At 45.0% G+C, this 576716-nt stretch overlaps 3 protein-coding genes and 5 long non-coding RNA genes across 25 annotated transcripts; 3 read left to right on the forward strand and 5 right to left on the reverse strand.

The window, feature by feature from the left end:
• Positions 1-31587: 31587 nt before the first annotated feature.
• On the forward strand, positions 31588-291689 carry EXT1 (exostosin glycosyltransferase 1). Its single transcript, XM_081012617.1, has 11 exons — positions 31588-33847; positions 254329-254422; positions 257225-257332; positions 265875-265994; positions 269931-270063; positions 272972-273090; positions 275403-275498; positions 278977-279066; positions 285860-286020; positions 288523-288694; positions 291145-291689. The coding sequence occupies exons 1-11, from the start codon at positions 32883-32885 to the stop codon at positions 291328-291330; spliced, it is 2244 nt and encodes a 747-aa protein (XP_080868743.1). The 5' UTR covers positions 31588-32882; the 3' UTR covers positions 291331-291689.
• LOC308480969 lies at positions 66230-71487 on the reverse strand. The gene is made up of 3 exons (XR_013988370.1): positions 71363-71487; positions 69658-69727; positions 66230-67484 (listed from the first exon to the last, which is right to left on the reverse strand). It is a non-coding gene; the product is annotated as an uncharacterized lncRNA (long non-coding RNA).
• Positions 266001-302143, reverse strand: LOC308480945. Of its 2 annotated transcripts, XR_013988334.1 has the most exons (4): positions 301665-302143; positions 270763-270957; positions 269843-269912; positions 266001-269755 (listed from the first exon to the last, which is right to left on the reverse strand). It is a non-coding gene; the product is annotated as an uncharacterized lncRNA (long non-coding RNA). The 2 variants fall into 2 exon arrangements; XR_013988335.1 differs by having other exon boundaries at positions 266001-269912.
• Positions 291625-292068, reverse strand: LOC308480989. The gene is made up of 2 exons (XR_013988390.1): positions 291768-292068; positions 291625-291734 (listed from the first exon to the last, which is right to left on the reverse strand). It is a non-coding gene; the product is annotated as an uncharacterized lncRNA (long non-coding RNA).
• A 114261-nt stretch (positions 302144-416404) lies between the features above and the next one.
• MED30 (mediator complex subunit 30) lies at positions 416405-430950 on the reverse strand. Of its 7 annotated transcripts, none has more exons than XM_081012880.1 (5): positions 430788-430950; positions 429995-430176; positions 428707-428865; positions 427842-427952; positions 416405-416967 (listed from the first exon to the last, which is right to left on the reverse strand). In XM_081012880.1, exons 2-5 carry the CDS (start codon positions 430166-430168, stop codon positions 416872-416874), a joined length of 540 nt encoding a protein of 179 aa, XP_080869006.1. In that variant the 5' UTR covers positions 430169-430176; positions 430788-430950; the 3' UTR covers positions 416405-416871. The 7 variants fall into 7 exon arrangements, with proteins under 7 accessions (XP_080869006.1, XP_080869008.1, XP_080869011.1 ...); XM_081012882.1 differs by having other exon boundaries at positions 429995-430173; positions 430788-430949; XM_081012885.1 differs by having other exon boundaries at positions 429995-430173; positions 430766-430949.
• On the reverse strand, positions 422741-425045 carry LOC308480987. The gene is made up of 2 exons (XR_013988388.1): positions 423103-425045; positions 422741-423052 (listed from the first exon to the last, which is right to left on the reverse strand). It is a non-coding gene; the product is annotated as an uncharacterized lncRNA (long non-coding RNA).
• A 10063-nt stretch (positions 430951-441013) lies between the features above and the next one.
• LOC308480970 lies at positions 441014-443126 on the forward strand. The gene is made up of 3 exons (XR_013988371.1): positions 441014-441049; positions 441721-441853; positions 441965-443126. It is a non-coding gene; the product is annotated as an uncharacterized lncRNA (long non-coding RNA).
• Positions 443127-514370: 71244 nt separating this feature from the next.
• On the forward strand, positions 514371-534485 carry SLC30A8 (solute carrier family 30 member 8). 11 transcript variants are annotated; one of them, XM_081012743.1, is made up of 10 exons: positions 514372-518490; positions 519783-519993; positions 520123-520251; positions 522831-523012; positions 525165-525311; positions 527586-527739; positions 529726-529915; positions 531080-531185; positions 532276-532410; positions 534085-534485. In XM_081012743.1, exons 3-10 carry the CDS (start codon positions 520169-520171, stop codon positions 534228-534230), a joined length of 1143 nt encoding a protein of 380 aa, XP_080868869.1. In that variant the 5' UTR covers positions 514372-518490; positions 519783-519993; positions 520123-520168; the 3' UTR covers positions 534231-534485. The 11 variants fall into 11 exon arrangements, with proteins under 11 accessions (XP_080868873.1, XP_080868874.1, XP_080868866.1 ...); XM_081012747.1 differs by having other exon boundaries at positions 514371-518490; positions 519783-520230; XM_081012748.1 differs by lacking the exon at positions 519783-519993 and having other exon boundaries at positions 514371-518490; positions 520123-520230.
• Positions 534486-576716: the final 42231 nt, after the last annotated feature.

The raw sequence follows: 576716 nt of genomic DNA on the forward strand, positions 1-576716 counted from the left end.
CCTTAGGAAATGAGTTGGGACTAGATTTAATCTCTGCAGAGAAGCCAGCTGAGAAGGCAGCAGAGAGGGAGAGAGAAAGTGGGTAAGGCAATCAGTTTATATTCCTGCTAGTTCAGGAATTAATTATGGTATTCCCCTGTTGCTTTTGGTACTGGCTGGAGTCTTGACTCTCCTTTTCAGATCCCATTCTGGACAAAGAAGGAGGCTGATGCTGCTCCCAGCTTTGCAATGCTCAGTTCCTCCAGCAACACCAAATTGAAATATTATTAGGAGTCATCCGGGATGAACTTGAAGAGGAAAATATCTTTTCAGTTTGTGGTTAAGAGTAGGTTCCAAACATCTCTCTAAGTACCTATTATGACAAAACCATCTTATTGCTACCAAAGCTTCCTTTTCAATCGTTTTAAGCACCTTGAAGCGAAGTCAGCTGTTTGGCATCATCAGTCCCCAAATTAATGACTGCCCCCTTTTTTAAAAAAAAAAATGTTTATTTATAGAAATGAAAGAGATCAATACTGTCACCAAAAAAACCTGCGTGTGAGCAGTAAAAAGATGAGCAGGGTGGAGCGAATCCTATTGATTCTACCCAGTGAAATGCTGAAGGGGCTTATGTGTGGCGTTCTGCCTTGTTTATTTGGAGTCAGCGCTTTTTGTGTAGCTTGCTTCCCCTTTGCTAGTCCTCCGTCTGATCCTTTGTTTGTTTGCTTTAGCAAAACAGATGTCTGGACTATTTGCACCGCTGATTCTCAAGCCCTCTTTTCCCCAAAAGCCACAATTTTCTGTTTCTTCCCTTTAGAATGAGATGGCTCTTGAGTTATGAGTTGCCTCTGTTCCAGATCAATCCTGTTCTGTAAGTAGATGAGCTTCCAACCAATGCTTTTTTAAAAGAGAGGGAAAAAAATCCATCTGCAAGAGGAGGACATTTATCACATCCCCCTCCTACCCTAATCTGCCCAGCAGGTCTTTGAGCTCCACTGACCCAGATAAGAGGGTATCCCATGATAGCCTGTGAAGTCAGAAAGTGTTTTGAGCTTCATGAGATAGTGGAAACACATTTCAAGAGAGGTTATTATGAGCGCTCTCTAGCCGGCACTATCATCATACCCTTAAAAAGAGAGAGAGAGAGACACTGTGTTCGTCAGGAGCTCCTGAAAGTAAGATGGTTGCAAATTTTGGGAGGCGGGAACACTGGGAAGGAGTAAGAAGCTGTGTTGATGCTGTTCAATTGTACAGGGGTTTTTCTCCATAATGTAGCTGGACACTATAAATCAGAAAGTTCACATGAAAATATCGATCAGCATCAAAAAGAGAGGTTTGGTGATTTGGGGAACCTAAGAAGAATTCCCCTCCCCCCCAGGTGACCTGTTTGGTCCAGCATCCTCTGTCCTATAGTCACCAACCAAGATGCATTCGACATCCATGCATCCAACTGTTGTTCCCTAGCAACGGGCATTTGGAGGCAAGCTTCTCTGATCCTGGAGGTGCTGTATAGCTAGAATGACATTTAGCCACATCTAACTGTATCCATGAAAGGAGGAGTCACTGTAAATGGTGCGCAAAAGTGTTCAGTCATTAGTTGGGCCCCTGGTCGGCCCATGTGCCAGTATCATCACGATTCAGTTGTGGCCAAACCATAATCCTGAGGAACTGTCCCAGCAAACCCTGGTGCCCCCAGCAATCCTGAGGAATCCACCATTCCTGCAGAGCTCGTTCACATGAGCTTATTGTTCTTATTGCCTATTAGACTCCAGCTTTCATTGTTCACATCTAATTTGCTGGTCTGCAATTTATGTTTGTGAACTTCAGTGCCATGGGTCCGATAGAGAATTTGGAAAAGAAGGATGCCGTGTGTCTTCTGCTCTTTTGGATAGATAATCTATACAGTGGTACCTCGGGTTACATACGCTTCAAGTTACATACGCTTCAGGTTACAGACTCCGCTAACCCAGAAATAGTACCTCGGGTTAAGAACTTTACTTCAGGATGAGAACAGAAATCGTGCAGTGGCGGCAAAGTGGCAGCAAAAGGCCCCATTAGCTAAAGTGGTGCTTCAGGTTAAGAACAGTTTCAGGTTAAGAATGGACCTCCAGAACAAATTAAGCACGTAACCAAGAGGTACCACTGTAAAAGCCCAAGCTAGCATGCCATGCAGAGATAACCACAGCCAGTTTCTAACGTTGGGATTCTATTTACTGTGGAAAGAGTAAGGATTTGTTGAGTTCCCAGGTTTCTCTTGTCAAATTCATTTCATAATCCTATGTTTTCTTGTGCTAAATATGGATGTGTTTTGTTTTCGGATACACATTACAACTGACCCTTATTTTCCCAGGCAATCAGACAGGTTGAACTCAAGTTGTTACAATGGCTTCTTGTTGGAGGATATCTGTGTTACCAGACAGCCACATAAATTAGGGAGTAGAAGCTAGCTGCATTTTGTTTATTTGTTGCTTGCTTGTTTGCCTGAACAGATGGTAACAAAGCCGTTTACAGAACAATCAATTAAGGCTGATCATCAATCAAATAATACGGTGTTTAAAGCAAGCCAACCACAAGTAAACACACAGGGTGGAATTCAGTGTAACATTCAGCCGGGTATGCATGAGCAAAACAAGGTCTGCTGGCACAACAGGAATTTCTCCCTTCTTCTCTCCCTTTCCACCTCCAAATCTGTTTTAGGGGCACCCCAACCCTCCCAATTTAAGGGGCAAGGAATCAAAACTTCAACAGGGAGGGTACCTGTCTGGTCTCACTTGGGAGGGAGTTCCGCAAAACCAGTCCCACATTTCTGTTAACATCATGCCAGTCAGTGTTTTTTCTGTCAGGAAATCCCTCAGTCCTCTTCCTTGACTTAAAATCCCCAGGGTTCCTTGGCCAGAGAGAAAGCTTATTAAACTAGTTTAAGCCTAGGATGAGGGAGAAGATAGCTCCGTTCACATTTTAATGCCAGCCTACCAAAGTCACCCTTTCCTGGACCAATATGCAAAGTGAGACACAGCTATCCTTCAAAATCTGCACTTCTGTGGATTTTGTGATGCAATTCTCCAACCCCCCAAAAAGAAATGCATATATCAGGAAACTTATGTACAGAAAAGTCCACCCGGTTTCGAATCTTCCATTCCTGGGTAAGGTGATTGAGAGAGCGGTTGCTGAACAGCTTGGTAGGTTTCTGGATGAAACATCGGCTCTGGAGCCATTCCAGTCCGGCTTCCGCGCTGGTCATGGGACCGAGACGGCTCTGGTCGCCCTAACAGATGAACTCCGCAGGCAGCTGGATCGAGGCGGGTCGGGGCTGCTGATTCTTCTAGACCTGTCAGCAGCCTTCGACATGGTCGATCACGAACTCCTGGACCACCGCCTTGCCGACGTGGGGATCCAGGGCACAGTCCTTCAATGGCTGCGCTCGTTTCTCTCTGGTCAGGGACAGAGGGTGGCGCTTGGGGGGGAATTGTCATCCCGCCACTCCTTGGTGTGTGGAGTGCCCCAGGGTGCGATACTCTCCCAGATGCTTTTTAACATCTTTTTGCACCCCCTCGCCCAGCTTGTCCGGAGTTTTGGGCTGGGTTGCCATCAGTATGCTGATGACACCCAACTCTATCTGTTGATGGATGGCCATCCTGACTCGGCCCCAGACGCACTGATCAGATGCTTGGAAGCTGTGGCTGGATGGTTACGTGGGAGCCGGTTGAAGTTAAATCCTTCAAAGACAGAGGTCCTCTGGCTGGGACGGAACGATATGGGATTGAGGGGGCAACTCCCATCTCTTGCGGGGTGCAATTAGTGCCAGCACCGTCTGTTAAGAGTTTGGGTGTAATCTTCGATACCTCCCTCTCCATGGAGGCGCAGATTGCAGCTATAACAAAGGCAGCATTTTTTCATCTCCGCCAAGCTAAGCAGTTGGCTCCTTACCTCTCTCGCCCTGACCTAGCCACTGTGATCCACGCGACGGTCACCTTCAGACTGGATTATTGTAACTCGCTCTACGTGGGGCTGCCCTTGAGACTGACCCAGAAACTCCAGCGGGTGCAGAATGCCGCAGCGAGACTCCTTACGGGGTCTTCACTGCGAGATCACATTCATCCGGTGCTATACCAGCTGCACTGGCTCCCGGTGGAGTACAGGATCAGGTTTAAGGTGCTGGTTTTAACCTTCAAAGCCCTATACGGCCTAGGACCCTCGTACCTACGGGACCGCCTCTCCTGGTATGCCCCACAGAGAAACTTACAGTCTTCAAATAAAAACATCTTGAAGGTCCCAGGCCACAGAGAAGTTAGGCTGGCCTCAACTAGAGCCAGGGCTTTCTCGGCTGCGGCTCCAATCTGGTGGAACGCTCTGTCACAAGGGACTAGGGCCCTGCGGGACCTGACATCTTTCCACAAGGCCTGCAAGACAGAGTTGTTCCACCAGGCCTTTGGTCAGGGCGCAGCCTGACTCCCTCCTTTGGCAATCTTTACAAAACTTTAGTTTATGGTTGCCATCAATTTTGATTTTAATTAATTTTTGTAATGTTTTTATAATGTTGCACTATTTTAGTGTTGTTAGCCGCCCTGAGCCCGGCTTTGGCTGGGGAAGGCGGGATATAAATAAAAATTATTATTATTATTATTATTATTATATTGGATGAAATTATGTTTCCCTCCCCCAAAACCAGGGGAAGTTGCTTGTAAAAACATTCATTTTAGGCAAATTTGTTTGCAAAAAAAAAAAATCTATATTAGGAAATATGCATGCAAAGATGGCATACAATTTATTTCCGCAGACTTTTTTTAAAAAAATAAAAATTGCAAGCTGATACAGAAATGGGGCAACTTAACTTGAAATTGGGAAAAAAATGAGAAACTGGGAAAGGGAAATGGGCAGAATTCTCCATCCCTAGGTTAAGCTACATGATATTCTGAGGAGCTGACGTGAATGAAATGTGCAAAGTATCTGAAATAAGGTTGGGATATTACAAAAGTCCAAACCCAGATAGAAATAACGATTTACTTTGTATCTCCAGGGTGACTCCAAGGTACATTTCCGAAATAATTGCATCTTTCACTTTTTGCATGACTTGAGGGCTGTCTGGGAAATGGTAAGCGAAGACCTTTCCAGAAACGATGTAAAATCAGCTGATGAAGACCAGCGTAACTTGAGTGGCTCCTGGAATTAAACCAATATAAGCGTAAAATATGTGAGGCAGACCAAGGACTGTCAGATGGTTAGAAAGGCAGCAGATGTCTTCCAGTCGGGCCCATCGCTATAACTTCGGCAGCTTTCTCTGTGCCTCAATGAATAGAGGCCCATACCATACCTGTACCCTCACCTTCACCCCCAGACCCTTTCACTCCAGACCAACAGGAACTGAGGCAGCTTTGGGGTCTAGCAAGGGGTTCAGAGTTGGCGGAAGAAGATTTTGTGTGGTTGCCAATAGCTTCACTTTTACCCAGGAGGAGTTTTTTGATGATCACTCGTAGCTGAGTAAGAGTGTCTTCCATAAACATGGTTTTAAAAGTGAGTCTGTAAGTGACTGTGGAGGCCAATTCTGGATCCACACGTCCTTCCACAGTGGGGACATAGGTTTACGGATGGGAGTTGATCATGGTGCCTTCCTCTTAGCGCATTTCTCCCTTTCATCCTGAGTTTGAGCGTCTTCAAAGTCCATGACACCTTTGGTAAAGGCTGTTCTCCAATTGGCGCGCTCACAGGCCAGTGATTACCACTTTTCGGTGTTTATACTACATTTTTTAAGATTTGCCTTGAGAGGGTCTTTGAACCTCTTTTGTTGACCACCAGCATTAGGTAAAGGTAAAGGGACCCCTGACCATTAAGTCCAGTCGTGGACGACTCTGGGGTTGCGGCACTCATCTCGCTTTATTGGCCGAGGGAGCCGGCGTTTGTCCGCAGACAGCTTCCGGGTCATGTGGCCAGCATGACTAAGCCACTTCTGGCAAAACCAGAGCAGCGCACAGAAACACCATTTACCTTCCTGTCAGAGCGGTGCCTATTTATCTACTTGCACTTTTATGTGCTTTCGAACTGCTAGGTTGGCAGGAGCAGGGACCAAGCAACGGGAGCTTACCATTTTAAAGTTTGGAATAGAGTAGTTGCTTTGGAAGATGATCATCAGGCATCCGCACAACATGACTAATCCAACAAACTTGATGTTGAAGAATCATTGCTTCAGTACTGGTGATCTTTGCTTCTTCCAGTACACTGGCATTAGTTCGCCAGTCTTCCCAGGTGATGTATAAAATTTTTCAGAGACACTGTTGATGGAATCTTTCAAAGAGTTGGAGATGGTGTTTATAAGTGGTCCATGTTTCGCAAGCATATACTAAGGTTGATAGTACAATAGCTCTGTAAACAAACATTTTGGTTTCCCTGCAAATGTCCTGGTAGTCAACCAGAGAAGGGCCAGGAGTGGATTGGACCCAGCATATGACCAGCAAGCAAGATGAACTGAAAGAAGTTGCATACACACCAAACATTTGAAGCACAAGCCTTCCTCCAAAGAATCCTAGAACTGTAGCTTTATGTCTCACAGAGCTAGAATTCCCAGCAACCTTGAACTACAGTTCTCTGGATTCTTCAGGGGCAGTTGTGTTCCTTAAATGTATGGTGCGGACATGGATAAGACAATATACACTTCCCAGTCTCTTCAGAGCATTGGAACAGGCAACATCGCCCTGTAGGGCAGGGATTTGCCATGTGGCGCCTTCCAGATGGACTCCAACTCCCATCAGCCCCATTCAACTTAGCCTTTGGTCAGGGATGATGGGAGCTGGAGTCCAGTCACATGTGCAGGACCACAGGTTCCACATCCTTGCTGTAGGGCAGTGTTTCTCAACCTGTGGGTCCCCAGATGTTGTTGGACTGCAACTCCCATCATTCCTAGCCAGCTTGAGCAGTGGCCAGGGGTGATGGGAGTTGTAGTCCAACAACATCTGGGGATCCACAGGTTGAGAACCGCTGCTGTAGGGCTTATAGCTTTAGACCAAGATTCACTGAGTTGCAATTCAGGGGTCTAGATCTAGAGATCTGGATCTGGATCCTGATTCTTCTCTTCTCCATCTCAGCACTGGAGAAAAGTAAGAACCTACTGGGTTGCTAGCTGCAGGATAATTAAAGCATAATTCATGAAAAGATGGCAACTGCAATGGGAAATGTCTCAAATAACGTAACATTTGGATAAGCCCTCAGGCTATTCCTACTGGGATCTTAAAAAGCAGCAGCCCAGTGTCTAATTCTATACGCCTTTTCCAGCATTATGGAGGTTAATTTGTAGAGCGGTATTTTTCTCCCCTGCAGACAGGATACTGTGATGTTCAGTGCATTATATGGATATCAGTGTTAATTCTGTGTACATTTGTTAATTATGTTTGTTAATTTCTTCTGTTTTCAAAGGTTCTCATAATTACAGGAAGCCAGGGAGGAGAGGGAGAGGAAGCATCTTTTAATGAAAACAATTTAATTATCACACGAGTCCCTTTCAGCGTGATTTTTGGGAGATTTGGAAATCCGCTTTCTCGTTTTGTATCTTAGGCAGTTTTGCACTCTGCGTTGTTTGACCTCATTTCTGCATGGCAATGTTCTTGAAATATGGAATTTATTTATCTATTTTTTAAAAAAGAAAATTTAAAGTTTTGCCTTTGTTGATACTTTGAAAAACAAACAAACAAACCCAGGCATGGGAGTAGATTTAATAGCTTCAAAGGTGGGGAGAAGTAGCAAGGTTAATGGTGTGCCATACATATGAATGAAAAGTAGTGCTGAGATAAGTCGACTTGAATCCAGTTTTGGCTTAAATTGCAGGGAGACCCACAGGATTCTGTAAATACCTGCTTTTTGGTAATCACTTTTGCTTTGCAGAAGGAACATTACAGAACATTTGCAGAAGGAACTGTGCACTCCATGATTTAGTACAGGGGCCAGTAAAACCTTTTCAGCAGGGGGCCGGTCCACTGTCCCTCAGACCTTGTGGGGGGCCGGACCATGTTTTTTGGGAGGGAAATGAACAAATTCCTATGCCCCACAAATAACCCAGAGATGCATTTTAAATAAAAGGACACATTCTACTCATGTAAAAAACACACTGATTCCCAGACCGTCCGCGGGCCAGATTTAGAAGGCGATTGGGCCAGATCCGGCCCCCGGGCCTTAGTTTGCCTACCCATGGGCTACTTCCCTTCATGGATAACCTTCTGTGGGAGCTATACGTCAGGCAGAGCTGGATGCAAAAATGGGCATATTATTATTAAATATGTACACTATCCTTCATCTGTAGATCTCAGGGTGGTTCATAACATACCGTAGAAATGGATAGGATGCTTACTCCAAGCCATCCTGGTTTCTGGAATGTCCTGTTTTTCCTTAGGATGTCCCTATTTTCATTGGAGAAATTTAGGAGGGTCAGTACAATAGGTTACATTCCAGCCATACAAAACTCAGACGTTTCTATGCACATTACATATCTCTTTGCCTGCCTTCCAAGCAAACCCTTCCAGACCATTTAAATTAAATTTCCCTGGAGAAGGACCAGCAGGGTCCAAACCATGTCAGATCCATAACTGCCTCTTTTCCCTACCCCGTTGCTCCGCCCACTCCCCTCCTCTGGCTCCACCCACAGCTGGAGTGTGGCCCCCTCTGGACAGTTGTCCGTAAGGAACAAAAAAGTTTGCCCATCCCTGATATATAGGTTTTACACCTTCTGTTTTCCAAAGGATGCAGCTACGTTGGCCGTAAATTAGTGAGTTATAGCACCATAAGAGGGAGCGTGCAGCTTGCATTTATATCTGTGGTTTCGTTTTCCTTTCTCAAATGGAGCATGTTCCAGTGCGCATAGTACAGCAATCGGTGGTTTCGGAGCGAAAATACCCTTTTCTGCATATGCTTTGGCAAGCGCCGACAGGCCTGCATTCCAATGCCGTGAGGAGAACAAAGGGTTATTTTTGCCTCCTCGGTTCGGGCGCTGCTCCTTGTCCTCCTCATGTAAAATGAGTCTTGTATAGCTTGTCTGTTGTTCTGGCAATTCGGGGGCAACTCAAGCTTTTGTCAGAAACTCAAGCAATTGTGACTCCAAATTTATAATTCCACCTGGCGATAGCAGCTGCTCATTCTTTTTTTTCCCTTTTTTGTAAAAAAACCCTGCCTCAATGGAATGAATACATATATATACTGTGTTTGCTCAAAGAGCTGTATTCCACCTACCCTCCTCCTCCTTCTCTTCCATACACCACCAGGAAAAAAATTAAGCCATCTTAAACATGTTCATTTAGCTACAGAGCTTCAGCATCTCACTTGCTGCACCAAAACCAGCTTGGGTTAGTTTGCATGCCGGATACAAGGACTCAAGTGGACAGATCCACATGTCAAAGCACATCCATGGCACATTTAAATCACATGACTTTCTCGAAGGATCCTGGGGGCTGCAGTTTGCTATGGGTGCTGGAAATCGTTGCTCTGTAAGGGGGAAACTACAGTTCCCAAGATTCATTGGGGATTGTCACTGGCTCTAAATGGGCGTTGAATATGCTTAAAATGTATAATGTGGCTCTGCCCCCCCCATTTATTCCCAGTTGCATTATGTGGTCCTTCCATTCCTAGCCTCACCCATCCCAGTATGAGGGGAGACAGTCACCCAGGATTAACCCAAAGACTGCGCCTTTACTTTCCGTGATGAATATGCAATGGGGAAGCTTTACTTAAATGTTTGTTTGTCTTTATATTAATATATCTAGGCCACGTTTCCACCTATGCGTCTTCAAAGCAACTGGCAAGATCAAACAAGTGAAAAAATACATAATAAAATAGAATAATGAGCGCCGCACAGCAGGAAAAATGTCTATCAAATATTTTTTAGAAGATTGCATAAGCTTGGGGCTGGGGAGAGAACACACACACACACTTAATCCAACTCAAAAGACGAAATAAAACTCTTAACTGCCCTCTGAGAAGTCCATACTGTGGGGTCTGTAGTGCCATAACCCAGCTGTAGCATGATACTAGGTTTGTTCACAAGTTGCACTGAACACAGGGATGAGCTTTCTGTACACGTGTGCAAGTGTTTTTATGTGAAAGAGTATACGCTTGTTGATTTGATGTGAAATTGCTGTGTTGGGCCATTGATCTCCTACGTTTCCCCAACAACCCTGTGAAGTAGGGTATCATCACTACTGCTCCATTTTACAGATGGGAAAGTGAGGCAGTGGGGAAATGGAGAGCATGCAGCTGAGCAGGAATATAAATATATGCTGTCCACTGACTATGCTGGGTCTCACAGGCAGAGATTTTATGGTGGATTGTAACATGTTCATCCAGTGAATGGGAATAAAATTATAGTTTCCCTATTCCCCTTTGATATGACCTTTGATATGTCATTCTTTCGGTGACTTTCCTTTTTGGGGGTTGTTTTGTTGTTGTTGTTTTGGTCACGAGTTGGTATTTCCACTTCCACTAGACTTGTTGCTTGTGAAAAAAGGAAAGAGGATTTTTTAAAGATTCACGTTCTTCCCCGAATAGCCCCTCCTCATAAATTCACTGAGTATTCATTGCACACTGTTAATGGAGAAATCTGAGGGCTCCCTTGGACAAAAAAGAGGACACCAGCCAGGAATACCAGAGCAAAACAACAGCCAGTAGGCTTGGTCTTTATTGAAGACTGTTGCGACAGGACTCCCACCTGCCACAAGGTGGAACAAGATGGAAGCCCCCGAACAAAAGAGAACCCAAACTTTTATTAGCTGCTAATCCCCAGGTTACATCCCCCAAACTACACCACTAATACATCATGGTTACACCATGAAAGGAGAGGTCTGGTGGCAGTAATCTGAGAATCCTGGACCCTGCCCCATGGTTCCCCTTGCCCTCCATCAAACACCCATCAAGTGTAACAAAATAGATATTTACATTTCCCTGTTTCCCAGCCAGGTTAATCACACCCTTTTCCCTACATCTGGGTTTGTTATTTCTGGAATGGCTACCTGTCTGGCACTCAGGTATCAGGATGCCAGGGATTATCACTCAGGCAGAGGGGCTGCTGAGTAGCTGAGCTCACATGTCTATATGAATTTCTGAAGTTTTCCCAGTGAGCCAGTACACAAATAAAATTATCAGTGAATTGTTACATTTGGTGTTGTGCAGCAGAGGCCCTTTGAATAGATAGGAAGAAACTGTGAAGAAGTGTTTTGTGGGGACAAATCACAAAAGTCACAAAAGTGGTTGTGCTGATTTTGGTAGTGGGTTGCATGTGCATGATATCTGCTGGAGGGGCAACCCCCCCCCCAATACATAAATTCCTGCAACAACACAATGATAGACTGAAAGGCATTGCTTAGCAACTCGAATACATTTTATTGTGGTCTAGTTACTTGCAACGATTGAATGTGACTCAGCACTGCTGGGGGGGTGCGTTGGGATTGAACGGAATTAAGTACACTCGCTTCTAGACATGCTTCCTCAGCAGCTGTCAAGTGCTGAGGTTGTTGGGGGTGTGCACTGCGGAAGCTCAGTCAAGCAGTTAAGCTCACCACAGAAGACAGCCGTTGAGCAGAGTTGTCTTTTACTGGGCCAACACATACATCACACACAGTATTTACAGATGTTACAAGTAGTCTTCTCTCTCTGAGAACCTCTCTGCTGCAAAGTCCTTGCTGTGTTAAAGTTCCAAGCCAAATCCAATTGTTTGCAAAGTCCTGCAAAAACGGGTGGAGTTCTGAGTTCTGAAGTCTGGAACTTCCCCAACTCAAAGGATCTCTTCTTCAAAAACCCTTCAGCTGAATCCACAGCTCCAAAAGATGGCAGGAATTGTTGAAGGCTATCTCCTACCACAACAGGATGCTGCAACCTCAGCCCCTTTGATATGCAAGTTACATGCCAAATCTGCCCAGGAACACAGATAAAGAGAGTCACAAGATGCCTGCAGGTACATGGGGGGGGGGGGGGCGGAATGAATCATCTCTGCTGACTCATGGAGAAGTAACCCATTAACTGCATCCCTTAACACCAAGCCCGTATACCTTGGTTCTCAAACGCCTTGGTACTCAAACAACTTGGAACCCAAACACTGCAAACCCAGAAGTAAGTGATCTGGCTGCGAACTTTTTTCGGAAGCCGAACATGCTCCGTTTTGAGTGCCACACTTCTGTTTTGAGTGTCATGCTGAGGTCTGTCTGTTTTTGCTGTTTATTTTGCATTTTTGTTTTTGCGGCTTTTTTGTTTTGTTTTTGCGACTGTGTGGAACCCAGTTCAGCTACTGATTGATTGATTGATTGTGTGACTGCAGTACATTGTTTATTGCTTTCATTTTATGGATCAATGGTCTCGTTACATAGGAAAATCCATGTTAAATTGCTGTTTTAGGGGTTGTTTTTAAAAGTCTGGAATGGATTAATCCGTTTTGCATTACTTTCTATGGGAAAGCGTGCTTTGGGTTTGGAACGCTTTGGTTTTGGAATGGACTTCCGGAACAGATTAAGTTTGGAAGGGGAAAGAATGACCTATGAAGATTTATTGATAAGAATAGAAAATGGATGGAAATTGAGATCGTATGAAGAACTAAAAGATAGACTTACAGGCTGGCTGCAATATCATCAAATAAATGCGTTATGGAATGAAGATAAAAAGATAGGGATGAATGAAAAAAAATCTAAATACCAGATAGAAATATTAGAAAATAAAACCAAACTCCTATCTAAAATGTACAACTTTTTGTTAGAATGGGATACCAAAGACAAAGAGATAAAAGAGGTAATGGTAAAATGGGCAATGGACTTTGGTTATAACATAGAATACGATAATTGGGTGAAATTATGGAACAAAGGAATGAAATTCACGGCCTGCACCACACTTAGAGAAAACATGGAAAAAATGATGTATAGATGGTACATCACACCGGTGAAATTAGAGAAAATGTATAAAACCGGAAATAAAACCTGCTGGAAATGTAAGACTAAAGAAGGGAGCTTCTATCATATGTGGTGGACCTGTGAAAAAAATCCAAAAAAAAATTGGGAACTTATATATAATGAATTAAAAAAATAAATTTAAATACACTTTCTCTAAAAAACCGGAAGCCCTCCTATTGGGAATAATTGGGGACGAAATTAAAAAAGAAGTTCAGACACTATTCCAATATGCGACAGTAGCAGCCAGGATTTTAATCGCACAAAAATGGAAGAACCCAGATATCCCAACTATTAAAGAATGGCAAATAAAACTATTTGAATATGTTGAACTAGCAAAAATGACACAAAAAATTAGATTCCAAAAAGGTACAAAGTTTATTAGCGATTGGAGTAAATTCATAACATACATTGAAGGAAATTTCAGAAATTTAAAAACCACAGCGGGTATTACATAAATCTTACGATGTGTTCAGCTATAACTATGAAACTGCAGAAAAGGAAGACTTATTAAGAAGCCGGAAATCGGGAGGGAGGGAGGTCAACATGCGTATATAATAGAGATATTAATAAGATGTTGGAATTTTTTGAAAGATTGTAATGGAAATTTAGGCTAGATTATGTTGTGTAATTTAGGTTAGTATTTGTTGTGTACTTGTTGTTTGCTGTTGTTTATGAAGGAAAATGTATATAAAAATAATAATAATAATAAAGTTTGGTACCACTATATAGGTACAGGCCATTCCCCTCTTGCTATGTTGCTGTGTCTCTGGTAAATCCTCTCTCCCGTGAAACACAGCTTCCATCCAGCATGGGACTGTCTTGGTGGCTGCTGCCCATGGGGACTGGCAGGGCAGAGGAGCTACCAATAGGCAGAGCCAACTAATCCCAAGTTTTCAGAAGCATTACCGTCTCCAGCCATTATGGTTGGTCACCATTGAAAGCCAACATGAATGTGTCCATTCATTATTTAAAGCCATCCAAGTTGGTGACCGTCCGTGCGCTATCCAGGAACTTCTAACTATGGATGGGCAACTTCAAGGCCCCGTTTGCTCTCCCTTCTTGTGGTTCTTAAGAGCCAGTGTGGGGTAGTGGTTAAGAGTGGTGGATTTGTAATCTGGTGAACCGGGTTCGCGTCCCCGCTCCTCCACATGCAGCTGCTGGGTGACCTTGGGCTAGTCACACTTCTCTGAAGTCTCTCAGCCTCACTCACCTCACAGAGTGTTTGTTGTGGGGCAGGAAGGGAAAGGAGATTGTTAGCCGCTTTGAGACTAGGGTAGTGATAAAGCAGGATATCAAATCCAAACTCCTCTTCTTCTTCTTCTTCTTCTTCTTCTTCTTCTTCTTCTTCTTCTTCTTCTTCTTCATATTTCAACCAGACTCGGAACGCCAAACAGAGGACTGTTCTCTGTAGAGCAGGACACCCAGCCACCCTGGCAACCTCCTGTGCACTTTGTGAAAAGCTGTATACTGCCAGATAGGCGTGCACGTATGTGCACACTTGCTAGAGAGAGCACATATAATTAAATGCATGTTGCAGACATACGGTGATGAGTTATGGCAGGCGGGAGCTGGGAGTAGCCACACAATGAAACTGGAATATAAAACTGATCTAATTCAGGTTGCAAAGTATTTTTATGTTAGAAGTTTTAAGCCAAACCATGATGGATTTTAGTATTATTTTGGCTTATTTAACGTAAAGAAAGTCTTGATTTCTGGAGGCAGCGACTGCAGCCGGCTTTATGCAAGACCCACTGAGGCCCCTATATTCTGGCTAATATGTCTGAGGGCCGCAGTTAGAAAAAGAGATGATTATAGCACACTCATTAATTCTGCACGGTGCTGCATGAATGCAATAATGTGGCAAAAGCACATAGCAGAGGTGGCTATTGTGCCGTATGAAGGAATCTTATTTTATTTCATTGCTTTTTCGGAAGGATTCCCACCCCCGCCAGCAATCTCCAAGGTTTCAGGACAGGGTGTATCTGAATAGACCTTCTCTAATTGCTCGGTGATTTTGTCCTGGCGGAGGCAAAGGTCAGGTTTCTATTTGATCCATTTCGAATATTGCAAAAGACTTTGATACTGTCAGCCTGGTGTGAGTATTGACACAGTGAGGGGTCAACGGTCGGGCCAGGATATCTGATGTTCAAAAAGGCCTGTCCTTTGCTCTCTGAGAGGCCATAAAGGCAATGCCCAACAATTACATTTCTGCCCTTAGCTATTTGCAGCTTCCTATATAGTTTGGAAAATTCTCTCGCTCCCTTTCTCCCGTGTTTAAAGCAACAGTACATACATACAATCAATTCTAATCCAATAGAGCTACCAACTGAGATGAAGGTCTCCTCTAGGGAAGCGCTGGGGTCCCACTGCTGGCTGGTTTGCTCACTTACAGGAACATCATCACTGCAGACAGGAAGCTGCAGTTTTGCTCCATGCTCGATTCAAGGCAGAGTTGCCGGAAACAGCTGCTTCTGTGGGTCAGCGTCATTTGCCATCTGGAAGCCCCAGCTTCCATCTGCAAGGCTCTCTGCCCTTTCTTTATGGGTGAAAGAGGCTGGAACCTGGACTGTATCATCAGCTGGCAAGGACCAGAAGACACTGCTTTTCTGGCTGGTTTTTGTTTATAGTTAAGGAGCTAAGAAGAGTCTGGCCAAAGGCCCATCGAGTCCAGTATCCTCTTCTCAGTGGCCAAATCAGACGCTGATGGGGAGCTTGCAAACATGATATGGACTCAGCAATGCAGTCCCCACCTGCAACTGGTCTTCAGAGGCATACAGTTAAGGATATATTAGAAACTATTAGAAATTATATTGTCCATCAATAAATAACAATACCAAACAATTCAACTGAACCAATCTAGTTTAACAGCTCAAAGCTAAACAGGAGAGAGAATAATAGGTTGGTATCCATCTGTCTCCAGAGACACTGGAGTGCATCTCCAGGGATGGAATCAAACTGCACTGAAGTGACCTTCCCAGGGCGCAAACCTGGGCAGTGTACATAGAGGTCCTGGGCGGCCCAGACGACAAGACCCTCCTGTCAGCCTTGCTGATATGGTCCAAAGGAAAGCAGAGCAAGATGTTTGGTACCAGCTTGGCTGCAGGAGTTGCTAGAAGAAGGCATGCAAGCTGCCATCCAACTGCCTTAGGGACTCCACTCTGGATTTGTGTAGAGTTTACTCCTGAGGCTTGCCTTCTCCCCAAGATCACCTGCAAGGGACCAGAGGTTTAGGGTCAATGTCTTCCTTCTCCTAAATGGGCTAACTTCCCAGGTGGACGAGCCCCATCTGCCCTTCACTTCCCTCTAGTGTGGGAAGAGCCAGTGTGGTGTAGTGGTTAAGAGTGGTGGACTCGTAATCTGGTGAACCGGGTTCGCTTCCCCGCTCCTCCACATGCAGCTGCTGGGTGACCTTGGGCTAGTCAGACTTCTCTGAAGTCTCTCAGCCCCACTCCCCTCACAGAGTGTTTGTTGTGGGGTTGGAAGGGAAAGGAGAATGTTAGCCTCTTTGAGACTCCTTCAGGTAGTGATAAAGCAGGATATCAAATCCAAACTCCTCTTCTTCTTCTCTACAGCACATGCAGAAACCACCTCTTTGGCTGCAGGACCCACTATTGCTCTTGTCTGCTCAATGCATCAGAGCATGTCTTCACACAGAGAAGAAATCCTTAACTCACTGAGGGTTTGAGACCCATCAGCTACACTCACCTAGCCTAGTTTCATTGGTCATTCCTGGAGTGTGGCCCCTGTCGCATGCTGACAGAGGAAGCGGCGACATTTACAGCACTTTCACCACATCTTAGATGAGGATAATGTCCATTTCAAAAGCATGCTTCATAAAGAAAAATAAACCGTTTCAACTTGTTCCAAAAGAAACCAGCCGTCAAATTTCTTTCCTAACCTATGCAGAGCCTTGCAAGTCATTTGGAAATCATCTCTGACACACTTGCGCAGTCTTAACTAGGCTCACCCTGGATTACTGAGCTACATAGATCAATGGCCTGTTGCAGTCTAAGGCAGCTTCTTGCATTCCTAAAAATGGAGCCAGCCTTGATTATAGATCTGAGAAGCCCCAAAGGCCTTAAATATGACTGGCTGAATTGGTGCCACCCTCCGCTCCCTCGCCCCCCCCCCCACCGGCCACCCGTACCCAAAGATTCATTTCGTCTCCTGTGCAAACTGAGTGCCTGCTCTTACCATGAGGCTAAACACACCAATCTTTAATGTGCAAGGATATTCAAATTAAACCAAGAGAAGAGCCCCAACGAGGAGCTCTGAGTACTTCCCCAAGGAATGCCAGAACACAGAAGTGGAATTTACATGTGTCCTTCACTTCCTATTCACTGGCTTCTACAGAGAGCGCTGTGATCCTCTCTCCCTTCCCCCTCTCTAAAGGACTTCAGAAAATTATTTAACATCTCTCAACAGCACTACCCAAGCCCTCTGGCTGAGCTGACGAATGGAGTACCATCCCGCAAACTGCTGACACCTCTTAACAGCCTTTGCTGTGGACCTGCTTGCTCTGTGAAACGGGAAATCAGGCTTATGAATGGGGATGTGCAGTCCTGCTTAAAGCTTGAGAGTCTGATAATTAGAGGGAGTAAGGTTGCCGCGTGATACGGATGGGACGACATGACAGCTTGGCCTGCTCTTTCGCCTTTAAGTGAAGTTTGGTGTGCTGTCATCAGCTGAAAAATTAGACACCCTATTCCATCAGGGAAAAACCTGCTAAAGCTAGAGGCTGGGAAGGACTCCTGTCTAAAACCCAGGAATCCTTCGGTATGGACAGTACTGAGTTAGATGGACCGACGGTCCAACTCTGCATAAGTCTGAGTTCCTATGAGATTATTATTATTATTATTATTATTATTATTATTATTATTATTATTACCTCGTCCTTCTGGCTGGGTTTCCCCAGCCACTCTGAGCGGCTTTCAACAAAGTATTAAAATACAGTAGTCTGTTAAACATTAAAAACTTCCCTAAGGGGGGCTGCCTTCAGATGTCTTCTAAAAGTTTGGTAGTTGTTCTTCTCTTTGACATCTGGTGGGAGGGCGTTCCATAGGGCGGGTGCCATTACCGAGAAGGCCCTCTGGTAAACAGCTGCCCTGGACACAGAATTGACCTGCACCTCCATGGACACCTGTGAGTCCAGAATGACTCCCAGGCTGCACACCTGGTCCTTCAGGGGCACAGTTACCCCATTCAGGACCAGGGAGTCCTCCACACCTGCCCGCCTCCTGTCCCCCCAAAACAGTACTTCTGTCTTGTCAGGATTCAACCTCAATCTGTTAGCCACCATCTACCCTCCAACCGCCTATGAGTTCATAGAGTTTCAGCTGAACGTTTTATGCAGTTTTAACAGGGCTGGTTTTAACAGCTGCCTGAAATATGTTATTGCGTTGTTTAACGTTGTTCTAATAGAATTTTATTTTTTTGTGAGCCACCCTGGGCTCCCGTTGGGGAGGAAGGGCGAGTTATAAACACGAATGACTGAAGGGGCGCCTATATGTATGCAGAGAATATGCTCTGCCAGAGAACTAAAGGCCTTCTCTAATACCTGATAATAATGGTTTTTAAAAGAAGTTTGAGTGACCCAGACAAGGTCAGATAGAAGGAGGTGTCATTCTGTCAACCTTACTCTTCTTTTGCCTTTTGCAGCAGCCTGGCAGGCAGAAAGCAGGCCGGTGATTGGTTGATATCCAAAACGGTTTCACTGCTATCATTTTTGGATGCCGTGGCACTGTAAAAGGCAGAGTGGCATTGCCAGTCACAAGTTAGCAACTCTACTCACGCTGGGCAGGATTTCAGCATTTTAAATTGACTCACAGGCGTGTAATCACATGTCTTGCCACTGGTACGCAGGAAGGGCGCTGGTTTTCAGGGTCTAATTTAGACCTGGGTGTGAATCTACCAACAGTACTGCTGCGTAAGAAACATCCATCATATTAGAACCCAGTTTTTGCAATTGTGTTTCCCCCCATCAACTTGCCTTGCTAGCAAACCTTGAGTGACGACATGTTCATAGCAATGGCCCTACGCCTGAGCTCTGTTCTGGCACATGTTTTTGAGAATGGGGCTCGGACCTGATCTCACACTATAGGAGAAAGCAGTGCTTTTTTTCTAAAAAAATGTTTAGGGGTACTCTCATTTTGATTCAAAAACCCCCACCATTTTATAGTTCAAATCAGGAAAAATAAATAAAGTAAGTGGACAAAAGTACAAAGATTCACAAAATGTTTAGGGGTATGTGTACCCCTCCGTACTCCCAGCGGGGGGAAAAGCACTGGGAGAGAGTGTCCCTGAACATATGTTAAGTGCCATTCCCCTTTATTTTGTGTAAGATTAAGGAGTGTTGCTGCCTTGAAAGCATTCACTCAAGGACACTTGCTTGTGATGCAGCCTATGTTGTTTTTGGAGAATCCAGCCCAGCCCACAAATCCTCGATGTGTGGAGTAACCATTTTATGCATTGCCCAAAAGGGGGGCAGATTCACATATCATTTTCCTATGGAAATGCACTTCGTTAGATGAGAGTTTACCACAATGAGGAAGGGCCCACACAATCTGCAGCCCAGGTGCAGAGGCAGATTTCATACCATCCAACACTTCTCTGATGAAAATAGGGATGTCCTATTCAATAATAATAATAATAATAATAATAATGTCCCACCCTTCTGACTAGGTTGCCCCAACCACTCTGGGTGGCTTCCAATATATGGAAAAACATAATAAAACGTTAAACATTTTTAAAAAATCCCTATACTGGGCTGCCTTCAGATGTCTTCTATAAGTTGTATAGTTACTTATCTCATTGGCTTGGATGTGTGTGTGTGTCTCAAAACGTCATACCCTCCAACATTTCTCTGATGAAAATAGGGACGTCCTAAAGAAAAGCTGGATCAAATCAGAAACTGGGATGGCTTCTGCAAATCTGGGACTGTCCCTGGAAAACAGGGATATTTTGAGGGTCTGGGATTTAGGGAAGCGTGACTGGTTTGGCCACACTGGACACAGAGCCTGGGGGGGGGGTGCTGCAACTATAATGTAGAATAGAAGGCAAGGGATGCCCAATTTTGGCGTCACACAGGGCACCACTGAAATTTGAGACCCCCAAATCTGCTACTAACTGTAGACGACCAACTTCCAGGCCTCTTTTGCTGTCTGTCTCTTCTGATGATCTTTAAACCAAGCAACAGCCCTTTAAGTAGAGAACTTCCAAAAGAGGAGTGTCCTCTGTAAATAGGGCAGGTAGCTTTAGTGTAGTGCTTGTGGTTTAGGACACCTGGTGTGCTTTTGTGGAGTTGGAAGCAGCTGCTGCTTGTGAGTCATATCCTCACCTTTCTCCTAATTTCCATGTCCCCACCTCCTTCCACTCACCTCGCCCTTTTGCCCTGGGCCTCTCCCTTTCCTAGTCCTCTTGAGCGATGCCTCTGTTCTCTGCCCCAGCCAGCTGCATCCTGCCAAAGGTCCTACAGGTATTTCTGGGCAACCCAGGCAGCAATGTGTATGATCAGACAGCCTTGCATCACTTCCGTTCCCTCCGTAAGACATTCTGCTTAGAGAACAGGGGTCTCCTCCTCAAGGAAGGAGGTAAATGTCTTGCAACTTGTTTGAGCAGGTCTTGAGGGGCAGTGGAAAGATAACAGAGCCACAGCACAGTGGCAGAGATGTTCTGCCTTTGGATGGAGGGCAGAAATGTCTGGGGGCTTGCCTTCACTGATTTGGTCAAAGGCAAGAGAACCTATCACTAGAAGCTGGTTCAACAAGTGAGGGGATCTGCCCATTAAGACCTGACCTTGTGGCTATTGCCTCGCTTTCCCCCCAAAGAAGCAGAGCTTGGTGCTGATGGTGGGTGAGGATTTGAAAGGGCAACAGAGGAGCCAGGAGATACAAAACTGGAATTCTTTGGGGAAATTTAGTGTGCAAAGCTCAGGATATTGTGAAAGATCTTTTGTGGGTGCACACGCTTTCACTTTCCTGTGTTATTTGCACAGGTGTGGATCAAGAACAGGTAAGATTAAGTAATATGTGAATCATTGGCTAATCTGATTGCCATCCATATTTGCATACGGAAAGTGACTTGCGAGGATCGCCTAGAGAAATGTAAATCACAAAAGGACCCAAATCTCTCAGTCCAAATGTTCTTCAGCCATTTACAATGCTGGGAGGGAGGAGGTTTGTTTGTTTAAATAAATAAGGTGTGTGTGTAGGAGAAATCTGGCTGGCAGATCTTCAAAAAGTCTCATCAGACAGTGAATAAGATCAGAATATCACAGAATGACTCAGCCTAATGTAAAGGAGCCCCGAGCCTTAAAGCTTCCTTTAAAAACTCTATAACTTTAAGATCATATATACTAAAGTAGTTCTGATTCAGTTTGCATTGAATTTGGACTGGGTTTGTTTATTTATGTTTATTTGGATTTATTTGTTTATTTGGATAAAGTTAGGATTCCTAACTTTTTTCTTTTAACAGGGCAGACACAGCAGCTGTGCGTGTAACAATATAGCAAGATATTCCAGTAGAGATGGAGAAGTTGCGATCCTTTGGATGCTATTGGACTCCCATCATCCCCTAGTCAGCATGGATAATGGTGAGGAATAACTGGAGCTTTTTTCTCAGAGTTGGCATCTGTCTGTCTCAAAAGACAATGGAGGAGAGTGCACATTTGCTGATGAAGTCAAACCGTTGGAAGTTTACAGCGCCAGCTGTGGCTGTAGAAACCGATACAGGAGAGACATGTTTTGTTGCAGCTGGGGTAAATGAAGGTACCCGATTGTGCTTTTGCAGATGCACCGTGACAGTTCTTCTGCGCTTCTCCCAGCCATTATTCCTCCTCTGGTCATTGCTGTGGATACACGACTTGACTGCCTGTCTCCAGGCACTGTGGTTGTTTGGAAGGGAGTGATGTTGCCAGCCTTTATGTCGCATCTGCAGAAGTCTTTGTAACACAGAGTTGGTCTGCCAACAGGCCTGGTGCCTGAAGCCAGCTCCCCACAGAGCACATCCTTGGGGATCCTGTCATCTTCCATTCTGTGGATATGATCAACCCAGCATAGATGTTTCTGAGACAGGAGTGCAAATATGCTGGGAATGTGGGCTTAGGAGAGCACATCTTTGTTTGAGAATCTGTCTTGCCATGTGATGCCCAAAACCTTCCTTGTGGGAATGTTCAGGGTGGCAGGAGAGGATATATTATTTATGAATATCCTTCCTAACTTGAGCTAGCAAGTTCCTTTCTGTAGCAGAGTTACATTCCCCTTTTATATGCACAGCAGATAGATAGCTGGTTGCAGGCTCGTGTGAACCTCTCACTATTATACAATTCAATCTGTCTCAGATTGAAACTTACGAGCAACGTACAATTCAATCTGTCTCAGATTGAATTGTACGTTCCTTGTAAGTTTCCTTGAATTTCCTTGAAAGAATAAAGACGAGACAATCTTATTCAAAGTCGATAAAAAAGTTTACTCACATCAGTTCACAGTTAGGCAGACTTAGTTATAAATATGTACATGTGGAGCTACCCTACATGGGGGAATAATCCCAGTGCTTCTGCTAGCTGAGAGCTAGCAGAGCAGGCCTACCTATAAGCTGGTCAAACGAAGAAGGAAGTTAAAAAGAGGGGTGTGTGATGCGTGACTCATCCTTTTGTTACCTGGACAGGTTAAGTCACGCCCACCTTCTATCACATGCAGAAGGAAGGATGCTCCAGCCAGGAGGAACAGGAAGTTTTGACTGGCTGGACCAAACATTCCCTCGCATGTCTTCTCTAGCATTACAAGGAATGTTGTACTTGACTGCTTCTCATGGATCACATCCCACATTCCTGACATTCAACAACACGTGGAGGAGCAAAAGTGCCTCTCATCACTGTCCTGCAACACTTATGCCATTTCAGAGCTTGAACAAAAACATTAAAACCTGCAGATGACTGCAAATAAAGTTCCCGTTTACACAGGAACAGACGTTGGAAATAGGATTCAAACAATAGGAAAGAAGGTGCTGCTGTTTCTCAGATATTTTTAGGCTCTGGGCCTGGAGTTGGCAGCACTAATAATAATAGATGGAGGCCCTTTTACCACCTGTGGCATGTAATTATAGCTTTACCTGTCTTATACAAAATGAAAACTTTTCAGTCTTGAAGGTAGCATGATAATACAGTAGTGTCACTGCAACCTGAGGTGTGCACATTCAACTATAATCTCCTACTAGGGTTGCCATGTTTTTACCAGCCTTGCTCATGTGCCTTTAACAGGAGAATCTTGGTGGGCAGGGACCTCAGAGGACATCTAGCTCAGCCTCTCTACTGACACAGGAACTCTGTTGCTACAGCTACTGATGCTGTGGATAGGTAGCCAGCCATTTTCCACTTTAAAATAATAATTAAAAAATGAAGAAAATCCACCACCTTCTGAGGCAATCTGTTCCTCAGCTGTTCATCTTAATGGATAGTCTAAATTCAATTTCTTTTTAATTTGAACCCATTGTTTAGGTCCCACCCTGTGAAACGACTGAAAGCAAATTCACTCCATTATCTTTGCGGCAGACATTCAAATATTTGAAGGTGGTGATCGTATCACCTCTTAGGGGCTTCTCCAGACATCCTTTTTTATAACACTTTTGATTTGTGCCCATTATGTTATTGGGGCGGTCATACGCAATCCCACTTTAATACTGTTTGTACCTGCAAAAGTTTTTTTGGGGGGGGGTCGTGCTTCTTCATTTCCCATTGGCGCATATCCCATAACTTCCTGCTGAAACACTGTTGCTTTTTATACCACAAATGTTTACTTTTGTGCTGCTTACGTTGCACTATAGCCCCTAATGTGGTAGCATTGGGTATGCATCGCATCACAAACCAAAGCAGGATAAATCCACCACCTATGGCTGTGTCGAGACTACGTTGCAAAACACGAGCCGCAATAAAACCCCAGTCTGGAGGGAAGCCTCTGTCTGGCACGAAAAGCTTTCGCTATCATTTTTTCTCCATACCACTGAAATATTTCCCTGCTTGATTTCTGTGTGCCAGGCTGCTGTTAAAAAGTCCAGGAGCAGGGCCAGTTTAGAAAGCTGGCAATCCAAATCCTGCTATAACTCAACCAAGTTTCCCCAATCAAGTACTTCAGTCTGAGCTAAGCAGTGCCACCAGCCAAAGATGGCAGGCAAAGTTTTTGAAATATTAGTGTGAATCAAGAGTTTTTGAATCAGCTTTGGAACATGTGGCATCTGACTGTGTCTCACGCTGCCCCCGCTATAAGGTACATGTTTATGACTTGGCTAATAATAGCGTTGAACAGCTGGAAACAGAAACAATGTCTAGAGCACAAGCGGCCCTGCCTGATGAATGACCGTGTGGTCAGGGTGGTAAATGTTGTTTTTTCCACATTGGGTTCATGGAGTCACCCACTGAAGCCTCATGTGTCAGGGGGTCATATTTTGGGTTGGCATGTGGTTTTGCATATGGCAAAGTTCTGCAGAGCAAATAGAAAACGCCAGATCTAGAGATTCTGCCAGGATACTAATTCTGAATAAAAGTGATGTGCTTTAATTCTTTTAAGCGGGGGCTGCATTGGGTAGACCGCCTCATCCCTTGTCACGTGTTCCCTGAGTTGTGCTTGGCAGAATTCTGTCTGTTTGGGCAGAATTCTCTCTCCCGTCTATTTATTTACTCGTTTTGTTTCTGAAGCGCTCTCCATAAAAACATCCCGAAGCGACTTCACAATAAAAACATCAGCAATAAAAGCATATTTCAAAAACAATTTCAAGTCCAGTGAAGATATGGACTGGAATAAAAAAAAACCCCTCTACTTAAAAGGCTTTTTGGAAAAGGGAAGTCTTCAAGAGTCACTGCAAAGATAATACAGAAGGGGCCTGTCTGATATGTAACAGCAAGGAGTTCCAAAAGTTAGATCCTGATTCTGACACTGGAACAGACCTCCTGATGGTTGCATAGGTCTTCCTGGAAAGAGAAATGGAAGAAGAAGAAGAAGAGTTTGGATTTGATATCCTGCTTTATCAGTACCCGAAGGAGTTTCAAAGCAGCTAACAATCTCCTTTCCCTTCCTCCCCCACAACAAACACTCTGTGAGGTGAGGCTGAGAGACTTCAGAGAAGTGTGACTGGCCCAAGGTCACCCAGCAGCTGCATGTGGAGGAGTGGAGACCTGAACCCAGTTCCCCAGATTACGAGTCCACCGCTCTTAACCACTACACCACACTGGCTGGAGGGGAGGAAGGGAGTTTCACCTGATGATTTTCTGCCTCTAAGGCCCAATAACCCTGCTGGGGGACAAAGCTCACAACTAGAGAAGATTGGGCACTGTGTTTAATTCATGTATGATGAATCTGAGGAGCATCTATCAAGCATGAGTTGTGAGTACGTTCTCAGCCCAATGGGCTCCTCATCCTTTTGCAGGATTCCAGGTAATCCGTGTTTACATCTTGCTGTTACGAAGCAAAACTGAAGCAGGATTTGACCTTGACTCTGCATGCATACCCTGTCATGACATCATCCTATAATGTTTTGTTCTGCACCCAAAGCATCTTCTGTGTAGAAGATACCAGATGTAAAAAAAAAATCACTGTAAGTCATTTATGCCTGTGATTTAAAAGCATGCTTGCAGTGTTTCTCAAACTTCAGTCCCCGACTGTTGTTGGAGTACAACTCCCATCATCCCTAGCTAGCAGGACCAGCGGTCAGGGATGATGGGAGTTGTAGTCTAACAACAGCTAGGGACCCAAGTTTGGTAAGGCTGAGAAACCATGGAGAGCCATTGCCAGATATTGTAAAAAGGTAAAGGGACCCCTGACGATTAGGTCCAGTCGTGGCTGACTCTGGGGTTACGGCGCTCACTTCGCTTTATTGGCTGAGGGAGTCGGTGTACAGCTTCCGGGTCATGTGGCCAGCATGACTAAGCCACTTCTGGCGAACCAGAGCAGCGCACGGAAACGCCGTTTACTTTCCCGCTGGAGAGGTACCTATTTATCTATTTGCACTTTGACGTGCTTTCGAACTGCTAGGTTGGCAGGAGCAGGGACTGAGCAACGGGAGCTCACCCCATTGTGGGGATTCGAACCGCCGACCTTCTGATCAGCAAGTCCTAGGCTCTGTGGTTTAACCCACAGCACCACCCGCATCCTGCCAGATATTGTAGATAATATTAAACTAAATGTACCAATGGTCCGACTTGCTATAAAGCACCTTTCTTTAAGCCTATATAAGGTCCAATGACATCTGGAGACCCCACAGGTTATACATCACCTCACCCAACAACCAACTCTGTTCAAGGAGAAAAGTAGCAGCTGTTTAGTGATGCAAAAGTTTAGGCAGCTACATCTCACTACTGGGGGAAAAAAAGAAAAGAAACACCAATATTTTCCCTTCCCAAGCAATATCCAGTTGTGATCAACCAGCCTAGCTGTAGTGCTAATTTGTAAAAGAGAAGAGACCACTTTAATTTGCTCCAAGCAATAGAATAATTTTGACTGAGCGCCCTCATTCCATAAATTCACATTAGAAAACATGCTTTTGTTTGTCTCTCCGTTTCTCTTTATAGTTAGCAAGAACAGCTCAAGGCAAATGCTATTTTAAGGTGGAATCCCACAGAATGAAGCACTTCACAAGGCAGCCTTAAATCGTTTCTCATATAATTTTTGCATTTTAACCATCACCCCACAGAAGTTTACCCTTGACATATTTGCCATCGCCTCAGTGCCGCTTGGGAACAAAATAAATATCACGGGGTATTGAGACTGCACATGATAGTTGGCTATTGGATTTGGGGTGTGGATCTTGCAGGTTAACAACTACAGATAAACTGAGGCTGCATACGCAATATACTGCGGAAACACCTTGGAAACACATTTCCCCCTCAAAGAATTCTGGGCACTGTAGTCTGTTAAGGGTCACTGGGAATAGTGAGGGGGAAACTACAGTTCCCAGAATTCTCCTAAGGAACAGAACGTGGTTTGAATATCCTTTAAAGATGTGTACAGACTGATTTGGATAGCTAGTAAAGGTAAGGTTGCACACAAAGAATCTTTGCGCCTGGGTCTTTGAGCACCACATTCCATTTGTTCCTGGTAATGAGGCAACAGACTGTTGTTTAGATTTCTGACTCTCACTGCTGATGTTACGAGAGCTGGATGAAGATATATATTCAGGGGCTTTCGATGGCAATTGAAAGTGATTTGTTGAAGGGCAGGGTCGGGGATTGGCAAACAAAACGGGCCTGGGAAGGAATGGGTAGGAGAAGTTGTGGCTGAGTTATCTGCCTGCCACACAGAGAGATTTAAAGGCATATATGGCTGTATAATGGCTTTGAATTTCACAGATCTGTACAACTGTGTGTTCACATTAGTGGCTTAAATGGCAGAGAGGTGACCTCACTCCCACCCACTGCACACTGCTGAGTTCCAGGTTGCATTTCCAGAGTGTTGTTCACATTTATTATTTATTAAATTTGTATATGGCCCTTCATCAGAAGATGGCAAGGCGGTTCACAACATAAAAATACAAATTGAAAACACCAAACAAACAAAGTAACCCTCCCCTCACAAGAACATTTAGAAGGTCATAAAATGTTTAACCAGCCCAAGGCCTGGTAATAGAGAAACATTGGTGCCCGACAGCTAAAATATGTAGTGAAGAAGCCAAGCAAGCCTCCCTGGGCAAAACATTCTGCAAACAGGGAGCCACCACAGAAAAGGTCTTTTCTCATGTTGTCACCTTCTGGACCTTTCGTGGATAGGGCACATGAAGAAGGGCCTTAGATGATGAGCACAGGTTGGTTCCTATGGTGGGAGGTGCTCTTTGAGGTACTGCGGTCCTGAGCTATTTAAGGCTTTATAGTTCAAAACCAGCACTTTTGAGTTGCGCCCAGAAACTAATTGGCAGCCAGTGCAGCCAGGCCAGGGTTGGCAGTATATGCTCACACCTTCTTGCCCTGGCAAGCAACCTAGCACCAGCTGAAGTTTCTGAGCAGTCTTCAGAGGCAGCCCCACATGTAACAACACATTGCAGTAATCTAACCTTGAGGTTACCAGCACATAGGCAACAGAAGTTCGGCTGCTCCTGTCCAGACAAGGGGCACAGCTGGGCCACCAGCCGAAGCTGACGGAAGGCACTCTGCGCCACTGAGGTCATGCATGTGCGACAGCTGTCTCAAATGTGCACACCATTCTTAAGTACAACATGAATGCAGCTTAATTTTTCTAGTTGGATTGAAGATGGTTGGAGAAGAAAAATGCACCCCATCACATTATTGGTCAAGGAACGAAAGGACTGATATGGATTGTGGCTCACGCTCCGTGGATGCGGTTTCAAAAACTAGCAATGGGAGCACATTTGGAGTAAGTGGAGATTTGACCATGCTCTAGCTGTTCCCCGTGTTTTGCTGGCCTTGCTTCCTTCCCTGACATACAGAAATTTGGAAGGTGACACATTCTGTTATCCTTGTGCCTGCAAACACATCACTTCTTCATGCTGAGGTGCTGTGATAAAGGTGGAAGAGCAGGGCCAGGTAACAGAGGTAGTGGCAACTCTGCAGACTGATGTATGTGAAGCAATTTGGATGACCTCTACTCTTCTGTTTTCCAGCTAGCTTGTTATACGTTTCAAGGCAGCTGCATCTTTTTCTTCTCTGTTCCCCGTGTCCGCCAAGTAGAGACCTTGGACGCAGGTGCCTTGAATGTGGCTTGACACAACCATTACTTAATTTGAGTTCAAGATTGCAGGATCATCTGCTGAGACCACCTTCCCTCCAGCGTCAATTTATACCGGTAATAAACACCATTTCCTCTCCCCCCGGGTTCTGTTTCCCCACACACTCCTTATCAGTTCAGTTTATTGGTCAACCAAATGGCAGGGTAGAAGGTTTTTGCATTTTATGGACGTACAAATTAGGGATTTGTACATCAGATATGGACAAATATTACCGGTAATTGCGTTTCGACATAGGACTCCGTGTAAGACATGTATTGGTCTGTTAAACTAAGCGAAGCGAGGCTTTGGATATAATTTGCCCAGGTTTCTACTTGTCAGCCTGTTTGTACTAGATTTATTTTATACATATTTGTAAAATGCACTTTGCCCCCAGGCAGACTGCAGGGCAGTTTCTTCCCAAATAAAATAGCAATAAAATCAATACAGAGTTAAACACAATTGTAGTGAAGGCCAGAAGATTAAAATTCAAAAACTGAGAAACCCTGGGAGGACAAAAAAACGTATTTACATAGTACCAAAATGATAGCAACACAGGTGCCAGGCAGGGGTCTCTGGGGAAGGAATTATGTTCCGTAAATATGGGGCCACCACTGAGAAGATCCTCTCCTTAGGTTAAGCAGATAGTAACTAAGTTAGCAGTGGGATCTGGAAGAGACTCTAAGAAGCTGACCTCACAGCAGAAGGTTGGTATGAAGCAATGAATTTTGCTACATGCCTAGATGCCATGTGATGTGCTAGCTAATTCCATTGAACACTGAAAGCATGGCCTTCAAACACAGCTGTTTCCTATCTCTGCCAGCCCCCAACAGCCTAGTACAATTATTGCTGTATTTTACAAAGTATTGTGCTTCTTGGAATGTATAAACCCCTCTGAGATTTGATTTGGTTAACGGTGGGACTGAACTAAAACTAGTATTTCAGTAACTTTTGTTGGCTTGTTTGCAAGGCTGGTGTGATCCTCATACAAAAAGCCTTCTAACCTATTGGATGGCGATCACAATATTGAATTCCAGAAGCTTTCTGGCTGGTGGTCCTGTAAAAGGTTGAGGTGGTTCTAAATTGATTTTATTACACTGGTGTGAGTCAGTTCTGAGCATGTATAGCTGGTTTTATGGCTTATGTTGCACACACTATGTATTATTAATTAATATTATTAACAAGTTTGTGTTCTGTGATTGTACAGAAGTCACCTTTGGAGGGTAGCGACAGCTTATAAATCTATGTATTATCCACCTATCCTGATGTATCAGAATTGTATCATTTTTGTCTCAGTTTGGACTTTCTGTCCATTAAAATTTCATTCACTTGGGAGCAAATCCAACTGAATTCAGCGGCAGTTCCTTCGGGGTAAACATGCATGGGATCAGGTCTCCACTTTTGCTTTGCAGTTCTGTCAAGTCTCTAGAACTTCCTAGACGGAGCTCATTTGATACTCGCGGGCGAATTTGAGCTTCGGGAGACAACCCTCCAGCCCACAATCGCTTGACAAAACTGCCTTGCAGCTCAATGTGCCAAAAGGCTACGCAAGCTTTGCTGGGATGTACCATATGCTGATACGGGAGTCCGCGCGGTAGAGGGCGCACGTATAAACTTGTCTCCCTATCGAAGAAACGAGGAGCGAACTTGCTCCTTTTTCCTCAATCTCCTCCAAAAGCCAGTTTTTCCTTTATTTTTTTTATCTCGCCCCGCCATGAAGAGGTTCGCTTGGGTTCGACAGATCTGACTCCCTTATTTTAACTGCAGTTGATTCGCTACTTGATCTTTCCAAAAGAACCCAGATTGGATAGCCCGATTGCGTTTTGGGGAGGAGGGAGAAAGAGGTGTCTCTTTAAATAAGCACCAGTGCTATTGAAATATTTGGTGGCAGGGAGTTTAAAGACGAGGGCAAGCGGGATTTACTAACCCCCGTCCCCCGAAAGCGCTCCGGCAGCCCCAACTTGTGCATGCTTACTCAGAAGTAAACCCTCCGAACTCAGTGTGGGTCCGACTCCTAAATCGCTACCCTTAAAATTGCTACCTGGGCCTTCTGCTTAATCTGAGAGCAAACCACACTGGCCACCCAGCGCGATTTCAGCGGCAACCGCTCACCTCGCTGGGAGGAAGCAAGTCCCTCTGAGCACACGGGGGCTTACTCCCGAGTAGACCCGTTTAGCAGGCTTGCACCGTGGCTGTACACAGGTAGCATCGGGCTGCCGGTGCTGACTTAACGGTTCCGTGCACGGTTTTGCTCGGGAGCAAGCGCCGCCAAGGGTTTGATGGCAGGCTTCGGCGCGGCCCTACGAGACACGACCTGCAAGGAAACGCGGGCCAGCAACTCATCCCCGGAGCGCCGCCGTCTCGCAGCAATTGTTTCCAGCTGCTACGCCCTTCTCCCTCCCCCTCCTCTTGCTGACTCGGCTGGGATCTCCGCTGCCCCGAAGGCGAACCGGAGCGCATCTTTCCCTCTTCCCGGGCACTCCCACCCTCAACAATCGCTAAACACGTTGGCGGTGCCCTAGGCAACCGGTTCTTGTTGCTGCCTGCACTGGGGCCGGGGTGGAGTTTTTTGGGGGTGGAGGGTTGTGGGTGCCGAATTCCCAGAGACTTGGATGGGTGTGCGTGAGTGTCCCCCCCTCCATCCACACTTAGGGTCCTCCCTTTAAATCAGTGTCTCTTTCTGATTGCAGGTTTGGAGGAGGGGGGGGGGCAGGCCGTTTCCTCTTGCAGCTGGTATCCCCTCGAGCAAATCACCCCACGCACCCACCAAGCAAGGAAGCCACCGGGCACGCACCTTCCGAGAGGGGTGGGTATAGAAGGGGGGTGGGGGTGGGAAGGAGGAAGAGAAGCTTCCACGGCCATTGGATCTACCGCAAAGCTGTATCCTCCGGCTCGAGGGGGGTTATGAATGGGTGCAGCGGAAGCACCTCCCCCTCCGGACGTGACGCCCAGCCAATCGGCGAGCGGGCTGCGTGGATGGATGAGGTCAGCGCCGTGGTGTCGGGGAATGGAATGTTGCAAGTGTAACATTCAGAACCGGGTAACGTTCGACGGTCGGAACTCCGCGGTCGGCAACGTTCGGAGAGGCGGGGGAGGCGGCGGTCAGCCTCCCTCCCTCCCAGCCAGCCAGCCCCTTTCCCTCCCGGAGGGGGGGGCGCGCGCTCCTGTGCCATCGCCGCTCGCTGAAATGAATGGTTGAGAGGGGCGGGGGCTAGGAGGAGGAGGCGGCCGCGAAGGCAAAGGAAGGAGGAGGAGAAGAAGGAGAAGAAGAAGAAACATCAGCAGCAGCAGAAGAGGCGGCGGCGGCGGGTCTTTTCTCTGGTTGGGGGAGATCGCAGAGCAGCCTGGAAGAGAGACTTCCCTCTCCTCCCTTCTCCTCCTCCCCGCGGAGCCGCTGCAAGGAAAGAAGGCGAGAGAAATGCAGGGATTCGTCAGGTTACGGCGCTCGGGCTGGAAGATGTGAGCCTCGGATGGTGCTACGCCGCGAACCGGAGCCGGCTGCTTGCACAGGCTGCTGGTGATATACCGACTTGCTCGGAGAAAGCCGGGCGGCTCGGGGTGTGTTTGTGTGTGTGTGTCCGTCCGTCCGTCCGTCTGTCTGTCACCTCTCTCTCCACCCCCTCCCCCAGCGCTCCCCTTCCTATTTTGTGTGTTAGGAAAAGACATCCGAGGAATGTTGTGTGTGTGAGTTGAAGTTGCTGCTGCGGCTCGTGCACCTTGGATCATCCGCAAGCACCGGCTCCCTATGTGTGTGTGAGAGAGAGGAAGAGAGAGCGAGAGGGCGGGACAAATTTCTCAATCTTGTAACAGCCGATTTGAGGGCGAAAAGGGGGACCTGGGCTGGGTGGTTTCATTTTCCCGGAGCGGGTGCCTTCTCCCTCTCTCCTCCTTGCAAGAGAATTCCTAGCCCCACGCTCCCTCCTTTCCTCCCCTCCAAAGCCGGGCTGGGCGTGATTATTCTCTGCCTGCCCCTGCTTCTCTCAGTCCCTCTCTCCTTCTCCTTCTCCTTCTCTCTGTCTTCCCCCTTCTCTCTCCCTTTCCCTTCTCTCTCTCCCTTCCCCCCCCTCCCCAATCTCTATTGTGCGAGCCAAAGATGAAAGACCGGAGGGGAGAAAGTTAAAGAAATCGCCCACATGCGCTGCATCAGTCCGAGGCTTTGGGAAAGGAATAAAGAGGAGGTGGGAGAAGAGAGTTTAAAGTCTTTGCAGGCGGGAAGATGGCGGACTCAAGCTGAAAGTGTCGACTGGCAAACTTGGGCGATCTTTGTGTTTATTTACAATCCTCTCGACCCAGATAGGACACATGCAGGCCAAAAAACGCTACTTCATCCTGCTCTCCGCTGGCACTTTCGTCGTCCTGCTGTTCTACTTGGGAGGCTTGCAGTTCAGAGCATCCAGGAGCCAAAGCAGACGGGAGGCTCACAGTAGCAGGAATGGCTTGCAGCACAGTGGCGGCCCCGAGCACTACTGGCCCCGATTCCCGGACGCCCTGCGCCCCTTCGTCCCTTGGGAGCAGCTGGAGAACGAGGAGTACAACATGCACACTTCCCCGCGGCAGAAGCGTGACGCCAACGCCAGCGTCTACAAGGGCAAGAAGTGCCGCATGGAGTCCTGCTTCGACTTTGCCCTCTGCAAGAAGAACGGCTTCAAGGTGTACGTCTACCCTCAGCAGAAAGGGGAGAAGATCGCCGAGAGTTACCAAAACATCCTCGCCGCCATCGAAGGCTCCCGGTTTTATACTTCCGACCCCAGCCAAGCTTGCCTGTTCGTCCTCAGCCTGGATACCTTAGACAGGGACCAGCTGTCCCCCCAGTACGTGCACAACCTGCGGTCCAAGGTCCAGAACCTCCACTTGTGGAACAATGGTAGGAACCACTTAGTTTTTAATTTATATTCCGGCACGTGGCCTGACTACACCGAGGACGTGGGCTTCGACATTGGCCAGGCCATGCTAGCCAAAGCCAGCATCAGCACGGAAAACTTCCGCCCGAAGTTTGACGTCTCTATCCCGCTCTTTTCTAAGGATCACCCGAGGACAGGAGGGGAGAAGGGCTTCCTGAGGTTTAACACCATCCCTCCTCTTAGGAAGTACATGTTGGTGTTCAAGGGGAAAAGGTACCTGACTGGGATAGGGTCCGACACCAGGAATGCCTTATATCATGTCCATAATGGGGAGGATGTTGTCCTCTTGACCACCTGCAAGCACGGCAAAGACTGGCAGAAGCACAAGGACTCACGGTGCGATAGGGACAACGCGGAATATGAAAAGTAAGTGGCCGCTCCTTCTGTCTCTTTCCTTCTTTGCACGTTAAAAGGTGGCAGCTTCTCTGCAACCCCCTTTAAAGTGCCACCTTTCGGGCCTGCTTCTTCAACAGAATTCCCCCATTGGAAACAAGTTAAAAACTACAAGCAGGATAAATGGAAATCTTTTAAAGTGTGAAATGGGAGGCGTGGGCCTACCAGGTTTATTTGCCCCCCTTGAGTTGGGTGGAGGCATTTAAATGACTTGAGAATTGCACCCCCATTAGAAATCAGGATGAAAGCCTATGCATACTTGGGAGATTGTGATCCTGTGTGCGCTTTTAGCCCCGCTAAAAAACGTTGATTTTATTGCAGAGTAAGCATGCATAAGATTGCATCATCGTACATATTTCTGAATTCTCCGGGATTCGCTTCTGAATGTACAAGAAGTGTTCAAGGGGCATCTTCCTGATTTCTTGGGGCTTCCTCCTGAGATAAAAGTGTGCCAGGTCACAGCTTCGTCTTGTAAGCTTCCTTGGTTCAGCTGCAGCTGAAGGTGGAGTGACCTGTGGTGTCCTAGTCAGCTGTGACCCATCCTGGGTAGAAATTGAGCAAAGTTCTTTGTAGCTTAGCTTCCTTATAGTTCTGCTTGCACAAAAGGCTTCTTTCTGCGTAGTGTCGATTTTCTTTTTAACCTTGATGGATAATGCCTAGAACAAAGTTCAGAGAAATCTGATGACTTGCTAAAACGCGTGGGTGTGAACATTTATTTAGATGGCTAGGAGTTTGTTATGCAGCTGCAGAACTGCTTCAGTTAATTTATGTCCTGGATGGATGCTCAGCCTTCACCTTTATTTTTCTTGCACAAAACAGCTGTGAAACCAGGGAACGTTGAGGTGTGTCCAGCTCCAAAACCTTTTGCATATTTCCATGTTGACAGCTGTTTCCAGCGGTGTAAATGTTTCCTGTGGTTTGTTTCCTGTGGTTTTTCTGTTCCATGTCTTTCCCCCCCTCCTACTTTTGATACGTTTAACTCCATGGGATGAATACCAATCAAGATAAGAAATATAAATTGCAGAGTAATATGGGTGGTACCTTCTGTTGGTTCCTCAAGTAGTAGAGCAGATTTACAAGCTTTTGAGTTGTACAGAACCCTTTCTCCAGACCTAGAGAGAGGCTCATTGCAGTTCGTACACTTACCCAGGTGCGTCAATAATAGCAGGTGTAAACTGAGCTACTTCTGCATCCAAGCTCCTATTCCTAGTGTCTCTTCTCCAGTATAACTTGCAAGTTGTGAATGTAACTTTTTGCATGTAGATGCTGTTGAGACAACAGCTTTGCAGAAATGGCCACTGTAGGGTTGTAGTGATAATGAGCTTGTTCGAAACTCATTAGTTAACTTTAAATGCTGACCACCTGACCACGTTTGTGCTTGCAGAGCTGAGATCCCTAAGTAAAAGCAGCTTGATTTCCATGTGAGAAACAAATGCGGAGGCTTACTCCTTTTATTTAGACGTTGGTCCAAAATCAGGTTGTGTCAGGGATGGTCAGGGAGACTCGTAAAATCAGTGATACAAGTTGGAAGACTGCAACCATTGTCAATTTGTAAGTCATAAATGGAAAGGTTTGAAAGCTTGATTAGGACTAGAAGAATGAACATTACTGGCTCCTGCAAGAGGAGCCAAATAAGGAACATCTGTACTGGCAGTGCACCTGATTCCTCCACGAGGGCCAATTCCGTTGGCTGTGTGCATAATGTGCATTTAGAGTTCATGGGAATATCATCCTGGTGATGCCCGCATATTTGCAAACCTTTGCAGCTCGCGCATAACTCAAGATCTTCTTCCTTGCATATTTGGGTGAGTGTGCAGGGTAAATGGGTCTCTTGAAGAAGGTGAGCGATTGAGAGAATGAGGTTTAAGTGCCTGTAGGCTTTCAGGAATTTCTTTGTTTGGAATATGGTCTACCACTCTGATGTTGCCATCTGAGCTTAGTCTAACGCTTCCATTCCTTTAAGTCCTACCGGTTTGGGTATGTTGTTAAGCTCCCTTTGGTTCATTTATGTTTAGAAGCACACTCTGCTTAAAAGGGTTGGCTCTTGGAGGTCTCGGTCCCTTGACTAAGGGATGCCACAAGTCCCAGCAACCGGGAATGTCAGTGCAGGACTTTGTGCTGTCATTTCCCCCGGGAGAAGATGTTAGGGTTCCATTTCCTTGTTTTAGGCACCAAAAAATGCCCAGCTTTGTCTGAGGTAGAGCAGGGTCCTCTGTGGGTTTTTTTAAAGGCAGCCTAGGGATGTTGACTCGCGGTATTTTAGAAAAGGTGGCTGCGATTACTTTTGCAAAATGCCATAAATAACGTTTACTTTGGAAAGGCGGCACCTGTGTGAGCATCTGTTGGCACCCTTAGAAATCACTCCAAGGCACAGATTCAGTGTGGATTTATAGAATTTTGCCATTACTGTGCCGAACACTGTCTCTCGCTCCCCCTTCCCCCCACTATTCAAGTCCCGTCCATGCTTGGCTCTGCACATATAGTTTATGAAATCTGACAAGGCCACATCCTGGGGGAAGCATGACTTTCAGAATCCTGGCGGTATCTCTTTATAAGCACATTATATCTATTCTCATACATGTGATAGTTGTAGGAGATTGTCCTCTGTTAACTCTCTTTACCTTGAGGGGGAGAAAGAGGCGGCTTGCTTCCGAGAGAGAATGTGACAGTTCCAAAGAGTTTCCCGAAATTGCCTCAAAAAATCCTTGCCTTCGATTTCGGCTGGAGAATAAGAGCCTCTGACCCTACAGATGTTCTTGGACCGCAACTCCCAAGGCCATTGGCCATGTCGCCTGGGGGTGTTAGGATTCGGAGTCCAGAAACATCTGTCCTCCTATCCCTTGATCTAAATGTTGAGAGCTTTTTGGAAAGAACACATGAATTCCTGATGTATTAGCCTCTTCATGGCTGGTTTCTTAGGGCTTGCAAACAGCTGCATGGAACCTCTGTGGGCAGAGGCAATGTATACCAGGGGCCAGAGATCATAGAATTGCAGAGCTTGGGTTTTTGAGGGTCATCACTGCTATGCAGGAATATTTTGCCCCATGTGGGGCTCAAACCCAGAGCCCTGAGATTGAGAGTCTCCTGCTCTTACCAACTGAGCTATTCAGCAGGAGAGCCATTACATCTGCCCTAAGATTCCACACAAATCTTGCTGTTGTGCGTGGAGTGCTAAATGATTTGGGCATCCAGTCCAGCAATTCTTAGTTCTTTTTGGCTTGTGCTTTATAAGTTGAAGATGCACCATTCTCTACCTGAGGAATGGGCTACCTTGCCTCAACGCAGTTGGGTGAGGCCACGGTTCCTGTGCCTCCTAGTTTCACCTTGTGTTTGATATTGAATTTGCAGAGGAATTTACCTTTCCTCGTTTTCTGTGATGGACAGGACTGCAGGTACTCTGCAGGTGACCTGTTGGCCTGGCAATATTGATCCTGGCAAGGCAGACACTGAGTGGCTGAACAAGGAAAAGCAAGTGTAAACTTCACAATTAGATTCACTTCTCCTTTTCCCTCCTTAAAAAAAGGGTTATTGTGTTGTGTTAGCAGAGTGAGATTGCAATCCTGGGCATGTCTACTCTGTGCAAGCCCCCTGGGATTAAATGTTTCTTAACTCCCCGGAAAGTGTTTGCAGGATTGTGACTTCAATGAACAATCCTCTGCACCTGGTTTACGCAGAAGGAAATCTCCATTACGTTCCATAGGTCTTCTTCTCTGGTAAATGGGAGTAGGCTTGTACCCTAAGTCTGCAATCTTGATTGTGTCTCCTTGGGGTTAAACTCCACTGAAATTGGACTCTGTGCAGGTAATTGTTTTTTGTTTGTTTTTAATAAACCTGGAAAGGATCAGGCTATAAATTATAATCTTTTGCAAAATCTGTTTAACTAGCAAATTCTGCCGAGAGAACTGTCCAGCACCCCACTTTTTCCCCATGTCTCTTCCGCCATCCCCAAATCTGTCCTAATAAGTCCCCAACATTTTTGCAATATGCTTAGTGAGTGTTTGACATGTTTTGGCTCAGTCTTCCCAAGTTCTATTAAGAAATCCATCTGCAGCACTGAACTAATTAATTTTCATCAAAGTTATGCATCTCAGCAGATAAAGCTGATGCCGACTAAAATGAATTGCATTATCTTGATTAGAATACTCGCAAACGGGATTTAAGGAGCGACTTGCACTCTCTGTGCGTATGTATCTAATATACATTATGTTAATACATATGCCTCTGTATCGCTTCTTTAGGTTTGTTTTTAGTGCCATTAATTCTGAATCATATAAATGCTTGGGTAGCGTGCTTTGTAATATGGGCTTAGGTGTTGTGTCTTGCTTTTTTATTTTTTAGGCTGAAGAGAAGCAAATGGTCTGCTGCTTTTTGAACTGGGAGGGGAAGGAATTGGGTCTGGAAGATGCAGAGTCCTTGGCACATGTCCACTGAGCCCAATTTCCTATGCCAATGGTCCATGAAGCTGCAAGGTGGACTGTCCACTCCGTTTAAAAGAGGAAGAGTGTGTATTACTCTGTATGTGTGTATATTAGTGGTCCATGTCTTCTTTGCCCTGTACACTAGGTGTTTCATGATTGTGTGAACATACAACTTCTCATGGCACCTGTGGAACTGATTCTGCAAAACTCAAAAATGCTTATTCTTGATAATTTGAAAAAGATAAAGGACCCCTGGACGATTAAGTCCAGCCAAAGGCGACTATGGGGTGTGACACTCATCTTGCGATGGTGGTGAGCTCCCATTGCTCTGTCCCAGCTTCTGTCAACCTAGCAGTTTGAAAGCACACCAGCACAAGGAGATAAATAGGTCCTGCTGCGGTGGGAAGGTAAAAGGTGTTTCCATGCACTCTGGTTTCCGTCATTGTGTCCCATTGCGCCAGATGCGGTTTAGTCCTGCTGGCCACATGGCCTGGAAAGCTGTCTGTGGACAAATGCCGGCCCCCTCGGCCTAATGAGTGCTACACCCCATAGTTGTCTTGTTTATTCTTGGATGCCCCCACTGAGTGGAAGTGATTGCTGGCGAGGAAATGGTTTGGCGATGAGGATCCTCTTTCGAATGGAAAAATGTCAGAAAACAGGAGTAATTGAGGGGTCAGGTTCTTAATCGGCAAATCAAAAAGCAATGAAGGGTCGTCAGTTCTTCGGCATGGCAGCTGAAATCAATGGGTGCAGCTGCTTTGGCTGACTAAATACTGTAATATAATGTTTATTAGATATATTACGTTATAAGACGCAATAATGAAAGCATCAAACAACACTTTGTTCTGGATCCTAGTTCGATGCGGTTAATCACTAAAACCATATATTCATAACAGTGAGTAGCAAAACAGAATTTTTTAATTCTTATAGCAAAAGGCTTTGGTTTTGCCTTCATCGGGAGAAAATTGTGCTGTTTCCAAGGTGGCAGGTTTAGAGCTTGCAGATAGAGGGCTCAAAAGGTCTTTAATTGCAGAAGGAAAGTGATGTTGGTACTGTCCTTTAGGTTGAGGCCATGCGGTGTTAATGTGTAAATGTAAAAATCTTCCCCTTTTTTGCTAACATTCTGTTGGCATCTCTAGAGCAATTACTGATTATTATAGTGACCCAGGAGTTTGCTGCAGGTGAAGCAGAGCAGGTTAAAAAGGACCCAGTGTTCCTGAGACCAGACTGATGGCGGAAGAGTGTTGCTAATGTTTAGGCTGAATTGTTTTCACGTGGGAATTCCTTGCACCAGGGTCATTCGCTTGCACATTGAGGGTGGAGCAACACTTGCGACCAGGTACCCTTTGACTCAGATGTTGCTTTCAACTGCATGGGATTCAGCTGCAGAGAACCGGCGTCTTCCTTGCCACTTATGAATTGGGCCGGCAAGTCTATTTTGAGCCAATGCGCTGTTTTAAGATAAATAGCATCAAGCATTTACTTAACTTAATGGATGGGTGTTTGACGGCGAGCTGAAATCTGACTTCCTGAGGGTTTTCTCTGTTCATTATCTGCTTAGCAGCTTTACCAGGAATACCCAAGGAGTTGTCAGTGCAGGTAGGTAGGCAGCCGTCTCTGTAATAATAAGTGATTAATAGCTGCATGTTTATCTATGTAGTTAAAGCAGCATTTTCTGTATTGCTAAACAGACTACTTATTGTCTGCGTGTGTGCATGTTTTGTCCATAGCCCGTAACTGTTTCTATGTGTGGCAATGCAGGAGCTATCAGTTGCATCAGCTGTAGATTACTTCACATCACAAGGATTAATGAGCATAACCTTAAGTTATGTGTTGCCTGCCTATGAATGCATAACGTCTTAGGGAAAAGAAAAACCATTCTCTCAAAAAATAAAGTTATCCTTCCAAGCTAACTGGGGGTAGGGGGGAACCAGATGGTACTTTGCAATCATAGAAGGGCATTGTGATTTAGCGGAGTTGAAGCAATTCTTCCAGTTCCCTTTTTTTTGCCACCTTCAGTTCCTAATGCCCCGCCAAATCAGTTCCAGAGACTTGAGGGTCTATAGCAGGGATAGGAGGTGAGTGGATTTCAGGGGTAAGGGGCAACTGGTCAAAATCACATCCCCTTATCTTCTGACAGTGGGCATCTCTGCTAGATTTGCATCTTTCCATGCGTACAGGGGTGCCAATTAGAACCAGCCTGGTGTGAATGTTAGTTGACTTTAACACATCAGCTCTGTAGTATTGTGTGTCTCTGGGTTCAGTCCCTTGGCTTCCAGCCAAAAGGTTCAGGTGGCAGGAAAGACTGGAGGGATCCTACTGCCAGTCGGAACAAATAATATTGTGATAGCTGGGAAAACCGCCTAACCTGCTATGAGCACGTTTCTACTAAAATTGTAGATAAAACATTTCTTTGCACCAACTGAGGAGTGTGCTAGGTATAGGGTTTCATGGATCTTTATCTGATGAGGAACTTCGTTGCCTCTTGAAAATTTGCATAGGAACATAGGAGGAGCCTGTGTCTATGTAAAACATAGTTTTATAAGGTCCTGATATCAATGTGCCTCTTTGTTGCTGCTATTCCTGGGTGCTGTTCTCTCTTCTCAGTTCGCCAGCAAATTGTTCTTTATTAAGCCTTGCCATTTCCCATAATGTCCAGTAGACCTTACGGTTCAAAGCAGGGTGGGTAGGAATTCCAGTGTGGAGTCATGAAAGCAGGCTTCTCTTGATGGAGGAATTCAAGGCAGAGGATGTGGCTGGCCGAGCAAGATTTGACATGTTTCGTGCGCAGAGAGAGAGAGAGAGGCAGAGAAATACACGGGAAGAAATTCCTGTTTTGCAAAGAGACCTTGATCCAATAAAAGGCTCTACCTGGCTGTGGATAATACGATTCAGGAGAGGAAAAAAATCACATTGAGCGTAAATAGGCTTGTAGCAAGCTGCCCCTCCCACTTTTCTTTTGAACAGGTGAAGATGCCCCTTTCTTTCCTTCCTCCTTCAAAAAGGCATTTTAAAATGGTTGTAAAATAAACCAGGGATAACATACGGAGCAGGCATTTTGGATATTTAATTATATCACGTCTTAACTCCTGTTCACCTCCCCTCATTGTATCTCGCTTGGCTTATAACTCTGATGTTCAGGCAATCTTTTTAGAGACCAAAGTTGCTCTTATTTTTCTGTTGTAGCAATCCCTCTTTGCTTGTTGTATTGATGTATTACGGTATTTTAATATTTTGTTGGAAGCCGCCCAGGGTGGCTGAGGAAGCCCTGCCAGATGGGCGGGGTATAAATAATAAATTATTATTATTATTACTTTTTGAAGCTGTGGAGGTCGTAATGGGAGCTCAGCAGCAGAAGGCCTGCTGTGTCACAATAATTCTTCTAAATGCCACACCTTCTATAGTTTGCCGTGAAATTGGGAAGAACTCTAGAGATTAGGCTCTGACTCACGGTGCTCATCCTTGGAAGCACCTTTCTTCTGGAACTAGTGTGTAATACTTGTAAAAATTGTTGCGTTTTCTTTGGTTGCACCATCATTGCATGTCTTTAGGTGTCGGGCAAAAATAAAAACCGTATTTTTCGCTCTATAGGACGCACCCGACCATAAGGCGCACCTAGTTTTAGAGGGGGAGAACAAGGGGAAGAAAAAATCTCCCCCTCTCTGCGGAGCGCCCCTTCAGCGAAGCGGCAGGAGAAACGGAGCCCCTTCCATTTCTCCTCCCGCTTCGCTGAAGGGGCGCTGCGCAGAGAGGGAAAGCTGCGCAGCGCCTCTCCAGCGAAGCAAAGCCAGGAGAGCAAGAGGGATCGGTGCGCACCGACCCCTCTCGCTCTCCAGGCTTCGCGTTGCTTTCGCTGAAGCCATGGAGCCTGCATTCGCTCCATAGGACGCACACACATTTCCCCTTAATTTTTGGAGGGGAAAAAGTGTGTCTTATAGAGCGAAAAATACGTTAAATCCTCTTTACCCAGGCCTTTGGCTATTAATCAATGGCCTGTTAAATGTGTGTGCACACCTACAGTGTACAGTTTCCAAAAAGGAATGTCTAGTTGAGCCAGGCGGCTCAAAGCTCGTATTTTTCAACATGGCTTTTTGGTTCCTAAAATTCGTTCTGATTGTGCAGATAAAATGCCATGGATAGAATTCTGCCAAATGGGGTGTTAGTGTATGAAAAGAGGCAAGATCCAAGGATCCCCAGGCATCCACCTCCAGATGGTGGAGACATTGGGTGACATCCTGGCGTTTGGGCATCTTTACTTGGACGCAAGTGGCTGATAGCCAGGTGCAAATTTCAGCTGGTTTGGGCAGACGGACTGTTAGTAAGATCGTTTCATCATTAAACTGTCCATTATTATGCTTTGTGTTACTTTTTTTTAATGTTCCTTAAAGATATGTTCTTGAAAGGGACACGGGTGGCGCTGTGGGTTAAACCACAGAGCCTAGGACTTGCCGATCAGAAGGTCGGCGGTTCGAATCCCTGCAGCAGAGTGAGCTCCTGTTGCTCGGTCCCAGCTCCTGCCAACCTAGCATTTCGAAAGCACCTCAAATTGCAAGTAGATAAATAGGTACCGCTCTGGCAGGAAGGTAAACGGCGTTTCCGTGCGCTGCTCTGGTTCGCCAGAAGCGGCTTAGTCATGCTGGCCACATGACCCAGAAGCTGTACATCGGCTCCCTCGGCCAATAAAGCAAGATGAGTGCCGCAACCCCAGAGTCAGTCACGACTGGACCTAATGATCACGGGTCCCTTTACCTTTAAAGATATGTTCTTAATGTTGTACACCGCCCTGGGATCTTTGGATAAAGGCCTGTATATAAATCTAATAAATTAACAAGCAATAAATGTTCTTTCTTGATGGGAAGATGATGCTTTGCACACACCTGCCATTGTTGATACCTAAAATTTCTGTGTGTGTGTGTGCATGAGATTGATCTTGTCAGCTTCTACAGTGCTGTAAAAGCCTCAGGTGACGTATCAACATGCACCTTTTTAAAAAAGTCCTACCTCAGGACTTTTCACTTATTAGAATTTTTAGAGTTTGAAAGGACCTCACAGGCAATCTAGTTGAGTCCTCTTCTGATAGCAGGAAGTCCACTACAACAGCATCCCCCGTAAGTGGGCCATCCAGCTGCTGCTCAAAATCTCTATAAAAAAGAGATTTTGCAGCAGTCCTTCCCAAATCTTGTTTCTTGTTCTTTGAACCCCATTGGTCTGGCCGAGTCTGTTGCAAAGACCACTTTCCCCTCTAAGCTGATAAGAGGAATTGCCGTGCGCGACTGATAAAATCAGTCTTGTAAGGCAGCTAATAATAATCTATGCAGGGCTGAATTCGCTTGTTCAAACAAGTTTCCTTTTCTCTCTTATTCCCCCTCACCCCGCCCCTCTGTCCTTTTGAACAGTATCGGTAACACATAACGGCTTAAAAACTCTTCCATAAGCAAATTTCCTGTTTGTTTACTTGTTTGTCTCATACTTTCTGTTCAATTGAATGGAACAGAATTAGCCCTGATTTGGTTGATTAGCTGGCTATGAAACAAAAGTATTGAGTGTGTTAAGAATGTCAATTGAGCAGGCTTCCAGATTGGATTGTATCTTTCTCTTTTTCTTTTTTCCATTTCCCCTACATAATTGTAACGGGTTATAATTATATGCTTGGATTTGTGCCTTTTGACACAGAGTTCACTAAAAACCGCGATCATATGCAGGTTCCCATTGTATGCTTGCACCCAATTAAAAACCCATTTGAGTTCCTGGAATGTGTATGTGTTGAGCATTGATGTCTGGCGCTGATAACCTTCCCTCTTGCCGGCTGCATAACTTGCCCTGCTTAGAATGAGTCTTCAGTTTCCTCTCCCAGCTCCTCCCATTAAATTGCAGTTGGTCATTGGAATGTGGACACAAATCAATGGCCCACGTTCTTTTTTTGAGATACAATCTAAAGTCATTCAGAAATATTGCGCACGTTTTAGATCAGGAGACTTTTTATTTTGATAGGTGGCTGAGCCTGATGGTCCGTTGCATGCAGATGTTCAGTGCAAGCCTGTTCATGTTTACCTGTAAATAAGCTGCATTGAGTTCTGTGGGGTTTACACAGGTAAGCGTGCATCAGGTTGCGGCTCTCATTCTTGGGCTGCAATCCTAAACAACAGAGGTCTCCTAATATTGTCTCTGCTTACAAACCAGCCTGTAGTTTTGCTCTCCCCATCAACCGGTCCCTGTGTCTTTGAGCTTTAGGGGAGACGAAGGATTTGATCTCACTTGCGCTGGGGTGCTGCGAAAGGTTGGAAACAGGAAAGAGATTTGCTTTCTCCAAACTTTGGTGTGAGTGAGAGAAGGCTTTGCCTGTCCTGCAGAACTTGGGAAGATAAGAAACTTACAGGGATATCTTGCATTTCTTCTAATCTTATCCAAACCAGGGGAACACTCCCTTAGCAAGTGGATTTGTTGCTGCCTGCGTAAATATGCTTGTTAAGCAGTAAATCTTACTGGAAATTACGGGAGGCTTCAAAGTAAACACAAATACTTTCTGGCTGCAGGAATGGAGGTTGGACCGTGTTCTGTCCATGTGGGGGGGGGGTATAGATTTGCTTATCTCCATTCCATGTAATTTAAAGCAACATGCTTGTGACTTCTGAGAATGTCGGTGTGGGGTGTGTTACGATTATTCTCTGCCTGTCTCTTTAAAAAAAAAAGTGGGGCACCAAATATCCCAGATTCAGCGCCAAGGAAACCTGAATTCCAGTACTTTCTGTAAAGTGGAATTGGGCACATAAATCAAGATAAGCTTTTGCTTGATGGAGACAGATGATACCCCAACCTTGTAGAAGTTATGTAGGTCTAAGCCAGGCGCAGGCAAACTTGACCCTCCAGATGTGTTTGGGACTACAACTCCCATCATCCCTAGCTAATAGGAACAGTGGTCATAGATGATGGGAATTGTAGTCCCAAAACATCTGTAGGGCCGAGTTTGCCTATGCCTGGTCTAAGAGAATGCTCTTGTGCCGATGCTAAGTGTGGAGAAGAGGCCAAGCAGGTCACTGCAGCCTCTCTTTAGCGGACTGAGATGGCTCAGTTGGTAGAGCATGAGACTCTTAATCTTAAGGCCATGGGTTCGAGCCCCTTGTGGGGCAGATGATGCCTGCATTGCAGGAGGTTGGACTAGACCATGGGTAGGCAAACTAAGGCCCGGGGGCTGGATCCGGCCCAATCGCCTTCTAAATCCGGCCCGCGGACGGTCTGGGAATCAGCGTGCTTTTAGATGAGTAGAATGTGTCCTTTTATTTAAAATGCATTTCTGGGATATTTGTGGGGCATAGGAATTCGTTCATCCTCCCCCCCAATATAGTCTGGCCCCCAACAAGGTCTGAGAGACAGTGGACCAGCCCCCTGCTGAAAAAGTTTGCTGACCCCTGGACTAGACAATCCCTGTGGGCCCTTCCAGCTCTACAATTCTGTGATTCTGACAAAACTCAATAACATATGATGTCCTCTCACTTGGAATACAAATGACCTTACCTGGGCAATAGGGCATTCAGAAAGATGCAATAAGTGCACCTGGAGGCCTCAGCTCCCACCCCCCACCCAGAGAACGGCTTCTCTTTGGCTTTTGGCTTTTTTAAACAATTTTTTTTTTAACCCACAGATAACTGCATCCACATTTAATAACAGTACCTGACTTACAGGTGCAGCTGAGGAATTTGATGTTTAGCTGTTGCAAAGTGCGCCATCCAAAATTGCACCCGATATCTTCTGCAGGTGCCAAATCGGAGCCTGCCTCTGCAAATCAAACTCATTATTTGCAGATGAAGGAGAGAACAGTTCTGGGTTTTGCAGCAGGGATTTTGCACTTCAGAAGGCAAAAAATGCTTTGCTTTCTTTCCACAGAGGCAGCCCATATGCGATGCTGTTTCTTTGTGTCTTTGTTTTGCCATACAGTGTTATACGGGGTGCTGGTGGATGAGGTCTTAATAATAATAATAATAATAATAATAATAATAATAATAATATCAATTTGCCTAATCCAAGTGGGGAAATATAATTATAGGATTTGTTTTGGGTGGTGCCATTTATTTGGATTCCCCTTAAAAGGGGAATAATGCACTTTCATTTTCAGTTTACTACTTTGGGAATGGCCTGAGTGGGGCAGGGAGATGGTGGCCATCAAAATCCTGTATTCAGAAGAAGAACAATAAGGAGCCTGATAGCATCTGATATGGCAAATAATCGCTGAAAATTAATATAAGCATGTGGATCATAATGAAAGACATGAGGACTCATTATGAGTGTAAGAAAACCTGTTTCTAACTCTTATTAATTGTCAGATTCTCTTAGCCTTTGTGGGAACAAATTAAGTAAAACTCTTGGTGTGCCCACGGTATGAATACTAAAACAACTCTTGTAAGGGAATGGAGGAAGGTTAGCAGAGTGATTAGGGGGATCAGATGGTCTGAGGGATGCTTTTGAGAGGGGGGACTGAAACCCCCTTGGGTCACGTGGGCTGTGATGCTACACTTGCTTACCTAGGAGTAAATCAAGGGCTGTTTTCCATGCAGATATCCGGAGACAAAATAATTTGGCTCTCATCCATGTGTATGCAAACAACCTCCATTGGAAAGTAGTGTTCTGTGTTGGAGACACAGCAAAAAATATATGGTGGCATTTTGACCTATGACAAATGTTCTCGCATGAGGGTAATGGTGTCCACATACCATTGGGCTGCTAATCATGTGCTAAAGGAGTGGGGATGCCCTCTTTCTCTTGGTTGCTTAGGGAGCAGCATGAGCCCAGTCTTGGCTGGGGAGAGCGGGGCATAAATAAAATAAAATATAATAATAATAATAATAATAATAATAATTAATAATAAAAAATATAATTAATACCCTGCCCTCCCCAGCCAAGCCCGGGCTCAGGGTGGCTAACACCAGGTATAAAAACAATTGATTGAAATACAACTTAAAAAACAAGATTAAAATACGACATTAAAATGCAGGCTCATTTCAGTAGAAACTCAAATAAAAAACTTTTTTGTGAATGAAAATGTCAAGTCTTCACCAAGGCTAACTATCCAGACTGGTCCTACGTGGGCCAGAAAAAAGCCATCACAGAAGGAGAAAGGAAAAAAAGAATTATGTGCAGGCCTTTACGATTTCCCCTCTCCTTTTTATTCCTTTACCGGAGGGACCATGAGCCTTGACTCTATGTATCAAGTTGCTTCATCTTGTGATTAGTGGAGAAGATGGGGCTCACACCTGTTCAAGCACCCAAGCAGGAACGCCAAGTCAGTTTGGGTGCTAACGATCCATTGTCACAGGCTCCCGGTGCAGATGTGATGTTGTCTATTCACCTAACCATGATTGGGAATCCTCCGAGGACTGGCCTGTTTTCCCTTCCTCTTCTTCGGCAGGCTGGCATTTCTCTCCCCCCTGCCCCATTTCCAGTTTCCGAGCTAACGTTGGCTTTGCGCTCAAAGTGGCGTTGTGCTTCCCTCAACTATACAGTGGTACCTTGGGTTACAGACGCTTCAGGTTACAGACTCCACTAACCCAGTAATAGTACCTTGGGTTAAGAACTTTGCTTCAGGATGAGAACAGAAATCGTGTGGCGGCAGTGGGAGGCCCCATTAGCTAAAATGGTACCTCAGGTTAAGAACAGTTTCAGGTGAAGAACGGACCTCCAGAACGAACTAAGTTCTTAACCTGAGGTACCACTGTACCGTCGTCTTCTCGCAACAGCTGTGTCCAAGGGGAAGGATGGAGTCCTCTCTCACCCCTTTGAAAGAACTATAGGGAGAGAGGGAAATCGGTCCCTACCTTGGAATATAAATAAGGGTAGAGCGAGCAAGCAAGCAGAATAGAGTACTGGAGAATTCAGCTTCCTGAGAATCTCTGGTTTAATTTTTTATCAGAGTTTCCAGTCTTTTATGGCTGTGAAGATTACGCTTGAAAGTGTGCTGGTTGAATTCTTAGAAGTCAAAGAGAAGTAGGGATTTCCAGTAGTTGGTTGGGAACAGGGCTGCAGTGTCCAGTTCCCCTTCCACTCCTGATTGCAGGACCAGAGTATATTATACATTGTGCAGTAGTAAAAAATAAATGCAGAGCAAATGTATGCAAAGAAAGAAGAATTGTGCACACTTTGGGCTAATGTTCACAGCCTACTAAAACGGCAGGATCCAGCTTTTCTGCGTGCAGAACTTTAAAAAAAGAATAACTCTGCGTACCTGCAGCCCTTTCTTTTCTTAGTAAAGGTAAAGGGACCCCTGACCATTAGGTCCATTCGTGGCCGACTCTGGAGTTGCGGCACTCATCTCACTTTATTGGCCGAGGGAGCCGGCATCCAGCTTCCGGGTCATGTGGCCAGCATGACTAAGCCGCTTCTAGCAAACCAGAGCAGCGCACGGAAACGCCGTTTACCTTCCTGCCGGAGCGGTACCTATTTATCTACTTGCACGTTGTGCTTTCGAACTGCTAGGTGGGCAGGAGCAGGGACTGAACAACAGGAGCTCACCCCGTCGTGGGGATTCGAACCGCCGACCTTCTGATCAGCAAGTCCTAGGCTCTGTGGTTTAACCCACAGCGCCACCCGCATCCCTTTCTTTTCTTAAGGTGTGGTATATATTCATGGTTAAACTGGGTAGCCCTGGATTTCCAAGGGCACACCATTTAGGACCACTCTAGAGATGCTTTGTTGCAAGTGGGTACCTTCTTCCCAGGCATTCCCCCCCTCCCCCCCAATTTTTAATAGGATGCCATTTGGGCTGCTTCCATTTGGGCTGCTTCTCCCTTGTAACTCTGATCTGTTTCCTTTCGAATTTCACTCTCCAAATCTCTCCATCAGGTTGACATTTTACAGCTTTCAGTTGCCTGTCATTTTTCTTTCCGCTTCCTTTCTTTTTTCCCTTCCGTTGCTGTTACAGCATCTCAGTGCCAAGATGGTGGGAGAAAAGAAGGCGTCTGCATTGAGTGTGTGCACAGCACTTTGCACTTTAAACTACTTTTACTGCCTTGCTCTAAGAAGAGATGAAGAGTTTGGATTTGATATCCTGCTTTATCACTACCCGAAGGAGTCTCAAAGTGGCTAACATTCTCCTTTCCCTTCCTCCCCCACAACAAACACTCTGTGAGGTGAGTGGGGCTGAGAGACTTCAGAGAAGTGTGACTAGCCCAAGGTCACCCAGCAGCTGCGTGTGGAGGAGCGGGGAAGCGAACCCAGTTCACCAGATTACAAGTCCACTGCTCTTAACCACTACACCACACGGGCCTATGGGTCCAAGTGGGTTCAAATATATCAGGGTGAGGAGCCTGTAACCCTCCATATCTTGATGGGCTCCAGCTCCCATTAGCCCCAGCTAGCATGGCCAACTGGCAGAAATCATGAAGGTTGTAGTTCGAAACAGCTGGTGAGATGCAGCTTTCTCATCCCTGCAATATAGCCTTGTTTTTCCTGCGGAAATATGAGAGGCCCCATCAGTATTGGCATTCAACCGGCTTAGACAAGCATTCCCCTCGACTTGAATTTTCTGATCTTCTTGTTTTCAATTTATCTTTTTAACTGTTTTCACTGTTATGCCTTTTAATGGGCTTCTTTAATTATTTTATTCACGGATGTTTCCAATGTTTTGATGGAGTTCTTTTATTGCACGTTTTAATTATGTGTCGATATATTGCAACTGATTTCATTCATGTAAATCACTTAGAGGTCATTTGGGAATGTAAGTGGTACATAAATTGATAGGTGATGACGATGACAATAATAATATCACAGAAGCACCATGGGATGGCTTATTTAATTAATTTATTTGAAATGTTTGTGCCCAGTCTTACCTCCATTAAAAAAAAAAAGCTCAAGGGTCGCTAATGGCAAATCAAACCATATAGGAACAATTTAAAAGTATCAATTACAAAAGCGCCAGAATGGCAGCAGGAAAACAAAACTCAACAAAACCGCGCCACCAGCAGCAATAAAAGTTATTAAAAAAAAGCGGGGATAATTAAAACCAATACAATAGAGCAAGCATCTACAAAACAAAAGGCTCATTGGAGAGGAAAGCTTTTATTAGCTTTTGGAAGGTCTCGTGCGCAATGTAGAGAAAGTGGGGCAGAGTCTAATTTTTCTCCTCTTAATACCTAGAACCCAGGTCTGTCTAACAAAGCTGAATACTGGAAGAGAGACAGAAGAAGGTCATTGTGGTGACCACCAACTTAAATGACTTTAAAGGAGAATTGGACCAATACTTGGAGGATGAGGGTAGGTTCTGCCAGCTGTGGGAGGTAGTATTCTGTACCAGCTGCCGGAAATCACAAGTGCTGTTACACGCAGGTCCTTCTTACAGTCTTCTCTGAGAGCAGGATGCTGGACTAGATGGGCTGTTGGCCCTGATCCAGGAGGGCTGCTAATACATTCTTATCACTGGCTAATTTGTAGTAGATCTGCAAGGGTTTCTTCCTCCCCATTGTTTAGCAATGGCAACCACCATATTTGCTTGGTCTGTATGTCATCAGTGCTTCCCCAGCTGTAAATAAGCTACCCTTGTTTTACTGGGGTAGAGTTCCTGGGAGTGGAACTTTGAACTGGAGAAAGGGCGCAGGCATTTTTTTTTAAAAATGGGGTGGTTTTTTTTTTTTTTTACTGATTCTTCTTTCCTCCTGGAACCCCTGTGTTTGGGGAAGCCAAGCCTCTGGAACAATGTGGGAGCTGAGGCAGGAAAAAGGGGGAAGGTGAAGATTGCCTCTCTCATCACATCCTCTTCCAACTTGAGTGTCTGCTGGAGGTCCGAGACCTCAGGGTATAGGGCGGTATATAAATTCAGTAATCATACTATTACAGTCATACCTCATGTTACGTTTGCTTCATGTTACGTCTTTTCAGCTTGCGTCCTGTGGCGACCTGGAAGTACCAGAAAGGGTTACTTCTGGGTTTCGCTGCTCGCGCATGCGCAGAAGCGCTAAATTGCTCCATGCGCACAAGCACCAAATCGCGCCGCGCACCTACGCAGATACGCCGCTTCAGGTTGTGGGCTTTTCAGGTTGCGAACGGGCCTCGGGAACGGATCCCGTTCGCAACCAGAGGTACTACTGTAATAATGTTAGTCTCCTGTTTGTGGAAGGGCCACTTTGGATCCAACGCCATAAAACATAAACAACAAATAATATTTCCTTCTTGATGTGGGACGGCCCACACACCCCTCCTGGTGGTTCACCACTCAGAAGTCTGCATGGCCTTTGTTAGTATGACAACTGGATGGCAGAGTTAGCAGTTGTGGCTGTGGCATTTTCAGACACATGCCCACAACCATCAGGGCTGAAAACATTTTCTTATTAAGTGTCAGTAGGGGAATTCTGAGAGACGGTCCTAATGAGAACTTCTGGCCATGGAACTGAGCTGTGGGCAGTGCATGTTGCCCCCTGCAGCTGAGGATATAGGAAAGAGGGCTGTGGCAGTCTTTTATTGTCCTTACACATGTCTTTGTTTTCTTCCTGGGCCATTAAAAAAAAAGCGGACGGAAGATGAGGTTGATTTTACTTGCGTAAGAATAAGATGTGCCAGACAATAGTCAGGCCAATAAACTTGGTCTGCATCCTCTTCCAGACCAAGGAATCCTTAAAACAAAATGTGCCTTGGTTCTTTTTCCCTCTAAGGTAGTGACATTAGCAGGCTCTGTTGTTCCTTTTCTTTGATCTTTAAGGAAAGTCACGGCTTGCTTAATGTGCTGCACTGATCATTGTGTGCAGTTTGGATTCTGGTCGCATTGCTTTCCTGTCTGTGAACATTTCCCCACCTGATCTTCTAGAGTTAGCCAACTACTGCGAACCTCATTTTTTCTAAAGCCAAGCCATGGACCCCCTACTTTTAAAAACGCTGATATCTCTATGGCAGTTTATAGAATCATAGAATTGGGGAGCTGGAAGGGATCCCAATGGTCATCTGGTCCAATCCCATGCAATGCAGGAATATGCTGCTGTTGTTGTTTTTTTTAATACTTTTTATTAAAGATTTCTTAATTTACAAAAATACGTGCATTGTCTCTTTTTCCAAGTTGTGTATTCTACAGATCAGTTTCATTTGCTGTGAGACGTTAGTGTTGGGAAGAAGGTTGGGGGGGGGGTCGGGTGGCAATGTTTCTGTTCTTCTACTTAGTGTACGTGTGGGGTTTTGTGTTGGCGTCACTTGTGTGGCTTCTCTTCCTATTCGTTTGTTGCATTTCCATGGTGGTGAGAGACGTTGGAGGTGGCCTAGGGTGTAGTTGGTCGGCTGCAGTGAGATTTGTTTGTGTGTGTGAGCGGTGGATTTTTGAGTCAGGTTAGCCATATTGATTCGTATGCTCTCGGCAGATTCTTGTTGGGCTGTGTTTGTGATAAAGGGGAACCATACTGGGGTGAAGGCAACTTCTTCTATTTGTCCCCCTGTCAGTTTCATGGCAAGTTTTTCTTGTAAGGCCGTTTCCCATACTGTTTGGTACCATTGGTCCATGTTTATCCCTGTCAGTTCTCTCCAGGGTCTGGCTAGGATGCTTTTGGCTGCTGAGAGCAGGAGGAATATGCAGTTTTTGATGTGCAAATGGTGCCACCATACCCTCCCACATGTCCCAGCACAAAAACTGGCATGCGCGTCTTCCAAGCTGCACTCCCAGGTGAGTCCCATAGCCCACATGGAATCACGGCACCCAGAAATGTGTGCTTTTGGATGTCGTGATCTTGTGCGTGACATGTGTCCGGCCGCAATCTCACGTGTTTTGAGGCACTTTGAGAGTACCGCCCCCCAAAATGAGATGTCCCAGACATTTGATGAGTTTGTGCTGTGGACCTCCTGGGTGGGTTACTTGGACCCCCTGAGGTCGGCGGACCAACAATTGGGAACTACTGTTCTAGATAACAGAACTTCAGACCCTGGTGGGTTCTGGACCTAGGACTTGTAGAGACCAGCCAGCCAAACATAAGCTGAAGCAGATCATGTGCTCTTAACTGACCTTTTATAAGAGCTTCCAGGTCGGGCTTGTCTTTTGACCTGAGCATCAGTGAGATGATGCTGTTGTTGTTGTTGCTGCTGCTGCTGCTGCAATGAGACTGTCTTCGCTTTCCAACCCCAGCTTGACTTCTGAAGAGACTGGCAGAATTCTTGTTTTCCCTGCGAAATGACCCCCAAATAAACATAAACCCTGTAAACGAACTCGTCCAAGAGCACAGCAGTAATAGGCTTGCAGAACAGCATTAGAGGAGAGGGAATAGTCCGCAGTTACAGTTGGATAAATTTACTTCCTACCTGCTGCTTTCAAACAGTGCTCATTTTTATGCACTCGTCACGTATAGCATTTAATTAAAAGCAGTACTGCTTGAAACAGGAAGCTTCCAGAGATTTCTCTCTCTCTCTCTTTTACTTCACCCCTCTGCTCTTCCAGTGAATAAAGCAAACAGGCATCTGGCATTTGTTTTCTGCTAACACAATCCTCGTCAAAGCAAGATTGGTAAAACATAATTTTCTGTTTTGGAGTGTGTGCATTTTTTATTCCTCCCGTGCAATGAAAGGGTCCAGCTTTTCAGGCTTCCTCCCATTTTCTTCTAAGAAACGCCTTCCTGAAGCACTAGAAAATCAGTAACGAAGATGCGTTTTGCCAATATTTTGATTATATTGATTGATTGTGTGGCTTTGAATAAACATTCACAAACTTTTTATTGATAGTAATCAGCTAAATAGTTTGAGGATCTATACAACTGTGTAACATGCAGAAAACAGCATTTTTAGAGAAATCAAAGAGGGAGGAAAAATGTGGGGGGAATAAGGATGATATGTTTCTGGATAATATGTTTTGTTTTACTTTTGAATTAAAAAAGTTTTTTAAAAAAGATTGATTCTCTCTCTCTCTCTCTCTGTGTGTGTGTGTGTGTGTGTGTGTGAGAGAGAGAGAGAGAGAGAGAGAGAGAGAGAGGGAGGGAGAAAATAAATACGTGCTGGGTATTTAAATAGTTGACACTGAAAAAAAGCGATTTAATTCTCATAGTAGGCCTAGTGTTTGAAATTAGCCAGGCGCATTTTGCACCTGGCTATCAACCACTTGCGACCTAGTGAAGATGCCTGAGCGCCAGGATGGAGCCTGACATCTTCTCACATGCAAATACCGCATCCTGTAAAATTCCATCAGCGATATTTTATCGTCACAATCAGAACCAAAATGCTTTTTCTGTGCAAGCTGAGCAGGAGCAGTCACCATTAAGAAAGAGAGGTCGGGATAGGCCAATATATATGTGGATTGTCCCTGGATCAAGGGACTTTCCTTCTTTAAGTTCTCAAAGTTCTCAGCCTAGCTCAAGGTTGTGATATGAACTAGCCAGACGTTTAACGGAGAATCAATCACAGTCAGTCCATCATGTGAAAAATAGGACCTTAGAGCCATCTTGCCCCTTAAAGGCAACTCGACTTTCTACTTAAACATGGGATGTAAACCGCTTAGAGGTTTCATTGCAATCAAGGGCTGCATATATAAACATTGCAACATAAATAAATAAAAATGATACAAGAGATACTTTTTGCATGGATAATAAGGGTGCTTGCAAAACTTCATCTAGACTCTGTAAAAATATGCGGGTGTCAATCAGTATATCCATTTTGGGGCACACACATTTATGGGAGCAGGCTTAGTTCTTGTGAGCAGCACGGCTTACAAATTCTGTTCGAATTTCACTTTGCATTTGCCCTCGGTATAAACTTGTGGCGTTGTATTCTGCACGGATTTACAGTTGGGATTTTGTTAAAGCACAAGGCTTACTTTCCTTTATCTTTAGCAGCACATAACCATGTGTTTCCTGCTAGGTTTTCGCTATCTGCCAAACGCCTGTACTGTTTATCTGCAAGGTCCTGTTAGTTAGTACCTGCTACGTGTGCTATTAAAATCTTGCATTTTCCTTAATTACCCACCACTCCTTTAAAAAACTTACTCTTCTTTAAACATCTGACCCTACTCCGGTGTCAGATGTTTAAAGCTGTAATCTAAAGCTTCCCTTACAAAATCCACCCGGCCAGAATGCTCAGGTGTGGAGAACAATGCAAGTCTTTGTTGGGCTGGTGATGGGGGAAGAAATGTGTGTCAGAAAATTAACAAATACCTGCCTCTTGTTGCAGCAGAAGTGAAGGGATGGTTTTTTTAAAACAACAACATTCTTTTATAACTTTAGCACAGCATGCTACAGTATTTTTTTTTTAAAAAAATCCAGTTAGCTGTTACATCACAAATACGATCAATTCTCTCTGACCTCTGTCATTAACTTGCCGATGTTGCTTTATTTGTAGGTTGCCAAGATCCATTAGTTTTTCTGATTTATATGTTAATGGAAATAATAATATATTGGTCGTCCAAATGCTGATTTCATTCCCCCTCTGCTCTTGAACAAATATTGTAGTTTGTTGCAGTCTTTCAGGTACCTATTAAAATTAGTATTAGCCAAATGATTTTTGTGGAGTTTGTCTTCTTTTAACAGTTAAAAAGGAAAGAATGCTCTAACAGCCTAATCGATTTATTTTTGTCCTGGATTGGACATATGACTGATCAGGAACTGGCCAATTGATTGCTCCACATATAATTTATTTTAATGATATACCTTGCTGCTCTTCCAGGAATCTAACAGTTGATATATATATATATATATATATATATATATATCAGAATCATAGAGCTGGAAGGGGACCACAAGAGTCATCTAGTCCAACCCCCTGCAAAGCAAAACTATTTTTGCCCAGCACAGAATTCGAACCCATGTATCTGAGATTAAGAGTCTTATGCTCTACCCAACTGTGCTATCCTTCACAATTGTGGATCTCTGTTGGTCTCCCATTTGGCAACTATTCAGTGCAGTTTCCCTATAGTTTTGGCGGGGGGACCATTTCCATGCACCTTCGTAAGGAATATTCTCATGTACGGTTCACTGTTGTATAACAAAATGATTACAAATTGCTGTGCCGCACTGTGGAACTGAAGAACCTTTAAAATAATGAGATGGTTATTAACATTGGCCAGGGTCCAAGATCTTTGACTGTTGCAAAGGTGTGCGCAGATCCAGGAAGGTTTTCATGCCACCCAGTTAAAGACACCATATTGATAATGAGATATAATCAATTAGATTTGCATAGATGTGCCTCGGTTGGATTTTTTCCCCACTCCACCCCCCCCTTTAAAAAGGAATGTGTATATATTGCAGTAGATATCATATTGGAGTTATTTCCATCTGTGTGAGAGCTATGGGTGATCACCTTTTTCCAATATGGTGCTTGTCGTGTTTATATTAAAAAATTACCTGTTTTTTAAAAATGTCCTGCTGAATGCCATTTAGCCAACTAAACATTTTTACCTAATGGCAGTGCAACGGACTCCTTTGGGAGGTCTTGGAGTTTCCTTCCTTCGAGATTTTAAAGCAGAAGTTGGATGGTAATCTGCCATGGATGCTTTAGGTTAGATTCCCGCATTACAAGGGGGTTGGACTAGATGTTGTGTGTCCATTCCAGCTTTACAATTCTATGATTCTCTAACTGTATGCTATTATTTGTGTGAAACAACATAGCCCTTCCGGTTTCTTGTTTTGGTTGTCTTAAATAAAGTGGCCCCTTCCTCTCAGAATTCAATAGCGTATCATGGCGAACCTCTGTGCCGTTCTTATTCTTTTAAGCTTGGTCTCCTTAAGGTTCTCAGAACTTCTGTTTCAGCTTCTTTCTGAACCTAGGCATTGGACAGAGCTGTTACTTTGGAAAGGGAAGAAGAGAAGAGAGTGGCTTCTTTTGCGCATTGATTTCCTGCGTTGTGTTCTTGGGAAGCTGCCAGAATTTGGGCATTTGCTTTGATGTCAGAGGATAAAATGACTATTCAGGTATCAGTTAACCGCAGCCACCGCGAGGGAACCGGAGCTCCTGGTTGTGCTCCAACAACATTTTGTTATGTAGGCGAGTATCATCTGGAATGTAGCATTTCATGTCCGCACTGTGACAGGTTGGCAGAATGCAGAAGGGAATGGAACAGAGAAAAGGGATGCAGTGGAAGGAAGTGGCACAAGATCCTGGGATGTTGATTTGGCTGTTTAAGTATCCTGAGGTGTTTCAGAACCTTAAATGGTGTAGCTGAAATACCTAGTTCTAATTCACCCAGGGCAGGAGATGGCTAACCATAGATGTGCTCTTGGACTCTTAATTCCCGTCAAACCTCATGGCCTAATCTTCAGGACTTTTGAGGTCTGCATTTTAGCAGGATCTAGGATTGTAAACAAAGCATGTCTCATTGGTACCAAGGGGCCTAATGCCTAGATGAGAACCCTCAGCGAAGAATGGGCATGTGGCAATGCGAGAAATCCCCCAGACGTGTTTTGCGACTGACGGGTCCAGTTGCGACCATGTGGAGATCTCTGTCTGACAGGCTCTTGAAGATATCCCACAAGGCAGTGAAAGATTAGGACCAGGGTTTTCCTTCTCTTCTGTGTGCTACCTTCCTCGGTTGATGTGCCCCACCTGAACCCCTAGTTAACTAGCTATATCTTACCCAGACAAATGTTTAACAATGCACTCAAAACAGCCAGGAAATCTGAATGGCACGAGTGCCAAAGACCACATTTTGTTTTTGGATTTTCCTTTAATTTTGCACCTGAGCAGCTTCCCCTCTTCACCTTGCCCTCTGAACCCCACCTCATCCACAATATGGGAAATGTTATTATTGCTTACCTTACATGGGGACGCAGGTGGGTTAAACCACAGAGTCTAGGACTTGCCGATCAGAAGGTTGGCGGTTCGAATCCCCGCGAAGGGGTGAGCTCCCATTGCTCAGTCCCTGCTCCTGCCAACCTAGCAGTTTGAAAGCACGTCAAAGTGCAAGTAGATAAATAGGTACCACTCTGGCGGGAAGGTAAACGGCATTTCCGTGTGTTGCTCTGGTTCGCCAGAAGTGGCTTAGTCATGCTGGCCACATGACCCAGAAGCTGTATGCCGGCTCCCTCGGCCAATAAAGCGAGATGAGCGCCGCAACCCCAGAGTCTGTCACGACTGGACCTAATGGTCAGGGGTCCCTTTACCTTTACCTACATGGTGAGCACTTAAAAGTGCTATAAAACTGCTGTATTTTCTGTTTTTTGCTACCAGTCCCAGGTTTTCTGTATGATCCGTGTGCCGCTTGGTTCAGGCACAGCAATACTTTTGGGGGGTGTTGTTTGCCTTGCTGGAAAGAGCCTTAACGTATCGGACTAGGAAATACTAGGTGAGGTTTTCTCTCTAGCTTTCTAGCTAAACTGTGCATCTTTTCTGTGCCACAAAGAAGGGAGGGGGAGCTGGAAAGCCCAGCTCTGACCCATCAGCTTGTGATTAATGGCAGCTTTGCCAGTAATGAGAGTATTGTTAGTTAGCATCTTGGCATCATGTTATTTCTTTATTTGAACTCATGTCTGTGGCTGTGCATGAAAGCTGTGATGGATATTGACTAGGCTAATCTTGACTGTATGCTTAATCACAGCGAGGCAAGCGGATAGTATTTTGGAGACGGGCTCCAGGGGAAGAGTATAGCGACACGGGTGTAAACTGAGCCCGCGTAATTCTTTGGGGACGCTGCGGAGGATTGTTATTGCATTAGAGTGGGAGGAACTGCCAAGGAAATACTGTTGTACAATTAAATGGGGCTGTTAACAGCATGACTGAGTCAATTCATTAATGACAACAGATTATTCTTGTTCTTGCTTTTTGCTTTGCAGTTCCCCCCTGGGTGAGGATGTGCGAGGAGACAAGCAAGTGGGAAAAGGTTTGATGTGGATTTAGGGAGGAATCCAAGGTCAGCAGTGGGAGATCTTGCATGCAGATGATGGTGGGAATATCTGATGGTACTTAACACCTTCCTTTGTAGTTTTAGGCCTGCACAACCTGTGATCAACCAGGATAAACAAGAGCCAAGGCACCCCACCTGGTGCCTGACAACTCTTGCTAGGTTTGCAGTACCATGCAGTGTGTTTGAGACATACCGTATTTTTTGCTCTATAAGACTCTTTCCCTCCTAAAAAGTAAGGTGAAATGTGTGTGCGTCTTATGGAGCAAATGCAGGCTGCGCAGCTATCCCAGAAGCCAGAACAGCAAGAGGGATCACTGCTTTCGCTGCGCAGCGATCCCTCTTATTGTTCTGGCTTCTGAGATTCAGAATATTTTTTTTCTTGTTTTCCTCCTCCAAAAACTTGGTGCTTCTTATGGTCTGGTGTGTCTTATAGAGCGAAAAATACGGTACATAGCAGTCCAGCGTGCAATGTTTTTCTTGTTGAGTTGTGTGTATGCACTGCTGAAGCCATCACATTGCTTCCCCTCCCTAATTCTCTTGCGTCAAATTTTAGATTGTAAGCTTCCTGTGGGGAGAGAGCTGCCTCTCTTACTTTTTAAGGTACCTTTCCGAGCACAATTCAAAGTGTTGCTGCTGACCTTTAAAGCCCTAAACAGCCTCAGCCCTGTATACCTGAAGGAGCATCTCTACCCAAGTCATTCAGCCCGGACACCGAGGGTCTTCTGGCGGTTCCTTCGCTGCGAGAAGCGAAGTTACAGGGAACCAGGCAGAGGGCCTTCTCGGTGGTGGCACCCACCCTCTGGAACGCCCTCCCACCAGATGTCAAGGAGATGAGTAACTATATAACCTTTAGAAAACATCTGAAGGCAGCGCTGTATAGGGAAGCTTTTTAAGCTTTAATGTTTTATTATGTTTTATATTTGTTGGAAGCCGTCCAGAGTGGTTGGGGTAACCCAGTCAGATGGTGGGGGTACAAATAAAATAAAATAAAATAATTATACTTGACGGTGCTCAATTTCTTATAAATTTTATTCAGGCTGGCTATTGCCAATTTCTTTGGCGCATGTGTGACGGTACCTACAACAGGACAGCCACTGCTCAAGTAGTGGGTTGTATCGTGGGAGAGAGGAACCCTTTCTGCCTGAGGGCCACATTCGCTTCTGGGGGCCACTAGCAAGAGTCACAAGTAGAAGTGACTGAGGACATTGTCAAGCTGTGCTTGGCTTGGGGGGGGTGTCACCAGTTGTGTAGGTGTGTTCTAGTGTGGTCAGATTTCTTTTATCCTGAGAGCTTTTGGAGGTCTTGTAACAAACGGGGAGTTTTCACAGAAGCTGCTGCGGCGTTCAGAAAATCCAATGCAAAGGGCTATTGAAGCTCGTATACAAACACAGTCTCATTGTCTTTCTCCCTTTGTTAAAATTTGCTTTTTGGTGCTCCAGGCTGTTTAGTGCTAGGGAGGAATCGTAAACAAAGCATAAATAAGGCCAATTTTCAAACTGCAGAATTCCATAGCCAGTAGTCCTTTAATTATTACTGCTAATAGCCACCATGAAAACAGTAGTAAATTGCATCAAAGGTTTATTGAGGATATAAAAATGAGTAAACAAAACAGCGTGCCTCAGAGGCTTTTTTTTTGCAGAGTTGAGGCTGAAGCAGAGTTCGAACCCAGTGTGCCGTATTTCAAATAGGTATTAATTGCAAGGTTTCCTCGGAGGCAAATCTGCTTTCCAACAAAAAAAGCCAAGCTCGTCTTTAGATGGAGGTCACGTTGCATGCCTGGGAGAAATGTATCTAGTTTTATTCAGAAAGTTATTTTTTAAAGGAAAATTGCTATATGGAGGAATCGATAGTGTTTGTACAAGGAATAGCAGCTGAGGCTCATAGTTCGCCTCAATTCATACTACATGAAGAAATGCTTTGAAATTTTTTTTTTTAAAAAAGGTCATTTCTCTATATATTTATGATCTAAAATCATAGCAGTATACTCAGTGCCTTCTCTTTTGTATATAGAATTAGGAAAAGGGCTTCCAGAAGACACCTGATAGCCATAGGACATGCATTATTCACATGGAAATATGCAATTCACTCAGAGGAGAGTAAAAGGTAAAGGTAAAGGAGCCCTGGACAGTTAGGTCCAGTCAAAAGCGACTATGGTGTTGCGGCGCTCATCTCGCTTTCAGACCAAGGGAGCTGGCGTTTGTCCACAGACAGCTTTCCAAGTCATGCAACAGGACACCGTGACAGAAACTAGAGTGCACGGAAACGCCTTTTACCTTCCCGCCACAGTGGTACCTATTTATCTACTTGTACTGGCATGCTTTTGAACTGCTAGGTTGACAGGAGCTGGGACAGAGCAATGGGAGCTCACCACTGTAGAGTGGATTCGAACCGCCGACCATTTGATCGTCAAGCCCAAGAGGCTCAGTGGTTTAGACCACAGCGCCACCCACGTCACTGTTTCCAGGCAAGTCCTGGGGAACGGTACCACACTCCTGGCCCCGTCCTTGGTGATGCGCATGCTGGCTGGCTTGCCTCTATAAACACTCACACGTTAGTGTGGCCAACTGCAAAGGAAGGCATCCCTGCAGCGAACTTACTTTCTTCCTTTGGTGATGGCCAAGAGGATGCCGAGAGGTGGGACCAGGCGGCGTGCATGACTTCAGCAAGACATCTCCATTGAAAAGCGTCTCTAGTAACCAGGAGAAGAGCTTTCCCTGCCATCTTGGAGAACAACTGTTGGTCCAAGTAGACAGTCCCGGGACATATGTATTTGCTCAATAGTCTTACACTGTCGTATGATTTGCCGAGGCCCTTCTGGGAGTCTGAAAACAAAGGCAATAACTTTGCAATGGCTTCTAGCTAGCTAGAATTCCAGTTCTGTGGATCACAAGTGGAGAGGGTTGCTCTTCTAAAGTCCTGCTTTTCGTCCTCCCATTGGTCTGATCCAGCAGAATTCCTCTTACGTTCCTCCCCCCACGCCCCCCACGCTGCTACTTCTCCAGCTAATATCTTTTGGGAGGAGGAAGCGAAACACCACAACTTGCTGTCTTTTGGAATTTTTTCTTTTTAACAGAGTAATTTTGCCTTCACTGGTTTGGTTCGTGTAGCATTTATCCATATGTGTCAAGCCTGTTAGCTTAAAACTATTTTGCTAAAACGGTCCCATTTATTGTCATCTTAGCTATTGTTATGCAAATATATATATATATATCTGCTTTTTTACTGTGTGAGGCTTCCCCCCTACCCGCTCCCTGCTTGGTGAGAGCAACAAACTTGCCGCAGGTCAATTTAGGAACAGGTTTTTCGATAACAGCTTTTGTGCGGCACACAAAGCGAATTCACTGAAAAATATATCCTAGGAGACGAGGCAACACCATTTCCCTTTGTTTAAAAAACCTGAAGAGCTGTGGAAGATTGGTGTCCCCCCCCCCCCCCAGTGAGAAGAGCCCAAATCTCTGGTGATGAGGTAGGTTTTGTTTCTGGGTGTGAATAAATCCTTAAGGATGGCACTAAAGTTTGCTGTGTTAAACAATTAACGGTAGTAAAGATGTCGCCATAAAGTGATGCATTCGATTGTGAAAGGGCTTCTAAAATGAATAATTTCCGTATTGAATCTTCGTGTGTAACAAGAAGTTAGGTGGCGGTCTGACCTTTTGAATTTCCTGGGCTCTGAGCATCGAGAGGTTTTCTTAATGGTTTTTGGAAATGCAATTCACCCGAGTATCTTGACACAGACTTCTCATGGCCACAGAGACACAGAGGATTATTCTCAGTACTCTCGTGTTTTGCTTTGCTCAACAGTGTTATGCGTATTTAGAAAAAGTGATACATAAACATTAAGCACTACTGTACTAGCTTTCTGTTAGCGAAGAGAGAAACTGAGAGAAATCTCAACAAATACTACACACACACACACACACACACACACGTGCACCTGGCTCAGATACAGTGAGAAGCAAAGTTCTGCTTTCTCCTCCCTGCTCTTCTCTACATGTGGGGAGAGTTGAAAGTATCTGCTTTCAAACAAACCACCGTTTCCTGGGATGATCAAACTGAGCTGCGATTTGTTTAAACTATGGCTAGTGAAAACAAGCCGGAAACAAACCATGGCATGGTTTATTTTGAAACTACAATTTCAACAAACCACAGTTCCCTATTGTTAGAAAATGTGGGGAACATAGGCTTGTTGAAAAGTAGAAATGGTCTCCTTGTGGAAGCAAAAGAGGAAGGCTAAGCACACCAGCCCAATATTTGTGCTGGTTGTTCATTTACCAGGAAAACAACATTTCCCATTTAGGGTTATGTTCCGTATCAGTTTTCTGTATCTCAGTGACCTAATAAGATGTTTATTTCTGTAGCTTTTCATTGAGTTCATCTTAATTCTTTTGCAGCACAATCCTATGCATAACTATTCAGAAGTAAGTCCAGTGGGATATACAGGTGGGTGTGTAGAGGACATACAGCAACCTTGGTGATTTTTGATGTGCTCAAAAGGGCTGATATTTCAGTGCAGTGTAGACTTAGGGCAAAAATCTATAAGAATTTCTGACATACAGGTTGCATTTGTAATTATTTTCCCCACACTGTTCCTGCTACCAGGGACGCGGGTGGAGCTGTGGTCTAAACCACTGAGCCTCTTGGGCTTGCGGTCGACGGTTCGAATCCCCGTGACAGGGTGAGCTCCCGTTGCTCTGTCCCAGCTCCTGCCAACCTAGCAGTTCAAAAGCACACCAGTGCAAGTAGATAAATGGGTACCGCTACGGTGGGAAGGTAAACGGCGGTTCCTTGCGCTCTGGCACTCATCACGGTGGCTTGTTGTGCCAGAAGATGTTTAGTCATGCTGGCCACATGACCCAGAAAGCTGTCTGTAGACAAACACCGGCTCCCTCGGTTTGAAAAGCAAGATGAGCGCTGCACCCCATAGTCGCTTTTGACTGGACTTCACATCCAGAGGTCCTTACCTCTCTCTTTTTTAACTTTACTAGGTGATTGGCAAGGGCAGCATGCTACAGCAGTATTCCCTGCACTTCCTTGGTGCATTTTTATCGACTGTTCTCCAATCAAAGTTCCGAAGGGAGGACTTTGGATGCTCTGACCTGGCTGGCAAAATACCTCCCTTGCTAGCATGGAACTATTGAGTGACCAGCATGTTTTGTTTGGGGATGGAAAAAATATCAAGTTACTAGTAGCGAGCATCAAGTTTTCAAGTGCCTGGGAAACCAAGCATCTGAGACTTTTCCTTGTCTCATCGTGGCCTGGATTCTTTTGCTTTTGCTGCGATATACTTAAGGGTCCACAAATTTCCTTTTGTGTTCAAAACTAAATGAAACAGACCCTCTCCCACCCTCTTCTGTAGTTCCAGTCTGCTAGAAGAAAAGGAAGAAGACTTCCAGATTTTCCCCAAAAGGTCATGTTTCCAACGTCACTTTTCAAAGTGCGGAAACCAAGTAAACAGTTTGGTGAATTCTAGGTGTAGAACCCTTTCAGGATTTTGTTTGTGAAGGAAAAAAAGGAGCAAGAACTGCAGACAACTCTCTGCGAAAGGCGATGGTAGAACTGCTCAGCTTGCTTGGCTTTTTTTGTGAATTACTTGACCTAGCTCTCTCCACGCTGCTTTGTACAGAGTGTTTAAGACCATCAGGAATACCAGGCGGTGGTGTCTAGCCTTGAAAAGATTCTTGGCTCATTTATAAGCGTGCTGTCTCTGAATGTAAACAGTGTGAAAGGTTGAGCATGCAGAAGGTTATTAGTGCCCCAGGTGAAAATCCATTGGTGACCTCCCTTCTCGGTGCAAAATGAGGTTTAGGAAGGCTATTCGTGTTAACATAAAAAGGCTTTTGTGGCTCCCCCGCTAACGGTTGTTAGCTTTTTCAGAAAATGTTCTTGGAGAAAGCGTTTATTCTCTGCCTTATATTGCTTTTGTTTCATGCAGCCTCCTGAAAATACATTCTGCACGCGAAAGGTCCCAGTGTTCTAGTCCTGGAATCTCCACTTAAAGACCCTCTCTGCTTGAGACTCTATAGAGCAGGGGTCAGCAACCTTTTTCAGCCATGGGCCGGTCCACCGTTCCTCAGACCATGTGGTGGGCCGGAGTATATTTTAGGGGGGAAAATGAATGAATTCCTATGCCCCACAAATAACCCAGAGATGCCTTTTAAATAAAAGTACACATTCTGCTCATGTAAAAACACCAGGCAGGCCCCACAAATAACCCAGAGGTGCATTTTAAATAAATGTACACATTCTACTCATGCAAAAACATGCTGATTCCTGGACCGTCCGTGGGCCAGATTGAGAAGGCAATTGGGCCGCATCCAGCCCACGGGCCTTAGGTTGCTTACCCCTGCTATAGAGCCACTGCCTTTTACAGCAGGCTGGACTAGGCAGGTTGGACCATTAGTCTGAATTGCACATGGAGACAGTGCTACCAGCAGGCTTCTCATAGGTGTCTAGTTGCGCATGTGAGAACAGGATGCAGTAGTAGGTGGGCCTTTGGCCAGACCGAGCAAGGCTCTTTTTCTTACAGTGCACAGATCATCAGGCAGTGGAGAATTTGGCTGCTTGTACTCCCGTGGAAGAGCATATCACGCCATTTTGTTTTTTGAGCTCAGCCATGGTCTTGGCAGTCAGTTTCCAAGCCCAGCCCAGCACTTTTACCCCAAGCCTTAAATGCCCCCCTGGGGGGGGGGGAATTGTATATTTCTCTCTCCACCCTTGGAGATGTTCTGGAGAGGCCATATTGGAGCACCAACTTTTAATCTGATATAGTCAATGAGAGAGTGAGGAGCAGTGGCTTCTTCCCTGTTTATGGAATATAGTATTTGCCTCCCTGCTTCTCTAAGAAGTTTGAGTTGGAAGAAGACTTCTGATGTGCTAATGCACGTCTGCTGAGGATACATAAAGAACTACACCATTTTTAGAAGACATCTGAACACAGCCCTGAACTGGGACATTTTTAATGCGTGATGTTTTTACTATGTTTTTATATGTGCTGTAAGCTGTCCAGAGTGGCTGGGAAAGCCCAGCCTATTATTATTATTCATTAATATTAAGTGTATTATTGTTTAAGTTTTCCAGCTGCTTCTAACTACATATCTAATAGTTTTAGAATGTTATTCATTGAGGTTTTTAAATTATATACATTTTAAAGAACTTTTTTCTATTTTAAAATGCATGCTTTTGGGGTTCGTTTTTTTAGTGGCTAAAAACCGCGGTACTTTTTATGTAATCTATTGTACACTATATACACTATACATTAGTGGCTGATTGTCCTGTTCGTTGCCTGTGCCCTGCCAACCTTCTAAAACACTCATTCAATATCTGCAACTTAAAATCTGCTTGGGAAACTAGAACCAGTGTTCTCTAATTCGGGGAGACCTACGTTCAAATTTCTCAGGAAGCTGCCAAAATGCGGTCCATCTAGTTCAGTATTGTCTACATGGACTGGCAGCAACTGTTTCAGGCATGGACCTCTCTACCAGTCCTTCCCTGGAGATGCTGGGGATCGAACCAGGAACCTTCTGAAGATGAAGCGGATGCTTTGCCACTGAGCTATAGCAGCTCAGCTATGGAACTTGCCGCGTGCCTTAGCTTAACCTGCCCCCGAAAAATAAATTCGGAAAGCTAAATGTGATGCCTGCCTTCCTCTCAGCTCCTTGGAGGAAGGGTGGAATTAAAATGTAATGGGCAACAGCAGAAGGTATCATGTAAGTGAATTAAGACTGACTTTGCCATCCTTCTCCCCGCTCCCCCTTTGTATTAAGATCTCCCCGCCCACTTTTAATATAATCTCAGGAACAGGCTCTTCTGTGGAGATCCCTTGAGATGATTCCCTACATCAGTCTCCTGTTGCATTGCAGCTTAATATAATTTTGCTGCATGACCTTGGGTTTCCAGAGGAAGTTAATTGGCTCTCACTCTTGGCCTCTGCATTCACACCCAACTTTTGTAAAAATTGATAGAACAGGAGGTATACTCTGTTGGTTTTTTGTTTGCTTTTTAACGTGATGGCCTAGAGGAGTAAAAAGATTGATAACTTGGGCAGCGGCTTGCAAACTCAAAAGCCAAAATGTATGTTGTAAAGGAAGCTAGGCATGCAGGTCTGTGTGATATTGGAGATGGGGGGAAAAGTGATTAGCTTGTTACCTTGTGCCCCATAACACCTAAAACCACAGGCCTGCTAGGGTGGTCAGAATTCAGTAGATGCACACTGTGACTTTTAATTGCTTTTGAGTGTGTTGGCGATACTCTGTCTTCCTTATTATTATTATTAGTTATATTTAATTTGGCATGCCGTAGACTTTAGGGGTTCGAGTTAGAATTGAAACCTCTTTTGTGTAGAAGTGCTGATTACAAACCTCATCTTCATTCCCAAGGAGTAGGCAGTTGGAGTTAATAAGAAAGAGAATTCATCTGTGCCACCCTACAGAGAAGAGGAGACAAGGGGTACATTTTTCAAAAAGATATATATATTAAAGTAGCAGTGATTGCAGCCTCACTTTCACCTGCATTATTTTATGCCGATAGGCCTATGCAGTTGTTTAATATGTCCCCTGAGCAGATAGTTGTTTTATTGATTGCTTGGCACGGCTTCTGAATGTTTTCATGTTCCTGTATGCTGCCCTGAACTTTTGTGAGACGGCAGCGTAGAAATACTTTTGTAAATAAATATTTCAAATTCAAAGCTAGGTTCAATCCTTCTCTCCCTGCCCCCCCCCCATGCTTCTGTCAGTACGATTAGAGAGTGAAAGGGGCAATTAATTCACCAAATATGACCTTGTCGAGGCACATGCATTCAGTTCTTCATTGCAGCCCACAACATCTGGAATCGGAAGATTGAGGGAGGGTGTGTTATGCCATTCACTGAGACGTAGAAGGGAAATGCAGCTTAGGGTCTGCTGTTATGATAACTAATTTCTATGGCAGATGAAGTCAGTGTGGCACCCTCCATTATTTGTTGGACTTCTGTAAGCCGTGAAACAGGTGTGGGGAACCTTTGCCCTCCAGATGTTGCTAAACTACAGCTCCATCATCCCTGGCCATTGGCCATGCTTGCCAGAGCTGAGATGTAGTTTGACAGCATCTGGGTGGCCAGAGGTTCCCAATGTTGCCCTAGACAACATTGTCAGTGGGAATGGGAGTTGTTCACCAACATCTGGAGGGGACCACCTTGAGTAGCCCTGTTCTACAGCAATTCTTCCTTCATTGACTGGATTAGAAAGTCTGTAAGTGGTTCAACCTGGTGATCAAGCCTTGTGTCAGGCACCACTCTCACGTGAGGATGTGCTGGGAGCAGAGGGCAGCTGGCTATCCATGGACTAGATCTGGGCTCTTTTCACACACTAGTGCCCCAAATGTAGAATTACATTCTATCTGCACAATTGGAATGAATTTCTGGAACCAAATTGCTTTTTCTATGCAGCCTGAGCAGGAGCAGTCGCCATTAAGAAAAAGGAGGTCAGAATAGGCCAATATCTATGTGGACTGTTCCTGCATCAAATGACTTCTTTAAGTTCTCAGAACTTGAGGTTGCCCTCTGAACGAGCCAGATGTTTAACTGAGAATCAATCCCAGCCAGTCCATTGTTTGAAAAATAAGACTTTAGAGCCGTCTTGTCCCCAAAATGGCCACTAGACATTCAATTTTGGCGAGTGTAACCTTGGTTCAAGGAGCCACTGGCGCCTAGCTTATATTGCTGAGTTTGCATGTCGAGGTCCCCAGGGCCACCCCAATAACTCACACATCACACAGAATTTTTTGTTTAAGATTTTTGGCATAATTTTGGCCACAACTTTATTAAAATGCAAATTTGTGAGTGGTTGCTTAGGCATTGGTTGCGACTATCTGCCCCCACCATAGGGGACAGACTGACATTCCGCACGATGCGAAAGTCAGAATAGGGGAATACACTTGGGGGTATCGACGGAGCAGGGAACCTGCCCTCACCCCAAATGCAACCAGGAGCTCATTGCTATGGCCCGAGCCCCCTTGACAGAGTGGACAAGCAATAGTTAGCCCCCGATTCCTTTAACGGAATCCCTCGCAGCAGCAGCATTAGAGGGGCAGGCACAGCCAATCCATGCCCCTCAACCAACCAAACCATAAACCAATGCCTAACCGCAACCTTACAAGTTGCGACGATTTGCTACGCAGTAGGCAAAAACCAAATGGTCCCAGCCAATCAGCCAGATGGACAAAATTCCTACCGGGCCCCTGCCCCAAGAGCAGACGACCCCATGACAGGCATAGCAAGGTCAAAGCGAACAACCCTATTCTAGGGAGGGAGGGATGGGCAATCCGATGCACGGGCGAAAAGAGGAAGCCCTAGCCTCGTGCAAGGAGTTTTAGCATTTCTGGCTGTCAATCAACAAATGGTAACATTAACTTCTTCCCAACAACAAGGGAAGCCCCAATTGCATCAGTGGCCAACGATCAATTAGCCCGCCCCCAACTTTGGAGTGTCCTGGCGGCCCCCACCGCAACATCTGCTCTCCATGAAGAAGAACACTTTCTAACACTGCCTGGGTCCAGAAGTGCCCATTCAGGTTTCCCAATCTGGCCCCTGCAGCCCTGTCTCTGCTGCATCCCTCACTTACCCTGTTTCACCCCTGAATGTTTCTGCCTGGCTGGACCGTGTCCTTGGCTCTGACCAGGCCTCTTGCTTGTCTGAGTAGAGGATAGAGAGATGTATGTTAGTGTGCGTGCGCAGAAACCAGCCTCTTGTATAGAGGTGACATGTACATTAGTTGCTCTGCCTACTTTTGCTGGCATGTGGCCCCTGGAAGGCTGCCCACAAGAGAACGTGGCCCTCAGACTGGGGGGAAATGCCCCCCCTCCTGAATTAGGCTATGCCAAGGAATGCTTTTGCTGCCAATTTGATTCCCTGCAGCAACACCCAGCGCTGTTCCTTTGTTTACCCTGTGTGGGGTGGAACAGATGGGCATGGAAGCCCACATTTGGAGTCTTCTTTTGGCTTCGCGTAGATTTAATGCAACAGACGGCCACACATTAAGGTCCTTCTGGGAGGGGCGGCGGTGGCAAAGGGGGTGGGGAGAGGACTACCAAACAGCTTCAGTTAGCGTCATCCTTAAAATTGCTCATGACTTCCCCAAAGCACACTGTGACCTCTACCAGCCTCCGTGCATTAACAGAGTTGTTCAGGGCTCTAGGAACACTTTCCCCATTAGCCTACTGTAGTTGCTGGTATGAATATTTAACACAGCAAGCCGTTCTTTTTAAATTTCTCTTTCTCCTTCTCTTCCTTTTCCCTCAACCCCCAGAACCTAGATGCTGATCTAGGGTGAGATATTGTTTAGGGGTGGTCAGTAGTGTGTGTGGGGGGGGGTGTGTCAAGATTTAGTTTTAGAGATCATTATTTTTGCCCCAATTATTAGTTCCTTTTATGAAGCATCAATGAATTGTTTCCTTTCAATGCATACTTGTGAATCTACATAACCTGGCAATGTATACCGTGTCTGGCAATATACATCAATATATTGCAAAATCTGAACTTTCGGTCGAAGTTTTAGGGCTTATTTTAAAGAAATTTGCCAAATTCTACACTTCTGATGTGGGTTGCCATACGTCCCAGGCATTGCAGTGTTTTCCTCCTAGACACTGTTTCCAACAGCCAAATCCCGTCTATGTCTGGGAAATTCTGTACGTATGGCAACCCTAGTTTTACTTACTTTCATGTCTTTATCCTGTAATTTGCTCTGTGAGCCTCCCTGAGATTTTAGGATGAAGGGCAATATAGAAATGTAATGAAATAAATCTATAGATAAATAAAGGTGTTTCCACTAGCCTGTTGTTTATAGGACTCTTTAAATATTGCTAGGTCTTATATCCCTTAGGGAATATCGTGTTCTGAGCAGCCTTGAGTGTGGTTTGCTTCAGAAAGTTGGTGCACAAATGCTAGACTTTTTCACCTGCTGAGCTCTGGGAAAGAAGAGCCATGTTATAAATTAACCATGGCTCAAATCACGATCTGTTAGGTCGGCCTTTGCCAACCTGTTTTGGACTACAACTCCCATCAGCCGCAGCTGGCGCATTCTGGCAGGGGCTGATGGGAGTTGTAGTCCAAAACCCTTGCAAGGCCCTAGGTTTGCCTTTCCCCACTGCCCAGAACCTCTCCTTTTTTTCCTGCTAGGACTGTGAGAAAGTTTGCCTTAAAAAAACCATTCCTCTTTCTCCGCTTTTCATCTCTGGTTTCGCAAAAGGCCTCTACTTTCCAGCCTCCCCTCCCCCATCCTTTCCTCTCCCCCCACCCCACCCCCCGAAAAAAAATTCCCCCTTTGCTACCAAGGGACCAATGAGCGGCATCATTTCTGACAGGATTTGCGTTTGAACTTCACTTGAGCACAATAGATTCCCTGCGACTTTGCCTGAGCTCTGTTTAAATGAATTCCGGACATTTCATGGGTCGCTGGCCTCTTTTTCATCTGCGGGGGGGGGGGGGGGGATGGAATGTCTAGAAGGCAGAATGACTTTTGAGGGCACTAAAAGATTTACCATGTCTGGGGCAACCCCTGAACTTCTCTTTAAAAGGGGGGGGGGGACAAAAAAAACACAATAGGCATCCTATTAGTGGCAATAATAACAAGTGACAAAATTATTATTTTCACCTTTCTGTCGGTAGGTTAGGAGGCTTCTTAAAAGAGCGATACAACAGCAAAAGCTGCTGTAAATCCGCCCTGTGATCCTCGGATGACGGAGATATAAATTTAATAAATAAATAGCTGAAGCTTTCATATGATAATCAAATTATTAAAATGCCAAGCGAATCAGGTGATTTTTGTGGTTGAGTGAAGCAAGGAATAACTAATGCAGCTATGTGGTGTGTGTGCGTGTGCGCTTTAAATAAAACTGCACCTCATAAGTACATCTCAATGAAGCGAATGCAGTCTAATTTCTGCAGTCTTGATTTCCAGTTGCTTTTTTCCTGCTAGCTAGAAACTCGTGACTTCAGCATTGGCAGAAAAGCGATTGTCAAAAGGAGTGTTGGATAATGTATTTGTAACGGATGAAGCGGGCTTTGGAGTTGTGTTTTGTAACCCAGGAATATAGCCAAAGCGGGTGTCCTTCCGATGTTCATTGGACTCCAACTCCCTTCAGCCTCAGTTAGCATGGTCTGTGGTCAAGGGATGCTGGGAGTTGGAGTCCCCACAACATGTGGGAGGGCCCCACATTGGACACCCTTGTTGCAGCCTCCTGGGTTGACTACTGAAGTCAGAGGCCAGATTTAGGTTTGAGGCAAAACACAACCCACCCTGGGCCATGTGCCTTCTGGTGTGTTTGCTCATCTCCTGATGGACTTAACCGGCAGCAGTGGCAAGAATCATCCGCATTCCAAGTAGTGGCAGGCGACCGCCATTTTAACTTCCTACAATGCCCTAGAGATGTTCGGCCGTTGAAATGGCAAAACCAGCTGCTCAATGATGTCTGATGCTGGCCCTACTTTGTGTGGCTCTGTCCTTGGAAGTCTAAAACTAGTGTGGCCTCTCTGCTTTTCCATACAGAGAGTTGGGAGCATAGTGAGCCACAAATCTAGCAGCAGTATGTCTGAAAATCTATGTTGTTGTCGTTTCGTCGTGTCCGACTCTTCGTGACCTCATGGACCAGAGCATGCCAGGTACTCCTGTCTTCCGCTGCCTCCTGCAGTTTGGTCAAACTCATGCTGGTAGCTTCAAGAACACTGTCCAACCATCTCGTCCTCTGTCGTCCCCTTCTCCTTGTGCCCTCCATCTTTCCCAACATCAGGGTCTTTTCCAGGGAGTCTTCTCTTCTCATGAGGTGGCCAAAGTATTGGAGCCTCAGCTTCACGATCTGTCCTTCCAGTGAGCACTCAGGGCTGATTTCCTTCAGAATGGAGAGGTTTGATCTTCTTGCAGTCCATGGGACTCTCAAGAGTCTCCTCCAGCACCATAATTCAAAAGGATCTATTCTTTCGTGATCAGCCTTCTTTATGGCCCAGCTCTCACTTCCATACATCACTATTGGGAAAACCATAGCTTTAACTATACAGACCTTTGTTGGCAAGGCGGTTTACAATCGGCACCTATGTCCTTTATGGTCTGGGGCCTATATTTCAGAAACAGCCTCCTTCTCGCAGATGGGCTACCTTCCCAGGTTGAAGAGCCCAATCACTTCCCTCCCCAACACATGCAGAAACTGCCTACTTGACCATTGAACCCACTATTGGTCTCGCCCACTCAATCTGCCAGAGCCTGTCTTCACATGCAGGGGAAGTCCCTAACTCTCTGAGGGTTTGAGAGACCCACCAGCTACCCTCACCTAGTTTAGCCAACCGTTTAAAGCCTTTCCCAGGATGTGGCTGCTGTCTCGTGCTGACAGCCTTGAGGAGCCACAGGTGGGGACGAAAGGTGAACAAACTACCTCTGAAGGAGCACAATGTGTGCCTCCCCCCCAAAAAATTAAGGAAGATACAGTAGTAAAAAAATAAATGGAAAGACTTAATAATTTTGTGGCCTCATGTGCATTTGAAAAATAAATAGGGATTGCTCGTTGATGTTTGTGTGTGCATTCTAATGGTGGAGGATTGTAGCAAATGAAGAACAGTGTGCTTTACCTGAGCAACAAAAGTGTTCAAAATATCCTTTTTTTTCCTCGCCCAGTCTCTGAGAGGACCAGAAATGCCCCTTAGCTGCTTGTTCCTGCAATTTCATTTGTAATGCTCTGTGTTCCGTAGGTCTGCTAAGCCTGACCGCCACCACCGCTGCTTGCTGCCTTCCATACTATTTTTGGAATGTGTTCGTTCAGGCCAGATGTACAAGATAAAAGGATCTCCCGGGAGATCCTGTGCAGAGCTGACACCCGTAGGCAAATCTGCACAGGATGCTGGGAGCAGAAGGGATGTTCCCAGGAGCTAGAAGCTGCCCACAGTTTGCAGGGAGCAAAGAAGGGAACGAGGCCGTGGCTCAGCTGTACAGCACATGCTTTGGATGCAATAAAGGCTTGGGTTTGATCCCTGGCTTCTTCAAATTAAAAGGATCTCAGGTGGAAGTGCCGCTCAACACCTCCCACCGAAGGCCTTGGAGAACTGCTGGTTACACAATTGATCTGGAGCGATATGTGGCCGTTTCCTATTCGCAGATATATTCAAAGTGCCTTTAAGCAGCGCTGCCTTTCCCACACCATGGGCTCTGTCTTGTCACAGCTGCTTGACTGAAGCATTGTGTGTTAAGTGTATCCCGGAGGGGGGGGAATTAACCACTGAGCAAGGACGCCCACCCGCGTGCCTAACTTGTCTTGATCAAACAGGTATCTGAGATAACCAGTAATTACTCTTGCACTTTCAAAATTTCTCCTTCAGAAATGTCAAAATGTTGCCCCCCCTTTTTTTAAAAAAACAACACATAAAATATACCGAAACATAAAGATTTTGTATGGAGGGACGCGGGTGGCGCTGTGGGTTAAACCACAAAGCCTTGGACTTGCTGATCAGAAGGTCGGCGGTTCGAATCCCTGCGATGGGGTGAGCTCCCGTTGCTCGGTCCCTGCTCCTGCCAACCTAGCAGTTCGAAAGCACGTCAAAGTGCAAGTAGATAAATAGGTACCGCTCCGGCGGGAAGATAAACGGCGTTTCCGTGCACTGCTCTGTTTCGCCAGAAGCGGCTTAGTCATGCTGGCCACATGACCTGGAAGCCAGTAAAGTGAGATGAGCGCCGCAACCCCAGAGTCGGTCACGATTGGACCTAATGGTCAGGGGTCCCTTTACCTTTACCTTACTTGATGGGAATGGGCACACAGCAGATTTCAAAGTGTACACCCAAATATTCCCTCCCCACACACATGCAACTAATGTGGATGGAATCTGTGCCACCTTCCAACGTTCAAAATTAGCGGAATGTGACATTTCATTTGAACAACCTTTATGTAGATTAATTATGACCTGAAGAGGGATCATGGTGCTCAGTGAGAGAGCTAGATAAAGCCCTGTTCAGAGGTTAACTGCTCCAACAAAACTAGGGTTAATGCTAACCATGGTTTCATTATAACCATGGTTTCACGGTTCCCTCATAACCGTGGTTTGTGAGCATGCTTCAAAATTTATAGCTTCAGTTTCTGATTTAATAGGGAGCTGCAGTTAATAATTTCTGTTGGTGCAGGTGTCGTATTAAATTCAAGACACAAAGTGGAGTGGAATCTGCTCCAGAAAGCGAAGGAAGGAGCACACATTCCAACGTTTAGAAAGCATTAGCTCTTTTGCATGTTCATCTCCTTCTAATTTAATCCTGACAATAACCCTGTGAGGTAGGTTAGGCTGGGAGGCAGTGACTGGACCAAGGTCACGCAATGAGCTTTGTGGCTGAGTAGAGATTTGAACCCTGGTCTCCCAGGTCCTAATCCCACTGTCTAACCACTACAGCACTCTGGCAGAGGAGGGAAGCTTGTGTCCATTTTAAGAATCCAACAGGTTGCAGGAGAAGGGATGGAACTGTCAGGCCCTCTTCTTCCAGCCCCCTTTTGTAGGCCAGTGGCTTTTCTGGACATGTTCTATGAGACTTCCCTGAAGGGCTTTGAAGGTCAAAAAGATAACATTGAAATAAATCCCACCTGATTTAGCGGTGCTTGCTTCCAAATAAGTGTGCACTGGGTTGAAGTAAATGAACTTGCTCAGTATCCTTGTGTAGAGAGGCACACCAAACAGAATTCTGTTTCCTGTGTGTAAGATAGCGGTTCTAAAATGTGGTTTCTCTGGGCCACACTTGCAGAAAATTGGCTTGCGCCAATTTTTTTTTTATTATTGATAAAAAATACATTGGAAAACAAAAAGAAACAACTCTCAGCGGTGCTTGATTTATAACATAGAACACAACTACTGTGTAATATGATCATGGGACATCTGAAACAATGCAGCTACATAAGAACAGAAACCATTCTCAGAATATAATTATAAACGAAACTTTTACATATGTACCTTAAGCACGTATACCAGGCATAGGCAAACTAGGCTCTCCAGATGTTTTGGGACTACAGCTCCCATACCCCTGACCACTAGGGATGATGGGAGTTGTAGTCTCAAAACATCTGTAGAGCCGAGTTTGCCTATTCCTGATGTATACAGATCCAGTGAGAGTGTGAGCTTGCTTTTTCCGGGTAATCTTGTTTATATTAGGTCTGATTTGAGACAAACTCTCATCTCCTCTGCAACACAAAGAAGCCTTTCTCTTTTCTGATCTTGCATATTTGTCAGAGTTGAAAATCCCTGTGGAGAAATGTAGAAGAATAGCCAATACTCTTGGAGAGAGGCGTGGGTACTGATTGTGCCACACCCTTTGAGAATCCCTGGTCTAAGCAGATATAATTCCTAAAGTATGGTACATGGGGGTTAATCCATGGTTTTGCACATCCCTCCTAGATTGTCTATAAAAAAGTATCTTTAGTTGCAAACCAGTTGCTTATATCAACTGGCTAGCTTGTTATTATTGTTCTCGTTCAGGAAACGCATGCACTTCAAAATGGGAATCTTGGTTTTAAATCAGCGCTTTAAATTGCCTTGATTTTTAAATTAATCCCTCCCAATCGGTACCTGTCATCCTCATTACAATGCAGTCTGGAGTAATATTGAGTGACACTGCAACATGAATGTGTCAGGGAGCAAACAATGAAGTATGTAATTCTATCTCGCGTTAATTCAGAGTGTCACAGATGGTGTGATGGTTATAGAGCAATCTATAAAAAATGACCCAGGAGGACAGAGAGCGCTGGCACAATGACTTATTCCCCAGTTATTTAGCCCTTTAGGATCTGATACGAAAACAGATAGTCCACTCTGCACGATCTACCTACTGGCAAACCTTGGCTGACTGGCCGAATTCCTTAACCTCAGACATACAAACTTAGATGTGTGTTTTTCTTTTGCAAAGCACTCCTAATATTTATTGCCCTCTCACTCCAGCTTCTTTCTGTGTCTCTGACTTTACTTTTTTGCTCCCACTATCCAGAGTTTCTCTCTCTATTATTCCAGTTCACTGTATGGACAGGGGTGTGTGTGTGTGTGTGTGTGTGTGTGTAAGCCCTCTGCTCCTTAGGAAGAACAGGTTCAAATCCCAACAGAGATAATGTCAGCCCTTCAGATATCCAAGGTAGACTAATTGGACTCAATGATGCTCCCGTCTTTATGCTTCTTGTCAATCTGTAGACAACTCCCATCATGCCCCTGGATTAATGAGCAGAGAGTGAAGGCTGTGGATCGGAGGATGAAGAGCGATGCGTTCTTAGGTTTTGCTTTCGCTAAAGCTTTCATAATAAAACAGGTTGTTTCTGTTGTCCATGCCTCCAGCATACGGCATAAAAATAAGAGGGGCACATTGGACTTGCTGGTATTTTAATGAACTGAATGGCTCGGGGCTTGCATGCTTAAGAGATAGCCTCTCCTCCTGTGAGCTCCTTAGCCAGTTGAGGTCCTCATTCTAGGCTCTGCCCAGTGTGATTGAGCTTTGCAAGGTTATATCATCACTGGGTAGAAGGAGGGCCTTGGAGGACAAGGTTATCCACCGCATATCTAGCAAAACACCCTACTTTCCACAGTAACCAAACATATGCTTCCCTTTCTTCACTTCCAGATAACTCTTATTCTATAGCGCAGGCCATATTTTGCCCATCTGGCCTACAAGGTCTTCCCAACCCAAGCCACAATCACGTCACATTTGACATCAGGTGTTGAGTGTCTGGAGCTTGCACAGCCGATCCCCAAAGGAAGCTGGGTTGAATTCCATGCATCAGTTGATTCCTGCTTGGTCACTTTCCCCCACCCACCTGCCGTCCTCAACCTTGACAGGGTCATCTACCTGCCAATTATCTGATGTCATCATGATGCCAGATAATTGACAAGTAATTGTTCCTTTGGGGTGGGGTGAGATAAAGATCTGGTCTGCTGAACCTGAAAGGTTTCCCACCCCTGCTATAGTGGTATTCAAAGGTATGAGGAAGGTAAACGTAAGGTAAGGTAAAGGACCCCTGGATGTCAAAGGCGACTGGGGTTACCGCGCTCATCTTGCTTTCAGGCCGAGGGAGCGGGCGTTTGTCCACAGACAGCTTTCCGTGTCATGTGGCCAGCATGACTAAACCGCTTCTGGCGCACTGGAACACCGTGACAAAAACCAGAGCGCACGGAAATGCCATTTACCTTCCCGCCGCAGCGGTACCTGTTTATCTACTTGGCCTGGTGTGCTTTTGAACTGCTAGGTTGGCAGGAGCTGGGACAGAGCAATGGGAGCTCACCCCGTTGCAGGGATTCGAACCGCCAACCCAAGAGGCTCAGGGGTTTAGACCACAGCGCTAACCGCGTCCCTATTCAAAGGTATACCGCCTCTTGAACATGGAGGTTCTATGTAGCTAATATATTGGCTAAGAGCCATTGAATTTGCATAGTTCCTTCTTAATGTCATATTAAAATAGTGCATTTATACAGAATGCTTAAAAAATATTTTAAACAGCTTTTTAAAAAACTACTAGTGATACTGGGTTGATGTTGATCTGAACTGGCAAGTCTTCAGGTGCGAAAGCATTAATTTCTTTGCCAAAATAAGTGATCCTCCTTTCCCCTATAGATGCAAATTTGACAGTTAAATATTTAGCACTTGCAATTGACGAGACAGAAGCCCCTAATTACATCAGTTCTTAGTTTTTGAAATTCTTAACCCAGCGATTAGCTAATCCAGCTCATCTGGAATTAAATTCTCTGGACATGTCATTTCATAATTTCAGTATTTTTTCCCTCCCTAATTTTGCAGCTGTGCTTGGACTGATTTTTTGGGGATTTTTTTTTTTTTTAAGGCTGACTTGGACCACATCGACACCACACCTTTAAAGCACTATGACACAGCTTTAAACAGCCATGACTTTCCCCAAAGAATTATGGGAGCTGTAGTTTGTTGGAAGGGTGCCGAGAGTTGCTAGGAGAGCCCTGTTTCCCTCATAGAGCTGTAATTCGCAGAGCTGCCCTTGAAGATTGCCAAACCATTCTGGGAATCTACCAAAAAAGAAAAGAGAACAGTGTGTACATTAAAAAACAACAAAAAACCTATTTATATACAGTTCCCATGCATTGGCAGGATTGTGTGAAAAGAACAGGCAGAGGCTATATTGCTTTCTCCTTACCGAAGGCCTGCCATTGTTCTGCTTCAACATCCTAGTGATTATCAGGTTGGGTTTTTCCTTTTTCCTTTTTAAGTCTTGCCCTGAATGCATCCATGTGCTCAGTCTGCCTTATTGCATGCATGAAGTTTGTGTTTGTGTGTTGTGTATATGTACACACACATACACACCCTTATGTTTTACCACGTGAGATCAAAGCTTTAAAATATATAGGGATAAATCACAACAGCAGGATTAACTGGTGATAATAAAATAACCCTGGCTTTGCTAAGGAATGAGAAACTGTTATTTCTATTTATTCCTTAGCAGATCAAATCAAACTTGTTTGGTTCTAGTTTGGCGGTTCTGCGCTGGAGAGTCTCCCATCCCTTGAAATTTATTTCTAGGGAAAATGCCATTTCCAAAATACAAATGTTATAGTTACTTTCTTTTTTCTTTCTCTCTCCCCGCTTGCCTGCCACTCTTCAGTCGGAGGAGAGGCCACTTCTTTAGACTTGACACCCCTCTGTGAAAATTTGATTGCCATGGCTACCCTGTTTGTTGGTGCCATTCTGCCATTTACTAAACCTGGCTTCGGGTCCCTTTTAGCAGAATAGCTTGGGATCTTACAAGTTTGCTAATGCAGAATGGTGATTGGTGGGGGTTTTTTTGGGGGGGAGGGTGATATATAGCCTGTATCACTTGTGTGCAGCTACAAGTATAAGAGGGGTGTGTTTGTGTTTGTATTCACCCGCACATACGTGGTGTGTATCAACGCACACAGCTTTCCTACGTCTAAGAACAGCGTCGGAGGGCTGTCTGGCCGACATTAAAGAACTTCAAGGTGAAGCTTGCAAATCTTAGCTGACACCCCAGCCTTGATTCTGCCATTTCTGCCAAAAGGCTTAATGGTGGGAGAGAAAGCTGGCGTGTCAGCACTAATTTTCAGCATTAACTGTGAATTTCCTGGCTTTTGTGTGTATCTAAGTCGGGGCTCTTATCTTACCAGTGCCTCTGCCCCCACCAAACACCAGTCTCTCCAAAAGAGCTTTGCAGGACAATAGTCAAGGAATTAACTCCCTGCAGCTTAAGGTGCAAGGCACTAATTTCTTTTTTAATTTTCAAAATAACGACCAGGAGCTATTGGAGTTGATGAGACCCACTGTGTAGAAGTGCTTGTTGTTGTTACAATTTATCTATTGATCTCCTTCCAAACCACCATTTGAGGGTGACTTACACACAAGGTAATTAGGAAAAGTTTAAAAAAACAACAAAAAGGAACAAAAAATTGTAAAAACCCATTTTTCCAGCTGGGAAACCTGTTTGAAGAAAAATGTCTTCAGCGGTTTCTGGAAAATGCAGAGAGTGCGTGTCAGCAGAAATGCTATTTCACTGAACGGGGGCCTTCTGAGATGTTTGGAGGGGCAACTGCACAAAAAAAAAAGCCCTCCTCCGAGTTAACTGTGGAACAGCCTCCTGAGATCTTTGGAACCTGCAGGAGTTTCTCCAGCTGCACAGCAATCCAACCTCTTTCTACCAACCAGTGCCTGGTTTCCTTGTGCTTGTGGATAAACATCCAAAACAAATGACCTGCTAGAGTCCAAATATGACCGTAATGAGATTATGGTTCCATTTTCCTTGATGAAATATATGCATACCCTAATTAGCCATTGATACGCCAGACATTTTTCCAAAATCAATCCTCCCTCCCCACTTTTGGGGATGGGTGGGGACGATCACCTGTATTTCTAAACCCTAATTTCTCTGCACTTTGCTGCACCCCTCCTCAACCACATGAAGCGGTATATTTGTGCTTGCTAGTGTACTATAATGAACAATCATCTTCCATCCCCTCTCTCACCCCCAAATCTTACTTTTTAACTTTTTTTTCAGCCAGGAAATTAAATGCCATAAGTAGGTATGAGCCATATAAAATAAAGGTAAAGATAAAGGACCCCTGGACGGTGAAGTCCAGTCAAAGGCGACTGGGGTTATGGCGCTCATCTCGCTTTCAGGCCGAGGGAGCCAGCGTTTGTCCACAGACAGATTTCCACGTCGTGTGGCCAGCATGACTAAACTGCTTCTGGCACAATGAGACACCGTGATGGAAACCGGAGCACACGGAAACACTGTTTACCTTCCCGCTGCAGCGGTACCTATTTATTTACTTGCACTGGTATGCTTTCGAACTGCTAGGTTGGCAGGAGCTGGGACAGAGCAACGGGAGCTCACCCTGTCGTGGGGATTCGAACCGCCGACCTTCTGATCAGCAAGCCCAAGAGTCTCAGTGGTTTAGACCACAGCGCCACCTGCTCCCCATATAAAATAACTTCTGTAGGAAGGTCTGTATGTGGCCCACATCACAAGTTGCCTGGATGGCTTAAAACCTGCTTTCTGTGGCTTCCATAAACATGCCACAGTAATGTTGGATCGGTGTGACGCCTTCCTCCTTAGTTGCTCTCCAGCAGGGAAGGAGGCTGATGATCAGGTGCGAAGCAAGGACACAGGTTGCCCTGCCTGTTGGAGGCTAAACTAAACACGGTTGCAGGAGACGCGGCAGGGCTTGGATCGGGACCCTGTTGTTGTGGGGAAGCAAAAGCCTAACCCTTTCCTCCTGTGCCACAACACCAAGTCCAGATCACTCTCTCCAAGCGGCTATTAGTTCTGGGTGAGGAAAACCTCCCAGAATCACGTTCAGAGAATGCTTGCTAATATTTTCAGCTCTTGGCTCTTTTCTTTATTGCATGGATTAGAAGCACAGAGCTGTATTTCGGGATATGGCTGCGTTAACCCCGTTGGAATCGGTATGCCTTTGCAATACCATTTGCTGTGAATTGCAGTTGGGGGGGGGTTGCTCTTGCACCCGCTGGCGGACTTCCTATAAGCATCCGACTGGCCACTGTGAGTGCAGGATACTGGACCAGATCATAGAATTGTAGAGTCCGAAGGGACTACGAGGGTCATCTAGCCCAACCCCCATCAAGGCACGAATCTTTTGCCCACATGGGGCTCGAACCCATTACCTCGGGGTTAAGATTCTCATTCTTCTACCGACTGAGCTATCCATCCAGGTCTTTGATCCAGCAGGGCTCAACTTATGTAGGCTTCTAGATTTCCATGGGCAAGGGGTGTTGGGGAAAACCCGTGGACCCAGTCGCTTTCTGTTTGCTGCTTGACTCTCCATGTCGTGGGTGCTGAAATAATAACATTGTCAAAAACTGGGAAGCACAATCCCCTTGTCTAGACTAGTTGCTGGCTGCCGCTCTTGCCATCTGTCCTCGGCTTCAATTAATGCAGAATCCTTGCGCTAAATTCCACCACCCACTTTATGGCTACGATCATCTTCTCTCTGGCCTTGCGTTCTGTGCTTTGGTTCTCTCTTTCCTCCAGATGCATCAGTTCCTTGTTCTCGCAGGGGAGGCGGGGAATCTGCTGGACTGCAACTCCAATCATTCCTGGCGGTTAGCCATGCTGGCTGGTGCTTATGTGATTTGGGAGTTCCCAAAAGCACTGGAGCGCCACAGGTTTCCTGCTTCTTTCCTCACAAGCCTTGCCTTTCCTGCTCTGCACAACCTCATTGCTTATCGGCTCCCATGATGGAGCATCATTCAGCCAGTTTGTAGGAAGGAAGGGAGAGCCAGTGTGGTGTAGTGGTTAAGAGCGGTAGACTCGTAATCTGGTGAACCGGGTTCGCTTCCCCGCTCCTCCACATGCAGCTGCTGGGTGACCTTGGGCCAGTCACACTTCTCTGAAGTCTCCCAGCCCCACTCACCTCACAGAGTGTTTGTTGTGGGGGAGGAAGGGAAAGGAGATTGTTAGCCGCTTTGAGACTCCTTAAGGGTAGTGATAAGGCGGGATATCAAATCCAAACTCCTCCTCTTCTTCTTCAAGCCCAGGGTGAATTGGAGGCATGGCCCAGAATCCCTTGTTCTGCCTTTTTGCTCTCTGGCCCCATCTGTTAGCAGAAGCAGGACCCTTCTGTAAGACTTCTGGATCATGGCCGTGACCCTCTCCCGCTTTAATCAACATTTCTTTTCCTGGAAGTAATTTCATAGGACTGTTTTGCCTTGTCTCCTGCTCTATGAAAATTAGGATCTAGTTTGGGGTGGGAGGAAGGGGGGAAAAAGCTTACAGTATTCTTGGTTACCTTTGAAAGGCAGGAGAGAATTCTTTCCCCCCCCCTCAGTGCTATTTGGCTACTAATACAGGAAGATGGCGCTTTTGAGAGCATGTGTGAATTGCAAATTGAGCTCTCTTGCACGCATGCACAAACGCATAGGTTAGCAATGCCCTTTTGCTTCTGCAGCATGGTTTTCTCTCCTCTGCCCTCATGCCCTGATTTGGGAAGCTCAGACTTTCCCCATGTAATAGCCATCCAGATGTTGAAAGATCAAAGGAGAGTTTGCTTGACCCATATAACAGCATTCCTCTTTTGTGTCTGCATGCAGAGTTCAATTTGCTTAAAGCTTCTTTTGACTTCATGGAGCCCTGCAAAAAGTGCTATAAACCTTTAACACCTTGGGGGGATGGGGGGGGGGAAGAGAGGAAACTGCTAAATGGATTCCCCGCCCCCACCTGCACACCCTTTTCAAAAATAGCCCCACTGTAAACAACTGTTTCCTTTTTTTGTTCTTTTTAAAATTACATTGGAGGTGTCAATCCTTACAAAGTGATGGAAATTCCTGCGTTTTGGAATAACAAAACAAGGAAGTTCTTATGGAAGACGTGGGCCCTCCCTGTATAATTTTAGCATAAATTGGCAGACAAGGAAGTGTTGTCTTTTCCAGCTCTTTTTTTTTGTTTTGTTCGGGGGGGGGGGGGAATTAGTGGCATCTCTCTAAAAACAAATTCATTTAGTTAATTCCCCTAACAGCTAGTTTCTGGGGGTTTTTCCCTGGTAGTTTGTTCCTCTAGATAATTCATTGGCATATGGATGGTCCAGCAGAGTGACCTAATATGTGAAATTTCAACTAACAATTATAAAAAAAATGTTTTCAGAATCTGATAATATGTCATGCGTGACTCCTAAGTGTTAGCTTACAAAATGTATAGATTGTAGAAGACTAAAGATCCCTTGCCAGTGCTGGAATAATGGATTCGAGGATGTTTTAAATGTACTTATGATATGGTTTTGAAGGCTAAGCAATTCTGAACCCTGGTTTATGGAGCAAGTGGAAAGAGTGGTTGGGTTAACCAACTAATATATGGAACCAGAGTTGCAAAGGGATAGTTTGGCCTGCTTATTTCAGAGCCCTTCCTGTGCTTGGTGCTATTTAGACCTATGACTAAAGCATGGGCCCTGGGAAGCAGAGGTGCCACCCCTTCTTTCTCACCAAACCAGATTTTTTAATGAATTTTTGGCTGTGCAAATGCAGCTCCTACAGGTAAGTTTCTCTTCCCGCCCCTTCAAATAAAGTCATCTCTCCCATTGTTTGCGATGTATTGGACAATGACAATAAAGATTATCGTATCGTGTCGTAAACGATTTACATTTATGCAGTTGTCCTTGAATTGCCAGAACCAGAATGTGGATTACTTTAGTGCTAAATTTAGTGGAATCCGCCTTCCCCCACCCTCCCCGGAATACAAGCACAGAGCACTTAAATGCTGCCCATAATTGCTGCCTATAATCTATAGTCTAAATTATGCCGGAAGTGTAACCATGTCCATTTTAAGACTGTGCTCTAGCTGGAGCTGCTGGGTGCCTGGTATAATTAGCCGGGCCGTTTTCCTCCCCTCCGTACTTTGGCTTGCCAGGGGTCTGATGTAACTAAGGTTGGCACGCTATCCTATTACTTGAGTGCCGAGAGAGGCCAAAGGCTGATTCATAGGCTGTCCCCTAGTGCCAGAGCAGCGGCTGCGGTTCTCCAGCTGGTTATTGGCCAAGCAGCTGACTGTTTCTTCTAGGTTAGGAGAAAATAAGAATAATCACAGCAGCAGCAGCAGCAGCAGCAGCAGCAAGACTTAACCAAGCAAACAGCAACAACGAAAAGTCCACATCCCGTGAACACCTGGGGCTGCGCCGGGAGCTTGCCTATGGTCCACCCTCATTTTTGCTGCGATGCTGGTGAGGAGGCAGGCTTTGAGTCAGAATCGCCGGGACGCAGCATGTAAAGAATATATAGCAGAAAACAGCAGGTCAGCCGTGTGGAGAAATAAGAGCAGAAAAGAGAGTATATTTTCAGTAGCAATTTAGTGCATGATTGATCTCCTTGATGCTGTTAGTGGTGTGTTCATAGCTGAGTGAGCCCACCAGCAGCGGCTTGTCTGTACTGTGTGTTTGCGGAAAGACCCGCAAGGATGGAAAGTGAACTCATGAGGGCGTTGGCTCCTGTAAGTAGAATTTCGCTCGCGCCTTAAGGAAGGCAACCCATTGGACCCTATGTGAACACACTTCTGGGCTTTTACTGGACCCCTTTCCAATGAAACAGTTGGTGTGCAAATGACAGGTAAAGCTGATAAAGTAGGTTCATGGACCATGATGTTGGCCCAAACCTTCACTTTATAGTCTTCTCTACATCCCCTTCTTTATACGGCAGGATGAGTCATGGGGAGAAGAAGCTGCGGAAGATGGATGTTGAGATTTGAACTCGCAGCCTTCTGTCTCAGAGCTTGCAAACAGTGCTTGTGGGATGAATTTTCTTTCTGGTTCCAACCATTGCAAACACCTTCGTTCCTGAAGAAGACAGCTTGTTACGGGGTGCTAAAACTCGAAGGCTAACGTTGACATAGCTAACATTGACATAGAAGGCTAACATTGATCCCTTCCGACTCTACAGTTCTGTGATTCTATGGCTGCTAGCTTCCCTTTGTTTTTGCGGCAGATCTGCTTTCTGTCCCATTCCAGACAGAAGTACCCCCCCCTAGAGTTTCACAGCCCTCGGTCTTTCCACCCACTACCGTTCTAGATCCGTTAATTGAATATTTTGGTGGTGCCCGGTCTCTCCTCTGCAGCTTCTTAATATTCCCATCCTTTATTGCTGGCACCCGCTCCTGGAGGAGACTGGGCTTTGTTGCCCAAGACGGTTGCCAGTTGTGCTAAATCACTAGTCAGATGCTGGGTTGCCATTTGAGTCTTGGCGCGGCTGGGGCTTTTATGGTCTCTAGGTGCTTGCTAGGCATAACATTCCTCTTTTAAAAAATAAAATAAAAAGTGAGCTATTCAGGTTTTATTTCCATTTCAGCAGTCCAGGTCTTTGAAAGCAGCTTTGCCAATGAAGCAGGATTGGGCAGGTGGTCTCTTAAACCAAACTTACACCCTTAGGTTTGCTAGGTAGCCACCTCCTCCTAGCCGTTAATTGAATATTAATCTGATAATCTGCTGGATCCTCTGAATGAGTGCCCACTCAACACCAAAAGTTAGCACTGAGGATATTTTGTAGGGTGGTCTTCTTGCCTTTTCTGGGTCAGACAAAAAACTCGCATGCTACTTAGTTTCCCGCCTCTCTCGCATTAGCCACCAACTTTATTGTGGCAGGTGCCGTATAGGCATATTAAGACTCTATAAAAACCATAAAGCACAACACACATGTCTGTCCCTGAATCTAATTATAGACAAGTCCCCGTGACGAAGTTTTTATTTTGAAACAATCTGGAATTTAACATGCAGACTTTGCATAATGTTCTGCATTTCAAATAATAGCAGGGCAGGGATGTTGTCCAAACTTTAATTGTCTAATGCTGAAGTTTTAATTAATAAGGGATAGTGTATTTTAATCAGTAAAGGTTTTTTTTTTAAAAAAAATATCTATTTTTGTAAAGGCTGCTATGATTCTGGTATGTTATTGTATAAGAAATTATAATCCTAGGCAGCTTTCCCCCTACTTCCTTGTCTATCTTAAAAGAGACATTTTTATTGAAAATTGGGAAATAAGCAAATACATTTAAATTTAACTGATTCCCCCCACTCCCCAGTTAATTACTTGTAAAGTAAAGGTACCCATGACCATTAGGTCGAGTTGCGGACGACTGTGGGGTTGTTCTCTCATCTTGCTCTATAGGCCAAGGGAGCCGCCGTTTGTCCGCAAACAGCTTCCAGGTCATGTGGCCAGCATGACTAAGCTGCTTCTGGCAAACCAGAGCAGCGCACGGAAATGCCAGAGCAGTACCTATTTATCTACTTGCACTTTGTTCTTTCAAACTGCTAGGTTGGCAGGAGCTGGGTCCGAGCAATGGGATCTCACCCCATCGCGGGGATTCGAACCACCGACCTTCTGATCGGCAAGCCCAGGAGGCTCTTTGGTTTCGACCACTGCACCACCCGAGTCCCTTGATAACTTGTAATTAAATACAAATATATTTTAGTGGACTGACAGTCCTAAACAGCTAGGCTTATATCATATTGGACTGAATGGATGTGGGGAGGTTATTGGGGTAGTATCAATTTCAATACATTTGAGGGCCAGTTCTGTATGAAATATTCTTGGTTAAAGCAATCTCTCTTTTAGAACTTTTGTTTCTTTTATAAATTAAAAGAAATGGTCCCATGCTGAAAACATCAAATTTCTTTGTAACAAATAGTATGCATTTAATATTTATATATTTACAGACAGATGAAATTAATCTGTCGGTTTCTTTAAAAGATATTTAGCAAGTTTGATAATAAAAGTTTAGCAAAAGTTGTGCAATTGGGCACTATAAAAGGCTCTGGTGCTTTCCAGTTCCTTTTACTTTTAACCCTTTATTTATAGGGACTCTCCCCACCCTAGTGGTCTCTTCCCCCACCCCCTTCAGCAATTTAGCGTAATCCAGCATTCTTTAGAGCTCAGCAAGAATTCCCCAGCCGGCAAGCAAATTGCTGTCAGAAGCTCATTGCTTTTAAGTAGACCAAAAGGGAAATGTGGAAAGCAAATCATTCAGCAAATGTAGCACAAAACTCTTTCCATGGAAGTTATTAGTTCTTGGAAACTTTCTGTAATTATGACATATTCTGGTTTCTTAAATCATTTGGGCCTCCTAAAAGCGGGCTGGGGGTGAGTGGGAAAATCTTGGCGTAGCTTTTATTTTCCGTGAATAAGAAAGCTGTTGTATATTCATGATTTGGGCAGGGAGTTTCCCAGCCCTCTCTCTTTCTTCTTCAAAGAGTTGAATTTTGCAATATCCCAGTTAAGCCCTAGTTTTAAGAAATGGCATATATCCCGATACAGTGGTACCTTGGTTCTCAAACTTAATCCGTTCCGGAAGTCCGTTCCAAAACCAAAGCGTTCCAAAACCAAGGCACACTTTCCCATAGAAAGTCATGCAAAATGGATTAGTCCAGACTTTTAAAACGTTCCAGACTTTTAAAAATAGCCCCTAAAACAGCAATTTTAACATGAATTTTACTATCTAACGAGACCATTCTTCCATAAAATGAAAGCAATAAACAATGTACTGCAGTCACACATCAATCAGTCAATCAATCAGTAGCTGAACTGGGTTCCACACAGTCACAAAAGCAAAACAAAAAGCCACAGAAACAAAAATGCAACATAAATAGCAAAAACAGACAGACCTCAGCATAACACTCAAAATGGAAGTGTGGCACGCAAATCGGAGCACATTCGGTTTCCAAAAAAAGTTTGCAAACTGGAACACTTACTTCCGGGTTTGCAGTGTTTGGGTTCCAAGTTGTTTGAGTACCAAGGTGTTTGACAACCAAGGTACCACTGTATTTAAAAGATGGTTGAACCTTTTCAGGAATCTCAGGGGCTGCTGTAGAAGTTGCTTACTCTATGCCTTGTAAATAAGAGTTGATTGCTTCTTGGGTTCATAGATCAACACCTAAGGTGGCAGTCGTAACCCCATTTAGCTGGGAACAAGCCTCGTTGAGTTCAGGAGAGCTTGCTTCTGCGTAGAGCATGCATTTGAAGCACTACGATGCCACATTGAACCGCCATGGCCTCCCGTGGATAATTCTGGGAACTGTATTTTGTTAAGGGCGCCGATAATTGTTTGGAGGCCCCTATTCCCCTCACACATCCCAGAGTTCTCTGTCAAGAGGGATTGACTATTAAGCCACTCTGAAAATGGTAGCTCCATGAGGGGACTAGGCATCTCCTAACAACTCTCAGCTCCCTTAACAAACTACAACTCCCAGGATTCTTTGCGGGGGGAACCATGACTCTTTAAAGTGGTATTGTAGGCCACATTCACTCCATACATTCAAAACACCATCAGATTCTTTTTTACATCACCTAAAGGAAGTGTTTTATAAGGGTGGCGGGTCCTTCAAAACACCCTCTTTGGTAGAAGCAGCGCCTCAGCTGCTTCGGTAGCACAGTTGAGGTTGCCGGGCATTATACATGCTTGAGACAGCGAGGAAGAGAATCTAATTATTTGGCGTTTTCAAGGCAAAGCACATTCCAGGGTGTCTGCAGCATGTTTTAAGGTATGTCTGCATGTCTCCTAGAGACCACTGAACAGTTAGACAGCCTGCAAGGAAGCTGGAATGTTTGTTTGTTTTTTCCTTGAGGTTTGTATAGCTTGCTAATTAGGTCTCATGGTTTGTGTGAAATGTTACAGAAAAAATTGTTTTTAAAACAAAACGGTGTAGTCTTCTTTTGGTAACAAGGCAATAGGTTTCAAAGGTCCAATATTGCCTTTGTTTTTCCCCTACATTCTTTCATCTCTCTCTTTTTGCCTTTTCTGGCACAATTTCAAACACAAATTGTGCTTTAAAAGTTGCACGAAAACTTTGGAAAGTATGCAATTAGCATTTGGAAATGACACATAGTGACCTGGTTTGTAATGCTGAACCATAGTTTAGTGGATGAAATCTGGGTGTGAGCCTCAAGGTGCTTCCCCATCTGTTCTGCTTTTCTGGCACAACCTACAAGGAGGAAATTGGAAGCATTCTGGTTTAAATTAACCACAGTTTACCTTTACATTAGTTCAGAAACTATGGTTAGTTCAAGCTAGGGTTCACTGGAGCAAACCAGGAAAAGAAACCACAGCTTGGTTTTGGGTTATTTTCAGTAAATCAGTTTTGACCCATAAAGACCAACTTCAGAGAGGGCATGATCTCAAAAGGCACATCCATGCTCATTCATTAAACTATGGTTTAGCATCACACCCAAATCAGAACATCCTCATTATCAAAGTTCCTTCTGTCTATCTGGTCAAAGTTTGTATTTATACCATTGTGGGTTTTTGTGGGGTGTGGGGCAGCCAAATGAAGAAAGTAAAGACATTTTTAGTCCACATTTTTTTAAAAAACCCAGAAGGAGTAAGCAGCTGCGAGGCTTAGCAGCTTGATGCATATGGAATTTACAATCCACTTGTACGGCAGCCTGCAATTTACTGTGTGGAACAGAAAATTGTTTGCTTGTTTCTTGTCCTGGTAAGGCAAGATTTAGATTAAAATGGAACGCAAGTGTGTCATAAACGGCTGAGAAATTATGCCTGTTCAGTTGTGTTGCCTCTTGGTTAACCTTGCTGATCGGAAAATGTGGTGTCTTGTTTCAGATAAGGCTTCTCCTCCCATCCTTCCCCCTCCTTTTCTTTTGAGTGTACCTGTGCTGGATTTTCATGTGAATGACTGGATTGTACTTCATCTTAACAGAATTTCTAGGGGGGAAGCACTGTACCATAAGAAGCAAATATTTCGTTATGCATCAGAAGAAATGTGCAAACGTTGGTTTGCTTTGGTGGTGGTAGAATGCGTTAGAGCTGCGTGGTTAAGAGTATGGCCTATATAAACTACTCCTGTTCAAGATATTAGTTCCTTTGCGAACTTTGTGCAAAGTTTGGGAAAGGAGAATGTTAGCCGCTTTGAGACTCCTTAAAGGGAGTGAAAGGCGGGATATCAAATCCAAACTCTTCTTCTTCTTCTTCTTCTTTGGGTCGGCTCCTCTCAGCCTCCAACTCACGTCTTGTCAGAGGTATAAACATAATGCTGGCCTACCATACAGGACTGTGAAGAAGGAGGAGGAGGAGAGTTTGGACTTGATATCCCGCCTTTCATTCCCCTTAAGGAGTCTCCAAGCGGCTAACATTCTCCTTTTCCTTCCTCCCCCACAACAAACACTCTGTGAGGTGTGTGGGGCTGAGAGACTTCAGAGAAGTGTGACTAGCCCAAGGTCACCTAGCAGCTGCATGTGGAGGAGTGGGGAATCAAACCCAGTTCACCAGATTATGAGTCCACCGCTCTTGACCACTACACCATGCTGGATTTATTGGGGAATTTTCCATGTACCTTTGTTGAGTTTGTGGGCTAAACCTTCCAATAATTCACACCTGACCATCATTTGCAATGCTTGCCACCTGCTCTTGAGCTAACTCTGAAATCTACTGCATGTTCTCATAGAATTGTAATCTAATCCAGCCCCCTGGAATGCAGGAATATTTGGCCCAATGTGGGGCTCGAACCCACAACCTTTAGATTAAGAGTCTCATGCTCTACACTTGAGCTATCCCAGTTAACCTACCCCAGTTAAGCCTTTATTACCTTTAAAAACTTTCTACAGTACAGGCAGATTTTATCCATAGGTAAATGATTTGGACCTGAGTAGCAGCCAACTTTGCTTCTGTGCATTCTTGGAACTTCCTTTTGCCTGTTGTGTCCTCCTATTCTTCTCTCTCTCTCTCTCTCTCTCTCTCTCTCTCTTATGCAATGACCTCACTCACACATAACACTAACCCAAAGGATCCAAATGTGTACATTTCTGAGAGGAGATCGCAGCTGTCCGCTACTTCCTTCTAACCACTCTGGTTGCTGTGCTGAGCTAAACCATGGCTTGGTTTAGGGTTTCATCTGAACCCGGTTTTGTGGCTTGGCAAGTCTCTGGAAAACAGCCATAGTTTGTCCTATCTCTTACAGCTCGTGATTTGTCTGGAGACAAGTTTTGGATGATACACTAAGCCAAACCATGGCTAAGCAACAGAAAAAATGGGAAGTGGTTTCAGCCTCCTCTCCAGAAGCCCACAGATTTGCTTGTCCACCCTTAACCATGGTTTGGTTTAATGTTAGAAGCAAATTGGGATTGCACCTCATGTTATCTCTCCTATGCCAACATTTTAGACTGATGTTGATTTTCTACTACTAATTTTCACACTTTTCCCCGGTAAGATATTTGAGGAATCATAACCATCCAGCTCCCATAGTGCCCCCCAACTTCACCACAGGGACATCTGTGAGGAGAAGCAGTAACATCCTTTTTGAAACAAATAAACTAGTTTTTTCAATTCTTTTGTACATTTAACATTTTTTTTTTAAATGATGCTTGTTGATACAATAATCTCATGCAAACAGCTTTGGATGGTCTCCCTGCAAAGCAGGACACAAATACTCTAAATAAATAAGAAATAAACGGATTTATTTTTTTAAAAGATTCCATAATATACTGAACTAATTCCTTTGTTCATTAAATTTTGTTAAATGCCCCGTCTACCTATGACGACTGTGACGTTTTGCTCTGATGCAGTAGTGTGGATGTTTAGCCCAGACTTGATTATATGGAAATTGGTTGAACAGTCCCATCTGTTTCATGTATAAATCTTTGCCTACAATTGCAGCCACAGAAACAGAGCAATCGTTCAGCCCTCTGAAATGTTTTGGCATGCAAGTGACTTTAGGTATAATCCCGAAGTTCTCCCGGTATACAAACTTTTTGTTTCCTGGCGTGAAAATATCAGTCTTTTGAAACACCTTTTGTGTCAAAAGATGATGGTTTGTTCGCCTGATGTATGGCAGTGATTGTCAGTAACTTTTGAAGCCCATCTAATTTTGGCAGTGAGGCATTCTTTTCTTGTCACATAAGACATACTTGATAAATTTTCATGGTCTGTGGACATGGCTTGGTAATTTTGAAACCTTCGATCCGAGCTGGAATTTCTGAAGAATTATTGAGAGGAGAAAGACATTGCGCTTCCCCCTACTGCTCTGGGTTGACGCTTGCCTGGCACGCTTTCCATCTTTTCTCAAAGCCATCGGGGGAGCCTTTTGGGAGGAGGAAAAACAATTCCGTGCTCTTTACTTTGCTTATTTGAATATTGGCCTGCGCTGAATGGATTTTCGGATAGGCAGGAGTGCATCTATTGAGTTACATCCTCTGAATTGCGTTAAGTGTTGTTTTAGACCACTGCAGTTCATATGAAATGTTTTGAGACCATAATCATGAGGTATTATGTTTAAATATGCATCCTTCATATGGATGCAGGAATTCAAACCATTGTTTTGAGTTCTGGACAAGCAGAATGCAGGGAATTTGGGGTTGATGTACCTCTCTGTTTATTTCTGGCTCTGGAGGGTAACTACAGGCCTCTAGGGCAAGCATAGGACAGGTGTTTAGGAACTGGAAATGTCATGGAAATCCTTCCTTGTGTTTGGAAGGAACAAGATTTCTCCGTGTCTTTTTATCTTGCGTTATGTTATCGCATATCTACTGCTGACGGTTACCATCAGAAGTGATGCACGTTGTACAAGAACTTTAAAATGAGATAGCATCCCAGATCATTAAAAGTTTCACCCTCCACACCAATAAGCAGCAATTTCAGTGTTCCTGGAAAGCACCCATTTTCTAGTAGAAAACTGGGGCTCCTATACCTGCTTGCCTGAGAGTAGTTTCCATTGAATTCAGTGGGACTTCACTCATAATTGTAGGTGGACCATAGAGAACACTTATAGTCACATTCCAATTGCTGTCCAAAGGTAGAGCGAATTTGCAATTAAATCAGGCAGGTGACCTTCGTAGATCTAAGAGGTCTGAATAGGACACACCAAATGATGTTGTCTCTCCAGTCTGCACAGCCAACCTCCATTGTTAGTCTCTTCTTCTGTTGGGTCATTGGAAAAACATTATCCAAAGTCTCTCCTGGCACTCCTGAAAATGATGCTGCCTGCAGTGATTTGTTGAAATCATTAAAGCCTGTATTTAAAGATTACTGGTTGTCCCGGTCTTAATTTGTTAGACCTCTAATGACCGACTCTTTACCCTCAAAGCTAACTGCTTGCAAATCTAATTGAGGAAGGACTTTTTCAGGCCAAAAGGAGGGGTTCCCACCCCCTCCTTTCCTCCACATCAGACATCTTGTGTGCATTGGCTGCCATTAATTAAGGTTGATGAAATGGAAAAGAAAATGCAGACGAAGCTCAACTCCTTATTTTGATGGCTTCAGGTATGGATAGGAACACAGGCATTCCGATACACAGAGTCATACCTCTTGAGGATCAGCCAAACATAGCAATAACTGAAGGAAGCTGGTGGAGGGATAAGACACACAAACTAGGGGGTACAATGAAAGCTTGTGTGTTGTTTTTTGCACACAGCCATGGAGGAGAACCACCTGCCTTCCTAGTCTGGCAAAGAAAACTCAGTGGATCTCGTTTTCCAGATGGAAAAGCGCTGCTGAGAAGATGGAACATATTTCCATGGTTCTGTTCTACCTTCCCTTGGGAACTGCAGGTGTACAGAGTGCCCTTGTGCTCATGTTCTGCATGTGGGTTTCCTGTAGCCATTTGGTTGGCCTCTGTGGTAAGAGGATGCTGGACTAGATGGGCCCATGGTCTGATCCAGCAGGCTCTGCTGAAAAGATGGGAGGCAGAGTCAACCTGTGACTCCTATTCTTTTCACCTACAGGAAGGTTTATGCGAATAAAAGAGGCACAAGCTGTTGCTTTGCACGTGTTGCACTTGGACACGTCGCTCATTTCATCAACACACATTCCATAGGAATAACAGGAAGCTGCTTTACACTGAGTCGGACCACTGGTCCACCCTGCTCCGTATTGCCTACACAGACTGGAAGCAACTCCCCAGGGTTTCAGGCAAAGTTCTATCCTAGCTCTACATTGGAGATGCCAGAAATTGGGATGTTCTGCAATGAAAGGCGGATTCTCCACTGCTAAGCTATGGCCATCCCCCTTATAAAGTGGTACCTCAGGTTACATACGCTTCAGGTTACATACGCTTCAGGTTACATACTCCGCTAACCCAGAAATAGTGCTTCAGGTTAAGAACTTTGCTTCAGGATGAGAACAAAAATCGTGCTCCGGCGGCGCAGCAGGAGGCCCCATTAGCTAAAGTAGTGCTTCAGGTTAAGAACAGTTTCAGGTTAAGAACGGACCTTCGGAATGAATTAAGTACTTAACCCGAGGTATCACTGTATTGTGGTTACTTTATTAAAAAAAAAAAAATCCTAGCAGAACACCAAGATGAGAGAGCAATGCCCTCGTTCACCCTTCCCAGTTTCTTGTGAAAATTTGCTCAGGATGGCTGGTCTCACCACGGGGAAAAAGGATTGGCTGTGCCCCTGAATTTCCATTTCTGGAGTTTTCTGGGAGTTACTGTTTTTGCAGTAGTGGTTCCTACAGATGAAGCACGTTCATCGGTGGTTCCTCCAGTGGAAGCGCCTTCATTGCCCGAGAAGAACGGCAAGGGAAGGTCACTGCTGATTTGAAGGGCCTCCCAAATGATCCTATAAACCAGGCTTTGGTCTCTTTAAGATTCCGCTGCATTGACTGTCTTGCTGCTACAGACACAAACACTTTATTTATTTAGATTGTATTTGTTTTGCTTTCTTTGTGTCCTTGACTCAAGGCCACCAAGAGGCCTGGAGGTGTATCTTCTCATTTCTTCCCCACTCCCCCAAACGGTGAGGTAGGTTAAAGCGAACTAGAAATAACTTGCTCCGAAGGTATTGGTTGCATGCATGCATAGGTGTTAAAAAAAATATGCTTGGCCACGGTGGGAATGAAATGTTAGACCACGATAAGCATTTGGCCTTCTTGGGTTCTTATGACTGTTTCCTAGGAGGACACATCTCTCAAAAGGGAGACTATCAAGTGCAGCAGCTGGGAATCTGTGACTCTCCAGATGTTGCCGGATTTCAACTTCCATCAGCCCCAGCCATCCTGGCCAATGGTCAGGGATGATCATAGAACCATAGAGTTGTAGAGTTGGAAGGGACACAGAGGGTCACCTAATCCAACCCCCCTGCAATGCAGGAATCTCAACTAAAGCATCCATGACAGATGGCCATCCAACCTTTGCTTTAAAATGTCCAGTGAACGAGAGCCCACTACCTCCTGAGGGAGTCCGTTCCACTGTTGAACAGCTCTTCTCCATCAGAAAGTTATTCCTGATGCTTAGTAGGAATCGCTGAAGCCATTGGTTTGGGTCAGGGGTCAGCAACCTTTTTCTGCCGTGGGCCGGTCCACTGTCCCTCAGACCTTGTGGTGGGCCGGACTATATTATTTTTTTTCTGGGGGGGGGGGGGATGAATGGATTCCAATGCGCACAAATAACCCAGAGATGCATTTTAAATAAAAGCACACATTTGTGCAGCTGGCTCTTCCGGTCTTATATTTGTGTCTATTGAAATTTGTTCTGTTAGTTTGGGCCCAAAGGTGGAGTCCAGCAATATCTGGAAGACCACAACTTGCCCACCCCTTATCTACGAAGTGGTAACAATCCGTAAAGCTGTACCTTAAAATATGAACAAAAGCTTTAGTGGGCTGTTAAGAAACCTTGCTTTGGCTTGTGTAGCGATCTTCTGGTCTCCATCAAAATACTACTCCTCTTTTTGGTTGCCATATGTGATGCTGCATTTAAATTCTTTTGGCAGTAGGTAAAATAAATGCCATCTGTGTTCATTTGTTTTTGCTGTAATGACTGCAGTATTTTAACCAGACATTCGCTGAAAGCACCTTAAGGTACTTAGTTTGGGGTTGGTTGCTGACTGTGTAGCTTGGTATGGAGAATCTGAATCAGTGGAGATCTTTGTCTCTGCATCTCCTTTCATAGGGCAATTTGCACCGGAACATTTTCAGTTTGCATCGGGAAATGTTCTGATGCTGTGGAGCAGAAGTAGGGAACCCACTTTGGTCCAGCGGGCAAGATCCAAAACTGGTCACAGTTCAGTGGACTACTATTGACAGTTGACTGAATTTGTGCCTTTGAGAATGCAGCAGGCCTTGTACAGTGGTGCCCCGCAAGATGAATGCCTCACAAGACGGAAAACCCGCTAGACGAAAGGGTTTTCCGTTTTGGAGGTGCTTCGCAAAACGAATTTCCTATGTGCTTGCTTCGCAAGACGAAAATGTCTTGCGAGTTCCTGCGGGGTTTTTTTCCTCCCCCCCCCCTTTTTCCCAAGCCACTAAACTGCTTATCAGCTGATCCTTAAGCCGCTTAACAGCTGATCGCTAAGCCGCTTATCAGCTGATCCGCTAAGCCCGCTAAGCCGCTAATACTGTAGCGCTAATCCGCTAAACCGCTAATGGGCTTGCTTCGCAAGACGAAAAAACCCGCAAGACGAAGAGACTCGCGGAACGGATTCTTTTCGTCTTGCGAGGCACCACTGTATTTAGATTCAGAGCTTCACTTGAGGCTCTATTTGAAAGATCTTGGGTGGAACCAGCCTGCATTTGGTGCAATATTTAAGAGGTTTTGAAAGCGAGCCCCACTTGCGAAGGAAGAACTGGGAGCTTACCATTAAGCTTCTTGATTATTCTTTCCAGCTGTGCCTTAATCTGCCCAATGTTGTAAGAACATCCTTCGTTCCTATGACATCATTAGGAAAATGGCCTTGTGGGTCGAATATTGTTGATGGCCTGAATATTCCCCATGCCCCTCCTATGGAATGATTTGATTTAGCACATTTGGTTTACTTGTATTTAGGAAGCAATGCTAAAAACATGGAAACTGCCAAGCTTGCCTAATACTGGCATCCATTCATTGTTGCTGAAGAACGGATGAAATAGAAAATTTTCATCAGAAAAAGAAACCACTGGCAAAAGAACTTCCATAATAAATAAAGAAATATTTGGGAAAAGTTCCACACCGTGTCACTGTTTGCATGCTATCTGAGAATGGAAAATACAGTGGTACCTCAGGTTACATAGGCTTCAGGTAACAAACGCTTCAGGTTACCGACTCCGCTAACCCAGAAATAGTACCTCAGGTTAAGAACTTTGCTTCAGGATGAGAACAGAAATTGTGCTCCGGCGGCGCGGCAGCACCGGGAGGCCCCATTAGCAAAAGTGGTGCTTCAAGTTAAGTACAGTTTCAGGTTAAGAACGGACTTCTGGAACAAATTAAGTTCTTAACCTGAGGTACCGCTGTATGGGATGCGGGTGGCACTGTGGGTTAAACCACAGAGCCTAGGACTTGCCGACCAGAAGGTCGGTGGTTCGAATCCCTGCAACGGGGTGAGCTCCTGTTGCTCGGCCCTGCTTCTGCCAACCTAGCAGTTCGAAATGACGTCAAAGTGCAGGTAGCTAAATAGGTACCACTCCGGCGGGAAGGTAAACAGCGTTTCTGTGCGCTGCTCTGGTTCGCCAGAAGCGGCTTAGTCATACTGGCCACATGACCCGAAAGCTGTATGCCGGCTCCCTCAGCCAATAAAGCGAGATGAGCGCCACAACCCCAGAGTTGGCCACGACTGGCCCTAATGGTCAGGGGTCCCTTTACATTGTATACTTTATTGCTTCAGTGCAGGGTTGGCCAACAAGATGCCATCCAGATGTTGCTGGACTTCAAGTCCCATTGTCCTTGACCATTAGCTATGCTTATGGTCCAGTTCCAAACATTTAGAGGGAACCATGTTGGCTGCCTCTGGTGTAGTCTAGGTGGCCTTAGGGCAGCCACACACACTCTCAGCTTAACCTATCCCATTGGGTTGTGGAGATGGAGAGAACCATGTAGACCACTCTCTAATGGAAGACGCAATCTGGCAAAATCTGGATGGCCACTCCGGGCCTAGATCCTTCATACTAGTTTCCTGCACTGTTTTAATGTTCATTAGTTAGCTCTCTGCTATACCAGATTTAATAATCATTGTGGGTGATCTGATAGCGACAGTAGTGTCCCAAATGAAGGAAGCCTCTGCGCTAAGATAATCCATTTGGCATTCTATGAAATAGTTTTAGCCGAAACAGCGAAGGATATGAAGGAGACACATTGCTTGGCTGATTGGTTGGTTGGTTTCCCTGGGATTTTGTCCTGTATATAGGTCAAGCCACCTTGTCAAATGTTGACTGACAATTCTGTAAGCAAGGGCTGTTTACCCACTGAAATACATACCTTTTGCCACTGCATTTCTTCAAAGCCATTCTATTTGTTCTGCCTCCAACTTGCCCTAAGGCCATGGTAGAAGGCTTTCCCCTTTCTATAGGAAGCTGTCACCCTGGCCTCTTTGCAGGTCAGTCTGTACTGGGAGACATCAGAGAGATATCTTACTGACAGTTGCATTCCTTTAATTCCTAAAAACAAAAAAAAGTCTGCAAATCCCTGCAGTTCATCACTTAAAATCCTAGCTGATGGAGGTTGTAAAAACCTGCTCTGCATATTTGTTTATCTTATGGCATTCTGGAATTCTAAAGTATTTTGGTCTGTGTTTACGTGCATATTCCGTCTTCATTTAGAGATTGCCTCTCATGCTTGAAAAGCTTCTTTCCAAAGGGTAATGGAAAAGGGGGCAAGCATCCTATATTTTACAGTGTCAGTGTTCGCTACTAATTCAGAATGAAAATAATGTTTAATGACTCGCACTTGCTCAGGGCTGCAGCTGATGGTATGAATTGGTTGGGAGGTAGTAATTTACTACCGCTAAAGAGAAGTGCGGAAGGAAAAGCTTTTTTTGCTGCAATCCCATGCATGCTACTTTGGCGACAAGTCCCATGGAACTCAGTGGGGCTTATTTCTGAGTAAACGTGCACGGGATCCGGCTGTTTCCTTCTCTCACTTAAAAATACAACAACAACAACAATCTTTATTATGGTCCAGAGACCCAACAAAACATTACAAATCAATACAGAGTTCATACAGCCTACCTCCAGGTTAATCAAGCACTTTGTTTCGAATATAGGGCTCGTTTGTTCTTGCAACCACCGATAAAAACTTTGCCACTGCCAACGTTCTAGCTTTTGTCCGGTCTTCCAGTAGGAACCTGACATAGTGAGCCTCTGATTTTCCTGGGAAAGGCACCAGCAAGGGTAGTATCAGTTCAGCCCTGGGTCCCAAGATGGCGTCGTCGTTAGCAGTAGCGTCGACTTGAGCTCCGCATCAGTTGATGCTGTTTTTATTATTTTTATCAGTTTTTATTAGCTTTTTTAAATGCACAAATGGATCTAAACAGGAGGAAACCAAATGCAGCGTTTATTCACTTAAAAATAAATAAACGCTGTGTTTGGTTTCCTCCTGTTTAGATCCATTTGTGCATTTAAAATCTCCCACTGATTGCTTGGGTCCCACAAGCAGACTGTGCGCCAGACTTTTGTGTAATAGCAGCTCCACCATCATTCGTTTTAAAGGGGGTGGGAACTTAGGCAAGAGAAGGAGAAAGGGGAGAGAAAGAGGGGGAAAGATGGACATAGGATTACAGCACGTCTCCTCTACAAAGCTGAAGACAGTTGATATTAATGTTTGCAACAATCCTTTCATGGGAGATTTCTGGTTGATGTTCCCGTTAGCCTTTAATGCACTGGGTCAGTGGAAACAGACAACATGATGCCCTCCAGATGTTGTTGAACTACAACTCCCATCATTTCCAGACAAACACAGCTAGTAGTATATGAATTCCTAGAGGATCCTATTATAAATGGAGCCGCCATGTTGGGATTCGAATTCCATAGTTCTCCAGTACAAAGGCCCACCAGTGTGAATGTTCCCTTTACACCGCCGTGTGAACAACCCAATTTGTCTCTCTCGAATGAGTTTTCCATCCTGTGTTTTCATTTGTGAGTCAGCCTTGGATCACTGTCTCGAGAAGAACCTATCAAAGGCCAATTCATTCCAGAAATGTCTTGTCGGTGGCAGATTTTCTTTTTGTTCCTGTCTGGTTTGTTCCCCTGAGGTTCTGAGAATAGCTTTCAAAGGGAGCTGAAGATCAGAAGCTTTCGGGTTTGGTTTGGTTTGGGTTTTTTACTTTTTTCTTTTAAAAAAAGTGGTTGATCACAACACCCTGGGCTGGAGACCAGATGCTTTGCTGATTCTTATATCAGGATTAGATTCAATTATGGTCCTCACATAGTTGCAGACCCATGTCTTTTAGACTTGATGGGAAGTTGCTCTGAATTGCTGTGTTTTCTGGCTGCTGAATTCACAGAACCCTGCAGTGCATTTGATTGAGCTATATGACTTTACGGTACTTTATGTAAACTGCCTTCCACCTGTGAAACGCAGTATATAAATACTTTAAATAAACACATTAAAATGTGTATATTTTTTCTTTCGACCAAGAATGTATCTTCCATTACTTCATAAAACTGTAATAGTTAGGCACTGAGATGTTAGAAAAGTTACAAATTTTCGGGGTTTTTTTTTAAAAAAATTAAAAGTCCTATATCTTCTGCAAATGGGCAACAACCCAACACCAGCAACCAGGTTCAAGAGCTTGAGGGCAAAGAAACGCTTGCTATGACTGAACTTAAAGAAAAACAGACGAATTAGAGGATTAGAGTTCACCTTTGGTGGACATGCCCAAGGATTAAGACACTTTGGGAGATGATTCATAACGCGATGAAAAAGGTACTTAAATATACCCTTTTGAAGAAACCAGAGGCCTTTCTCCTGGGCATGGTCGGCCAATTGGTGTTAAAGAAGGATAGAACTTTTTTCATGTATGCAACAATAGCAGCAAGAATACTTATTGTGAAGTACTGGAAGACACAAGATTTATCTATTCGGGAAGAATGGCAGATGAAGTTGATGGACTATATGGAATTGGCGGAAACGACTGGCAGAAATCCGAGACCAGGGAGAAGAGTCGGTGGAAGAAGAGTGGGAAAAGTTTAAGACTATTTATAGAAATATTATTAAAATAATGAATGTTAGAAAAATGTTGGAATGAAGTTATATGGCTTTAGTAGAAATGTTATAAGGAATTAAGTATAAATAGATTAATAGAGTTTTCAAGGGAAAAATAAGGTTAGAATATGTTAAGATAATTATAGGATAGAAAACAGAGGAAGATGGAAAGGAATTGCTGAAACAATTAACAGAAGTGGAATACAAAAAGGGAGTTGTGAGGAGGTCGTGGAAATAAGGGAATGAAAGATAAGATATTGAAATTGTTTTGTGTTTTAAATGGTTTGTGTCTTGTTTTGTTAGTGTTATGTCTTTTTTCTTTTTCTTTTTTTTGTTTTGTTGTGTTTAAACGTTTGGAAAATTATTAAATATTATTAAAAAAAAAAAGAAACATGCGATGGGGTAAATGTTTGGAAAGGGGTGGAAAATTTAAAAAAGATGGTCTTGTAACAGTTGTACAGAAAAGTGTATGAGTACACTTCGTTAAATGTGTATGTAACATTATTCCAAAAACGTGGCCGCACAGTTTAGTACAGGACTTAGAGTTTTGGAACTTTGTGGTCATCCCATCTGAAAAAGGATATCTTGAGGTTGAAAAAGGTGATCAAAATGTTCAGGGGGTTGGGACACCTTAAAATAATAATAATAATAATAATAATAATAATAATAATGTAACCCTAAAGTATTTGGGCCTTTTTAATTTAGAAAGAAAGAGGTGGGGGAATCTCTGACCCATCGGCCCAATTAAGGCCGTGATGAAACTTTGGTAAGGTTTCATTGGTAAGGTGCATTGGGATTGCATGCTTGGCTTGCAAAATTTTTAATCCTCTGTGTCCCTTTCCTAGTACAGTGGTACCTCTGGATGCAAACGGGATCCGTTCTGGAGCCCCATTCACATCCTGAAGCGAACATAACCCGCGTCCGTACGTTGCGATTCACCGCTTCCATGCATGCGCGTGACGTCATTTTGAGTGTCTGCGCATGCGCGCATGCAGCTAAACCCAGAAGTAACACGCTCTGTTACTTCCAGGTTGCAGCGGGGCGCAACCCGGAAACGCTCAACCCGAAGCTACTTCAACCCGAGGTATGACTGTACATAAATGTTTTTTTGAGGTGGATTTGGATTCCCATATCTGAATTGTGGAGCTAAAAACACCACCAGCAAGTTTCAGTGTCCAAAGCAAGCAGCGGGGTTATTCTCCATTTTTGGGTCACAGCCATCAGAATTTATGCTTGGGAGATGGTTCTGGTCTTATCAAGTCCGCAATGTTCAGAGTTGGAACAGTTAGAAGAACCATCTCTCTATCTGGAGCAAGATGTTAAAGGATGGTACTCTTGAGTGACAGTTTTGTGTGTGTGTGTGTGTGTGTGTGTATGTATATATATAATTTTCTGGATTCTTATTTTAATGAAAGCTTCCCTCTTTGTGTGTGGGGGTATGCTTTATGGGGAGTTTTTCTTTTTAATGCATTGCTTCAAGTAGGCGTCAGATCTTTGAACATGCTGCATGAAATCCGGGAACCTTTGAAACAAACTCATAAATATTGCCCTACCGCTCGTTGTGGTTGGCTCCTGCAGGATGCGTTGTGCAGTTTATCGCCAAGCAGCAACAGGGAGATATTTAAAGCATGTAGACATTATAACTTAAAACCCTGTAGTAATGTAATTATTCCATCAGTCGCAGCGTCCCAAAATAACCTCGAGCCTTCGGGATGTGAAGATAATGCTCCAGGGCATATGCTGTATTTAAACAAAGAGAGCTCCTTTTAAGCAAAAGGGAGCTGCTGTTGCGCCCGCCTTTCTTCCAAGGCTCTGGCAGCCGAACCTTTTGAAAGAATTTTGTATTTGTTTGATCAGATAACGCCGTGAGATTTCCATGCTGGGCCTTGATACCATAGTGATGTCTTGCTTGCGTGGCGGAAGATAACAAAGAATTCAGAGTTTTCGGCTTTATTCCGAGTTCCTAGATCGTTTTGGTCCTGCAGTTAAATTAGATATGCAGGTTTTTTTTTTGTGTTTTTTTTTAAAAAGCAGAACAAGCAAGCCAGGAATGCAAATAATGTGGCCTCATTATCACAGGCATAGGTTGGAGAAATCAAGCAAACAATGACTCCTATACCTGTCAAGAGGAGCACTTTCATAGGTAAGTTGCCCAAGTGCAAGATTTAGGAGTGCAAAATGATGGATAATATGCACAAACGGGTTTTTCTGCTGTGCTTTTGGTGACCTTTTGGGATTCTGAAGGCATGAGAACCATGTGTGAATAAGGGTCCATGCAGACGTGGTGAATATTGCATTAGCTTTCCGGATTATAATGCTTTTTTTAAAAAACAATATTTTATTTTTTTTCCAACCACCAAAACACAAACAGTGAAACCCCCCAGGCAGCTGATACATTGGGTATACATATTCAATAGTATACATATAGTATACACACTTCTATATACCTTAACACTCCTCCCTCCACAAGGTTTATTTAACTTTTAACATTTTAATTGCCCCAAATTGTTCAAACCTACCCAAATAATTCATTATCTTCTCAAACCAATCCTCCTCTTTCTCACTGACCTTAAACCCTTTCATTCTATATATCTTCACAGTTAGGTATTCTAAAATTATAATATTATCCAGTTTTTCTGCTAGTGCATCTGTCCTGTTTTCTAACATTCCTTTCATACTGCAGTCCCTTACGTGTTACGGAACTGTGACTTTATGACCGACATACCGGCACGTCACGCCAAATTCCATTCACACCAGCGAGTGTGGTCCATACCCTCCAACATTTCCCCCATGAAAATCGGGACATTCTGGGTTCAAATCAGAAACTGGGACGGCTTCTGTAAATCCGGGACTGTTCTGGAAAATAGGGACGCTTGGAGGGTTGGGTGGTGTTAACGCAGCAACGGGCATCATTGGACAACATTGCTACCCAAGCTACCATTTCCGCACATGCATGCTTCTGTTCCCCTAGGGTCCCCCCATGGGAATGGCAGGAGAGAGGTACATGCCCCAGATTTCATCACTTTACTCCTGTGATTCTCAAAGCTAAGGGGGTTGCAACCAGATTTTTTTGCTGGAATCGTGTAACACAGAAACGAGCACCAAAAACCCACTATATTCTTCTCCCCCCCCCCAATTTTTTTTATTGATTTTCCAAAATTTATAAACACACAAACAAACATAAATCCTAACTGTACTTAATCCACTCTTAGTAACAATGTTAAGTGACTTCCTCAAATCCCCCTGGCTGATTTTCAGTAAATATCATTGTAACAGTTTTCCAAAACAAGTTTCTCATAAAATTTACTTAATCACTTAACATCTTTCTTTCTTTTCATCTTTACTTTAAACATATTATTCTATAACACCACATATTTAAATCCTAAGCCTATCTGTTATTTGCAAGTATTTCTATATAAACTATCTTAGCATATTTAACTAAATAGTCTTTGAATTTCATCCATTCCTCCTGGTACTCCTCCTCCTTCTGGTCGTGGACTCTTCTGGTCAGGTCGGCTAGCTCCGAAAAGTCCATCATCTCCTTCTGCCATTCCTCCACTGTTGGCACTTCTTGTGTTTTCCAATTCTTAGCTAATAAAATTCTAGCTGCAGTTGTCGCATACAAAAACAATCTAACATCTTTTTTTGGCAATTCCAAACCTGTTATTCCAAGAAGAAAGGCCTCTGGTTTCTTAATAAATGTATATTTCAACATTTTTTCAATTCATTATAAATCGTCTCCCAGAAGTCTTTCACCTTGGGGCAGGTCCACCACATATGATAAAAGGTACCCTCTTTTTCTTTACATTTCCAGCATAGATTATCACTGTTATGATATATCTTTGCTAATTTTACAGGGGTTAAGTACCATCCAAACACCCACTATATTCTCGAAGTTTTCCCGAAGTGACTTTTCACGTGAAAGCTCAAATCTAAACAGTTAGGGAAACATCAGGGAAATGGGTGGAAAAAAAGTTGTGTGGATGCAGCCTAAGTCAATGAGAAGTGGGAGAGTTAGTATGTATTGGTGGCTGTGCGTCTCCTCAGTCCTGGCTGAGCAATTGTAAGAAGCTGCCTTGTACCGAATCAGACCATTGGTCCATCGAGCTCAGCCTTGTTGGGCTACAGCTCCCATAATCCCAGACCATTGGCCGAGCTGGCTGGGGATGATGGGAATTAGTATAGTCCTGACAATATCTGGGGGTGCAAAGCTGAGAAACGTTGGCTGTCCCATCCTACCCCAACTTGGTGCCTTCCAGATATGGCCATGCCAGAGCCAGTTAGAGGCTACAAGGTTGGGCTCTGCAAGGTTTCAGACAGAGACTTTCCCCAGCCCTAGCTGGAACTGCCGGAGATAGGAAGTGGGACCTTTTCCATGCATAACTCCCACTGAGTAATAGTCTTGGGTTGCGCAAGAGATGGCAGTGCTGTTGCCCGTGTTATGTAATGAAGTTCTCACCGTGGGCCAGCAGGGGGATACTGTAGATAGTTCAGGTCCACATATGCAAATAAGGGATCGAAAGTGACGTTCAGTGATTGGATAGTTACAGAAAATGGTTGCGTTCTAGTGGAGCTCCATATAAGCAGGCTGGCTGAACCCTTCAGTTCAGTTCTGTTCTGGCCTGTGAATAAACAAGAGCTGTTTGAAGAATCGCTGTGTCGTCCGATATGTTCACCCACAACCTAACAGCATATGTTAAGATGCTGGTAGGACTGACTTTCTCAGATTTTTTTTTTTAAGGGAACAAAATCCAGCAACTGTGAGATAAGAGGATTTCTTGAAACAGGTGCTTAATATAGCTGTTATTGGCATATTTATGGAGCCGAATAGTAATCCATAATGAGTTACTTCCCAGTTGTTGTGCCTTTTCGTTGCGAAAACTGAACAGGCTGCTGGGAGCCTTCCCGAAGAGCCTGCTAAAATCCTTGCGCTGCTAACAAAACTAATTTTCTCGTGACTTTTTGCACCGAAGCAATCTGATAAGCGCTAATGCTATAAACCAATGCATAGAAAATCCTTAGGGGAAGCATTTTCCTTGTACGGGCTTCTTTCCTCCAAGCACACACACGCACACACGCCTGGCTGCACAGAACAAAATCCAGATGCCACAAACGCCAGGTGGATGTTTGTATGCACAAGACTGAAGAGCTAAGGCCTGCCTGGAAGTTGTTCCCTAGCTAGCCACACAGAAGGCAAATCCCTTTGACTCCCAGAGTTCAGAGAGATCAATGCATCAACTTTTTAGATCTTGCATGCAAGTAACTTTGAAATATTCTGCGCTGGAGGTGCTTTGAGTGCTGATCTCTTCCGCACCCCACCTGCCTCGGCCTTAAAATCTATTCAAGTTTTTTCTGGACCGCCAAACCTCTATCCTTTCTGCTGCCTAACCCTCCTGAACCCTATTCCTTATTGACTGCGTCAAAAATTTTACCCTGCGTTTGCCCCTGCATTTGCCGCTTTCCATCAGAGGGCGAGAAAATAATTTTATTTTGAAGATTGTTTTTTTAAAAGGGAGATAAGATTTTGGTGAAAACCACCACCACCACCACCAACACCACGCCCATCTGGCTGGGTTTCCCCAGCCACTCTGGGCGGCTCCCAACAGAATTAATGTTAATAATAATTTAAAAAGCGATAAAACACCAGACATTAAAAACTTCCCCTGAATAGGGCTGCCTTCAGATATATTCTAAAAGTCAGATAGTTGTTTATTTCCTTGACATCTGATGGGAGGGTGTTCCACAGGGCAGGTGCCACTACCGAGAAGGCCCTCTGCCTGTAACCTCACTTCTCACAATGAGAGAACCACACCCAAAATCTTGTGGGTGGGGTGCAGAGTTTGTGTATTGCCATCTTGCATACCCTTCAACATTTCTATGGTGAAAATAGGGACATCCTAAGAAAAAAGGGACATTCCGGGATCAAATCAGAAACTCCTGTCAGATGGCTCCTGTCAATCCAGGACTGTCCCTGGAAAATACAGACATGTGGAGGAGAGTCTGATCTTGGCAGTGGCCTGCACCCTTTCCGGGGTTCTCCCTCTCGTTATAGCCCAAGGGAATTACATCATGACGTAATTACACCCCTGGGACTTTTCCACACCAGGAAGTGCAGGCGACCAGCCCAGTAAATGTTCGATGGGAAGAAACGCAGTGCCAACTCCCTCAGCCACCATGCAGCAATAAGGTAGCCTTAAACATCCCAGCTCACCTGCGGCAGAAAATGGAAGCATCCTTTGCAGAGGAAGAATACTTTGTAGGAACTGGGAGACCGATATAAACACACAAACACATACCTTGCCTCCACCTTTCCTTGCATTATCAACTTTTAACCATGACTGTTGCACTGGTGGCAGGTCTACCCAGGTTTCCTCTTAACTAGGCTCTTTAGATCTGCTTCACACCTCCGTTTTGAATTTTGAGATAAGAAAAAAGAGCCACTCCATGGGGTTGTTCTCTCTTTCTTGGTCCCCTGTAGGGTTGTTCTGGTGTGCTGCGTGCCTATTCATAATCTGCGCTTTGAGAGGTAGTAATTATCGAGCAGATGTAGAGTACAGTGGTACTGAGGTTCTTAAGCAGCTTACTGATACAGCAGTTTAGGAAATGTGTACTGGCTGTAGTAACATTATTTCTGGTTGCCTGTCTTAGTTCGTTTTGGATTAATCCGTCTTTCGCTCGGGAGGGAAATGAATCGAGTCAGTCCCTTCGAGAGTTATGTAAAAATCTGTTAACGGTGCTAAATAAATGTGCAGAATTTTATGTGCGCTGCTGAAATTGGAATGTCGGTTTGACACAAATTCTCCCAAACAGAGTGTTGGATGAGCTGGTCCTGTTCTGAAAACGAGGGGCTTGACAACTTTTCATTTAGGTAGGATTCCAGGGTTGAACTGTCCTGTTTTCTTGCATAGAAAGCATATTTACTGTGCCATAACGTGCCCGGATAAATCTGATCTATTGGTGGACATCTTCGTTTATAACGTAAAGTAGCAGGCCACGGCTCTCTTTCTCTCCTGTTCTAGTTGTGTGTAATTAAAATAACAATGGAATCTGCCTTGCATCAGCCATCAGCCATAGCAATAAAACAACAATACGATATACAAAGAATAGAAATAAAAAGTCAGTTATATGAAATACATTTTAGGGTTTTGATCAATAGTCAAATAGTGGATCTTATTCTGATTGCCCCAGCTAAAAACCTTGCAACTTTTGCTGTCACCTGCTCATCTTGATCTGCCAAGAGAAAGGACACTGTGGCAGTGGTTGGACGACCCGGAATGAACAATAAAAGAGGGGTGATAAACTCATTCTTCAAGTCTTTATAAAGAGTGCAAGCCAGAAGGGCATGTGCCACCAATTCGGTACTGCCATCTCCACAGGGACATGAGCGTTTTTCATGTGGAATCTGTTGGTATCGTCCCTCGAGTACAGCCAGGGGCAATACAGTGGTACCTCGGGTTACATACGCTTCAGGTTACAGACTCCACTAACCGAGAAATAGTACCTCGGGTTAAGAACGTTGCTTCAGGATGAGAACAGAAATCATGCTCTGGCGGCACAGTGGCAGCGGGAGGCCCCATTAGCTCAGGTTAAGAGCAGTTTCAGTATAAGAACGGACCTCCAGAACGAATTAAGTACTTAACCCGAGATACCACTGTACATTCAATCTTGCGAGAGTAGGAGCGCGTCTATATTTTAGAATTGCTAGGTTATGCAGATAGGGTGCCAGAGAGTCGAAATGGGAAGGTGGAAATAATGCACTGGGCAAAATAAGTTCACTGCATCTCGCTCAATGCTGTCTATAGTGACTGCCATTGGCTCTCCAGGATTTAGTACAAGGGCATTGCATAGACTTACTTAGGGTACCTGGCATTGAACCTGGAACCTTTGAAGTCTTTTCTACCACTGAACCCACACCATTTCCCCTATTTTGCTTAGCAATTTAATGAACATGGCAGAGGCCGAAGTACGGCAAGCTGGCACAGTGTGCTTGGTTTGCAGCGGTTTATGTCACACTGCTAAGCTGCACAGAGTTTGCTTGCATGGTTTCATGTTGTGCTTCTGTCTGTTCTGCACGGAATTCCTTATCCGTTCATCCATCACCCTCCCAGTCGTGTTTCGGGGGGGGGGGGGAGAGTGTTTAGAATTCGATGTGAAATTGCATTCTGATATGCAATGCTATCATTCTGATATGCAATGCAATCGTACAAGACAAAGGAGGGAAATTATTCGTAAAGAATGGTTGGTATGGTTTTTAAATAAAAGAAGTCTACTCAAGCATTGCAGAGCCACAGATCAGTGGAAGAGCAATATGTTTTGCATGCAGAAGCTCCCAGGTTCAGACCCTCATGTCTCCGGGCAGGGCTGGTCCTTCCTGAGTAGGAGTGGCTAATCTAGAGCCTGAGAATACTTCCCATCCAAGGCAGTTCTGAAGCTAACCACACCATCACCATTGGAACCATTGCGAGATGCTGAATTTCTACGCATTTATACTCAAAGTGGTTCACAGAAGAAAATGCATTCAAAACGTATGCACAAATATACAACATCATGGGGAGAAATAGATAATAATATATAACATTTCATACAAGATAGAAAGTAAACAAGATATTTAAAAAACTAATTTTGTGCGTGTGTGTATAAAATTACATGTGATCTAGTTCAGAAAATGTGATTGTGTACAGAGCAGCAATTTCAAGTCCTAACCCCAAGGGGCAGATGGTGAGAACTAAAAGCCTCTGTTCCTAGACCATCCCAGCAATTACTAATGATTACATCTTAATGATTCTCTTTCTCAAGTTGCACTTTAACCTCCTGCTCCTTGTGCTGATATTGTTTTCCGTGCAATGAGTCTAAGCTTATATGCTCGGTAAGAACTGAACCGCATATCCTGGTTGGCACACGGCTTCCGCTGCAATAGATACAATTCCTGCTCTGGGTTCTAGCCCAGAGAAGCACAGTGAGGACCACCTTCGGCAACCGTCAAGAACTGGACAGGTTGCTTTTTACAGCACACCTCACTGCTCCAAATCTTCATAGAATTGTAGAGCTGGAGGGTCACGCAGTCCAAGCCCCTGCAATGCAGGAATCTTTTGCCCAACGTGGGGCTCAAACCCACAAACCTGAGATTAAGAGTCCCATGCTCTACCAACTGAGCTATCCAATAGGATATTTTTTGGTTGCTAAAAGTCAATGCCTCCAGAGCTCGATAAGTTGCTACAACCCTCTTCAGTGCAGGGTCTGAAGTTTGGTATGTACTGAGCTGTTTCTGATGGGAGAGTCATGTGCAGAAGAACTAGCACATCAGCATATATGTGCTATGCTGACTTATGATAAAGCCAGAGTAATCTTAAGGTTACTACTTGCAGAACAAATAAGCCCTGGAATTTTCAAGATGTCAGCAAAAGTCATTAGGCTATACATTGCCTCTCTGAGTTATATTTTGTTCTACTTTTGACTTGACTGTATTAGGAACAAAGAGCTGTATGCGTGTCTAACAAGCTCCGGATGTTTGAAAGTTCGCTATCTTTACTTTTTGAAAAATTGCCGTATGCCGCTGTCTGTAGACAGCAGACACACCTAAACATTTGTTTATCCTACTTAAATGGCCTTTTGGACCAACGAGAGTGTGTTCCAGATCCATCCACTAACCCCTATCTGTTTTGAGATGATAAAATGCAAGCAAATCGCAACAAAGGATTTTCTTCTCGCCAGCCCAAAATTGACATTTGCTCATGTGTGAAAAACTCGATTTGCTTCTCGCCGAACTTCCTCCTTGCTTTGTAGGAAAGGGCAAGAATCTATCCTGTTTGTTCATTTTCACAGCGCTGCTTGGTTTTCCCATGTCGTGGAAGAAGGGGAAAAAGGCGAGTCTGTTATAGAGTTATTCCTTGGGAGGGAGCAGACGCCATAGCTTAGCACGCTACGTATAGAAAGGTCCAAGTTCAGCCCCTGGAAGCTCCAGGTGATGGGAAAGACAGATTCTGGAGAGAACCACTGGCAAAGTATAGCAGCCGTCCCCAGTTGTTGTTGGACTCAAACTCCCATCAGCCCCAGACAGCATGGCTAGTAGCCAGGAATGATGGGTACTGGAGGCACTGTCTCTTGTCATTTCTACGGAAGACCTTCCTTTTTCAGCAAACCCTTTAAGTAGAGATTCTTCCAGTTTGCTTCTTGTTAGAACTACCTTTAGCAGTTTTTATGTATGGGATTGTTTGCAATGTTTTGATGTATTGGAATGCATAGTATATATATATATATATATATATATATATATATATATATATATGTTTTTAATTCCTTTTTTTTTTACACTTTTCCTTGTTTTAAGGTTGTAATTCATTTTTTGGTCTTTTTAAAATAATTGCATTCTTTTTGTTATTAAAAATCCATGCTTGCGACCTTGCAGTGACAGATGGGTAGGAAACCTGATAAATAGGCCAGGTTAATGTTGCTTTTTATCTTTTTTTAAGGCTATGGAACCCTCTGTAATCATAGATCACACATTCCTTTCCTCTCGGTATGTTTAATTATTGACTCAGTAAATCACATAGCTCAGTCCTGTATTTCCTTATAGGCAGTTGTGACAACTGATCATTTAAAAACTCCCCCCCTTTTTTTCTTCTGTGACCTGTCTGTTACTTGTCAATCTGCTTACTGCCTGTTATTAAAATTCAATAAAGAATATTTGTAAATGAATAAATAGTCCAGCAACATCTGGCTGGAGAAGTTTGGAGCAAATAGTTTGACCTGGTATGAAAGCAGTGTCCTGTGTTAATGAGGTGTGGGATTTGAAATAGGAGGTCTGGTTGTCCTATTGAAAATCTACCTGTTGTTGTTTTTGCAAACCTCCTTCCAAATTTATTGCTGGTTGGGTGGCAGTGCAAAAAAAGTTCTCTGTGCGGCTGGCACACTTGCCACAAACCCATTTTATATTGTCTCCTTTTGCATCTTTCCTAGCCTGGGAACATTCCATAACCCCCCTAAATTTATCCTTGTGGAATCTTGGGAATTCAAACCACTGTTGCTGATTGCGGGCCTGTGGTGGACTGTTTCCTATCAAAGCTACCTTGATGTTTGATTTTTTTCCTGGTCTTCTTTTGTTTTCCAAAGGGGTCATGGCAACCTGTTGCCAAAGGACTTGTTCTATCTTAGCCCTGCTTGCTCTTCAACGATGAGAGAGGGTCTGAATGTAGCTTGCAATCTCCCCCCCCCCCCATGCAAACCTGTTGATTTTTTTTGTTACAGACATCCTGTTGGAATGCCGTTTTCAGGTTGCGAGATCTCAAGGGAACCGCAAGAAACCTTTCTTTAAATGTGGAACAAGTTGTGGCAAAACTTCTTTTAATTTTTTTGGCTTTTGAAGTGCGCTCTGCATAGAAATTTGACCTTTTATTAAAAAGCACGAGCTCCACTGATCTCCATTCTTCTCTCTCTCGCTCTCTTTCCTTAAGAAACTCTCCGCTGTTATTTAAAGTCTCTTCATCTATTAATGTTTTGTTATCATTCACTGATAAGGAACTGAAAGTCTTGCTGCAGCTTTGCTTGTTGCATTAAAGCAATGGAAGCGCCATTGTATAAGGTTCTGTACCTTTTTCCGACTATTGACAGCTCACAAGAGTGTGATATGATTGCCACCCCCTCCTTCCTAGACCTCTTTTAGAAATCAAGTTGTCTGCAGACAATGGATGCTGGGTTGATGGGACTTGTAGTCCAAAACATCTGGAAGGCAACAGATTCCAGGAAACGTTAGTATGGAGGCCAGGGTGTGTTGTATGCCCTTGGGCAAGCTGGGGATGAAGACCGGCATGGCGGTAGAGTGGTTTGGAAGCAGCGTCACCACGGATGATGGGATTTGTAGTCTAGCAACATCTGGAGTGCCGCAGGTTCCCTGTCCCTGCACTAACAGTCTTGGATCTATCACAAATAATGTGCAGATGGGTTCATATCATGGCTGAATAAATTGCTGCAAGTCCTCTATTTATATTACGCCTGTCTATGTGTTCTAGATTCAGGTAGGTAGCCGTGTTGGTCCGCTGCAGTCGAAACATATAAAAAATAAAGTAAAATAAATAATAATTGTCCAGTAGCACATAAAGACCAACTAAGTTTGTTCTTGGTATAAGCTTTCATGTGCATGCACACTTCTTCAGATATCTGGGTAGTATCTGAAGAAGTGTGCATGCACACGAAAGCTTATCATTATCATCATCATCAATCCTTATTACGGTCCAGAGACCCAACAAATCGTTACAAAGCAATGCACAATTCATACAGCCTACCTCCAGGTCAATCAAGCATTTTGTTCAGAATATAGGGATCATTAGTTCTTGCAGCCACCGATAAAAACTTTGCCACTGCTAATGTTCTAACGTTTGTCCGGTCTTCCAATAGGAACCTGACATAGTGAGCCTCTGATTATCCCAGGAAAGGTACCAGCAAGGGTAGTATCAGTTCAGCCCTGGCTTGCTCATATTTTGCACAATGCAACAAAATATGTTTTATGGAATCGATGTCTTGAGCACACGAGCAAAGTCTGTCCTGGTAGGGAACTCCTTTCAACCTGCCATCCAACACTGCAGAAGGAAAGACGTTTAGTCTGGCTTTGGTGAAAAGCCTTCGATAGTTAGGTACTGGCAGGTTTTAATGTAAGATGTTAACTTAAAGACATACCCATATTGTACTCCTACTGCCAGTGGACTACAGACTGCGTGTGATCGAGATCGCAAGTCACTGTGTGCATTATCCCAAGCTTATACCAAGAACAAACTTAGTTGGTCTCTAAGGTGCTACTGGACAATTTTTAAATTTTTAAAATATGTTTTAACTGTATGTTGTCATTCTAAGGGTTTTGCCATGATGAGCAAATAAAGTTGTGCCAGTTTTGGAGCAGCCTCTAAAAAGGGACAAGTGTGCAGTTAATCCTAGTCCTTAGCAAACATTGCAAAGAAGGAAGAGAACAATGTCTTCTCTGCTTGGCCCCTCTACCCATTTCAAATGCTGCTTGTTAGTACTGAATTATACTGTATTCCTGTGCGGCAGATGCGAATGTTAAAGGCTTAAACAAATGGAATACTGTAGTGAGGTCTTGCAAACAACACAGTTAACATTTCAGTCGCAACTGCTTATTGTGGCCACTGAAAGTTACAGTATTTGATGACACCTTCTTCAGCGACGACACCTATCTCTGTAACTGCTGGCATCTACACAACGTTGAAAGCTGCCTTTACCACGACCCCTTGCATAGCCTCATGTTGGTTTTTAAAAATATCTTGTTACTACAACATATTGAACTAAAATTTATGTTGCTAAACTGAGAAACAGATGGGCCTTGGAATGCGATTCAGCATCTGGTCAGGATGCCGGAGTTCTCTGAAGGAGGAAAAAAAATGGCTGCTAACTCACACAACTCTTTTCCTCTTTCTTTGTTGGTGAAACTCCATTTATTCTTCCACTACTCTAAAATGATTGATTCATAACAAAGTACAACTACCCATTCATGTTTGTTAAATGCACATGGATTTCATTCAGAAGAAACAATAAATGATGGTTTATCATCATATGAACCCAGTCAGATATGCAGAGTGTTAATAATAATAATAATAATAATAATAATAATATTTATAATATTTATTATCGTCATCTAAAGTTCATGAGTTTCCCTACTTCCCCTGCCAGTACATCCACAAGGAAGAGATTGGAAGCTTTCACTATATATTTATTATCATTTATTGTTTCAATAATTTATATGCCCCTTAAAAATGGTTTCTAAGTCGTATACAGAAACTGCTTTTTTTAATTAACCGGTTTAGCTTTACCTCTGAACAGTAAACTGGGACCTTAACTATGGTTTATTGAAAAAAGGCAGCTTCATAAACGAAGGTTTGAAGTTAGGGCTTGTTTCAGTCAACCATAGTTCGGGCTAAGCACAGTGTACCTGGGTTTGGACGTAATGCTAAACTGTGGTTGGTTTAAAAGGGAAGCGGAAGCTTCTGATCTCTTTGCAGCCACATGTAAGCCGCCCAGAGTGGCTGGGGAAAGCCAGGCATATGGGTGGGGTGTAAATAAAAGAAGAAGAAGAGGAAGAAGAGGAATTAAACAATGGATGCCTTATAAGCCTGAGGTTCATTCATGTTAATGATAAACCATAGTTTACCATTGCATTTGAATGCAACAACTAATTTTGTGTGTGTGCTAGAAATTCAAAATAATTGGAATTCGTCCCCAGAATGCACTGTGCTGAAGAAACTCCAAGAATAATAAAAAATCGCAAACCAGATGTAAAACCAGCTCTCACCCCAGGTATCCAGATGATAAAAAGCAGTCACAAAGGGGGTTTCAGTGGCAACAAATTAGTATAGAAAATAAATAAAGATACACCCAATCTTTCAGGGGATATATGTATGATTTCAGGAAGGCTCTCCAGTTTTAGGTTGCTTTCGACAGAACTCCTCTATCTAATAAGAGTATCTTAAATTCGCTGGTTTAAGAGTGCACCTTCTCAAAACACTTTGGGATCTGTCTTTTATTCCTATTAAACCGCCTCTGCTCTCACTCTATTGAACACTTGTTGTCATCAAACGAAAAACCTAGAAACTGTAAATCTAAATTGGGTGGAATGAGGAAAAACAAAACGAACTTAGTGTACTTTGGCTGGTATTTGCTGTCATGTATTTCCTACCCCCCCCCCCAAAAAAAATTGTGTGATGGGGTGGGCAGTCATTCCAGAGTTAGAATTAGGAGTTTGATCAAATGGCAGAAACGCAATTCTTGAGGCCAGGTGGAAATACGGTTTCAATTGTAAATCTGATACCGTGTCATTCCTCTCCTGAACCAGAACGAAAAAGGGCTTTGAGTGTAAAAACACTTCAGGAAAACCCCCTCAACTTGCCTTTTATCGGCTTTGAAGGTGATGCAACTCCTTTAGTTCTTTAAAATAAAAAGAAAAGAAAAACAGCAACACCTAACTGAGGTTGAAAGGCATCAGCGTATACTTCTGCCATCTGAAATAATAATAATAATAATAATAATAATAATAATAATAGGACTCGCTGCCCACACCCCCTGCCTCCCCATCAAATGTAAAGTGACATGAGAATGTTACCACAGGGTTCTGCATCTTTTCCCTGTAGGTGTGAAAATCTTCACAAGGGAAGCCACAGTTTGAAACCTCAAACACCAGGAGAATTTATGGTCCGTGGCTTAAAGAGGAGAGAAGTGAATTTACCTTAAAGGCTCTGTCTCTCTATGCTTGGAAACCTTGTTTTTCTCAACCATGAGGTATATCAAAGCCCCATCAGGTTCTGCTAATAAATGGGCTGCTAACATTTACCTGTTAAATGAAGAATGCTCTTGACTTCATTATATATACTGTACATAGATATACCATGAATGACTGTCTGGTTTTTCTGTGGTTTAAAATGGTAAAGTTTAGGTTATGAGTAGCCCTTGCGTCTCTTGCAAATAATATCCGTCTCTGCCTTATTCTTTCTGCGGCTACGTTAGGGGTGAAACAACATATTTATTTTTTTCTCCTCCTCCTGGGCTCATGGCATTCATTAGATCAGAATTGCAAGGTTTGGAGGTGGTGTTTTTAAAAGGCAGTGGCCCAAAGGCCAGCATCATTAGTATTCCTTTGTCTTGACAAGTGATTGCATGCGAGGAAGTAATCGAATGAATCTGGACATCTGCCACGGCTCTCTGCCCATGTGACTTTGCTAGTTGATTGCCCTTTTAAGGAATTAAATCTTCTCCCCATCCCCCCAAAGTGTCCCTTTACCTAGAGTTGTGGACAAATCAGATCTCTCCTCCAAACTAGAACTAAATGATCAGAAAATCATAGTCTTTGCCAAAAGGCCCAAACCTTTCTCATGGTACATCGATGGCCATAAGTTTGAGCAGGTCACCTGCTTCAAATATTTGGGTATAACCCTTCACTCCACGGGAAGCAGAAAAGCCCACGGGGATTATGTTGCAGGGAATGCCCAGAGAAGCATAAATAGGTACCTCACGACTGAAGGCAGACCATATGTACCCGCAGCCCTCAAACTGTTTGAGGCCAAATCCATTGCGCAGCTTGTCTATATATGGTCCCCAATTAGGCCCCCTTGCCAATTGCACACCATTAGAATTGGTACCGTCTAAATTCTTAAGACCAGCCCCACAGGTGCCTAAACACGTCTCCAACGCTACCATACATCTTGAAACTGGATTTGTAAGAATCGAGGCTGGAGTATGGCTCGCCACACTAAATCATTGGCTGAGACTATCCTTTCTCCCGCATGGCCTTGATCCCTTACCTATTAAGAATGATTTCTAAATGACATGGAAACTCTTGTGAGTAAGAAGCTCTGTGATAAAGCAATTGCTGGATTCTTGGGTGGCAGGGTTTTTTGTATTTAATAAAGCCTAAATAAAACGTTACCAAGCTACCATTACTTTGGGTTCCTCTTATCCAACACAAGTGTGTGTGTTTTGTGTGTTTGCGTGCATGTTCAACAAATAGTTAAGGCAAGTGGGGTGTTTTTGAAATGCATCTAAAAATGTATATCAGTTGAAATGAGAAAAGCTATTTTGGTTTGGTCTAGGGTGTGTGTGTGTGTGTGTAAAATGATACTGCATGAAAGTAGTGGCAGAGAGGGGAGAATTTAATCTTCACTCATGTAAATCTCATCTAATGGGACTTCTTTCAATCTGCCAGAGTGGAAGAGAGCCAAAGTAATATTTGTGTGCCAACAGAAAATGCTACTGTGTCCCATGTCCAGATGTGATCATCTTTCTTTCCTTTTCTTTAATTACTGTTCCATTTGCCACACTGGCCCACTGGCATATCCGCCAAAATATTTTTTAAGCCCCCTTCCCTAGTAAAGGGGCTGGAAAATGTTATCCTTCTGGCTCTTCCTCATTTCAAACTTATTTTTTATTTTTAAAATGCTATGTACTGTAAATGGAATTCCAAGGGCCATGATAGCAGCAGACATTGGGAGAGAGAAAATGAAAATTAGCTTGCTTTCCTTGCTTATTAAGGTTTATAGATTTGGGAGCATTTCTTCGCTCAGCTCCTAGTTGAACTGCGGAACTCGCTCCCGCAAGGGGCGGCGATGGCTGGCTGCCAACTTGGATGGCTTTAAAAGAGGATTAGACAAATTTGTGGAGGGTAAAGCTGTATCAGGGATGTGGGTGGCACTGTGGGTTAAACCACAGAGCCTAGGACTTGCCGATCAGAAGGTCGGCGGTTTGAATCTTCACTACGGGGTGAGCTCCCGTTGCTCGGTCCCAGCTCCTGCCAACCTAGCAGTTCGAAAGCACAAAGTGCAAGTAGATAAATAGGGTGAGAAGATAAACGGCGTTTCCGTGTGCTGCTCTGGTTCGCCAGAAGCGGCTTAGTCATGCTGGCCACATGACCCGGAAGCTGTACTCCCTCGGCCAATAAAGCGAGATGAGCGCCGCAACCCCAGACTCGGCCATGACTGGACCTAATGGTCAGGGGTCCCTTTACCTTTACATTATTGTTTTTCTGTGGTATGCATTTTTTGTGTTTTTATATTGTAAACTGCCCTTGGAGGATGAAGGGTGGAATAATAATAATAATAATAGGAAGAAGAAGAAGAAGAAGAAGAAGAAGAAGAAGAAGAAGAAGAAGAAGAAGAAGAAGTCTGTCCTGATTTTCAGATTCTCTGCCAAGGCCTTAGCCAGATAACTTTCCCAGTCCTGGATCTCCTAACTGCATGTGCTAGAGAAGACACCATGTTTTCTATCGTTGAAATATTTCAGTTAAATATGGGGGCTAGGGTAGAAATTGCTTAAATATCCCGGGAAATCCAGATTATTTTTGGAAATTTCCCTGAAAATAGCTTAATAACTTCTCTCTCTTTTTTTGGCAACAACTTTGCTCAACGATTTTTGTGTCCAGATTTTCACTTTTGGAAATATGGCAACCCTATATCAGCTGAAGGCCTTTGATGGAATGGAATAGAAGGTATTTAAAGCTCACTCAAGCAGTGGGGCAAAGCATGAGTCAACAGGAAGGGAGTTCCACAGTTTTGGGGCTATCATACTGCTACTATCACTAGCTAGTAGATCACTGCTACTATCACTGTACCATGAGGCAGAGTGTCTCTGCCATCATGGCCGTTAGGCACTTTGTTTGTCCTGAGTTTCACAAAGTTTTGCAATAAATAAATGTGCACATGGTTTTGCTTTAATGGTTGACTTATTTGCACGCGCCATTAAGACGCGAGCTGCAGAGCATCCTGGGATGTGCGCCTCTCTCTTTTGAAAGAGCACAACAGTGTTAACAGCGAAGGATGCAGTACAACCTTTTCTCTTCTCTCCCGCTGGCTTCTCCATCTATTAGACGAAGCTAATCTTTTTAGAGGCAAAAGCTTATCTGCCTTGCTGGCACGCTGTCCAGTTAGCTAAGAAACTTGTGCTCTGAAATTTTACAGAGCCATGCTTGAATGCAAAACACTATTCCGAGTAATGCTGCCCCAGCTGCTTATTCTTGTATCCCAAGTGTGTACGTATGTGGTGTTGTGTGTGTGTGTGTGTGTGTGTGTGTGTGTGTGTGTGTGTGTGCTGGAGCAGTGCAGAATATGTGCCTGGAACCTATTTGGCCAGAGTTTTCATTTCATTCTGTCTCTCTCTTTAAGTTCAGTAAGTCCATGAACCTCAGCTTCAGTTAGCCATTCAGCTTAGCGCATGCAGACTGGAATCGTTTGCAGGAAGGGGACAAGTCTTCCCAAACGACCACGGAGGTCCCTGCCTTAAGGCTTGTAAGGAAGGGAAGCAGGAATGCACAGTTGGCTTGTGGAAAATTGGGAGAAAGGGGAAGGAGCTTCAGGCTAGAAATCCCAAAGCCTGATTCTTATAAAACTTTCTCTCTCTCTTTTTTTAATTTTAAAAAATGCAGTTTCGGAGGTGGCCACCCAGTATTGGTGCAGCATCCCAAAAACAGCTGCTACAAGTTGTGAACTCTCGCCTTTCTGCTTGGCTACAATTCATTCATTCATTCATTTTCTCTCTCTCTCTCTTTCTTTCTCTTGCACACATGTATAAAACCACACGTTCTTCCCCTGCCTCCACTCTACCTATAGTTCAGGGTTTCCCGAACTTGGGTCTCCAGCTGTTTTTGGACTATAATTCCCATCATCCTTGACCACTGGGGGTCCTGCTGGCTAGGGACGATGGGAGTTGTAGTCCAAAAACAGCTGGAGACCCCAGCTAGGGAAACACTGCTTTAGATCATACAGTGGTACCTCGGGTCAAGTACTTAATTCGTTCCGGAGGTCTGTTCTTAACCTGAAACTGTTCTTAACCTGAAGCACCACTTTAGCTAATGGGGCCTCCCGCTGCCGCTGCAATTTCTGTTCTCATCCTGAAGCAAAGTTCTCAACGCGAGGTAATATTTCTGGGTTAGCGGAGTCTGTAACCTCAAGCGTATGTAACCTGAGGTACCGCTGTACCTGTTTGTTCGTAAAGCGGCATGTAAGGTGCCACTAATAAATCTCTCTACCCGGGCTGGCTGTACCATGAGGCAGAGTGAAGCAACCAGTTCGAGTCACGTACGCAGGAGAGGGAGCTGGTGGCTGAAGCCCATAGTTGTGTCTCCTGAGCCCTTCAGACATATCTTTCTCCCTCTTCTTTTGGAGGGCAGAACTTGGTGCGCTACACGGCCTGTCCTGCTGCCCTTGGGTGTGGGTGGATGAAACTATCCCATCGCGAGTATCAGAATAAGATTCAGCTGCCATCCCTGTTGGCTTCTGTACCTGGAATTTGGATGGGGAAGCCATCTTGCCCTTCAGCTCATGCAGCAAAATGTCTTGGGCAACTGGCTTCAACAACAGAACTTGTTATGGGTGCCTTTCAACTGTTCTTGAAGCACAGATACCACCTTCCTCATCCCCGTTGGGTCTTCTGCCTGCTACTCCCGGATCTCTTCCCCCATCTCTTCAGGATCTGCCCAGCACCTCCATGACAGTTCCTCAGGGCTCATGACACTTGAGGACCACAATCCCATCTGAACAACCTGTCAGGGGCCACCGGACAGCAGTGGGCAGGTCTAAGGCAAGAGCAGTCGAAGCAACAAATGTAATAGTGGGGCAGTTTCTGCACACATTCAGACACACTATCTCTATCTTTTGTCCAGGCAAGCAGGAAAGTAGGGCTGACAGGACTGTGGCAAGGGGAGAGTCCCAAGCGCCGGAGAGACAAGGCTGAATTAGGCCTACACTCCTGAGGTTCCCCATCTCTGTGCTATCGGTATAGACTCAACAAACCCCTGGGCATTTGCCTTGATACTTGTGAATGCTGTTTCTCTCAGGCCAAATGCAAAAAACCCAAAACGCATTCTTTCTCTTTTTTATGAAGCAACATCTGTTTGGAACAGCAAATGCTCCCTTAAAGTGAATCACCGCCACAGGAATAAAAGGGGGGGGGGGGAACTGTACCTGACAAACACAGACTCTAAAAGTTTCTTGGGTGTTGTTGTTTTGCATATGGTGAAATACAGAAAAAAAGAAGAGCTGCTTTTTCGGCTGGGGCATTTTCGGCTGCTTGGCTTGAAATAATATTGCAGTTTTAGCTCACGTGAGCATTTTCATTCCGTAGCCAGTCAAGGCTTTTGGCGGCAGTGTCTACTTCCCAGTAGCAAAAGTTTCTTCTCACCCCAAAGGTGGACTCTTGTTAAACTTGGTTTGATTACTATCAAAGCGGGTCTGTTTGTGAGAGGGTTGAGGAACCTGCGGCCCTCTAGACTCTGTTGGACTCCTATATCAGCGCTAAACCCTATACTTCATGGTCAGAGATGCTGAGAACGAGTCCAGCAATTTCTGGGGAGCCAGTTTTCCCCACACTGGTCTATAAAGTGCTTAAAGCAGCCGGGCTTCGTTTAGATCAGGGTTCCCTAATCTTGGATCTCCAGCTGTTTTTGGACTACAACTCCCATCATCCCTAGCTGGCAGGACCAGTGGTTAGGGTTGATGGGAACTGTAGTCCAAAACAGCTGGTTTAGATTGTTGTCTAAACGGGAGAAAATTTCTCTTGGGGGAAGATCCACATAGGAGCTACTGCTCTTACTCTTTCAGATTCCTCCTTAAGCCCCACCATTTCTACGAAGCCTTTGGCACCACTCCCTTCAGCACTGTCCCCATTGCAGCTCATCTGAATCACGTGCAACCGAAACAAATTTTTAGATCAACAAATTTGGGTGGGACATGGTGGGGCTGCGTCACCCACCGGACCTCTGTCCAATGGCGTCACTGCAGGTCTTTGTGTTGTAGACTGGTTCCCCTGGTACATTTGCACCATGCTGACCTCGCTGCCGCCACCACAACCCTGCCCCTCTCCAACCCAGTATTCTACAGTGATGCTGCTGTTCAGAGGTCAGTTGAGCGTTGCAGTTCCACACTGCTGCCTGCTGCTGCTTTAGATTGTCTTCTGCTGAAGCAAATACCCCTCTGCTCTGTCATGAAGCACCATGCGCAATGATGGCGCTGTAGAAATGATCACAACATGAACAAATTACCCCGATAAGTCCAAACAGGATTCTGCTATGGAAGGAGGTCACTGGTGCGGCATTTAATTATTATTATTATTATTATTTTTAAAAGCCCTGCATCTGTTGACAAGAGCCACTGATGAATTCGAAGCGATTTTTAAAAAAATAAATAATAATACTGTTTTTATTTGTTTTCATGATACAGAAGATAAATTTTGAGAAAACAATTGTTACAACAGTAAACCACAAGTAATGTGTCCTGATAAAATTACAGTCTTTTATCATACCACGTGTAAAAATTTGGAGCAAATTGTGACATCATTTTGTTTTATTTGCCTTTACACCTGGGTATCCTTTTTTAAAAATATATGTATTTCAACGTTTTTAACATTAACAATCAAAACACAATTTCATCCTTCCTCTCCTTTTTGTCGACTTCCCAGCCCAATTTCCATGGAGCTGTTGTTTCTCCCCCTTAGCTGCACCCGATTTTCTATCTATTAAATCATAACCATGATATTATAATCTAATTACTTCTGTTGCTCATAGCTCAAACCCTGCTCATGAGTTCACCATACTATAACAATTCTTTGAGTAATCCGAAAAAGGCACCCATTCTTCCATAAAACATTCATCATTAAATTCTCTTAATTTTGCTGTTACTTTTGCCAGTTCTGCACAGTCTTTTATACACCTGGGTATTCTAATGTCTCTGCCCTAGTTTTGCAACTCCGATTCTCTTCTCTCTGAAAGTTATTTAAGGCTTACGAGTGTTGGGATTATTGCATAGTTCAAAGCAAGTCTTATGGACTTCTTCTTCTTCTTGTCTTTCCTGAGCACATAGGCATATACATCCAATGGTACCCAATATGTTAGAATCACATTTTCCTTATCCTTTGCTTTTTTTGTCTGGAAAATAAGCAGGCACTGAACGAGCTTGTAGAGGAACAGCCTTTTGGCCGAGCATGCTGCATTAACGCATTTGCATTGCAGTGAAAAGATCTCAGTAAGGTGCAGTGTGGTTTTTCCCACCCTTCTCTAAAAGAAAATCTGTCAAGTAGGGGGAAAAAGGCAGAGGGGAATCAGATAATCGCCAAGAATCAAAAGAAAACAACAGTTTTCTGCTGGAACATCAGAATTCATTGGAAGAGCAGGATGTTCCTGTCATAAACTTTAGTAAAACAATTTGCAGTTGATATACCGGGTCTTCAGGTTCATCTTCTCTTACTCCTCCTAGTAACAACGGCATTATTATTATTATTATTATTATTATTATTATTAACAACAAGACAGAGAAAGAGACAGAGATTTTGCAATTTTCAAGAAAGAATTCTGTGTGCATTTTCTCCTCTCCCCCGTGTCCTCCTGATAAGAGGAGAAACAGTTTCCTTGCCAGATAGAATGAATCAGAGACTAAGTAGGATGGTTGGAAGTTCAGGTTTTCCACATTTAACAACTGATTCCTCTGTTCCAGTGGGGAAGCAAGTCAGTTTTGGAATCTTCCCAGTAGCTTATTAGTCATGGTTTCCAGGAGCCAGGGAATATTGCCCAATCTGCTCTCTGTGCCTCCATATGGAGACTTTGCGGGGCATTTTTCCATCTTAGCAACTCGAAGGCCTGGGGATCTCAGCTGCTCTGAAAGATTCAGGAAAGAGGAACAATGCGGCCTGGCTGCTGATTTCAGCTCAGTGCATGTCTCTTGTTATTATGGGAACGAGGAGTGTTTACAACATCTTGTCTGGATGGAAAAGCAGCTATCATAGCATTTTTATGTCTGTTTGGGGGTGGGATGGAAGAGGCCCAAACATATACCAGGTGTGATCGAACCACCTCCCATTTCAATTGTTGGTTCTGGTCAAATGTCAAGAAACATCTTATGATTGGGAAGCAAAGTCTGGGATGCACCATTTTGACATTGCTGCAATGAAATGTTGACCCAAAGCTTAGCTTATTGGTCTTTAAAGTCTCTCGCCCTCCCCCTCCACTCTTTTGAAACTTGCTCCAAACAACCTCTCCATTGCAGCCAATTTATATCTCTGCAAACATTGCATGAAACCTATTTAATTGAAAATGAACACTGAGACACACCTGATGTTCGGCAGTGCTCAGGTTTTGAATCCGGCCCGCCTGAATTTAGCCCCACTTTCGCCCCAGTGAGGGAGGAACACGAAAAAGCCCCGGTTCTGTTTTGCCATATCTGACTTCAGATTAAGTTAGATGCTTTTCAGTCGCTGCCAGATGTATGAGATACTGTAAAATGAGCGTTTCTTTTAGCAAATGAAGACTTGTTGGCTCAAGGGAATGAGGTTGGCTGGAAGGGTTTGTTTGCACTGGGACTTTGCTGAGAGTGCTCTGGTCAATATAAATCATAAACTGATTTAACATGAGAGACCTGTCATCTGTAAGCCAGCAATTTTATTGTTCTGGTGCTAAGCTACATTTTGTAATTTTAAAAAAAAATTACATCTAGTCATCAGGTTTCGATCAGTGTCTGGTATACACGTCTTCCAAGAAAAGTGATGCTTTAAATTATTTTATTCTATGGCGCGTTTTTTGGTTTTTTTTTTGCCAAGGGCATGTGAAATGTCTCAAGCAGATCTATCAGGAAGCAAAGCAGCATTACATAGGAACACAGGAAGCTGCCTTGTACCAAGTCTGCCCCATGGGTCAGTATTGTCTACACAGACTGGCAGCAGCTCTCCAGGGTTTCGATTAGGATTATCTCCCAGCCCTACCTAGAGATGCCGGGAATTGAACCTGGAATCTTCTGCATGCAAGGCAGATGCCCTACTACTGAGCTGTGGTATTCTGTAGTGGACAGTGTTGGACTTGGGTAGGGTAGATCTTAGTTCATATCCATTGCTTACCCAGGCAACTCTCTCTGCATGGCTTTGAACAAGTCACCAATTTCACATTGTATACCTGTATACCCATTGTATACATTTCCTGTATACCTGAAGGAGTGTCTCCACCCCCATCATTCAGCCCAGACACTGAGATCCAGCGCCGAGGGCCTTCTGGCAGTTCCCTCATTGCGAGAAGTGAGGTTACAGGGAACCAGACAGAGGGCCTTTTCAGTAGTGGCGCCCACCCTATGGAACACCCTCCCACCAGATGTCAAGAAAATAAGCAGCTATCCTATTTTTAAAAGACATCTGAAGGCAGCCCTGTTTAGGGAAGTTTTTCATATTTAATGCTGTATTGTTTTTAACACTTGATTGGGAGCCGCCCAGAGTGGCTGGGGAAACTCAGCCAGATGGGCGGGGTATAAATAATAAATTGTTGTTGTTGTTGTTGTTGTTGTTGTTGTTGTTGTTAGGGACAAGTCACACTTAACAGCAAAGTCCATTTCAGCTTCTTCCTACACTACTCTAGTTATGTTTGGATGGAGGAACTGAATGAGCAGAACCTATGATATTTCTTTGTCCCTCATGAATCTCTCACTTCCTCCTTACTGGGCAGTGTCATGAGTCGTACATCACATCAAACCATGGTTTAACCTAAGCTCACATGCTGGTGCACCCTGTTGAGAAGTCCTTGCTGTGCTCTTTCTTTCCTCTCTCCTGCTTTCTGCTCAGAAACAAGCCACAACTTGCCTCGTTGTCATGTCCAAACCATGACAGGTAAGCGAGGTTTGTTCTTGACTTCCTGATGAAGGTTTGCTTGTGGGAAACAGAACCACAAGCCGGGGTTTGGATGTCGCAACAAGCCAAACTCCGTGTCTTGTTCTCAAGCAGCAGGAGTGGGGGAGGAATACAGTGAGATACTTGTTCACTTTAAAACACAGGGGGTTGCACCCAACATTCATCTCATGCAGCAGACTTCTGCTTGCAGGATGGAACTCCCCCCGCCCCCTGCACACACCCAAACCCTGTTTCAGAGGGTTGGGTAACCTTCCAGATCGAATTTTGGAGAGGCACCTGGAGAAGAAGGGAGAAGTCTTGTTGTGTGGGTAGAATTCTGCTCACGTAGCATTGAATGCAGCCTGGTTTAACAACAACAACAGCAACAACAACAACAAAATTTTTATTTATACCCTGGCCAGAGCCAGGCTCAGGGCGGCTAACACCAGTAAAATTACAGTATAAACATAATAGGAAAAGAAAAACCCCAATTTAAAATACAGGCTAAAATGCCATTTAAAATGCAGCCTCATTTTAAAAGTCAAAACCACAAGGGGAGGGAAACATAAGGGTCAGACTGAGTCCAAACCAAAGGCCAGGCAGAACAACTCTGTCCTGCAGGCCCTGCAAAAAGATGTCAAGTCCCGCAGGGCCCTAGTCTCTTGTGACAGAGCGTTCCACCAAGTCAGAGCCAGTACTGAAAAGGCCCTGGCCCTAGTTGAGACCAATCTAACCACCTTGAGACCTGGGACCTCCAAAATGTTGTCATCTGTGGACCTTAAGGTCCTCCACGGGGCATACCAGGAGAAGTGGTCCCATAGGTACTATGGTTTATTAATGAGACAAACAAGCCAAACCATAGTTTACTCAGGAAATCACAATGTCCTTGGGCCAGTCATTGAATCAGATCCCAGTTCCTTGGCTGAAGGAACATAGGTCAATGGTAGAGCACATCCTGGGTTCCTGGAAACTCTGAAACTCTGGAGTGCTTCTGCCAATCTAGACAATGCTGGGCTGGGTTGACCAATGGCTTGACCTTGATTATAAAGCAGATTCATCATAAGTATGGGACCTGGAGGCATAGGATTAAGATGGAAATGTCTCTTTTGATAGAACAGCTAAGAAACTGCAGAGATTGCATTGCATGTGTGCCTGAAATCTTTAGCCTTTCCCGAATGACAGCAAAAGGAGGGTGTGGGGAGTGATGCTTGCAATCTTGGACAATTTCGCTACAGTGGAAAAGAGAGGAGCAATCTAGTCAAGCCAAACTCCTAGATAGATCCAAGGGCTACAAATGTCTGTTCTCATGTCATCAAGCCCACTGCAATCTCCTTGCCATTGCAGCCGACAAGAGAGCCAGTTTAACTTCCTCTCTCTTAAGTGGTTATCTAGCTTCTGCTGATTATCTTGTCATAAGACAAAGGGCCTGCAAGATAGGTGCCTGGGAAATGTCAACAACAGCAGTCCCGCAGGGAATGGGAAGTCAAGGAAAGCTCCTGGCAAAGCCCTGGTGATGCGGGAAGAAGCAATTCCAACAAAGGATTTAAAAATCCTGCAATTGAAGGGGGGGGGGAGGGAAATGTTTAAGAAGTGACATAATCAGGGCTGAATGGAGTCTGGGGTTAGGTTTATCATGTTTATTGCATCCATTTGCCTTAGAAATTTTAAAAAAGAGTTCTGTTAACAAATATTTGTTATCTGCAATTATCTATCATGACTTCACTGAGGCCCTCCGAAGGTCTTCTGCTGGTTCCATCACTGCGAGAAGTGAAGTTACAGGGAACCAGGCGGAGGGCCTTCTTGGTAGTGGCGCCTGCCCTGTGGAACACCCTCCCTTCAGACGTCAATGAGATAAAAGAGCAACACAACTTTTAGAAGACTTCTGAAGGCTATACTGGGAAGTTTTTTTTAAAAAAATGTTTGATGTTTTACTGTGTTTTATATATGCTGTAAGGGGTGGTGCTGTGGGTTAAACCACAGAGCCTAGGACTTGCTGATCAGAAGGTCGGCAGTTCGAATCCCCGCAACAGGGTGAGCTCCCGTTGCTCGGTCCCTGCTCCTGCCAACCTAGCAGTTCGAAAGTACGTCAAAATGCAAGTAGATAAATAGGTACCGCTCCGGCGGGAAGGTAAACGGCGTTTCCGTGCACTGCTCTGGTTCGCCAGAAGCGGCTTAGTCATGCTGGCCACATGACCCGGAAGCTGTACGCCGGCTCCCTCAGCCAATAAAGCGAGATGAGCACCGCAACCCCAGAGTCGGCCACGACTGGACCTAATGGTCAGGGGTCCCTTTAGCTTTTTGTATATGCTGTAAGCCACCCAGAGTGGCTATGGAAACCCAGCCAGATGGACGGGGTATAAATAATAAAATTATTATTATTTATGATTATTTCTGCAGTCTTGCATTGGCCATTCGGTGGCCTGTACAGTATGAAGCAAACATTCTGCACGCTTCTCTGTGTTACTTTACTGTGAGGTCATTCAACCCACTCGTAGCATGTAAACAAGTCTTCGGTAGGAATTCCCCGGAAATAGGATCAACGCTCCTTAGCACAGTTGGGTATGTGTGGCTGCTTTAAATAACTAATTTCAAGAAAGCTATTTGTATGAGTAATGTACAGTGGGCTACGTTTTATTTTTAATGTCTCCTCTCTTGACTTTCAAAGGCCAAGTGTTAAGTTCTGCAGAACACAAGGCTGCCTTAGTAAACAGTTCATAGTAAAATAGCAATTGGGCCAGTTTCTGTTTGGAGAGAGCACCAACCCATTCTGATTTTTTGGTGCAGCTGAACCCTGGCATAGTTGGATGCAAGAATTAATACAGCCGCTTCCTGCTCCTGTTCTAGGGTATTGAGGCTCTTTACAGAATTCTCCCACAATTCACCTTGCATTGTAATTCCTTCCATCAGCAGTTGAAAGTTTATGAATGAAGGAGAAGCTGAATGAAGGTCCTTCTTCTGTGCCTTAGGAGATGTGGGAGCAAGTCGGTGGAGGCCTTCTGTGTTGCTGGTCCTGAGCCCCTTTGAACCATGGATGCTCTTAAAAAATTGTAGCTGATAGAGGTGGCAATTTATACCTTCACCTGTATATTTTAACAGGTATTTTCTGGACAAAATATTAAAGCAATATTGGAGGCAAGGAGAGATTCAAAGAATTTGAAGCACATGAACCCGACTATGGGTCATCCTTTGCTACTTTTAAAAGATTAGGGCAGTCATGAGTGCCCATTCATTCAGCAATTCGAACTGCGTTCAGGTGGGCTGGATATGATGGGGAAGTGGAATTTTCCAAGGCAGACGTGCAAATTCTGTGGGCTGAAAAGTGGTGGGCGAACTTATTCTCCTCACATTGGATAATATAAACATTTTATCTTGAAAAATAACCTTTTGAAGTGAGAAGTGACAACTGGAAGAAGCCCAGAGGCGTGGAACTGAAAAACATTTATTTTAGCGGGGTGCATTTGTGGATTTTAAGATAAATTAGTCATTTCATATTGTGGCGGAGTGTCTGTGCTTCCTCCTCACCTTTTTGGGATGCAAAAAGTGTGTGTGTGCGCGCGCAGTGTTAGAAACAGAGATATGAAAGCTAGGCGCTAAATGGAGCCTTAAACCTAAGTTATGGGCGCAACAATGGAATGTCTAGGTGCACTTTAATTAACAAGAATGCAAAGCTGAAAATGAATGAACTGCAGCTAAAATATCATGTTCATTTTCACATGGTCTAGTCCTTCCCCTCCCCACCCACCCCTATTATTCTTAAGAGGGTCTCTTCTCCAGTCTTTGGAGAGTAGCTGGAAGTGGAGAGGCAGAAGAAGCTCGTCCTTTCCTTCCAATCTGCAGTTTTAATCTGAAATCTTAGGTGCAGTACTGTGCCCAGAGCTCAGAAACTGCTCACGCTAATGTAATCCCTTGTCGCAAAATGAGTCCAGAACAATGGGAGTATCAAACGCTGTATATATGGCCAGCTTGCACCCCAGCGAGGTTGCTTCAGTGCTGCTACCACAGCAATTTGATTTCACTCCCCGGAGGTGCATTCCATTGTCTAATAATAATAATAATAATAATAATAATAATAATAATTTATATCCCACCCTCCCCAGCCAAAGCCGGGCTCAGGGTGGCTAACAACAATAAAATAATACAACATTCTAAAATCATTCCATTATAAAATTAATTCAAGACAGACAAAAGGCCAACAAAAACTATATAATATATACACAAGACATTGTTCATGCAAAATGAGACCACACTTCTTGTACAGACATTATTGCACATCAGTATTGATGCACCCAGCTACCAAATACATGGAACCTTTTCCCTGCAAAGAAGGATTGATGCTTAAACGTCTCCAAGATTTGTAGCTCTGTGAGGGGAATAGGAATCCCCCTAGCAACTCTTTTCAGCATTAACAAACTAAAGTATCCAGGAGTCTTTGAGGCCACGGCTGTTCAAAGTGCAGACAGGGCTTAGGTCTTACTCACAATAGATGCAGTGAAATTGATGAGCGAGTTAGGTCCATTCCTTTCAACAGGTCAGAGTAAAACCTATTCCTGAGAAGAAACTAGGAAGCAAATAAAACAACAACCACCACCACCCCACAGAATTTCAGTATGTATCCCGTTTGAAAAACCTACAGTTGGCATGCGTTCTCTGCACATATATTTCATAACTCATATTTAGTAACTATACTGGGTAGAGTTGAGTGATGTACTCAATACGAAGAGTTTTCTTGACAATTGGATGTCTCAACTTTGTTAGTAAAGCACTGAGTTTGAAAATTCTGAAACTGCCCATCTTTGGGCATTAAAGTATTGGGAGACATTATAAATTGGAAACCTCTAACCTGTCACAGTATACCTGAAGGAGCGTCTCCACCCCCATCGTTCAGCCCTCCCATCAGATGTCAAGGAAATAAACAACTACCTGACTTTTAGAAGACATCTGAAGGCAGCCCTGTTTAGGGAAGTTTCAAATGTTTGAGGTTAATCATGTTTTTAATATTCTATTGGGAGCCACCCAGCGTGGCTGGGGAAACCTAGCCAGATGCGCAGGGTATAAATAAATTATTATTATTATTAGTGGATTGGTGCAAATATTTCTGAAACATTTGCCCCCCAGAAACGATCCACCTGGCTGGGTCATTCTGTTTGGTTGCTAATAGGCACCCAAGTCCCCCTTTGCTCAATGTGAACAAAGCACACCTTGTTTGTCCAATAGTGAAAGGGTTGGTTTGCCCTGGGTTGCCTTCCTCCAACCCCATGTGCTGTAACTTTATATAGTCCTCCCTCCCTCTTCCGCCAGATTGCCTCACCCTCCTGTCCTAAACTCTTTGTCTTCCCTGCTGGGAAGTTTGATGGTGTCCAGCTGTGTAAGCTTTTCATGGGATTCAGCCACTAACTTGCATGACTTCCCTTTTAGGTATAAATCATTGGGGTGGGGTGGAGAGGCATGTGCTTCTTTGATGCCCCGTGGCGCTGCATGGTAGGCTTCCATGGGCTCATGTGCCCCCTTTTCAAGGTCATGAGGACTTGGCAGGCAACTTCATCCCACATAACTTCTAAATATTGCTGGGGCTGGAGAATAATAATAGGCCTTGCAGTGTGTTTAATGTTGTAGCTCCTACCAGCAGTCGAAGATTTCATCCCCAGTGAGGGGATATCTACCCTACAAGCTTAAATTGTTGCTTTCCCTCAGGAATCCCTAGGAATTTTGTATGGGATCAGGAGAGACTATGCACACACCCTAGGAGAGACATTTTAGCACCCTATGCACAACTCGTGTGATTTATTCCGCAGCCTGGGAAGTGTGTTTGAAAAAGCTTCTGTTGTTGGGCCGATATTAGAAATGTTAGATGGCGTTACAATGGAAGGACCCATGATGACCACCAATGGAAGAATGGCTGTTAAAACTAACAGACTTTGCTGAGATGGCAAAATTGACATGTTGAATCAGAGAAAAGTCATTGCTAACATTTGTTAAAGATTGTAAACCCCTCATAGACATTTGCATCAGAAAGAAATAATGATATCTGGATCTGAGGATTGAAGATAATGTTTACTTATAGTAAGTGGCCTTGTTGGGTGTTATATTGGATTGGTTGAAGTGAATATTGTTTGTTTTATAGCATACAGATGAAGAATCTTATTTTCTGAATCTTATTTTTCTCTTTTAACCTCTTTTCTACTTTCTTTCTTCTTTCTTTCTTTCTTTCTTTCTTTCTTTCTTTCTTTCTTTCTTTCTTTCCCCCACCCCTTTTGTGTTTTTACTGTATCTAGATAAAAAGTCTTGGTTTGCTTAAGAAAAGGGGAAAAAGATATTAAGTTTTGTAGTTTTCTCTAGAAACTGTAATAAAATTTATTTTCCTCCTACCCTAATGGAAAACTCAGCTTAGAGTACAAAACAACACTGTGGTTGAGAAAACAGGAAGGTTGTGAAGTGAGGAACCAAGGAAAGCAGAATGAAGACAATGACTTTATTTCATTTGGTATCAACACCATCTGTAAATTTTACTATGTTGTGGGTGAGGAGATGTGGGAAGCACAGCAGTATGGGCTGGGGGTGGCATTTTGGGCTGTGGGAAGGATAATTAATAACAAATGCCAAAAGTTTCCACATAGAATACATTTGCATGTATCATCTCCGCTGTAAATCTCCTTCTGTGTTCTCAAAGAAATACAGTGCTGCATAGATCCAGTACTAGCTCTCCCCATAAATCTTACTGAGGCTGCTCTGGGGTGTGCATTTTATGAAGAAAACATCCTGCTCTTGAAAAAATTATCTCAAGCCTTCCCAAAATTGGGATTCGTTCTCAGCAAGGGTTGACTTTCCTTAGCTGAAGACCACAGATGGACCCCTGACTTTACCAGAGGAAGTGAGGCTTGGATAAAAGTGAGCATTGGTTTCCCTGTTTGGGGGTAAAACATAATACCTTTTCAATACACCTTCCTAACAACAACCATCTAAGTGTAGTATATTGATGTTGCTGTATGGGTGTCTTAGGCTCAGACCGTTGCTTCCATTTTTCTACCTTACCTCTGACAGTCTTCCAGTTGTTCACTAGTGATTGGCTGGAAGTTTAAAATCCAGATACAAAACCTTTATCTCCCTTTAATTTGGAGGGATGAATTTGTTCTCCAGCATGCCCAGTGCTGGGAATGACCTCACACAGTGGTTTCATGTTAAACAGCCTGGGGGATAAAGTCGAACCCTGAGGAACCCCAAATTGAAGGCTCCACGGGGCCAAAGATCACCCATCACCCCCTGGAAACGTCCATCCAAGCAGTATTGGAACCTCCACAAAGCAGTGCTAACCACCCCTAACTCAGACAACAGCTCCAGAAGGATAGAATGGTTGATGGTATCGAAAGCTTCTGAGAGGTTCAGGAGAATTAACAAGGACACATTTCCACTATTTGCCTCCCAACTATGGTCAAAGCAGTTTCTGTGCCAAAATCTGGCCTAAACTCCCAATTCAAATGGATCTAGAAAATCAGTTTCCTCCAAGAGTGCCTGGATCTGGACCTTGCTCAAGAAATGGAAATTGGTAACTGGCCAGTAATTACTTATATTTTCCAAATATAGGAGTGGTTTTGCCATTGCCTCCTTCAAGCTGGAAGGGGCCACCCCAACTCACAAGGAGATATTAATCACCTCCCTGGCCCAGCCAGCTGTTCTCTCCCTGCTAGTTTTTTTATCACCCAGGAGCAGGAAGAGTCCAGAGCGCAAGTGGTCACCCTGATCGATCCAAGCATCTTGTCCACATTCTTGAGCCTTACCAGCTGAAACTCACCCAACACAACAGGACTAGACATTGCTTTGGACACCTCTCGAGATTCATTTGCTATTAACAGCTCTCTGTGTGTACAGAGCCACTGTACAATGAATTGATTAACCTTCCCTTTTAGAAAGAAGAAGTTAGGTACAGAATAGGCTGAGCACCATCGAAACGAAGTTAAGCACTTTTAATTCCCAGTGGTATCAATGGTCGAGTTAAGCCTGTGCTTCGCTCTCATATAGAAACCAGTGGGGGTGTTGAAAGTGGTTGGATTGTGTCCTATACGTCCCATGGATTTTAGTGGGAGAGTTTAGTACAGCCTTAACTCTGTCACTGAAAGGAATGGGATTTGAAAGCACTTAACCTTGCCTAGATTTTACCCATTGTTTTGGCTATACTTTAGCGATAGCAGGTATTAGTGTTAAGTCATCTTTCAGTATGCCCAATGGGGTTCCAGTCCCTTGAAACGGGGACTTTCAGAGGACAGTTCCAAGCATGGCCAGGATGTTGAATAAACACAGTGCCTCTGTTATATTAAGAAAATAGCAAGATAACTCTTGCTGTAGCATCAGGCTCTGCATGGGCCTGCCCTCTCAGCATGGACATTTGTCTATACAGGATCTAATGAGACATTGCTCTGTCTGTTTTGTTTATGAGTTAGGTCAGCGCTTGTAGGGGGGGAGAGAGGAAAAAATAACTCTTGCCCGTAGTGAACGGAATACTTTATTTAGCAACCAGAAAAAGGGCTCTGAAGTGGGAAGGAGAAGCTTGGAGTTGCCCTCCACATTTGTAAAGCTTTCATTCTTTTCTGTTCCTTTCAAAGAAGTCTCTCTTAGGATTGCATGTTCTCTGAAGTCTACAGGTTTTCTTTAATATCCCATATTTTAGGCAGGAGAGTTTTTTTTAGGGCTGGGTGTGGGTCCTAGTTGCTGTTGACTAGTCCATAAAGCCAGTGTGCTTATGGGCCTTATTTGAAAAGCTTTTGGCATGGTATTCCAATTATCATAACCTGCCCTGAAACCTTAAGAGCAAAGGGAGGGTAATTAATAATAAAACAAACAGACAAATAAAAATAGCCTTCATTTAAATGGCTTCTCTCAGTCCCACTGTTGACACTGTACAGTGGCACCTTGGTTCTCAAGCTTAATCCGTTCCGGAAGTCTGTTCCAAAACCAAAGCGTTCCAAAACCAAGGCACGCTTTCCCATAGAAAGTAATGCAAAACTGATTAATCTGTTCCAGACTTTTAAAAACAACCCCTAAAACAGAAATTTAACATGAATTTTATACGAGACCATTGATCCATAAAATGAAAGCAATAAACAATGTACTGCAGTCAATCAATCGGTAGCTGAACTGGGCTCCACACAGCCACAAAAACAGCAAAAACAGACAGACCTCAGCGTAACACTCAAAATGGAAGTGTAGCACTCAAATTGGAGCATGTTCAGCTTCTGAAGAAAGTTCGCAAACCAGAACACTTACTTCTGGGTTTGCAGTGTTTGGGTTCCAAGTTGTTTGGGTATCATGGCGTTTGAGAACCAAGGTACCACTTTATTTGCTTTTGTTCCTCGTCTTGAACTCCGAATTTTGCGCTCTCCACCCTGTTTGGATTACCAGATTGCCTGCCTTATCAGAAAAGAATGACAAGCTATTTCTAGCAATATACAATATAAGTGCTACCATGGATTTTTCCCCCTCCTCAGTTTGCACTGTGTCTACATTGCGATCATGTGACTATATAACTTCAGGAATCCTCAGACTTTGTGATGGGCCACCCCTGGGATGTGATCCTGGCAAAAGGAAGCAATGGTTGAACTGGTCAGAGGTGTAGCTAAGGACAGAGCAGTGGTCAGGCCAATGAGAACCAAGGGCCCAGAGGCAGAGACCTTGAGCACTCATCCTGATTTGCTTGCACCCAGTTTTTGTGGAGTTTTAGACTGCATGCCAGTCTTTACATTTTTTTCCATTTTCAAAACTTCTGATTCAGACATACATGTACATTTAAAATTTCCAAGATGAGGCAAGAAGAAAAGATTTATAATGCCGTAATCCTGCCTTTAAATATTTGCTCAGGCCTTGCAGGTTCTTGGGTATCTTTGGGAAAAGTAGCTATATGCATCTTAGAGGTGTTGTGGGGCTATAAAAAGAGGTAAAGATATTATGCCCTATTCTAGGCCATTTGGGGTTCATTAAAAGGGATATATATGTATATGACCTACCTAAATCCAACCAAGTTTTGATAACGAAACTTCTCTTTCAGATGACAATGGGTAAAATTCCAAATCTTTTGTTTTGTTTTTGTTTTAAAAAAACTTTCAAGTAATCAAATGCACCCTTCTTCCAGACTTGCTCTTTAAATATGTTTTCTCCAAACGTCATATAGAAACATGTGTAATCTTGCCCCAAATTTTGGAAATACAGCACCAAATCTAGAGAAATTTGTTGGTTTGTAAAATATACATTTGCATGGGAAGGATATGACTCTCCTAAAAGAAATTAAATACAGGTACTTCTGATTGTAAAACACAAGGCTTTTAAAAAAGCAAACGTGTTCTTTTTCTGCAGCATTACTATGAATAACCACCAACATATATATTTGGTATTCTCCCAGCTGGTGCCACAGTGGGGCTTATTTAGCTTTCCAGTAGCTTAGCGAATAATGTGTAGTGCCTATTAACTTTCATTTATGAGCTAGCTAAATGAAATGAGCAGCTGCTTATACATTTTGCATTTTATGCACAGAGAGTAACTCCCCCCCCCCGTGTGTGTCTACGTGTGTGTGTGAGGGGGGGGGAGGTTTCGGTTTGTACATCTAGGAAGACATCGTGGCTGCTCATATTAAATAAACAGTAAAGTGGGGACTCATTTATTTGCAATCGCTTGCAGCAATTTATCAGAAGCAGGAGTGATAAAAATAATCAGATGATTAGATTGTGTCTTATTTCACATCAATTCATGAGGGGGTCTTTTTGGTAGTGTTTAGCTTCAGTTTGGTGACAAAGTTAGTTCTGCATGCATGCTTTGTTACGCCTTTATGTATGTAAGTATTGCGTACCCTCCAACATGCCCTGGAGAAAAATTAGGACACGCATCTTTCAGGGTCACGATCCCTCAGGAGTCAGGTGACTTGCGTGAGAGCACAGTGCCAAAAAGTGTGCGTCTTTCAGGGCCATGATCTTCTGAGAGCCAGGTGAGTTGTGTGTGAGCATGGTGCCCCAAAATGCACATCTTTCAGGGCCGCGATCTCATGGGAGCCAGTTGACTCGCGAGAAAGCTTGCCCCTCCCCCCAAAAATGGGATGTCCCACATAAATTGGGACAGTTGAGGGGTATGCTGTTGTTCTTCCAATGTGTCAAAAGTAGGTTTCATTTTTTGCTAATGGTCAGGCGTTCTCTTCGTGGTCAAATGTACCTGTTATGGGGTGGTACCTGAAGACCAGTGTTGAATGTGTCAGGGGTTTCAAATTTGAGCAGAAGGAATCTGCTCTGTTAATTTGCTACAGTTGTCCGTCTTTGAGATGCAAGATTACCTGTTGTGCTTCCTGTTCTGCAGGCCTGCTTGCTTCCACTATGTTGGGCTATGGGAGGGGGCTTTGCAAAGATGCCAGCCCTGAGCTTCCCACTGCATGAGTGCCCCACTTTTTTGCACCTGTATGTTCATTTAAAGGGACATGGGTGGCGCTGTGGGTTAAACCACAGAGCCTAGGACTTGCCGATCAGAAGGTCGGTGGTTCGAATCCCCGCGACGGGGTGAGCTCCCGTTATTTGGTCCCAGCTCCTGCCAACCTAGCAGTTCGAAAGCACATCAAAGCGCAAGTAGATAAATAGGTACCGCTCCGGCGGCAAGGTAAACGGCGTTTCTGTGCGCTGCTCTGGTTCGCCAGAAGCGGCTTAGTCATCCCGGCCACGTGACCTGGAAGCTGTCTGCAGACAAACACCGGCTCCCTCGGTCAATAAAGCGAGATGAGCGCCGCAACCCCAGAGTCGGTCACAACTGGACCTAATGGTCAGGGGTCCCTTTTACCTTTACCTGTGTTCCTTTAAAGAGTCCCCTCCTTGCTTTGACAGGGATATTTACACCCTTGCTTCTTCGTATGAAGTTTCGCTGACAAACAATTGCTTGATATTGTCTATTTTTGTGTTTGTCGACCTTGTGGATCCTAAAGTGCGGCGTCTCGAAAACCGGCAGCTCTTGATCTCCTGGTCTTCTGTATTAATAAACTCCCTCAAGCTATTCTAGACAGGAAGCCAAAAATCATCTGCACCGTTGGGGGTCTCCCCATTACAGCTCAGCTCCTTTTCCTCTAGCGGTGCCCAGAAACTTTGCATCACAGCTTTGCTCCCTCTTCATCATTGGTACATCTGTGTTAACTCATAAGACTCTGGGGGCTGAGAGTGAGTGCGAAGCAGAAATTAACTGAAACGAGTCTGCTTAACCAGAGGCCTACCCCCATCCGCCCCCCCAAACCCTCTTGTATAAATCAGACTGGATTATAGATATTCATACAAACAAACAATGCTTTAGACGCCTTTCTTCCCTGCAGCACTCTTTGATTATATTACTCAGTTCTAGGGAGATGAAAAGAATCTGTTTACTATCAGCTCAAAAGAAAGAGTTGTGGGGGCAGAGCAGCAGAAAATGGCTGCGAGATTGTAAATCTGTTTTATATTGTAGTAGCTCTCCTGGTGCAATATAAAAAATGGCTTAAATATCACGCCCAGGTACAATAGCCTGTCAAGCTACCTTTTCCTCCCATTTACGTTTCTTTTAAATTTGTTTAATCACAGATGGAATAAATAATAAATAATTCTCTTGTCGATGGTGCAAACTCAATTTCGTTTTTTGCACCTTGGTACAGTTGCATAGTTAGAATAATAAATATATAGTATAACTCAGATGGAACTTCAGTGTGTTGGGAGGGTCAACTTGCTGTAATGTTGTTTTGAAAGGATACTTGCAGCCCTTGTGGTTCAGAAAAAAACAACAGCTTGGTTATTAAGGTCTAGTTCTCATGAACATCCCATCAAATTATATCTAACACAATGGTTTTTAATGGAGAGTACTCCCACTGTTGAAGTGTTTGGCAGCTGAGCAAGTTTATATACGCTCAGAAAGGACAAGATTCCCATATTTTACTTTCTCAAGGGGAAGTATCTTGGCTTTATGCTACAGGCATCTGCCCCCAATGGTTTAAACGAAAATTTTGATTTATCGTCATTTTTGTCATAATGTCATTGTTATAATGCCTTTTCCCACTTCGACTATATGCTGATGGGTGTTGTGTTGTTTAAAATCTCCATGGCAGAAATGAAACCTTATCCCTTCGAGGGAGTGGTTGAAGGCTGCCACAGCTGTTATAAATTGAGAAGAGAGCTCGAGTAAATTTCTTCTTTCCTTGGGCCACCGGAGTGCGGACAGTACTTCAGACACCTTGCATTATTTACTGAAGCCCAGTCGGTAACCAGTAAAGTGTATGTGTAATTTTGTTTTGACATTTTAACGCCATACAGTCTGTTATAAAGCAGAGATTTACTCTATGCCTTGTAGGAAACAAATTCCTTATAAAAGTAGACGCAGCAAGCTGGAAGAATTACATCTAATGCATAACTATCCTAGAAAGGACAGTAGTGCTCTTCCATCATTTAAGCTGGAATCTGGTTATAAGCTTTCCCCAAAGAATTTGGAGAAACTTGAGAGAGACACTTTGTTGAAATGGATGCTTTGCCAGCAATCCGTAGTTGTTGGTATTTCCTTGCTATTTTGGCATTTATTTATATTAGTACAATACAGCTACAATTTGGCGGGGAAGGGAATTACATTGTATAATATAGCTGCTGTATTGTATTTCATCCAAATTGGGTCTCTGTATTTGTTGTGTGCACATTTTATGAATAGCCTGGTGTGCATTTTCATCTACAAGAATGTGCTGAGTCTTGTTTCATTTTCCTAAAGAACCGTTGCCCTGTAGAATGAATCCATGGCCATCTTGAAAAGGAGATAGACCAGCTTCTGTACAATCTTGTGTGTGTATCCTCTCCGTAGTGATCTCAGAAGCCATTGTAGGATGTTGCTTAAGGTCTTTCTCAGTGGCATTGCAAAGGGGGTACCTGCATCAGCACCTTGGATGTAGCTTGTTACTACGGTAAATAGGAAAGATGTCTGCTGGATTTCACCCACAACAACATTTCCCCATTCATTCATTCATTCATTCGTAGCTGTATTTCTGTACTGCCATCTCATGTAAAAAAGGACCCACCCACCAACAGTGTCTCAACATCTGGACTGAGCTTCACTTGGTTGACTCCTATCCAGTCCATTAGCGAGGCCAGGCACCAATCCAGCATATTCACTACTGCACACTTTCATGAACTGTAAAGAAGCAGATTTGTGTGTCATCAGCATACTGATTGCAAATGTCTGGATGACCCCATTCAGCTGTTTCATGTAGATACTAGAAAATACAGGCTATAAAATCACACCCTCTGGATCCCCACATTGGCGACTCCATGGAGCTGAACACCATCTTCTGGATCACCACAACCTTCTGGAGCCAACCACCAAAAAGGCCCAAAAATAGGGCAGAGAGGAGGGGCAAGCAAAACCCCTTTAAAACATACAGTAAACCCACAACTTAACACAGGATTGAGCCTAAATGGTGTGGAGTCAAAACACACCGGGTGGAATTACCAGAGTCTTTTCCCCCCATATGCCCATCCCTCCCCGCCCTTTTTGTTATTAAATTTGCTCAACACGAAAGCTGAATTTGCACAAGTTAAATGTGTGCAACTTGCAAGTGTACTGCACGGACTTTTTAATACACTATCTAAGATAGCAACAGATAACCTCAATTGGGTCCAGACTGGCATATTCTAATATTTATGTGCCAAGAAAGTTGTTGATACTTTATGTCTGCTGGGCAGAAGGGTTAAAGTTACTGACACACATTTATATGAGAAAGGGCCTCCAGGATTTTCTTGGGAAGCCTGATTCATCACTTCTCTGCCTGCCTGCCCAGATGAGAAGAAGGATCCCGTGGTCTCCGAGAGACACTGAAGCGTGTTTCTAACTTGGCTTTTCAACCACTATTAGATGAATTGCAACCCTTCAGGGGCGTGGAGAAATGGAGGAACCATTGCAGAAAGTGAAACACTTTTTAAATTTACCAGTGATTGTGGCCTCTGGACTTTCTCTCTCGTGTGCCTTCTTGCAGAGGAAGTCTGTCTTCCTCAATGAAACGAAACATCCAGCAACAGTCTTGCAAAAGGCTCTTAATTAGCCTCCTGCTCGATATTGTTCAATACACAATTAGAATTAGCGTGAAAGTGAAATATGGCTGCGGTGCAGAGGCTTCCCTCCCTTCTCCCTCCTCCCTTTTGCTGCACCTTGCAGTCCGTAAATAATGTTTAGGAACAGGCAAGGAGACTTCCTTGGCAGTTGCCCTTTGCTTCGAGCAAATCCAGCGACTATTTGTTTCTGCTAGGAGGAAAAGTTGAGCCGCTGTAAACTTTTGACAATGTGTTCTTGATAATTTAAAACGAGGGGCGGAGGCGTCTGGGGACCTCGGCTGCTCCAGAGGCTTTCTGCAAGGGCCTTGGGCAAACCATTTAACCCAGTTTCGCCTTTGATGTAAATTGAGAGATACATCACAAGTATCGAGAATATGTTTACGGCCCATAAGCTGCCGTGCTGACGCCACGGTTCCTGCCATAATGGAAAGCTAGCTCTGTCGTGCCGGCGTGGAGATATAGTTGCTGGCATTGAGGTAGATGTCTTGCTTTGTGCCGCGAAAACTTTCCTCTGCCTCTTGCCCATCGCTCTGTCCATGGATTACGGTGGAAGATGATCCATTAGGAGAATGGAGAGCCCTGTCTCCCATGAGTCTGTCCACATCAGGTAGCCCATCTGTGCCTGAATTCCTACATACAACCAGAGCAGGGGATGGCACTGCCTGTCAGTTTTCTCCTCTTGTAGGGGGGCAAAACTGGAATTAGTTGGCTCTGTCTGTCTTTAGCACTGGGGCCACCTCGCAGTGCCCTCCCATTGCTCCCGCTTTCTTTGAAGGTGACTCAGAAACTACAGCTAATTCAGAATGCAGCAACTAGACTGGTGACTATCCCAGTATTAAGGAATATGGAGCATTGCCATTGGCCATTCCTGTATTTGAAATCCAGTTTAATTAATGTCGTCAGATAATGACAATTTGTGTGTGTGTGTCCCCCTCGTGTCTTTTTGAATGCAGGAAAAATGGCTGCACAGCTCTGGAATAAGCTCTTAGGTCCTCCTGACCAGAGAGTCATAAATCAATGTCTCTCTGTGTCCCATGATGGTGACGATTCTTTGCTCAGCCAACTCTTTTCATTCTTATTCCGAAGCTGCAATGTGACACTCTGGGAAATTGTTGCATTATGCAATTTGGGTGTGGATGCAGTGAAAGTTAACAAACATACAGGCTTTGGGGTTTTTAGTTTTATTTTCTAACTCGTCACGGTAGATGCTGCAAGGCCTTATGCATAAGGGCTGGCCCATGCATGTTCAGAGATGCTTCACAACTAAATGAGAGCACTCTGAGTTATGTGAATATTAATTCTATCTGCTGGAGTGAAAGAGAGCTCATAGGTAGGGCATCTGCCTTGCATAAAGAAGGTTCCACGTTCAATCCGCAGCATCGTCAGGTAGGGCTGTCTGAAATCCTGGAGAGCCCCTGCCAATCAGTGTAGCTCAAAGTGATCTAGATGGCCTAATGACCCGATTCAGAATCACGCCCATAACCTGAATGCCTGGAGCATCATACATCTCTCTCATTGGGGCTGTGGCATTCAGAGGCATTATACCTCTGATGGGAAGTAGAACGTAGCCATTGCAGCTAGTCACTATCACCTCCATGATTTTATCCAACCTTCTTTCATAGGCATCCAAGTGGGGGCTGGGTGATATATCAATATCCAGGCATGGCCAAACTTGGTCCTCCAGCTGTTTTGGGACTACAATTCCCATCATCCCTGACCACTGGTCCTGTTAGCTAAGGATGATGGGACTTGTAGTCCCAAAACAGCTGGAGGGCCAAGTTTGGCCATGCCATATTGCGATATCAGTTTCATATTTATTTATTTTTGGCTTTTTGTGTGTCTTTTTTTTAAAAAAAATCATTTTTTATTAGTTTTACAAGTACAAAATACAAATAAACATAAAGTAGTGAAGACTATCTATAAAAATACGTAGATTCTGTGACGCTCGAGACTTCCCCCCCAACCCTTCCTTGGAGTCTTATTTTAAACATCTACAACTGCATATTCATTCCTTCTCCAATTTTTATATTAAACCATATTGTCCATAATATTTTCCCACTACAAGTGAGTTAAAATCCTGCTCTTGTTTTGATCTGCTTACAGTGGTTTCCTAAGTAACTTACCATTTTTTCCCATTCTTTATAAAGTTTTTCCCCTCTGGGTTTCTGAGTTTTCATAATTTTTGACCTGGCAGTATGCCGTGAATCATGATGTGTGCTATGCGCGTGTTGTGTGCTATGCAAAAAACACAATGTGGGGAAAACCGTGAAGCTAGCCAATGCTTCTCCCGATTACTGCAGCCCTTGTTTCACTCTGCCGGCTCAACTCTCCCCTGCCTCATGCAGGGGGCCGCGAGACACAAGAGCAGGCATTCACAAAAATCACCATGTGGGAAAAACCTTGAAGCCATCCTTGAAGCCTCTACATAGCTCCATCCTTATTTTAGACATTGTGATATATCATTATATCGCAATGTTTAGCTGGTGATATGATGTATCACAGTGTTATTGCCCAGCCCTACTTGCAAGTTGGTGACCATTACTGCCTCCTGTGGAAACGCGTTCCGTAGTTTTAACTAAGCGATGGTTGAACAAGTATTTTTATCCGCCTTGAATTGTCTAATGTTCAGCATCATTGGATGCCCATGTTTTAGTGTTATGAGAGAGGGATAAAAAAAAAATATTATCCACTCTGAAGATTGCCACTTAAATTTATAGTCCACCTCGCTTTAAAAAATCATAAAGTGTCCCAGACAAAACGAAAGCAAATTACCACAATGCAAAAGCAGCAACACTACAGCTTTTCTTGTCCTTCTAGAGACACTGGTTGGCCATTGGGCGAGACAGGATTTTGGACTAGATAAGCCTTCAGTCTGACCCAGTGGGACTTTTCTTATGAAGAAATAGGTTATCAGGTTGTAAAGAAAGCGACAACGTGAAGGACAGGGAATGGAAACCATTCATGTGTGCTAATGGGGAAGGGAGAGTCCGTGCGGCTACTGTGATTTTTGCAAGGTGCAGATGCCGTTTTTAGCCTGGAGAAGTGCAAACCTCAAGAGACCGATATTAAAGTTCCTTGCAACTTTTTGATGGTTTGTTTTTGTACTGCATTCATCAGGCATTAGCTGCCTTGTGTCTGCTGGCACGGAGTCGAGGCATTGATTCGGAGAGAGCTCCGAGGGGAGTCTGCTGCCAGCTGAATCCCTAATAACACTTCCGTTGGCAACCAAGTCTCTCCCCCCACCCACCCACCCACCCCGGAGACCATATGAAACGTCCAATTCATTATGTCCGCTCCATTTCTGATGGGAGGTTATGTGTGAAATTGCAGTGAAAGGCGGAGCGTTGGGTGGTTGGGGGTTTCTTTCTGGGTTTTTGTGTGTTTGGCTGAAAAGTTTAGGAAATGAAACACGAGAGGTGAGGAGAAATCTAACCAAAGAGCTCAGCCGCACCGGTGGAATGAGTCCAGGCCAGTTTTTAAGTGTTGTGAGACCATGAGAAAATGGAAACTTAAGGGAACACCTGGGCTTACGTCGAATAAAAATCTATATTAAGTATGCTGTGCCTGAAAGTTGACAAAAGGAAACCTCGTTGGTGGATTAAGAATAAAAAAAAGTCCTTTACTTTAGCTATGATGGAATTCATCTGTTTATTGTTGGGGAAGCTTAACGACATATTCCTGATGTGAAGGATAAATACGGAGTTTTACAAGTTGCCCATGATTACTAATTACTTAAGCTGAATTAATAATGTTGATGGACAGCATGAAAATTCTGTGCAAAGCATCCCAGTGGAGGATAAATCTCAAATTGACCAAGTACACAGTTGATTTGCCAGTTTTCCTTCTCTGCCCACCTCAGGGGGGAAAATATCTCTTGAATAGTTGGGACATTTAAATTTCCTGTAATCAGCCTTTAATGGAGCCTGTGTTTTTGAAAGTTGGAATACAAATAGTATGTTTTCAAGCTGCATGCTGTGAGGGATGATTGGCACATCCTGAGGTACGAAAAAGAGGGTGACTCCATTCCTTTTGGCTCTGGCTGTCCCCTATTTTGGCTCTTGCTCATCACGGATTTAGTGAGCATCAGGTTGGTCAGTTTCTCTATTTAACCTAGGAAGGACATCACCATCTACAGAAGGGATGGGGAACTGTTGCCCTTTAGTTGTTGCTGAGCACACCAGCCCCCATTAGCCCCAGCCAGCATGGCCAGGGGAGTTGTAGTCCAGTGACATTTGGAGAGCCATTGATTTGCCACCCCTGATCTAGAGGACTTGTAGACTCGATGTCTTCATCCTTCCATGGACTCTTTGGCAGAGGGTGAACTCTCATCAGATAGGGCATTCAGATTTTTAGAGAGACATGTGGTATGGATTTCTGGAACCATACTACTTCCGCCTTTAGGACAGGGGTCGCTCAAATTTGTGCATTCACGAGTGTCAAAAGTTCACTGCCTGACACACTGGCTTTTCTGTGTGCTAGACTTTGATTGCTATAGATCAGGCACATCCAACAGGTAGATCGTGATCTACTGGCAGATCACTGGATGTCTGTGGTTGATCACTGGCTCCCCCAAAGAGGCTTGACAGCTGTGGCTTCCCTAAAAAAAGCTCAAAAACTTTGACCTGATCACTGCCAGTTTTTAACTCTGTTAGTAGATCACAGTCTCTTGGGAGTTGGTCACCCCTACAAATATGCATTTCTTCAGGGTTTTTGAAGCGGTGCAGTTCAGAGCAGATTGCACCATTTAATGTTTAAGAATAATTGAATTTGACTCTCTTGGGTGTGTGGGAAAACTGTTGAAATAGAAATAACTGGTTTACTTTTGGGGGCATGGCCAGTTTACTGAGGAGTTTTGTGTCACGTCCCTTTGTAAAAAGTAAGAACTGAGAACACAACGTTTTAAAAACTGTAATCTTTTAAGCTCTATTGAAAGGAACACTGACAAGCCCAAACACATGGGGCAAATGTGACTCAGTAGTGGTCAAAGCCGGTGTGTGACGTGCTGAACGGCTGTTCAAATATTGGGCACACAGATGTTATGTATTAACAAATATGCAAACAGAGCACAATAATGATAATGATCAGCACCACACTTCCTGGTTTTGGAAGTGTCTGATATTTGCAAGACTAATCCAGAATCGGACAAACTACAGACTTCTGTTTCTGGATTCTTGTTGTTTTATATAAAAAGATTAAGTTGCCCCCATGGTAAGAAGCAATAAACAGCTGTCATATATTTCCTTGCAGCCAAAGAATGAATTATGCATATTAGTGCTTTTCGAAAAGAGAATTTCCCCAATAATTTCTAACACTTTTACTGCTTTTCCCTGGGAAATAGTTGTTACTGTTGGGACAATATACTATGTACCTTCCACCTATCTCATATGTTAAAACCAGATTTGTAAAAATCGCTGGAGAGGATATATGACAGCATCTCCATGACCACTGTTCCCTAGCTCAGCACTCACTGTTGTTGAAGCTAAGCCTAGTCGTGCCCTATAATAATGGAATATTTTCCAGGAAAGATATGAAAGCTACTCTGGACTGGTGGAAGTCTATGAGCCAAATTTTTCATGCAGGAATCTTAGAGTGGAAAGCATGTGCTGCCTTGAATTTGAATGTATCCAGCTTGGCTTCCTGTTTTAGGATAAAGCAGAGTTTGGCCACGTGGTGTCCTTGAGATCATTTCGTGCCAACATGGCCAATGGCCAGGAGTGATGGGAGTCCCAACATCTAGAGAACATCAGGTTGCCTGCCTTTGGGATAAAATGAGATCAATGTGCATGGTTATTAAGATCTCCAGTTAAGGTGTCCAGTAGCCTTTGGGTTTCTCTTTTAGGGTCAACATTGGGTAGAGAGAAAGCAGTGAAGTATAGGGGGAGAGTCTGCATCTTCCCATATTATATTTGGTCTGGTGCAACCACAGCAACTCATGTTTCCTTTGAGTGAATATTTGCTAACAGCTGTAACACATTTTTATAAAGACCAGCATAGTGTGCTGTGGTCCATTATAGAGCCTTGAATTTCTCGCTATATAGCCATCCTTACAGATGGGCAAACTCTACTGAAAAACCGAAATGCATATTTCCACGTGGGAGGACTGAAGATTTTTAAACATGTATTTAGCATCATTAGGACAGAACAGAAAATGTGGGGAAATGTTAATTACAGACATTGGAAAAGAGTGGGGGGCGGGGAGCCCCTTGTCCACTGTTCTGCTTTGCAAATAGTGATTTAAATAGAAGAAAAATTAGGAGAGGATAAGGGAGAGCCAGATCTACACAAGCAGCACTGATTAAAATAACGAAGTTCAACGGATAGATTGTGATTGAAATAGAATGAGTGACAAATTGTAAGTTTTTATCCCAAGTATTATTATCTCTCCCCCCCAAAAAAAAATTATTTGAGAACCCCTTAGGATTTGTAGGTTGTTGTTCTATTTCCCTGCCTCTTTGGAGTGTCGCATGTGGTTCAGCTTTTCTTATAATTGTGTGTGTGTGTGTTGTGTGTTGAACTATAATATTTAGATATATTTTCTTTTCATAATGCCCATTTAGTTTAAAATAAGAAAGACTTATGGAATGATTGGCTTAGGGAACCTTGCTCTTTCCATGACTTCTTTGTTCAAATTAAGCTAATCCGGAAAAGCGTGTGTGGAAAAAAGAGAGAGAGAGAAAGCCATGTCTTTTATCTACCCTAAAGCTATCATTAAAATATTGACAGGTACTGCTGTTCACCCCGCTGATCGCAATCACCCCCCTATTACTTTGTGCTCCCGCATCTGTTGCATCTGCTTACAGTCTTGCAATGTTTGGCTCCTTGGAGTAAAGCTTATCAGCCCGTTGCACAAGTCACTCTGATGAAAGTGTCATCATCGCCTTATTAGGTATACACTGTATGTCACGGTGTATATTTTATAAATGTTTGCATAGGTTAATTGCAGGTATTTCCTGAGGTCAAAATACACATATTAGCTTCACTTGCTGGGCTGAGAGTCTCTCTCTCTTTTACCTTCCCCATAAAAGGATCCGGAGTCACAGGGCTGAAAATTACTTAGAACTTAGTGCAGCTTGTCATGATCGAAATTGTTACTATCCGTGTATATATATATTTTTAAAGGGTAGCCGTCACACTCCAGCGTGACCAAGGAACAGAACCCAGGGATAGGGCAGTGCCAGTGAAGGTGGAAGACCAGCTCAATCCTCAGTGGCTGCTATATTAGTTCCATGGGGCAAAGCTGAGTGACTTCTCCAGCCCTTCATTCCAGTTATTTAGGGGGCAGAGGGTTTTCCCCACCATAGTGTTGTCCTTGAATGTCGTCTTCTTCTTCTTCTTCTTCTTCTTCTTCTTCTTCCTCCTCCTCCTCCTCCTCCTCCTCCTCCTCCTCCTCCGTGATCACTCATAGCCGAGTAAGATTGTCTTCCATAAACACGGTTTTAACAGTGAGTCCGTAAGTGACTGTGGAGGCCAATGCTGGATCCACACATCCTTCCACAGTGGGGACATAGGTTTCGGGGTGGGAGTTGATCACGGTGTGGATTTGCCAAGTGTGCCTTCCTCCTAGCACGTTTCTCCCTTGCATCCTGAGTTTGAGTGTCTTCAAAGCCCACAACACCTTTGGTAAAGGCTGTTCTCCAACTGGAGCGCTCGCATCTAAGCGTTTCCCAGTTATCAGTGTTTATACTACATTTTTAAAGATTTGCCTTGAGAGAATCTTTAAACCTCTTTTGTTGACCACCAGCATTACACTTTCCATTTTTAAGTTCGGAATAGAGTAGTTGCTTTGGAAGACGATCATCAGGCATCCGCACAACATGACCAGTCCAACGTAGTTGATGTTGATGAGCATATGACTTTAATTCACCCTGTGAAAAAAATGAAGGGATGAGGGTCCATTCTCCACTCTCCCCCATCCTTGAAACTGAAGACCTCCCTGGTGAATTCAGATACAGTAGTCCAGGCCTTGTGTGATGCTCCCCATTCATTAACAAAGGGGGTGACCCATAGACTGTTTGCTTTCCCCCTCTTTGGAGCAACTTTCTTCTCTATCTCACCAGCATAAACCATAGTTTTGTGTTAACACGTGCACCAGTGAAGCAGGGAGGGAATCATTGGTTTAAAGTAAACTTGCAAGTTGCAATTTCTAGGGAACCTGCTTTGCATTAGTAACTATGGTTTGTTCTGGGTATATATGCAAAGTGATACCGTTGTTAATACTGGGAAGTTAAAAAGGAGAGTTGCTCCAGGGAAGGGAGAGTATGGGAGGCTGTGTAGATGGGCGCACAGCCCACTCCCCATCTTAAGAGGCAAGCTTATGAGATTGACAGTGTGACATCTGCATAGGACCCCTGTTGTCTGTTCATGTGCATTTTCTTATGGGTGTATGCTTTCGCAAGGCAAACACAACGCTTCTTGGTCACAGTGCCTCCAGGCCATTGTCACGGCGTCCGCAGAATTAGTCAGTACCAATGCGCTTAGCATAAGATGTTGCTAATGTGTTCAGCTCCTTCTAGTAGATTGACAGGTCTCTGTCTTTATCCGTGCCAACTCGAAGCATAAGCACAAAGCAAGAACGAGATCTGATCATATGCTTTTAGTTCTGCTCTGCTGTTTCTTGAGCTCCAGTGTCTCGATGCCCATGGATTTCACTGTAGCATTCATTGTGCATCATCTCTTATTACCAGCACAAGGTTTAAATCACATGTCCTGTAATGTTTATTAATGGGAGTCATTTGGTTGGACTATTTCTTCCATAGAAAGATCTTTGTGCTTGCCTAGGGCCAAATAGTTGGTGGATACCACTTTGGGTAGGAAGGAAGTAAGTTTTGGAGGTAGGAAGAATCTTTTCTCTTGTGCAATCCATCTGCAAGCGGAAGTATATTATCTCTCTGGTTTTCCAGGACATGTGATTCAGTCCAACGTAACATCTAAGAACATATCTCCATTTCAACGGAGAACGTTTCACTTGAAAAACAGCTCAGACCTTTCCCGCTGCTCCCCTGACAAAATAGCTCACATTTATTCTGACATTCCATGTTAAATTTTCATCCATTAAGTATGCAAGTTATCTTTTAAAAGCCCAGGTCATGGTGCTAAATGAGCAGATATCTTACTTAGAAGCTCCAGAACTGGCCAGAAGTCACCTTTCTTGGAAAAGGGAGTGAAAACTGAGCCACAGATGAGTGTTGAGTAGAAACCTGGAACTGAGAGGTTTTTATACCACCTTTTCTTCCAAGGAGAGCTCAAGGTGGGTTACGTCTTTTGCCCCCTCCCCATTTTATCCTCACAGCAACCCTGTGAGGGAGCATAGGCTGAGAGATAAGTGACTGGCCAAAGGGTGACCCAGTGATTTTTATGGCTGAGTGAGGAACCCTAGTCTCCCAGGTCCAACACTAACGGTTACACCACAGCGGCGCTATAATGCTAGACCGTACAGTTAGCATTGGAACTATGAGAGAAACGCCGTTTCACTTTTCAAGTATACACAGCCAGTCAGCTCACTGCTTGCATTTAATAACGTGCAAAGTTGACGTACATCTTTCTCTTACCTGAGCACTAACATTCCTTGGGAAAGACACTTGTAGGCTGACCCTGTTGCTGACATGGCGATTTAGCCTTATGTTACCCTTCATCCATCTGCTTCTCAGGGAGCAAAGTCTTTCTAGATGTGGGTAAGCAGCCTCAGGAGGGGGGGAGGGGTCATCTGAAGTTTGCAGCGCTGCTCATTAGCTTCATGAATTAATCCCAGCTAATTAGTGTCACTGCGTATGTGCGGGTAATACAGAGTATAAAATGCATCTAGCGATACACGGACGCACTTGCTGAATCGCTGAACTGCTGCACCTCTCAAAATGCTTGACTAGCCAATCTTGTATTGCTTCCAGAAGTAACTGCGTTTGATTAGCCCCAGAATAAGGGTTCCTCTGCAATCTTGGGCCACATCCGCACACCATACATTTGAAGCACTATTATGCCGCTTTTAACAGATTCAGGTAGGTAGCCATGTTGGTCTGTTGTAGTCATAATAAATAACAAGATGAAGGATTTTTGAAAAAAATTATTAAGAGATAATCCAAAAAGAACTCCCTTAAGAGAATCAAGTCTTAATAATAAATTACAGTGGTACCTCGGGTTACATACGCTTCAGGTTACACACCCTTCAGGTTACAGACTCTGCTAACCCAGAAATAGTGCTTCAGGTTGAGAACAGAAATTGTGCTCTGGCGGCGCGGCGGCAGCAGGAAGCCCCATTAGCTAAAGTGGTCTTCAGGTTAAGAACAGTTTCAGATTAAGAACGGACCTCTGGAACGAATTAAGTACTTAACCAGAGGTACCACTGTAAATGGATAAATGTCCAAAGGATAAATGGATATAAATCTGACATCAGGATTCATCTTGTTATTTACACTATTATGACCGCTTTTAATAGTTCTCCCAAACAGTCCTGGGAACTGCAGTTTAAGGAAGCTGGGCGTTATTGGGGGACCCCCTGTTCCCTTCACGAAGCCACTCTGGGAATGACAATAATAATTTCTGCAACATTCAGCATCTTGATGGGATAAATGTAGTCTCCTGAAAATTAGATACTTAGCTAAACTAAGGCCTTCTCTAGACTGATAAATGATAATTCCTAACCTAGTGCTGTAGCAGCTGGGGCTCAATGTGCTTTCCTTTTTTAAATAAGAGCCATTTCCCTTCCATATATTCAGAAGCATCTGTTATGTCAGCGTTTTGTCTCTCTTTCAGTAAATTCTAATTAGAATTTGGATTGGAAAACTATGCTTTGTCATGGTTTCTGATCTTGCTGCATCGTAGTCGTACAAAAGTTTGAATTGCTCATGGAGGTTCCAGCTTCATATTTTGGAAATTTCATTGGTTTGCTGTTAGTTAAACTATATCCTCTTAACTCTAAGGATTTCAAGGAAATATTGAGACTATGACTCAAATTTGGCAAGACCAAAAGCAAACTGGAAGGCGTCAATAAGAAAGGAAATCTGATGTATTCATGACTTGAAGGCTATGCTTGTAAGGTTGCTTTCAAGCTGGAAAACTTGTGTTTATTTTTGGTGTTTTTCCTTCAGACCACATCAAATCTCAGTGTTTCAGTGCTAACCTTTCTTGCTTGTCTCTGTGTCGGGATAAGAAAAAAGTGTTTTCCAAGCACTCAGAAAATAGGTAGCTTTCTTTCTGAGGACATTCCAATATTCAATCCTTTGAAACTTCTCCTCACCATAAACCACTCTGATTCCCTTCCATTCCCTCAAAACATACCTGGCAGTGACATAATGTAAATCTAGCTGCAGGGCCTCTGTTACATCTTCTCAGTTGCCACGGTAGTTCCAAGTCCATAGGAAATATCGTTTCCACGGCTCCTTCTGGAGCTCCACAGACATCAGGAGCCCGAGGAACTATAATAAAAAAATTCCTTCCAGTAGCTATTTTATTATTATTATTATTTTTGTTTCGACTACGGCAGACCAACATGGCTACCGACCTGTATCCAGAGGAACTACATTAGCCATGAAACCTTGCGCTCGGGATAATGTGATTGCAGAGCAAAGCATGTTGTTGTTGTTGTTGTTGTTGTTGTTGTTGTTGTTGTATGTATTTGTTTATATGATGATGATGATGATGATGATGATTTTATTATTTATATCCCACCTATCTGGCTGGGTTTCCCCAGCCTGTTTCCCTGACAGGGATCCATTTACAGTGGTACCTCTGGTTAAGTACTTAATTCGTTCCAGAGGTCCGTTCTTAACCTGAAACCCTTTATGAGAAATTCCCATGGTTGCAACCACAACCTGCCACTAGTAACTTCCACCCGACAAATTGTTAAGAATGTTTAGCCCTCATTTCCTGAACAGATGCAGACATAGAATCATAGAGTTGGAAGGGACCACGAGAGTCATCTAGTCCAACCCCCAGTGATGCAGGAATCTTTGACCCAACGTGGGGCTCGAACCCATGACCTTGAGAATAAAAGTATCATGCTCTACCGACTGAGCTATTTGCCACTGCTGTTTTTCTGTATGAAATGGGAGGCCTGCTTTTGCAACTCAAAATACAGTGGTACCTTGGGTTAAGAACTTAATTCGTTCTGGAGGTCCGTTCTTAACCTGAAACTGTTCTTAACCTGAGGTACCACTTTAGCTAATGGGGCCTCCCACTGCTGCAGCACGATTTCTGTTCTCATCCTGAAGCAAAGTTCTTAACCCGAGGTACCATTTCTGGGTTAGCAGAGTCTGTAACCTGAAGCGCCTGTAACCTGAGGTACCACTGTAAAAAGGTAAAGGTAAAGGGACCCCTGACCATTAGGTCCAGTCGTGGCCGACTCTGGGGTTGTGGCGCTCATCTGGCTTTATTGGCCGAGGGAGCCGGCGTACAGCTTCCGGGTCATGTGGCCAGCATGACTAAGCCGCTTCTGGCGAACCAGAGCAGCGCACGGAAACGCCGTTTGCCTTCCCGCCAGAGCAGTACCTATTTATTTACTTGCACTTTGGCGTGCTTTCGAACTGCTAGGTTGGCAGGAGCAGGGACCGAGCAACAGGAGCTCACCCCATCACGGGGATTCGAACCGCTGACCTTCTGATGGGCAAGTCCTAGGCTCTGTGGTTTAACCCACAGCGCCACCTGCGTCCCTAGCGCCACCCGCAAAATAGGCTCACAAGTGCCTACCCTGTTTACAGAGCTTATTATGGAAGCCTTATTTTCCTGCCTCCATTGCTGTGGGTTTTAGTGCCGGCTCCCAGGTCCCTAGTATTGCACTGGCATTGGCCCTGAATTTGTTCAGCGAAGCAAAACAGAGGATGTTCTACATTTCTGCAGCAGTGTAATAAGGGACGTAGGCCCTGTGCTTGTTTTCCGCTGTTTACAAAATGGGGCCAGTAACCTTTTTTCTTCCTCGCGGGGGGTGTTTTAGAGAATTAATGAGGTAATGTTGCTGAGGCACTCTGGAGACGCAAAGCACTATGTAGGATCAGCAGTAATTATAAACAGGGCCGCGTTATCCTTTCGGCATCCCGGTTCCCATGACTGTCTGCTCGCTCACACAAAGGTTGTCACTTTAGCAAGATGGCTGCCTCGCTCGTCAGAGATGCTCAGAGATGCCAATTCTAATTAGAGCCGTTAGTTTGAAACGCAAGTTGCTGTTTTCGATGAGCAGCCGATAAGCTTTACAATGTGTCGACGTCCAAATGGCTTGAACATGAACGAAAATAGGGCAGACTTCTCGGTCTTGCAGAATCTCCAGTCCTCTCCCTCTGCAGTAGTTGGCTACATTTGAAACAGAAACCACTCTCAAACAGAGACATTTTAACGTTTATAATAAAATTTGAGCAGTGGGTACCAAGTGGCATCCTCCTCCTCCAATGTTTATTTGTTTGTTTCTCTTTTTTTGGCTTGTCTGGAAGGCCTTTTAAGCTAGTTGATAATGTGCAATTTTCGTTTCTCCTTCCTTTAAAAAAATAAATAAATCGGGAACATTTAAACCTAAAAGTGTGAAAACAATCTGGAATGTTAGTCGTCACATCCTAGCCTGAATAGGTGCAGTAATCTCTGGGAGCTTTCTCTGGGAGGTTGTTTTAAGTCCTGAAATTATGCAGCTTGGAAATGTACCATCTGTGTCAGGAAAAGGATTAGAAAGGAGGGGGGGAGCGATGGGTTTGAAGTGTCCCATGTGCTGAGTTGAATCTCACATTTCTAGCTTTTTTGGCTAGCCAGGAATTGGTTTTAAAAAGAAGCCTCTCCCATAAACAGATGCAGCCTGGTAAACTTGCACTTGGCTGGCTACATGCTCGCAGTGGAGGCCTTGTATTATCCCTGTGCATCCCAGTTGCCGAGAACACGGCTCTTCTTCCCTTGGCAAAGATGATTCTTTTGTTTTGCCTTTGTGGCTGTTTATTCCCTTACCAGCAGCTCTTTCCAGCTCTCTCTTAACATACACCTGTCCCCTATTCTGCTGGAGAGGATTTGGCAGAATGCAACCCTTTTTTCTCACGTAGTTTGGATCTGTAATAAAGATGTCTGTTTTGGCAGCTCGTGGAGCTTCTCTGACAAATACCGTTACTAATTATTACTGTTTTTATGGAGTTTATTTATAGTTTCCGTTCAGTGTTTTGAAACAGGGCTAGGCAGACTTCAGCCTGGTTGAATCTCCTCTCTGTGTGTGTTGTGTTTTTTTTGCTAGAACCCCAATAATTGGTACTAGTAGCTGGAGTCAGGTGCAAGAGTCAATTAGAATTGAAGAATAGAGTGCCTCTGGTGTATTATGAGCTTAGGAATTTGTTTTCAATACCAGAAGTCAACTGAGCCTACAGTTCCTTCTCACAAAAGTCTGCTTTCTTTATTTCAACAGCCTAATTTGTTTTGTTTTCTTGAACAGTTGGTGCCAAAATCACCTAGAGACCAACCTTCTCTCTCTCTCTCTCTCTCTCTCTCTCTCTCTCTCTCTCTCTCTCTCTCCCCCCCCCCCATTTTAAAGCTATTTACACAAATTATCTAGGACCCCATAAATGTTCTGGAGGAACTTGAGAGCTGAATAAGGTATTCCCATATTGTTGATGAGGGATGTAGGCCGAGAGAGTGCTTGCTTAAGACTCTCTGGTGAGTTTGTAGCTTTGGACAATTTCCAGCTCATTTTCTTGGCCATTACGCAAGAGTCCGAACATAATCATCTCGCCTTGGGATTGGCAACCCCTTAACTGGAAAAGGAAAGAAACTCTGAACTATTTATATCCCACCTTTCTTCCAAGGAGCCCGAGGTGGCGTACCTGGTACTCCGCCTCTCCACATCATCTTCACAACGGTCCTGTGAGGTAGGTTAGCTCGAGAAACTGACTGGCCTGAGATCACCCAACAAGTTTCATGACTTGAGTTGGGATTTACCCACTGGTGAACACTGGGTGCTATACCACACTGAGTCTCTTGAGTGTAAGTCAAGAGGAATTGACTATTGATGGCCCGCAAACTGGCCCACAGTATTTCTGGAGGAAGTTGTGGTGATGTTTCCTACCTGGCAGATGACCCACTTGTGGGGGGAGGCTTCTGAGATATGACCCTGCACTTCCAGTCTTCTGTAGAGGGCATGCCATCCCTCCTTGCCCTTTCTTGGCCCCTTGGTTCCTGGGACAAACCTCTCAACTTCTGGTAGAAGTGTTTTGTTGGTTCTCGTTCTACTGTTGGGAACAATCCTCCATATTGGAAATCACTGACTATCATTGTCCTGTTCATAAAGTATATCTGAGTAGTAATGTGCTTGTTCCTGCATAAAACCCCTACAGGAGTAGTAATTAATGCTTCTAGTTTTTGTTGTTATGAGAACAGTTACACAGATCTGTGGGCAAGGGGATACAATGAGAAACAGCTAAATCTGCTGGAATTCGTTGTGATGTTGAAGGGGCAGTTGAAGTTTGCAACACAGAGTTGAGTGGTTGTGAAAACACCTTGGCTAGGCAGACACTGGTGGTGTAAGTGAGTCTTTAATGATATCTCTGGCAGAATGACTGGTAGTCCATTCATGTGCCTCTCTTTATTTTTATTTTTGGATGCACTTACCGCTTCGACTTGCATCTGAAAGAGCAATAGGTGTTTTATGACATCATGGGTTTCCACAGAGACCGAAAGAGAGGGGTGATTTCCTACATTGCCTATCTCAGAATAGCTTTGGGTTTTTCTCTTTTATAAGGGAATCTCTCTTACACAATCCCACATGCCTAGATTGATGTAGCCAGCCACACTTTGTGAACTCCTTGCCTCTTTCTGGAAGAGCTCACTGTAGGATGAATTAAGAAAAGAGGGACTGGAGCAATAAGGCTGCTATAAGACACGAGTGTGGATATGTTATCCTGTGCGGATATTTTTACACTCACATCTTTTGTTCTGGCATACACCACGTCACAGTCACCTGCATCTTGTTGTTGCAGTTCTATGCACCATCCTGTACATTTACATGCTGGAGCAGCAAGCACTGGGGTTGTGCCACATGGCTTCAAAGGAGCCGACAGAACGGTTAATGCCTATAAAGAAAGAGGCACTGAAGAGGTGGAGGCCATAGTTGCTACATTGTCATGACCCCAGTACCAGCAATGACCTGGACACAGAGTTAGAGGCTGCAGGGGCACCAGAATAGGAGCTGGGTCTGGGCTTAGATCTGACTGCAGAAGATAGGAAGACCACTGCACTTGAGAGAGAACTCTCAGACTACCAGGCCTATGGAACCAAAAGTCTGGAACTTCATGGACACCTTCTTCTGAGTCTGAAGAACCAGGTGCCTCCCACCACACACCACCAGTCTTGGGAGTACTAGGACTTCACCAGGAGGAAGGAAGCAGGAGCACCCAGCATCTTTAGACCTGAAGGTTGGCCCTTTAAGGCTCTGAAGTTCTCTGAAGGGGGTTAAACCTAGAGGAGGTATTCTGGAGCCAGGACCCCAAAAGGCCTCAGTGTGCTCCCAACTTTTGTTGGAGCACCTTGCTTGCTTGGAGCTGTCCATGGTCTAGCCTTGCCTCTTGTCATGCTGTTTTCCTCGTGGGTCCAGACACTGGACCAGAACACAGCACACACTATTTGAATGCAGAAGGTCCCCAGGCCTATCTTTGGCATCTCCCTTCAGAAAAAAAGAGGGGGAAAGCCCAAAGGTCTCAGCAGGCCTGGAAAAGATACCTGCCAGAGCCCTTGGAGAGTGGCTTCCAGTCAGAGTAGCCTGCTATTAAGCTAGATGGGGTGGTCAGAATTTAAGGTAGACAATGATCTACTGGTAGGTTATTGGCCAATTTCTAGTGGTGTTGGTTGCGGGGATCCTTCCAAGAATATTGGACCTTGGGTGGATTCTGCTAGGCAGATCTCTCTTCTGCTTTCTGGGTGTTTATGAAAGTTGGCTGTTTCTGGGTCAAAGATCTGAAACTCGCAGAATGTGTTTCACTGTGGTTGCTTATCTACCCAGAGCTCTGTCACAGCTTTCAAGTCAATGAATGCATCTCTGATTCTTAGTAATCAAGCAACAGGATCACCAGTTTTGGCAGTAGCCTGGCATTTGGGAGGAACAGCTACTACTAATAGCTGGTTAAGGGGGATCAGATCACTTTCCTATCTAATCCAGATAGCTTTATCTGAGGGCATTGACTCTGTTAATTATAACGAAACATGCCCAACGGAAGTTGCTGCTAAGCATCTTAAACTGTCAGATGAGTACTTGGGCTTCTGTTGAAATCCCATTTTAGCCTACTGCTGCAAATGCCAGCCCCTTCAAACCAGGCAGTGTTGGTGAAATATACAGAGGCCCTTTCCCTGTTAAGACACCATGTTGAACTTAACTACTAAAGAAATGTACTGTATGGGGAGGCATTTTGTTGTTGCCTGTGGGTAACATGCCAATCCATCTTGCAAACGATGCCCCCATTTTATTGGGTTGTCATTTCCATAAAGAGGTTCCACCAGAAGAATTCCCAGTAAAAACTCCTTGCAGGAAAGAGGGTGAGGGGAATCTTCTTAACAGAGCAGTTCCAAGGGGTTATATGGATATGGCTATATGGATGATATTGCTAAAGAGCATCTCTACAAGGTGTCCACCTCTACAAGATACTACCTACCAGTAGATGCTTCTGCATGTCTCTTCTAGATGTATCTCCCACTTCTAGATGCTTGGAGCAGACGAAGGAGACCTGTTGGTATTATGAGCATCCAAAAATCATCTTTGTGGCTACTGCAGTGCTGAGCTAGAGAAACCTTGCTTTGATCCAGCAAGTCAATTCATTACATAGATTTAATCCATTTTGATGGAGTCCTAAGTAAGGAAGGTGACACATCCCTCCTGTGAAAAGCAAAGGTAGTCCCTGTTGGCTTGTGAGTGAAATCTCAAAATCCACACTTATTGGGCCTATCAGAAGGTTGCAGAATTCGTGTGTAAGCTCAGGTTATCCAAAGCTGTTCATCAGCCAAGATGATAAACAAGACAAAAGGGGTGAGAGGAGGAAGAAAAGATGGGAAGCATTCTTTTGGAATATCATTTCTGTTGTAATGAGATGGCAGAAACATATGTGAATTGACTGCACCAGGTGCCATTGTGCCATCTTAGTTTTGCTCCAGGTCTTTTAAAAATCTGTCAGAGGACTTAATTTCCTTATTGTTTTCACGGGCACAGAACTTTTAAAGTTCCAGTTGCGCTAGAAAGTCATGCTGTCTCCTTCTCTGTAAAGTTCTGTGCCCTTATGCCAAATGGCAGGCTGAGATCCCTTGAAAATCCCAGAGAGAAGCCTGAACAGTTCATTATTACAGACATCTTTTCTCTCTCTCTTTTGGAGCAATGTATGTTGTTGTTTATACCGAAGCAAGCTGAAAAGCAAGGCTGCTCGCTTGTTTGTGGTTTTGGCTTTTGCATACTAGCTCCAAGCGGAATTGCAATATCCTGTCCTGTTTGTGGGATCAAAGAGCATGGCTCTTATTCCAGATTAAATTGCGTCAGAATAAACGCTGCTCTTCGGTTGTATTTTCGCCAGCCCTCGACACAACCAGAATTGCTGTTTTATTTTCAAGGGCTTAAACTGGATGGGTTAACCCAAACACACTAACTTTGTATCCCTGCAGATTGAGTAAATTTACTTTTTAATGGGTTTTTTTTACCACTTTGGCTTTACCCGAAATTTAACCTATACTGCCCACTCTCCTAGTCATTAATTTTGGCATTGCATTAGAATTGCTTCTCAGCCCTTTAAATACTAAAATCCATTCTTTTTGTGTGGTTGGGCAAACCTGTCCATCTATCTTCAGGGGTTACTAATCCACATTAAGGATACATACTTGAGATGGCTTAATGGAGATTATTTTCCCTTTTAGTTACTCCTTTGTACTTGCAACTCTGTTCTTAGAAATGAAGAGAGGGAGCAGCAGAGAAATGTAGCGCTACAGAAAATGTCGTACAAAGGTCTTCTTATCCTCCTTCACCATCCACAATAACATTAGCTATGACCTCGAGGAGCTTTACTCGCTTTTATAAAAAGAGAGAAATGTTCTATGAGGCGTTCCTTCTGTGCCATTTTAATCCTCGGCTAATTAATCGGCATAATCGTGCCCGAGGGATGCAGGGTAGTATGCCATCTCCGAATTAACGCTCCTAAATATCTGGTTGTGTGAGAAGTCATAACAGGGAATGGGGAGGAGCACGGGAACTCTTAAAAACTGATTTGAATAGTGACAAGGGACCCAAAAACAGAGATCCTTATCATTGTTGCCAACGGCGCAGGGGATGTAGGGCGGGCGAAGCCAACTAAACAGTGGTAGGTGCCAGACAGACATCGAATCCTCCTTTCTCTTAGCCTTGCGGGGGAATTCAGGAGGGGAAATAAATGGAACTTGTGTATACCAAAGCTGTGAGATTATTTCACTTTGGGCGGGTGTGTCTATTCCAGCTGAGGTTTTGCAGCCAGCCTGCATCTGACCGATGCGAAATCTTGAAGCTAAAATCCCTAGCAGGAAATCATTGGACACCTGAGAGCACAGAAGGCAAATGGTTCTGTTGGATTTTGCAATAATAGATCATTTGCCCTGCCAACTGTTTCTGGACGGTTTTTGGAAGGGGTTTTCGCAGCTGCACTTTGAAGATCCTTGGGTCCCTGAAAGACAGCAACCTGATGCTATCGAGTTTTTGATAAATTTGATATCTTGTGAATAATATGCACACAGAGTTTGCCAATGCAAGTTTCCACATGTAAATGCAGAGTCGAACAAGGTGTGAAAATATTCCACCACAAATTCCTCTCAGTTCTTCTCTTTTTTGGGGGGGGGGAGTACTGGGTTTTCTTGGGGTGGGGAGCAGGAATTGTGTGTCAGGTACAGTTTGGGAAGCCTGGGCACATGTCAAGTCACTCTGCCCCAATTTTCTGTCTGTAAAATGGGGATGTCATGCTGTCACAGTGCAGTTGCAAGACTGGAAAACATTTTGGCAATTAGAGCTGCTATTTGAGTGGTAATTAACACCACCATCTAGCTAGTCACACCAAAGGGCATTAGCATATTCATAGTCCTCATTAGGTGACGGGCTCAGAATAAATAGGCTTTCTAGATATCTTTTTTCACGAAGCAAAGGAAGATAAAACACTTGAAATAAGTGACACCAGCTCTGTTGAATACAAATGCACAAAGTGCTTAAGACTAACCTTGTACATTTGTATGTCAGATCTGTTTCCCTGTCTGTATCTAGTCTGAAAGTCTAGGTTTTGTAATTTTAGAGAAGAACTATCATTTTGCTTCTCTGGAGTGTGATGGCAATACATTTACAGCATCACACCTCTTTACTCCATAGTGAGTAGCTCAGGAAAACTACCATCCCTGAGATGGTATCCCACCCACTTCTTGTGAATGAAAAATAAGAAAATAAAAGTAAAACCCTCCCGTACCCCCATAAGTGCGTTTTGATAGTGCAGGGATATCTACTCTGATTGTGGGTTTGTCCTCTTTCATTTATATTCATTTATTCTTCTTGTCATTGAGACGCGGGTGGCGCTGTGGGTTAAACCACAGAGCCTAGGAGTTGCCGATCAGAAGGTTGGTGGTTTGAATCCCTGTGACGGGGTGAGCTCCCGTTGCTCGGTCCTTGCTCCTGCCCACCTAGCAGTTCGAAAGCATGCCAAAGTGCAAGTAGATAAATAGGTACCACTCAGGCAGGAAGGTAAACGGTGTTTCCATGTGCTGCTCTGGTTCTCCAGAAGCAGCTTAGTCATGCTGGTCACATGACCCGGAAGCTGTACGCCGGCTCCCTTGGCCAATAAAGCGAGATGAGCGCCGCAACCCCAGAGTCGGTCACGACTGGACCTAATGGTCAGAGGTCCCTTTACCTTTACCTTTATTCTTCTTGTCATTCTTCCTGCAGTTAGGAGCCCAGGGCAGTTAGCAACACCCTTGCAAATAAAATCAACATGAAACAAAAGCACCTTAAAACCCACATTGCAGTAGAATGCAGCATTGCAGGCAGCGATCACTGGGCTCCACTCTGGATATGAACCAACCAAACAAGCAGTAGTCACCTGAACACAGTTTGTGGGGCAAGGTGATCTCCACCAGAAGGAACTTTCACAGCCAGGGTGCTGCCACCGAGAAGGCCCTGCTTTGCATCACTGCCCTATGGAACATGTTCTTCTGGGGAACCAGGAGAAGCTCCTTCCCCACCGAGATCAAGATGTGGGGGAAGACATCCTTCTAAGTGTTTGGGTTCCATCCTGCTCAGTGGTGCACTCATGCTAACACTTCAGATTTGGTCCCAGTAGCTTATGGGCAGCCACTGCAACTCATGATTCCTAAATATATATATGCAGCCGGTGGCATGAAAGCCATTTTTTTCATAGATTGATCCCATGACCATCTAGGCCAGAGGATGTTTTAGGCTGTCTCTGCCAACACCTGGGGCTGAGAAATGACCCCTCCTCCACCCTCTGGCATTTTAAAGGACTCAGCCAGAAGCTCTCTCTTTCCCCCTCTGTTAGTAATGAATTATGAATTGTTTCGATGCCTTTAAAAAAAGAGAGTTTATGCCTCTTTTAAAAAACCATTCTGAAAGGTCTTTTGTAGGGAGAGACTACAATCAACAGATTGGATGTGTTTATATTATTACTCGATGTTATCTCGTGAACCGCTTTGAGCATAGTGCCCACAGGAAAGCGGTGGCGCTCCCTCTGACAGTGGACTCAGATGTTGGTGCCAACAAGATGGTAGCCAAATTGGAGCCAATGTGAAGCGACTGGGAAGTATCAGCATGCTCAAGAAATCTTGGAGGTTTACAGAAGCACAGAAAAAACCACACCCAAAGAGGCAAAAGCAAAACTTTTTTTAAAAAACAAAACAGTCTAATGAACCTGATCCTCCCTTAGAATGTAGAGTGTCAATTGGAGACGAAAAATGGAGCTTGATATGCAGAACAGAAGAGAAAGAAAGGATCTTGTTGGAGGTCATGGTCAGCAAGAATACCCTTAATGCCTTTCAAGGGAGGGAGGATATACTGTAGTGGGTTTTTTTGTTGCAAGTCATATTTGTGCAAAATACAGTGGCTGTGTTTCTGAAAGTACGCATGAACATTGCAACCACAGGTAAAAAAGGCAAAGGACCCCTGGATTGTTAAATCTAGTCAAAGGTGACTATGGGGTTGCGGCGCTCATCTTGCTTTACAGGCCGAGGGAGCCGGCGTTTGTCCACAGACAGCTTTCCGGGTCATGTAGCCAGCATGACTAAACTGCTTCTGGCGCAATGGGATACTGTGACGGAAACCATAGCGCACGGTGATGCCGTTAACCTCCCCGTCGCAGCGGGACCTATTTATCCACTTGCGCTGGTGTGCTAGGTTGGCAGGATCTGGGACAGAGCAACGGGAGCTCACCCTGTCGCGGGGATTCGAACCGCCGACCTTCTGATTGACAAGGCGAAGGGACTCAGTGATTTAGACCACAACACTGCTTGAAGGGAGTATGTCAGTTGGCCGGGAAAGACCCATGTGGCCAACATGGTTGTGATATTGTATCATACTCTCCAAGGGCTATGAGGTCAGGTGGCGGGGGCAGTGGGGCACCCATAAAAGGTGGGAGCTCCACTTGGGCTTCCACCAAATGAGGCGGCTTTCTCACCTTGCTTCATGGGCAGACCAGCCCTGAGGAAGGAGCTCTTAAATTATTATTATTATTATTGTTCAGGGAAGTTTTTAATGTGTGACATTTTAATGTATTTTTAATCTTTGGTGGAAGCTGCCTAGAGTGGCTGGGGAAACCCAGCCAGATGGGTGGGGTACCAATAAATTATTATTATTATTATTAATATTATTATTAATTTATTGTGCCATGAGCTGTAGGGCAGAGACCTCTCTCTCTCTCTCTCTCTCTCTCTCTCTCTCTCTCTCTCTCTCTACCTCAACTTCTCACCCCATCTAGGTTGGAAAGTAGACATTCTCTGAGTCAGCTTTAATCAAGTTTCTTTTAAAAGACCCCCAAAAAACCGTGGCTGTTCCCATGAAGTTGTACCTAGCAGCTCATATTTTTGGCATTTCCTCTTCATGTTCTTTTTTTAAGAGTGGGGAGGGATCTGAGCCTGGCTTTTGTTATGGGAAGAGATGCCGAGTGACTCTTCGAAACTTTAGTCGGATTATGACACGGACTTCCTGCTTGCTGAGTAATCAGTCTGTACGTTGGCTTGTGGTAGATTTTGTCTTTGGGCGAGAGAGAGAGAGGGAGAGGAGGGGAGTGGCTGGCCCTGGTGTGGAAGGAGAGGGAGCAAGAGAAGGGGAACTGTTCGTTTGGATTAGGGCAAGATGGCTGGGAAGTGCTGCAAAGTACGTTGGATCTTCAGGAATTACTGGGGTCGGGAGGGGGGAGAGTTGTTTATAATAATGGGGGAAATTGTTTGACAAGAGCCTACTTTGTGTTGTAGGTTATGGCGTCTGGCTGCGTGCCATTTCATCCGCTTTGCTGCGATTGTGTGCCTTGAAAAACGAGGAGGGGGGGCGCTGTGGGGAAACAAGTCAGTCGAACTTAATAAATCATGGAGATTCACTCGGATCCCGTTTGACTTGACTCTGTGCCAGCTATACATATGCTTATACATCATGCATCTGGGCTCGGAGCTGACGTTTTAATGGTTTGATTAGTTTAGGAAGAATACTTCCATTGTGCGTGCCTGCAATTATATTAAGTACTGCGTGAAGTTGTTACATTATGATGAGCTTACATTACCTTTCTCTGTGTATATACTGCCGTCTATGTCTGTATCCAAGATCCGAGCAGTAATCTGACCCAATCCTCTTAAAGAAGGAGCTGCTAAATTAATAAAGCTGTTAATCACATAGCAGGGAAAGGGGAGGGGGAAAGAAGCGTATGCGTGTGAAAATGCCAAAATGTCTCAAAAACACACACACACACCAAGCCCTCTTGGAGCAATGGGAATTCTTTTTAAAATGTTCAGTTGTCAAAAGTTACACATTCCTCTGCAGAGTTATCTTCCCTAATGCAAAAGCCTGGTTCGCACAAACATACCAGGCTTCATAAATTACAGACCATGGTTTATGAAGTAAAAAAACCAGTGCTGCTTCCATAACCCCTTCTCTGCCCCCATCCCTCTCTGTTACACACCAGCTTTGGCACACCTGAGTTGGATAATAACCAGGAAAACAAACCAGATTGTGGCCCTGAAGCTTATTTCTAGCTTCATAAACCGTGGTCTAGCTCTGCTAAGATCTCACAGCCTGTTTTCTATGCAATACCAAACCACAGTTTAGTGTTACGGGAATTGACTGCAGGCTCTCTCACCTTCTCTCATCCCCTCTGGAGAAGATTGAAAGCTTTCGGTTTCACTTTTGTACTATCCAGAGTTCCTTATTACATTGGAACTTGGGGGTGCTCCGGCTAGTTTAAACTGAAGATGGGGAACCTGTGGCTCTCCAGGTGTCAGGAGCAGGGGAAGCTTCTAACACCGATTCAGACCATTGGTCCATTGAGCTCAGAATTATCGACACCCACTGGCGTCTCTCCCAGCCCTGCATGGATGTGCAGAGGGTTGGACCTGGGATCTTTTGCATGCAAAGCGCCAGAGAAGGAGAGGAGAAGCGGGAGAAAGTGTGAGCCCAAGGCTCATCCCTGCAGCACTAAACCATGGTTAGCTTTTAAAGTGATGGTGCAATGGCTGCAACCCAGATAAATGACTTTAACGCTGCACACATTCAGGGCATAGATGGCCAACCAGTGATGGACATGGAATGAAAAGTATTAGCAGCAAGAGCCTAGGGCACTTTGAGGTACTGTATCAGTGGCTCTATAGTAGACAGGCATCCCTGGGCTTTAGGCAGCAGGCAATGCAGTATCTTCAATCTTCCGTTGTGCTGGATGCTTAATCTCTATTGCATTTACTCTATCTCATTTGCACATACTTGCCTGCCAATGTACAGATAGGGGATTTGCTCAAATATTAATCAACCCTGCTTGATGCTAGAGATTTCTGCAACTGGCAGCTTGCCCTGCGTGCCTCCAGAATTTGCCCCCCACACAAGAAAGGAAGAAAGAAAGAAAGAAAGAAAGAAAGAAAGAAAGAGAAATTGGTCTGTCGAAAATCCTTTCATTTGTTCATGCCCCTCCACCCATTACTTTATGGCACTAGATTGTGGATCCTTTCATTTTAGGCAGGAGAGTCTTACGTTGCATTTGGAAGGAAGTGAAAACGTAGCCATGGTTATATAGCATTGAGATATATCTGATTTTGCTAGGTGCTAATTGAATTTATAAAATCAAGTTTGTATTAGATTTGTCAAAAGCTGTTAAGTGATCTTTTCCTCGTCCTCTCTTCCCCTGACCTCCCCTGCAACACACACTGTATTCCTCATGTGATTTTTGAGTACTAAATGAATCACCTCCCATCCCAAGTATTTGGGGTGAAAGGTGCTGATTTACAAACTCACCACGGGTGGAAACAAACAATTTGCTTTGCTTTCGCCAGAGAGCTGAATGGAAAGCCAAGTGCATACTTAAGCCCTCTCATTGATTGTCATTCAGTGCAGAGAAGATAAAGCCTGTTTCACACAGCTGTTTTGACGTAGATAAATTATGTCACCACAATACACTGATGGGAGTTGTATTCCGAAGCATAGAGAAGGCACTAGGTTGGGGAGGCCTGGCATAATGTTCTGTGTCCCACCTTCCAGTAAGTAAAGGTAAAGGGACCCCTGACCATTAGGTCTAGTCGCGGACAAGTCTGGGGTTTCGGCGCTCATCTCGCTTTATTGGCCAAGGGAGCTGGCATACAGCTTCTGGGTCATGTGGCCAGCATGACGAAGCCACTTCTGGCGAACCAGAGCAGCTCATGGAAACACTGTTTACCCTCCCGCTGGAGTGGTACCTATTTATCTACTTGCACTTTGACGTGCTTTCGAACTGCTAGGTTGGCAGGAGCAGGGACCGAGCAACGGGAGCTCACCCCGCCGTGGGGATTCGAACCACCGACATTCTGATCGGTAAGCCCTAGGCTCTGTGGTTTAAGCCACAGTGCCACCTGCGTCCCTTCCAGTAAGTAGACCCCTGGAAATCATTCCCTTTTTACAGACTGGAAACTTTGGTTGTGAAGTTGTGATTCACTCAAGGCTATCCAGTGAGCTCCAGGAGAACTTTCATTTCTTTGCATTGTAAGTGGTGGTGAAACCACCTGAAGCACAGTTAGCACACGATCCTCTCGCTTCCGCGTTTCTTTTCTTTTCTTCCTTTTTAATAATAACAGTGAGTGAAAAGCTAATGTGCAGTATTCACTGAACTATGGAAATCAGCTGCCCAAACAGGAAGCACCTATTTTTAATGCTCCAAGGGACATGGCTATTTCTGAGCCATGAAATGTTGCCCATCTCAATGCAGTCTGCGGAATGACTCTTTCTGTCCATGTCACCTTCACCTTTCTCAGCTTTTCGACTTGACTGCTTTTATTTATTCCATTTCATAAAAAGATCGCACACACAAAATCACCACCGTACTTGAAATCGTAACAAAAGCTTGAATGCTAAAACAGATTAAAATTAGTTCATCGTTCTAAGCAACTGGGTAGAAGTTTCTATATACCTATATGCCTCTTCTATATACCAGAAGGGAGGAACCGTTTCTGGCCAACCCTCCACAGGCCACTTTGACAGCTGAGTGGGACCACCCACCCGCCAGTCACCTGGCACCATGAGTTGAAGGTGCTTCAACTTCAAGCAGTGCTTACAAAGGAAGAATCTCTGACATGTGCTCCTGGTTGTTCCATTGCAGCTGGGCTTTGAGCTTTCCCTTGACAATGCAAGGAAAGGTAGATGCGGTTTGTCCGAACAGGTCCAAATGGAAGAAGCAGGCCAGAGATTCTCCTACAGTGCACTGCTATGCTCCACCTGTAATGGCTAAAGACACTAAATCAGGGTTTCCCATACTTGAGTCTCCAGCTGGTTTTTTTGGACTACAACTCCCATCATCCCTAGCTAGCAGGACCAGTAGTCAGCGATGATGGGAATTGTAGTCTAAAAAACAGATGGAGACCCAAGTTTGTGAAGCCCTGCTCTAAATTCCCATGCTGCCTTCCCTTGCTCATTATTTTACCCCTCTTGATGACAGGTTTGATTTCCGCTATTGTTGCAGCAATTGAAAATTAATGAAAACGTGTAGCCTGTATTTCCTTTCCAGACTGCAATATAGTTGCAGTAGAAACTCTGCCACGATCATTCTGCTGGTTTTTGTTTTTGTTTAACTTAATTATTTCCCCCCCTGATTGAACACCGTGGCGCTTCATTATCCGAAACATTGGGAAAGGCCTGTCAAGAGGACGAGAATGCTCTGATCACATGGATTTCCAATCCTGTCTAACTGGAAATCAGATGTTGAGATACTGTCTTGATAGCAGACACTTCAGTGATATAGCCTGCTTTTGAAATGCAGATATCCAGCTTCCCTCTCCCTCCTGGGAGACCTGTCAAGAGGATGAAGAGCAAGGCCATTTTCCAGATCTCTGGGTTGTTTATGTGCAACCACCTTAAATTAATAACAACGCTGCCTCTTCCCCTCTTGCAATGATTGCCGCTGGATCCGTCCCCCCTCCCTGTTCTTTCCCATCACACACCCCTTTGCAATTTATGTACCATCTGAAGTGGACTTATAACGCTGAATTGGTGGCACTTGGTGGCACTTACGGGTCAGGCAAATATAATTTAATAATCTTTGGGGAGAAACATCCAAAGACATTTTGTCCATCAGTAAGCGAGAGTACCGGTGCAGTTTTACAATGAATGGTGTCCTAAAGTGGATACAAATAAAAAAATTCAGTAGCACACACACACACACAAACAAACAAACAAACAAACAAACAATCAAACTAACTAAAGAGGGTATTGAGCCACATAGAAATGGAATAATCTCACTCTTCCTTAAAATCCTGCAACGGCGATCCAGTAACCTTGCTTTGTGATGTTGTTAGAAGTATTATTTTTCTTTAATTCCTGCTTAAAAACTGGTTGCCTTGTCTGGTTGTGGCTAAACGTCTACTGGTGGGAAACTCTCTCTCTCTCTCTCTCTCTCTCTCTCTCTCTCTCTCTCTCTCTCCCCCTCCCCCCCCCACATCATTAGGAGTTTTATGCATAACACTAATTAGAATGTTAGGTGTGCAATTTGTTAGTGGGAGATTGCGTGCATTTGAGCGAAGAATGTTAGCTTGGCTGTTTTTAGGTTGAACTGTAGCCTCTGTGTCTTAGAAAAAAGAAGAAGCAAATATTCTGAACTGCTATGTTGTGAGATGGATGAGCCATGCAGGGTAATGTGCAAAACTGAAGCCTCCCCTATCCTTCCGGCGAGTTTGGTACATCCATTAACAAAGAGACCTTGCTACAATGCAGTTGTTTTCAATCACCTTGAGTCTGCGGCCAGTTCAGAAAAAAAGCAAAATCTGGAATGGAATGTCTTTTAAAAGCTCTGTAATTCCTTGTGTTGGTCACCATGAGCCTTGGTGTTTTACCACCACCACCACTCAAAACTGAGCAATAAATCATGCTGTTTTATTAGATGTGTTTAGGTACCTGTTTATTCTTGAAATACATTTTACCGTTTTTACAGTGGCATCAATGAACATAATATATGTAACATAGGAATCTGCCTTATAGTCAGTCAGACATATTGGTCCACGTAGCTTCGTATTACCTGCACTGACTGTCAACAGCACCCCAGGGTTTCAGGAAGGGAACACCCCTAGCTCCTGCTGGACACACTGGGGATTGAACCTGAACTCATGCAACTGAGCTATGGTCAACCTAGCATTCTAGTCCCCAGCTTTTTCGCTGATCCTGCCAACAAAAGTGCTGGATTTTTGCATCTGAAATCGGAATTTACGCTTCCATAAACTTAAGATTAAAGACTGAATGTGAAGTGGACTTTTCAATGGGTTCCAGCCTGTACCTTTTTATGGTCCTATCCCATTTTATCATTGGTATGCTGCCAATCATGTGCTGTCTAATATACTGGGCATAGATTGGATATGATGGTTTCATATAGCATCGTGTGTACCATGGCTAGGTAAGGGAGGAAGGAATTGCCCTAAGATGGAGGGCAGATTAGACAGAGGGAACTTTTGAGGTTTCAGCCTTCCTATCTATTACTCAGCAGTCAGAGAGAGGGTTGTCTGTCAGTTAAGCAGTTAAGGCCCAGTTAGCACCCTTTCAGCAGTCTTCCTTAACTGAGGGTCTTCCAGATGTTTTGGACTACAATTTGCATCAGTTCTAGCCAGTAGTTACACCAGTCTGGGAAGATACAGGCCAGAACAATGGAGAGTGCCCTGTTGGGTAAGACTGCATTGGACTGCATTCACACAGCAATTTATTCCATTTCACCGACATTTCGCTAACGGTTAGTTTCCACATTGCATTTGAGCTTTCCACATGACGTAAAAGCCACTTGCAGAGAACTAATGGAACATGTCTTCCATCAGCCTGGATAGCTTGGATGGTTAGAGCATGTCGCTGATAACACCAAGCTTGCAAGTTTGATCCCCGTACAGGACAGCTGCATTTTCCTGCAACTCTGCAATTCTAGGATTCTGTGATAGGGCATATTTAGCATTCATTTGCATGTTATCTGATTCCAGGGGGCAAAAATAGCCATTTGTAGCCCCCTTAACTCAGAAAATCACATGAGTAAAGTGTCAAGGTTTGTTTGTGGTGATATTCCAGCATATACTTATTTGCATGGGAGATGAGAAGTACAGGTACCACAACCAACCTGGGTTTGCCTGAAAGTGTGGTAAGAGCAGCAATTTCAACCAAAGTGTTTTTCCTGACCGGGCATCTATGGCATTTTAAAAACCTGGCTCTCTGTACAGGACCAACCCCTATTTACGAGATTCAGGGTTTTCCCTCCCTGCATAATGCCGTTCCCCCAATCATTAATCAACGATCTTGATTAAATTTAGAAGAACCAGGCAGTAAAACCAACACAATGAAATTCAATTTGAAAATTGAATTTGAATGAAATTGAATTCAGTGTGAATGCTTGAAGCGGGGGGGGGGGGAGAGAAAAAGACCCCCCCAAAAAACAAGCTAGTAGGAAATGAGGGAGTAGCTGGCAAAGCAGTAGCTGAGCAGCATCTACTTTATAGCTGAAGACAAATCATCTGATGAGCCCTTAAGCATCTGTGTGTGCAAGCTATAAGTCCTTCCCTGTTGTTGCAAGCTGTGTTTAAATATAGGGGCCCTGCTGGCACAGAGAGCAAGCACATAACCATTGCCCAATCTGTAGAGTTCCTTGTTAGAGCCCTGCAGGAACATCCTAGTTGGGGTTAAAGCAAACACTTTCAGCCCCAGAGTGTTCTGATTATGGAACTATATTATTCTGAACTATAGTTCGGAAGGGGACGCAGGTGGCGCTGTGGTCTAAACCACTGAGCCTCTTGGGCTTGCCGATCGGAAGGTCGCAGTTCGAATCCCCGTGATGGGGTGAGCTCCCGTTGCCTGGTCCCAGCTCCTGCCAACCTAGCAGTTCAAAAGCGTGCCAAAAAGTGCAAGTAGATAAATAGGTACCGCTCCGGCGGGAAGGTAAACGGCGTTTCCGTGCGCTGCTCTGGTTTCGCCAGAAACGGCTTAGTCATGCTAGCCACATGACCCGGAAAAACTGCCTGCGGACAAACGTCAGCTCCCTCAGCCAGTAAAGCGAGATGAGTGCTGCAACCCCAGAGTCGTCCACGACTGGACTTAATGGTCAAGGATCCTTTACCTTTTTTATAGTTCAGAAGTATAACACACCGTGGCATTCAAGAGGTCCCAGGCTCATCCCCCAGTGTTCCAAGATAGCGCTTGGAAATAGCCCTGTAAGAATTCCTTGAAAGCCACTGTCCATCATTGTGGCCCTCCAGATGGTGATGGGATATGATATGAAACCAATACCACAATATGTACTTCAAACCCATTTTGGACGATATCAATATATTGCCCAGCCCTAGTCTTATCACACTTGCGAGACTGCGAGGTGGTGGCAACGTTTCCAATGGTTGTTTTTTTTTTAAAAAAAGTATGTCTTTCCCATCAAACATTCCCACCACACCAAGCAGAGAGACATGGAAGGATGAGACATGGAAGAGACATGGCTGGAAGGTGGCAGGAGCAGAGCAGTTGATCACATAGAGATCTAACAGTTAGCCGCCTCTGTGAGAGTTTATTCATAGATGCCTTTCGTTGTTTCATTAACTTGTTTCTGGATTTTCCCATTTTTCAAAAGGCCTCCCCGACCGCACACACACTTTCTTTCATGGAATTGTTAATAGCAATCCCTCGTAACAAATGACAATGCAGTTGTGGTCTTATATTCTACAGTTTAATGCAAATATGGCTCTCCTTTTATAGCCCTATCGGCACAGTTGCCTTTTTAATCACAGTCCAGCATTTCAGCAGCTCAGTTGCATTTTCTGTCTATTCTCATTGTTTGGCCAGCATTGTTTGGTTTCTCTTTCCCCTCTCTCCCTCCCTCCCTCCTTCTCTCTCTGTATCTCTCTCTGAAGCTCAGGAGGTCCAGCTTAAGGCCAGGAAGAGCTACCCAGCACAGTAATTACTGGCAAACCGTTGATTGCCTTTTGTGCTCAGATGATTGGAGAGGATGTTACAAGAAAGGTGTAAACAGATAATTTCCTTTTAGATGGTTAGCTGGTCAAGCAAAGTGGATTCGCTGCCATTTAACATCATTCCAGTTCATTTTGCAGGAGCCACTTCAGCCAAGAAATTGCCTGCTGAGCTGCTGGTCAGAAGCGGCTCCCATTAAAAGACTCGCTCTCCTCCTCCCCGCTAAGTATCATGGAAACAACAAGCCCCTCTTGGCCCTCAATGAAATGAGGCTTCTTTCTACACTTTGCCAAGCACCAGACAAAGGGCTTCATAATGTTGTTGGTGTGGGGGGTGATAGTAGCAGCTTTAAAGAGGGAGTGGGGAGCCAATTGTGGCCTCCCTATCTGGCCCATGGGAGTCTCCCCTAGCCACGCCCCTGTACCAGCCACACCCCCTTTCCCAGGCCACTCCCCCTTTCCCAAGCCACACCCCTCACCAGCCTTGCTGCTCTTTTCTCCTTGATGGGTTTTTGCCTGGCTGAACTTCGCACTGTAATCAACTGAAGGCAGCCAACCAATCTCGGGGGACCCTCCCCAACCTCTCACATTATCAGGGGAAAAACAAATAAGTACATAAACAAAGGACCTGCCTACGTGATGCTGACACAAACCCCCTGCACTGCTGACAGGCAATAGAAGGAAAGAACAATACCCTATCTCTCTCCCTTTCCCCCCAAATGCAAGATGTCTATGACAAAAGTCTCTCTTGCTGAATGTAAACAAACTGTGAAAAAGGCTGTGAATTAAAAGTGGAGACAATAGAGGTACCTTTCCTTTATCTGTTTTGTACCACAAAATACTTAAATAAAAACTAATTAGTGTCCTTGAGTTCTGGAGATGACTTTTGCTCCCCTGGATGAAGTGTGGCGAGAGGGGGACCAGCCTGCGTAGAAACTAGCCTAATATATTGGGATCTTTATTAATCACTCCACCCACCTCTGCTTTTTGCCCTGTCTGCCTGCTATTGGCATGTGGTCCCTGTAAGGATGTTCAGAAAGAAATGTGGTCCTTGCTGTGGAAAAGGAACCCCCGCTTTAAAGTCCATTTCCATGAGAATTTGCAAGAAAAGCATATGATTCAAGAGCATGTTGCTGAAGGCTATCTGGGCAGCTTGGAAAACTCCCAGGGAAACCTCTTCTCCCTGCCAATCAAAACAACGGCCATGCCAGAATTGGGCTGCACTCCTGAGCACAGCTAAGCTGCTTAAATCCCATTTGCTTCAGCGGGATATAAGCAGCCTAGCTATGTGCAGGATTTCACGAATTGTTATCTTCTTTAGCCATGGATGGCGTTCTAGCACTTTTCTTTTCTTTGGGCTTTAAGAGGACCTTTGCATTCAGCAAAATTAAAACAATTGCACACTAAAGAAATTGCGAGCGGAGGTTCCAGAAGGAAACTTTTTAAAATCGGAACCTTTCATGATACTTCCAAGTAGAACAGTGTTTTGCAACTCTTGGATATCTCACTTACGTATAAAGTCGTTGTAAGGATATACATCAGCTTTCAACATCCTGGTGCCTTCAAGATGTAGGCTTAACAGAAGTTCTTGGAGTAGGCAACCAATAATGGCTAGAGGATGTAGCTAGGTCAAATAGCTTCATGTGTGCCAACGGTAAAACCTAATGGGGTTTTGCAGCAGACCTATAACTTTCCTCTTAGGTGGGGGAGCAAGGGCTCAGTGTGGCCCTCAAGTGCGTGTACAAAATCTCGTGATGTTTGTGTCTGCCTTACAAAGGCAAGAGTCCCATATGCTGCTCTGCTTTCGCTATCTCGTCCCACCCACCACTGGAATGCGGCCCCTTGGGATACTGCCTATGACAGAATGTGGCCCTCGGTTCCTCAGCCCTTCCTTAGACCCCATCTTCATTCCTTGTTAGGCATGGGATCTGGGTTGCACCAGCTGCTCTCACCCTGTGCATTCATTGCAATGTGAGAACAGCTTCTGTCAATCTTGTAAATGAGCCTACAGTGCTGATTCTCCTGCAAAACATTTTACTAGCTGGCTGGAGACTGGGGACAGCATGCTCCATTCCTTCTCCAGCAGTCCACTGCATTTCTGTGCTGGATGCAGAGAAGGCTTTGAGCTCTCCGTACCTACAAGTGTGACCGAGGACTCGAATGAAGCCATAGCTCAGCCAGGCAGGCCTGTCTTTTTTCTGAATATGTGGGTCAGTGGCTGTGATCCTGCTCCTCTTCCACACGTTCAGTCAGTAAAGGTATGAATTGGTTGCCGGGTTGACTGTGGGGTCCCTTGGTTGTCCGGTTGACTGTGGAAAGGGTTCCTTGAAGCCAGGGAGTTAGAAAAGCGCAGGTCATTAGGATGTTGATGTACGCACCAAGTTCACCCCATCCCAAAATGCCAGTGGACCCAAGTGTCGGACTGTGCTTTAGGGTTTCTTGGTTTCTGACACCTAGACCCAGTTAATGCAGCTTCACTTGACTAAATTATCATCAAGCAAGCGTTGTGGAAGGGCAATGAGAAATCAATGTGGATGTTTTTCTGTTAGCGCTTCGTTTGTGGCAATTTTCCTTTACATTTCGGGTTCAAGTGGGGAAAGGAAGATAACGATGTCGACTGGCATGAAACCAGCAATACGAACTCTCGTTAGGAAAAGAAAATTGCAGGAGAAGGGCAGGTATCCTTTCTCTGTTCATCTGTTAATTGGAGGTTTTGCCTTAGTCCAGGGATCCCTGGCTAATGAGTGTGTGTTTTCGCATGTGCGAAAGAGAGTTTGCAGAAGCTTTCCTAGACTCTGGAGACTGGTATCAGAATGGCTGTGACCTGCAAATGCACTCTGGATTTTTAAAACACCTTTGGTAGGCGAGAGGAGGGAATGTTCCCAGGGATGAAATTATCGGTCCCTTTACCGCTCGGGTGTCAGGGAAATAAAGCTTTTCTATTACGAGATCACAGTAAATCACGTTGAGAAGGGGGAAGGGAAGGGGAGAAAGTGCAGGGCAAAGTTGCTGTAATTTATGTACGGAAACGTTTTGTGCGGGGATGTGAAATTCAGTCAGCTTCTGTAATACAGGTTCAGTTATAGGAGCGTGACAGGTTTAAATGTTGAAAGAAGGGGGTCTGTTCGGCTGTGAGGCGGGGCAGAAGAAAACACCGGGCTCCTAAATATGTGGTGCTGATCACAAGGGCCAGTTCCTGCATTGCATTCACTTAACACCTAGGGTGTGCTAAGTGTCCTGGTTGTAAGCAAAGTGTACACACACCTACGGATGCTTATGTCTGAGAGGCAATATTGGTTACAGATAGTGATATGAGGTGAGGATATTCTCCGGAAAATATTCTCCAAAAACTGTAAATTCTAGTGTAAGGACCAGTTTTATCACCCACATTTTAAGAAACCTAGTAAATAATAAGTCAAGCTGTGATATTGTCAGTGTAAGTAATGAATAATGTGTTTTTGGGGTGGTTTTTTTGATCCAGTTACATTAATGGGCATTTTGTCATTCACCATTGGCAGTTCTGAAATGTCATCTACAGAAAACTTTTTTTTTTTAGTTTTAAAAATGCTATTCATTTAATTTGATGAACATTTGAATTCGTATGCATTTCAACTATATGTAATAGCCCTTTTTTCCTATTTTGGTGTGACCTTACTCTTAGCAATTCTATACCTTTGGCCATACAGTGTGATTTATTTATTTTTTACAGAAAGTAGCTTTAATGCTTTATGCACTTAAACTACCTAGGCCTATACAATTATGTGTAACAGCATGTGAGGTGGCCTTGATTTAAACAGTTGACGTTTCTGTATTTTTATTTAGTGCCAGTAACTGGTTTCTGCATTTCATACATACACAACATAATTAGAATTCAGATTTGATGGTAAATATACGGTTAGTGGCAGGCTTAGTGATTAACGTGAGTCATTCACATTGAATTCTCAATTTCAAGTTTGGTGCAAAAAAATCAAAGAATGTGAATTCACTGCATTGCCCCGTTGAATAAAAGTATCTGTGCAGTTTTTGTTTGCCATCTGAACATGTTTACCCATGAATAAACATGTATATTAACTAATTATATCATTTTCAATGCATTAAAATGAATATTCTCCTATTTTAAATGAAAATTCTCTAATTTTCTCATTAATCGAGAATATTCTCCAAAATATTATTCTCGAGAATTTAACACCACTAGTTACAGAGCCCTATTCTGTATTGGGTTTCTGTTTTGGAATGGAAGGGGAATCCACAAGCCTTCTCATGCAGTGACTTCCATGACTAAGCTGCAATTGAACAGAGGACCAGATTTGCCCCCCAGGCCTCATACCTTCCACATTGATCTATACATAGAAATTAGCACCTGCTTTTTTATGCAAATATAATATTTTGTCCTTTTTTGTTGGGGGGGTATTGCATTTTCTTTTTTTATGGAGATGTGTGTAAGCTGGCACCTTAAATGAGGCACATAGGACTGGACCTTTGCACATAGCCCCGTGTGGTTCTTTCACTAAGACTCCCCTGTGAATCAACACCACGGTACTTTGTCAGTGTGCGACCTTGCGGGGGCTTTTAAATAATGATGCAATGTTGCTGCCACTTCACTCTCGTTAAAAGCCGAACAAACTGATGCGCTGGGTGAGAAAGTGAAGCTTTATTAAAAAATAATGGCCTGGATTAACTGCTGCCTTGACTGAGTAAACAGCTGTAATGAATGGGGTAATTAATATCTGAATAACTCTCTCTCTTTTTCTTCCTTTTAAAAACAGCAACAAAAATTGTGGGCTCTCTACGGCGCTTGCCTTTTATGCGCGGCAAACCTGCCAGGTCTCTGCATGAACAGGTTCTGCGTAACCTATGGGGGAATTAAGCCATTGTGTCCCTTCTGACAGTGTGGTCTCGCTTTGTGTATTATTTACAAATCGGAAAGCCCTTTTTGGGGAATGTCGCTGTTGAAGAGAAAACCAGCCTTGCTAACAAAGGCCTTCCTTAAATGTTTTTGATGCTTAGATGAATTAGCATAACAATTGGTGGCTGGTGACCAAGGTCCAAGGGGATGTGGAGACACAGCCAATGACAGGCAGAGCCTCCCCCTGATTGGTTGCAAACAAGAAGGCAGGCTGATGGGGATTGGCCAGAGGCAGGCTGTTATTGGTGGGGCGGTACCCCATTCACCCCAGTGGACTGGCCTTCAGTGGGCATAGCTCAGTGACAGCGCAAACGGCTTTATAGTTCTTGGGATCTTCTGGCAAAGTTGAGAAAGATGCCTATTCTAAAACTCTGGGGAAAGCCACTACCATTCATTGTCCTTGAAGCTGTTGTATTTTAATCTTGTTTTTAAGTTGTATTTTAATCAATTGTTTTTATACCTGGTGTTAGCCGCCCTGATCTGGCTAGGCGGCTTCCAACTGAATTTTAAAAACAGTACAGCATCAAACATTAAAAACTTCCCTAAAGAGGGCTGCCTTCAGATGACTTTTAAAAGTAAAATAGTTGTTTATTGCTTTGACATCTGCTGGGAGGGTGTTCCACAGGGCAGGCGCCACTACCGAGAAGGCCCTCTGCCTGGTTCCCTGTAACCTTACTTCTCGCAATGAGGGAACCGCCAGAAGGCCCTCCGCACTGGATCTCAGTGTCCGGGCTGAACGATGGGGGTGGAGACACTCCTTCAGGTACACTGGACCGAGGTCGTTTAGGGCTTTAAAGGTCAGCACCAACACTTTGAATTGTTCTCGGAAACGTACTGGAAGCCAATGTAGGTCTTTCAGGACCGGTGTTATATGGTCTCGGCGGCCACTCCCAGTCACCAGTCTAGCTGCCGCATTCTGGATTAATTGCAGTTTCCGGGTCACCTTCAAAGGTAGCCCCACGTAGAGCACGTTGCAGTAGTCCAAGGGGAGGGCAGGGTATAAATAATTTTTATTTTATTTTATTTTATTTTATTTTATTTTATTTTATTTATTTTATTTTATTTTATTTTATTTTATTTTATTTTATTTTATTTTATTTTATTTTATTTTATTTTATTTTATTTTATTTATTATTATTATTATTATCCAGCTGTGATCTGGATCTGCTTCTAGATCAACACAGAGAGTTTGTAGACTCTCTTTCATTGGAGGTTTCTAAGCAGAGGTTGGATGGCCACCAGTCATGGATGCTTTAGCTGAGATTGTAGTGGGTTGGTCTAGATGACCCCTGAGGACCCTACCAACTCTACAGTCCTATGATTCTATGAAAGGACTTCCAAATGTTTAACAGGAGCGACAACAATGCAACACTCCTCCACCCCACCCTAAATTTGCACTGCTGAAATGAAGATTGCTTGGAATGGATTAGTAACAAATATTAGCAAAGCGTTTCCCAAATTTCTATTCCTGGAGGCCTCCTCTTCTTGTGAACTGAGCAAGGACTCTCATTGTAGGTAACCTCCTCTGCCGAGTTCCAGTGTTTCTTTGGCCTTTGTATGTGCCCAGCACAATGACACAAGAAACAGAGCAATAACAGAATTGTGTGTTCTCCCAAGAAGGCAGGCTGGCAGGAATGAGCTACTTGGAACCCAACGCAGAGCCTGTAATTCACCTATGGGTCAACCATGAATTATTTTCAGGCAAGTGAGCAGGGTGCTGAATGGATGACGCCATTGCTCCTTCTCCAGTCTTCTTGGCCTCCATGATAGAGGAGGGAGATTATTGTGTCTGCTAGAAGGCGTTTGAAAGAAAGAAAGAGAAAGAAAGAAATTTCCCCAGTTTGAAACCTTGGAGCTTTCTCTGTTTCTGTGACTTCTGGCCTTCCAGAACCAGCAGAGAAACACAGCCTGCTTCTCCCTTATCAGACGAGTAAATAAATTTTCAGGCCAGTAGCTTTTATGGGCTTATTTACAAGGCTGCCTAAATTTATGCGTCCTGGCAAATTTGTTCTACTTCTGCCACACAAGTGTGTTTCAGGACCTGGGATAGCTCAGTTGGTAGACCATGAGACTCTCAAACTCGAAGGTCGTGAGTTTGAGCCCCATGTTGGGCAAAAGATTCCTGCATTGCAGGGGGTTGGACTAGATGACCCTCTTGGTCCCTTCCAACTTTATGATTCTATATGGCTGGCTGCTGCTCTTCCTCCCAACCGCAGGTCCTGAGGTTGAATTTAGCTGACAGCACTGTGCCGACAGTTGCTGGAGGTTTGCTGCTGTGTATCAATTTATGGCCGACCATGGCTTCTCCTATGCTGGAGCACTTACTCCTGGGATCAGGCCCCTAATGAGCCTTGCAGCCAAGCAGGAACATGAATGTCAGCTGAGATTTTGTATTAATCCATCTTCCTTATGGCCTCAGTTTGTAGAGGCAGTCAAATATCCTACTGGAATAGCTTAGCACTTAAAAAAACACCCCAAAAACCTCAAATCCCTCCTCCCCAGGAAAAACATCCCTTTGCATCATCCAAACCTCTTCTGTTGACAGAGGGCCGGCTCCTTTTCAACCAGTGCAAACTGCAAGGTTGCTTTAGGAGGAAAGCAGCTTTGTGAAGAGTTTTAGATCGCAACGATGATGAGACCGATTGGGGTGGTGATTAATAATAGTAATATAATATAACTGTCTGGTCCTGGATGAGAGATACTTTCTTTTTTAATAAAAAGAGAGATTGTGCATGCATGTGTGTATAGGGGGAGGGAGAGCACTACATCTTAAGTGCCTTGTGGCAGGTCTCGTTCCCGGGGCTTGGCGCTCTCTAGGCAGGGAGACAGTTGTCAACAAACAGGATATTGCAAATGCTAATCCCCAGTTTTCTGCAGAAGTTATTGCTGAGAACAAAAGGCTCATGAGATTTGCAAGGCAATATCTTTTTACCGGAGCAGCCTCTGTGAATGTGAATCTCTGAAAGTTTGCCAGTCCGCTCCTGAAGAAGAACCCAGTGTCGTTCAGAAGCTTGCATACCACTCCTCAAACAAAAAAAATATTCCTGTGAAGTTTTTTTGGTAGGTCGAATGCCTGGGCCGCCTTCTGATTCCTAGACCCAGCAAATCATCAGTTTCTGGAATGGCCAGTCTTGCCTGGTCTTATTTCATGTGTCTTGTTTCACTTTTGATTTCATTTCACTTTTAATTTGTATATCACCCTTCTATATTATTATACAAAATTACTATGCAGTCATGCCCCGCTGAAGGGGAGCAGTTAAGGGAACAAAGGGAGTGGCTCTGTGCCAGAGGGCAACTGGGTGGGCCTCCTTGTCCCAACAGTGTTTAGAGATGAAAGTGATGGAGAGGGGAAAGTTGCAGGCTGGAGAAGACAAATAGAAAGCCCTGATTTCTATTTGAAGCTATAGGAGAAACCCAAACCCTCTTGGGGTGTTCATGCTGTGACCCCCTCCATTGCAGGTTCAGGTTGTTGTTGTTGTTTAGTCCTTTAGTCGTGTCCGACTCTTCGTGACCCCATGGACCAGAGCACGCCAGGCACTTCTGTCTTCCACTGCCTCCCGCAGTTTGGTCCAACTCATGCTGGTAGCTTCAAGAACACTGTCCAACCATCTCGTCCTTTGTCATCCCCTTCTCCTTGTGCCCTCCATCTTTCCCAACATCAGGGTCTTTTCCAGGGAGTCTTCTCTTCTCATGAGGTGGCCAAAGTATTGGAGCCTCAGCTTCAGGATCTGTCCTTCCAGTGAGCACTCAGGGCTGATTTCCTTCAGAATGGATAGGTTTGATGTTCTTGCAGTCCATGGGACTCTCAGGTTGTATGTATGTGTAAAGAAACCATATATCATAAAGACACCACAGTCTCCGCTGTACCTTCGTGTACCCAAAAGGAAGCACGAACCCTTGGGTAAGCAAGCTCCTGGAACCCCTGCAATCTCAGAAACTGGGGTGGTATGTAACAATAAGAACTTGCCCGTTTTGTGGCTTTTCAGATCCGTTTGCAAAAGCATCCACATACAAATTTGCTGGCGCTCCCAGTTGAGCATTTGCGCAAGGTCATGGTAAAAATTGCTAGGGGTACACTAATGGTTTTTGTTTTTTTGTTTAGAGTGTTTTTAACAGCAAGAACTAATTTCCTGCAAGTAATGAAACAATTATAGTTTAAAGTGGAGGGAGGGAGGGGGAACAAGGAGTCTTGAGCAATTAAACAAGAAGCAGCTTGGCTTTCGAGCGGACTGACACAGAGCAGCAGGACAGTGGCTCCGGGTTCCCCTTCTTTGTTGCAACAGGCTTGGACAACGCTTTTGATCCCTTCCAGGTTGCGCCTGAGTTTCTGTTAGCTTTTCCTGAGATGCATGGAAGATGTGGGTGTTCCCCCCCTCCCACCTTCACCCGTATCTTGAAATAGCGAGACCCACGCAGGAATGCGCCGCAGCAGCAAGCTTGCAAAACTGAATGTGGAAATGTATAACTTTGAAAGCAAAACTATTAGCGGCCGCTTTACATGTGGAGTTCATTTCTCGGAACCTTGGCAGTTGCCTGCCACCAAGTCAGATCTCTGCTCCAAAGCTGCTACAGTCATACCTCATGTTACGTTTGCTTCACGTTGCGGCTTTTCAGGTTACGAACGTGGCAAACCCGAAAGTGTTTACTTCCAGGTTCGCCGCGCACACACACGCAGAAGCGATGTGCGTGCTTTGCGCATGTGCAGAAGCATTCTTTCGCCCACACGCAGTAGTGACACTCTACTTATGGACTTTTTGGGGTGCGAATGGCACCCCAAAACAGATCGCATTCGTAAGTAGAGGTACCACTGTATTGTACAACTGTACGGTCATACCTTGGGTTACAGATGCTTCAGGTTCTGCGTTTTCGGGTTATGGACGCGCTGAAACCCGGAAGTACTGGAACGGGTTACTTCTGGGTTTCGGCACTCGCACATGCGCAGAAGCACAAAATCACACTTTGCACATGCACAGAAGTGCCGAATTGCAACCTGCACATACGCTGACGCAACCTTCGGGTTGCAGACGTGCCTCCCACAAGGAACACGTTCGCAACCCGAGCATCCACTGTACTACAGTTCCTTTCCTAGAGGCCATAGGCAAGCTCCATCTTTTGTCATTTTTGAATGGGATTTAAAGGCTCACCTCTTCCCTGAGTGATGAACACAAACCAAATACAGTGGCACCTCGGGTTACATACGCTTCAGGTTACAGACTCTGCTAACCCAGAAATAGTACCTCTGGTTAAGGACTTTGCTTCAGGATGAGAACAGAAATCGCGTGGCAGCAGCAGGAGGCCCCATTAGCTAAAGTGGTGCTTCAGGTTAAGAACAGTTTCAGGTTAAGAACGGACCTCTGGAATGAATTAAGTTCTTAACCTGAGGTACCACTGTATCAGAAGTCGGGCTGTGATTAGTTTATAGTATGGTTACTTTATGCTGGGTTTTCGTGCTGGCTTGCTTGGGAGCGTTATGACGTACTTGGAAGTTTTAGATTATCTTTTTAAAAGTACAGCTAGGATAGCTCAGTAGGGAAAAGCATGAGACTCTTAATCTCAGGGTCGTGGGGTTCAATTTTGGGCAAAAGATTCCTGCATTGCAGGAGGTGGGATTAGATGAACCTGTGATCCCTTCCAACTCTATGGCTTAGATGTGTTTAGGTTGCATTTTGATCTGTACTTTTTTATATGATGCTTTGTGAAGTTTCTTTTCTTTTCTTCTTAAAGTGAGTAATAAGCTTATTTTCAAAAGCTGAAAAAGAGCAGAAACTTCCAAAATGCTCAGTTTTTTGGGCCCAAAAGCTTCCGATTCAAAGGCCTTCCTATAAAAAGAATGCCCTTGTTAACCACCGAAAATTAGTCAGGAGGTCTCTTGGCAAAATAGTGTCAAAGAGATTGTGCCAGCCCTGTCCAGATGTTCTGAAGGTGTTCATAATTGTGCCAGATGCCTTCTGCACCTATTGTGTGCACCTTATTTTGCTTGATTTATCGTATTTTTCGCTCTATAAGACGCACCAGACCACAAGACGCACCTAATTTTTGGAGGAGGAAAACAAGAAAAAAAATATTCTGAATCTCAGAAGCCAGAACAGCAAGACGGATCGCTGCGCAGTGAAAGCAGCAATCCCTCTTGCTGTTCTGGCTTCTGGGATAGCTGTGCAGCCTGCATTCGCTCCATAAGACGCACACAACATTTCCCCTTACTTTTTAGGAGGGAAAAAGTGAGTCTTATAGAGCAAAAAATACGGTATTTAGTGAAGGGCAAAGACTACATGCAGACTACTGAAGCCCTTTCCCCCTAACTATTGGAAGTTCCCCTTGACTCCCCATCTGGCTTTTGAAATGTCACCCTACAGCAGCTACTGATTTTTCAAAATTACATTTGCAGCCTTAAAGTCTGCGCCCGGAAGTGCACTCCGCAATATTTTGACCCTTTGCGAAGTTAATCCCCCCAAACTGACATCCTTTCTCTTGCAGTAGATTGTACATTGTGTGTGTTGACTTTTTTTCCGTTCCAGTTTTTCTGCATCCAGAACCTGCAAGTCTTTTGTGTTATGTGGGTGAAAGCATCCACGCCACATAGCACGGAGCATATTCTTATTCCAACAGTGTGACTTTAAAATGGCGAAACTATCATTCTAGGGTTGTTTGTTGTTTCTGTTATTGTGAAGGGCCATTAACCCGGGGAATGCCTCTGTATTTAATACAAACACAAGATGCATTAAAAGGCTTTTATTGCTGCTTTGGGCTGCGATACAGCACACAGTTTAGGATTTGTTTTTTAAAACACAAAAGGATGGAGAACGGTATGCAGAGGATCCGGCGGGCTCCGAAGGAAAACGTGGGTCGCTCATTGTCGACAGGAGCACCATCAGAACCTAATTAGGCTCTGGTTGGCTTCTTGCTTCCTGGGGACGGCACTCAGCCACTTTGTGATACCTTTTTGCAAGGGGAGGAGTTAAAAAGGTGGAGCTGAATCTGTTACCTTTGATATCTTAATGCTCTTGAGACTAACACACTGCCACATGGGGTGGTGAGCTTTCCTATTATCCATTCTGATCGAATTTGTGATGATCCTAACAGAGCAAAATTGGTTCAAATCCAGATTGTTGTTGTTCAGTCATTTAGTCGTGTCCGACTCTTCGTGACCCCATGGACCAGAGCACGCCAGGCACTCCTGTCTTCCACCGCCTCCCGCAGTTTAGTCAAACTCATGCTGGTAGCTTCGAGAGCACTGTCCAACCATCTCGTCCTCTGTCGTCCCCTTCTCCTTGTGCCCTCCATCTTTCCCAACATCAGGGTATTTTCCAGGGAGTCTTCTCTTCTCATGAGGTGGCCGAAGTATTGGAGTCTCAGCTTCAGGATCTGTCCTTCCAGTGAGCACTCAGGGCTGATTTCCTTCAGAATGGATAGGTTTGATCTTCTTGCAGTCCATGAGACTCTCCAGAGTCTCCTCCAGCACCATAATTCAAAAGCATCAGTTCTTTGGCGATCAGCCTTCTTTATGGTCCAGCTCTCACTTCCATACATCACTACTGGGAAAACCATAGCTTGAACTATATGGACCTTTGTTGGCAAGGTAATGTCTCTGCTTTTTAAATCCAAATAGTCAGGCCTAATTTCTCTCTCTCTCTCTCTCTCTCTCTCTCTCTCTCTCTCTCTCTCTTTCTTTATTTCTTTCTCTTTTTATTTCTGCAATCGCAAATCTATGCATTCTTTTCATCCACCGCTCTGGCCCGTCTTTCTCACCGCTTCTGAAGAGGAAGCTCAGTTGCAACATTTCCCTTTATGTTGTCACCATGGGTTGTAATAGAAACCTAGAAAGCAGATCAATCCACCCCCTTTTCTTTCTCTCCCCCCTGTGAAATTGGCATTGGCTGGGCTCCATTGCTGCTAAAAGGGGCTTGTTGAGTTCTCTTCCGCCGCAGCAAATGTCATGCTCAGAACTCCCATCTACTCTTTGATGAACAAGACCCCAACTGCCTGAAGATGCCATAATGAGAGAGAAGTCAGAATTCTTTTGTGCTCTAATTAATACAAAATTAACCCCTGGTCATCAAGAGCTCCTATCCCTCCAAGCAGCAATTGTTCACAGGGAGGCAGTTAAATATTTCATGTGTTTCCTTTAGAACGGGTACAGATGAAACGCCAAAAAAATAAGGGCACCAAGGGGTTTTCTGATTTCTAACAGAACTGGAAAGAGTTTAGCGATTCATCTTTTAATTTTAGCAAACGTGGCTCTTCACATTTATTCAGTGCTTTGCCTGTATGCTCAATTGGGAGGGGGGCTTATTCAGTGCATTACACATTTAACATGGATCTTTTCTCATTGAGTATCTTTCCAAGTACTTTATATCTGGGATATCTGTTGGCAATGGACTTGTGCAGACTGAGAGCTGAGAGCCAGTGGTGTGGAGGTTAGAGTGTTGGAGGGGGGCCTTGGGAGACCCAGGTTCAAAACCCCCCAGCAAACAAACAAGCAAACAAACAAACAAACAACCGCCCCACTTGGTCACTTGGGGCTGGTCACTGTCTTGTAGCCAAACCTACCTCACAGGATTGTTGTTGGGAGGGTAAAATGGGGAGGGGAAGAACCATATACATCACCTTGAGCTCCTTGGTTAGAAAGGTGGGATGTAGCAATTAGAATACAGTGGTACCTTAAGAAAATTAAGAAAAATTCCCAAACTTGCAAAACAATAAAATAAATGTTCAAAATGCAGAAGGGCACTAAACCATATCCTGAAATGTTAGAGGTGAGCAATTCTGAAGCCATTTTGACTCTTAAATGCCCCCCCCCCCAATTTCTCGGTAGTACAGGTAAAGGTAAAGGGTCCCCTGTCCATTAGATCCAGTTGTGGCCAACTCTGGGGTTGCAGCGCTCATCTCGCTTTATTGGCCGAGGGAGCTGGCGTACAGCTTCTGGGTCATGTGGGCAGCATGACTATTCTGGTGAACCAGAGCAGTGCACCGAAATGCCGTTTACCTTCCCGCTGGAGCGGTACCTATTTATCTACTTGCACTTTGACGTGCTTTCAAACTGCTAAGTTGGCAGGAGCAGGGACCGAGCAACGGGAGCTCACCCCATTGCAGGGATTCGAACCGCCGACCTTCTGATCGGCAAGTCCTAGGCTCTGTGGTTTAACCCACAGCGTCACCCGCGTCCCATGTTAGCCTTAACTATGTTTTATTATTGATGCCAAATTGAGGAGAGACTTTGTGCTGGAAGCGAGTGGGTGAGCCTGCAGCCAACTCCTGTTCCCATACTTAGGATTTAACACTTCAAGTAGGAAGGAATAACCCAAAGCCACTTCTTTCTGCTAGACATGGCTCTGCGCCCATGTGTTTGTGAACACAGTGTTTACTTTCTTGCTCCCTGACTTTCTCTGGCGAGGTGGCCTTTGCTGAATAGCAGGATATCTGCACACCAGATAACCTGCAGAACGGTATCTGCTTCCCAGGAGAGGAGCAGGAGCAGTGCAAAGAGCGATCTGGTTTGTAAAGTCTTGGATGTGACAAAAGAAAAATTAGTTGCTCCCTTGATGAAAGGAGGTCGGTTGCAGTGGCTTCCGCGTCGAAGCCACCATTCAGCAAAACTTTTGTGTGTGTTTTTGCAACGCCTTCTCCATTAGTGTGTTGTGCATTTCCTGATAAGTTAATTACTCGAACCCTTCATAGATACGATATCTCACAGTTAATAATACAGCGGTATTGACACGCTGCTGTAGACACGAATCCAACACTCTCTGCTCAGCACAATTCCTCCAGCAACAAATGGGGGGAGTAGCTTGGAGCCGTTATCTCAGTCTAAGGAGCTACAGTACAGTGCGATATCTCCTGTTTTGCTAATTGACTCAATGAGTTATCACGCAAAATGGGAAAGAACAGGTGGGGCTGGAGTGTAATAAAGAAGATGCGTGCAATTAAATCAATACTAGGTATGTTAAATCAGAGGTGAGGAGTCTGTGGCTCTGCATCCCCAGTCAATGTGATCAGGTAGGTTGAGAGAAGTAGATCACCAACAGCTGGAGAACCCCAGAGGCCCCATCCCTGATCTGTGCTGTGGATTGTATGAGCTAACATCTCTTCCACTCTCTACTGGCTGTGCAGTTTTTTGGGTCTAGGGCATGCTGAACCAAGTTATCGGGTAGCCATCAAGGAGCAGCTATTTCAGCGAACCTTCAAAAATTTAAATGATCCCAGCAGACCTGCCTGCGCTCGACCAGGCTGACCGCTACTCCTGACAGCATTTAGACTTCTGAGAGTAGCCGGTCTGGTGCTGTGGGAAGCTTGCGAGCAGAGCTGGAAAGGTGGTGTATAAATGCTGAAAGTTAGATAAATTAAACAATCCCCTAGTGTTGTTCCTTGGGGTCTAGCACTTGTCAGTTTAGATCCAGATTTGCTCCCCGGCAAGTAAAAGAGTGCCTTCCATTCATGCAAGGGACCAGGTTCTACAGCAGCCTAGAAGAAAGTGGGGAGATGTATTTTTGCCAGTTCTCCCTTCCCCTTGCAGTTTCCTGTGCTGTTCCAGAGGGGACACCCCCAGGCCTCCAGGAAAACTCTTCAGAGGGATGCAAGGGGAAGGAGGAATCAGCTAAAACTGCCTCTCCACCTCCTTAGTCCAGTGTGACTGGAACTCTGCTCATTAGAAGTCTGGATTCAACAGAATAGCCCTCTGTGTAGGGAGGCCACTGTTAGTTGTCATGGCTATGTGCCTTTATGTACAGCTGTATATTCCTATGCCATAATTTATAGCTATGTAACCTTCCAGAATAACTGGAATTATTGCCATTAACTGCAGAGTTGCTAGCCGTGTGAGCTCGGTATATTAAGTATTTCGCAAGCACACTGGGGTGAGATATATTAAGACTTTTGCTGGTGGACAGGGGCGAAGTTCCTATTTCTCACGATGTGCAGCCTGCAAGTGTTCACGTGTGGCGTGGAAGCAACATTTTCTGCAGAATGCACTGAGTGATCCAAGTTCCATCTCATGGGCTGTGTGCCCTGTCGCTGACCCCGTGATTTGGACATGAGATATTTTAAATAATATATGTTTTACCCATAGGCTTTGAGCAGCAACTCACCTGGTCACCTGCGGTGGGTGGAAAGCTTGCATCCAACTCAACGCTGCATCAACATTCAGTTAGGACAAGGATATCTGCTTGTGCAAGAGAATGTGTCCCCCTCTCTGCCCTGCCTATACACCCTCTAAATCAGTTTTCCCACAACCTTCTGAAGCAGATTTTTGGAGAGAGCAGGATGTACTCAGGGAGGGAGAGAGGAGTCCCATTGCACAAGTGGGAATCATCACATTGATGGGACGCATAATAATAATAATAATAATAATAATAATAATAATAATTTTTATTTATTTATATCCCACTCTCCCCAGCCATAACTGGGCTCAGAGCGGCTAACATCAAAATATAAATACATTAAAACATAAAATTTAGCAATCGACTGAAATACGGCTTAAAATTGGATTAAAATCAAATGAGATCAGAAGGCAACCATCAAATTATGACTGTAGGGGTTGGTCATTATATGAGCCGGTGAGAGGAGTTAGAGAGGCCTCTTATATATAGGGTCTTGTAGAAGGAGAGAGGTCAGACTGGGCCCTGAACAAAGGCCTGGCGAAACAGCTCCGTCTTGCAGGCCCTCAGGAAAGATGTCAAGTCCCACAGAGCCCTGGTCTCTTGCGGCAGGGCGTTCCACCAGACCGGGGCCAGGGACGAAAAGGCCCTGGCTCTGGTCGAGGCCGGTCTAACCTCCTTGAGGCCCGGAACCTCCAAGATATTATTGTTAGCGGACCCACGGGGTATACCAGGAGAGGTGGTCCCGTAGGTACGAGGGTTCCAGGTCGTATAGGGCTTTAAAAGTTAGAACCAGCACCTTAAACCTGACCCTGTACTCCACCGGGAGCCTGTGCAGCTGAGGTAGCACTGCGTGGATATGGTCCCAGGGCGAAGACCCCGTTAGTCTCACTTTGGTACTCAGCACCCGCTGGAGTTTCTGGGTCAGCTTCATAGGCAACCCCGCGTAGAGCAAATTACAATAATCAAGCCTGGAGGTGACCATCGCATGGATCACATTGGCTAGATCAGGGCAAGGAAGGTAAGGGACCAACTGCTTAACACGGCGGAGGTGGAAAAATTAGTTGAACATTACCTGAAATCTCTTAAGTGACCAAGCCAGGAAACTGGCTTTTAATTCTCTCACTTGCTTTTGGGGCAAATTATAGTTTTTATTTTCCTGCCCCTTTGGGGCAGCTGGGGTACTCAAAACATCTGAGGGCTGATATTATTTTGTACAAAAAGTACGAAGTAGCCATACAAGCTGTAAAGAACTCCTCCTGTAATGCAAATGAATTGTTTAGGCTTATCAAAATCCCCTAACTATGGTCCTGTCTGGTTATATAGCTTGTCTCTGCCCCCTTCCTCTTGCATTCTCAAAAGCCTTTCACTCAACTGCTATGAATAACTCCCTCTTGGCAGACTGTGCATTTGTGAGAGTCCCCCAACTCAGCAACAGTTTTTTTTTATTATTATAAAAAAAAAAACATTTCTAAAAAGTCATTTCCGATATTTAGAAATGTGAACGCTGATCACACAATTGTCGACACGAGAGCGCTCTTTTGACATTCTCAGAGAATGTAAATTTAATCATGATAAGTGCTTCCTCCAAATGCTGCTTTTCTTTATAGTGGGAGTTTGTCTATCACAATAGCAGAAATATATTCAAATAGATACCATATAAAAGCAAGTGACCTTTTCTGCAAAATGCATTTTAGGATTGCTCTGAAGGCTTTATTATACATCATCAAAGTTTTTTTCTTTTCTTTGTGTAGGTTAGGGGAAAATAGGCAACAGAGCTGTTTTTGGTCTCTCTGGCAAAACACCTCAGGGCTTGCTTTAGAAATAACGCCCCCCCCCCCCGAAGAAGAAGAAGAAGAAGAAGATACTCTATCTTCAGAACTGATTGTTATCATTATGCTTATCCTGGGACTTTCCAGTTATTCATTTCCCACTCTTAGTGATACAAACCACAAATCTGTAGCTAAGACAGAAGCCACCTATTGTAAGTAAATTATAGTGCAATAGGACTCCCAAGCAACAATCCTTGCTAGCTCTTTGCAGTAACTCCTATGCCATATATATATGCAGCTGGCCAAAGAGAGGCTAAGAAGCTAAGAAGAAAAAAATCATATCCCACCTTTCTTCCATTATACAACTCATAGAAGTGTGTCTTGGGTTCACTTCTCGAATCTGACTGCTTGTAGCTGGAAACATGACAATGACTTTTACATGCTTATGAACAGTGTTAGAAACTCAGATATATAAGCTGGGCACTCAATGGCTCCTTAAACCAAGGTTGCAGTTGCCATTTTTGGGGTAAGATGGCTCTCAAGTTTGTTTTTAAAATGATGGACTGATTGTGATTGATTCCCAGTTAAACATCTGGCTAGTTCAGGTCATAACCTTGAGCTAGGTTGAGAACTTAAAGAAGAAAAGTCCCTTGATCCAGGGACAGTCCACATCTATATTGGCCTATTCCGACCTCTTTTTCTTAATGGCGACTGTTCCTGCTCAGGCTGCATGGAAAAAGGTTCCAGAAATTCATTCCGATTGTGCAGATGAAATATAACTGGTAGAATTCTGCAGGATGCGGTGTTTGTGTGTGAAAACAGTCAATATCCAAGGATCCCCAGGCATGCACCGCCAGATGGTGGAGATGTCAGACGCCATGCAAGTTGGTTGCAAGTGGTCGAAAGCCAGGTGTAAAAGAGGGACTGGCGCATATTGAACACTGCTTATGAATTTACTCTAAGAAAGCATTTGGCTCTTGTATTAACAGAGAGGAATGATTAGGTGTCGATACCCAGATTTCTAGAACTATACGTGGTTGAAAAGATGCCTGTACACTCAAGACAACTTCCTATAATGTGATTTCTCCCACATTTGGACCATTTACCATTTTATTAGACTCTTTGCAAATGAGTGATACTAAGCCAGCTAATGCCAGAACCAAGCTTTTGAGTCAGACAGGGATGCTCTTAGGAGGAGTCTTTCAGAGAAAAGCAAATGCTGATGCTAAGTGCTGAATCTGGTGTTTATCTTGAGTTTAGTGTCCTTCAAAACTAAGGCTCAAAAGAGCCTTATAGGAGCTGCATTCACTGCCTCTGCCTTGCAGAATGCGTAATGTTCCATCAGAGATACCATTAAGTCAGGAGGGAAAAGCATCAACAGTATCTTGCGCCCCTCAAGTGCCCATGCAGGAGGAGGAACCAGGCAGAAAAAAATAGCAAAGGACAGCAGATCTAGAGAGGTGCGGTGCATAGATTATTGAGCTTGAGAGAGCTTGAGAGACTCCTCAATCAGGTGCAAAGCTCACCAAATGATCTTGGCCAGCTCTCCAACTCTACCATCCAAGGCTGGTTGTGCAGATAAAATGGGACAGCCCCATGAACTCTGCCTTAGGAGATGGACAAGACTCCTTAGCAAGGTTCCTGGTGGTTTGCTATGGTTATTCCCTCTTAGGGTGTTCTAGTTTGTAGTGAGAAACTCCTGGGTGAAGGAAGGGATGATGCGATGCTGGTGGCTAATGATGGCAAAGCCTCTGACTGGCTGATTTCCCCTGGATAATGATGTCATGCAGGGGCAGGTAGGTGGAGCAGCGAATCGGAGGAGATGAGAGACTAAGACGTGCAGTGGCTGCTGCTAGTTAGTGGATCCCTAACAAGACTGTCATGTCATGCAATGGGTCAGTGCATCTGGCTGTTACCTAGAAGATTGGTGGTTCGAGCCCACCCAGGCACAACTGTGGGCAGGAAGCTTGCATTGCAAAAATGACCCTTGAGGTCCCTTCCAAAATAATAATAATAATAATAATAATAATAATAATAATAATAATTTATTTATACCCCGCTCATCTGGCTGAGTTTCCCCAGCCACTCTGGGCAGCTCCCAATCAAGTGTTAAAAACAATACAGCATTAAATATTAAAAACTTCCCTAAACAGGGCTGCCTTCAGAATCCTATGATTCTGTGATTATATTAAGACAGGCTTCTTCAACCTCGGCCCTCCAGATGTTTTTGGTCTACAACTCCCATGATCCCTAGCTAGCAGGACCAGTGGTCAGGGATGATGGGAATTGTAGCCTCAAAACATCTGGAGGGCCAAGGTTGAGGAAGCCTGTTTTAAGAGGTGCATCTTCAGCTTACAGTGGAAAATAAATTCCACAATGGAAAGAGAGTAGGGGTGTGTGTGTGACATAGCAAGTTGTTTTATACTAAGCTAGATCATTGGTCCACATGGTTCTTCATTGTCTGATAGCAGTGGCCCTTCTGGATTTTTGGCAGGGGCCTCTTCCCTCCCTGTCTGGAGGTGCCAGGATTTGAACTTGGGACCTTCAACATCCAAGACAGATGCTATACCACTGAGCTACAGCCCTGCAGGGTTGGGGGGACCAAATGGAGCAGGAGGGCAGGGAGAGAACTGGCAGAGGGAGAAAGCAGAATTGCCTTGGCTTGAAGTTCAGCTATTGATTTGAAGGAACCAGCTCCAAACCTTTGGCTGCAGACCCCTAGTTCTCTCGTTTCAATTTCCGTCCAAGACCTGACTTCTAAACTCCTGAACCTCATGGTGTGCAATTATGTGTGTGTGTGTGTGTGAGAGAGAGAGAGAGGGAGGGAGGGAAGCATTTGTATCTGTGTTGAATGTGGTGGTGACTCCCATTTGGCCGAACTGTAGACAGATGCGGACAATGAGAGAGAGAGAGAGGGAGACCAAGCTGTGGTAAATGAGGATGTGATTAGCATTTTCAGCGTGAAACCTTTGGGTCAGCAGGAAAAGAAGAAAAGCAAAGCAGTTTGACACTAGAACAAGAAGAGCTTCTTGCTGCTGAGACTATTTTGGAGACTTTGAAATGCCCCTCTTTTGTTGACAAAGCATGCAAATGTTCTCATTATTTCCTCTAATTTGCATTATTAAAGAAAACCATACTACCCGGGCTGGAAATTTTTCTCCCCCCCCCACCCTCTGTGTAATGTTGAGTAGTGGAAGAGACAATTCTGCTTGCTGACGCTGCAGGCTCAAATTGAGTTAACAGAAACACAGTTCAAAAAGCATCTTATTCTTATTTTATTTGAGATGCTTTAATTACCTCACCACGCTATGCTGTAAGAAGATGGATTCTTATATAAATAGTAGCCCTGTGCTGGCCCTGTTTGCATGCTTGTGTTAAGGGATTCAGATCTAATTAAGCACTAATCCTTTTTTAAAATATATATATATATATCAAGGGAATAAAGGAATGTGGGAAGAAGATTCCACTCCTTGCCGGTCCCGTTTTTTAAACCATAGGGACTTCTAAAACAGAAACCTCATTTGGATTCGGCAGCTTTGTGTCTAAAGGGATAAATATTGCAATATGAAATCCAACCCCATGCGTTATCTGCAGCACAGCCTCATTTATTCGAAGGGACCAAAGAGACTGAAGCCCTCAGCTAATCAGCAGTTTGGTTTATGATTTCCACACCCAAATGATAGAGTTTACGGGCAGAGAATGAAATCCTGAATGTAAGCCAGCAGCCTTTCCCCAAGGTAGTCTCCTCCGGATATTGTGTACTTCAATTCCCATCAGCCCCAGCCAGCATGGCCAGTGGTCTGGGATGATGGGAGTTGTAGTTCAAAGCATCTGAAGGAAGCCATGTTGGAAAGGGCTGGTCTACAGGTAGGGGACAGAATCCCAAAAGCGTTTTTCACAGTACTGTAAATTCAGGAGGCTGAGGATAAAACAGTGATATGTTTGCCCTGGCACCTATTTACTTCTGCATTGTTGGTGTTGACCAAAACTAGTCAAGGTCACTTTGGCCAGGCCTCTGTTGACCCACACCCCAGCAAAGGGCCCACATGATGTGAGTCCCCTGAACCTGGTCCTCCTCTTCAACATTGCAAATGGGTTGTTTGGAGCGGGGCAAAGTTTGGTGGCAGAGCACCTGTTTTTCATGTAGAAGGCTGCATGTTCAGCAACCAGCCCCTTCAGTTAGAGCTGTGAACATCACTTCACCAGAGTGGTGCATGTTCTGGTTATCTCCCATTTGGACTACTGCAATGCACTCTGCGTGGGGCTACCTTTGAAGGTGACCCAGAAATTCCAACTAATCCAGAATACGGCAGCTAGACTGTTGCCTGGGAGCAGCCGCCAGGACCATATAACACCAGTCCTAAAGGATCTTCATTGGCTCCCAGTGCGTTTCCAAGCACAATTCAAAGTGTTGCTGCTGACCTTTAAAGCCCTAAATGGCCTTGGCCCAGTATACCTGAAGGAGCGTTTCCACCCCCCATGGTTCAGCCTGGATACTGAAATCCAGCACTGAGGGCCTTCACTGTGAAAAGTGAGGTTACAGGGAACCAGTCAGAGGGTCTTCTCAGTAGTGGCTCCCACCCTTTGGAACACCCTCCTACCAGATGCCAAGGAGATCAATAACTACACAACTTTCTGAAGGCAGCCCTGTTTAGGGAAATTTTCAATGTGTGATGTTTTGCTGTGGTTTTGTAATTTGCTGGAAAGTGCTCAGAGTGGCTGGGGCAACCCAATCAGATGGGCAGCATAGAAGTAATAAATTGTTTGTATTTATTATTCCACATCTGGAATTCTGTGGCCAATTCTGGGCACCACAGTTTAAGAAGGATGTTGAACATGTGTAGAGGAGGGCAACCAAGATGGTCAAGGGTCTGGAAACTAAGCCTTATGAGGAACGCTTGAAGGAACTGAGTATGTTTAGCCTGGGAAAGAGGCGTCTGAGAGGAGATATGATAGCCGTCTTCAAACATCTGAAGGGCTGTCACATGGATGATGGAGCACACTTGTTTTCTCCAGCTCTTGAGGGTAGGACTCGAGGCAATGGCCTCAAGTTACAAGATAGGAGATTCCAACTAAACATTTGGGAAAACTTTCTGAGAGTAAGAGCAGTTCATCAGTAGAACAAACTCCCACCAGAGATGGTGGACTCTGTAGCATAGGTTGCATGGCCATCTGTCATGGATGCTTTAGCTGAGATTCTTGCATTGCAGGGGGTTGGACTAGATGGCCCTCAATGTCCCTTCCAACTCTATGATTCTGTGATTTGTTGGTTTGTTATTAGAAACCCTGGACAGCCGCTGCCATTTAGCATCAGGCAATATCAGTTGTGTGTCTCAATAGAAGGCCACTTTGTGCGTCCACCTGCCTCTTGCTTTGGCCCAGAGGGGATGAGCAAGCAGACATGAGCTTTGCTTGGCAGGCAAGAAGGGGGAAGCATTACTGAGATCAAGGAGCAACACCAGCACCTGGCAACAAGGGCAGTGAGAGGGATGAATTCTCTGTGGGAAGAGAGCTCTTTGGCTGTGTCTTATCTAGCACCCACCTCACCCAACAGCACAGGAGCTGGCCCTGCTGCGTCTCTTCGAGAGTCAATTTTGCCCAGGGATCATTAGCTGCAGATGACTCACTCTTTCCACAGATGGTAGCCTGCTCAGAACTTGGTTGGTTTTGCTGGGTCTGGAAGAAAACGCCAATTGAAGTCTGGGTGCAAATGATACTTTCCCCCGAGCTGCGAACATCGCTCAGATGTAGGAGAGAGGTTTGTTGCGAAGCAAAAAGAGAGAGGGCACCTTGAAGGGTGTGTGGGAGAGGATAATGCTTCCTCATTAACATACATCCCCAGAAAAAGGTTTGTCTGTACACTGCGCCACTTGGAGCATTGGCATGTGGGACTTTGAAAGCATGCGCTCACTGCTGTCTGTGGGGCAGCTTTCGCAAATTAAAACCAAGGATTAAGGTGAAGCAAGAGGCCTGTTTTTATTTTATTTTTTGCAAAGCGGGTCACTTAGTATCATTGCCTTTTAGAGAAGCATTATTTGGCCTTCCAGTTGTTGCTAGGCTACAATTTGTAGGCCACGGTGGCTGGATCCACATCTGAAGGGCCACAGGTTCCCCAACTTTTTTTTATAATAATTTTTATTTATTTTAACATATAAATTATAAAATGTACCACAAAACTTATCACATATACAATCTTTTTAGACTTCCATCAGCACCTCTGATATTCCACCGTTTTATCCACTTCTTATACATTTCTTAACTTTATATTGCCTTTAAGTCTCTTAACAAATTATCCTTTCCTTTATCTATTTTTGCAATACTTCCAATAATACTCCTCACAGAACTTCTTGTAAACCTACAAACGTCGTCTGGTCTTCACAAATACTTTTCAAATAGACCGTAAATTTACTCCAGTCTTCCGTGAATTTCTGGTCCCGTCGGTTTCGAATTCTTCCTATTAATTTATCAGGTTCCCCAAATCTGTTTTAGAGTATGCTGTGTATATAGAAGCCAAAGGATGTGGCCTTTCTGTTTGCAAGAATCATAGAATTGTAGAGATGGGAGATGCCCCCATCTAGTTCAACCTCCTGCAATGCATGAAACTTTTTGTCCATCGTGGGGTTCAAACCCACAAGATTAAAAGTCTCATGCGCCGACAACGGAGCCATAGAGTTTGGCTTGTTATTGCCGTTATTTTGCGAGCGACTGAGGAATTACAGAGGGCTCTGGTGTCATTCATAATCCCTGTAACCAGCAGTGTCTTAGAGGAGAAGCTAGGGAGAGGAAGGAAAGCAAAGCCCCTCTCCAGTGGTTGCGGAGAACCATAGAGCGGGAAGAAATGAGCCATTAAGGTGCTTGAGGGTGATTAGACTCCGTGCCACAGGAATGTTTGCTGGGGCTTTGGGGCTGGTTTGTGGTCTGGGCTGGGCAAAGGACAGCGAAACCAGAGTTAATTCTGCACGAGGAGGGAAGGAGTGGGTGACCTCACACTGCTCTGCAAGTACAGAGTGAAAGCAAAGGCCTTTTCTCGCGGGTCGCCTCCTGATAAGCCGGATCATATTCATTGTGAAGAGAAGAGGAAAGCATTGGTGATGCCTCCGACAGTGGTAGAGGCTAAGGAAGAGGGAAAGGAGAAAGCCACAGGAAAGAGAAACCGTGGGCTCCGATTTGCGCCTCTGCTTTAATAAGGAGTTTAGCAGCAGGTCAGGAGTGCGGGGAGGGCCTGCGAATGGCTGCTACCCACACTCCGAAAGCCGGCCTGCTTATTTCGTTTCTCGCCACTTGAATTCCATTTGCACTCAGCAATCCTCTGGGAGTTGCCAAGACCTCGCCGGTGCAGCGAGGGAAGCGATCTCTCTCTCTCGTCTCCCGGCGAGGCAGCCAAACGCCACATCAGTTTGTTTTGAGGATTTTGGCTCCTAGCTGAGGCATTTCCTTGTGCCTCGCGTCCCTGCCGAGATGCTGGAACCTTAAGCAGCGCTTCCTGAAGAGAGAGCAAGGGAGAAAAGGAGAGAAAATGGAATTTGAATTTGGAGGAAATCCGAACAGTCCCTAACTGGAGGTGTTAGCTAGGCGTGGACAGGGAGAGAGACACAGTTCTGGCTGAGCTGTCCGGTGCACCAGGCTTCCTCTGATTTGAGGCCCTTATTGTGGCCTGATGATGTGGATCAAATGCTGGACCCCTGGCTTCTGAAAATGCTGTTGGTCAGATTCTTTTGCAGGTTGGGGCTCCTGAGCCAGGCAGTGATTTCCTTAGTCTGTATTAGCAGGGCTCTTGCTTTCCACTTTGGGTGATAGTGCAGCGAGGGAGAATCGCAGTGCGCTGAACCTTCCTGCTGTAGCCTGGTCTTGGTTAGGTTGGCTCAGATAAATAATAATAATAATAATAATAATAATAATTTATTATTTATACCCCGCCCATCTGACTGGGTTTCCCCAGCCACTCTGGGTGGCTTCCAACCGAATATTAAAAACAATACAGCGTCAGACACCAAAAACTTCCCTAAACTTCATCTCGACACATCTGATGTTTCCCTTGGGGGTCAGGTGTGTCCAGACCAGGCCCCACAGTTTAGTGAGGTCTGTACTGGTCTAAGACAGTGCACATTCAAGGTCCTTAAAAAACAACAACTAAAGAATCATGGCAAGAAAAAATGATGGATTATGCAGAACTGGCAAAATTGACACAAGCTACGGGACAAGGATAACTGTGACTTTAAGGATGAATGGGAACCTTTCACAAAGTATTTGAAGACGCAACAAAGCGAACTGGACTCCTTGGCAGGTTTTGAATAAACATCCACAATTTTTTTTTACTGATAATAATTAGCTAAAGAGTTGGAGGATCTGTAACATGCAGAAAATAGCATTATTGGAGAAACCAAAGACTGGAACTGAGGGAAGTCAGGTGGGGTGGGGTGGGGTGGGGTGGGGGGATGGGTTTTGTGGGGGGAGGGGGGAGGAAAAATGGGGGGGAATAAGGATATGTTTTTGGAAAATATGTTTTGTTATAACTTTGAACAAAAAAAATTTAAATTTTTTTTTAAAAAAAAAGTTCAGAAGTGAAAATATAAACCACAAATGTGAATGGCCATCTGTCATGGATGCTTTAGCTGAGATTCCTGCAGTGCAAGGGGTCGGCCCAGATGGCCCTCAGCCTCCTTTTCCAACTCTACAATTCTGTGACATACGTCTGTGAATGATACAAATATACTTCATTACACAATTGACCTTGTCTGAAACTTCCCTTTGCAGAGAACACAGAAGGTCAAACTGGATTCATTGCCCGCAAAATGGGCCTGCTTCTGTTTTTTCTTCTTCCCCGGTGCTTTTTTTTTTTGCTGGAAAGGACTCGTAATACTTCAGGGGAAATTTTACTGTGTTTTTTTTTTGGGGGGGGGGAGTAATCAGTTTAAGTTGACTCATTATTATCTTAAAAATTGTTTCCACGAGCTGACCAGTGCACTCAAGATAGCAGGATTCCAGGAAACGAGATTCTGGAAATGTCCAGCTTTTCTTTCCGTGCCTCTTGTGAGCTCAGCGAGGCATGTGTCAGCCTCCCGAAAGCTGTTTATTTTTTAGAAAAATAAACGGAAAACAATCCTATGCAGAGCAGAATCCAGCGGGGAGAGCCGTGAGGTCAGTGTCTGCCCTTGTCTGGTTCCGAGAAGGTCCCCTTTGCCCTGATGATGTCATAGCGTTGCTACTGGTATTGCATGAAAAGGAAGAGGGTTGTTTTCTTAAGTCAAAGGTTTGCATGTGCTGAAAGCTGTAAGTTGGGTGGACAACCGCCATTCTTCCTGCCAAGTGTGGGCCTTTGGACCACTCTGCTCAACACTCGGGACTCTTCCTCCACACCCTCCCTGCATGCTTTTGCCTGGCTGGCATGTGGCCCCTAGGAAGCAGCTCACAAGGAAATGTGGCCCTCGGACTGAAACAGCTTCCCCACCCATTCTGAAAACACTGGTCCTTTTGTGACTACGTGAAATGGTTTATAGAGTAATCCTCAGGAAAGGGGCAGAAACTTCGCTGTTTAACTTGGTTGATAGGTTTAACTTTAAAGTCGATCCGTTATCTACTTTCTAATTAATTGATTGATTAACTAATGGATTAAATGTAAATGCATTTGCCGAAACCCAATATTTAGGTGCCTGTTTTGCGATAATGGAAGGAAATGTATGAAGGGAGGTATTGAATGTAGAGAACCTGCTCCTCCTAATTAGAAAAGGCAACCATTTAATTCCTTTTCTTTTCTTTTCATCCTCCTTTTACAGCAAAATAGCCCAAGTAAACTAAACTTTTAAGAAGGCTCCTCTCTTAAAATTAGCTCCCATTCATGAACCTCTGGATGTGTGTCAATCAACTCTCATTGTCAGAAAGTTCTTCCTGACGTTTAGTCGGAATCTAACTTGAAGTCATTGGTTTGAGTCAGGCATAGGCAAATTCGGCCCTCCACATGTTTTGAGACTACAGTTCCCATCATCCCTGACCACTGGTCCTGTTAGCTAGGGATGATGGGAATTGTAGTCTCAAAACATCTGGAGGGCCGAATTTGCCTATGCCTGGTTTGAATCCTACCCTCCAGAACAGGAGAAAACAAGCTTGCTCCATCCTCCCATTAAAAATTTGAAGATGGCTCTCAGTCCCCTCTTAGCCAAGCTAAACATACCCAGCTCCTTCAACCGTTCTTCATAAGGCTTGGTTTCCAGACATGATCACCCTCTTCTGCCCACGTTCCAGCTTGTCAATATCCTTCTTAAATTGAGGCACCCAGAAGTCCAGCTGTGGTCTGACCAAGGCAGAATACAGCAATACAATGACTTTTCTTGACTATACTTTTGTTGATGCAGCAAGTCAAATTATTCCAGGGTTCTGATCTAATCTGCAGGCCACTATATTTTCCCATACTTCCTATAGAATATTTTGCCCTTAAGGGATTCTTTTAAAAAGGAAAGGAAAAAAGAAGTTCTTTCCTACATTTATACTGTACCTGCACCCTTATTACGCTATTAATCAATTACTGCTGTTAAGGATCAGAAATAAGTGTCAGATTACAACAGTTTATTTGCCATTCTTACTCTGTGCAAACTCCAGGCTGGTTTAATGATATGCAATGAATTTTTGCAAGGTTCTCTTTGTTGTTGTTGGTTTAAGTGCATGCATTATAGTGGAGTTAAAAGTTGTAATCAAAATGTTTAGGAAAACCCCTACTGACCTTCATAAATAACTCCCTTCTTCAGCATTAGTTGAATGTCTCATTCTAATCTTTATTAGCAGAGCTGACTCACTAATTAGAGGAAGCAACCCAGTTTGGAAATAGCAAAGTAATTATTAAAAACAACAGCAGCAACACATGCTGCAAGGGATAAACATTTTGATGCATACTGGTGTCTGGCTTTCCTTCCTTTTAAAAAATAAAAGCTCTTTTCTACCTTTTTCAGATTACACAAAGTGAGGCGAAATCATACAGTTATAACGTTTCTTTTCCATTTAACTCCACAGGGCTTGATCTAGTCGGTATTTGGGGAGGGGAGGGGAACCATCAACTTTCTGGAGTTGAGCTAATGATCATTGATCGCATTTGTCTTGTGCAATTTGTTTTAATGAGACAGAAAATCTTCCAAGAACTATCTTGTATGCATCAGCTTTGGCTCGCCTATTGATTTAGTTTGCAAAGGATGAGAGGAAGGGAGAAAGAGGGATTGGATAATCTCACCAGATATGCCTTCTTGCTCTTCCTGTTCCAGCAAACGACAAAAGTTGCTTTGCGCTTGCGGGTATCTGTATGGTAGAGTACATGTTTAGCATGCAGAAGACCCCTGTTCCAGACCCTCCAAGTGTCCCTGTTTTCCAGAGTCAGTCCTGGTTTTACAGAAGCCATCCCAGTTTCTGATTTGATCCCTGAATGTCCCGCTTTTTCTCAGGACGTCCCTATTTTCACCAGAGAAATGTTGGGAGTTTCATAAATCCAGTATGACTTTGGTCCACAACTCTTCACCATTGTATCTCAGGGTTTCATGCTACTAAGTTCTGCTTAGAGTAGTCCCATTGAAATAAATGGACCTTAGTTACTCACTCTGATTATTTTCAGTGTGTCTACTCTGAGTATTACTAATGTTGGATGCAACCGTCAGAGTGCTTCTCCAGATCATGGCAAATTACTATTTAACGTTGACTTCCCAATGCATCCATTGAATCCGTTAGACAAGGTGTCCTGCTCAGTCTCCTAAATTCAAATATCTCTGTGCGATAAAAAAACAACCTGGGTTCTTTCCACTCCTGTAACTCCCAGCATAACCATCCTTGTGATGGTCTGGGGGAGATCGACAGATATCCTAATGCTCTTGACCTTTGGGGTTATTCCCAAGATGGCTGTCAAGCTTACTGCGACTCCCTTGTATTGATTCCCTTTCTCTGGGCAGAGATTCTCCCTTGAATTTACCTCAGGGCTTTAACATTCTTAGCCCTGCAAGGAGAGTAATGGCACTGAGGCAGGCTGCATGACGAGGACTGCTTCCTTCAGTGTGAAGTGGCAAGTTGTGTTGATTTCATGCTGTTTTGCTTTCCTGTTTTCTTCTTCTCTCCCCCCTCCCCATTCCCCGTGTTAAAACCTCAAGTTTAATATTTTACAAAATTCAGCTTCTTATTGCAAGTTGGCAAATCACATTTTTCAGTGCAGGCCTTTGTATATATTTCCTTCCTCTTTGATGATTATTGGAAGAGAGAGAGAGAGAGAGAGAGAGAGAGAGAGAGAGAGAGAAGATGAACAAGAGGATTCACGAACGCTGTGCTTGAAGAACATTGAGATTAATAATCTTGGCCTTGATCATGGATAGGCAAACTAAGGCCCGGAGGCCGGATCCGGCCCAATCACCTTCTAAATCCGGCCCGCGGACGGTCTGGGAATCAGTGTGTTTGTACATGAGTAGAATGTGTCCTTTTATTTAAAATGCATAGGAATTCGTTCATTTATTTCCCCCCAAAAAATATAGCCCAGCCCCCCACAAGGTCTGAGGGACAGTGGACCGGCCCCCTGCTGAAAAAGTTTGCTGACCCCTGGCCTTGATTCTATGAAGGGGAGGACATTTCTCTACGTCAGGAGAACTCTGCCAGATTTGGACCCCACACTAAAATTGCTGTTTGCTTCAGAGAATAAGTTAACTTGCTTTATGTGTTATAGTCAGGCTTTTCAAAAAAGCATTCTTAAGACCAGGGATGGGGAGCTCTGGCCATCCAGGTGTTGCTGAACTATGTTTCTGGCCACTGACCATGGGACTCGTCCACCTGGGAAGGTAGCCCATCCAGAAGAAGGAAAACTCTGATCCTAAACCTCTGCTGCCTTGTGGAGTATCTTCAGGAGAAGAAAAGGTTAAGGAGTAAACCCTGCACAAATCCAGAGTGGAGTCCCTAAGGCAGTTGGATGGTGCCTTCTACGCCGTTTCCCTGCAACTCCTGCAGCCAAGCTGGTGCCAAATGTATTGCTCTGTTTTCCTTTGGACCGCATCAGCAAGGCAGAGAAGGTGTGTGGGTGGGGTTGTCATCTGGGCAGTCCAGAACCTCCAGACACGCTTGCTCCCAGGAAAGGTCATTTCGGTCTGCTAATGCAGAAAAAACAGTGGGAGGCAGTAGTTACGAGTTACTGGTCTCTGCAGCCACAGCAGGTGCTGTGATTCTCCAGCAGTTGGCCTTCGCCCCTGGAGGTGCACTCCATTCTCTCTCGAGACAGATGGATGCCAACAATGACCATGCTGGCTGCTGCTGATGGGAACTGGAGTCCAACCACATCTGGAGGGTCACAGCTTCCCCACCCCTGCTTAAGATAAGGTTACCAGTTTACTTCAGTTGATTTTCCAGGATTTTGTCAGGGGACTGATTTGTAAATCTGGGGACTGTCCCCAGGAAACGGGGACATCTGGTAACCTTAACTTAAGAGTATTATTCCTCCACTCCCCACGCAGTTCTAGCAAGAGATGTTCCGTGGCTTCATTTGCAGAGGTCTTATTAAATTTCTTTTAAAAAAAAGAAGTTGACTGATATTTTGATGCCATTGTTTGTGCGTCATTAATTTGAATTTGTAGAGGAGGGAAGCACATTAAAAGCACGACGGGCAAGGTTATAGCAAAACTCTTCTTATTTGCCACTGTAGGCCCTTTTCTACGTGCTCTTTCCTGGAGACTTATTATTAAGAGAGGCTTCTAAGCACCCATTCGTGATTAAGTAAGGATTGCGTCCCTGTGACTAGGCGGTGACACGCTTTTAAAAAAAGTGTTTGTTTTTCCTTATTCCGCGCCACAAAGGCCTAACGAGAATATGTGGGCAGGTTAACATGCTGTGGACTAGTAACTTTTATAGATTACTTTGCAGGACTCTTGTTAACAACGGAATAGTGTAGCCAGCAATATCAAAGGTTTCTTGCTCAGTTTCACAGATTGCTTTGTACTCTTACAACTCCAGAGAGAAGAAAAGTCTACAACAGGGTGGGGTTTTTTAAATAAACGGAGCAGTCAAATACTTCAGTACTTTTGTTAGCAGAAGATTCCGTGTTCAGAACTGTGCTGTTGTGATTTATAGAGTGGCTTATTCAAATGCTGGGAGCTGCCCCGTAATGGCCTTTTCCTCGCACTTGCACGACCCCTTTGGTGGGAACTTGCTACCGTATTTTTCGCTCTATAGGACGCACCGGACCATAGGAGGGCGAGAACAGGGGGAAAAAAAATCTCTCCCTCTGCTCAGCGCCCCTTCAGCGAAGCGGCAGGAGAAACGGAGCCCCTTCCATTTCTCTTCTCGCTTCACTGAAAGGGCACTGCGCAGCTCTCCCTCTCTGCTGAAGCCAGGAGAGTCTTGCTCTCCTGACTTCAGCAAGAGGAACCCGAAGCCAGGAGAGTCTCGCTCTCCAGGCTTCAGCGAAAGCAACGCGAAGCCTCTGGAGCGTGGAAGGAGCGCTCCCTCTGCGCTTCGGAGGCTTTGCGTTGCTATCGCTGAAGCCAAGGAGCCTGCATTCGCTCCATAGGATGCACACACATTTCCCCTTAATTATTGGAGGGGGAAAAGTGCGTCCTATAGAGCGAAAAATATGGTATGTCTTTATCACTTGGATTAAGTGTGTGTGAAGCTGCACGTGCATAAGGGAAATTGCCGGGAAGGAGGAGCCATTCAAAGAGCAGTTAGCTATGGTCCTGGAGTGTGAAACCAGATTTCAAAGCAACTTCTGTGCAGAAGCTCAATGTCTGAAACATATGGTCATTTCTTCAAACAGAGTAGTTTATTAACCTCTGTTCAAGGAAGCAGAAATCTACAGAGATTCTGCTTGAACACTCTCTCTCTCTCTCTCTCTCTCTCTCTCTCTCTCTCTCTCTCTCTCCCCCCACACCACGTTTAATCTTCTCTTGAGCATCCTCCGAAAGGAATGTAGTGCATGCGGATTAAAATGCATTTACGGTGGTGGAAAACCATGGACTCTTGAAGTTCTGGCTTCCTTTCATACCCTGAATGAAGCCGGCTACTTGGAGACATGGTCTCATCGCCGGGGCAGTCCTAAATAGAGAAGGTGAGATGGAAAGGATACTCCTGTCATTTTGGAGCAAGGGGTTAAAAAAAGGCACACAACAGACCTGCCTGCAGAAGAACGAAGGCTCAGCAGAAGGTTTTAACTTTCAGAAGTCATACAGCCGCCCATTGACTGATACTGCAGCTGATCTGAGGTCTCTTAAGGAACATTTAATTACACAAGCAGCATATGTGACTCCCCTCTACCCAGATTCATTTTCCCAGCAAGCGCTGCAGGAAACAAATGTGCTCAACAGTTGCTTAGTTAGAGTAGTCCTACTATTATATTGCTTCTTGGCTGGCTGGGTTTCTGCCCGCTGCTGTGGGTAGCCTGCATAATCCTAGCAGAGCAGAAGTTGGCAGAATGGAAAGGCATGGGCGTCAAGTGTCCATGAAAGACAGCCAGAAGGGCCACCGAGGCACAGCAAATGCAATGGCCGAGCTTTGGCCTTCCTCCTCAAACCCCCACCCCCGTTTTTTGGTGGAACTGCTGACGTCTGGTGTATTCCGTCGTTCCAATAGCTCCAGCTGAGTGCTCGCTGCTCATCTATCTCTGAAACATCTCCAGCCATTAGTGGTGAGAGGCAGCGGCGTTTTGCGCTGACAGTTATTGGTTAACGGGGCGTCCGATAATTGCTCACCTGTCTGCCAGAAATTAAAAGAATGCTGAATGGAGTATGGCCCCCAAAGCGATGTTGATCTGATGATGTCAGCTTTCTATGTTCGAGAAGAGTTTCCACCTTCTTTTCTGCGTTGTGGTTTGGCTGCTGCATTCGTGACCCCCGGAATATGCACCCGTGGTTTACCGTACTTTTCCGTGTATAAGACGAGGGTTTTTTGTTTGAAAATTATGTTGAAAATTGGGGGTCGTCTTATACACGCATAGTGCATAGGGGGGACTTGGGATTGGTTGCTGCCTGAGATTGTCAGTGACTATAGGGCATGTAATTGGAGGCTGCAGCAAGGGCTGGCGTTGATTGGCTGTCCCTGCCGCAATTGGGCAGGCGATTGGTGGTTTCTACCTGTGAGAGGAAAGACGATAGGTGGCTTTCATGATGTGTGCAAGTGGCTGTGTAGGTCAAGCGGGTGAACGATTTTTGGCAATCCCCCCTAAAAAAAAGCTCAACCCCAAAAAGCTCAACAAAACTGGGCAATCCTCTCCCCATTTTCTTAATTTGGAGTCCCCAAAAATAGGGGGCATCTTATACACAGGGACGTGTTGTACATGGAAAAATATGGTATTTTGTCCTCCTGGCTTTTATATCTCAGATACCACTGCCTCAAGCATTCCCTCCAAGCCTGGTATTTTTGATGGTGTGGTTCAATGAAAGCAGAAGTGTTTGTGTGGCTTCTTGCTTCCTGCCACAAAATCACAGCCCCTCTTCAGGATTGCGACACAAATGGAAAGGAAGGGCAGATATTGCTTGATCACCCTACCCTGAGGCAAATATTTGACTCAGCACCCGCAGCTGCTGACCACTTTGTTTCACAAGTTCCGTACTGTTGTTCTTGCAAAGAAAAAATAAATTATTTCAATTCCCTTCATCACGGGCCGTTTGAGCGTGAAATAAATTGTGTCCTCGCTTTGTTTCTTGGGTCTGGTTTTCCTTTTCTTCTGTCTGCATGATAAGTGTGAGAATTCTGGGTTTAACCTGCGTGCATAAAAAGTGCTGGTTTGAAAATAAAACAAGGAGTTGGTGAGTGCATGTGGAATTTTTGAAAAATTAAGGCACCAGTGCAGCAATGTTCTCAGTGTCATGTTAATGAAACAGCGTGTACTGCCTTAATAAGTATTTTGTTTCACACTGAATATATATATATATATATCATTTAATATGTTAAAGTATCCAACCCAAATCAATAATTAGGCAATGTCAACCGAATTTAGAAATATAAGAACCATATCAGGGACCTAATTAAGAGCACAGTTTGTAGGGTTAGGGTAGGATTACATACATATAAATTGCTCAACCCAGAAAGTCAGGAGCACTAGCATTACTTGATGTGCCACAACAGGAACCTTAATACTTCTCTGTATCGGTGGAAGAAGAAATAAAATTAAAGCCTGTGATGTAAAGCACTGTTAGGAGCAGCCTTAATAAATGCATTGCACCAGCTTCATTCAGTACAGAGACACTGGAATTAAGTGGTCTATAAATGTCAGTTTGAATCCCGTTAAGTATACTTTCAAAAACTCATACTAGAAGCTGCAGGCCTCTCACCAGCCTCTTCTGATTAATGATCCCAGTTTTAATGTATTATGGTTGTTGGTTGGCATCTGTCTGCCTTGGGAGACAAGGCAGGAGTGCGCCTTCAGGGGTGAAGTCAAGACACTGGAGAGTTACAGCGCCTGCTGTGGCTGTAGAAGCCGATACAGGGAGACATGTTTTGTTGCTGTTGGGACAGATGGTGGCATCTAGCTGTGCTGCTGCAGATGCACTATGATGGTTCTTCTCTCGGCGCTCCTCCCAGTGGTCATTCCTCCTCTGGTCACTGCTATAGATGCTCAACCTGACTATCCGTCTCCAAAGACCACCCAAAAGCATCCTACATACACCATAGAAATAAGGGGTCTACAACAGTAATTTGAGTGTGTGTCTTGTCTCCTAACTGACAAGATGCCTGATAATGGTCACAGTTTGCATCATCTGGCCAGCCTGGGATATCCCTTTGACATGGTAAATACCTTGGTTTCTGAATCCCTTTTACAACCTTACACCTTCTGATACACAGAAGTTGCTCTACTGACATGTCTACTGGCTTAACTGATACTTACCAGACTGCTTTTGCAGGGAGGGGTAAGCCCCCTACATTCCAAGCAGTTTATCTATTAACAAGTGAAAAGAACTATTTGGGGAAATTATCCATTTCCTTCCTTCTACTGCAGAGAAAGGGACGTGGGTGGCGCTGTGGGTTAAACCACAGAGCCTAGGACTTGCCGATCAGAAGGTCGGCGGTTCGAATCCCCACGACGGAGTGAGCTCCCGTTGCTCAGTCCCAGCTCCTGTCAACCTAGCAGTTCGGAAGCATGTCAAAGTGCAAGTAGATAAATAGGTACCGCTCCGGCGGGAAGGTAAACGGCGTTTCTGTGTGCTGCTCTGGTTTGCCAGAAGCGGTTTAGTCATGCTGGCCACATGACCTGGAGGCTGTACGCCGGCTCCCTCAGCCAATAAAGCGAGATGAGCGCCGCAACCCCAGAGTTGGCCACAACTGGACCTAATGGTCAGGGGTCCCTTTACCTTTACCTTTACTACAGAGAAATATTGGGGGGCATTTAAGAGTCAAAATGGCTTCAGAATTGCTCACCTATAACATTTCAGGATATGGTTTAGTACCCCTGTATGTGCACCCACCCTGTGCATTTTGAACATTTATTTTATTGTTTTGCGATCTTATAATTTGGCAGGGGGTACACGCAATGACCAGTTCTCTGGTAACACCTTATCTTAGAATCATAGAATCATAGAGTTGGAAGAGACCACAAGGGCCATCGAGTCCAACCCCCTGCCAAGCAGGAAACACCATCAGAGCACTCCTGACATATGGTTGTCAAGCCTCTGCTTAAAGACCTCCAAAGAAGGAGACTCCACCACACTCCTTGGCAGAAAATTCCACTGTCGAACAGCTCTTACTGTCAGGAAGTTCTTCCTAATGTTTAGGTGGAATCTTCTTTCTTGTAGTTTGGATCCATTGCTCCATTGGATCCATTATCTTTTGTAAATGGCCGTTTTTGGTGAAGGGTGGGGTGGACAGTTGTCAATAGTTTCGACACTGTGGGTAAAATGTGGACATGGCAAGGCTTTTACGGTGGGCCAAAGCCTTGGTTTATTTTTATTTTTGTGCATTTGCCCTTGTTTTAAAACAAGCGGTGTTGACCAAATACCTTCCCATGCATCCTGGATACTAATAGCATTAGAGCCCTACATCGCCGGCAATTGTAAGTCAGTTTTGTAGTGATTGAGAACCCGATTCATCAATAAGCACCGAGGTTCGGGGTGGCTGAATATTTATCTGGGTTGCCCAGCATGTTGCTAAGAAACACGGAGGCCTTTTGAACGACTAAGTCTGCCCCCCACCTCCATCCCAAAGCTACGTTTTAATTTGCTGCCTTGTGAAAAGTCAAAAAGCTGCAAAGGGAAGGTGTTGTGTTTTTATTTTCGTGGTTGCCCTGATTCTCATATTTATTTGCTCGTCTTAGACTCGGTCACCTGGGCACCGGAAAGCTTTTAAGAAGAGAATTTTGTGTCTGTGCATATGTGCACAGACAGGCACTCCATCAGCCTGCAAGAGAAGAGAGGTTTTCTGAAAACTAATTTGTTTTTGGGCAACTTCGGAATTTAAATCCTCTCCAGGATTCTTGGCAGATAGAAAACTACAGAGGTGGATATGAATACCCTGTCACCTGCCTTTCCCCTCCCAGTACAAGGTTGGGTTTTGACACTATGCTTAGATATATGGCGCTGGACAACCAGATTCTTTCTGGCTGACCCAACCATTAAATCTCGTGGAAATCTTGAGCATGCTGTGACAAGTCTGAAAGCAAAACCCTTTTTCTTTATGCTTTTAGTCGACTAGCCAAACCTTTACGGCACAGTATCTTTTCTGCATCCTCCCCCCGTCTTCTGAAGTGCCCATTAATAACAGGCGCTTTTCAGATTGCTAGCCTAAAAAATGTGCTAAGAGCAGATGCAAGAAGAAGCTAGGGGGTGGGGGTGGGATTGCAACTGCAAGAGAGGGCATTTTGCTGGGGATTTTCATCCTATTGCACTTCTGAGTTTGATACAGGGATTAAGTTATCTTTCCACTGAGGAGGGGCTTCTCAAACTTGGGTTTCCAGTTGTTGTTGGGCTACAGCTCCTGTCATCATCTTGCATGCAAGTGAATTGTTGTAAGAGCAAGCGACAGTCGAGCAATGCAGTTGAGATCGCAGGAAGGGACCTCTAGGGTCATCCATTCCAACCCCCTGGCGAATAGACACTGCGTTGTGGCCGACCGTAACCTTGGTTTAAGGTGCCATTGGGCGCCTATCTTATATATCTCAGTTTCTAGCACTGCTTCTAACTCTGCAATGGCACATGACAAGGGGCAATTTCTGCCCTCTCTTGATGCCCAAGAGATGAGAAATAGGCAATATCTGTGGTTCTTGCACCGCAGAGATGACTCTTGCTGTCCAAATCTACAGTTCTGTGATTGAAGCTGCGCTAATCCTTGGGCTGAAGTTGGTTCTCCATGCATTACTCTCTGCTGTCGCTTTCATCTTCAGTTCTTAAGATGAGGATGTTCAGAAACCTTCCCCCTGTGTGGGCTATTTTCCATTCCATTCCTGACCCCACCCTCAGAGAATCTGGTTTTACTGTACGTGCACTGGAATTAGTCTGATAATGGCCAGAAAGAATTGCAAGCTCCTATGCATGCAGTGTGGATTGGCTAAACCAAGAGGCCCTAATGGCCGGAAATGCCATTTTTATTTATTTATTTGCAAGCAAACCATTATCATTCAGAAGGCAATGAAGTGAGCAGAGGTGAACGAGTCTGCGCTGGGGGTGGGGCGGGGGTGGGTGAAGTCTCTGAATATATCTCGGGAGAGAGGGAGGCATTGATCCGGTTCTTGCAATTTTCTGAATTTCCCCAGACCTTCTGCCGTTTGCTTATTTCTTCTGCTGAATTCTAGGCCTCCCTCAGAGTACTCCGGCAGCTCTCCTAAGAGTGGAAGTAGGATTACCTTCTGTGTCTGCCAGGGCCCACTTAAGATTCCTGCGTTTTTTCACCAACCTCACAGATGCCCCGAACACCTTATTGGCTAAACAAGCCTTTGTATCATTACAAAATAATACTACTTGGCATAAAAACCTACCAGATATCCTATCCAGATACAATCTACCTGAGTTTAATACCCTTAAATTGTGGAGCCCTGATAAAGTTCGGGAATGGATCTTTGAAAAAGACGCCTTTTTGGACTCCACAAAGATAAAAAACTCTGGGTTTTCCTACTGGTTTCCCCGAGTAAAAGCAGTCAAAATCTGTGCCAACTACTTGGTGGAGATCACTGATCCCACCCTTCGGAGAGCTTTCACTATGGCACGGTTTCAAACACTGCCAACTGCATATCTGACCGGTAGATTCACAAGAACCCCAGTAGAACATCGTTTATGCCCTTGCCTTATGAAAATTAAAGAGGATCTTACACATTACCTCCTCTATTGCCCCATCTACTCGGGCTTTAGAGACGCATTGCTGCAAATTATACCCAACTCTATAACCAATCCTGAAGATAGAGTAAAATTTTTGTTAGTTGATGCAAACCCACGTATTACCCATGTGGTAGCGGTTTTTGTGATGAAGGCCATGAAAGCCAGGGAAAGATTTATGGATGACAATGTAAAGACCCCTTCATCGTCTGTTTAACTCGTTGCTTGTTTTCCCTCTCTTTCTATTTTGTGGGATGAAGGTTTTGTTGGCGTAGTATGTAATGAATTTTAATATTTTTTAACTATTGTTGTGTTAATGTTTGTGTACAGGCATGGTCCTCACAATAAACGGATTTGATTTGATTTGATTTATTTCTTCTGCTCCGTCACCATTAGTCTCCTTCTAAGTACCATTACTGTAAAACTTCCCACTGAGAAATTTATACATGAAGCAGGTTCTTTCTTTTTCTTCCTTTTCTTTCCCCCCAATCTCTTTTAAAATAAAATAGCCTAAAAATAGACCTTGTGGGAGCAGTTTTCCACACTAAGAATGAAGCCTTGCAAAAATGTTTTAATGCAGATTTGGGACCTAATTATTTTTTCTCACCCTGCCTTAGCTGTTGGCTTAGCAGTAGTGTGAACAGCTCCCTCTAATAAAGCTCTGCCTCTCTAGCCCTTTTCCTGCTCCCAGAGGTTGTGACTCTAAGAGACCAAGTAACCACCTTCGTTCCTGATCAGTTCCAACTCTTCTCTCACTCTGCAGATAATTGACCATTATTTGGATAACCTGGAAAAGCCCAGTTACTTAAGTCAAACTGGCCACCAATTATTACAATTTGTCATTATCGACATTAGAGGCAAGGTGACAATTCCAAGGATTAAAAATCCAAGAGAGGGTCTCTCCGCCCCCACCCCTCTTTGGAAACGGGTGAATGTGTTGTGGGAGAGAGAGGGAGAGACAAGGAATCTAAAATATGGTATTTCAGAAACACAGCTGTTAGATGAGGAAGTGTGAGGTATATAATTGTCATTTTAGGCATGTAGGTAAGATTATAAAATATGTTTGCGCTATGCAGAGAGAGGAAAATGCCTGGCTCCTATCAAAGTGTATTTGTTTTCGTTTATTATTAAATTTATATCCTTTCCTAAAAAGAGCTCAAAAGGAGCTCATAGTTGTTCAACAACAACAACAACAACAACAACTTAATAATAAGAATAACCCTGTGACATAGTTGAGGCCAAGAGTCAAAGACTGTTCCAAGGTCACCCAGTGAGCTTCATGGCTGAGGGTAGATCTCCCAAGTCCTAGTCCCAATGCTTTAGCCACTGTTCCTCACCACGCAAACTATCAAGTCCTATCATCAGTGAACATCTGAATGTTTGTGTAGAACATTAGGGCAGTACGTTGCTTACCATAGTGGTTTTCTATTTTGTTATGGATCAGGTACACAATAAAATTCAATTTTTTCTCTGAGTAGACCTGCATAGCATTGCACTATAAGACAGAGAGAGAAGGAGAGGGAATGACTAAGTGTGAGTTTTTACCCAAGGGTATTCAGCGGGCTGCCAAGAGAGACAATCTACGTATTTGTTTTAAAATACTCACATGCTACCCTTCCATTGAGAAAAGCCCCCCGGGTGTCCGTGCATCAAAATTACAGCAAGTAAATAACCAGTATCAAGCACTAATAAAACAAAGAAAAATGAGGATGTAGAAGTAGAAAGGATAGCCTGAATACTCAGGTTAGTTCAGAATGCTCCTAGATGAGTCTAGGAGGTGAGGAACCTCTCCACTGGCTCCCTGTTTGCTTCCAAGTTTAGTTCAAAGTGCCGCCATTTAGCTTTCAAAAACCAACATGGCATCTTATGGGCTTCTGTCAGAACAATATTGCATGCAAAGACAGGCTCCAACAGATGGAGCGAACGAAACCCATAGTTGGTCCAGCAGTCAAGAAGGTGGTTTCTGCTGTAGAGGGAAGTGAGGGGCAGGTGGGGCTTGTCAACCTAGGAAGGTAGCCCATCTAGGAGAAGGAAAACTCTCATTCTCCACTACCTTGTGAGATACCTGTGAGAGAAGAAAAGGCTAAGGAGTAAGCCCTACACAAATCTGGAGTGGAGTCCCTAAGATGGATGGATGGTGCCTTGTGGAGAGCCAGTGTGGTGTAGTGGTTAAGAGCGGTAGACTCGTAATTTGGTGAACCCGGTTCGTGTCTCTGCTCCTCCACATGCAGCTGTTGGGTGACCTTGGGCTAGTCACACTTCTCTGAAGTCTCTTAGCCTCACTCGCCTCACAGAGTGTTTGTTGTGGGGGAGGAAGGGAAAGGGGAATGTTAGCCGCTTTGAGACTCCTTCGGGTAGCGATAAAGCGGGATATCAAATCCAAACTCCTCCTCCTCCTCCTCCTCCTCCTCCTCCTCCTCCTCCTCCTCCTCCTCCTTCTCCTCCTTCTTGTACGCCTCCTTCCTGCAACTCCTGCAGCCAAGCTGGTGCCAAACGTACAGTGGTACCTCAGGTTAAGTACTTAATTCATTCCGGAGGTCCGTACTTAACCTGAAACTGTTCTGAACCTGAAGCACCACTTTAGCGAATGGGGCCTCCTGCTGCTGCTGCGCCGCCGGAGCACGATTTCTGTTCTCATCCTGAAGCAAAGTTCTTAACCTGAAACACTATTTCTGGGTTAGCGGAGTTTGTAACCTGAAGCATATGTAACCCGAGGTACCACTGTATTGCTCTGCTTTCCTTTGAACCACATCAGTGAGGCCAAGAGGGGGGCTGGTCTTGCCATCTGGGCAACCCAGGACTTCCTCCAGGCACGCTGCCCAGGCTTGTTCCCCTTGAAACTCACAACGCTCCATTCTCAGAAATGGTGACATTTTTCAAACTTTCTTTTCCCAAATTTTGTGTGTGTGTGTGTTAAAGTAAGAATCTCTTTCTTTTATATAACTTTCCGTAATGCCTTTAAGATGGGTAAAGAAATGAAACAAAGGCTGAGAAGCAAGTTGCTTGATAGGACATTTGCCGACCTCAATCTCTTTGGTTTATCAAAAGGGAGCTCTAAGTGGCGTTCTGATTGCCACATATACTTTCTTGGGAACGCGGCAAAGCTGCCGGGTGACTTCAAGGTCTGTTCTTCCAGCCGTCTGAAAGAGTAAGTGGAAGCTGGAGTTGAAAAAGTGCAGTTGAAGCACAACTTCTAGGAGAGGAGGAAATTAAATGCCTCAAAGTCTTAGCAGAACAAGGGGGCGAGACTTCCTTATCACTCGGACAAGAACTTCAGATTGAATTTGTTCAGATACAAAACGGCCACCTTGGATATAAACTGAGTGACCTCCAAAGGCAGGAGAGCAAATTGAGGTGGCCTTTGGGACATGGAGATTACGAAAACATGGGATACCTGGTAGCATTTAATGTACAAGTGTGGGTCAGATGTGGCCATTCAAAGGCACTGTCAAATGTTCCAAGAGTTATTACACCTCAGTCCGTGGCTGAAGTGTAGTGTGTTCTTATGGAAGATGCTGACACCATCAGGAAGTCCGTTCTGCACAATGTAGGAATTGGGCATCTGCCCGTCGGAGTTTCCTCCCATTAAATACTAGACAGTAGCTGTCTTTTCAGCAACTACTGGAACTAGTTGGTCCAGCTCACCCAGCTCTGGGTGTAAACTGCCTAGGAGACTTTTGTTATAGGGTGGTAAATAAAGATTGAGCATAAGATAAAAGTAAAATAAAAAAGCTATCTGCTTCGGCAAGGCAGAAGCTCTTCCAAGTTTCAAGCAAGATGACTGATTTCATCCCAGCCACTTGAGATCATTGAAGTGGAGATGTCAGGGATTGGATGAATTGTTTGTGGGTTGGTGGGTCTGCTTGTTGGGTGAACCAGGAATTGTTGAGCCTTAATAGATGTATGTGATACGCATTCCTGAATCCTTGGTTTGGGAATTCAGCACTCAACTGGAAGTGAGAGAAGGAGTCACTTTTCTTTGCTTACATCAGTTTGTGGCCCTCAAACTTCACATCCCACATTGCTGTTCTCATAATGACTCCCACCTTAAGTAAGAGAGACTGCAGTTCTTTGCTCAGCCAATTGCCTTTTTAAAACAAAAACAACAACAGTTCCACTATAAAGAAGGCACCCTTCCCGTCAAGATCTGAGGTCTCGCCCACCAGCAGTCCTCAGTAATCTGTGCCTGTTTTACACCTAACCTGCACATCTGTGCTCCGTTCTTCACCAGGATAAAAACCCATCATCTCATTTATTTTACAAACATAAAGGAGAAGGAGAAATTCCATCCCATATGTACGTCAAAGGCAATTTACTGTGCTTGACATTGAGGCAGATGGAGAGGAATGTGTTTTGGGCGGGGGGTTTTTCCTTCTTTTTTAATAGCTTAAGCTGTCACGAATGCAGGAACCCATTTTGATCAGAGTCCTTTTTGAAAGTTTGAAGATCTCAGCAAAATGCTAGTTTTATTTACAATCAATGGCAGATACAGTCGGCGGTTTATTAATACCTAAATCAATACGATGCTGTCTGGTATGTCACATTAATTTAAAGTTGCGACACATAGGCAAGTAAGCAAATCAGGGTGACTTCCAGGAGAAGTTAACTTCACTGTGGTTAAGGTGTGGGGAGGGAAGGAAGGAATCTTCGCTGTGATGGAATAGCACTTAACCACCTGGCCAATGGGTCTCTGGCTCTTCCAGAGCATCACCCAAGGAGCAAGCTCTGAATGCAATAGCCAGGAACAGCATGGTCATATGAAATTGGGCAGAACTTGTAAGTAATTTCCAAAAGTTACTACTGCACCACATTTATTACTAACTCCCTTATTTGCAAGTGACGTGTGTGGCGCTGTGGGTTAAACCACAGAGCCTAGGACTTGCCAAGTTCATCTCTTAAGCTTCTCTGAAGCCATCTAAGCTGTTGAGCACAATCTCATCTTTTGGCATTGAATTACCTCCATAGGGCTCCACATTAGCTGGTGCTGCTGCTCAGTAAACCAGGTGCTACGAAAAGGAATGTGGCTGCTCACTTAAATTAGAGCCCATTTTATAGAAGCATTTATTATCATTCTCTAAAGATGATGCACTTTAGAAGGAGTTTGCCTCTCTTCGATATTTGGAGCATGCTCAGCTTGGAAAGCTAGTGCTTCAAGCCTTTTTTTAATATTTAAAAAATCCTGATGGGCTGACTTTCCACATGCAGGAAGTTTTCAAAAGGGAGAGCATTCAAAGGGTGGAGCTTTCCAACACATGCAAACACAATCTGAAATGGTACAATCTGAGGAAGAATTAAACGAGCTTTTTCTACGTATTTGAATTGTCGCCTTAACCAATCTGGTTAGCCCGATGCTTCAGAATAGTATAACTTTCTTTATCAGGGGGAAAAATTCTCAGCTTGTTATACTTGCATATTTTACTTAAGCTAGATTAACATTTCCTGTCTGGGCATATGAAAGAAACGCTATTTTCGTTTTTGGCTCCATTTACTGTATATCTTAGCATTTTATCTAATCACGTTGTCCGTAATTGTGCATACAGGGAAACGTTTTCTCTGAGCTGGCTCTAATGACACCATATCTTAATCTTGACAGGTTGCAGTCAATTTAGGACCTAACGGAGTCTGAGAACAGTGAGCGTTATCCCTTTCAGTGTGGATTACCTCATGTTTGTGCTAAAACTTGTGTAAAGCTTAGAAAGATGTTTATTCTAAGCCTGTTGTTGGAAGTTGTTTGGACTGCGCTTTCTCTGCACTGGAAGAAATGCTTCAAAATACATAACAAATTTGTGTTCAAACCAGTTGTACCACACTTCAGAACAGCCTCCCACAACCTGGTGTCACTACAAATCTCATCAGCCCCAGCTTGCATGGCCAATAGTCAGGTGTGATGGGAGTTGTGGTCTAAGAACATTAGGAAGGCAACAGGTTGAGGAAGGCAACCATAGAATATATGACCAACTTTATCCTTAGATGGAAGCTTTGTTCATTCAAACAACAATTTGAGGGCTCAGCTGTCTAGGGTGTTTCTCTTCTAATGTGTGTGTTGAGCACAACTGTCTGCAGGGAGCCTCTGTTCAGCTGAACCCTCTAAGATCCTTCTTGCAGACTTGGGAACTTGCTACACAAAAAGCCAGGAGAAGAGGGGGAGCTATGGGGAAGGACATTACTGAGTGTCAGTGTGGACATTACCACAATGGTATGTGCCTCAGTCTACCCAGTGGTAAGGGCAGCCCTGGCAGATAGCAAAAGAATAAGGAAGCAACTCCTGGGTCCTATAACAGGTTCAGCCCACACTTCTGTCTTCTTCTGTGCAAGCACAGCTCTTCCTAAAGGAATAAAAATCACCCTTTATAGCATATAAAGGTAAAGGTAAAGGAACCCTGGAAGGTGAAGTCCAGTCAAAGGCAACTATGGGGTGTGGTGCTCATCTTGCTTCCAGGCCGAGGGAGCTGGCGTTTGTCCACAGACAGCCTTCCAGGTCATATGGCCAGCATGACTAAACTGCTTCTGGCACAACGGGACACCATGAGAGAATCCAGGGCGCACGGAAACGCCATTTACTTTCCTGCTGTAGTGGTATCTGTTTATCTACTTGCACTGGTATGCCTTCAAACAGCTAGGTTGGCAGGAGCTGGGACAGAGCAACGGGAGCTCACTCCGTTGCAGGGATTCGAACCACTGACCTTCCGAACAGCAAGCCCAAGAGGCTCAGTGGTTTAGACCACTGCACCACCCGAGTCCCACTTATGGCATATGTATATTATACCAGTAGTATATATGTGAAAGGTTTGCTTTGATGTCTTTTGCTCTTACATTTGTTGAACACCCGGCGCTCAGTTTGGAGGAAGGGTGGTTCGTAAATAAATAATAAAATAAAATCAATAATAAAATCAATGCTTGTTTTGTTTCCCAGTGGAGCAGAGGCTTCTAGGGTAGTGACAGCACTCAGGCAGTCCCCCCCCCCTCAAAAAAGCGTCTCATAAGAATAAGTAGGCAGCAGCAATCCTTAGCAATTCATAGCCAGCCATCGCTGCTTATTTGGTATAATATATGTATGCTATAAAGGATAATTCTCAGGAAACAAATTTGTGCAGGTTCTGACACTGTATAATACAGTAATGGAGCATTTGGCAATTATGGAAGTTTATTTACTTCTGAGAAAAGACCGTATCGTGTTGTTTCAAAGAGGGGGAAGCCTTCTTGTGGCTGGAACCCTTGTACTGTAAATTACATAATATCTCTAATAGCTGCCAGAATTGTACCCAGCTGTTGTATTTTGCCCCCACACAGCCGCAGAGCTGGATAAAACGTTTTCAGCGCAGCAATTAAGAACAGATCATCAATTCCACCACCACCACCCCAATTCTCTTCAGGTGTTTTTCCCCATTTTGTTTTCAAACCATTCCACCGAAGCATTGTATATTACAACTCCACTTTTCTCCATAAATAATGTTACCTGCCGAGGCAGGGTTAGCAAAGCATCATTTTGTTAGAGCTGCAGATGGCGCGTGCAAATATCGATGCTAGTTCTTTCTGCTGTCTGAATGGGAACCGTGGGGTTGTCTGTCTGTCTGTCTGTGTTCCTTTAAGTGTGTGCATATGTGTATATAAACACACACAGAGAGACACATACAAAATAATGCACATTTTCCTTAATGAGCATTGCCTTAAGAACAGGGTGGTGTACATATTTACATAAAGATTTAGAGAATGGACACAAATTGACTGTGGATCAAATTTAGTCATGTCTATTAATTTCAGTAGGTCTACTCTAACATTGAATCATCAGGCAATGTCAATTAGGTACAGTGGTGCCTTGGTTCTCAAACACTTTGGTACTCAAACAACTTGTAACCCAAACAATGCAAACCCGGAAGTAAGTGTTCCGGTTTGCAAACTTTTTTTCAGAAACCAAATGTGCTCCGTTTTGAGTGTCACACTTCTGTTTTGAGTGTTACACTGCAGTCTGTCTGTTTTTCCTATTTATTTTGTATTTTTGTATTTTTGTAGCACACTGTGTGTGTGTGTGTGTGTGTGTGTGTGTGTGTGTGTGTGTGACTGTGTGGAACCCAGTTCACCTACTGAATGATTGATTGTGTGACTGCAGTCCATTGTTTATTGCTTTTATTTTATGGATCAGTGGTCTCATTAGATAGTAAAATCCATGTTAAATTGTTGTTTTTAAAAATCTAGAATGGATTAATCCATTTTGCATTACTTTCTATGGAAAGCGCACCTTGGTTTTGGAACGCTTTGGTTTTGGAACAGACTTCCGGAATGGATTAAGTTTGAGAACCAAGGTACCACTGTACTTATTTAGTATATTTATATTCCATTCTTCTTCTGTCGTGGAACTCAAGGCAGCATGCATGAGATTTCCAGGCAGTCTCCCATCCAGGCAGTTACTAGGTGTCGACCTGCTTAGCTTCATGTCCCCTCAGACCTTACCCTGCATGCCCTAAGATCCACAAGGTCTGGTAAATATTGCTTTCTCCTCTTGAAGGGTATCTATTGCATGTAAAATGTATGAATCATTGCGAAATCAAGAAACATTGGACACATTTAGTTCATGGATGACTTTAGAATAAAGCATAGTATAGCATTGCAAGCAATCTCTGGCACATCCTCGCTCCCCTTGCTCCTTTGCCTTTCTTGTCCAGATTTAGAAACTTCATTTTTTGGATTGTCAGCATATCCTAGACAGCAAACCTTGGTGTATGATCCTGGTTCGTGGGCAAGCAAGGGTTTGCACAAACCAAAGTTTGCCAGGTTTGGATGAACACCAAACTATGGCTTGCTGCTGAGCAGGAATGGAAGCAAGGCTTTTCACAATTGCAAGGCTGGAGATAGATAGATATATCCGGCAGCTGAATTTTAAAACACTGATCTCCGTCTTTCTTTCGTTTTGCATTTGTGATCTCACTCCCGATGGTAGTGCCTTGGTATCAAATGGATTAACAACCGGTTTACACCAAACATGCGAAAACAAATTAGCAAGAGGCAAATACAAACGCTTCCTTATCCTTAATGAGGAAATGTCTGGTGCTGACTGTAGTACAAAATGTAAGTTTTTATTCCGTTTGAGTAACCCTTTGGTATTTTAATGAAGTCCTGTTCCTCCGTACTGCATATGGCTCGCTGTCGGATAGCTTAACACTAAGAAAATCTGCCTTGAATAAATTAGTATATATTTGCAAATTAATTGGTTAATTAGATTTCAGACATCTCTCGGGGGCAGGGAAGAAACAGATGTGTGTGCAAGCCACACCGATAATTGGGGGGAAAGGAGAGGCTTCCTTGCAGAGCATGTTGCTGGATTCTCTCTTTTTTAATAATAATAAAAAAAGTCTTGCGCAGGGTGCATAGGCTGCGAAAAACAAAAATCTCATTATTACTGGGGAGGGGGGGAAAGCATTAGCATTTCCATGGCATGTTAATTTGTTTTGTTTTTTTAAGGTTGGCCTCCGCCTGACCCCTTTAGCACCATAGTGAGATCTCTTATCACAGGCTGACCATTGGTCCAGCTATTTCAGTATCTCAGTGTTTCCCAATCTTAGGTCCCCAGCCGCTGTTGGACTACAACTCCCATCGTCCCTAGCTAGCAGGGCCCATGGCCCAGGATGATGGGAGTTGTAGTCCAACAGCAGCTGGGGACCCAGATTTGAGAAAACTGATAGCAGTTCCCCAGGGTTTCAGAAAGGGGTGTTTTCTCAGCTCTATCTGGAGATGTTGGGGACAGAAGAGGGAACCTTCTGCATGCAAAGCATCTGCTCTGGCCATTCTCCACAGAGTGGGAATGAAGTGCATTTTTAGAATGGCGTGATTTCAAATAATAATAATAATAATAATAATAATCATAATTTATTATTTGTACCCCGCCCATCTGGCTGGGTTTCCCCAGCCACTCTGGGCGGCTTCCACAGAAACCAAAAATACACCAAAATATCACACATTAAAAACTTCCCTGAACAGGGCTGCCTTAAGATGTCTTCTGAATGTCAGGTAGTTGTTTATCGCTTTGACATCTGATGGGAGGGCGTTCCACAGGGTGGGCACCACTACCAAGAAGGCCCTCTGCCTGGTTCCCTGTAACTTGGCTTCTCGTAGCGAGGGAACCGCCAGACGGCCCTCGGCGCTGGACCTCAGCGTCCGGGCAGAACAATGGACCCCCATTGTGGGTGGAGACGCTCCTTCAGGTATACTGGACCGAGGCCGTTTAGGGCTTTAAAGGTCAGCACCAACACTTTGAATTGTGCTCGGAAACGTACTGGGAGCCAATGTAGGTCTTTCAAGACCGGTGTTATGTGGTCTTGGCGGCCGCCCCCAGTCACCAGTCTAGCTGCCGCATTATGGATTAGTTGTAGTTTCCGGGTCACCTTCAAAGGTAGCCCCATGTAGAGCGCATTGCAGTAGTCCAAGCGGGAGATAACTAGAGCATGCACCACTCTGGCAAGACAGTCCGCAGGCAGGTAGGGTCTCAGCCTGCGTACCAGGTGGAGTTGGTAGACAGCTGCCCTGGATACAGAATTGGCCTGTGCCTCCATGGACAGCTGTGAGTCCAAAATGACTCCCAGACTGCGCACCTGATCCTTCAGGGGCACAGTTACCCCATTCAGGACCAGGGAGTCCTCCACACCAGCCCGCCCCCTGTCCCCCAAAAACAGTACTTCTGTCTTGACAGGATTCAACCTCAATCCATTAGCCGCCATCCATCCTCCAACTGCCTCCAGGCACTCACACAGGACCTTCACCACCTTCACTGGTGAGCAAAGGGTCTCTTTCCTCAGTTATGATTAAAAGTCTTCAAGAAACCATATGGAGTGGATTGCGACTGTGCTTTCCAGATTTTACGGGGCGGGGAAGGGCAGTGACTGAACCAGACAATATTAAGCAGTCGATGAGGAAATAAGCCAACCGCCGTTTGAGGACAGAATGTCTTATTCAATGTAAGGTGCTGGCAGAGTCAGATTCTGTTCTTTGGAACAGCAAATGTAAATTCAGAAACCACATGGTGTGGGCTCCAATCTTGAGAATGTATCGTTTTGCAATCACTTACCCAACTGCCTCAAAGCCAGGGAAGAGAAAGTGATGCACGGGGATATTTCATATTAATTGTTGTTTGCGTTAGGCTGAAAGCACTTGTTGAATAATTGGCGCAGTAATTTGCAAACTAGGAGCTCGTGCTTAAAAGAAGCAGAAATAAAGACTCTCTTCTCCAGTGGAAAAAACAAAAGAGTCAGTGCTGATAGCAGGATCGCAAACTGGGAGAGACCTTTATTAGAGGCCCACACTGGAAATCTATCAAGAGGTGACTGGAGGACTGTAGCCAATCTTCATCTTTATTTTAGCAAGGACCTGAAATTATCAAATGGCCGATTTGTGGCCAATCCGTGCTTCTTCCATCACATCTGTCTTCTGAGATTGTTTCCCTCAAAAGTCAAACCTTTGTGAAGGTAGCAGTTGCAGACTATGTTTGGCTTTGCACATGTGCAATGGAATACACCCAAAGTTTTGTTTTTGTTTGAATAGAGAGAGTGTCTGATGGATGTGCTGTATCGGTTAAGGGTCCTGTTGTTGAAAGAAAAATCTTATGCTACCAGCAGATTTTCCTCTGACTGGACTTCATGAAAGTGAAGAGAAAAGAAAAGCTACCATGAATTAGATTTCCATTTCCCCTACTTTCTCTTATGTCTGATCTTTTATTTAGTGACTGAATGTGCGTTTGTGTCCACGCGCACATACATAATTATTTTAAATCCCATATTTCGGGATGCAAGTCCTCCTGAGTCTATTCACAAGGAGCTTCAAAACACACGAAAGAATTATCAGCAAACAATATAAAAACAAAGCGAGTCACCATAATTCTTTCCGCTTGGCAAGTCTGGGTTAGATGACACTTTGGGGATCAGTTCTGCTAGAACTGCTTTTCTTTGCCTAGCTGTGTCTCTCATAAAAACAGAAGGAACAACATCCTGCCTTCAACGTGGCCAGTCAGAAGACCGAAAGCAGGACCTGAGCATAACAGCTCTCTCCCTACTTGTGATTTCCAGAAACTTGTGTCCTCTCCATCAGCCACACTAGGAAACTACCTTTGGGTGATATAGCAGACTTCACGATCTTACTGCGTTATCCCAGTGGCAAAGAACAGAACCTTACATTATTGTTTTCGTTTGTGAAAATATAGCTGAGGTTCTTGTGACTTTTCAACAACAATAGCACGAGGAGCTTAAATATGTCCGCATGTCTTCTGCAGGCCACGTGAAGTTCTGTTTTAAACAACCCAGGGGTGAGGAACCAGGGACCTTCCAGGCAACCCTGGAGGACAGTGGCCATCACCCCTGACTATTGGTCAGGGTGGTTGAGGCTGATGGGAGTTGAACTCCCAACAACATCTGCAGGGCCCCAGGTTCCCCACCACCAACGTGTGTTTATGTAGCTTCCCACCCAGCCAACATGCTGAAGGTGATCTTTCAGGAAATGAATGAATAATGTCAGGTGCAGGGGCACGGATGGTACCGGCGAGTAAGATTTCATTTCCCAATATTCTAAGGGCAAAAGCAAAGGCTGATGAAGCAGGGCGAGTGAAAAGATGTGGACCTGAGCAAGTGAAGCTGCTAACTATGAAATCTATCGGGCTGGCTTCCATCAGACTGACTGCATTTCCTAATCAGAAGGATCTCCAGACCAAGCTAAAGAAGAATATAGGTCATGGTGCCCCAGTTACACTTTGCCTAGTCACAGGATGATCTGCCTGGAAGTCTGTGTAGCTGGCGGGACATGGAAAGGTCTTGCCAGCTTCCTGGGGCAGGGGGGATGTTATTGGAGTGCCACCTGCAGGCAAATTTGCTCGAGTGCCCAGCTTTTTGCCAGAAGGAGTATCATATACCAGGGGACAGTTTCCTGCTCTCACCGGAACATTGAATTGTTGGTTCATTAGGGTGCCGTGCGATGACCTACTTTTGGGCTATTCAGCCCGAGTCTAGTCTAGAAACCAAGAGCCATAAGAATATGGGCATTGAAGTTGCCCATCAAAGGTTCACACCTGGGCAGCAGGTAGACAGCTCACTTGGTCGCAGTATTCCCCATTGTGGTGAGATGCATTTCTATTTGAATCACAGCAATTTTTTTCTAAATGTGCATCTGTACAAATGCTTTGCAAATCCAAGGGCTCCTTTTGTCCCCTGCCCCTGCCCCATGGCATGTTTCCTCTTCTTTGGTGGTACTTAAGTGGCTACTCTGGTTTTTATCCTGCATTCTAGATAACCCCAGGGTTCCTCAGGAGGTTTCCTCTGAGGTTTCTGAAACTTCCCTGCTGCACAGCTTGCCCAGTCACCTTTAAACTCACTTTGCAATGTTCATCTGCAGGAGAGCGTTGGATTTGTCTTGGTCTCTACTCTCAGTTCAAACAGTAAGCTATCTAGTACCCCATTCAGCAGAATGTCTGCTTTTAGAATGTGCTCTAAGATCTCTGCAACATTTTGATTGGTATTACTTAGCCGATAATGCAACTCTCTATCATTTTTATATGTGCATGCCTTAGTTGTAATTGGGACGCGGGTGGCGCTGTGGGTTAAACCACAGAGCCTAGGACTTGCCGATCAGAAGGTCGGCGGTTCAAATCCCCGCGACGGGGTGAGCTCCCGTTGCTCTGTCCCAGCTCCTGCCAACCTAGCAGTTCGAAAGCACGTCACAGTGCAAGTAGATAAATAGGTACCACTCTGGCGGGAAGGTAACGGTGTTTCCGTGCGTTGCTCTGGTTTGCCAGAAGCGGCTTAGCCATGCTGGCCACATGACCCGGAAGCTGTACGCCGGCTCCCTCGGCCAATAAAGTGAGATGAGCGCCGCAACCCCAGAGTCGGCCACGACTGGACCTAATGGTCAGGGGTCCCTTTACCTTTACCTTTAAGTTGTAATTGACACATATTGTTTGCAGCTTCTATGCTATGCCAAAAGAAGTCCAATCAGTTTCCACCACACAGGCTACTAAATGGGCTGAGTGGTTGAGTGGTTTGAGTCTTGGCTTTTGCATCCAGACCCAACCACCCTCCCGCTATGACCTGCTAGTTCCGTCCTTAGAATGACAAGTGTGTTGACACAAAACATTTTGTTTGCATCTGCTAATTTGTTTGAGTAAAAGCTTGAGCCTTATTGGCCTAAATAGCTTCTAATCACATAATAAGTAACGTAAAAGTTGACTCCCTCCCCCCTTCCTTACTTCTTTAACTTGGTAGGCTCAGTAACCCGCAAATGCTGGAACAATGCAGCCGAAAAAGATCGACATGCCCAGAAGTAAGGATTTGTGTATTCATTAGTGACCTCGACACTTTCAGAAAAACATGGCTTGATTAATATCAGCTTAGGAATTGGGGGATTTAGATTTCAAGAACAAAAAGTGTGTTCAAAGATGGGGAAGAAATGATTTTCAATTTAAATGCAATGTAAGAGCTAATTGCCTTTCTCCTGCTTAAATTAACTTTACCCCTATGCCAGGTCCTGGAGAAATAGGGAATTAACGAGACTGTAGGCACAGCGTAGACCCAAGTAGGTGCCAATGACTTAATGGGAACAGAGACTTTATGTTTATTGCTTTAGTGCTTTAGTCATAGACTACTTTCGACCTACCTATGGGTCTCATGCATAAATTACTCCTCTCTCTACACTTTGGAAAAGCAAATAACAAATCCTGAAATAGCTGAAGTCAGACTGTGAGATTTTTATACGCTCCCTTCCAGTATTCGAAATTTGCCAAGCGCATTTTGCACCTGGCTATTGGCCACTTGCGACCGAGGGAAGATACCCGGGTGCCAGGACAGTGCCTGATGTCTCCACCATCTGGAGGCGCATGCCTGGGGATCCTTGGATCTTGCCTGTTTTCACACGCTAGCAACACATCCAACAGAATCCTATCCCTTATGTTTTATCTGCACAATCAGAATGGATTTCAGGAACCAAAAAGCCATATTGAGACATTCAACTTTCAAGCCATATAACCCTGGTTTAAGAAGCTGTAACCCTGGTTTAATAAACCATTTGTTGCCCGGCTTATATATCTGAGTTTCTAATACTGCTCCCTCCTGTTTGGAGCCATTGTGTGTTAGTTGCGACAGAAGGCGGCTAACTTACGTAAAGTCCCCTCTCATAATAGTAGAACTCTGATGTTGTTTCCATGCGGAAACGCCCCAAAGTTATATCTTAGCACGATGGTGGTGATGAAATTGAATGTTGGAAGATTCAGAACAGGCAGAATAAGGACTTCCTTCATGCAGTGCATAGTTAAACTAGAATCCAAGCCTGCAAGAGGTACCGATGGCCCCCAACTTGGATGGCTTTGAAAGAGGACTAGACAAATGCATGGATGGTGAAGCTATCAGTGGCTGGGAGTCTCAGTTCGAGAGAGGGCTGCTTCAGTCAGGTCCTGCTTGCAGAATTTCCTATAGGTATCTGGTTGGCCCCTGTGAAAACAGAATGCTGGACCAAATGGACCTCAGCCTGACCCAGTAAGGCTTTTATTGTGTTCTTATGTGTATTCCTATGCAGATTGCATGGAGACATTTGCACCTGTGCTCAGATCTGTTCATCTGGTCAGCAGCTGAACATTCGTCTCAGTATGGTTCCCCAGTTCGGTTGCTACCTTCGGGGTGAGCCAGTTCCTTTTCAGTAAAGGCTCTGAGTCGTGGGGTGGGGAGAAACTGTGCCAGGACTTCAGCAGTCACAGAATCATAGGACTGTAGAGTTGGAAATGCAGGAATACAGTGGATGCTCGGGTTGCAAACGTCATCCTTGCGGGATGCACGTTCGCAACCCACAGCGTTCGCAACCCGGGTCTGCGCATGCGTGGGTTGCGATTCGGTGCTTATGCGCAAAGCACGATTTAGCGCTTCTGCACATACGCAACTGCCAAATCCCAGAAGTAACCCGTTCCGGTACTTCCAGGTTTCAGCGGTCCGCAACCAGAAAAAACACAACCTGAAGCGGCTGTAACCCAAGGTATGACTGTATGCAGCTAGGATCCAACTTGCAACCACGCTTCAACCAACTGAGCTATCCAGTCATTTGGCTTCCTTGCCTTGTGCATAACCCCAAATTCAACGCTCTTCTTTCTTCTGACTCCTAGCCTCCTTTGCAAAATCACTGTGAGATTTCTGAAAGTGGGACCCTGTGCTTTCCACGAATATACCTTCCAGGTGTCAGATAAAAGCACGGCCCCCGGTGGCTTCTGCTCTGCATATGCCCCCACAACCTACTCCAGCCCTGCTCCCTTTTGGATTAGAACTCCCAACTCTCCAACCACCAGCATGGCTGTGCTGGCCCTGGCTGATGGGAGTTGTAGTCCACCTGGTTGGGCAAACCTGGCCTACACTGCCACCATGTGGTGACTGTCCAGAAAGCGAGTAGATCTGGAAGGAAAAGGGTTGAGACAAAAGGTTTTGATATGATGAGTTTAGCCAGGTTAATAACAGTAGTGACACTTGGCTTTCGGGGTGTTCAAAGCCCTTTGCGCACATTCACATTTCATTGTTGCAATCCTCACAACGGCCCTGCAAGGAAGGCCAGTGCTACTGTACCCAAATCACAGATGGGAGAGCTGAGGCCAAGAGAGTGACCTAATGGCTGAGTTGAGATTTGAACTGGGGGCAGCCTCCAGAATTCACAGCACCGGCCCTTCGCTTAGTGTGCAGACTGGTCTTGTCAAAAAAGGGTACTACTGAATTCCAGTTTCTTAGTGACTATCATTCCTAGGGGAGTCAGGTATTTGAAGTGGTATTTGTGTGGGTGTAGTGCGGTGTGCCAGTGTGGTGTAGTGGTTAAGAGCGGTGGACTCATAATCTGGTGAACCGGGTTCAATTCCCCGCTCCTCCATGTGCAGCTGCTGGGTGACCTTGGGTCACACTTCTCTGAAGTCTCTCAGCCCCACTCACCTCACAGAGTGTTTGTTCTGGGGGAGGAAGGGAAAGGAGAATGTTAGCCGCTTTGAGACTTCTTCGGGTAGTGATAAAGCGGGATATCAAATCCAAACTCTTCCTCTTCTTCTATGAATTTCCCTTCTCTTTGACCCACGTTGGTCAACAGAGCCATTATCAAGAGATTACTCTCTGGAAATATTATATAGGCAGAGACAAGGACCTGGGGGGGGGGGGGTCCTCTTGTATAGAGGAGTACAAGTGCAACCAGATGATTATTCCATTCCCATGTTTCCCCAGAGTAAATTCAGATATCGGCACTGAGACCTGGCTTCATCCTTTGTTGCCTGAACTTTTGGTAATTTCTCCCACAATTTTTCTGAGCGCCCCTGTTTCTTTCTCTCTCTCTCTCTCTCTCTCTGCCAACAATGACCAAAAATCGACACGTTAAGTCAGATGTTTGCATCGGGTTGAAAAGGGCACAGGGGCCTGGTTCTGCTAAGCAACCGGTCCTTGGAATGAGGCCTGAGTTGCAAAGACAGAGAGGGAAGCTCAGCGCCTGTCTCCGTGGCATTTGCAGCTGTGTGCAAAAGCCGTCCATGCGTTTAAACGAAAAGTGTTTTTTTAAAAAATAAAAGGGTTTTTTCCCCCCTTAAGCGTTAAAGGTTGTGAGCTGAGCAGTTTCCCAGAGAATAGGGATGACACTCATCTGCCATATAGCGTCTCCGCCAGACTGGTGCCAAACGCTTCACTCAGCCACCACTTTCCGAAGTGTTTTGACAGGCGGAAATAGACAGGCCTTGAAGGTGCTGGATCAGGGAGGGTGTTCGTATATACGCCACTTCGGAGGGTTTGCTTTGAATTTACCAGAATGCTCACTGATAAGGAGACAGTGCTGCTCCCCTCTCTCTCCTTCCTCTCCCCCCCCCCCCGCCGATTTTGGGAATGTGTTGGCGAAGTAATTACCCCGTTCCCCGAGAATGCTGTTGAGAAAGGGGAGGCTACCAGAATGTTCCGCGTCTGCTGTCGCTGTCAAGGCGGAAGAAAGAATAGAAGCTAGGAAACAGCAGCGGCGGATGAGAAGATGTGAGGGACAGAGTCACCGCTTCTGCTGAAGTTTAAAAACTAAAACTGCTTGAATTTGACAGCTCAGACAGCAAATTAAGCTTTGTTTGGGCAGCGGGCGGGGTGTGTGTGTGTGTGTGTGTGTGTGTGTGTGTGTGTCCCCTCTATAGGCTTCTGCTAAACTCCTTAGGGACAAATGATGGGTTGATTTGCTTTTGTGTAATAACAAGCAGGGCCCGCAACAAAATGTTGCGGCACGGAGCGTGCTGCTACTTACCAAGCCCTGTTGCGTGATACTCCATTCTGTCTGCCCTCGTCGTCCCCCCCACACACCCCAGAGTGTGTATTCTGTGCCCGCTGAGATGGTTCTGTCCTTACTGGACTATGTGGAGACTCCCCTCCCCCTCCCCCCCCCCATTCAGGTTCATTTTCTATTTATTTATTTTTAACTTAAAAATACTTCTGCAAACCTGAGGTTCCTCCAACACTTGCTAGTGCTTGTGTAGAATCATAGAATTACAGAGCTGGAAAGAATCAAACAGTCCTACTTCCCGCAATGCAGGAATCTTTTGTCCGATGTGGGACTTGAACCCACAACCCTGAGATTAAGTCTTGTGCTCTTCCGACTGAGCTATCTCAGTGTTTGGATAGTGCTGTTCTGGCTACTTAAAGATCCATACCAGGGGGAAATAATTTGCTGCATTATTGCGGGGTTTATATATCTATCTATCTTCATGCATACAATCGCTACAGAGGATGGATGTTATCCAACTAACACAACCCGTCAGCACAGTGATTTCTGCTAGACTTCCATTTAATAACCTTTCTTGTTTTTGTGGCCTAGGACCCACGTACCTATGGGACTGCCTCTCCTGGTATGCCCCACGGAGGACCTTAAGGTCTACAAATGACAACATTTTGGAGGTCCCAGGTCACAAGGTGGTTAGATTGGTCTCAACTAGGGCCAGGGCCTTTTCAGTACTGGCCCCGACTTGGTGGAACACTCTGTCACAAGAGACTAGGGCCGTGCGGGACTTGACATCTTTCCACAGGGCCTGCAAGACAGAGCTGTTCCGCCTGGCCTTTGGTTTGGATTCAGTCTGACCCTTATGTTTCCCTCCCCTTATGGTCTTGATCTATCGGCAACTTTAAAATGAGGCTGCCTGCATTTTAAATTGCATTTTAACCTGTATTTTAAATTGGTTTTTTTCCCCTTCCCTTCCTCTATTATGTTTTTACTGTGATTTTATTGGTGTTAGCTGCTCTGAGCCCAGCTCTGGCTGGGGAGGGTGGAGTATAAAAATTATTATTATTATTATTATTATTATTATTATTATTATTATTACTGCTGAGCAGCAAATGCTGGAAGGGCAAGTCAGTCCCAACGAACCTTCCCCAGGTCTGTACTGTGAGTTTTCCATCAGGCAGCCAAAAGAGATAAATAAAGCATAACAACTCTGTATGTTTCGATTAAAAAAAAGACAACCCAAAGAGATGGTTTGTTGGGTGGAATGGTAACGTGGAACTGCACCACCTGTTGGCCAAATTGTACAACTGCAGGGAAAGGAAGGGCAGGGTCTCTTTTTAAGGGATTCCTGTAGGCTGCCTACCTGGACAGGTGACCAATGAGGGCCTCACCTTGATAGAATGCTTACAAACCACCAGAAAGTTCTCCCGAGACAGGCTGCCTTCCCTGCTTCAAAATTACCGGCGTCTTAAAACAGAGCATCCCTTTGTGCCGGCGAAGTTGTGTAATAAATAATTCTAGGCCAACAGAATTTGTTAGTTTCTCCTAAAGAAACATAATTATTTTTAAATGACAAACTGGACCCTTTGTTGATAAATGTTTCATATCCTGGCTGCTATGCCTGAATAACTTGTGTAAATAATGTATTAGCTCACAAATGGACTTAGCACATTCTAGCAGCGCGGGAAGAATGCTAAAAGGAAAGTGGTTTGATCCTGCGGGGTGCTGGCTCCTTCGCTGCTGGAGGAAGTCAGCGGGCGGGAAGACTGGGGCTGCGTTTCAGCACCTCGCAGCCTGATGCAACAGAGCAAACCAAATATTCTGGATGCAGATGTGGTCAAGCATCAATTAATGCAGATATTTTGTGTACGAGCAAAAAAAAGCTTGTTCAGTGGCCCACGGCTTCCCCTCCAAGATCTGTGGAATTGTTTTCCCAACTCACCACCCCTCAAAAAAAATAAATTAAAAAAATCCAAATTTGTTTTGTACTATAATTAGCACGAACAAAGGACCTCTGATGGTTGGGAAAAGTCCCACCATGCCACCTCATATGAACTTGGTTTTCCTTTCCCACATGTACCAGGACATCTGAGAAAACTTGCCTTTACCACAGACCAGATTTTTTTTGTGGTATGGCATGAACCCAAGACTCAGGATCCATCTCATTTTCTGCATTTGTGTTTGAGGATGGGTGGGATGTTTTTTTCTTGGCTGATGATTGTTGGAGGAAGGTTCCTCTTCTGCCTTTTCCCATTGCATGTGGCTTTGAGTAGTTTGCTACGTGGAAGCACCTCTTTGTGTGCGCCTCCTCTCTGCTTGTGACACAAATATCACATATGGATCACATGGGTGGCTGGGTGTGTGGGTGGCCTGCCCCAGCAGGGGGGTTGCACTGCTATGGTCCTTTGATCCTTCCTGTGATCCCAAGAATAACTCTGCGCTGGTGTTGCCAAATGTAGAGACTGTGTTGCATTTGGACATCTTGTTTTAAAAGAAGTGTAGTATCATCTACGGTAGCCTTCTGGTACCCTGCAGATTTTGTTGGGCTACAATGGAACATTGATCATTCCAATGCTGGTGGAAAATGGGAGACCAGCAACATCTGGAAGGCTGACCTCTGCTGATGAAGGAATGAAGCTGATCAACCGCTTCCAGACATTTCTGAGGCTCGTTTTTATTTCGTTCTTCGTTTCGGTTGACAGCAGAAACTGGCAAAATGGAATATGATTCCATCTAAGAATGACATCTTCCTTGTCCCAACTTAATTCTGGGCTTCTAACAGCTCAGGCTAGCCATGCTTCTGAGTTGGGCTTCTTTGAGCCAGACGTTTCACCCCTAGACGGGACGAGGGTAGTAAGCATCTTTAATCCCATGGATAGTTACATCAAGCATGCAGTATTGTTCTTTCAGATGTGCATAGTTATATGGAAGTCCTGCCCTAAAACCCATCAACGTCTCCAAAAGTGAAGCAAAGTATTAGCAGGTGAGAAATCTCTCCTTTTAATATTAGTCGAAGAGTAATGAGTTTTAGATCCCATGACCCCTCCTGTGGGAAATAAAACTTGATGCATTTGTCAGGTCCGTGATGTGTCTGCACGAAGACATGCGACATAGATTTATCCGAAATAGGGCTTGTCTATTCACTGAAGATGCTCCTGTCCGATGAAATCATTAAAGCATATTTCACTAAGTAGAGCCAAGCTTGACTTTAATGGCTTCTATATCGGAGTATTTTTATGTATAGCATAGCACTGCACGGTGAGCAGCTGAACAGCCATTAGAGGCTGTAAATGTGATTTAGAATACCTTAGTGCCCATCTGCACAATGACATTATAGCCCTGGTGTAGTAGGAGCTAGGCCATCTTCTCCCCTTGTCCCTTTCAACTAGGCTGTCACGGGATAGGAAGGTCCAGTACTTACCCCATCAGTGGTCTCAGAACTGGAAGAAACTCTCACAATGCACATCAAAGATCCCTGTGTGCACAGGTTGTCCAACCTACAGATTGCTTCCATGTTTTTTTAAAAAATGTGACTTCCACATGCCACAGTTGCGGGAACTTGATGGTGTTGACAAAGGGTTGACTCATAATGCCATAGGCTTCTCCAATGTTTAGTGGAGGAGCCACACCAAAATGACACCCATGTCCCTTAGGTTGACTCAAAAGCCATATCCGTAAGTCGCAGAATGGACCTTAGTCACAACTATGACCTATTTCCCCAGGGTGTCTTCTTCCGATGCCTCTGTATGTGTTGATTAAGCCAACAGAGAAACCTTGAGCCGTATGGAACGGCATTGAGAAGGTCCGTAGCTCAGTGGCTGAGCACTTGCCTTGCATCCAGAAGTTCTCAGGTTCAATCCCAGCCAGGACCGTCTTAAGCATATCTGGCGCCATGGTGCAAAGATCCCTCCGGTGCCCCCCCCCCCCGTTTCCCAGAGTTGTTGACCTTTTCCCAAGCCTCTGTGGGGATCTCTCCCTCTCACGGAGGCTTAGGAGGCAAGCTGCATGCCCACCAGCCATATGGTTGATGGGGCACAGCTGGCGGGTGTGCAGGAGGGAAAGGGGAGGCCGCCGGCAAAGCCGCGCAGCTCCCCCACTTGCTGGGGTGCCCCTGAGAGGCTGGCACCCTGGCACAATGCGCCATTAAACCCAATGGGAAAGACGGCTCTGATCCCAGCCATTGTCAGGTTGGCTTCGGAGATGCTCCAGTCTGAAAGCCCGGACTGCTGCTCTCAGTCAGTGCGGGCTACGCTGAACTAACTGGACCAATGGGTCTGACTCTGTATAATGTAACTTCCCATGTTCCATCCATGCTAGCATGACCCCGTGCACTTCCCCCTATAATATCAGACTTATATCATGATCACCTCCTGAAAAATCACAACTAGTTCACAATGAAAGTGATGCAACAATTGCAGAATACATCCAGAATCACATGCCAGTTCTGCCTCCATTTCTTTTCTGGGCAACAAGGCATAGCTAAACCTTCAGCTGTATCATAATCTGGTTTCTTCGTATTCTGGTGCGCTAGATTCTAAGACATGTTCTAGGAGCCTGGCTCTCCATCATGGGCAAGGATTGGTCTTTTCCCCCTCCGCACTTTCAAAATCTATTGTTGAAACTTATTTTGCAGAGCTCCTTTGGCGAATCCAGCTTGGCTGTGTCACGTTCGTTGGCTTTCCTGTGTTCCAAAAGGGCCACGGCGACCAGCGTTTCCATAATTTCTGCCACTTTGCTAACACCTCAGCCTATTTTGCTTGGCTGCATCAAGGGTGCAATGTCTGGCTGAGCCAATGTTAATGAACCAGACTGAATGAAATACTCTTGATGGCTGCCTCTTGGCGCTTGGCACAAAACTCCTTTTTATGTTGGTTTCAAGGTCGTCAGATATCATTATAGCCAAGTATTAAAAATTTCAAAGAAAGGAGGCAGTGTGTTTGATTTATAGAATAATTATCTTGCTTTAGCTGTAACTTGGCTTTGGCAATGGTTCTGCAAGCACTCGAAAATTAAATCCATTTTTTATGGCACTACAAGGTATTATCTCACAGCAAATGATAATTAAACACCTGCGAAATCAATTAGCCCTTTAAGCAGGAGGGGGGGAGAGAGAGTTTTCCAATTATGTTTTTGCACCTTCCAAACTTCCCCCGTCCTGAATTCGGAAAACCAGTGCTTGAGTGGAAAGAAGTTTGAAATTCCTACCAATTGTATAGGGTGTGTGTGTGTGTGTTTTGTGAAAGGCTATCCCTAAATGGCACTGATCCTCAATCCAGACGCGGCCAATTTAATGGCAGTGGCGCCTGTCCAAGTGCGCTGCATTAGAGCTCACTCCTAGACGACCGTCTCTCTTGACACGCAGTTGAGCTGTTGGGTTTCCTGCAAAAGCCGTTACTCACTTTTCTGTTTCGGGTGCCAAGTTTTACTTGACAGCTTATTTAAAAGCCAAGATACCTTAATGGAAAGCAGCCAGCAAGGCGTTCGGTGGAACAGAACCGGGGATTCTCTTTGGGCGCTCTCCCTTTGTCTCCCCGCCTCGCTCTTTCTCTCTTCGGTAGTTCTGAACTATCTGCATTAAGAATTCATATGCTGCAAACTTCCTGAATGGTTAATAGCTGAAACTTAATACGCTGGAAAAAATAAGGAAGAACTCTTGCCGTTTTGCCCTGAAGTATCATGTGTATTTAATTACTTTAGCTGTTGCGACACTTTAACTGATCCAGTTGCTGCATTCGGGATGATAGTATATGCTTTTTTTCCCTACGGAGTGTGCAGATTCAGGAAAGGAGAACTGGAAAGATTTGGGTGCTTGCCACAGCAGCTCCCTCCCCCCCCCCGGCCGTTTTTTGTTTTTGGCTCAGAAAACAGTGGGGAGGGGAGGTAAAACCTTTAGTAGGATGTTTCCTACTGCCACAGCAGGCAGCCGGCTGGCCATGTTAACCTGCTTCACTGCACCCGACAGCCGAATAAGTATGGTGCTTGTGAAATGCATTTTGTCGGACTTGGACTCCTTGCTGGCCTTGGCTTCTCTTTTGAGATATATCTTGGAGGAAAATTAAGGGGTGGCTGTTAGAATTTCCAAGATAACGTCCGAGAGCCTGCTCTAACTTGGTGGCTTTCACACTAAAGCCTAGAGCTACAAGAGCAGCAATTGTGGACAGTGAAATCTTGAACTACAATGAACTACAAATCTTATGATGTCCAAAAGTCTGTTACATAGAAGACAGCAAATTCTGGTCCTCTGGTGCGCAAGAGGAGAGGTCTAGATCAAATGGGATTAAGCTACAGGAGTGTAGATTTGGGTTGGCCAGAAATCTCTTGGTGGTAAGAGCAGTTCAGGAGTAGAACCACTTACCTAGAGACGTGGTGGGCTCGTCATCAGTGGAGATCTCAACCAGAGACTGGACAGCCATTTTTTGGGAATGCTCTAACTTTGGTTTCCTTCCACTGAGCAGGAAATACGTTGGCCTAGACAACCTACAAGACCTCAAACTTTCTGATTGTTCTGCAGCTTGCAGCCCCAGGAGATTGTGAGGCGTGTTCTGGACCCCCGTCCATTCACATAGTGAGACACAATAGGCCACGTCAGCAATCCATGTGAACTGAATGTTCACATTTTGACCAGAAAATCTGTACAATGTTCAAGAGCTCTTGGGCACCCAGTTTGGCGAGGAAGAGGTTTGCTGAAGGTAACCACCAAACTGGTCTTCAGTTTGTGGTAAATCATGATCTGAGTCTTAACCTAACCTATGTGACATTAGGTTGGTCCACATGTCACAGTAAACCATGGTTATTTGCTTACTGTGAGCAAGCAGGTCTTCCCGTTTTGCTCTTCCCCTAGCACAAATGGGGAAGCAACAAGCCACACTAAATCCTTGGGAGGCACAGGAAAAACCTTGACTGCAAATTGCCAGACATAATTTTAATCCAATGGGATGAATAAGGTGGGTACTATCTGATCATTCACAGCAAGCTATTTAACAGGGGCCTGTTGTGATGTGCGGCTGAAGCCATTGCCATAACTATCTATTTCCTGTATAAGTTGAGCGTGCTTCTAAAAGAAAGAGGCAGGTGGATACCATTTTTCAAGAGGGTCCCATGCTTTTTATTTATACAGTCTCCCCCACTATTAACTTTTAGGGGAAAATTTTAAACATCCCATTTTACCTAGGCATTTGATGGCTGAAAGTTCTGTCCCTGGCAACCTTGAAATTATTAGTTGAGAGTATGTAGTTGTATTCGGGAGTTACAAACTTTTACAGAAGGTTGTTCTAAACTGTTTGAGAAGGTTGTTTCTTACAGCTTCTGATTGTATTGCTAGTGATATGTACGTTGCCCTGGACTCCTTTGGAAGAGAACATGAAGTATCAATCTAATAAAGAAGAAGAAGAATAAATGTTATTTATTGCATTTATATCCCACCTTTTGCACATGATTCTCTCTTTCAGACTGAGGCTTAAAAGTAAAGACCACCAGATCTGCAAATTTTGAACTCTACTGACCTCTAGTTCCCAAGGTCATTCATAGATCTTTTGACTAGCTGGCAAGTTGTGGTGTAGAGATCTCAGGTTTGTCTTCTAAAATCTGAAATATCGAGACCATTAATACTGGCAGTCGCAGAACTAGCTAGACGGGTTCACCATCTAGAGTGAAACTCCATGATTTTAGACAGGATCAAGGCTAAAATTAGCAGGGGACTGAGGAATCATGGCCATTATGAATTAAAATGGTTCCCTGGGTAGTTTATAATCTCTTCAGTGTAGCGACGAGGGAGAAGCCTTAAACACTGGGGAGGAATGTAAGTTATGGCTGATTAATTGATGCAGAACCCTTGCTGTTTGCTTCTACGGGTTGGGATAATGACTATTTGGGAATTCAGAGCCGCTGCCTAATCCAAGCAATGATTGACAGGGCTGATACTTTCTCCCCCCCCCCCCAGCAGCGTGTTAGATCGAGAAGTTGAAATTACAGGAATGTTGTGCATTCTGATAATTGCCAGCACAGCACTTTGGTGTTTACACCTGCGTGATGGATGAGGTCGTGTATGTTTTCTCAGCTATGGGTGGTGGGAAGGAGGGATATTTCAATTAAAGTGTGAATAAATTAGAATTGATTACAAATAGGGCCATTTGTTTATACTGCCTAAAAAGGTATTAGCTGAAAGCATGCACCACTTAATCATTATGGAAAGCAGGCTGAAAGCTAATAAAATGTGTGACGGATATTTGTGGAATGACGGCAGGGCGGGGAAGGAGGGCTCTTTGCTCAGACCCCAACAGCAAGAATAAAATGGCTAATAAAAGTACTTGAAGCACTTGGGAATATATGCTCCTGCAGGGTAATGCAGTGGCGTAGCGTGGGTTGTCAGCACCCGGGGCAAGGCAAGTAATTTGCGCCCCCTAACCCGTGGATTTGCGCCCCCTAACCCCCAGATGTTGCACCCGGTGCGGCCGGCCCCCCCTGCACCCCCCACGCTACGCCACTGGGGTAATGTCCACCCAAGACTGCCATTGCAGCTTGACCTGAGGGAGAACAAGACCTTATTCCCCAGTTTTATGGCTTATTCATCGATCTACAGCCCCACATTTGGGAACGAGCTTAGCATAGGAAGTCCCTTTCTGAAAGGAACTAGTTCAAGTTCAGCGTGTCCGAAAAGGAACCAATTCCAGTTCGTGTTTGACCCTTTACGAAACGAAAGAGTTCAGTTCACAGTTCACTTTGAGTTCACCCAAATGTTCCTTGGCACGCACACAAAAATTCAGCGTTCAGAATGTTGCAGGCTGCTGTGCTGAAGGATAAAATATACTTAAGAAGGCTTTTAAAAACCCATCAAAGCACACACACAGTGGAATGTGAATCGGTTAATTAATTTCCCCCTGCAGGTATGATCTTTAAGCTTGAAAGCCCCAAGAGTCTAAAGAATAAATACTCTCTCTCTCTCTCTCTCTCTCTCTCTCTCTCTCTTAAAGATTAACTAGAAATCATTCAAAGTTCCACCCCAAAACTAACTTACGTCAAGTTCATTTCACCCAGCAAGTATGGGAACTACGTTCAGGTGTAGTTCAGAGTTTTTTTATTAATTTGGTGAACTTTGTTAATCTAAACCACTTCATTCCCAAGCACTGGGACAGAGCTTTCCACACAACTGGAAGGATGTACGAAACAAAGGTCTGCTTCCACTGTCTGCCATATGTATGTCCTTAGAATTAGATCAAAAAGGTTATATAGTTGCTCTTTTTTTCCACGAAATGGATCTCTTCACACTAGGAACAACAACATAGCTACCCAAATAATCTGAAGCCAACCAAACAGGTGAGCCACTTGCCCTCATCTTTCAGATCCTTCTCTCAGTGACATTTTGCTTTCCCCTTATTTATTTACCTACTTAATTTATTGGCCTGCCCCATAGCGGAAGAACTCTAGGAAGCCAGGGTGGTGTAGTGGTTAGAGTGTCAGACTAGGACCTAGGAGGCCAGGGTTCAAATCCTCACTCAGGAAGTTCAGTGGGTGACCTTGGGTCAGTCACATCCTCTTAACCTACCTCACCAGGTCGTTGTAGGGAATAACTGAGGAGGGGGGTGAACCATGGACTCCCGGGAGAAAAAGGTGGGATATAAATGCAATAAATAAGCTCTTCTGCTTACTTGGGGGGGGGGGGGAGTAGAGATGTCAGTCATCAACCTTGCATCCAGATATGTCCACATGGTCATCATTGGACCTGCACCAGTCGCAAAATGCACCTGGCGCCTGGCTAATTTCTAACACTGCTTCCACCTCCCATCAGCCCCAGACAGCATTGCCAGTGATCAAGGATGATGGGACCTATAGTCCAACTGTTTGGGGAGAACACCATGTTAGGTTACCCCTGACGTAAATCAGCATACAAGATGCTACTCTGCCCTTGATTCCCCACTGCATAAGACGTGGGGACCTGAGATTCTTACACTTCACACTTTTGCCTAGATCCAGCTAAGAGAGAGCACTTTTTCAGCATAAAAATTACTGGTAATTGGGATATTTCAGAAATTGCACGCCAGTGTTTAGATTTTCAGCTAGATGTAATAAGAGCCGAGGTGGGTGGGAGCATTTGAATCTTTCATGCAACAGACAAAACATCTCTGTCCAAATGGAACCTCTTAGATGCTTGTTATCCCACAATCTGCTACCAGGCTGGCTGTTGATGCATTTTTGCTCTGTTAAGAGGCTGTGATTCAGGTTCCTACAAAGGGACCTTGGTGAAAGGTTGTCGTTTGCATAACCTCTTCACACATTCAAGAAGCTTTTCACAGATGGAAGGGAGGGATGTGTGCCAGACTGATAGCTCGTCCTTCGTGCTGCGTCAAGCTCCTAATATTAAATTTCTGCTCTCGTAGTACTATTATTATTATTATTATTATTATTATTATTATTATTCTCCATTGCTCTGTAAAGTCCCATGTTTAGGAGTAAGTGTTCTTGGGTGCTTTTGCCCTGGTCTGTTGGGGCAAAGGGTGGATAGCTGGTGCTCAAGTGCACAAGTCAAAAGGCAGAGTGGACACCTTTACAATTTATTTCTTCCTCATATGACCTTGTCAGGGCTGTACTATGTGTGGTGGACTGAATTAGGAGCCAGGAACCAGGAGCTGCAAAGTCAAAATCAAAGAGCAGTCAGAATCGGAAAGCTAGACCTGTAGAACAAAAGCCAAAGCTTGGGCCTAGTCATGGGAACACATGGATTTGCCTTCTACTGACCCACATCATTGGTCCATCTAGTTCAGTATTGTCTACACCTATTGGCAGTAGCTCTCCAGGGTGTCTCCCAACCCTCCCTGGAGATATCAGGGATCTGGGACCTTCTGCAAGTAGAGTGGATGCCCTACCAGTGAGCTACCTCCTTTCCCCAGGGCCGGCCCACCCATGAGGCGACAGAATCCCCAGGGATCAGCAAATCCCGATGTAGATCTTTATCCCCTCCCTTGTTCCTGATGTAGATCTTTACTCACCCCTTTTTCCCTGGCAGGAACAGGTGTTCTGTCCCGTGGTTCTCCTCAATGTCTTGACAAAACCTCAGGGAGGCCTCAGTGCTGCGAAAGGGACCCATTTATACTTCTTACTTGATTGGTTCACCAGATGACTCCTGACGGAGACAAGCCGCTACTTGCAGTTCAGTGGTTCACCACACGGGGCAGCGCTTGACTGCAGAAGCGTTACCCATTGGGTTGGTTTGCATGACTCGGTAGGGTAGGTGTCTATGGTTGTTTTCGGTTCCCTCATGCTGCCTCTAATCTACCTGGGCTTTGGGCTCAGCCGGCCCTTCGCCTTTCTTGGAGTCCCAACCTCAACATTCCCATGAACCGGCCCTGCACACAAACACCCACCCACCCCCAGCCCTTCTCCCCATGTAAAATGAATTTATTCTGGTGGAAAACGCACCTTGCAAACTGATTTTGTTTTGTGGTGAGCCTGTGCTCCCAGACTTTAAAGCTGTCTCCCGTTGCAATCCTAAAGCAAACTCGCTAGGGAGTCGCCTCAATGAGCTCAGTGGGTCTCACTGAGTGGGTCAACGCAGCAGGGACTGCACTGCGTGCTTCTTTAATGTTTCTGGCGAGAAGTTCAAAAAAACACTTGGATATTTGCCTGATTAAAGCAAACTCGGATTTTTATTCCCCCCGTTTTATTTTATTTTGCCATAAGGCTTGCTCAATTAGTTTCTTAAGTCCATTGCTGTATAATTTGATTAAAATGTCTCTGGGTAGTCCCCGCCCCTACTTTACCTTCATATCGTGATTGGCCTCAAATTTTCCTTGATCGCCTTCCAAGTCTAATATAATGAACTAATCCATTTCTCTTAAAAGGTTACCAACTGTCTATCTCCTGTCCCTTCAGGGACAGCCCCTAAGTAGGATATTGTTAAAGATATTCAGCTCTTAATAAGATGTGAACGCACGCATGGTGTCAACTCTTTTTTTCCTCTTTTGGAATTCCCAAATTACTCACAATTCATAATTAACCTATAGAAACCGCTGCCAAAATGCTGTGTGAGGTCTGCAAGCACGAGCGGATCTAGATAGAGATGAGGCAGTAGGTATACAGGTGGACCAAACCAGGCCCGTTTTTCCACTTGAAGGAGGTAAAGGAGAGGTGGCCAACTGCCCGTCCTTTAGCTATGCTCTTCTGCTTTCTTGAGGAGGGTCAGCAGCCCAGTGGCAAAGCGCATGCTTGGTGTGCAAGACGTTCCCAGGTTCAGTCTCAGACTTCTCCAGTTAGGACAGGGGACGATTCCTATACAGTGGTACCTCGGGTTACAGACGCTTCAGGTTACAGACACTTCAGGTTACAGACTCCGCTAACCCAGAAATAGTACCTCAGGTTAAGAACTTTGCTTCAGGATGAGAACAGACATCACGCCGCGGAGGCAGCAGGAGACCCCATTAGCTAAAGTGGTACCTCAGATTAAGAACAGTTTCAGGTTAAGAACGGACCTCCAGAACGAATTAAGTTCTTAACCCGAGGTACCACTGTAAACGTGAATTTTACATTGGTACAGTAGGTGTCAAGGAGCTGTCGGGCAAGCTTATAGGCCATCCACAGGGCAGGAAATAACTTGAGACTCATAATGCGATTAGCTGTTATTCACAGAAAGTAATGACACAACTAAGTTCCTCTGGCTCTTCTCATCTAGCTGGAGACGAAACTGACCCCTGCTTTCCCCCTCCAGCCTCTACCTCTGGATGCCTCCCAAGCAGACGGAGACTGTGGTGAGGGGGTGGGCTCCCCCTCTGGGCCTGCCTGGTCGGATGCTCAGCAGGACTCTTCTCTGGCAGGGTGTCACGGGAGGAGGGGACCCAGCAGGACTGGGCCTGTCCTGCTGCTGGGATCCAGGAGCAACCTGTGACTTTGAGTCTGTGCTCACACTGAGACTCTCAGCCTCCATCTCTGTCCTGGAAGGGCATCCTTCTTCTGACTCCCCTTGCTCTAACCTCCTGCTTCTAGCACCTCCCAGCTCATCCCTTCCCCAGTGTCCCATGATCCATGATCTAAGTCTTCTTCTTCGGTGTCATCCCTGGGGGTCTCTTGGGCAAGCGGCGCCCTCCACTCTTCCTTGTCCAGCCAGTCCTTGACGCAAATAGGGACACAGAAGACTGGTTTCTACGTACCCACACAGCTCTCCCTATCCTCAATCCAGGTAACTCAGAAGCATTTTTGGAATTCAGTAACATATCCCAGCCCAAACTGCTCAGTTCATGGGGGCAAATCATAGGCAGTGAGGGCAGTGGCTCAGGAGAGTGTGTGGCCTATGTAGAGTCTTGAGGGCCGGATAGAGAGGTATGGAGCTCCTTCTGCGACCCTCAGTTCCCTATCCCGGTATGGACCGTGCTGAAGGAAGTGGAGCAATAGTGTCACTCACGTTCCTCTGGTGTGGGGTGGAGAGAGACTGTGCTTCTCTTAAGAGTCCTGAGAGAAGAGGAAGGAGCCCTATGCGTTGGGCCTTCTTGGTAGTGATGCCCACCCTGTGGAATGTGTTGGAATTCTGCCTGGGTCAGAGGAATGTGCCACAAGCATAGGCACCGGCAGATATTCCTGTCGACCTCCCCGCGTCTCCCAACCTCTGCTGATAAGCAGGCGAGGTCCGGCGATTCTTCTCAGATGTATGAGAGGAACACACCGTTCTTCCTCTCTCCCCTTTGGTGTCCCCAGGGAGGGGAAAGAAGCAGACAGAAAACTATTTACATCATTTATTTCTGCCTCTTACATCAGTACAGAGAAACATGTCTGCACTCAACAACAGCAAGAAGAAAACTCCTCCCAAGTACATCCAGTACGGGTCATGTGACACACTGAGCTAACATCCGGTGCTCAGTACAGAATGGACTGCCCCTTTGTTCCCATGGCAACAGTCACAAACATCCTGTCTGGCTTTCCAGCCACAAGCAGCTGGCTGAGCTGCTAAAGCCTTTGCTTGCTGCAGCATTGGTGCTTTATGGTAACATACTCCCCCTAAAGTATCAATGTGTGCTGCGAGCAAAGCGTCATCCAGAGAAGAAAACAAACAGTTGTTATATTTATAACATTCCCCTGTTGTTTCAGTTCCACCCTTGGAACTACCCGCCACTGGTTTAACCAATGTACCTCTCTGGTTGTGTGACTTCGCATTACCTCGGTTAACAACTCTCTGTTGTGCCTTTGTCTCTGACTCAGACACAGCTTCAATCTGTCCTTGGTCGTTTACAATAGCAACATATGCAAGGTTAGCAAACTCCTTTGAATACCTCTTGGGTGGTACACCCTTCGTTGCTCTCTCAGACCTACGTATGAGGTTCTGATCCTCTGTGCTCACCGGTTCAACCTCTGGACTCTCTGGAGAACCAGTACTAAGCTTAATCAATGGTTCATCCTCCTCTTCTGAGGGTCTAGTCATTATGTGAGATTTCCTCTCAATGACTGTGACAACTGAGCTGTCTGAGCTATCGCTGTCATCATCAGTACTACTGAACTCAATAAGATCAAACTCATCATCATCATCATCTGAATCGTTTCCTGTGGGAAATGTCTGTACTACCCGCTCTTGCTCTGGAGCACTCTCTAGGAACTTTGTGAGAATCACCTGACCAGATTCAGACAAAATTACTCTGTAGAGACCCTTTTCATAACCCACAAAAATGCCTCTGGCATTCTTTACTCCACCTGGAGCTTCTGTTCTCACATGAGACCCGAAAACCTTAAAGTAGGCAACAGAAGGTTTTCTATTGAACAGCTTCTCAAAAGGAGAACATCCCAACTCTGTTGAGACTTTTCTCAACCACACATGAAGATAGGACGCTAGCGATTCGGCCCAATATTCATGTGGCAAATGTGAACTCAGCAATTGCGCATTCATCCCCTTTTGCAATTCTTTGTTCACTCTCACACAGACCCCCTTGTTCCACGCTTCTTGCGAGACTGCAACTTTGTGGTCTATCCCTTTTCCATCCAGGAACTTCTGAAACTTCTGTAACAGAAAAACTTGCTTCTCATCTGTGAAAAGACAATCAATGTTAGCATCATGCATATTTTTAACCTTGTCACAAAACTCCTGAAACTTTTCTAAAGTTTCTTGCGGTTTCTCCATCATATAAACCCAAGAATAATTAGTGAAACAATCCACACACACAAGGTAAAATCGTGCACCGCCTCTAGATGGTTCTAGAGGACCAATCACATCAGCATACACCCGCTGAAATGCTCTGTTGACCTTCTTGGTGAGCTTCCTGGTGCTCGCACTGGTCACACCTGCAAGAGAGATTCCGTTAGAAACAGAAGAATTACATTTCATGTAATCACTTTGATCAAAAGTCAACAAATACAGTCCATCTTTCTCTTTGGCAGTAAGAAACAGTTCTCCATCTTTGTAGATCTTGCAGCTTTTAGCATCATAGGACAGTTTCAGTCCTTTCTTTGCAATCTGCGACACGCTCAGCAGATTAAATCTCAGTTCTGGAACCAGGTAAACATTGCTTATAGTCAAGTTCAGACTCTCAAGATACACAGTCCCAATTCCAGTCGCTTCCAACTCCTGACCGTTGGCCTGTTTCACAGTGAAGCTTTGCTTCTCCAACGTCGAAAACAGTCCTCTGTGCGGGCACATATGAACCGTGGCGCCCGTGTCAATTATGAACGAGTTCCCAACATCTGGCGTGGTTCCTTTCGCCATCATAGCCTTTGCAGGTTTCACCTGGCACTTGGTACGGCTTTTGCCTGACGCCTGAGGCTTCGTAGAGCTGCTCTTTGCTCCTCTTGACTGGCGCGGCTTCTTACAGTTTCGCTGTAGATGCCCAGTCTGTCCACAATTGTAGCATCGGACAGCACTCAATGCTACACCATGCTCCCCAGTAGCATCAGCAGTGGGGGAATTAGAACTCTGTTCTTCCCTCCCCCTGTCCTTTTCTTCCAGTGCAGCAAGTCTGTCGTGTTCATTCAGGACCACAGCACAAACTCTCTCCGCGGTCAGCTGCGCGGCCGGTAGGGAACCAAGCTGACTGGCAACAACCTTGTAGGTGCGGCTAAGGCTGTTAATCATCATGAAGCAAAACACTTCCTCCTGAAGACGGAAATTGCGTTCCACCATCTGTTGACGCAGAAACTTCATTTCTGTCAGGTGCGCTTGAACATCTCCATCAGGCGCAAGTCTCAGATTGGTCAATTTCTCAAAATACAGCAACGCTGAAGAACCAGCATCTCTCTGATGCGTTGTACGCAGCGTGTCCCATACCTCTTTCGCATTTTCTAAATGCTGAACATGCACCAACTGATCATCTGAGACACACAGAATTATAGCAGTCCTGGCCCTTACATTCTGTGACTCCCAACCTCTGGTTGGTGCTGCAGGGATGGGGTTTTCAATTACATCAAAAAGCCTCTGATTCTGCAGCAGGGCCTTCATCTTTACAGACCAAGATGAATAATTGTCATTGGTTAAGGGAGGTGGGCAAGGCAAAGCTCCTTTCTTGGCATCCATCTTGAAGCCAAGCCTCTTCAGCTTTCCAGCCCACACTCTCAAACAAACTGTAAAATCCAACAGTCGTTTTTTTCCTTTCTCACGCAGGAAACTGCAAATTATTTACGCTCTTTGCACCTGGCAGCTAAACTCAGGCTGCTATCGAAAAGTCCCTTCCAAGAGCTCGTAAACCTTGTAGCCAAAACATTCTCTGGTTTTGTTTCGCTTTCCCAGGCTTACACGCAGAGTCCAGCCCCTTTGCCAGTTATTTTCCAGGACCGTTACCTAGCAACAATGCATTTCAATAGGACTTCTTATCTACCACAAGAATTTGTGGAATGCAGGCTGAGCTTCCAAGCTGCAGGCCTCTTCCTCCGGAGCTTTTGTTTTCTTTGAAACGCAGCTCCGTGAACCAGGGAATTAATCTTCCTGCGTTCACACTTTTAGCCCGAAATGCAGCATACCTTGAACTTTGTTGCTCTGGAAAACACCTCTTCTTTCCATCAGCTGTCTGTGGAGCCTCTGGCATCTTTCAGACGCTTCTCTTCCTCCTTGGAGCAGAGGAGGACAATCCACCAGCCTCTCATGCAGATGTCCAATGAATCGCAACCATCCGAAGGCTGCCACTGTTGGAATTCTGCCTGGGTCAGAGGAATGTGCCACAAGCATAGGCACCGGCAGATATTCCTGTCGACCTCCCCGCGTCTCCCAACCTCTGCTGATAAGCAGGCGAGGTCCGGCGATTCTTCTCAGATGTATGAGAGGAACACACCGTTCTTCCTCTCTCCCCTTTGGTGTCCCCAGGGAGGGGAAAGAAGCAGACAGAAAACTATTTACATCATTTATTTCTGCCTCTTACATCAGTACAGAGAAACATGTCTGCACTCAACAACAGCAAGAAGAAAACTCCTCCCAAGTACATCCAGTACGGGTCATGTGACACACTGAGCTAACATCCGGTGCTCAGTACAGAATGGACTGCCCCTTTGTTCCCATGGCAACAGTCACAAACATCCTGTCTGGCTTTCCAGCCACAAGCAGCTGGCTGAGCTGCTAAAGCCTTTGCTTGCTGCAGCATTGGTGCTTTATGGTAACATAATGCTCACCCATCAGATGTCAAAAAAATAAACAACTATCTAACATTTAGAAGACATCTGAAGGCAGCCCTGTTTAGGGAAGTTTTTAATAACTGATGTTTTAATGTATTTTAAATCTTTTGTTAGAAGCCGCCCAGAGTAGCTAGGGAAACCCAGCCAGATAGGCGGGGTATAAATTATTATTATTATTATTATTATTATTATTATTATTTCAGGAAGCCCCATTATAAAGAGAGACAACCAACCTTTCCTTACCATCCCACTGGTCATTGTGGTTGATTTGGGAACCCCAGTTTGCACCAACGCAGCCAGAGAAAGGGAAACACAACTTCTCCTTTTCTCCAGAGCATGTCACATAGGACAAGAGAAGTGAGACCCGGGAAGAGAGGAAATTGTGTTCCCATCTCTCTAGCATGCCCGATACAAAGGGGGAGCCGGTTACAAGTCAGACTGAACCCTGGGATGTTTTGCGTGCAAGGTGAAAGCTCTACCAATGAGCTATGAAGCCTTCCCCAGCTTGGACCAATAGCAAGTGTAGATATTCCCATCATGCTCTTCTTTGATCATCTCACACGGCTATCCATGTTTGAAGGGTAGAGGTAGGTGGTTAGACTTTCCGTGACTCAGCATTGAAAACCTCAGGTTCTGCATCTCAGTAGCAGACAAGTTTATAGGAGAGGAAAGATGTTCCAGCATAGAAAATTTGCCACATTCACATTTCTTAGCCCGCTTTTTATTTTTTAAGAGTTTGAATTACTTTCTTTCTTGTGTCGTCTCTAAAACTGACATTTTGCAGAGCTTGTAGCTATCCAGAACATTAACTGGATTTTCACATTTTTAGCACATTAATGATGGGAAATATAGGACTGGCATATATTAGCCCTAAAGGGGGAAGCTATTCTAGTACATGTTAAACTTTCCCATCGTGCGACAAACACTGAGGGGAAGAAAAAGGCTGGTGCTTAGAAATGGGGAGATAGCAACTTCGGTTTTTTAACTGTCTCTTCTTAATGTGGCTTTCCTCCCATGAATGGTGCCAAGAAAGCTGTTGAATTGTAAGGTCAATCTGCTGTCCATGCGGAGAAAAAGAAATCGGTGTTGTTAATTATCCTGCTGATATAAGCAGGGTGGGATGTATGCTGTGATTCCTCAGGAACGCAGAATGTGGTACGAAATCTGGGTCCGGTTTCCTGAATAGCTCTGCTTTCTTTCTTCTGTTTTCTGTTTTTATGGCAAGTTTCTGGTCCTTATGGATGTGGAGATATGCTTGAGGAACTTCAGAAACCAGGTGGGTGGCTGCCTAGCTAATTAAGATCTCCAGTGGTTGGAGGCTGAGGTCTGGGGGTCTCTCTTGGCTCATTCCGTGACTAAGCAAACAATTGCTGAAAATGCATAAAGGTTGCAGGGTGTTTGCAAAATAAAAGCAATTTGGCATTCTCCCAGTTTGCATAACCTGTGCAGATTGTGGGATTTGGCTTTACCGTTGTGCTGAATTTGGAATGCCTAGGTGGGTAGATTTAATTTTATTCCAGTGCAGAGTACGTGCTGCCCTGTTTTATAAGCCTGGTGACACAGAATAGCGTCGTGCCTGCAAACGAGAGCTCACAGGCACTTCTGTTCGTCCCTTTCCAGTGTTTTACTGCCAGCTTTTTTTACTAGCCCTTGCTCCTGTGCTTCCAAGTGCAGCCAGATGTGCAGGCATGAGAAGATGGTGATGATACTCACCACATCTGGAAAAGCCTCGCCTGCTGGTTTCTGCAAATTTCAGTGCTGTTGAAAGGAACAGATGCAGCAGCTGGGGTAGCTCAGTCAGCAGAGCATAAGACATTTAATCTCAGGGTCATATGTTTGAGCCCCACCTTGGGCAAAAAAATATCGGGGGGGGGGTATGACCTTTGTGGTCCCTTCCAACTCTACAATGCTGTGATTCTAAGATACGGGCATTTTGGGAGTCAGTTGTCACTTGTTCATAGTAGACTTCCTAGAATTCTCTCCATACACACTGTATATGGATTTGGTTGGCTGGTTGGAATTGGATCAGCTTAACTGCGCATCATTGCAGCTATAGTTTGTCAAATTGTTTTGTGTAAATCTAAGGGAGAAGGTTCAAGAAAAAGTTGGTTTTAAAAGGTGATACAGTGGTACCTCGGGTTAAGTACTTAATTCGTTCTGGAGGTCCGTTCTTAACCTAAAACTGTTCTTAACCTGAAGCACCACTTTAGCAAATGGGGCCTCCTGCTGCCACCGCACCGCCAGAGCACAATTTCTGTTCTCATCCTGAAGCAAATTTCTTAACCTGAAGCAGTATTTCTGGGTTAGCGGAGTCTGTAACCTGAAGTGTATGTAACCTGAAGCATATGTAACCTGAGGTAAAGGTAAAGGGACCCCTGACCATTAGGTCCAGTTGTGACCGACTCAGGGGTTGCAGTGCTCATCTCGCTTTATTGGATAAGGGAGCTGGCGTACAGCTTCCGGATCATGTGGCCAGCATGACTAAGCCGCTTCTGGCAAACCAGAGCAGCGCACGGAAACGCCGTTTACTTTCCCGCCGGAGCGGTACCTATTTATCTACTTGCACTTTGACGTGCTTTCGAACTGCTAGGTTGGCAGGAGCAGGGACTGAGCAACAGGAGCTCACTCCGTCATGGGGATTCGAACTGCCGACCTTCTGATTGGCAAGTCCTAGGCTCTGTGGTTTAACCCACAGCGCAACCCACGTCCCTTGTATCCTGAGGTACCACTGTATAAAAAAGGGAGACAGGGGATGAGATTGCAGGGTTTTATTCTTTTTTAATACAGCCTATCAGTTGCATCTTCTGTAGTTTGGAATTACATTGGGCCGTGGTGGAGGGAATCTTAATCCATTCCAAGTGGCTTTTTCCCATACAACCACGCTTATTCCCATGCAAGTTATACACACTACTTTCAGCAAATGGGACTCTCCTAATGATGGGGTCTGTAATTGAAAATTAGTTTACTGCAGTCTTCACAGCCTCTTGAGACTAAATATAAAAGCAGAAATGTATATGTCCATGTACAGTATAAATGTATCTCTCTCTCTCTCTCTCTCTCTCTCTCTCTCTCTCTCACACACACACACACACAGAGAGAGAGAATATACCTTTAAAACATTCAGTGTCTGCAGCCTATGATTAAATGAGATTATTAACATTGTGAAGTTTTTGTGCAGGATTTTATTGTCAAAGTAAAAAATTGACTATTTTACTATACTATTTGCAGAGTACAGAAATCTCTGTTGAAAAGGAAGGTGCATGTGTGTGTGTTTAAGAGATGTGAGGTGGGGCGGGGGTGGGGGACAAGGAGATATTCAGTCTTGATCCTTTTTGTCTCTGGAACCAGCAGGCTGGCAAGTTGAGAGCCATTTGCAGGTTTGCCAAAAGCACAATTAGCTAATAACTGGCTTGAAACTGTTAGGGATTTGATGTGTGTTTTTGGTAAATGGTTCTGAAATGATTGATGGAATTGGAAAGAAAGCAGTAGGGTCTAGCTAAACCCTTTAATTTTGAGAAACGGGGGTCACCGGTCCTCTGTGTTTAATTGCCAAAATTTCTTCTCCAAACCAGTCTTGCATCACAACACACACACACACACACACACACACACACACACACACATTTAGAATCACTCTTTCTCCCTCCCTAGCCCAGCTAATTTGTCCCCTGCTGGCCCACAGTTACACAATCTGACTCTTTTTAGCCATTTTTCATCCTTTACTGGGTTGATTAAGGTGAGATTGTATTGGTGCCTGGTTGCTCTTGGTTGGCTGTATTGGTTGTCAAGCCTCTTTCTCCAGTGACAATAAATGGATGCCTTCGTGGGGCAGCTTTTGCATCAATATTTCCAGAATGGAAAGCATGAGTGACTTAATGGGGTGCATTAAATCAGTTCATTAATCACATATTCCAAACGTAGATTTATTAAAAAATGATAACAATCCGACATTAATCGGAGCCAATCTTCCTCAGCCCAAGATCGTTCTAGCGACAAAAATTGCAATAGCATCTGTTGAGCTCAGAAATGCATCTCAAGACCGTTTTCCAAACAACAAATGGTTTTTGTTCTGCTGCTTAGTCAAAAGAGATGCTGTATGTTTTTTGTGTTGTTTAATATGAAGACATAATATTAATCCCAGCTTCTCCCAAGGGTAGTTTACAATGTGAAACCAAAAATCCCAAGACGAGAAAAATAGACAATGTTTGCAATGTTTGTCGCGTTTACAAAGAACAGCAAAGCAGGACAAATTCCAAGCCCGGGTTCCCTTTTAGTGAGATGGGTCGTCTATTTCTGACACACGTCACTTTTCCATGTGTTTGGCCTACCCTGTTTCCACAATAATCCGTGATGATTTTAAGTGAATGCCAAAGAATTGCATTCAAATTGATGTACAAACCTAGGAGGTAAAAATGAGGGCCATTCAGTTAAAAATGTGGACCAAACCAAATTCTTCTCCATCTCTGTTTTCTCTCATGTTTTCTCTCCCTGCATTCAGTCTCCCTGTCTCCTTGAACCTCCGTTAAAAGTCGCCCCTATTCTCTGCTTCTCTTACCAGTGACAGAATTGCACTGCAAACCCCACACCCTCCAACATTCCTCAGGTGAAAATAGGGACGTTTCCCACTCCCCCCCCCCAGCCACAACCGACCCTCCTTGACCCCCCATTTTTTGTCTGCCCGTCCTCCATTGCTTTTAAACAGAAATAATCTGTAGGACGGCCAGGGCCGGATTTAGGTTTGATGAGGCGCTAAGCTACTGAAGGTAATGGGGTCCTTTCTGTGTCCAGCTGTCCTTTATCAACAACAAATTGTCTGTGCTGTTTTTTGTGTTGAATATATGCTATATGGTAATTTATGGACCTAATAGGTATCTAAAGCCCTTTCCACATGCAGAATGTAGGCACCCTATATATTGTTGTTGTTGCTGTTTAGTCGTTTAGTCGTGTCCGACTCTTCATGACCCCATGGACCAGAGCATGCCAGGCACTCCTGTCTTCCACTGCCTCCCGCAGTTTGGTCAAACTCATTCTGGTAGCCTTGAGAACACTGTCCAACCATCTCGTCCTCTGTCGTCCTCTTCTCCTTGTGCTCTCAGTCTTTCCCAACATCAGGGTCTTTTCCAGGGAGTCTTCTCTTCTCATGAGGTGGCCAAAGTATTGGAGCCTCAGCTTCAGGATCTGTCCTTCCAGTGAGCACTCAGGGCTGATTTCCTTAAGTATGGATAGGTTTGATCTTCTTGCAGTCCATGGGACTCTCAAGAGTCTCCTCCAGCACCATAATTCAAAAGCATCAATTCTTCGGCGATCAGCCTTCTTTATGGTCCAGCTCTCACTTCCATACATCACTACTGGGAAAACCATAGCTTTAACCATACGGACCTTTGTCAGCAAGGTGATGGCTTTGCTTTTTAAGATGCTGTCTAGGTTTGTCATTGCCTATATATAGAAATGAGCAAACCAATGATATTTTGCAGGCTAGAAAGCGGGGCACCATTGCTTACATCATAGGAACCTACACAACACAAAACACTGTTTCTGTATGTAGGTTTTATTTTATTTGGTTTTTATCTTATATTTTGGAAATGTACACCCAGGTGTTTCTCTTTTCTTTAAGTTTTTTTGGGGGCTCCCAAGAGAGTGGGGCCCTAAGCTATAGCTTGTTTAGCTTATATGTAAATCCAGCACCGAGGACGGGGACTCAGTTCAGCATCACTCAGTTGCTTTCATATTGCCATCTACATTTGTTTTCCTATCTCTTTTTTGCTTTTGTTCCTGTTGTGTCTCCCCTAATGCGATGCCAGCTTTGCAGATGTGAGCTGGTCCGGCGATGAGTCTAACCAGATGTGCCGTACCAGATGTTTACATTTGCATGCACAGTTACTCCCAGGCTCATTGTTAATTTATTATTTTCCCCCTCTCTGTCTCCTGTTAGGTATGATTATCGTGAAATGCTGCACAATGCCACTTTCTGTCTCGTCCCTCGTGGCCGGAGGCTGGGATCCTTCAGGTTCCTGGAGGCCCTGCAGGTAAGATCAACCATTTGACTAGAGACTTAGAGCCGTTTAGCACTCCTGTCAGCTGGAATTCTGTGCTGCGTGATAGCCAGGCAAGAGGAAGGCGGATTGGAGATTTCATTTCCCTAATAGACCATAATCCAGCGTTCCTACTTCAGGAGCAGTCAGCAGCTATTTTGCCCGCACCAAAGCTGGGTTGTCTTAGCCTATAGTTACCAGATTTTTTTCAATGAATCCGGGGACACTTACTTACTTACTTACTTACTTATTTGAAGCTGAGTAGCAACAGGGAGTCAGTAGTGGGGATGGTGAGGCAAAAGACCCTGGGCCCAAGCACACATGCATATTGTATAAAGGTGCAAAGCCCTTCTTTCTCACCCTGTGAAACATAAATGCGCAGTTTTTTAAAAAACTGGGCAACGGCGTGCTGCCTGCCCGTGACTCCCAAGCCTTCCCTGATCTCCTGCCCTCTTCCCCCTTTGTTTTGACAGATCGGGGGAGGCTCAGGAGTCGCGGGCGAGCAGCCATTGCCCAGTTTTTTTAAAAAAACTCTGCGCATTTGTGTTTCGCAGGGTGCAAAAGAACTGCTTTGCACCTTGCCTGGCAGAGAAACCGTGCGCCTTGTGCCCCTCCTGGGCAACAGCCATGTGCCCGCGACTCCTGAGCCTCCCCCAATCTGTGAAAACAAAGGGGAAGGGGGCAGGAGTTCTGTACCACCAGTCGTCCCCGGTTCACCTTTGGCAGTGGTGGCGGCAGCGAGTAGCGAGCAGCTCCTGAAGCCAGCCAGAGCCAACTGCGCTACCAGGCTGCTGCTGCCACGTTTCCCGGGGACGGAGTTGCAAATCTGGGGACATTCCAGGGATGGAATTTGTCCGGGGACAGATTTGTAAATCTGGGGACTGTCCCCGGGAACCGGGGGCGTCTGGTAACCCTAAGAGGGTTTGTTGAACTTGGGGAGTTTGTGCTGGGTGGTGGGGTAGAGAGAATCTATATTCCTGGAGAAACACTGACTTCATCCAACCAGGAAGTTAGGAGGAAATAAATAATACAGCTCATTGTTTTAATTCAGCCGAGACAAAATTGCCTATAAATTCTGCCCGGGTTTTCACATTGCATACTAAGTAAGTTTTAAGTGACGGCATCAATTAGGTTGGATTTTGAACAGGCAGGCGACAGGGAAGCGATCTGCAGGGGAGAGCACGCCCAGGGTTAAAATGGCATGAAAATAACTGTTAAAAAATAAAGGGCATCTCTGCAGCAAAAGGCTGGGGTCGGGAGTGTTCTTCTTTGCCGCGGTGACGTCTGTCCTTGACCCCGCATTGATCCACCAGGATTTCAAAACAGCAGGCACTGGAAACGGTAGGGTCAGTTGTGAATGGCACAGTTGTGAATTGAAAGGAAATGAGCCTGTTACCATGGCACACAAGTGGAGGTGCAGGAGGCCATGCCTTTAAAAGGAAAGATGCCGCGTTTACAAATTTGGATCCCACAAAACAAAACGCCCAAACCATCAAAGGCCAAGATAGAGAGTATGACCGAAGCTGTAAAATGAAGTTGCTGGAAGCAGCCCTGTGGAGAAGGGCTTCAGGAAAGGTCTCTTCCCGGCTGGAATTCCCCCACACTCTGAAGGTGCTGGAGCTACCGAGAGATATAAATAGAATACAATGGAATCCATATATTAAAATCTAAAATTCTAATCACTGATATAACCAAGCTAGGAATTAATAGCCAGCAGGGGCCTGGGTGAACAGGTGAGTTTTAAGGAGGCACCAAAAGCTCATCAGAGTTTAGACCCGCCTTCTTTAGAGGATATGGAATTCCGTAGGCTGGGTGCCACCACAGAGAAGGCCCTCCCCACTGGGTTGCCATGGAATGTGCTTCAACTGGGGTCGGTAAAACCAGGAGAGCCTTTTCTGAGGACCTTGACATGCAGGAAGGTCTTTTGTGGGTGCAGGCCTTCCTCCAGCTATCCAGACCTGAAGTCATTAGGGCATTGTATATCAACAAAAGCACCTTCATCCCTCGTAACCTCTCTCAGTGGGTGGGTGGGTGTATACACACACAAAGAACCTACCCGCATGATGCTGACACAACCCCCTACGCTAACACTGTGTGACAGAATGAGAGAACAACACCCCCATCTCTCTCTCTCCCCTGTCTTTTCCCCCAAGTGCAAGATGTCTATGACAAAGGCGTCTCTCACTATGTGTAAATGAACCGTGAAAAAGGCTCTGTGAATTGAAAGGGGAGGTGCCATGTACTTTTCTGTGTTTTGAAAATCTTTAATATAAAAATCCTATTTTTTATTTTTTTTAAAATAATAAGCACCTTCGTTTTGGCTCAGTAGCCAATTAGTAGCCATGGCAAACCCTCCAGAACCGGTGCAATATGATTGCGATAGGGTGGCCCACGCAGCGACGTAGCTGCCGTGTTCTGCATTTGCTGGACCTTCTGACCCAACAGCGAGCCCACACAGGGGTGTACCAATGGGCCTGTACCAATCTGTGTGTACCCATGCAAGTAGCCAGGCATTAGAGGGAATAAACAAGGCCCACTCCGTTGATAGGCTTCCCACTCTGTCTCTGTGGTCTGAGTATATGAGCCCTCCAATAGTGGACCTGCCAGACCCAAGGTTCAGTGATCCTCAGAATGTGGCGTGACAGTGGTCCCACAACACTTTTCAACATAATTCTCTATTAAAGTCCCATTTCTGCAGAATAGGCTGCAATTTCATTGCCACGGGGCCTTGGAAGGGCCAGCGTGCCTTTGCTGCAATTGTTTCCATTTTCCTGATTTTAATGATTGCCTACGCAGGCTGCCTGTGTTCCTGTGATGCTCAGCAATGGATGGGAGCTGCCATTCTCCGAAGTGATTGATTGGAATCAAGCTGCCGTCATAGGGGATGAGAGATTGTTATTACAGGTAAGGCGGGGGAGGGGAGAGGAGGGAGAAACCGCGGCCTTCGTCAGAGTGGTTGACAGTGGCAGCCATTTCCCACACTTCCAGGAAAGATGTATCCGAAAGGTCATGGCTATAAAAGAGATTTTTATCAGGAGGGATTTGTCTGTGTCATTGTGAATATTAACTCATTTAATAAGGCATCATTCACTTTCTGACATGAAGGTCACTCAGGCCTCCAAATGTCTTGGTTAAAAATGTACGAGCAGCTCATTTCTTTTTTTAGAGAAATGCACACGAGCTTCTGAGTTGCAAAGTGCTTGGAAGGGAAAAGTTTCTTTCAACTTCCAAGATATACATGGTTCTGAACGGTCTCAATGGCTGGTATCTGACTTACCCTCACAAGAGACCAGTTGAAGTCAACAGACTTAAATAGGTGTTTTGAGGTGCAGACGTGTACTTTTCATTCAAAGTACGCATTTATATGTGTGTTTTGATGGTTTAAACATCCAAAGGGTAGATTCTGTTGGGTAGCTAAGTTCCAATCCACACATTAGTCCAAGAGCTGCAGATCAGTACGGGAATTTTCAAAGTTCATATTCCTCAAAACAAGACACCGGACCCTTCCTAGTCTCCTATTCCCCTTTCTCTAGGGGGACAGGAAGTTGGATGCAATAGTATTCCACACTACAAGACATTATTTGGGGGCAGCTCAGAATGGCTTCACGATGGGATATGATGTAGAAACATGGGGAAAGGATAGACATGTCCCTTGGATCTTTTTCGCCTCTTCCATGGGCCAATTATTGCAAACCAGTAGTTTCTTGGGAAGAGAAAGTGAGATCAGCCAAGCTACACAGTCAGGCCAGGCCCACACAAAGATACCATTTTGTATATAAAAATTTTATTTGCTTTTCTGTTACATATTTCACATTTATACAATAACCACCCAAACACTCCCAATAGTCTTGATTTCCCTCCCCCTCCTTCCATGGTGTCTTCAGTTACCCATCTACTCTGCATATGCTAAATATTCCATACCTTCCCCTCTCATCTTATTTTTACCTCACTTTACCTTATACCGCTGAATCTACTCTAATCCTGCTAACGCATTTACCTGCCGACACTGACTTTTAATATACCATATTTAATATACCATAACACTCACTTTTTTCCTCCTAGAAAGTAAGGGGAAATGTCTGTGCGTGTTATGGAGCGAATGCCTGCGGGTGGTGGGGGAGATCTGCTGCAGTCGTGAGCAGAGGATCCATGGTTCCCCTTCCTTCCCTCCTCCGTGGTTACAAAGCATGGAGCCACATGGATCCTCAGGATTTTTGCATTGGGCTACTCCAAACTCACTGTCAGATCACATGTCTGTGGCCACAGCATGAACCACAAAAATCATATATCCACTATTTCGTTTAGAATATTTTTCTCTTGTTTTCCTCCTCTAAAAACTACGTGTGTGTTATGGTCTGGTGCGTGTTATAGAGCGAAAAATACGGTAATCTACAAATATTTTCCAATCTTCTTTGTACGTTCTATCATCTTGATCAGACCTGCTAACGCTGCATATTCCAACATCTTAAGATACCATTCCTCCTTCTCCAGTAATTTGAAATATACCATTCTGTAATGAGTGAGGACATAAGGTGAGCCCTGGGGCTCAAGGCCGTTTTGTTTCCACAGCGGCTTACCAGATACTTGTGGACATCCTGAAAGCAGTGGACCTGCTCCCATTTTGTTGTTGTTGTTGTTCAGTTGTTTATTCATGTCCGACTCTTTGTGACCCCATGGACCAGAGCACACCAGGCACTCCTGTCTTCCATGCCTCCCACAATTTGGTCAAACTCATGTTCATAGCTTTGAGAACACTGTCCAACCATCTCGTCCTCTGTCATCCCCTTCTCCTTCTGCCCTCCATCTTTCCCAACAGGGTCTTTCCTAGGGAGTCTTCTCTTCTCATGAGGTGGCCAAAGTATTGGAGCCTCAGCTTCACGACCTGTCCTTCCAGTGAGCACTCAGGGCTGATTTCCTTCAGAATGGATAGGTTTGATCTTCTTGCAGTCCATGGGACTCTCAAGAGTCTCCTCCAGCACCATAATTCAAAAGTGTCAATTCTTCGGCGATCAGCCTTCTTTATGGTCCAGCTCTCACTTCCATACATCTCTACTGGGAGAACCATGGCTTTAACTATATTCACTAGTATTCAGGGGCATATTGCCTCTGGCTCTTGAGGCAGTGCACAACCATCCTAATCGATCGCCATTAATAGCATGAGGCTCCGTGAATTTATCTAACCTCCCATGAAAGCCATCTGAGTTGGTGACCATTGCTGTTCCTTGCAAGTAGCAGGTTCTGCCCGGTGTGAAGCAGCCCTCTGTTTGGTCTGTCTCGAATCTCCCACCATTCGTCTTAATTGGATGACCCAGTATTGTCAGGGACTGGACCGAAGAGGAGGGGGAGAAGGAGGGTTGGAGATCACCCCCTCCTTCTCCTCTGCTTCCCTCGGAGGAGGACAGGGAATGGTTGAGATTGCCCCCCCCCCACCCTTCTCCAGTAGCTTCCAGAAAAGAGGGAGACAGGATTGAATTACAGCAGAACTCAGAACAGCTTAGTTATGAGGTGTTAGGAGAAGGAGGGGGAGAACAGCCAGCTTGGAAAGCATAGAAGAGCCAAACTTCCCGAGATCTCATCGCCCAATTAGAGTTCAAGAGCAATGGGCTCAAGGACATTTGACTACTGCCCCCCCCCCCCAAAGAGCCAAGAGCTGTTGCTGGGGAGAGAAGGGCAGGAGCTCAGAGTGAGCAATGTCACTATGGAGTAAAGGACAGGATTCTTTGTCTTGCACCACGATGACTGAATAAAACCATAAATACTTTATTGTTTCTTCCTTGCTCTTTGATGCTATGGGGGGGGGGGGGAGAATCCCCCAGGCCTGACAGCAAGAGAGGAAGGGAAAATTCACCCTATTCATTTTCTCCCTGCCGGTCCTGATTTTATGCACCTCTGTCTGCTCTTCCAACGTCAGGGAAACAGAGGCAAATCCCTGCATCTTGATGCATCTGGATGGAAGGAACTGAAACTGGGGTCCTTTCGCATGCAAAGCATAGAATCAAAGACTTGTAAAGCTAGGATCATCAAGTCCAACCCTCTGCAGTGCAGGAATACAGTGGTACCTCAGGTTACATACGCTTCAGGTTACATACGCTTCAGGTTACATACGCTTCAGGTTACATACTCCACTAACCCGGAAACAGTGCTTCAGGTTAAGAACTTTGCTTCAGGATGAGAACAGAAATCGTGCTCCGGCAGCGTGCTAAAGTGGTGCTTCAGGTTAAGAACAGTTTCAGGTTAAGTACGGATCTCCGGAACGAATTAAGTACTTAACCCGAGGTACCACTGTATACAGCTATCCCATATGGGGATCAAACCTGCAACCTTGGTGTTATCCACACTTGAACCAGCTGAGCTATCCAGCAGTCCAGCACAGCTCTATTGCTTGATTATGGCCCCTGCCATGCAACCGAAATATCTAAATCTTGCACATTTTGAAAATCTGCATGACCCAGCTGCAGGATCTGGGCTTTCTGGTTGCAGAAGGCAAAGGGAAGGAAGGATTCCAGGTCTCCCTCTCTTCTCTCCCCCCCTCCACTTGCCTCCCCACATGGGGACATTAATGTTCCAAATCTTTGTCCTGTTCTTGTAATGCAGAATTGATTCTCTTCACAGCTGCTTCCTTACCAAGGCAAGCTACTATGCCATTATTAACAGTGGTTTTTAAAGACCTGGCGCTGAGCCAGAATGTCTGCTCTGGGAAATGTTTTTGTTGTGTTACAGTTTCCCATTTCTCATTTTTAGACTAGCTCGGATGTTTTTATTTACATATTCTCTTCATCCTTGCACCAGCTCCCACTCCAGGGAAGCTTGAACCAGTTAGACGCTCTCTTTCTCTCTCTCTCTCTCTCTCCCCCCCCCCATCCTATCCTCCTTTTTTTAATGCAAAAGTCATTCCCCCTCCCCACCTTCTCTTCCCCATTATTACACAAATGACCTGCTATTAAAACGTCATCCCTTTCTAATAATTCTAGTGTATTTGTGGCAGATCAGCACAGATCCATCATTTCCCACACCCAACTTCTGGGCTAAGAAGATTAATAGCAAATAGCCAAGCACGGTTAAAAATGGGAGCTCTGGTTTCGGCTCCCATCTGTTAGAAGTGAATCAACACACAAAAATATATAGTTTAGAAAATAAGCTTTTCCCCTGCTTTGCAAATATGAATGGCTCGCTCTGTCTAATGGATTTGATGCTTCTTCGTTGCACACACAGGTATATATCAAAAGATTCGGCTGAAAGCACTTGGGCAAAAATAACTTAATGCGATCAATGCAAATTTATACTACAAAAATAGCTGCCTAACAAGTAAAAATGCATGCGCTTAAACATTGCAAAAAACCTGTCTCCAAATGCACGTGGCCATTAAACATTCTACCTGTACATATTGCACAGATATTTTTGTCCTATAACGTTTTAGCCATGAGCAAGGCTGCAAGAACAATTCAAAATACCGGTTTAGTGAAAAAAACAAGTGAAAGTAGGCTGCAATTATAAATGCGCTTACTCATGAGTAACCCTCATTGGATACATGGGACTCGCTTCTGATTGCACAGTTAGGTTTGGGTATTAGGTTATCTGTTGCAATCTGCCTTAGGAAGAGGTTATTTGGAAAGGCAACTGAGCAGTTTTTAAATAATACTCTAGCATCATAGGAAAAATGCACCTTCTGCATAATAACCAGGGTCTCAGCAGTCCTGGTCTGGCTATGAACAGTTGATATATCTGGCTGTTCTCCTCCTCCTGGCTATTTTTGTTTTGGTTTTTGGCATAATTTTGGCCACAACTTTATTGAATTACAGTAAGTGAGTGGTTGCTTAGGCATTGGTTAGCGACTATCGGTTCCCACTTGGAGGTAGGAACAGAACTGACAACCACACCCATGCGGAAGTCAGTAGGGGTAAACAATTTTGGGAAGAGAAAAAGCTGGGCACCAGGCTCTCCCCTCTCCCCAAGGGCTCCCTGGGGTTCTTGCATGGCCCTAGCCCTTTGCCAGGGATACGGACAAAAGCATGGTGAGCCCTTGGATTCCTTTAATGGAATACACTTGCAGCAGCAGCATTGGAGAGGCAGGCACAGCCAACCACATCCCCTCCACCAGCCCAAAAATTAACCAGTGCCTAACTGCAACCTTACAAGTTGTAACGATTTGCTACGAAGTAGGCAAAACCAAATGGCACCAGCCAATCAGCCAAATGGTGAAATTCCTACCAGGCCCCTGCCCCAAAGCAAATGACCCCATGACAGGCATAGCAAGGTCGGTGCAAACAAATCCTAAATAAAGGGAGGGTGGGCGGGTAATCCGATGTGCGCAGTGAAAAGAAGAAGCTTAACGCTGCGCACAGGGACCTATATAGCACCCCCATCAATCAAATAAAATTGCAACAATCAATTTTCCCCAGCAACATTGGAGGTGCCCAATCAAATCCGTGGCCATCCAAACTAACCCGCCCAGCAACAGGGGATGTCATGGTTGCTCCCACCGCAACACGTGCTCTCCATGAAGGAGAACCCACTTTGTAGTTCAACAACCTATCCCATTGTCTTGGGACCTTTTGTTTCACACCTGACATTCATTATGGGCTTAATGTTTTGCTGAAGCAATCTCAGGAAAGTTGGGCATTTCAAACTGAGCTGCTTTTAGTTGAACTTGATGCCAAGTCTATATGAAATCTGTGCTTGACATAAGGAGATCCTTGCCACCAAGCTGTTCCGGCTGCCCCTCCCAAGAGGCTATGCAGAGAACAGATGTATTCTAATTAAGAATATTTTATTGGGAAATGGATTTTCCCCAACCCCCTTGATAAGTGAGAAGGGTGTGCGTGAGTGAGAAAGCATTCGCTGTGTGTAATCTAATATCTAAGAGGAAAATGCAGAGCAGCACAAATCAAAAGCAAACATAGGTGCTTTCCTTGTGCATAATTAGTCCGGAAAGAATATATGAAAAAATATATGAATATTTGAAAGGCTTAGAGGGAATTCAGCCCTCTAATGAGAAAACACTATGCTCCAAACAAAAGGAAGGATTTATTTCTGCACCCCTTTCAGATAAGCTTGTCTAAATAAACAGCAGAAAGTGAAGAACAGAAAAGTACCTGCGTGCATTTATTTTGCTGTGTCCGCGTATATTCCTTGAATGAATCTGCAAGGTGCCTGAAGGCAGTGAGTTGGGCAAACCTCAATCTTGCATGGTCTATTTCTTTCTTTTCCCCCTTGTTTGTTTGTGGAACGCGAATCCCTGTGGTCCAGCAATGAGTGTAAGAATTAGAAAGCAAGAACACACACTTGGGAAGGTATTAAAGCATAACTCAGCTGGGTTAACTGGTCCCAAGTAGGTACTCCTGCTTTTAAGAACACAATCCAGCCTGGCTGGATATAGATCGAAGTCTAGTTAGTCCTGTGTTCTTTGCTTGGATTCTTGGAAACAGAAGGCATTAGGTGGTACCCTGGAAATCTAGTATCAGTGGCCACTAGCCGCAGTGGCTAAGTTCTACCTCCGCTATCAGTGTGACTCTGAATAAGTTGCTATGAGTCATAGGTGGGCAGAGTGTTGCATTCATGTCCATTTGCAAGCTTCCCACAGGTGTCTGGTTGGCCACTGTGAGAGCAGAACATTGGAGAAGATGCCCCATTGGCCTAAATTGACATGCTCATGCTATGATCTAGTTTTTGGCCACGTGTGATCTAGTCCCCATGGGTAGCCAATGTGGTGCTTTCCGGATATTGCTGGACTGTAGCACCCATAGTCCCAGCTGGCAGGGCTGATGAGAGCTGGAGTCCAGGAATATCTGGAGATTAAAGGTAAAGGACCCCTGGACAGTTAAGTCCAGTCAAAGGTGACTATGGGGTGCGGAGCTCATCTTGCTTTTCAGGCTGAGGGAGCCGGCATTTGTCCACAGATAGCTTTCCAGGTCATGTGGCCAGCATGACTAAACCGCTTCTGGTGCAACGGGACACCGTGACGGAAACCAGAGCACATGGAAATGCAGTTCATCTTCCTGCCACAGTGGTACCTATTTTTCTACTTGCACTGGCGCTCTTTCAAACTGCTAAATTGGCAGGAGCTGGGACAGAGCAATGGGAGCTCACCTGTCAGAGAAGTTCCTTCACTTATATCACCCCATTGCGGGGATTCAAACTGCTGACCTTCTGATCGGCAAGCCCAAGAGGCTCAGTGGTTTAGACCACAGTGCCACCTGTGTCCCATATCTGGAGGCCACCATCTTGACAACCCCTAATCTAGTTAAACCACTTTCCCTATGGGTGGCCATGTTGAACTGGGAATGAAGCACAATGAGCTAGTTAATATATTGACAGTACAGGACCATATCTTTTTTATAAACAAAATTTTATTGGTTTTGAAACAAATACAACAACCATTAAACAATTATCTAGCAGTACAACTAATTTTGTTTGTTTTACCCCTTGTCTCTAGACATACACTTAACACAGTCAACATTCAGACATAACGTAACCTCTCCATTGAGAATATTGAGTGGTTGTTATAAGGAGGTCTTGATTTTGGTCATTAACATTAAAGAAAGGGGTCCACGTTTCTTGGAAAGTGTCTCTATTAGTATGTCTTTAATGGTCCTCCTGTGTCTGGTAAGATGCTCAGATATTGCTGTATCCCAGATATTATTTTCCCATATGTCCAGGGGTATTTCATTCTGGTTCTTCCATTTCTGGGCTATCATTAATCGTGCCACAGTCAGTAAGAAGCCTACTGTTCATCGTGGCAGAGCGTGGAGCCTAAGTCTATGTCCAAAGATCGTAGGGCTAAGGCAGGATTTGGAGAAAGTGGCTGGCCTGTAATTGGACCATATCTGAGGGGTCATATCTGTCAGGTCATACGGCCTCTGTTGGGGTTGCTTGTCTAGTCAAGCCAGCTTCCTACTACTGAGAAGAAGGGGGAAATGAGAAAGGAACTGAACCTTTCTGATTTTGAAAGATTATAGGGCACCCACACTGAGGGCACTGGAACCCCAAAATAAGAATAACAACTACAGGGCATTGATGCTAAATTCTCACAACCATTTTAAAGGTGGAGGGAAAGAGTGGCAGCGCGCTGTTAACTTGGTAAAAGAGATCTCCCTGGCAGGGTAAGGTTGCTAACCGATCTTGTTCTGGAAAAGTCTCTGATTTTGCAAACTCTCAGAAGTGTGGGAAGCACAGCCTGTCCAGTCGGAAGTGGGACGGAGAGACAGCAGCACAAACGAGCAGCCTGTATAATTCAATTTCCAATTACTGCTATCACGGCTGCTGCTGTTGTCTGACAGTGTGGATTGTGTGCTTCAAATGGGAGCCAAATGCACTATGCGCTGATCTATAAAACCTAAACTGATTGTGCCGTAAACGGATCATCTGGAAAGGCCCCCAGAAGTGCCTTAATGTTCTCGGGTTGCAATGTTTTCTACACTGCCTGATTTGTTTCAACGTTGTATTACAGATCCCTTCTACAATCAGGTCTATCCATCAGGATAAAATCCTAGCACTTAGACAGCAGACACAGTTCTTGTGGGAGGCTTATTTTTCTTCGGTTGAGAAGATTGTATTGACCACGCTAGAGGTGAGTAACTGTTCTCAGATATTAGTTGAGGCGTTGGCGGTCTCAGTGCCCAGGCTTTGTCTGACCTTGGCTCTTGAGGGGGGAGACAGTGGGTCGCTCGGGAGGGGGTTGTGTGCACATGTGAGGAATGGGGCAGAGGAAAGACCTTCACCGTCTCTATAACTTTTCTCCCCTGAGGAAATAACGTTTCTTTGTTACTGGGCCTGGTGTAAGAAAAAATGACACCATGACAAATGAGAAGCCATTCCACTTCCAGGGAAAAGTTGCCTCGTGCAGACTAGTGGCTTCTTGGAGGCTTTGCGGTGGGTAAATCAGTATTCCTGTCATGCCTGGCGAATGAGGTCTTTTAGGGAACCTTTCTGGATAAATCGCTTTTCTGAAGAAGTAGAATTGCAAAGCCCTCTCTTCTAATGGCAGGCTTTTGTGCCCCCAAGACATTTTGATGGCCTTTTGACTGGTCTGCCTGGGGTGGTGTGGGGTGAGGCGCTTAGTAGGACATAGAGTAGATTCAAGAGGAAGATGACAGAAAACTAACAAGCAACTCTGATGGGAAACGAAACAAGTCTCCCGCATTTTCTAAAGGATTTTTGTAGAGCTGTGGGTGCATGTTACAAACCCTCACACGCACACATTTATCTCTCTCTCTGGGACTAAGATGTGATGTTAAAAGTGATTTAGTATTATCAGCACTAGTAATTTCAATTTCTGTTACTCCACAGCTGATGGGGAATGTTATTATCCTAGTTTGTCACAAACCATGGTTTGCTGTTTTGTCCAAACCCTGCTAACCATGGCTTGCAGAAGCCCCCATCAAACTACGGTTTGGGGCCCCGTTCTTCTAAGCAATTTGGGTTTGGTTCAGACATAATGACAAAGTCTAGGTTGCTGCAAACCAGAAATGGTTTGCACATGCAAGGCAAGGAAGGAGTGCGTGTAAGCCCAAGGCCGCTCACTCATAACACCAAACCATGGTTAATGCTGATCAGATTCCCTCATCAACTATGATTTACAACCACACTTCAAACCATGTTTTCGAGTGCTGGTCTATGAGGGAACCATGGCTGGCACATCTTAACTTTTGATGGTAGTTAGCACTGTCCTGAGGAAAAAAAGAGAGGAGTGCAAACTTTCTCTCCATTTCCAAACCATGGTTTGCAAGGGGCCGTCATTATATCTGCATTTGGCCCTTCTCTAGTGCACACACACACACACCCCTACCCTTAAGTCTCATTCGGTTATGCTAACTCAGTTGCAGCCAACATGGTTCTCTCCAGAGGTTGATGGACTCCAACTCCCATCAGCCTCTGCCAGCATGGCCAGTGAGCAGGGATGGTGGGTGTTGTAGTCCAGTAACTTCTGATGGGCACCTCATTGGCTACCCGTGGACTAGATGAAATGTGAATCTTATCTAATGCAACACACTTTCTTTTGGTGAGAAGTTCCCATGTGCAGCCCATATTGGATTTGCCCCCCCCCCCTTGAATGAGAGTTGACTTGAATTAGCAGAAGTGTGTGTGTGTCCCCAATAAAAGTGGAATTGTGGCAAGCCTACACACTAATGTCAGAAACAGAAAAAACATCTTTTTAGATTTAATTTTCAGCAGGGATTTCTTTAATGCCATTATCTTTTACAAGGCAAAATCCAAAGATGCTATTTAGCAACATGTGCGCACCAATTTTCCCTGTGCTTTTTATTGTTAATGGAGGAGCTGTAAATTTGTTCCCTTTTTGTCCTTTCCTGTATCCTTTCTTACAGATTCCTCCCCCCCCCCCCGCCTCCCCCCCCCCCCCCGGTCTGTTTCAGCTCTGCAGACGGTTAAGTGTTGTTTTCATGGCCAGAAATAGCCATCTGTTAAATTGGGTAAAGCCCTTTTAGGTCAGGACCTTGGCCCGCAAAATAACGGGATCTGTAAGCAGCACAAGCACATCTGAACAAAGGCATTGGAGGCCTGCTTCAAAAACTGAACCTGGCTGAGTTGCAGGGAGGAAAAGCATTGTCCTGAATCTCAACAGTGAAACAGTATTGTGTATGAACAGTGCAGTTTAACTAGAGAAGTGCCGTTTCTGCACTGTCACAAGAAAGCCAAACTTGCCATTCCTGCTGCAGTTTTATTGGTTGTTTCTTCTGAATGGGCAACAGCAAGAATAACAGAGACTGGGAAATGGAAGGGACCCTGAGGGTCATCTAGTCCAACCCCCCTACAATGCAGGAATATGCAGCCGTCCCACATGGGGATTGAGCCCTTCAGCCTTGGCATTATTAGCACCACGCTCAACTGAGCTATCCAGGCATATTTATCTTATTTATTTCTTCCATTTGCATGCCAGCCTTCATCCATAGATCTCAGTTCACAACATAAAATTACAATATTAAAAAAACCCACAGAATAAGAACAGTGGAAAACCAAGAATCCCCCATCCCACAACACGTTTAAAAAGGCATGGGATGTCAATCAGCCAAATGCCTGGTTTAAGAGAAACGTTTTCAGGCCTGGCGTCTAAAAATGCACAATGAAGGTGCCAGGCGAGCCTCCCTGGGGAGAGCATTCTACAAATGAGGGGCCACCACAGAAAAGGCCCCTTCTTGTGTTGCCCCTCTCCGGACCTCGCATGAAGGAGGCACACAAAGAAGGGCCTCATAGGATGAACACAGAGTCTGGGATGGTTCATATGGAGAGGAACGGTCCTTGAGGTATTGCAGCCCTAGGCCGTTTAAAGGTCAAATCCAGCACTTTGAATTGAGGCTGGAAATTAATTGGCAGTCAGTGCATTTGGGTCACTTAGCAGCTCAGACTGTTGGGCCCACCTCATTCAGTATTTCCTACACTAGGAGTGGGGGCTACAGATGTTGTTGGACTCCAATTCCCATCAGCCTCAGGCCAGCATGGGTAACGGTCAAGGATGATGGGTTCTGGAGTCCAAAATTTGGACTTGGTCACAGGTTCTCTACACTGACTAGCAGTTTTCCAGAGTTTCAGACTGTCCCAGTTTTTGTCCCCTGGAGAAGCCGTGGACCAAGCCTAGATCATTCTCCTACATTTGAAGTGTGTGCTCTGTCACTGAGCTGTGAGCACTGGCCCCCTCCTTGTGGAATATCCCTCAGCAGGCAGACCTTATTTTCATTAGACCTTTTGGAATATTCTTGTTTGTTTATTGCAGCTTCACTTAACACTGACCATGCTGGCTGGAATTGATGGAGGTTGTGGGGGTGATACCCAACGTTGGGCCTTGCTTTTATAAGATGGGAGCTGATCTCCTCAGCATCCTGCTCTTTTTGCACCCATACAAAATCAGCTGGTTTTTTTCCATGCTTGCACAGAATTGGAGCAGAACAGAATAAATGTTACTGCACTTTTGGTTTTTCCTTGGGCCGAAGCCACGGGGCTATCATTACATTCTGCTCCATGCAATTTGTGTTTCCGGCACCATATTTTTGTGTGTGTTTGCGTGGGGCGGGGGAGAAGGGGAAGGAGGCGAAGGTAACAGTCATCGTTATTCCAGGAAGGTACCACCCTGTCTAAATCTACCGCCAGACTAATTATCTTATGCAGGACATTGATGGCAAAATTGTAGCATGGATTCATCAGCCTCGCAAGCTGACATGCCATTTTAAAAAGCGAAAATATTTTGACTCCGGCTTGCAGCATCTAATAAGTTCACTCTGTTGCCACGGTTTCTGCGGCGCCTAATGAGGTAGTTTGAATACCATTATGCGAGGCTTCTAACCCGCAGGAATGCGCACGGGTCCAGCATCATCGGGGCTGCTTGGGAGAAAAGAGAAATAGATTAAACAGGAATGCTAAACAACCGGCCTCTTGCTGGCTTTCTGCAGAAAAGCTGATTGCTACCTTCGGCAAGCAACGCCACCTCTCCCGTTTCTCATTCGGACCTTCTTAAGAGTCGCTCCTTTTCCCCTTTCTTTTTCCCTTTTAACAGATTATTCAAGACAGAATATTTAAGCACATATCACGTAACAGCTTAATATGGAACAAGCACCCTGGAGGGTTATTTGTACTGCCACAGTATTCGTCATATCTGGGAGATTTTCCTTACTATTATGCTAATCTAGGTAAGTGATTCTCGGTGGATGACCTTTCCTATACGGAGGCTGGATCTCATGGTGCGTCACAAAGGGGGTATGGGCTTTTCAAAAAACCTGGGTGCAGGGCTGTCTTAAGCATATGTAGCGCTGGGGTACAAAGATCCACCCAGCGTGCGTGCCCCCCCCAGATTGCCCAGTCCCAGGAGCGCAGGAGGGTGGAGCCAGCCGGCCACCTGCCTCAGCGTCTCGCTGGCTCGGTCACCCCAGAACTTGTGGCGCAGAGCCGTCTGCAGCAGAAGAGCCTGCCACAGCGCTCTGAACGACAGGCAGGCTCTTCCCCAGACTCAGCTCTCGGGCGCTGGACTCTTGGCCTGGCGCCCTGAGAGTCCAGCGCCCGGGTGCCCCGCACCCCTAGCGCCTATGGGTAAGACGGCCCTGCATGGGTGCGCAAATCAGAAACCAGCCTTGTGGCACTCCCTCCCCCCCTCTTTCTAGAGTGAGTCTCCCCACATGCCCCCAATTCTTTCCCTTCTCAACATTAACCCCTGTTAGCTTGCCCTCAAACTGGGCCGCTCAAGGGTTGCTGTCAAACACTTGAAGAAGCTAACCGGGGTGTCTGAACTTTCAGTTGGAAGGAACACCTCAGAAGCACAATTTTAGCCCACCCTTCCCCCTGGCAGTCATCATACCACTTCCCCAAGCACCCCCCCCCCAAAAAAAAACAACCTCTGTTACCTTGCAAAAGAGGGAGGGGGTAGTAAATGGCATGGGGTCTTCATTCCAAAGAGAAGACTGGTTCTGTGGCAGAGCAGGCAGTGAGTCCCACTAGCTTCAAGGTCACTTCAAGCACATTTTAAGCTCTTGTCTCTTGAATTCTCCCAGCTCCTTGTGAAGCGATGCAAACCGTATTTCTCTTGTGAACTAGAAAGATCGGAAGGGAAGTTTTGAGGCGCTTCTACGAGCCGTTGTGATGAGAGGATCTGCTGTGCTTTTAAGCTGTAGTGTTTCTATAAATGCCACATGTATTGCAAAGACATGTTTAGCACCAGTGGAGGGAAATCAATCAAGAGGAAGGGAGGAAGGAAGGATATTTTCCTATGTGTCTGACTTCTAATTTACCAGCCATGTTCCCAGCAAAGAGCCATGGTTGTTTCTGTATGAGGCCATTGCGTTGCCAGTTCTGACGCGCAAATTCTGTGGAGTCGCCAATTGGCCAACAAGTGTGGCATCTTACACGCTGCAGAAGGAGTGCTGTGCAGATATGATTATGGTGATAAGGATGGTTAAAATGTGCTCACATCTCCCTCTGCTTGCATCAGCTGACACCTGTCCACCTATATAATGGCCCCCTGATATTTCCACCTCTTGACCTTACTTCATTTCACCACAGGGTTGTTGATCCCTATATCATCAGACACACACACACACACACACACACACACACACACACAGAGTTGTGGTTGGAGCAGAATTTGGATCTCAAGGAAAGCAGTGGGAGAGAATAGCCACACCGGCTTAGTGTGGTGGGGAGGTTGAGCCAAGCATCATAGCTGCCCATGCACAGGTCATGCAAGATGGGTGCTAGAAATCCTTCATGTTGAGGACCTGCTCCCCACGTATCTGTAGAGAGGCTTCCTAGTTTACGAAATCAATGGGCAAACTTTCTAAGCTTATGAAATCCAATCTAATCGTAAGGACTTGCCTTGCAATGTAAGCTGCAGTTACGCACCTGTGTCAGCAGTTCCTAAGTTGACAAGAGAGGCCGATTCAAAAGAAGCCCTCCATGCGTAAAAGCCAACAGGCGGGGGGTCAGCAAACGACTAAAAGGGACTTTCAGTTTATTATTTGTTCATAACTTCAGACTTAATCATTAGCAGTTCAAAGCTGTGCACGTGAAAATTAACCGTTCAGCAATAAAATCATCATAATCGTAAAACCCAACGGAACACTGCCTTCAAAGAAAGTCTTTGTCTGGTGCCTGAATTTGAGCAAGGAGCGTGCCTCTCTAATCTCAGTTGGGAGGGAGTTCCACAGGCTTGGAACATGTGGCTTCTGGCCGTTACAAGACATGCCTATGAGCCATCGGGGACCCCCAACAGAGACTCCTCTAAGGAGTCAAACAGGGAGATAAGGGATTGGGGCCTTGTAACTGATAAGGTCCTTGTAAATTCCCACCAAAGCCTTGCACTTGGCTGGGTAACAAATGGGCAGGCATAGCAGCTATGGGGCAAGTTTGACCCGTGACCCACCAAGCCCAATATTGTCTACTTAGACTGGCAGTGGCTGCCCAAGGTCTCACAAGGACTGGCTTCCCATCTCCTGGTCCTTTTAGCTGGCTGTGCCAAGAGACTGAACCTGAGACTTTCCATGTGCAGAGCCGCTGAGCTGTGGCTCCCCTCCTGCTCATGAAGTGGGACCTTCCGTCCATCAGGCCTCTCTCCAGCTAATCAGCCAACACCAGTCTTCCTCACAGCCCTGGTACCCTCTAGCTATTTTGGGCTACAGCGTCTATCAGGGTCCGCCAATGCAGCCATGTTGGGGAAGCTGGAAGACACTAAGTTGGAGAAGGCTAGGTCTGATCCTCTGGGTGGCCTTAGGCCAGTCACTGGGCTGGCCCACCTCACAGGGTTGTTGTGGGGAATTAAACAAGGAGCCATGCCTTCCACTTTGAGCTTCTTGGATAAGAAAGAAAAGGGGATAGAATTGCAATAGATAAAATCGATAAAAGCCCAGGGCAGGGAGTGAAGCAAATCACTCTTGATCCCTCCAGCCTCCACACGCGAGGGGCGGGGAAGTCAACAAATTTCATTTTGTTTCAGATGACAGCAATTCTTTACTGCTCAGATTGTCGCCCTTTACATAACAATATTGATTTGTCGCCCTTTGCTTAACAACATATATTTATATATATTTTTACTGCTGGCTTCCTTTCCAGGCGTCAAGCCCCCATCCAAATTCACCGCCGTTATCCATGCAGTTACTCCTTTAGTTTCTCAGTCTCAACCTGTGCTGAAACTCCTGGTTGCTGTAGCCAAATCCCAGTACTGTTCCCAGGTAAGAAATTAGGCTTGGCCTCTAGGCGGTCCACCATTGAGCCGTGTCTCTGAGATGACTTCAAAATAAAGGGTACTCTTTGACGTGCCTCTTGCTTAATAGATGTCGATGTGCTTTTCTAATGCAGGGCTTTGGCAAATGCAGCAGAGTTTAATGAGATGTAAATACCGTATTTTTCGCTCTATAGGACACAGTTTTTCGCCCTCCAAAAATGAAGGGGAAATGTGTGTGCGTCCTATGGAGCGAATGCAGGCTTTTGCTGAAGCCTGGAGAGCGAGAGGGGTCGGTGCGCACCGACCCCTCTCGCTCTCCAGGCTTCCGGAAGCTATCTGCAAGCCTTCGGAGCGTGGCGGGAGTTCCCACCGGGCTCCGAAGGCTTGCGGATACCAGCCTGCAGCCCGAAGAGCGCAGTGCCAACTCCCACTGCGTTCCCCGGGCTTCAGGCAGCTATCCGCAAACCTTTGGAGCGCTCCCCCAGCCCACAAGCTCCAGGAGCGTCAGCAAGGCTGCACAACCTTGCCTCCGCTCCCGGACCTGTTCTGGGGGCTGGACTCAGGGGAAGCTCGGGCTTCCCCTGCCCCAGCCTCACGGCTAAAAACGAAGCCGCGCGCAGCCTCTCCCGGCTGGAGAGGTTGTACGTGGCTAAAGAGGAAGCCAAGACAGCAAGCGAGTTAAAAAAAAAATTCTTTATTTCTCCCCCTAAAAACTAGGTGCGCCCTATGGTCCGGTGCGCCCTATGGAGCGAAAAATACACTAGCTTTTATTTTGCGTGAAGATAGCACACTCTCCTGTGCCGAGTCAGACAGTTGGTCCATCTCGCTCTGCCTGCCAGAGCCTGGAGGCCTCCAGAAGTTGCTGCACTGCAATTAGAGCATGAGACGCTTAATCCCAGGGTCGTTGGTTCAAGCCCCGCATTGGGCAAAAGATTCTTGCATTGCATGGGGTCAGACTAGATGATTCCCGGGTCCCCTTCCCACTCTACAGTTCTGTGATTCTAATTACCAGCTCCAGCCAGAAATGCCAGCAGTCAGAGATGATGCCAACGTCTGAGGCTGATCTAGTCAATAACTCTGCTCTGGCTAGCAGTGACTTTCTGGGGACTCAAGACAAGTGTCCTTCTGGTAGCTGAGATCCTATGGAGTTGCCAGGGATTGCTCTGAGCTACTGTCTCTCCACCCTTATTGAAATATCATCCAGGAAGTTTAGATTCAGTGCGAACTGTGACAAAATGGAAAAACATGGTTGTGCAGGAGGCCTCGTTGGAGAGTTGTGGCCAGCAGCACATGTTCCACAAGTCCTTTATTCTCCCAAAGGTATGCTAGTTGGCTTTGCATCCTTGCCTAAGGTCCAGTCCCAGAGGAAATATTTTAGTTTAATTTACTGCCTCCTGAGACATTTATTATCAGGCTAGCAGTCTTCCGTGCTTTAAAACTGAGATGGGGAACCTGTGGCCGAAGAACTACAACTCCCATTATCACTGATCATGGACCAGGGCTGATGGGGTCTAAAGCCCAATTTCTGGAGGGCCACCGGCCAGCTAGTCCAGCTTTAAAATAACAAAATGCAGAATTCTGCGCCCAGGCAATTTAAAATCCAGTGTCAAGGGAAGCTGGATTCTGCAACCTGTTCAAACTCTGCATATTAAGGCACTATTTTCTCTTGAATAACTCTGCAGCTGTTACCATTCTGAATGCGCTGTTTTTGCTATGAAATGCATGGAGGACAGACACCCACCCACGACAAATCTTGCTCAGCCACCTTCCTGTTTATTGAGATTTCACCAAGACTTACTTCCAAGCTTATATTTCCAGTCATAAGTGTTAGAGACCTGCCTTTAAATATACCTGAAAGCAGAGATTCTTGGAAAGCTGAATCTGGAATCAGAGCACACAGGCAACTCTGAAAGCTGAGCCGGGAGCTGGACCCAATCTCCGCCCAGTGCTCACACAGCACGACAGAAGTGGCACAAAACTGCGTATCATACCAGCAGTGTTAAGGCATTAAGAGCCTGCTCTTTATATAATGGAACATTTTGGCCTTTGGCCTCTGCCAAAGTGAGCTGTAAGGATCCTTCCAGATGTGGCAGAAATTGCTGTTCTGATGGCATCTGTCAAAGGGGATGAGTCCCGTCCCCCATTGTCAGGACAGAAAAATGAGTCGTGTACTTTTCTCTCTGGAAAGGAATTGGATTGCACAATTTAATCTTTTTGGGGAAGCTCAGAATTGAACCATGTAACTAAGGAGGACGCTTGAGCTTTGTCTTTGGGCTACACAGGCATTCCGCTCAACGAAGGATGAATTTTCCTTTTCAGATCATTGTCTTATGGAATTGCGATAAACCCCTCCCTGCCAAGCACCGATGGCCTGCCACTGCTGTTCCTGTTATTGTCATTGAAGGAGAAAGCAAGGTAAGTTTGGCCATGCCAAGGTCTCAGTCATGGGGACTAAATAACATTCATTCATTCATTATTTGTTCATTCATGCATGCATATAAAATATATATATATACATCACTATATCCTAAAAGGGGACGCGGGTGGCGTTGTGGGTTAAACCACAAAGCCTAGAACTTGCTGATCAGAAGGTCGGCGGTTCGAATCCCTGCAACGGGGTGAGTTCCCGTTGCTCGGTCCCTGCTCCTGCCAACCTAGCAGTTCGAAAGCACGTCAAAGTGCAAGTAGATAAATAGGTACTGCTCCAGCGGGAAGGTAAACAGTGTTTCCGTGCACTGCTCTGGTTCGCCAGAAGCGGCTTAGTCATGCTGGCCACATGACCTGGAAGCTGTACGCAGGCTCCCTCGGCCAGTAAAGCGAGATGAGCACCCCAACCCCAGAGTCGGCCGCGACTGGACCTAATGGTCAGGGGTCCCTTTACCTTTACTTTACTATATCCTAAAAGTACGTCGGATTACAACAATATTGTCAGGGACTGGACTGAGGAGGAATGGTGGAGGACACCCCCCCCCCCCCCGCTGCACTTCCCAGAGAAGAGGGAGACAGTACAGATTTAGAACAGTGGTTTGCAGAAGGTCATACTTCATAGGCTGCAGAGCGGAGAAACTAGGAAATATTGGGAGAGGAGCAGGAAGAAGAAGCAGCACCAGGGGAGAGACAGCTGACTGGCTCAGTGTCCTTGGAAAGCATGCCAGACCCCCCCCCCTTCCAGGTCCCAGCAAGCATTGAAAGTAGGAGAACAGAAAGCTTAGAGGCCGAAAGCACAGATCAGCCAGTGCAGGGAAGAAGTTTGATAGGAGAGACGGAGGGGGTGGGTCTTTACTCAAGCAACACCATTATCCAAGAGAGACAGAATTTCTATCTCTGTCTCTCTCTCTCTCTCTCTTAATATTGAATAAAAGACTTGGTAAGAACTCTTCTTGTTTATCTACTTCTTGGCTCCCCATCGTGGGAGGAATTGGATTCCCTGCAACCTATAAACACATGAAACCAAACAATAAAACCAAAACAGTTTTAAAACAAGTTAAAAGCAAAAAGAAAGAAAGAAAGAAAGAAAGAAATTAGAAACAAGCATCGCTAGACCATTGTAGGGGGTGGACGGGACTCTTAATTGCCTGCATAGGCCTCATGGAACGGAAAAGTTTTCAGCGAGCTTTGGCACAAAAGCTCCCGCTGAATTTCTAGTGGCAGGGTGTTCCACAGGGCGGTGGTGGTGGTTTTCCCACTTTTTAACATAGGAAGCTGCCTCATACCCAGTCCATTAAAGATGCCAACTGTTGGGAGCAGCCCTTCCACAGGTAGAAGGGTCCAGGTTCCTGGGATTCTCTTTCCATACAACCTGCAGATAAGTTGGTGTGGTTATGTCTGGCTGAAGCTTGGTTTTGTGCTGCTCTCCTCTGCACCAGAGAAAGGGCTGCGCGGCATATTTCCAAACTCTCCACATTTAAAAAAAAATATTTTTTTTGCACAGTGCATTGGACCTTGGAGTCTTCTTTTCCATGCACACACAGAAACATGTCCCCCGCCCCCCTACGAACAGCCTGTGATATAAATGCTAAACTGGAGGAAGGGAAGGAGTCTAATCTTGGTTTGACTGACATGGAATACAGCGTGGAAGGGTTGGGGTTTGGGTTAGGTTTTTATCAGCCAGCTGTCTAGAGCAGAAGGAATTTTCAACTCTGAAGTTTTCCAGGTGCTTTACGGCTGTTTGAAATGTACGGGCCTTGGGTTTACTGTCTCTCCCCCCCCCCCCCCCCGGTAGATTTGACAAGGGAAAAGTCAGTGCATGGCTAAGCTGCCAGGTAACTAGGTTCCTGACTCTAAATAGTGGCCATGTGAGCAGTACCAGGAGATTTGCTGCAGGGCTGAGATAGGAGGCTGCCGCTTGGAGATTGCCCACCTCTTCTGCCATTATTGTTTCCCCTTTTCCTCAGAGAGCCCAAGGGAACAAAATGCCCCCTCAAATTCCAAAGCATGTGTAGGAACTTGCCTTGGAGGCATCTTAGAGACAACAAAGAAATCTCGACGTGCGGTCAACAGTGTGCCGTTCGCACGCTGGCAGGTTGCTCTGCGCTCCAGAATGAAATCCCAAAAAGGGAGGGAGAAAACAAAATGTCTGTGGACTTCAGAATGTACGATTTGAGCCAGGGGCAGGCAACATCTGGCTCCTCCTCCGCACCTGAGATGGTCAGGACTACAATTCCCATCATCCCTGACTCTTGGCCTTGCTGGCTGGGGCTGATGGGAGTTGGAATCCAACATTTGGCGGATGCAAGGTCGCCTGTCCTTGCTTTCTCAACCTGTGGGTCCCCAGATGTTGTTGAACTACAACTCCCATCACCCCTAGCTAGCAAGGCCAGAGTTCAGGGATGATGGGAGTTGTAGTCCAACAACATCTGGGGACCCACAGGTTGAGAACCGCTGCCTAAACCGAGGTTTCTCAAACATGGGTCTCTGGCTGCTTTGGGACTACAACTCCCATCATCCGTAGCTAGCGGGACTGGATGATGGGAATTGTAGTCCGAAAACAGCTGGAGACCCACCTTTGGGAAACCCTGCTCTAAACCAAATTTAGAGCAAGCTTTTTAAGATGTGGGACTGACCCACCTTTAGTCCAAACGTGCATTCAGGGGTTGGCTGCTCAATTTGCCGGCATATATGCGTATGGGTGGTAGGTCAGTTTGTGACCCGCCTTAGGTTTGGTTGAAACCCCCACTTGAGTGACTTTCAGCCAGTCGCTGCCTCCTAGTCAACCTTGCAGGGGTAGTTGTGAGGATACAAGTGGGAAGGGCAACCATAGCCACTGCCTTCAGCTCTTTGTAGCAAATGCATCCATGGCTCTCTCTCTCTCTGCTGCTTCTTTTCATATAGCTACATCATGAATATAAAAATCAAAATAAAATAACATCCTCCTGGCACAGGAATCTGCAGGGATTTTTACAAGGCCTGTACAATTCACCCCGTACCTCAAATTCCTTGCTAGGAACTTGCGTGTCTTATTTTTGAACGAAAGCTGGGAATCAGGGACTTGTGGTTCATGGGAGAGAGAAACTGCACCCCTTCCTTCCCCCCCCCCCCCCACTGCAGACACCTAACACACCTGAGCATTGCACATGACAAAAATCAGGTGGAAGGGAGCAGCCGTGAGCCCCCGCGGTGCTGCCATTTCAAAACAAATTGGTGGATAACGTAGCAGCAGAAACAAGCAACCCGCACGGGAGGAATGCGTAGCGAGCCACCACGAAATTCAATTCTTCTTATCTGACCAGTCATCCTCAAATCTTCCCCAGACCTTTCTGTTCAATGGGGTCATTTCCTCCATTAATGTGATGGCAGAGAGTTAACTCTTCCAATTTGGGTCTGAAAGGGGTGCTGCCCTTGGCAGGGCGAGTCTCATGAGTTGAGCGCTGACCCTCTTTATCCCCCTCCGCAGGTGATGAGCAGCCGCTTCCTGCCCTACGAGAACATTGTCACGGATGCTGTTCTAAGCCTCGATGAGGATACGGTGCTTTCAACCACTGAGGTGAGACCTCTTCCCATCCAAGTCTGCAGCTGGCTTGCTTTCAGCCTCTGCTCTTCGCAGTTTTTGTGCTGGCTGCGTAGGCGAGGATTGCATGATCGGCCGTCTCTGACGTTAGAAATATAGGAAGCTGCCTTTGTACTCACCCAGACCATGGGGGTCCACCTAGTTCAGTGCTGTCTACACTGTCTGGCAGCAGCTGTCCAGGGTTTCAAGCAAAAGCTTTTCCCATGCCTACCTGGAGCCGCCAGAATTTGAACCTGGGACCTTTTTAAAAATAAATTTTATTAAAGGGTTTATTGTGCTATGAGACAGACAAATAAGCAGAGAAAAGTACAATTTGGGGGGAAAGAAAGGGGAGAGAGAGTGTGATGGGGATGTTGTTCTTTCATTCTATGGCCTAGTGGTAGTACAGTGGTACCTCTGGTTGTGAACAGGAACAGGATCCGTTCCAGAGGCCCATTCGCAACATGAAAAGCCCGCAACCTGAAGCGCCGGATCTGCGCTGGTGCATGGTGCGATTTGGCGCTTCTGCGCATGCATGAAGCACGATTTAGTGCTTCTGCGCAGGTGCGAGCAGCGAAACCCGGAAGTAACCCTTTCCGGTACTTCCGGGTTGCCGCGGGACGCAACCTGAAAAAACGTAACATGAAGCAAACATAACATGAGGTATGACTGTACAGTGGTACCTCGGGTTAAGTACTTAATTCGTTCCGGAGGTCCGTACTTAACCTGAAACTGTTCTTAACCTGAAGCACCACTTTAGCCAATGGGGCCTCCTGCTGCTGCCGCGCTGCCAGAGCATGATTTCTGTTCTCATCCTGAAGCAAAGTTTTCAACCTGAAGCACTATTTCTGGGTTAGCGGAGTCTGTAACCTGAAGCATATGTAACCTGAAGCATATGTAACCTGAGATACCACTGTATAGGGATTGTGTCAGTATCACGAGGATAGGTCCTTTACAGAGAGAGAGAGAGATTAGGGCATGGGTCGGTAAACTAGGGCCTGGGGGCCAGATCAGGCCCAATTGCATGCGTTTTTCCCCTCACACGGCAGCGGCAGCAGCAGCGCCTCCTCCCTCCCTCCTCCTGGCTTCTCCCCGCCCTGCCTAGAGGAGGAAGGGGGCTGGGCTTTGTTGGTGCCAGCAGCAGCAGCACTCAAGCAGCCGCCATTTTAAGCAGCTCCTCTCTGGAGCCTTTTGCGTGCCGCTCATCATCCCTCTGCCACCAGCCCCTGCCGCTTGCAAGACACAGGTAAGCAGCCACCGGGGCTTGTGGTGCTCTTGCATCATTATTTCCCCCCCCAAAAAAATATAGTCCGGACCCCCACAAGGTCTGAGGGACAGTGGATCGGCCCCCTGCTGAAAAAGTTTGCTGACCCCTGGATTAGTGGGTCCAGAACTTGGTTGGTTGAGTTCTGCCAGTTGCAGTGGGGACCTTCTTTCCTGAAGGACAGATGCTCTGCCATTGAGCTATGGTCTTGGACTATGCATTACAGTCGTACTTCAGAAGTCGAACAGAATCCGTTCAACTTCCAAAACATTCAGGAACCAAGGCACGGCTTCCGATTGGCTGCAGGAAGCTCCCGCAGCCAATCAGAAGCCATGACGGACGTTCGGGTTCCAAAGAACGTTCACAAACCAGAACACTCACTTCTGGGTTTGTGGCGTTCGGGAGCCAAAACGTTAATCCCGCAAGGCGTTTGACTTCCGAGGTATGACTGTGTCTATTGATCCAGCTCTGTTCAGTCCCAGTGAACACAATTCCATGGAGCTGGTGTGCTGCTTTGCTGCAGTTGCGTCACTCACAGCATCCTGTACTGAACTCTGCTCCTTCCCGTGTCTGTCGGGACGCAGGTTACATTCCACACTAACAGCAAACGCAGTCAGGTTGCAGCATGGCCCGCCAGTGTGGTGTAGTGGTTAAGAGCGGTAGTCACGTAATCTGGGGAACCGGGTTCGCGTCTCCGCTCCTCCACATGCAGCTGCTGGGTGACCTTGGGCCAGTCACACTTCTCTGAAGTCTCTCAGCCCCACTCACCTCACAGAGTGTTTGTTGTGGGGGAGGAAGGGAAAGGAGATTGTTAGCCACTTTGAGACTCCTGAAGGGAAGTGAAAGGCGGGATATCAAATCCAAACTCCTCTTCTTCTTCTTTTTCTTCTTCTTCTTCTTCTTCTTCTTCTTCTTAACACAGGCTTTCAGGCTGGAGTTAACACTTTCCTTTCCTTTTAAAGAACGGCACATTTTCTCATCCCCAGCCTTCTTGCCTCTCCCTCTCTCTCAGAGCAACACCATTGCTTTGTAAAGCAAACGTTTCCACCCAGATGCCTGTGTTTGATTCCTGTGTCTCTGCTTCCCGCATATCAAGAGCTGAGCCCAATCTCTCTTTAAATGAAAGGAGATTCCTTGTACTTGAGAGCTGTTGTGCCCAGAGCAAGATTGTGCTCAAGGAAAAAGACACACACACAGAAAGAGAGAGAGAGACTAAAAGCCCGCTGTAGAAAACCAATTTTTACAACTGGGATGAGTATTGATTTCTAGCACCTCTTCCCGCAAAGAGAAGGAGGAGATGGGCGACCGTTTATATAAGACTGCAATATATCGGAAATACATTATTAATGGCAGCTGTGGAAAAGCTTTGGGTCTTTATTGTCCCTTTCGATTTCAGCACTTTTCTTCTTGTTCTCTGTAGCTCCTTCCCTCTCCCTTAAAGGGACAAATCCCCCCCTGGAATGGTCAGACACTGCTGATTTGGAGCTGTGTGTTGCTGGGCCTTCAACTCCCATCAGCCTCAGTCAGCTTGGTTATTAGCCAAGGATGATGGGATTTGGAGTCCAGCCCTATCTAGGCAGCCACAGGTTCTCCATTTGAGATGAATGCCTTTCTTTCTTCCAGGGTAGTAGAAGTGCGAGTGTTTAGGTGACCCAGTTCACTTTCTCCTGCATATCTGCGTGAAACTAACAAAGCTCCAGCTCCAGGGTCCTTAATTCTGGAGAGGTGCCAGAAGCAACTTCAGTCCAAATTGCTTTTAAAAAACATTGGGTCTAGTAGACCCAATTTGAGCGGCACGACTCAAATTAATTTTTCATTGCATATATTTCAACAATCCCAAAGTTTGAGAGTCAGTAGCACAGACATTATAATGGCGTGGTGATCTGCTGTGGAACAACCCTACTGAAGGAGATTACAGTGGTTACCCAGACCTCGTTGCTGGTTGTGAAGGGGCCCCCATTTGGGGGGAATCCAAAAATGTAGGTTTGCCACTGGACTCCATGAGGCTTATGAGTCTAAATCTCCTTTTAAAGACATTACAGCAATGGCCAATCATCATGTTCTGTATTACATGAGTCTCAAACATGCGGAGTTGTCGTTGATGAAGCCAGATACTTTAATGCAACTTATCCCCACCTGGTGCTGCTCAGGTGTTCTTGGGCTACAAATCCATCATCCCTGACTATGAAGTCCAAAACATCTGAAATGCCGCAGGTTACGAAAGGCTGCTTTTAAATTTCTTGAATTCCGTGCCTGGCACACACAAAAACCCATGAAGGCAAGTAGCCTATTATTGCCCGATTTAACATTTGACAGTAGTCTCCAGTTTGAAACTTGCTTTCAAATTGGAATGATAAAAACCTGGAAGGGGGGGGGGGAGCCCCAAATGGTTTTGTTCTGTTCTTTCATCTTTTACCGTTAATGAAGGTTTTGCCCTTTTCATTCATAATGAAATGAAATATTAAGCCTTTTCATTCCTCTGGGTGAGAGTCCAAAGTTCCATCTCCCATACTGGGAGGGACATGTGTGAGTCTCGTAATTAGAAATCTGTGCGGGCTGACCGAGGGAGGGGGGGAGCAGGTGGAAGAGGCCGGTAGGTGGTAGGTTGTTTTCCCCGCCACCCATGCCAGATAATCTGTATTGCATCCGCTTCGGAGGGAAATGATTAAAGTGAGCTGTGAGGCTCACGTTGATCTTCCGCAATGGGAGTCGACAGTCGTTTTGCACGGCGCCTGGGGGAGCCAGGTGGCATTCAAATCCAACTTCCACGCTAGCATGGGGCAGTCCAGCAAAATCTCAACTACACCCCTAACCCTAATTTAGCCCCAGTGGGATGCTGGAGGCAACACCACAGGGTTACAATTGATGGAAGAAGCTCCAGAACAGACAAGGGAAGGGATTTGGTGTCGCCCTAGAGGCCAAATTTGGCCCGCCAGACCATTTGGAACTCTCCCCAAGGCACCGCCAGTCCACGCCGATCCTTGCTTCCCACTCCAAATGTTTTTAATTCTGGCCGGAGTGTGTCCTTGGACTCTTAATAGTGCCTCTTGCTTTTCTAGATGGTGGCTCAAGTTGCCCCACCCCCTTTTGCCTCTCTCCCCTCCCACCACTGGCGTGGCTTTGCCCAGGGGGACATTGATCCCTCACGGTGAAAAGTGCTTCCCGACCCAGCTAGAAAATGGATACGGAAGCTGTGGGGTTCTGTTTCCAAGCACAATTCAAAGTGTTGGGGCTGACCTTCAAAGCCCTAAACGGCCTCGGCCCAGTATACCTGAAGGAGCATCTCCACTTCCACCGTTCTGCCCGGACACTGAGGTCCAGCTCTGAGGGCCTTCTGGCGGTTCCCTCACTGCGAGAAGTGAGGTGACAGGGAACCAGGCAGAGGGCCTTCTTGGTAGTGGCACCCGCCCTGTGGAATGCCCTCCCATCAGATGTCAAGGAAATAAACAACTCTCTGACTTTTAGAAGACATCTGAAGGCAGCCCTGTTTAGGGAAGTTTTAAATGTTTGATGTTTTATTATGTGTGTTTTTATATTCTGTTGGAAGCTGCCCAGAATGGCTGGGGAGGCCCGGCCAGATGGGCAGGGTATAAGTAATACATTATTATTATTATTATTATTATTATTATTATTATTATTAGTCAGCTGTTAGGGCAATGTGGGGCAGCACCGGAGCCAAAAATGGGTCTTCTGGCTACAATACTTTTCTCCCTTTTTGCCACGCGCTTCGCTACCAGGGGAGGGACAGGTCGCTGTTGCCAGAGGTCTGAACCCATTACTTTTGAAATCATGCCATGGCCCACAGGATGCCCACCCCTGTCCTAGATGGTAGGGAAAATTTGAACACTAGAGGCAGGAGGTTGTGATAGCCCATGACTCGCCCTCAACCTGGATTCATCGTTTAGCATGGGCGCGGCATCCCTTGCCTTTCCCCTCATGGTTTTTAAAGTCTTTTCAAGGAAACAGATGTCAGATTTTAGAGCAGGCAACCGTAAGTTGACCTTTGGCTCCTTGGACAGGATGGTTTGGATGTGATCAGAGCTGCGGCATGAACCTTCTGCCTGAACTGCCTTCCGAATGAAAACACTTAAAAGTTTCGGGACGTGCCTTAAAACGGCATACTTCAGGATGTGTGCCATTCTTCACTTCCCCAAAACAGCTTTCCATTCTAAAGGATCTGATAATAACTGCAGCAAGGAAAGCAAGCCACGCTTACTCCATCTTCTTAAAAGTTTTATATTCTATGTCTGGTCCAAACATAGGCCCTTATTGCTATACCTTAATTTGAAGCATTCATGTTTGTGGTTCAGTGCACTGAATCTCCCATAATCCACCTCTTCAGCAGCAAGGATGCCGTGAGACCCTCATTTCTCATAGGAAGTCGGCCACAGGAGCGCATCATGGTACAGTGGTGCCTCGCAAGATGAAATTAATTCGTTCTGCGAGTTTTTTCGTCTTGCGAATTTTTCGTCTTGCGAAGCACGGTTTCCCATAGGAATGCATTGAAAATCAATTAATGCGTTCCTATGGTCAAAAAAAGTCCAAACAAAGCCAAATTTGGTACAAAAAGAGTTTATTAAGTGCTCTTTAAAGTCACACATACTGTAAAGAGCATTTCAAAAATTGAAGGAACAATAATTTAAGTTTCTAAACATGACAGAAAAGCATTTGAAAATCACCAAAGTGTACTGTACATACATTTTCTAAGACTCTGGGGGACAACTCGAAGAAGGTTCCTCTTCCACTCTTTGCTTCTTGCTGAAGAAGTCGCAACTGCACCTCTTCAAGCAATGCACCCTGGGTATTAACGGTTTTAAGAAAAAGGAAACAAACTTGCAAGACGTTTTTGTCTTGCGAAGCAAGCCCATAGGGAAATTCGTCTTGCGAAGCAACTCAAAAAACCAGAAACTCTTTCGTCTTGCGAGTTTTTCGTCTTGCGAGGCATTCGTCTTGCGGGGCACCACTGTATTTGTAGTCCGACTTTCAGTGTTCACCATCTGCCTTGCTTCCTCTCTGAATCTAACTTAAAGCCGTTTTCAAACCGGGTGGGGGGGGTGAGGATTTCTGGAGCTTACTTTTAGCCGAAAGGAGAGAATAGAATTTTTTTCAGCAGAAGGAAACGAGAACACTTCGCCACCCCCACCCGAGTCCTTCAATGAAAATAGTTTAAAGCGGTGGCTTTCTTGTTCACACCAGTAAACACGCAATTCCCACACGGCACGCAGATCCTCTACCAGTTGCAAACTTTAGCTTTGCACGAGTCATGCCTGCAAAATGTTAATGCGATTCTCTGGAGCTCTAGACTCCTGTTAACAGGAAAACATTAAAATGTGCATAATTACAGGGCAAAATGTCAAGCAGTCAGTTTAATTTACTGATGAATACAGAGAATTAATGTTTTGCAACAGTTCCCAAGATTGCAAATTATGAATTAGTGGGAAAGGTAATATTTTGTTTTGCTGACATTTTTGAGGCTGTTTGATTACCGCTTGCCACATATGTTCTGTTTGCTTTCCTTGCCTGCAGGTGGATTTTGCCTTTACGGTTTGGCAGAGTTTCCCAGAGAGGATCGTGGGCTACCCTGCCCGCAGCCATTTTTGGGACAACACTAAAGAGCGATGGGGCTACACATCCAAATGGACTAATGACTATTCCATGGTATTGACTGGAGCTGCTATCTACCACAAGTAAGAATTGGGAGCATCATATCTGATTGAAACCAGTCTCTGCAAGAGGAGACTTTTTATATATTTTTTAAAAAAGCTTGGGTGCATTCCTGAATTTGCTTGGAGAAACCCTTGTTTCATCAGGGCTTTGGGAGATGTGTTTAAGACAACACATATTAACCTGATTGCCACACATAATGCCAAAATGGGTGGATGAATGGGCACACGTCAGGCGGGTGACAAAGGAGAAGAGAATGTGCAGTCCTACATCCTACTCCTGATTCCAACATTCACCCCAAACCCTCCCAATTTAGTGAAAGGTGAGTAGGTCCTAGTCCTGGGATAGGGGGCATGAGGTGCTGTAGAAGTTGCTGGACTCGAACTCCCATCAGCCCCAGCCAGCAAGGCCAAAGATGGGAGTTGTAGTCCAACGAGATGTGGAGGGCCAGAGTTTTGCCATAACTTCCTTGGCCTTCAAGATGCCTCTTATTGCTGCTACAGCTGCCCTGGCCTTCAAGATCTCCACTAAACGCTGCAACTGGTATCTAAGGATGGATACCTCTGTACATTCTTGTGTGCATCCTACAGTGCCTTGTTTCCCACAATGCACTTCTTCACACCACAAGCACCTACTGGGCCATCGCAAGAAATCAGCCTTGTTTTACCATAAAAATGAGAAGAAATTTGTGGGGTTGGGAGTGGTTTGGGAAGAGTGCCCTCAGAAGACCCATTGAAAATCTGGGAGAGCTGGTTATGGTTGGTGGGGGGGAAATAGCCTTTACACGCTCAAGAGATGCTCTAGTTTGTTCACCTGTGCTATTATTGATAGGTAAAGATTGGGATTTAGGTGGAATCGTGATGTAGCTAGGCCCTGAAAATATTTTCTCATCTCTGTCTCTTCCTTTCCTGTTAGCTAGTTGTTGTTTTTAACAGCATTTCTTGTTAAAACACCAAAGGAGATTCTGGAAGGATTGGAGTTCGAGTTTGTTTCATAGATGACTTTAATTCCCACTTTCAGGGTCCGGTAATTATTGTGTTTTTCTGAATCTCTTTGAAGTTGCTCGTATTATAGAAGCAGCCTAACTGTTCCCTTTCATGGGCTTCAATAGACTTCAAAAGCGCCCCCAAATTCTTCAAAAGGCCTAAGCCAAAACACTCCTTGGCATCAAGGAAGGACAGACATGTCCCCAGCAAGGCAAGGTTTGAGTTGGCTGACCATCAAAGATGCTAAACTAGCCAGCTTTGTAGGGTGCCAGTATGGTCCTTGTGAATCAGAGTTGTTTGGAAATAGTCATCTTTGTTTATTGAGATTGCAAAAGAACAGAGCCACCAAAGGAAGCCTCGTTTTGGTTTTAAACGAGTCGTCATTGTTTTCTGACTTCCCTCGCCTTTGAACAGCCAAGGAAGCCTCCTAGAATCAACCGTTCCTCATGAGGCTTGGTTTCCAGACCCTTGATCATCTTGGTTGCCCTCCTCTGCACACATTCCAGCTTGTCAATATCCTTCTTAAATTGTAGCACCCACAACTGGACACAGGTGTGGTCTGACCAAGGTTCTATTACTTCCCTTGATCTGGACCCTATACTTCTGTTGATGCAGCCTAGAATAGCATTAACTTTTGCTGCTGCTGCATCACACGGTTGACTCAAGCTAAGCTTCTGGTCTACTAAGACCCATAGATCTTTTTCACATGTACCATCTAGATGTCCCCCATTGTACATTTGTACATCTGGTTCTTCCTGCCCAAGTGCAGAACCTCACATTTGTCCCTATTGAAATTCGTATTGTTCCACCTCTCCAATCTGTTCAGGTCATCTTGAATCCCAATTCTGTCTTCTGCGGCATTAGCTACTCCTCCCAGTTTGGTGTCATCTGCAAATTTGATAAGCATCCCCCCCCACCCAATTCCTTCACCCAAGTCATTTATAAAGATGTTGAACAACAATGGGTCCAGGACAACTTCAGGCAAAATCTCATTTTTGGGGGCAGGCACATGGGAGAATAGATTTTAGGGCAGATAGTCAGATTTCCTTAGATTAGGAGTCCACAACTGGTAGCTCATGGTCAAACAAATCTACCACAGATCACCTCTACAAAGTATACTTCATGGTTCCCTGTATATCAAACATCTTTCCACCTCTGCGATTCCTCAAATTGTAGAGGATGGACTATGAACTCTTTGCCCCCAGTATGGGGAGGGATTGTAACTCAGTGGTAGAGCAGGTTGTGGGCAACCAGGAAGTCCAAGGTTCAAGACCTGTCAGCTTCTTCCTGATGACCTGGAGAACCATTGGAAGTCAGAGTGCACAAGCCTAGGCTGAATGTAGCGATACCCTAACCTGGTATAACAAGGCTTTCGTATCCCTATGTCCTGAAAATGTATTGTTGTTCACTGTCCCCTAAAACGCACCATTAAGGATGGATATCCCTCTCCCCAAGTTCAGCGGGGCTTAACTCCAGGTAAGTCTGCAAAGGATGGCCGCATCCAATCCTCACTGACGGGACTCTGTTGGTTTTTTACAGATATTATCACTACCTGTACACTCATTTCTTGCCTGCCAGCCTGAAGAACATGGTGGACCAATTGGCCAACTGCGAGGACATTTTGATGAACTTTTTAGTGTCGGCTGTGACAAAATTGCCACCAATCAAAGTAACACAGAAAAAACAGTATAAGGAAACCATGATGGGACAGGTATGTGTCTAGAGACAGCTCTAACCTTCTTGCAGCTATATACATTCTGCACACACACACGCCTTATATAAGCAAACACTTTTTTTAATAGGTTCAGTTCACACATTCAGAGGAAGCCACCAACATGCTATATCAAGAGGCTTTCTCATCTTCCCCCAGGCCTTTTGCTAATTAAACAATCTATATGTCCTTTTAAGGAAGGGCTTGTTTTTGTTTTGATTTGTTACTATATTGTGTGTTTTTGTAGTTTTATATTGCAAACCACCCTAGGATCCTCGGATGAAAGGTAGCATAAAAATTAGTTATTAATCAGAATAATTCCAAGTTTTATTGTCAGGTTGTCTGCAAACATGTAGCCAGAATATTGCATCTCATCTTGGCTACTTTTTTTAAGTACAGTGGTACCTCAGGTTAAGTACTTAATTCATTCCGGAGGTCCGTACTTAACCTGAAACTGTTCTTAACCTGAAGCACCACTTTAGCTAATGGGGCCTCCTGCTGCTGCTGTGCCGCCGGAGCACAATTTCTGTTCTCATCCTGAAGCAAAGTTCTTAACCTGAAGCACTATTTCTGGGTTAGCAGAGTCTGTAACCTGAAGCGTATGTAACCCGAGGTACCACTGTACAGTCATACCTCAGGTTACAGACACTTCGAGTTGTGCGATTTTGGGTTGCTCACCGCGCTGAACCCGGAACTACTGGAACGGGTTACTTCTGGGTTTCGGCGCATGCGCAGAAGCGCTAAATCGTGCTTTGCGCATGCGCAGAAGCGCTGAATTGTGACCCGCACATGCGCAGACTCATGGGTTGTGAACGCTGTGGGTTGCGAACGTGCCTCCCGCACGGATCATGTTCGCAACCCGAGCGTCCAATGTAATAGCATGATCTGGTAATACAGGATAGCGATGGCTTGGATCATGTGAACACCAAAGAGAGCTGCTTGACATGTTAACGCAATTATCACGTAAATCTATCCTGAAAAGCCATTCTTCCATCAATATGATAGAGGGCATGCATACTTGTCAGTATCGCCAGTAAACTCAAAAAGCCTGAGCAAGTTTCTAGTCCACAAAAAGGCTTACTTAGCACGCCTCTCTACGCATGTGTGCCTCCTTTAGTCTTCTGCAGTTTCTCTTCCTGCTGATAAAGGCCACTTTGCTGCAAGCAGGAGACCATTTACAAGTCTATAATAAAAGTCCTAACACCTTATGGTCTTAAAACCCTGAAAAACGATGTATATAAATATATAGATACATATATATAACAATGAAATCTTTGTGCTGTTCAAAAAATAACTCGAAGCCCTCATAGTCTGAGAGGAGGAATGTTCTCAAACTGTGCTGTGACAGATGTGATATTCTATATTTGAAATGATTCTTTCAAGTGACTTCCCATAAGAAAACAAGAAGATCACTTCATAATTGTTTCTCTGCCGCCCCAAAACGATTCAGCAGCTTGCGTTAACTGTGGGGATGCAATATGTGGTTCTTTCTTGGCATGCAGCCTTTCCTTTTCTGGCTTTTGGGAGCTGCCCACAGATAAGACGTCACGGATCACACACTGATTTTGCCTTTGCTTGGGAGCTGGTAAATTAATTTAGAATTATTTTCATGGGCAGCACTCTTTTTTTAAAAAAGGCATTAGTTTTTAAGACTTACTGGGTCAAAATGCCCTTTGAGTAAACATGTGCCTAGCTACTTCCCTGTGCTCTACTTTACAAGTAACACTAAACCATGGTTTAAGCATGACAAGAATGAGCGCTGCTGCGAGGAGGAGTTTGGGAACATCTGCTTCCATTTTACTTTAACCAGAGTTTTTGCCCCTAAATGGTATGGATAGTGAAATGTTAGTTTAAAGTTGGCTGCTTTCCAGTAACAAAAACTAGCCTAAATTATTAATTAATTAATTAATTACAATGTGAGGTAAAATCAACTGTGCCTCTTTCTAGATGCAGTTTTTATATTTTTATTAGGTTTTTTAACATATCATTTTCAACAATTATAAAACATACTTTTATATCTTATACAATTTTTTTGACTTCCATGAATCACATCTGAAAATTTTCCAATCTTTCCCACTTAATTTACATTTCTTACTTTCACTATTACATTTAAGTATCATAACTGATGTCTCTCTTCTTTATCTTCTTTGCAATATTTCATATATTCCTCCTTACAAAACTTCTTGTAGTCCTACTAGCGTAATTTGTTGATTACAGTTGCTCTTCAAATAGTTCGTATATTTCTTCCAATCTTCTGTGAATCTCTGGTCCCGCAGTTTTTATAAGCACTTACTACTATTATTTTATTTTAATCTGCTGCTCAATTAATTAATTGTGGGGACATCTTTCAAGTCAATTTTAATGGTTTAGTTTTGTGGAGGGTTATGTGAGATCAATTGAACATTGCAGGCCTATCCTTGACTCCCGTTTGTTTGATTTCCCCCGCACAGACCTCCAGGGCTTCTCGGTGGGCCGACCCAGACCACTTTGCTCAGAGGCAGAGCTGCATGAACACTTTTGCCAGCTGGTTTGGCTATATGCCGCTGACCCATTCTCAAATGAGGCTCGACCCCGTACTCTTTAAAGACCAAGTCTCCATCCTGAGGAAGAAATATCGAGACATTGAACGACTTTGAGGAGCCCCGCTGAAAGGGGTTGGGGCAGGGGGCGAGAGAGAGAGAGAGGAGGAGTACCGGACTGTTCGCGTAGCCCAGCACAAACCCACCGCTGACTCACGGAGCCAGACTCTCAACCAAGAACAAAACACAAACCCTCTTGACACGCCAGTGGGAAACGCCAACTCCAAAGGGGGGAAAAAAAGACTCTTTGTGCTGGACTGCTTCAAAACCACCTCACGGGCTGCAGGTCGCTCAAGACTAGGTTGTGTACAGTTTCATTATGGAACATTAAATAATTATTTTTTGAAATGATTGCTATGCAGGTTTAAACTTTTTTAATGATAAAAACCCTATTAAAAACAGAGTTCTTTCTTTAATCAGAATCGTGTTGGTTGTTGTGTTGGAGGTCGACAGGCTTCATCCTTATAAAAAGCTTCCCCACCCCAAGTGTGTACGTGGAAGGGCTGTTTTTGATTTTGTCAGCAATAATAAAATCATGTTGTGGGGCAAGAGCGTTAATGGAAATGGATAAAAACACAACAAGAGCCCTACTGGGTCAGATGAAAAGTTCCATTTATTCTAGGATCCTGCACCCCATCATGGCCACATGGAACGACCACAAGCAGGGCAAGAGGCCGATAGCGATGTGCTCCTCGTGTGTCTGTGGTGCTGGAGGTCAAAAATAGCCACCATATTTAGCCTCTTCAGTGAGATCTCTTGGGGAGAGGTCTTGCACTATGCCAGAGGCAGCCCATTCCACCAACAGTAAGAAAAGCCTGGCAGGAAGTAGGAAATAAGGTATTGTGGTTTAGTCGTGTCCGACTCTTCGTGACCCCATGGACCAGAGCACGCCAGGCACTCCTGTCTTCCACTGCCTCCCGCAGTTTGGTCAGACTCATGTTTGTAGCTTCAAGAACACTGTCCAGCCATCTCGTCCTCTGCCATCCCCTTCTCCTTGTGCCCTCCATCTTTCCCAACATCAGGGTCTTTTCCAGGGAGTCTTCTCTTCTCATGAGGTGGCCAAAGTATTGGAGCCTCAGCTTCAGGATCTGTCCTTCCAGTGAGCACTCAGGGCTGATTTCCTTAAGAATGGGTAGGATGGGATGTTATGGATAAGAAATAAGGTAACTCTAGTAAACAAATGGGTTTCTACTGGAAGTACATCATACGTAATTTTATTTGTATGCCACCTTTCCACAGTTCAAACCATGTTCAAGCCAGCTTAATACTTGGGTGGGTGGGGGGGGAGAGGATAAATAACTGCAACGTAAGAAAAGTAGTCGTACACAATAAAACATTAAAAACACAAAACCAAACTCAACACTTTCCACATAAAGATAAAGATACAAAAAGCCAACAGCAACTACGATCACCCCTGCAACAACAACAAAAACCCAAACCACCCCCAAGTCTGATAGTTTGGTTCAACAGCCTCAGCTTCTGCAGCTGGAGTCAGTCCGGGCCCAACTGTCCCAGAACAGGTGGGAAAAGCCTTCAAGGTGGGGAGCAGGTCTTCCAGGACTCACAGCCAAGTAGCACCTGCTCTTCTTGTTGGGGCTTGTCAGTGGGGTGGGAAGGGGTTGTAGCTCAATGGTCAGCGTGAAACCAACCACCTGTCTCCTTGATCCTTGCCCATCCTGGCTAATAAAAGCAAGCCAGGAAGGGCTGGGCGATGGACTCTGTGGGGTGGTGAATGCTTCCCTCTGTGAGGGAGCATTCCCAGATCCGCTGAAAGAGGCAGTCATTAAACCACTTCTTAAAAAAACATCTTTAGACCCGGCCAGTATGACCAACTATCGCCCAGTCTCAAATCTTCCATTCTTGGGCAAGGTGATTGAGCAGGTGGTTGCTGAACAACTCCAGACACGCTTGGAGGATGTGGACCATTTGGATCCCTTCCAATCGGGATTCACGCCTCACATGGGACTTAAACTGCCTTGGTCACGCTGGTTGATGATCTCAGCGGGCTAGGTGAGAGCCGTTTCCTAGTTCTGCTGGATCTCTCAATGGCCTTTGATACAATCGACCATAACATCCTTCTGGACCGTCTAGAGGGGCTGGGAGCTGGGGGCACAGTAATACATACCGCTCCTTCCTCCTGGGGCATGTTCAGAAAGTGGTGGGGGACGAGTGTTCAGACCCCTGGGCTCTCACTTGTGGGGTGCCTCAGGATCCCGTCTTCTCCCCCATGCTTTTTAATATCTACATGAAGCCGCTGGGAGAGATCATCAGGGGGTTTGGACTGGGTGTCCATCAATATGCAGATGATACCCAGCTCTACCTCTCTTTCAAATCAGAACCAGTGAAGGCGGTGAAGGTCCTGTGTGAGTGCCTGGAGGCGGTTGGAGGGTGGATGGCAGCTAATGGATTGAGGTTGAATCCTGACAAGACAGAAGTACTGTTTTTGGGGGACAGGGGGCGGGCTGGTGTGGAGGACTCCCTGGTCCTGAATGGGGTAACTGTGCCCCTGAAGGATCAGGTGCGCAGCCTGGGAGTCATTTTGGACTCACAGCTGTCCGTGGAGGTGCAGGTCAATTCTGTGTCCAGGGCAGCTGTTTACCAGCTCCATCTGGTATGCAGGCTGAGACCCTACCTGCCCGCGGACTGTCTCGCCATGCTCTAGTTATTTCCCACTTGGACTACTGCAATGTGCCGTACGTGGGGCTATCTTTGAAGGTGACCCAGAAACTACAACTAATCCAGAATGCGGCAGCTAGACTGGTGACTAGGGGTGGTCGCCGAGACCACATAACACCGGGCTTGAAAGACCTGCATTGGCTCCCAGTACGTTTCCGAGCACAATTCAAAGTGTTGGTGTTGACCTTTAAAGCCCTAAACGGCCTCGGCCCTGTATACCTGAAGGAGCGTCTCCACCCCGATCATTCTGCTCAGACGCTGAGGTCCAGCGCCGAGGGCCTTCTGGCGGTTCCCTCATTGTGAGAAGCAATGCTACAAGGAACCAGGCAGAGGGCCTTCTCAGTAGTGGTGCCCGCCCTGTGGAACGCCCTCCCATCAGATGTCAAAGAGATAAACAACTACCTGACATTCAGAAGACATCTTAAGGCAGCCCTGTTCAGGGAAGTTTATAATGTGTGATATTTTGGTGTATTTTTGGTCTTTTGTTGGAAGCCGCCCAGAGTGGCTGGGGAAACTCAGCCAGATGGGCGGGGTACAAATAATAAATTATAGTATTATTATTATTATAGCATCTGCTTTGCATGCAGAACATTGCAGGTTCAACCTCCAACATCTCCAGGGCTAGGGCTAGGCATGCCCTCTATCTTAAATCCTCGACGGCCACTGCCAGTCAGGATACAGGGGACAGTACTGAGCTAGATGGTCTGATAAATGAGGTTGACAAAAAAAAAAGGCTGTGAATATGAAAAACAAAATGGATATTTAAGCTACTCACAGTTTAGGGTTTGGACATAGTGCCTAACTGGTTAATTGGGGGGGGGGAGTAAGCTTTCAGTCTCCTTGGGGCAATCTTGGGGGGCAGAGAGCACACAAGCCAATAAATATAGTTGATAATTATGTATGAATAAGGTAACTCCAACCTATTCCTCAAATAATTATTTCAGTTTCCTCTGCAATCTTCCTATCCTCTGCTCCTTTCACACCTTTGTCATCTAACCGTCTGTTTTCCTGGACTTATTTCCTACTTTGGGACTAGTTTTTTTTAATTTTTAAATGTCCCGTTTTTCTTCGCAATATCTGTCTCTATTTCTCTTGATTTCAACATGTTTGTCAACACTGTTGCTAACATTCCAACTCACAAAGCAACCGCCTGCACATTCTCTCTAAAGATTTAAGCCCCATTAAACGCAGCAGGATTTGCTTCTGAGTAGACTTTCTTAGGGCACTGTTCTGCTGAAGTTTACCTGGAAGTAAGCTCCACTGAAAATGATTTGGCTTCTCTGCGAGTAAAGAAAGGTGCTTAGCATCAGGCCGCAGAATTCTTGAACTGCAACACTTCACTGTGCCCTAAGAGATCTTAGCAGCGATGCAAAATATGCGAGAGCTCGTCAAATTATGGGAGCTGTTTATCTCCGATAGGTGGCTTGGCATAGTCCTTGCCCCCTACAGTGAATAGCTAAAATAATGACTTTGGCTTCCTACATGTGAATACCCTTCACCATTCTTTCTGTTTACAGATAGCTAATTAAATAAAGGACAATAAACGACTTAACTCCAGGATGATTTCAGGATGGTACAGGGCCTTTTCTCCTTTGTAGCACGTTTCCAAGACACATCCGACTGCCTCGGCAAGTATGCGTCTCGCAGACAACCTTGGAAAAGGCTGCCCCAGATTCAGGAATTTGCTCCCAAGCAAATATCCCCATTCTAAAGGCCTCCAGCCGGCAGTGTCCCCATTAGAGGGAAAGACGCTTGCAGCCGTGGGGCATGTTGGCGATCTGGTTGGTTTATGTGGCAGGGCGGATCCGGATTGTATGGAGAGCTCTAGCACGGAGCTTAGAGACCGAGCTGCCCTCCATTCAACACATCCCTCACTCTTGTGTGCTTTGCAGAGCTGTTCAACTTGGGCTGCACACAAAGAAACCCTTTTGTGTAGCTTTGTGCATGTTCGGTTTCAAAGAAAAGTAATTCTCCTTTTTTAATTGTGTGCGGCAATTTTTGCCAGTGGAATGGCTTTCCAACTCACGAGGTTCCCGACGACTAAATACATGGGGTGGGGAATTAGGGCTGTTTCTGCCCCTTTTCATGCCACTTCTGGGTTTGCGGTGATGTACATGTGTGCAGTCGCGTGTGCCTTGAACGCATGTAAATGGGGAGTTGCCTGGAATAGGACTTGTAAAAGAAAGCAATAAAACCCCTTGACTTCCACCTGAAAGTTTGAAGTGCCACTACTCAAACCTAAGACATCATATTCCAAAATAATTGCCACAGAGTCCAGTGAGCTTAGAGCTTGTTTGCCCACTGTGTTATATTTTATGTGTAGATAATTTCCGCACATCTAAGTCCTCTGCTTGAAAGGCTCTTGGGAGCCTGTATTTGAAGGTGTCCTTCCTTTGAAGAACTCTCTGTCCAAGTCTGGATGAAAGGTAAGGATGAGAAACTGGGGTCTTAAGGTGACTATCAGCAGTTAAGCAAGACTGAATGGGCAGAGACCAGCTCATTCGTTTTTCCCAGTATGGTCAGGTGTATTGTACTTTCTATTTATCATAACCATTTCTATATTTGCACCTGGGAATATGAACTAGCAAATGCAAATTTTATGCAAATGAACCATCTCTTCCACCCTCTTTTCGCGATGCATTTCTTCCTTTAGATGTAGGCCATCCTACATCTAAAAGGGGATGCAGGTGGCACTGTGGTCTAAACCACTAAGCCTCTTGGGCTTGCCGATCAGAAGGTTGGCAGTTCGAATCCACACAACGGGGTGAGCTCCTGTTACTCTGGCCCAGCTCCTGCCCACCTAGCAGTTCGAAAGCACGCCAGTGCAAGTAGATAAATAGGTACCACTGCAGCGGGAAGGTAAACTGTGTTTCCATGCATTCTGGTTTCTGTCACGGTGTCTCGTTGCGCCAGAAGTGGTTTAGTCATGCCTGCTACATGACCCAGAAAGCTGTCTGTGGACAAACGCCGACTCCCTCAGCCTGAAAGATGAGCGCCACAACCCCATTGTCGCCTTTGACTGGACTTAACCATCCAGGATTCCTTTACCTTTACCTGACATCTAAGGACCAGCGTTGAATGAAACACCAAGCTTGAATCAATTTCCATGAAGTGAAATGAAGGAGTTACCAGTTGGGGAAGGTCGATGCATTTTTTGTCGTTGAACTCATTTCTAAATGCTCCTTGCATGGATTCAGTTTGAATGCAGTTCATTTCTGAAGGAGGGCTGTTCGCCCGGGAATAGGCAGAAAACGAATGGCAAGTGTCCAAGATCAGGGAGTTACTGGCTTGCCTTGTAAGCATTTGGCAATCTCCTGATAGCGTGTCCATTTCTCATTCCAGTTTTAATATTATCATAATGTCCCCCCACCCTAAAAGTTAATATTTAACTTTTTGTAAAGATTTTATCTTGATGTGTCTAATACAAAGCTGCTGGGAAGGTAGCTATCTACCATGAAGATCATGAAATAATTCTCCCCGCTCTTAACAGTACATGTTTTTTAACTCATAGACCACTCTGGGGTGCTTTTATCATGGAAGTGTGAGGCTAGGATAACCAGCTTTCAAACTGACACCAAATCCACTACCACTTTTATTAAGAAATAGGCAGAAAGGGCTTTCTGGGGATTTATTGCAACAAAACCTACGCACATCTTTTTAGTTACTCAAGCTGACCTCCCAAAACAATGTTAAAACCACCGTCTGTATTACCAACAATAATTACATCCAAGCAGGGAAGAGCTTCTCTGAGTGTGAAACCCTTTGACTAATAATTGAAATGGCAGCAAAGGCATAATGTAAGAAATTAATGGACTTGCCGATCAGAAGGTCGGCGGTTCAAATCCCCACAACGGGGTGAGCTCCCGTTGCTCGGTCCCTGCTCCTGCCAACCTAGCAGCTCGAAAGCACGTCAGAGTGCAAGTAGATAAATAGGTACCGCTCCGGCGGGAAGGTAAACGGCGTTTCTGTGCGCTGCTCTGGTTCGCCAGAAGCGGCTTAGTCATGCTGGCCACATGACCCGGAAGCTGTACGCCGGCTCCCTCGGCCAATAAAGCGAGATGAGTGCCGCAACCCCAGAGTCACCCACGACTGAACCCAATGGTCAGGGGTCCCTTTACCTTAAAGCATTTACAGTTCAAACTGCAGGCAAGCAGGACAGACTTGGCCTGAGGTTCAAAAGAGGACAAAGGCAAAGGCCCTTTTCCCAGATCCCACCCACCTAACTTCTCAAGATGGAGACACCTGGATGGTGGTGAAAGACCTTGACGAAAGGTGTCAACGAATGGGCAGAGGGGCTGAGCTGATTTCATACATGAGAAAGTGGGCCTTTAGATGCCTTGGCCTCAAGTGATGGTTGACTACATCTCCCATTATCTTTGACCCTTAGTCCCTGCTGGCTGTTGCTGATGAGATATGGAGTCCCACAAAACTCCCCACCGTTTTATACATTTCCTTCACTCACGCATACAAGCATATTGCTTGTTAAAGGAATCATGCAAAACCCTTTAAGAGCCATTTTAAAAAGCAACACCCAAACAACCTTGGAATAATGCATCATTCTGTCAAACTGTGCTTATTATTAACTTCTCGTAATTGCTCTTTCCCTTTTTAATTTCAAATAATGCAAAAGTAGGATACAGGGCGAAACAATTTCCCCCTAAGTAAAAGATTCAGGTTAGGAACACAGGAAGCTTGCTTCATAACAAGTCAGATTATTTGTCTCTTTAACCCAGTGTTGTCTAAACTGTCTGGCAGCAACTTTGGGGGGGTTCAGACTAGAGTATTTCCCATGCCTACTTGGCAGTGCCAGGGAGTGAACCAGGGCAAAGAAACCCTCTGTGATGCCCCTGAATTGCTCCAAGGCATAGAGCTATTGCTTGAAGCCAGTGATGGACTCTGAAATTAGACCTTCCTAGGGAAGGGAAGGGGATGCAGGTGGCGCTGTGGGTTAAACCACAAAGCCTAGGACTTGCCGATCAGAAGGTTGGCAGTTTGAATCCCCGCGATGGGGTGAGCTCCTGTTGCTCGGTCCCTGCTCCTGCCAACCTAGCAGTTCGAAAGCACATCCAAGTGCAAGTAGATAAATAGGTACCGCTCCGGCAGGAAGGTAAACGGCGTTTTCGTGCACTGCTCTGGTTTGCCAGAAGCGGCTTAGTTATGCTGGCCACATGACCCAGAAGCTGTACGCTGGCTCCCTCAGCCAGTAAAGTGAGATGAGCGCCGCAACCCCAGAGTCAGTCACAACTGGACCTAATGGTCAGGGGTCCCTTTACCTTTACCTAGGGATGGGCAGAGCACCTCCAGGATGAGTTCCTGACATCTCTACAATAGGACTAGGGAAAAAACCTCCAAGAAACCCTGGAAAAGTCCATGTTTGTGTTGATAATACTGAGGCAGAAGACCAGTGGTCCAAACTGGTATAAGGCTATGTCCCTCTGGCTCCTATGTTCATAGGAGATTAAATTTCACGGTGTTTGAACCATTAGGGAGCAGGGGAGTGAGACTAAAACAGTATCCATATGACACCCCCCCAAAAAAATGTATCTGACCACACATGCCCCTCCCATCCTGGCCAAGCCAAGTTGCCCAGGCTTTGAAATTAGCAACAGATCTGCCATTTTGTTCACACAAGCCCTAGGATTGATCTTGTTATGAGTGCACTTTTGTTGGCCCAGTCACTGCCTGTGAGCCTAACCTACCACACAGGGTTGTTGTGTAGATTAAACAAAGAGGCGGGAGAAACCATGTAGGCCCTCTTGAGCTTCTTGGGAGGGAAAAGAAAGGCAGGATAGGAATGCAATAAATAATAAACAAAACAAAACCTAATTTCAACATACAACTCCAGAAGGTGAAAATATAATTCTAGGAAGACCAACGGCCAACCTGACTCAATATAATAATTTTTTATGTGTTCTATGAAGGAGGAGAACCAGCTTCTTGGCTTTCATGGACAGCTCAGCCATTTTATGTGTTTTCATGTAATCGTAGAATTGCAAAGTTTGAAGAGACCACTAGGTCCCTTCTAGTCCAACGCCCCTGCAGTGCAGGAATCTTTCACCTTACATGGGGCTCAAACCCTTGGCCCCAAGATTAAGAGTCCCATGCTCTACCAACCGAGCTATCCCAGGGATGAGGAATGTGGATTTTGAAGCAGTCTCACGGTACAGCTTTGCTCATTCAGCATCTTAACTCTCCCCTCGCCCCCCCAGATTATAATTGTTATGTCATGCTCTGTATTGTATCTGTCTTCATTTCAGCTCTTTCCCACACTTCCGTAATTCATTAATTAACAGCTGTTGTGTTTATTTTTATGCAGGCAATTAAGATAATACAACACTGAGTTGTTGGGTTTTTTTAAAAAAAAAGCAGCAAAAAAAAAACAGAATCTTGAAATAAATCCATGCCCCTCACACAGACAAACAACACAGGAACTCATTTCTGAAACCTAAACAGCCAGACACAAACACCTGCCGCTGCTGAGGGGATTCTTGATCTCTGCGTGCAGCTCTCCCTTCTAGGCTGTGATCCAGAAATACCGTGAAGGATTATGGGGCATTTTCTCGAGCTGGTCAGAGAGGAGCGTTTCAATTTATGTGGGGCAGTTAGCTGGGCCTGTTTGGGCTTGCCCGTGACTCACATGGTACAGTGGTACAGTCACATTGTTTTAGGCTCCGGGCTTCCTGGTCTTGAGGGGGTGGGGTGAAGAGGCCAGCTAGCTCAGTCGGTAGAGCACAAGGCTCTTAATCTCAAAGGTCATGATTTCGAGCCCCATGTTGGATTCTTCCATCGCAGGGGGTTGGACAAGATGATTCTTGTGGTTCCCTTCCAATTCCATGAGTCTATGACTCATAACTACCATTAATTGGTTGGATTCAGCTAAGGACTCAGCCATACAGCTGCAAATATAATGTTCTAAGTGCATTATGTGACACTAGATGGCGATGGTGAGCTAACAGTAAATTCAATATATATTTTAAAACGTTTTTGTTTTAAAGTATTTTCACAGTGTTTTTTTTACATGTGTGTAGATTCAGCCTAAGTCATCGGGTGAGTGGAATGACTTCTGTTCACGCAAGAAAAACTCCCCTCCCACTTCTCTCCTGGACAACCCTGTAGCACCCATAGATTTTCTCCAGAGGGTTGGGAGAAAGCTCCTGAGTAGATTTGAGGGTATGCAGATGGTGTGCAGAGGGAGAAGATACTCTGTTGTACAAGCAGAAAACTTAAGGCAGCTATATAGATATCACAAGGGTTGTTGGCTGTGCAAATGAACTTCCCCTCCCTCTCTCCTCCCCATGCATCCTGCACGCTCCTAAATCTGTTCTGGAGGTTCTCTCAACCTTCTGGAGCAGATTTGTGGAAAGCTCAGGGGCTGTGCGGGTAAAGGAGAGAGAGGTCCTACTGCAGAAGCGGAAATCCTAGCGCTATGAGATTTATTTAGCTGGATACTGCTTTCGAATACAAATGTTTGCCACTGTTATTATTGCCACAGGAGCGTGATGGTCTGCAATCACACAGTTCAAAGCTGGAGTTAGTTCTTCATAGCAAAAACATGATCTCCACAGATTTGGTCGGTTGCCAGGCCTAATGAGCAGAGCAGCTTGTTCCTGGCGGTCTTACTCCAGGAAAATCAGTTGCTGAGACTGAAAGTCCCCACCTCCTCACAGCTGTCTAAGCCCCCTTCTCTCCATGGCTGCCTGGACCCCCTGGCCTACCTGGCAGACAGACAGTGTGCCCAGACGAAGTTCCAAGTTCAGAGGCCAATTCTCACAAGCAAAGTCCAAAGATCAGGAAACACAGTCTAAATAAGCCAAGGTAGAAGTTCATCAGCCAGGACACAGTCTGGAGTCAATCCCGAAGCAGAAACCCGTGAAGGTCCAAGGAGAATACCAGATGAGCTTCCCCAACATGGCCAGTTTAGCAGACACAATACCTGAGCTCTGCTTTCTTCTTACATTGTGTCTGCTGATTGCAGCATCTGGGCTTGATGTGGCATGTGAGCCTCACCTGCTCTCAGTTTGCCCCACCTGAGGAATCACATGCCTCCTTCCCCACCTGGGCAGCTAGTGAACTAGGCTGCAGGCCCTGGCCTGCCTCTGATTCCTGGAGTGCCCTGCCTGCTGTTCCCTATGTCTCAGGACCCGCCGTGTTTGTGGGGATGGGGGTCTCTCTGGCGAGGGGGTCCCACTGCTAGGCTTCCTGTGATCTGTCCCCTGTCCCCTCATCATCCTCTGTCATCCTGTGAGTACTGTATAGTATATACACAAAGTATCAAATGTGGTGACAGTAATAATAATACAGCAAAACAACAACACCATAAACTGGCTTATAAGTATAAAACCAAATTTACTAGAATAATAGCTAGAATAGAGATAGACTCATAACCATTCAAACAACAAACATACTAAGGTGCCATGTGCAAGACAAAGGCAGGAGATACTGTAAACATGGAGTGGATAAATGTACAACTGTATCTTAACAAGTTACATGTGCAGTAAATGTTATACAGACTGGATAAATGAACCGTTCAACAAGTAGCGTAAGTCCAATCACAGAAAGACAACCCCGTGCTGCCACAACGGCAAGGGTAGCACACTGGAGAATATGAAAAAGTTTTTCAAAGCTGTTTTTCAAAGATTGAACTGGATGAGATGTTCTTCAATGGGTCTTGAGTTGGAAACACAAAGCCGTATGCATGGATCAATCACGGGAAGGCAAATCAAAGCCACCACCCTGGTGAAAATAACGCAAGTGGGCAAAAGGATATATTACAGGTTTCGCTACACACTTCATCAGTCCAAAAAGCCGGTCATACAAAACGGTTTTCTCAGGATAAAGAAAGTATTCACAGGCACACCTGCGAGTACTGCCTAGACAGCTTGCTCCTGTGTGACCTACTCCCAGCTGCACTTCTCACCAGGATCCTCTTCCTCCTCCCCAAAGTCCTGCCAGTTCATGACAATGGCTTTTTCCAAGCAATCGGATACTGCGCCTGCACACAGTCAACCTCTCTCCCACCCATTTCATGCCTCTTCTGGTTCTGGGAGATAAGCGAGGAGGAGTTCATCACAGCAGGAGGGGGAGGTACCCAGGACTTTTCACCAGCCTGACTCATCTCTGCCTCTCTTTATAGTATATAAAGATAAATTATACAGGTTGTTATGGAGAAAATCCATTAAAAGGCAACTGCACCCAAAGGAACTATTGGGGGGGGGGGGAATTGGGGGGAGGGGGCACCATATTACCAAAATCCACCCCTGCTTGAGCCTAGTCAATGTCAACAGCACCTGAAGTGTTAGAATCCTTTCAGTGTTGAATGAACACAGCTGATGGTGAATGAGCATCATTTGCAGTCTGGTACCCTACCAGAGTACAAAAATATTTCCTATTAAGTGGTTCTTAGAGTTTATCACATCCCAGAATAAAGGAAAGGTGAAGCAGCTGTCCTGTCTCGGTAACAACCTTTTAACCAGGTTGTTCTTGAGCCGGGTCAGTGAACTATATTAAATTGCCCGGAATAAATTGGTTTTTGTAATATGCTAATAAATTAAAAATAAATAGATGTGCCATGCCCATTTTTGCCACACAGCGCATTATCATAAGTGACACTGAGAATTCCTTATGGTCTGGGATGCAACGCTTGTGCACATTTGTAAGCGTGGAACGGAAATTGAAAGATGCCCAACTTGAAATGGAAGATGCTTTCTGCCCAATCCATGTTTTCGATTTGAACATTAGCTGATAGCTCAGTCGATAGAACATGAGCCTCTTAATCTCAGGGTTGTGGGTTCGAGCCCCACGTTGGGCAAAACTTTCCTGCATTGCAGAGGGTTGGACTAGATGACCCTCGGGGTCCCTTCCAACTCTGCATTTCTATGAACTGCAGAAATGCGAACGCCAATGGATCGTCTTGAAACTAAGTCCTACTCAGAGTAGACCCACTGAAATGAATGGGAGAAAGCCAGCCACGTGCATTAATTCCACTGGATCGCCTCTGAGCAAGACAGGATACAGTATAACTCAAACATCCAGAGTCAGCTGCAATGTCACTCAGTTTCTATTTATGGTAAATCAGATTTGTTGGGAGTGGGCAGCCAAAGCCCGAGGCCCTGGGGTCAGAAGGAAGCACTGAATCTTCAGATAGGAGGCAGTAAAGGGAAATTATTGCCCTCCTGCCATGCATGGTCATTGAATTCCTGAACCACCACCATCCCTGCCCAGAGGCTTGCATGCTCTGCTCAATCCATGTGTCCGAAAGCCCAGTCTGTGGCAGGGAAGAAGTGGATCCAGCTGCAAATCACTTCAGAGGCTGCATTCCTCTCACCCCAGTGATTATACTGTGCCTCGTCTTTGCTATTATTATTCATTTTTTGTTCTCAAAAAAGCCACTCTTTCCCCTGGCCATTGTGAAACTGCACGGCGAGTCTTAGACGCACTGCCTCCTCCCATTTCTTCACCACAAGCATGGTCGTGTCTATTCTGCTCTGAGGAAAACTTGGGCCACATTCACAGCGCACATCTGAAGCACTACGATGCCATTTCCAACAGTTGTGGCTTCCCCCAAAGAATTCTGGGAGATGCAGTTTGTGGAGGGCGTTGTTAGGAGACCCCTGTTCCCCTCTCAGAGCTCCATTTCCCAGAGTTCCTTGGGAAAAAGGGTTGTTTGTTAAACCTCTCTGGGTATTACAGCTTTGGCGGGGGAACAGGGGTCTCCGAACAATCCTTAATGGATTATATTTCCCAGGATCCTTTAGGGGAAGCTATGACTGTTTGACTCTTGGTGCTTTAGAACGAGTAGTGTGAATGTGGCCTCGGTGGAATAACATCCACAGATCCAAACTCATTTTGAGGCCCTCTTCAGAGATGCCAGAGATATGGGTTACGCAGAGGGATATATAGTAGTAGTAGTAGTAGTAATAATAATAATAATAATAATAATAATAATAATAATTTATTATTTATACCCCGCCCATCTGGCTGGGTTTTCCCAGCCACTCTGGGCAGCTTCCAATACAATATTAAAATACAGTAATGCATCAAACATTAAAAGCTTCCCTAAACAGAGCTGCCTTCCGATGTCGTCTAAAAGTCTGGTAGTTGTTCTTTTTGACATCTGGTGGGAGAGTGTTCCACAGGGTGGGTGCCACTACCGAGAAGGCCCTCTGCCTGGTTCCCTGTAACTTGGCTTCTCGCAGTGATGGAACCGCCAGAAGGCCCTCGGCGCTGGACCTCAGTGTCCGGGCAGAACGATGAGGGTGGAGACACTCCTTCAGATATACTGGACCGAGGCCGTTTAGGGCTTTAAAAGTCAGCACCAACACTTTGAATTGTGCTCGGAAACGTAATGTTTTGTTGAATGGGGGCCTATCATTTCAGCAGGCCTTTTTTTTATGGCTACCAACCAAGCTCCTCCTCCATGCCTGTTGCCTCTTACGATTCTTCTGTCTCTAAGCCAGGAAAATCACTAGCAATATTCCAACTCCTACACGAAGGAGCAATAACCCCCGTGGGGAAAGTGGGTGTGTGGAGTGCCTTGCGCTCTGTCTCTTTCTTCCAACAGCGCATTTTGCTGTAGTCTGTCACCGTCAAAGCCTGAACCAGCCTCCCCTGCACCTGAGGAGGCATCCTCTGCTTTCCAAACATCCTTACAAGCTCATCTCCTTCGGATTATAATAGCTTTATAAGTCAGCCTGCCAAGATGCTTATATTGGCCACCGTGTTTTATTTGTAAAACAAACAGTGTTGGGATTCTAGGCAGGCTGTAAGCAACGGCCTGTGGTGCTCAACCCCTTCCTCTCCACTTGCACAACACCAGATATGTGGGTCTTCCTCTGATCATTCAGCCGTGCTCAGCGGGGAAGGGAAAAGGTTCTGGGCATGCTTGGGGAGGAGGGCTAGCCTGAGAAGTTTTGCTGCCTGAGGTAGAGGTGAAAGAAGGCACTGTTTTCTGTTTTGCCCTGCATTCATCGCATCTAGTGTTGTTTTGATCCTGTGCTATGCATCTCACTGCCTGCTGTAAATTATGGACAGGATTCATGAGTTCAGCCTACACTCAAGTAGGACCCTGGCAGAGACACATCCCCGACTGGCATGTTCTCTCCCTTCTGGTTGATCATTCAGGAGCTTCATAAGCTTTCTTCAGCCTGAACATCACAGCAACCGATGCCAACAGATACCGGCACACTTAGAGATCCGCAGAGTTTGCGCAACTTGCACGTGATGGAACTCAGCATTTTGGCTAATCTACTTTATTTACATATAAACACACACGGAGCACTGCAACATGGCTCCCTCTCTCTCTAGCATCAGACAGCAAAGAGAAAAAGAACAAAGTACAATAGTCCCACTTCAAGGAACACAGTAACACAAACATCCTGTCTCCGTCACTTCCCACTTTGTGGAGTCAAAACATACACCGTCATGTGAAAGACAAAAATCCCATGACTGCAATCACGGAGCAGGAATTCTAACAGGATTCACCTAGCAAACCCCACCAGCAGAAGCTCTGGGTGTCCAGGGTGGTTAAAACAAAACAAAACAAAATATAAAAATTGCAAAGAACCCCCAAAGGACTCTCCAGACTGAGTGAATGGGCTGTCCGATGGCAAATGCAATTCAACATGAGCTATGCAAAGGAGATTCCTGCAAATGTGTACATTTGTCTAAATGTGAATACTGGGAGAAATTTGCTACAAATTGGAAGGTGTCAGGCTCTCCTTCACTGGAGGTTTTTGAACAGAGGTTGGATGGCCATCTGTCTGGCATTATTTAGCTGTGGTTCCTGCAATGCAAAGGGTTGGACTAGATGATCCTTGGGATCCCTTCCCACGCCACAATTCTGTGATTCTATGATTCTAAAATGCTGATTAATTCTCATGAGGGCTTTAAAAAAAAAACCTGATGTGGGAATGGAAGAACTTAGACCTGGAGAAACGAGATACTGAGGGAAACTGAAAGAGACGAATTTGCCTATCTCTAAATTTTCCCCTTGTATGTGGAGCTTCTCTGAAATTATCCAATGATGAGAGACAGGCACACTGCTCCTGCTAAGGAAAGATTTTGGTGAAGTTCACAACCACGTGGTTCAGAGCTTGTACTAATCCAATGTCATTTAACTGAGAAATGTTTCTACTGCTTGGACATTTCTGCAAACCAATTTCCCCTGATGCAATCCATTCTGTATGTTGCTTTCACCGACATATGCCATTTTATGTGCACTGTTTGTTCCAGTATGTGCTTTTTGGTGAACCGATTCAGAGAAGTGCGAATGCTGTGATTCGGTTTTGAATGCTTTCAGAAAGTGTAAGCCTGGTAGGTTCACATTTAAGTGTGAATGGAATTGAAGGCCTCTCTCCTCACACCCCTCCTTCGAAGGTTTCTTGACGGAAGTGGCGCTTCCAAACAGAGCAGAGTTTCGACATCTCTTTTTCTAGAAATCCAGATCTACCGATGGCTCTGGCTCGTGTTAAACCCAGGAGATTGATCAGGCCGAGAGACAGGCACTTGGCCAAGGTCATCCTGCTCGTTTGATGTTGTGGCTGAGCAGGATTTTCTAAGCCAGTGTCTCCCACGAGCAAGCCTAACGGTGCATCTGATCCACCCCACACTGGTTAATTTTTCGCTGTATATAAATGAGTTGTTTGTTTGCTGTGTGCATGTGTTTGTGTGTGTTTTCCTCCCCCTCTGTGCACGGCTCACCGAAAAGGTCACCACATGCGTGACACAACAACAGGATTTCCCCATCGCTTGTGCACCTTTGTTGGCTGTGGAGAGGGAAGCCGTGAGAGAGATTCTGCAATGAAACCGTCCCCGTTCTGAGCCCAGGCCCAGGCTAACTTGAGACCCTGAATACATTTGGATTGCATTATGTGCCCGTTTTGTGCAATTAGTTCTTCTGGTTAGCTGTGGACAGAGGGAAAAAGCTATGCTGGGGACATGAGAGCCCATTGCGCATTGAAACGGTGCTCATACCTTTCCCCCCTCACTGGGGTCTTCTCCAATTTAATTTTTGATGTTTTATTGTGTTGTTAATATTCTGTTGGGAGCCCCCCAGAGTGACTGGGGAAACCCAGCCAGATGGGTGGGGTATAAATAATAAATTATTATTATATGTTATTATTATCACCAGTGGCCACCACAACACCCTAAGCACCACCCTTGTCCCCTTCCAAGGCCCCCTGTTACGCTACTTCCTATTTTATTTTTAAATTGAGTATGTGTGTATGTGTGTGTTTGTTTTGTGGAGGGTTTGTGATGGGCTTTCCCCCTTGTTATGTGATTGCGGGGGCAGTTGTGTGTTATTTTGGATGGAAGTGTTGCCTTTTTTGTTTTTGTTTTATTTTTTGTGGTATGTATAGACTTTGTGGGGGGCGGGATTCTTAGCATCGCCAGACTTTTCCCTGTGAAGTTTGTATTTTTTGGTGATTTTTTCTGCAACAATTTCTTAGATTTCCAAATGTGCCCCTGCTCGCCAAAAAAAAATGCTAATGTTCCAAAAGATTTTCTTTGTGGTAGGGAAGTAGCAGCAAGGAAATCATTACCTGGCTGCAACCCTATTCGCTCCTTCCTAGGGGTAAGGTCCACCAAACTCACTATTTTTGAGCAGACACATATAGGACTGCACTGTACTGTATTGTAGGGAACATGAAAAACTTGAAACAGTAGAACTATGAAACAGCAATCTGCCAGTACCAGCAGGTTAGATCTAGTCCATGGGTAGGCAAACTAAGGCCCGGGGGCCGAATCTGGCCCAATTGCCTTCTAAATCCCGCCCACAGACGGTCCGGGAATCAGTGTGTTTTTACATGAGTGCTTTTATTTAAAATGCATCTCTAGGTTATTTGTGGGGCTTGCCTGGTGTTTTTACATGAGTATAATGTGTACTTTTATTTAAAATGCATCTCTGGGTTATTTGTGGGGCATAGGAATTCGTTCATTCCCCCCCCCCCCAAATATAGTCTGCCCCTCCCACACAAGGTCTGAGGGACAGTGAACTGGCCCCCTGCTGAAAAAGTTTGCTGACCCCTGATTCTAGTTTCTCTGAGGTGGTCAGTATTTATTTATTTTAAACATGAAAGAGTATTCAAAAATAGCATCCACCCCACTGCCACCCAGTTGAATCCTGAAGTGGTACAGTCCAGCCACCATTCAGGACTCTACCACATCTGCAGCATATGCACCTCCTCCAGCCACTGTTTTCTAGAAAGAGACACGACTTTGCTTTGTGCTTCCTTTCCCATTATCATCACAGCATGCCAGCAAGCATGTTGTCCAGCTTAATAGACTCGTCGCCATGTGAGCCCTGAACCAAACTGTATGTTCTTGAAAGAGAGCTAAGTAAGCGCATCTTGAAGAGCACGTGCCAATGCTATGAATTTTTACATGGCCTTGTTTAAACACAGCTCATTCTGGGTGAATTATCGTCATGGGGAAACCTCCCACCATCCCAATTTCTTCTGGATTTCCTGGCATAACGTGCCCTATAATCTGAGCATGTGCCTTCCTAACTTTCATTTTGTATTTTTGTTTAAAACCTTATTTTTAAAAATCTTTGGCTCTGCTGTTACATTTTTCTGCCTGCTTCGTTGTTTTCTTCGATGGATCTCTCGCTTTCCCAAGAGCCTCCTGAGCATCGCTCTCCCTTCAGCCTGAGAAAAGGAGTCACACTGTTTCAATCAAACCAGCCAAAGGAATCAGCAGAACATGCTCAGCACGCCAGAGCCCTAAAGGAGCCATTCATTACGTGTGAGCCTCAGTGGGAGTAGGCAATTGGTGCCTAGCAAGCCCCTTGAAGGGTGCTATCACGTCTGGAGTGAAGTATCGCGCAGTCAACACCGTACAGTGGGAGGCCGCGTTGAGAGGTGGAGACGGTAATGGTAGCATGGACCCCTAGCTTTCTGGAAATAACCTCTAGCACTTTTTAGCATCAGGTGTGTCTGCCCTAATGAGAAGCACAGGGACATAAACAGCTGCCTTATACTGAGTCAGGACTTTGGTCCACCTAGATAGAGCTCAGCAGCATCTACCCTGACCGGAAGTGGCTCTCCAGTGTTTCAGACAGGAAGTCTTTCCTTACCTGGAGATGTGCTGGGGTTCAAACCCATGACCTTTTGCATGCAAAGCAGATGATCTGCTACTGAGCTACAGCCCTTGCCTACTTGGGACTAGATAAATATATCTCATTGTTTTAAATATTTGATATGCGTGTGTGTTTGTTTCATGGACTGGTTGGACGCAGAGGAATGGTGGGACAAACCAGCTGGGGAACCCCCAAGTGAAGAAGATTCAGAGCCCAGGGTGTGGTGGTGGGATGATGGAGAGAGAGAACACTGGGAGAGGAGGTGTTGGAAGCTGAAGAGGTAATCAGGACCTAGGACCCTCATACCTACGGGACCGCCTCTCCCGTATGCCCCACGGAGTACCTTAAGGACCATAAATAGCAACACCCTAGAGGTCCCGGCCCTAAGGAAGTCAGATTAGCCTCAACCAGAGCCAGGGCCTTTTCAACACTGGCTCCGGCCTGGTGGAACTCTCTGTCTCATGAGACCAGGGCCCTGCAGGATCTGATTTCTTTCCGCAAGGCCTGTAAGACAGAGCTGTTCTGCCTGGCCTTTGGCTTGGAATCAACTTGATCCCCTCCCCATCTTTCCTTTTTCCTTTCTCCTTCTGTGATGGAACTCCAATTTGGGGACTTCCCTGGCTTTTTTTCTGGCCCACGTAGGACCAGTCTGGATAGTTGGCCTTGGTGAAGATTTGATGTTTTCATCCCCCCAAAAGTTTTTTATTTGAGTTTCTACTGAAATGAGGCTGAATTTTAATGTTGTATTTTAATTTTGTTTTTAAGTTGTATTTCAATCAATTGTTTTTATACCTGGTGTTAGCCGCCCTGAGCCCGGTCTTGGCTAGGGAGGGCAGGGTATAAATAACTATAGTTATTTATAGGTATAAATATAGACTGGAGCTCTATATAAGCAGGCTGACTGAGCTCTTCAGTTCAGTTCTGTTCTGACCTGTGAATAAACAAGAGCTGTTTGGAGAATCGCTGTGTCGTCTGATATGTTCACCCACAACTTAACAGGCACAGTCTCAGATTGCTTGGGAAAAACTTTGGAAAGGAGGGGACTTAGATGGCTGTGGAGAGGTGAAGACCTTCAGCCTCCACAACTGCTTCATTTGGGCAAGACCTGCCAGAGATGAGTTGCTGTGCTCACTAGGCCTGACACTGCTGGGCAGATCCTGTTTTTGCTAAGAAAGAGTTAACGTCAGCTTGCTCAGTTTGGTTTCCTGCTGGCTCACTCCTGTCAACAAAATCAATGGGACTTAAGCAAGTCAGGGGTAAGCAAAGCCCAACGGAGTTCAATGGATCTGTTCCAAGCATGAATATGTCTGGAGCCATCCCTCTATCTGTGTATGCACTCGGATTCACAAAACATGCCATCGATTTATGGGATTTGCTGCCACAAGTTACGTTGTTGAGCTTGGCTGGGACGGATTTAAAGGGGTATTAGCGACATGCAGGGTTTCACCAATAGCTACTTAGCTTAGGGACTGGGGAGCCAAAATGGCACCTTCCAGCTCCCATACAGAAAGCTCTCTCCATCCAGGCAAACTGAGAGGCACCATAAGTTCAAAGACACGTTCTCAAGGAGGGTGTGGATCAGGATTCACTGGAAGAAGAACATGGCCCAGGGAGAGTCCAGAGGACAAGATAATGAAGACTTCAGGGCTACATTTAGGGCCCTGGGCCTGAGGTTTCCTGCTTCTGGCCTAGAATTTCTATTTCCCACTTTGAGCTCAGTAAACTTGTCAGCTTGTTTTTCTGAGTACTCGGGAGCAAGGATTCAAAAATCGCACAGTAAGCATTTGAATGCTGCAAACTGGCCCCCACAAAATGAAAGGAAGGGGGGGGAAGAATCACTTGTATCGTACTGAATGGAATTTATTGAATTAGTCTGCAGTTCATATCATGGCCAAAGCAAACGAAATCAAATACATTCAAACGCCATATAAAAATGTGCACGACAAAGCTTTATATTAAGCCTCTGTACAGAAACAGTAATTATAGAAGAAACGCATGTCAGACTAAGTTTATAGCTTCAAACTTGGAATCTCCATGACGACAGTTAACTGGAGTGGACTCCAAACATCATTTCCTGAGACTGTCTGGAATTGGAAGCCTTAATAGCAAAAAAAGGAGCGATCTTTAAGGGTTGCATAGCAATTAGCTCCTTGGTTTTTCTTTTTCGTTTCAAAATTCATTTTTGAAAGAACCCTAAATAGTGTTTGCTAACTTTATTCTGACGTTAGAGTTCAGAACTATTCAATAATATAAAATTTTTGCTGCAGCCTTGCAAATATATGGAGTTGGATGCAGACTTAGGACTCAGCTACATTAGCAAAGAAACAATGATTTGAATGCGGTATAAACATGCAGCACCAGGTGGCAGCAGAGAGCAGGAAATTTTTATACGCAATTTTCCATAGGATGTTTGTTTGTTTGTTTGTTTGTTTGTTATAACGATCTAATTTCTGACTTATTTATACTGGGGTTTTTCCTTTGTGTAAATCCATCCCTATACATGCTTACAAGAGAACCACTGAAATCAATGAGGCCTGCTAGTATGGGACTAACTTAAGTCCCATTGAGTCTACACTGCTGATGACTTAGTCTGGATCCAAGCCAATATATTTTGGAGCAGAATTGGAGCGTTTGCCCCTCTATATACTTAAACTGAGCATGACTACGTCTCCATCCACCCTTAAATATGCCTTGGGACTGGTATGTTCCAAAATGTCCCCCGCTGAACTATTGGACACAGCAGCTTTTCAAAACAGAAGCAACTAAAAGCTTTCTGGTGTTCCATTTTTAAAGGAAGTGACCGGTATTTTTCATATCGATACTAAAGTTTTGTACCTGCTAGCCAATGCACCATACTGCAACAGGAAAGAGCAGCTATATTGATTTGTCCTCTTTTTACACCTAGTACTCTGTTTAGAGTTGTTTCAGGTTACATTTTCAAGTGGATTCAAGGCCTGCATTGAGAATCCACAAGGCAGTAACAAATGTCAACCTTTTTGAAACTACAAACTACCCAGAACTGGTGCCAACTGTTTTCCAAGGCAGGAGGCAGAATACTGCAGTAGAACGAATCTTTGGTCTCATCCGCTACAAATGTTCTGTAATGCTTGACATCTCGATATACATCCAGTTTCTTCTAATGTTCTGCAATGCCTGACATCTCAAGAGACTTCATATGCATATCTATAAATGTGTGAAAGTTTCTGAACACATGCACACCCATGTCCATCCATCCATTCTTCATAATGTGAAAGGGCTCAAATGATTTCATCCTGGATCTTTGCTGGAGTGGCCTCGCCTGTTTTCCCACCTGAGGTGAAGCCAGAAGCTGTCTCCCACTTGTCTTGCTGACTCTTGCCGAAGCTTCACTTACTGGGGTCACTTCGCTTTGACTTCTGGGTTCCAACGAGATCTCATGAGAGGACTCTGCACAATCTCATGAGGCTCTTGCAAGATCTCACCGGAAGCTTCCGTAGTCGCTTCTCCTCACGTTTCTGGTGGCAGCAGCGGGAAGGGGCACTCTCATGGAGTGAATCCTGCTACCTGAGGTCAGGGGTGGACTTCACTCTTTCAAATTTCGGTGCGAGATCAAATTTTGATGCCCCCATCTCTCGCCTTCTGTTCTGCTCAGTTCACCAGGTTAGTAGTAGTAGTAGTAGTAACAACAACAACAACAATTTATTATTTATACCCCGCCCATCTGGCTGGGTTTCCCCAGCCACTCTGGGCGGCTTTCAACAGAATATTAAAATACAATAGTCTATTAAACATTAAAACTTCCCTAAACAGGGCTGCCTTCAGATGTCTTCTAAAAGTCTGGTATTTGTTTTTCTCTTTGACATCTGGTGGGAGGGCATTCCACAGGGCGGGTGCCACTACCGAGAAGGCACTCTTCCTGGTTCCCTGTAACTTGGCTTCTCGCAGTGAGGGAACCACCAGAAGGCCCTTGGCACTGGACCTCAGTGTCTGGGCAGAAAGATGGGGGTGGAGACGCACCTTCAGGTATCGACACCCAGTGTGGCAGAACCAGTCGCACTGCCCTAAATCCGCATCTGCTGAGGTGGCTTCCTCAGTCTGCCTCATGGATGGGCCGGCCCTGATCTTCACACCCTGCGTCCAACGAGAGTACAATCTGTGTGCACAAATAGTTGAGCTGTGCGCAATCATGAAATTATTCACATGTAACATTCAACGAGTGTACCTGGGTGCCCTGCAGTACAAACCAACGAGTGTGCAGTCTTTCGCACAAACACTCTGTCCATGCACAGAGACAGCTTGTACCTGTGGTCAGTGTAACGTATGAACAAGCCTCGAGACAAGTGTCCTGCTGGAATCAAGAGTTGGATCGCAGCTCTCCATCCCTCCAGACACAACAGCCTCTTTCACTGGATGCTTTAGCTGAGATTCCTGCATTGCAGCGAGTTGGACTAGATGACCCTTGGGGTCCCTTCGAACTATTCTATGATATTGTCCCACTCACTTTTCTTGCCATGCTGTTTTTGCTGAGCGCTGCGTGCAAGAGCAGCAAAACTTGCTGAGGCCAACTAGCCTTCCAGGTCTCCAAAGTGTTTTGTGCCCACGCTTCAGTGATGGGAATGTGAGTCAATTTCACTGACATTGCTGCTGGCTCACACAGAGCAGAACGGAGGAACATGGAGAGGAAATAAATGACACAAGGGGCTGGGGAGGGAACTGGGGGGGGGTCTCCAATAAGCCCTTTCCTCCTTCTAGAATATGGACAAAACACATGCGGGGGGGGGGGAGTTAGAGAATGTGCAGATTAAATGCAGTTAAATTTTTTTTAAAAGTTTGAGAACGTGGAACAGGGTTGTCAAAAGGGTGAAACGAAAGGACTCTTCCAGGACTTACAAGGCAGGGCTTGAAATTATTCCCTTAGGAATCTGGTTCAGAGCAACTGCTGGTGTTTCAATGTTCTCGCCACTTTTACTACACTTGCACGCTCACACGTTCATTGAAAAGAGACCTTGGGAAGCGTTTTGTTTTAATGGCTCATGCTAAACACTGGCTAGGGACTGTCTTTGGCAGGCCAAGGATACAGCATGTGCCTGGACTGTACACTTCAGGCTGCAGGCGGATGAATTTCAAACGATGGCTGTGTTTTGTCATGTGCAAATTAGGTGCGAGCTGAATCCAATTTCTCCCCCGTTCCTAGTTTGCCCCTGTGGAGCTCTGAAAGGGGAATAGACAGAACTGGAAATACAGTGGTACCTCAGGTTAGGAACTTAATTCATTCTGGAGGTCCATTCTTAACCTGAAACTGTTCTTAACCTGAGGTACCTGAGGCCGCTGCGCCACCGCCATGCAATTTCTGTTCTCATCCTGAAGCAAAGTTCTTAACACGAGGTCCTATTTCTGGGTTAGCGTAGTCTGTAACCTGAAGCGTCTGTACCTGAAGCGTCTGTAACCTGAGGTACCGCTGTAGACAGTAGTTGACTCTGCCTGCCACCTGCTCTGGCGCCACCTAGTGTTTGGCTCCCTTCTTTCTGCCCTACCAGTCTCAATCGGCACCAGCTGACACTGGCTACTAGGCACAGAAGTTGTAGGTCATTTCCACTATCAGAGAGGCAGCATTCCCCTAAATACAAGTTGTGGGGTCCATGCCCTTCAGGCATGCTTCCCTGTGGGGCAACTGCTGGGCCACAGGACAAGACAGGCCTTTGGTCTCATCCAGAAGCAATGTGGCTATGGAAAGGCCATTGAGAGGCAACAGGATGTTCCCTCAGAGCTGCCACCACTCGGGACAAAGGGCCAGCACATCCTTCTCCCTGAGCTTGCCAGTGGCAGCACTGGCAGGGGAAATAAGGCCATTCCGGGATCAAATCAGAAGCCAGGATGGCTTTCATAATTCCAGGACTGTCCCTGGAAAATAGCGACGCTTTGAGGGTATGCGAGCTCTCTTTTGAAACAATTGTGGTTGAGGAAGAAGGTTGGAGAAGTGGCTTAGGGATTTCAGTCTCCCCGTTTCTGACCAGCTTCCCTCTGAAGAGCACCACAGGCAACGATTCGAAAGGATCCGCTCCCGGCCCTCGCGAACCGGCGGAGCTTTGCCGCAGCGGCTCAGATGGCAAAGTGCTCGCCTGGGAAATCTCTGGAACCTGCTTGACGCCCCGCCACAACCTCTCTGTGCGCTGCGTGCTAATAGCTGGCTTGGCACATGGGCCTGTTTGTTTAGGCAGGCGTACGAGGGTCACTAAAAGCTGTGCAGAGGAGCGCGGAGAGATGTCACACTCGACTTCCCAAGCAATTTGCCGGGGGCTCTCTTCTCATTCGGAGAGGCTGAATCAATCTTAAAGGGAGGCTTGGAATGCGACTACATTAAAGCAAATTTCAAATCACATCAAATCCTGCTTTGCCAGGCTTGGGCGGCCTAGCGTGGTCAAACGCTCTGGATTTTTCTTTATCCCTTAATTGGAGGGAGGCGTTGTCATCTGAAGAAAAGTGCTGAGGTGAAAGGAAAAAGCCATCAGGAAGACGTCGGAACATCGCCTCCCTCGCCTTTCAGGCCAATCTGCCAAAATTTGCTAGCGTGCAGTCTCTAAATTGCTCAGGTAGAGTAAACTTGGGGTGGGAAAGGTCCCTGTGGAGGATTTGCACCTGTGGAAGAGGAAAGTGACAGATTCTACAAGGTTCTCGTGATACGCAGGGTATTTCTACGTCACAAGCCTAAACTTATTTAATAGACATTCCATGCGTTCTTCCAGACTGGCGGGGTTGCTTGTTTGTTTTGCAGGTGTATTCTGCCACTCGTCACTGATGCAATAACTGTGCATTTGTGGTGGATTCATATTGCAGCATCTACACATCATTCCATGTTACTAGTTGTTCTGTGACGCTTCCCCAGCATTACTGTATTATTGAAAAATAACTACTTATTATTGAAAAATAACTACCAAACTTTTAGAAGACATCTGAAGGCAGCCCTTTTTAGGGAAGCTTTTAATGTTTAATAGGTTATTGTATTTTAGTGTTTTGTTGGAAGCCGCCCAGAGTGGCTGGGGAAACCCAGCCAGATGGGCGGGGTATAAATAATAAATTATTATTATTATTATTATTATTATTATTATTATTATTATTGCCATCATGAAGGGCACTCTTGCATTATCTTTATGAACTGTACTTTCTTCAGAATACAGCAAGGCAGCATACATCAAATTCTCAATAAGAATAAGAAAGAATTCAATAAATAGTGGCTGGCAAAATGAAATCAACACTGCAAAGACAGATGGTGAGCAAAGACAGTCAGGGTGGTGCAGTGGTTATAGCGTTAAGACAATTCCTGTGTGCCTATAGCACCACAAAAGTGGGGCAGAACCAACCAACAAAATGAGAGCACTGAGATATGAAAAGTCGTGGGATTTCTGTAGGAAGTTACAGAATAGGCACTGATTTGAAACTAGGCAGACGTTCCTCATTGAAACTTTTGCAGGCACAAACAGTATTGAAATCATAGAATCATAGAGATGTAGAGATGGAAGGGACCCCAAGCGTCATCTTAGTGCAACCCACCTGCAATGCAGAAATCTCAACATGCGAGTCCCCCATCCAGTTTGAAACCATACCGCACCCTGCTTAGCTTCGCAGATGAGCTAGCAGTTTTAACTGCCCTGATACCACCCTAAGCACAAAACGTCACGAATACACAGTAAAAAGGCTGGCTAGAGGAAAACCCTTTATCCAGGGTCCTGTGGGAACTACTGTGTACGGGGGCATTTCCAACACAACTGCCAGTATCCCTCATCATACTACAATTCCAGGGATTCTTCAGGACGGGGGAACATAGAAAATGGAACAAAATCCCCATTACTAGCTCTCTCTCTTTTTGAGTAGAAGAAGATGGGTTAATATTAAACACCCAAGGGTGTATGTTTTGGCTCATGAACTGTGGAGATGAAATGTTAGTTCTTTGCACATTACAAAGACAGAGCAAATTATAATGGAAATTACAAGTTAGCTTAAATATGGCGCTGTGCTTCTCCTGGGGCCCAGAAAATGCTCCTATATTTAACTAAGAAGTGATGTTATCAATTATTGATCCCCCTCATGCTTTTAGAAAGTTTTCAGAACTATTACACACAAAGAGAGAGAGGGGGGAAGGGTACAATCTCTTAAAGCATGGGCTTATATTACATTAATATTAGAGGAGGAAGTGAAGAAAAGGGCATTCATGCAGAATAGGTCCCACACACCCCTGATTTTCTGTAAGGAAAGGAAGTTATGGGGAACTGTGGTAGCTGGGAGAGGCGCCGATCAAAAACCCAGGAGAGTCACTTCCAGTCAGTGCAGACAGTCCTGATCTGGATGGACCAATGGTTTGGCTCAATACAGAGCACCTTTCTTTCTATGTTCCTAAATTAACGATGGAGAAAGCAAAACAACAACAACAACAACAACAACTATTATAATAGCATTTAAAGCAAAGACAGAACTGTTGCTGGCGTCCATCTGTCTCGAGAGACAATGGAGTGCACCTCCAGAGGTGAAGTCAAACCGTGGGGGGTGGCTTGTAGGGTGCCATGGGGGTCTGTACTGCAGCATGGTGGCACCAGGGATTGGGGGTGGCAGGGGAGCTTGAGGGATCACGGTGGCTGCTACGCTCCTCTCAGCCTCACTGATGTGGTCCAAAGGGAAGCAGATACATTTGGCACCAGCTTGGCTGCAGGAATTGCCAGAAGGAGGCGTACAAGGCACTATCCAACTGTGCCCTCCGGATTTGTGAAGGGTTTACTCCTTAGCCTTTCCTTCTGATGAACCTCCCAAGGCAGTAGAGGTTCAAGATCAGAGTTTCTGCTTCTCCTAGATAGGCTACCTTCCCAGGTGGATGGCCCTCACCTGTCACCCTTTGCAGCATGGGCAGAAACCGCCTTCTCGACTGTTGGACCCAATATTGGTCTCGTCCGCTCAATCTGCTGGGGCCTAATTAACTAGTATAAATTGCAAGACAAACAATGAAACATTCTCCAGAAGAGATGCATAACATACCAAAGGAAGAAGGAAGGAACAGGTAAAGCGGGCGGTGGAAGGAAATGAAGGCATTGAACCTAGCAAGCATGGCTTGTGGGCAAGATGAAAATTGCAACTGAGCAACATCTGGAGAGCCGTCAGTTCCTCACTCCTGATTTACGGCGTTTCTCGAATGCCATTTGCTGAGTGTGTTAATGCTGCTTCCTTCTCCCTCTGCTCTTACACGACCAGTTGCCACCCTGAAACTCCCTTAATTCAAATTCCTTAGAGAGTACCGGTGGGACTAATTAATTTCCTCTAGATGCCTTTAGCTGTGCAAATCGGGGCAGATGATGATGGTTCTTTGGCTCCCCGGGGAAAAATTAGTGCCAGCATCTTGATGAGGTTATCCACGGCACATCAGCAGGTCAAGAACCTCACTCCATTTGTGGTGTCTCCCTTTGAACCGATGCCTTGCAGTTAAATTAATCACTGCATTGCCGGCTGCTTTTGTTTTATGCGCTGATCCTTACGAGTGTTTTCACCTTCACATCTTCAGTTGGTTCGGAATGTGAAGGGCTGGGGATGGGGAGGAGGAAACTATATTGGTCAGAATGATCATTTGCATGACAAATCTCTCCCTTCGGCCGTTGTAGAATCCTAGAATTATTGAGTTAGGTGGGACCACGTGGCTGATCTAGCGTAACTCCCTGCATTGCAGGAATATTTTTTTGCTCAACGTGGGTCTCGAACCCGCATCCCTTAGATTAAGAATCTCATGCTCTACCGACTGAGCTATCAAGAGGTTGGTAGTTGTTTTACAGGTGTATCCTGTAACATGTCGCCAATGCAATAATAGTGAAATAGTGATGGATTTATACTGGAACATCCACACATCATTCCGCTTTAGTAGTTGTTCTGCGATGTTTACTTAACATTACTGTACTATCGACATCTGAAAGTGTGTCGGAGCCTCCTACGACCGAGCTGTAATGGCTACTCCTCCGGCCATATCTTCGGAACCTTATCCAGGCACTCTTCCAACAGTGATTAATGACCTAAGCCTTTGAATGAGACTTCAGGCACGCTGTCCATTGCGCAGAGTACTCAGACAGCAGCAGAAGGAGCCAGAAATATGTGCTACATTGCTACTTTATTTCTAACTATGCAAGACAGAAAAGAATATGCGTCTGCTCTCTGCGAGAGACAGAAAAGAACAGGACACAGAAACAGGAAACCAGTAACTTCAACATCCGTCTCCCGTCTCCCATGAGACTTCCAACTGTCTGGAATGTCAACAGAGTCTTGTGACTCCAAGAACTGCACAGTGGCATAACAGAAACCTAACAAAGAGAACCCTTGCAGCATTTCTCTAATGAAAATTGGGACGTCCTATATTATTATTATTATTATTATTATTATTATTCACACACACCCATCTGACGGGGTTGTCCCAGCCACTCTGGGCAGCTTCCAACATATATACTGTAAAAACATAATAAATCATTAAACATTTTTTAAAATTCCCTATACAGGGCTGCCTTCAGATGGCTTGGTGGCTGATAACTCCATACCTTCCAGCATTTCTCCAAAGGAAATAGGGCCGTCCCAGTTTCTGATTTGATCCTGGAATGTCCTGCTTTTCCTTCTGACGTCCCTATTTTTGTCGGAGTTTTAAAAAAACATTTCATGCTTTCTTATATTGGAAGCTGCCCAGAGTGGCTGGGGCAGCCCAGTCAAATGGGCAGGGTATATGTTATGTAGTGTAGTTTCACCCTGGGCCAACAGGGGGATACTGTATATAGTTTTCACTCAGGTCTGTAGATAGTTTTCACTCAGGTCCGCGGCAGTTATTTTAGGCGGGAACTCTGGGCTGTTGTGGTTACAATGTTGACAGCCGGCTGCCTATAAATACAGGCCGGCTGAGCTGTTCGCAGTTAGTTCTATTCCAGCTTACCATAATAAAGAGCTACTTGAAGAAATCGCTGTGCCGGCTGCTATGTCAACCCACCACCTAACACTGGCGACGAGGATGGGATTGATGGACATCAGAGCACAGCCAGATGCGGCCAGCCTCTGAACTGAGCTGAATCACTGAGCTGAATCACAGAGCGAAATCACTGAGCGAAATCACTGGGCAGAACCAATTCAGAGCTGACTGTTCTGGCTAGAGCACTGTGTTCCATCCATCGCCCTTCACGCCGGCATCGGAATCATGGCTTCACTTGTGCCTCTACCGCCGTTTGCGCCAGCCTCTGAATCATGGGACTCCTCCCTCGCTCGGTTCGACTGCTACCTCCAAGCCAACGAGCTGACAGAAGTATCACAGGAGCGGAAGCGGGGCCTATTCCTCAGCCTCTGTGGGCCTGAGGTGTTTGAGACGGCCCGAGCGTTGGTTGCGCCTGAAGCAGTCCAGGCAACACCATGGGACACGATCCAAGAGAAGCTCCGCAACCACTACGCACCAAAGCCGTCCAAGATTGCTGCCCGCCATGCGTTCTACCACCGGAACCAGGCAGAGGGGGAGTCAATCAACAACTACACCACCGCCCTGCGACAGGCTGCAATGCACTGTGAGTTCCGAGACTTAGACGATGCCCTGATGGATCGAATCGTCTGCGGGGTCCGGGACATCCATCTGCAACGGCGCCTCCTAGCCAAGCCAGACCTCACGCTACAGAAAGCCATTGAGGAGGCTGTGGCCTCAGAAGCTGCTGAACGCTCCGCCCAGGAGATCCGCAAGTCCAGCAGCCCGCGTCTTGCTAGGGAGCCAGTTCCGGTGCATCATGAAAAGGCCAGCAGTGAGGAGGCATCCTCCAGTGAAGACGATGACGTGCACCAGACAAAGCGGGAGCGCAGGAAGTTCCAACAGAAGTCCAAGGGCCAACCGGAATGTGCTGGCTGCGGAGGCAACCATTCCCGTGCCAAGTGTCGATTCAGAGACGCCATCTGTAGGAAGTGTTCCAGAAGGGGCCACATCGCTAAGGTCTGCCGATCGGCTCCGTCTGACACCCCCCCTTCATCGATTCGCAAGTCCAAGTCTTCACTCCAGTCTGCCAAGGAAAGTTGTTTCGCTCTCACCAACTGCCGCTGCCCGTCTGGAACCACGATTGGCCAAACCGACTCGCCTACGCGACGCAAGCTGAACTTCACGGTGCTCATTGAAGGAGCTCCATGTGACATGGAGATCGACACCGGGTCTGCCCTGTCCATCGTGTCATGGAGCACCATCAAAAGACTGGTACCCAGAGTGTCCAAAAGGCAACTCGACTCTCACCGCGTACACCTGAGAGACTACCAGGGAAACAACATTCCCGTGGTAGGCGTTGGCCGGTTCCGGATCGCCTTCAAGGATTTTTCGGGCCTGCTCCGGTTGGTGGTGGTCGAAGGTCAGCGGCCAAGCCTCCTAGGGCTAGACTGGTTTGATGCCCTCAGCCTGGAAGTCACCGGCATCAACTGCATCTCTAATGCAGAGACTGAGGGTCTGGTCAAAGACTTTGCCGAGGTTTTTGACGGCACCTTGGGCCAATATACAGGTACGCCCATCTCCTTTAGCCTTGATCCACAAGTCGCCCCCATCAAGCTAAAGCCACGCCGGGTTCCCTTTGCTCTCAAGGCTAAGGTGGACGAACAACTGGACAAACTCATCGCCCAAGGAGTTTTGGAGCCGGTTGACCACGCAAAGTGGGAAACCCCCATCGTCACGCCTGTCAAGCCAGATGGGTCGGTGAGAATCTGCGCTGACTACAAGTGCACGATCAACAAGGCACTTCAGCAGCACGCTTATCCGGTTCCTGTTGTCCAACACCTGCTGCATTCCCTGGGTGAGGGTAAGGTCTTCGCTAAGCTGGACCTTGCCCAAGCCTATCAACAACTGCCAGTCGATGATGCCACTGCTGAAGCCCAGACGATCGTCACCCACCGGGGGGCTTTCCGTTGCCGCCGGTTGCAGTTCGGGGTGAGTGTGGCTCCTGGCATCTTCCAAAGCCTTATGGAGCGTCTCCTGCAAGGGCTTCCGGGCGTGGTACCATATTTTGATGACGTCTTGGTGTCTGCAGACTCACACCAGCAGCTGTTCGAGCGCCTCCGTGCCGTGCTGACCAGGTTCCAGGAGGCCGGGCTCAAGGTAAAGAGGGAGAAGTGCCAGATCGCCGTTCCACAGGTAGAGTTCCTGGGCTATCTTATCGATGCCTCCGGTCTTCATCCAACCACATCCAAGATCCGCGCTATCCAGCAGGCCCCCACCCCAAAGAACAAAACGGAGTTGCAGGCATTCCTGGGGCTGCTGAACTTTTATAACATGTTCCTGCCCCACAAAGCCACAGTGGCTGAGCCTCTTCACCGACTCCTTAGCACTAAGACGCCTTGGGCCTGGGGTCATCGGGAGACGGCGGCCTTCAACGCGGTCAAGGCTCTCCTTTCTTCAGACAGTGTGCTGGTACAGTACAGTGAATCCAGGCCGCTGGTCCTTGCCTGCGACGCCTCACCTTTTGGCATCGGTGCTGTCCTTAGTCACCGTTTTCCAGATGGAAGAGAAGCACCGCTCGCCTACTTTTCCAGGACACTATCTCCGACGGAACGGAATTACAGCCAGCTCGACAAGGAGGCATTGGCACTTGTGGCTGGAGTGAAGAGGTTCCATGAATACCTCTATGGCAGGACTTTTGACCTCATCACTGACCACAAGCCACTCCTGGGCCTCCTCGCCGGTGATCGTCCAACTCCACCGGTCCTCTCACCACGCATGCTGCGATGGACTGTTTTCCTGGCTGCCTACCACTACCGGCTCATCCATCGCCCGGGGAAATCGATGGGCCATGCCGACGCCCTCAGCCGTTGCCCTCTTCCAGCATTTGTGGAAGACCCGGCTCCAGCTTCATCGCTCCTTCTGATTGAGGATCTTCCGGCAGCGCCTGTATCGGCTGCCACTGTGGCCTCCGCATCTGCCCAGGATCGCACCATCAGCCGGGTGCTCAACTGGGTGTGGAGGGGGTGGCCACTTTTGCATCGGAGTTCCAGCCCTTCGCAACCAGACAACATGAACTCTCAGCTCATCGTGGCTGCCTGCTGTGGGGAGACCGCGTCGTGATTCCCCAGGGACTCCGTCAGCGCGTCCTGGAGGCTCTGCACGTTGGCCACCCGGGAATTGTCAAAATGAAGGCGTTGGCTCGGTGTTACGTCTGGTGGCCTAATATGGACGATGCCATCACTGCCTGGGTGTCCGCCTGTCAAGCGTGCCAGGAGTCGAGGCCTGCACCACCGGCAGCTAAGGGACACACCTGGGAGACGCCAAAGACACCCTGGTCGAGGGTGCACATCGATCTGGCTGGCCCCTTTCACGGCCGGACCTTTATGGTAGTGGTGGACGCCTATTCCAAATGGCTGGAGGTCGCCCTGATGCCCTCCACCACTACCGAAGCTGTCATCCGGGTGCTGCGAGGCCTGTTTGCAACGCATGGGTGTCCTGATGTCCTTGTCTCTGACAACGGACCGCAGTTCACGTCAGGCACGTTTGAGCGGTATCTTTTGGGACTGGGCATCCGCCATGCCCTAACGGCACCTTTTCATCCATCCAGCAACGGGCAAGCGGAAAGAATGGTGCGCTCGACAAAAGAGGCACTGGCGCGCCTGGACCGGGGAGACTGGCATGAGCGGGTCGCCGAATACTTGTTCGTGCAACACATCACCCCTCATGCGGCCACAGGGAGGAGTCCTGCTGAACTGCTTATGGGCCGCCGTCTCAGGTCACCGCTCGACCGGCTACACCCAGACTTTGCCGTGGCTGAACCCCCAGGCTGTGCCAACGCACCACGGTCATTTGTCCCAGGAAACCAGGTCTTTGCCCGGAACTATGTGGGGGACATCCCTTGGGTGCCAGCCACAGTAGTGGGAGTCACTGGACCTCGCTCGTACCAGGTGGCACTCGAAGACGGACGCTTGTGGCGACGGCACATAGACCAGCTTAGGCGCAGGGTTGGGGACTTGGACACTACCGAGGTGCCCCCAACTGCGCTTGCGGCTCCAGAAGAGACACGTACAGATGGCGAGGCCCCACCTACACCTCCCTCACAAACTGCCAGCGTGGAGCCGAACCAAGCCGTTTCAGAACAGACTCAGACCACTCCACTTGCGGAGGCTCCACCCACAGCAGCGGATCCAGGGGAGTTGGTTCCAACGCCACCTAGGGTCGCACCACAGCCTCAGCGAGAACTGTGTGGCCCTCCGGACTTGGCTACCAGTCCCCGGCGGTCTGGCAGAGTTTCCAAGCGCCCAACTTATTTAAAGGACTATGTTGTTGGACAGGTATCACTGTTGGTCTAAGTATGGGAAATGTAACCGATATGCTTTTGTGCTTAATTGAACCATTACGCGTAGTGCTGTATATAAGGAAACCATTACGATTGTAACTAACGCCTTATCTCGGTGGGGAGGGGTGTTATGTAGTGTAGTTTCACCCTGGGCCAACAGGGGGATACTGTATATAGTTTTCACTCAGGTCTGTAGATAGTTTTCACTCAGGTCCGCGGCAGTTATTTTAGGCGGGAACTCTGGGCTGTTGTGGTTACAATGTTGACAGCCGGCTGCCTATAAATACAGGCCGGCTGAGCTGTTCGCAGTTAGTTCTATTCCAGCTTACCATAATAAAGAGCTACTTGAAGAAATCGCTGTGCCGGCTGCTATGTCAACCCACCACCTAACAGTATAAATAATAAAGATGTTGTTGATGATGAAATAGGACATCCCTATTTTCATTGGAGAAATGTTGGAGGGTATGTGAAGAACAATAAATATAGGTTTCCAGAAAGGTAAAGGGTAAACCCTGGACGGTTAAGACCAGTCAAAGGTGACTACGGGGTTGCGGCTCTCATCTCACTTTCAGGCTGAGGGAGCCGGCGTTGTCCACACACAGCTTTCCAGGGCATGTGGCCAACATGACTAAACTGCTTCTGGTGCAACAGAACACCATGATGGAAGCCAGAGCGCACAGAAACGCCATTTACCTTCCCACCACAGTGGTACCTCTTAATCTACTTGCACTGGTGTGCTTTCGAACTGCCAGGTTGGCAGGAGCTGGGACAGAGCAGCGGGAGCTCACTTCATCACGGGGCACCCGTAGACTTGCAGGTCAAGGTCTTTGGCTTTCTGGGTTGCCCTTGCTTGTGTTTACAAAGCAGGTAGATGTTCGTATGGTTTACTTGTATTTTATGTATTTGATATTGGGGTGAGCATGAAACCTTTTTCTAGGTCATGGAGACTGAGGTCTTAATTTGGGGGTCTGAGACAGTCAGGTTAGCAGAAAGAAGATCACTCCGAGACCAAGTCTGGTGGCCCACAAATGCTTCTGACTACAAAGCAGATCAGTCCCACCTTCACTCGGGCCCCTGGTTCTCATACAAGGGCTATAATGCCATTTCCAGGCTTCTGACAGATAAAGAGGGACTCACTCACTCCTTCATGTAGTGGTGGATTCTCATTCTTGCTCCTGCAGAAAAACTGACTCCTGAAAAATGTACAGCTTTCATCAATAACCCCAGGGTTGGAAGAAATGATTTCACGATAACAGATAGTTCCATTAACTCAATAGAGGGCTTTGCCTTGGAATTAATACGACTAGTCTTCACCGTTTATAGAATAGATTTCCTCTTGAAGCAGAGAATGTTAGCTCATTCATCCTTAAAACAACCCTGCACAGTGGGTAATTATCCCTCTTTTACAGGCAGCGGAAAAGAGATGGAGAAATTAAGTGAGTCAGTCAAGGCCACACAATAAAGAACGATCAGATATTCGGTTAGCAATACTCCTGGTCTAATTGCTCTACCAGGTACCGCACTGACTCGGCTATGAAATAACTGAACAATCACTCTGAAAGGAACCTTAATAGGGAGCACAGTTTAAAACACACACACATATATCAGTGATGGGTCAAATTTCTGCAAAGTGTGGTGCAATGCAAATCCAGTGGTTTCATCTGCAAATCCCCTTCCCATTTCTAAGTTCACCTAAAACAGGCTGACCATATAGGTGACAAGCAATTGATCTGGCTGACATAAAGGCGTAATTTTGCCATAGATAGATAGATAGATAGATAGATGATAGATATAAAGGTAAAGGGACCCCTGACCATTAGGTCCAGTCGTGACCGACTCTGAGGTTGCGGCGCTCATCTCGCTTTATTGGCCGAGGGAGCCGGCGTACAGCTTCCAGGTCATGTGGCCAGCATGACTAAGCCGTTTCTGGCGAACCAGAGCAGCGCATGGAAACGCCGTTTACCTTCCCGCCGGAGCGGTACCTATTTATCTACTTGCACTTTGACGTGCTTTTGAACTGCTAGGTTGGCAGGAGCAGGGACCGAACAACAGGAGCTCACCCCGTCGTGGGGATTCGAACCGCGACCTTCTGATCGGCAAGTCCTAGGCTCTGTGGTTTAACCCACAGCGCCACCCGCGTCCCCAGATAGATAGATAGATTCCACTAAATATTGTCCTGCATTTTCCCTTATCTGCATTATGGATCGTTGAAGCCCATTTTTATGCTGCCAATTTTCTGTGCAATGGAGACTTAATGGGTTCTTTGTAACAACCTGCTTGTTTTCCCAATGTACTAGAGTAGTTATTCTGCCATGGGTGAGCCATGAGCACGTAAGAAGGATTGTTTCTTCAGTCCCTTCTAAAATCCCAACCAGTTCTGTGCATGGTAACATAGAAACATTACCCCACCAAGTCTCTTAGTTCCGGTTCATACATTCCAATGGCCTGATCCTCATTTTGTAGGGAGGAGAAGTGGTTGTGACCCTCCTTCATTTCCTCATGCAACTAAGGTCACTATCACTGAGCATTTATCCTGATTTGCTTGGGCAAAGTTCCCCAAGCATTTCTTAAGATTGTTTGTGGAGAGGTTATACCACGTTGCATCCAGCAATTGTTCTAACTGGCTCCTGTGCATTTAAATGTCTACCTTTCTTGACAACTGGGAAAGGATTGGGGTGTTACCATAAAGCACCAATGCTGCAGCAAGCAAAGGCTCTAGCAGCTCAGCCAGCTGCTTGTGGCTGGAAAGCCAGACAGGATGTTTGTGACTGTTGCCATGGGAACAAAGGGGCAGTCCATTCTGTACTGAGCACCGGATGTTAGCTCAGTGTGTGTGTGTCATATGACCCGTACTGGATGTACTTGGGAGGAGTTTTCTCCTTGCTGTTGTTGAGTGCAGACATGATTCTCTGTACTGATGTAAGAGGCAGAAATAAATGATGTAAATAGTTTTCTGTCTGCTTCTTTCCCCTCCCTGGGGACACCAAAGGGGAGAGAGGAAGAACGGTGTGTTCCTCTCATACATCTGAGAAGAATCGCCGGACCTCGCCTGCTTATCAGCAGAGGTTGGGAGACGCGGGGAGGTCGACAGGAATATCTGCCGGTGCCTGCTTGTGGCACATTCCTCTGACCCAGGCAGAATCCCAACAGTGGTAGCAGAGGATGGTTGCGATTCATCGGACATCTGCATGAGAGGCTGGTGGATTGTCCTCCTCTGCTCCAAGGAGGAAGAGACGCGTCTGAAAGATGCCAGAGGCTCCACTGACAGCTGATGGAAAGAAGAGGTGTTTTCCAAGCAACAAAGTTCAAGGTATGCTGCATTTCGGGCTAAAAGTGTGAACGCAGGAAGATTAATTCCCTGGTTCACGGAGCTGCGTTTCAAAGAAAACAAAAGCTCCGGAGGAAGAGGCCTGCAGCTTGAAGGCTGAAGCCTACATTCCACAAATATTTGTGGTAGATAAGAAGTCCTATTGAAATGCATTGTTGCTAGGTAACGGAAAGTTACTGGCAGAGGGGCTGGACTGTGAGCCTGGGAAAGCGAAACAAAATCAGAGAATGTTTCGGCTACAAGGTTTACGAGCTCTTGGAAGGGACTTTTCAATAGCAGCCTGAGTTTAGCTGCCAGGTGCAAAGAGCGTAAACAATTTGCAGTTTGCTGCGTGAGAAAGAAAAAAACGACTGTTGGATTTTACAGTTTGTTTGACAGCGTGAAAGAGGCTTGGCTTCAAGATGGATGCCAAGAAAGGGGGAGGTTTGCCTTGCCCTCCTTGCTTAACCAATGACAATTATTCATCTTGGTCTGTAAAGATGAAGGCCCTGCTGCAGAATCAGAGGCTTTTTGATGTAATTGAAAACCCCATCCCTGCAGCACCAACCAGAGGTTGGGAGTCACAGAATGTAAGGGCCAGGACTGCTATAATTCTGTGTGTCTCAGATGATCAGTTGGTGCATGTTCAGCATTTAGAAAATGTGAAAGAGGTTTGGGACACGCTGCGTACAACGCATCAGAGAGATGCTGGTTCTTCAGCGTTGCTGTATTTTGAGAAATTGACCAATCTGAGACTTGCGCCTGATGGAGATGTTCAAGCGCACCTGACAGAAATGAAGTTTCTGCGTCAACAGATGGTGGAACGCAATTTTCGTCTTCAGGAGGAAGTGTTTTGCTTCATGATGATAAACAGCCTTAGCCGCACCTACAAGGTTGTTGCCAGTCAGCTTGGTTCCCTACCGGCCGCGCAGCTGACCGCGGAGAGAGTTTGTGCTGTGGTTCTGAATGAACACGACAGACTTGCTGCACTGGAAGAAAAAGACAGGGGGAGGGAAGAACAGAGTTCTAATTCCCCCACTGCTGATGCTACTGGAGAGCATGGTGTGGCATTGAGTGCTGTCCGATGCTACAATTGTGGACAGACTGGGCATCTACAGCGAAACTGTAAGAAGCCGCGCCAGTCAAGAGGAGCGAAGAGCAGCTCTACGAAGCCTCAGGCGTCAGGCAAAAGCCGTACCAAGTGCCAGGTGAAACCTGCAAAGGCTATGATGGCGAAAGGAACCACGCCAGATGTTGGGAACTCGTTCATAATTGACACGGGCGCAACGGTTCACATGTGCCCACACAGAGGACTGTTTTCCACGTTGAAGAAGCAAAGCTTCACTGTGAAACAGGCCAACGGTCAGGAGTTGGAAGCGACTGGAATTGGGACTGTGTATCTTGAGAGTCTGAACTTGACTATAAATGATGTTTACCTGGTTCCAGAACTGAGATTTAATCTGCTGAGCGTGTCGCAGATTGCAAAGAAAGGACTGAAACTGTCCTATGATGCTAAAAGCTGCAAGATCTACAAAGATGGAGAACTGTTTCTTACTGCCAAAGAGAAAGATGGACTGTATTTGTTGACTTTTGATCAAAGTGATTACATGAAATGTAATTCTGATGTTTCTAACGAAATCTCTCTTGCAGGTGTGACCAGTGTGAGCACCAGGAAGGTGACGAAGAAGGTCGACAGAGCATTTCAGCGGGTGTATGCTGATGTGATTGGTCCTCTAGAACCATCTAGAGGCAGTGCAAAATATTACCTTTTGTGTGTGGATTGTTTCACTAATTATTCTTGGGTTTATATGATGGAGAAACCGCAAGAAACTTTAGAAAAGTTTCAGGAGTTTTGTGACAAGGTTAAAAGTATGCATGATGCTAACATTGATTGTCTTTTCACAGATAAGAAGCAAATTTTTCTGTTACAGAAGTTTCAGAAGTTCCTGGATGGAAAAGGGATAGACCACAAAGTGGCAGTCTCGCAAGAAGCGTGGAACAGGGGGGTCTGTGTAAAAGTGAACAAAGAATTGCAAAAGGGGATGAATGCGCAATTGCTGAGTTCACATTTACCACATGAATATTGGGCCGAATCGCTAGCGTCCTATCTTCATGTGTGGTTGAGAAAGGTCTCAACAGAGTTGGGATGTTCTCCTTTTGAGAAGCTGTTCAATAGAAAACCTTCTGTTGCCTATTTTAAGGTTTTCGGGTCTCATGTGAGAACAGAAGCTCCAGGTGGTGTAAAGAATGCCAGAGGCATTTTTGTGGGTTATGAAAAGGGTCTCTACAGAGTAATTTTGTCTGAATCTGGTCAGGTGATTCTCACAAAGTTCCTAGAGAGTGCTCCAAAGCAAGAGCGGGTAGTACAGACATTTCCCACAGGAAACGATGATGATGATGATGATGAGTTTGATCTTATTGAGTTCAGTAGTACTGATGATGACAGCGATAGCTCAGACAGCTCAGTTGTCACAGTCATTGAGAGGAAATCTCACATAATGACTAGACCCTCAGAAGAGGAGGATGAACCATTGATTAAGCTTAGTACTGGTTCTCCAGAGAGTTCAGAGGTTGAAACCAATGAGCACAGAGGATCAGAACCTCTTACGTAGGTCTGAGAGAGCAACGAAGGGTGTACCACCCAAGAGGTATTCAAAGGAGTTTGCTAACCTTGCATATGTTGCTGTTGTAAACGACCAAGGACAGATTGAAGCTGTGTCTGAGTCAGAGACAAAGGCACAACAGAGAGTTGTTAACCGAGGTAATGCGAAGTCACACAACCAGAGAGGTACATTGGTTAAACCAGTGGCGGGTAGTTCCAAGGGTGGAACTGAAACAACAGGGGAATGTTATAAATATAACAACTGTTTGTTTTCTTCTCTGGATGACGCTTTGCTCGCGGCACACATTGATACTTTAGGGGGAGTATGTTACCATAAAGCACCAATGCTGCAGCAAGCAAAGGCTCTAGCAGCTCAGCCAGCTGCTTGTGGCTGGAAAGCCAGACAGGATGTTTGTGACTGTTGCCATGGGAACAAAGGGGCAGTCCATTCTGTACTGAGCACCGGATGTTAGCTCAGTGTGTGTGTGTCATATGACCCGTACTGGATGTACTTGGGAGGAGTTTTCTCCTTGCTGTTGTTGAGTGCAGACATGATTCTCTGTACTGATGTAAGAGGCAGAAATAAATGATGTAAATAGTTTTCTGTCTGCTTCTTTCCCCTCCCTGGGGACACCAAAGGGGAGAGAGGAAGAACGGTGTGTTCCTCTCATACATCTGAGAAGAATCGCCGGACCTCGCCTGCTTATCAGCAGAGGTTGGGAGACGCGGGGAGGTCGACAGGAATATCTGCCGGTGCCTGCTTGTGGCACATTCCTCTGACCCAGGCAGAATTCCAACATGGGGCCCTGTAGGATTGCCTATAGTTTGCTCAGGAAAAAAATACTTAATAATAAGTTAGTTTGTTGTTTTTTAAAATATGATTTACATGTGCTCATGGAGCTCAGAACAGCTGCTCCCCCCCCCCCCCCGTTTTGTATTCTGCTTGAGAGACATAAAATGAGCACACAGCTTATTTGCAGAATAAAACATTGGGGGTACAGAAGAAAACATTGGGGGAAACAGGTTTTACTCAGTCAAGTAGTTTTAAAGATGTTAAGGGCTATCAATGATTTTTTAAAAAAAACGCTTCACAAAGGAGATGAAGGAGAAGCCCACAATGTGGGAAGAGGGAAATGTTCAGGGAATTGCCCAAGTCAATAATCCATTTGATTTTTTTTTAAAAAAAACCACACACACAGACAAACCACCCAAAACAAGGGAGTATCCTATTCATGTATTAAACTTACTAGTCGATTGCTACCCCAAAAGCCCTCCAACAGGGCAATCCTATGGGAAGATCTCCTGCCACAAGCAGCTTAGGATGCAATGAACAGGGCGGAATTTGGTCATCTCTGGTAATATGGCACCCTGTGCAAGGCCAAAATTTGGCACTCCCAAATGGATCATCTCAATTATGGATCTTCTCTATTTTTCACCCCTGCAGCTCAGCGCCCTGTGCAGGGGAGCCACTCACAACCCTCCCCCCTAAAAAATTCAGAGCTGCAGTTACGGTAATCTTCAGCTGAGCAGGTTCACGACTCAGTTGAGCTCAGCTGGCGTTAAGCTCCTAACACTGGTTCTGCTGAAGATTCAGCATAGATTCCTCACCCCAGCTTAGCTAGGGCTCAGCAGGCTGAACCAGAACATAGGCAGTCCAGCAGTGTGGAGGTGCAGGGCCAGAGAGGGTGACTTTAGCTGGATCCTAAGCCTATTCAGCTCGGTCACGTGGCCTGACAACCCAGCCTAGAACACCATTTCAAAGGCTTGTTTTCCCTCTGCCAGGCTTAGAACAGCAGCAATTCTGTGTATTGTTCTGGTTGCCTCACCCAAAAAGGGAAGAGAGAATCTATTCAAGGATCTATTTAAGAAAATAAGAATTTTTAAAGTTGCGTGTCTTTGCTTCTTAATTTCATCCCTTTATATGGTTTTGTATGTATGGAGAATCACAGAATCGTGGAGTTGGAAGGGACCCTGAGTGTCATCTCGTCCAATCCCCTGCAATGCAGGAAACCTGCCTACAGTTGTCTCTGGGTGGGCTCGAACCGCCAACCCTCTGGTTAACAGCCAGATGCACTGACCCATTGCGCCACAGGAGGGCATGTCTTATTTTTGTTGTTGTTGTTTAGTCGTTTAGTCGTGTCCAACTCTTCGTGACCCCATGGACCAGAGCACGCCAGGCACTCCTATCTTCCACTGCCTCCCGCAGTTTAGTCAAACTCATCTTGGTAGCTTCGAGAACACTGTCCAACCATCTTGTCCTCTGTCGTCCCCTTCTCCTTGTGCCCTCCATCTTTCCCAACATCAGGGTCTTTTCCAGGGAGTCTTCTCTTCTCATGAGGTGGCCAAAGTATTGGAGCCTCAGCTTCAGGATCTGTCCTTCCAGTGAGCACTCAGGGCTGATTTCCTTCAGAATGGATAGGTTTGATCTTCTTGCAGTCCATGGGACTCTCAAGAGTCTCCTCCAGCACCATGATTCAAAAGCATCAATTCTTTGGTGATCAGCCTTCAGCTCTCACTTCCATACATCACTACTGGGAAAACCATAGCTTTAACTATACGGACCTTTGTTGGCAAGGTGATGTCTCTGCTTTTTAAGATGCTTTTCTCCCAAGAAGCAGGTGTCTTTTAATTTGGTGATTGCTGTCACCATCTGCAGTGATCATGGAGCCCAAGAAAGTAAAATCTCTCACTGCCTCCATTTCTTCCCCTTCTATTTGCCAGGAGGTGATGGGACCAGTGGCCATGATCTTCGTTTTTTCGATGTTGAGCTTCAGACCATATTTGGCGCTCTCCTCTTTCACCCTCATTAAAAGGTTCTTTAATTCCTCCTCACTTTCTGCTATCACTTATTTTACATTTTTGTAAATATAAAACCCTTTTGTAAACCCTTAATTTGTTGAAGGGTTTCTTACAGTTAAACAGTGCACACATGTTCTTGAATAAACAATAAATAAATAAAATTAATGGGTTTTTTGGCCACCCACTTTTGCTTCTGGCCCCACCCAACGCTGGCCTGTGGTCCCCCAAAGTTGCTTAGAAGGCACTGTGTCCCTCAGGCTGGAAGAGAAGTTTCCTTGCAGCTCTTTCTCTGAGCAGATAGAACTGTGCAAAGGTACATGTCACCCATTATGAAGCCCATTAATGAGGCTGCCTTTGAAAAAGGGAAGAACAGGTAAATTAGCATCTCCAGCTTTACAGGAAGACTGTACTTTGCTCTTCAGTCATTAAATCATTAAAGAGGGGAAGTATTTGACTTGCAAATAAAACATGGCTAATATTCAAATTATAGGAAACCGATCGGATTCAAAAACAGTCAGCCACCCTCTCTGGATTCTGGAGTGCCTTGCGTCCCATAGAATCCTAAAACGTTTCCCCACAACTGTGGGTAGTCTCATTTTTATTCAACTAAGATCGTAATAACGTGCCGTGTAAAGTGAGCGATCTTCCTCTAAAGCGAAGCCTTAGATGTGTCAGAGCTGTGGCCCAGGAGAATTTCAGTAAATATGCCTAGATCATTGATTCATGCAATCCAGATTTGCCCCCCACCCACCACACTTTATTCTGAGAAAGTCAATACTTTTGAAGGATTGGGTGGGTGTGGGGTGTATTTGTACAGTACATTGCTAACGGCAGTTCTCTTTTGGCGAGAATGCGCGACTGTTGGAGCCAGCGAAACATTATAAATATTAAAGGAAAGATTGTCTGTGGCAGAAAAGCAAAAGGAGAGGGACGGATGTATTTGATAACCACATCCCCCATTTATTGGAAGTACATGCCTGTATTTGGACAGGGCTCCTCTTAAACAATGAGCAAGGCACAAGAAAGGTCAACAAACATCATCTTCTATTTGAAAAGAAAGAGTCTCTCTCTCCCCCCTCCCAGTTTGTGAAACTCGCAGGTACTTTGTCAAGTTTTTCATGTGTGGTGTGTATCTGGGGACCAGTTTGTACAGTCAGCAAAGTCAAGCACTAAAGATCCCCCCCCCCAGGCTGTGCTACTTCAGGCTAGACTTCAAGACACCATATTACTTTTTTAGTCCTACCAAATAATATTGAGCGTGTCCACTGATTTGCAGAGCTGTAGCAGAAAGGACTTGACCATAGACACAATATCTCTGAGGGCCCCAAAGGTCTAGACCAGCCTTTCTCAACCTGTGTCCCCCCAGATGTTGTTGAACTACAACTCCCATCACCCTTAGCTAGCAAGGCCAGAGCTCAGGGATGATGGGAGTTGTAGTCCAACAACATCTAGGGACCCACAGGTTGAGAACCACTGGTCTAGACACTCTCCTGTCTTCCATCCTCTATGGTTCTGCACAAGGGGCTGGCACTGCTATTAGGCGGAATGAGGCAATGTCCTTAGGCAGCAGATCTGTTGAGTGGCAGCCGTGGCAGCCCCCAAGACATTCCTCATGATCCATCTGACTATTTCCCTCTGTTGGAGACAGAGGTGCCACAGGCCTCTCATACCTCGCCCCCACCCCAGCCCCGGCTAAACTAGTCTGCTGCCCTCAGGTGTCAGGAATATGCTATTCTGTTTCCAGAGTTGACATAAAAGTCACTTGCCAGTCCCATCTGCATCTGAGCAGGGAATGGGCAGGGAACCTTCTCTTGGCTCTGCCATCATGCACTGAGCTTCCTGCATCTCACGAGCAGGGGCACGGCCGTGTGTATGAGTGTGTTTGTGTGTGTTTGTGTAGCTCTTTTCTGTTCTCACCCATTGTTGTAAAGGAGAATGTTAGCTGCTTTGAGACTCCTTATGGTAGTGATAAAGCGGGATATCAAATCCAAATTCTTCTTCTTCTTCTTCTTCTTCTTCTTCTTCTTCTTCTTCTTCTTCTTCTAACAGCTGAAGTCTAAAGTAATATACTGAAGCAAGATAGCGAGAGCATAGCTTTCTTTCTGGAATAGCTTGAGAACAGCTGGGATGGAGCTCTTTGAGGATAGCTTTTAAACGGAGTAATTTATTCAGCTTTGCAGTGTAAAGCTTAAAAGTCGTTTAAGTTACTATTTAGATAAATTACCGTAATTGGTGTTTGGCTAACGCACTGAGCGTTTCAGAATCTTTAGAAGACTTGGCTTTAATTATTACGAGCTTCTAATTCCTATTAACTAGAATTTAAATAATTATATGCACAAGGGGGGAAAAAGCCCTCAGTGAAAAGGCTACCCTGAAAAAGCTGGACCCTTCTGAGACCCAGGAGGACGTTGAAATTGTAGCGGCCTGTTTTATGTGACGATGATAGAATAAAAAAAGCAAAAATAGCATATGCGACACAGTCTTTTGGGAGAATATCTTTCCGCGTATCTTTAAAAAAAATAAAAAATTGCTTCCACAACAGAACCTTTTAGTGCTGATGAGGCACTGCCTTTCCACAATGAACTAGAAGCAGAATTAAAACAGGGATTCTACACAGACATTCAATATCACCTGCTATTAATTAGCCTTCCCCACGACCAAGATCATTGACTACTCAGATAAATTCCATTCAGCAAAGAACCTTTCCAATGTTAACTGAAAGCTTCCTGCTTGCAGGTTCACAATGGTTCCCCCCCTCTTTGTTTTTTGTTTAACATGCCAACTGCTGCTATTTAAATAAATGACTACACAAACAAACTTTGTTCCCCATTGGAGTGTTTGTATTAAATTACTGTTTCCCCCTCTCTCTCTTTTTTCAAATATATTAAGTTTTTGTCAAAATATTATAAACTATTGATGTAAGCATTCCCTCTCCAACCTGACTAAATATGGGGAAATAATAGGGGGAAACTCATCCTGATTCCCCTTCCCCAGCCATAATGAGCAGAAAAGCAACCAAGCTGGCTGAACCACAAACCTGAAGCTTTTACTCTCAAGGAAAGAAGGTTATCTGAAAGTCCTTGAAAGGAATTTCGTCAGCCATGAGTCTTCCAGCATTCAGCTTCCTTGAATGTCCCAGATGTTATGAGAGCAGGAGAAAAGGATCAGTTGCCATTCTCCCCCTTGTGCCCTTCTGCTATGCCTTGCCCTATACACAGTGCCAGATTTAAGTATAAGCTAAGCAAGCTATAGCTTAGGGCCCCACTCTCTTGGGGCCCCCCAAAAAAATTTAAGGGAAAAAAACTGGATGTACATTTCCAAAATATAAGATAAAAATAAAAATAAAAAACCTACATACAGCAACAGTGTTTTGTTTCGTTTTGTGTAGGCTCCTATGATATAAGTAATGGGCCCCGCCTGCTAGCCTGCTCCCTAAAATATCACTGGTTTGCTCATTTCTATATACAATGGTACCTTGGTTCTCAAACTTAATCTGTTCCGGAAGTCTGTTCCAAAACTAAAACGTTTCAAAACCAAGGCGTGCTTTCCCATAGAAAGCAATGCAAAATGGATTAATCCATTCCAGGCTTTTAAAAACAACCCCTAAAACATTGTATTTCACTATTCATATACTTCTTAATTGCATTTCAGTTCAACAATTACTTTGATGAAATACATATTTTGTTATGTGCAAATGGCTTGAGAGACCTATTAGGTCCATAAATTACCATATAGCATATATTCAACAAAAAACCAAAACCCAGCGACAATTTGTTGTTGACAAAGGACAGCTGAATATATAAAGGGCCCCATTACCTTCAGTAGCTTAGGGCCTCATCAAACCTAAATCCGGCCCTGCCTGTTCAGAGTACATTTCAGTAACCTCCAGGGTACAGAAGAAATCTATACATCCTTTTCCACAGAAGCCTTTGGGGGTTAAAAGAAATTTGCTGGCAGCAGAAGCGGGTTCTTCCTGGCCTTGCCAGGGGCCTGGTGTGCCGATGATGGATGAGTGAGATCTGATTTCCCGGCTCATTCCTCGTGTGCCAGGACAAGCTGAGGCAGGAACACGGCCGAACACTGGTGTCGCTCATCAGATAAGAATCAGACCTACTGTCCTGCCAGTGATGGGGGGGGGGGTGTGTGGAACCCCAAACCCCCAGCATCCCAAGCAGGACGGTTGGCTGCACCTCCAAGCTAACAACAAGACACTGCCTGTGACTGGCAGGGAGCAATCCATCTCGATCCAAGATCAGCACAGACTGACACCAAAGGAGGAGGCTGCACTGCTGTCGTTGGCAGATCCGAAATGCAAAGAGTATTTACCTAACTTTGGTGCCCCCCCCCTCACCTTTCCATCCCTTAGAAGGAGCCGGTTGCACAGGGAGAGAGGTGTTCAGGGTTCTGATGGCGACTAAGGTTTACACAGAATTTGGACTGGTTTGTAGCTGGAGAAAGCTCACGTTCTCCCGCTTTCTCCCTATATGGTTGTTCAAATTATTGGACTTAGGTGAGATGGCAAAGCGACCATGCTCAATCAGAGAAAAATCATCATCAACTAAAGATTGGAAGCTCCTTATAGATTTTTCGCGACAAAGAAATTGATATCTGGGTTTGAAGATTGAAGGAAACATTGGTTTATAGAAAGTGGAATTGTTGGCAGTTATCTTGGAGTGGATGTTTTGAATAATTTTCTATATGTAGCTGACAAAGAATCAGAAGTTCTCTTTTTCTTTTCTTTCCCCCTCCGCCCTCTCTTTCTTCTTTCTTTTCTTTTTCCTTACCCTCCTTTTGGTTTGTGATTTTAATCTGGATTAGTTGTTTATTTTTAAAAAACTTTCAAACTTTAATAAAATTTATTGTGAAAGGGAGAGAGGGAGGGAGCAAGCAGCAGCAGCAGCAGCAGCTCCTCTGAACGAAGGCAGCCCTTATGGCAAGGTCTCCTGGGTGACTGCCTGGCAGTGCCAACGGGGAAAGCCAGAGGGGAAACAAAGGAGATGTGTGCAAACAAATGCACAGGCAAATCCACATCTTCTTCCAATTTCCAGTGGGTGCCTGAACCTCCCTCAAAACTGTGACAGTCTGGAGGCACCAAAGGAAAAAGTGGGGCAGTGTGCCGGATGGCAGAACAGTTGTGTGTGTTCGACAGTGGAGCAGACTCCCTTGAGAGGTGGTGGACTCTCCTTCAATGGAAGTTTGGGTAGCCATACATGATCTAGTTGAGATTCCTGCATTGCAGGGGGTTGGACTAGATGACCCTTGGGGTACCCTACAACTGTACAATTCTATGATTGGGAATTAATTAATTAATTATATCCTGTCCTCCCCAGCCGAAGCCAGGCTCAGAGCGGCTAACAACAATAAAGTAACACAGCATTCTAAAATCAATTCAAAATCAAATTAAATTAATGGCAACCATTGGGCTAGAGTTCTGTGAGGATTACTGAAGGAGGGGGTCAGTCTGTGCCTTGGCCAAAGGCCTGGTGGAACAGCTCTGTCTTGCAGGCCCTGCGGAAAGATGTCAAGTCCCGCAGGGCCCTAGTCTCTTGTGACAGAACATTCCACCAGATCAGGGCCACAGCTGAAAAAGCCCTGGCTCTAGTTGAGGCCAGCCTAACCTCCCTGTGGTCCGGGACCTCCAAGATGTTTTTGTTTGAAGACTGTAAGGTCCTCCATGGGACATACCAGGAGAGGCGGTCCCATAGGTACGAGGAATGTCTCTTTCATGAAGCCCTACCGGTCACTGTAGACAGTTTCGAGCTAGATGGACCAATATTCTTACTCAGTAGAAAGCAGCTCCCTGTATTCCTATTCCTCTCTTGTAGAGGAGGAAAGGCACCCCCCAGTCCAAAGCTCTATGGAGTTTTGCCCGTCTGCAAGGCTGGCAGATGCTGCTGATTTAATTGTTGCCTCCACAATGAGTGTGTGGGCTTAATTGAAAGCCAGGAATTTAGCAGGCACCTACAAACCGTAGCTAGCCCTACAGCAGTCTGCAAAAACACTTCCAGTCTATGCTGGAGCGATGCGTGATGTCAGCTCTGATCCATCCTGGAAAAGACTGTAAGCAAAGGAGGCTGCTGTGGGGAATCAGAAAACAAGCAACTGCGCTAAGATTCTTTCCTGTATCTTCTGAACAAACGTATCCTCCTGTTCCTCGTGGCAGCTGTCTGGTTTCTGCGGCCCTCTTTCCCCTACGTTACGATAAGTCACTATGACAACATGTGCTCTGCGATGGCATTTCTGTACCTAAAATTAATCACAGCAAGGGACACTCCTTACCTAGTCAGAAGTTCCAGGAGAGGAGCTACAACCTGGAAAAAACAGGAAGCACTGTGGAGTTTTGGACAAACCCAAGCTCTTGGGGCATAAGCTTTCATGGGCAATAACTTGCTTTCTCAGAAAAGTATGGCGCAGACTGTTGAATTTTGCTTGGGCAGCAACTTGTGGAATGTGGGAAGATGTCTGTTATGTACTGGGCCAGCAGGGGGATACTGTAGATAGTTATGCAAATGAAGGATCGAAAGTGACGTTCAGTGATTGGATAGTTTTAGAAAATGGCAACAGTTACATTTTTCTGGAGCTCTATATAAGCAGGCTGACTGAGCTCCTCAGTTAGTTCTGTTCTGCCTCTGAATAAAGAAGAGCTGTTTGAAGAATCGCTGTGTCATCTGATATGTTCACCCACAACTTAACACTGGCGACGAAGGTGGGATCGATGGACATCAGAGCACAGCCAGATGCAGCCACCCTCTGAGCAGAGCTGAATCACTGAGCTGAATCACTGAGCAATCACTGAACGTCACTTTCGATCCTTCATTTGCATAACTATCTACAGTATCCCCCTGCTGGCCCAGTACATAGTCCGTGGAAGTTGCCTCTGCACACGTATCTTCTTTGCTGGACACAAATTTAGTGGGCAGGCCTGCTGCAGCCGGCGAACCGCCAAGTCAAAGGCTACCCAGCAGTCAACATATCATGAGCTTCCAGAGTCTTGAAAACTCCCCTGTTACTGCCCGTACGCAGAGATCCAGCAAAGTCGAAGGTTGGCCACAAGAGAAAACTGCACACACAGCTGGAACGTCGCATTCATTCCAGTGATTCCCACAGCTCTGCTCTCCTGTTGCTCCAGGAATTCCCAAGGCCAAACAGCCAAGCCGGTTTCGAAACTGGACATTAGCTCTTCTGTTTATAGCAGTGGAATCTGCAACGACCCTAAGTAAATGCAAATTGCAAATTCTCCATTTTGGACCCCAGGTTGTTATCTGTGTTCAGGTCTTGATAAGTGAAGAAGAAGAAGAAGAAGAAGAAGAGGAGGAGGAGGAGGAGGAGTTTGGATTTGATATCCCGCTTTATCACTACCCTAAGGAGTCTCAAAGCGGCTAACAATCTCCTTTCCCTTCCTCCCCCACAACAAACACTTTGTGAGGTGAGTGGGGCTGAGAGACGTCAAAGAAGTGTGACTAGCCCAAGGTCACCCAGCAGCTGCATGTGGAGGAGAGGGGAAGTGTCAGGGAACTGCCATCAGTGCCAGAGGGAGAGAGCAAAATCCAGAGGGATTCCGGAGAGCGTCCCGGGAGTGGGAGAGGCAGCCCTTCTTCTGGGGAAGAGAATCAGCGTAGCACCAGTGGAGAAGGGGGGCAGATGGGGGAAGTGGCGAGGCGGTCCCATGACTCCTTGCTGGGGACCAGCGGGGAGAATAGAGGTCCTCCGCTGCCTACGCCCTCATTGTGCAGAAGGCTTTCGCGCAGAGAGAGTAGGAGGAGACTAGGCGTCAAAGAGCTTCTTTGCTGGAAGAAGTTTAAGAAACGCCCACTGACGGATTCTGCCAGCGATTGAGACAGCCACGGGTGAGTGGCTGTCCGGACAGGAAAGGTTCACTCAGGCAACCCAGCCAGGTGTTTGCACCAGCTTACGCACGAGCAACCCCTAGAACCACTACAGGAAGCGAACCCGGTTCACCAGATTACGAGACTACCACTCTTAACCACTACACCACACTGGCTCTCAGTATAACGAGAAGTAAAATGAAAAATAAGACCATAAGCAGAGCTGGAAGGGACCCTGGTGAGCATCTAGTCCAACCCCATGCAATGCAGGAATATCAGCTAAGGCATCCATGACAGGTGGCCATCCAACCTCTGCTTAAAAACCTCCAAGGAAGGGGAGTCCATGAACTCCCGAGGGAGTCTGTTCCACTGTTGAACAGTTCTTACTGTCAGAAAGTTCTTCCTGATGTTTAGTCAGAATCTTGTTTCTTGAAGCCATTGATTTGGGTCCTACCCTTCAGAGAAAGAAGAGAAGAAGAGTTTGGATTTGATATCCCGCTTTATCACTACCCGAAGGAGTCTCAAAGCGGCTAACATTCTCCTTTCCCTTCCTCCCCCACAACAAGCACTCTGTGAGGTGAGTGAGGCTGAGAGACTTCAGAGAAGTGTGACTAGCCCAAGGTCACCCAGCAGCTGCATGTGGAGGAGCGGGGAAGCGAACCCAGTTCACCAGATTACGAGTCCACTGCTCTTAACCACTACAACACACTGGCTCCATCATGCATGTGACAGCCTTTGAAATATTTGAAGATGGCTAACATATCCCAGTCTCCTCTTTTCAAGGCTAAACATACCAAACTCCCTCAACTGTTCCTCACAAGGCTTGGTTTCCAGACCCTTGACCATCTTGGTCGCCCTCCTCTGCACACCTTCCAGCTTGTCAACACCCTTCTCAAATTGTGGCGCCCACAACCCGACACTTGGTACTGCTCTTTTCTCTTTCCCTATGGAAGACAATGGGAGCCATTCACTTACATGGGAGAAAGTGAAGGAGTGCAGTCAATGCTGGGGGAAGTACTACTTGTAGCCACCCCCTCCTTGGTAAGCCTGGTTTCTGGTGGAAAGTAGGGGTGGAAAACAACTGCCACTGTGGGAGAGCATGAAGGAGCCCGCTTTGGAGTAAAGAGCATGTGGCTGTCTAATTGCCATAGTTAGAGAACGCAGGCTTCACTCAGGCACAGAAACTGACTCACTTCATGACCCCAGGCAATAGTGCGACCCCCTTGTCTCTTTTTCAGATCGCTTGCATAATTAGTAAAACAGCAGGGCATGGCCCCAAACCTGCAAGAACGAAGGAACAAAACAGCCCCCTCCGCGTTGCTGCTTAATGGATGCAGGTGATTTACACTAATAGAACAGTCCTTCCTCCGATACCGAGCATGTTACATATCTGAAAAAGAATGTGCCACCCATATACACTGGCTGGCGGTAATACGTAGGAGTTCGTTGCCTGTGCCATCGCATTTTACGACTTCAAGCTTCATATTCCGTTTGTGCTTGTTTAATCACTATATCTACCGAGACACCCAGAGGCCTTGGAGAACAGGAGTGTGTGTACACACACACACACACACACTGATCCACCAAGGGTGCTGTTGTCAACTTCCTCTGCACACAGAGTTGCTGGTTGGACTGGAGGAGTGCCTGTCACTGGACACTGGGCAGCCATCAGGGCTGCCTTCAGATGTCTTCTAAAAGTAGATTCCGATAAGATTCTGTGACCCTTGTCCTGGTTGTATGCGTGACTGTAGATACTTGCAGAAATGATGTGGATGGGTATCCCTTGGTTGCGCACCACACCTATTTTGTGCAAGCTGGCACCTAATACTTAACTGGACCAAACAATAAATGTCAGCGCGCTTTCAGAAATGAGAAAAGCTAGTGGTGATTTAAAGTTGTTATTCATGCATTGCTTGGTGGAACTCATATTTTAAAGTCATAAATTACTTAAACACAAAGTCATAAATACTTGGCTTAAACGCCTGTGGAAGAAAATTAATGAGTCCAGAGCAACAGTGTATGAGGCGGCAGAGGCGGAGGGCCCTCTTGTAGGAAAACTTTGAATCGGAAATTAAAGTTTTGCTATGAAGGAGAAGGAGAAGGAGGAGAAGGAGAAGGAAAAGGAGAAGGAGAGGTGATTCACTTCTCCAAGTGGAGATCAGTTATCCTTGAAAAGTTTCATTTCCACAAATTTCTTCAGGCAATGGGAATAAGAGTCCCTCAGTGCTCAGCCCACTGAGTTGAAGAGAGGCAGTTTAATGAGGAGTGTGTGTGTGTGTGTGTGTGTGTGTGTGTGTGTGTGTTGATAGACAGATATGAGAGAGAGAGAGAGAGAGAGAGAGAGAGAGAGAGAGAGAGAGAGAGTACTCTAAGAACTTTGGATATAAGGTCAAATTGGGTTTTATGCTTTTTATATCAATGAGATGTATCAATTAGAAAGACTTCATATTCAGCATAAGTATAGGACTCGGTGGACAGGGCCATAGGAAGGGGGCGGCGGTCCGCAATGGATGTCATCCTGAGGGTGGGTGTGACACCCCCCCCGGTGAATTGCCTCGTCGCCCCCCTGGGCACCAATCACCGCTCCAATCACCCCCCCCGGACACCAATTACCATGCCAATCGCCACCAATGGGCACCAATCACTACGCCAATTGCCCCCAATGGGTGCCAACCACCGCACCGACTGCCCCCCTGGGCGGCTTGCCCTGCCCCCGCCCCGGTGCACGGCGTGTGATCCGGGTGATCAAGCAGCTAGCTCCACCCCTGTCAGTGGAACCAAATAACACACAGACATCTCTCAATGAGGTCTACACTGTTAAACAAGGTTGTGAACAGAACATTGTGATGGTACATGGGTTAGGCTACCTTGACTGTCCATAAATTGAACATGTGTTACACTTGGTCCATGTAGCTCTGTATTGCCTACACTGACTGACAGTGATTGTCCATGATATCAGCCAGGAACCATTCTTTGACGTACCTTGAGATGCCACCTGGGATTGAAGGTTGAACCCTCTGCATGCAAAGTAGATGGTCCACTACTTGGCTACCCTCTGCTGCAGTTTGCACTGAGTGGCAACACATTGCCCATAATTTCAATTGCCCACATTGCCCTCATGCATCAGATCAGTCTTGTTGATGGTGGGTAATTAAAATGGGGCCCAGCACTCAACGAACTCAGGGCGGACGTCAGAGCTAGGCCCTGCCAGTGTCCCATGGCCCTGGAAGCTGCCCCCAGATGTCAGGTGATGACACTAGCTCTGAGAGAGTTGAAATTAAGATGACCTTCTTCTGTGTTCTCAGATAACAGGTTGCATATCATTTTAAAGCTATCTGCAATGAATTGCCTTGAGCTTTAAAAAGCAAAACTGGGTAGCCTCTTTTGACGCACTTCTATTTTCTGCAAGGCCTGAGTCTGATCACGACCTTCAGTTATTTTGCTCTGTGTGCTCGGAAGAGCTTTACACGGAAGGAAAGAAGCTTAAATATTTTATATTTCCTGCAGTCAGACTTTGCTGCCCTCTCAGAAGTGCCTTTAGGACAATTTAACACAGAGCTTATTGCCATCCCTAGGTGATGAAATAATAGAGGGATGAACTGACTGGTGCATTTATCTTTTATCAGTGCAATGGACTATTATGCATGAGAGTCAAGCGGATTGAGGGAGTGATAAGATAGAGGGGAAGAGATAAAAGAAAACAGGATGGAGCTGTTAAGCGCAAGAGCACAGGAAACAGAAGTGCATAACCACTCCCAAATTTGTATAAAGCCCTCTTGGCCTCCATCTTCTGACCTACTCACTTTTCAGAAATGGGAACTGGCATTAGAGAGGGCAAGACTTGTTGTTTAGTCGTTTAGTCGTGTCCGACTCTTCATGACCCCATGGACCAGAGCACGCCAGGCACTCCTGTCTTCCACTGCCTCCTGCAGTTTGGCCAGACTCATGCTGGTAGCCTTGAGAACACTGTCCAACCATCTTGTCCTCTGTCATCCCCTTCTCCTTGTGCCCTCCATCTTTCTCAACATCAGGGTCTTTTCTAGGGAGTCTTCTCTTCTCATGAGGTGGCCAAAATTTTGGTGCCAGGGCCATGCCCACTGCATCACACGCACAGCGCCAGGCACCCACAGTCACAGGGCCAAGCTGGCACTCCTGCTACAGGGTAACTGTCAGCTTTAAGCATGCATTGTTGCCAGTAAATAAAATACAATTTTGAAAAGAGTAAAGTAAAAGCTAGTTTGTTTCTTGTAGTAGTAGTAGTATTAAAAGTTTGTAAGTAGGACTCCCTCTCAGGACAGAAAGAAGGTCCATCCATCAAGGAGTCAACTACCAGTTGACTCACCAGCCATTGGCCACTCCCAACTTGTTGTTGTTGTTTAGTCGTTTAGTTGTGTCCGACTCTTCGGGACCCCATGGACCAGAGCACACCAGGCACTCCTGTCTTCCACCGCCTCCCGCAGTTTGGTCAAGCTCATGTTGGTAGCTTTGAGAACACTGTCCAACCATCTCGTCCTCTGTCGTCCCCTTCTCCTTGTGCCCTCCATCTTTCCCAACATCAGGGTCTTTTCCAGGGAGTCTTCTCTTCTCATGAGGTGGCCAAAGTATTGGAGCCTCAGCTTTAGGATCTGTCCTTCCAGTGAGCACTCAGGGTGATTTCCTTCAGAATGGATAGGTTTGATCTTCTTGCAGTCCATGGGACTCTCAAGAGTCTCCTCCAGCACCATAATTTAAAAGCATCCATTCTTCGGCGATCAGCTTTCTTTATGGTCCAGCTCTCACTTCCATACATCACTACTGGGAAAGCCATGGCTTTAACTATACGGACCTTTGTTGGCAAGGTGATGTCTCTGCTCTGATCTCTACACATGCAAGACTACATGTGTAGAAATTTAGTTCTGTTCACCTCAAAAGGAGAACTCCCCTAATTTTCACTTTCTGAAAGAAGACACAAACCAAAACACGCCCAGCCTTCTAAATTCGCAATTTTCTGAATTTCGCAATGCAGTCCTCCAGCCAATTGATGTGTACAATACTAGGGGAAAGTGTGTGCATCAGTGCATATCATTACTGAGAATTGCATGCAAAAATGCATTATGCTGGGTTTTGCAAAACTGTAAATATTAGGCCAAACTGAGTACAAAAATGTGAGGGGAAATTCTCACTTAGATGCTAACGATGACCTAAAAAAAAAAAAAACCAAACTGAAGAAATTTGGAGGGCAGAACCCCAGACTGAAAGAACAAGAAACTGAGAGAAACTGAAACTGACAGATTCACCCATTCCTAGCTACATGTTATGCATGGTTTACTTAGTCCACTCCCTATCCTGCTGGCATTGCCACCAAAGGTTTTCTTTCAGCAGTAACAGCAGTTGTGTGGGTGGCTTCAGATTTAGCAGACGACCAGCAAAAAGGGAAGGGATGGAAGAAGTTTTATTTCACTCAGTCCTTCCCCAGTTATTTATCTGCATTCGAACCATGCCCTCCCCCCTCTGCTTTTTCCCTTCAGGGCTGGAGAAGGTTGTCAAAAAAATGGTCAGGAAGGAAAGGGTTGAACAGGACCCCATCCCTAACCCTCTGATTATCCTTTCAACATGAAAGGCACCAGTGGCTGTTGTACAGATAAAGTCCAGGTAAGAAGGAAAGAGGAAAATGTGTGGCAGCTGTAAGAAAGGCAAATTCCATGTGAGGGATCCTTAGGGAAGGAATTGAAATTAGGACTGCCGATATCATGCAGCCATTATACAAACCTATGGTGCAACCACATTTGGAATACAGTGTACAGTTCCACTCTCCTGACCTCCAAAACAATTACAGTGGTACCTTGGGTTACAGACACTTCAGGTTACAGACATTTCAGGTTACAGACTCCGCTAACCCAGAAATAGTACCTCAGGTTAAGAACTTTGCTTCAGGATGAGTACAGAAATCGCACACCAGCGGCGCGGTGGCAGCGGGAGGCCCCATTAGCTAAAGTGGTACCTCAGGTTAAGAACAGTTTCAGGTTTAAGAACGGACCTCCAGAGCAAATTAAGTTCTTAACCCGAGGTACCACTGTATTGTAGAGTTGGAAACAGTTCAGAGAAGGAGCCAAGATGATCAAAGGAATAGATCAACTACCCTACGAATAAAGGGTTTGAGCATCTGGGACATTTTAGCTTAGAGGAAAGCTGAGTAAGAGATGATACTATGGAAGTTTATAAAATTACACATGCCATGGAGAAAGTGAAGAGAGAAAGGCTTTTCTCAAGAACTCGTGGACATTCAACGAAGCTCAATGTTGGAAGATTCAGGACAGATAAAAGAAAGTACTTGCTCTCACAGGAGGAAATGCTGCCCACCAACTTGGATGGCTTTAGAAGAGCAGAAGAATCATGGAATCATGGAACTGTAGAGTTGGAAAGGGGCCCTGAGAATCATCGAGTCCAACCCTTCGCAACGGAGGAATACGCAGCTGTCCCATACGAGGATCAAACCTGCAACCTTGGCATTATCAGCACTACAGTCTAACCAGCTGAGCTATCCAGGCTGATGGACAAATTCATGAAATATAAAGCTATCCATGGCCATGAGCCATGAAGGCAATGCTTTGCCTCCGCAGGTGGAGGCAGTAATGCATCTGAATACCAGTTGCCTGGAAACTACAGGAGGGGAGGGTGGTCTTGTGTATGGGGGTGTTTGGCCACTATGAGAACAGGATGCTGGACTTAGATGGAGCCATTGGCCTGATCCAGGAGTCTCTTCTTATGTTCTTCTGGACCTGAAAAAGGTATGAGTTCCTTGAATCCTAAGACAGCGGATCAGATAGTCAAAAGACATTCTGATGCCTGTATGAAAATCCAATGATATTGAAGGATGGGAGATTCAGGTTAGACAAAGGGAAGTACTTCTTCATTCAGCACATTAAGGAGCTTGCTACTTCAAGATGTGGTGATGGCTGTCAACTCGGATGGGTTTTAAAATGATGAATTCACAGACGTTAAGGCTATAAATGACTACTAGCCTTGATGCCTACATGCTGCCTCCAGGATCAGAAATATTGTGAGTCTGAATACAACAGCAGGAGAGGACTATTGACCTGTCTTGCTTGTGGACTTCCAACCAGCATCTGGTTGACCACTGTGGAAAAGAGGATGTTGCACTTGGTAAGCCTTGGGTCTCAACCATTAGGGCTCTCCTTGCATTCAAATTATGTCCTTGTACACAGTAGGATCCAAAATAAACTCATGAACTAAATAATAAGGATATATATATATATATATATATATCCCACGCGGGTGGCACTGTGGGTTAAATCACAGAGCCTAGGACTTGCCGATCAGAAGGTCAGCGGTTTGAATCCCTGCGACAGGGTGAGCTCCCGTTGCTCGGTCCCTGCTCCTGCCAACCTAGCAGTTCGAAAGCACATCAAGTGCAAGTAGATAAATAGGTACCGCTCCGGCGGGAAGGTAAACGGCGTTTCCGTGCGCTGCTCTGGTTCGTCAGAAGTGGCTTAGTCATGCTTGCCACATGATCCGGAAGCTGTACGCCGGCTCCCTCGGCCAATAAAGCGAGATGAGTGCCGCAACCCCAGAGTCGGTCACGACTGGACCTAACAGTCAGGGGTCCCTTTACCTTTACACAGTAGGATCCAAAATAAACTCATGAACTAAATAATAAGTATAAGGATACACACACACACACACACACACACACACACACACACACACAGAGTGATTTGCCAGGCATGGGTACCAGAACATCAGAATTGCACCTCATAAACAAGAACAGTTGGAATATATGATTTTCCAGCCACATACTTCCCTTTGCACTAAGTATTCAGAATCATCTTAAACTGGAACGGAAACTTTCAAGGGAGGCCCATAGCTCAGTGGTAGAACATCTGTTTTGCATACAGAAGATTCCCAGTTCAATCCCTGGCATCTCCAAGTAGGGCTCCTGAAACCCTGGAGAGTCATGGCCAGTCAGTGCGGGAAATTTTGAGCTAGATGGACTATTGGTCTGGCTTGGTCTAAGGCAGGTTCCTTTGCTGTAGCTTGAGTCAACATCCTCAATGAGCTGCCTGCAATGCTGCCGTGATCTCTCCACTTAATTCAGTTCTCATCAGTGTTCACCAGTAATATAAAAAGCTCCACACACTCCATCTACCCACAGAGAAAATTATGTTGGTGTCCTGCTGCCCAATTACTTAGCCTGGCTAAGTCTTCCTGGAGTTTCTTTGCAATCCGCCCTCGGTCTTGTCTAACCTAAATCATTTTGTTTCCATCAGCAGATTTTCGCCACCCTGCGCTTTCACCCCTGGCAGGTTAATAAAGATATCATCATTGCCACAAGCAGCATTATTGGACTCTTTCCCCCCTGGAATGCAAATCGGATGGATATCTCAGGAGGTTCACACTGTAAGCAAAAATTTTAAGTTACCAATATAGACACAGCCCTGATCCCTGGGGCGCCAGGCTATTAGACTCTTTTTATTGCCTTTAAAATTGGCAGCATTTATGAGAATAAAAATGCTCTGTTCTTAAGAGCTGCATTTCTTTAGAAGCTTAAAAAAAATTTTTTTTTAGTACTTAAGATATTTCTAGTTAAGGGTGAAATCTACGAAGCAGTTAAAGCGAAGAGGCACACGGCACTTGTCATGTGAGGGATGTTCTAGCTAAATGCAGATAAAAGTTATTTCAGAAAATTTAGATTTCGGGGCCACAGGGCGGTCAGGAAAATGACAAAGGGGGCCAAGCCAAGAGGTGTGCACTCTCTCTCTCCTGCCCCCTCTCTTTGCCCCCTTGTGTGATGGGGAAAATGCCTGAAGAGGTATTAAATTCGGTGCCTTCCATATTTACAAATTCTAGAGCGGTGGGCATGTTTGTCTGTTACAACAACCACAGAATAAGAGCCTTGTGGCAACTCAAAGTCCATAAAAGCTCATTCAGCAATACATAGGTTAATATTTAAGGACATAGTTAGCATACAGCTGAAGGGGCATCTCAGCCCCAGCTGGAAAAGTGTCGAGACAAGTTAGACAGACATGGGAGGAGAGGGTTAGTAACAACCATTTCATTATTTAATTAAAGCAGCTCAGACTAATAAGGATACAGTAAGGTGGGCCAGGGGCAGAATTTTCATAGAACTTAGGAGGTATATTTTAAGGATAGGAAGTCTGTAGAAACTTAGTGTTCAGTGCTACCTCAGCAAGGAAGCTTGTAGGGGCCACAGTAAACCCTTGTATATTGTTCTATACAACACAGATCTCGCTAGTGAGAGAGTCACTTTCATTTTAGAAAGGGTAGACATAGCCTTCTTTAAAAACACACCCACCCCACAAGCTCCTTTTACCGAGGTTATAAAGGTTAGACTGTTGTCACGTGTTCAAAAGAGACATAGCTGAAAGTGACAGTTGTCAGTGTGGAATCTAGTCTAGTCTATCAAAGCCGCCAAAGTACCACTTAAAACTACAGGGCATAGGTGCCAACTCCCTGGGCCCTGGGTTCCTGAGCACCCACGAAGGGCTTGGGCACCGACAAATTTTGGTGCCAGGGCCATGCCCACTGCATCACACGCACAGCGCCAGGCACCCACAGTCACAGGGCCAAGCTGGCACTCCTGCTACAGGGTAACTGTCAGCTTTAAGCATGCATTGTTGCCAGTAAATAAAATACAATTTTGAAAAGAGTAAAGTAAAAGCTAGTTTGTTTCTTGTAGTAGTAGTAGTATTAAAAGTTTGTAAGTAGGACTCCCTCTCAGGACAGAAAGAAGGTCCATCCATCAAGGAGTCAACTACCAGTTGACTCACCAGCCATTGGCCACTCCCAACTTGTTGTTGTTGTTTAGTCGTTTAGTTGTGTCCGACTCTTCGGGACCCCATGGACCAGAGCACACCAGGCACTCCTGTCTTCCACCGCCTCCCGCAGTTTGGTCAAGCTCATGTTGGTAGCTTTGAGAACACTGTCCAACCATCTCGTCCTCTGTCGTCCCCTTCTCCTTGTGCCCTCCATCTTTCCCAACATCAGGGTCTTTTCCAGGGAGTCTTCTCTTCTCATGAGGTGGCCAAAGTATTGGAGCCTCAGCTTTAGGATCTGTCCTTCCAGTGAGCACTCAGGGTGATTTCCTTCAGAATGGATAGGTTTGATCTTCTTGCAGTCCATGGGACTCTCAAGAGTCTCCTCCAGCACCATAATTTAAAAGCATCCATTCTTCGGCGATCAGCTTTCTTTATGGTCCAGCTCTCACTTCCATACATCACTACTGGGAAAGCCATGGCTTTAACTATACGGACCTTTGTTGGCAAGGTGATGTCTCTGCTCTGATCTCTACACATGCAAGACTACATGTGTAGAAATTTAGTTCTGTTCACCTCAAAAGGAGAACTCCCCTAATTTTCACTTTCTGAAAGAAGACACAAACCAAAACACGCCCAGCCTTCTAAATTCGCAATTTTCTGAATTTCGCAATGCAGTCCTCCAGCCAATTGATGTGTACAATACTAGGGGAAAGTGTGTGCATCAGTGCATATCATTACTGAGAATTGCATGCAAAAATGCATTATGCTGGGTTTTGCAAAACTGTAAATATTAGGCCAAACTGAGTACAAAAATGTGAGGGGAAATTCTCACTTAGATGCTAACGATGACCTAAAAAAAAAAAAAACCAAACTGAAGAAATTTGGAGGGCAGAACCCCAGACTGAAAGAACAAGAAACTGAGAGAAACTGAAACTGACAGATTCACCCATTCCTAGCTACATGTTATGCATGGTTTACTTAGTCCACTCCCTATCCTGCTGGCATTGCCACCAAAGGTTTTCTTTCAGCAGTAACAGCAGTTGTGTGGGTGGCTTCAGATTTAGCAGACGACCAGCAAAAAGGGAAGGGATGGAAGAAGTTTTATTTCACTCAGTCCTTCCCCAGTTATTTATCTGCATTCGAACCATGCCCTCCCCCCTCTGCTTTTTCCCTTCAGGGCTGGAGAAGGTTGTCAAAAAAATGGTCAGGAAGGAAAGGGTTGAACAGGACCCCATCCCTAACCCTCTGATTATCCTTTCAACATGAAAGGCACCAGTGGCTGTTGTACAGATAAAGTCCAGGTAAGAAGGAAAGAGGAAAATGTGTGGCAGCTGTAAGAAAGGCAAATTCCATGTGAGGGATCCTTAGGGAAGGAATTGAAATTAGGACTGCCGATATCATGCAGCCATTATACAAACCTATGGTGCAACCACATTTGGAATACAGTGTACAGTTCCACTCTCCTGACCTCCAAAACAATTACAGTGGTACCTTGGGTTACAGACACTTCAGGTTACAGACATTTCAGGTTACAGACTCCGCTAACCCAGAAATAGTACCTCAGGTTAAGAACTTTGCTTCAGGATGAGTACAGAAATCGCACACCAGCGGCGCGGTGGCAGCGGGAGGCCCCATTAGCTAAAGTGGTATCTCAGGTTAAGAACAGTTTCAGGTTTAAGAACGGACCTCCAGAGCAAATTAAGTTCTTAACCCGAGGTACCACTGTATTGTAGAGTTGGAAACAGTTCAGAGAAGGAGCCAAGATGATCAAAGGAATAGATCAACTACCCTACGAATAAAGGGTTCGAGCATCTGGGACATTTTAGCTTAGAGGAAAGCTGAGTAAGAGATGATACTATGGAAGTTTATAAAATTACACATGCCATGGAGAAAGTGAAGAGAGAAAGGCTTTTCTCAAGAACTCGTGGACATTCAACGAAGCTCAATGTTGGAAGATTCAGGACAGATAAAAGAAAGTACTTGCTCTCACAGGAGGAAATGCTGCCCACCAACTTGGATGGCTTTAGAAGAGCAGAAGAATCATGGAATCATGGAACTGTAGAGTTGGAAAGGGGCCCTGAGAATCATCGAGTCCAACCCTTCGCAACGGAGGAATACGCAGCTGTCCCATACGAGGATCAAACCTGCAACCTTGGCATTATCAGCACTACAGTCTAACCAGCTGAGCTATCCAGGCTGATGGACAAATTCATGAAATATAAAGCTATCCATGGCCATGAGCCATGAAGGCAATGCTTTGCCTCCGCAGGTGGAGGCAGTAATGCATCTGAATACCAGTTGCCTGGAAACTACAGGAGGGGAGGGTGGTCTTGTGTATGGGGGTGTTTGGCCACTATGAGAACAGGATGCTGGACTTAGATGGAGCCATTGGCCTGATCCAGGAGTCTCTTCTTATGTTCTTCTGGACCTGAAAAAGGTATGAGTTCCTTGAATCCTAAGACAGCGGATCAGATAGTCAAAAGACATTCTGATGCCTGTATGAAAATCCAATGATATTGAAGGATGGGAGATTCAGGTTAGACAAAGGGAAGTACTTCTTCATTCAGCACATTAAGGAGCTTGCTACTTCAAGATGTGGTGATGGCTGTCAACTCGGATGGGTTTTAAAATGATGAATTCACAGACGTTAAGGCTATAAATGACTACTAGCCTTGATGCCTACATGCTGCCTCCAGGATCAGAAATATTGTGAGTCTGAATACAACAGCAGGAGAGGACTATTGACCTGTCTTGCTTGTGGACTTCCAACCAGCATCTGGTTGACCACTGTGGAAAAGAGGATGTTGCACTTGGTAAGCCTTGGGTCTCAACCATTAGGGCTCTCCTTGCATTCAAATTATGTCCTTGTACACAGTAGGATCCAAAATAAACTCATGAACTAAATAATAAGGATATATATATATATATATATATATCCCACGCGGGTGGCACTGTGGGTTAAATCACAGAGCCTAGGACTTGCCGATCAGAAGGTCAGCGGTTTGAATCCCTGCGACAGGGTGAGCTCCCGTTGCTCGGTCCCTGCTCCTGCCAACCTAGCAGTTCGAAAGCACATCAAGTGCAAGTAGATAAATAGGTACCGCTCCGGCGGGAAGGTAAACGGCGTTTCCGTGCGCTGCTCTGGTTCGTCAGAAGTGGCTTAGTCATGCTTGCCACATGATCCGGAAGCTGTACGCCGGCTCCCTCGGCCAATAAAGCGAGATGAGTGCCGCAACCCCAGAGTCGGTCACGACTGGACCTAACAGTCAGGGGTCCCTTTACCTTTACACAGTAGGATCCAAAATAAACTCATGAACTAAATAATAAGTATAAGGATACACACACACACACACACACACACACACACACACAGAGTGATTTGCCAGGCATGGGTACCAGAACATCAGAATTGCACCTCATAAACAAGAACAGTTGGAATATATGATTTTCCAGCCACATACTTCCCTTTGCACTAAGTATTCAGAATCATCTTAAACTGGAACGGAAACTTTCAAGGGAGGCCCATAGCTCAGTGGTAGAACATCTGTTTTGCATACAGAAGATTCCCAGTTCAATCCCTGGCATCTCCAAGTAGGGCTCCTGAAACCCTGGAGAGTCATGGCCAGTCAGTGCGGGAAATTTTGAGCTAGATGGACTATTGGTCTGGCTTGGTCTAAGGCAGGTTCCTTTGCTGTAGCTTGAGTCAACATCCTCAATGAGCTGCCTGCAATGCTGCCGTGATCTCTCCACTTAATTCAGTTCTCATCAGTGTTCACCAGTAATATAAAAAGCTCCACACACTCCATCTACCCACAGAGAAAATTATGTTGGTGTCCTGCTGCCCAATTACTTAGCCTGGCTAAGTCTTCCTGGAGTTTCTTTGCAATCCGCCCTCGGTCTTGTCTAACCTAAATCATTTTGTTTCCATCAGCAGATTTTCGCCACCCTGCGCTTTCACCCCTGGCAGGTTAATAAAGATATCATCATTGCCACAAGCAGCATTATTGGACTCTTTCCCCCCTGGAATGCAAATCGGATGGATATCTCAGGAGGTTCACACTGTAAGCAAAAATTTTAAGTTACCAATATAGACACAGCCCTGATCCCTGGGGCGCCAGGCTATTAGACTCTTTTTATTGCCTTTAAAATTGGCAGCATTTATGAGAATAAAAATGCTCTGTTCTTAAGAGCTGCATTTCTTTAGAAGCTTAAAAAAAATTTTTTTTTAGTACTTAAGATATTTCTAGTTAAGGGTGAAATCTACGAAGCAGTTAAAGCGAAGAGGCACACGGCACTTGTCATGTGAGGGATGTTCTAGCTAAATGCAGATAAAAGTTATTTCAGAAAATTTAGATTTCGGGGCCACAGGGCGGTCAGGAAAATGACAAAGGGGGCCAAGCCAAGAGGTGTGCACTCTCTCTCTCCTGCCCCCTCTCTTTGCCCCCTTGTGTGATGGGGAAAATGCCTGAAGAGGTATTAAATTCGGTGCCTTCCATATTTACAAATTCTAGAGCGGTGGGCATGTTTGTCTGTTACAACAACCACAGAATAAGAGCCTTGTGGCAACTCAAAGTCCATAAAAGCTCATTCAGCAATACATAGGTTAATATTTAAGGACATAGTTAGCATACAGCTGAAGGGGCATCTCAGCCCCAGCTGGAAAAGTGTCGAGACAAGTTAGACAGACATGGGAGGAGAGGGTTAGTAACAACCATTTCATTATTTAATTAAAGCAGCTCAGACTAATAAGGATACAGTAAGGTGGGCCAGGGGCAGAATTTTCATAGAACTTAGGAGGTATATTTTAAGGATAGGAAGTCTGTAGAAACTTAGTGTTCAGTGCTACCTCAGCAAGGAAGCTTGTAGGGGCCACAGTAAACCCTTGTATATTGTTCTATACAACACAGATCTCGCTAGTGAGAGAGTCACTTTCATTTTAGAAAGGGTAGACATAGCCTTCTTTAAAAACACACCCACCCCACAAGCTCCTTTTACCGAGGTTATAAAGGTTAGACTGTTGTCACGTGTTCAAAAGAGACATAGCTGAAAGTGACAGTTGTCAGTGTGGAATCTAGTCTAGTCTATCAAAGCCGCCAAAGTACCACTTAAAACTACAGGGCATAGGTGCCAACTCCCTGGGCCCTGGGTTCCTGAGCACCCACGAAGGGCTTGGGCACCGACAAATTTTGGTGCCAGGGCCATGCCCACTGCATCACACGCACAGCGCCAGGCACCCACAGTCACAGGGCCAAGCTGGCACTCCTGCTACAGGGTAACTGTCAGCTTTAAGCATGCATTGTTGCCAGTAAATAAAATACAATTTTGAAAAGAGTAAAGTAAAAGCTAGTTTGTTTCTTGTAGTAGTAGTAGTATTAAAAGTTTGTAAGTAGGACTCCCTCTCAGGACAGAAAGAAGGTCCATCCATCAAGGAGTCAACTACCAGTTGACTCACCAGCCATTGGCCACTCCCAACTTGTTGTTGTTGTTTAGTCGTTTAGTTGTGTCTGACTCTTCGGGACCCCATGGACCAGAGCACACCAGGCACTCCTGTCTTCCACCGCCTCCCGCAGTTTGGTCAAGCTCATGTTGGTAGCTTTGAGAACACTGTCCAACCATCTCGTCCTCTGTCGTCCCCTTCTCCTTGTGCCCTCCATCTTTCCCAACATCAGGGTCTTTTCCAGGGAGTCTTCTCTTCTCATGAGGTGGCCAAAGTATTGGAGCCTCAGCTTTAGGATCTGTCCTTCCAGTGAGCACTCAGGGTGATTTCCTTCAGAATGGATAGGTTTGATCTTCTTGCAGTCCATGGGACTCTCAAGAGTCTCCTCCAGCACCATAATTCAAAAGCATCAATTCTTCGGCGATCAGCCTTCTTTATGGTCCAGCTCTTATCACTACTGGGAAAACCTAGCTGCTGCAGTAGCTAGGAGGAATTAGCCAAGGATATTAACTTAGAGCAATCCAGCAAGGAGAGCCTGCTTCACAAGCTACAGGAAGCCCTAGATGACAAAATGTCAAGGCGAGTTAAGCAAACATGAGAGTTCAGCAGCAAAGTGAGGAGGCCAGAAAAACCAAACTCTTAATAAAGTCATTATATGACAAAACACAGTTATGTAGATAAAATGCTAGCATGAGTACGAGGACTTCTTTGTGTTTTGCACTGTCGATAGCATGTCACCCGGTTGGACATAAGTCATAGGTGCACTCGTAGTGCAAAGAGCTCCTGGCTCTTCCAGCGTAAGTTTGTTCCCTTGAGGCTAAGGTGACAGACCTTGAAAAGCTAAGAGAGTTAGTGAGCATGATAGAAAAAGGCCTTCAGGGACATTATAAGGGTGTCACACTCCCATGATGATAGCTCCCCTGCTCTCAGGGCAAATTTAGGTCTCGGGGAAGGAGAACATCTCTATGAGGAAAAGGGAAACATTTCCTTAGAAGGGGTCGATTCCTTAGGGGACAGACAGCTGTCTTCTCAGGACAAAGATATTTCTCTGGAGTGGAGGGATCATCACAGTGGGCAATTTGATCATTAAGAACATAGATAGTTTGGTGTGTGGTGGGCATACAGAGCCCAGGGTGAATTGCTTGCCTGGTGCAAAAGTTGCAGATGTTGGACATCCCCTCGATAGCCTAGTAGATAGCTCTGGTAGATAGTCAGTCGGCATGAGTAACAGGGGGAAATATAGTCATGGAGTTCTGGAAGCAAAATTCAGGTAGCTAGGTTGGATTCTGAAAGACAGACCCTCCAAGATAGATAGTTTTCTCAGAAATGCTTCTGGTTCCATGCACAGGGCCAACTAGACAGGAGAGGCTTTGTGGTCTCAATATGCCAATGGGACGATGGTGTCAGAAGGAGGAGGGGTAGGATTTGTTAGGCATTGGGGGAATGGTGGGATTGTACACAAGGGATGGGCTCTACTAGAATCAGGACAGAACCAGACAGTTGGCGGTGAAAACAAGGAAGGTGGCAGAACCACTTGTAGAACAGCTTTTCAGCTGATTGAGAGGGAGAAGTTGAAAGGAGCTGAGAAGGGTCTACACAGTGATAAAGATGGTAAGGATGATTAAGATTTAAATGAGGGTGTGCAGAACTAGGCGAGTGCAAGGGCACGGGAGAGCGAGTCTGAGAAGCCGAAGAGTAAGGGCCAAAGACACTTAAAGAGGGAGATTGTATAGAAATATATACATGCTGGTGCTAGAAGCTTCCAAGCCAAGATAGATGAACTCGAGTGCTTGATCTTGGAGGATGGTATTAATAGAGTAGGCGAAATACAGTGGTACCTCAGGTTAAGAACTTAATTTGTTCTGGAGGTCCATTCTTAACCTGAAACTGTTCTTAACCTGAGGTACCACTTTAGCTAATGGGGCCTCTTGCTGCTGCCACACGATTTCTGTTCTCATCCTGAAGCAAAGTTCTTAACCTGAGGTACTATTTCTGGGTTAGCGGAGTCTGTAACCTGAAGCGTCTGTAACCTGAAGCGTCTGTAACCTGAGGTACCACTGTAGAAACCAGGTGCCTTGATCACTTACTAGTTGAGTAAATAACTCTTTCTAACATCTCAAAAAAAGCCAAGTATTGCAAGTGTATGCCTACTAGGGCCCCCTAGTCCTGGCAATGACTTTGGGGTATTTATATTGGAATCCTCTCTTCCTACTGGCTCTGGAAATCTAATTTCTCTATTACCTTCTCTTATGTGTTTTTCTCCCTGAAACAAGTCCATTTCCCTCACTTTGCCCTCAAAATTTTCATTTAATCTCCCCTCAAAAAAAAAACAACAACAAAAAAAACAACTCTTGCCATGTCTCTGACTCCCTTTTTCGAAACTGAACCCTTCGCACTATCCAGGGAAACCCTTTGCTGTTCCTTTTGACCCAAAATCTTGTTCCGTACATCGTTGCCAGATGTGTTCTATTATTTATCTGAACCTGGTGTGCAATCTTTTGTTCTTTGCTACCCTTTCCTTGCTTGCCTTTTCCCCATACGCTTCAGCTCATTCGGCCAAATGTCCTCCCCCAACTCCTCCTCTGGAAAAGGACTTGATGCTTTTTACGGCTTGTGTTCTTAGCCTTGACTACTTTATGTAAAAGCCAAATTTGCTGTAATCCATTTAAACAGGATGGCCTTCCTTTGATTGTTTCAGGGCTGTGGCCTTGTCCTCCCTGCTGCTACCACTTTAAAAGTTACCGTACATTCTTATAACAATATTGCAGTTGCCTAAGGTGTTGATCCTAGCCTAATAGGAATCTTATATAATGCACTTTGATCCTGAGCTGCTGAGCATCTCTAAAGATAATATGCCTCGATCTTGAGCTTAGTAATAGTACTATTATGCTGCCTCAAGACCAAAAGCTGCCCAAAAAAGCAGCACAACAGCAAAATCATCTCAGAATGTAATATGACAATAGCAATCTAAATTAACCATTTGTTTTATAGAATCATCGAGTTGTATTCACCCAAGCTGAAGTGGTGCCCCTTGCTTGGCTCAGCTATGCTGTTGCTATATATTGTCTGTTTTTACATTAAGTTGTCTTCCAGAGAATCATAGAATTATAGAGTTGGAAGGGACCCTGAGGGTCATCTAGCCCAACCCTCCTGCAATGCAGGAATCTCAGCTAAAGCATCCTTGACATAGGGCCATCCAACCTCTGCTTAAAAACCTCCAAGGAACGAGAGTCCACGACCTCCCGAGGGAGTCTGTTCCACTGTCGAAAGAGCTCTTACAGATGCTTTGATAACACTAACATTATAACTTGTTAATGTCAGGAGTTCAGCCTACACTCAAGTAGGACCCTAGCAGAGACACATGCCCAACTGGCATGTTTTCTCCCTCCTGGTCAATCGTTTGGGAGCTTCAAAAGCTTTCTTCTGCCCAAACATCACTGCGACCAATGCCAACCGACAATGGCAGACTTAGCGATCCGCAGAGTCTTCGCAGCTCATGCATGTCAGACCGCAGCAACTCAGCATTTTGGCTAATCTACTTTATTTACATATAAACACACACGGAGCACTGCAACATGGCTCCCTCTCTCTCTAGCATCAGACAGCAAAGAGAAAAAGCAAAGGACAACAGTCCCACTTAACAGAACACAGTAACACAAACATCCTGTCTCCATCACTTCCCCACTCTGTGGAGTTAAAATATATCACGTCATGTGAAAGACAACAATCCTATGACTGCAATCATTGAACAGGAATTCTAACAGTTAAATTCATTATATAATAGGCAACAGCAATCCTTAGCCTCCAGCCCTGTCCAGCCTCCTGATTCTAGCACCTCCCAGCTCGTCCCTTCCCCAGCCTCCTCCCCGTTGTCCCACCACCTAAGTCCTCATCTTCCCTGTCCTCCCGGGCAGGGTCCGAAAGCTCCCACCACTCCTTGTTAATCAGCCATTCCTTGACATTAACTGACTGAAACTTCAAACCGTTGCTGCAAAGGAAGATTCCTTCTTTTCAGCTGCGGCTCGAATTCCTTTTTGATCTTTCCCAGCTCGAACTTTTCCCATGTCTGATGTCATACGATGTCAGGCATAGGAAAGATGGGTGTGGCTCTTCCAAAACTGCCTGTTGGACCAGCCTCAGAGGTTCCTCACCACCATGTTACAGCATGGTAAATTGTTAAGTTCTGGAAATTCATAATTATCTTTTCCAGATGGGGCAGGATTGTGGGTTTTTTTTTGCCTCCGAGCCATACTGAACCCTTGCTTTATTGCCACATCCAGAATGGCCAGTCATTCTGAATAACTACCAGGGCAAGATATCAGAATGATTACACTGACAGCCTTGGCTGTCAGACTCTAAGGTCAGCAGAGACGTCAAGGAAATGCTGGAATAAAATGCTAGTTATCTTTTTAAAATAATTCCCTCGGAGGGCTGGCTGACCTGGACAACCTGTTCACTTTGTGGGACAGAAGCAGCATTGACCAGCTGATTCGTGTTTTCTCTGAGATTTCCAAGCCATTTCAGAGCGATGGGAGACCATTTCAGGTGATTTGTATCTGGAGCAGGACCAGCGCTTGCAAGGAAATGCTGCGTGTGTGATTATTGTTTTGTGTTATTCGCGGGGTTTGTGGAGTGCGAGCATCATATTTTATTCCGAGACGGAAAATCTCAGTGAATAGAGGGAGGAATGTATATTGAGTGCCACTTATTCCCCTCAAAATAGAAAACATCCTGCTTTATTTCTTCATTCTTTTATTCCGCTCCACGCTAGCACAAGGTAAAAATAAGATAAACTGGAACGGTATACAATACCGTTTCCATCAGGAGGCTGTAGAGAGGCCTGGAGAGCCCAGATCTGCTCTGAAATGTGCCTCCACCTCGTATTTTCTTTCCGTCTTGCAAACAATTTCCTTTCCATCATTCCCCGACCCCGCTCTGGTGCTTCTCAGAATGCACCAAAATAATATAAATAATGCATTAATAAATGCAACGGTTCGGACTGAAGCTCCTTTCCTGGAACCGTAATTAAACTGATTACATCCTGTGGCCTGCATTCCAAGCTGCCTCTCTGCTCACTCTCAATAAGCTGTAGCACGTGGAGCAAGCATACAGTCATTGGCAAAGCATTTTGAGGACGAAATCGCTTGCATCCACTGGGATCTTGACTATGCTGTTACAGCAGATGAATCTCAAAGGCTGTCCAGTGGAGGCTGTCTAGCCTTGTTGTGTGGGATGAGTTTCAGTTAGTCAGACTCTAGGACGTGGACAAGGTACTGGGATCAATCAGGGTGATCATTTGTACCATGAGCCTTTGCCCCCTCCTTGGCTCATAAAAACTATCAGGGAGGGGGCAGCTGGCTGGGCCAGAGAGGTGATTAATGCCTCCTTGCAAGAGGGGATGGTCCCTTCCTGCTTGAAAGAGGCAGTGGTAAAACCACTCCTCAAGACACCCTCTTTAGATTCAGAAAATCTAAGTAACTACCAGTCAGTTGCCCATCTCCCCTTCTTGGGCAAGGTTCTTGAGCAAGTGATCACAGATCAGATCCAGGCGCCCTTGGAGGAAACTGATTTTCTAGATCCATTTCAATAAGGGTTTAGGTCTGGTTTTGGCACAGAAACTGCTTTGGTGACCCTGTATGATGGCCTCTGTTGAGAGAGAGAGAGACAGGGGAAATGTGTCCTTTTTAATTCTCCTCAACCTCTCAGTGGCTTTTGATACCATCGACCACGGTATCATCCTGTACGCATTGGGGGTTAAATTCTGTAGTGGGATAGGAAAAGTTGTTTCTATTCAGAACCAAATGAATAGAATTGAATTACCTGATGAGCTATGATTCAGCAGTTTCCCATTGAAGCATCTTTTGGAAATGCCTTTGTCTGAATCGTTCTGATCTCACATGGAAATCAGTAGCAGAGCAATTCATGGGTCCTTTTTTGGGGGGTGGGATAAGAAGTTCTAGGTAGAAGATACTGATTCCGTGCTATTCACGGCAGCACGATTTTGGCTGCCGCAATATGATTCTGATTCACAGCAGCTTAACACACCACCCAGTTAAATCAAAGTACTTTGCCTGCCTGTATTCATATATTGATTTGCACTCCTCAATTCCCTGAGCAGCCTATTCTGGCAGTAGCATTTTACTAGAGACTTGAGGTGTTTTCGAAATATATGTTTAGCGTTCATTCAGAAAGATATCTCTGTCAAACTGGAGTGGGGCCACCAATGTGGGGGCACCCATGGGTGCCAGAGTATAGCACCTGTCAGTATCTCCTATGTCACCCACAAAAGTTCTCACTAAAATTCCCCTCAAAAAGCCACAATGCAAAACAGTCTGTTTGTTTTTCCTGCTCAGTTCCTGTTTGCAGTAGCTTGGCCAACCCCACACTGAACAAGCCCTCTTAAACGTGTGCACATTTCATTGGATCCCAGGTTTGGAGAGGTGCAAAGTTCTTACCTGTGTGTGGTGGTGAGTAATGTCAGTGCCTTTTTTTCCTTCTTCAGTTGATTGGGGAAAGGGGACTTGCCTGAACTATTTTGTAGTCCTGTCGTTTCCCCCCAGAAGTTTCAGCCATTTTGTGTTGTCCCACGTGTGCCAGGGCGGCCATTTTGTGACTGGCACCCACAGCACTCCCTCAACATTCCAGATGAGTGAACTGACCTAAAAATGTTGGTGACCCCTGAACAGGGGGATAAGACAAATGTGCAGACAGGAAATGCTAGTCCTTTAAAGAAGCTTTCGTTCCTCAAAATGAAGCAACTGAAGCTCTTGCTTGCCAGTGGGCGACATTCGAAAGCTGCCAAATTCTTTCTTGTAGCCTCCACTTCAGAATGCAGAGCAGGTCAAACCTCCAGCACCTAGTCATCATGAAATATACTCGGAGTCGAGTGTGAATTTCATGCTCTTTATTCAGCTTGTAGTAGCAATGAATGAAACTTTCCCCAAAATGCCTAGCTATATATACATTATTTACACAATGGCCCCCGTGTGATTGGCTAATTCCAGGCTGCTCCTGCAGGCCAATCAGGTTGCTGATTCACTTCATCCAGGAGCCTGATTGGCTGCTCCTGCAGGCCACTCAGGTTGCTGATTCACTTCCACCTGGAGCTGGGTTGGGTGGCTCCTGCGGACCAATCAGACTGCTGCATTGTGGATCCTATTGGTCTAGGATTCAGCTCAGTACATAACACGTCACCAGCCACAAAAGGCAGCCATTCTGCAAACATTTTCTCTTAGCAAAGGAGATTCAGAAGTCATGATAGAAGGTTGCTTTACATCTCCTGAACACTGGCTATAATATATGAAAACACCTCAGAGATAACTCAATGCCCTATGTGCTTCACCTCTGAAAATATACCATGCCAGTTGTCCCTCCTGCCAATGAAGGTGAGATTGAAGGAATTTGAACAAAGGCATCTCGGAAGGACATTCCAAGGCAAATTAAAATTCATCAAGAAGTTCAAGTCTATTCATTTAGGCCTGAATAGAGACAATCGTTTCCTGCAGCACTACAAATTTAAACACAAAGGAGTAATAAGAAGGAAAAAGTGGAATTCCAGCTGGTTCTAGAGAAGCCTTCCCCCACCTGGCTGCCCTCCAGATGTTTTGGGATCACAGTCCCACCTGGAGGGCACCAGGTTAGCAAAGGCTGCTCTATGGGGCTGTGATCAACAGGAAAGAGCCAGCAATCAAGGCTTAGGGCATATTTATGTCGATGGAATCATCCTTTTTGAATGATAAAGCAGACCAATGATTTATTCCAAAGCCGTTCTCATTTCATAAATATTTCCATGAAAGCTCAGAAAGCTTAATTATATGGCAATTCCCCCCCCCCTCCTCCCTTCCTGGGAGCGGTAGAATTATAACTAGTTTCCCTTTCCCCAGCTCAACAGCCTGGTGATTTCTGATCATGCCTCTAATTGCTCAGAAGTAGCACCCACTCTCCTTTAAATGATTGCTAAATGATTCAGGAATCATATTTATTCAGAGCAATTGTTCCACTGATCTTTGCAAGTAGGAAAAGGCAAAAAAACAGAAACAAAACAAAAAACAGCCCCCCACAAAATACCCCCCCTCTCTCTCACACACACACCATGCATAAATGGGAGAAAACATAATTCATTTTTCAAATGGCTCTTCTAAGTCCGGTTGCAGTTCTTCCTCAAAGAAATTGTGTACCTTCTGTAATTATGTCACTGGGTCATTTTTAATTTTTCTCCAAAGGAAACAGCGCTAATTGACGCTTAGCTGCAGGAGTAGTTAGTCAGAAATAGCAGTTTCCTGGTGGAAGGAGGCTGGTGGAAGAGGCCGATAGTAATTGGAAAAGCTCAGGGGACTCTGCAGCTTAAACTCCTCAGGATAAGAATGGTGCAGCCAATCAATATTTAAGCCCATGTCATGACCTTTCTCTTTCCCGCCTGCAATTTTCACCTGGAGCACAAATGAACCCAGAGACTGCGATATGACCCCCTCTTTCACACTCCCCCTGCTTTCCCTTTTTGCTGGGTCTTCCTCGCAAAGATTGATTGGGGAATTCTTCCCTGAGCGAAAAAAATCATTAAAACTGCTTCACTGACAAGTTTCTTCGTTGAACTCTAAACAACATTATAGATGGACACCCTGGCCCTGAATATTTCTTGTTGACTGAAGGACCGATTCTGCTCCTGGTCATGAGGGTGAAAATCTATGGACGGGACAGAGCAGGGGTTGCCAACATGGCGCCTGTGGGCACAAGGGAGCTCTTGAGGTCTCCACCCGGCGCCCGTTAAGGCCTCAGCCATACCATACAACTATTATGCAACTTTAACAATAGCCTTGGCTTCCCACAAAGAATCCTGAGAACTGTAGAGTGCTGAGAGCTGTTAGGGGACTCGTATTGTCCTCGCAGATTGCTTTAATAGCCAACCCTTCTTGCTAGGAAACTCTGGGACTTGAAGTCCTGCGAGGTGAATAGGGGTCTCCTTGGAAGACTGGCACTCTTCCCCCACCCTTCTCCAGCTGTTTGTGCTTTTCAAGGGCCAGATTAATGCTACCAGAACCATCTTTTATCCCTCTTTATATGCACACAGAACATGCAAGACAGGAGAGCTTTTTGGTGGTAGAACAGATAAGGTAAGTAAAGGATGGTTAATTCCAGTCAAAGGTGACTCTGGGGTTGCGGCACTCATCTTGCTTTCAGGCCAACAGCTTTCAGGGTCATGTGGCCAGCATGACTAAACTGCTTCTGGTGCAATGAGACACCGTGACGGAAACATGAGCACTCGGAAACGCTGTTTACCTTCCCGCCGCAGGGGTGCCTATTTATCTGCTTGCACTGGCATGCTTTTGAACTGCTAGGTTGGCAGGAGCTGGGACAGAGCAACGGGAGCTTACTCCATCATGGGGCACCCGTAGACTTCAGGGTTGAGATCTTTGGCTTTCTGGGTTGCCCTTGCTTGTGTTTACAAAACAGGAGCTCACTGTATCATGGGGATTCAAACCACCGACCTTCTGATTGGCAAGCCCAAGAGACTCAGTGGTTTAGACCGCAGCGGTGGTGGAACAATCAAGAACTTGTCACTCTGGCAGAAAAAAAAAACACAGAGAAAAGAACCCCTTGCAGACATCTTGAATCTCAATTAGGGTTGCCACATTTTGAAGAGCAAAAAGGAGGACACATTTGCCAACTTCTACTTTTAATTATGGATCGCTATGAGCCACAAAAAAGAGGCCATGTCCTGGAAAAAGAGAACATATGGCAACCCTACTTATGATGGAATCCTCTTGGACTATATTTTCCCCAGTTTGTTGTGGAATGGGTGAGTGCAGTGCACCTTTATGTTATTCCGTGAATTAGAGTTTTCCTTTTCTTTCTTTCAAAAATACGGAATGGAGCAACAGTCTGAGTGTGCCAGCTGCCCCACCACGGATATGCTCTGGAGAGAGGGTTATTGTTTCATTTCGTTGTTGTTTTATTCTGGTTCTTGTGCTTTCTTTCTGTATTTTTGTCTTGTGAACCACACCGAGAACTTTGGATGAAGGGTGGTATATACAATTAATGCAAAATAATGGAAAAATAAAAATGTGCACAGCATTGGGGGAGGGGAAATTCACTCTCCTCCTTCATACAAGCGCTGTCTCACTCTAGAGTAAAAGGCATAGAACAGACTGCTTTTGGTTTCTCCTTTCCATATTACAAAGGAAAGCTTAGAGATTAATACTTTAAGAAAAGAAAGCTGAAAATTAACAGGTCCTGGAATATGCATTGAGGGTGGAAGGGGGTAACCTTTCTATCCACCTGGTGGCTTTGATTCTGTATGGAGCCAGTTCCTATAGTGGGGGGTTTTATAGAATGTATAAATAGCTTTATCACTAATTACTAATTGAAAATAGTGTAATCACCAATTACTGCTGCTGCGAAGGGTCATTTTGCATACTTCTAAGCTCTAATTGAATTGTCGCAGGCAATTTGGATTCCATTGACATTTAAACTTACAACCTCTGCATTCCCACCACCCCCACGTTCCTGTCTATTTGTGACAGGAATGAACTCCTGGCGCTCCTTCACAACTCACAGCCGAGAGTCAGTTTGGCATAGGTGGTGGTTAAGATGGTTGGACTAGGACTTGGGACGCCAGGTGAAATATACTCGGAGTCGAGAGTGGATTTTGTTCTCTTTATTCAGCTCATAGTGGTGAGGAGGAATGAATGTTCCCCCAAAATATCTGCTTTATATACATTATTTACACAGTGGGCTGCACGTGATTGGCTAATTCCGGGATTCTCCTGTAGGCCAATCAGGTTGTGGATTCACCTAGAGCTGGATTGGGTGGCTCCTGCGGACCAATCATACTGCTGCATTGTTCTAGGACCAATCAGACTGCTGCATTCTGAATCCTATTGTTCTAGGGCCAATCAGACTGCTGCATTTTGGATCCTATTCAACTCAGTACATAACACCAGGGTTCAAATCTCCACTCAGCCATGAAGTTCACCAGATGACCTTGGCCGAGTCTCTGTCTGTCTGTCTGTCTGTCTCTCTCTCTCTCTCTCTCTCTCTTCCACACAGGGATGTTGTGAGGACAAAATGGGAAGGGAGGGAGAACTCCACATACCACCTTGACCTCCTTCATACTCGACATCTCAGGACAACACTTCGTGCATCTGAAGAAGATGACCATCTTGTGCATCTCAATCCATCCCTTGTCCTTAAGGTGTCGCAGGCCTCTTCAACTGCTTTGCTGTGACAACAGACTAACCCTTTGGAAATGGTTATAAATAGGTTGCTGCTCTAAGCGGCTCGGTTTGCTTTGTGTCGCTCCAATTTGCAAACATTCTTCTGCATGCTAATTTCCCCGCCGAACGCTTTCCCTCTCCGATGTTAAGCCAGGGGCTTCAAGGGCATATTCTCTCCCTCGACAAAGAGTGTGGAACGTATGCAGGGAAGAATCCTTCTAATTGCACACTGAGTTACTGCCAGCATGACCCTGACAACAGTATTACTTCCTGAATACCCAGCCTTGATGAACTATATATTTTTCTCTCATGACAGGTTTATTCCTTTGTTGAAGAATTGTTTAAGAGCTATTTCATTGTATATTGCAAAGGTGTAATTGGGTCGTAGCAGGTTTATTTCTTTAATAGGTTAGGCAATAATTATATGTCACCCTTTTTAGTGCATGGGGTTTTTATTCTTCTTTAACATGCTGATAGCTTTTATCAGGCCGCCCTGTTAACAGCTTGGCTCCGAACACCCACCCTTCTCTCGGCATCTAATGGAGCGAAGGAAAGAGATGTGTATAGGTTTATTCCTTCGTCAAATTACCAAGCTAATATTTAAAAAAGAAGCAGTGCACTGTTATTAAGAATAGATAGCTCAGCCACCACTTGGGGTGGGGGTGGGGAATGAAGGATGGAAAGCCAGAAGGCAAAGAAGCTCTGAGTGCTGAAAGCAATGTTATAATGTCACAGGTTATGCATAGGTACCAGGTAGGGATGAGGGGGGAATTCAATTCACTTCACATTTGAAGGCAAACCTACCTCATCCACACTTTCCGAAGCAATACACAAACCGAAACACAGCCATCGTGAGAGATTCGTGCAGCTCTGAATGTTGCAATGCAGCTCTTGGACCCAGCAATGGGTACAAAACTGCACAAACCTGGGTAAAGTGCAGCTATAAGTGGGTGCATCTGTTGAAACAGCGTACAAAAATGTGTTCTGCTCACAGCAAACGGATGATGTGGCGATGTGGAGAGCTGGACTTCAGACTGGAGAAGTGAGAGGAAGAAATTGACATTTAGCCATTCCTAGTACGAGGTCAGGAGCAGATTTCACTGACAATGACACTTAGCAACAGACAGTTTATCTGAAGGGCACATTCACAGGAAAGGAAGTCTGGGGTGAAGGGCAGTTAGAACTCATCTCCCAAACTGGGGGCGGATAACCCCTGTCCTATGGGAAGTGCAAACCTGTATTATGGGGTTCTTTGGTGGAAGCCGCGACAGTTAAAATGGTACCTTCTGGTATAGATACATCCTTGAGTGCATAGTCAAACTGTGGAACCCACCAGCTTGGATAGCAACATTCAGTTCACTCAAAAGAACCATCCTCAACTGGAGGAGGAAGCTGTGTTAATGATAATGGTTTAATTTCCTGAAATGGGAATGTTTGCCTAGGCTGCATTTGTGTATTTTTAGCAGGGTGTTGTTGTTTTTTGCTTTGGAAGTAGCTGTCTCATGTGATTGGCTGACTGTGAGTTACACAAGAGAGGCATTTGATTCTGTTGTGACTTTTATTCATGTAACTGTCATTTTTAACTTTTTTTCTGTTCTCTCGTCTCCCTCTGTGTGAGGGAGAATGGTTGCTGACAGGTTTCTCTCAATGCTGCTGAGGCCAATGGGGTCTCTCTGGGGTGAAGCAGACAGAGGAAGATCCCTAAATGTTAATAGGGAGAAACTTGTGCTCTCTATAAGGAACAAAGTGAATAAGCATGAGATTGTAGATATGCTCTTCTCAGTTATACATTCATGAAAGAAAAGTTCTTCTGAATATAAAGAGTCTGGACATTTGCATATCATCAAAAATTATTGTTTTATATATACATAACAAGCTCTTTTTGTCATTGTGGCTGATGAAAGTGCAGGTTCCCAGCTAGGAGTGACGGATGTGGCAAAAAGAATTGCAGGTGAGTTTGGTGTGCTTGCATAATGGAGAAGTCAACCCGGGAAGCAATTCTCCTTCCACAATTTTTTTTTTTTTAAATGATATTTATTGAGAATTTTAAAGTTACAAAGAAGAAAGAAAGAAAAGACAAGAGAAGGAGAAAAAGAGAGAAAGAAGTAGATAAACATAACAATTAAACAATACAGATCAATAAAAACCAAAGTAAAAAAAAATAACAAAACACACAATGCATCTAAATCAAAAAACAAAAATAAACACAAAATTAAAAAACAAGTCTAATATTCCCAAATCCTTAACTTTCATTAACTTATTTCAACGACGTCCTCACACCTCCCTTTTTTGTATTCTAGTTGTTAATTATCTCAGCAAATCCTTTCCATCTTTCACAATATTCTGTCATTAAATTCTCCTTCCACTAATGCCCTACAGCTGCAATCAGACACCTACTTACCCTGGAGTAATCCTCATTAAACTCAGTGGGACTTATCTCTGAGTAGACCTATGTAAGAGTGCACTGTGTGATGCTCAAGCTCTCACACGTTCCATGAACACAGATGCACAGCTATCTTGTTTACAATGTGTGTGTTTATAAGGAGTTAATAGACCTGAAACACCAATGACATTTGGCTATTAATCAGCCAAAATATGATGGAGACGTTGCAAAAGAGAAGATCAGTTTAAGAAGACCGATCCATTCATGTTATCATTTATGAAATGTTTTATTCTCAGAAGTAGTAGTAGTATTAGTAATAACAGTATTACTATTACCATTGTAATAATAAGAGCCTTTATGGGTAACCCGGAGTACTCGGCATCGGGCAAAATAAATGCACGCAGTGAGCCACGGCTGAAATGAAAATATCTTGAAATGTCTGAGGGAATTAAAACATTTTAGGCATATAGCACGTTAGCCACATGCTTAAACATTTGCCTTCAGCTGCACAAATGTGCAACCGGTGGAATGTGCTTAGTGAGATACACAGATTATCTCCAACTGCACTAAGCTGCATATGTTCGGGATGGGATTGGGTAGCAAACGTGTCAGATGCTCCAAGAGGCTCCATTCCTCCCCCCTCCCCAGCCCAGTGTAATCCACTTTCACATTCCTCTATCTAGCCAAGCACTATCAGCAGCAGCAAATGAAAAATGCTGCAGCACGATTGCTGACAGGAGAGAGGCCTTGTCTGTATAGGACACCTGTGCTCTGAGATCTGCACTGGTTTTCTGATTTGCTACTGGGCCAAGCGCAAGGCGTTACAAAATCACCTTCCCCTATATATACTCACTTGACCAATTCGATCGGCAGAACTGTTTACAGGTGCATTTGGAAGAAAATGATCTTTGGAACTCCCTGCAGATTGATATCCGGCAGGCACCTTCACTGTACTCTTTTCTGCTCCTTTCTAAAAGCACTTTTGTTATACAAGCCTACCCAGATGTTTAAAAACTGGGTTCAAGTTTCAATCCTAGTTTATTGTTACTTTCGCTTTTCAAAAGTCTTAAATTACTGTTGTCAGTTCTTCTTACTGTTGATTTCGTAAAGCTCTTTAGGGTTTTCTTTTTTAAAAAAATCAAGCTGTCATAGAAGCCAACTCCTAGGAGCCGAGGTCCCTTCACGCCACCTCCCCTAAAATATTTGAGGGGACTGGGGGCCCCAAGTTGATGGGCATTGCCATTCAAATGGTGTGTGCACACCATGTCATGTGATCAGTTCTGTGGGATGGAGCTTACCTGGGCCCCGCAAATATATTTTATTAAAGTTGGCACCTCTGCAATGGTATATAAATTTCATGAAACAATAATAATAAATAATCAGGAGAGATAAAGGAGGTGCTATCAAAGGGGTTGGAATCAGAATCACCTTTGTAGCATTTCGGCCTTTTACTGACATGTGTGGCCTTCCCCAGTTCTTCCCAGTACTTAAAGGTAAAGGGACCCCTGACCGTTAGGTCCAGTCGTGGCCGACTCTGGGGTTGCAGCGCTCATCTCGCTTTATTGGCCGAGGGAGCCGGCGTACAGCTTCCGGGTCATGTGGCCAGCATGACTAAGCCGCTTCTGGTGAACCAGAGCAGCACATGGAAACGCCGTTTACCTTCCCGCCGGAGCGGTACCTATTTATCTACTTGCACTTTGATGTGCTTTCAAACTGCTAGGTTGGCAGGAGCAGGGACCGAGCAACGGGAGCTCACCCCATCACGGGGATTCGAACCGCCGACCTTCTGATCAGCAAGTCCTAGGCTCTATGGTTTAACCCACAGCGCCACCCGCGTCCCTGTACTTATGTGCAAATACCCTTTGCCTTCTCTTTGGGGCAGGTGTTTATTTTTTGCTCCTTCTTTGAGTTCCTACTTGCCCCCTGTTTCTCCCCACGACCTTCAACTTTCACAGCTAAATGCCTTACGACATGTTTTCGTAAGTCAAGTCTTTTCGCACCGGAATCGGAAGAAAGATATTCGTATTGAAAAAGAATTTTCTCCCCTCCTCATTACAAACCACAAGCATAAGAGGAGTTCTGACTGGGGCTGAGATTGAAAGGGGTTTGGGGCACTTTTTTTGGTCTGTCTCAAAGGGCATCTCCTGTTCTTTTTTGCCGAAGGAGGTTAAAGGCATTCACCTGTTCAGAAAGAATTGCTGTATTTTCCCGCCTATAAGACGCCCCCATGTATAAGACAGCCCCTATTTTGGGGGACCCAGATTTAAGAAAATGGGGGGAGATGGCCCAGAGTATAAGACCCCCCCCCCCTAATTTTTGACATTACTTTTTTAGGGGAAAAATCCTAGTCTTATACACAGAAAAATACGGTATTCCGCATAGGCTATGTTACATCTCAGCGATGTTGTCATGTTCACTATGAAGCCCCTGATCAGTTGGGATGCACACAGCGCTTTGTAAACCCCAGTGTTCTGCTGTCTGTTGGGCCTTGCAAAGCACTGTGCATGTCCTGGCGAGGCCTGGCAACCAGCTGATTGTCAAAGCACTGTGCTTGGGATCTGCACATGGTTTTTTCTTTTCTTTTCAGCAGCCTTCGGCCCCATCCATATTTTTACCTGCCCCACACTCAATGTCACAAATGTACTGTGTATAGTAGGTGGGTGTGGCTGGGCCAAAACAGCCTATGAGGCCAAATTGGGAAGCCTGGACTGGTTACCCACTGCTGAGCTAGGATCGCCTATCTGATCAACCCCAAGAGATGCAAAATATAGCTTCAAAATGAAAGTATTTCTACCATTGCACAGAGGCACTGCACAAAACAATTTTGCCCTATAAATAAATAAATAAATAAATTTTTATTTGTATCCCACCCACCCTGACCAAAGCTGGGCTCAGAGTGGCTCGTTGTTGTTGTTTAGTCATTTAGTCGTTTAGTCGTGTCCGACTCTGCGTGACCCCATACACCAGAGCACGCCAGGCACTCCTGTCTTCCACTGCCTCCCGCAGTTTGGTCAAACTCATGTTCGTAGCTTCAAGAACACTGTCCAACCATCTCGACCTCTGTCGTCCCCTTCTCCTTGTGCCCTCCATCTTTCCCAACATGAGGGTCTTTTCCAGGGAGTCTTCTCTTCTCATGAGGTGGCCAAATTATTGGAGCCTCAGCTATTGGCTAACATCATATAAATAAGACAATATGCATAATGCAATATACAATATGCAAATAAAATAGCATTCAACATTCGTTAAAATAATATAGAATAATATGAAATATGAAATCACATCTTTCTCTCTGGGAGGCCTACTTCTATTACTGATCCGCGGGGAATTCCATTCCTAGCAGGAGTTCAGAGCGGTTTTTTCTGGGATACTCCATTTTGCAAAGTCATCTGAGGGGCCTACAGAAAGCTCCAGCTATGCTTTCGGCGTGTTGCAAACAATCCAAATTTGCTTTCCACAACATTAACCTTGGAGGCGACATACGTGAAGGGATTGGTTCGTGACGCAGCACAATGAATCACAGCTAAGCATGCCAATATTTTCCATGCTTTTACAGTCCGCTTGTAGAATCGTGGCGTACGAAACAGCCCCTGCCTCTAGCATTTCCCTCCATCAGGTGTAGAAAGCCCCCGAAACCAACTGTATATATACCCTTTCCCACCGCCAGGATTCTTTTTTTAAAAGCACGCCTACAACTCTCGAGCACGATTTTACTGCAGCTCTGATTCGCCATTACAGAACACTTAGCATGCAACACATGCCAGAGGCGTAAAGCTCTTTAGAATATCACACTCGGATGCCATTTGCTTATTCAGTGAAGAGGATTCTGCTCCTGTACAGATGGTACATGTGCTTCTTGTTCAAATCACAGTGCACTACAACATTGTATGCTGAGGTCTTTAGGAACCGCTCTGGGTTTCTGCTGCAACACTCCTGATTTGAATAAGCAACCATCAGTTCTGCAATGCTGACGGTCATGGATTCTTGACTCTTTTGAAGTGCCTTTAAAAAAAAAAAAAGTAAAGTGAGGAACGATAAAGAATTCTAAGCAAACATTTGTTAAGAGCTCTACACACACACACACACACACACACACACACCCGGCTTTGCTGTCGCAGCAAACTTGTGTTTGATGTAATCTTAGCTGGTCCTCCTTGTTATCTGCAGCTATTTTAGCAGGTAAACATTATTTCCCTGCTGCCATATGGAATCAAACTCACTTATTTTGCTGTCTTTAACTCCCTAAGGAACCCAGATTGCTTGAACTTTTTAAAGGGTTATAGTTCTTTTCCTCTAGTTCAGAACTGAGATTTCCCATTCCCCATTTGGACCGTCACGTCAGTGATGGCTGGTGACTACTAGATAACGGTCACCCCTCCTGTGTAGTTAGCTAAAGGGGGTGCCAACTTGAATAAAATGTTGGGGAGGCCCAGGTAAGCCCTGCCCCATATAACCAATCACATGACATGGTATACATACACATAGGTAAAGGTAAAGGGACCCCTGACCATTAGATCCAGTCGTGGCCAACTCTGGGGTTGCGGCGCTCATCTCGCTTTATTGGCCGAGGGAGCCGGCCGTACAGCTTCCGGGTCATGTGACCAGCATGACTAAGCCGCTTCCGGCAAACCAGAGCACCGCACGGAACACCGTTTACCTTCCCACCGGAGCGGTACCTATTTATGTACTTGCACTTTGAGGTGCTTTTGAACTGCTAGGTTGGCAGGAGCAGGGACCGAACAACGGGAGCTCACCCCGTCACGGGGATTCAAACCGCCAACCTTCTGATTGGCAAGTCCTAGGCTCTGTGGTTTAACCCACAGCGCCACCCACGTCCCATACATACACATACACACACCCATTTGAATGGCAATGCCCTCAACTTTGGGGGACCTGGCCCCCTCAAATATTTTATTGGAAGGGCGAAGGAACCTCAGCCCCTAGGAGTTGGCCCCTATAGAAGGACACTGGAGTGAAGCAGTTTGGAGTGTAGCTAGCAAAGGCGAAACAACTTGGGAACTGGAAGGAAACTTTAGGATGGATCGAGACACATTCAAAAAGCGATTCAGTTAAATGTGTTGGAAACTTCATTAAGGGAAATCCCGTTGGCAAAAGACGGAACTCCACAGCGCCATCTGGTGTCACAGTGTTATAACTCCTATAAAGCGCATTTTCTTTACTAATGTAGCAGAGTCCTCAGTTTTGAGCAGGTGTTGTGGTGGGGACCTCAGGACCTGGAGGCCAAGAGCAGCCTTCCAGGCCTCTCCCTATGGCCACATTCTTGCTGTACAGTATATCCAAAGCAATAGGATGCCCCTTTAAATAGAGATTGCTTCCACAAAGAATTCTGGGATCTGTAGTTTGATTTAAGGTCCTGAGAGTTGTTAGGAGACCACTGTTCCCCTCATGGAGTTACAATACCCACTGTCACCTGAGAAGAGGGATTGATCGTTAAACCACTCTGGGAGCTGTAGTTCTGTGAGGAGAATTACAAACTGAATGATCCCCATGGTTGCACTTCCAATATATGTTGGCCTCAAGCTGTGGTTAGACTACAGTCCCTACCATCCCTGACCATTGGCCATACTGGCTGGGGATGATGGGAGATGTAGTCCAACAATATCTGGAAGCTACCATGTTGGCTAATACAATTCATTATCAGCCCTGCCAGTGTGCCCAAATTTTTTTGAGTTTACTGTCTCTCTCCTCTTCCCTCTCTCCATATATATTCTAGTCAACAAAGACAACTCTAAGCACACAATTTGTTCCAAATATGGTCGATAAGAGTACTTTTGTGTGTGCGTGTGTGCGTGTTTGTTAAAAAAGGGGTTTTGATGTGCTACTTTGGTGATTGCCTATGTAAGATAAAATGTATCCTCAAAGGCTGAGCTGTCAGGGTAATATTCACAAATCACTCACATTGCTGTCACTGGCAGACAGTAAATATTTTAGGCCGTATTGAAAAATAATATTTCTTCATCTCAGATTCTGCACTCTGGCTCCCCATGCGCAGTTCTCAAAATAGCTTGTTGGGATTAATCGAAATGAAGAGGGGCCTTCTGTACCACTATTTTTTTGAAGAAGAAAAGGTCGAGCCATTAAAATAATACAGAACGCTATAACAAGCTTCAAAACACATTTTGCAAGAAAACAATTTTTTGCGAAAATAGCGAAATATCAGCAGGGAGCATTCTAGATAAATTGTTGCTTCCAGTGGGGGGGGGGGGGAGAGAGAGAGAGAGATTCAGTTCCTCAAGATAATATGTAAGATTATCAGATCCTTCCACTCTCTGTGCACTTACAAAGAACTTCAACTTCTGTACACTTCTTACATTCATATTTGTAAGTAGATATGTTAATGCCCTAGGATAGTTTCCCACAGGGCTTTTTTAAAAGCAGGAACTCGCTGGAACTCAGTTCCTGCACCTCTCAGGTGGGCTTCATTGCCATTATAAGAGAACAAGGAAGGCTTTCATGGTGAGTTCCGAAACCTCACTCATTTGCACATCTTTCGTCTATTGTGGTTGGAGGAAAAGGACAAAAACAACTCCCTTCGAAATGATGATTTGTAACGAAATACCTTACTTGCATGATCTAAAGTTAAACACCACGTGAAAGAGCAGAGAATGCTGACAGTTAATTATTAACCCACCTAGGTGCTTAGAGAGCTCTTCATAGCTTTAAGAATGGAATTTTCCAATGTTAAACCCATAGCAATACACATCCAGGGATTTTCCGTTTCGATGTCAACTAAACAATTATACTTAACACTTTTGTTCCACCGTGATCAAAGAACATTAGAAGAGCTCTCAAGAAGGCAAAAAATGTATCTTGTTCAGCATCCTGTTTTCCTGTAGTAAAATGGGTTTTGTAGGGTTCTGAAGTGCAACAGAAGCCTGAACAACCTGTTTGTTAAAGATAACGGTGGGATAAGTGCACTCACCATGCATAATGATGTCTGCTCTGTACCAACTCCAGCTCTGGAAAAAAATATTGGATGACTCCAGCAAATAGGGAAAGGGAGGTAGGTTGTAATCAACCCTAGTTAGAACAGGTTGATAAAATGTGACCAGGATAAATAAACAGAAAATGGCTCTTACTCCTTCTGTGCTACTCAGACAAGACATGTTTTTGCTGGCTGCTTTTGTCTCCTTTGGTCAATTGCAGAATAGGAGGGTTTTATTTCCCCTTCTTGTTGTTAAAAAAGAGGTGAGCAATGCCTGGAAGCTGAAGATTACGAGAGGGGAAGATAATAATATTATGATGTCCAGTGCTTTATTTGTGAGAACAGCCTAATACTGCCCTTGAGATATTGCTCCAGCCAATATGTATTCTTTCTTTTCAAACCCTTAATAGAGTCTGGAGCTGGAAAGTTAAGGTTTCCTGACTGCGCAATTGCAAATGTCCTCTTGGCTGTCAAAATTCACAATGTGTATTTTTCTTCCTCCCCCCAGCTAGACTCCCTTGACCTTTTAGAAAATGTGAAGCATGTTCACAGATCATAAATTTCACCCTGTATTCCACCCCTCCTTTTTTTTTTTTTTTTTTTTACAGTGGAAGTTATTCCATAATTGAGCGGAAATGAATTATTGCACTGGACATGATCCAGCCAAAGTGAAAGACTTTCAAGCACTCTCGATTTGGATAGAAGGGAGTTCAGCTCATGCTTAGCTCTTTGATTCAAAACACCAGGGGGCAAAGGTACATCAGAACATAAGAACAGCCTGCTGGATCATGCCAGCGGCCTATCTAATCCAGGATCCTGGTCTCGGCCAACCAGACGACTGTAGGAAATGCACAAGCAGGACTTGCAGATTCCAGCAACTGGTATTCAGAAGCATAATGCCTCTAAACGTGGAGGCAGAGCCTAGACATCATGGCTAGTAACCATGATAACTAGCCTTATCCTCCATGAAAACACCCAATCTTCTTTTAAAGTTGTCCAAGTTGGTAGCCATCACTGCCTCTAGGACACGTGAGTTTCATAGTTTAACCATGTGCTCTGTGAAGACTCTTTTATCTGTCTTGGATCTCCCAGCATTCAAATACCCTCCAACATTTCTCCAATGAAAAGAGGGATGTCCTATTCAATAATAGGGATGCAGGTGGCGCTGTGGGTTAAACCACAGAGCCTAGGACTTGCCGATCAGAAGGTCGGCGGTTCGAATCCCTGCGACGGGGTGAGCTCCTGTTGCTCGGTCCCTACTCCTGCCAACCTATCAGTTCAAAAGCACGTCAAAAGTGCAAGTAGATAAATAGGTACTGCTCCGGCAGGAAGGTAAACAGCGTTTCCGTGTGCTGCTCTGGTTCGCCAGAAGCGGCTTAGTCATGCTGGCCTCATGACCTGGAAGCTGTACGCCGGCTCCCTCGGCCAAAAAAGCGAGAGGAGCGCCGTAACCCCAGAGTTGGTCATGACTGGACCTAATGGTCAGGGGTCCCTTTACCTTTACCTATTTAATAATAATAGTAATAATAGTAATAATAATAATTATACCCCACCTATCTGACTGCATTGCTCCAGACACTCTGGGCAGCTTCCAACTTATTTTAAAACACAATAAAACATTAAGAAACTTCCCTATAAATAATAATAATAATAATAATAATAATAATAATAATAATAATAATATAATTAAAAATAAGAAAGAAAGAAACTTCCCTATACAGGGCTGCCTTCAGATGTCTTCTAAAGGTTGTACAGTTACTTATCTCCTTGGCTCGTGAGTCGCATGACTCCATACCGTCCAACATTTCTTCAATGAAAATGAGGATGTCCTAAGGAAAAGCAGGGCATTCCGTGATCAAATCAGAAACCAGGATGACTTCTGTAAATCTGGGACTGTCTAGGGACACTTGGAGGGTCTGCATTTTAAGCTTCATTGAATGTCCATGAATTTCATCGCTGTTGTCTGCTTCACCTTGCTTTTTCCAATTCTGCCTCCCAGTAAGCTGCAGCAATCCTGCTGCCAGGAGGTCCCGTAAGTGCCACCACGCCAGGCCACCATCTGTAGCAGGGCTGATGGGTATCCACAACATCTGGAGCAGGTTGGCCACAGCTTCCTCCATCTGTGGCACAGGCAAACAAGCCTTTCCCTAACCCAGCTGAGAGCTGCTGTAAAAAGAGGCAGGCAGGCAGGCAGGCAGGCATTTTACTAATTTGTTTTAAAAACGTCTGGATGCCTGTGTAAGATGCCCCCTCTTTCATTTTTATTTAAGGGTATTTATCATCATTTGTGCTGGAATGTTTTCAGAATCTTTATCCTGACATTAATTGTACAGTTTCAGGGAAATTACTACCACACCAATGGGGACTCATCTCTCATGTAAATGCCTTACTAAGCTTTTAATGATCTTCCTGCTTGATTGATCCCTCCTGGACGTTATCAGACATACCAAGCAGTGCACAGAATAAGCAATGAAAAGTAGGGGGGCCTTAATGAAACCTGCAAGCTCCCCATTAGATCCCCCCAATTTTAGCCAAAAAAACACCCCCATCGCATCATATCATTCAAAGTCTTCTGAAAATGACAGTGGGAAAGGGGGGCAGTACGAAAGGTTGGGGTCCCACTGAACCCTGTACAGCGGTACCTTGGGTTACAGATGCTTCAGGTTACAGACTCTGCTAACCCAGAAATAGTACCTCGGGTTAAGAACTTTGCTTCAGGATGAGAACAGAAATCGTGCGTCGGCGGCATGGCAGCATCAGGAGGCCCCATTAGCTAAAGTGGTGCTTCAAGTTAAGAACAGACCTCCAGAACGAATTAAGTTCTTAACCCAAGGTACCACTGTACTTAAAGTTCTGCTGTTAAGATGGTGTAGGAATCCTCAGGCCTGGGGGCCCAGTGCTCCCCTCCAGTCAGAAACCAGAAGTCATACTGCGGTATGACCCCAACCAAGGGTCTGGGTAAACTGGAATGTCTTAGCCTGGAAGCTGCCTTCTCCTCACTAAAACAACAACAAACAGAAAAACATCCATACACATAGGAAACTAGATGCTGAGAAGAATTCTAGCCTAACCTTCTTTCTGGTAGTTTTAAAACATGCAATTCCTACCCCTGCGCAACCATGATGAAATATTCAAAAATGTATCTCTTCATCTACAGCCTAAATTCATCCAGTCCAGGTTTACTATCTTTGCTGTGCAGTATTTTGAAGACTGAGATACAAATCAGCACTATGAACAAGGCTACAAACTTTGGCTTGGTCAGTAGATTAAACAACTAAAACTTACATTGGTTAATCAACTAAAACTTAGGCAAGTTTGTGCAATGGACCGACAGTTAAGGGCACATTTATTTGTGAAACTATTTTCTCTGTGTGTGCTACTAGCAAAGGATGTAAAATAAAATATTAAAGATGCCCTTTTCGTCCATCAACAAGTCACAGACTTTGCTTATTAAATTGTAAATTATCCCATACTTCCTTCCATACTTCAAAAAGGCACCAATGTATATCTAGCATATTTCAATTCAATCTATGAATTGTTTTTTTAAAAAAGAGATGATTAATCAAGTTAAATGCTTTCATCAGTGGACAGCCCTAGTCAGCAATCAAGGTTTTGTTCAGAGTGTATTAGTGCTGTGACTTTATTTGTGGCTAGTAAGGAAAATTTCCTCTCCACTAAATATGCTATAATATAATATTCCTAATGCAATATTCCTATGCTAAATATTCAGCCGTGATCTTGCATAGAACTGCTGATGTGGATAACTTCAGCAGAACTCAAAACAAATTTATCCTGGCATCATAAAATAAATGGCTCTCACAGCCTGCAGGCACATGCAAGGTTCACCCCCAAAATGGTCCAAAATTAGAATAAAAAGCACACACCATAAAATCCACCATAACTTTAAACCACAGAGGACTATTCTGTGGCCCTCCAATGTTGCTAGACCACAACTCCCATCCCCCCTCACCCTGGACCATGATGGCTGGGGTTGATGGGAGTTGGAGTTCAACAATATCTAGGAAGGCCACTGGTTCTTTGGTTCCAGTTTTAATCTATCAAAATGTAATGCAGAAACTGAGCCTTAGAAAGCAGAGTTCTATGGATGAGCAAAACTCCCACAAGAAAAGTGTTTCTAATCCAGAGCAAAACAAAAACTCTGATTCCCAGCCATTACCACATAAAATATATTCCCAAGAGACACACAATAAGTTAGATGTTACAACAAAAACCGACTTGATACAGAGAGAACATACAACGAATGTTACAGATACCCCCCCCCCAAAAAAGCAGCTATATTTTATTGGGACTTGCCATCACCATGATCAACTTGTCATCTAAATAACAAATGGAGGCAAAATCCATAGGTTTAGCTGCCACCCCAATTTGTGAGTCATTTTTTCAGAAATAAGGATAAACATTACTTTATTAAGCCAAATATCTGTATGACTTTCCTTATTTCTCTTTTTGTTATCCTAAAGGTAAAGGTAAAGGGACCCCTGATCGTTAGGACGACTCTGGGGTTGCGGCGCTCCTCTCGCTTTATTGGCCGAGGGAGCCGGCGTACAGCTTCCGGGTCATGTGGCCAGCATGACTAAGCAGCTTCTGGCGAACCAGAGCAGCACACGGAAACGCCGTTTACCTTCCCGCCGGAGTGGTACCTATTTATCTACTTGAACTTTCACGTGCTTTTGAACTGCTAGGTTGGCAGGAGCAGGGACCGAGCAACAGGAGCTCACCCATCACGGGGATTCGAACCGCCGACCTTCTGATCAGCAAGCCCTAGGCTCTGTGGTTTAGACCACAGCGCCACCCACGTCCTAATTTATATTTATTAGCAGACTGTTATTTTAACTTCATAATAAAGACTTGGGAAATTAAAATAAAATAAAATAAAAGTTTCTTGTCTTGTTGAAACTCTTTTCACTTCCCTTGAAGTCCCTTAAGACGTATTCCCTGGGCAGGAACTGCTGGATTTGCCCTGAATGTCACTCTAGATGTCTTTTGCTTACATAACTCTACAGAGCTTACAGTGAGCACAATGTCAGATGGTCCCTTCTAAGGAAATTGGAGAAGTCAGCAGCTTCTGAAAACCTAAATGATTTTTACTGTCTTTGGGCACTGGGCTAAAGTTTGGTGCTTGTGTAAGGATTAGCACTTGTGAAAGGAGATTCCTCCTTCCTCCCACTGCTTGTCCCCTGAACCATCCCAAAATCTGGCCCAGAGGGTTGGAGGGGAAGACTAAGGAACAAATTTGGGGGACATGCAAGGAGAGGTGGTCGGAGAATGTTTCACCGAGCAGAGAGAAATCTTTGCACTTATGGAGCATTAACAGAGCGCCATGTTGAACGCAGCCACTTATTTCTTTGCCGAATTTAGATACCACCACCACGTTTCCACAGAACCTGTAGGGCAGCTAACAACATAACAACGGCTTGTCTTTCATCATACAAAGTCTGGTACCTCACTTCATTTAAAGATTTTCAGAGACTTTGAGACTAAAGATTTCATTTTGTACTTGTTATGGTTTGAAGGAATTCTATAAAGATTGTCTATTGGTCATCGTGTTGCCTAGACATTGCTGACGTTCTCTTTGCAGCACAGGGGTTTGTTTGGTTAACAACATAACAGTGGCAACCCAGCCAGATGGGCGGGGTATAAATAATAAAATTTAAATTATTTTTTAAATTATGAACAAAGAGGCATATTTTTACAACCAGTAACCACTGGATGTATGTTGCAATACATGCTTATATTACACTAGCCCCCAGGCCTGTATTACATTAGGCCATACTGAAACTAAGCCTAGGTTTGATAACAGTAATAGACTCCCCAAGTGTCCCTGTTTTCCAGGGACAGTCTTAGGTTCACAGAAGCTGTCCCACCTGGTTTCTGATTTGATCCCGGAAAGTCCTGCTTTTCCTTATGACATTCCTATTTTCATTGGAGAAATGTTGGGGGGTATGGAGTTATGTGACCCCCGAGCCAAGGAGATATGTAACTATGCAACCATACAACCTGCTATCTGAAGAGGTATGCATGCACACAAAAGCTTCTACCCAGAACAAACTTAGTTGGTCTCTAAGGTGCTACTAGACATTTTAATTTTTTTAAAAAAATTATTTTGACTGCGTCAGACCAACACGGCTACCTACTAGAATATACAAGCTTTAGAAAACATCTGAAGGCAGCCCTGGAGAGGGAAGATTTTAAATGTTTAATGTTTTATTATGTTTTTATATATGATGGGGCAATGCAGTCAGATGGGTGGGGCAATAATAATAATAATAATTAATAATAATAGACTAGGACATCCCTATTTTCACTGGAGAAAGGTTGAAGGGTATGCAGTAATAACCCCCTTTCCCCCTCCTCCTCCCATTTTCCTTCCTTTCCTCTGTCATCTCGTTGTGCCCAAACTTAAGACTGTAAGTTCTTAAGGAAAGGAACTGCCTTCTTGTACTCTGTAGAAGTGCCTTGTATATCGGGGCCCAGGACATGGTCTGGGGGCACATAAAGAAGACACCATTTTGCTGAAGCTAAACTGGGAACTGTATGTATGTTTCCTTAGGTTCCGAAACAGAAGATACGGGAAGCTGCTGTATATCAAGTCATTGGGTCCCTTTTGGTCATTACAGTGGTACCTCGGGTTACTGACGCTTCAGGTTACAGACTCCGTTAACCCAGAAATAGTACCTCGGGTTAAGAACTTCACTTCAGGATGAGAACAGAAATCGTGCGGGGCAGCGGGGCAGCAGTGAGAGGCCCCATTAGCTAAAGTGGTACCTCAGGTTAAGAACAGTTTCAGGTTAATAATGGACCTCCAGAACGATTTAAGTTCTTAACCCGAGGTACCACTGTATTGTCCACACCATTTGGCAGTGGCTCTCCAGGGGTTCAGGCAAGAGATATTCCCAGCCCTACCTGGCCTGGTTTGACTCAGGAGAAGGCAGCTTCCTGTCATGTTCCTGTCATGGATCCCCTGATGTCACATGCTAGTTGGATCATGAATGGATCCCTTGATGTCACATCAGCGTGTGTAGAAAGAACTGCTTTCTGGAAAACGTAATACAAACAGAAAAGTCCAATGTATTCTCAGCAACATTATGGACCACACTGTATTTTGTTTAACTTGCTGTTAATCTACAGGTTGTATCCTCCCAACGCAATTTGTGTTGTCCAAGCTTACTTTTTTATATATAGAGAGAATAAATCTGTTTCTACACCTTTTAACGGATTGTTCTCACTGTGCACTCATTTAGAAAATGTCCATCTTGCTGAATTATATTTAGTCTTTGGGAGGGGCTGAAGCCCACATATTATGCATACTGAGAAATTTAATCTCTCTCTCTCTCTCTCTCTCTCTCTCTCTCTCTTACACACACACACACACACACACACACACACGTATGGGGGAGAGGAAGTCTCCAATGGAACCTGCTGCATACCCCCCAAGATTCCATTTAGCTCTATATGATATATGGTAAAAATGCAGTAATTTAATTTAGCAGCAGGCTGTAAGAAGATTACCCATGCTAGCAAAATTGTTCCCAAACAGCAATGTTAACAGGATACTGTAAATTATTTTGCATTCAGCTGCCGTGCAGAGTGTCACAGTCGTTTTTCAATATTTAATTAAAATTAAAACTTACAACAACTTAAAATGCAAAGCCTGTCAAGGAAATTAATTGGCCACAAAGACCAGATGTTGAAGATGTTTGGGTGTGGGCTTCATAAACCAACATGACATGGTTCAGTCTATCTCTCAAAGGAACTGATCCGGAAGCGGATTATTCAAACGCTGCTACAAACTTGGGAGGGAGGATGTTTGTGAAGGATCCGCATTTGCTTCAGAAGATGCCTGTGGGTGGAATTGAATGTTGCATTCAGCTTGCTAGATAGAATGATTCCCGCTCTCTCCATGTGCTGGCCTGGGGGTTCTCCCAACCCCCTGAGTCAATTTCAGGGGACATGCAAAGCTGGGGGAAGTCCCATTGTACAAGCAGAAGTCCTTGCACACGTCTTCTACTGTCAGGGCTCTGTAGGTGAATCTCACCCCATGTTTTGTGGCATTTTCAAATGTACTGCCCCTGTTTAGTTTCAGAGAGGCAGTGGCACAAAAAACAGACTAATCAGTTGTGGCTGCACCAACTAATTGATTTACTGTGGCTCAATGTTTAGTTCTCTACGATCCATTTCACTCTGAATACCGTATTTTTCACTCTATAAGACACACCTTTTCCCTCCTAAAAAGTAAGGGGAAATGTATGTGCGTCTTATGGAGTGAATGCAGGCTGCGCAGCTATCCCAGAAGCCAGAACAGCAAGAGGGATCACTGTGCAGCGCTCCCTCTTGCTGTTCTAGCTTCTGGCTTAGCTGCACGAAGCCTCGTCAGGGCAGGGGGAGCCTTCATCCCGCTGCCCTGAGGAGGCTTTGCGCGGCTATGCCAGAAGAGCGAGAGGGACCGCTGTGCAGTGCTCCCTCTTGCTGTTCTAGCTTCTGGCTTAGCCCCTCAGTCCCTTCCCCCACCTCCCGGAAAAGCCCCCAAGAGCCGCGCTCCCTTTAAAGAGCTGCGCGGAGCGTGTGTGCAGCTCTTGGGGGCTTTTCCCCGAGGAGGGAGAAGGGCAACCCGTCAGTGATGGGGAACAGCCTGCAAGTGCCACACACACGCTCCGCGCGGCTTGTGAAAGGGAGTGCTGAGCAGAGCCTGGGATGCATACAGGCTTGGCTCAGCGCTCCCTTTAAAGAATATTTTTTTTTCTTGCATCCCCCCTCTAAAAAATAGGTGCGTCTTATGGAGCGAAAAATATGGTAATCATATTGTCAGAGAGAGAGAGAGAGAGAACATACTGAGTTCAGATTTCCATGAAATGCAAGGGGAAGAATAGACTTGGCAGCAGCGCTCCAAAATTTTAGGCTGGCGACATTCCCAGCCCTTCTTGAAGATCCCAAGAATTGACCCATGGACCTTCAGCACACAAAGTAGATGCTCTACAACTTTCTTCACATGCTCCATCACCACCCCACCAATCATCATTTGCCCTTTTCTGGACTCCCCCCCCCCCCGCGGCTGCACTCTGGTATTGCTGCTTTGCAATGTGAGGGAACAATATTTCGCGAATGACTGAACGTGCCAAAACAGAACGCCTGAAAAGAAAGCCAAGGCTTGAGAACGTCTAACATTTATTTTCTGAAGGGTTGGCCTATTCCCCACCACCACCCCTTGATTTTGTAGCCCAAAAAGTAAAGGGACGCTGTTTCTCAAATTATCTTAAGTGAAAAAGTTTGCAGGATGCAGATCATTGGATAATGTCAAATTACAACTGGTGGAGTAGGTTGCTGAGTTACGCTGGTATTCGAAACTGTTGCCCTTCAAACATAAAGGTCATGAGTAGTAAGGGACGGTAGAGGGTGGACTACCTGGTAGTTTTTACAGGCTAGCCAGGATGCATGCAAAATTCAATTCAGAGCTGAGCTGAAGTTTTGTTACTTTATTTTTAAAAAAAAATGAATTGTGAATATTCAACAATAGAAAACTCTTACTCAAACAGCTAAGGCTATATGCACATTAGTGGCCTAAAACACAGCAAGGTAGCTTTCCCCCAATGTGTGTCATTTTACATTTCCATGCTGTTATACACAACAGAGAGGGGGATGGAATGTCGTCACTCGATTCACATGACCTGTCTAGTTTCTCTGCTCCTGCAACATCCTCGATACCCGCAAACACCTATTCATGAAGCTGTCATCTGCACATACGCTGTCCTCTGTGCATGCACAATGTCTTCCTCAATGTACACACCTCAGCTTAACTGTGAAGAGAACGTGGCTTGAGTTTTCCTTCTGGGCTGAAGCTGCCTTTAGCGGAATACACATAACACAGCAGTGTTGCTCAGGGAACTACAGAACAGCTCTGCATTCTGGGTAATGTTGTGTGTACGTGGATTCAAACACCAGCGGTGGAAGCACACTGCAGCCAGAGTAAATGCCATTATGCACACAGCCTAAGCAAGTCCTTTGAAAATCTGAAGCGCCTCTCTGCTTTGCCTTCATGTCCCGTCCAATAAATGTGCCTCAGACAGAGCTGTGCAAAAGCCCTCAGTGGATGAGTTTCAAGGCACAGTGCAATAAAGTTTCCCGAGCCTTGAAATCAACGGAGCTGTGGAATCTCTGAGTTTTTCTAAGGCCACATTATGTGTTCAATGCAGTCTCATATCACTTTAAACCTGCTGGGACTAGGGACGGACTTTTGTAATCTTTGATAATATGAGGCCAAAATTTGGTGCCCTCAAATGGATCTTCTCAATTATGGATCTTCTCGATTCTGTGCCTTCCCAGCTTTGCACCCTATACAGGGGAACCGCCTGCACCACCCTAAATCCGGTGCTGCTGGGACCGTAGCTTCTTAAGCAGAACTAAAATTCCCAGAGTTCCATGGGAAGAAGGACCAACTGTTAAAACTGCTTGGAGAAGTGTAGCTGTGCCTTGGAGAAGATGATGGTCAATGCTAGGCTGGATGGTCTAATGTAGTACAAGACAGCTTCCTCATGATGCTTGATCACCGACAGCGCGAGACAACTGTTCAGTACTGGCCCGAGGATCTCCAAGGGACCTCCCCAGCTGTACACTTCTCCGAAACCCACCTGGAACGACATGGTAAAGCCACCAGAGCAGAAACAGGTTCAGGGCTTGGCATGAGGACTGTTAAATCGCTTCCTCCTGCACATCTGGCCCCTCTGCTAGATAGCATCACTGCTGAGTAACGCATCTCCCTCCATGTACCTTCTGCTAAATTTAATGATTTATTTAGCAGCTCTCTGCTCGTGAGCTCATGCCAGAACTGTAATAGATTTCTGCATCAGACGGCGTGTACAGCCAGATGTTCACAATTTTCGCTCCTTCGGCAGAGATTTCATGCAAATGAGAGGAAGGAGAATTAGCATAACGGAGTCCATGTTTTTCCCAAAACCAAGAGAAGGAAGAAACGCGCCAATGTCTGCTTTGCTGGGACCAGGTCTCAGGAGAAACGCTTCCTGGTCTGTCCCATGCTGGTTGTAGGGTCTTGGGCAAGGATCTTATGGCAGATTCTAAAAAATGAAATGGCCGGGGGGCGGGGAGACACTTCTTGGTGTGAGCTGGAGAATCAAGAACTGGTACAGCTATAGACATTAAATCAAGGATGGGGAACCTCCTGTTGGGATACTGCCAGGGAGACAAAGTCCATCATGGCCCCACAAGTCGCCTCCGGACGATCCATCGATCTCCCGTAGATACAGTATCAGCAATTAGTGACACAAGCTCCAGAAATAGCCTGCCACATTCCAGAACTGGTGCACGCTCTATCAGCAGATAATGCACAGCGAAAGATGCACACAGGAGAGCATTATTTACAAGTTTATTCAGCGTTGATCAGAACAAAGAAAACATGACTGCCTGCTTCAGTGTCTCAGACATAGAGAGAGAAACGAAAGCAATAGAAAACATAAACTTCCTGTGAACAGGAAATACGCAGACTCTGTGACTCACAAAGCCTGCTCCCTTTTAAGGTGGAACGGAAATATCCTAACACCTCCTACGTTGTTGGACAACTCCCATCATGCTTGACCATTGACTATTCTTGTTAGGGATGGTGAGAGTTGGGAGTCTAACCATGGCCTGGTTCACCCATCCTGCTAAGCCAAACCTACATAGAGTCATTTCAACCTCTCTTGTTAGCCTGAGATCATTCTGAGCCTTAGGTGCCTAACGTTCACCCTGCAACTGCTGGCTACTCAAGTATACTCCTCCTTGGTGATTTCCCCTTCTTCCATTTTTTTATACATACCCTCCTTACCGTATTTTTCACTCCATAAGACACACTTTTTTCTTCCTAAAAAGTGAGGGGAAATGTCTGTGCGTGTTATGGAGCGAATGCGTGGTCCCTGGAGCCGAATTGCCCAGGGGCAAAAAGCAGATTATGCTTTTTTTAAAAAAAAAGAAAAAAAGAGGGAAGTGAGTGTGGAAACAAAGCCACTAATCAGCAAGCGATTGGGGAGGGAGATAAGGGATGCTAGCAATAAAGGAGGCTGCCTGGGAGGGAAGAGGTAAAGACAGCAGACTTGCAAAGGGGGGAAACAGGAAGACTAAATCAATGAGGAGAGAAATTAGAAGAAAAGGAGGAGCAAAAAACCGCTCCAGCTAAGGAAAAGACACTAAGGCAAACAAGAGGGAAGGGAGTGTTGAAAGGAAGCAACTGATCGGTGGGATCGGGAGAGAGATAAGAGACGCTAGCGGAGGCTGCCTGGGAGGGGGGCCCATGGATCCTCAGGATTTTTACATTGGGTCACCCCAAGTTCACCATCAGATCACATAGCATGTCCATGGCTACAGCCTGCACCAAAAAAATCACACATCCACTGTTTCCTGGGGCTGCAATGGTGCAAAAATGTGGTTACAAAGCACAGATCCACATGGATCCTCAGGATTTTTGCATTGGGTCACCCCAAATTCACCATCAGATCACATAGCATGTCCATGGCTACAGCCTGCACCCAAAAAAATCATACATCCACTGTTTCGTTCAGAATATTTTTTCTTGTTTTCCTCCTCTAAAAGCTAGGTGCGTCTTATGGTCAGGTGCGTCTTATGGAGTGAAAAATACGTTAATTCTAAGCTCATGTATAAGCTCCTTATGCAGCCACACTAGTTTCCTTAAATGCCTCCCGCTTTTTTATTTTGTTGGAATTGTCTGCATTTGGGCCTTCTTCAGTTTTTCACCTTTTAGAAGCTCCCATCCATTTTGGATTCCCTTCTCTTTGAGTATTTCTGACCATGGGATCTCACTCAGTAGCTCCTCAAGCTCTTTGAAATTGGCCTTTAATAAGTCCAGATTGCATGTCCGACTACACTCAGCTTTTCCTTGCCTCTGTATCATGAAATCCAGGAGCACACGGTCACTTCTTCCCAAGTTTCTCAGTACTTTCATTTCATTAATCAGTTCCTCCCTGTTGGTGAGGACGAAGTCCAGATGCACCAGTGCTTTTTCTGGAAGAAACAGCTCCTGCCCAGTAAGACCATTCTGTACATTTCAAGTCCTTGGAGTTGTACAGTAGTAAAAGAAAGCACTTTCTACATTCATAAGGCAGCTCTCTCCAGCATTCATAGGTTCTGGGTTGCAAAAATGGTCTAATGAGGGGGGCACCGCTGCCCACTTGGCTGAAGCCCTACAAAACTGTGGAGTCTGCTGCCTTTCTTACTTTATTCTAGACCATTTGACCTCTCCACTCCCTTTTCTTCCAGGGGCTCAATATCTGGCAGATATTTTGCTTTTGAAGAACAGTAAAATCTAATGAAGTCTGAAGGCTCATTTTGGCAGTGATGGTGGGAAGAACCTTAAAGAAGTGGATTTGCCCAACATATAAAATGCCTTTCAGATGAGATAATGTGTTTGTAGAACATTTTGCTTTTCCTAAATGATGGATCAGAGGTGGGCAGGGGGGCAGGCAGCCTTCACAGGGCTAAGCAGGGTGGGTGGGTGGAGAGGTCAAGTCTTTGCTCCTTTATGATGGGAAAATAAACAGTAATTGGTTAAATTCCTTTCTGCTTCTACTGAGTGACCGGACAAAAATCCCCCAAGTGTCTTGCAAGCGCAGACTGATTAATAATAAACAGAATCTGTCACATTAGCAAAAATATATAAACCCCAGCTGCATAGTTTACTCAGCACACGGAAGATGTTGTCAGCATATTAGTAATGATATTTTACAGCTTAAATAACTAAAGGAAAGAGAGAGAGAGAGATTTCCACCCTTTTAGAAAGCTTAGAAACTGGAAGTTAGGTCTTAAGAGGAAACAAAGCAGCCATCTTTCAAGTCCTTCAGTAATACAGTCTATATAAGTAAAAATTATGGGCTGGTTCATGTCTCCTTTTCACTACCAACTTCCAGCACGATTGGGCTTCCATTGGGCAGGGAAGAATCAGAAGTGGGACAAAATAGCACCTGGTTATTCCTTTCTATTGTATTTTTTGTTATAGGCTTGGTGGGGGATCAGTCTAGGTGATACCTGCAGGTCTCTTCCAAACCTGTGGTCCTGTGTATGTAAAGCAACAAATCTTTAAGAAGAAACCTACTGAACTGGTCAAATTTGTTTCTTCGTAAGAAGCTGGCCAGTTAAGTATTGCCATTTATATGTCTAAAGAAGTTGCCCAGTTGCCATAGAGACAAATCGGTGGCCCTTTTCCCACCTCACCTGGCCGGATGCATCATTATCCAAGGAAGGAGATGAATAGGCCAAGAGGAATATGTGTACGTGAGCTTGGCTGATGCTGGAGACACAAAGGCTTGTCTTGCTCTGTGCTAGAATCAAAGCAATGGCTTGGAGATCTCCCTGGGAACCTAATGGGGAGACAAGATTGGCTGGAGTGAGCCCCTCTGTCCTATCCTCAGGTTTAAATATGCATAAATAAAATCATATGTGCTAAAGACCCCACAGTCTCCACTGACCTTCATTTGAAAGGAAACCAAACCCTGAGGTAGCTCAGTTGGTTAGAGTATGGTGGTGATAACGCCAAGGTCACAGGTTTGATCCCCATTTGGGACACTTGCATATTCCTGCACTGCTGTTTTGGGACTACAACTCCCATCACCCCTAACTAACAGGACCAGTGATCAGGGATGATGGGAACTGTAGTCCCAAAACAGCTAGAGGGCCACGTTTGGCCATGCCTGGACTAGAGGATCCTCAAGGTCCCTTCCAACTACACAGTTCTATGATTTGAAATTTGGAACCCCTGGAGTCTCTCGCCGCTCAGGAGATTGGGATGCATGTAGCATTATTTTTATAAGCCTTTCCTTCCACTAACCAGACCTGCCTTTACCATGTCGCAGGGAGAAGTTCCTGCCACCGTGGAAAGTAGGGAGGGAGCAGCAGATTGAGGAGAGGGAAGGAAAACAGCAAGGCACTTAACACTCTCTGCGAGAAGAGCGAGCTCACGTATTAGGGCATGAACACACTAAAACCCTCTGCAGGCAAAGCAGATGCTCTAACCCTCATCCACAACCTTTCTCCCAAACACGGAGGGCAACACCTTGCCTTCTTGCGGAATGACCATTCCAAAATAGACATGTAATGCATATTTTCATAAAGATTACGCTCCACCACTGCCAGGCCTTCGGGGCTGTGATAGCGTAGGAGGGACATTTTGCTCGCAAGCTGCCTATCTCTTTATCTTCCCTCCTGCCCCCTTTGTGGAGTAAATAATGTGTTCGTTGACATCATAGGGTCCGATTGTCAGATGAGAAGGCAGGGCTGGCAACCCGAGGGAAACGAACAAGCTGGCAGCCATCACCCGTGCCTCCTCCTGACACACACGGTGGCCAGCTATTATTGCTGATTTAAATACTGCCTCTTGCAGCTAATAATTAGCAGCCTCCACTCAAAGGCCACCCACCCTCTCCCCCTCTGGCGTGTGGTCAATGCATCCCTGACTCATCGAGAGATGTTCCATGCTTTAGGGGGGGAATTACGTGAAAGATGAAAACAAAACAGAGAGAGAGATTGAAATGTGCCAGATGTCAATACCTACAGACAGGAACAGAGCAGCCCTCTTCTCTTTGCTTACATATTAGGGCAAACATCCCAAATATGCGTGACATGCCAGGAAGCCCCACATTCCCTTCACATTAGCATTCTTCCAGGGGTGGAAACGTGAGATCATCGTCCCTCCCGTACCACCAAATCTGGACACAGTAATAGCAAGGAGGGAGGCAGAAGACTGCATACCTACAAGGCCCCAGAAGCTGACATTGCAATCTTTTTTTCTGTGCCGGGGCAAGACTTCCATAAGAACATAAGCAGAGGCATTTACTGTGGAATGGAGAGAAAGGCTCAGAAGCTGTGTTTGGTCTACAGACCCCAGGTTCCCCACCTGTGGTCTAATAACAAAAACGTGGGAGATATTTATCATTATTTTATTTATTAAATTTGTATACCGCCCTTTACCCGCTGGTATAGACAGGGCCAGATTTAGGTTTGATGACGCCCTAAGCTACTGAAGGTAATGGGGCCCTTTATGGCGCTGTGGGTTAAACCACAAAGCCTAGGACTTGCCAATCGGAAGGTCGGCGGTTCGAATCCCAGTGACGGGGTGAGCTCCTGTTGCTCGGTCCCTGCTCCTGCCAACTAGCCTTATCCTCCATGAAAACACCCAATCTTCTTTTAAAGTTGTCCAAGTTGGTAGCCATCACTGCCTCTAGGACACGTGAGTTTCATAGTTTAACCATGTGCTCTGTGAAGACGTTGCCCTCTTTTATCTGTCTTGGATCTCCCAGCATTCAAATACCCTCCAACATTTCTCCAATGAAAATAGGGATGTCCTATTCAATAATAGGGATGCAGGTGGCGCTGTGGGTTAAACCACAGAGCCTAGGACTTGCCGATCAGAAGGTCGGCGGTTTGAATCCCAGTGACGGGGTGAGCTCCTGTTGCTCGTTCCCTGCTCCTGCCAACCTAGCAGTTCGAAAGCACATCAAGTGCAAGTAGATAAATAGGTACCGCTCCAGTGGGAAGGTAAACGACGTTTCCGTGTGCTGCTCTGGTTCGCCAGAAGCGGCTTAGTCATGCTGGCCACATGACCCGGAAGCTGTACGTCGGCTCCCTTGGCCAGTAAAGTGAGATGAGTGCCACAACCCCAGAGTTGGTCACGACTGGACCTAATGGTCAGGAGTCCCTTTACCTTTACCTATATGTCCAGCTGTCCTTTGTCAACAACAAATTGTCACTGTTTTTTGTGTTGAATATATGGTAATTTATGGACCTAATAGGTATCTAAAGCCATTTGCGCATGTTGCCATGCAACCAGTCCATGCAGAATGTAGGCACCCTATATATAGAAATGAGCAAACCAGCGACATTTTAGGGAGCAGGCTAGCAGGCGGGGCCCATTACTTACATCATAGGAGCCTACATAACACAAAACACTGTTGCTGTAAGTAGGTTTTATTTTATTTGTTTTTTATCTTATATTTTGGAAATGTACATTCAGGTTTTTTTCCTTTAATTTTTTTGGGGGGCCACCAAGAGAGTGGGGCCCTAAGCTATAGCTTGTTTAGCTTATACGTAAATCAGGTGCTGGGTATGGATGATAATCCTGGACGTAAGAGAGTCCAAAATTCCTGTCTTTGGTTTTCTCCTCATCACCATCACTGCAACCACGTTTGCCCTGAGCCCCAATTCTCCTTTTCAATGAGGTTCTCTAAAGCTTGCAACCAGGGGAAGAAAGAAGCAGAGGAGGAAAGACCAGTGAACATATCTCCTTCCGATATCAGATAAAGCACTTGGATTGTTACGAAACTCACACTTTTAAAACTGTGTCCACGTCCAAAAACAGCAGCTACTGGTTTAAGATGAGATGATGTAGCGACGGCCATAAATCAGCGTAAGGAACCCCCAGCGAGGGTACTTCTCCTTGCCCTTTCCCTGCTTGCACAAAAACATCACAGCGCTATGTCGGTGCAGTTCGGAACGAAAACACCTGCGTCTGACATTTTCTTAACAGCAGGCTGTGAGCCCAACAATGCAAAATGTTAATTGAAATTACTGATTCACGTGGCTTTATAACAAGCCTCGTCATTTGAGTGAGGCCCACATGGGGCGGGCATGGGGAACCTCCGGGGTGTGAGTCACATTAGGCCCGGCAAGGGTTCTAGTTTAGACCACTTTCCCCAGGCTGTGCCCACCTGCCCCCTCTGATGCCATATGATGTCCAGTGTGCATGGCAGAGAAAGTGCCTTGAAAGGCGCTTCCAATTGTTCCACAGCAAGCAGGGCTCACTGTCTGCACTGACAGCAATCCCAGCTGGGATCGGATGCACCCAGGAGCTTTTGATAGCAGTCATGTCCTTCCAAAAGCAGGACTTGCCGTCAGGTAGAGACAAGAGCCCCCTATACATGTACTGGTTTTAACATAGGTAATGCTTGAATGGGTGTGTGTGGGGGGGGGTGTATATTATCATCATCATCATCATCATCATCATCATTATTATTATTATGAACCAGGCAGAGTATTGGCACCCTCCCCGTGGAACGCTCTCCCAGCACATGTCAAGGAAATAAATAACTATCTGACTTTTAGAAGACGTCTGAAGGCAGCCCTGTTTAGGGAAGTTTTTAATGTTTGATGTTTTATCGTGTTCTTACTATTCTGCTGGGAGCCGTCCAGAGTGGTTGGGGAAACCCAGCCAGATGGGTGGGGTATAAATATACTACTACTACTACTACTACTACTACTACTAATAATAATAATAATAATTTTATAGCAGGGATGAGGAACCTTTTTTCTCTTGAGAGATTCCCTTGGCTGGTAATATGTCAGGCACCTCATGAACCATCTTGGTTGTGAATCCTGGAAGACCTGCACCCTGCCTTGCAGGCCTTTCCCCACCTGGCCTGGGAAGGTGGGTCCCGGACTGACTCCAGCTACAAAAGCTGAGGGTGACTCTTGGGTCAGTGTATTGTTTAGGAGGTTGGGGGAGGGGGTTGCTGCTGTTACTGATATTAATTTTTTGTATTGCTATTTGTAAATCCTCTTACGATTTAAGTGGAAATTGTCCCACTTGCTTGTATACTTTTCGATGTGTTTTATTTATTGTTCATGACTGCTTTTGCTATATTTGTAATTCTATTATTTTTCCAAGTTGCATGGCACCTTGAGCATGACTTTAACTATGGAAAGGCGACATACAAACAAAATGATGTATGTAATTGTGTATGAAAGCAGGGGGCGGAGCGGCCTTTGTCAACGGTGGGTGGTGCTAAAGCCAAAAGTGTGTGGGGGGGAACCTTGTTTCTTTCTCCCTGCCACATCCTTTCACATTTCCAACTGCTTCCATACCTCCACATGAAATTAGACCAAGATCACATTCAGCCGTAGGTTGCCCACTCTGGTTTTCTAGAAACATAGAAGACTGCCTTATATTTGTTTCATCGAGGAGAAGAAGAAGAAGAGGAGGAGGAGGAGGAGGAGGAGGAGGAGGAGTTTGGATTTGATATCCCGCTTTATCACTACCCGAAGGAGTCTCAAAGCGCCTAACATTCTCCTTTCCCTTCCCTCACAACAAACACTCTGTGAGGTGAGTGAGGCTGAGAGACTTCAGAGAAGTGTGACTGGCCCAAGGTCACTCAGCAGCTGCATGTGGAGGAGCGGGGAAGCAAACCTGGTTCACCAGATTACAAGTCCACCGCTCTTAACCACTACACCACACTGGCTCTCCATTGAGCCCCCACAATCACCTGATCAGATTCATGCAGGCTGTGGAGGGTCTCAAGCAGAGGTCTTATCCATTGCTCACTGCCCATTCATTTCAGGTTCTGTATGGTTCCTCCCTGCAAAGATGGTCACTGTATTTACAACAACCCCTTAAGGCAGGGATATTGCCACAATATATTGTTGGATTCCAAGTGCCATCATCCCAGACCACTGGGCATGCTGGATGTGACTGATAGGAGTTAAGAGCCCACCACCAACATCTAGGGGGGTCTAGCCTTCAGGTGAGGGACAAGGTCGCCTACCAAGCCCTCTGGTTGGCCAGAAATCTGAGTCTAAATCACTGCAGTGCATTCAACCTTTTGTTCATTATTTTGCCACGCTGGCATTGTTAATTTTTAAGAAGACTCAAATTTAGGGCAGCTGCTTATATAAGCATGCCAACCGAGTGACGTCCTTTGCAAAAATAATTTGAGCATCTCAAGGGTATCCCCCACCCCCCCCATCAATTTTCTGCGAAGAACTGGGTGTGTGTTTTGTACTGCATAGTATGAACAGTTCTGGAAATTACACTGTAGTCATAATGACCCCAGAGGCCTCTTCCAGCCGCATGATTCTAAACAGAACCATTGATTGATGGTTCTTTCCAGAACACAGCTAAGACAGAAATGAACATGTCAGCAGTGCTGACCTTCTTACCAGTGCGCGGCGTTCACTGCAGATGGCTATCAGTGTCAAAGAAAAAATTCCTGCAACAACTCTTAACCCTAGCAAATAAAAAGCAATTTTAATCAGAGTACTCCCAACACACTGCTCTTTTGAAAGCCATTCTCTCTCTCTCCCGCTCTGTGTCAAATTTATTTTTCCTCCCCAGCACTGTTGGGGGAAGAGACCAGCTAAACCTATGTACAGGTTGTGCTGCTTGCTCCTATGGCTGAGAATAAAGCAATTTAGAGGTAGGGGGAAGCATGGAAGTTAAGCCTAGCTCTGCAAACACACTAACCCATTTGTAATAGAAAAAATGTACTGTAGTCTTTCACATTCAAGAATTGTTTGCACTCCTCCTAAGCATGCCACTTTCAATCCAGAGTGAATCTAGATCCTCCCATCCCAAAGGATGGGTGTGGTTACTCCACACCCATTTGAAAACTCTTCCCTTGATTGTTGTTGTTGTTTAGTTGTTTAGTCGTGTCCGACTCTTCGTGACCCCATGGACCAGAGCACGCCAGGCACTCCTGTCTTCCACTGCCTCCTGCAGTTTGGTCAAACTCATGCTGGTAGCTTCGAGAACACTGTCCAACCATCTCGTCCTCTGTTGTCCCCTTCTCCTTGTGCCCTCCATCTTTCCCAACATGAGGGTCTTTTCCAGGGAGTCTTCTCTTCTCATGAGGTGGCCAAAGTATTGGAGCCTCAGCTTCAGGATCTGTCCTTCCAGTGAGCACTCAGGGCTGATTTCCTTCAGGATGGAGATGTTTGATCTTCTTGCAGTCCATGGGACTCTCAAGAGTCTCCTCCAGCACCATAATTCAAAAGCATCAATTCTTCGGTGATCAGCCTTCTTTATGGTCCAGCTCTCACTTCCATACATCACTACTGGGAACTTCCCTTGATTAAGTTATCCCTTTTCCTCCCTGCACATGTACCAGGTGAAGAAGGAAACTCTGGTTGCAATTTGGGTACACGTCCACCAACAATGTCCTTGGGCAGGTGTGGATACACACACGGGCACACTGCAGGGGTAATGCAGAATCAATCTGTTTATTTTCAGAATTAAATCAGTTTCCATACCCTCCAACATTTCTCCAATGAAAATAGGGACGTCCCATTCCATAATGATGATTTTACTATTTATACCCCACACATCTTACTGGGTTGCCCCAGCACTCTGGACAGCTTCCAAAATATATAAAAACATAATAAAACAGGAAACATTAAAAAAAAGTACTTCTCTATACAGGTTTGCCTTCAGATGGCTCAGGGGTTGGATAACTCCATACCCTCCATATATTTCTCAAATGAAAATAGGGACATTCTTAAGGAAAAGCAGGACATTCTGGGATCAAATCAGAAACTGGGATGGCTTCTCTAAATCACGGGTGTCGCTGGAAAATAGGGACACTTGGAAGTCTTGGAGGGTCTGAGTTTCTCAAGAAGCACATTTTGGGGGCAAAAGGTATGCAATAGATCGAGACTCTGCATGGACTCCAATATTTCTAGAATAAAATGTTGTGTGTGTATATATAGCAATGACATGGAGCCATGACTTCTCCAGATCATCATTTAGCGTAATATTACACCTATCTAGGGTGTGTGCATCACAATTCCAAAGGAATTCAAGAAGTCTAGAATGGGAGTTGTGAGACTGGCTGGCTCTTGATAATCTCAGCTTTCTTTTCATTTATTTAAAAAACCACCACCACGTTTCTAGGCCTTATCGTTGTGAAGATACGCTGTGAAAGCAGGTGCAACGAATACTGAAGTTCCAGAAAGCCAGAGAGGTGGCTGAATAAGATTTTCATTGGCTCGGGAGGAAGCATCCTTGCCTCTCCCTTGATAAGGAAAAGAACCAAGTGATGCAAATGCATTGTGTGTGTCTGTGTGGAGAATTCAACATTTCTCAGTTCAATTTTTTTTAAAGCACACACTGGTCTGGCTATGCCTAATTCATTTGTAGATAGCAATCAACATGTGTCCCATTCATGGTTTTCATATAGACCCATAAAGGGAATAAAGTAGTCTTTCCTGGATGAAAATCCCAAAGAGTTGGGGCTGCCAGCTTCAAATTAAAAGCGAAGCTCACGCACAAGGAAATCCCCAAACTGTTATGTCTGAAATAAAAGCTCTTCGTTCTGTTTAGGGAATGATAATGTTTGAAGTGCAAGTCAATCCCGCAACATAAGGGAAATCCCTCAACCTGGCATCCTATTAGAAGGACCTGGACTGAAAGCAGTGGGTTTTATGGCAGTTCACGACCAGCCTTTTTGTCACAGGCAAAAAACCACAGATCGCTCTGCTTCCCTTCTTCGGCTCCTAAAGAACGCTGGTACATCTGTTGGCTTGATGCTCATATAAACAGACTGCAAAAAACTGCAGCTAAACTAAAATGAACCCCCGAGGTCTGATCAGCAGCAGATTTACTTCTTGCAGGCACTGCTGTGTTTTTGAAATTGGCGCAGGGGGCTCAGCGTGGCCATTTTATTGATTGGATTTGGAGGGGGGAACAAGTGGGCTCATTCGAGAGACGCCATCATTGAGTTGTGTTCGCAGCTTTGACAGGAGCCAAATATATCCCCACCCCTCTCAACAATTGGGTTATTGGGGAAGAGGAGGCAATGCAAAGGTGAGCTGCTCATCTGGGGGTTTGTGTTTGGAACTGGCAGCCTGAGGAACAAATGACCCGAACACACATTAAAATAATTAAATTCAAATGAAGGTAGCAGCAACTGCTAACAAACTTAAACGGCAGCAGAAAGGTCCTTAACGGCTGTTTCAAATGAAATGACATGCTTGCCGCATGAATGGAATGAGGTAGCTTAGGTGCCACCACCAAGAAGTCCCTGCTGCTGATAGCCATCCAATAATAATACAGTGGTACCTCGGGTTATAGACGCTTCAGGTTACAGACACTTCAGGTTACAGACTCTGCTAACCCAGAAATAGTACCTCAGGTTAAGAACTTTACCTCAGGATGAGAACAGAAATCGCTGGCGCGGCAGCAGCGGGAGGCCCCATGAGCTAAAGTGGTACCTCAGGTTAAGAACTGTTTCAGGTTAAAAACGGACCACCGGAACGAATTAAGTTCTTAACCCGAGGTACCACTGTAATAATAATAATCTAGACCCCACACATCTGGCTGGGTTTCCATACCCTCCAACATTTCTCTGATGAAAATAGGGACATCCTATTCCATAATGATGTTGTTGTTGTCCACCCATCTGACTGGGTTGCCTCAGCCACTCTGGGCGGCTTCCAACATACATAAAAACATTAAACATTTTTTTAAAAACTTCCCTATACAGGGCTGCCTTCAGATGTCTTCTAAAGTTTGCATAGTTACATATCTCCTTGGCTCGTGGGTTGCACAACTCCATAGCCTCCAACATTTCTCCAATGAAATTAGAGATGTCCTATGAAAAAGAGGGATGTTCCGGGATCAAATCGGAAACTGGGACGGCTTCTGTAAATCCAGGACCTTGGAGGGTTTGCCATCCATCAACCTCTATGGGGAGGGGAATCCTAAGCAGGGCTTCACATAAAGCTCTTGGTTAGTGCTCCACCTCAGATACAGGAGAAGAAGAAGAAGAGGAGGAGGAGGAGCAGGAGGAGGAGCAGGAGGAGGAGGAGGAGGAGGAGTTTGCATTTGATATCCCACTTTATCACTACCCAAAGGAGTCTCAAAGCGGCTAACATTCTCCTTTCCCTTCCTCCTCCACAACAAACACTCTATGAGGTGAGTGAGGCTGAGAGACTTCAGAGAAATGTGACTAGCCCAAGGTCACCCAGCAGCTGCATGTGGAAGAGCGGGGACGCGAACCCGGTTCACCAGATTAAGAGTCTACCGCTCTTAACCACTACACCACACTGGCTCTCACAGAAGTGGGTGGCAGGCTCTCAGAGAGGCGAATTCTTTGTTACATTTATATCCCACTGCTTCTCCATGTAGCTCATGACAGCGTACATCAGGTGTTGGGGAACTTCGGCCCTACAGATGTTGCTGAGCTACAGCTCCCGCAGCCAATGGCCAGGGATGATAGGAGTGGTAGCTCACTCGCATCAGGAGAGCCCAAGGTCATCCCCCCCACTGTATATGGTTTCTTCCCCCTCCCTCTTTGGTCCTCATAACAACCCTATAAGGTAGGTTAGGCTAAGACAGAGCGACAGGTCAAGTGAGGCTTCTTGGACAACTGAAGATGTGAATAGGGGTCTTCTCACTGCTAGTCACCCCAGGGCTCTGTTGGGAGGAAAGGGAATATATAAAGGATACCAACATTATCCAGTTCTAAGCCAGACTGAGGCATTTTTTATCCACTCAGGCCTTAGGTCACCTCTTAGTGGAGAAAGATAGGACTTGTCCTTCTTGTGCTATTGGATGAATATTTTAGGCATTTATTATGCATTGATTTAATATTTTCTAGCTCTTGTTTGCATTTCATCTTGATACTTTATTGTCAAAAGCAATAAATGCAAATCATCATCCTGATTCTCTAACCACACTTATCATATAACTGCCTGACTAGTGATAGACTTTATTTTTTTACTGCAGCTTCTGGTAGGGTATTTAATTTAATTAGGGTCATATATATATATATATATATATATATATATATATATGAATAACCCTAATTAAATTATATATATGCCCTGTTATTTTATTTTGCAGCTCTTTCCCTATTGGCAGCCTCGTTAGACAGGAGCATCATCTGGAATTTTGCATGTCATGAACCAATGTGCTTTGAGTAATGATGTGCAAAATTCCAGAGTCTGTTAACAGGGAGTGACTCAGATGACCTGCTTGCCTGCCAGGAATAGGAAACAGGAGTGAGCGCTTTGCATTATATAAGAATAGGAAAAAGCAGCTGCGGCACGCAATGTTAACATACAGTGGCCTTCACTGTTAAAAGAATCTCTTATAAAGCACCCAAATTCCTGCCAGTTGTGGAATAATGTGTCAGGCCCTCAGCACCACCAGGAAGATACCAACAAATTCCTCAGGGACCTCCCTACACATGAATCTGCCTGAGCCCTACACTCAGCACCGGAGATCCGTCCCCATGTGTCTCTTCCAGAGGAGGTGCAAAAGGTGGCAATGACAGAAAAGGCCTTTTCAGTGGTGGCTCCCTCATTATAGAACTTCCTCCTCAGGGAAACTCACCTGGCACCAACATTCCCAGCTTTTAGGCACTGGGCAAGGTTTATCCAGTTTTTATGATCTTAATTTGATCATAAAGGTGTGTGATTCACACCTGGAACTCAGTAAGAAACAATGATTTGAATGTGCTATAAACATGCAACACCAGAAGGCACCAGAGAGCAGGAAATTTTTATACACATTTTTCCATAGGGTTTTGTTGTTGCTATAACGATCTAATTTCTGACTTATTTATAGTGTGATTTTTTTCCTCTGTGTGTAGATCCATCCCTGGTTTGAGTGTTCACCATTTACTGGGGCAGGATTAGTCCCTTTTCTTCTTGATGATGGAAAGTGCATTATTCCGGGTCATGGTTTTAAAACGTTCTGCATTTTAGCGTTGTGAATTTTAACATTCTGCAAGTCGCTTTGAGAAAAGAGGTGAACAGATATAACATGCAACAGCAAAATAGAGTAAATATTAAATTGGAGCATGTCTGGAAGAGGGAAACCATGATGGTAAGGAGTCTGGAAATCAAATCTTACAGGGAATCGTTGAAAGGGCTGGGTCTGTTAGCATGGAGATTAAGAGGAGACATGATAGTGGTGAGGCAGTATCTGAAAGGATCACATGTAGAAAAAGGTAGAGCAGACTTGTTTTCAGGCTTCCCTCCCTCCTTCTCCCCACTCCCCCTAAAACTGCTGTGGGGTTTTCCCTGTTTCTCTGAATCAGATCTGCCGAATATGTTGAGTGCACATGCAGGAAGAAGAAGAGTTTGGACTTGATATCCCTCCTTTCACTCCCTTTTTAAGGAGTCTCAAAGCGGCTAACAATCTCCTTTTCCCTTCCTCGCCCACAACAAACACTCTGTGAGGTGAGTGAGGCTGAGAGACTTCAGAGAAGTATGACTAGCCCAAGGTCACCCAGCAGCTGCATGTGGAGGAACGGGGAAGGTTCACCAGATTGCAAGCCTACCGCTCTTAACCACTACACCACGACACGGGGGGAAAGTCATACTATGCAAAAAGGAACCCTTGCACTGCTTAACGCTACACAGGATACATGCCATTTGTCTTGCCCTCTGGAGCAGCTGAAACAGAGTACTCTCCATCTTTTTCTATACGACAGCCTTTCAGATATTTGATTACCAATCTCCAGTCTCTCCTTACGTTCTGCAATGGGTGGAAAGGTGCAGGGACGAAGGTTTCGGCAACATGTTGTTGGCATCCGTCTGTCTCGGGAGACAATGGAGGAGTGCACCATGGGGACAAGTCAAGCCATGGGAGAGTTACTGCGCCTGCTGTAGCTGTAGAGACCGATATGGGAGAGACATGTTTTGTTGCAGATCAAGGCGTCCAGTTGTGCTGATGGCGTTTCTTCTCTCTGCACTCCTCCCAACCATCATTCCTCCTCTGGCCACTGCTGTGGATACACAACCTGACTGTCTGCCCCCAGGCACTGGGGTCATCTCCAAGGGATTCCCACATGGTAGGGCTGGTGTTGGCAGCCTTTATGTTGCGTCTGCAGACCTCTTTGTAACACACAGTTGGTCTGACAATGGGCCTGGTGCCTGAAGCCAGCTCCCCACAGAGCACGCCCTTTGGGGATCCTGCCATCTTCCATTCTGTGGACATGACCAACCCAGTTCTGTCGCTGAGACAGAAGTGCAAACATGCTGGGAAGGTGGGCTTGGGAGAGCACATCTTTCTTTGAGACTCTGTCCTGCCATGTGATGCCCAAAATCATCCTCCTGACACAGTACATATGGAAGGCATTGAGGCATTGCTCCTGGAGGGTGCAAGTTGCCCACTGTAGGAATAATGGAGATGACGGGAAGTTGAATGCAGGTAAGCTGTGCAGAAGCAACGCTGGCAAGCATGCTCCAAACAGGCCGCCGGCTAGCTCTGTAGAGGCTCCTTTTATTAGCAGAAGTCAACAATTGGAAACAGTAGTGAAACCACCCTGAACATGACGTATTTCCATCTAAGCACATTTCCAGCGTTAGCAAATACACGTGTCAGCAGGTGTTTCCCTAAAATGTTCCCCGATACTTGATTATGTCTGCGTCCCCAGTCATGCTCCAGCCAAGCGTTATGTCTAGTAAACAAATCTGTGAGAGGACAAATGGCCAGGGGGGAGACCCTGTTTTTTAGCCAAGAAGGCAAAGGGTCAGGGAGAGCAGGTGCAACGTTCCTTGACACACTGTTGCATGTCTGGTGCAAGGTTTGCTTTCACAAAGCGGAGCGTTACCTCTGCCCGTGGCTCACTTCCATAAGGCAGCATGCTCAGCATGCAAGCCTGGAGACACTCCCTAACAGGAACACTGTCTGTCATTTAGCTACTGGGCCAGGCTCAATATGTTGGTAAGTAAAAGTAAAGGGACCCCTGACCATTAGGTCCAGTCGTGGCCGACTCTGGGGTTGCAGCGCTCATCTCCCTTTATTGGCCAAGGGAGCCGGCGTACAGCTTCCTGGTCATGTGGCCAGCATGACTAAGCCGCTTCTGGCAAACCAGAGCGGCGCATGGAAACACTGTTTACCTTCCTGCCGGAGTGGTACCTATTTATCTACTTGCACTTTGACGTGCTTTTGAACTGCTAGGTTGGCAGAAGCAGGGACCGAGCAACGGGAGCTCACCCCGTCGCGGGGATTCGAACGGCCAACCTTCTGATCGGCAAGTCCTAGGCTCTGTGGTTTAACCCACAGCGCCACCTGCGATCCCAAGATGTTGGTATCAGTGTACAAAGCCTGGTATACAGCTTGGGAGCAGGATATTTAAAATATTGTCTCACCCCCCTAGATACCCAACTAGTCACTACAGAAGAGAGCATCCAGCAGATAGCATCCTATCAGGAGGCCCATTCTTCACAATATTGGAATCAGTTCTTTAGTGCATCGACACCAGCCCTTTAGAACTGCATCCCATTATACATCAGACAGATGCCTTCCCTATTTTCCTTTCATAGAATCATAGAATTGTAGAGTTGGAAGGGACCCTGAGGGTCATCTAGTCCAACCCTCCGCAATGGAGAAATCTCAACTAAAGCACCCATGACAGAAGGTTGTCCAACCTCTGCTTAAAAAGCTACAATTAAAAAAAACTGATTGCAAACTGTATCAATCAAAAACTGATTAATTCTTTCCCTCTGGGCCAGAGGTTTATGCACCATTTTCCATAGTGCCAAATGTTGTGGCTGCTAGGCATGCAAATAGGACTGAGAGGAGGGTGGGGATTGGTATAATGGCTGCTGATATTGCAAAGACCTTGCTGGCTCACCAAAGAAGAAGAAAACTGTGATAGACTCCCTCATTCCTTGGGTTTTGGCATTTGAGGTCTCTCTCCGACGTGAAAGGTTGAAAACTTCCCCCAGACGCAGTCTATTAGTTTTATTTTCCTCTCCACTTCCCAACAGTTCCTCTCCCACTCCCACACTGGAAAAGAAGTTCGGGAGTGTAAAGCAGACTCAGAAAGGTTTTGAAACATTATTAGAATACATTTGAATATACATCAGAGTTAATATAACATTTGCGTTCTTCATTGACAGATGGGCCCTTTACGCCCCCTTCCTTTTTCCAAACACCACGTTTGTGCCCCTAAGAAAAATCGTTAGGGGATCAATGTTGCTATTTGAAGGATATTTTCCATTCCAGCGGAGAACAGGGAAAATTGGTGTTAGGTGACATCTACTGACTGACGGAAGGTACCACAGCTCTGCTTTCCACAGAAACCCAAAAGCAAGTCTTGTTGTTTTTTTAGAATGCTTTCCCCTTTTCACAGGAATAAACGGATAGCCATCAGCTTGCAGATGAGGAACTATGAGTAAGTGAAGATAACCTGGGTTTTCTTTTTGTGTGCTGGGTACGTCCTTAGTGGACTGGGCTCCAAGACCACACGGTTGCAAACACTTTTGATTTCTTTTTGCTTGTGGTTTCAGGCAGGATGCTATCAGTAACTTCCTAGCAGCAGCACCGTTTCCTAAAGGTTATTCATCTAAAGCAGAAATGGGCAGTCTTTTTTCCACTGAGGGCCACTTTCCCGTGGAAGTAATCTGTCAGGGGCCACGTGTCAGCAATGGGCAAGATCAGAGCCAAAAACAAAGATTCCTGCATTTTTAAAAATGTAAATGCTAAAAAATGCAAAAGCAAATTCAATGTGATGTTTAGTGTTGGTCCTTGGAGGGAATGCCTGTTCTAAGCTGGTACTTGCCGTATGCGGTTTTCATAAGTACTTGCATGAAATTAAAGCGATTCCCCCCCAAAAATGCTAAATCCGGTGCCCTATTCAATGTGGGCATATTCTTAGTCAATCAAAACATTGTAAGCAATCGATTGGCTCGATCGCCTAAGCCATGGGTAGGCAAACTAAGGCCCAGGGGACGGATCCGGCCCAATTACCTTCTAAATCTGGCCCGCGGATGGTCTGGGAATCAGCATGTTTTTACATCAGTAGAATGTGCCCTTTTATTTAAATTGCATCTCTGGGTTATTTGTGGGGCATAGGAATTCGTTCATTTTTCCCCCTTCAAAATATAGTCTGGCCCCCCACAAGGTCTGAGGGACAGTGTACCGGTCCCCTGCTGAAAAAGTTTGCTGACCCCTGGCATTGCAGCCCACTTTTTATTTAATAACATAGTCTAATGGATTTTCTGGGGGGGAAATCTGAGCAGTTGTAATGGCTTAAGCACCCAGCTACGCCAACCCCAATGCCCTGGATTTTGTGGCTGAGGTGAGCATAGATGCCTGCGCGCCATTGTGCACTTGAAGGGAGCTTAAAAGCCTGAAACGGAACTCCATACAATGCCGCCTGACTGCCAAACATTACACCCACAGTATGTTAAGCGAAAAGAAGTGACTAAACACAGCTTTCTCTCTGTTTGGAGGGGTTTGGCAGACTGGCACAAATTGGAAGGCTGTGGTGGGCAGATTTGTTCCAGCTATTTTTTGATTTTATGCAAATAGCAGAATGCAGAATGCCAAACTATCTCCGGCTGTGACTGACAGCGCTGACAGTCCCACATTGCAATGACATCTGGGGAAGTGCGAGAAGAGGGGGGGGGGAGGAAAACCACTCCGTTTCCTTTAATAGAAAATATAAAGGACAATCATGGAAGACGAGATAGTGCTGGTGGGTGCTGAACATGAATAATCTCAACCTATCTGTGCAGCGTCTGCCAAATCGAAAAGACACACACCATGATGTTTCCTACTAATGAGACATTTAGGAACAGAGTTTAACTTCTTCAGTCCAAGAGCCTCCAGATTGCTGGGTGAGAATTCTGGGTATTGTAGTCAACCCAAGATTCCCTGTTTTAGAATTTAGGAGGCTGCCTTACACGGAGTCAGACCCATTGGTCCATGTAGCTCAATATTGTTGGCACTGACCAGCAGGTGCTCCCTAGGGTTTCAGCAAGTAGTCTATCCCCCTACCTGGATTGAGCCTTGGTCCTTCTGCATGGAAAGCAGATGTTCTGAGCTACAACCCTTTTCTCAGTCTCACCCGCATCTCCGTGTGAACCTCTGCCTTTGGCTTGGTGTGTTAGCATCAGATGGGCAACAGTCAACCAACCAACCAACCAACCAACCAACCAACCAACCAAACTGTTGGTACTTAGGCAAAGGCCATGTCATGGACTGGTTGGATTGGAAACTATCTGGTGGGGGGAACCATCTGGAGGACCGTCAAGGGAAGAAGGATACGTCTCCCAAACTGGACCGGATTTAGGCTTGATGAGGCCCTAAGCTAGTGAGGGTAATGGGGCCCTTTATATGTCCAGCTGTCCTTTGTCAACAACAAATTGTTGCTGTTTTTTATTGTTGTTGAATATATGCTATATGGTAATTTATGGACCTAATAGGTCCATACACAAGACAAAACACTGTTGCTGTATGTAGGTTTTATTTTATTTGTTTTTATTTTATATTTTGGAAATGTACATTCAGGTGTGTGTGTTTTTAAATGGGGAGGGGGCAAGAGAGTGGGACCCTAAGCTATAGCGTGTTTAGCTTATACGTAAATCTGGCACTGCTCCCAAAGACAACTCTGCTATAAATACCAAATGGGCACGGGAGAAATTGTCCAGGGTAGAGGAGTTGGGCGGAGATAAATATGATGATGATGATTTCAATTTATACACTGCCCTATACCTGGAGGTCTCAGGGCGGTTCACAAACAAGACCACAACATATAAAATCAAGCCAAAAACAATAACCCAAGAGAAAACACCCCGAAAAGAGCCACATTCTAAAAGGGTGTTGGATGTCAATAAGATCAATCAAAGGCCTCAAGGTTTACAGTGGTACCTCGGGTTAAGAACTTAATTCATTCTGGAGGTCCGTTCTTAACCTGAGGTACCACTTTAGCTAATGGTGCCTCCCGCTGCCGCTGTTCTCATCCTGAAGCAAAGTTCTTAACCTGAGGTACTATTTCTGGATTAGCGGAGTCCGTAACATGAAGCGTCTGTAACCTGAAGAGTCTGTAACCCGAGGTACCACTGTATAATGAAGACGCCAGGCAAACTTCCCTGGGAAGAGCATTCCATAGATGGGGAACCACTGCAGAGAAGGCTCGTTCTCGTGTTGCTACCCTCCAGACATCTTGAGGAGGCAGCGCATGAAGGAGAGCCTTGGAAGATGATCTCAGGGTCCGGGTAAGTCCTTGAGGTATTGCAGTCTTGAGCCGTTTAATAAGTAAGGAACTTAGAAGGAAATGCTTAGGGATGAATGTACATATTTTGGGGACAACTAAAGCCAAAAGCAAAACACAAACATAACCCTGGTGCTGGAATGTGATGAAGTGATAACAGAGGCATCTGCTAGTTAGATTTATGCCTGAGCAGCTTAGGAGGGATTTGATGTGCATTTATTATTTTTGAAACCCATAACGTTCTTATCTCTTCCAACTCATGAACGTATGTGCTGCTGCGGGAACATGTGAGAATGTGCGACATCAATCAGTTTAAGAGCCATATACATTTGCAAAAGAGTCCAGACTTTCCAGACAAGGGAAGGCAAAGATCTCCCTCTTCTAGCAGAAGAACGCTACAAGGCATTATTAGAATCAAGTTTCGGGACCAGATCTCTAGAGGTTCACAGTTGACGTCACTGACTTGACTTCAGGCCCTCGTGCCTTAATTAAAGCATGGCACTTCCACCGTTTTCCTGCTAGGCACGGCCCTCGATGTCACAGAGTCAATGGGCTCAGTGCCAGGAGCATGCCCTGTGCCTGCCAGCAGTGGCAAGGTCAAGACAATTCTTTAGCGCACAAGTGAAAGGCTTTGCAAGCATGGGAGAAGGCATTTCAGGTCTTTTAACATGATCATCATGTATACACTGCAAATGGCCACACATGAATGAAACACTCGCTTGTCCTTGGACATATATATTACAGAAGGGACAAAAGTTCTGGCACTGGTCCAGCACAGCTCAACACAAAAAGTAGCTCTGTTTAGGTGCCGCCATTTCTAAATCGGAACCCCTGTTTGGTTTCCTAGTGATCTGGGCTGCTTTTTGCTCTCTCTCACATGCCTCAGAGGTATTGAGGCAGCTGACACTTCTTCAGTGTAACTTTCTAGCTCTTGTGAAATGCACAGTTGTAATATCTCAACGTAGCATGGCTTTGGAAAGTCCGCACAGAGCAGCATAGCTGAGCTCCTGCGGTTCAGGTCACGCCACTGTTCACTTCTGCTACAGCCCCACGGGCCAGCCGTCTGGGTGGAATTCAAGTCAACAGAGATCCACTGATTGAATGAATGATTTGCCAACACTGGCTCGGCGATATACATTCCTGAGCAAAAGCTCAGAATATCCCCGGTGTACCAGTAAAATGCATGGCTCTGCACCTACTAAGGATGTATAGAGAGCTGGTACCAGAATTTGGGTGATGTGGAAAGGGTTCCAGAAATGACAGGGCCCAGGGAGAAGATAGATAGATAGATAGATAGATAGATAGATAGATAGATAGATAGATGATAGACACTCTCCAAGTGTTCCTGTATCTTCATTTCCCCATCTAGTAAAACCTTCCCACAGGGGCTGTCTGTAGCACAGACCCTCCAAGTCTCCCTATTTTCCAGGGACAGTCACGGATATACAGAAGCTGTCCTGGTTTCTGATTTGATCCCGGAATGTCCGCTTTTCCTTAGAAAAAAAATGTTGTAGGATATGGTAGGACGTCCCTATTTTCACCAGAGAAATGTTGGAGGGTATGGAATAGGACATCCCTATTGTCACTAGAGAAATTTTGAAGGGGACGTCTCTATTTTCATGGGAGAAATGTTGAAGATCGAAAGATACAGATATGGATAGATTGATCGATCTCCCAACTTACTTTCCCCTTCATTCTCTGTTCAGCTCCCAAATATATTTGTTTTTAATATTTTATTTTCAAATTTTATAATCAGAATAATGCATAAATTCAACACTTTCCCAAAAATACAATATAGACTCCCTCCCCCCACCCCTCTCCTGGATTCCAATTTTCTCCCCCATAATTTCTTGCATCTCATTTTATTTCTCCAAACTGTTTTCCCTCTTATTTATCTTAATTTCCGATTGTATAATTACATAAACGTTGTATCAAACCTGCTAACGTTTTAATATATTTACAGTGGTATTTTAGTCTATAAATTTTTTCCATTCCTGCTCAAACTTTTTCTCATCTTGATCTCTGATCTTCACAGTCACTTTGCCATTTCGGCAAAGTCCATCATCTTAGTTATATATTCTTCTTTTGTTGGTACCTTCTTCTCTTTCCATTTCTGGGCAAGCAACATTCTTGTGGCTGTTGTCACATACATAAATAGTCTTTTTAAAGTCCCTTGGAATTCCATCAATGCACCAATTTCTGGTAAACCCACCCAAGTTCCAAATGAGTTAGAAAACACACTCACACACAGTGAAAACCAAAGTCAAACAGAAAGGGGTTAAATCAGTTTGACCCAACCTGAAGGCCTTTAGATGATGTGGACTACAACTCCCATCAGTGAACGTGACTTGTGGCGTGGTGTTCCAGTCCAAAACATATGGAGGACACTAGTTTGGGGAAGACAGGGTTAAATGTTCTCCCTGTTCCTTCTTTCATTATACTTCCTTCCTTTTGTTATACTTGGGGGGGAATCCCAAGTAGAACAGCTCTTGTGAGGGAGCTATAGACTGTAACTAATTGCAATCATCTGCTCTCAAGCACCACCCCACATAACCCAAAGAAACCCTCTACAAGTCCTTAAAGGCCAGAAGCGTTTAAGGGAGTTCTCAAGTTATTTATTAAAATATTGTCTACTATTTATTTATATAAAATACTTGTATACCGCAATTTCATTATTAAACCACCCCATTTGCAACAATAGTAAATACACAATAAATATACAATAAAATCTACATATATATATATATATGAGATCACCAGCTTACAGAAAGTATTTTTAATTGCCTGCATAAGCCTGGCAGCACAAGAAAGTTTTTCAGCCAATTCTTAAAAAGATTAATATAGAAGACGTCTGCTATTGTTATGTTATCACCATGTTTTTAAAACTGCAAACACTTTTGCAGGGCAGGGCTAATGTTTTCTCCCTTGATATTAAAACGCACCAAACTCATTGTTAGGCAAATAATATGTAGGCGTGCCGCAAAAACGAAAAGTGGCAAGAAGCCGTGGTATGAAAGGCAGCCTACTGTCTGTCGAGTCTTCTGCCGTACCATTATTCAGTCCAAAAAGAAAGTAATTTCAAAATCTAGATGCACTAAGTGCTAAAGGCTGGCTGTATGGGGAGGGAAGGGGGAATGAATGGGGACATATTGAGACTGATGGCTTTGTTGTGATGACAGTGAAGTTAATAACACAAGAGACAAGCAGCAAAATCCATTTTAGATTTCAAAATTAAACTGTGCAGCGCTGACAGCATCCTAGTGACCATTACTGGAGCTAATTTTTATCTTGTAATGACTTTGTAGATCTGACTAGACAATGAGGCACGCTACAAAACGCTCCGGAAATGCTGTTAATTACTTTGATTTGTTATTCAGTTCTCATCTCATATTATCTTCAAAGCCAATGATTCAAGGCAGCAGTATTCAACCTTTTGAGACCCAGGGCTGCTTTTGAATCCATGCACACTTTTTATTACATATTTGTCCTGTCGATCTGCTTCTTATTTTCTCTCTGGATGGGAACAGCCCCAGCCCCAGTGCTGGAGAACATACAAGGTGGTGCCAAATCTAATCCCTGGCATTTCCAGCTGAAAGGATCATGTAGTAAATGCACAGGAAGACCCTCTTCCTAAGACCCTGGACAGCGGAGGCCTGTTGGAATAGACAGCAGCAGTGGATGGGCCAACGATAGGATTCCATCCCAATCTTTTCCTTTGCACCTACCATTACTTCTTCTCTGTAAAAACAACATTGAAAACTGCCTGTTTCTGCACTGGGGGAGGTCTGTAGTAGGGCTGGGAGATCTATCATCCAAAACAGGTTTGAAGTCATGGTATCAGTTTCATAATTTTTGACCTGGCAATATATCACAAATCATGATGTGTATGGGTGTGTATGCATGCACTATGCACAAATCACACACAATGCAGGAAAAACCATGAAGCCAGCCAGCACCTCTACAGTGGTACCTTGGTTCCCAAACGGCTTGGCTCCCAAGCAAATTGGCTGCTGAATGCCACAAACCTAGAAGTGTTCCGGTTTGTGAACATTTTTTGGAAGCCGAACATCCAACATGGCTTCCAGTTGAGTGCAGGAAGCTCCTGCAGCCAATTGGAAGCCACACCTGGGTTTTTGAACAGTTTTGGGAGTCGAATGGACTCCCGGAAAGGATTACGTTCGACAGCCAAGGTACCACTGTAGCTAGCTCTATCCTATTTCAGACACTGTGATGTATCAGTATATTGCAATGTTTAGCTGGTGATATCTTGTGATGTTGAAGACCAGTTATTGAGCAGCCCTAGTCTGTACTTCAGTGGTAGAATATCTGCTTTGCCTGCAGAAGATCCCAGGATTCAGTCCCTGGCATCTCAAGGAAAGGCTGGGAAAGATTCTCTCTCTGTGAAACCCTGGAGAGCTGCTGCCAGCCAGTGTAATTAATGCTGAGCTAAATGGACCAATGGTCTCCCTATAGCTTCATACAGTCCGAAATGGCAAAATTTAATGGCGGTTGTACGCATGCTGAGTGGCTGGGGGTGGAAAGCTTGTGAGTGTGGATCTGCCCTTCAGAATTGGCCCCTGAAGCTTCAGGGAAGTGCCAGAAGACACCTGTATGGCTGGGTCCTCAACAGTCCGCTTTAAGGCTCTGTGAGAATTTGAGTCCAGGCCTTTCCACCTTGAATGCTCAGTCCACAAGTCTACATGTATCCCAACAGCAAAGCGGGAGATTAATGCAGCTGGCATACGCAAACGGCACATTCAGAGCAGGAGATCGCTCTGAAGATTATCTCGCACAGCTCTGCACAACTTTATATTTCCTTTCTTCGGCTTCCATGTGTCTGCTTTATAATGTAGAATCACAGCAGTGAAGGAAATTGTTACTGCCTGCGCTATTTAATGGTCTGAAATTCTTTCCACAAAAAGGCACTTTTAGGATCGGTTATAAAAATACAGAAAGGCTTATACTGTATATTGATATAGATGCCGATTCAGAATATACTACTGAGATGTTTACTTTGACTTGAGAATACAAACAAGCCAGAAAAAAAGTCTGGAACCAAAGGATTTCCCAAAAGCAGAAGAAAAGCACTTCTTTTTGTTGTTGTTTCACCCCTGCCCCAAAGTAGCTTAACAAAAATTAAAAAATCGTGGATTTATACATTCATCCCTAATCTAATACACCAATGCATCCAAGTCAATAAATCATGCTAAATGTATCAGTACACTAACTTTGCTCACGAGATCTAGACTCCTGAGCTAAAATTATGAACACTACTCATCAGCATGCAGGCCATACGTTATTTCTTCTGCAAGTCAAGGAGGTACATATATAGGGCTCTCTGTGCACATTTATTCTGCTAACATTTAAAGCACAACTTTGTGAAAATTCACTGTCCTTTGCCTGGCAAGATCTGTGCCTTATGAATAAACAAATGGATCAAATTCTGCTCTCGGTTACGTTACCATAAATCCAAAAAATTGCAGTTGACTGCAGTGGCGCTACTGTTTTATTAACGTCCAGAATTATGCCCTAGGAGATTCTCTTTTTCACATCCCATTATTAAGCAAATGAAACACATAAGAAGTTGCTATCCAGCGTACACTTCCTTGAGAGTAAATCTCACTGAACTCAGTGAGACTTATTTCTGAGTAGGCATGCATGGGAGCAAGCAATAAGTAAGTTATCTAATGGTAATTTTAAAAAGAGCCATCTATTTTCCTCTGCTATTTCACGACTTCCCGGGATGCTTGGGATTGCACAGAATTAACTGTCATTGGGTTTGTTTACAAATTCCCAGAGCGCTCAAAGGCAAGGCATACTAGCTAGACAGCTTGATTTGTATATACTTTAGTTGCAAATAGAAAAGGGGGGAATTTTTTAACACATTTTCTTTTTTTTAAACCTTGGCTGCTAGCTTTCCCCAGTTAAGAGGAGGTATGCCTCAATCCATTAACTGTTTTCTTACGCTTGTGACTGCACCGGCGCAAATCCACGGTTTTCCTGTGTAGGTAGATAAGACCCATCTACAAATGTGTCTAATCTGTGACCTGGTTTATCAGAGACATGATGCCTTAATGAAATCTCTGTTTTCAAAGGATGCGTGCCACTAAGTCAGCCTTCTCCAGCTTTGTGTAGCCAGGTTTTCCTGGACCTCAACTCCCATCATCCCAAGCCAACATGGCCAATGGTCATGGATGGTGGGGGTTGTAGTCCACCAATTTGCAGTGGGTCTTAGCAGATTCCCACCTGTATTGATTTAACTATCTTTAAAAAGGAATCCTTCACACAGTCAATGGAAATATAGGAATGGATGGGGAAAGTATTAGGAATTAAAAAAAAGTATCTAACTGTGAGCAGCAAAGAAGGGATGGAAAAGGAGCACCATGAAAGACGGGTGGAAAGTCAGCTTTGAAATTAGTGTTAAATTTGAATTAATTTGTTAAAAATTTGGAAAACTAATTAAAATTAACTGGCAAAAATAATTAAATAAAAAAGGAAGCCTTCTGTCAAGAATCCAAAAACAAAGACAGACCTGCATCAATCTACGACCCACGCAAGAACAGAAATGGCAAGAGGTATGTAGACTGTGTATTTTCTTGATGAAGTCTCAGTTATTTTTAAATAATAGAGCCTTTTTCTCAAAGTACATTCAGAAACCAAGAGCCTGATACCATCTCAAAACTTACAGATTTATGACGGTATGTGATTTTGAGTGTGCGTCATGCATCTGATAGCATAGACTCCAGCCCATAAAAAGATTAAGCAGCAATAAATCTTGTTTAAATTGAACATGTGACAGCTCCTGGTGTTTTTGTTGCAGTAGACCAACTTGACCACCCATGTGGAATTTGGTACATTCTGAAATCATGAGGGGGAGCCTTTTTCAAGAAAAATGTAGAGCTGCAAAGTTCAAAATCTATTGAGCCATGAAAATAAAACTGGTCTCCTAAAGCAGCTTTTGATATTTTCATCCAGCTTCTCTTAAGAGTTTTGGATCTTTTCAGTCATTAGCATTGCGTTTGTACTACAGATGAACAGGTTGCAGCTGCCTTGGGTTTAATTGCTAAGAAAAGGGAGCAATGAAAAAGGTGTGGTAGCAGTATTTTATTACATTTTTGTACAACAAAACCTAAATTGTGTGGATGGTTTCAGCCGAGAACAAAGACCTATTCTCTTTCTACACGGCTGTTCTTTGGGTTTTACCTTGAAAAAGAGCCCCAGCCATTCAGGGTAAAATAGTGGGTTGCCAAATAATCCACACAAGCTGTCCACCCTGGCCTGAAAAATAAAGCTTAATTTTATACAGAATTCATTCATTTAATAAAAACTCTTTCAGCATTCATAATAAAAATATTAACAAACAGGTTGCAAATATTGTATAGAACACTCATTTTTATACACACTGGCTGTACAGAAGTTTGGGTATTTTGGAAATACTGTGTACTACTGGAGGGGAAAATAGCAGAGGAATAAAGGATTATGTTTTCAGAAAATACTTATTTCCCTGCCCAACAAATAGTATCAGCTGCCATAATGAGAAAGAGAGAAAGCATATTTCAGTTTCTCATTGCCAACATGGCATTTATGTCCCAAATGAGATTCCGTAATTGATCCATAATTTGCTTCAGCTGTTGATTCTTCTGTTTCAGTTTCTGCGGAAAGAAAAAGTTTGTCAACACTGGCGTCTAGTCAGGTTACGTATTCTGAATTTAAATTTGGGGGGGGGGGTGGCAGGGCGTAGGGCAGCACAGAGATCTACTACAGGAAACCCCAAATTTGCCACCGAGGTTGCATTCCAGGTCATCGTGCACATAAGCCCATCCTGCCCCCTTCTAGGTCCAAAAATGGCGGGCGCATGCACAAACACATGCAAAACAGGGGGTGCCTGTACTTAGTGCCAAAGAAGCGTATGGGCAATTGTATATTGAGGAGTTGGTGATCTGACATGGTTACCCTTCCTGCCTCTGTTCCTTCCCTCTCCCTGTCCCTTGTTAAGTTCTATAATAATGCACTTCCTGTCCCTTGTTAAGTTCTATAATAATGCACTTGTTAAGTTCTATAATAATGCACTTGTTAAGTTCTATAATAATGTACTTCTATAATAATGCACTCCCAATTCTGCCCACCAGTGCCTTCACTGATAACACAAGGAACTTGCACCTGCACTTGCCTATTGTTTTAGCTGATAGCCACCAGTTTGTGCAAACCTAGCATATAACTTGGTGTTGCCATGAATTAAAACAGTTGCTCCAAAGCTGTATTTTACATGGCTGTGAAAGGCTTATCAAAGAGCTTTCAGTGTTGCCAAGAGGAGGAATTATTGCTCTGCCTATACATTCATGGTGACTGAACACCAAGTATGTACAGAGGCGTTTGCAATTTCTGTTTCACAGTGTGATGTCACTTAGGCCTTTTGACATAAAGAATTTAATCCTCATTTCCCCCCCTCCTGGAGCCATTTTTTTTTATTCAGCCAGAATCTAATAAAGTTCAACTTTGTTTGGCTGAATAGCATTTTGCCTCCTATGTTAGCACGTGCAATGTGGATTTGCTGTAGAAGATAGGAGCCATGCCAACTCAGGGACATTGCGCATGATGAATGTGCTTCCCGGGGTGCAACTCTTCAGATCTGAGTGCTACATACTGCACGGCTTTGCCTCCAAAATACCTCTCTGGGATTTTCTCTGGACTGTAAAAAAGAACTCTGCACCATGCTGTGACTTTTAAACTTCCAATGCTTTTAATTTTTTTGGAACACTCAACACAGTTCACACAGTGTGGAGAAAACACTTTTGAGCACTGCAGTGCACTCCATAGCTGCTACTGATGCTGCCAAGGCCACACTGGACGCATTTCAAGCATATTCCATATTACAGGTTACACCCAATACCACATGCTTTAAAAAGAAAAAGGAAGCTTCAAGCCCTTTGTGCAAAACTGGCTGGTTCATTATATATATGTCTCTCACAGCTGCTTCTGATTTGCCAAATATACAGAATGTACCCAAAGGAAAATGGCACCTAGCTGAGCTATCATTCTCAAACTGAGCATCAGGGAAGTGGATTAGGAGACACCCCATTGCTTGAGGATCCAAGGACAGGGGATTCTCTGCCTAGGCGGAAAGAGGCGAATGGTTTCATCCCCCAAAGGGAGGACTATATTTAGGTTATTGGGCTAAACAGCTTTGAAGAGCCGCAGTTGAATGGCAGAGCACCTGCCTTGCATGTCAAAGGTCACAGGCTCAATCCCTGTCATCTCCAGGTAGGGCTTGGAATGTCCCATGTCTGGAATCCTGGAGCGCCACTGCCAGTCATTGTAGATAATAATGAGCTATATGGACCAATTGGTCTAAGGCAGCTTCCTATGGCGCTCTGAAGTGTTCCAGACAGCAAGACAGACAGTCCAGTCCCTGGCATCTCTAGCTGAAATGTTGCTGGTAAAACAGGCCTAGGAGAAACCTCTGCCTTAGTCCATGGACTACAAGTCAGTAACAGAAAACACTGGGCTAGGTGACCAAAAAGTCCGATTCAGTATTATCACTATTCCACTGCACGAGAAAGCACAAAACTGTCCTTATTCACAGCACCGGAAGAAGTTCTTTACACTCATGCAACGCTAAATTCTGCAAACCACACATACCAAACGCCTGGCCTGGACTAGAGTCTGGATGGGCATTACAAGTTGTCCCAAACAAACCGCTGAACGCAGTAACCTGATCAGGAACTGCCACAGAACTCAACTCACTTGCACATCCTGAAAGTGCAAAAGAAAAGGGAGCAGAGAAAGGGCAAAAAGGGGAGAATCCGTTTGAAAAAGAGATCCACCATAGCACATGCCCCATTGTTACAGACCAGAGGACTGAAGGGAACCAGCTGCTTTGCACAGTTCGGCTATTTGCTTGTAGCGGTACAAGCACTGCTATAGCAGCAAATCCTTGACAAGGCAGCACTTGCGTCTGGGAAGCAGGCCTCCCTTTGTAAACTGCAAGGGAATGGTGATTGATCACAGGGCAGAATGCTCCCAGCTTCTCATCCAGGCTCTTAACTAAATCATTTTAGTTGGGGATCCTGACCGTTAGTACTTGAAGATTCAGTGGGTATAGTCAATGCCTTGATGAATTAGCAAGTCCTCAAGAACTCCCCTCAAACACAGCTGAAGAGCCTTAAGAGGATGCCATCACGGCCAACACAGGAAAGCAGATGCTGGATCACGCCTTTAGCCTGTCCTCAAATAGTTGGCATTCAAGTCCCTTTGCCTTTCCTGCAGCTCTGCTTTGAATCCTTTTTCTGTTTGTCAGCAGTGACCTTTTGCGCCACTGTCATTCTGTTGACTCGTGAGCAGTCTGTTCTTCACCATCAGCCTCCAGTGTTGTTGCTGCTGAGCCAGCCAGCCATCCCTGAGCCCTTGCACCCCACTTGTACCTCTGCGATAGCATTAAATATAAGTTGTTTTTACTGAGCTTTTAATCTCTGGTTCCTATTTCCAATTTCCAACAGTGTATTAAAGTACTAACTCCCCATCTCACATGAAAGCCTACACCCAGCATTCTACAAATTTCTTTCTCTCTCTCCAACATTATCATTTTCCCTATACCGGAAACTGCAGCTCCATAAGACAAGGCGCTGGATGGAACATCTGCTTACAGAGAGGATGCCTTCACAGCTATGCACCCAAGTTTGTCCTGACTTGGCATCAAATGTTCAAAGGAGTTCTGTGCCTTGATATCTGTTGGAAAGGCTCTTTCTAATCACTAGGCTTAGTTACAATTCAGCTATTGCAACTTGGAATAAAGCCCCTGCAGCAAATTTTTAGAGCAAAGGGGTGAGGGAATATGTGTGCATATGGGAGGCAATAACTCTTGAGTTGTCTTGACAATTTTCCTCCCTTTTAAAGGTGTCCTTGAGAGTAGAACCCTATAAAGGGTTCCATCTTTTCTTCTCCCAACCTTTTGCCTAAAAGGACAAGTGAATCGTTTTGCGCTTGCTGCTTTCATTTTTTTCAGCCATAGGTACAGTAAACACTGAAGGTTTCTATGAAACCACTTGGCTTCTTCATATATCCCATCCTTTTATTAAAGTTGCTGTTAATACCAGCTGTGTCAAATGCCCAACAAGAGTGAATGCAGAATGAATCACTACAATTATTATTAGATTTCATAGAAGAATCATAGAATTGTAGAGTTGGAAGGGACCCTGAGGAACATCGAGTCCAAACCCCTGCAGTGCAGGAATATGCAGCTGTCCCACACGGGGATCCAACCTGCAACCTTGGCGTTATCAGCTAACCAACTGAGCTATCCACTGGATTCATAGTGTAGTTATAGCCTATGCATTTTCTAAGAGCTGGTCTTAACCTGTAAAGCCAGGTCTTGGGGCCCCACAACCTGAAGGAACAACTCTTTCCATGCCTCTTCCTATATGTGCCCCACCAAACAGTAAGGTAATCTAAAAAGGTAAAGGTAAAGGACTCCTGACAGTTAAGTCCAGTTGCAAACGACTCTGGGGTTGCAGCGCTCATCTTGCTTTACTGGCCAAGGGAGCCGATGTTTGTTCACAAACAGTTTTTCCAGGTCATGTGGCCAGCATGACTAAGCCGCTTCTGGCGAAACCAGAGCAGCACACGGAAACGCCGCTTACCTTCCCGCCGGAGCAGTACCTATTTATCTACTTGCACTTTGATGTGCTTTCGAACTGCTAGGTTGGCAGGAGCTGGGACCAAGCAACGGGAGCTCACCCCATCATGGGGATTTGATCGGCAAGCCCCAGGCTCAGTGGTTTAGACCACAGCGCCGCCCACGTCCCTTTTAAGGTAATCTATAACTCTATAGAGCCCATTTTCCAGGTGCCTCCTCCTGCTGAAATTCAGAGAGTGGCAACAAAAGAAGTCTTCTCAGTGGTGGATTCCCACCAGCCTTTGAAATGAGCCCTCCAAGGAAACTCACCTGGCACCCACATGCAAAGGCTTCCCCTACTCCCAGATTCTTCAGCGGTTTCCAGACGTTTAGTATCCATAGTAGTTGTTTTAGTGTTTTGGGGGTTTTAACATCTTCTCCTAGCCAGTGTTTAATATGGCTTATTGGGACTGCTGCTTCCTTAAGGAAAATTCTGTGTGTCTTATTACAGACTTTGTTTAAACTGAGATTTTGTTATTGATGTTTTATTATTTACTTATTAATTTAAATGCTACTTAATGCCCAGATAGGCTTCCAAGCAGTTTACAGGCATAAAAACCAATTGTGAAAGCATTAAAATATAAACACCCATAATTAAAATATGCAAGAAAGCAGTCTCATTAAAACAAAGGAGTCTCAGGTCAACGGATCATGGGAACGACTGGTAGGATGCTTTCTTATGCATGCAATTTTAAAATTCTATTTGTGGTATTGCAAATTTTTGTTTTAACTGTACGCTGCCTAGAAGCATTTTGCATTAGGCAACACTTAAAATAAAATGCTGTTAACAACTACTTACTAATACAAGCATGGAACAACTGTCATTGGTGAACAAATGCCACTGACCTTGTTCTTCCTTATGGGAGGAAGGCTGTCCCACAATAGGGCTGCCAATTGCCCACCCAGAGGTTGTGCATGTAATTTTAAATGCTCCACACCACTGAGAGAGAGGCTAGCTGCTCTGATTCCCTTCCTATACTGCCCTCCTTGCTCATCCTTCTTTCCCTCCTGCTTTTGTCTGGAAAAAACCCACCCCCACAAGCAAGTAGGGAGGAGGATGGATGAGGAACAGGCAGGATCTACCTGCTGTATATCAGAGCATTTAAAGCTAAAAGGACAGTCTTGGGCAAGGACCTAGGAGCCCTATGCAACCGACAATACTTCTGACTGTCACTGTTTACCTCCCAATGGTAGAACCAGGCTGTAAAGAATGTTCCAGCAGACTCCTAAGTTCATAGAAGGACCATCTCAAAAAACACCCTTTTGCCCACCATCTGTCTGCGTGATTCCCAGGTCCCTGGATTGGTCTGGCCTTTGCTTGACTAACACAGTATGTGTTTGAGACTCATGCTTCCAGTTTCAGCAGCTAACTTCCAGGAACCTGTGATAAAGACTGCACCCTCCCAGCCAAAAGTCTGAATATGGTTGCCTGCAGCCTGTACATAAGTCTTCGGATTGCAAGAAATGGCCCAAAGTTCCAGGAACACAGAATCATAGAATTGTAGAGTTGGAAGGGACCCTTCAGGCGATCTAGTCCAACCCCCTGAAATGCAGGAATCTCAACTAAAGCATCCTTGACAAACACAGATCTTCTGTATGTCCAACTGCAGATATTGTTATTCGCCATTTTTAAGAAGCACACATGCCCTTCCTAACGTAGCTGCTTCTCAGCCTCTAGATGTTAAATGAAATAACTATATATAGAAATGAGAATGTCCGTTTCAGAAAACTAACATGACAGGTTAGGCAAGGGACACAATTAGAGCTGCTGGTGACAGCTCAGATTTTGTCACACAGGCAAACATTCAACTACAACGTTCCTATCAAATAGGCTACAATGCCAGAAAATAAGGACTGATGCATTTTTTTCTACACAAGCCAAAATCACAGCTATCTGGAGCAAGGAGATAGTGATGAGCAACAAATTGGTTAAAACAAAAACAACAAAGAAGAGAGTAATTCGTTAAGATTATGGGTGGCATTCAATTAAGTTTTACTGTCAGTAGACCCACTGAAAATTAGTAGGCCTAAGTTGGTCATGTTTATTAACTTATTAATAAATTAAACTTATTAACTGAGACCTCCGGGTATAGGGCAGTATATAAATCCAATAAACAACAACAACTTCAATGGGTCTGTATTCTGTAGGACTAGCAAATACCACCCCAAGGGTTGTATCCAGTGCAAGACTTACTCAGAGTAGATCCATTGGAGTTAATGAGCATAACTACGTTATGTTCATCAATTCCAACGGGCCTACTCCGAGTAGGATGAGCATTAACTGTAAACCTATGGATAGAATTCAATGTTGCATTAAGTGAACTGTTCTGTCTGGCAAGCAGAAATGCTTGTACTGACGGAGCAATCTCCCCTCTTCTCCCTCCCCACATGCTGTTCTGGGGGTTCTTCTGACCACAAGCCAATGGGGGGTGCAGGGGGAGGAGAGCAGGGAAGCTCTAGCTGGGCTTGTTGCTGTCAGTTTGCATTTCTTAGCACAGAAAGTATTGATCTTTCCTATTCTGATTAGTTCAATAGGGTTCTAGAACGTTTCTTCTCTTTGTGAAAGAAGTTTTATTACTATGTGAGACTTTGCGCCTGCCCATTAGGGGAAATAGGAAGCCCAGAGTATTTATTTTTTAGATGTCCCTTTTATGACGAGATACGCAGAGATACCATTGACCCTCAGCTGGAGAGGCTTGCTAACCTTTCAGATAAGTCTAAACTCAATTCTCTCCTCTTAGGCAAAGACCACAAGACAACCTGGATGGTCACCAGAGTCTGAGCGCAGATTTGCAGGCGCAGACCACCCCCTGAAACAAATTAGTTCACTAGGAAAACAGTCGAAGTTGGCCTCCATGGTGGCAGGGCCAATTTGTATGGTAGCCCAAATTTTAGGTCTTTATGTGCATATGCGTTTATCTCAGATTTTAATCTTTAAGCTGGTGTTGTATAAATGTTTTAAATGTATTTTTTATTCTGGTGAAAGCTGTCCCAGTTGTGCTTTCTGGTCTTTGACCGTAATAAAATTATGTACGTATGTACTATGTGAGAGAAACAGGAAGAAGGTTTCTGATGTTTGGGTTATTTCTCTGGGGAGCTGAGTACAGATGGTTTGAACTGTTACTGTTATCTTTCTGCCAAGGTCGCCACTGACTATAATAATAGGGCCAGGAGGAGCCTGGGTTTCACTCACTTTCTCTTCTATCTCTCTTTGTTCTTATATTCTGTTTCTGTATGCTATAGTGTTGTTTAGTCTTATTATAAGTTTGTAAGTTTTATTGTCCCCTTCATGGATCACTGCCTTGCCGTGGCAAAGGGGCTTGAGTAACTCAGAGAAGCTATGAGCTATGCCGTGCTGGGCCACCCAAGATGGACAGGTCATAGTGGAGAGTTTTGACCAAACGTGATCCACCTGGAGCAGGAACCGGCAAGCCACTCCAGTATCCCTGCCAAGAAAACTCCATGGACAAAGGCAACAGGCATATGAAAGTTATGACGCTGGAAGATGAGCCCCTCAGGTCGGAAGGCGTCCAACATGCTACTGAGGAAGAGCGGAGGACAAGTACAAGTAGATTCAGAGCTGATGAAGCGGCTGGGCCAAAGCCAAAAGGACACTCAGTTGCGGATATGCCTGGAAGCGAAAGGAAAGTCCAATGCTGTAAAGAAAAATATTGCATAGGAACCTGGAATGTAAGAACCATGAACCTGGGTAAGTTGGATGTGGTCAAAAATGAGATGGTAAGAATAAATATTGACATCCTGGGCATCAGTGAACTAAAATGGACGGGAATGGGCGAATTCAGTTTGGATGACCATCATATCTACTACTGTGGGCAAGAATCCCGTAAAAGAAATGGAGTGGCCCTCATAGTCAACAAAAGAGTGGCGAAAGCTGTACTGGGATGCAATCTAAAAAATGATAGAATGATCTTGATACGAATCCAAGGCAGACCTTTTAACATCACAGTAATCCAAGTTTATGCACCAACCACTGGTGCTGAAGAAACTGAAATTGAGCAATTCTATGAAGACTTACAACACCTTATAGAAATGACACCAAAGAAGGATGTTCTTCTCATTATAGGGGGTTGAAATGCTAAAGTAGGGAGTCAAGAGATAAAAGGAACAACGGGCAAGTTTGGCCTTGGAGTTCAAAATGAAGCAGGGCAAAGGCTAATAGATTTCTGCCAAGAGAACAAGCTGGTCATCACAAACACTCTTTTCCAACAACACAAGTGACGACTCTACACATGGACATCACCAGATGGGCAGCATCGAAATCAGATTGATTATATTCTCTGCAGCCAAAGATGGAGAAGCTCTATACAGTCAGCAAAAACAAGACCTGGAGCTGACTGTGGCTCAGATCATCAGCTTCTTATAGCAAAATTCAAGCTTAAACTGAAGAAAGTAGGAAAAACCACTGGGCCGGTAAGATACAATCTAAGTCAAATCCCTTATGAATACACAGTGGAAGTGAGGAACAGGTTTAAGGATTTAGATTTGATGGACAGAGTGCCTGAAGAACTATGGATGGAGACTCGTAACATTATACAGGAGGCAGCAACTAAAACCATCCCAACGAAAAGGAAACGCAAGAAAGCAAAGTGGCTGTCCAACGAGGCCTTACAAATAGCGGGGGAGAGAAGGCAAGCAAAATGCGAGGAAGATAGTGAAAGATACAGGAAATTGAATGCAGATTTCCAAAGAATAGCAAGGAGAGACAAGAAGGCCTTCTTAAACGAGCAATGCAAAGAAATAGAGGAAAACAATAGAATGGGAAAAACCAGAGATCTGTTCAAGAAAATTGGAGATATGAAAGGAACATTTCGTACAAAGATTACCATAATAAAAGACAAAAGTGGAAAGGACCTAACAGAAGCAGAAGACATCAAGAAGAGGTGGCAAGAATACACAGAGGAACTATACCAGAATGAAATGGATGTCTCGTATACCCCAGGTAGTGTGGTTGCTGACCTTGAGCCAGACATCCTGGAGAGTGAAGTCAAATGGGCCTTAGAAAGCACTGCTAATAACAAGGCCAGTGGAAGTGATGATATTCCAGCTGAACTATTTAAAATTTTAAAAGATGATGCTGTTAAGGTGCTACACTCAATATGCCAGCAAATTTGGAAAACTCAGCAGTGGCCAGAGGATTGGAGAAGGTCAATCTACATCCCAATCCCAAAGAAAGGCAGTGTCAAAGAATGCTCTAACTACCGCACAATTGCACTCATTTCACACGCTAGCAAGGTTATGCTTAAAATTCTACAAGGCAGGCTTAAGCAGTATGTGGACCGAGAACTCCCAGAAGTGCAAGCTGGATTTCGAAGGGGCAGAGGAACCAGAGACCAAATTGCAAACATGCGCTGGATTATGGAGAAAGCTAGAGAGTTCCAGAAAGACATCTACTTCTGCTTCATTGACTATGCAAAAGCCTTTGACTGTGTCGACCACAGCAAACTATGGCAAGTTCTTAAAGAAATGGGAGTGCCTGATCACCTCATCTGTCCCCTGAGAAATCTCTATGTGGGACAAGAAGCTACAGTTAGAACTGGATATGGAACAACTGATTGGTTCAAAATTGGGAAAGGAGTACGGCAAGGCTGTATATTGTCTCCTGCTTATTTAACTTATATGCAGAATTCATCATGCGAAAGGCTGGGCTGGATGAATCCCAAGCCGGAATTAAGATTGCCGGAAGAAATATCAACAACCTCAGATATGCAGATGATACAACCTTGATGGCAGAAAGTGAAGAGGAATTAAAGAACCTTTTAATGAGGGTGAAAGAGGAGAGCGCAAAATATGGTCTGAAGCTCAACATCAAAAAAACGAAGATCATGGCCACTGGGCCCATCACCTCCTGGCAAATAGAAGGGGAAGAAATGGAGGCAGTGAGAGATTTTACTTTCTTGGGCTCCATGATCACTGCAGATGGTGACAGCAGTCACGAAATTAAAAGACGCCTGCTCCTTGGGAGAAAGGCGATGGCAAACCTAGACAGCATCTTAAAAAGCAGAGACATCACCTTGCCAACAAAGGTGCGTATAGTTAAAGCCATGGTTTTCCCAGTAGTGATGTATGGAAGTGAGAGCTGGACCATAAAGAAGGCTGATCGCCGAAGAATTGATGCTTTTGAATTATGGTGCTGGAGGAGACTCTGGAGAGTCCCATGGACTGCAAGAAGATCAAACACATCCATTCTTAAGGAAATCAGCCCTGAGTGCTCACTGGAAGGACAGATCATGAAGCTGAGGCTCCAATACTTTGGCCACCTCATGAGAAGAGAAGACTCCCTGGAAAAGACCCTGATGTTGGGAAAGATTGAGGGCACAAGGAGAAGGGGACGACAGAGGACGAGATGGTGGGACAGTGTTCTCGAAGCCACAAACATGAGTCTGACCAAACTGCGGGAGGCAGTGGAAGACAGGAGTGCCTGGCGTGCTCTGGTCCATGGGGTCACGAAGAGTCGGACACGACTAAACGACTAAACAACAACAACAAGTTTTATTGTAAGTGCTGCAACTGGATTTTTATGGACTGTGCCAATCCTAAATGTTTTAGATTTGTGACCATTTATGTTCATTTGCCGTCAGTGCCAGTAAAGCTCTGCTGGATGAAGTACAATTGCCTCTGGTCTATTTTTTGAAAACTCTGCTACGTGTTTTAAGTTTTTTCCTCCTCCTGCACTGGCACGACAGTTGTGCTGGCTTTCACTACTACAGGTATTTAATTGAATCTGGCACTATTTCTTTTCCGTGACTCAGAAGTATGTTTAAGGCTGTACAGGCAAACTAGTAAAGAAAGCTTCTGATAGGAACTCTGCTGCATGCAAATCGTATCAACTATTACCTTGTTCACTTCCATGATTTCCCTTCTCTCTTCGCTAGCAAAGAGAAGCTGGCTGGCTGCTCCTCGATCATCATGCTTAGAGCCATCCTCCTCGACATACGGAATGAGTTGCTGCAAATGTTAACAAAGCTGCTGTATAAAACATGCTCTATAAAATATACTGAGAGCTTTTCGTAGAACCACGAATGAAAAACCATGCCCTAAAACTTGTCAGCCAAGATAAATATGAAATTACAGAAACACTAGCTTTTTAAAATCACATTTCTATTATATTTATTTGTCTTTGGACATCTTAAAAGCTGAAGACAGCTACTCTTGTGCAAATGCTTAATACAAATTATTATTTATTAAATTTATATCCCACCCTTCTTTCCAAAGAAGCCTTGGGCAGATAAAAAGAAGAGATCAAACAGCTTTAAAGCACTTTAAAAACAATTCCAATACAGCTGCAGGCTGGGAAAGATCTCAAAAGGGTTAAAAATATGCTCCATGAAACATTTCCCCTCACATCCAAGGGGCATAAGAAGAAAATGAAATTCTAAAATGCACTGGTTCAAGCATGAAACCAGAGAATGTGGTCCACAGAATGGGAAAGATCCAGCGACACACAAGTAGGCATCCACTTTGTTACACAACTTCCTCTTGCCCCCTGCAGCATCTCCTGCTCTGGAGACTGGAGGACCCCCCTGGAACAGGTTTTGGAGACATACTATGGGGTGGGAGTGGGGAAGGTGGGAGAAGAGAAACCAGATGCCCTGTTGCACAACTGTCAAGCAAGCGGTTACAATTGGATCTGTCACCGTGTTTCTGACTTACTGAAATATATACAGCATGATCTAAATATCTGTACGTCTCCTCCACTTACCTCTATTGGAACAGTTTCAAGTCCTGCACAGTTTTCATTGCATTTGTCATAGACCAATCTGAGTTTCCTAAAAAATATTGCGAGCTGACGCAGATGTTCTTGAAGCTTCCCTAATCTGTCTTGATATGTGCCTGTATGATAGGTAACACCATTTGGAAGCTGGAGGGGGAATGAATGAAATCCATGGTTACATTTCATCTACACTGAAAAATCAAAACAATTACAGAGATGCATATTTCTTGCAAACACCTCCCCCAGCCATTAATGCTAACTGCAGTACTTGTTCCAACTAGTTCAATATTGTTTTCATTTATTTAATTTTATCCTCTATGTGAATCAGCTATTTTGTACATAAATTTCATGAGATTTCTGGAACACACAAAGTACAGAACAGAGTTAGCCAGGTACTTCATTCCAGCTCATATTCTCCATAAAACTGTAGAAGTTTTGGTTCTGTTCTAAACTTGTTACAGCAAAGTGAGCCCCACCGAAATGAGTGGAATTTACATCTGTTTTAGTACGCTAAGGATTGAAGGCTTTTGCAAAACCATTTTTAATCAATTATGAGGAAAGAATATTATTCTGCAAGTAAAGAATCTGGTGACAGAAATCTTTCCTAGGATGGTATATAAACAATATCTCATGGAGCAATACATTCCAGGGAATATATTCTGCACTTCTGAAAGAATTTTTTAAAAATGTACTTTCCCAGTATTAGGTATAAATTGGCGTATGCAGTGAAAATATTGAACTGTTTAAAAAAATTCAGAGTAACCAAAGTAGAACAGTACCTGCTATCCTCAAGTTGTACAGAGCTAAAGGAGTGTTGAGTTTATTTAGTAAGCAACACAAGACATTTATTCCATACTGGAATAAAAAAAGTATCCTGCGAAGAATTTGAAGAGAGCTACTGTCGTCATTGCTGCAGGCCAGTTAGTGCCAACTATAACTTTTATCTGCTTGTCTTGTTCTTGTATCTGTATCAATTTGAACCATTCTTTGTACACTTTAAATATTAAAGTGTTTCTATCTTTATATTACAGGTACTTTATATTACAGGTACTTGGCCAACACAGTGCCTCAGAGCCAACCCCTCCCTTTCACGTGCCCAAACTCTTTCCATACAACCTTGCAATTTGCCTGCATTTCCTCCTCTATATTTGACCCCATTCCAAGAGCTGAGAACAGAGAACGCATTCAAGTGGGTGGGGGAAGACACCAGGTGTGTAGATGTGTGTTGTTTGTGAGGAAGAGAGAGAAACGGGTTTCTTCGCCTACTGCTGCCCACCTGCATGTTCCTCAACAGCTGGAAGATCTCCATGGTGCGAAGCACAATGTCCTGAACCGTCTCTTGCCCGATGCGGCACAGGGAAGCTGTGTTCACTTCCCGAGCGGCCTGGGATTGGGGTCCCGAAAACGGCCCGGGAGCCATCCCTGCTCCGGCCAGGGGAGGGGTGGACATGTTTGCTGCTGTGTGGAGGAAGGAGAGGTTAAAAAAACCAAAACGGCCTCGGTCCTGTATACCTGAAGGAGCGTCTCCACCCCCACTGTTCAGCCTGGACACTGAGATCCAGCGCCGAGGGCCTTCTGGTGGTTCCCTCATTGCGAGAAGTGAGGTTACAGGGAACCAGACCGAGGGCCTTCTCAGTAGTGGCACCTGCCCTGTGGAATACCCTCCCTTCAGATGTGAAGGAAATAAGCAGCTATCCTATCTTTAAAAGACATCTGAATGCAGCCCTGTTTAGGGAAGTTTTTAATATTTAATGCTGTATTGTTTTAAACATTTGATTGGGAGCCGCCCAGAGCGGCTGGGAAGACTCAGCCAGATGGATGGGGTATAAATAATAAATTATTATTATATTATTATTATTATTAAAAACCCACAAAAAATACGGAACGTCAAGACATGCATACACGTGTGTGTGCCACAGCCAGCAGGGTTATATTTCTCTGCGCTTTCTCTACGGTTCTGTGGGCCTGGACCTGATTAAAGGATTCGGGACCCTTGGCCCTGAGCGGCAGCAGCCACCAACCCACATTCAGGGGCACCCAGAGGCACCTAGACGAGCCTCTTTCCGTACCGACCAGCCCGGCGTACTCCAGCGCTTTCCGGGCCGGGAGAACCGAGAGAGGCCGCCGCCGCCGCGAGAGGCGAGGAGACGCTTCCTTCCGCTTCAGGTACAGAGCAGCCGGGCACAGAGCGCGCAGCTCAGATTAAAAGCGACGGAAGGGAAAAAAGGGGGAGACGCCTCGCGACGGCGGCGGCACCGTGACACTACTTCCGCTTCCGGGAGGGACGACGTATCCTCCCCTTGGCCGTCCACTGTCCCTCCCGGAAACGGAAGCGGAGGATCTCTCCGCAGAGGGTTGTGTTGGTGGGTCTGGGAGCGTAAAGCAGATGACGTATTATCCCGGGTGGTAGTAAAGCAGCGGGGTATATGCATTAGTGCATGAGTATATACAATAGAATATTAATGGGGAGTCCGGGTGGGGAATAGAAGATAATTTATTTATTATTAATCTATTTATTATTAATTTATTATTAATTAATTTATTAATAATTATTAATAATAAAATAGCGGGGTATTTTAATTAGTATATAAGTATAGGCAATAGTATATTAATACGCAGTGTGGGTGGGGAATAGAAGAGAATTTAGTTATTATTAACTAATAATTATTAATAATAAAGTAGTGGGGTATATTACTTAGTATATAAGTATAGACAACAGTATATTAATAGGCAGTGTGGGTGGGGAGAATTTAGTTATTATGATTAATTATTTAGAGGTGGGGTGTTTTTAATGCATTTCTTTAACACACACCCCAAATTTTAGTTTTAATGTATTTATGTGTTGGCTGGCTGTAACTCGGTTTGGCATGACGAAGCAGCTAACACGTTTAATAGATCGCTGAACGTCACGGTGAGGGAAGCGGTTTAGGTTTGTCGAGGGATATAAGAAAGAATACATCCATAAAGAAGCAGGATAGGATGGAAAGTTGTAAGAAATATCAGCATTCCTAATAAAGAGGCAGGACAGGGGAATGTAAGAAATGTTATTTCTTGCTCATTATTTAGAAGTAGGTGGAATGTTTGTAATGCCTTTCACCCCCGTCCCCAAATTGGTTTTAATGTAGGTTTTAATGTATCTGTGGATGGGGGGAGGGGCTTGGCGGGTCGGCTTGGCTGTCAGTCGCTTTGGCGAAACAAAGGGGGCAAGCAGATAAATGAAATAACGAGGCAACCAGCGCCGGTGGGTAGAGGAATGTGAGGAAGATTATTAGTTAAACTGATGTTAATGAAGTAGGCAGTGGGTCAAGAAATTAAGGAATATTGTATTAATAAAGAGGCAGGCAGTGCGGGTGGGATGGAGACTATAAGAGAGATCGATATTAATGTTAATAATGAGGCAGGCAGGGTGAGCAGATAGGGGAGTATAAGAAAAATCATTATTAAAAATGCCAGCAACAAGATAATAATAATATCTGTAAGTAGGTTCTAGGTTTCCTACCATACTGAAAGCTATGCTGTGTCACCGGGAAACCTTTCGTTTAATTTCAGCCAGCAAGGGAGGGATATTTGCTCTGTAATGCTCAAAGTCATGTTTGTTTATTATTAAACTGTTAATAGACTTCCTAGATTTTGGCCCAGCAGGCAGGCTCTCTTTTAATTTTACTCTGTACAGCACCACAGGTTATTAAGAAAGAATCAAGTGTTATTAAATCCACTGCTTGCCCTTGCCCATCATCTTTCTCCCCACCCCCAGTTGTGTCACCAGTGTCAAGTTTTATCATGTAATATCCTTGGGGCAAGATGGTCCTACATTAAACAAATGTCACTGATAATACTTATTCCCTCACTGGTTTTCATGTCCATGTCAAGCAGTGCCCAATGTCCAATGACTAGGTTTAGACACCATTGGGCTGTTTTGATTTTTATTTGTGGGAGGGTTGACACATTAGTACCCAACTCCAGTAATGTTCAGTGTTGTAATTCTGCCGTTGATAGCTATAAGCAGCTTTCTCTTCCTTAAAAGGTAAAGGTATAAAGAGACCCCTGACCGTCAAGTCCAATCGTGGCTGACTCTGGGGTTGCGGCACTCATCTCGCTTTACTGGCTGAGGGAGCCGGCGTACAGCTTCCGTGTCATGTGGCCAACATGACTAAGTCACTTCTGGCGATCCAGAGCAGTGCACGCAAATGCTGTTTACCTTCCCACCAGAGCGGTACCTATTTATCTACTTGCATTTTGACGTGCTTTTGAACTGCTAGGTTGGCAGGAGCAGGGACCGAGCAATGGGAGCTCACCCCGTTGCGGGGATTCGAACCGCCGACCTTCTGATCAGCAAGCCCTGGGCTCTGTGGTTTAACCCACAGCGCCACCCGTGTCCCATTCTCTTCCTTAGCTCACTTAAAAACAGCTTCTCATCGTGAAGCTGCCCAAACAATGGTTCTTATTTACCCTTCATATCCCTATAAACATTTCTATATGTCTCTCTCCTTCTGTTCCAGCCACTCCATAATTCTCTCCCCCCCACACACACCTGTTTGTTTCATTTTTATTTGCCTAGGGTTTCATTTTTCGAAAATATTTTGGGATTTCTGCTAGCCTTAGGGTCGTCCTGAGTCAGTACCTCTGGCTTGTTCATGGGTGGAACACTTTCAGCTACATAAGCATGGCTCAGATCTATGAGTATATACTGTACAACTGGAGTCTTACAAGAAAGAAAGAAAAGCTTGTGTTCAGGATTCTTGAACATCATTCGGTGGTCCCTTCCTCTTCCCCCATGCACACACACCTGCATCTATCAGTCTGCATGCCCACTGAATGTGCTCAGTCCTTGCCTGTTTGGTGTTTGTTTTTGTTTGGTTATTTTGAGTGGGTGGGATGGACACACTTGTGCCCAGTCCCAGCTACATTAAATTAATTCATTTCTCAATTGAAGCCTATGGGTATCTCTTCTGTCCCTGGGAGCACTTAAAAATAACTTTTCAGTGTGAACCAGGAAGGAAGGCATGGCACACACACATGCATCCAAAGTGAGGCTGGGTTAGGTAGCCATGCCATTTCCAGTTATGTGTCCATTTATTGCTTTGTGTACAGGCTGGCCTATTTGTCCCAGTAGTCCCGAGAAGGGCATTGTTGGCATATGATGGCCACCAACGTGGATGGAGTTAAAAGGGGATTAGACAAATTCATGGAAGATCAGGCTAGTACAGTTTAAGAACAGTCCGGTTTAAGAACGATTTGGTTTACAAACGCCACATAACCGGAAATACAGTGGTACCTCGGGTTAAGAACTTAATTCGTTCTGGAGGTCCGCTTTTAACCTGAAACTGTTATTAACCTGAGGTACCACTTTAGCTAATGAGGCCTCCCGCTGCTGCCGTGCCGCCGCAGCACAATTTCTGTTCTCATCCTGAAGCAAAGTTCTTAACCTGAGGTACTGTTTCTGGGTTAGTGGAGTCTGTAACCTGAAGCATCTGTTACCCGAGGTACCACTGTAGTGTCTGGGTTTGAGAACTTTACCTCAGTCTAAGAACAGAATCTGAACGGTGGAAGGGTACCAGCGGCAGGAAGCTTCATTAGGGAAAGCGCACATCGGTTTAAGAACGGTTTTGGTTTAAGAACGGACTTCCGGAATGGATTAAGCTCGTAAACCGAGGTACCACTGTAGCCATTGTGGTTATCTCCTATCAGCACTGCTGGAGGCTGTTGGAGGCAGTATGCTTGTGAGTTTCAGTTGTTGGGAAATACAGGAGTGGAGAGTGCGGTTGTGCTCTCATCCTCCTTGCAGGGTTCCCAAGGGCAAGTATAGCCACAGTGAGAACAAGGTGGGCCTGATGTAGCAGGGCTATTCTGGTAAGCCTGGTGGTGAATTAGATGGACCTTGGGAAGGATTAAGCAGAGCTCCTTCGTTTTTGCATTCTAGAGCAGGCAGGAAAAACAGTGGTTATACAGCCCTCAGCTGACAACCATACACACACAGGGGGACTTTTGGATGAAAAGAGCAACCAGTTCAAAGAAACTGTGTCAAGGTATTCTGTATACTGATGGGACTCTCTTGAATGACAGTCAAAACAACTACATCCATACGGTGGAAGGGATGGAATCACGCCTGCTTCCTTTCTTGTGCTGAGGCTGATAAGAATCAAAGTTCCCGTTTTTTGTAATTATTATCACACTTAGGACAGTTGTTGTAATGATTCTGACACTGACCGCATGAGACGGCAGATGGGGGCATTTATACACCAATGCTTTGCTATTTTATTTTTTGTATATAAAAAACGACAACAACTATGCAGCGTTTCAAGATCAAAGAACAGGGCTGGAGTGGCGTTGCTGTGTTAAAACTGACGGCACGTACATTCTTCTGTATGCAGTGTGTAATGCTTGTAACTGGTTACGAATCAAAAAGTGCAGCTTGGTACACAGCCTTATTTAAAAGGGAAAAAAAGATGAAAGCAGTCAAGGAGCATTTAGGGATGAGAGCTGTATAAATTTTTGATAGGATTTAGCTTGCACAGTAGAGAGCTTTACTAGGCTTGCCATACGTCCGGAAAATTCCGGACACGTACGGAAATAGGATGGCTAAAATGGCGTCTGGGGGGACTTTTTGAATTTTAAGAGATGTCAAGAATTTCCAGGACATATGGCAACCCAATTCCCCCCCCCCGGGGTTTCTGTCTCCCCCTCCCATTTATTTATTTTTTAAAAACATTATGGGGAAGCCTGTGCCCTGGTGGCAGTGGAAGTGATGAGAGGTCACTTCCCTTGGTCGGGGGGGGAGGGAGGGAGGGAGATGCCGCTGCCGCGAGCCTGGCCATTTCTCCCCCGCCCCCCCCCCCCCAGATTTCTTCTGGGGTTTTGCTGCATTATTATTATTTTATTTTTTTTACAATTTTCCTGTCAGAGCAGGGCAGAGTGGCCATCCATATGTGCTGGGCAATAATCGGCCTGCGGTGTCATGGTCCTGCAACGAGACAGCTGGTGGGTCTCCTCCACCAGGGGTGGCAGTTATTCATAAAATCCTGCTAAGTGTCAGGGCAGAGGAGGAATGATGGAGACTGTGTCCCCATCCTAACCCGTCCAGGGAGGAGGAAGAGGAAGACAGTACAGTGGCACCTCGGGTTACATACGCTTCAGGTTACAGACGCTTCAGGTTACAGACTCTGCTAACCCAGAAATAGTACCTCAGGTTAAGAACTTTGCTTCAGGATGAGAACAGAAATCGTGCGGGGGCAGCGGGAGGCCCCATTAGCTAAAGTGATACCTCAGGTTAAGAACAGTTTCAGGTTAAGAACGGACCTCCAGAAGGAATTAGGTTCTTAACCAGAGGTACAGCAGTGGTTTGTTGAGGTCACAGCTCAGAGGCAGATGAGGGGAAAAGCTGGGAAATAATGGGAGAGAAGGAGGAGGCAGAGTCGGAGCAGCTGGCTGACACGTTATCACTAGAAATCATTCCAAGAACCTGGCGAGCCTTAAAAGTAGGAGAGCAAAGGGCTCAGAAGCAAAGGGCCCTCAGCGCCACCGATAGAAGAGATGACGAATGAAGAAGGGGAGTGGAGATTTACTCAGGAGAATGCCATTATTCCAAGAGGCTGCATTCCCAAGCCTCTTTCTATAAATATTGAATAAAAGCGGGTGGTAAGGACTTTTCCTTGTCTTATCTGTTCCTGGCAACCTGCCGTGGGGGTTGGTTCCTCAGCCGCCTGACACTAAGTGTCCCTCATCTGCAGTTCAGGGCAGAAAAAGATTCCGCATTTTCTGCCTTCCTCCTTGAAATCCACAGCCAATGGGGAGGGACCAGAGATGTTTCTTCTGCTGGTAGTTGCCGAAGGCAGATGGTGCCTTTGAGGGTCCCCCTCCTGCAAGGGAATGAGCGCATCCAGACAGCCGGCGATGTACATGCAGCAGAATAGGGTGCTTGAGGGGCTAATGGTGGGAGGCTGCCCCACATTCTTACTCCTCCACCTCCTTAAGCAAGTAGCATAAAGGAGCATTAAGTTTAAATTAATTGAGAAACCAAGGCAACACCTCTTCCCATCCCATCTGTGGTGAAGCTCAACAACTTTGGAGGTGTCAGCAATTTGACTTTTTGAAATATGGCAAGCTTAGCTTTACCCTCTTCTCTAACCAAATCTAAAACACAGTAACAAAGAAACATATTGTTTTTACTGATTTGTTACATATTTGTTGTTGTTGTTTAGTTGTTTAGTCGTGTCCGACTCCTCTTGACCCCATACACCAGAGCACGCCAGGCACTCCTGTCTTCCACTGCCTCCCACATTTTGGTCAAACTCATGCTGGTAGCTTCGAGAACACTGTCCAACCATCTCGTCCTCTGTCGTCCCCTTCTCCTTGTGCCCTCCATCTTTCCCAACATCAGGGTCTTTTCCAGGGAGTCTTCTCTTCTCATGAGGTAGCCAAAGTATTGGAGCCTCAGCTTCACGATCTTTCCTTCCAGTGAGCACTCAGGGCTGATTTCCTTCAGAATGGATAGGTTTGATCTTCTTGCAATCCATGGGACTCTCAAGAGTCTCCTCCAGCACCATAATTCAAAAGCATCAATTCTTTGGCAACCAGCCTTCTTTATGGTCCAGCTCTCCCTTCCATACATCACTACTGGGAAACCATAGCTTTAACTATACGCGCCTTTGTCGGCAAGGTGATGTCTCTAGGGTTACATATTACCCTAGCAAAACCTCCATTATCTAAAATTTTTGTTGTCCTTCTAAGACCTGCACTGTGTTGGGAGCTATCCAGTTCTGTTATGTAGAGGGAAGAAACTGCTTACTCTCTAGGGCTGCAACCCTAGGAAGGCTTGGACACAGCTGACCCTATTGATTTCAGTTGAGTTTCAGCATAGCTAAGGACCAAACTCTGATGACTGCCCAACATCTAAATATCTTTTTTTCCCTCCATAGACAGCTACAGGCAAGGGGACTCTCATTCTTACTGGGGAAGCAAGGTGTTATTTTCATTAGTCATTAGACGACAACTTTGAAACCAAAACCTACCCTTAGGGTAGACTTGGAAATTGATACCTGTGTGTAACCACAACCCAAGGGGGAAAGGAAGCAACAGAGTTGCGCCATAGGGCTCTGCTCTGTTATTCCAGAGAAGACCAGTTTCAGCAAAGCTGGGCAATCTGGTGGTCCTCAGCTCTCATCATTCTTGACCATTGGCCATGGTGGCTGGACTGATGGGAACAACCTCTGGAGCGTACCACACTGGCTGCTCCTGTCCTGCAGGATGTGAAAAGGGATAGCACAAAATCATTGTGATTTAGCCGTTGTTGCTGATGGAGGAGCATTTCAAAGTCTGGGAGTGAAGATGCACCCACCTCCTTGACAGAGGACCACAAGATAGTGTGCAGGATAGTGGGCACCCCGGAAATGATCTCTGGATTTGTAACTGGCTGACTGACCGAACCCAAAGGGTTCTCATCAATGGTTCCTCTTCATCCTGGAGAAGAGTGACTAGTGGGGTGCCACAGGGTTCTGTCTTGGGCCCGGTCTTATTCAACATCTTTATCAACGACTTGGATGATGGACTCAAGGGCATCCTGATCAAATTTGCAGATGACACCAAACTGGGAGGGGTGGCTAACACCCCAGAGGACAGGATCACACTTCAAAACGACCTTGACATATTAGAGAACTGGGCCAAAACAAACAAGATGAATTTTAACAGGGAGAAATGTAAAGTATTGCACTTGGGCAAAAAAAATGAGAGGCACAAATACAAGATGGGTGACACCTGGCTTGAGAGCAGTACATGTGAAAAGGATCTAGGAGTCTTGGTTGACCACAAACTTGACATGAGCCAACAGTGTGACGCGGCAGCTAAAAAAGCCAATGCAATTCTGGGCTGCATCAATAGGAGTATAGCATCTAGATCAAGGGAAGTAATAGTGCCACTGTATTCTGCTCTGGTCAGACCTCACCTGGAGTACTGTGTCCAGTTCTGGGCACCACAGTTCAAGAAGGACACTGACAAACTGGAACGTGTCCAGAGGAGGGCAACCAAAATGGTCAAAGGCCTGGAAACGATGCCTTATGAGGAACGGCTAAGGGAGCTGGGCATGTTTAGCCTGGAGAAGAGGAGGTTAAGGGGTGATATGATAGCCATGTTCAAATATATAAAAGGATGTCACATAGAGGAGGGAGAAAGGTTGTTTTCTGCTGCTCCAGAGAAGCGGACACGGAGCAATGGATCCAAACTACAAGAAAGAAGATTCCACCTAAACATTAGGAAGAACTTCCTGACAGTAAGAGCTGTTTGACAGTGGAATTTGCTGCCAAGGAGTGTGGTGGAGTCTCCTTCTTTGGAGGTCTTTAAGCAGAGGCTTGACAACCGTATGTCAGGAGTGCTCTGATGGTGTTTCCTGCTTGGCAGGGGGTTGGACTCGATGGCCCTTGTGGTCTCTTCCAGCTCTATGATTCTATGATTCTTTTAGCTTCTGCCTTCTGGAAGACGGTACAGGATTATAAAGACTAGGACTAGCCGCCTGAGAAACAGTTTCTATCCAAATGTGATTTTGGTTTTAAATGCAGTATAAGGAGTCTCTATCGGAGTATATTGTATTTAAAAATGGGGTGTCAGAGTTTTTAGGGGACTAACCAGGTTGGGATAGCTGGGATAGCAGGCTTGTTGGTTTTTGAATGTCTTATGTAGATTTTTCAATTCCGTCGTTCTGTATGGGACAATGACAATAAAGATTATTGTATCGTAAGCACCACTTTGGTTTGCCTAGGACTCCTCCCCACAGAACTGTCCCAACCCAGTCGCAAAATGCCATGTCCTTTGGATGGATTTTTGGCTTTCATGCTGCAGCAATATGGAATGCCTGTCTGCTGCACTCTGCATGAGGAGGAAGAAAGGGAGCTGTCTAGCTACAAGCTGTCAATCCTGCCAGCCGTTGCCATTTGCAGAATAGCTGACAGGAGACCAGATAAAAGTTTTATATATATTTCAAATGTAACATGAGCAAGAGCTTAAAATCTGTCAGCTCAAGCTGGCTGATGTGGCTGGGGAATCTGGCATTGCTGCAGTTTCACATGCTCATAAGCTTCAGGAACAGAAGTTCTGTTCCCGCCCCCCCAGAATGGAGATGGTAATTAGAGATTTGAGATATATTTTTTTAAAAAATCGAAGAAGCAAAAATGCTTATTAGCAAAGCAAGGAGAGTATCAGATGCTGAATAGCAGCATTGCGTGGAATAGGCATGCTAATACTTGCAGATGCTGTGGAGTTCAGATTTTGGCTAACAGGGAACATTTAAGCTTCACCCAGGTGAGATCTGATGGAATGGCAGAACCCAACCCCCTCCAGCCACTTTTAAAAACAGATAATGTTGCGTTTCTGCAGTCCTACTTGTACCTGTGTTCATAAATTTGGTATCACTTTCTGACTCAATTCAAAGGATAAGGTTTGTTTTTGTTTAGTCGTTTAGTCGTGTCTGACTCTTCGTGACCCCATGGACCAGAGCACGCCAGGCACTCCTGTCTTCCACTGCCTCCCACAGTTTGGTCAAACTCATCCTGGAGCCTTTGAGAACACTGTCCAACCATCTTGTCCTCTGTCGTCCCCTTCTCCTTGTGCCCTCCATCTTTCCCAACATCAGGGTCTTTTCCAGAGAGTCTTCTCTTCTCATGAGGTGGCCAAAGTACTGGAGCCTCAGCTTCACGATCTGTCCTTCCAGTGAGCACTCAGGGCTGATTTCCTTAAAAATGGATAGGTTTGATCTTGCAGTCCATGGGACTCTCAAGAGTCTCCTCCAGCACCATAATTCAAAAGCGTCAATTCTTCAGCGATCAGCCTTCTTTATGGTCCAGCTCTCACTTGCATACATCACTACTGGGAAAACCATAACTATACGGGCCTTGTCAGCAAGGTGATGTCTCTGCTTTTTAAGATGCTGTCTAGGTTTGTCTTTGCTTTTCTCCCAAGAAGCAGGCATCTTTTAATTTCGTTTCGATAAGATTTATGCTTCATATTTTAGTGCCAAAGGTCCAGAGGGCTCACGTTTTCTCTCCAAATGAAGCGCTCTGGATGCATTGTGATACGGAGGTCATGTCGGAACCGGCCCACCATCATCCTGCCTGCTTTCAGGGTCTTGCACGGAAGTAATTGATTTAAAACAAAAACAAAAAAAAGCAAGACAATTGGAGCAAGACAATTTTATTCTCCATCTGCCCCATCTGTCCTTTGTGTGTTTGTTAAGAAACATGCTGGGCAAAAGGCTGCGAGTTCAAGGTTTGATCTGGGAGACACAGGTGTGTTGTGTGGACCGTGGACTGTTGAACCCAGAGCAGATATTCTTTGGCTCGAGTTCTTGGTGAGCCATGAAACTCATTTGACGCCTCAGCTTACCCTCATAGGGTATTGCAGATTAAATAAATGAGACAGCCCCATCTACATCACCCTGAACTCCCTGGAAGAAGCACAGTAGGCACAAGCTGGATGTTTTATGGTGTCTTTGAAATTTGAATTCCAGGGCTTTCTGAAATGCTAAAATGCAATTTGGGAACACTCGTCTAGATAAACATCTTTGTGAGGTGTGTGTGATGCACTCACAACAAATGTTCACATGCTCTTGCTAGTGTCTGAATGTGGCTTTGTGCCAGAGCAAAAAGGGGATAAGGAACCATTTCCCATTAATTAATTCATTGAAAACATTTATATCCCACTCAGCCAGAGAAGTTCCCACAGTGGATAACTGATCAATAAAAATAGCACAATCCCTGACATCAGGCGTACAATCTAAAAAAGCCACAACACAAAAAGGAAGGGGCAGGGAAGAGGGAACTGTTGGTGTATCCTGAATTCAGGATCTCAACAGAAATAACATATTCCAGTTCACACCCAGCAGAGGGAGATTGGCTTGATAGGACAGGCTGTTTTAACCATAACATGCAATGGGGTTTATCTTCTAGAGAAACTTTAGTTGTTCATGTGTGATCTCTAGAAATACAGAGCCTTCATCTTTGCCTTTCTTGTATTTTACAGATGCAGATACCAAATTACTGTAACATGAAAAGCATATATAAATATCAAATTTAAAGGATAGATATATATGCAGCAAAATTCTTTTTACAGCCTTTAGAGAATCAAAGTCTTGGTCTTGAAAGCAAGCTTAAAGGTAAAAAGTCTGCGTCCTGTTGTTACTTCTATAGTTGAGATGAAAGAGTTTTTAATTTTATCTGGAATGCTTAAAGTTCACTGATACGGTATGTGTCTCGCATCCCTGCAGATTGATTCTTCCTTCAAAGCTCAAAACACATTTTATTCATGCATCGCTTCGTGTTTCAGCTGGAGGGGGAAATAACCAGGCAATGCCTTCTCATCAGAGAAGCCACTCATCTTTCTACAAGGCTGGTGGCCAATGGTCAGGCAGTCAACTTACTTGAAGGGATGTGCGTGCAAGGAGTCTCAAGCCAGGAGTTCTGGCAACTGGGATCAAGCCCCTCTCCCCCACTTCCTCAACCACCACTGGAGCAAATAGGAGCATCCCTCCCCGCAGTGCAAAATGCATAACTGATTTGAGACTACAACGGAGGGTTGAAGCTCCCTACCAGTTAAAGTCCCCAACCTCACCTTAGGATCCCAATGTCCCTTGGAGCCTTAGAAGCTGCAATTGGTGCCTTTTTTTAGTTTGATTATTAGGATGCAGGACACCAGAGATCGCTCCACTCTTGGAAGAGGGGCTGTTAACAACCCTGGGTGGTGTGTGCTTCCAGGACGAAGACAAAACTGCAAACCTGAATTGTTATTTTTGCTGTTGGATGTTGGATGTTGTTTACATAATCTTGTTATATTTATAGTACAGTGGTACCTCTGGTTACAGATGCTTCAGGTTACAGACACTTCAGGTTACAGACTCCATTAGCCCAGAAATAGTACCTCAGGTTAAGAACTTTGCTTCAGGATGAGAACAGAAATCGCGTGGCGGCGGCGGGAGGCCCCATTAGCTAAAGTGGTACCTCAGGTTAAGAACAGACCTCCAGAAGGAATTAAGTTCTTAACCCGAGGTACCACTGTACTGAAAAGGTTTTTGTATGTTATTAGATTTGCTGTTGTGTTGTTTTGCTGTGTTGTTCTCAAATGGTTTTCGTAGTGTTTGGTTTTGAAACGCATTCCTGTTTTCTTTGAACATTCCCCCCCCCTTCTGTGTGGTAAGGTAAAGGTAAAGGGACCCCTGACCATAAGGTCCAGTCGTGACCAACTCTCGGGTTGTGGCGCTCATCTCGCTTTATTGGCCGAGGGAGCCGGCGTACAGTTTCCAGGTCATGTGGCCAGCATGACTAAGCCGCTTCTGGCGGACCAGAGCAGCGCACGGAAACACCGTTTACCTTCCCGCCGGAGTGGTACCTATTTATCTACTTGCACTTTGGCGTGCTTTCGAACTGCTAGGTTGGCAGGAGCAGGGACCGAACAGCGGGAGCTCACCCCGTCACGGGGATTCAAACCGCCGACATTCTGATCAGCAATTCCTAGGCCACCCGCGTCCCCCTGTGTGGTAAAGTAGCATACAAATAAAAGGAATGGATAAGCTCTGCTTGATACCACAGGCCATAGAATCATGGAAACATGGCCTGGCATAGAGACTGAGAAGGGGATGCAGAGGCGGGAAGCCAGTCCCATTCAGCGTTGCTTTTAGTTCACTCTTACAAAATGAGGAACAGATCTCAAAATATCTGGCTGTGGGCCTGACCTCCGCGCCAACCCCTCTTCAAATTCCTCTCAGAATTCCTAAAGTACTGAATCGTTTAAAAAATGTACACAGTGATGCTGTTTCCATCACTGGGAGATGCATATTTCTTAGCTAATGCACAGTAATAAAGAAGGGCATGGGAAGGGGTCTTTCTGCAGCTTTTGTCTGATGACTAATAACTCCAGGCCTGGGAGAGAATTAACGGCTTAGCCAAAGCCACTCAAGGAAGACAACCTCAGTCTAGGGGTCAAGGCGTTTATTTTTTTAAAGAAACGTCACATGATGGCTACTTTGGGGTTACATTTCCAAGCCAAATCTCTCAATTGCATGAAAGACGAGGAGGATTTTGTGTTTTGATTTCTCCCAGGATTATCTGGTGGTTCTGTGCTCCAAAGGAATCCTGATGTCTCGGTGGCTTCAGACCAGTCTCTGCCCAAAGCTGAGGGGGGCAGGAGGGGTCTTCCTATCCACGTCAGGTAGATGACCTCTACCTCAAATACAGTATCTCAGGACGCGGCTAGGTGTGACCATGATGTCAAGAGGTCTGTGATAGATCTCCAGCAGTTAACGATCAAAAGTGAATAGCTGGGATGAGCTGTGTGAGAAAGAATAAGATCTGTGATGTGGAACTGGGCGATGGGGTTAACGGTCCCTCAGTGCCATTTTCTCAATTAGCATCCAAGAATGATTGAATAATGCTATGGGTTTTGGTCTATCACTGTGGGTTGCCTGGTCGAAATCCTAAACTTGGCAAATGAGTGTCAATAGCCCAGGGTGCTCCAGTGATGTGCTTCCATGGGTACAAATGGTTAGATGATCTTCCTTAGGCAGATGGTGCCTGCAAACAAGGAGATATCTTTCTCTTCACCACATATAGCTAGGAATAAGCTAGCAATCTAGGGGTGTCTATGCGAATAGAACAATATCTGTGGGTTCCGAGGGAGACTAAAGCCCTAGGCAGAGTTCCCAGACACAGGGAGACTTCTGAGCATGTTCAGCTAACCAAGTTTGCAACACAAACACCCCTCCAGACATTCCCTCTCAAGGCAATAATATTTAAAGCGAATCAGAGACATGTCAGGATATTGAGAGTGGAGCTTGTATGCCTACCCCTCCATACTTTTAAACTCCCCAAGAGAGAGGACTCACCTTGGACCCTGTAAGCCAACAGTATTTTGGGTGTCGGGTCGACACTCTCTCTCTCTGAAGATCTACTGTGGGCAAGTGGGTTTGGCTGTCTGTTGGAGCACGGAGATATGCCTCCCCCTATGCTCAACCTGAAAAAAACTTAAATACAGTGGTACCTTGGTTGATGAACCTAATCCATTCTGGAAGTCCGTTCTTAAACCAAAATCGTTCTTAAACTGAGGTGCGCTTTCTCTAATGAAGCCTCCCGCCGCCGGTGCCCTTCCACAATTCGGATTCCGTTCTTAGACTGAGGTAAAATTCTCAAACCCGGACACTATTTCTGGTTTTGCGGAGTTTGTAAACCGAATCGTTCTTAAACTGAACTGTTCTGAAACCGAGGTACCACTGTATTGTCAAAAACAACAACAAAACAACAACAATGGTAAGGCTCCAGTAGCTTCCTTCAAAGGGTACCAAACCTTGGTAACCGCTGCACTCCTAAAACACCTCACCACTTCAAAAAGTGGGATGAGCAGCAAAAGAAATCTACTTGTTGCTAGGTAGGCAGAACATAATAATAAATCTTGCTTGCTTGCTTGCTTTCTCTTTCCCTGCCCATCTGGCTCGGTTTCCCCAGCCACTCTGGGCAGCTTTCAACAGAATATTAAAAACACAATAAAACATCAAATATTAAAAACTTCCCCAAACAGGGCTGCCTTCAGATGTCTCCTAAAAGTCAGGTAGTTGTTTATTTTCTTGACATCTGATGGGAGGGCATTCCACAGGGCGGGCGCCACTACTGAAAAGGCCCTCTGCCTAGTTCCCTGTAACCTCATTTCTCGCAGAGAGGGAACTGCCAGAAGGCCCTCGGAGCTGGATCTCAGGGTCCAGTCAGAACGATGGGGGTGGAGACACTCCTTCAGGTATACTGGGCCGAGGCCATTTAAGGCTTTAAAGGTCAGCACCAACACTTTGAATTGTGCTGGGAAACGCACACAACAGCATCATCCACTGCTCGAATTACAGGAAGAGGGGGCACAACCCCCTCTCCCTCTGTGACTCAGTGCTGGAAGCCACAGAATGGGAGGAGTGCTGTTGTGATTGTGTCCTGCTTGCTGGTTTCCCACAGGAATATCATTGGCCACTGTGAGAATGGGATGCTGGACTAGGTGAGCCATGGGCCTGATCCAGCAGCCTCATCCTGTGTGCTTTTGACCCCTGTCCCATGCTTTAAGAAATGCTTTGGGGAAGCCGTGATTTGATTCCGTTTTTGAAAGGACAGAGGGTAGAGCTTGTAGATTTCATTAAGGGCTCCCTAATCCACCCAAAGGGACGCGGGTGGCGCTGTGGGTTAAACCACAGAGCCTAGGACTTGCCGATCAGAAGGTCGGCGGTTTGAAACCCCGCGACGAGGTGAGCTCCCGTTGCTCGGTCCCTGCTCCCACCCACCTAGCAGTTCGAAAGCACATCAAAGTGCAAGTAGATAAATAGGTACCGCTCCGGCGGGAAGGTAAACGGCGTTTCCGTGCGCTGCTCTGGTTCGCCAGAAGCGGCTTAGTCATGCTGGCCACATGACCCGGAAGCTGTACGCCGGCTCCCTCGGCCAGTAAAGCGAGATGAGCGCCTCAACCCCAGAGTCGGTCACGAATGGACCTAATGGTCAGGGGTCCCTTTACCTTTACCTTTTAACCCACCCAAAAATAACTCAGAGCTGCTGTCATCTAGCAGGAAATCGGCTGCAATCACACCTACCACAGCTGCAAAGAGAATATTAAAGTCTATGTACTGATCTTTGGGGTTGGTTCCATTGTAGCCTAGCAGTGAACTTAGACTGGAGAGGTTCAGCCATGGAGTTCATTAGCTCTGTTGGTTAGAGTGGTGCTGATAATGCCAATATTGCAGGTCCGATCCCCTGCATAGTCCTGCATTGAAGGGGGTTGGACTAGATGATCCTCAGGGCCCCTTCCAACTCTGTGATTCTTGGGCCAGGCACTTTCTCTCATCTTAAAGTACTGCACAGAGTCCTGGTGCGGGGAGCTCCAGAAATGGGAGTGAGGGAACCATCATACATCAGCTCAACTCCCTTGGGAAGAGGACAGGATAAAAATGCAATAAATGCAATAAGCAAGGAGGGCCGCCGTAAAGAACTGTAGCTATGAGAGTTATGATATGACAGCTTTGTTGACCAGTTCTTGTGAGAAAGAATTTATTTTCCTCTTTCCCACTGGAACCTTAGAAGCGGCGCAGAATACTTAGGCCAAGTAGGAGATGGAGGTCTGAAATATGCAGTTCTTTCAGAGCAGCCGCAGAGCTATGCGTCCACAGCATAATAAACTCTCTCTCTCTATATATATATATGTTATTGAAAATTTTCAGTGAGAAAATAAAGCAACAGAAAAGAAGAAAAAGAAATACATAAAACAGTGATACAATACGAAATATAGGCATATAAGTAATACAGTTTTTCCAAATTCAGGTAGGTAGCCATGTTGGTCTGATGCAGTTTATATATATATATATATATATAATTGTCCAGCAGCACCTTAGAGACCAACTAAGTTTGTTCTTTGTATAAGCTTTCATGTGCATGCACACTTCTTCAAATACTTCTTCAGATTATCTGAAGAAGTGTGTATGCACACGAAAGCTTATACCAAGAACAAACTTAGTTGATCTCTAAGGTGCTACTGGACAATTTTTAATTTTTTTTTATATATTTTGACAGTTATTCCAACTAATGTAAAATTACTAACAAGACACTGAGATTTTTTTATAAATGCATTTTTATGAATGCATCCCAAATATCATTGTATTTATCTATGCACAATCAGTGTCTAAAACAGGCATAGGCAAACTCGGCCCTCCAGATATTTTTGGGACTACAACTCCCATCACCCCTGACCACTGGTCCTGTTAGCTAGGGATGATGGGCGTTGTAGTCCCAAAACAACTGGAGGGCCAGAGTTTGCCTATGCCTGGTCTAAAAGCAGTTCATTCATATCTTGTGAGAGTTTTCATATCTTCCATCCATTGCTCAAAGAAGGACATGGTATTATCTTTCCAATGAATCAATATCAGTCTTTTGGTGGAAGTTAGGGTGCGGAGAGTACATCTACACTGACCTGCTGTCATACCCCATGTCATTGGTATATGGTTTAAAATGATATTAGTCATCAGCACAATCAGCTTAAGGGGTGAGGAAACCATTCTTTGGTGCAAATGCCTCATTTCCTATTTTATTTCACCACATCTGTTTATTTTTAGGGCTGTTACCCAATCGAAGAAAGTTTGGCACAAACAGCAAGCCGCGAAAAACCTCACTTGCTGTTTGCTCCGGTTCAGCATTAAAGAGCAGGTTTTCCTGGGGAAAGCAGAGGGCTTAAGAAAAAACACCCAGACACGGATCAGGAAAGTGCAGGCCTATCTTGTGCCTAGAAAACATGGGGCTAAACATAAGTGTGAATGAACCCACAGTTAAACCAGGCATTACCTCCTGTGCGAAACAGAAGGACCTATTTCAAAATGGCACCCACAAGCTGCAATTCTTGTAAACCACTTCTACTAAAAGTAATTAACAAATTTTTCTCTGGCAGAAGTGCTATTGGATTAATTGAAAGCACGTTTTACTTTTTCAAACAGCTTTTCATTGATTAAACCATTAGATTATTCAACCAAACATTGCAGCCCTGTTTTTATTATTATTATTTATTTCTGTCCCTCCATTTTGGCCTCTAACAAACCCTCCAGAAGCTGCTTATGATACAATGCTGAAAAGCAAATGTACAATAAGCAGCCATGTAATATCTAGCATTAATACTATATCTAGTAACACTACTAATATATCTTTAGCTATAGGGAGCAGGTGGCTCTGTGGTCTAAACTACTGAGCCTCTTGGACTTGCCGATCAGAAGGTTGGCAGTTCAAGTCCGCGTGATGGGGTGAGCTCCGGTTGCTCTGTCCCAGCTCATGCCAGCCTAGCAGTTTGAAAGCACACCAGCATGAGTAGATAAATAGGTACCGCTGTGGCAGGCAGGTAAATGGCGTTTCCATGTGCTCTGGCACTCATCATGGTGTCCCGTTGCACCAGCAGCAGTTTAGTCATGCTGGCCACATGACCCAGAAAGCTGTCTGAGGACCATGGCCTGAAGCGAGATGAGCACCGCACCCCATAGTCAAGTTTGACGGGACTTAACCATCTGTGGGCACTTTACCTATACAGTCGTACCTTGGAAGTCAAACAGAATCTGTTCCGGAAGTCCATTTGACTTCCAAAACGTTCCAAAACAAAACCAAAGCGCGGCTTCTGATTGGCTGCAGGAAGCTCCTGCAGCCAATCAGAAGCCCCATCGGATGTTCGGCTTCCAGGAGAAGGTTCAAAAACTGGAACACTCATTTCTGGGTTTAATCGTTCTGGAGCCGATTTGTTCGGGAGCCAAGGCATTTAAGACTATGTCTTTAGCTACAAAATCAATCTGCATCTCCCCTTTCCGCTGATGCTTCTGCCAGTACTTCTATTCCAGTTTAGCGTGATGAACTAGCTGAGCCCCACCAGTCTTCTATAAAAGCTGGCAGCTACTGAAGAATTCTGCCAGTGTTGAGCCACTTCAGCTTTTTTACTCAGGAAAATCTTGGCTAGATTTTACCATTTGTTGCAAATTGCCTTTTGTGGGGATGATCTCCGGTAGCCTCCGGGCAAAAATGAATCAACCGCAAAGAAGCTTGTAATTCATTTAGCAAGCGGATCTGGTAAGACACTTTACAGCCTGCCCACGCAGGACTCTTTTTGGAAAGTCTGGCTGTGGATTCCCAGCGCAATCCTAGGCATGTTTACTCAGAAGTAACCCCCGCTGTCAGTCGCCTTTTTTTGCAGGTGCCTACTGCTGACAGGCAATTTCAATGGAAAGGCAGGAGGCAGAGGGAACTGGGATTCGGACAACCATTTTGAAACGCCGTGTGATGCATGCTGCCAAATTTCCAATTCATCACCCTCCAAAGTTGTAAGGCTCAGCAGTTCCCCCCTCCTAGCACTTCTGAATCATCATTGACTTTATAGATTTCCCCCCTCCACCCCAGTCCTAAATCTCTTTCTCAGGCTGTATCATTTTTCATTTTAGCAGATTATTATTTCTCGTGATTCCGTTTTTTGGCTTCCTGACTTAAAAGTTCAGAGTAATTCAGAAAACAACGAGAGAAAAAGAGACAGTTGATCGACGGCGACGAAGCTGCCAACTGAATTGGAACCTTTCTTTGGCTTGTTAACTTTTGTTCGCCCAAATTTTGGCATCTTATGCGCAGAGCACCTTCTCCTTCAGAGGGCAGCAGCAGATTTAATATTTTAAAATGACTGGGAGAGCAGTGCCTCTGAGCGTGAACAGAAGACATTTCCAGTGATATTTAGTTGTTTGTCTGAAGCATTATCACCATACACTTCAGCCAAAAAGGCTCCCAGAGTTGCTCACAAATGTTTAGTTAAAACAGGACAGTCTGTGCCCACAGGCTTGCAATCTTTTTAAAAAAGACACACAAGGGGCAAGGAACGGGGAGGGAAGAGGAAAAAAGCAAACGCAGGCACCCGTTCTTAAATAGCAGTTCAGAAACAGTTCAAGGATGGGAAGTGTCTGATGGAACTGGTCTTTCGGGAAAGCTGATAAAACGAGCCCGGCATCATGATTCCTGCTGATGGAATGAGCATGATTTTAGAGAGAAAAGCGGGGAGGAACAAATCACAGGATTCTTTGGAGCATATGCAAAGTGCCACTTTATGAGCAGCACTATATTTTTAATATGAAAACTGCTACAACTATTAACAACATCATCCTGTAAAAGCATTTGTGGTATCGTTTGAATATCTATGCCTGGAAGAAGGAAAACTCGGATCCTAAACCTCCACTGCCCTTGTGGCTATATTCACTCGTTAGAAAAGCTTCGGGAGTAAAGCCCAAGGAAAAATCTGTACCTGCTGCCTTTTGGGACTCCTTTGAAAGAAGAAAAGTGTTATGTACTGAATTGAATAGGATCCAAAATGCAGCAGTCTGATTGGTCCTAGAACAATAGGACCCAGAATGCAGCAGTCTGATTGGTCCACAGGAGCCACCCAATCCAGCTCCAGGTGGAAGTGAATCCGCAACCTGATTAGCCTTCAGGAGAATCCCGAAATTAGCCAATCACGTGGGGCCCATTGTGTAAATAATGTATATAACGCAGACATTCTGGGGAAACTTCCATTCCTCCTCACCACTATGAGCTGAATAAAGAGCATGAAATCCACTCTTGACTCCGAGTATATTTCAAAAAGGCTAAGGAATAAACCCTACACAAATCCAGAGTGGAGTCCCTAAGGCAGTTGGATGGTGTCTTGTACGCCTCCTTCCAGCAATTCCTGCAGTCAAGCTGGTGCCATATGTATTGCTCTGCTTTCCTTTGCACCACATCAGCGAGGCTGAGAGGGGAGTCTTGTCGTCTGGGCAGCCCAGGACCTCCATACACACTGTGCAGGCTTGCGCCCCAGAGAGATCACTTCGGTGCTGCTAATGCAGCAAAAACAACGCCGGAGGCAGCAGTTACGAGTTGCCGGTTTCTGCAGCCTCAACAGTCGCTGTGATTCTCCCATCAATTTGACTTTACTCCTGGAGGCGCACTCCATTGTCTCTCGATACAGATGGATGACAACAACCTGGAAGAGCGGGGGAGGGGGGTTAACTAGAAACTACACCTCTCTGGGTTCTGTAGTTTGGGAGAAAGGTGGGTTGTTATCAATGCCATAAGAATGCTACATAAAAAATGTAAATGAGAGATGTAGCTTTGAAGTGCTATGCGTCTTACAAACTTGAAATACGGTGTTTTTCGCTCTATAAGATGCACCAGACCACAAGACCTAGTTTTTGGAGGAGGAAAACAAGAAAAAAATATTCTGAATCTCAGAAGCCAGAACAGCAAGAGGGATCACTGTGCAGTGAAAGCAGCAATCCCTCTTGCTGTTCTGGCTTCTGGGATAGCTGTGCAGCCTGCATTTGCTCCATAAGACGCACACACATTTCCCCTTACTTTTTAGGAGGGAAAAAGTGAGTCTTATAGAGCAAAAAATACGGTATATATTTGCCATAACTTGGTGAGGTTACCAAAAGCCAAATGCAATTGCCTCGGAGGCTGGATCCAGCTTATGAGCTGCCAGAGTCCCACCCTTGCTTTATTTAATACAGTTGTACTGATGTGCAGAATTTTTCAAGAGTCGTTCTGTCAAGGGAGGTGGGGAAACTCATGTTAGCATATTTGTTTATCTCTATTGTTTGGCTTTGAAGTGCACTTTCTCCCTCTCTCTCCTTTTATTATTATTATTATTCAGCAAGACGAGCAGCTGATCTGAATCTCTCTCGGATGACACGTTAACAAAACAACAAGATTGGCTCGGGCACGAGATCCTCTCTGAAGATTCGGGACGGCCTTTGCAGCCAGGGAACTGCTCGCTTGTGACAACCTGCCATTTTGCTTCTCATTGTCCAAACTTCATCCTTATCTGCCAACAGTTCTTTTTCATGCATTTAGACATCCGTTGCTAGAGGGGCAACTTTCTGCAGTGCTTTTGCAGGCCTCAGCGAAAGGATGCGTCCCTCTTGAATACCATGCCCCTCTCCCCACAATCCTCAGAGAATGCTAACAAAGGATGTTTTTGCAGCCTAGAAAGGCCTGGCAAGTTAAACTATTCCTTCCTTTGATCCTTTCAACTAGATTGCAAGTGTGGCTACTGTTAAGTCGTGGGTTGACATAGCAGCCGGCACAGCGATTTCTTCAAGTAGCTCTTTATTATGGTAAGCTGGAATAGAACTGACTGCGAACAGCTCAGCCGGCCTGTATTTATAGGCAGCCGGCTGTCAACACTGTAACCACAACAGCCCAGAGTTCCCGCCTAAAATAACTGCCGCGGACCTGAGTGAAAACTATCTACAGACCTGAGTGAAAACTATATACAGTATCCCCCTGTTGGCCCAGGGTGAAACTACACTACATAACACCCCTCCCCACCGAGATAAGGCGTTAGTTACAATCGTAATGGTTTCCTTATATACAGCACTACGCGTAATGGTTCAATTAAGCACAAAAGCATATCGGTTACATTTCCCATACTTAGACCAACAGTGATACCTGTCCAACAACATAGTCCTTTAAATAAGTTGGGCGCTTGGAAACTCTGCCAGACCGCCGGGGACTGGTAGCCAAGTCCGGAGGGCCACACAGTTCTCGCTGAGGCTGTGGTGCGACCCTAGGTGGCGTTGGAACCAACTCCCCTGGATCCGCTGCTGTGGGTGGAGCCTCCGCAAGTGGAGTGGTCTGAGCCTGTTCTGAAACGGCTTGGTTCGGCTCCACGCTGGCAGTTCGCGAGGGAGGTGTAGGTGGGGCCTCGCCATCTGTACGTGTCTCTTCTGGAGCCGCAAGCGCAGTTGGGGGCACCTCGGTAGTGTCCAAGTCCCCAACCCTGCGCCTAAGCTGGTCTATGTGCCGTCGCCACAAGCGTCCGTCTTCGAGTGCCACCTGGTACGAGCGAGGTCCAGTGACTCCCACTACTGTGGCTGGCACCCAAGGGATGTCCCCCACATAGTTCCGGGCAAAGACCTGGTCTCCTGGGACAAATGACCGTGGTGCGTTGGCACAGCCTGGGGGTTCAGCCACGGCAAAGTCTGGGTGTAGCCGGTCGAGCGGTGACCTGAGGCGGCGGCCCATAAGCAGTTCAGCAGGACTCCTCCCTGTGGCCGCATGAGGGGTGATGTGTTGCACGAACAAGTATTCGGCGACCCGCTCATGCCAGTCTCCCCGGTCCAGGCGCGCCAGTGCCTCTTTTGTCGAGCGCACCATTCTTTCCGCTTGCCCGTTGCTGGATGGATGAAAGGGTGCCGTTAGGGCATGGCGGATGCCCAGTCCCAAAAGATACCGCTCAAACGTGCCTGACGTGAACTGCGGTCCGTTGTCAGAGACAAGGACATCAGGACACCCATGCGTTGCAAACAGGCCTCGCAGCACCCGGATGACAGCTTCGGTAGTGGTGGAGGGCATCAGGGCGACCTCCAGCCATTTGGAATAGGCGTCCACCACTACCATAAAGGTCCGGCCGTGAAAGGGGCCAGCCAGATCGATGTGCACCCTCGACCAGGGTGTCTTTGGCGTCTCCCAGGTGTGTCCCTTAGCTGCCGGTGGTGCAGGCCTCGACTCCTGGCACGCTTGACAGGCGGACACCCAGGCAGTGATGGCATCGTCCATATTAGGCCACCAGACGTAACACCGAGCCAACGCCTTCATTTTGACAATTCCCGGGTGGCCAACGTGCAGAGCCTCCAGGACGCGCTGACGGAGTCCCTGGGGAATCACGACGCGGTCTCCCCACAGCAGGCAGCCGCGATGAGCTGAGAGTTCATGTTGTCTGGTTGCGAAGGGCTGGAACTCCGATGCAAAAGGCCCTTGTGGCCACCCCCTCCACACCCAGTTGAGCACCCGGCTGATGGTGCGATCCTGTGCAGATGCGGAGGCCACAGTGGCAGCCGATACAGGCGCTGCCGGAAGATCCTCAATCAGAAGGAGCGATGAAGCTGGAGCCGGGTCTTCCACAAATGCTGGAAGAGGGCAACGGCTGAGGGCGTCGGCATGGCCCATCGATTTCCCCGGGCGATGGATGAGCCGGTAGTGGTAGGCAGCCAGGAAAACAGTCCATCGCAGCATGCGTGGTGAGAGGACCGGTGGAGTTGGACGATCACCGGCGAGGAGGCCCAGGAGTGGCTTGTGGTCAGTGATGAGGTCAAAAGTCCTGCCATAGAGGTATTCATGGAACCTCTTCACTCCAGCCACAAGTGCCAATGCCTCCTTGTCGAGCTGGCTGTAATTCCGTTCCGTCGGAGATAGTGTCCTGGAAAAGTAGGCGAGCGGTGCTTCTCTTCCATCTGGAAAACGGTGACTAAGGACAGCACCGATGCCAAAAGGTGAGGCGTCGCAGGCAAGGACCAGCGGCCTGGATTCACTGTACTGTACCAGCACACTGTCTGAAGAAAGGAGAGCCTTGACCGCGTTGAAGGCCGCCATCTCCCGATGACCCCAGGCCCAAGGCGTCTTAGTGCTAAGGAGTCGGTGAAGAGGCTCAGCCACTGTGGCTTTGTGGGGCAGGAACATGTTATAAAAGTTCAGCAGCCCCAGGAATGCCTGCAACTCCGTTTTGTTCTCCGTTTTGTTATCCTGCTGGATAGCGCGGATCTTGGATGTGGTTGGATGAAGACCGGAGGCATCGATAAGATAGCCCAGGAACTCTACCTGTGGAACGGCGATCTGGCACTTCTCCCTCTTTACCTTGAGCCCGGCCTCCTGGAACCTGGTCAGCACGGCACGGAGGCGCTCGAACAGCTGCTGGTGTGAGTCTGCAGACACCAAGACGTCATCAAAATATGGTACCACGCCCGGAAGCCCTTGCAGGAGACGCTCCATAAGGCTTTGGAAGATGCCAGGAGCCACACTCACCCCGAACTGCAACCGGCGGCAACGGAATGCCCCCCGGTGGGTGACGATCGTCTGGGCTTCAGCAGTGGCATCATCGACTGGCAGTTGTTGATAGGCTTGGGCAAGGTCCAGCTTAGCGAAGACCTTACCCTCACCCAGGGAATGCAGCAGGTGTTGGACAACAGGAACCGGATAAGCGTGCTGCTGAAGTGCCTTGTTGATCGTGCACTTGTAGTCAGCGCAGATTCTCACCGACCCATCTGGCTTGACAGGCGTGACGATGGGGGTTTCCCACTTTGCGTGGTCAACCGGCTCCAAAACTCCTTGGGCGATCAGTTTGTCCAGTTGTTCGTCCACCTTAGCCTTGAGAGCAAAGGGAACCCGGCGTGGCTTTAGCTTGATGGGGGCGACTTGTGGATCAAGGCTAAAGGAGATGGGCGTACCTGTATATTGGCCCAAGGTGCCGTCAAAAACCTCGGCAAAGTCTTTGACCAGACCCTCAGTCTCTGCGTTAGAGATGCAGTTGATGCCGGTGACTTCCAGGCCGAGGGCATCAAACCAGTCTAGCCCTAGGAGGCTTGGCCGCTGACCTTCGACCACCACCAACCGGAGCAGGCCCGAAAAATCCTTGAAGGCGATCCGGAACCGGCCAACGCCTACCACGGGAATGTCGTTTCCCTGGTAGTCTCTCAGGTGTACGCGGTGAGAGTCGAGTTGCCTTTTGGACACTCTGGGTACCAGTCTTTTGATGGTGCTCCATGACACGATGGACAGGGCAGACCCGGTGTCGATCTCCATGTCACATGGAGCTCCTTCAATGAGCACCGTGACGTTCAGCTTGCGTCGCGTAGGCGAGTCGGTTTGGCCAATCGTGGTTCCAGACGGGCAGCGGCAGTTGGTGAGAGCGAAACAACTTTCCTTGGCAGACTGGAGTGAAGACTTGGACTTGCGAGTCGATGAAGGGGGGGTGTCAGACGGAGCCGATCGGCAGACCTTAGCGATGTGGCCCCTTCTGGAACACTTCCTACAGATGGCGTCTCTGAATCGACACTTGGCACGGGAATGGTTGCCTCCGCAGCCAGCACATTCCGGTTGGCCCTTGGACTTCTGTTGGAACTTCCTGCGCTCCCGCTTTGTCTGGTGCACGTCCTCGTCTTCACTGGAGGATGCCTCCTCACTGCTGGCCTCTTCATGATGCACCGGAACTGGCGCCCTAGCAAGACGCGGGCTGCTGGACTTGCGGATCTCCTGGGCGGAGCGTTCAGCAGCTTCTGAGGCCACAGCCTCCTCAATGGCTTTCTGTAGCGTGAGGTCTGGCTTGGCTAGGAGGCGCCGTTGCAGATGGATGTCCCGGACCCCGCAGACGATTCGATCCATCAGGGCATCGTCTAAGTCTCGGAACTCACAGTGCATTGCAGCCTGTCGCAGGGCGGTGGTGTAGTTGTTGATTGACTCCCCCTCTGCCTGGTTCCGGTGGTAGAACGCATGGCGGGCAGCAATCTTGGACGGCTTTGGTGCGTAGTGGTTGCGGAGCTTCTCTTGGATCGTGTCCCATGGTGTTGCCTGGACTGCTTCAGGCGCAACCAACGCTCGGGCCGTCTCAAACACCTCAGGCCCACAGAGGCTGAGGAATAGGCCCCGCTTCCGATCCTTTGATACTGCTGTCAGCTCGTTGGCTTGGAGGTAGCAGTCGAACCGAGCGAGGTAGGAGTCCCATGATTCAGAGGCTGGTGCAAACGGCGGTAGAGGCACAAGTGAAGCCATGATTCCGATGCCGGCGTGAAGGGCGATGGATGGAACACAGTGCTCTAGCCAGAACAGTCAGCTCTGAATTGGTTCTGCCCAGTGATTTCGCTCAGTGATTTCGCTCTGTGATTCAGCTCAGTGATTCAGCTCAGTTCAGAGGCTGGCCGCATCTGGCTGTGCTCTGATGTCCATCTATCCCATCCTCGTCGCCAGTGTTAAGTCGTGGGTTGACATAGCAGCCGGCACAGCGATTTCTTCAAGTAGCTCTTTATTATGGTAAGCTGGAATAGAACTGACTGCGAACAGCTCAGCCGGCCTGTATTTATAGGCAGCCGGCTGTCAACATTGTAACCACAACAGCCCAGAGTTCCCGCCTAAAATAACTGCCGCGGACCTGAGTGAAAACTATCTACAGACCTGAGTGAAAACTATATACAGTATCCCCCTGTTGGCCCAGGGTGAAACTACACTACATAACAGCTACGCTCGGTATATTCCTACTGCGTCCTTTCACTTTATTTTCCTTTCCCCCAGAAATGTGCTTCTTGCTTTCTAATCCTAAGGGATTTTCTCCTGAGCTCTGAGGCACACATACTCATAAATTATCTACTTTTTGTTAATATCTAGGGGTTTCTAGAGTATGTTAGTCATACTCATTGCAGACCTATCAACATGAATGGGCATGATTAAATTAGATCCATTAATTTCAAAGGGTCTCTTCTGAGTAGACCTTTGTTGGAGACAACCCTAAGACAGCAACCAATTAAATAATAATAATAATAATAATAATAATAATAATAATAATAATAATAATTGTACCCCACCATCTGCCTGGATGCATTTTAATTAATTGATTATAAGGACTTGGATCTTATCTAGGGTTCTGCTGGTGCAGTCCTACTCATGGGACATTCTCTTCATCAGAAAGTGGAATGACTTCCACCAATTTCCCTTCTACCTGGGGCTGGGGGTTGCAGAGATCAGAGGTATATGGTGAAAATTCCCTTAATTCATTTTGCCAGAGGAATCCTCAGATGGATCTTAGTAGCAGCTCCCATATGCAAATGAGAGGAGTCTTTCTCTTCGCAGGCATCTGGTTAGGGTCCAAAGTACAGTGGTACCTTGGGTTACAGACTCTTCAGGTTACAGACTCCGCTAACCCAGAAACAGTACCTCAGGTTAAGAACTTTGCTTCAGGATGAGAACAGAAATCGTGTGGCGGCAGCGGGAGGCCCCATTAGCTAAAGTGGTACCTCAGGTTAAGAACAGTTTCAGGTTAAGAACGGACCTCCAGAACGAATTAAGTTCTTAACCCGAGGTACCACTGTATTGGTTTTAGCATCCAAACCATTGGTCTTAGTTGATGAATCAAATTTATATACAGGCAAAAACAATATTTCCGAAGAAAGAAGCATAGTTTCTTTGTTTTCAGGTGCACCATGTTATATAGGAAAGGGGAAGAAAATAACCTGTGCAAAATAGTCAAACTAAGACGATAAAGTGCCTGGAAGTTGGGTATGTTTAGCTTGGAAAAGAGGAGACTGAGAGGAGATATGATAGCCACCTTCAAGTATCTAAAGTGCTGTCACATGGAAGATGGAGCAAGCTTGTTTTCTCCTGCTCTGGAAGGTAGGACTCGAACCAATGGCTTCAAGTGACAAGAAAGGAGATTCCAGCTAAACACCAGGACAAACGTTCTGACAGTAAGAACTGTTCAAGAATGGAATAGATTCCCTCAGGAAGTGGTGGGCTCTCCTTCTTTGGAGGCTTTTAAGCAGAGGTTGGATGGCCATATACCATGGATGCTTTTGTTGAGCTTCCTGCATTGCAGGGGGTTGGGCTGGATGACCCTCAGGATTTAAGGTTGCCATAGGTCCTCCTTTTCCAGGGCACGCCCTCTTTTTCAAGGGTAGAGTTGTCATAGCCATCCACAGCTAAAAGGAGAAATTGGCAAATGTGTCCTCTTCTTTGCTCTTCAAAATATGGCCACCCTCTTTCTTCCAACTCTACGATTCTATGTGAAGTGAGTCCCACTGAACTCCATGTGGAGTAAATGCACTTAGGATTGCAGCCTTAATAGACTATTTTGTCTTTCCTGCATCTTCCATCATCCACCTTCATTGGATGACCGCAGGTTCTATTATTATGGGAGGAAAAACCATATCTCCGCCTGCTTTTTCCATGTGAGGCATAATTTTGTAGACCTCTACCATGTCCCTCTTCTTAGATTTTTCTAATCTAAAAAGCAATGCAACCTTTCTTTATAGGGAAGTTGTTCTAGCCTCGTGATAATTTTGATTGCCCTTTTCTGAAATATGTCTGGTTCAATGGGCCTCTTCTCCCTTTCCCTCCATACCTTTAAATAGCAGTGAAGCGCTCAAGTATGGGGCAAACAGGGCTGTTTAATGCTTTATATCACATAAAAGGAAAGGGTTCCATGGATGGGGGAGGAAGTACCCATTTTCCTTTTCCTCAGAACATTCCTCCCCACTGGAATTATTCAACCATAAGCCCCTTGTTCCCCAAACTGGCAGCAGCCCCCATGCAATCCTGTCGGGGGATAGGAACAGACAGTGAGGTTTTGTATTGCTGTTTATATCTGGATGTGAAACCGTTCTGGGAACCATTTCAGCTGAAGGGCAGCATAGTGTTCCAAATAAAAATAAGATTGAAACATGTTGTTGCAAGTCTCCGCGATTATGTGTGAAGCAGAGAGATATCAATAGCAAGCACCAAGAGGAGAGAATTAAAAAAAAACCCTCGTCTGATCATCTGTAAATTGCACAGAAGGCAGACTTGATCCCAAGACTTTTTCCACCGACAAAAACATCAGGGTTGACGGAAAGCTTCTGTGAGAGCCCAATCCTACCCATGTTGACGAAAGAAGAAGTCTCATTGAGTTGGATGGGATTCATTCCCAAGTGAAGTTCTCTTCAGAGCAGTGAGAGTATAAACACGTGAGGGTGTGTGTGTAGATGAGTGTGGCAGCTATAAAACTGCTGGCACTTTTGCAAAGCTAAGCAGGGTCCACTAGGGTTTCAAACTGGATGGGGGACCTTGTGGTGAGATTCCTTTGCATTGCAAGGGGCTGAAAGGGACCACCTGCTGTTTAAGAACCTCAGTGTCAGGGATGGGGAGGAGTGGTGGGGAGCTTCAGCCAGAGGGAAGCTCTAGGGAAACCTCAGAAGAAGAAGGCTTCAAGCCAGGGGAGTGATGGTGGGATAAGGAAGACAGGTCAGAGGATGAAGAGGAGGGGGCAGTGTGGGAGCCATGAAGCCATGGCAAAGGCTTGTAGCGCCACCTGGTGCCTTGCTGACCTCGGTGACCGGCATGCCTTGCAGTATATTGAATGTATTGACCTTATATGGAGTTGTGTTCCCCCTCTGGGCAGTAATTACCTTATATGGCGATGGGTGTTGTAAAGCCATGATTGGGCATGTAACGTGAGACATTGGCAGACGGCCAGGCAGGCTGAGAGAGAGACAAAGGATAATAAAAAAGTTACCAGAGAGAGAGAGAAGTCGAAGGAGCTGCTCCTCCATCCTGAAAATATTGCTGTCTCACTGTGTCCTTTTTTCAAATGCTGAGCAGCACCATTTGTGACGGCGGGCTTCCGTCAGGGCAGAATGGTTGGATGCTGAACAAGCAACAGGCTTAAGTGAAAGAGAGGAAGAAGAGGCAGAAAGCACTGCAGACATAGGACTGGCAGCTGAGGAGAAGGTGAAGGCGGAGGCTGCAACAGATTCACAGGAACCTGCCGGTCCTACTGTATTCAGCTCCCCTCTTCCCTTGCCTCCAAGGGCCCGAAGGGCTTTGCATGCAGCAGAGCAAAGAGCACAGAGCGCAGGGACTCCCTTCCTGTTGAAGTTCAAGACTGCTGGGGAAACAGACAGATGGGGAGGAGACTTCAGGGGAAGTGTGAGGCGGGGGATTGTCCGTTCTGGCAACTGCTTCACCGCGGCCAGTCTCTCCGTAGGTTTCCCTGTTTGTATTCTGTGTCCTTCAATAAAGAATCGACTTTACTGCTCTTCTCTGAGTCTCTATGCTGAGCTACAGCTGAACCAGCCCTCAAAATTATACAGGGTATCCTGCAGAGATGGAAAAACCGTCTCTTCATATATGTTTTACCTTCATGACTGGAGGCAGTTTGCCTCTGAATACCAATAGTTGGAAATCACAATAGTACAGAGGGCTATGGCACTCATCTCCTCCTCTTGGTAACCCACAGGAGTCTGGCTGGCCAGTGCGAGAACAAGATGCTGCACGAGGTAGACTAAGATGGCAGAGTTATTCTGTCTGTCTGTTTATTATCATCCCTCTTTTATTCTATGCGGTTTGTGGTGTACAGGGAACCAGGCAGAGGGCCTTCTCGGTAGTGGTACCCACCCTGTGGAATGCCCACATAAACAACTGTCTGACTTTTAGAAGACATTTGAAGGCAGCTCTGTTTAGGGAAGTTTTTAATGTTTGATGTTTTATTGTGTTTCTAATATTCTGTTGGGAGCCACCCAGAGTGGTTGGGGAAACCCAGGCAGATAATAATAATAATAAATTATTATTATTATTATTATTATTACCTAGTTCTCCTGCTCCTTATTTTATCCTTCTCACAGCAACCCTGTGAGGTAGGCCAGGCCGAGATATGGCAACAGGCCCAAGGTCGCCCAGTAAGTTTCATGGCTGAGTAGGGATTTGAACCTTGGTCTCCTGGGTCTTCGTCCAACCCCCTAACCCCCTACAGGTACGAAGAGGGTTGCATCTGGAGAATTGCTGCATTGGGCTGGGGGATCGTCTTTAAACCCTCCCTCCCTGCTCGCATTGATTCTTGTGAAATCTTGTCTTTTGCTATGTGACATGCACTTACGAGATGGACCGCTATTCCATACGATTCCCCTGGGGATGTCTCGGGCTCATTGAGCCAATGCTCTGTTGCGCCCAGCTACTTACTTAGCTCGCTGCTTGCTTTCCATAGCCTTTTGAATCCAATATATCTGAAGACAACCTAACAGCAGTCGAGATGGGTGCCAAGATTATGTCTCTGCCTGGTTAATCCATCCAGAAGGGGATTGACAGGTACTGAAGGCATTTTGCAGTTTGATTTATTCGTCATAGCAGAGGTAAGAGGCTGTTCGTCCGCACATATACAGTAGCACTCTGGAGAATGCCTGGGTGCAAAAATGTCCCCTTGTCATTTCTGCTTTTCCTTGGTAAATGCAGCTCAAAGCAGCTTACGGCACCGAGGAATTTACATAAGATAATTCTCTCACAATTACGAGATGCAAAATTTAAATGGTCATATCAACAATAGGCTAATGAAAACATCTCATTTTAATAAATAGACCATAACATGGAACAATCCACTGATGACTCATAAGGAGACCTAATAAATAGACAGGTAATCCAGATAACAGCAAAAAGAAAAGAAAAAACCATGCAACTCCAAAAGCAAATATTGATCCCAGCAGCAATTCTTAAAATAATATCCCACCCTGATGGACTCTGGATACCATGAGCAGCAGAAACAGCTTTTGTGGCTGCAGGAGGGATGGGCAAATCGGTCCATTTCAATTTTCTCTCAATTGCACATTTCTGCTTTTTTTTTTTTTTTAAAGCTACATGAAAATTTGTCAGCATTTCAGTGCAAATGTCTCCCATTATTCTTATTCTTATTTTTATTTGTATACCACTTTATATTTTTGAGAAGGGGAAAATCTCAAAGCAGTTTACATGAAAACATTGAATAAAACAATCCGGAATAAAACACAACTGAAGAAGGTCAAGTAGAAAGCACATTAAAACATCAAATAAAACAATCCACAATAAAGCATTACAGAAGAAGGTCAGATATAAAGTATACATTCAAAGCAACATAATTAACAGGAAACTGAAATATTATCTTTAAGCTTTCAAAACAAAGCCTTACAGAGGAGGTCACGTATGGAATGCACATTTAACACCGAAAAGTTTTCCACCTGGCATTGGAGGGTGCGGCCTTGACTGACTCCAGCTACAAAAGCTGAGGTGGCTGAAGAGGCCAGAGACCACCTTAGTCATTGACTCTGAGTTTCCATAGCCACTGTCTGGCACGAACCACCTTGGGCAGGATTGGCAGTAATGGCAGCAGATAGGTTCCCTGCTTATTAAATTATCTTATTCTCTTGTTAATTATGCTGCTTCAAATGTGCATTTTATATTTGACTTCCTTTAGTAATGGTTTCTTTTGAAATGTTTAAGATAATGGTTTTTTGGTGTGTGTGTTTTGTTAACTTTGCTGCATTCTGCACTTGACCTCCTTTGTAATAATTCATTTTGAACTCCTTAAGATAATACTTAAGCTTCCTTTCAATTACATTGCATTGAATGTATACTTTATATCTGACTTTCTTCAGTAATGCTTTATCATGGATTCTTTTATTTGAAGTTTTAATGTGCTGTAAACCTCTTTGAGATTCTTTTTCTTAATTAATATAAAGCGGTGTAGAAATGAAAATGAAAATAATAAAAATAATAAAAATAATACTTAAACCATTTCTACATTTGATATTTGCCACTCTGGATAGATGCCTTTATAATAATATAATAAAAAAACCTTTATTGCATTAGCATACAGCCATAGCAAAATAAGATGCCTTTTTAAATCTCTCTTCCAGTCCCTGTATATTTTCATCCCCTCTGTACATATTTTTTATTTTTTAATATAGCCAGCCACATAATCTGGATATCCTTTCATTTTCATTCTTTCATTTGTCTCCCTTCCTAAAGCTGACTGGTAATTAGAGAGCAGCTTTCATTTGTATATGAATTTATTTGCCCAGCTTCGTCACCACCTCCGGGCTGCTTACAAATAAGCATAACATCAATATTAAAACCTGGATATAGAAGAATAATAAATCACCAGAGATAACATTTACAAGAAATGACAGTGGAATATGAACCGTAAAATCAGAAAGGTATTCAAAAGTAAGTTGGGAAAGGTAAGCTTCGCACCTTTCTGCAGCTTCCCAGTTATCTTGATGAGGAAAGAGGACCATTTTAATGCCACAAAATAAAATTACTGCCTTTAATTTTCTTTCAGCGCTTTAAAAACATCCATTGTGCAGCAATTCTATTAATTTCTCTGAAGTATCCGACAGCGAGAAACATCGTCGAATGCAGTATTGCAATGTGCATGTTTCTAAAACCAATTAGCTTGAGATTCCTTTTGGGATGTTACTAAAATCCTCCGCATTAGGGAAGGATCGATATATAATTTATTTTCCAGATATTTGCATAGAATCTCACTGGCCAGAAGAGCAAATTGTCGCTCTGTGAGTCTCAGTTACAGGGCAACGAAAAACCTGTAAGATGCCAGTGCCACCTGGTGTTCAAAACACTAACAGTCAAGGGAAAGCAAAATCAAAACTAAAGCTTACAGCTAGAAACCAGGGCTGACATTTTTGGTCCTTCCAGACATCCTTGCTCACAGGGCTGTCTCACCCATTCACACTTTCAACACTGTTCATGCTTGCAAGCATTTCAGGGTGGCTGCACTACTTCATTTCCAACCAGTGCTCCTCAAAATCCCCAGACTTTTTATATCGTAAACATTCTGGTTTGTTTTTGCAACAGGGTTGGAGGAGCATCACAGAATAAACTCGTGCAAAACAAATACACTATTCACGCTCTGTTGTTGTCTCAAAAACCTGTTGCAGAATTCGCCCACAATAAGTTAGTCCTATGGAGGCATCAGTTGTATATGTCAATGTGGGGAACCTCAGGTATGGGGCCTGAATGTGGCAGCACCTACTCTCTGGAACTCCCTGCCTATTGATATTATGCAGGCACCTTTGCCAAATTGTTTTTGGCACCTGATAAAATCTTTTTTGCTTAGGGAAGCCTACCCAGACATTTAGGCCCATATGCTGTGTTGCAGCACCACTGGTGCAACAGACATCTGTTAAGTATAATTGTTTAATTGCACACCGAAATGGAGAATGTTGCTAAGAGTTTAACACTGGGAAATTCCATTGGAGTATACTTAGCTAGAAAGAGCTCCCTGGGCTTGTAGCTGAGCTGATAATTAACTGTTGATGTCCTCTGCTAGCCTTCACGTCCAGGATTTCAAAGGCGGTGTCCAGGCCTTTTTTACTTTTTGAAATATGGCAACCCTACAGAAGAGCTTAACCTTAGATCACATGATTAAGGTATTCAGTTGCAAATTCGCCATTTTGAAAGGGAGTTGCCTCTGTTTTTTGTTCCCAGGCACAGTGAGAGAAGGATGTGCTAAGATGCTTCTCCAGGAGCTGCATAGCCTTATCAGGCTAGATGCCAGCTAATTTAGCAAGTTATGGGACATACAGAGCTTAGATTTCAGCTCTGGGCCTAATTATGTAATATATTTAAGAAGTAGAACCTATGTTTGAATATGCATATGCTTTGTACAACTTTCCGGATGTATCGTTGATGTTTTTGCACCCGTTTTTGAAGAAGTTCTGGTTAGTAAAGCTTTGATTAATAATTATGGGTCTGGACAATTTTTATTCTGAAAGGAGTCAATTTTTATGCATCCACATGGTGCAGTACCCTATTGCTAGTATTGAAGTAGGAGTCGCTAATGCAAAGGGGCATGAAGGTAGAGCATGAGAGTCCTAATCTCAGGGTTGTGGGTTTGAGCCTCACGTTGGGCAAAAGATTCCTGCATTGCAGGGGGCTAGACCCTTCCAACTCTACAGTTCTATGATCAAACACATCCATTCTTAAGGAAATCAGCCCTGAATGCTCAGTGGAAGGACAGATCCTGAAGCTGAAGTGCCAATACTTTGGCCACCTCATGAGAAGAGAAGACTCCCTGGAAAAGACCCTGATGTTGGGAAAGATTGAGGGCACAAGGAGAAGGGGACGACAAGAGGACGAGATGGTTGGACAGTGTTTTCGAAGCTACCAACATGAGTTTGACCAAACTGCAGGAGGCAGTGGAAGGCAGGAGTGCCTGGCGTGCTCTGGTCCATGGGCTTACGAAGAGTCGGACACGACTAAATGACTAAACAACAACAACAACATGTTGGAAGGGGTGTGCATGTATGGAATTTTGCCCTTTGCCTCAGGCGGCAAAATATCTTGGACCAGCCTTGAATACATCCCATTGTGTGGGGGGGTGCCTCAGGCCAGAGGGAAGGGCAAAAGTCACTTCTTCACTGTTAGTAAGCTGTCTAAGCAACCCTGGTGGGTTCCAGCAACCACACGGATATGTATGGCTCTCCCAGAACACAATATACAGAAGATCTTCACACAACACAATGCTTCCTTCGCCTTCCCTTTGTTCCATGCCACTGCGTTTTTATATTGTAGCGTCGCTGGGTATATTTTTTGCCCCTGAGGCAAAATGCCAAATAGGATATTTTTTTATTTTATAGTTCTAGTGAGAGCTGAATGAAAGCAACTGGCGAAAGAAAGGAAGGTTGGAGGGTGAAATCGAATGACTGGGCAAAGGGTAAGAGAAGCAATATGAAAAAGAATATACTATATGTTGCAGGAAGTAATAGGGAGCAAAGAACGCCTCAGGAACAAGAAGACCTGGGAAATGGGGGGGGGGGGGAATGACCAAGGTTGAAATGAACAGGTGCTTTGAATTTGATTAAAAATCTCATAGGAAAACCTCATTTCTTTTCTTTCTTTCTTTTTTTTTACTGTTAAAAATGTTCACAATACAGGTCATATAATATGTTGCTATAATGCCTTTATAATTATAAAATGTTCATTCACTTCTCTAGCAGCTGCCATTTAATTGTTTGTGGGTCATTTATCAGACAGCCCAGTTTGGAAGGAAATAACTAGTAAAATCCAATAGGTTCAAAGGCCATTTTGAGCCGACTGAGCCAAACAGAAAAACCTTTCAAATGATTTTTTTTTTTGTTTTTTTTTTTGTGGTGGTGGAAGCTAAATAATAATATTGACGATGGTGAAGCGGCAGCAGAGCCATAAGTGAGGAAGTAAAGTACAATAATTCCTGCTGGTGGAAGGTGGAGATTAAGCAAATTATTTCCTCACAAATCAGGAAATGGCCGTGCACACGCTATACCTTTAAGGCACTTTAAAAGTGCATTCTGTCCCTTTAGAGAATTCTGGGTACTGTAGTTTACTTCTCACAGAGTTACAATTCCCATCAACCTTTAACTACAGTACCCAAGATTCTTTGAGGGTGGTGGTAGCGTGCTTTGAATGTACTTTATATATACGCATCAACTGTCCCGGAAAAAAAATTGGACATCCTGTTTTTTCTTGCGAGAATACAGCAGCCAAAATGGCTGCTGGCAGAATTTGTATTTCTTGTTTAGGATGAGGCTAGGGCTCCTTTTGCAAAAGCATTTATCAATAGCATTCTGAAGGACTTTTGCCCATTCAGAGTGAGGGTGAGGAACTCTTGCCCTCACTCTAATTTGGCTTCAAGGAATTATCACGTAGCCAAATCTGATTGGCTACTGAGTGCTGTTATTTTATTTATTCATTTACTTTTATTAGAGACTGCACCTTCCTCCAAAGGAACCCAGGGCTCCTTTACTGTCACATTCACTACATGATCCCAGTTGGGCTTAGATCACAATTCCAGGGAGAAGAAGACCCAGTTGTGGGACACAGTAGGGGGGTTAGGTACTGAAACAGCATAAAAATATTTGTTTTTAAACAGCAAAATTCAGCTCAACCAGTCTAAAGTTGGAGCTAGCCCAGCACACTGATTATTGAGGAGGGAGACATTTGCACCCACTCCAAACCACTAGGCTGTGTGGGGACCTCTCCATCCATCCTTCTGCTGTTTTTTTCCTTCCTTTTTGCTAGAGTTTCAGGTGGGGGAAATTGTTTAGGGGGTCAGATCAGGCTGGATTGGTGAAATATACTCGGAGTCGAGTGTGAATTTCATGCTCTTTATTCAGCTCATACTAGCAGTGAATGAAACTTTCCCCAAAACGTCTAGATATATAGACATTATTTACACAATGGGCCTGCATGATTGGCTAATTCCGGGCTGCTCCTGTAGGCCAATCAGGTTGCAGATTCACCTCCTCCAGAAGCCTGATTGGCTGCTCCTGCAAGCCAATCAGGTCACTGATTCACTTCCACCTGGAGCTGGATTGGGTGGCTCCTGCGGACCAATCAGACTGCTGCATTCTGGATCCTATTGTTCTAGGATTCCTCTCAGTACATAACAATTGGCTATCACATTCCCTCTAATACCAACCACTCACATCTCCCCCAGAAACAAATGTTTTCTCTTGGGATCCCCAAGACAAAGAAAGGAGGCTGTGTGACCTGTGGAAGATACTCTGCGGTGATAAATGGCATTCCACAAACCAGCTTGCAGAATTACAGGACAGATTGCGTCGTATGTCAAAGTAGCTTTGTTCCATGTATCAAAAAGGGTGGGGGGAGAATAGGATGTGGAACCTGAGTTATGAAACGTTTGACGAAAGAAAAATGCCCTGATGTCACAAAACGTTATTCATACTGCGAGGGGGGGGGTCATTTCTGTGAAACATTTCATGGTTTGCAATCATTCCTCCCCGCTTGTCTTACAGCAACCTTGAAGAAGAAAGCCAGAGTTTGCAAGACAAGTATGTCTGAGCAGCCTCATAAATACTATAGCCCAACGCATCTCCAAAAACCATGAGATAAGCACATCAAATTTGTCCTTGGGAACTGCCAAGTTCCACCTGTAGCTCTAACAAAGTTTCTTACAATTTACAATGGTACCTCGGGTTACAGACGCTTCAGGTTACAGACTCCGCTAACCCAGAAATAGTACCTTGGGTTAAGAACTTTGCTTCAGGATGAGAACAGAAATCATGCGGCGGCGGCAGCAGTGGGAGGCCCCATTAGCTAAAGTGGTACCTCAGGTTAAGAACAGTTTCATGTTAAGAACGGACTTCCAGAACAAATTAAGTTCTTAACCTGAGGTACCACTATATTTGGAACCATACTAGTGCACTCCTAAAGAAATATCATTCTTTAGCTCTATTGTCACCTTTACAGTGGTACCTCGGTTACAGACGCTTCAGGTTACACATGCTTCAGGTTACAGACTCCACTAATGCAGAAATACAGTGGTACCTTGAGTTAAGAACTTAATTCGTTCTGGAGGTCTGTTCTTAGAACTTTGCTTCAGGATGAGAACAGAAATTGTGCTCCAGCGCTGCGGCAGCAGGAGGCCCCATTTGCTAAAGTGGTACCTCAGGTTAAGAACAGTTTCAGGTTAAGAACGAACCTCCAGAACGAATCAAGTTCTTAACCCGACGTACCACTGTACTCATGTGTGCTCCCCACACCTGGAGGGTGCCCCCCCGAGATCCACTGCCAATGGCCTGATTTAGTATAAGGCAACTTCCTGTGTTCACTGTGGAGAATAATATGCTGGATTAGAGGAACCTTGAGTCTTCTCCAGCAAGGCTGAAATAATTAGGTCATCTGTGATATATGATTCTTTCATTCACATGGAGACTGCAAAGAAATGGGAAGGGGGGGCACAAAATTATTGATGTAATGAAGTTAGAAGAATCAGCATAAAGGAGATTCCTCACTAAATACATGTTGTTGTTGTTGTTGTTTAGTCGTTTAGTCGTGTCCGACTCTTCGTGAGCCCATGGACCAGAGCACGCCAGGCACTCCTGTCTTCCACTGCCTCCTGCAGTTTGGTCAAACTCATGCTGGTAGCTTCGAGAACACTGTCCAACCATCTCGTCCTCTGTCGTCCCCTTTTCTTTGTGCCCTCAATCTTTCCCAACATCAGGGTCTTTTCCAGGGAGTCTTCTCTTCTCATGAGGTGGCCAAAGTATTGGAGCCTCAGCTTCAGGATCTGTCCTTCCAGTGAGCACTCAGGGCTGATTTCCTTCAGAATGGAGAGGTTTGATCTTCTTGCAGTCCATGGGACTCTCAAGAGTCTCCTCCAGCACCATAATTCAAAAGCATCAATTCTTCGGCGATCAGCCTTCTTTATGGTCCAGCTCTCACTTCCATACATCACTACTGGGAAAACCATAGCTTTAACTATACGGACCTTTGTTGGCAAGGTGATGTCTCTGCTTTTTAAGATGCTGTCTAGGTTTGTCATTGCTTTTCTCCCAAGAAGCAGGCGTCTTTTAATTTTGTGGCTGCTGTCACCATCTGCAGTGATCATGGAGCCCAAGAGGTGATAGAATTGTAGAGTTGGAAGAGGCCTTTGCCATGCCCATCTTAGCAGACAAAACGACTTGTTATCAGAACACTGTTTACATTTCCCAGGAAGTTTCCTTTAGTTTCCTTTCGCATCAGCCAAGTTTCCTGCCGTGCAGCGCGTCATGTTATTAAAAGCTGAATAAGAACATGAAGCCAAAATGGATCTTATTTGTACAAACAACTTGCAACGGAGCACTTTTATTTCCCTTTCCCAATTGCCCTTTGCATCGTGGCTTCGTAATCTACTTCGCTCGTGCACCAAGTGAGACTCTCCAGATCCCCAAAGCAGCCTGGGCTAAAGACCTATGAGAGTAGAAGAGGAGAAAATATTGTGTGTTTTATAATTGATCCCTGAAGCAAAGTACAAGAATCCGGAGGAGGAAATTGTTGTGCTTAAGAAGCATAAAGCATGTTTGTATCTAGGGTGAATTTAAAAGAGAGGCGGGGAAGAGAACTTCAAAGTGAGGCTGTCATTTGAATAGTATCCAGAATCCAGTTGTACTTAATATCCATAGCGGCATCTGAGTTCTCTTCACCAGGTTCTTCTCCAGTTAGACCCAGCAAAGTACAGTGGTACCTCGGGTTACAGACGCTTCAGGTTACAGATGCTTCAGGTTACAGACTTCGCTAACCCGGAAATAGTACCTCGGGTTAAGAACTTTGCTTCAGGATGAGAACAGAAATCGCACGGCGGTGGCAGCGGGAGGCCCCATTAGCTAAAATGGTACCTCAGGTTAAGAACAGTTTCAGGTTAAGAATGGACCTCCAGAACGAATTAAGTTCTTAACCCAAGGTACCACTATATTTTTGTGTGCATTTATTTTTAAAAACCCAAGGAGTTGTTTTCAAGTTTCAAATATCAACCGCAGATCAGTAGGCGGAGTCCTACTCGCCTTCATTCTTCTTCTTCTTTGGCCATCACTCGTAGCCAAGTAAGATTGTCTTCCATAAATACAGTTTTAACAATGAGTCCATAAGTGACTGTGGAGGCCTATTCTGGACCCACACGTCCTTCCACAGTGGGGACATTGGTTTCCGGGCGGGAGTTGATCACGGTGTGGATTTGCCAAGTGTGCCTTTCTCTTAGCATGTTTCTTCCTTTCCTCCTGAGTTTGAGTGTCTTCAAAGCCCATGAAACCTTTGGTAAAGGTAAAGGCTGTTCTCCAGCTGGAGTGCTCGCAGGCCAGTGCTTCCCAGTTGTCGGTGTTTATACTACATTTTTAAAGATTTGCCTTCAGATACAACTCAATTAGCCCTGTGCCTTTTACGAAAGCTTTAGATGCAGAAATCAGCAGCGCGGGAAGTTTCTCACAAACATGAAGACTCTGCATGATCACTTGCTGTAGTCTGAAAATCAAGCTGCTGTCTAAGTCACAGGGTGTCAAGGCTCTTCCCAGCCAAGGGAATGCACATGGAAGGTAGTTATTCATTGTCAAAGATAACACAGTTGCTTCTATAGCTCTGGATATCTGCAACCACCAATCTAATGGCTGGGAAGCTATTCCCAGGTCCGCACTCTAAAAGATCTTTGGATAAAGTGTGGTATATAAATTAAATTATTATTATTATTATTATTATTATTAATAATAATAATAATACACAAACATTTTACCTTTTAGTATTGTTTTTATTTTGTGTATAATAATTTTTATTATAGTAACTCAATAAAAGCATCATTATCAATACCAAATTATAATACAATTAATGATGCCAATTGCTCAGATGCCAAATTATATTATTTTGATGGCCCCCTGCGTGCTAGAATTGATTTGATAATTTACTTTAACTCTGCATTCCCAAAAACTTATAAATTCCAATTACACACCAGTCAGAATAACAAACCCTTATACCGCAGCTGCAATTTTAATGACTTTTTGTTTTGAATTATGTGGGGATGGGCACCATAATCTTTTCAATGCTCAGGGCCTCTAAAGGTCTTAATCTGGCCCTGCCATCGCTTGATGGAATCCAACCTGATCCTGGCCCAATCAGCTCTACATTGGTCAGCAATTTGCCTGCCTTTCACTCCAGCTGGCCTGCGTGGCAGAGGTGCAAATGTGGCAGTGGTTACATCACTCTGTTAAACCTGGCTGCTGCCTGACTAGGGTTGAGATTGCAGCCGGCCAACAATTCAAAAATAGCAAGAGGAGCTCTGCCGTCCTTTGCGTCTGGTCGCCTTGTCAGAATCCAGAAGCACATGAGAAATCTTGCAGGCTAACTGGGCGCTGGCTTTTCCTCCGTAAATCACACCTGCGGATCCCTTTCTTCCGTGGCAGTTGCGGGCATGAATCCAGACGATCTCCACTTATCTGTTTCATTTATTTGCCCTATGAGCAAGCTTCCTAATTTATGAGCAGTCAGGAGACATAAGGGCGGCGTAATTGAAATTAAGGATGTGAAAACTGCCGTTAAGTTTAATTAGGACTGAGCACATTAATCGATTAATTGGCGCGATGAACTGATTAATAGCTCGGTGGCAAATTAAAAATACAACCCTGATTAATTGGAGCCGGCCATCTGGCCTCTTCCACTTAGCACCTCGGAGACCCTACGATTCTCTGTCATTGCTTATTCAAGCTTATGTATCCCTTTGCTTCTCCTTTCTGTCTTTTGCAACTGCAAAACTTTGCCTGCAATTGCTTCCAGTGTATCTTCTGCAGCAGCTTTCACTCCTGAATAGTCAAGCTGCTTCACCCAAATCTTGATGATGGTTTCAACCCAAATCTACAGAAATCAATTCCAGGTAGCTGCAGATAAGGGTGGATTTATACACAGGGGGAAATGATATAAATAAGTCATAGATTAAATCATTATAACAAAAGGGGGGAAAGCACTATGTAAAATTGCATAGAAAAGGTTTGTGCTCTACATCGCCATCTGGTGTTGCATGTTTATAACATATTTAAAATGCTGTTTTTTGACTAATGTAGCTGAGTCCTAAGAATGTGGAAATATGTCACTTTGGGTTTCTCTCCGTTTCTTGTTTATCCAATCCTAGGGTTTTGCACATTTTCACATCAGTTTATTTTTATTTATTTATTAAATCCTCATGAATAGCCTCATCGGCACTTTAGTGTGAATTAATATAAACAGTTTTGTACGCAATTTTGCCTAATATACACATCTTCACAATGGGACGCGGGTGGCGCTGTGGGTAAAACCTCAGCGCCTAGGGCTTGCTGATTGCCTGGTCGGCGGTTCGAATCCCCGCGGCGGGGTGAGCTCCCGTCTTTCGGTCCCAGCTCCTGCCCACCTAGCAGTTCGAAAGCACCCCTAAGTGCAAGTAGATAAATAGGTAAATGGCGTGAATTCTGTCTTGTGATTAATAGGTAAATGGCGGGAAGGTAAACGGCGTTTCCGTGTGCTGCGCTGGTGCCGGCTCACCAGAGCAGCTTCGTCACCCTGGCCACGTGACCCGGAAGTGTCTCCGGATAGCGCTGGCCCCCGGCCTCTTAAGTGAGATGGGCACACAACCCTAGAGTCGGACACGACTGGCCCGTACGGGCAGGGGTACCTTTACCTTTACACATCTTCACAACACACTTTCCCCTAAAACAATGCAGTTTTTTGTGTTATGTTCACTGATATATGTGCTTACAGTATATGTACATTTTGCCCCAGTGTATGTGCTTTTGTACACATTACATGACCAGAGAACAGGACTGCAAAATATGGAGATTTTAAAGAATGGCTGTGTTTCGCTTCTCATATTGCCTCAGAATGTGCTAATTAGGTAGTTTCTCCATTCTGTGCAAACACAATCAAATTCCTTCCCCATCCCTTGCTACTGCACACTTTAAAACTCTTATCAGTCATTCTATCTTACTCAGCATATTCGCTAGTCACATGACATTCTGATTTTGTCTGGCATTTGGACTTAATGCAGTAAGAAGTTCTTTCCAAAGCCCTGCTGGAAACAATGGAAACTTGTCAAAAATGTCGTAACTGAATATTATCGCATGCTTGAGGGCTCATTTGGGTGAGAGAGAACATTGTAGACTTGCTCAGACCATTGGTCTATCTAGTTCAGGGGTCAGCAAACTTTTTCAGCAGGGGACCGGTCCACCCTCCCTCAGGAAATGAACGAATTCCTATGCCCCACAAATAACCCAGAGATGCATTTTAAATAAAAGGACACATTCTACTCATGTAAAAACACGCTGCTTCCCGGACCACCCGTGGGCTGGATTTAAAAGGCAATTGGGCCAGATACGGCCCCTGGGCCTTAGTTTGCCTACCCATGATCTAGTTTATATAGTCCATACTGACTGCTGGAGATTCTCCAGGGTTGCGCATGGGGTCTTTTCCAGCCTGCTCAGAGATACTGGGACCTTCTGAATGCAAAGAAGGAGCTATAGCCCTTCTTCAGCTGGAGCTTCCAGGCCAGGCGCAAAGGTATCCCCACACAGAGCACGTTGCAATGCTCAGTATTGAGGTTCCCAATGCACAAAGTACCGCAGCCACACTCGCCAGAGGTCTTGTGCGACCTGCTCAAGACACTGGTAACTGAGGTGATTTGCAGTGGTCACCAGGGTCTTGGGAAGGTTGTGTGAGGCTCTCACGAGAACTTGCCGGAACCCGGACGCTGCCACAACCACCTCTCCTTGCTTCTCCAGTGGTGTGTGTGTGTATTTGTCAGTGTGGAGGCTCCAGGGGCGTAGGAAGGGGGGGTGCAGGGGTGCAGGCGCCCTGGGTGTCTCCCGAACAAAGGTGACAAAATGGTGGGCGACCATGGGGCCTGCTACAGCACGCCTGAGCCACATGTCTCAGGCGCCCGCAGGCTCAGCGCTGTCCACCTGCTGCCTCCCCCCCAACTGTAGGGTGGCTGAGGCCCCATGGCATGCCCCGTCCCTAGGGGTGCCGCGTGCCCCGTTCCGTCCCTCCCTAAGGGCCCAGCGCACCCTGTCCTGTCCCTATGGGTGCCGTGCGCCCCCACCCCATGGGTGGTTCGCCCCAGGTACCCGAGAGACTTCCTCCATCGCTGGGAGGTGCCCCTTAGATTCCACCACATTGAGGCGGCTGCCTCAGACTGCCTCACAGACAGGACAGCCCTGGCAACTGGGGAAACAGCCCTTCCTGGTCAGGGAGATGCCAACTATGATGTGAATTTTCGATGCAGCTATGGGACTCATCTCCCACACAGCCTCCGCCCCCCCAGCTGTTTTTGCGCATCTTGTTTGCTTGTTCTCTACCCAACAGTATCAGATCATGAGAAGAGCCCAAAGACCCATCTAGTCCAGAAACCTGCTTTTCACAGTGGCCAACCAGTTTGCCTATGGGAAGACCAACAAGCTGAGCAGGAGCAACTGGTATTCAGAGATAAATGGTCTACCAATAAAATGCCTAGTAGCCCACTGGAAGCTTTATCCTCCATGAATTGGCTTTTAAAGCCATTAAGCTGGTGATCACTATATACTTTGGTAGCTAATTCCATATTTAGCTATGCACTCTGTAAATATAGTTTACTTATCAACCATATATATACCCTATCTATCCTCCAAGGAACTCCAGGTGATGCATACATAGGGTTCTTCCCTTTCCCTCTTATGCTCACAACCGTTTAATAATAATAATAATAATAATAATAATAGATTTATATGCCACCCCAGAGTGCCCCAGCCACTCTGGGCGGCTTCCAACAAATTAAAACATCAAACACAGTAAAACATCAAACATAAAAAAATTCCCCAATACAGGACTGCCTTCAGATGTCTTCTAAAAGTCAGATAGTTGTTTATTTCCTTGACATCTGTTGGGAGGGCATTCCACAGGGAGGGCACCACTACAGAGAAGGCCCTCTGCCTGGTTCCCTGTAACCTCACTTCTCACAATGAGGGAACCACCAGAAGCCCTCGGAGCTGGACCTCAGTGTCCAGGCTGGATGACGAGGGTGGAGACACTCCTTCAGGTATGCAGGGCTGAAACCATTTAGGTAGGTTTAGGGAGACCCTGTGAGGTAGGTTAGGCTAAGAGTACATGACTGGTCCAAGGTTATCCAGTGAGGTCTGTAGCTGAGTATGGATTTGAACCCAGGTCTGACTGCTACTCCACACAGGCTTTGGTCTGTCCAGAATTTTCCACCTTCATTGGATGACCTGATCTTCTAGTATTATTAGAAGGAGAGAAAAACCTCTCTATCCACTTCCTACACGCAAATCATAATTTTGTGCAATTTGTCACTTTCTTCCCCCACCAACAATCACTTCTTTTACTCAGCTAAAAAGTCGCAGTGCGCTGTAACCTTTCCTCTTAGGAAATCTACGAACAAAAACAGCATTACTGAACTTAGCTACTCTTATAGAACTAGCGTTTCCAATTAAGGTAATCACCAGGGAGCAATTGAAGGAGGAATGGAGATTTCTCTCATTTCCATAATTCAGCTTACTTGTATCTAGATGAAGAAGAACCTCCTACATTGGGGGGGCTGGGGCTGGGGGAGAAACATAATTACCATTTGGTACTAATTACAAAGAGGAGGAGGATCATTTGAACCAATATTCAGAAAATGCTAGATGGAGGTTTGTTAACGAGTGGAATAACCTAGAAAAGATTAAAGTTATGATGCATGATAATCCGAGGCAAAAGCCAATAAAACTCCCTTTGACTTTCTATTTTACAGATGCCTCATAAAATCAAATTGTTACAGAGATCTAGATGTATCTATATCAAGTGATTCTGGTCCTTACTTATTAAATAAAACTGTTAACAGACCCCCCCCCCCAAAAGGTGATACCCTCCAAATTGGCGCGATACTTGCTTGTATATTTCTTAGTGATAACTAGGATAGGAAATATATTGTTGAGCCAATAGGCTTGCAGGCAGTCAGGCCCTGCAATTAGTTCTCGGTTGTAATTTGCACAGAAGCATAAAATTTCTGTAAAACAGAAGGCCCTGTCTGTGGTCTAGCTCACTAAATCTTGGTCACGCGTGCTTTTGCCTCTCTGGGAATGATTGCGATGAAATTACTAAGTCAAAAGCTCCGTGAAGTTAATCAGCATGTATGGTAAGATTTGGCTTACAGCATTTAGTCCATTAATCAGATTAATCCAACCATCGCCAATATGATGCCTGGTGTCAGACTGGGCACTTTATGAACCCTCCGAAAGCAGCTTCCAGGGCTTTCCTTCTGGCAATGAAAGGAATCAACCAGCTGGAGGGATGGAGGGATGGAATTTGCTGCAATTCTCATTCTCTGTTGTTCACCTTGCCAACAAAGATCTGTATAGTTAAAGCTATGGTTTTCCCAGTAGTGATGTATGGAAGTGAGAGCTGGACCATAAAGAAGGCTGATCGCCAAAGAATTGATGCTTTTGAATTATGGTGCTGGAGGAGACTCTTGAGAGTCCCATGGACTGCAAGAAGATCAAACCTATCCGTTCTTAAGGAAATCAGCCCTGAGTGCTCCCTGGAAGGACAGATATTGAAGCTGAGGCTCCAATACTCTGGCCACGTCATGAGAAGAGAAGATTCCCTGGAAAAGACCCTGATGCTGGGAAAGATTGAAGGCACAAGAGGAAGGGGACGACAGAGGACGAGATGGTTGGACAGTGTTCTCGAAGCTACCAGTATGAGTCTTACCAGACTGCAGGAGGCAGTGGAAGACAGGATGCCTGGCGTGCTCTGGTCCATGGGGTCACGAAGAGTCGGACATGATGAAACAACTAAACAACTCATTCTCTGTCAAGGGGAATTCCAGGTGGGAAATTTCTGGCCATTATAATAAGCCAGTGTGGCCTAATGGTTAGGGCATTATGTACTTATTTTCTCAATTTTGTTCCTGTCCTTCACCGTAAAGATCCCAGCATGGGTTTCAACAATGTAAAAATATTATTATTTTTCTTCATTTATTTGTTTATTCGGTTTCTACACTACTGTTCATCTGAGGATCATAGGGTGGTTTGCAATATAAAATGCAATGATAATAATAATAATAATAATAATAATAATAATAGTTTATTTATACCCCACCTATCTGGCTGGGCTTCCCCAGCAACTCTGGGTGGCTTCCAACAAAATATTAAAATACAGTAATGCTTCAAACATTAAAAGCTTCCCTAAACAGGGCTGCCTTCAGACGTCTTCTAAAAGTCTGGTAGTTGTTTGTCTCTTTGACATCTGGTGGGAGGGCGTTCCACAAGTCGGGTGCCACTACCGATAAGGCCCTCTGCCTGGTACCCTGTATTAAAATCAGTTTAAATGATTTAGAACGAAAGAATTGAGTGGGTCCCCTATATTCAACTCAGTTTAATACAAGTATATGCAATGTCTCTTTTTTCAAGTTATGTTTTCTACAGATCAGTTTCATTTGTTGTGAGACATTAGTATTGCATTAGAAAGAAAAGGGGGAAAGAGGTGGAGGGGAAAATGGAGAGTGGGGTGGGGTAGCAATGCTTCTGTTCTACTTAGTGTGGGGAGGGGGTTGTGTCAGTGTCACTTGTGTGGTTTAATATTGCATTTTATATTTAAACACACACACACCAAGGTAAAAAGGTGCATCTACAGCATACTGTGATGGGACGCAGGTGGCGCTGTGGGTTAAACCACAGAGCCTAGGACTTGCTGATCAGAAGGTCGGCAGTTCAAATCCCCGTGACGGGGTGAGCTCCCGTTGCTCGGTCCCTGCTCCTGCCAACCTGGCGGTTCAAAAGCACCTCAAAGTGCAAGTAGATAAATAGGTACCACTCCAGCGGGAAGGTAAATGGCGTTTCCATGCACTGCTCTGGTTCGCCAGAAGCGGCTTAGTCATGCTGGCCACATGACCCAGAAGCTGTACGCTGGCTCCCTCAGCCAATAAAGTGAGATGAGCGCCGCAACCCCAGAGTCGGTCACGACTGGACCTAATGGTCAGGGGTCCCTTTACCTTTACCTTACAGCATACTGTATGACAAAAACTAGGTGAACAAGGTGCCCAAAAAATCTCTGTGTCGAGGGAATGCCACAAAGAATGCCCTCTCCTGGGCAACCAGCACCTCCAAACTTCCTAGGGTGGGGGAACCACCAAGAAGGCCCTCTCTCTTCATCTTATCTTCTGAGAAGGAAGTCTTTCAGACATTTGAGGCCTTGTTCCAAGGCCCCAATCCCCACTCAGCCACAAAACTCACTGGGTGATCTTGAGGCAGCCACGTTTTGCCGCCCTAACTTGGCCTCACAAGGTCGCTACGCCAACAGCAATGTGGAGAGGTGCCCCAGGCTCTGTGGCGAAAGCATGGGATGTAACCAAATATTACTTACTCATCTTTTGGTTTTGGTTTTCATTTGCACAGCAGAGAAGCACAATTTCTCACCATCGCTGTTGGGTCACGCTTAAGGTGAATTCTGTCCTGTGATTAATTGATTAACGTTAAGGATAATGGAATATTTATGCAAATAGGTTTTTTTGCATCTTAATCCTCTGGAAATTTTTTAATTATGCGATCTCTCTTGAATCATTATATGCTTCATCGCTGCAATGACCTTGGCTGTAAGATGTCCAAGGGTGCATAAACTTCAAAGCTGTCCTTGATAAGTCTTTTCCTCCTTTCAGCTCCTGCCATGTAGCATTAAACTTGAATTTGCTGCTTTGTTGGAGAGTTGTGGCCCTTGCCAAGCCCTGCTTCCTTGCATGCGTTGCAAGGATGTATTTGTCATCTTCCAACAGATATGCCATAAAACACAGAGGAGGAAGTGGATGTGGCTGAGGGCAGGATCCTTCTCTCTTCCCCTGCCCTGGCCATGGTCATCTACCTGTCAATCACCAGACACCTGATCTATTTGTTTATTATTTATTTCTCACCCCACCCATCCTTCAAGTGTTCTAACAAGGAAGACACGACGGACCCACACCATACATCTCAGATATTCAATCTTCCCTTATCTGTCTTTAAAATTAGTATGGGCTCTACAGTTAAATGTATTTAGAAATCCATTCAGTCAAACGTATAAGCTGCTTTGCTTAAGTGTTGCAGTCCTCCCCATTATTTTTAAGGGTGGTCTCAAAAAATCCTCAGGGTCTGCAAACATCCCTGAAAAGAAGAAAGCAGGGACAATTAGGGAGATGGCAACCGTTTGACAACATGACCCTGGCACCTCCACCAGCTTCTGGCTGGCCACTTCAACCGCTAACTTCATTCTGCCAACTTCCAAAGGTGTTATCTATGTATGAATACTGAGATATACTCGGAGTCGCGTAGTGATTTCATGCTTTTTATTGCAGCTCGTAAAACAGTGAATGTTTTACCAACCCTCAGGCTTTATATACATTATTTACACAATGAGTCCCATCTGATTGGCTGATTCTGCTTCCCTCCTGTAGCCTGATTGGGCTGCTCCTGCAGGCCAATCAGTTGTTGCATTCTAGGATCTTACCGGCTTAATAGGCTGATTAACTTCCTCCTGGCGTCTGATTGGGCTGCTCCTGCAGGCCAATCAGATGGATGCATTATAGGATCCTACCTGCCTATTGTTCTAGGATCCAAGTGTTATGTACTGAAGTTCTCACCCTGGGCCAGCAGGCGGATACTGTAGATAGTTTTCACTCAGGTCCACATATGCAAATAAGGAATTGAAAGTGACATTCAGTGATTGGATAGTTACAGAAAGTTGTTACTGTTGCGTTGTAGTGGAGCTCTATATAAGCCGGCTGGCTAAACCCTTCAGATAATAACTCCCTGCCTAACCCCAGCCTAATAAATAGTCCAACAGCCCCCTGGTTCCTTGCACTGCGGAAGCTAAGAGGGAAACCTCGGAGGCTCCATGTAAGCTACACTGAGCTTCCTAAGGGAAGAGCAGGAGAAGGATGATCCTATATACAGTCGTTCCTTGGATCCCGAACGCCTTGCGACTCGAGAGTTTTGTCTCCCAAATGCCACAAACCTGGAAGTGAGTGTTCCGGTTTGCAAACATTCTTTGAAACCTGAACGTCCTCTGAGGCTTCCGCAGCTTCCGATTGAGTGCAGGAAGCTCCTGCAGCCAATCGGAAGCCGTGCCTTACTTGTCGGACGTTTTCGGAAGTCAAGCGGCCTTCTGGAATGGATTCCATTCAACAACCAAGGTACGACTGTACTAATAAGCATGGAAACCTACGTAGCAAAAGCAGCTCGTGCACAAGAGTGAGGTATCAGCAGGCTTGGAAACGCCAAGCTTAGCAGAAGTACCAAACATATTTGAGGGCAAAAAATAGCTCCAAACTGCCCAGTGAGCATGCTCAGTGGCTGCAGAATGTCTGTTGGGGATTGAGCAGGGAAACGATGGAATGGAGCACCCTGGAAAACAGCATAGCTGGCGGGCTGAAGCCCCCAAAACGAGCCCTCCACACTGCAGTCTTTTGTTGCCGATCTTACTTGTAAATATATTACAGTAAGAGTTCAGCAGACCTCTGCAAATCTGGATTTTTCTGGATCCTCTAGATGGCAGGCATGCTCCACTGAAAAATAAACCAAATCCAAAAAAACCCCCACCGAAATCCAGACCTTAATTAGGTCACGTGCTTTGGAAATTCTTCTGTACGCCAACAGTGGAGAAATGGGACGCTGAATATTGACTGGTCCAATGACCTCTTCCTCCTCCAGATTTAATTGCTGCTGCTCTGCCTGGATTCCTTACACCCACGCAGACACTGTGCAAAAACTGGTATCTTTTTTCTTTTCTCTTTTAATGTTGCCTCTCATTGCAGTTTTGTTATCTTTCTTTCCAGCATAATGGCTGTGCAGATTTCATTAGGCTGCATCTAATAAGATGCTGTTTCTTCTCTGGCGCACAGGCAAGTTCTAGACTTTGTGTCTATCCGCGGAAAGTCAGCCGCAACAGTCATTGAACCCTGGCCCATTCTACAGGTGGGATGGCAGATCTTGGGATGCAGCTCTCTAGGCCTCGCTCTCTGACCTTCAGGGCTCTGCTCTGACCTCCAGGACACATGCCTCACATGGAGGGTGGTGTGTGTCTGGCTACAGCCACTTTTGCCGCAATCGGTGCTGGTAAGTGGCCCCCAGAAGTCTGACGAGGAGGCAAAGTGGCCCTCGGGATGAAGAAGTTCCCCCAGCCCTGTTCTGCAAAGACATTGTTTCTTTTGAAGCCATTTCACAAGCCTAGAGGCAGGCTGAGCATCTCCCAATCCAACCATTTCATTTCATCCTGTCACGGAGGAAGCGGGAAATATCTCAAGGGTCAGAGAATGTGAAAATGTTTGTAGTTGTTATTTTTTAGTTGTTCCTGACTGCAAAGCATCCCACATCAAAGTCAGTGGAGAAATGCAGTTGTCCATATTAGCACTGGCATTTTTGTAAAATATTACTTTACATCGCAAAATTCTTCCGAAGGGCAGATTTTGAAGGATGGCTGTGTTTCGGATCGCGTCTTGTTTCAGAAAGCATGAATTGGGCAGGTTCACCTTCAAATGCAAACTGAACTGAATTTTACTACCATCCCTATGGTGGCGGTTAGACTATTTCCAGACTATATTGCACATTCATTCTGATCTGTTTGCAGAGTATTATATGTCTTCCTATTAATAATTTGTCCATCCCACATTTTTAAGTGTGCTACGTGGCAGTTTCCGGAGCACATCAAAATCTTTCCCCCCACCCTTCTTTTTAAAGCAGATTTGTTGTGCTGGGCTGACAGATCACTTTAACCCACTTTAGTTTGTGCAACGTTAAATTTCCAGTAAGCACCTGAATCCCTCCTGCAAAATAGTGAAAGTCCAGAAGCACACCTGGAGGAACAAGGCCAGTTGCACGTTGTGTTACACAGAGGGCCAACTGGCTTCAATTGCAAGTCAGGCGATTTAGTGTCACCATTTCCCAGGCTGTGGAACACTCTTCCAGCAGAGAAATTCAGCCAGCATTTCTGAGACCTTGACCTATGTGCATGTATTAGAATGCCTAAAGAGCAGAACCTCATAGCATATAGCTTCATGGGGGCTCTTTTCAGGCGCTGTACAGGCATATAGGTTGCAGGGTAGAGCTTGCTACTGCAATGCCACAGAGCTTTCAGCTTGGATAGCTCAGTTGGTTAGAGCGTGGGGCTGATAATGCCAAGGTTGCAGGTTCGATCCCTGTTTGGGACAGCTGCATCTTCCCGCATTGCAGGGAGTTGGACTACAGGATCCCCAGGGTCCCTTCCAATGCTACAATTCTGTGATTGTCAGGGACTGGTCTGAAGGGCAGGGCTGCGAAATGTCCAGAGAACTGCTAAGTTTACAGGTATTGAGAGAAGGAGGGGGAGTTGGAGAACAGATAGCTGACTGTCAGGAACGAGCCAGCTCCCAGTGAAGGTTTGCAGCCAACTGAGGAAAGCAGCCAGGAAAAGAGAGGGTTAGCTTTCATACAGGATGAACAGCCTAGAGAGCTAACTCCCCCGCCCCTTGGAATGCCGGCTGATAAGGGAATGACTGTGCGTGGGCTGGAACCCTGCCAATGCTCTCAGGAAAGTCAATCAGGCGGGAACAGAGAGGGAAGTAGTATGTCAGACCTGGAAGAGATTGGAGCTGATCCAATCTCTCCTAAGAGTCGGCTAAAGGGCGGGTTGTTAGACCGGAAGCAAAACAAACGAAGCCAGGTTTGAAAGTTCAATATCTTCTGTAGAACCCAGAAACAGTCTTCAGAAGGGTCTCATGATTGATGATGCCAGAGGCTCATTACAGCTGTCCAGAGTTATCTGTTTGTTTTGGCAATAAAGCCTCTTTTTTACTACGTGTACTGTCTTATCAAGCTGAGAACCTGGACTCCTGACAATGACCCATTCTTAGAGAGCTTGGGAACCCTTCCCCATTCTCCAAGGACACTTCAGTCAGTCAGGATTCAAGAGCAAAGAATGCAGAAGGTACATTTTTTCACCTTTGGTGGACGTGCCCAAAGATTAAGGCTTTCTGGGAAATGATATATAATGAATTAAAAAAGGTATTTAAATATACCTTCCCTAAGAAACCAGAGGCCTTTCTCCTGGGCATAGTCGGCCAAATGGTGTTAAAAAAGGATAGAACTTTCTTTATGTATGCAACAACAGCAGCAAGAACACTCATCGCAAAGTATTGGAAGACACAAGAACTTCCCACGCTGGAGGAATGGCAGATGAAACTGATGGACTATATGGAACTGGCGGAAATGACTGGCAGAATCCGTGACCAGGGAGAAGAGTTGGTGGAGGAAGATTGGAAGAAATTCAAAGATTATCTTCAGAAACACTGCAAAATTAAAGAATGTTAGAGTGATGTTGGATCGAAAATAAGTGGTTTCCAGCTGTACAGGTTAAAGTTATTGATAGACTAAGATTAAAGATTAGGATTAAAGATGTTTAAGGAAATGGAAATTTGGTACTTAAGAGGTAAAATTTTAATGTTATATTACATTAAGATTAAAGATTAGGATTAAAGAAGTTTAAGTGTTATATATTATATTAAGATTAAAGATTGGGATTAAAAAAGTGGAAAAGAAATTGCTGGACAAACAATTTGGACTGGAATACAAAAGAGGGAGGTATGAGGAAGTCCAGAAAATAAGTAAATTCAAAAACGGAAATGGAAAAGTGATATTGTTTTTAATTGTTCTTTTTTTGTTTGTTTGTTTGTTTTGTATTTTGTTTTCTGTGGTTTTTTTTTCTTTTTGGATTATGTATTGTGTATTTTTGTACTTCTACTTTTATGTTTTTCTGTTTAACTTTTTTATTGAAACCTTAATAAAAATTATATAAAAAAAAAACAAGAGCAAAGAATGCAGAGATGTGTGACTCCTGAGACCTTTACAACAGGATGTTGGTGGGGAAGGAAGAGGAGGGGCTCAGAGTGAGCAACGTCATAATGGCGTCTGGCACTAGATTCTTTGCTCTAATCCACAGTTGCTGAATAAAACCATAAATATGAACTTCCTTGTTACTTCTTTGTTCTTGGAAGTTGCCGGGGGAGGAGAGAATCCTTCGAGTCTGACAACGATTCTATGAATTCCCACACAATTCCCACCCCACCCCACCCAGCCTCCTGAATGTTCCTTATATACACTAACTGAACATCCACATACCTCTGATATAGTGCAGTCCTAACTCTGTCTATGCAATGTCCTAATGAATTCAGTGCTGTTTACATTCAGGTGAGTGTGGTTAGGACTCTGGCCTCAATGTCCATTGATTTCAGTGGGCGTACTCTGAGTATGATGTATTCCGATACCATTCTTAATAAGAGGGCTTTAGCTAATAAATCATATGAGTTTTAGTCATCAATACCCTGCCCACATACCTGGGAGTACAACCCAATGAACTCACTGGTGGCCAGTCAGGTGCCCATGGGAAGCCGGCATGCAGGAACTGAGTAAAACAGAATTCTTCCCCACCTGCGATTCTCAGCAATTGGTATTAGGAGGCTTACTGCCTCCAACAGTGAGGTAGGAAATGGCCCACCATGACTAGTTGACACTGAAGACATAAGGCATATGGCAATACAGTGGTACCTCGGGTTACAGACGCTTCAGGTTACAGACTACGCTAACCCAGAAATAGTACCTCGGGTTAAGAACTTTGCTTCAGGATGAGAACAGAAATCGTGCTTCGGCGGCACAGCGGCAGTGGGAGGCCCCATTAGCTAAAGTGGTGCTTCAGGTTAAGAACAGTTTCAGGTTAAGAACGGACCTCCAGAACGAATTAAGTTCTTAACCCGAGGTACCACTGTATTTTACAAATATGTGAGGTGAGCGTCGGTGGAGGAGGCACAGCTTAACATCCTGCAAATCCACCAGCTCTGGGTTGTATCCAACAAAGTCATGTTGCCACTGCAAGGATTTTCATTGGCACAACAGGACTCACTGGCAGAACTCTCCTCCCTCCCTCCTATTCTGGATTCTCCCCCACCTTCTAGAGGAGATTTGGGGGAGGTCCTTGCAGGGAGATGAGAAAAAGAGGAGATCCCATTGCAGAGGCAGAAGTCCATGTGCTAATGGGATGACTTTGTTGGATACACAACCCTGCAAGAACCAGCATCAGAGGGGCTAAAAGGAGATAAATGGAGCAACTGAGCTCTGGTCTCAACTGGTAAAATTTTGAACATCGCCACAAAGAATGTACTTAAGAGGTAAAAGAATGACATTTTACTTCTTCCTCCTTTTTTCATGTCTCTGTGGGTTTGATTTCCTTCCTTCCCCGGACCCCCCTGCTGTCCTGGTTTGTCAGTGACAACTCCAAGGCTACTTGACAGCTACTGTATTGCTCTGCTCCATCCCTTTTCCCTGTGCGTTGTGTAGCATCAATTTACAGCAGAGAGAGAAAAAGAGAAAGATGGTTCCACTACCACAGAGCTCACAGAGATGCTCTGGGAGCTAGCAACAAGGACACCCGGCCCATTCCTTATTGAGCATTTTTCAGAGAACAAGTGTTGCCACTTTGTGAGGTGTAAATATAAAATTTAACCTAAAGGCCAAATGGTATATCTTAAAAGCGACCTTCATGCTAAATAACTGTATGGGAGCTGGCAGGTTATTCCTCCTAGAACAAGGACACAATCCATGTCTTAATAATATTTTATTTCTTCCTGTCAGAAACTGATGCCCTGCGGAACAATATTTTTCTCTGCCCTTCATTTGTGATTTATTAGATAAAATACATGAACATAGTCTGTATTCATATTGGTCCTCTCCCACATACAAATGTTCATTCTCCTTTGACCTTGAAGGTCCCTTGTCGGACCATGCTGCATATCTAACTAACACCATCTAATAGCAAATTCAGGTATTTGAGTGCTCCTAGAGTGTAGCACAAATGAGGCCACTGAGAAATAAGATGAACAAATCTGAATTCTCAGGGCAACTCTAACGTTTCAGATTGTATGTGGAGAGAGAGAGTAAGAGAGAGAAAACATCCAAATGACGTCTGAGAATGTTCAATACCCATGTAATGTAGAATAACAGCTGGAACAGAAAAAAATGGAGTGTGGCAGGAGTGTAGCAGGTGAAGAGTGAAATGTCTAGCTTTGACAGCAGCAAGAATACTTATTGCAAAGTATTGGAAGACACAAGATCTACCCACCCTGGAAGAATGGCAGATGAAGGTGATTGACTATATGGAACTGGCGGAAATGACTGGCAGAATCCGAGACCAGGGAGAAGAGTCGGTGGAAGAAGATTGGAAGAAATTTAAAGACTATTTACAGAAATATTGTAAAATTAATGAATGTTAGAATGATGTTGGATAGAAATTAAGTGGTTTTTAGCTGCAATACTATAAGGGAATATGAAAAATGGATTACTAACAGGTAAAAATTTAATGTTACAATACTTTAAGATTAAGGATTAGGATAAACAAAGAGGGGAAGGATTTGCTGAACCAACAAACTGAATTGGAATACAAAAAAGGGAGGCGTGAGGAGGTCCGGGAAACAAGCTAATGAAAAATAAGTAATGGAAAGATTGAGTTGTTTTTAATTATTTTTATTTTCTATTTTTCTTTTTTTCCCTTTATTATCATTTTGTAATATTTTGAAAACTTTAATAAATATCTTATATATATAAAAAAGAAATGTCTAGCTTTGAAGGACAACTGGCTCGGACCCTGAACAGTAAGCTTTTACTACATGTTTCTATAGATCTTACTATATAATAAAAATGTAGCGGTGTCATCATGTAGCAGTAGTTCACATGGCCACCAACAGATGGCGCTGAAGACTACAGAGCAATGACAGTATTCTGAGAGCTGTAAGGGAAAATCAGGGCATTGGAAGGTATGTGGTATGGCAGTGATGCTGCTGCTGCTGGGAGGCAGGTCTGCAGCAGAGCCTGTCCCCCCTCACCTGTGCTATAAATTTTTTTGTGAACCTCTCATTTTCTGACTGTCCTTGAACCTGAACTTTTGCTGCACATGACAATGCATAATGGAACCTGACTTCTGTTTGCTGAGCTGCCTTTCTGGAATTTGCATTAGCCAGCCTAATCTGACACTGCACAGCGGAGGCAGGAAGAAGACTCAGTCAATATTATTTCACTCCCTTAGAATCAGAGCCCAGCCACCCCACCCCACCCCAATCCGGGCTAGATGTGTTCTCCAGGTGGGACCGCTAACTGAAACAGAACTATTTATATGATCGGTGTCGTTTCTTTTAAAAAATATATTTATCTGGAGACTTTGTTCCCCACTAGTCTAGTTCCTTATTCTAGAACGGCATAAACTGGGGCATTTCTGTGTCTCTTGGGGAAACAAGTGTTCACTTATTAAAAGAAATGGCAAATCTTTTCCCCAGGCAAGCAGAACGAAAAAGGTTCATTGGATTAGCGATATAAATAGGATAAAATTTGGGGATGGGGGTGAGAGAAAAGGGAATCAGTGGAATATTCCCACCGGTACCTGTATTATTTATTTATTTAGTCAACATTTATTTTTATATCCTCCTTACTGGTCACAAGGCCCTCAAAGCAGTCTGTAATAAAAAGAGAGTGCCACATCATAAATACATCATAAAGCAAGTCTTTAAAATGGTAAGAGAGTAATTCCTACACCCACACAGCAATCTATTAAACATATTAAACTGAATTGAGGAGGGGGAGCAGTGGAAGAAAAATGTCTTTGATTTTGAAGGAGAATTTATGGCTTAACTCCGAAGGAGTACCTGACGGACCAATTTAATCCCTTAAACTCCTGTCTAGAGTGGTCTCCTTCACCACCTTTCCCAGAAGGCCAGAGTGGTAAGGTTTGTGTCGTCCCCACTCCCAGACATTCAACCAAAACATTCAATTATTTTTAAAGGTTTATTGGAATAACAAAATCTCTATTACAGGAGCTATAGCCGGGCAGTAACTAATGCACGTACAATTTCCTGATAATGACAATGGAGTGGAGAATCTCACGGGGGTGGGAGGACAACAGAGATTCACAGGGCTCCTCCGGACTGGTAGGGTGGTTTGGGGAGGGGTTATCTGCAACATATCATTGAGACAATAATAGTGTGCTGGATTTATATCAAGCCGTCCACAAATAATTCTGCTTCCTTAGTTGTTCTGCAATGCTTCCTAAATGATGGTGTTGTTGTTTAGTCATTTAATCGTGTCCGACTCTTTGTGACCCCATAAACCAGAGCACGCCAGGCACTCCTGTCTTCCACTGCCTCCCGCAGTTTGGTCAAACTCATGTTAGTAGCTTTGAGAACACTTTCCAACCATCTCGTCCTCTGTCATCCCCTTCTCCTTCTGCCCTCCATCTTTCCCAACAGGGTCTTTCCTAGGGAGTCTTCTCTTCTCGTGAGGTGGCCAAAGTATTGGAGACTCAGCTTCACGATCTGTCCTTCCAGTGAGGTCCTTCCATTTCCTTCAGAATGGATAGGTTTGATCTTCTTGCAGTCCATGGGACTCTCAAGAGTCTCCTCCAGCACCATAATTCAAAAGCATCCATTCTTTGGCGATCAGCCTTCTTTATGGTCCAGCTCTCACTTCCATACATCACTACTGGGAAAACCATAGCTTTAACTATACGGACCTTTGTCGGCAAGGTGATTTCTCTGCTTTTTAAGATGCTATCTAGGTTTGTCATCGCTTTTCTCCCAAGAAGCAGGCCTCTTTTAATTTCATGACTGCTGTCACCATCTGCAGTGATCATGGAGCCCAAGATGGACAGGTCATAGTGGAGAGTTTTGAGTTTTGACTAAACATGATCCACCTGGAGCAGGAACCGGCAAGCCACTCCAGTATCCCTGCCAAGAAAACTGCATGGCTCCCAATTGTAGGGTTCTGCTATTAGGCAGGAAGAACCAGATGCACAAATATAAGATGGCAGACGCTATCTAGGGCAGCCTTTCTCAACCTGTGGGTCCCCAGATGTTGTTGGTCTACAACTCCCATCACCCCTAGCTAGCAAGGCCAGAGCTCAGGGTTGATGGAAGTTGTAGTCCAACAACATTTGGGGGACCCACAGCTTGAGAACCGCTGATCTAGGGGGTCTTAGTAGACCACAAGCTTAACCTATGTTGACTGTGTGATGCAGCAGCAAAAAAAGCTAATGCTGTTCTTGACTGCTTCAATAGAAGTCTAGTGTCCAGATCTATTCTGCCGTGGTCACTCAGACCACACCTGGAGTACTGTGTCCAGTCTTGGCACCACAATTTAAGGATACTGACACGCTGTGTGCAGAGCAGGGTGACCAAGATTATCAAGGGTCTGAAACGAGAGCTTATGGCGAATGGTTGAGGGAGTTGAGTATGTCTAGCCTGGAAAAGAGGAGACTGGGAGGAGATACGGTATCCATCTTCAAATATCTAAAGTGTTGTCACAGGGAGGATGGAACAAACTTGTTTTCTCTTGCTCTGGAGGAGAAAAAGGACTTGTGGCAGTGGATTCAAGTTGAAAGAATGGCAATTCCAACTAAACACCAGGACAAACTTTCTGCAGTGGAACGGACTCCCTTGGGAAGTTGTGGACTCTCCTCCTTTGGTGGTTTTTAAGCAGAGGTTGGGTGGCTATCTGCCATGTATGATCTAGTTGAGATTCCTGCATTGCAAGGGGTTGGACTAGATAACCCCTGGGATCTTTCCCAACTCTATGATTCTATTATTCCATGAAATGTTATCTGCTGTCTGGAAGGGCACTTCTGTGCTACATGACAACAAAAGCCAGACTAAAAACACCACCACCTAGAATATTTGTGGCATAAAAAGTTACAGGATTTCAGCAGGGAGTTATTTGATTAGAAATGAAGTGGCACGCCCACCCCTTTTTGCAGGCCCAAACAATGTATTGCATATTGCTGCCCTGAGAACAAATCACCACTTTCATTCCACTTTAATAATAATCTACCTAATTTGCACTTTGGAAACAATACGTGGTTTTTAAACATATATTTCAGAGTGGTTAAAAATGGCCTTTTATGCAGATGTCCCAATATAAAATAGCACACAGGAGATACAAAAATCAAATCAGCCCGTAAGTTAAAACACAATCCAGTCTGGTAAACATGTCAAGAAAACATGCATGAAGCAAAATGCAGCTACTCTTTGAAAATTGCATTTCCACCAATCCTTCAAAAATGCACCTACATGAATTGAACAAAGATGGAGACAGTTCTCAAAATCAAAAAGAGAGCACCAACAAATATAATAAATAATAATAATAATAATAATAATAATAATAATAATTTATTATTTATACCCCACCCATCTGACTGAGTTTCCCCAGCCACTCTGGGCAGCTCCCAATCGAGTGTTAAAAACAATACAGCATTAAATATTAAAAACTTCCCTAAACAGGGCTGCCTTCAGATGTCTTTTAAAAATAAGATAGCTGCTTATTTCCTTGACATCAAAGGCAGTTTGACATAGAGAAAAGAACTCTGAAAGGGCTAGCCAGAAAATTGTCCTTAACTTCACTGAGTGGTGCAAACAGTGAGGAACAGATGTTGTTTCAATGTTATCTGCAAGGTGAATGAGCAAATATATATAGATATACATTTGCCAAAGGGGGGTGAGAGGGTGGGAATCGAAGCATGTTCTTTCGGTGTGGGCAGCTAACATCATTGCCTCAAACTCCGAGTCAGATGCACTTAGAGAGATGTCGGGAAAGCAAAATAAATACAGCTGCCACTGTGTGAAAACAATTAGGGCTTGCAATGCAGCGGGAAGTGTAGTTTCTTTTCCTGCTTGCTCTCGGAAGGTTAAAGCAGGCAAGAGCAACAATACGGTGGGAGAGCGATGTCTTTTCCATAAACAAAATGAGAGGCCTTCTTTTAAAATAATAATAATAATAATATTTATTAAGATTTAAAAGGTTACAAAAAGAGAAAATAGAAAACAGCATGTTAAGCAAAAACAAAACATCACATCACAATAAGGAAAAAAAATAAAGAAAAAAAGAAAAAAGAAAAAAAATACAATGAACCTTCCCATAACTTATCTTTCATTTGCTTGTTTCCTTGACCTCCTCACACCTCCCTTTTTTGTATTCTGGTTCAGTTAGCTATTTCAGCAAGTCCTTTCCATCTTTTCCAGTTTTTGTCCTATATTTTATCTTAATATAATGTAACTTTACTTTCCCTCCTTTCACCATTTAACAATCTGTTTTTTCTTAATCCTTTATAGCATTTATGCTAAAACCACATTACTTCATTCCAACATCCTTCTAACATTCCTTAATTTTACAATGTTTCTGTAAATAAACTTTAAATTTCTTCCAATCTTCTTCCACCGACTCTTCTCCCTGGTCTCGGATTCTGCCAGTCATTTCCGCCAGTTCCATGTAGTCCATCACCTTCATCTGCCATTCTTCCCGGGTGGGTAGATCTTGTGTCTTCCAGTACTTTGCAATAAGTATTCTTGCTGCTGTTATGGCATACATAAAGAAAGTTCTATCCTTCTTTGGCACCAATTGGCCAACCATGCCCAGGAGAAAGGCCTCTGGTTTCTTCAGGAAGGTATATTTAAATACCTTTTTCATTTCATTATAAATCATCTCCCAGAATGTCTTAATCCTTGGGCACATCCACCAAAGGTGAAAAAATGTACCTTCAGTCTCTTTACATTTCCAACATTTATTATCGGGCAAGTAATATATTTTTGCGAGCTTGACTGGTGTCATGTACCACCTGCAAATCATTTTCAGTATATTCTCTCTTAAGGCGTTACATGCCGTAAACTTCATACCTGTGGTCTATAACTGTTTCCAGTCAGCCATCATAATATTATGTCCTACATCTTGTGCCCATTTAATCATAGTTGATTTCACCGTTTCATCCTGAGTATTCCATTTCAACAGCAAGTTATACATTCTTGACAAGTTCTTAGTTTTGGGATCTAACAGTTCTGTTTCCAATTTTGATTTTTCCACCTGGAAGCCAATTTTTTTATCCAAATTATATGCCTCCATTATTTGATAATAATGGAGCCAGTCTCGCACCCTATTTTTTAGTTTTTCAAAACTCTGCATTTTTAATCTGTCTCCCTCTTGTTCCAAAATTTCCTAATATTTCGGCCAATTGGCCTCCATATTGAGCTTTTTCTGTTTTTTTAAAAAAATAATATTTATTAAAAGTTTAAGAATTAAAGAAAAAAAAGGAAAAGAAAAAATAAACAGTACAAATCGACACATTACAATACATATACAAAAAAAAAGCATAAAAAAAGATACATCAAAACAAAAACAAAAGCAACAACAGTTAAAAACATATCCAATATTTCCATATCTTTATCTTTCATTAACTTGTTTCATCGACCTCCTCACACCTCCCTTTTTGTATTCTAGTTATTAATTGTTTCAGCAAATCCTTTCCATCTTTCACTATTTTCTATCATATAATTATCATAATTTATTTTAACCTTATCTTACCGTTAATACCCTAAAACTTATTTGTACTTAACTCCTTATAACATTTCTACTAAAGCCGTATAATTTCATTCCAACATTTTTCTAACACTCATTAATTTTGCAACATTTCTCTAAATAATTTTTTTTTTATGCTCCCCCCCCGCCCCGAATCCTCTTCCACCGTCTCCTCTCCCTGGTCTCGGATTCTGTCAGCCCTTTCTATCAATACCATATAGCCCATTAACCTGGTGACCTTCTGTCCGAGGCTCTTAACTCTCTTCCCTGTCCCTTCTGCAGATCTTCTTCATATATATCCATGCACATTACTTTGTCTTCTGCTGATCTTGTTCTTAATTTCCTTCCTTTGGCACTGAGGAGTAGATCTCGGGGGAGCTCCAACCTAGCAATGTCTTTATTCCTTCTCAACAGGTCAGCCCATTCTCCATAGTCAGAACTAAAGTCCAAAAGATATTTCAGAGCGCCACTCTGCCCCTGACCCAAATCCAGGTCCCAATGGCCAGAGCATCCCTGCATAGGAGGATCTAGCCAACTTTCCTCCTCCAATCCAAGCAGGGCTCCATCCCACCAAATCTGACTTTCTCTAGATTCGATCATAAAAGGCAACAGCTTATGTTCATCAAATTGCCTCTGGGAGGCCGGGGCTCCCTCCACTTGAATTACTTGAGATTCAACAACAACTTTCTCCTTCGTCTTCTCTACAGCTTGCCATGTCAAAACAGATTCCCAGGTCAATTCCTGAGTAATTTCTGTATAGGTATTCCCTTTTTGTCCCAACTCGGTCAATTTTTGTCCCAAATTGTCAATTTTAGTAATCCTCACATCCATCTTCTCATGAAGCTGTTCCAATAAAGCACTTGTCTTGCAAAATGCAATCACTAGGGCTTCTTCTGTCAACATTCTTGTCCAAGGTCAAACTCTAGTTCTCACACTCTTTAATCTCTGCAGCTGGAAAATTCCCCAGCTCCACTCCTGCAACAGTTCCAAAAGCTCCCTCTAAAGGAAACAATTTCTATTTGTATCCATCCTTTTAAGCACAGATCCAGCCACCAAGCTAGTTTCAATTTTCAGTTACTTTCCCCCCTCCTTTTTAAATGTAAAAGGAAGCAATTGAAACAATGTATTACTCTTATTTAACTATCTGTCAACATCGTTTTATTCTCAGTCAATGAACTTTCCCAAAGCCTCAATCTTACTGACAGTCCGTTCCCAGGTTCGAAACGGTGGTGATTTATCTTTCTTCACTCTCTCTCCTGTAGGCTTAAACAATAGAATTTCCCCCCTCTTCTCCTGCTTCCAAGGGGGGTTTAGTTATTTTAACCGATGGAGATTTAATCCTTTACAGAAAACTTTCCAGGCTTTAGCTTGCAACGTCTTTGCTTTACTCTGTTTACAAAAGAGGAAGGCGGACTTCCTGTTTGAGACCTTCCCATTTCGATGCCAAATTAAGAAATTTAGAAATCCAATTTTCCGTTCTACTCACGGGTAGTTGTTTAGAGTCCAATTGTCCACAGGAAAAAGTCAGCGCTCTCTGGCAACAGCAATGCGGCTTCACTCTGTGAAAGAAGCAGTTGATTCGAAGCACCGCGCCGCTCACCCCACGTCGCTCCGGATCCCCGAAACTGGGTTTCCCCGCGAGTAGGGGAGGCGCAAAAGGTGCCAGCCGAATCCCACATCCACAGGCTTCTCCCGCCTGTGGTTTTTAGTGGGTCTCCGCCTCGCCGTGGCGGTTCAGACCCTGATTTCCACGGAGCGGATTCCTCCCGGTCAGGAAATCCGCCATTGCCAGAGGCGCTAACCCGGAAGTCCAAAATGAGAGGCCTTCTAAGGCAACCTCCTGCAACACACACTTTCTCCAGCATTCTTGTTATTTGTTGAGACAATTAAGTAGGAAGAACCTCAGTTAAACATCTGGAGGAAGTTTCTCATTCAAAAATCCACCCCCATGACAGCAGAGTGATTTAACCAGGGAGTGCCATCATCATCACCACCAATCATAATACAGTGGTACCTCGGGTTAAGTACTTAATTTGTTCCAGAGGTCCGTTCTTAACCTGAAACTGTTCTTAACCTGAAGCACCACTTTAGCTAATGGGGCCTCCCGCTGCTGCTGCACCACCAGAGCATGATTTCTGTTCTCATCCTGAAGCAAAGTTCTTAACCTGAAGCACTATTTCTGGGTTAGCGGAGTCTGTAACCTGAAGCGTATGTAACCTGAAGCGTATGTAACCCGAGGTACCACTGTATTTATTACATTCCTCCTCCAATCATATAGAGTCTTACAGAGTTAATTATGCACACAACTGTTTTAATATTGTGTATGCAATGTACTTTGAGAGTTGATGCGTAATTGGTTTTGATGTCTTATTTCTATTGTTTATTTATTTCTTTATTCATATTACTGGACTGGAGTAACTCCAGAATGTTATTTGCAATTATGTATGGCAAAACGCCAATAAAAATTGTTTCAAAAAAGAAAGCTTAATTAGCTATGGCTTTTATTTGTGAATGTGGGGTGTTTCAATCCAGATTTTTTCAAAAAACCCACAGAACTGTCTTTTGGATTTGCTTACAATGCTGGTTTTAATATGTTTATCTGTTTGTTACTTTGCTTGCTTGCTTGCTTAAAATATTGCAAGTTGCTTTGAGTTGCATCAGCAAAAAAACTGAAATGGATTGAGTTTGTCTGATCAACTTTTAAAGCCATCCAAGTCTCTGCATGTTGTGCCCTCCATCTTTCCCAACATCAGGGTCTTTTCCAGGGAGTCTTCTCTTCTCATGAGGTGGCCAAAGTATTGGAGCCTCAGCTTCAGGATCTGTCCTTCCAGTGAGCACGCAGGGCTGATTTCCTTCAGAATGGATGGGTTTGATCTTCTTGCAGTCCATGGGACTCTCAAGAGTCTCCTCCAGCACCATAATTCAAAAGCATCAATTCTTCAGCAAACAGCCTTCTTTATGGTCCAGCTCTTGGCCACCTTCTCTATATCATGAAAATTTATCTTTACTTACTCTTTTTCTTAATTAAAAACCCCCAAACATTTTTGTATCTTATATTTTGTAGAGGGGCTCATTTTGGCTGCGCTGTTTTGTTTTGTTTTTGCACTTCACTGACCCTTTCTGCCCTTTTCTGATGCCATTGTTAATTTTTAGATTGCATTTTATCTTTATGATTTTTTTTATTGTTGTTGCCATAAACTGCTTTGGGTTTTATAAGAAACGCCTGTGTATTTTTAATAAATGCTACTTTAAAACACACATTTGCTTCCCCCAGCTTTTAAAATCTGACCTGTTTCATCTCTGCGGATTACTTTCACACCACTTTGCATTTTGTTTTATTTCTGCTGACTGCTTTTTGTGCCGCTCTCTTTTAAATTGTGACGTTTTAATATTGTGGTTTTAATCTTTTCCCTTTTCTTTTTTGCAGTGTTTTTAACCTTCTGTAAACTACCGTGGGAAGTTGTTGAAAGGACCGGGTATAAATTCCTAAAATAAATTGGGAGACATGAACAAACAAACAAATATATTCTGCACATATATGAGGTTGGGCATAGTGTGGGATGAAACTGAACAGGGAATAGTTTTTCTCTCGCCATCCAATGAAACTGAATGCTGGAAGATTCAAGAGGAGATGCTTCTTCACACAGTGTGTTGTCAAATTAGGGAATCACTCCCACAAGAGGCAGTGAGGACCACCAATTTGGATGGCTCTAAAAGAGAATTCTACAAATTCATAGAGGGAAAATGCAGCTAAGAAGCTCAAATCATATACAGTGGTACCTCAGGTTAAGTACTTAATTCGTTCCGGAGGTCCGTACTTACCTTGAAACTGCTCTTAACCTGAAGCACCACTTTAGCTAATGGGGCCTCCTGCTGCCGCCGCGCCGCCAGAGCACGATTTCTGTTCTCATTCTGAAGCAAAGTTCTTAAACTGAAGCACTGTATCTGGGTTAGCAGAGTCTGTAACCTGAAGAGTATGTAACCTGAAGCGTATGCAACCTGAGGTACCACTGTATATGACTGACATCCTTTTTGGAAATTAAACCAATGTCCAGATTTCAATATTCAAAAACGTCACTTGCTGAATATTATTAAAAAATAATATTTGCAGCCACATGATTCTCCAAGCAAGGGCTTGCCGTCTCTACTTCTAACTTCCAAACAACTGTATTTTCTTCTTTTTCCAGAGCTCAGCACTCAGCCTTCTGTATCTCAGTTAGGTAATGCCTTGCAGCTCCTATGAGAGATTTCTACTTTCACCTTCTCCTGCAGCTTTGCTGCCTTCCTTCCAAACAGTGAAGCACTCCGACACACTGTTCAACTTAACAGTGTTTACAGTGGATTCTGAAACACTGTCATCTTGCTTCACATAAAATGGAGTCTCTTCTTCAGTAGATACCACCCATGCCACCAACATTAGCTAATCACATGAAAACTACTAGAGAACTCTCTAGAATTCAGTTACCAACCAACCAGATCTAAACACATAATAATGCATACAAGCGCTTACAATTTCAGTGAATTAAATTGCTATACTTAACATACTAGCCATGATGGCTGTGTTCCGCACCCACTGTTAAAAGTAGTATGCTAATATGCTAGTCATTGGGAATCAGAACTGGGGAAAGTATTGTTGCACTCAGATCCCGCTTGTAGGTTTTCCCATGGGTTTGCATACCCTTCAACATTTCTCCTATGAAAATAGGGATGTCCTATTATTATTATTATTATTATTATTATTACCAGCCGCCTATCTGACTGGGTTGTCCCAGCCACTCTGGGCAGCTTCCAACATATATAAAAACATAATAAAATATTAAACATTAAAAAAACCTTGGGTTACAGACACTTCAGGTTATAAACACTTCAGGTTACAGACTCCGCTAACCCAGAAATAGTACCTCGGGTTAAGAACTTTGCTTCAGGATGAGAACAGAAATCACACGGCAGTGGCAGCGGGAGGCCCCATTAGCTAAAGTGGTACCTCAGTTTAAGAACAGTTTCAGGTTAAGAACAGTCCTCCGGAACGAATTAAGTTCTTAATCCGAGGTAACACTGTACAGGGTTGCCTTCAGATCTCTCTCTATCTCTTTAATTTTCTGTTTTACAGTTTAGAATACTCATTTAAACATCCTTAAAATATCAATGACTTCCCTTCTTCTCTTTCCATGGTTCATTTTGCATATCATAAATCCCTGCATATTTTACATAAACTAAACCATTCAGTATTCCATTATTACATACATCCAAACTTATTTACACTATTGAATTTATCTTAATGCTGCCAATGTTTGCAAATGTACACAATCCCCCCCCCATATAATCAATAAACATTTTTCAACCTTCTCTAAACATATGTTCTTCTTCTTCTCTTGTTCTATATGTTAAGTCCGCAAGTTGCGCATATTCCATCAGCTTAAGTTACCATTCTTCTTTAGCTGGGACCTTGCTCATTTTCCATTTGGGGGCTGACAAAACATGGGCTGCAGTAGTGGCATATATAAATAACCTTTTTTTAATGCCTTCTAAAGGTGATATAGTTAATCATCTCCGTGGCTCGCAGGTCATATAACTCCATACCCTCCAACAGTTCTTTGATGAAAATTGTTGTTGTTTAGTCGTTTAGTCGTGTCCGACTCTTCATGACCTCATAAACCACAGCACACCAGGCACTCCTGTCTTCCACTGCCTCCTGCAGTTTGGTCAAACTCATGCTGGTAGCTTCGAGAACACTGTCCAACCATCTCGTCCTCTGTCGTCCCCTTCTCCTTGTGCCCGCAATCTTTCCCAACATCAGGGTCTTTTCCAGGGAGTCTTCTCTTCTCATGAGGTGGCCAAAGTATTGGAGCCTCAGCTTCAGGATCTGTCCTTCCAGTGAGCACTCAGGGCTGATTTCCTTCAGAATGGAGAGGTTTGATCTTCTTGCAGTCCATGGGACTCTCAAGAGTCTCCTCCAGCACCATAATTCAAAAGCATCAATTCTTCGGCGATCAGCCTTCTTTATGGTCCAACTCTCTCTTTTTTTTAAGAATAATTTTTTATTAACCGACCAATCACATCAAATCAAACCAAATTACATAAATTCCAAATTACACAGCCGAATTTTAATTTTTTGTTGGGGGTACCCATATTTTAAGTTCCGAAGGGATCCAATCAACTTCTTGCTTCTTACTGCTGTTTTAATGTCCACAAATCTAACCTTATGATGTTCACAGTACTATCCAGTCCTTTCTTATTATTTTTCCATTTTTTTCATATTTTCCATATGAAAATATATTTTCATATATTTTTCCTTTCTCTTTGTGACCTCTGATAGTCTCCGCAAGCTGGTTAGAACAGTTTGTAATCCTGCGTGGATATTATTTTTTTAATCCAGTAGCCATATCCAGACGTTTTCCATATAACATCACTTCCATACATCAAAACAGTCTTAGCGTCATTAATCTTCACCAATCTGCCTCCTTTCTCAAAACCTCTGAGGAGATTCACTAGGAATGCAGTCTGAAAACAAATCCATTCTTCCTCCCGGCTATAAATCCTTTGGCAAGATGGCGACTCCGAATTAATTGCTGCACCATTCCCAAAAGCTCTTATTACTTCTCGGTCTCCATAAAGCATACTTTTGGTTAAAGTTTATCTCCACACAGACCTTAATCATCCTGCTTGGGTCAGTTCAACCGACGGTTCTAATGAGGAGGGGTTCTTGTAAATCACATAGAAGGAAAGTAAAAAAGCCCCCCCCCCATTCAGTCCCGTTGTCAACATACCCCGCCTTTGGTGTATCTTCATCGTAAAATATTCCTGTTTCTCCAGCCCGTCGCCTTCTTTCGCAGAGGTCACTTAAATTAGCAGTCTTCACTCCCCTTCTTCACTTGAAATATGTGCATTTGCTTCTTTTGTAATTAATTATTCCAAATTGCTGCAACTAGTGCGCAATCAGAGACAGCGTCCAGGAGAGCCGAGGTCCACACGGGGGCATTCTGCCTAGGGCCCTCACCCCCTTCTTTCGAATTAGGGGGTGATTTATGGGCACAGCAGGCAAGGGCAGTGTTCCCCATTTCCTTGGGGCAACAAGGGAGGCTGCCTACTCCCATAACAGCCTCTTAATTACCCCGTGTGGGTCGGAGAGATGGTATTGTCGGCCATCTTCCAATGCGCCCCCTAGTGGCCCCCCCCTTATGGTCCAACTCTCACTTCCATACATCACTACTGGGGAAACCATAGCTGAAAATAGGGACATCATTAAGGAAAAGTGGGACATTCCATGATCAAATCAGAAACCGGGACGGCTTCTGCAAATCTGGGACTGTCCCTGGAAAAAAGGGACACTTGAATAGGGTCTGCGTATGCAGGTGGTCAGTGTGAGAATAGGATGCTGGACTAGACGGGCCAGATTTAGCGGGAATCTTTTTACGTATTTTGCTGCCCTCACAGAAGAGGCCATAGCTGTGTTGTTTCTGATTATAGGGAGATGCAAGATGTATAAAGCGTGAATGGAGGGATCCTGTGGCTACTTACTTCAGGGTAATCCCACTGAAACCAACTTCCAAGGAAACACACACATGTTTGATTTACAGAGCTACAAAGGGTTGGTGACATTTATGACAGGTGCAGCCACATGAGTTACTGCCCTAGCTTTTCCATCACATTTGTGCGTGAGGCTGACAGACAGAGAGAAAGAACTTTGCTTCCATACAGGAGGTTGAGAAAAAAAATATTTTTTTTGCTTACCTACAGTAGGCAATGAATGACTGATTTAAATGATACAGTCAGAGTTCCCTGTGATAAAAACGAGGTATTGATTCAAGGAGATTTCAATTTAGATAAGTTCACGTAAATTGAGTAATAAATTGAAAAGGCCTTAGCGTGGCTCACGTGCGGAATGAGTTATCATAGCACCAAAGCAAAAGGTCTGGCAGGGAACAATTCTGCCACAGGCTTAACCAAGTCCCACATTTTCAAATGATCAAGATCTGCACAATTTGGACATGTGCAAGGAGAATTGTGTGTGTGTGAATTAAACCCTCCAGCCAAGGATAAATGAGGAGGGATACATTGGTAGCAAGGGTTCGATACATTCAGAATGCTTAATGGCTCAATTAAATAATTCAGAATTCTTGGTAGAGCAGTTAAGATAATCTAGTAATTTCAGAACTTAAAATGTAGGTTTTAATGAAACAGTCATAACAAAAAACCAGAAGGTGTTCTACAACGACCATCTCTAGCATAGAGTATTAGCCTTAGGTTGGATCTACACTGAACTGTAAAAACGTTATTAAACATAACGTTATATAGCTCTCAATGCAGTTTTCCATTGTTGAAGGCTCGCTGCTCTACAGCAGCCTCTGGTGTCACATTTTAACAGCACATTTTAACACTATAAATGACCAGTGTAGATTCTTCCTTAGCTCAAGGAATGCTGGGTTTCAATCCCTGCTCATCCATTGCCTTGGATTTACACTGGGGTGCCAGGCAGGGGACATTGCGAAGCCAAAGATCACATTCCCTTTTGGGCAAATGTTCTGGGAGGCGTATACCAGTGCTGGGGAGGGTGAGAGGCAAAAGTGAATAGAGCAGTGAATATAAATACTGCTTTGTACAGTAGGCTACTTTCTATTTTGTTTTGTATCTTCCCAGTCCCATCTGCACTATACATTTAAAGCAGTAAAGTAAAGGTAAAGGGACCCCTGACCATTAGGTCCAGTCATGACCGACTCTGGGGTTGCGACGCTCATCTCGCTTTACTGGCCAAGGGAGCCAGCGTACAGCTTCCGGGTCATGTGGCCAACATGACTAAGCCGCTTCTGGCGAACCAGAGCAGCGCACAGAAACAATGTTTACCTTCCCGCCGGAGCGGTACCTATTTATCTACTTGCACTTTTGGCGTGCTTTCGAACTGCTAGGCTGGCAGGAGCAGGGACTGAGCAACGGGAGCTCACCCCATCGCGGGGATTCAAACCACTGACCTTCTGATCGACAAGTCCTAGGCTCTGTGGTTTAACCCACAGCGCCACCCGCATCCCTATTTAAAGCAGTATCATACCGTTTTAAACAGCTTCTCCGGAAGAATCCTGGCAGTTGTGGCTTGTTAAGGGTGCCGTGAGTCCTTAGTAGACTATTCCCCTCACAAGAACTACGATTCCTAGAGTGCCCTGAGAAGAGGGCTTGATTGTTAAACCTCTCTGGAAATTGTAGCTCTCTGAGAGGAACAAGGGGACTCTGAATAACACTCAGCACCCTTAACAAATGGCGGTTCCATGAGGCTTTGGGAGAAAGGATGACTTTTTAAAGAGTTGTAATACTGCTATAAATGTGCAGTGCAGATGGGGAGGAGCAGCTTCTCAGGTGGTAAGACTTTCCACCTTAAATAGTGCCAGTTTCCATTTAAGGAGAGAGCATTGGAGGCAGGTGCCCCTGCACTCCATTGCTGTTACCTCTTAGGTGGGGCTGAGTTAAGGAAATTCAGGGCCTCTACCTGAACAATCCTGTTGTCATGGAGCAGGAAGGTTGTTGTTGTTGTTTAGTCGTTTAGTGGTGTCCGACTCTTCGTGACCCCATGGACCAGAGCACGCCAGGCACTCCTGTCTTCCACTGCCTCCCACAGTTTGGTCAAACTCATGCTGGTAGCTTCAAGAACACTATCCAACCATCTCGTCCTCTGTTGTCCCCTTCTCCTTGTGCCCTCAATCTTTCCCAACATCAGTGTCTTTTCCAGGGAGTCTTCTCTTCTCATGAGGTGGCCAAAGTATTGGCACCTCAGCTTCACGATCTGTCCTTCCAGTGAGGTCCTTCCATTTCCTTCAGAATGGATAGGTTTGATCTTCTTGCAGTCCATGGGACTCTCAAGAGTCTCCTCCAGCACCAGAATTCAAAAGCATCAATTCTTCGGTGATCAGCCTTTATGGTCCAGCTCTCACTTCCATACATCACTACTGGGAAAACCATAGCTTTAACTATACAGACCTTTGTTGGCAAGGTAGTGCTTATCAAATGCATACTACACAGGCTTTGGCTCGAACATTGCTTGGCCATACAGTCCCTTTATCGCCTGTAGCCCCTAGAGGAGAACAAGATGAGGTTGCAAGGCCATGTAACACGACCAAACGTTGAGCATCCTACTCCTTTCCCGTCAAGGGCGCATTCAGCCAATGGAATGCACATGGCAGATAGACAACTCTTTATTGTCGAAGGTAACACAGCCGCTCCTGCAGCTCTAGAGACCTATGCACACCAATCTAGCATCTTGGAAGCTATTCGCAGGTCCCTGTTCCATGGAGCAGTTGCAGCAACAGGGGACCACTCCATCTCCACCAGTGGGGTACGTGGATGCAGCCAGAGACTGTTCCTACATGGAAACTGCCTCTGCTCATCGCTTTTCAGTCCCTTCCTGGTTCTGGGAGACAGTGGTACAGGAGAGGTTGAGGAAGCACCTGGCCCTTCACTTGCCTGACCTGCCTTTTCCTCCTCTTCTTACAAGGTCCCTATCCTGTTCTCCACCCTCCAGCTCTGAAGCTTCCCCTGCCTCTGCCTCTTGCCTCCTGGCTGGTACAGGGCTCTACAAATCACTGAACCCCTCTCCCGAGTCACACTCCACACTTCCTATCCCCAGTGCCCACTCGTCCTGCCAGTTCCTGACATTTCCCATACGAAACGGCTCAGCCCTGCTGGTTTCTCAAGTGGCTGCAAGCAGGACAGGGGAGCAATAGTGTCCTCCTTTCCTGTCCCCCTATCTTGGGCTCTTCAGCAACTTGACATTCAGCAACACTCTGCTTCTCCACTCCTGGATGTAATATATAGCTATCATGACAAGCCCCTATTTGCTAGCCTTTTCCCTCCGTGATTTTGTCTAACCTCAAGTTTGCAGACATTTTCTCTTGCCTTACGTTTATTCCTTCTGCTTTATCAATTTCCTCCCTTAGTCTTGGATTTATTTTCTACGTGTCTTAAATTGGGAGACGCACATTTCAGAAACAGATAGTAGAACAGAGCACTTCTCCTTTTAACCAGGATAACAGCTCGCTGCTTAATCTCCTGCTTCCGATTTATTTATCGCTGCCCCTGTGCTATAATGGAGACTCCTTGTTGAAAGGCTTAGCTTGCTAGATAGCCTGGGGGTAATTTGGGGCACATTAGCTTAAAGAGTTGTCTTCCTTTGTTCCCCGGTGAATATGTAGTGCTAATATATACAAGATAACTTCTTAAGCCTCCAGATTCATCACATTAAGAAAATGTCCACTGACTGTGAACTCCCGGGACCAGTTTTTCATAGTAAACTGTGCAAGTGTTTAGCTACATTTGTAGAAAATGTCCGGGTTTCCACGCAGCAAGTCAGTTGCAAGAAGAAGGTATGGCAGGATAAGTCTTCCGGAAGTCTCTTTTATCATCGTTTTGTTTCAGTGAAATTATTTGACATACTAGAGTGAGAGACTAGGGTGATGCCCACTTTTGTGGGTGAGCTGAGAGTTTGTTTGGACACTGGGGAAGAACCCAGAATCTGAGTAGGAGTGTTTTTCAGAAGAAAAATGAACCGATAATGATATTATATATATATATATGCAACTTTGCATTAATGTAACATTTTATATCTTAAAAACATCTTAAAAAGCAGAAACATCACCTTGCCAACAAAGGTCCGTATAGTTAAAGCTATGGTTTGCCCAGTACTGTTGTATGGAAGTGAGAGCTGGACCATATAGAACGCTGATTGCCAAAGAATTGATGCTTTTGAATTACGGTGCTGGAGGAGACTCTTGAGAGTCCCATGGACTGCAAGAAGATTAAACCTATCCATTCTTAAGGAAATCAGCCCTGAGTCCTCACTGGAAGGACAGATCGTGAAAGCTGAGGCTCCAATACTTTGGCCACCTCAGGAGAAGAGAAGACTCCCTGGAAAAGACCCTGATGTTGGGAAAGATTGAGGGCACAAGGAGAAGGGGACAACAGAGGACGAGATGGTTGGACAGTGTTCTCAAAGCTACCAACTTGAGTTTGACCAAACTGTGGGAGGCAATGGAAGACAAGAGTGCCTGGCGTGCTCTGGTCCATGGGGTCACGAAGAGTCAGACATGACTAAACGACTAAACAACAACAACAACATTTTATAGATAACTGTGTAATTTTGTAATATTGTATGTTGTCGTTGCTTCACTTCTGTGTGAACTGCTTAAACTTATTTTAAATACAGTGGTACCTCGGGTTAAGTATTTAATTCGTTCCGGAGGTCCGTTCTTAACCTGAAACTGTTCTTAACCTGAAGCACACTTTAGCTGGGGCCTTCCACTGCTGCCGTGCCGCCGGAGCACGATTTCTGTTCTCATCCTGAAGCAAAGTTCTTAACCCAAAGCACTATTTCTGGGTTAGCGGAGTCTATAACCTGAAGCGTATGTAACCTGAAGCATATGTAACCCGAGGTACCACTGTATATTAAGTGGTAAAGAACTTAAGTAATCAATCAATCAATCAATCAATCAATCCTGCTGTTGCACTTCCAACACCAAGCTCATAGCATTGCCAGTAAGTGGGTCATGACAATCCTCTCGCCCCCTTTTCTTTTCTTTTCTTTTCTTTTCTTTTCTTTTCTTTTCTTTTCCTTTTTTGGTAGAGTGGATCGCCTCTAGTGCACACCCAAATGAAGTTAATGAGAGTTGTGCACGAGTTCAGATGTATCCTTTCATGTCTCTCATTTGTCTCAACAGACATTCTTTGGGGATTGCTTTCCTCCTCTTTCCTCACTGCCACTTATGATGGGACCAGCTGGCTGAACACGCACAGCAATTTGAGCACCTCTAGCAAATGAGATGGGTGAAAGAAATCCTCAGCCACTTAGCATGCAGGTGGCACAGAGTGCCAACGCTGAAATAATTGATGCAGTTGCTGAGTGACAAGGTTTATCTATGTGATTCATTCACCAGGCAACGAAAGTAGCAACCCACTCTAAAACCGGGCCATCCTTCAAAGGGAAGGATTGTTATACCCACGTTTTACCACTAAACGTAAATGGGAATGTCATTCTTATCCCAACCATCTGTAATTCTCACAGGGTATGTGTTGAAGTGTTGGGGGGTGGGACATAAAAACTGGATGAACTTCGTCTCAATGGTCATACCCAATAAATCAAATGCACCGGACCCAGCTCTTTGAGCTCTACGTAGTAAGTTGTTGCTCTGGAGTGAGACTGGCTAGGATGCCCAGTGAGTTACTAGGATGGTGAAGTATGAAGGTGAGAGGGTTTAAATGCCCACCCTGAAGCCAGGAATTTATGTGGGACAGTAACACTTGACTGTTATGTCAATATCTTCAGCCCACAGGCAGAGGTACCTGGCCTCCCCCGAGGCAATTGAGCGAGATACTGTGTGTTTACCGTCCGTCTGCGACCTCCGGCAGGCTAGGTAAACAAACCGGCGATCCTCCTCAAACGTGAGCAGGACACACCCTCCTCCTTCCTCCCTCCCTGCATTCCTTCCCAGGGAGGGGAAGAAGAGACAGACAGGAGTCTTTCTACATGTTTTATTCCTGTCACTCAACAGTACATAGAAATGTGACTGTTCCCTTCAGACTCCATCAGAAGAGTCACACACTCCTCCCCTGTACTTCCAGTACAGATCATATGACACACTGAGCTAACATCCGGTGCTCAGTACAGAGAATAGGCTCCACCTTTTCTCCAACAGTACATCTGCACTGTTTTGCATTCCAGCCATCTGGAGCTGGCTTTTGCCTTGGTGCTTTTTCCCAACATCCTCCCCCAAAAGCATCAACTGGCAAAACATGATCCAGAGAAGAGAACAAACAGTTGTTATACATATAACAGTCCCCTGTTGTTTCAGTTCCACCCTTGGAACTCCCCACCACTGGTTTCACCAGTGTACCTCTCTGGTTGTCTGGCTTCCAAGGAATGAGTTCTTCTGCATTACCTTGGCTAGCTACTCTCTTTTGTGTCTTTGTCTCTGACTTAGACACTGCTTCAACCTGCTTTGAGTTGTTAACAATAGCAACACGTGCAACAGCTAAGTTAGCAAACTCTTCTGAGTACCTCTTTGGTGGTACACCCTTTGTAACTCTCTCAGACCTGCGTATGAGGTGCTGATCATCTCTGCTCACTGGTTCAGTCTCAGGACTCTGTTGAGAACCAGTAGCAATCAGTGGTTCTTCCTTCACCTGTGAAGGTCTATCCATTATGTGAGATTTCCTCTCAATGACTGTTTCAACTGAACTCTCTGAGCTATCACTGTCATCATCATCAGTACCACTGTTATCTGTGACATCAGAAAAATCATCATCATCATCTGAATCGTTTCCTGTGGGAAATGTGTGTACTACCCGCTCTTGCTCTGGAGCACTCTCTAGGAACTTTGTGAGAATCACCTGACCAGATTCAGACAAAATTACTCTGTAGAGACCCTTTTCATAACCCACAAAAATGCCTCTGGCATTCTTTACTCCACCTGGAGCTTCTGTTCTCACATGAGACCCGAAAACCTTAAAATAGGCAACAGAAGGTTTTCTATTGAACAGCTTCTCAAAAGGAGAACATCCCAACTCTGTTGAGACCTTTCTCAACCACACATGAAGATAGGACGCTAGCGATTCGGCCCAATATTCATGTGGCAAATGTGAACTCAGCAATTGCGCATGCATCCCCTTTTGCAATTCTTTGTTCACTCTCACACAGACCCCCCTGTTCCACGCTTCTTGCGAGACAGCAACTTTGTGGTCTATCCCTTTTCCATCCAGGAACTTCTGAAACTTCTGTAACAGAAAAACTTGTTTGTCATCTGTGAAAAGACAATCAATGTTAGCATCATGCATACTTTTAACCTTGTCACAAAACTCCTGAAACTTTTCTAAAGTTTCTTGCGGTTTCTCCATCATATAAACCCAAGAATAATTAGTGAAACAATCCACACACACAAGGTAAAATCGTGCACCGCCTCTAGATGGTTCTAGAGGACCAATCACATCAGCATACACCCGCTGAAATGCCCTGTCGACCTTCTTCGTCACCTTCCTGGTGCTCACACTGGTCACACCTGCAAGAGAGATTTCGTTAGAAACAGAAGAATTACATTTCATGTAATCACTTTGATCAAAAGTCAACAAATACAGTCCATCTTTCTCTTTGGCAGTAAGAAACAGTTCTCCATCTTTGTAGATCTTGCAGCTTTTAGCATCATAGGACAGTTTCAGTCCTTTCTTTGCAATCTGCGACACGCTCAGCAGATTAAATCTCAGTTCTGGAACCAGGTAAACATCACTTATAGTCAAGTTCAGACTCTCAAGATACACAGTCCCAATTCCAGTCGCTTCCAACTCTTGACCGTTGGGCTGTTTCACAGTGAAGCTTTGCTTCCTCAACGTCGAAAACAGTTGTCTGTGCGGGCACATATGAACCGTGGCGCCCGTGTCAAATATGAACGAGTTCCCAACATCTGGCGTGGTTCCTTTCGCCATCATAGCCTTTGCAGGTTTCACCTGGCACTTGGTACGGCTTTTGCCTGACGCCTCAGGCTTCGTAGAGCTGCTCTTTGCTCCTCTTGACTGGCGCAGCTTCTTACAGTTTCGCTGTAGATGCCCAGTCTGTCCACAATTGTAGCATCGGACAGCACTCAATGCTACTCCATGCTCCCCAGTAGCATCATCAGTGGGGGAATTAGAACTCTGTTCTTCCCTCCCCCTGTCAGCAACACCCATTGCACCTTGTTCAGGAACATCAACAGTTCCAACAGCCACAGTTCCTGCACTCTCCCCTCTGGGGTCAAAGCTCTCCTCAGCTTTCGTTGAGCTCTTAGGAACTTGGCCAGCATCATCTTGGCTCACCCCTTCTGGGGTAGTTATCCATCCAGACCCTGATGAATAACTGTCTCTGGTCAGGGGAGATGAGTTAGGCAAGTCTCCCCCTTCTTGGCATCCATTTTGAATCCAAGCCTCTCTCACTTTCAAACAAGCTGTAAAATCCAACAGCTGTTTTTTTTTCTCACGCAGGCAAACTGCAAGTTGTTTACCGGTCTTTTGCACCTGGCAGCTAAACTCTGGCTGCTATGAAAGTCCCTTCCAAGAGCACGTAAACTTTGTAGCCAAAACATTCTCTGGTTTTGTTTCGCTTTCCCAGGCTCAGACTCACAGTCCAGCCCCTTTGCCAGTAACTTTCCAACTTTCCGTTGCTTAGCAACAATGCATTTCAATGGGACTTCTTATCTTAACCACAAAAATTTGTGGAATGCAGGCCTCTTCTCCCGGAGCTGTATTTTTCCAAGACGCAGCTCCCCGTGAACCAGAGAATCAATCAGTCTGCGTTCACACTTTTAGCCCGAAATGCAGCAGCATACCTTGATCTTTGTTGCTTGGAAAACACCTCCTCTTTCCACCAGCTGTCTGTTGAGCCTCTGGCTTCTGTCAGACGCTTGCCTTCCTCCTTGGAGCAGAGGAGGACAATCCACCAGCCTCTCATGCAGATGTCCGATGAATCGAAACCATCCGAAGGCTGCCATATGTCAATATCTTCAGCCCACAGGCAGAGGTACCTGGCCTCCCCCGAGGCAATTGAGCGAGATACTGTGTGTTTACCGTCCGTCTGCGACCTCCGGCAGGCTAGGTAAACAAACCGGCGATCCTCCTCAAACGTGAGCAGGACACACCCTCCTCCTTCCTCCCTCCCTGCATTCCTTCCCAGGGAGGGGAAGAAGAGACAGACAGGAGTCTTTCTACATGTTTTATTCCTGTCACTCAACAGTACATAGAAATGTGACTGTTCCCTTCAGACTCCATCAGAAGAGTCACACACTCCTCCCCTGTACTTCCAGTACAGATCATATGACACACTGAGCTAACATCCGGTGCTCAGTACAGAGAATAGGCTCCACCTTTTCTCCAACAGTACATCTGCACTGTTTTGCATTCCAGCCATCTGGAGCTGGCTTTTGCCTTGGTGCTTTTTCCCAACATGTTACCAGAATCAACTGGCTTCTTACTAACAGGGCATATGAGAAGATTTATGAACTGTAGGTGGGTTCCCATGAGGCAAGACACAGTGATAACAGCAAGAATCTTTATTGAACTAACAGAACTAGGAAACAGGGGCAAAGCAACTGCTTATATACATTCTGAAGGCCTGGCCCTCTCCCACTCCCAATGTGATTGGCTATCTAAACTTCCAAGCGGCGAATCATAACTCAGAGTTTAAGGGCCAATGGCAGAGGCCCAAGTCCTGAATTGTTCTGTGATTGGATATCATGTATCGAATCAGAACACAGGGGCTCAGAATCCTTAGTCCAAACTCAAGCTCAGGCAAACACAGACTACTGAATACATAATTTAAAAGTGATATTCCAAAAGAAAAAGCTACTTTTTTTTTCTGTACGCGACACCAGCAGCGAAAATCTGGTGGCTAAGTACTGGAAGGGTAACCAGGCACCGACCAAAGAGGAATGGTTATGTAAATTATTTGAATATTTGGAACTGGCCAAATTGACAGATATAATAAGACTAAAGCCAATGAATGGACAGAATGGAATTGCTTGAATTACTATTTAGAAATAATAATAATAATAATTTATTCCCCGCCCATCTGGCTGAGTTTCCCCAGCCACTCTGGGCGGCTTCTAACAGAATATTAAAATAAAATAGCCTATTAAACATTAAAAGCTTCCCTAAACAAGGTTCAAATGTAAAAATTTGGCTGTGTCTAGAATGACCTCGTGAATAGAACAGGGGAAATATACATATATACACATCTATATATTAAGATGAAAATAATACTGAAATACAGATAAAATATGAAAGGCATAGCTGTCAAGTGTCCCTTATTTGAAGGGACAGTCCCTTATTCCAGCGCCATGTCCCGCTGCTGTCCCATATTGATGGATGTCCCTTAAATGTCCCTTAAATGATGTCACTTAAATTTCAAAGGAAGCAGCTCAGGCCAGGGAGGAGGGAGGCTCCAACTGTGTTGCTTGGCTGTGTTGCTCACCCAATAAGAAGTCTAAGAAAGACTGGGGGGTGGAGCTTGCATGCCTTCTGTGTGGCTAGTTAATGCAAGCTGAGGGGGTTTTTGAATGCTGGACGCCATTTTGTTGCATGTGCTGCTGCAAACTTTGCAGTGCAAAGCCAGGCCGGGGAGCCATCTTAAGTTGAGGCTTGTGGTGCATGTGATTCAGATTCTATTCAGTTGAACCTCTGGTTACAAAGCTGGTTGGACAGTGTTCTCGAAGCTACCAGCATGAGTTTGACCAGACTGCAGGAGGACAGGAAGACTGGAGTGCCTGGAACAGGTGAGGCTGCAGGTCCCTTATTTTGGCTACTGGTCCCTTATTTTCAAATCTGTAAGTTGACAGCTATGATGGAAGGTGAAAGGAAGTTTTGTGAGAGTGATGGAAGTCTATTATTATTATTATTTGTAAAATAGTGTTTATTGTATTGAAATGTTATACTTTTCTTTATTCTTTTACTGTTTACTTTTCTTTGCATTTTTTTCTTTTTCTTTGCTTTTTCTTTCTTTCTGTTTTATTGGATATTATTCTTTATGTATGGTTTTGTATTGATATATTTACTTTGCAATATAATATTTATTTATTTTTTAAAAACCATTTAAAGGCACTGAACGAGCTCCCCAGGAAAACAAGCAACATGTACGGAGAGGTCCCAAATGGACATGGTTTGAAGGCCCTCTTGATACCTGGTTGCCAGGAAATATTGAAGTGTGTTGCTGCCTGCCTTCATTTTCACCAAGCTGCTGTCTTGATTTACAGTTATGTGTATGATAACATGTTAAGTAAATATTTGCACGATGGTTGGGGAAAACTGGCTGGTCTTGCACTGGGTGAGAAATAATGTAGCTGAACCACCCAGCGCCAATTGTATAAAATAAAAATAAAAAGGAAATTGTGACCGAAAATGGGCCTTGGGCTTAATCTAGTGGGCTGATAGATAGATAGATAAATAGATAGATAGATAATTTATTACGGTCAAAGACCAGCTCACGTAACATAACACAATGAAAACAGCATTCATAAAGATAAAATATACAATCGGAGTAGATTGCAGCAATAGCTCATGAGTTAAAACTGAGATATATACATACACCCGTACAACTGAGATTTGGGCTACCATTAAAAATTGACCCTGAGGTGCCCCCAAGGGCAACTTCAGCATTTCCCTAGTGAGCTATTTTATTCTAGAGGATGATCTGTGCCTACAAATCTGGGCACAGAATCTGGCTACCAGCCAGGTCGTCTTGTGATCTTTGCCGAAGAGGAGAGAATTAAGTTTAGACTTGTCTGAAAGATCGGCGAGCCTCTTCAACAAAACATCGATGGTGCCTCTACGGATCTCAACATAAAAAGGACATCTAAAAAATAGATGTTTGGGGCTTCCTATTTCCCCTAATGGGCAGGCACGTACGGGACTCTTCTATAGGAGCCTTCCAGAACCGGTGACAGCAAGGCCGAGCTTCTAGCAAGAGTAAAAGCCCTTCTTGCATTTCTGGATGTGAGGAAATAGAGATATGTTGCTGGAGCGGCTACGTATCTCCCATTTTCTATGATTTTATCATCAGGGACCCTTGTAAAGTCCTGTTCTCTCTCTATGTCCATGATTCTTTGCCTAACCACAGATCTAGCTTGGCCCAGGCCCATAGTTATGAAGGTTTGGGGAGCAAGGCTCAGTTTCTGAAGAGTGTTTAAGACTGCTGTTTGCCAGCCAGACTGAAAATGGTCGCTCAGAATCAATGGGACTATTCCTTGGGGAAGCAGTTTCAGAGTTAGCTACTTATATATTGATGTTAGACTAATATGAGCTTCGACTTTCATCATGCCTGTTTCTAGTCTGATCCATGCATTTGAAATGTATCTAGGAACTTGTAGAAGGGCTCTGAGGAGTTTGGATTGCACTCTTTCAAGGGAAATGAACAAGAAGGGAGGCGGGCCCAGAAAGGATCCCTAAAGGAGCTGTGCCAACGTTTTGGCTTTATATAATTTTAGTGCCACGGGGACATAAAAACCTCCTTGAGTTCTAAAAAATTTAAGGATAGCATTTGCAGATCTTTCTCCGGCATGCATCTCCAAGCATATCCTGATGCTTGGACTGCCATTCCTAAATATTTATAGTTCGAGACTACCGTATTTTTCGCACCATTGGACACACATTTTTTCCTTTAAAAACTAAGGGGAAAAGTCTGTGCATCCTATGGAGCGAATGTGTGGTCCTGGGACTTCCCCCTCCAGCCCCTCCAAGCTCAGGTTGCAGCGGAGAGGCTGCGTGGGCGGCTGGGGAAACCCCGGGCTTCCCCATTCAGCCCGACAAACAGCTGAGAGGCTGTGTGGGCGGCTGGGGGAAGCCCTGGGATTCCCCATTCAGTGCTACGAGCTCAGGGCGCTCAGCGCGCAGCAGATAGGCTACCTGTAACTTGCCCTCTGTCCGTGAGCCGCTCTAGGGGGCTGGCTGGGGAAGCCCTGGGATTCCCATTGAGTCGGAGGAGCTCAGGGCGGTCAGCGTGCAGCGGAGAGGCTGCCTGTAACTTGCCCTCCGTCCCGTGAGCCGCTCTAGGGGGCTGGCTGGGGAAGCCCTGGGCTTCTCCATTGAGTCCAATGTGAGCCGCTCTAGGGGGCTGGCTGGGGAAGCCCTTTACAATGAGCCGGAAGATTTGGACATCCCCTTCCGCCCCTCCCCCAGGTTATTGTGCCGGTAATTCCCGGCATTTCCTCCTTTTGCTCTGGTTCCACGAGGCAAGGCAGCTGCCCTCCACAGACATCCAGAAATGTGAGATCTCCCTCTCTCTTCCTTCCTTCTTTCCCTCCCTCCCTCCCTCTTCCACCTTAAATAAAATATTTGGGGGGGGGCAGTAAAGCCCCACCTCACATACCACATTTCAGCCCTTCTCAACCTGTGGGTCCCCAGATGTGAACGCCTCTAGATAGCAAGGCCAGAGCTCAGGGAAGATGGGAGTTGAGGGATGATAGGAGTTGTAGTCCAAGAACATCTGGGGACCCACAGGCTGAGCTCTCCCTCTCCCTTCCTTCCTTCCTTCCTTCCTTCCCTCCCTCCCTCCCTCCCTCTCTCCCTCCCTCTTCCAACTTAAAAATATGGGGGGGGGGGGCAGTTAAGCGCCCAATAGTAAACATTGGAGATACTGTACTGTACATTACTGACAGTTCCTTACCACTGTATTTTCTTGCAGAAAACCTCCCCCATTCTGATAAGGATGATAAAGCATAAAAGACTAGCATATAAGATTCCTTTTAAACTAGAGGTAGTAAAATATGCTAAGGAGCATGGAAACAGAGCAGCAGAGAGACATTTTGGACCACTTCCAACTGAAAAAATGATAAGACAGTGGAGAAAACAGGAGGATCAGCTGCAAAAAGCAGATAAAAGCAAGCACACCTTTCGTGGACATGCTGCAAAGTGGCCACAGATGGACATTGCCATGAAAGAATGGATCACAAAACAGCGGAATAAAGGCTTCGCAGTCTCTACAAAAATGATAATATATGAAGCCAAACGCATTGCTTTAGAGAAAGGCATTCACGATTTTACTGGCTCACCATCATGGTGCTACAGATTTATGAAGCGATGTGGCCTTGCTATGCACACTAAAACTAGAACTGCACAAAAAATGCCAGAAGAATATGAATCTAAGATTCTGTCTTTTCATAAATTTGTAATTGATGCTAGGAAGAGAAATGGATTTGAAATTGGCCAGATTGGGAATATGGATGAAGTCCCTCTAACCTTTGATGTGCCATCTAATAGGACTGTTGATCGGAAAGGTGCCAAAACTATCACCGTAAAAACCTCTGGACATGAGAAAACCCATTACACTGTTGTGTTGTCTTGCTGTGCAGATGGCACCAAATTGCCACCCATGTTAATTTTCAAAAGGAAAACATTTCCAAAAGAAGTGATTCCACGAGGAGTTGTTGTACACGTTCATGAGAAAGGATGGATGGACGAAAATGGAATGAGAGTATGGGTTGAAAAAGTGTGGTCCAAGCGTCCTGGAGGGCTTTTGAAAAAACCTGCCTTATTAGTACTTGACCAGTTTAGAGCACATATTAGCGAAACTACAAAAAAGTGCTTTAAAGAAGTGAAGACTCATCTAGCTGTAATTCCTGGAGGTCTTACCAGCCAGTTGCAACCTCTCGATGTTTCCATCAACAAGCCATTTAAGATCTTTATGCGAGAAGGGTGGAACAAATGGATGGCTGCTGGTAATCATGATCTAACACCCACTGGACGAATGAAGAGGCCCACTATCACTCAAGTTTGTGAATGGGTGAAAACATCATGGCACTCGGTGAAGGAGGAAATCGTGGTCCGGTCATTCAAAAAATGTGGCATTAGCAATGCTTTGGATGGTAACAGAGATGGTATTTTACATGAAGATAGCGAAGAAAGTGATGTCAGTGATTGTGAGCAACTGAGCTCCACAAATTCTGACTCTAGCAGTGATGAGTTCTTGGGGTTCACAGAAGACTAGAAGAGTACTCAAACTTTAAAGTCTCTCTTCATTTGTTAATGACAGTGATGATGGTTCTTAATGCCATTGCTGACTGCTGTTCACTTTACATGGCTGTAATATGATTCTGATATACTGGTTGTTTATTAAATACAGTAGTTTATACAACATTTGATTCAGAATATTTTTTACTTGTTTTCCTCCTCTAAAAACTAGGTGCGTCCTTTGCTCCGGTGCGTCCAATGGTGCGAAAAATACGGTAGTTGTTTTTCTATTTTCTGTGCCTGACTGGATTATATTTCCATTTGGCTTGTTGTTGACTGCTTTATGGGAACGGCATTCTTCTTTTCTCCTAATTAGCTCAGTCAGGGAAGTAAGCAGACCCAAACATTCTGAGAGGAAATTTTTGATTGGCTCAAGTTCTTTGCTTATCTGTGTTGAGTATTCTTTCAGCAGATCTTTATACAGCCCTATCAGAATGTAGGGATAATTGCCCAAGTCCAAATATTGTGCTCTTGTGTTGTTAAGCCACTCCTCCGACTCAGTCAGTGGGGGGATCCTGCCTTCTCTTTGGGCAGAGGGGATTGGGTGGGCTTGTTTGTCCTAGTTTCTGAGTTTCCCGATAGTAACTCCTGCTCCGGTCGGGCCTCAGGGACCTCGTTTTCTAAAGTTGCTTGTTGTAGCTCAGTTGCCAGGTCAACTCACTACCCTCCTCCATTTGCTCCCATATCCTTCCCATGCCAGGTACGGTCGACGGACCATCCGTGTGAGTGCAGGCTCTCCATGTTTCTTGTATCGTCTGCTTTTGGTTTGAAATAGTGTAAGATTTTGGCCTGCTTTTACCTTGGGAGGACTTCTGCAGCTTGTGTAAGAGAAATTCCCAGTTCTTTTTAACTCTGTCTTGTGAGAACCATCCCCGGACTAGATTAGGGTTACTTTGTCCCTTCCGTATATTTGAGGGCTTTGTTTGAAAGAAACTTGGAGCGTTGTAATTAGCCTCAAATAGTTTTAGATAACCTCAAGGAGTTTTGGATGGCTTCAGCAGGATTTCAAAGGGGCCTCAAAGGAAGGGAGGATGTTCAAAATGCCGTCCGGCAACTCCCGGAGTCCTTATCTGGCTGGGATATAAGCTTGTTTTCCGGGAATGTGTCTTTTCCCCTTATTATTTTTTTAAAGCACCTACTCACTCTGGTGAGGCTCACAGGAGACTTGCTTCAGGCGCCATCTTCTCAATTTAGTGGGTTGTTCTTCTGCTCTGAACCCCAAGTTCCACCAGCAAAAAGAAAAAGAAAAGGGCTTAGAAAGATGTGTAGAAACATGCTCTTTAATCAGGCGAGATGTTACACAAGGCAGAGGTATCGACAATAATCAGACTGATGTTGTAGCCATGAGGTCAGCTTGGAGACTTGGCTCTAAGATGAACATGAAACCAGGTCCCTCCCCACTCACTGCTTATCTGCTAAACATCACCTCTGCCTTTTTTTTTGCTGCCAGAATGTTTCTGTTCTTACTAACAAGATCCCATCCCCAAAGAAAGAGAAGTGCATCCAAGAGATATTGTAAGCAACATAATTACAGACTTAATTCCTCAGCAAATTCCAGACATCCTAAAAATGAAAACAAATGAGAGAACATCTGTTGTGGCCATGCTGCAAAATGAAAAGAGCAACTAAGGGTTGTATCTAGCACTGGTCATACTTGGGGCAGACCCACTGAAATGAGTGAATATAATGAACACAGGTCCATTCATTTCTATGGTTCTACGGGCACCACAGGGCAGGACAGAGTCTCTAAGAAAGATGTGCTCTCCCGAGCCCAGATTCCCAGTGTGTTCGCACTCCTGTCTCAGCGACATCAACACTGGCTTGATCATGTCCACAGAATGGAAGACGGTGGGATCTCCAAGGATGTGCTCTGTGGGGAGCTGGCTTCAGGCACCAGGCCCATTGGTATTGAAAATTCATGATGATGGCCACCTGTCTAATTTCAACTGGGCATTGATTCCAGAGGGCTGGACCTGCAGCACTAAAAAGCCCAGTGCCTAGTATAGATTAAGGTACTCTCAGCAGTGCCTCATCTGAGGGTGCAGTTGCCAGGCAGGGATATTTGTTGTTGTTTAGTCGTTTAGTCGTGTCCGACTCTTCGTGAGCCCATGGACCAGAGCACGCCAGGCACTTCTGTCTTCCACTGCCTCCCGCAGTTTGGTCAAACTCATGCTGGTAGCTTCAAGAACACTATCCAACCATCTCGTCCTCTGTCGTCCCCTTCTCCTTGTGCCTTCCATCTTTCCCAACATCAGGGTCTTTTCCAGGGAGTCTTCTCTTCTCCTGAGGTAGCCAAAGTATTGGAGCCTCATCTTCAGGATCTGTCCTTCCAGTGAGCACTCAGGGCTGATTTCCTTAAGAATGGATAGCAAAGTAGTTCCTTAGGGGTAATCTGTTCCCAAGTTCTCAGCCTGTTTCATTATGCAGAACAAAGAGAAGACAGCTGACAGGAATACAATCCTTTCCAACTTCATTTGATGTCAGTATGATGCCCCGGCTACTGCTTATCTTCCCAACCTATTGCTGGCTTGGTATCATTTGTTTGCTTGTGTGTGTGTTTCCTGTCTTCCTGCAGCAATTCTTCTCCACTGAAGATGTCCTAGCGACTGTGATGTCACAAAGCCTTTCCCCCACCCTCCCTTTTCATAACAGCATCACCAGACCAGAGGGCAGATGGGCAGAGCAACCCAGACCCTGTTGACGCAGGGGGCACAAAGTGATGTCACAAAGCCTATCATTAACCCTTTAGCACGGAGACACTTTGCAATGGTTGCACAGTAAACACTAGAATTAGTGCTTGGGTGAGCATTGTGAGGGGTGGGGAGGGCGGGTGTCAATATGCCAACCTTCCAGGACATGGGGAGTTCCTGCAGAGGGGTCTTGTCTGGCCAAAGGAGGTGAAAGAAGGGCTTCTGGCTGCAGGTGCCCCCCATGGCTGTTGCTACCCCCTGCCAGCGAGGTCTGGGTCATTCTGTTAATCTGGCCTCTGCTCCAGTAGTGGTGTTAGTATATGCTGAATCGATCTGGAATGAAGCAGCTGCTATCCATTAATTGATCATTGGTAAGAGGGGCTGTCCTGGTATGTATTACTGGGACTGGGGCAGGTGTAAACTGAGGGGGAAAGCAAGCCTATTCCAGCTTTGTCCACTTGTGTTCTCAGTATAGCATTGAGGCAGATCAGAAAGAAGGGCAGTAAAGGTAAAAATGTAAAGGACCCCTGGACAGTGAAGTCCAGTCAAAGGCAACTATGGGGTTGTGGTGCTCATCTCACTTTCAGGCCTAGGGGGGCTGGTGTTTGTCCACAGCTTTCCGGGTCATGTAGCCAGCATGACTAAACCGCTTCTGACGCAGCGGGACACCGTGATGTAAGCCAGAGCACACGGAAACGCTGTTTACCTTCCCGCTACAGGAGTACCTATTGATCTACTTGCACTGGTGTGCTTTCAAACTGCTAGGTTGGCAGGAGCTGAGACAGAGCAACGGGAGCTCACTCCGTTGCAGGGATTTGAACCGTGACCTTCTGATCGGCAAGCCCAAGAGGCTTGGTGGTTTAGACCACAATGCCACCCTTGTCTCAGTAGCCATGGTCACTACATGTTTTTATGCTCCAGCCAAAAACATTCCTCTTTACCCAAGCCTATGGCTATCTGTGGCCCATGAAAGTGTCGAGGAGAGAGGTCTGTTATTATGGTGACTATTTTATCATTAGGTTGTCTGTCATTATGGGTTTTTATTATGTTCTTATCATTGGTGTTCTGTAATGTGTTTTTAATGTTGTACACTGCCCTGGGATCTTCTGATTCAACATAAATTGAATAAATAAGAAAATAAATAAAATGCAATTTAAATGGGAATAGAATAGGGAACTGGGGAAGATTGTGACCGGGTGCCTGCTTAGTCAGTTTAAACTGGGGTTAATTTGGACAGTTCTTCAAAGAGAGGACACTTTCAAATCTATAAAGTAGGACACATGGAGATCCTGCACCGAGCCTATAACTGGAATAACAAACAGTCTTTTGAAGCAAGTAATGCATAAGCACAAGAGAAATCTGTTATGAAATCCTCAGGCTTAAATGGTTTTCTGTCCATGCAGGTCAAATGACCCAGGCTGTAGCTGCTAAGCGGTGAACAGCTGATTAGCTGTTTCAGAGAAGCCAGCACTGTTCTGCAGCCACCTGTTGCAAGGGTTTGAGTGAACCTGAGTCAGCAAATCTTGTGCATTTGACTGTGTCAGTTGGGGGCTGTCGAAAAGCAGGAAGGCATTCAAGGCACAAAGACTGAACAGCAGATTTACATCCCGGGAGGTAAACAGAGATGCTCTCAGCAGTTGAGCAGTTATTGGGTCCCTGGGGATGATCCAGGAGAGGTCTAACCTTGGAAACTTGGGCAGCCGTTTCTCTTGAGCTACAAGAACCGTCTTAATTCCTCATCAGCATCCAAAGAGTGACACAGCCGTCATCTGGGATAAACTTGGCCACCATGACAACTATGGCAAAGGGTGCCGAAAAGACTTCCCTTGTGAATGAAAGAGGTGGAAAGAGGTACACCATAGATCTTCCCAGGTAACCGTGTCATGCCTGTTTCATACTATTGCTTTACTCTCTGCAGAATATCAAGATAAGCATGTTCTAAAGATGTTACTGTTACTTTTATAATTTGCTGGAAGTTGCCCAGAGTGGCTGGGGCAATGCAGACAGATGGGTGGCATATTAATTATTATTATTATTATTGGGAAACATTATTGGTTCTAGATTTGATGCAAGCTGCAGCATCACTTAGTACAGAACATTCTCATTAATGTGGGATAAGTTGTGGATAGGCATGGCAGTGGAATTCAATTCAGTTTGCCACTGATAGGTAAGCCTACCTAATTTGATCCTTCCGAAACAATAAACAAACTGAAACACTGCGCACCTTTGAAATTTGCATTTCTCTGAATTTGCAATGTAGTTCTCCAGTCAAGTAATGGTGTAGAAAACTGCATATACTGAGGTAAATTGTCCATAAAAATGTATATATTAGTGAAAATAGGGTGCAAAAAGGCATTATATAAAAAAATTGTATATTAGGCAAAACTGCATAGTTAGTTGTGTATATTAGGAGAATATACACCCTAAAATGCTGCTGAATTTTCATGAGGACTTTAAAAAATAAGTAAATCACAAACAAATGTGGAAATGTGAGAACGGAACTTATGAATGAAGCTGGAAGAAACCAAAACTGACAGATTCACTCATTTTCAGTTATGGATTACAAGTTTAACTTACTTGATATATTCTGTTATCCTACTGTATTGTAAGCCACTTTTGTTATCCTACAAAATACTGAAGTATAAATATTAAAGCTAATTATTTAGATAGCTGCAAATTTGGCTCCGTCTCCCATTTCCTGTAATACATTTCCTCCCAAATATTTTGCACAATCCTCACATGTCTACTCAGAAGTAAGCCCAGTGGGTTCCATAGACCTTGCTCCCAGGTCAGTGTGTATAGGATTGCCATTATAGTGAACTAGATGATTTAGAGTTAGGTTGCAACCTTATATATAGTTTACTAGGAATGAACCCCACTGAAGTCTGTGGACCTACTTCTGAGTAAGTTTACAGATGATTGCCCTGTTATCATCCAAGTAAACTGGGGGAGGAGCTATGGCCGAAAAGATATGCAAGAAATCTATTAACTTTATTCTTTTTTTAGTGTTAAATTGGTTCAAGAGGCTTCATAGGATGTGATTCATATAAATTGGGCTTCCTCAACCTCGGCCCTCCAGATGTTTTTGGCCTACAACTCCCATGATCCCTAGCTAGCAGGACCAGTAGTCAGGGATGATGGGAATTGTAGTCTCAAAACATCTGGAGGGCTGAGGTGAGGAAGCCTGATATAAATAGAAGTAAAGAAACAAATTGTAGCCACCTTGGTTATTTGTCACGGTCACATCCAAGGAATATTGACACACACTCTTCGTTACTTCAGACTGATGTATTTTGCGCCACCAGTCTGAGCCACACCACTGTAATACCAATAACTCACTCGTCGAATTGAGAGCAGAGTGGGATGTTTTCTCAGTCAGCCTAGCAAATTTACTGTCGCACAGCATAGCACATTAATTACATGCTATTGGCGTGTAATTTATTCAAGGCCCCCACTGAATGCATAAAACCTCTTAAGATAAGCAGGCTAGTAAATTAACGAAAGAAATCTAAACCAGAAGCCTGATCCCCAAAGTCTTGGAAATCTGTGATTTCACAAATATGGACCCCATGTTTCCATACTCTCGTGTGCAGAGAATCTCTCTCACTTGGCAGATAACCTGTATCCTAAGGATCTCAGATGCCTGCCCTTGGTTTAAAAGGAGCACAATTCTAGTCTTTGTGGCTGCAAAGGTGAGCATGAAAATGTGTCGTCAGCAGAGGTGCCACCATGGCTGAAGATTGGGGGGGCGCAGCGTGAGTGTGAAATCACGCATGTGGTGAGTGGCGCGTGCACACTGTCGGGAGGAGGCGTGTCATTGGCAACAGACCTTGCCCAGTGCTGTGCAGCTTCAATGGCTGTAGCTCCTCCTCTCTCACACTCAGGAGGAGTCTGCCTTTGATGTTGTGCCACGCTCAGCTTGGTGACTCAGCCTCTTCTGCCCCCTCAATAATGGGGAGCTAAGCAGCCTCCTAAGAAATACAGGTAAAACTCGAAAAATTAGAATATCGTGAAAAAGCTCATTTATTTCAGTAATTCAACTTAAAATTATAACAAATAAAGGCTTGACATATCTCGCTTTGCATGTCATGAGTCTATTTCATATATTAGTTTCACCTTTTAAGCTGAATTACTGAAATAAATGAACTTTCCCACGATATTCTAATTTTTCGAGTTTCACCTGTATTGAGGGGGCGGATGACACTTCTGCGCTCCAGAGTTGGCGCACCTGGTGGTCAGTGCCTGGTGAAAACTGAGGTGCCAGTGGCAGGCTGGCAAGGCTTACTGGGCGACAGGGGAGAGGGCTTGGTAATTTATTCAGCTCACAGAATGTGGCTTTTCTTGGAACAGAAATGGTGGAGAGGGAGGGAAGGCTTGTGTAGAGAATAGAAAGTCGTTGAATTCACAAACGCTTCTTGTTCCTCTCTCACACATGACATTGATCTACTAAGGAATAATCCACACAAAGAGAACCGCAGTGAGAAATCAGCAAACGTTGAGCCGGTTTCAAGGTATCACTGCCATAACCACTCAGAAGCCTATGAGGAGAGAAAGGGTGAGGAGCGACAAGCCAAGAAGAAGCTTTACCTGGCATCCACAATCTGCTGCATCTTCATGATAGCAGAAGTCGTAGGTGGGAGTTCACTATTTCTCTTGTTAAATCTCTCTCTCTCTCTCTCTCTCTCTCTCTCTCTCTCTCTCTCACACACACACACACACACACACACACCCTCTCTAATCGAGGTAAATGGGAAGTGCAGTCAAACCTCAGTTGTCAAACTTAATCCGTTCCGGAAGCCCGTTTGGCTTCTGAAATGTTCAGCAACCGAGGTCCAGCTTCTGATGGGCTGCAGGAGCTTCCTGCACTCAAGTGGAAGCCGCGTCGGATGTTCGGCTTCCGAAAAAGGTTCGAAAATCAGAGCATCTACTGCAAGACAGAGCTGTTCTGCCTGGCCTTTGGTTTGGTCTGACCCTTATGTTTCCCTCCCCTTATGGTTTTGATTTATGGGCTACTATTAAAATGAGGCCTCATTTTAAATTGTATTTTAACCCGTATTTTAATAAACTGGTTTGTTGGTTGGTTGGTTTTCCCCCTATTATGTTTTATTTTTATTTTATTGGTGTTAGCCGCCCTGAGCCCAGCTTTGGCCAGGGAGGGCGGGGTATAAATTAATAATAATAATAAAATAATAATAATAATAATAATAATAATAATAGTTGTTAACAACACAAGGTTTTCCCCATCTCTAGTTTATAAATCGTTTAAATTGTTGTAGTGCCAGCTTTAAGCAGGGCTCTTTTTTTTGCTGCAGAACTTTAAGCTCTGATGAAACACGTATTAACTGCTAGTACAGACAGCAGTCTCTTTGACATTGCAACGATGAAACTGTTTTATTTTCAAAATCAGTCTAGACAGTGCTTGCTGGATGATTGACCACTGAGTGACTGACAATTCCCATTGCTGTGTTAGTGCACAAAGCAGTAAACAAGTCACTGTGAATAACGCTCCATCTCGGAAACAATTTGGTAGGAACATCATTACAAACCAATAAAGACTTGCTAATCTGAAAGAAGCATTTGTCTTTAAAATAATGAGAGAACAAATTATCCTTCCATCCTGCTCTTAGGGGCAAACGCAACTGATACAGTGGTCTGGCTCACACACAACGCTATGCCAAAGCTATTACTTCATGTGGACAAGGAAGTGCGCAGCTGCACAGAGCAAAAAGAGTCAAAGCCACTTTGCTCCTTCCTTGATCCTGCTGCTGCTGGGCCACCTGGAGCTAAGCTATGGTTTGGATCAATGTTGTTTTCGTAAGGACGTTTTAAACAAACAACAACAAAAACAGCAAATGGGCGTGGCAATGTGGAGAACTGACTTTAAGATTGGAAAAACGAGAAACTGAGAGAAACCCCAGTTGTCAGATTCAACAATACCTAAGCCAATGTGAACCAGAGGATGGAAAGATCCAGGTTTGAAGGACACAGTGGTTCTCTCTCTCTCTCTCTCTCTCTCTCTCTCTCTCACACACACACACACACACACACACACGTCCAGCCATCTAATAGTTACATCAGTCATGCCTTGTAGGGACCAGCTGAGAGGCCCAAACCCCAGTAGGAGACCCACTACCAATCCCCGGGTGCCTCCTGTCCCTGGTGATCTTCCTCTGTGCTGTTCTTGTTTCTTCTCCTGGCGCCCATGACCAAGCCTTGAAAGGAACCCTGAGAAAGTGTTGTAAAGTCCACATTCCTTGTCCTGTCTCTGTCTCAAAGATCTGGAAGATACAGTGTCCTGGATCTTGAGGGGGAGGGCAGGCTGAGTGAGGATGGAGGGGAGAAGCAGTCTGTAGAGGATCCAAAGGTTTTCCTGCAATGGCCACTCCTGAGTAAAAATATGTAAGTTTTGAGTGACAAAAAGACTACCATATACCCTCCAATGTTCCTCAGATGCAAATAGGGCCATTCTATTCTACATCAGTATCACTGCTAGTTAGTTGTATTTATTGATTTGGGGGTTTTCTGTTTCCCTCAGACTTTCCTAACCACAATACATAAATTCAAAGATTCCTGCGCTTAAAAAACTGCACTGTTTCCTCTAACAACTTTTGTACTTGATCAACCAGAGGAAAGGTTCAAGCAGTGATACTGATGTGGAACACAATGTCCCTATTTTCATCTGGGGAACGTTGGAGGGTATGCTACCACTGTCTTTTGCGTGACATCTGTTTTGAGTTTTTGCTTCCTTCCTTGATTGAGTAACTATCATAATTGCTTTGACCTAGGTGGACACATGGCAGGTAGTCTTGCTGTGATGATGGATGCATCCCATGTAATGGTGGACCTGATGAGCTTTCTGATCAGCATCTTTTCTCTGTGGCTGTCATCTAAACCCCCCAATAAGAGATTCACCTATGGATGGCACAGAGCAGGTACCATACGTTATTGCAATGTGAAAACTATGAAAAGCAATCCCTATCAACAATGGATCAGATGCCGAGATCAGCACAGAGTAGGGTTCCTCAAGCTTGGGTCTCTAGCTGTTTTGGGACCGTAACACCAATCATCCCTAGCTAGCAGGACCAATGTGGTCAGGGATGATGGGAATTCTAGTCCAAAAACAACTGGAGGACACCAGGTTGTAAAATGTTTCCGGTTGTAGCCAACTAAGGTCCTACTCAGAGTAGACCCATTGAAATTAATAAACCTAAGTTCATGTCTATTAACTTCATTGGGGCTATTTCAGGCTTCAGGAGGATCTCCAGAGCCTTGGAATTAAGAAACAGATTGCTTCTGAGCATATGCTTAGTCCAGGAATTTGTCCACAGTGTCAGAATGGAGCTCACCATCATGTGATAAATAAATTAACTCCTGGTTTTCCCCGAAGCTTTCTTCTTCAGAGCAGATCGATTTCGAGGACAAAAATGTCTCCTTTTTTTTACGGTTACTATTGTTAAGCAAGTGGGAGTTGGAAATCCCTGTCAAACTACTCTGAATAATTTTATGTGGACTGCTTTGGGGTCCTTGTTAGGTTGCTTTTATGAATGACTGGGGGCCCCTCCACCAGATGTGGGGTTTTTTGCTGCTATATTCTGCAACGTGCCATTGATATAATAATACTGCATTTGTGGCAAATTTGTACTGGACTATTCACATATCATTCCACTTTGTTAGCTGTTGTGCGATGCTTCCTCCGTTTTTACCCTATTACTGTACTGCTATCTGGAAGGACACCTTTGCACTACAGTGTAAAAAAAAAAGAGACATAAAACAAACCCCAAAACCTTTTTGGCATGAAGAGTTTCAGCAGAAAGCTAATGGGACATGTACTGATTGGAAATGAAGCAATATAATAATAATAATAATAATAATAATAATTTATTATTTATACCCCGCCCATCTGGCTGGGTTTCCCCAGCCACTCTGGGCGGCTTCCAAAAGAATATTAAAATACTATGATACATCAAACATTAAAAGCTTCCCTAAACAGGGCTGCCTTCAGATGTCTTCTAAAAGTCTGGTAGTTGTTGTTCTCTTTGACATCTGGTGGGAGGGCGTTCCACAGGGAGGGCGCCACTACCGAGAAGGCCCTCTGCCTGGCTCCCTGTAACTTGGCTTCTCGCAGTGAGGGAACCGCCAGAAGGCCCTCGGTGCTGGACCTCAGTGTCCGGGTAGAACGATGGAGGTGGAGACGCTCCTTCAGGTATACTGGACCGAGGCCGTTTAGGGCTTTAAAGGTCAGCACCAACACTTTGAATTGTGCTCGGAAACGTACTGGGAGCCAATATGTCTGCCTTGAAACTCTTGCAGGTACAAACAGTACAGAATCATGTGTGACCTCCCCATAGCATCATGTCTACAAATCATCATGAATGCACAATAAAAGTGAGGTCCAGAATGAATGAATGAATGAATGAATGAAGTGTCATGACTTCCCCAAAGGAATCCTGGGAATCAGGAGTTCTGTTGGCGAATTCTACCTTCTTCACAGCACGACATATCCCAGGATTCCCTGGTGCAATGGAATGACCATTAACAACTTCTTCTCCTCCTCCTCCTCCTCCTCCTCCTTCTCTTTCTTCTTTATTGAATTTATAGACCGCCCTATACCCGGGGATCTCAGAGCAGTTCACAGAATAAAATCAAGATATAAAACCACAAAATACATAACAATCCAATAGCCACCCCCACAAAAAAATTTTTTTCAAAGGGGCATAGAATGTAAATCAGATCAACCAAAGGCCTGGTTAAAAAGGAACGTTTTTGCCTGGTGCCTAAAGGTGTATAATGAAGGTGTCAGGCAAGCTTCCCTGGGGAAAGCATTCCACAGATGGGGAGCCACTGCAAAGAAGGCCCCTTCTCTTGTTGCCATCCTCCAGACCTCTCAAGTAGGCAGAACATGAAGAAGGGCCTCAGAAGATGATCTCAGGGTCTGAGTAGGTTCTTATGGAAAGAGGTGGTCCTTGAGATATTGCGGTCCTGAGCTGTTTAAGGCTTTATGGGTCAAAACCAGCACTTTGAGCTGGGCCTGGAAACTAATTGGTAGCCAGTGCAGTCGGACCAGAACTAGCGCAGTCGAACCAGCACCAGTCTATAGTGTAGGTAGAAGATCATATGCCCTACATCCAGTTTGGGGGGGGGGACAGTTTTTCACTGGAAAAATATTTTAGTTATCCTACTATCCTAACAATTATTTGAATCACTAGAAATCCTTGGAGCTTTCCTGTCGATTATCGTCATCTGGGTGGTGACTGGCATATTGACGTTTTTAGCAGTCATGAGGCTGTGGCACCCACATTATGAAATTGAAAGTACAGTCATGCTCATTACGTCTGCCTGCGCAGTAATAGCCAACATAATGTAAGTGGGCCTTTATTTTTGTTTTAATCTTAAATGCTACTGTGTCGAGAAAAATGTCATGTTATCATGAGCAATCTCTCCCCCCCCCCCTTTAAAAGTCTAGCTGGGTTCTGCGGTTATATTTCAGCAGGGGAAAACTGCAAGAGAATATAGAGTTCAACTAAGCTGGATATTTTGACATCGCTGGAATGGGCTGGGATGCTCAGGGGAGGGATGCTAAGATGTCGGATTCACACAAAGAACAGCTGTGTAAGACAAACTGGGTTTGCTTCAAGTCCTGATTCAGCAATTGTGATCGGCCCCCAGTTTATTTTGGAACATGCCATGCCTCACCTGACCCAGGTGCTGAACCAAATTGGTGAACTTCCACAACCCCTGGGTCAGGCAGCAAGGAGAAGCATGGAACAAGGAATGGATGTCTCTCTTACATCATCTCTTTCCCCCTGCCTCATTGCCCAAACACATGTTTAATGTCCTCCACCCCTTTTGACAGCTCTGGGTGAATCCGATCCATGCAGATCCATTCTTAGGATCCAGGCAGATCCAGCCTTAACCCATTCCGGAAAAATCTCAGAACAGCCCAAATCAGCTCAATTGAGATTTGTCTGGTCTAGATGCATGGGCCTAGTTGTTATCTAAATGTTACTGCAATCATTTGGAATAGCATTAAGGAAATAATGAATGGCATTGGTCTCAAGGAGCTTACAGCCTAAATGTTGACAACTGGGAAGACAACAGAGGAAGGGAAGGGGGGGGGGAGAGAAATGCAATTACAATTAAACATAATTAGGCTTCATTACAATTTGAGGATCAGGGGCGTAAGCCAAATGCTTCATGGGAAAAGTAGGTGATTCAAAGGAGGAGCAGGGAGGCCACCACGTACACTGGTACCTTGGTTCTCAAATGCCTTGGTACTCAAACAACTTGGAACCCAAACACTACAAACCCAGAAGTAAGTGTCCCAGTTTGCAAACATTTTTCGGAAGCCAAAAATTCTCCGTTTTGAGTGTTACACTTCTGATTTGAGTGCCACACTTCTGTTGTGAGTGTTACGCTGAGGTCTGTCTGTTTTTGCTATTTATTTTGCATTTTTGTTTTTGCGGCTCTTTTTGTTTGTTTTTGTGACTGTTTGGAACCCAGTTCAGCTACTGATTGATTGATTGATTGATTGTGTGACTGCAGTACATTGTTTATTGCTTTCATTTTACGGATCAATGGTCTCGTTAGATAGTAAAATTCATGTTAAATTGCTGCTTTAGGGGTTGTTTTTAAAAGTCTGGAATGGATTAATCCATTTTGCATTACTTTCTATGGGAAAGCGCACCTTGGTTTTGGGACGCTTTGGTTTTGGGACAGACTTCCAGAACGGATTAAGTTTGAGAACCAAGCTACCACTGTACAAGTGTTTCAACAGTCTTGTGGAGGGAGACAGGAAGAAACAAATGCACTTGTCTGCCCAAACTCATCCCCATAACCGCAACCACCTAACCAGGGTGTTTAAACATAGCTTTTGGCTACACTGATAATAAAAAAACCTGCTTGACACCAATTCATCTGCCTGCATTACAAACTGCGAGGATATTTGCTTCATATTTTCAAGAAACAGGAGAGAGAATTATATAGCTATGGGATTTTTTCAATTACATATCATAGCGTGCAGAAATTGTACGTGCTATGCCGATTCCAATAACTTGTTTTTATGTGCGTTTGATGTTTTTGCATTTGGCAAAGACTGTAAAGAAAGTGTAGGGGTTTTTCTGGTTCCGTTGACCTTTAGAACATATATCACTTTTCTAATTTAAAAGGAACAAAAATCCAAAGTGGTGGACGCAATCAAATTAAAGATTAAAACAGCACATTAAAAAACAGCTGAACGGAAACCAGAAAACAGAGCATCGGAACCTGATTTTAATAGCTTTGTCAATGATGTGCTGGAAAAGCAAAGGGGTGAGGGTATGAGTGGTCTTGCTCATGTGATTCTTGCAGATTAAGCTTCACCCTGCATCCAAAGGGGAAGGAGCATCTTCACCACGGCCACAAAGCCCATCACCGCAGACCTTCGGATTCAGAGCAGGTGTTAAACAATGCCAGTATAAGAGCCGCTTTTGTCCACGCCATCGGAGACCTGTTCCAGAGCCTTAGTGTGCTAATCAGTGCGCTTATAATTTTCTTTAAGGTCAGTTTTATTGAGTTGACTCACCTCCATAGCAATTAAGCATGCAGCTGTTTTCATAGCACGCCTCATTTTTATGCAGTGCAGCATTTTGTTCTCACAGTGGCCAACCTATGGGAAGCCTGAAGCAGGGCATGAGTGTAATAAGACTCTCCCGCACGTGATCTCATGCAAACACTATTGAGAGGGATGTTGCCTCGGATACTGGAGGTGTGTTGCCATTTGAGGGAATGCCAAAGTCTCACTCCCCACAGCTTGTCTTACAAAATTTCACTCAGGTCCACACCATACATTTACATCCTTAGACCACCTTAACAGTTATATGTGTTCCCCCAAAGAATCCTGGGAACTGTAGTCTATTAAGGAGGTTGACCTCATGGATCCAAAGTTCCCAGGATCCTCTGTGACTATTAAAGGGATATGACAGTGCTTTAAAGGCATGGTGGGATCTGGCCGCGCTCAATCATTAGTTGTTGTTTATTAAACCGCCAATGTTGCACTGGGTCATTTTGTCCTGACTTCATTCCTCAAAATGCCACCTCTGTTACGGACACTGCTGTGAGGGTGAGGATGGAGAGAACAGACCCCAAATTCTGGGTTCCAATATAGTTAATACAGTGGTGTCTCTGGATGTGAACAGGATCCGTTCCGAAGCCCCGTTCGCATCCTGAAGTGAACGCAACCCATGTGTGCGGGTCGCGATTCACTGCTTCCGCGCATGCGCGTGACGTTCTTTTGAGCGTCTGCGCATGCGCAAGTGGCAAAACCAGGAAGTAACGCGCTCCATTCACCGCGGAGTGCAACCCGAAAAGGCTTAACCTGAAGCAACTTCAAACCAAGGCATGACTGTACTTATTAACTGGTTCAACCTATTTACAAACCTGTGGTGACAACCACAAGGCATTTGGTTACAAAGCAAATTTTATATTACAAAGCATTTTTTAAAGTGCTTGTTAACAGAAAGTGGTTTATTATTGGGCTGCTGAATGGAAAAAAGTAGTGATGCAATTGACTTCCGACAAGCACACAGAGTGCGAACAAGACTTGAGTGTATTGGGGGAGGGGGGGCTCATTTAATTTCACTGCACACAGGTGGTGTAGTGACAATAACAGTTGTTATTATTATTATTAATTTTTTATTATTCACTGAATATCTATTTTTTCTAGCCAGAATACAAAATAGCCGACCCTATTTGCACATTTGTATTTTCTGTACTTATTCTGGCAACAACCTTCACTATTTTACGGGACATTTCAGTTGTGCTGATGGAAGGTAAGGTGTTTTGTTTGTAGAGCAACTTTTTTCCTGCAGAATCCTTCCTTCCTTCCTTCTATCTACACTACTTATTATCCCACCTTGTTTGCATTATGAACCTCAAAGTGAGATACGTCAGAGGTGTCCAGGTGGCATCCCATTCATGAGCAAAGCCACCTACAGAATATCAAAGTATGAACCAGCATAGATCTAAATATTGAATTCAACAATAAAACATGATGTAAACATGACAGTATCCCCAGTTCTTAATGGCTGTCCAGGTAGCTCCCTGGTTTTCTAGGGAGTTTCATCTGATGAACATGGCCATGGTTAGGACTGCTGGTGGCATAAACCTCAGCATGACTATGCATTCATTCAAAAATTATGGGATTTCGTTATTACATTTCTCCTGTCCCACCAGATATCAATGAACGTGGGGTGCAGGAAATACCCAGCAGACCCAAACCTAGGAGGTCAACAGCAGAGGCTGTTATTGCTTTGCTTAGATATCTAGAAGCAACTGAGCTGTGTGAAGGAGCAGATCAGAAGATGTTTGCATCATCCTTTGGCCAGAACTTTGATTGGTCTGATTATCTAACCTGATCCAACCATTCTGGGGTTTCTCTTAGCTCTCTGAACAAGCCTCCTGTTCAAAGGAACCTGCCCTTCCACTGTGGAGCACACAAACCCCTTAATTTACTTTCACGAAGGACCAGTTCACATATGTATGCAGCCTGGTGGTCTTTCACATGCCGTAGTGGTGGATTATTTCTCTTCCCCCTCTCCTTCCCTCTCTCTCAGATATGCGGTGCAACATGCAAAGCCCTTATGTAGAGAGATTGGGGTTGCACAAACTTTCCAATGATAACAAAGGAGGCAGAAATAATGGTGGGGATGTGTGTATTCTTGTAATGTTCTGTGCATGGTGAATTGGGTTGGTGTGGATATACCTCTCTTTCCACTATGGGAAGAAATTAGATTGGCTTGGTAAACACACGGACAAGCTCAGAAATGAAGCATTTCTAATGATCTGTGATTAAAAATTCTCTTTAACTGTAGGAATCTGTATTCTGGAAATAAAAAAAGGCATTTACCCCCTTTTCTACAGGGTCCCCTGGGGTACTTCCCTATGATGAGGTGAAAGAGAGAATTCTAGCAATAGAAAAAGTGGAGTCTGTTCACAGCCTTCATCTTTGGTGTCTGACAATGAATCAGATACTCCTATCAGCTCACATCGTCACAGGTCAGTACATTTCTGTAAAATAAAAAAATGAGCGTTTTCTTGGGAAATGAGGTCAAGCTGAAGTAAAGGCCACTATTTATCTGTGGTCACTGCTTGGTTGTTTTAAAAAGGGTACACAAGATGATGGGGAAAAAATTGTTGTGGATCTTATGGTCCCAGCTCAGAACATACATCTCATTGACATCAAATGGCAGTTCCTTCTATGCGCTTGTAATTGTAGCCTACCTGAGTGTAGGCTGTGAGCCAGAAGTTCAAATCTTAGCCACAAGGTAGCCTTTGTTAGGGGGTGTAATGGGCACCACATATCAGGCTCAGGGAATCAAATCCCACGGTGGCAGCCCAGAATCAGAGAAACAATAAAAGTCCTTACCAAGCAATTTATTCAATAATTTACAGAGAATGATGAAGGAATCATTCCTAATAATGGTGTTGTTCCAAGTAAAGTCCCACCCCTCCTGAAAGGTAAAGGGACCCCTGACCGTTAGGTCCATTCGCGGACAACTCTGGGGTTGCGGCGCTCTTTTCGCTTTACTGGCAGAGGGAGCCGGTGTACAGCTTCCACGTCATGAGTGGTACCTATTTATCTACTTGCACTTTGACATGCTTTTGAACTGCTATGTTGGCAGGAGCAGGGACCAAGTAACGGGAGCTCACCCTGTTGCAGAGATTCAAACTGCCGACCTTCTGATCGCCAAGCCCTAGACTGTGGTTTAGAACACAGCGCCACCCGTGTCCCAGCCCACCCCTCCTACATCTCCCTTATTTGACATCACTCCTGCGTCGGTTAGCTTTCTGCCTCTGAGCTCTCTATTCTAATACCCTCAATGCCCGTCTGGTCTTAGGAATTCCAGAAATTAGGGTTCCAGGAATGCTTTCCAAGGACACTGAGTCTGTCAGCTGTCTCTCCCCTGGTGCTTCTCCTTCTTCCTGCTGTTCTCCTTTCAGTATTTCCTAGCTTCTGCCCTCTGCAGCCTCTCAATTATGCCCTTCTGTAAACCACTGTTCTAAATCTATACTATCCTCCTGTTCTCAGGAAGGTTCAGGAGAAGAGGGAGTGGCCCCCACCATTCCTCTTCAGTCCAGTCCCTGACACCACAGCTCTCTCGAGCTCAGAGCCCTCTGTCTGAGATATGAAGATGATAATTATACTGACCAGGAAAAAGGGGAATGGAAATATTTACTTTTGAAGAAAAGTTACGCTTGAAAGTCACTAGGGTCCTGTTTACTGGGCATTTGTCCTGATTTGTTCACAAACAGTTTTATGACATCCACGATTACTGAGCATTTATCCAGATTATCTTGCACACAGATTGCGGGGAGTTTATATGACATATTGTGCATCCATTCTGATTTTTCTGTGGGGAGGTTATATGATGTCACATCAAATAATTGTTATCCCATCGTTTCCACTGCATTTACCTGTCAGTTTCCTTAATGCAAAAAGCCTGGGTTGTTCTTTTAAGTAGCTTTGTTTCCCAAGTGTACCAAAAACACTTTAATTGTTTAACCTGAATTTGAATCCTTCTCTACAGATTAGCAACAGTCTGGAAGCCGCCTTGTTTTTGCAAGCCCCACCCCTTGTTCGACAAACTATAATTGCGTGAGAAAACTCTAGTCCTTGGGACTGCAAGATGTGCACTGCATCCATTAATTCCTTGTGTTTGTCTCCTACAGTGGATGCTGCAGACAAACAACAGATTTTGAATAAAATTACTGAAGTTCTATTTGACACTCACCATTTCTACGCGGTCACCCTTCAAATTGAAGCCAAAGCAGACCAGAAACCAGGCTGTGTTTTCTGTCAAGACCCAAGAGACTGAAGCTATTGGGTTGCACTAATAATCAGTCATTTGATGGGTCCATGGCTACTAAACGAGATGGATTAATAGGCTTTGCTTTGGCCCCAAATCAAACTGCATTGAAAACACAATGGCCTGAGCATTGTGAAGATTGCAGAACGCACGATTAGGGATCAGTGATTTAATCCATTTCCTCTCCTTACAACTTTTGTGTATGTTCATCCATAAGTCCTTTCCATTCTGTTTCCATATTAATTTGCTTCTTTATTTAAAAAAGTCTGCAATTATGTATTTAAATTCTATTTTGAAATGTATTTTCTCATAAATAAGCATTTAAAAATGTGTTTTCTCTCAAAATGTGTGCGGCTTTCTTCTGTTCTGTTTTCTTGTGCTGAGTTTTACATTGAGGCAGTGCAAAAGTCAGTGCATAAGTAACAGAGTAATCCCAACTGCCCCACCCCCTTATTCGGAGGTTGGTTGAACACCTCCACCTAACAAGGGGTTGGCAAATGTGTCAATTTTGTTTTCTTATTTTTCCTATCTTAAGTTCAGTTTTCCACATTTCCTCACCAGGTTGCAATATTTTAAGTCCTCATCAAAATTTGCCCCCAGATTAGTGTGAGATTCTCCTAATGTATGCAATTTTGTCTAATGCACACATTTTTGCAAAGCAATTTTCCTTACTGCGATGCATTTTTGTATGCTGTCTCCACCAATGTATGCATTAATGTGCAGAACATACCCTAGTACATGCATTTTTGGCTGCAGAACAACATTGCAAAATTCAGAGAAGTGTAAAGTTTGAAGGATGATGAAGAAGAAGAGTTTGGATTTGATATCCCGCCTTTCACTCCCTTTAAGGAGTCTCAAGGCGGCTAACATTCTCCTTTCCCTTCCTCCCCCACAACAAACACTCTGTGAGGTGAGTGGGGCTGAGAAACTTCAGAGAAGTGTGACTAGCCCAAGGTCACCCAGCAGCTGCATGTGGAGGAGCGGAGACTCGAACCTGGTTCCCCAGATTACGAGACTACTGCTCTTAACCACTACACCACACTGGCTCTGTGTTTCAGTTTGCATATTGTTTAAGAAGGTACAAATTGGGTAAGCTCATCTTTAAATGTGAACTGGATTGAATTGCCATACCATTCCTACACCCAGCTAAGCTGGCTGCCATTGCTACAACATGATGCAAGCATCACTCTGTCAATGCAGAGCTTCTCCTTCTACCTACCAAACATGCAGGTGGGAGGAAGGCTGCCAGTGGAAGACCCCAAAATGAGACCTTCTGAAGGCAAGGATGGCTCAGCTGGCCTGGGATCTGCTGGCCTCACCACTGTCATATGATAGCATCGGTCCCAATCGCTATATCAGCTCCAAACTAGAACAACCACCAGTCTGCACCGCCCCTCCAGCACCCACCCCTTCTGCTGTAATGATCCCGTTGCTACATAAAGCCGCACTTTTCAGAAGCCAAGGTCTGAATTGCCCTATGAGTTCCAATCTACGCATTAGTCCGGTAGATGCCAATCAAGTCAGTTCACATCATAGACTCAGATACTTGGAAGGGACTTTGGAGGTCATTTAGTAACACCTACCCACGTCCTGCCCAATGCAATGTCTGCAATTCTGGACACAATTACAGCATCCCTGACACACAGCTCCCCAGCCTCTCATTAAATAACAAGCAAAGAAGAGACATCATCATCATCATTCCCTGCCTATCTGACTGGGTTGCCCCAGGCACTCTCCGCAAGCACTGAGTTCCTCAAGCATCCCTACTAGTGCCAGGCTTTAGGGAATCTGATCCCCACCCCCATGGTAGGCAGCCAAGAATTGGATAAAGAAGGAGAGTTCTTACCTGTGCTGGGCCAGGGGGTTACCCAAGTAACACGGTCCAGGTCCAGTCCCGAATCCAAGGGTTCCATGAGAAGTCAGTCCGGCAGCGCCAAGACAGGACACGAGGCAGGAAACCAGGCAAGGTCAGGCACAGGATCACAGGCAGATAACAGCAATGTTGCTCCCACAACCTGGGGCAGGGTCCAACAGCCTTTTATCTTTGTCGGGGTAACGGCCGGTCCTGATCCCCCGGTGACTCACCTCCCTGTCTTGCCTGAAGGCGAGCACTCCTCCTGCGAGTACTCGGGGCTCTCCTCCTCTCAGACCTTAGTCTCTGCAGCTCGGGAGATGTCCGTGGGTTACTAGACCCAGAGGCCACCTCAGCCTTTCCTGACCCAGGAACAGCTGTAAGTGATTGCCCAGCTGGAGGCAACGAGGTAATCCTTGCATCTGGAGCCAGGGTAGGCTCAGGCCCCTGACTTGGCCCAGCTGGTGCTTGTTGCAGGGGAACCTGTGCAGGGGCTCTTCAGAATCAGGCCCCAGACTTGCTTCAGATGCCACCTGAGGCAAAGGATCCAGTGCCGACTGAGACTCCTCTGGTTCGAGCCTGAGCCCGAGTCCCAGTCCATCACATTACCAAGTCTTTTTATTCAATATTCACAGAGAGGGGCTTAGAAAGGAGCTCTTGTAGTAATAATGGTGTTGCTCCGAGTAAAGCCCCCCACCCCCTCCGTCTCCTATTATACGTCATCCCTACATTGGCTAAGCTGAGCTTTCTGCCTCTGAGCTTTCTGTTCTCCTGCTTTCAATGCCTGCTGGGTTCTGGGAGAAGCGGGGGTCTGGAATGTTTTCCAAAGACACTGAGTCTGTCTGCTGTCTCTCCCCTGGTGCTACTGCTTCTTCCTGCTCCTCTTCCAATAATTCCCAGCTTCTCCCCTCTGGTCTGGGACCTTTCACAACCCACCGTTCCAAATCTATACAATGGTACCTTGGTTTAAGAACAGCTTAGTTTATGAACAACTTGGATTAAGAACGCTGCAAACCCGGAAGTAGGCGTTTTGGTTTGTGAACTTTGCCTTGGAAGCAGAACATGTTTCACTTCCTGTTGAGTGTGCTCCATTTGTCCCCCGCTGCTATGGGAAAGCACGCCTTGGTTTAAGAATGCTTTGGTTTAAGAACGGACTTCTGGAACGGATTAAGTTCGTAAACCAAGGTACCACAGTAATGTCTCCTTCTTCTCTGGCAAGTTCAGGCTGAGGAGGCGGCATCCACTATTCCCCCCCTCCTCCTCTACCCAATCAGTATCTGACAACTAGCAATGAAAGGAAGCAACCCATTCCATCTTATTTCTACGTTGGCATACAAACCATGCCTTGTGAGGGGCTGCTAAAGAAGATATTAAACCATTGGCCATGCTGGCTGGGGGTGATGGGAGCTGGCCACTCCTGCTGCCATGGAAAGGTTTGGGGAAACCCCATTCCCAACCCCATAAATGTTTGAATTGCAACCTATCAGCCCTAGTTAGCATGGCTAAGGTTAAGGAATGATGGGAGGTGCAGCCCCACTAGCAAAGAAAGAGGAGTGCGGGGGGAGCGCACCGCCACCAGCAGTGCGATCCCGGTGGGGTGCCATCACGGCTGCCCCTCTGCCCACGCTGGGTGCCATGCCCCCACAGGCGGTGCACCACCCCCCAGCCCCACCCCTACCTGCTTTCCGCCCCCCCAGTGCCGGAGCGTGAGCTGTAGGGCCACAGGGCCCCCCTCCCCATTCCTGCCATCAGTCATCCTTGCCTTGGGCCCTAGGAAGGAAAAGGAGCTTGTAAACTCTGTATAAACCCAGAAATCTTCCTGAAGCATGCACAGCGAAATAGCACGCACGGGCTCTAATTTACCACACTGCCTCAATTTCAATAAGTAATAAAATATTGAACGAAACGTTTAAAAAGAAGCCGGTGGAATCATTAACTACTGAAAACGAGCAAAACAACAAGATGCTTCTTTAATTGCCTCTCCCCCTTCCCGACGCACAAAGCCACAGTTTATGGAACGAGACACTATTGTGAGACAAAAAGATAATCAATGCTGAGTGGTTGTTCTAGTGAGCTGTGCGGCAATTTAACAGCGCAAACAGACCAGAGAGGCTGGAGACCCAACTTAGCCTTAAATTAGGGTCTTGGGATATTAGAACGGAAAGGCCAGCTGAAGGAACACAAGCCAAAGAAGCATAAAATTACCAAATGCACAGTAATGCTGCTGCCATAGATGTAGCGACTCATGCAAGGAAGCGTTGTGGGGTGACCCAGTTCAGGGATAAGGAATCTGTGGCCCCACAGATGTTGTTGGGCTACCATCATCCTGGTCAGTGGCGGTGCTGGCTGTGGGTGATGCAAGTTGGAGTCCTACAGCACCTTGGGGGGGCTGCCTGCTCCCTCAGGGTCTCGCCCTCCAGTTCTTAAATAAGTTCTCAGTTTGAGCTAACTCCATTGGTGCTGAAGGAACAGCTCCTCTGGAAGCCAAAGCTCTTGGGACCATTCTTCCTTGGAGCAGGTAAATGGACAAGTGGAAGATGCTGTTCCATGTCCTCACTCTCACCACTGCTTGGATGCTCAAGAGTGGACAGACAAGCAGCAGCAGCAGCAATAGGGTGGCCTCACATCCTGCTTTACAGAGGTCAGTCCTCTGTCTGTCCAAGTGTGGTTTAAAGACACCTAAGAAGAAAGAGCAGAAGCCTTGACAGTTGCCCATCGACAGGGAACAACATCTGAGCATCAGGCTGAACAGAGACACACCACCTGGACACAGTCTTCCCCAATATGGTCTATTTATTGTGCTTCCATTCAGATTTCAGCATCTGTACATCAAGCTAGCCACATTTTGTGCAAATCTGTGCTCTTTTATGGCGACCCACTCAGTTGTTGTTTTTTAATTTTTATTTCAAAACCCCCCAAAAATTACAAACATCAAATTCAAAACCCATATTCATTTTCTAACATAAGCCTATTACATAGATTACCTAAATTAAAATATATCTAAGCGCTCTAGGCTTCCCTTTGCTATATGTAAATACAACACAATTAACAAATTATATTATAAATGATATTATAGGTTCCTATCTACCCCCCACTCCCCTTCACCCATGTGTGATCTCAATATTTTGCTTCTTCCATCTTGTTGGGTTGTTATACAGTGGTACCTCGGGTTAAGTACTTATTCGTTCTGGAGGTCTGTTTTTAACCTGAAATTGTTCTTAACCTGACGCACCACTTTAGCTAATGGGGCCTCCCGCTGCCGCCGCGCCGCCAGAGCAGAGAATTTCTGTTCTCATCCTGAAGCAAAGTTCTTAACCCGAGGTAATATTTCTGGGTTAGCGGAGTCTGTAACCTGATGAGTATGTAATTTGAGGTACCACTCTAATTTAATAATTATTCAATTGATTCTATTATTATTTTCTTGCTTACCCCTGCACGTTTTACACATTCTCTATTAATATTTCAATTCCGGAACCATATTTTTTCATGTATTCCTTCATTCCATCCCACTCTCTAATTATTCTCTGATTTGAGTGGCCTGTAATAATTGCTGCCAGTTTTGTATAGCGACCATCTCAGGTTTTTTGGCAATACATTAGAAAGAAGGAAGATGAGCAAAAGAGTCAAGAGGCTCTGGAGGTCAACAGTGGAAGCCCCCAGAATTGTGTTGGCCTCAGCAGATTCCCAGCTATTCCCCCACCCTCCCACTGGCTAACATATGCTCAAACTGTGAGCTTAATTTGCAAAGTAATGGTTTTTTCTTCATTGCAAAGGTTAAAGGTGTCCCTTTTACTGTGCTTTTACTTTTACTATAGGGATGTGGGTGGCGCTGTGGGTTAAACCACAGAGCCTAGGACTTGCCGATCAGAAGGTCAGCGGTTCGAATCCCTGCGACGGGGTGAGCTCCCGTTGCTTGGTCCCTGCTCCTGCCAACCTAGCAGGTCAAAAGCACGTCAAAGTGCAAATAGATAAATAGGTACCGCTCTGGCGGGAAGGTAAACGGCGTTTCCGTGTGCTGCTCTGGTTTGCCAGAAGTAGTTTAGTCATACTGGCCACGTGACCCGGAGGCTGTACGCCGGCTCCCTCGGCCAATAAAGCGAGATGAGCGCCGCAACCCCAGAGTCGGTCACAACTGGACCTAATGGTCAGGGGTCCCTTTACTTTACCTTTTACTGTGCATTCATGATAATTTGTGCTCATGATGGCATTGGTGTACGCAATCCCACTTTCAATACTGTTTATGCCTGGAAAGGATTTCGGGTAGACACATGGATGTAGCCAGGGCGAGCACTGGGGGGCAACTGCTCCCCCTTAAATTAAGTAAATGAAAAAATAGTAGAAATTGCAGAAAGATTTTGACAGATTTTTCCAAGCACTTGGGATCAAAAGAAAGTACAGTGGATGCTTGGGTTGCGGGATGCACATTCACAACCCACAGGGTTCGCAACCGGCAGCGGCACGTCTTCGCACGTGCAGGTTACGATTCGGCACTTCTGCGCATGCATGACCCCCGAAACCCGGAAGTAACCCGTCCGGCACTTCGGGGTTCCGGTGGGTCCGTAACCTGAAAAAACACAACCTGAAGCGTCTGTAACCCAAGGTATGACTGTAATTTAAAGCAACTGTTGTTGGGACATTTCACTCCTAATCAGCTAGACAGAACCAAACACAGGATGATGTCAGGCGGGTGCCTTGCCCCCCCCCATGGGTGGACAGACTGCTTTGTGCATGTCCATCAGTGCATATCCTGTAACTTCCTGCTGAAATCCTGTAACTTTTCGTATCACAAATGTCCCGCTTTCATTTCGCCATAGTGCAAGAGTGCCATGCCATATGGCAATCATGCAATAACTTTGGGAAAGCATAACGAAACAAGTAAGAAAGTGGAATGATGTGGAGAGGATCCAGTATAAATCCACCACTAATGTCCTATGATTGCATCAGTGACATATTGCAGAATAAACTCACAAAAATAGCCCTCACACCAATCTGGAAGGGCCTTGAGAAGCTCATCCTTTACCCTGTTTATACAAGAATCCTTGCAGTGTTTTCCCCTCTTTCTTAAGAATATTTTTTATTGCTTTCCCCCTAAGGTGTGATATACTAGGGAAGTGCTCCTTGGGCGGCTCTGAGTCTTCTCTCTTCTTTAATGAATCCAGCACAATTGGATCTGGACTTTAATTTGAAAAGCCAAGCTGCTAGTAACCCAGGAATGATTACATATGACGACTCCCACTGCCTGCCTGGCTGGACTTTAAAAGAATTATGTCTCCCTGGCCCCATACTAAATCTTATATTTATCATGGAGCCTACATTAAACAGGTCAGTTGCTTTGGCAGAGAAAAGATTCCATTGAGATGCCAAAGACTTCCCTTTTTCAAAATTAAGTTTCTGTACAGCGATTTTACTGCTTTTCCAGGGTTAGTAACAATTTCGTTGTTAACTTTTTCCTACCCAAATGTACGGAAAAGTGTGCTTTAAAATGTCTGGCTGCTTTACCTTTGGGTAGGGATGGCGGAGAATTCTGACAGAAACAGAAACAGGAGAGGAAATTGGTCATATTTGCCAAATTGCCCCATCTCTGGAAAAGAAAGCAATTCAGAGAATACGATTGGTGTTCACTGTTGTTGCTTTCAGTCTGCAAATGATACGTAACTGATTACATTCCTCCATTTGTATTGTGTTTCCTTTGCATTGAAATGAATGGGGTGGAATAATGTAAAGACAACATAGTTTATGTAATCAACATAGTTATCTGTGTAAATTACATAATTTCGCCACAGAGTACTGTGAGACAGTTATTTTTGGCAGAAGCTGAACAGTAGTGGAAAGGAAACAGTGATGCATGTGATGAATACAGGGGGGAAATGGAAAATGACGCTTTCTTATATCCAAGCATTTGGACTTAGCACTCCTTCAGTGCAGAGGCCCTGATGCCTCTGTGTTGCTTAGGCTACCTCTTGACTACTACCCTCTTGAAGGTAAGTTTGGTTTGTTCTCTCCAGCCTTTTTCCCCTCTCTGCTCTGGGACAGGACTGGTCTACTCATGCCAGAGGCATAGCCTTCCCAGAACTGATGCCCTTCAGAAGTTTGAGCACAACCCCTATAATCTCTGGCTTTGGCCATGCTGGCTGAGGCTGATGGCCGTTTTTGAGCAAAACATCTGGAAGACATCAAGGGATGCTGTTAGACACCAGCTCTCATCAGCCCCAAACCACCATGGCCAGTGGTCAAGCAGGAGGATGGTTGCAGAGTGGACTATTGCAGAGAAGGCAATACTGAATTAGATGGACCAATCTAATGATTTGACTTGCTATAAGGCATCTTCTATCATACTGCCTAGTCAGTTTCTCCAGTCTTAAATTACATAGCTATAGTTATTATGGATATTGCATATTTAAGCATTTGGATTTTTAAAAATGTAAATCATCTGAAATCATGCTTATTGGACAGCTAGGTATTTTGATTGTGTGTTTTGATTTTGCTTATTGCAAACTGCTTCAACATCTATGGGCAGTGGTTGTTGTTGCCATTTGAGAGACAATGGATTGTGGAGTCAAACTGCTACGTCAGCTGCACCAAAGTGTTCTCCCCAAGTCACATTTTCATTGTGCCACACACTTTTGCCTCTGGCACTGCCCAGAACTGGCATGTCGGCCCCAGAAGGCTCTCCAAGGAGAAATAATGTTCTTGGGCTGAAAACATCCCCCACCTTTGGCCTATAGACTGACTTGCTTTCTTCCATGTAACTGTTAAAGCCAAATTGCCCTCCTTCGTACTTTCCTTTCTCTCTGCCCACCCCCGGCCCAGAATTTCTAGGCTCCGTTTATGCAATTCACACACCCAGCATCTGGAAATTAAACAGTGAGCTAAACAACGGCTCCCTTGTGATTAGGACCTAGTAATGTAAATTTATGCTCTGAATTTTTATAACTTTTAAATATCGCTAAATGAAATTGAGACCCTGAATGCTGATTTCATTATATGTGATTTCCAGATCGCTCCCAAGTCAGCCATAGCTATTCATAATAATTTATTCTAACCTAGTCATGATGACTATAGTTAGTCCCTAAGCACCCTCCTCTAATCAGGGGTAGCACAGAATTGCTAAAATCCTCAGCCTAGGCTAAAGCCTGGAATTTCTGGAGCTGGAAGAAAGTGTTAGAGATGAGATACAGAGTTATCATGTCATGGTCTGGTTCACTGGCAGTTGATGTCCTGGCTGAGGACGTCGGGACCGGGGGCAAGATGGCTGGGTGGGAGGAGGAACGGGACTCCGGAAGCCAGGAGTCAGGGAGCCAAGAGTCTGAGGGTCAAAGAGCCAGGAGTCCAGAAACCAAAGGTCCAAGGGTTGAGGAAGCAAGGAGTCACGAAGTCAGGGGTCCGAGGATGAAGAAGCAAGGAGTTAAACAGGCAGGAAACGTGTTGCTGTGGCAAAGAGCTGAAGGGAAAATGCTGACCTTATATCCCTTCCCAGCTCTTGCCACCAGGTTCTGTGAGTTACCAATCAGCCTCACCTGTGAGCCTTGCCTCTTCAGAACAAACTTAGGAAGGCCCCAGTCCTGCAAAGTCCTATTGGTCACAGGGCCTGGCTCCTGCACGCACACCTGACATATCGATTCCAACCAGTAGCTCAGCCTGTTACTCCAGAACTTGTCGGATTTTAGCTCGGCTAAGCAATAGAGGGCTCCTCCAGTTGACCTGTTTATTGAGCATTCCTACATGGACTGGCAGTGCCTTTCCAGGGTTTCAAACAGGGGGACATTCCCACCCCTGTTTGGAGGTGTCAGGAATTGAACCTGGGAGCCTTCTGCATATGAAGTGTTCTCCTGCTGAGCTGCAGCCCTTCACATCATCACACCCATCCGATGCTTCAGATATACACTTCCCCTCACCCCTAGGTAGCATGGCTGGTGATCAAGGATGATGGGAGTTGTAGTTCACAACATTTGGATGGTACCACAAGGCCTACCACTGTGTAAACAGCTATTTCCTACATCCCTGCAAAAGAAATCATTATCTGTGAAGTAGTTCTGAGTTGGGATCCGAACTAAGGTTGTTGGTAGCCATCTGTCTCAAGAGACAATGGAGTGTGCCTCCAGGGGTAAGGCCAAATGGCTGCATTAGCAGAACCAAAGGAACCTCCTTGGGGCGCAAACCTGGGCAGTGTGTATGGAGGTCATGGGCTGCCCAGATGACAAGAGTCATCTCTCGGTCTCACTGATGTGGTCCAAAGGAAAGCAGAGCAATACGTTTGGCACCAGATTTGCTGCAGGAGTTGCTGGAAGCAGGAGCTCCACTCCGGATTTGTGTAGGGTTTACTCCTTAGCCTTTCCTTCTCCCAAAGGTATTGAGTTTTCCTTCTCCTAGATGGGCTACCTTCCCAGGCTTGCGAGTCCCATCTGCCCCTCGCCTCCCTTTGTAGCACATGCAGAAATCGCCTCCTTGACCATTGGACCCACTATTGGTCTCATCTGCTCATTCCACCAGAGCCTGAACTAAGGTAGGCTACAGCTAACTGATTGTGCCATTTCCTTCACCAGACAGCTTTCTGAATCTATGATAATGCGTTCTCAGTGTGGGTGGGTGTTATAAATGCATAGTTTTTACTTTGAATGTCCTCCCATTTCATCCCACGCATGATCCTTGATCTGTTCATTTCACAAGAACTCTGCAACATGTCACCAAGCGATATTATAAAGAGTAATGTTTATCCTGTAAGAACAGCAGTCCTACCATGATCTTGGAATGGATTTGCAATCAAAATAGCTGCTATGCTTTAAAGCCAGCACTTGTAGAAAAATGGTGTTTTATAGCTATTTCTCCTAATGCCAGTTCTGATGTAGTTTTTACCCCTGCAACTTATAAACTTTCAAGTGCAGTGGAAGATGATTTATCTAATCTATATGATACAGTTAGAATGTTCTGCTGTAAAAAATATATATGAGCTATTGATCTCAGGAGATTCTAATTTAGATTAGCTTCCGGCGGGGTGGAGGCAGGAGAGACAGCAATAAACTGAAGCATTCTTTGTAGGCATCGCGTTCTGAATGTGTTATCAAGAAGTTAAAAATAGCCTTGGTCAGCACTAATTTTTACCACCGTAAAATCTTATGCCACAGTCTGGCTGAGCTGGTGCTAACGGAGATCATTCAAGATAGGGTAGTTTATTTAATTCTTAGCATTCATAATCCTGCCTTTCTTTCTTGTTGCATTGATAGACCCAGATTTCTTCCACCAATGAAAGCAAGGCCACATACATTGCATTTTTAAAACAGTACAGTGAAAGGAGGCAGGAAATTCTATGAAAACTAGAATTATTGGCTGTGGTTCGCCCCGTGGTTGTGGGTCCACTGTTTGGGCTCCCTGCCTTTCATCCTACCAGTTGCAATAAGCACCAGTCCTCACTACTGCCTATAACTACACTGTAAACAAATCACAACAAATGCTCTGTATAGACAAGGCATAGACTAACTACCATCAGGGCTCTTTTTCCGCTAGATCTTACAGGAACTGAGTTTTGGCACCTCTCAGGTGGGTACCACCGCCATTCTAAGAGAGCGAGGGAGGCATTCATGGTGAGTTCCGGCACCTCCTTTTCTAGAAAAATAGTACAGTGGTATCTCGGGTTACATACGCTTCAGGTTACATATGCTTCAGGTTACAGACTCCGCTAACCCAGAAATAGTGCTTCAGGTTAAGAACTTTGCTTCAGGATGAGAACAGAAATCGTGCTCTGGCGGCGCGGCAGTAGCAGGAGGCCCTATTAACTAAAGTGGTGCTTCAGGTTAAGAACAGTTTCAGGTTAAGTACGGCCCTCCGGAATGAATTAAATACTTAACCCGAGGTACCACTGTACTGACTACCATGTAAGATTTGTGAAAGCAAATAGGGATGGATGCTGGATAAAGATATAATCTGAGGGAACCCAGTGATATGAGAATCATAGCTACCTCTCTTGTGTGTGTCTCCAACATGGTTTACATTTATTCATTTATTTATTTTAATCAGTTTATGGGTGGATTTACACGGGGGGGGGGAGGAATGCTATAAATAGGTCAGAAATTAAATCACTATAACAAAAGAAAACACTGTGTAAAAATCACATAGAATTGTTTTTGCTCTCTGGTGCCCTCTGGTGTTGCATACTTATAACACATTCAAATTGTCTCTAATCACCTATTGAAAGAACTGTTAGCTGTCCTCTACAAAATGTATTCTGCATGGCAGCCTATGTGGACCTGGTAACTGAGTGACCCCTTATTTGCTCCTCACTTATAACTGCTTGTCACTTAAATCTCTTTCTCCCAAGAAATCCTCCTTAGTGCTTTCAGTGCCTGTCATCATCAAACTGGAGCCCTTTGTTAAAAGCTTAGGTCGCTCGACAAAACTAAGTAGCCTCAGAGCCCACTAAAATGAGATAGTAATTCATCAGTTCTTGCAAGGTAAGGTAATAAAGGTTTAAATGAATGTTCAACAGACAATGGTCTGTTCATCAGACGCAATCAGGAAATGTAAACTCCCCAACCTAGAGACCTTGTTATTTGAGGGATTAAAAACCTGGTTGTGATTTACCACCAATATTTTAATTATTGCATGCAGCTCTCTGAGAGCAGTGCTCAAGGTGTGTGCATGGGGACATGGGGACATACCCTCAGAGCTGCTGCTGAAAGAACTGCAGCTCCCTCGGGCCTGTGTCTAAGAGCTACTTCACATCTAATTTTAAAATGAGGCTGTGCAACCTTTTTGACGCTGCTTTGTCTTATTCCCAGCTCTCTTTACAAAGTAGATTCATCCCTTTCTATTAAGCCACTTGTGCTGTAGGGTGAGTCAAAGGGTGCTTCCAAACAGAGGGCCTGAGGCAGTGGTGTAGCATGGGTTGCCAGTGCCCGGGGGGGCAGGAAGGGAAACAGACTTCAACCAGGAGATTGTAGGCGCAGAGATAAAAAGAGTTATTCCATTGCCTGGAGAGATCACTTCCTGGTTTGCATGCCACCATGTTATGGAAGTACACAGCTGTGCTGAGGCAGCACTGGGTGTTAAAATGTTGCACCCTTAACAATTTTGCACCCGGGGCAACCACCCCTGTGCCCCCCACACTACACCACTGGCTTGACTGGAGTATGACAAAGATTCAATGCCACCACACACCCCAAGACTAGATTTCTCTACTAGCCAGCATTTTCCCTCAGATTCTGCCTGGCTCTACATCTCCTCCCCTGCCTGATTATTCTGTTTCTGCCTCAGTCTGCCTAGCTAACAGTCAGAGCTAACTTGTGCAAAATTGTGCAAATTTATGCAATTAAAATTGTGCAAATTTAATTGGTTGAGATAAGACTAATCAATGGAGGCTGAAGTCCTGCACACATTTACACGTGTGTAAGTCCAGCTGAACTCAGTCTGACTAACTGCTGGTAAACACATACCAGCAGTAAGCTTTCTTCAGTTGGGTGATAATGCCCTAGTTGAAATGAGACTTCTCAGATACATGCAATGAATTCTGATAATTGGGAGATTAATAGTTAAGATCTTAGAAGCTGTGCTGAAAAGAGAAGGAGGCTATAAAACTCTAGCCTCTTTTTCCACTGCACAAGTAATTGAATGAGAAAATGGGGCTGAATTTGTGAGTCATCTTGCATTATCATCAACGGGTCTGGTTGGGAGTTGGCGAAAATTCATTATAAGACATATTTGAACATTATTTAAATGGACCTCACATGCAGCCTGCCACATGTCTAAGCACACTTGCTATTTACCTTATTTTTAAAAGTTCATTTCTTGGCTCACCACTGTCTTTTTAAAACTGCCTATGTGCTCTTGAAGACAAAAATGGTGTGAAAGGATGAAGGTACACAAGAACAAATGGATAGTGGGAGAGAGAAAATATTCTGTTTTCCCCAGGAATGAACTGGGAAGGTATCTGCTTCTAATCAAGGACAGGGCTGTACACATATTTTATTTCTTTTGAAGGAATTAAATATGTGTCAGTCAAAGAAGAATCATGAGATTCATATTGATATTTTATAATCTGTATCCCCACAGGTCCCATCAGTTCTCTTGCCTATGGATTTCCAATTTCATTCTTAACACAAGCCTGCCACTGTCTGATTACAGTTAACTTCTGATACAATATTTATTTTAAAGTTAAATCCCAAGGTGGCTTCTAAACCCAGACTTTATTCCTGCTAATGCCTTTTCAATTCATACCAGCATCTGCTGAATTGTTCCAAACCAACAGAGTTCAAACTTCTTACCCTGAGGGCAACTTTTCGACAACCATCCAAACTGTGGCATAACCCTTATGCACTGCCAGAGATTCTGGGCACATCCTCTGGCATACTTGCCATTTGCTAGAAACTAGACAAAGCCATCCGAACCACATCACACAAGCGCACGTCCTCTCCTGACTCACAGACTGCGAGTATTTCTTGGAAGGGATTCGAGAACACACCCAAACTTTAGGTTTGTACTGTAAAAGTGGATTAAAGAGCTCTGTCGCCCTGCACAACAAATCCGCTTTAAAAAAAAGAATAAGACATTTTGCACCTGTGCAGAAGGTTCCACGTTCAATCCCTGGCATCTCTGTCATCCATGGAGGAGGACAACTTAAACACATTGCAGAGTTCCCCAAAAATAGACCAGAGGCAATTGTATTTCATCAGGCAGAGCTCTACTGCTACTGAAGGCAAATGAGCACAATGGTCACAAATCCAATACATTCAGGATTGGCAGAGTCCATAGGAAATTCAGTTGCAGCAGACTTAACTTAAATTTGACATAGAACTTATAGATATAGGTAGGTAGCCGTGTTGGTCTGCCGTAGTCGAAACAGAATAAAAAAACTCCTTCCAGTAGCACCTTAGAGACCAACTAAGTTTGTTATTGGTATGAACTTTCATGTGCATGCACACTTCTTCAGATATGTATCTGATAAAGCTCATACCAATAACAAACTTAGTTGGTCTCTAAGGTGCTACTGGAATGAATTTTTTTATTTTGTTAGAACTTATAGTAAGACTAAACCTTAACACTATAGCATACAGAACACCACACCAGAACAAAGAGATAGAAAGAGAAAGTGAGTGAAGCCCAGGCTCCTTCAGGCCCTACTATTATAGTCAGCATGACCTTGGCAGAAAGGATAAGAGAATCAGTTTAAACCAGCTGTACTCAGCTTCCCAGAAGGAATAACCCGAACTTCATGAAGTTTATTTCACACAGAGAAGCTTCCTGAACCCTCTTGAATTAGGTAGAATAGGAAATATCTCTACACATCAGATCAATACTTTCTGTACTAAGAAATGCAAACTGACCATCTCCAGGAAGGGCTGAGAAAAACCCTCCTTTGAAAACCCTAGAGAGCCACTGACAGTCAGTGTAGACAGTACTGAGTTAGATGGACCAATGGCCTGACTCTGTATAAAGCAGCATCCTATGTTACTAGCTTTCCAGATTCTAATACAGTGGTACCTCGGGTTACAGATGCTTCAGGTTACAGACGCTTCAGGTTACAGACTCCGCTAATCCATAAATAGTACCTCAGGTTAAGAACTTTGCTTCAGGATGAGAACAAAAATTGTGCAGCAGCGGTGTGGTGGCAGCGGGAGACCCCATTAGCTAAAGTGGTTCTTCAGGTTAAGAACAGTTTCAGGTTAAGAACGGACCTCCAGAACGAATTAAGTTCTTAACCTGAGGTACCGCTGTACTGGTAATCTGTCATTGAACACAATGGCTTATTGATAACCTTGTGAGTTGGTGGAAGCACTTAAACTTGGCCCTGAAGTTCCCAGACTGCTGCAGTCAGGCCTGGCCCATCCATGAGGCAGGGTGAAGCAGCCACCTCGGGTGGCAGAATTCCCTGAGGCAGCGCTTCCATGGTACCTGGCTGCTTTCGTCACCAGCAGAGAAGCGGCGCTGTTATCAGTGCCAGTTTTTGGCGAGCTCTCACAAGAAATCACCAAGATCTCACAAGATCTGGCAGAGCGTGCAGAATCTCGTGATATTACAGTGAGATCTCGCCGGAAATCAGCACTGCTGCCAGCCCTGGTTGCAAGTCTGCCCTTGACCTCAATATGTACTCCAAGAAACAGGAAGAAAACACAAAAATGATTCCTCAAGAAGGAACAGGGAGCTTAGAAACAAATGGAAAGGGATATGGTGAGTAATCTGAGAGAAGAGGAGGCAATTTTCAGGTTGGAGATAATGGACGCAGAGAAGCAGTTAGAGATGAAATACCATGCAGATGAGGAGCCAGAATGACAACTGTGGATGGATTTTTCCTTTGTAGTGTTCTACCACCTCTTTGACTTTGTTCTCCCTCTGGGAGAAATTACACAGCTGGCAAAAATTGAGTGCAGCTGGCAATTACTGTCACTAACTAGCGAGAATATAATATTGATGTGAAAAGACTCCAAACTTCAGTTGCCCCAAATGATTCTTCCATCAAACGCATTACAGAACAAAAGAAGACTGTAGTAGAAAACTTCCTTCGTAGCGCTGCCTTTTTCATTTAAAATAATCATGGCATACCAATTTGTTATTCTGTGACTGTACAGATTCTATAGGCAAGGCTCAGGTATATACTACCAGGGACGCACATAACCTCCGTTTTACAGCAGCTACACTGAGCTTACATCCACAACATACATTTAAAGTGTTCTTATACCACTTTGACAGTCATAGCTTCCCCCAAAGAACCCTGGGAACTGTAGTTCATTATGGGTGCTGACCTCGCAGACTTACAGTTCTCACCACCCTGAACAAACTACAGATGAGATGTTAAAACCTCTTCCTCGATAATATTCAACTAGTTATCAAATTCTTTTTTAAAATGAGCAGGTATGGGGAGAAACCAAGACCACAGATCTTCTCTCTGACATCTAATTTGATGTGTGCAATTCTTCCTTTTCTTTTTCTGTATGCTTGAACCCTCAGTCATGTGATTTTCCACCTCCCTCCCCGCAAGTTGGACACTCCAGGAACAGATTTAAACCTCACCTGCGGTTTGTGTGAATGGGGTCCATGTGAAACAATTTCCCTTGGTATTGGGAAGATATTCCTATTTGCTTTCCAGTTTGATGCTGGTTCTCCCCAATCCTGAGTGTTTGAGGTTAGAGGCTCAGAATATTCAGCAGGTCACTTGAGTGACCTTGGTTAGTCACAACATGTTCAGTTTTAATTGGCTAAAAGAACTCATTAGGTTTCAACTCTTAGCTCAATTGACTAACGACACAAGGGCACGAGCCTATTACAGCTAAGCCAGTGGTTGTCCAAATTTCCTACCTGTGGGAGCTGAGCTATCCATGTCACCTTACCTGGAGGAAATCCCCTGAGCAGCACCTGCCTGTGTGTTGTAGAGAACTCTGTGGCATAATCTAAGCCTGACGTGCGGAACTCAAATAACTCTGAAGGCCACTTTTATTTTTTCATTAATTCAAAAGGCTGCATTGCTGAGTTAACACAGAACAGTATTTTTGTTGCAGTTTTGACTCTTGTTTTCTTTTTTAAGACTCCCCTTTTCTCTTCACAACCATCACAGGTCTCTCTGAGCTCCTCGGCTAAGCTCCCTGGCTTTTCTTTCTGCACACCATTGGGTCTTTCTCTCTCTCTCTCTCTCTCTTTCTCTCTGCACCTCATAGTATGGTCAATGGACCCAGAGGTGCCATTGTGTCTATGACACCTGCAAATACACATTCAAAAAGCCTCAATACATGAGAAGTTGCTCTTCCTGCTCAGTTCCTGTTTGTATCACCTTAGTCTCCCCTGTAATGAAAACACACCCTTACATGTTCCCACATTTCATTGGATGCCATGACTGGATACCCTCCTTGCCTTCTGAACAAAGGAGAAGTGCAAAGAGTTTCTCTCAATGAGCAAGCGCAATGGTGACTGATACGGGTGCCTCTTTTCCACTATTCAGGGTGGGGATAATTCCCGCACCATTCTGCAACCCTTTCTTTTTCTGCTTTTTTAGATGCAGCACCTATTTTGTGTTATGCCACACTCCATGGCAGCCATTTTGTGACTGGCCCCCCTGGTAATTCTCTCTCTCTCTCTCTCTCTCTCTCTCTCTCTCTCTCTCTCATTTTTATTAAATTTTCTGTTTTACAATTTAGAATACTCATTTAAACATCCTTAAAATATCCATGATGTTATGTACTGAAGTTCTCATCCTGGGCCAGCAGGGGGATTCTGTAGATAGTTTTCACTCAGGTCCGCATATGCAGATAAGGAATTGAAAGTGACATTCAGTGATTGGATAGCTACAGAAAATTGTTACTGTTGCTTTGTAGTTGAGCTCCGTATAAGCAGGTTGGCTGAACCCTTCGGTTCAGTTCTGTTCTGGCCTCTGAATAAACAAGAGCTGCCTGAAGAATTGCTGTATCATTTGATATGTTCACCCACAACTTAACACGTGACTTTCCTTCTTCTCTTTCCATGGTTCATTTTGCATATCACAAATCCCTGCATATTTTACATAAACTAAAGCATTCAGTATTCTATTATTACATCCATCAAAACTTATTTACACAGTTGAATTCATCTTAATGCTGCCAATGTTTTCAGGTGTACACAATTTTCCCCATATTTTCAATAAACATTTTCCAATCTTCTCTAAACGTATGTTCTTCTTGTTCTCTTGTTCTCTTGTTTCCGAGCACAATTCAAAGTGTTGGTGCTGACCTTTAAAGCCCTAAACGGCCTCGGTCCTGTATACCTGAAGGAGTGTCTCCACCCCCATCATCCAGCCCAGACACTGAGGTCCAGTGCCAAGGGCCTTCTGGCGGTTCCCTCATTGCGAGAAGTGAGGTAACAGGGAACCAGGCAGAGGGCCTTCTTCGTAGTGGCGCCTGCCCTGTGGAACGCCCTCCCAGCAGATGTCAAGGCAGTAAGCAACTATTTTACTTTTAAAAGACAACTGAAGGCGGCCCTGTTTAGGGAAGCTTTTAATGTTTGATGCTGTATTGTTTTTAATATTTGATGGAAGCCGCCCAGAGTGGCTGGGGAAACCCAGTCAGATGGGCTGGGTATAAATAATAAATTATTATTATATCATATGTTAAGTCTGCAAGCTGCGCATATTTGATCAGCTTAAGTTGCCACTCTTCTTTACTTGGGACCTCGCTCGTTTTCCATTTTTGAGCTAACGAAACACGGGCCACAGTAGTGGCATACATAAATAACCTTTTTTGACACTGGGGAATTTCCGTTTGGATTATCCCTAACAAAAAGGACGCCTGGTAATTATTCAGCATTCCAGGTGTACCCACCGGGTCACAAAGGTTTGGGACATTCCAGAATTGCAGAAGCCAATCCTGGCTTCTGTCTGCATCCTGAAATGTACTGGGGGGTTTTGTCACACCAGAGACCCAGACCAAAGCACACTCACTTCAGTGCTCGTCAGCAGGTTGGCTCCAGAGTGCCTTCCAGGCTCTTCCAACATGTGCCAGAGAAGGCACTCTGGCATGGCCCTGCCAACATCCTGATTTGGGGGAGGAAAATGTTGGAGGGTATGAAACACAGACAGAGAAAGGCTTATGTGGGCTTACACCTGGTCACAAGGAGATGAGAATGGGTCACAAACAACTGGATTTTGTGAGTTTCTGCAGGAGCTGTAAATAGTCAGGGAAGGAAACACAACTGGTATATGGCCCTAAGGATGTACAGGACTTGTTCTAATATCCAGATTATAAGTGAAATATACTCAGAGTCGCAAAGTGATTTCATGCTCTTTATTCAGCTCATAGTGGTGAGGAGGAATGAATAAATGTCCCCTCACAGTATCTGCTTTATATACATTATTTACACAATGGGCTGCACATGATTGGCTAATTCTGGAATTCTACTGTAAGCCAATCAGGTTGTGGATTCACTTCTATCTGGAGCAGGATTGGGTGGTTCCTGCCAACCAATCATACTGCTGCATTGTTCTAGGACCAATCAGACTGCTGCATTCTGAATCCTATTGTTCTAGGACCAATCAGACTGCTGCCTTTTGGATCCTATTGTTCTAGGACCAATCAGACTGCTACAGTTTGGATCCTATTCAACTCAGTACATAACACCCCTCCCCTCTAAGTTCCAGTCCTGCCCGGGAGGTCGCATTCATAGTCCTCAAGGTATGCCGGCGGCCTACGTGTGCGTTGTGGCCTGGGGTGTTCCCTGGTCCGGGCTCCGGGTTCTGGCTCGTGTTCCAAGGATGCTGGCTGTGATGCGGCTGTTTGGTCTGGTGCAACCGGCTCGCTCAGTCGTGGTTCTGGTTCCGGTGTCCTTTCGGCCTCACGGGTCCTCTCTGTATTTACTGATTCTGCCTCTCCTGCTGGCCCCTCCTGCTCTATGGGCCTCACTGCCCCGCTGTTCCCTTGGGACTCCTCTGACCTGTCCTCCTCCTGGTTTTCTCCCGGGAATCGTCGCCGTATCTGGTCGCAGTGGCGGCGCCAGCATTGCCCCCCATCCGTTAGCACCTCGTACGACACGGGGCCAGTGACCCTGGTGATTGTGGCGGGTACCCATGCTGGGCCTGCCCCAAAATTCTTTGCGTACACTGGGTCCTGGGCCTCGAAGGTCCGGGGGTTCCTGCCTTCCCCCACCACTACCTCATCCTGAGCTCTATCGGGGTGAAGGCGGTCCAATCTGATTGCAAGGCGCCGACCCATTAGTAGTTCAGCGGGGCTCCGGCCAGTCGTTGAGCTGGGGGTGCTGTGCTGTGCTAGAAGGAATGTGGCAAGGCGGTACTCCCAGTCCCCTTGCGTCATGCGGCGAAGGGTGTCCTTGGTGGTCCGCACCATGCGTTCTGCTTGGCCATTGGTGGCAGGGTGGAACGGCGCCGAACGGATGTGGCGGATGGCGTTCTGCGCTGTGAAGGTTTGGAATTCTCCTGACGTAAATGCAGTCCCGTTGTCTGAGACGAGAGTGTCAGGGAGCCCGTGGGTTGCAAACAGCCTGCGTAGTACCCGGATGGCTGCGGACGTGGAAGTGGACGGTACCAGTGCGACTTCCAGCCATTTGGTGTAGGAGTCCACCACTATGAAGAATGTTTTCCCCTGAAAGGGGCCAGCGAAATCCACATGCAGGCGTGACCATGGTGCTCGGGCGGACTCCCAGGACTGGACTGGGGCCCTTGGGGGATCTGGGCGGGATTCTTGGCAGGCCTGGCAGTGTTTGACCCAGGCCTCTATCTCTCCATCGATCCCCGGCCACCACACATAACTCCTGGCAAGGGCCTTCATTCTTACTACCCCTGGATGTGTCTCGTGTAGGGCTGTGAGGACCCTTTTGCAGAGGGGCTGGGGAACAACGACTCTGCTTCCCCATAACAGGCACCCCTTGTGGGCCGACAGTTCATGTTTGCGGGTTGTGTAGCCGGCGAATTCTGGCCCGGGGCTGCTGCTGGGCCATCCCCTCCACACCCAGTCCAGGACCCGGGAGATGACCCTATCTTTCTTGGAATGGTGTGCAACTTCTTGTGCCTGAATGGGGCGGTCGGGAAGCAGCTCCAGGCTCATAACCTCTTGTGCAGGTGCTGGGTCAGGGCCTGTTTCCGGTAGTGGTAGCCTGCTGAGGGCGTCCGCATGGCCCATCGCCTTCCCAGGTCGGTGAATCAGTGCATACTGGTAGCTGGCAAGGAAAATTGACCACCTGAGGACGCGAGGAGACAGCACTTGGGGGGTCTGCTTTTCGGGGGCAAACAAGCCAAGCAACGGCTTGTGGTCAGTCACCACGGTGAAGGGCCGCCCGTACAAGAAATCATGGAATTTTTTTACTCCCTTTACGATTGCCAGACCCTCCTTGTCGATTTGCGAGTAGTTCCGCTCGGTTGTGTTGAGTGTCTGGGAAAAGTACGCCACCGGTACCTCTCTTCCATCCGGGAGTTGGTGCCCCAGGACAGCTCCAATGCCATAGGGTGAGGCGTCGCATGCTAGCACCACCGGCAGCCTCTCGTCGAAGTGTGCCAAGACCGAGTTTGAGACAAGCAAGTCCTTGACTGCCTGGAATGCGGCCTCCTGGCGCTGGCCCCACACCCAAGGGGCCCGCTTGTCCAGGAGTCTGTGTAGGGGCTCCGCTACCGCCGCCTTGTGGGGAAGGAAGGAATGGTAAAAGTTCAATAGTCCCAAGAAGGCCTGAAGTTCAGTCTTGCTCTTGGGCGCTGGGGCATCACAAATGGCCCGTACCTTGTCCCCAGTCGGGTGGACCCCTTCTGCGTCCACCATAAATCCCAGAAAGTCCACCTGAGGCACTCCTAGTAGACATTTTTCCCGCTTCACCTTGAGACCCGCCGTCTGGAAACGGTGCAGAACGGTGCGGAGGCGGTCCTCAAACTCCTCTGGTGTGGGGCCGGCAATCAACACATCATCGAAGAAGGGGGTGACGCCAGGAATCCCTTTAAGGAGAGAGTCCATTATATTCTGGAATATGCCTGGTGCCACGCTGACACCGAATTGCAGCCGCTTTACCCTGAACGCTCCTCTGTGCGTCACAATCGTCTGTGCCTCTGCTGTGGCCTCATCTACTGGCAGCTGTTGATATGCTTGGGCCAAGTCCAGCTTGCCAAAAATTTTCGACCCAGCCAGGGTGGCAAGGACATGGCTGACCACTGGCACTGGGTATGCGTGGGCCGTGAGGGCCTTGTTTATGGTACATTTGTAGTCTGCGCAGATGCGGACCGAACCATTAGGCTTGACGGGTGTGACGATTGGGGTTTCCCAGGGAGCATTAGGCACCGGCTCCAGCACTCCTTGCTCTACGAGTCGGTCCAATTCCTCGTCTATACGGGGTTTCAAGGCGAACGGGACCCGGCGGGCCTTGAGCCTGACCGGTCGTACTGCGGGGTCAAGCTGTAGCGCAATGGGGGGGCCCGTATACTGTCCCAATTTCCCATCGAAAACCCCTGGAAATTCCTTGCATATGGCGTCCACGTCCACTTGTAAGCTAGTGTGGTTCACCCCGGTGACAGCTAGCCCCAGTGGTCCAAACCATGCCAATCCCAGTAAGCTAATGTAGGGGCCCTTGACCACAAGCAAGTCCAGTTGCCGCGTCCGCCCTCGGTATTGCACCCTGAAGGTCCCCACCCCCATTGTGGGGACCTTACGTTTCTGGAAGTCCCGGAGGGTGAATGGGGCCGGCCTGAGTTTGGGACCCCCAGTGGGACACAGTTTCCTTAAGGTCCTTGCCGAGATTATGGATAGAGTTGAACCCGTGTCAAGCTCCATGCGGCATGGGGCCCCCTCTATCTGTACCTCTACATAAATTTTCTCTACGTTGGGGTGGGGCAACTGGTATACCTGGAAGTCCGTGAGCTCCGTCGAGTTGCCTTGGTGCGTTGGGCCCCGGGACCTGGGGCTCTTGGATTGGTCATCTGATGCCTGGTGTCGGGTGGGCCGAGCCCGACACACCCGGGCGATGTGTCCCGATTTTCTGCACTGCCTGCACTCTGCGTTGCGGAAACGGCAGGTCCTCCTCTCGTGACTCTCCCCGCAGCTTGCGCAGTTCCCTCCTTCTCGTCGAGGCAGCTGTGGTCTGTGCGCTGCTTGAGTGCGCTGCTGTACTCGGTGCACCTCCTCCCTGTCGGATCCTGAGTCGTCGGTGAGGTCTTCATGGTGGACCCTCGGTTGGGATGGCAGGCTCGGCCGTGCCTCTTGGGTCGACCTCTCGGCAGCTTCTGTTGCCAGGGCCTCCTCCAGAGCGACCTGGAACGTTAGGTCCTTCTTAGCGTAGAGGCGTCGTTGCAGCTTCTCATCCTTCAGGCCACCGACGAGGCGGTCACGAAGCATGTTCTCCAGCTCTGAGAAGTTGCAGAACCGGGCGGCTTGGCGGAGAGAGGTCACAAACCCAGTTATGGTTTCCCCAGGGGCTTGCCGCTTTGCGTAGAAGGCATTTCGACGAGCCACCACTGAGGGCTGCGGCGAAAAGTGCCCCTTCAGCTGTTCCATTATTGTTTTGTATGGAACAGTAGCGACGTCTTCAGGCGCAAGGAGAGCCCGGGCGATTTCAAACGTCTCCTCTCCGCAGACGCTGAAGAATATCGCCCTCTTCTTGGCGTCTTCTTCGTCGGTGACCCCTTTGGCTTCTAGGAGGAAGGTGAAACGGGAGGCGTACGCTTCCCAGTCTCCAGATGCTGGGTTGAATGGCGAGAAGCTGCTGTTGGCTGCCATTCTGAGTTCCTTGTGCCCCGGAGCTGAAGCCTGGATACACGGTGCGAGGCAGCGGTGCGGCAGTTGGCGGTGCTGCGGTGCTGTGTGTGGTAGTCAGCTCAGCGGTATCCCATCCTCGTCGCCGGTGAAATATACTCAGAGTCGCAAAGTGATTTCATGCTCTTTATTCAGCTCATAGTGGTGAGGAGGAATGAATAAATGTCCCCTCACAGTATCTGCTTTATATACATTATTTACACAATGGGCTGCACATGATTGGCTAATTCTGGAATTCTACTGTAAGCCAATCAGGTTGTGGATTCACTTCTATCTGGAGCAGGATTGGGTGGTTCCTGCCAACCAATCATACTGCTGCATTGTTCTAGGACCAATCAGACTGCTGCATTCTGAATCCTATTGTTCTAGGACCAATCAGACTGCTGCCTTTTGGATCCTATTGTTCTAGGACCAATCAGACTGCTACAGTTTGGATCCTATTCAACTCAGTACATAACAATAAGATTCAGTATAAAGCAGTTTCCTATGTCCCTAGGCCAAGTTAGGTGATCTTCTGTACACTGCACAGCAAATAGGTGGTGGAGCAATAATTTAAATTTAAAGAGCCAAGATGCTGTATCTTTATTTTTAATTATTTGTTTCCATTGGTGCCTCTGGTGAGAATTTTTATTTGTTAATGCAAATGTCAATCACTGTAATTATTTATTCATCATGGCTTGAGCTCAGGCTAATGAAAATCCAATTGAAAGTTGACAAAGAGCAGATAAGAGTCAGATTAACTGATAAGACAATTACCGTTTCCTCCTCAGCCTCAGAGGAAACAAAGCAGCATCTCCGGCTGAGAGTAAACAAACAAATGAAAAAAAATCCTCACTGGGACCAAATAATGATTAAAATTTAATACTTTTCTGTGTGTTTTCAAACAATTTCTCAGGCACTAATCCCACAGCAGACCAGCCGTTTTGCTTGCCTGTCGTTCACTCTTGATGAAAAATGGCAACTAATTCCTTGCTTCACCTTTGGATGTCTTGAATCTCAACAACATACTGTTCTACATACCCCCAGTCTCCAATCAATTACATACAATCAATTAAAACAAGTCAGTCTGAGGCTTACAATCTGAAAAACATGACACACAAGGGAACTGGACCAAGGAGGGAAGGCAGGAAAAGCAAATATGCATTTTGTAAGAAGTTGCATTCGATTGTGCGTTTCTTATTGTTACAACTGCATTTATGTAACTGTCATGATTTTTGTACCGTGTAGGTATTACATTATATATACTGATGTTTGTGTTCTGTGCTACAGACCTGCTACATGGCCTTTTGATGACGGGCAGTGCATACATTAAATAAATAACAAATCGAATAAAAATAATTATGAAGCAGGAGCAAAATCCTCTTGTATATCTTTCTGATGTGTGGTTTACTTTACGGAAGACATCTGAAGGCAGCCCTGTTTAGGGAAGCTTTTAATGTTTCATGCCTTACTGTATTTTAATATTTTGTTGGAAGCCGCCCAGAGTGGCTGGGGAAGCCCAGCCAGATGGGCGGGGTATAAATAATATATTGCTATTATTATTATTATTATTATTATTATTATTATTATTATTATTCACAGCACTAACACTCCAACACATCTTGCTTCCCTGAAATCTACCTTCCTGTAACTTAAGCCCCTCAAATCTAGCCCTGCCTCTGAGGCAGTAGAGGGCAAGTCTTAGCCCCTTCTGATATGCTCATTCGCATGTTACACTAAACACAGGTACAAGCAGTCTCCACGCATGTGTGAAAGAGTCATACGGCTCAACAGTTCTGTACACAGGCTCTGCACTTGTTGAGCTCTACATGTGAACAGCTGTTCAACTCAATTACATGTGTGCACATGTGAACACCCCTGCGGTGACAGTCCCTAAGACATAGGAAGGGTGCCCTGGAGTCCCCTCTCAATTTTCTTCTCCACCTTAAACAGACCTAGTTCTTTCAACCTTTCCCTATATGGCTTGTTTTCCATACCGCTGACCATCTTTGCTGCCCTGCTCTCAACCTCTTCCAACTTTTCTTAACCTTTCTTAAAGTGTGAAACCCAGAATGGGTCGCAGGACCACTTCAAAGCCGGGTCCTCCTGATAGACTGAAACGCTGAGCACCGTAAACAAGGTCTTTCTCTCGGCTCGGTGGTTCCTTTGGAACACAAGATGGCAGCACCAGCTTAGGTTTCGGGGATGAAAGCAGAACGCTGTTCAGTTTGTCCCTGCAGAGTGCATCTCCTGTCATTTTATCACAATCGATAGATAGGCAACAAATATAAAGGTCACCTTTCATCTTCCCTAATACATACATTTTGTTTGTAATGGAAAACAATCAATACTATAGTATAATGGATGGGAACATCATTCTCAGGTCTAAAGGTCATTTGAGTCAATTGGAAAGGAATTCTGCAGATGCACAGAGGTACTTTCTTCATTGCTATTCTGCTCATTATTATTACTTCCCATGTGCTAAAGTTAAGGCCTTATGGTGAAACAGGTTTTGTTGCTAAGCCCTGGTGAGCTTTGGTGCAAATTAAGCCGCAACTATCACACCAATAACCTCTCCTCTGGGAATTTGCATACAATGTGTTGTTTCATTGTTATCATTTATTTCTGCAGCATACAGTCTCCCTTCAATTCCCCTCGTCTCTCACAGAGTCATAGAACAAAGGATTCTAGAGACTGAAGGGACACCAAGGGTCATCTAGTCCAATCCCCGGCGATGCAGGAATCTCAAGTAATGCATCCAGGACAGATGGCCATCCAACCTCTGCTTAAAAATCTCCAAGAGACTTCACTCTTCCATGTGACAGCCCTTGAGATATTTGAAGATGGCTATCATTTCTCACTCTCCTCTCTTTCAGGCTAAACATATCCAGTTCCTTCAACTGTTCCTCATAAGGCTTGGTATCCAGACCCCTGATCATCTTGGTCACCCTCCTCTGCACACGTTCCAGCCTGTCAATATCCTTCTTAAATTGTGGCACCCAGAACTGGACACAGTACTCCAGGTGTGGTCTGACCAAGGCAGAATTGTGTGGTACTATTACTTCCCTTGATCTGGACGCTATACTTCTGTTGATGAAGCCTAGAATAGCATTAGCTTTTTTGTTGATGTTGTTCCTGCTGCTGCTGCTGCATCACACTGTTAGCTCATGTCAAGCTTGTGGTCCACTAAGACCCCTAGATCCTTTTCACCTGTACTACTGGTAAGCCAGGTGTCCTCCATCTTACATTTGTGCATCTGGTTCTTCCTGCTTAAGTGCAGAACCTGACATTTGTCTCTGTTGAAATTCATTTTGTGATTGTTGTTTTTTTTCCAAAAAAAAATTATTCATTTTATAACACAAATAAACAACACAAACAGAAAAACAAACAATACAAACAAATTCTTGTCTTATCCTTATTTTTTCTAAACATTGTTAGGTGGGCTTCCCCAAGTCCCCCCTATCTGATTTTCATTTTACCTCATCTTTAGCAGTTTACATATATAATAATTTCTAACCTTTTTTTTATCACGCTTACTTTAACCATAAAAATCTTCACATTTTATCACTTACAAATAATACTATTTTAAAATACGCTATCTTCTGCTTCTAACCCTACAGCCTATATCCACTTCCAAAGATTTAAATATTAACATATTTTTTCAAGTATTCCTTAAACTTCTTCCAATCTTCTTCCACTGTCTCTTCTCTCTGGTCTCGGAGTCTCCCAGTCAGTTCGGCAAGTTCCATATAGTCTGAAATTCATTTTGTTAGCTTGGGCTCTGTTCTCCAATCTGTTCATGTCATCTTGAAGCCCAATTCTGTCTTCTGCGGCATTAGCTATCCCTCCCAGTTTGGTGTCACCTGCAATGCAGTAGTGCCTAATATTCTCACCGGCATCATCTCTTCTGACAGTAATGTGTATTAATTTGTAAAAATGTGGTTCGCTAGCCGTGCTGTGTTTAGGGCCCCTCCTGCTTGTTCTGAGTGGGGTGCTGGACTTCCATCTCAAAGTCCTGCATTGAATTCACCGCTACAGCAATGACCCTCATGGCGGAACAAGGGAGGAATAAAGATCTACATTGGGATTTTCTGCCCCTCTGGATCCTTCTGCCTGAGGCAGTTACCTTACCTTGCCTCATGGGTGGGTCACCCCGATTTGCACTGTGCCAGTCTCTTTCCAGTAATAATAATAATAATAATAATAAAATAATAATAATAATAATAATAATAATAATAATAATAATAATAAATTTATTTATACCCCGCCCTCCCCAGCCAAGACCGGGCTCAGGGCGGCTAACACTAGGTAAAAACAATTGATTAAAATACAACTTAAAAACAAGATTTAGTACAACATTAAAATGCAGCCTCATTTCAGTAGGAACTCAAATCAAAAACATTTTGGGGATGAAAACATCAAATCTTCACCAAGGCCAACTATCCAGACTGGTCATACGTGGGCCAGAAAAAAGCCAGGGAAGTCCCCAAATAGGAGTTCCATCATAGGAGGAGAAAGGAAAAAGGAAAGAGGGGGAGAGAATCAAATTGATTCCGAGCCAAAGGCCAGGTGCAACAATTCTGTCTTACAGGCCCTGCGGAAAGAAATCAGATCCTGCAGGGCCCTGGTCTCATGAGGCAGAGCGTTCCACCAGGCCGGAGCCAGTGTTGAAAAGGCCCTGGCTCTGGTTGAAGCTAATCTGATTTCCTTAGGGCCCGGGACCTCTAGGGTGTTGCTATTTATGGACCTTAAGGTCCTCCATGGGGCATACCACAAGCAACAGCAACTCCACCTGGCAAGGATCAGGTTCCCCGAAATCCCCCAAGTTCAATGCTATATCTATAGAGCAGGGATGGGGAATCTGTGGCCCTCCAGCTGTTTCTAGATCTCTCCTTCTCCAGACCATTGACTGTGCTGGCTCAGACAGATGTTCACAGTCCAAAAACCATCCACAGGACTTCATCCCTGCTATAAAGTTGATATCTTCTAAAAGAGTGGGAAGCCAAATGAAATATATAGTTCAGATATTTATTGGCATTAGTACATTGGCTTTTATTGTCAGGTCCAAGCAGACATCCTTCATCATAAAGACAGCATAATTGTCTTTCAATGTTATAAAAGGTGAAATTCAGTCTCCTGGAAATTAAAGAGACTGCTGCAAAGCCCCACTTTGAAAGGAAGCAGGGAGGGGAGTGGGCTGGTTGATACAGATTATACAAAGCAGGAGCTTTAAATTTCTGCCTTTAAACCCGGAGTAAAGCTACTGAGAATTAGTCGGCAATGAAGACTGTAATAACCTGAAATTAGTTTAGATATCCTTCCAATCTCATTTTTCATGTTGTACGACTATTCATCATGAAATATGTTTTCCTCCACTGGCGGTATTTCAGCAGCCTACTCTCTGAATGAAAGCAATAAAGGGACAATGAAGGCACTAAATGAAATATACATTATATCTTCCCAAAGAGGTGGCCCAGCAAAAGACGGAGAGACGAGAGTTCATCTCAGCGTTTGCTTCTAATTATGCAGAGCTCTTAAGAGCAGAGTTGCAGATTCAGCAAAATTATGAGGTAGAGAGAACCATTTGCAGACTATAGGACGGAGGTCACCAACGTGGTGCCCACAGGTACCCACAGAGGCCTTTCCTGGTGTCCAGAGGGCCCCTTCCCCCATTAGGCTTGAAAGATACATTCCGTGGTCAACATCAGTAGAAACAAAAGAGGGAAGCACTGCTGGCTCAACACATTTTGGAATTCAAACACCTCTCTACTCTGGCTTTTAAACAACATGGCTTCCTCCAGATACTGTTGGACTACAACTCCCATTATCCCTGACCATTGGCCATGTTGGTTGGGGCTGATGGGAGCTGGAATCCAAGAAGATCTGGAGGGCATCACATGTTCTACTCCTGCTATATAAAACATCTCACTGTACTATTCAGACATCTGTTATTGTCTTCATCTATTCCACATCCCCACCAATCTCACCCCTCTGTGCTAGCTGAAGCAGGTCACTTCACCAGCCCTGCTTACAGCTGAGACAACATCTATGTCTTGATATCATGATAAACCATGGTTTATTGCGATGGGAATGAGCCTAGCTGCCTGGGCTCACATGCTCCTTCCTTTGGCATAGTCACAAGGCAGAGTTTGGAATAATCACTCTATTAGATTAAGCACAGCTTGCCATGGTGTCCGAACCCAACAAACCAAACGGTTATCTTTAGATCCAAATCCTGAATTGTGATTAATCTTAAATATGGTTTGTTTGAAACCAGTCAACTTCAAGCCCTTATCTATGAAGATGGCCAGTGTCAACAAACCATTGTTAAGATTAACCACAATTTAGGATATGGGTCTGAAGTTAAACTGTGGTTAGCTGAAATCAGAAGCGAAAGCTGCACAAAAGGAAAAGGGCATTGACGTGTGGGTGGCCTCATTCCCATCATAACAAACCTTGTTTACAAAGCTATTGTACTACCAATCTAACTGTATGCTTGTGAAACATGGAACACTTATAAACGCTATCTCCAGCTCCTCGAAAGATTCCATCAACAGTGTCTCCGAAAATTTTTACACATCACTTGGGAAGACAGGCGAACTAATACCAGTGTACTGGAAGAAGCAAAGATCACCAGTGTTGAAGCAATGATTCTTCAACGTCAACTTCGTTGGACTGGTCATGGTGTGCGGATGCCTGATTATCGTTTTCCAAGCAACTACTCTATTCCAAACTTAAAAATGGAAAGTGTGATGCAGGTGTTCAACCAAAGAGGTTTAAAGACTGTCTCAAGGCAAATCTAAAACAATGTACTATAAACACTAACAATTGGGAAACGCTTGCCTGCAAGCGCTCCAATTGGAGAACAGCCTTTACCAAAGGTGTCATGGGCTTTGAAGACACTCAAACTCAGGACGCAAGGGAGAAACGTGCTAAGAGGAAGGCACGCTTGGCAAATCCACACCGTGATCAACTCCTGCCCGGAAACCAACGTCCCCACTGTGGAAAGATGTATGGATCCAGAATTGGCCTCCACAGTCACTTACGGACTCATTGTTAAAACTGTGTTTATGGAAGACAATCTTACTCGGCTATGAGTGATCGCCAAAGAAGAAGAAAGATAACAAACCATGGTTTATTGTGACGGCCAAATGCTTTCCCTACTTTCCTTGGGAAATGGGGGCAAACTGCATGTTATATTAAACAAGCCTTTTTAAATAGTGTGCTACTTAATAGCGGACACCTTGGCTTTGAAGGAAAAGAAACTGCAGAGCAGCAGTGTGGATGACGGGCTGCATGCTAGTTAATCACTACACATCCCCCTGCTTTATGCCCCAAAGGTCCTACTTATTGCAAAGTGGTGTCTGAAATGCAAGATGTTTCAAGGCAGTGGCATTTGGCCCAGGTGCAAAATTGTTAGGGGCGCAAAATTTCAACAGCCGGTACTGCCTCAATACAGTTGTGTGGTTCCATCATTGGGTTCCATTGAAAACAGCTTCTCCATGTGAACCAGGAAGTGACCTCTCCAGACAACAGAACAGACTCTTCTTCTCTTGGTGTAGTGGTTGAGAGGTTAAGAGCGGTAGACTCGTAATCTGGGGAACCGGGTTCGCGTCTCCGCTCCTCCACATGCAGCTGCTGGGTGACCTTGGGCTAGTCACGCTTCTCTGAAGTCTCTCAGCCTCACTCACCTCACAGAGTGTTTGTTGTGGGGGAGGAAGGGAAAGGAGAATGTTAGCCACTTTGAGACTCCTTCAGGTAGTGATAAAGCGGGATATCAAATCCAAACTCTTCTTCTTGTTCTTCTTCTGATCTCTGCGGCTACAATTTCCTGGGTGATACGGACACTATTAGGCCAGTTGAATGTGCATATGTGCTCCATCTGTTTCCCTCCCTTCCCTTCCACCCCTCCCTCTCCCTGCGGCCCCAGGCGCTGGCAACCTACGCTATGTCACTGTTTCAAGGTTCTCTTTTGAAAATGCAGCAAAAGCAGAAAACAAACATTTTTTAAATGGGGTGCGTGTGATGTGCTTCGTGATTTAGCTCAGGTGGTACCATGTCTGCAAAAGTGGAGATGGGTGAAGTCTGTGCCAGCTGATTCACACACTTACCTTGCTTAGAAGTATATACACACTGCTTCAATACTGCTTAAGTGCTACTACATTTTAAACCCCTCACCTTGGAGGTCCACAGAAGCTACGGAAGCATGACGCAAGGAATGAAACAGCAAGGCTATGAATAATGGTGCCCTTTCCTATTGGACCTTTTGTCCCTGCGCCTTTAGTTCCTCCCCCATGTGGTTTCCAAGGCACCCAGAATCATTTTGCAAAGTTCAGTTAGCCTTGACGAAAGCTTTATCTTTCACACCTGACTTGAAAGTTAGACAGATGAAGCTGCTTCTGACACACAACTAAAAGGTCCCCTGATCTGCCACATTTAACCGGAAATGTATGGAAGCATTCTATCTTGGCACCTTTCACAGAGAGACTGTTGGGGAGGGTTTTGGCTGCACAACCACAGTACCAGATAAAGCTGTTTAGGAATCAGGAGTGACCTTGCTTATGGATGTTTCAGTCTGAGACCGCATTTCATATTTAATTTCCCTACCTTCTGTTAGTAGAAGCAGATTAATAAAACAGACTGAATCCAGAAAGCAGAGGGCCTGGCAAACTTTACTTCCAGATGAGCTGTTTATTCAGCATTTGTCCTGATTGGTTTGCACAAAGTTTGCAAAGTTATATAATATCCACCATTTATTGAGCATTCATTCTGATTTGTTTGCCTCTTGCAAAGCGTATTGGCTGCATGACATCACACCTAGGAACTGCTATCCCACATTTTCCAGTTCGTTTTCCTTACCACCCAAAGTTAGGAGGGCTGGGGTGGGGAAAGCAGGTTTGTTGCACAAGAGTGCCCAATTCACTTTGATTGTGGATTAGAGGTTTGGCTAAACCCAGGCTATGGGTTTGAATGTAACAAACCATAAGCAGGTCGTGGATTGGACATAACACTAAACCAAACCATGGCTTGTTTGCTGGCAATGCAGCAGCAGCAGCAGAACCAATAAAGGAGTGAGGTGCCCACGATTTCACCATTGTTGACCAACACTCTGCATGTTCAAATTAAACCATAGTTTCTTTTAACTATGGTTTAATGCAGCATGCAGATGAGGCCTATGATAGGTCAGGTTAAGATTTTACATCACAGCATCATAATTCTTTGGTGACCTATCTCTGTATAGTCTATTTTGGAAAGAAGGAGGCTATCGATTTGTAAAATATATTTTGGCAAATGTCATTATACAGAGCTTATGGTGGGAAGAGGGTGAGAAGTTCTTCATTTCTATTCCATAGTGGCCTGAAAGCAATAAATAACGCTTTCTGCATGCCTTAATATTTGGAAACTTTCCACGAAAATGGGATTGCTCTTAGGACTCTTTTTAAGAAATGAAGGTACATGGAAACCATTTGCAAATCCTGATTCGTTTTTATCAGCCAAAATGAAGCATACCCAAGCAGACAGAGAAGATAAATGCTGTTATTAGTTTGAATCTCTAGCAGAACACCCAAAAATGCTGACAAGCCACTAATCTCAATAAAATATATATAAGTTAATTATAAGTGAGGCGTACGAGAGGCAGCGAGCAGATTGTGATCAACAAGATTCAGTGAAGGAACACTTTGTTCTTTGCTGTTACAGAGACAAAGTTGTTCTTTCTTCCGTTCTCTCTCACTTAATTATGGGCGCACAGGCCCACGAAAGGTAGAACCCAGAAAGAAATGAACCATTTTTCAAAACTCCATGTGGTGACAGAGTGTACTTTATACATTTATACATTCATTACATTCATCACTGCAAGCTTCAGTTGGTAGATTGATGAACAAAAGTTTTGCAAACCCACTTTCTACCACGGCTTAAAACTGTGCTTTAGTGCTAAATGCAATACTGGTACAAATGTGGCATTAACCATCGTTAGCTCCGAAATACTGGTAGAAGAGAGAAGGAGAGCAGGGGAGGAACGTGCAAGTTTTGTGTGTGTGGTGGTCTCATGACAACCTAACCATGTTTAGGAGATCAGGCAGCACAAATGATGGTTTAGTGAAGACCATGCAAATGGGCAGGTTGAAGAATTCTGCTGGATGTTGAAGAATTCTGCTGTAAACAAACATGGAAAGGGAAATTGCAGAAGTCTCTGTTTTTGTTAGGAAATCCATCAAAGCAAATGACATTGTTTATTAAATTGTTTCCTTTACATTGCCACGAATGCTGGATGAAGCAGAGGAACACAAGTGCACCCAACCGAGCAGGATTTAATCCTTCGTCCATCAGCTGATGGGTGGTGGGTTAAATCCTGATTTCTTCAAGGCTGAGCTGTGCAAAGGAGTTCCATGCAGAGACGTTTCCTCCTGTCCTTCCCATATACATCCCCTAAATCTGTTCTGAGTTCTCCTCCAAACCCCCAGAGCAGAATTAGAGAAAGTGCAGGCAGCAGCGGAGGAAGCCGTTCGTGCGCCTGGGGCGGCGCGGCCAGGAGCGGGGCAAGCCACCCATAGGGGTGGGGCGCACCATGGGGCCTCCGGAGTCTGCCTGCCTCCTCCCACTCAGCGCCCTACAGCTGGGGGGGAGGTGGCGGGCGGACCGTTTGGGGCAGCATGGAGCCTGCGGGCGCCCAAGCCACTGCTTCACTCCCAGGAGAGACGTGTGGCTCGGGCGCATTGCAGGCCCCACAGTGAGTGCTGCGTGGCATTCTGTCACACACCCCCAGTGGTGACACCCAGGGTGACCCGCACCCACCGCACCCCCCTTCCTCCGCCCTTGGGGTGCAGGGTATGCATGGGAGTGGAAGAGAAGGATGTTCCATTGCAAAGTACAAATCTTTGTGTTCACAGAATGGGTGTATTTGAGACCACCCTGAGTTCTTTTCCAAATGGCAATTTGCATTTCTTAGTACAGAAACTATGGATCTGATGTGTAGAGATCTTTCCTGTTCTGCTTAATTCAAGAAGCTTCTCTGTGTGAAAAAAAGCCATCATGATGTTTGGTTTATTCCTTCAGAGAAGCTGAGTACCAGCTGCTTTAAACTGGTTCTGTTATCTCATGCTGACTATAATAGTAGGGCCAGAAGGAGCCTGGCCTTCACACTTTCTCTTTCTATCTCTTTTCCGTCTGGTGTGGTGTTCTGTATACTTAGTGTTAAGGTTTAGTCTTATCATACGTTATTTTAAGTTTTATTGTAAGTGCTGCAACTGGATTTCTTATGGACAATACCAATTCTGAATGTATTGGATTTGTGACCATTATGCTCATTTGCCTTCAGTAGCAGTAGAGCTCTGCTGGTTGAAATATTAATTGCCTCTGGTCTATTTTTTGGGCATCCTGCAACGTGTTTAAGTTTTTACTCTACTCTAGATCAATACTGAGTAGACTTTAAATGCCACCGACAGGCAGAAACAGCCCTCCTATCTGGACAGAAGAGCTTGAAAGACGATGTGTGAGCCACTCATTCTCCACTGAAGAGTTTGGATTTGATATCCCACTTTATCACTACCTGAAGAAGTCTCAAAGCGGCTAACATTCTCCTTTCCCTTCCTCCCCCACAACAAACACTCTGTGAGGTGAGTGAGGCTAAGAGACTTCAGAGAAGTGTGACTGGCCCAAGGTCACCCAGCAGCTGCATGTGGAGGAGCGGAGACACGAACCCGGTTCCCCAGATTACGAGTCTATCGCTCTTAACCACTACACCACACTGGCTCACTGCCATGTCTTCGTACCAGAATCTTTTCAGCTTTGGGAGATTCCACAGCCAAAGGTCTGTTCCCAAAGCTGAGAAGGAGTGCTGCTGGTTCCTTTCATAGGATGTTCGATACATGAAATAACTGCAAAATTTCCCAAGCAAGCAATGCCTTTAATTCTGAGAGCTGAGCAAAAGGTGCTGTTATCTGTGGAGACACATATGGCAAGGGGAATAATGGTGCACATTCTTCTTTTTTAAAAAATCAAAAACAATTCTGTGTATCTCTAGAGAACCCCAAATGCTTTATAAAAAAATCATTTCAATGATTACCTTCCAGCAAATCTTGCAAAAAAAGGCCTCTTTCTGAAATATGACAGTGTGCCGTATTTGGATAGAGGACAGGAACAGAAGTGAAGCAAATGTAGCAATTTGTGTAACACATGCACCCATTTAATTGAATTTCTTCAGAAAGATAAATATGGCAGGTTGCTAAATATGCAGCTGTGTAAAACATTCGGGCAAGTGCCCGTCATACATATCATAGGCTCTTCCCTCCTCTCCCGTGACTGCTGTTTCACTTCCGACTACCAGCTGCACGTTCCAGGCAAGAAGTTTTCGACTATAACTCCCATTAACCACAAGCAGGAAGCTGATGAGACTTGGGTTACAACTACTGTACACTAAAGCACTCTTATGCCACTCTGGTAGTCATGGCTTTCCTCAAGGAATCTAGGAAACCGTAGTTGGTTAAGGGTGATGAGAATTGCAAGGGAATCTCCTAAGAACTCTCAATGAGTACAGTTTTCATTGAACTACTGATAGAATAGTCATCAGTCTGAACCGGACTCCAAGATTGGGGAATTGAATAGTGAGAGATAAAGCGATCCCCACAACATTTTTGAATCAGCCCTTTTAGGTATGCAGGAAGAAACCTGTCATCCTTTTTATCAAGTTGTTGTTGTTGTTGTTGTTGTTGTTTAGTCGTTTAGTCGTGTCCGACTCTTCGTGACCCCATGGACCAGTCCATGGAGTTTTCTTGGCAGGGATACTGGAGTGAGTTGCCGGTTCCTGCTCCAGGTGGATCACATTTGGTCAAAACTCTCCACTATGACCTGTCCATCTTGGGTGGCCCTGCACGGCATAGCTCATAGCTTCTCTGAGTTATTCAAGCCCCTTCGCCACGGCAAGGCAGTGATCCATGAAGGGGTTTATCAAGTTTATATATATTTATTTAATCATTTTTTACACCACTTAACACTGCAGTTTCTAGGTGCTGAACAATAAGGTAGGATAATTATTATTATTATTATTATTATTATTGTCAGAGCTGCTTCCAGATCCTAGCTCACAGAGGATCACGCTAGCCAGCGATCGTTAAATAAAAGTCTTTATTGAGTTACAGTTTCCATTCTCAATCTGCTGCGTGCAACTCTACGTCTCATGGTTAGATCGGCGAAGCTCCGTCTGAGTCTCCGCCCCTTGTACACCAACTTAATATCCTAGCCCTGCTCCACCTTTTCCGCCTGACTGTTCTTCTCTGGGTCCCTCTGCCCCCCGGGGTCTCTTCCTTCCGGGATTCTTCTGACGCCGACCCCCCGGACCCTCCTGTCTCCTTGCGCCGGGCTTTAGGACCTGGCTCCCTTTCCGGGCTGCCTACTGTGCCACCTTCCTGTGCATTTGAACTTGGCGCGCGCGCCAAACCTTCCACCTTCCGTCTGACCGTTTCTTCGCTCCCCGATGGAGGTGTGGCCACTCCTGACTCGTGCCCTCCCCCCTGTTGTGAGCTGCCAGCGCTTGATCCCTGGCGCCCTTCCTCTTCCCTGCTCTCTGGCGGTGACGCTGGTCCCGATTTCCAACTGCTCCCCTCTGAGTCCCCTCTGGCTCTATCTTCCTGGGGTGTCCCCCTAGGCTCCCCCCTTGCCCTGGCCACTGGTGCTCCTTTCTGTGAATCTTCTGATTCACTGGAAAGACTCGGAGATCTCGGGTCGTCGTCATCACTCATCTTTTCTTCTGCCTCCTCCCCCTCGCTCTCTGTTTCCTCCCTTGCCCTTGCCTCTGCTCCTGAACCCCTGACAATTATTATTATTATTATTTATACTCCCCCCATCTGGCTGGGTTTCCCCAACCAATGCCTGTTAAGAAGGGGGTTGTGTCATTGCAATTGGTTCAGGCTTCTTCTGAAAGCATGCAAACTAACAGTCAACCGAGGGTGGGCTGCAATTGTCCAAATTGGCGCAGTTTAAGCTACCGTACTGCTGGTAGTCACCCTTATGTTGGGGGAATTGGAAAAGTAAAGCAGAGTTGGGAACCTTCCATTTCAACTCCTATCAACCCCAGCCAGCATGGCCAAGAGACAGGGATGATGGGATTTGTAGTCCTGAAAGGCCCCAGCTTCCTCATCCATGACATAGAGAGTACAAGCTCTGCAACATCCTGTAACATAAAACAAGAAATTCTCAAGCAAAGGCTTGATAAGCTTCAGCTGGGAGTAAAAGTTTATGGCTGATAGCTAAACTTTTTTTTAAATTTTATTTTTTTTAAGGGTGTATAATGGGAAAGCTGACACAATCTGAATTCCTGTACAGAGAGCCATATTGTCAAGCAAGATTTAGAAACAAACAATTAAATGTATTTTTATGGCTTTGTTTTTAATACCGGCAGTATTTACAATCCTTCACCACCCGAACAACGAAGTAAACATAATCTAGCATCTACACATTTCGCTGATGAAGCAATACGAGGGGAGAGGGAAAACGTTTTTAAAATAATGAGCCAGCCTTGTAAAAATTAATGTTTTTGTACCTTATCATCCAAATATACTAAACTATAGATTTGATTAGCAGAAGTGAAGTGCTTATATCCTTACCTAATAAAGAAAGGCATACAGTGAAAATACCCTCAGGATCATCAAGTTTTGACATTCCTAATTAATAGCTTTGACTGGTTTTTTTTATTGTTTGCTTATTATATTCCTTAGGGCCTGGGCCTAGATATGCTGGAAGCAAAGGACAAGATGGTGGCTGCCTCCATTCCACATACAGTGGTCTACTGAACTGGAAGTTGAATCTTATTGCAAAGCTGGTGTTGGACAGTGAAAACAACGAAGGCAGCCCCTTCCTTCTTCCATCAATAATGGGCAAGAGGGACAATTAGGAGATTTGCTGGCCGTGACTGTCAGCCCCTTAATGGGCACCGAGGAGCAGGAAGGTGACCATGAATGGCTGCCACGTTGCCACGGCAATGTGGCCACACATAAGGACAAGTGCCTCTCAGGGCCCTGGATGGCCCCATGTGAGACCATGAGACCATGCACAGTTTTAGCACCTACTTTGAAAGGCAATGAGTCAGCTTCGCCTGTTGAATAGCAGTCTGAAGGGGGAGAAGGCAGAGTGACTCCACCTGCAGCTGATCGGCCCTCCCAGAGGAGAAGGAGCGGATAAGAAGCAGCTGGCTCTGGCCTTCTTAAACAGAGCTCTCAGCAGCAGTCAGATGATGGAAACAATGCCTGTGTTTCCTGGCTCCACCTTACTATTTCCTGCTCTCCATCTGGATTCCCTGACCTCTGGGCTGTCTGACTTTGTATGTGCATTCTGCTCTCAGGCAAGAGTTCCTCAGAGACTCCTAGCCCCTACTTGCTCAGCAACAGAACCTGGATGGGGCAACGACCCGGTGGTTGGACTGGCAACTGGAGACTGGTCTTGTGGCTCTGCCTTTGGTGGTGGTAGCAGAGTATGAGACAGAGCTGGAGAATTGCAATGCTGTCAGCCCCTTGATATCTGAGGCCTGAGGAGAAACAGGACTGATATAGAGGGTACCAAGGTCCTGTCAAGGCACACAGTGTAGGTCTCGGTCAGCTAGCCTTTGCACCATACATCCTGTGCCCTCTGCAACCCAGTCAGAGTAGCCTCTGGACTGCAGTTATGCCTGTGCCTGAAGATAGTTGGCTCAGCTGACCCTACAGGTCAATAAAGACACACCAGGGCCTTATGAAAACTTATGCATCCAAGTAGGTTTCTCTGACCATGCAAGTCACCTCACTGAGTAGCTACACAGACTCCTCTGCTGTATATCCATGAGTTGGATCAATTAAAGCTGCAATCCTGCACCTTCTTACTCAGATGCAAGGCCCTCTGAATTCATTTGAGACAGGCATAGGCTAACTCGGCCCTCCAGATGTTTTGGGACTACAACTCCTATCATTCCTGACCGCTGGTCCTGTTAGTTAGGGATGATGGGAGTTGTAGTCCCAAAACATCTGGAGGGCTGAGTTTGCCTATGCCTGATTTGAGACTTACTCTTGAAAATAGACAGCACTGAGCTGAAAGGGACCTACTCTAGTCGTGTACAATGTTGCCTTTGCCTCTCTTCCCACCTGCCTTTAGAGAGCTTCAGGCAACCCTCCTTTGCATCAAAGGCATGAGTGAGGGGACCCAAGGCTGAACAGGCCAATCCCACCCCCTGATGGAAGCATGTTTAAGGCACTGGTGTCCATGCATCGTGCTCCTCCGTGCTGTGGAGGATTCTGGTTTGCCCATGAGCCCTCCTTGCATCGTACATGAGAAGGATTGCAGCTTAGTGGTAGAGCATCTTCTTTGCATGCAGAAGGTATTGGGTTCAATCCCTAGCATTTCCACGTAGATCTGGGAGAGTCCCTGGTCTGAATATCAGGAGAGCCACTAGCAGTCAGTGTGGATAGTACCGAGCAATCTGGATCCATGGTCCAGCTTTCCGTAAAGCAGATTCCTAAGCTCCTAAGCTAAGAGTTGCTAGGATACTCCTAGTCCTCTCCCACAGCTTCAATACCCTGAGTGGTTTAGCAGGCAATCACTCTTCCCAGGTGTGGGAATGTGCAGGGATGCAGGAGAGGATATATTGTTTGGTTATATCCTTTTCCAACTTGTGTTAACAAGTTCCACAATTTTAGCAGAGTAACATTCCCCTTTTTAAACTTGCAGCAGATGCGCTTGCTCAGGCTCGCTAAAGCCTCTGTAATAACTGTTCTGGTATTTCCCCCTTATTCCCTCATAAAAGAGAAGACACGACACAGTCTTCTATAAAAGTATAAAAAAAAGTTTACTCACATATCATTCTGTTCACGATAGGATCCCAGAAGGCAGACTTAGCTTAGAAAAGTTACATATACCTAGAAACTATCTCATAAGAAGACAGTCCCTTTGTCCTCTCTTGGCTGGAGCCAAGAGAGCATCTTTGCCTAAGCAGATGTTGCTTCTTTGATGCATGTAGTCAAGAGAGAGAGAGATGGCTGCCCTGCCCTGTGCTTTTGTCGTTACCTGCACAGGTGAGGCCACACCCGCCTCTAGTCACATGTAGAGGAAGCCTGTCCCAGCTCAGAAGGAAACAGGAAGTTTACCTGCTGGCTGGACAAACATTCCTCCTCATGTGTAAACATGTTCACTCTAGGAATGTTGTACTTGATTGCTCTTGTGTTTCACATCCCACACCAGGGGACTCTAGGGACTGTAAATCTAGAAGGGGAATAGGGTTCTCCAAACAACTCTCTGCACCCGTAACAAACTGCAGCTCCCATGATGATTTGGGGGAAGCCATGACTGTTCAAGGTGGTGTCATAGTACTTTAAAAGTACGGTGGCACTGGTAATAGTGCATTGGTGGTGGTTTGCTATTGGAGTGTCCGCACATCATTCTGTTTCATTAGTTTCCCCAGTGTTGTTGCATTATGGCGTCTGGCGGGGCCCTCTTGCGCTATAGTGCAATGAAAGCAGAAAGAAGGAAACAAGTATTGTAGGAACATAAATGTGACCGGTGCAAACCACATCAAAAGTGGGCCTGTGTTTAACCAGCTCAATGTCATCATGAGCGCAAATCATCATGTCTAAAAGATCATGAAAAATGTCAACAGGGGCCTTAGGAAGCAAGGTCATTAGAATGACTGTTGTGAATAGTATTTATTTATTGCAGGAGTTTGAAGAAAGTTATATATATTTCTGAATGAAGACAATATAATGGGAAATTATAGTTTGCTTCTTTGCAAAGTGGTATGTTGGGTTAATTAGCATTTGTGTGCGAGAGAGAAAGAGAATGTTAAAATCACGTGGCTGAGCTGTGCTACTGTGTTCAGAATCAAGGTGTGTCTGTGTGGAGAATGTGTGTGCTTCTATAAGATTTAAATTCTATTTCTGGGTGGATTTTTTTTAAAAAAGCAATATATTAAGAAAGAGAAGCATTTCATCTAGCTAGTTGGCTGTCTCAGTTTTGAATTCCCTCCTGTAGTATTTATGCTGAACTTTACCGACATTGCAGTTCATTGATGCAAATAATATCAGCGCGTTTTTAGCCAAATAAATCTCCAGTGAGGAATTGTTTTTAGTTAATAACCTCCACAGCAGCAGACAGAAATATTTCAGTGGTGCCATAAATTCTGGCTTGGTTTTTACAGCTCTGCTGAAGTAGAGATCGTTATAGCTTTCTGGTCCCTCTCCTGCCAATGCTGTCCTGCCAATCAAATTGATGGGCAGCATGCCTGCTGTTCAGAAGGATGAACCTTGGAAATGTTGGCTACTTCAGAAGATTCCGAGCTGGAGCCAACTAAGCCCTATGCAGAGTAGACCCACTGAAATCAATAAACCTAAGTTAGTTGTGCCTATTAATTTCAGTGGGTCTACTAGACTGCTCCCTTCTTTTTCGATTTTCCCAAATCACCATCCTCACAACATTTTATTAATCAATTTCTTTATTTCATTTCTTCTATTTATATGGGGAAAG

The sequence above is a fragment of the Podarcis pityusensis genome (genome assembly GCF_964106645.2).
Source record: "Podarcis pityusensis genome assembly, chromosome: 7".
In the NCBI taxonomy this organism is placed as follows: domain Eukaryota; kingdom Metazoa; phylum Chordata; class Lepidosauria; order Squamata; family Lacertidae; genus Podarcis; species Podarcis pityusensis.

Excerpts from the sequence above, each read along its gene's own strand:
- MED30 (XM_081012880.1), bottom strand. The coding sequence starts at position 430,168 with ATGTCCACCCCTCCCCTGGCCGGAGCAGGGATGGCTCCCGGGCCGTTT. Across the intron at positions 427,953-428,706 it reads TTGAAACTGTTCCAATAGAG|CAACTCATTCCGTATGTCGA; the intron begins GTAAGTGGAGGA and ends TAACATTTGCAG. Across the intron at positions 416,968-427,841 it reads AAATCATGGAAGTGAACAAG|AAACTGAAACAGAAGAATCA; the intron begins GTAATAGTTGAT and ends TTCTTTCCGCAG.
- EXT1 (XM_081012617.1), top strand. The coding sequence starts at position 32,883 with ATGCAGGCCAAAAAACGCTACTTCATCCTGCTCTCCGCTGGCACTTTC. Across the intron at positions 254,423-257,224 it reads GGTTCCTGGAGGCCCTGCAG|GCTGCCTGTGTTCCTGTGAT; the intron begins GTAAGATCAACC and ends TTGCCTACGCAG. Across the intron at positions 288,695-291,144 it reads AGGAAACCATGATGGGACAG|ACCTCCAGGGCTTCTCGGTG; the intron begins GTATGTGTCTAG and ends TCCCCCGCACAG.
- SLC30A8 (XM_081012738.1), top strand. The coding sequence starts at position 520,169 with ATGACAACTATGGCAAAGGGTGCCGAAAAGACTTCCCTTGTGAATGAA. Across the intron at positions 523,013-525,164 it reads CATGATAGCAGAAGTCGTAG|GTGGACACATGGCAGGTAGT; the intron begins GTGGGAGTTCAC and ends GCTTTGACCTAG. Across the intron at positions 529,916-531,079 it reads CGCTTATAATTTTCTTTAAG|CCAGAATACAAAATAGCCGA; the intron begins GTCAGTTTTATT and ends TATTTTTTCTAG.